We start from the raw sequence: 576,716 nt of genomic DNA on the forward strand, positions 1-576,716 counted from the left end.
GGCTCCAGATGAGTGTCTGAGAAAAGAGGCTTAGGGAGAAGGAGTAACCTGTGGGGAAAACAGCAGGTGGCGAAAGGTTTGAGCACTTTTCTGTGTAATTTCCTGCTCCAAAGTGCCCCGAATCATCTCAAAGTGGCTTTTCTCTTGAACGAAAGTGGCTGTTGGGATTTTGTTACCTGCATCTAGTTCTGCCCTTTGTAGCCAAGAGTGAAAGTGAGTGTCACAAAGCAGGATCATTGAGTGCCTTATAGCAAGAGAGAGGCAAGGAGGTACTGGAAAGCTGTGGCAATATATTGGGGGGGGGATCGTGTACAGGACTCTGTGTATGACCAGTAGCATGGCTCTAAAAGCCACGTTGCTCTTGAGTGTTGACTGCTTGGCACTGATGCTGTCATCTTATCATAGCCAGGCCTAGACTTTCCTCAGCTTCCAGGCATTTGATGATTAATTTTCTCCCCTGCTGTCTGATAGTCCTCCTTAGCTGATTGTCTTAATTTTAACACTGATCCTTGAGTGTCATGCGTGAGGTTGGGGTATTAACTGTTGGGACTTTTAGGTTGTGAATGCATTTCACTGTATGCATTTCTATGTTTCCTTATACAGTGGTACCTCTGGTTGTGAATGGGATCTGTTCTGGAGGCCCGTTTGCAACATGAAAAGGACATAACCTGCAGCGGCGCATCTGCGCATGCGCAGGTTGCGATTCGCTGCTTCTGCACATGCGTGTGACGTCATTTTGCACTTCTGTGCATGCACATGATGTCATTTTGCGCTTCTGCGCATGCGCGAGTGGCAAAACCCAGAAGTAACCCTTTCCAGTTATTCCGGGTTGCTGCGGGACGTAACCTGAAAGAACGTAACATGAAGTGGACGTAACATGAGGTATGACTATATGTTTTAATGTAAATCACTTTGAGAACTTTGTGGTATAAGGAGCTGAATATACAAATATATCATCACCATCTTCTAGAGAACCTCAGGCTGAGGGGTGAAATGAGGCCACCCAGACCTCTCTGTCTGGCCCTTGAAAGTCTCCCCAAAGCACACCTTTTCTCAGCCAACCGCCCTCTCCCCAGGCAATACCATTTACCAGCCTTATTTCATATCCTCCTCGAACGTTTTTGCTTGGCTGGAATGTATCCTTGTGGTCTGTTATTGCCTCATCCTCGCTTAGTTGGAGGATAGAGGGCAGCGTGTCTAGACACTGTTCTACTGTGGAAAGGTAATGCATACTTTGTTGCTTTGCCCATTTTTGCCTCTGTCTCTGCCTCCACTTGCATGTGCCCCTGGAAGGTCACCCAGATGGCAATGTGGCCCTCAGTCTGAAAAATATTCCCCATCCCAATCTAAGATATGGAACTACTCACACCTTTCTTCCCATTGTTGCCATGTATAGCTGACTGCCGTGACTTATCTGTAAATAAGTGGTGGGCTGGGAGGCTTAATAAGCAAGGGCTCCTCCTGACCTGCAGTGCGTACATTCAGCCAAGTGCAACAGGCCAGATCAGGCTAAATGTCTTCTCATGAAAAATGGCTTTTTTCTTTTTTGACATAAGAGAAATACAGGACGCAAGTGGATTCATTGTGTGTGTGTGTAGTTCTTGTATAGGTATTTCTGCAAATTTTGTATTGGGCAATCTCTGCATCTGGGCTCTGGCATTCAGCAAGTATAATTTCTGAAAATTCCATTTGGCATGTAAATAAAAAACACAGTTTCCCTCCTCCTTCCTTTTCCTTTAACTAAGGGCGATGGCTTGTTTTCTCTGCTCTTTTCACGGCGCTTCTATTTATTTCTTGTAGGCATGCGCTGAATAATACATCGCTCCCAGTGGAATATAGGGCAGAGTTTTGTTGTCATAAAAGCTGCCAGGAATTCTGAGATTAAATTATATAGTTAGGACCAAAGCCAGAGGGAGCTATCCTCCTGATTTCTAGAAGTTTGCTCAAGAAAATAATAAACTTGCTTACCGTCCATGCATGTTCACTCAGAAGTAAGTCCCACACTGTGTTTGATGGGGCTCTTATGCCCATGGAAGTGTACACAGGATAGCAGATAGACCTGTTGAAAGCCCAGCTGTCCTTCCCCATTTCCTCTAAATGGATGATTGTCATCTAGTGAAGAAAGTGTTCTTGAAAAAAGAAAGGAGACTTTACGGCGGAAGAGAAGCAGTTGGTTCTTCCAAACGCTTGAATGAATTGCTAAGCAGGAGTATATAACAAATACAAGAACAAGGTCTGCAAATGGAGTTCCTGCCGGTGTTGTTCCTCTCCCATGGAGAAGATTGCCACAGCTCTTGCCCTTGCAGGTGCTTGTGTGCTAAATGCATCATTCTCTCTGCCTGCTTCCTTCCCAGCCATTTTGTTTTCACAATTAGAGCTGGAAACCATCTGGAAATGCTACTGCCAGCATAAAGAGCATCATTGTTACTGCTCCGTAAGGAGAACCATCAGGACCAGGGTAGCTGGACTGCAGCAATGTAAAATATGGTCCTGCCAAGGCATTTGGAGTCCCACAATTAAGCTGCCTTGAGAGCTGTCTCATTCTTAAAAAGATCTCACCATAAACAGTGCTTTAGCATAAGGCAGTATAAGATCAGAGGAACTGAGATCCTGGTTCAGAAGCACTGGTCACGACCATTTGTAGACCAGGCCATCAGTGTAACGGCAGCAACAGGTATCTGTAATACAACAAGAAATAATACTTGTGTAACAAAGGACTTGGGGACTCAAGAGGCGGATTTCTCATTTCATCCAGTGGGTGGTATTTTTGATATACCACTTAGCTAACCAAGATCTTCTAAAGCCAGATTGAGGGGTTGTGGCACATGCATGACCTTCTGGCACCAAAATTTCTGTGACTTACAAGGTGGGAAAAGGGTAAGGTGGTGAGGAGCTTAGCAATCCAGCTGAGTCAGATGGGCACTCCTGCTGCTGCATCTGTCTAGCACCATCCTTCCCCACTTGAATGCTGCAGTGATGCTGGTGCTGGGAGGCCAGGTACATGACAACAGTCTTCACTGCCAGTTACTGCTCAAGATAGGAGAACCTGTGCCCACCTTGGCTCTTGCTGGTCTTCTAGTCTCATCAGGACCCCGGCCATTGTGGCCGATGGCCAGGAATGTTGGGAGTTTTCATTCAGCCACATCTGGAGGGCGATTGCTTCCCAACCTCTGCTCTTAAAGTAGTTTTTGAGGTCTGCATTTTTGAGTTCATAAGTGTCCAGGGAATACGTCCTGGAGGAATTTGACCCGGTCTCCAAGCCCCTAATTGGGGCCGAAGTTTTGACGTGCAGTTGTGCCAGAAGAATAATACATGAGCACAAACAGGATTTTGCTGCCCAGATGCCTTATTGGTGACAGGTGTCACTGGGTTTTCGCCTTCAATTGTATTCGCAGAATTGCAGGCAAAACTTTACAGTCTAGTTGGTCACCCCCCCAAACAAAAACAAAAACAAAAAATGTGGTGTGCTCAAAATATGGCAGCTGTCAAGCCAGATGAGGCTGGCAATTTGTATGGCTTCTTGACAGTGGTTAAAGTAGAGCAGCAGTTTCAAAATTTATTTATTTATTTAGGAGACCCATTAGTGGAGTTCTATCCTTGTTCAGAATATACCTTTGATACACAAATTGCACACCCTATTTTCCTTTGTTCTCTTAAAAAATGTGCTGTTTTGCTTGTGATCTCCATCTTGAGGATCAGCCCCAAAGGCTTTCACCACCCAGTGACTACAGTGCTGTTGGGTAGCAAACTCTGCCAGCAGGATAAGGGCTACTAGGAGACTGCTTACCCTGCCTCTCAAAAAAAGAGTGTGATGGGACTCTAACCATCAGTCAGAGAAGGAGCAGTTGCATTTGGTCTGAAATGATTACTGCAAGGATGCTGTAGTCACATACTTGAATTCTTGCCATCAGGCGAAACTGTTAATTTTAGTTTTTCATTTTTCCAGTTCTCCACATTTCCTCACATCAGATTGTGTTTTTTATTTAAAATCCTCATGAAAGTTCACTAGCAATTAAGGGTGAAATTTCTCCTAATATACATTTTCTGTATGCAGTCTTGTCTTATCCACATGTTGCTTCCCTCCTATATCATGCATTTTTGTATGTTATTTTCATGAATATATATGTTTTTATGCACACTCTACCTTAGTAACTGCATATATTGAAATATTCAGAGAAGTGTTAATTGCAAAGGATGGCTGTGTTTCGGTTCATGTGTTGTTTCAGAAAGTGTGAATTAGGTAATCTAATTAGGTTAGGTAACTTAATCTAATTTCCCCCCTTCTCTTACTAATGAATCTATTTTCTTAAAATTACCCTCTGCCTTTTCATATAGGGCTATAATTTTGTATCTTGGGCTTCTTTCATGTTAAGGCTGATCCTTTCTAGGACATGCAATTTTAAAACTCTTTCCTGTAGTAGTTGCACCTGTAGGACTTTTTGCACTTGTCAACAGCTTTCTGAAAATGATAATTCCAAGCTTACCAAACAGACAGTAAAGTATTGTAAAGGGCTATTCTTTATTCCAGATAATCTCAGTTCTTAGGATCATGATGGATGGTGTCCTTTGGTTCATATCCCACAACCCTGAACAGTCCTTCTGGTTTTGACATTTTTATTCTGTGTGGTGCCTTAGACTGCATGCAGTGGTACGCTCTCAGAAGCCTACCCAGTGTTAAATAGAGTGGAAAAGTTTTGTCTTGGGGCTGACTTTCATCGCTTCACTTAATACATCCAAAAATGGCAACTAACCTTTTATTTCAGCAATGGCCTCACACTGCTGAATCACATTTAGATTGTAGTGACTTGTTAACACTCCCCCAATCATTTTACTGATTTGCTATCCCTTCCCCAAAACACACATACTTGATATACTTAGATACACTTAGCCGTCCTCATGACATTCTCAGCTAGGTTATTCGTGGTTATTGTATAGGTAAAACTTGACTGACTTTGGTTTCCAGGCATCTGTGTTTTGTTATGTTTTGATCTGGTGATAAAAAGTGGCCAATTTCCATCTGATGATTTTGGTAGACATTTCCTGGTGATTCAGTAACAACCAGCTTTCCAAGTTATTCTCTTTCTTTCTCCTGCTTTGTGAGATTGACCCCAAACTTTTCAAGCTGTCCTTTCCTTTGTGAATACAAGGACAGACTGCACCAGTCGCACGACCAAATCTTCCACCCACTTCATAGCCTCTATAGCTGTGAATGAAGCCTACCTGAGTGTCCTTGGATTCTCTCTGTGCCAGAGATAATCAACACCTGAAGTGGACGGTGGGATCATGCCCACTGGCTCTCCTCCCAAGCTCAAGGCTTTGATTGGTCTTTTGCATGAAAGCAGAATAGCAGGTGGATATGTGGAGCTTGGGACACAGCACAATCCCACTCATATGCACCAGTTCTTGCTGAGATGAAGGCCACCTGTTTCACAATGTCCTCAACACGAACATCTCCATTTGCCATCTCCAAGAAGTACCACTGCAGGTGGTGCAGCCAGAGTCCATACTCTTCAACAAGTCATAGACACAGAGAGGGATCTTCTGCTCTCACACCAAAGAACATTATCTAAGTGCTCATAATCCCCCTCCAATATACTTCTCAAGTGTAATGTGTTGTGATTGTTATCTTATCAAGCAGCATTCTTCCCCATTCAGAGATTTGTAAGTGAGGCCTGCGATAAGGTGTTGCTATGTGGAGTGCAGCAGTTCAGGGTTCCACACACCCCATTCTATTCCTCTCTGCTTAGTTTTTCATACCCTCCCCCTTGCTAGGTCATCATGCTCAGCCCTCATTGGGCTGTTTTTGAGATTTCCTCCCTCTTTAGGTCCCCCCCCCCCAATATTTTTTGTATTTCTGTGAATCTTGCAGTCCCCATGAGTATGTGGGTCTCTCCCTTCTCTTTCTTTTTCTCTCCTGTATGGTGCCATTATGGAAGGCACCATTTAGTGAATCATGCTGCAGTTCTGCATACATCTTTTTTAAAACGATTTTTTATTGAAGATTTTTCATCATACAGTGGAATAAAAAACCTAATCTAAAAGAAAGAGAAGGAAAGAAAGAAAGAAAGTCATTTTTGAGTGAGAGGAAGAGGCAGAGAGTTCAGTTTGGGACTCTGTAAGTTACCGGCGTTTGGGTGTGCTGGCTGTCTCTGGAGATCTGACGCGAGAGCAATGGACTTCTGTTGCCGTGTTTCAGCTGTGCCAGCCTGCACATTTGTAAATCAACTCAAATATCACAAAATGTCACAAGCCTCCAATGACCTCCTTCCAAAGGAAACTAAACATGGATGAGCACTGCACCATCAGAATTTCCACTAGGCTCAGGAAAGTAGGAAGAGAATAACGACATGTTTTCTATGAAGCGTTAGTGTCAGAAAACTATCCAGGGAATCAGAAAAGTGATACTTTAAAGTTCAGAAACCTTTGCCCACTTATAATAAGCCCATTTATTACTAGTAGGCCCCTCACCTGAGAAGTAGTGTGTTGCACATGGAGAAACCCCATGCATACGCTGAGTGAGCCATTGAACGCCCTGTGTGAAATGACAGGTGCATTTGCTCAAGGTTCTCGTGGGATGAGGAGTGATATCTTGTGATTACAGCTTGTGAGACATCACTTTGCACCCAGCAGGAGGGCCCTGCACAAGATGAGAGGATGCCTGAACCGCCTATGAGGTATATCCTGTCTTTCTGCACTAGGGGAGAGCTTGGAGGGAGTGCCTGTGAGAGGCAGCAGCCAGAACAAAAGGCAGTGCTGCTCTCAAGCTCCCGTCTAGCTGGCTGGCCCTGCTCTCGTCACCACCAACTGAAAGGTCATCCCAGCACCTCATTTATAGATGATTCTTTAGTCACTACTACTGGATCCTTACTAATCAATGTGTGAGAGGAGGGAAGGATATAATTACAGATGCGATGGGTGGGATTCAGCCCTTGAGCAAGTCAACAAGGAAATATCCAGGACCCAGGTGGAAGAAAATGACCAGCCCTGTTGAAGGTTACCCCTTAAACCTTTTGAGCATCCTGCCACATCATTGTATCTAATGGCATAGCCCCCTCCACCCACCCAGTCACTTGAAATTGGTAAGAGTGACACTGACCTTGAAAAACTTATCCTGAGCTACATGGAGTCTTGGACAAAAAGATCTGAGCAGAGCCAGCTGAGCAAGTCTGGAGTAGATTGCCCCCCCCCTTATAAAAACAAACATTCATTATTTAAATATAAGTTTTTTGTAAAGTTACCCTTATAAGGAGCACCAGAGCATGTTTTTTCCCCGGGGTCTGCTTGATGGATCCCATTGAGATCCTTCTCACGAGATTCCTCTTGCTTCAAAAAACATTCAGGTTCCTTCTCTGTTACGCACAACGTTTACTGCCCAGTGCTTCTCCCCTACGTGCAACTTCCTTCCTTCTACTTCCTCTGACTTCTCTTTGTTCTTTAGCCTTATCTGAGCAAGATCCATTCCTTCCTTCCCTTACACTTGTATTCATTTTGTCCATGCTTAGATCCTCAAACATGTATTGCTCCTGGGCGACAATAGTGCCTGTTGCTGCCAAAGGCGGTTGCCTTTCATGCAGGCACAAGGCATGCCTGAATGTCTCTCTTGACTTGCCTTCACCTTGTTGCTCCCCTTCAAGGATGACTGTTTGCAGCTGGGCTATCCCCTCCCTCAAACAGTCATGGCACAAAATTTTAAGGCCTGATTTTGAAGGGATGTATGGCAACCTTATGGTACAGCATTCCAAGCTGAGTGGTGTAATTATTAATATTAATAGTAACAACAACAACAATAATTACCTGCCCTTCATGCTAACATCCCAAGGCAGGTTTCACCCAGTAAAGCACAATATTAAAAACAGTTTGCAATTGTCCATTGTGTTCACTCAATTTTGCCTGATCTACCATGATCTTAGCCTTGCAAATAATGACATCTAGCCTCCACACTTGCTTCAGCCTTGCTCAACAGTGCTGATTTGTTGACCCTCAGCATATGGCGCAAGACTGATCTGTGTTGATTTGTGTGTAGGTGCTGGACCTTTGCAGAATCTTTTAAAAAAAACCACTTGTTTTCATTGCTATTGTTTGTTTCAGTTTTTCACAATAGGGGCTTATTACAAACTTCAAATAAGGTAAAAGGAACAAAAACGCTGCACTCTACACACACAAAAATTCTCCCATAATTTTATAATGCAATTTCTCTCCCCGCCCCATAAATCACTGGCACATGGTTGTGGGGGTGGGAGGGAATGCAGGAATCCGCCCCCCCAACACAGCACTAAACAGAATATGCTAACCTGGCCTACTGGAAGAAGAGGAACATTATTTTCTTTATATTGAAAAGGTAGTTGTTATCTAGGTTGGCTTCCTTGGCATACAAGAATTTTCTCACTGCCACCAGCCAGTTTTCTGCCTTAAGAACAACAGTGTTGCACTCAGAGCACTTATTTCAGGAGCTCAGGTTGAAATGATATGATGGAATATTTTAATACCACACTTCAACGAGGGGCATAACTTTCCCAGGCAAGAGACCCCTTATTCCCATACCTTGGCCATGCCTGCTCTTTGCTGGGCGCGCTGCTTGACTGCTGGTTGCATCTAAATAACAAGATATATTTATGCATCATGCCCTCTTCTTATTATCCTGCATAAAAATGTCTGCCATGCCATTATTTTTCTTTAGTGCATTTTACAAGCTGCATGCAGTGAAGAGCTCAGCAGAAAAATGCCTTTAATCAAACTCGGAAGGGTAAAAAAAGGAATTGAATTCTGATGGCGAGTTACCCGAGCAACTCCAGAAAAGTTGCAAAGCTGTCTGCTGTGTTTGGACCCGTAAAAATATGTCTCAATTTGAAGTCCATTTGGAACAAGCAATGAGAAAGGAAAAGGAGTATTTCCAGATGGTGATGATTCCATCATCATCATCATCATCATCATCATCATCATCATCATCATCATCACAAATTCTTTAACATAAAAAAGACAGTGTAGTGAGATCTTTAAAAATGGAGATACAACTGTCAGGGGCTTAAAACACATAGGGGAATAGAAGCTCCATACGTAATGGAACAGCTGTAAGTAAATGGTTGTGTATAGTAGCATTCCTAGCCTGGTCCCCTCCAGATGTTTGGACTACAAGTGTCATCAACCCTGACCATTGGCTTGTTAGGATATAGTTCCGTTCCACCTTAAAAGGGAACAGGCTGAGGTCCTGGTTGTTTCCCAGATTCCCAACAGACAGTGCTGGGAGTAAACAGGCATGTGACACACAACAGCCTGTTCCCTTTTAAGGTGGAACAGAATTACATCCTAACATGGCTATGTTGGCAGGGGCTGATGGGAGTTGAAGTTCGAAGAGCATCAAGTTTGTTATTATTTACTGCATTTATCTTATTTACTGTATTTATAGCCCATCTTTTTCTCCAAGAAGCTCAAGGTGGCACACACGATTCCCGCCCCCCTTGCTTAATCTTCACAACAACGCTGTGAGGTAGGCTACACTGAGAGGCTATGGCTGGCCGAAGGTCACCCAGCTGTGCTTCATGGTTGAGAGGGGTTTCAAACGTTGGTCTCCCATGTCCTAGCCTGATACTCTAACCACTACGCCACGTGGGGGAAGGCTGTACAGAATAGCCTCTTGTTCTTGGAAATGGGAGTCACAAAAGTAAGTAAATGGCATTTGTTTCCCAATAATTCCATAACAATCCTGCCCGTGACTTATAGGATGTTGTATCAGTAATATAATTGTGGCATCCGCGAGAAGCACAGGGGAGAGAAGGAGCCATCTGCCTTCATCAGAGCTGAGGAGCCAAGGAGAAGGGATTTCTTTCTGTAACTCAGTAAGGCGAGAAACACCCTTTGCTGCTCCTGTACGTGTTTTCCCAGCTTGCCTGTGCAAGTTCTGGAGCTGCAAAATTTGAGCAGAAATTTCAGATTCGAGCTGTACAGGAGCAGGATCTGTGTTGTTTAAGTGTTGAATATTTAACGTTGTGCCTGGAGTATTAGAGATAGGAACAATTGCACTTGTGCATGAAAAATTTAATGGAATGGTAGATTCAAAATTAAACATGATATAGTAAAATATTCATGGTTGGTATATGCAAATTATGCACCAGACATGTTTGAAGATCATTTGGTTTGAGGAAATGGGGTGTATCTGCATGTGTGAACTCAGTGAACTCAGTAATTTCATGAGTTACAGGGACTCTAGTTTTTCCCTCCCAATAGACAAGATCCTTGAAAAAGCATATAATGATTCAGGAACTTAGCTTGATGTGGAAATGACATGAGAGTGGATGAGTGAAATACACTTCTCTCTGCATACTTCTAGCATCTCATTAACCCTTTAATTCTATGTTTGAATGGAGCTCTTAAAAACAGGAAAAGGCACAACACTTTTCCTTCTAAGAATTATTGTTGTTGTTGTTTTATTTTATTTTACAGTTCCTATGCTTTTAATATCAGTATGATGAATTTTTTCTTACTTCTGTGTTTGCATAAAAGGAAAAAAACACCCCACTTTTGCTAGATTTGTGTGTGCATAGAAGATGTAGGAACAGGGCCAGGGAAAAATGGCAACCTACTCCTGTGCCCTCAGCCTGCCCACACCTCTGCAACAATTCCAAGGATCTAGAGTTTTAATACTCCATACTGTTATGCCAAAACTTTTTATATTTGCCCCGTTTTTAGATGGATACTTTCACACTTTCTGGAATCTCCAAAATGTTGATATTTCTCAGGCTGTTGGTCTACATATGGTTGGTTGGCTTTATAGCTCAAGTTGTAAAGATTTGTTCTTTGTGATTCTAAGGTCCCTCGTGCAGCATTTTGTGGCTGTGTGAGTGTGTGTGTGTTTGTATGCCACAAATCTCTTCTGCTTTCTGAGCTGGCTGCTCTGCTGAGTTCAGTGACACTGTGTTTGTTAAACTCTTTTATAGCAGAGCTTTAAAATGATTTAGGTCTGTTATGTTTGGACAACCATAAAAATGACTTCGATTGTAAATTGTTTTTTACTTGTGTTTTTAGCCAGATTAAGTTACTATACATATTTAATGGAGCTTTGTGTTGTAATAAGCATTTAAAATCAATCCAGCGTACTTGTTATGGCTCAGCTGCAATCATTTAAAAATTTGGTAATGCTTAAAAGAACATATTTTTAAGATCTAAAATTTGACTGTGCTTCGTCATGAACACTTGTAAGGCATAGTGTTTGAAAGGTCTCGTGTCAGAGATCACATTATACTCTGATTTGCATGTTTTCCCCTTCCTCTTGAAACTAGGTGCAGGGGTGACTAAGATTCTGAACTTCCCACAGAATTATGTTGTAAATGTACATACACAGTGCTATTTTTCTAGAAGAAGCGGGGGCTGGAACTCACCACGAACGCCTTGTTCTCTTATAATGGCAATGGCGCACACCTGAGAGGTGCTGGAACTGAGTCTGGAGAGTTGTGGCTGGAAAAAAAGACCTGTACACACCCATTTTCATTCTGACAAATTACCACTCTAGGCAGATGAAAGCTGATACTTGGAGTTCTGTTGAATTGTACATCTGCTCAGGACACCAAATTTCAACATCTCAACTTCTAAGTCAGCTACTGCATTACAAATAAACAATTAGAACACTGAACAGGATAATGAAACGAAACTCTCAGTTTGCTCAGCCAATGAATGGAATTATCTTTTTGTTACCGGTACGGTATCACGAAGGGTCAAAGCAATGGAATATTCAGTGGTCTCCATTTATTGATCACCATTACAAGGGCGGAGGAAAATGGGACAGCTCATGTCTCTTGATATAATGATTTTTGCTACAAGACAATGTAGTAATTTGTGAGATCAATTGGAAGGCTATGTGTTTAGCATTAGCCAGTCCATCAGCCCACCTGCAGGAACACCTGCCCCCTCCCTCTAGGGCAGGAGGGGGGAAGCAAATATTTTCTGGCCCAAGGACAAGCCTTCCAAGGTGTGTATGCTTTGCACATACAGATACACAGGATGGGAAGATGGCGGGGAGAAATCTTGCTTTTCAAAAGGGCTTTTTTCTCTCCCTTTGCAACTCCACCATCGCCAAAAGGTCTTAGGGCTCAGGAAATAGAAGGCTGACCGCGGTAAAGTCAGACATGTGGTGCCCCCTAGTGCCAGGGCATGCATGGAGTGGGTGGCCCTGCAGGATATCTATCTAAAGCAAGGATGGGGAACATCCCTGGGGTATGAATGTGGTTCTCTAGCCTATTATCTCTCTGTCTCTCTTCTTCCCAGGCCACACTCCTCACTGCTTCTGCTCTGCACCTTCAAGTGCTTTTGCCTGGAATGTGTCCCTGATAACACCTCTTGCCTGTCTGGATGCAGGATGAAGGGCAGGCTGTGTGTAAAAACCTGACTCCGGCATCACTGGCATGCGGCCAGTCTGCTGTACAAAGGTAAGTGTTAGATCCTTTGCTCCTCCCACTTTTGCCTCTGGCCACACCCACCAGTGGCATGCCTTCCTCCAGAAGGTTGCTCCTGAGGGAACGTGGATGTCAAAATGTCCCCCACCCCATCATAAAACGCTGTAAAAAGCTGCACTCACACTTATAGCTCTTTTAGATAAAGTTGCGTCTTCTAGATGAACCATCGTGGGTGTTTTTTTATATAGAGAAAGTGTGAATGTCTATGAATGTTAGAGTAGTCCCAGAGATGTAAAGCACTGGGAGTTCTCCCCACAGAGTCGATTTCCAGAGGCTCCTTTGATCCAAGTGCCTTGTTCTCTCTTCCGCTGCTCTCCTTGCTAACTAGACATGAACACAAGGGAGCACCAGAGAGTTTCCTATGGCTTCAAATAGGTTTTTAGGGAAATTCACAATTTTATGCTGCTCATAATCAGCAGGTGAGGGTGGGAAGTTCTTACTTATTAAGCAAGTCACTCGTTCTGCGTATTTGAAGATGTGAGTGACACAAACGCAATCAGGTGTGTTCCTTCCCAGCAAGCTAGACATGACATTAAATGTATATTTGCATTTGACATGTGTGTTTTTAAAAAAAACATGCAAATCGGATCTGATGAAGGAGGGGAAGGTAAGTCTTGACTGGGCTTGTAGTGGGGGAGGGAGGAGAGAGAATTTAACTCTTTCTTCTCTGGCTGTGATTCAGAGGAAAACCTGCCTCAGAAGGTGATGTTTGCGTTGAACCCCAGCAGCAAACAGACATCTCATCCCAATGCAAATAATGGCGTCAGAGTAGGGATCTTTCTCAGCAGTACAGCAGGAAAATACATAGCTGATTTATACTGAGTAAGACCAGTGCTCCATCTAGCTTAGTACTGTCTATGCTAACTGGCAGCAGCTGTCTTGGGTTTCAGATTGGGCCTCTCCCAGGCCTGCCTGGAGATACTGAGGATTGAACCTGCGACAATCTGTATGCAAAGCAAATGCTTTGCCACTGAGCTGTGGTTAAATCCCCCTCTGTACCCCAGTTGTGTTCCTGTCAATTATCTCTCTCTCACACACCCAACACTCAGAGGATGCCATTTGCATTTTAACAACAACAAAAATTGTGCACATTAAATGCAAAAACGCATTTAGGTGCTTCCAGACTGTAACTATTTCTGAGTGGGATTCACTCGCACCCCATCATATTCAGGCTGCACAATTACAGTGGTACCTCGGGTTAAGAACTTAATTTGTTCTGGAGGTCTGTTCTTAACCTGAAACTGTTCTTAACCTGAGGTGCGCTTTTGCTAATGGGGCCTCCCACTGCTGCCACGAGTTCTCATCCTGAGGTAAAGTTCTCAACCTGAGGTACTACTTCCCGCTTAGTGGAGTTTGTAACCTGAAATGTTTGTAACCCGAGGTGTTTGTAACCCGAGGTACCACTGTAAAGCTAAACTGGAGTTTTTGTGAAGCGAGCCAGCTTTGCGAAAAGATGAGAGTTTTTGTTATAAGGAAAGTGAAAATGTGCTGGAAAGTGTGGGATAACACTTGCTTGACTCAAGATTGGCCCCTTCTGCACTGCACATTTAAAGCAGTATAATGCTACTTCAAATTGTCATAGCTTCCCCAAAGCTTCCTGGGAACTGTAGTTTCTTAAGGGCAAAGAGAGTTTCCCTCTTCCCCTCTTCCCCTCACAGAGCTACAATTCCCAGAATTCCTGGGAAAGGGGATTGATTGTTAAACACCACTGGGAATTGTAGTTCCATGAGGGGGATAGGAGTCTCCTAACAATTCTTCATCAAGAAACTACAATCCTCAGGATTCTTTGGGAAGCTATGACTGTTTACCATGGCATGATACTGCTTTAAGTGTGCAGTGTAGATGGTGTCACTGTCTAATCTCTGCACAGAGGAATCAGTCTGAATGCTTATCAGACATGACATCGTCTGAAAGCAGCCTTAATGTCACACCTACGAACAACTCATTGCCAAATAAACAACAGCAAGCAGGAGATAATAGCATACACTGTATGGTGTAATCCCCTTTTTGACAGCATTTAAAGAATATCCCACTCTTTTACTGCATCAAAATGGCACTGAAGTGCTTTGAGATTTCTCTTATTAGAAAAAAACCTCTGCTGACATCAAGAGACAAGGACATGATCCTTGCCTAGACTCACAGTTTAGGAAGATCGTGCTGATGAACAAGTGCTGACTCACAGTGCACATCAGAGAAGAATTAGTGACTAGTAGGCGGTAGTTAATCACCACTCTTAACAAGTACTTTCCCACACAACTTGTGCAGAATCACTGCATTTCTGGGCATTTGAACAGTAGCAGCAGTCCTGCAGGCACCCCACCTAGTCAGATCTGCAATCAAGACAGAAAGCCTGAGGTTTCTTAGAGCAAAGGGCTGCAGTTAGATGTAGAGCACAACCTTTGCATACAAAAGCCCCCAGGCTAAGTTCTTTGTGTCTCCAAATACTAGAACTAGGAACAACTCCTGCCTCAAAACCTGGAGAGCCGCTGAAAGCAAGACTGAACTAGATGGACCAATGGTCTGAGGTGGTACACTTCCTATGCTGCTTTTAACTGCTATGTACAATGTTATGGTGTTTGTTTAACTTGTATTAACCTTGTTATTATGATGATGATGATGATGATGATGATGAGCCATCTTGAGCTTGCTTTTGGAGTGTCAGTTTAAAGTTTTTCACACTTAATGGACCTCATGTTTTCATTATGAATTAACCACTAACCAAGGGGCAAAGAGGAGAGAGATGACATGGACTGCTTTGGAAGGGCAGGATAGGAATTTAATAGGTGTTTGTGTATGTGATCGTGTGTAGAAGATAGATGAATGATGGGTGTGTGTTGACCCATCTGCATTATACCTTTAAAGCAGTATCATACCAATTTGAACCATCTTGGCTTCCCTTGAAGAATCCTGTGCACTGGATAGCTCAGTTGGTTAGAGCTTGGTACTGAGAACTCCAAGGTTGCAGGTTCAATCCCAATACTGGACAGCTTCATATTCCAACATTACAGGGGGTTGAACTAGATGATCCTTGGGGTCCCTTCCAGTTCTACAATTCTGATTCTCTGAAGGGTGCTGAGAGGAGTTAAAAAAAGGTAAAGGACCCCTGACAGTTAAGTCCAGTCATGAATGACTCTGGGGTTGTGGCGCTCATCTCGCTTTACTGACTGAGGGAGCCACTGGCGTACAGCTTCCGGGTTGTGTGGCCAGCATGACTAAGCCACTTCTGGCAAAACCAGAGCAGCACACGGAAACACCATTTACCTTCCCGCCAGAGCAGTACCTATTTATCTACTTGCACTTTGATGTGCTTTTGAACTGCTAGGTTGGCAGGAGCTGGGACTGAAGAACGGGAGCTCACTCCATTGCAGGGATTCGAACCGCTGATGTTCTGATCAGCAAGCCCTAGGCTCAGTGATTTAGACCACAGCGCCACCCACTTCCCTTGCTGAGAGGAGTTGTTAGGAGACCCTTATTCCTCTTACAGAGCTACATTTCCCAGATTGATTGTTAAAACACTCTGAGAGAGGGCAAGGGAGAGAGAGAATGAGTGTGAGTTGGTATGGGAGAAATAAAGAAAGAGGAATTGTGGGTTTGGAAGAAAGAAGGCAGAAAGAGGATAAAGGCTGTTGAGATAAAGAAGGAAGGAAGGAGGTTTTCTTGGCTGAGGAGAAACAAATGGTTCTGGGAGTGATTCACACAGCTTTTAACATAGAAGAATGAATCATAAGATGGAATTTATCAAATCCTACACTTGCTTGTTTAAAACTGTTTCTTTTTAAAAGAGAGAGAGAAAGATTATTATTTCTCATGGTACTAAATTTCCTTGATTTCAAAATAGTTTTCTTTCAGAAACTGTAGCTGTCTCTTTTTGAAAAATTATTTTTTATTAAAAAATTATAGTGTAACAAACAAACAAACAAACAAACAAACAAACAAAGCACATATATTGTCTCTCTGTAAGAGTGGACATGTTAACTTTAGTTTCTGAAAATAGAGACAATGCACATACTTTTGTAAACCAAGAAAATATTTAGTAAGGACTATTGTTTTTTATATAAAAACAACAACAGCAACACAGTAGTTTCTGATTCTAAAGGGTAGAGTGATGGTGTAGAACACAACTCATCTTAACTCTAGTTTAATTCTGAAAAGGGTATCACCAGCCCCTTTTGGGAATTCTCCACAAATCCATGGAGAGGGCCACAGGGCCATGCATGGGAGATCTGCCCTTCCCGTGGCTCCTCCCCAAGACTGGCCCACCTAGTAGGCAAGGCCAGGCCATTATTTCAGATCAGTACCTCCCCCACCTGCAGAGCTGCTTGCTCCCTTTTTGCTGGCTGACTGGCAAGCTGACTGATCAGTTAGCTCACTGCTGCTGCTAACTGTTAACAGCCAGCCAACTATCCCCCCTCAGCCCAGGCCTGTCCCCTAAGATTCTAGGAGCTCTGATACCACTTATCTACTCCATCAAAGTGCTGTCCTTGTTACTCTCCTGTGCCTTGATCCGAGGGAGGGTTCTCAGTGAGGGATTATTGGTGAGAAGATGCTGGAGAGTCCTTGTTTCACACTTCAAAGTTTGAAATTTTGAAAAGCATTTGCCTCCACGCAAGTGGACAAGGTGTTCTCCAACTCATTCTAAGGAACAACACAGCGAGTTCTTTGCCTTCTCCGAATCCAAAAAGAACCTCTGTTCCTGGCAGAAAAGTTGGGGATGCTCAGAAGGTGCTGGGTGGGGTGGAGCCTAACAGATAGGTCACTGTTGCTTCCCAGGTGGGAGAGAGGGAAGGGTGAAGCAACAGGAAGTTGGTGCAAGTGCAGAAGTGGAGCCAGTCCAGCACTCCTGCTGGTGAGTTTGCACTGCATCAACCGCCCCACTGTCTCATCTCCCCCCTCGTACCCAACAGCACCCTGCCTGCCAGGAAGCTAATGTGGGGACTCTGGCCCACTCAGCAAGCTGCTTCTGGGGAAGCTCACCTTTTCTCTATTGCTTGCTGCACACTTCTGATTTCAGAGCCATTTCCTGTCCTGCACTGCAAATCCTTTCCTCTGTGCGACCGCCTCTCAGTCTTAATTAATTACTTCCTGGAAGGAGATTCTCTCAACCCACACACTTCAATTAGCTATTTAATTCACAGATTACCGGTACACCAAAAACAGCAGCACTTGCTTCTAAGTACAGCTGTGTAGGTTTTGGCGTCAGTTCTCTAATGCTGCAGTCCTCTAGCCTTGTGCTGCAGGCAATATTTTTTTGGCAACTGTGCTGTGGTAGAATAGCACAACTAACAAGAAGGGGGTGGGGGTGGGTATGGGGAATCAAGCCTGCGAGTGTTCTAGGTGGGGTGTGAAATGGTTGAAATGGGCTTGGTTGATTAGATAAGGCTGTGAAATTAAGACTAGAAACTAGGCAATCATGGGGCTTGAAGCCTGATCTGCATTTGTATTTACTTGGAAGAAAGTTGAGCTGCAGTCCTCTTGCCCTGTGCTACAGATACATTTAAAAAGCAAACATTTGAAATCATTCTGCTTCAAAAACTGGAAAGGAAAACACGAAACAGAGTATTCAATGGCGCTGAGAGGCACCTGGTTCATAATGGCAGGAGAAGGGCATGTGTCGCAACCATTGAAAAGAGGAGAAAGGGGAGGGGCAAACCCTGCCTGAAAGGCTCTGACATGTTCACTGTGTGCATGGAACTCACAAAACAGAAATGAACCCTGTTAGATTCCTGAAATGTAGGCGGCCAGTTGCAATTCTGCTTGTAGCTTGCAGGAGAAGAGAAGGACTGGAGCTGTCCACCTGGAATTGCTTTTATTAGAATACATAAACTCCCAGGAGGTACTGCACCTTATGGCAAATATTTCTATCTGGTGCTGCCTCCTTTCTTTGGGATTTGTAGAACCAATGTCTTCAGCCCTGCAGGAAGAGGAGGTAGGCAGCATCTCAACATGGGTTACATTTGCTCTTCTTACTGATCAGGAATAAAATGTTCCTTTAAAACCAATGCTGTGCATATTCAGAGGTTTTATGCACCTTGACTTGGGGGATGGGAGTGCCAGCATTTCCTGCTGTGCCTCAGGCATCAAAATATCTTGGGCTGGCCACGCAAAAAAATTTCACTAGCTATCACTCATGGAAAAAGTTCCTTGCTGCTTTGGCCTTTGCTGTTGGCTGCCACTCTTGTCCTAGACTTTTAGACTCCAATGCAATCCCCAGTTACCCTAGAGTAAGCACCATTGAACTCTGTGGGACTTACTTGTGAGTAGATGTGCATAGGACCAAAATGCTAACAACTAGAGAATAATGAAACAGACTAAACAAAATAGGGAAAGTGACTGACTCTGTTTGCCTCAGTCAAGTCGTACACAAGCTCTGTTGGACAATTTGCACTGCCAGTTACCAGCCCTAGAGAGCTTGAATGTGAATAGGCTGACCTGCCGGGAAAATGCTGTATTTCAATGCCACTGCTACTGCCTTTCTCTGAAATCTTGTACAGTTTAATGTTGTTATAAAAGCTGAAAAAAACAATTACTTAAAAAAATATCTTTTGGGTACTGCAATCTATTGTGAACTTCTAGAGGGAAAACTGAAAGCATTTGATCTTGTGCACAAGTGCTGGGTGCAGGGGGTAGGATGTGTTTAATTCACTGGGGCTTTCTTCCAAATAACTTACTAATGAATGAATGAATTCATATCCTGGTTAATGCCAAGATGGCTTGTAAGTGGCTTACTAAACATAAAAGCCAATTGTGCAACATTGTTTAAATATGGAATATTTAAAAGCACATCCTAGTTGGAATATATGTTTAAAACAATCTCATAGAAACATTAAAATGCGCAATGAAACAGTCCCATTAAAACTGCAGCACAATGAAAATAGCAGATTCAGGTCCAGAGAGCCATCAAATGGTGCAAGCCCTTGGGTTTCTGAGATCCACATTTTATAATAGTAAGCAACTCTTTTGACTGCTTGTGTCCTTTCCAAACAAAATATAACATTTACTTTTTTCAGAAGCAGCCTCCGTGCTTAGGCTAAATGCAACAAGAGAAAATAGCTATCACATTGAAATATACTCGGAGTCAAGAGTGGATTTCATGCTCTTTATTCAGCTCATAGTGGTGAGGAGGAATGGAAGTTCCCCCAGAATGTCTGCGGAATTAGCCAATCACGTGGGGCCCATTGTGTAAATAATGTATATAATTTACACAATGGGCCCCACATGATTGGCTAATTCCGGGATTCTCCTGTAGGCCAATCAGGTTGCAGATTCACTTCCACCTGGAGCTGGATTGGGTGGCTCCTGTGGACCAATCAGACTGCTACATTCTGGATCCTATTGTTCTAGGACCAATCAGACTGCTGCATTCTGAATCCTATTGTTCTAGGACCAACCAGACTGCTGCATTTTGGATCCTATTCAACCCAGTACATAACACACATGCGCCCCTCCCCCCCGATGTTCACATGTTCAGAACAATACCCTCAAATGGAATACAGCCTTATGCACGGGAGCTTCCTTATGTGGAATGTGTGAACATTATGAAGGTTGTGGTTAGGGAACAACACCGACTTGGGATGGAACCAATATGTGTGTTTCTGCTTCCTCTTCCCCTCCACATAGCTAGCGTACATGTGGAGGCAACTTTGTAAAGAGGCCTCCTTGAGTGCCTCCTTGAGTGCCTCCTTGAGTTCACATAATGTGTGAACATTATGAAGGTTGTGGTTAGGGAACAACACCGACTTGGGATGGAACCAATATGTGTGTTTCTGCTTCCTCTTCCCCTCCACATAGCTAGCGTACATGTGGAGGCAACTTTGTAAAGAGGCCTCCTTGAGTGCTTGTTTTGTAGAGTACACTCAGCACCCTGAATGGAGTGATGGACTATTGCCACACAAAAAATGCTGCAGCATTTTAGTTTAGTTTTGTACATGCTTTGTGGTAGTTAACACTGATTAATGTACAATTCCATCTCTGACTGAAATTATACAAAGGATAAACCAGATATGTGAAGAATTGGGTTCAGGGAACAGTATTGACACCCATTGGCGTACCAGTTTCTTTCTATATGTGTGGGGAAACATTTGGATAGTATCTCTGAGGACTTCTCCAGATGCAGACTTTCTGAAGTCTTGGAAGCATTGTACTCCAAGTACGGAGGAAAAGGGCTGTAGCTCAGTAGTACAGCGTATGCTTTGCATGCAGAACACCCCGAGTTCAACTCCTGATATCTCCAGGTAAGCCTGGGAGACAGCCCTGTGTATGAAACCCTAGAAAGCCACTGTCACTTAGTATAGACTATACTGACCCAGATGGATCCATGGCCCAATTTAGTATAGGGCAGCTCTTTATGTTCTGCCACTTGGGAGCACAGGATGTGTCTCAAGGTGAAGGCAGGGATTTCTTCTTAGGAGTCAATCTGTGGTCAGAGAAGAAAGTCAGTCCTGTGCACAGCAAGGACCATGATGGTGACTATATTTGGTTCAACCATCATTGATTAACCAAGCATGGTTGAAGGACAAGGTTTACTGCTCACCATCCCTGAAATGCAATCTGTCTGATGGTCTATCAGTCAGATACTCCAAATGTTGTGAATTACTGATTCCTTCTAGTTATTTACCTTGTACCTGAGGAGCAGTACATCCTTTTGATCTATTAAATTAGGATTCCCCATAGTGTACTATCTGCCTGAAAACATGATTGATATTGTGCTAGGCCTGAAAACTTATTTTCTTCCCCTCCACCAAATTGACACCCACCTTTTCTCCATACTTCAGGTGTGTTGGGTTCATTGTTGTTGTTGTTGAGCTCCGGGCAGCAATTTAAAGATGCAGCTGAATTTCTAAGGGTGCTTTCAATCCTTGTCACTTTTATTGTGTGCACACCTCTTTCTGCTGACCCTTTCCCTCCCACCCATTCCTTTCTATAGAACAATGTTGCACATGCTACAGGCTCCAAATAAAGATCAGGCTGTTCTAAGTCAGCCATCTCACTCACGGCTGTGATATGACTCAATCACTTTAGCTTTCTGGGCTTGGATGTGTCACCCACAAATTATGACTATCCCTTTAGAGCAAAAGCAGCAGAAATGAGGAATAGCAAGTGGGAGAAGCAGAGAGTGGGGAGGAGGAACTGGGCGAAGACAAGAGAGGTAGAAATGGATGTGGGTGGGGTGGAAGGGGAGGATATATTACAAAGGATTTCTTTTTTTTTTTTTAGAAAAAAGGATGATGGTGATGGTGGTGATGAGTTTAGATTTATAACAAAGTGCCAGAGTGGAGAACAATAAATCTGGCTGTTAAATTATGGCACAAAATAGCTCTTTAATATCTGTTGTTACAATGCTTGCATATGTCTGCATGCAAACCATAGAATGAAAGGACACGCCCACACCCAAAGAATTCTGGAAATGGTAGTTTAAGCATGCTGTGAATGGTAACTCTGTGAGAGTTAAATATTTCCAAAGTCTGCTTTTCCATGTCCAGGGGATAAGTGTTGCTGGATCATAACTGACTGGGGTGAATTACCCTAATGACAAGGGAACCGCTTTCTTTTGGGGTTCCTCAGTAGCTAGTAACTTGCAGCAGACACCTGTGCTGTGTACACACCATACATTGAAGGAGATGACTCTCCCCCCACAAGCCAGGGAACTGCAGTTTGTTAATAGGGTTGGGAATTGTAGCTATGTGTGGGTAAACTACAGTTCCCAGGATTCTTTGTGGGGAGTCATGGGCTTAAAATGCATGGTCTGTACACAGCCTTAGAGGCAACTATTCCCAGAGCAACACATGCCCTTTAGAGAGCACAAGTAAGGAAATATTTGATTGGAGATGGGGAACCTGTGGGCATCCAGATGTTTTTGGACTCCATCTCCCATCATCCCTGACTATTGGCCTTGCTGACTATGGTTGATGGGAGCTAGAGTTGTAAAACATTGGGTAAGCCACATCCCTGAGGTAGATGATACATTTTATCTCCATGGAAATGAAAACAAATAAGGGGAACAATAGCTTATACTGTACGGCTGTTTAGGTACAGACCTATTGATTGTTTGTTCACTGTCAATGACCCAATTAAATTAATGGGAGCAACCTAAGAGAACAGTTGTCTCTTTCACAACCCAGCGCCTTCCATTGACAACATCCTGGCAGATGGTGTGCCCTTACGGAAGCAAATGTTTGGTACTGGTCATTTCTAAGACACTCATAGCTACTCTGGGAGTTAGGTCACTATTTAGCCAGAGTTGATGTGAGCACTTGGACAGCTTCCAGGGTCCAGGAGGACTCACTAGTGACCTCTTCCCACCCAGCTCTGGACTTTTCTGGTGGTAGCAGCTGGGTCTGCAAAACTACTTGCCACTTTGAATTCCTCACAGGTTGCCAGAGTGATGCAATGTTGGGGTATTGTGGCTAAGTAAAATGGTGGATGCTCGCATCTGGCCACACACCATGGCACTGCTTCTGCTCACTACCAATTGCTGCCAATAAGCTGGTGAGGATGGTGCTGATGTCTCAGAGGGGCTGCTGATGTTGGAGGGATGTTATCAGAAAGGTCTACCATCAGATGGTAGCAGAAACATAGAGGTGGTGGAGAGATGTATCCACAGACTATTGAAATTTGATCAGAAGCTCAAAGAGCTTCAGTTTAGGAGATAATGGAAACCATGGCAACATGACATCTGTTTTGGAACTGGGATTTCCTCTTTCATTCCACTTACTGCTTAAGTTTGTGCATAACTGTGTTCTTCCGAATGTTATCCACTGCTGTCGCTTGGGACGTTTTCAATTAAGTGATGTACATGAATTTGTTGCTGTATACCTTTCCTTAAGAAGATCTTCAGCAGGAATCCAGAGCCACTAGGTTCAGGATGATGAAGAAGCATAGCTTTGAGAGTTTCCTATGGCCTAATCTGGAGAAATTCCTGGCATGCTTCAGAACTCCCTCACCCTTTGAGTTTCCTACCAAAGGTGAAAGCATGAATCTCTCCAACAACTGAGCAGATTAAAGCAGTGACATTTACCGCATGTGAGCTAAGTAGACTGGCCTGAGACTGCAGCCTCAGTTCCTCAGGAACGCAAGGGTTTGATTTTGTTAAGAGCAAATCAGCACCAGCACATTTCTGCATAACCTATCACTGAAAATATAGTGAGGGGTATCCTGTCCATCCCAGGCTTTGTTATTGATTGACTCTGATTACATGAGTGATCCATTTCATGTTTTCGTCCCATGGAAGTGCTCCGTTAAAGAGGCACTAACACAAATGGTTTGGAGGAATGTCTTGGTGGTACTTTAATAAAAGTACAATGGGTGCCAGTATAAAATGGCTGCTATAGACAGCAGAAAAAGAACAGCATTGTGTGTACCATAACCGAAAAGCAAAGAAAAAAAAAGCACTGTATTGGAATCCCCCTCCCCATTTCAGCCATTGTCCTAAGAATGTTTTCCATTTATTTCCAATAAGCTGTTTTTTTGCCATGGGCAGATCAGTAATTTATTGTTTCATTTCTTCTCAGTTCAAGACTACTTCACAATCTCAGAGAGAGAGGTCTTAATATTCTTTTTCTTATCAAGACCCACTTACCCATTTCCATACAATGTAGCAGATAATTAAGTCAATCAGAAAACTGAAGACTGGAGATTGGAGATGCTTATTTTAATTTTTTTCCTAAGGACATTTTCCTGGAAGATGAAGCATCTTAACTATATATTTTTAAGTACAGGAACAATTAAGCTGAACACTTGAGAGTTCCAGGAATATTTCATGAGTGTGTGTAACTGAATGCTGGTTTCTGATAGTTGAATACTGTATCTATCTACTTAAAGAACTATAGGTGCTACACACCTACCAGCATTTAGAACAGGGGTCAGCAACCTTTTTCAGCCATGGGTCAGTCCACCGTCCCTCAGACCATGTGATGGACCGGACTATATTTTGGAAAATAATAATAGTGAACGAATTCCTATGCCCCACAAATAACCCAGAGATGCATTTTAAATAAAAGGACACATTCTACTCATGTAAAAACACACTGATTCCCAGACCGTCCATGGGCTGGATTGAGAAGGCGATTGGGCTGCATCCGGCCCCCGGGCCTTAGGTTGCCAATCCCTGATTTAGAACCACCTAGCTGTCTCTGGGTACTGTATGTCTGAAGGCAAGACAGGAAGGAAGAAGGGCATAAGGCAGACAAAGTGGATAGCCTAGGAAGGGAAATGATCAGAAAGCAGATGCAAAGGGAAGTGAACCTGGGGAGGAACCAGTTGGGCAAGACATGGGGGGCATCTGAGGTAGATGAGGAAGTGGAGAGAGGCAGGGGTGTTGTGTGAATATGGCGGAAGCTGGGATGGAAGAAGCTGCACAGCAGAAGATACCAGGCAAGAAGAGCAGCTGGAATAAAAATAAGGAAGCTGTATAGCCTGTCTGTTCCTTGCCATGTACCCACATGCACTCTGTCATTTGGCAGCCATCTCCCTAGGTTTTTTAAAAAAGAAATGTTTTCACCATATTGTCTCTGTAAGATTGGATAAACAAACGATTGTGCTATACTGAACAGATGCATAGAGTTGGGCCCAACATTGGGGGAGAGGGGCGTTATGCATGCATGATGTCACAAGTGCAACTCCCCCCCCCCCGTCTAGCCAGCCATTCCCCACCCACCACCAGCCGCCTTACCTTTTGGAAAGGGACACGCAGAGTGAAGATTCATTGCCCCATGTGTCCCTTCTAGGAAGGCGCTCTGGTGATCCTCAAAAGGATGCAGCAGGGCCAATAGGGCTGTCTTAAGCATATGCGGCGCTGGGGTGCAAAGATCCGCCCAGCTCCCCCCCCCAGGTTGCCAAGTCCCTGGTGCGCAGGAGGGCGGAGCCAGCCGCCCGCCTCAGCATCTCGCTGGCTCAGTTGCCCCTGAACTCACGGTGCAGAGCTGCCTACAGCAGAAGAGCCTGCCGCAGCACTCCGACCGACGGACGGGCTCTTCCCTGGATTCAACTCTCGGGCCCCGGGCTCTTGGTCTGGTGCCCCTGAGAGCCTGGCGCCTGGGTGCCCCGCACACGTAGTGCCTATGGGTAAGATAGCCCTGAGGGCCAATCACCTTCACCTTGGCATGTCCTTTTGAGGATTGCCACAGAATTTTGGAAGCTCGGCCATCTTGAAAATATTGGGGGACACTGGTCCCTTGCCACTCCCCTGGATGGTGCCCATGATACTGAAGCTCCTAAGAGCTCCTCCTAGGAGGAGCCTGCTGGATCAGGGAAATGGCCCTTTTAGTCCAGCATCCTGTTCTCACAGTGGTCAACCGGTTATTTGTGGGAAACCCATAAGTAGCACCTCAGCATAAGAGTACACACCCGGCAGTTTCCAGCAGCTGTTAATCAGGGGCATGCTGCTTCTGTGGAGTCAGAACATAGCCATTAGGGTTAGTAGCCCTTGACAGCCTTGATACTCCTCATCTCTGCCCACTAACCATACTGCCTAAAATCCTGCTTCCTTTGTAGGCTTGGGACCTACCCATAGATGACACTTGCTGCAGCAGGACACTCAGCTTTTTCAACCTCTGCCCCCTCGTTCTTCAAAACCACAAATCTCCCTCTTTTTCCTTTCCTGAAAACATGCAGCCCGATCCCTTCCCTGCAGCTGGAGGGCTTTTATCTTCTCAAAGTCCTGAAAAGCATCCAGAAGTTCCTCGACTATCTCCCCGGACTTGTAGCTTCTATTGTGAAAACATCAACAACCACCCTGAGCTCTTATGCTAACAAATGCATAGCCAGCCAGCAGCCATAACACATCATTACATCACTAAGCATGGTTTTAAAGAGACGATAACTCGGAGCCAAATGGTTGCAGATCTATCTGCTTAGGTGGCTGTTTTCTGCATGACAAAGTTTGCAGGGATGGCAAATAAAATCGGTTTATATTCTTTTTCCTCCCAACTCCCTCCCCTGGTGAATTCAAAAATTAAGTAGCTGTAATTTTCTAAGTGCCCAAGCAGCTTAACTCAACAGAATCGAATGTAAACACCTGGAAGGAAAAAGCAGATGTTGCCAAGCCTGGCAATTTGGCTCCATCAAACTGCAGACAGTTCATCCTCTTATTTATCCGTGTGTGCATGTGTGTGTGTGTGTGTCACCCACCAAGGCTGACTTGCCTGTGGAGGATTTCCCATCTGGCTCCATTTGTCATACCGTACAGCTCAACAAATGCCAGCCAGATGGAAAATTCTGCCTGGACAAATCAGCCTGGGGGACACTTCACTGGTGGCTCATGCAGCTTAAAAGCTGCCTGAAAATGCTATCCCCAAATCCATAGGCTCCAGCGTTTCAGCCACAAGAGATTTGCCATGACTTGGTCTCTTATTCAGAGCCTGTTGCTGTTTGATTCGTTGGAGGCAAGTTTTGTCATTTGGTTTGTAGAACTGATAGACACCAAGAGTATACACAGAAAGACTCCATTAGGCTCTGTATTGCAGTGTTCCCCAATCTGGTGCCCTCCAAATGTTTTAGGGCACAATTCCCATCAGTCCTAGCCAGCACAGTGGAGAGCACCAGGATGATGGGAAGGCTACCCTCATAAGTACTATCTACCTGGTGATAAAGCCAGACAACAAAACTGAAAAGGTGATTTTGTGGAAGAGGGTAATATTAATGGATTCTTCTTCTTCTTCACATAATAAAAACAATAAACAATAAACCAATAATCACCCCTTCCACAAACATATTTAAAAGAATATCAGATGATAATCAGCCCAAGGCCTGGTTGAAGAGGAATGTTGTTGCCTGGCACCTAAAGGTGTATTATGAAGGCACCGGCAAATCCTTCCTGGGGAGAGCATTTCACAGATGGAGTACCACCACAGAAAAGGCCTGTTCTTGTGCTGTCACTCTCCAGACCTCTGGTGGGTGAGACACATGAAGAAGGGCCTCAGATGATGATCTTGTGTGCCCCTTCCCCAGCCTGCCCCCCTCCAATCCATACCTCCCCATCTCTGAACCACTGTGATTGCCCCCTCCCCCCGCTCCTCTCTTCCTAGGCACATCCCACAAAACCCCCAAATTCAAAAGCACACAAGTTTAAAGCAGTTTAAAACATTTCAGACAATTGGGGCCATAATTACACAACCGAAACCAGCTAAACAATATGCTAACCCAAAAGTCCATTCAGCTAACTTGGGTGGCAAGAGCAGACCTTTTTGCCAACTGTAGTTCCAACTGGAGTATTGAGAGTAATTGAGTTTTAAAAACAACTTGTCTCTTGATGAACTCCAAAATGTTTTGAGGGTTGAAACAGGTGAAGAACAACCTTTACTTCCAAACATTTCAGTGGGACTTGGGTGTTTGTGTCCCTACAGTCTCAACACATGCCATTCTTTCCTGCTCTTCCTTTTACACTCCATCCATTGCAAAACCAGTGAATGGCAGAGGAGGTATTGCTCAACCTGTTATTTATACTCAAGCTCAGTGTAATTACTTCTCATTTACAGCAGCGTAATTGAGATAGAGGATCTGAATCTGCTGCACATAGCCCAGGAAATAAATTCTGGGTTGTTTTACTGACATCAGCATTTCCCAGAATTGGGATTTGCTTTCTTGTGGGAGCGTTCACGTGTGTGTGTTGTGTGTGTCTCCGTGCTTCTGTTTGTCTAGCTTGGAGAATAGCAATGAGGTGTCTTACTTCCTTTGCTCTTTTTCAAGGTAGGGCCAGAAGCCAAGCAACAGTAAACCTCCTTGCCAAGTAATGACTGGACCTTAACAAGATATGTACTGCTCATTAACCATGTTATTTATAGGCACGCAAGCTAAGCTAATGGGGAATCAATTGTATACACAGGGGCTTTAGCCCAGGGCATTTATTCACCTGGTCCCCATCCTCTTCCACTAGTCAACACCAAAATACAGCATTGTACAAATGATGCAGCTCATTAGGGGAGTTTTCAGGTTTTCTACTCAACTATTCAGCATTGGCCATTACTGTGGGGCACAATTCTCATTTGGCAGGTTTATCATTTGATTCCTCATTGAAAATTTCATGCTGCCTATAGAGAATGGCACACAAGGTTCCAGTAGCACTCCAGAGTCCTTCCCATCTCTGTCAAGCGCCTTGTTCAGTAGGGCAATCTTCCGCTTGCTCAACTCTGCTGTCTTCTCCTATATGTTGTCCCCAGGTGTCTACTCTGCCACTCTAACAACTATCCATACCTACTACAAGGCCTGGGTTTTTTTTGTTTTGTTTTGCTTTCTTGCTGGCAGTTGTTGCTGGCTTGTATCTCTGCCCTTAGGCAGTTTCTGGATCCAGGCTTAATGAAGGCACACAAACTATTTGACTTCTTCAATCTCAGAGCAGCAATCTCAGAGCAGCCCTGACATTGGAAAATGTCTTTGAATGTTCTCTGGATGTGCCCATGTATTGTTTTCTAGGAAGTTGATTCCTTAAGCTTATTTTTTTGATAACTTTCCTTGTCTAAGTTAATGTAATGATGTCCAGGAGGAGATATTGACTATTCCCACCCCCCATGGGAATCTGCATTGTTCAAATTAAGTTGGGCATATCTCATGTGATGGATTTGAAGGAGCCACTATATTTAGCAGCCTATTTAACTGTTTGCCATGGGTTATACAAAGCACAGGCTCACGTGTCACCTCCAGACTATCACAATTTTTCAGAAGGGATTCAGTAGCATGCAAGCAAATTAGAGTAATTAGAGTGGCACTGTGGTCTAAACCACTGAGCCTAGGACTTGCTGATCAGAAGGTTGGCTGTTTGATTCCCCATAACGGGGTGAGCTCCCGTTGCTCGGTCCCAGCTCCTGCCAACCTAGCAGTTCGAAAGCACGTCAAAGTGCAAGTAGATAAATAGGTACCGCTCTGGTGGGAAGGTAAACAGTGTTTCCGTGTGCTGCTCTGGTTTCTCCAGAAGCAGCTTAGTCATGCTGGCCACATGACCCAGAAAAACTGTCTGTGGAAAAACGTCGGCTACCTCAGCCATTAAAGCGAGATGAGCGCCGCAACCCCAGAATTGTTCTCTGCTGGATTTAACTGTTATGGGTCCTTTAACTTTTTTCTTCTTCCAAATGCTGTAGCACAACAAACACACTTTTTAAATGGACAACTGCATAAAGGAAAGCACAGGGGAAATGCAATATAAAGTGTGGGGTAGCCATGGATCGATGTGCCATCATATATCCTCAATGCAAACAATTAATGCTCAATAAAAAGCAGACATCATAAAACCTCAATGTAAGCATTGTTGTATGAATCCTCAACAGCTGACCCTGGATGCAGGGATGTCAAAGCAACTCAAAATATACTTTGGGCAGCTTTCTGTATTTCACTTGTAAGTCACAGGAGGTGGATCTACAAATGGAATACCCCCAAATCATAGCAGTAATGTTAGCTACTTCCAAGAAAGAAAAAGGACATCACAGGGTCCCGTGTCTCTTACTTTGCGCAGCGCAGAAAAACAATGGTTCTACAGAAGCCTGGCTTTAATAGACTTTTGGAAGAGCATGCTGAGTCCAATAAAGTGAATCCTGCACATAACTCTTTAATAGGCAGGGATGGGGAACCTGTGGTCCTCCAAATGTTGCTGGACTATAATTTCATCATGCCTTGCTGCCTGGGGCTTGTGATGGAGTTTAGGAACATCTCGAGGGTTCCCTATCTCTGCTGTAAGGGAAAGGTTGACAACAACAGACCCCAGGAGACTACACAAGTGCCTTGGCAATGGACAGCTCCTGTGGCACCCTACCCCTGTGAGCTCTTACCTCTCCCTCTTCCAGAACTTTCATAACTTCCCTTTCCAGGAAAACTGGAGCTTCTTGATACTGTTATGATTTTCCAACTTCTGGCAGGGACTGTACTTTCTATGGCAGGGTTTGGAAATGCTGTTGGTTAAACTTAACCCAACTGTTGCCTCCAATTTATGAGCCACCTAGAGCAGGCAGATGGCCAGATGAGTATGAGGATGCAAAAGCACATAGGGAGAAAAGCCATTTTATATAATGGATACTTGCAGTGAAAATCTCTGTATGCAGCATTTGGGCAACCTCATTTGGTTGGTATGAATGATGAATGGCATAAGAAGTAGCTTTAGTCATTGCTGTCTTAAAGAATAACTATTGATTTCTGCCTGGTATAAGAAGCTCTTGGTATTATCTTTGTGCAATATAAATGAAGCGTGCTGAGTTTGATTTTGGATGGCACCATATAAATAATAGTAACAATGATAGCCAAGAATTTGTTAATCATACTCATAAATTTTGTCATCTAAGGCATAGGGATCTTTAAGATGTGTGAATAGGCATATTGTATCCCCAGACAAGGAATGTTGAGTTTCAAGGAAGTCATTAGTTTGCATGAAATACTCTGAGCCTAAATTTTCATTGCTTAAGTACATTTCAGAGAAGTATTGTTATGATGTGTAATTTGATGCTATCCATCATGCCTTGCCTATCAGGCATTCAGAGTGAACGCTCTTCCATTCCTATCTGCCAGTGGATTCAGGCAGCTCAAGCTGGTAATTGGAACATATCGTGACGCTTTAACTGTGAAAGATCATGAAAAGTGGGCCTTATTTTTGTAAACCATTAATGCATTGTCCCATCCATCTTTGAACGCTTGTGCCATAAATTTTTATGAACCGTGTAAATGTATGTATATTGGCTCTCTCATGTGAGCAAGTCATATGTCTCTTGCTCTGAAAGGGGCTTTATTTATGAAGCTGCTCAGATTACAATCTATGCTGAATATGGCAATTGACTCTATATGACCTAATTTTTCTAGTTTTTAAAGTGAAAGAATTATAGTAATTTAAATGTGCAAAACCCATTCTTCCGTGGATTTATGAAGTTCAGGAAATGAGTGGGAAATGGTTGCTTGATGTATTCATTTCTTAATAAGTCTGATATATTTAAAGATTCCATCATTTTATAAAACTCAAGACCAGTGTGATTAATCTGTTTTCCAGGGTGTGTGTGTGTGTGTGTGTGTGTGTGTGTGTTTTAAATGCTTGAAATGGCTGGGGGAAAGTCTACTAATGCTTAATCAATTGCAGCACTGTCCTGTACTTCATGGGCTGCTGTGATGCAGAATGTCTTCTGATCATGAAGCCACAAATGTTGTTAATGTCTTTCAGAGAACAAAATGAAAAAGAATGAATAGACTGTATTTCTTTCACAATGCTGGATATGCAAAGGCTGTTGTATGCCTGCCCCCAACTTATTTTTCAGGTCAGCAGACATTAGATCAACACTTTTTCATCTCTTAGTCACTATACACTGAGAAACAATGACCTCTTAAAAGCAGTCACATGCATGTAGGCACATATGCTCTTAATCTGACGTTGGGGTTAAGAATTAAGAACTCTGACACATTAGACCAGTCTTTGCCCAACCTGATGTACTACAGCTGTTATTGGACTCTAATTCATATCTGCATTAGCCAACATCAGCACCTGCCAACATGGCCTATGCCCAAAGATGTTCAAAGTTGTAGTTCAATAATGTCTGGAGGACACCATAGTCCCCATCCCCTTGTTTAGATGTTATCTTCACATTCCTAAAATATCAGAGATAGATTATTTTAATTCCTTGCCTCCTTCTCTCTCTCTCTTTAGGAATCTGTAACTCTCAAATTAAGCTCTCCCTACCCATTTATATAGTGGTGTCTTATTAAAATCTTACAGAAAACACACAACAAATATTAGGCACTATGCCATGCACTATGAATACACAGTGGAAGTGAGGAACAGGTTTAAGGATTTAGATTTGCTGGACAGAGTGCCTGAAGAACTATGGGTGGAGGCTCGCAACATTATACAGGAGGCAGCAACTAAAACCATCCCAAGGAAAAAGAAATGCAAGAAAGCAAAGTGGCTGTCCAACGAGGCCTTACAAATAGCGGGGGAGAGAAGGCAAGCAAAATGTGAGGGAGATAGTGAAAGATACAGGAAATTGAATGCAGATTTCCAAAGAATAGCAAGGAGAGACAAGAAGGCCTTCTTAAACGAGCAATGCAAAGAAATAGAGGAAAACAACAGAATGGGAAGAACCAGAGATCTGTTCAAGAAAATCGGAAATATGAAAGGAACATTTCGTACAAAGATTAACATAATAAAGGACAAAAGTGGTAAGGACCTAACAGAAGCAGAAGACATCAAGAAGAGGTGGCAAGAATACACAGAGAAATTATACCAGAAAGATATGGATGTCTCGTACACCCCAGGTAGTGTGGCTGCTGACCTTGAGCCAGACATCCTGGAGAGTGAAGTCAAATGGGCCTTAGAAAGCACTGCAAATAACAAGGCCAGTGGAAGTGATGGTATTCCAGCTGAACTATTTAAAATTTTAAAAGATGTTGCTGTTAAGGTGCTACACTCAATATGCCAGCAAGTTTGGAAAACTCAGCAGTGGCCAGAGGATTGGAGAAGATCAGTCTACATCCCAATCCCAAAGAAAGGTAGTGCCAAAGAATGCTCCAACTACCGCACAATTGCACTCATTTCACACGCTAGCAAGGTTATGCTTAAAATTCTACAAGGCAGGCTTAAGCAGTATGTGGACCGAGAACTCCCAGAAGTGCAAGCTGGATTTAGAAGAGGCAGAGGAACCAGAGACCAAATTGCAAACATGCGCTGGATTATGGAGAAAGCTAGAGAGTTCCAGAAAGACATCTACTTCTGCTTCATTGACTATGCAAAAGCCTTTGACTGTGTCGACCACAGCAAACTATGGCAAGTTCTTAAAGAAATGGGAGTGCCTGATCACCTCATCTGTCTCCTGAGAAATCTCTATGCGGGATAAGAAGCTACAGTTAGAACTGGATATGGAACAACTGATTGGTTCAAAATTGGGAAAGGAGAACGGCAAGGCTGTATATTGTCTCCCTGCTTCTTTAACTTATATGCAGAATTCATCATGTGAAAAGCTGGGCTGGATGAATCCCAAGCCGGAATTAAGATTGTCGGAAGAAATATCAACAACCTCAGATATGCAGATGACACAACCTTGATGGCAGAAAGTGAGGAGGAATTAAAGAACTTTTTATTGAGGGTGAAAGAGGAGAGCGCAAAATATGGTCTGAAGCTCAACATCAAAAAAACGAAAATAATGGCCACTGGGCCCATCACCTCCTGGCAAATAGAAGGGGAAGAAATGGAGGCAGTGAGAGATTTTACTTTCTTGGGCTCCATGATCACTGCAGATGGTGACAGCAGTCACGAAATTAAAATACGCCTGCTCCTTGGGAGAAAGGCGATGGCAAACCTAGACAGCATATTAAAAAGCAGAGACATCACCTTGCCAACAAAGGTCCGTATAGTTAAAGCCATGGTTTTCCCAGTAGTAATGTATGGAAGTGAGAGCTGGACCATAAAGAAGGCTGATTGCCGAAGAATTGACGTTTTTGAATTATGGTGCTGGAGGAGACTCTTGAGAGTTCCATGGACTGCAAGAAGATCAAACGTATCCATTCTTAAGGAAATCAGCCTTGAGTGCTCACTGGAAGGACAGATCGTGAAGCTGAGGCTCCAATACTTTGGCCACCTCATGAGAAGAGAAGACTCCCTGGAAAAGACCCTGATGTTGGGAAAGATGGAGGGCACAAGGAGAAGGGGACAACAGAGGATGAGATGGTTGGATGGTGTTCTTGAAGCTACCAGCATGAGTTTGATCAAACTGCGGGAGGCAGTGGAGGACAGAAGTGCCTGGTGTGCTCTGGTCCATGGGGTCACGAAGAATCGGACACGACTAAACGACTAAACAATAACAACAAATGCCATGCACCTTTACAATCCTGTTTGACCCATGAAGCATTGCTTAGATTTTCTTCTTCTTCAAATTCTTCAGTTCCTTGTGATAAGGATGGCTTTACGGGTGACTCACCCCCCCCACGCAACATGAGATGAAATGGTGAACACACATTATAGTACTGCGATTCAACATGCAATCAGAAGTCTAATTTTTTTAGGACTTCTGAATGAGCTCTTGATTTTTAAACACAAGTTTGTCCCTCACACAAGCAAGATGAACATAAATATGAAAAAAGGTTTTGCAGTGGGAAAAGGTTCTGTAGTCTCCCAAAGATTGTTTTAAAGGAGCACATTATCTAAAAATGAATGGAACTCCTCAGTATTGTCCCTTATGAATAGAAAACATACCTATTAATATTTTAAAATAACAGCACCCCCAAACACAAGCCATTTTTCGAAATTCATTCTGCCTCAACGAAGCTTTTAGAATAATTATTGTGTTGATTTTCTGCAAATAGCTCTGTGTACAATACATTTTTATGAATCCCTCTTCCTCACAAAACAATGAAAAAATGTACTTCAATAATACTTTTCTTGATCAATTTAAAGTCCAATGCACAACTCATTTAAGCGGACTGAGTCTTAAACAGATTTTATCAGGATTAAACAGACCTATATCATAGGCCTCCATTTTAAAGTCTTTGTGGTTTGCAGACATAGAGCATCTCAATCTATTATAAATGGTTTAAGATTCATTTGGAGAAAGACTGGCTTTCTTGGTTCTGACTTGGCCACCCACCAATTTGATTAAACCAGGATATTATTTCCCACTGGAGAGGGGGAAGTTGTTTACTTGGAAAATATCATAAGCAATGGAATATTGAGAATCGATCAATCATAATGTGCAGACACACAATGATCCTGGGATAATTACAGGCTGCAGCATTCAGGAAGACAAGTTTTGCTTGCTCCTCAGAAGCTAACAATAGGTCAATTCTTGAACCTTAGGCAGGGTAAGGGAGATTTAAAATAATAAATCTGACTGTTTGCATAAGACATTTTAAATAATGAACATAACATGCTGACTGTACAGAGTTAAGTTCTACTTGGCACACTCATGCTCTCAACAACTCTGTGAAGTAGGCTAATTTCTCTTACAGGTGGGGAGCTGCAGCAAAGTGTGGCCATCTACCCAATGCCACCCATGAGATCCATGGTTAAGCTGATGCTTGAAAGTCACCAAGTCCTAGTCCAACTCTTCCCCCAAAGTACTTCCCGTCTGTGTCATTGTGAGCCCTTCTCCAAGTTCAGAAAACAATTAGCGTAAAAGCCTACGAAGCAAAAACAGATTGGTCTGTTGGCAATGGCTTCTCTTGTCAACAGGTAGACATGTCAGAAAGAAACAAAACAAAACAAAAAGCAGCACAGCACGTAGGAAGAATCTGTTGGAAACAGAATTCCCACTATATGTGAAGTATCTATAACCATATCAGTGGGATGTGTACAAAATTAGAAATACCTCTTTTTAATGGGGTTATCTGAAACTTATATTGGAAATCTACTGAAAAAAAACAAGATAATCGCTGATTTGGCTAAGACATAAAGGCTGAAATAAACACACAAGCTCAATTACTTTTTCACCTGAATGAATCTAGTTAACCCAAGAACATTAATTGGAACTTGTGTGTCTCTATATACAATTTTTGGCATATCCTTCACCCTCTGGGACGTAAATTTGAGTGGTACCAACTTCACCTGGCAGCTTCAATCAATCTGAGTAAAACAGAGGAGTAGAACTTAACAATCAGGGAGGGGAAGAGGCCTTCATGCACAGTATTGTTATGGGACTGCTATCTGAATAGAGAATTGAGGAGCTCCAAATTGGTGTTTGCATACTGAATAAAGGGGCACAAAACAACAAGTGAGGTTCAACATAAGTGTAAAGTGATGCATATTAAAGAGGAAAGTATCTTAACTTCACATACAGCATGATCTGGTCTGAACTTGCAGTGGTCTGCTAGGAAAGGGATATGGGAGTTGCAATCAAAAATTCATTGAAAATATAAACCCAGGGATCCTCCAGACTTTTATTGTACATTCATGATGATCTGCGATGGTGGTCACACATAATCCCACTTTCAATACTGTTTATGCCTGCAGATGTTTTGGGGTGGTCACACTTCATCATTTCCAGTCAGGGCATATCCTGTAATGTCCTGCTGAAATCACACAACTTCTTATACCATAAATGTCCTGGTTTACTTTTGTGCCCCTTTTGCTATAGTCTTTGGTCTAACACAGCTTTCCTCATGTTATTCTTGAGTCTCTTGAGATCTGCATCTGCTAAGATCTTCCTAGAGATCTTACACGGGTTGGTACATCTGCTGCTCATAGAAGCCTATGAGAACAGGTATTTGCTGAACTTGTATAATTGTAAATGAACCCATATATTACAATAAATACCATAAACCTCCTTTGACCTCTTCCTCCAAAAGAAATCCAGCCTGGGTAAACGGTGCCCCTGTAACTTCAGAGAAGTGGGAAACGCACAACAGTATATTAGGCATGCAGATTAAGATGAAACTCCAAGCTTTTCCAAAGGCAGCGAACAAGCCCCATCTCTCCATCAGAAGCTCTGCAACGTAACTTCTAATAGCCGCATTGTCATGCAAGTGGTGTTCAGTGAAAATTAATGTAGGCAGAAGAGATATGCAGAGCGAAATCCTTATTACAATTAATTAAGTCATTTTTGCTGGACATAAGTTTTTGACAGAAATTCACAGTCCATCCAGGTCCGTCACCAAGAAATTAATTTTTTGAAAGTTAATTTTATCCTGGACCTTATTCAAATTTATTGATCAAGCTGAAACTTGGATTAATGCAAGGTTAATTAAAGAAATCACATTTTGTCATAAGCTTTCATTGACATTTGGCTTGGCCCTGCTTTTTTCCAGAAAAAAAAATCAAGCTGTCAAAAACTGGGGTTCAGAGGATACATGGTAGTAATATTGCACAAATTGCCAGAGATATAACATTAACATTAAAAAAAAAATAAGGAAAGCTCTGCTGGATCACACCCAAAACATATAATTCAGCTTTCTGCTCCCACAGTGGCCAACCAGATAACTATGAGAAGTCCACAAGCATGAGTTCAGATTTGTATTTTTATGTTGTGAACTGCCCTGTAATCTTTGGATGAAGGTTGATATACAAATTTAATAAATAATAATAACACTCCCCCACTTGTGAACCCCAGAAATTGGTATACTGCCTCTGATATTGGAGGTAATCTAGCCACCATGACCAGCAATGACCTCTGCTACCCTTTAACCTGCATGAATTTGCCCAGTTCCCTTTTAATGAAATCCAAGTCATTGGCCATAATGGCATTTTGCGAGGAGCAAATTCCACAATTTAACCATGCATTGTGTGAAGTAGTACTTTCTTTTGTCTGCCCCTAATCTTCCAACATTCAGCCTCATTGGATACCCCTAAATTCTGGTATCTTACTCATATTTTTTTCTAAAGTCCTAAATGTTGTAGTCCAATAATGTCTGGAGGGCACCATAGCCCCCATCCCCTGGTTTAGATGTTATCTTCACATTCCTAAACTCTCAGAGATTGATTATTTTAACCCCTTGCCACCGCCTCTCTTTTTAGGAATCTGTAACTCTTAAATTAAGCTCTCTGCGGGAGGCAGTAGAGGACAGAGGTGCCTGGCGTTCTCTGGTCCATGGGGTCACGAAGAGTCGGACACGACTAAACGACTAAACAACAACAACAACCCATTTATGGGACGCGGGTGGTGCTGTGGGTAAAACCTCAGTGCCTAGGGCTCGCCGATCACATGGTTGGCGGTTCGAATCCCCGCGGCGGGGTGAGCTCCCATCTTTCGGTCCCAGCTCCTGCCCATCTAGCAGTTCGAAAACACCCTTAAGTGCAAGTAGATAAATAGGTACTGCTTCATAGCGGGAAGGTAAACGGCGTTTCCGTGTGCTGCGCTGGTGCTGGCTCGCCAGAGCAGCTTCGTCACGCTGGCCACGTGACCCGGAAGTGTCTCCGGACAGCGCTGGCCCCTGGCCTCTTAAGTGAGATGGGCGCACAACCCTAGAGTCAGACACGACCGGCCCGTACGGGCAGGGGTACCTTTTTACCCATTTATATAGTTGTGTCTTATTAAAATCTCCCAGAAAACACACAATGAATATTAGACACCATGCCATGCATCTTTACAATCCTGTTTGACCCATGAAGCATCACTTAGATTCCCCCCCCTAAATTCTTCTCCTCATAGGGGAGTTGCTCCACTTCCTTGATCATTTTGGTTGGTCTTTTAAGCACCTATTCCAGCTCTATAATTTTCTTAGTGAGATGTGGTGAGTTGATCAGAACTGTACACAGTATTCAACTTGTGGCTGCATTATAGATTTGCGTAAAGGAATTGCGCTATTGATAAATATGGTAAATTTGATTCCATCCCACCTCAGCTAATCACTACTCTTATTGCTACCTGGAAGGTGATTCTGTACATGACAGATAGACCTCTGAGGAAGAAACAATGCTTAGTGCTTGCATAACATAGCCAGCAACACAACATCTCTCCTTCCCCTTGGCATTCAAGTTTGACTCGATTTGAAATAAAGATTAACAAGTACACCCATTATACACCTCCAGCGCTGGAGAACATGTCTATGTCTGTGAGGTGTGAATTGTTGTGTAGGTCTGGCTTGTCAGCTGTGACAAGAAGGAGGCCCCATAGTAAGCAAAATGACATTCATATAGCAAGGAAGGGATGTGTGAGAGGAGGAGGAGGAGGAGGAATATGGTCATCTTCCCACAGTAAAATGGTCTCCTGCGTAGCAAAGCTATTCCCCCCCACATAGCCTCACTATAATGTGTGGTCTGAATATCACATTATGGAAGACTTGCAGAAGGAACTGCACTAATGTTAAAATGCGGGTGGGACACACATTGATGGATCATCTGGGTAATCCCTTATTAACAGAGGACTCGGCTGGGGGTGCTGTAGAACAGCAGCACCTCTGAACCTTGGGGCACTCAGCCAAGGATAATTAACAGCACTGCCGAAATATAGTGCACTGTGTAACAATTTACTTCACCTAAGCCAAGGAAATGGAGGTCAGCCCTACCCCATGTTGTTTTCCCTCAACATGCTATTAAATCTCTGCATCAGTTCCTGGGGATAATTAAGCAATTGCAGCCTATCCAGAAATGATCCTCTCAAAGATTCCATTAGCTTGCCGACGTAGCATGTGCCCCTTGCAATAAATCAATGCAAACTGTATTAGGCTATAATATTGCAGTCACTGTGCATAGAGAGCGTGGGTGAAATGGCTCGGTGTGGTTGGAAACTTTAATTTTCTATAAACATCCTCGCTTTTTTTCATATTGCATTTTGTCGACCTTGCTTTCCTTCAGTTAGGAAGGTGAGTACTGCAAGGAGATTATGGCCCCATCAGTTTGCTAGCCGACAGCATGAGCATCTCCTAGGCTGGAACCATCTAGATATTGCTCACCCATGCTTTATAGCCATATCTGCTGAATTCAGGGGGTGTTTCTTGTTGAATGAAGCCTAGAGAACATAGGTTAGCACAGGGATGGGGAATCTCAGGCCTTTTGTAAATGCACCCCTCTCACCAGGCCACACCTCCTTAAGTATTTTCCCCCTGGCTGGGATGTGTCTTTTGGACTCTGACAATGTTGTTTGCTCAGATGGAAGATAGAGAAGGCTGTTTGAGTGTGAAGAAATTAGTCTATTGTACAAAGGAAACAATTGCATTTATCGCTTGCTGACTTTTCCCTCTGGACCCATCTGCCAATTAAAGGGGGGGGGAGTGGGGGACACCACCACCAACTAATTGTAACCAGTTTTGTGGAAGGCAGTGGCTAACTTTATTCTTTCAAGGTTGCATACATACTCCTAGGGGCTGTGGTCCCTTTGGGCAGGCCCCTAATAAAATATTTGAGGGAGCTGGGGCTCCCAAAGTTAATGGGTGTTTCCGTTCAAATCGTGTGTGTGTGTGTGTGTGCCACATCTTATGATTGATTATAATTGGGGCAGGGCTTAGCTAGCCCCCCCAATATTTTATTCAAGTTGGCACCCCTGGCAGAAGGGGGACCATGCAGCTTCAGGATCCAACATCTGCTACAACACCCTGCTTACTGTGCCTTTGTTTTGCTCAGGCCCTGAGGAGCTGCTCGTGGAACTAGACAGAACAGCTGGTGCACCACCAAGCTGGAAGTGAACTAAGACCTTTTGAGCCTATGCTTCCAGTCCATCTCTCTTAAGCTCCTCCTTCTTTTGGTGAACTAGAGTCTCTTAAAGAGCCAACCGTCCTCACTGAAGACAGGCATTTCACCTGCACTCCAAGGCCTTTGAGCTGGACCACTTCCTGTGTCATTGAACTAGTGAGGCAGTTTGGGAAACATCCAGTTCCTTAAGTCCATGACTGTCCTGGATCTGCCTGTTCAGGCTCTAGTGCTGCGGGATCTGATTCAGCAGGCTGTTGTCCTCCAGCTTCAAGTGGTCCCTAGATGACCACCATCAGCTTCAGAGTCAAGGACTTCATCCAGTTCTATGGCACTCTAGCCTTGATGTCCAGATCTCTGCTGGACTCTAGGGTCATGACGACCTTTATTGTGGAGCTTTGCTATGGATGGAAGAGCCAAGCTATATGGAGAAAGGACTAAGGGGATGATTGGAACATGCAGGGAGGATCCTATGAAAGATAGTGGTCTGTGAGGTCTTCATTTTAAGAGATTGAAAGGTAAAAAAACCCCATCCTGTTTCTCATTAAATATGTTCTTCTTTACCTGAGAGGGTTTTTTTTTATTATTTCATTTTTTCCTGAGCACCTGCTGAGCATCTCGTTTCTGGTGGGGAGAGGGGGGCCTTCTGAACAGTGAGGAAAAGAATAGCCTGAGGTAGAAATCTATAAAAGGCTGTGTTTATCATATGAGACAAAACAACACACAGTGGTGGGAGGTTGAAATGTCTCCTGGCACTCTTCACCATCAAAGCCCGGGAAGCTCAGCTTGGACGTAAAGCCCCCTAACATGCTAAGAAATTCTGCCTTCACAGAGAAATGTTTCTTTGAATTTATCTTTGCCAGAGAATATGGAACAAGAAATGTGCCCCCACCTCCTGCTTCCCGTCAAGGTGTGTCTCAGGGGTGGGAAGCACATTTTATTATGGGAAACGATGTGGGATGGTGAACATATAGCATGAATTTTAAAATAGTATTCACCCACCTATGTGGGACCATCTGATACTTCATGCTTCACGATACTTCTACCCACTTGGAACCAGCTGTCTGTTCAGAAAGGAGGTTGCAGAGTAGGTTGTAAAGTGCAAACCTTTCTTTTGCAGAGGGTTGGGGTGGGCCATTTCTTCACCAGCATATTTTCTTCTCTTGTTTTACCATAAGGAATGAGGAGCCTTTGGCTCTCCAGATGTTGCTGGTTAAAAACTCTCATCATCCCTGACTACTGAGCATCCTGGATAAGGCTGGTGGGATTTGTTGCCCATATCCAGGTCCACAGGTCCACCATCCTTCTCCTAAATACTTTTATATTTACACTGAGGCAACCAACGATATATTGTTCCCCCGGATTTGACATTAAATACAGGTAAGGCTATATTCTGTCTATAACTCAGACATCTGTAATATCGGAAAACCTATGGCTTCTGATGAAACAATGGCTATTATTTCTCTCAGTAGTAGATTCTGGAGCAGGAGATTTTGTGTAAGGAATTTTCTATGCTGGGTCAATCCTCATATGGATTGGCTTTTTATTTGTTTTATTTCGTAAGATTTATACACCGGTTGATTGTGAAAGAAGAAGAAGAAGCTCAAAGTGGTTCACAAAAAGATAAAACAATAACATCAAGAAAAGTTTAAAACAGTACTAAAACATACCAAAATAAATGTTAAAACAGATTAATATTCACCTCAACTAATTGAAAAAATTATTTGGGTTCATCAGCTCCCACTCCCCTTGATCCTAAAAGCAGGTCGAGGGTGATGTGGGTTTAGAAAATTAGTCCCATCCAAGAGTGTCTTCAGTTACCTGCACTGCTTTCTCAATCAGCTTCCTCAAAAAGAAAGTATTAGTAATTGGTTGATAGTGTTTTTTAAGGCACTGTAATAATGTAAAGATACATTATCAATGCCCTGAACCGCCTCGGCCAATTCCCTACAGCTAACTTTAATTAGCTTTGAGGGACGGGGTTAAGAAGGAAGTTGGCTGGTCTCATTGCTGCAAGGACCTTGCCAGTTCCTATACTTTCAAGAGAACTTGGTTGGTAGAGCATGAGATTCTTAATCTCAGGGTTGAGGGTTCGAGTCCCATGCTGGGCAAAAGATCACAGGGAGTTGGGCTAGATGACCCTCATGGTCCCTTCCAACTGTACAATTATACAATTTTATGAAGTTACGTGTTACTATAAATCCACACGCACTTTCAAGCTATATAACATAGATGAAAAAATCTGTTGCTGGACTACAATTCTCATCATCCCTGACCATTGGCTATGCTGGGTGAGGCTGATTGGAGCTGGAGTCCAAGAGCATCTGGAGGAACACAGGTTCCATTCCTCTTCTGTATGGCTGGAACTATACAATGCATCAACGCCTCCAACTCACCATTAAGTCACATAATCAGTTCATGGTGTACCCATTGGGATGTATGCAAAGGGAAAACATAAAGTCTTCAGATTAAGACTTTCCTGTAGCATATATGTTGAAATTTGACCCTCAAAAATGGAAAAAAAGATTATTGGGTAACAAGGACATGACTTGTTTGCCTAAACGGTTCTTGCTAAACCCACAAGTGGCTTTTTGCTAATCAGGCACAGATCCCATCTGTGTTCTGCTCCTCACATTAAATTATCCATAAAATGATACACGCAGCATAAACACTACAGGAAGTACTGAACTTCAAGCTCTAAATTAAAATCCATATTAAATCCCTACTGCTCCTGTGTGCTTTTCTGACCTGCAATGAGAGTAACATTCTTTCTCTTTTTCCTGGAAAAATGCATCTGTCTGGCATGGTGTGTGTGTGTGTTTCTGAATCTGTTGCTTCTATGAACGTTTGACCCATTTGATTTGAACAGGTTTTTCCCTTGATGTAATCAAGGGTTCCCCCCTCCTCCTCTGACAAATTCATTTCTCATCCTGTGTTCCTGGGTATTATGCATTTTAAGCCATGCTTATACCTCTCTTCATTATTATACCTGACACATTGGCTGACCTCCCACTCTGGAGGACTTACACAGTTGGGACAGAGAAGGAAAGGAAGGTCTGGGTAGATCAAGTTCAAGACTGAGTTTTGTCACACTTTATTGGACAAGGGAACAGGGTTAGGCCGGGAACTTTTAGCTTAAATGTCTCCATGAGCATTATGGAATAACAAAGTGCAGGTTGAGTTTCCTTTGCAGACTCTGAAGGTTGTGGAGCAGAACTAGCTGTTTTGAGAGGAGGCCCCTCTTTTCTTTGTAATGTGGAGACTGGGAGGCCAATTGCAGGAGAAAATCAGCAAGTGACAAGGGTGTACCTCCCCATTGTGAGAAGTTTCTTACGTGGACTTACAATGAGACAAGGAGACACCGAGATAAGGTCTATTACTTCCCTTTTATTATACGCGTTTGCAAAGGCGGGCTCCTCGTCCCAGGGTGGTACGAAGAGCCCCGAACAATGGACGGGCAAGAGTTTTTATCCCTATTGCTGCCGCCCCTCATTCGAGGCTTGGCTTACAATCTGGCTCATCATCAAAGACATGGTACTAATACATCATCCATTCTACACTCTCTAAACCTAAACTTATTTAGAGACTCTTTCTACTTCCTTATCTTGTTGACCTGGCTCCCCTGCACCCAATGCTGGAATTTACAATAGCCCACCGCAGGAATTTACAACTGAGTTCGAGGCACACCTTGTTTACTCCTTCTCACAATCCCCCCCTCTTTTTGTATCTTGTCTCGAACTCACATAATAATTCTTGGGCTGCTATTTCTGCTTCCTCATCTGATGTAGGTACTGAGGCATATTGCATCTTCATGAAATATGTGGATACCTTCCGTTCTGCTAGGAGGGACAAAGAATTATTGATGGTTCTAACAAAGATTGGCAGAACGCATGGAAGTAGTACGCATCCTGCCGCAATTAACCCAATTAGGGCCACTATGGCCTGCAGACCAGGTAATTTAGGGAACCATGAACCAAACATATCCTTAAGGTTGCCAATACACATGAGCCGACCCAATTTAAAGGTAACCTATTGTAAGCATAGCTCCCACAAGCCCAGTAAAACCCATCGGGGGTTTTCCATTCTAGCATTCTGTTCTCCGGGTCTAGGAGAAAGCTCATATTGGTAATATTTCCGAGGGGAGAGGGCCAAGTTTTATTATTATTCCCTTGACTCCACCACTGTTTGTCCTCCCATTGTCCTATACAAGGGAGTGTCCCCACATGCGTTCCATTTATTCGGCTGGTGTTCCTGGTGAAGCATTCTGTCCCAACTAGGTGATTAGAGATTTGCCATACCTCGTTACCCAAATGCTTATAAGTGTAATTGTTTTGTGTTTTATATACCTCCGTATAGTTTACTTCATGAGCCACCCATGGCCACTGATCCCCCATATTTGTTCCTCCACATACAAAACAATTTTTCACCGTTAATTCCTTGGCTATAGTCTCAGCTAAACTTAGGAACATATTATGGGCTTTAGGGGGTAGGGGAAGGGTATTTAAATGCTGTACTTCTTCCTCAAAATCTTCGAATACTGATATGGGTTGTCTCATTACCTTAGTTGTGTGTATTTGTATGATGAGATATCCATAAGGATCTTTTCCAGTCCCATCAATGCCTATACCTATGTGCACAAGTTTAGGCGAAGTAGAAGGTCTCTCGCTCGCCCATAGACATACTGGGTTGCATTTTCCTGTGGAGCAGTCGGTGGAGGCCGCTCCCCTAGTGAGATTTATTCCCTCAGGGCCTCTATAGGTGGGCTGCTTATTAACTCCCTCTGAGTACCAATAATTATATACCCCGGCCCCAGCCCCCACGTTGCTTCCTTTTATTCTCTGGAAAAGGTACTTTCTTTCCTGTAAATATGATTGTTCCCAACCACGATTTCCACACCAGACCCCTGCCCCTCCATTTGGGCCCTGTCCTTTATCTATTGCGATACAAGCATCAAAACAGACCATAATCCTGCCCTCTCCCCTTGTTGTATTATGTGCTATATAACCCTGTCGGTTTTGGGCCAAGGAAAACATACTTCTCCCCTCACCAGCTTGATTAGCGGTTCCGCCCTTATATCCGTAAACATATATACTGGAAGTTATGGGTCCCACCGCCAGGGGTTCATAGCATTCCGTCTTGTTTCCTTTTACCCTACATCTATAATATTGAGTTTGGTTGTGAACACAAGGATCTAACTGTTGAACACATTCTGGCGCTATATTATAATACATTAGGGTCTGTGTGATTTTATTGCCTGTTCGGGTTGTCTGGATGCATTCGGTGCACTGGGGTTCCGATTGGGTTGCCCATGAAGTGGCCCATCCTATTAATACTATTCCTAATACTTGCCAGTTACCTTTCATGTGTGGGGTTCAAATAGATTAAAGCTTGCCTCACCGTTGGGGTTTCTGCTAATTGGCACGTTACCTCCCCTCCTAATTTCACTTCACAATATTGGAGTATAACGTCCTCTATAAAGATGATGCTGCACCTTTCAGTACAATGCACACACTGCACACACCCTTCGCAATGTTGACAGCAACAGCACTCGAAAAAAAACACACACAGGTACAAAACAAACACATCACAGTCTAGGTGCGCCCTTCTGGATCCCGGTTCCTGATTTGGTAAGCGTAACTTTCAGCGGATTATTTGGACTAGTCACTGCTGTCCAATTTTCAGGTGGAGCTCTTTTCACCCGGTGGTAATGGGTCCATCCATGCTCTCTGGTCCGTACTGCTGATTCGGTTGTGAGCAGGACCTGGTATGGGCCTTCCCAACTCGGGCTGAGTTTCTCCGTCCGCCAAGCCTTTATCAGGACCAGGTCTCCGGGCTGAAAGGTGTGCTGTTGCTCCAGGAGCGGGGGCCGCTGTGCTAGTATGCCTTGTCTGTGGAAAGATAACAGAGACTGGGACAGTGACTGCAAATATTTCCTGATAAACTGATCCCTGAACTCTATTTGAGGGTTTCCTAATACTACCAAATATGGGTGACCCATCATCATCTCAAAAGGGGACAGACCAGTGTCTTTTCGGGGAGCCACCCTCATCCTTAATAGTGCCAAAGGGAGATTTTTCGTCCAAGGCAGCCCATTTTCAAGATATAACTTAGTCAAATGTTTTTTATTTCCCCATTCGCCCGTTCCACCTTTCCACTGCTCTCAGGGTGCCAGGGCGTGTGGAAACTCCACATAATCCCCACAGCTCTCATTACCTCCTGCATTGCTTTTTGGGTGAAATGAGTTCCCCTATCAGAGTCTATGACTTCTATTATTCCATACCGAGGAAGAATGTGTTCCAGAATGGCTTTGCTAACCACCTGAGCTGTGGCCCTACGGCTAGGGAAGGCCTCAATCCAACCTGTCAAATGATCTTTAAATATCAACAAATACTTCTGCCCCCCCCCTTTCTGGCAGTTCAGTAAAATCTACTTGTACTCTCTGGAAGGGCCATACCGCTAGAGGCCGCCCACCCCTTTCAGTTTTCCTTGCCCGGGCTTTGTTAACCTTTTGACATATCAGACACTTCCATGCGATGGCGTGCGCCATCGGCCACATGTCTCTACTCCAATACACTGACTTTGCCAAATTCACCATTCCCTCCGTGCCTAAATGACTTCCTTCATGTATTTTCTCCAATATATTTAACATAGTTGATTTTGGAAGGACCATTTGCTTTTCTGGAGTCTCCCAACTTTCTCCTTTTCTTTCCCATCCCTCCTTTTCCATGTATTCTTTCTCCTTTTGAGTGAACACTAAATCTTTTACATCCTGCGGGTCAATCACAGGTACTTGCAGGACACATTGTTTAAATATTTCCTTCCTTGGTTCCCCCTCCGCCGCTTCTCGCGCTCGGAGATCAGCCCATGCATTTCCCTGTTCCTCCGAACTGTGTCCTTTGGTGTGGGCGAGGATGTGCACAATGCCTATCTTCCGAGGTCCCATCAGGGATTCTAGTAGCCGCTCAAGTAAAGCAACGTGTTCAATTTGTTTCCCATCCGCCTTTATGAAGCCCCTTTCTCTCCAGGTCCGACCGAAAGTATGCACCACTCCCCATGCATATCTTGAGTCAGTCCAGATTGTCACATCTAACCCGGTTGCCAATTCCAGGGCTCGGGTTAGCGCCATTACTTCACATTTCTGGGCTGACCAAGTGCTAGGGAGGGCCCCGCTTTCTATTGTCTCCCCGTCTTCCTTGACCACTGCGTATCCCGACCTTCTTTTTCCTTCCCTCACATAACTAGATCCATCTACGAACCATCTTTCCCCTTCCGTTAGAGGTACCTCGCTTAGATCTTCCCTAACTTTGGCCATTAATTTTATATCTTTAAGGCAATCATGCTCCTCTAGTTCCCATTCTTGCCGCTCCCCTCTTAGGAATTCCGCTGGATTCAAATTTCTATCTGTCCCTATGGTTATATCATTTCCAGTTCTGAGTATCCCTTCATATTGCACTAGGCGCCTGTCCGTCATCCAGGTGGGTGCAGCACCTGTCAGTACTGCGCCTATCTGATGAGGGCTGTGCACTATCAGTGCTCCCCCAAAGGTCAATTTCCTGCTTTCCAATACTAATTCGGCCGCTGCAGCCACCGCTTGAATGCACGCCGGCCATCCTCTAACCACTGGTTCTAAGGTTGCGCTTAGATAAGCTACTGGCTGATATCGCCCCCCTCTTTTCTGAGCCAGGACTCCTACTGCCGTCTGAGCAGCCACTGTCACATACAAGTGGAACGGCTGCTGTAGATTTGGCAGGGCCAGAGCCGGACTAGTTATTAAAGTTTTCTTAATTCCTTCCCACCTGGCCTTATCTTCCTCGTCCCATTGCACCTCCTCTTGTTTTCCTGTCAGTTTCCTATTCAAAAACTGAGTCAACTTTGAATACTGATCTATCCACAATCTGCAATATCCCAATAATCCTAACATTCTTCTTACATCAGTTTTATCTTTAGGTGGTCGTAGTTCCATGATCCCTTTTACTCTATCTGGGTCTAATTGCCTTATCATCCCAAGCCAACAAAACCTGTCCCAAAGGACTATTTGGATCTATGGGGTCTTTGGTCCCATTACTGGGGCCCCTTCTACATGTACTCTGACTCTTTCCCATACTCTATTATGTCTCTTTTTCGTTCACTCACACAATCACGCGGAATCGCCTGGCCGTTTCCCTCGCGGGAGAACGGAACCGCAAGCTAATCCTCCCGCCGGGGTCCCAGGCCCCCCGGTCCACACTCACGCGTCCGTTTGGAACCTCTCTTTCATACAGAGACCACACACCAACAACACCCAATATTCCCCTTCCCAGGGATATATTACCAAGATACTCACCCCCTTCAGTCTAGTGCCTCCTTCTCGGTGGCTGGTAAACTGGCAGGCGTCCCTGCAGGGCGAGGCAGTCCCCGACTGCGGCGGTCCCAGACCACCAGTCTTTCAGAATATCTTAAGTCGGTTCTCCGTCCTTCCAGCTCCCGGAACCTGTCACCGCGGGCCCTGAGCAACAGATCTCTCCGAAAGTCGGAGTGCCGGCTGATCCGTTCCCCAGCCCCCGCCGAGCAGGTCGTCGAGAGCCCCACGTTGTTGGGCGCCAAAAATTGTGAGAAGTTTCTTACGTGGACTTACAATGAGACAAGGAGACACCGAGATAAGGTCTATTACTTCCCTTTTATTATACGCGTTTGCAAAGGCGGGCTCCTCGTCCCAGGGTGGTACGAAGAGCCCCGAACAATGGACGGGCAAGAGTTTTTATCCCTATTGCTGCCGCCCCTCATTCGAGGCTTGGCTTACAATCTGGCTCATCATCAAAGACATGGTACTAATACATCATCCATTCTACACTCTCTAAACCTAAACTTATTTAGAGACTCTTTCTACTTCCTTATCTTGTTGACCTGGCTCCCCTGCACCCAATGCTGGAATTTACAATAGCCCACCGCAGGAATTTACAACTGAGTTCGAGGCACACCTTGTTTACTCCTTCTCACACCATCATTCCCTCTTCTATCAAGTTTTCTTTGCTCCCCGCTCCCCAAAGCTGCTGGGCTCTGAAGCGAGAAGTGAACATGGCCTAATAAGGAGGAATGGCCTTTGGAGTGGCATTGTAAAAGAAAATTGCTGGGCATGGGGCAGTGGGTGGGGGTTAAGTGCATTTCTATTATCTCAGCAAAGGCAATGCTGAAAACAGGGCATTTGCCGGAATAATGTCTAGTTTGATTTTCAGAATTATATGAATTGGGCTGCTTCCCTTCCGCCTCCTTCCCCCAAAAGGGGGGGGGGGGAGTTTTTGCCTTTCCTGATCTTCCACTGTGGCCATCCTGATTTGGGCTTTTGCAACACGAGAACAGGGTATAAATAAAAAAAATATAAATAGAAACACAGGATTCCTACAATGGTCTCCAACCCAAGCATCAATCAGACTCATTTCCTCTTCCACCTCAGTAAGGTTCCTGCAGCAGGAGAAAAGCTCCTAAAATTAGGAGAAGGTGGCAGTGGGTTATGGTGGTGGGAAGTGCACCACTTAGGCAACTATTTGATTTTTCAGGACCAAAGGTGAGCAGTATGAGATCTATAAGGGATTGTTTTCTATTGTAAGGTGGGGTTTATGGAATCAGGGCCACATTTGAACAAGCCACAGTTTAGGATGTGGGATTATAGATTAAATCCTAAATCTAATGCTATGAGCACATCATACATTTAAAGGACATTTCCCCCGCCTCCCAAAGTATCCTAGGAATTGTTGTTTACACCCTCACAGAGCTGAAGTTCCCATCACCTTTAGCAAACCACATTTCCCAGGATTCTTTGGGTGTGTTCTTTATGGTGTTTTCACAGCCTAACTTTGCCAAACAACAGCTTCATCTGTTCTGCCACTAGGGCTGTGTACACATTATTGTTTACTCTGACTGTAGTGTGTTCCCACTGCTGGTTTTTGAATCCATGTGTCCACACATCACCGATGATGCAGAACTATCCTGTAGTGTCCTGAGAAATGCTGCTGTTTGATGAATTTCCCCTCAAGCCAGCTTCAGTCTGAAAGAAAAACTTAAGCCACATTCATTTTGCAGTTAAGCTGAGGCGTGTTCATTTGAAGCAGCCATTGTATGTGTGCAGATGACAGTTTCACAAACAGGAGTTTGGTGAGGGTTGCAGGGGCAGGGAAACCAAACAGGTAATGCACATTGGGTGAAGGTTTAGCAGGGGTAGGGGACAACCTAGCTGTGTTTTAAACCAATAATGCCCACATGGTCTTTGGTTATATAACTCCCATCTCTGGGTATCTGTCTGCCACCACTGGGAACACTTGCATTCTAGGAAAACTGTGTAGTCAGAGTCAGGTGATTTGCCTCAGAAATCTCCTTTCTTTGGTTTATGGAACTTTGCTTCCAGTTACCCTCAGTATAAACCAACCTTCACCAACCCTCTGGATGTTTTCGACTACAGTTGCCATTAGCTCCAGACACTATAGCCATGCTGGTTGGGGCAGATGGGAGTTGTAGCTGAACACATCTGGAAGGCACCAGGTTTGCAAAGACTACAATAAATAGTGGTTGTGTTGTGGTTGCCAGCCTGGTATGATTTGCCCACTAGTCATGGTGTAAATGATTTACTGCCCCTATGTGAAGCTTCTGAGGCCACTCTCTGGTAAAACTTGAGCATATTAACCCCTGCTTTAGGGAAACATGAAGCTGAAATGGAGAGAAAACGTGGACAGCAGACATAATTTTCCTCCTCAGGACTCAAAATCTATCTCAAGGTGCCCTGTCTGAGACAGGATAAAAAGGGTAAAGGGACCCCTCACCGTTAAGTCCAGTCACGGCGACTTTGGGGTTGCAGCGCTCATCTCGCTTTACTGGCTGAGGGAGCTGGTGTTTGTCCTCAGGCAGTTTTTCCGGGTCATGTGGCCAGCATGACTAAGCTGCTTCTGGCGAGCCAGGGCAGCGCAAAGAAACACCGTTTACCTTCCCGCCGGAGCAGTACCAATTTATCAACTTGCACTTTTGGCATGCTTTCGAACTGCTAGCTTGGCAGGAGCAGGGGCTGAGCAACAGGAGCTCACCCCATTGCGGGGATTTGAACCGCTAACCTTCTGATCAGCAAGCCCTAGGCTCAGTGGCCACAGCAGCAACAAGAGTATTTTAAAATGTGCTAGGTGTTGAAAATCATTTGCTAATCACACTTTTTTGGGGGGCATTCTTTTCTATCCACCTTCCTTTGTCGATTTATTTCATGCTGCCTGTTTTCCCCACTAACTTGAATTCCCGGTTCTGATTTACCTTCTGGCTCCTTTTGATCCTTATACCCATGTGCTCTTAGATGCTGTAAAGATCTATATGGGCACCTGGTGCTTCTACACTTGTATAGCTTACCTTGATAGAAAGATCAATTAAAAAATCAACATGATCCAATGAGATGTAGCGCCAGTAGTGGATATTTGTAGCCCATAAGGGATTAAACTAGATTGTGCCAAGGATCATAGCAAGGATTACGGTTGACTGCAATGGATATTGTGTAGGATTAATCAATTTCTATTCTGGGAAATACATTGTAACAAATCCATGACCATCTAAGCATTTCACGGTTGTCACTCTTGTGCATACCGCATCTGTTCAGACAAACCACATTAGAGACTGGGTGAAAAGTCGGCATTTCCTTTTCCTTTAAGCTTTTAGAAACACTGCTATTAGGGAAATATGATCCTTGTGATTAACGTCTGTTCTTAGTCAATATATGCATGACCAATATACAAATACTATATATTTGTTACTATAGGGGTAGCCAACGGGGTGCCTTTCAGATATTATTAGGCAATGGTCACATTCTCACTCTACATTTAAAGTGCTTTGATACCACTTTAAACAGTTGAGGCCTTTTCCAAAGAATTCTGGGAGCTCTTAGTTTCTTAAAGGTGCTGAGAGGAGTTAGGAAACCTCTATTTCCCTCCCAGAGCTACAATTCCCAGAGTCATTTAACTATCATTCCCTCTTCGCAGAAAGCTATGAGAATTGAAGTTCTGCCAAAATACCTCCAGACCAAATTCCAGCGAAGTCACTTGAGGAAAACTGAGCTATGGGATTCCTTGGCACAAGAACAATGTTGTGGCAAATAAGTTAGAATTTCCAAATACACATTAGGTATCAGCAGAAAATGCTATCAGTAAAAACCAGCTGATTATGCAAAACTCTGCCACCATTTTGTGACAGACTCTGTTTGGTGACTGGTGGGCTTCAGCTATTTTTGGTCACCTGAAGTGGGCCTTTCAGGTTTACAGTTTTAGAATAAGGTTACCAGATGTCCCCGTTTCCCAGGGACAGTCCCTGGATTTACAAATCAGTCCCCATACAAAATCCATTGAAGTTGGAAAGTGTTCCCAGATTCATTGAAAAAAATCTGGTAACCTTATTTTAGAACTCCTGCACTGCACCATAATGATTCATTTAGGCTGCTTTCTTTGGCTGTTCTCACAACATTCCTGCTAATATACGCAACAGCTGCCCCTTTGATTGCAACAAATTATGTGGTTATGTAGCGCCCTAGATGGTTTCTTAATAGGGCAGACATTATAATTGTGATATATGGACCCACATGGTCCACCTTAATCACGTGCAAAGAAGTTGTATATGTTGTTGTGCGTTGTGTAGGCACAACCATGGGAGAGAGCTGCAGCCATTCTACTGCAGGTAGAATGGGATTCTGTGGGTATGTTCTACCTTCCTCACTCTGAATGCCTGTTGCTTAGAATCACAAGTGGGGAGTGAACTATTGTACTCAGGTCCTCCATTGGGCTTCCCATGGGCATCTGGTTGGCCTCACTGAGAACAGGATGCTGGACTAGATGGGCCATTGGCTGGATCCAGCAGGGCTCTTCTTTTGTTCTTATGTTCTTAAGCCCAATGTATAGGTTGCCTCTTCTGAAAACGGTTACAATTTCAGGCAGGTTACTTGAATGTTCTGTCCATGATGTTTGATATCTGGTAGCTGTTCCACACCCCAAAACTTGGCCCTCCAGATCTTTTGGGATTACAATTCCCATCATCCCTGACCACTGGTCCTGTTAGCTAGGGATGTTGGGAGTTGTGGTCGCAAAACATCTGGAGGGCCAAGTTTCGGGGAGCCGGTACACAGGTTGCAACCACTGAATGATGAATGCATTCACTTTCAGGTGCCTCTAATTTGAGGAGATGTAGTACTGTATTAGTGAAATTTCTAGCCTTCCTCTTCCACCACAGTCATGACTTAAAGGCACCAGGTTAGGACCAGGGCATATTGTACAATGTAGTGTGTCCTGCAGTGGATGTGAGCGTCTCTCTCTCTCTCTCTCTCTCTCTCTCTCTCTCTCTCTCTCTCTCTCTCTCTCTCTCACACACACACACACACACACACACACACACACAACTAACTTGTTCCAGGGAGGATTGCTGAGCTTCCCTTAGTCTGCTATAGTGTGCAATGGAGTGTATTGTGGAAACTGAGTATGTGCTAATCACCATAATCATAACACATATTTCATGGTAAAAGAATAGAGTTTCCTGATGGAAATAAATATTTACACAACCATTTCCACAAATTAGGTTTTTCTGCTTGGGAATTTACCTTTTCTTTTTCTTTTACAATCTTGCTTATGCAAATACCAAAAAGGCCAACCAACACATTTGGATAATTGGGCATTCGGATAAACAAAAGTACTGTTTTGCATAAGGGCTTCATTTGCATGCAGCTAATAGGGCCCTTTCTTTTGGACTTGAGCAAATACATTTCTGGATAACCTGAGATCAGTGGGTGGGGAGGGGTTTTTTTTTATTGCAATGTACAATATTGCAAGGACTGCAAAGAAATTGCAATAATATAAGCATGAATACATATGGTCCTATTGAAAAACAATCCTATTATTCCTGTGCAAGGTCTCATCACCATATTTCAATCAGAGCAGAGTATGTTCTCCTATGTAAGCTAACTGCTTTCTCTGCAGCCAACATTATCTGCTAATGGCATATCTTAACTGGAGTGATTTTGCCAAAACAATAGGCAATATAGCAACCATGATGGGCACCCCAACAGCATCCCTGGTAGCTCTGACTATCAGTCTCAATGTTGAACATGAACGACACTCTTCTCCATTAGGTGGGCACTGAAAGCACCAACCAATATGTGTCAATGTCACAATGATGTCACACTACCTGGACCACACCCATGCTCAAGCACACTTCCAGGAAATTTTCATACCCATTTCCCCCTATAAAAGTATCCCCTAGTGTGCTTGAAAAGAAATGTTGGGGCGTGTGGGTGTGTGCATGTGTGCTTTTATTAGTTTAACCAACCCTGAGTTAGACACAGACAGCAGTTTGGTTTAAAATTTAATTAAAGAAAAATATTTCACAGCTGTATTCTAGGCTGAGTCAGACAGGCACTCTAGGCTGCCTTTGTTTTTTTTCCAGAAGTCTTTGGCAGGGTTGCCCACCACAAGAGACCAACCATTTGGTTCAGCTGCGACCCTCTTCAACACCTCAGCCGTTAAGGCTGCACCTGATAGGCAGAAGAATGTGACTTTGAAGGAACCCCTTTTACCATGCCCAGCATGCTGGAGCTGTCAACAGTTTCCCTCTGTACAGCATCCTCCTCGCTTGTCACCTCACTAAGCAACACCTTTGTTCTGTTCCATTGTGTTTCTCAGCAGCTTTGCATTGGCTCTTAGATCTAGCAGATGGGCTGTCCATCACCCTTGGAAGACCACATCAGAATTCTGCAACAGTGCTTCTACAGAGAGAGGTCAGCCCTGGCTGAGGTAGGAGCAATGTGAGTTTTCCTTTCCCAACCACCCCTTGCTTTACATTTACCCCAAAACATTGCAGTGTGCTGTCTCAGAAATATCTATTTTCAAGACAGCACACTGCAATGTTTTGGGTTAAGTCTGCCTATGACGAACTACTTTCATTTTAGTACCTAGGGGATGGATTGTGGCAGTTCTGAGGCTTTCCTGCTTGGGAAGGAGGGTCCTTTTAATTGATCTCGTTGATGCCATAGGAGGAGCCAATGCATCTTTCCATTTATCAGTGGGAGAGAGAAGCTGAATAAAGGTGTGATAAATTCACCAAGACTGCTTCACCAAATATCCATTGCTTCTTAAAGAGATTCTTGCTTCCCAGGTGCTTAAAAATAAAACTGCATCCTTTTTCTTAATAAGCACACACACACCTGCTGAGGGGAAGGACAGAGGAATGTTGCCTTTTGAACACAGTTTCTGGGGTGGCTGCTATCACATAGTGCTCTCACATCTGGTGTAGCAGAGCCTTAACAAGAAGTTTTAAGAGGGTTATATTTCTGTGTGTGGTTGGACATGTTGCCCTAGAGAGAACAAGAAGTGGCAAGTGTTTTAAGACCCTCCCTTTTGTAATCAGTCAAGGCCTTTTTCATAGTACTGACTTCTTGGGGTGGCAGCGGCGAATCTCTGTTCTTGCCCTGTAAAGTTCTGGTGTGGAGAGATTAACCATAATGTTTGTGTGTAGAATCTACAAAACCTCCATGAGGAGATGGAGCTTTGATGAACTACTGTTGCAGTCTCTAATCCCCCCCATCCCTGAAACTTTTGATCATCACTATATGTTTGGCATTTAGGTGGGGTTAATTTTCTCCCCTATAGAAAATATTCTGCATACTAATTACAAGATTCTTGTTTGGTCAAGGTCCCTATGAACACCACCATGTTTACCAGTGAGAGACAGTCAATCAAACCAGCCCTTTGCAAACTCTAGCCCCTTACAGTATTGTTCAGGCATAACTGAGAGTGCACCATGTGGATTGTCCAGCAGGAGTTAAGTAATCATAACCATGAACATTTTACCCACAATTGCAAAAACATGCTAGAGGTAGCTGAATTTCCAGCTCTGGTAAGTGGTACTTTCTGTGACACAGAGGTTCAAATCATCCATCAAGATGGGGCTTCCAGCAATCTGACATAAGGCAAGGGATGCCAAACGTTTGGCCCTCCTGATTGTTGGGACTGCAGTTCCCATCAGTTCAAGCCAGCATTGCCAAAAGTCAGGGATGATGTGCATTGTAGTCCAACAACATCTAGGGTAGCCACATGTTTTCAAGTGCTGACATAAGGTATGCCCACATTGCTACTGATGTCCTATTTTGAAGAAAGCTGTGACTGACAACTGGGTATGGCTGGGTGGGTAAGGATAGCTAAGCACTGAGGTGCAGCAGTAAGCAATTCAGAGGATGACATACCAATGGCGTGTCAGCAAATGATGGGACAAAGCACTGGCAGTGAAAATTATGAGGTTGGGGAGTGTTGGGGATTAGCACTTCCAATGTCTTTAATTCAGTTTGCTGCCTTGGGTAAGCTGCTTGCTTATATCTAGTCCAGCACTCTGTTTTCTCTGACAAGGGTCAAGTAAATGCCTCTGGGAAGCTTAGAAGCAGAAGGACATGAAGTCAACTGGTCTCCCTTGCTGTTTGCACTCAGCATCTGGTATTAAAAGACACCTTGCAGCCTCTGAATAGGAAGGCTCCATGTTACAGATACTGGCTCCTGTGATTGGAGCAGGGAGAAGTTTTGAGTGGAAAGCAGAGGTGTGGGGTGGAATTGATTGTCAACATCCTCCCCTGCAGGTGACAAGCCTCACTGCATTCTGTAAAACAATTTCTACTAGGCAGTAGAGCACATGCATTGCACGAAGAAGGTCCCAGGTTTATTCCCTAGCAGTTGCAGGTACAGCTGGGAAAGACTGTTATTCCATACAGCAGCTGTTAGTATAGACCAGGGACAGCCAACCTGACTCCATCCAGATGTTGCAGGACAACAACTCCTACCATCTTTGTCCATTGGCCAGGGTGGCAGGGGCTCATATGAGGTGGAGTCCAGCAGCATCTGAAGAACTACCAGGTTGGTCGCTCCTGGTGTAGTTGATACTGAGCTGCATGAACCGATGATCAAGGCAGCTTCCGACGTTCCTCTATAGAACCAAGTTTCTTCTGCTTCTCTTTGCAAACATCTGCATTGTGTTTAAGGCCGTCTCCTAGGCAAAGTCCCTGGAATGGAGCATGTTAAAAAGATAGGTAGATCAGTCAATAAAGGCAGCTGAAGGAGAATGGACGACTGCGCCTGGGAGTGGAGAATCCCAGCATTACCCGCAGGGGAAAGGGTCACTAATCAGCCTGTTTACAGCACCTGAATAGACGGCTATGGCTTCCCATAGACTGAACGTGACGGTTTCGAGACGAAACCGAAGGAAAGAGGAGAGGATTTGAGGTGGTTCCCCCCCCCGTTTTTTTCTAACCGCCTTTGCAGGCTCACGCCTTAACTCTTTAAATGCACTAACTGCACTCTCAGGAGAGGGGGGGGGAGATTGCAGGAGCTGTCCACTCGTCTGAATAAACTGCAAAAAGTATTGTTCAAAAAACAACCCCAATTTTGGGGAGCGGGGATCATTCTTCTGTAGTGAGGCATTCGTAGGACCGGGGACAGGGACGATGTATTTTATACTAAAACACACACGTTCCTGCAGCCACCATTTATACTTTCTCGGTTTAGGGAAGTCTCTTGGGGAAATCCACCTGTAATGAGCTCTGTTCTCGACTTGGATATTTTGCAGCGGTGTGGGGGGCATAATTTCTGCTGTTGTGTATTATTGTTTTAAATTCACGACCACAGTTTATCCTTTCTATTAGCATTTCTCCGCCTATAAAAAGAACGTTAGGGACCCCCCCCTCTCATTTGTAACTTGCTGTTCCACAGCGAAGACCTGTGAATCATCCTAGAGAGGGAAATTTGTTGCGCTTGACAGCTGGGCTCTTGACCACTTTTACACGGAATAAAGTCCCGTTGGTTTTATTTCAAGTTGGATTTACACCCAAGTAAGTCTGTACAGAATCGCGGATCTGGATTCCTAGCCTTTTGTTGAGTGTGGAAATAGTAACATAAATGTATTTTTGTGTTTGTGTGTTGCGCTTCAGAGACTCACAGAGTCGACAGCATCAGTGCATGCATGGAGTCTTCCGTGGAAGTTCCAAAGGCGTGAAATTTACTTCCACATAAGGCTTCGGTCCTATGCACTTACTTGGGAGTAAAGCCTCGGCGCGACTTGCTTCCGAGGAAACGCGCAAAGGGTTGGGCTGCCAATCAGCCACGGATCGCTGTGGATGCTCAGTAGCAATACTCAGGATCCTTTCCGCGCTCAAACTACAAGAAATCCAGAACCGCGATTCTATGCAGACTGGGTAGATATACTATTGGAAGCAGCGGGACTTCCTTACGAACCAACAGGAACAGATCAGGTTTAAACTCTCTCTCTCTCTCTCTCTCTCTCTCTCTCTCTCTCTCTCTCACACACACACACACACACACACACACACACACACACACACACACCACACACACAGCCTAGCCTGTTACTTCAGCGGCTTCCGTTACGAGACTATCAAAGCAGGAGAAAGAAAAGCTGTCCATTTCTGGCTGTTGGGGAAACCCGGGAGATCTTTGGCTCTGACTGCTTCGCTTTTCTAGCCCGCGCCTACCCATTCGCCCCCGCCACTCGCCTCCCCAGGGCCAAAGCGGCGGTGCTTCCCATTCCGCGGCGCCACGCGAGGAGAAAACCCCCCGGCGGTGGTCCTCCTATCGGCTTTCCTCCTTGGCTGTTGTTGTTTTCCTTGCCCACGCACGCCCGTGTGAGTTTCTCGCACTCGCTCTTTCTGCTAACACAGAGGCACCGACGCGCGGGCGCGCACACACACCGCCGGATTCCGCTGGAAGTGCAGCGTGGTTGGTGCACGGCTCGGTCTAGTTCAGCCGCTGCGTTTCGCTGGGGCGCAGCAGCTCCTCCCCTTGGTGGTGCTATCCTCTTACTTGATCAAATCCTCGAACGTGAACAGTTTCACTGAAAAGCACTTTTTTGGGGAGGAAGGGGGGGACAAAAAGAAAGAAGAAGAAAAGAGAAAGAAAATCCACCAAGTGAAAGAACAAGAGTCCCAACTATACAGGAGTGTGTCTGTGGTTTTGTTTCGGGTTTTTGTGTGTGGCGGTGGGGATTTGTTTGAAAAAGAAAACAACTGCTCGTCATCAGAGAGGAAAAGGTGGAAGAAGAGACCTTTGGCTGCCAAGGAACCCTCCGAATCAACCAGCTTATCCCCTCCCTCCTTTTCTAAAGGATCTGCCTCCCCCACCCCCCCACCCCAAACAAGCAACTCTCTCTGCGAGGCATGGAGAGAGGCTCTGGCTGGTCCTCGGGCTGCTGCTCCATCGCTTGGATCGCCTCGACATGGCTCTGGCTGGGCACTTGGCGTTTCACCGGCGCTGAGATAACTTGCCGCTCTTGCTTTGCCGCCGCCGCTTCGTTCTCCACATCTCCGGCATCTTTCCGGGTCCAGCTTCTGCAGCAGCAGCCGCCGCCGCCGCCTCTGGAGGTTCCTCGGGGAGTGCCGCTTGGGCCAAGCGGGGACGGCGGCGAAGGGGAAGCCCTGCCGGGGAAACCCGGCGGAGGATGGGGTGCTGGGGGCGAGGGAGAAGAAAGAGAAGGCGGCGAAGGAGGAGGAGGAGGAAGGGAAGAAGCGCTCCGGAAGGATCGGGGTCCGGGAAGGGGTCAGCCGGCGGCTCGGGGGGTGGGTGGGCTGAGCGCCGGCGGGGCGCGCCGGGGAGCGGCCGCCGGCGCCCTGAAGGGAACCGGGAGGGCGCGCCGGAGCCCCACGCCCGGCCAACTCTTCTCGGCCAGGGCGAGGGGCAGCGGAGACTCGCCGGCGCTTGGCCGGGAGGAGACGGAGCGGGCGCCCGGAGCCGCCAGGGAGGAGGAGGCAGGAGTCTCTCTTGGCAAAATGCCGGGCGGCAACCCTCGTGAGCGCAGGGCCAGGAGAAGCGCCGAGGAGCGGCAGCCTTTGGCCCCGGACAGCCTCGGGGCAGAAGCGGGCGCCTGGGGCGTCTCCTTGACCGACGGCCAGAAAGCGCCGCGAGCGCCAGGCAAAGGGTCCCGCGAGGAAGGGCGCACCGGCAAGCTGAGGGGAGCGGCAGGCGGCGGAGAAGAGTGGAGGCTGAGCAGCACGACCTTTGCCCTGGCCGGAGACTCGGCCCACAACCAAGCCATGGTGCACTGGTCCGGCTACAACAGCAGCGTGAGTCAAAGGGCCCCTCGGGGCTGGGGCGGGAGGGCTGGGCTGGGGGGTCGTAGTAGTGCCATGCTTGGGCAGACACAAGTCCACTCCCTTTGTTTTCCTGCTTTGCCGAAAAGAAGAAGAAAAGTTTTCCCATCCCCATTGGCTGGGCTGGAATAAACACGGTCTGGGGAAACGCGCGACAGATCCCAAAGCCGTGTCATCTCTGGGTGGCTGGTGGGTGCCAGGGAAGGAGGGAGAGTCCTACGGTCCCCACTTTTTATTAGGCGGTGGGAAACGCGGAATACGAGCTCCTGGAGGAAAGTTCGGTCAGACGGCTTGTTTCAGAGAAAGGCTCTTTCTTTCTCTATTAAAAAAACCTGCAACCTTCCTTCTCCCTCTGAGAGAGAGAGAGTTATGCTCTGGACATGGCTTGTAATGCAGTTGCTTTCTCTCTTCCGCCCCACCCGTCCCTGGAAACCCTTCAGTGGGTCCGTGTGGGCTCGGTTGGTGGGGGGACGCGCAGGCTGAGAGGGAGGGAGGGGCGTGAGCCTTCTCCGTACTTTAGAGCCTGGCGTTTCATTTATTAAGGGAAAGGCACGTACCCCTCCCTCCTCGCCTCTCTGCTGACATGCAATGAAAGAAGAGGAAACAATTTCAAACAAATCAGAGGCAACTCCGAGCCTTTTCTTTCCAGTCAATAAAAGGGTCTAATAATAATAATAACAACAACAATAACAGGAAGGATTCCTAAAAGTTTGCCTGACGGATTCCATTTGTGTGTGTATGCATATATATTTCCTGGACCCAGTCTTATCAAAAGGTGGCGCCCTTGAAGTCTTATTCTGAATAGCTGCGCTTGGAGGATGCAGCTACATTATAGGCAATGTGTCTGCTGGAGAGAGCAATGAAAGGGGCATTGTTAGGTTGACTTAGCTAGCTAGCATCTTGCTTCATAATGCTCCTAGGACGGCCATAAGAAGGATTTTCAATTTTATTTTAACCTGATGCCAGGAAGGTTCTAGTCAGTTCTGCCATTAAAGGCTTGGGAAGGAGGCAAAACTGTGCACAGAGTGTTGGGGAAAGCCCACCGGAGGCAATGTTCTGATTATTACCTCCTCCTTTATTGCTTTTTGCATGTACTGTCACCAGGCACAGAACAATTACAAGCACCAAGTGGAACATCCAGATCTGAAAATTCCATATTCTGTCTTTTCATACAGTTTTTACTTCCCAGTCGTTATTGGTCGTTTGGGGCCCAAAACCTTTGGTGTCTTGCCTATTCCTCTACATTGTCAGAAAAGAACAACAGCCTCATACACATTTTGATCTGGAAGGCTTACTTTTAGTTTATCACCATTTGCCTAGCAATGGAGACTTGAGTGCAGGCTACTTTTCACCTCATCGTGCCGTGGGCACCACATTACTAAGAACAGAAGCAATAGTGGGTGTCCTAAAGATGTGCCATGTCTAGAGAAGCACTGCGGAATCCTGATTTTTAACAGCTTTGATCAATGCAGTGAAATTAGAAGTTGTTTCTCTGTCTTAAGTGTTCAGTGATTCACCAAAGGAGCTAGTCACTGATACGGGTTTTCAGTACAGTACTTGATTGCTTCTGGTTCAGTTCAGTATGCTTCTGGCACTTTGGGAAAATAAAGATGTCATTTTTGTCCAAAGGCAAATGTCAGATGATGATCTTCTTTACTAGGATGGATAAATAATACTAGATCTCTGCTAATAAAACTAAGGACTTGTTACATGGTGCCAAATAGCCAAGTACACTGCAGTAGCATTCTTGGTTCCCTCCCTGATATTTTGGGCTGGAAATATCTGGCTGCAAAGATGCTGCGTTTCACTGATGGAATGGCATGGATCACTGTGGCATTTGTGCGAAGGGAAGAACGAGCCAGCATGTTAATGAACAAGTGATATCCACGATGTCTGTAACTAGAGGTCCTGCTTCTGGGGACTTTCCCCTCTTACTCCCTCGTGGGAGAATGCAAAGGCTGCAGCTTGTGATTAATTAGCTTTGCTCTTAAAAACCGGGCACTGTTGTGAACCTACAGGGAAAGTCAAATGCTCAACTTGACTCTGAGAAGCACTGCTGCTTTCATGTGTTATCAGGAAACACCCTCCATCTCACGCTAGTAATCAAAAATAGTGGCTGGCTCTTTTATCCTTCCTTCTGCAGCCGTGCTTCTGTCTACCCAATTTGACAATAGGCTTGATTGTGGCATAAGGAGGTCAAGCAATTGGCCCAAAGGGGCAGGGTGAAATAGCGATTTGGCTCACAGTAGAGCTCAAAGCTATTATATACCTGACCGCAAGACTTCATCCGTGCCTGGCTGCTGCTGGGGAACATGTTTTCTGAATGCACAGAGGAGATGCAAAGCATCTGAGGGGGCGCAGGGAATACCAAGGCACGTCCCCTCACTGCGTAGGTTGTGCTATGCTCTCCTGAGCAGCTCGGTGCTTCAGTTCTGACTTTGCTCACGTGCTGAGCACATAGGGGTTGCATCCCGGCTTCCCCTCTCTCTTTGTGAAGATTTGACTTGTCAAAGTCTCCTCCTTGCCTTTTGGCAGGCGTCGGGAACTGGCAAAAGTAGTTGTTTGGCACACAGTTAATTTCAGTCTACAGATCTCTCCTGGGGTTTTAAAAACTGGTAGAAAGGGAATAAGGAAAGAGTGGATTTTTTATTATTAAAAATGCTAATGGAGAATAGAAGCTGCATGACACTTAGGAAGAAGTTGGGGGAGCATACTCAAATGAAGAATAATGAAAAGCATTTAGAAAAAAATGAAATGAGAAATTGTGTTTTTACTTGCTAGAGAATTTCTTTTTAAGGCAGATCAGGAAACACTCACACTTTCAGCTATAGGCTTAGGGAAGTACGTTTCGGAACATGTGTGCATGCACATGTATATGCACGTGCATATGTAACTATGAGTGTCCGTAATATGGACCAAAGTAAATCAGTTGATTTCTTGCATCCCACTTCCCTGCATATAGCAGAGAGACTGTAGCTTGCGTGTCACAATGGGGGGCTATGGAGCCGAATCCAGTCCTGCTTATATATCTCCAGCATCTCTTCCATTAGATATTAATGTGGAATAATAATACTAATGCAATCTTCTGGGAGTTTACCCAAAAGTAAACTGCTTAGTTTAATACAACTGAATGTGAATTTGTACTGCAGACCTTAGAAAGAGGGGGGCTGTGCTGGTCCCTTAATAGAATACTTGCGTTGGCCAGAGAGTGAGATGTGAGAGACACATGTTGTCTGTTATGGAGCCTCTGAATGAGCATTCACTGCTTTTACTACCCACATGGGGAGAAGAGGTTTGCATGGGTTTTCCACCACAAACAAATGAATCATCCATTGTTCTTTTTCCCTGGCTTTTCCCACTACCTTTTGCCTTTCTCTTCACATTCTTTTGGATAGCCTCCTTTTCCTCATCAGGATTTAGCTACCTTCTCCTTCAAGTCCTGCTTCAAGATCTACTCCCACCGCAAAGGCTTTTCTTATTACCTTGGCCTCAACTTACCTAGTGGTGCAGTAAGGGAATTCCAGACTCTGGTCTTTTAGACGACAATGTGTACAGTGGTACCTCGGGTTAAGTACTTAATTCGTTCCAGAGGTCTGTTCTTAACCTGAAACTGTTCTTAACCTGAAGCACCACTTTAGCTAATGGGGTCTCCTGCTGCTGCTGCGTCACCGGAGCCCGATTTCTGTTCTTATCCTGAAGCAAAGTTCTTAACCTGAAGCACTATTTCTGGGTTAGCGGAGTGTGTAACCTGAAGCGTATGTAGCCTGAAGCGTATGTAACCCGAGGTACCACTGTATTCACTTACTTCAGTATGTTGTAGGACAGCCCTGTTGCATTTGGGGCCTCTCCTGCTGATTCTGCTCAGTGGGGGACTTCTGTCCCAAAGTCCTGCCCCGAGAGCACCATTGAACTTACTTGTTCCTCTGCTGCCACTGGTTCTGCCCTTCCTCATCACTTCTCTAGCAATTCCTGCTTCCTATCAACTGTATTGTACATTTTATATGGCTAGTGTCCACATCAGCTGTGTGATCTGTGTATTTTGCAACAGAAAAATAAGACTCACTTTTTACTTCACACATAGAAAAATATGTGTGAAAAATATTTTTTGTATATTTAGGGGGGGGGGGGAGAAAAACCAGCACATGAAAAGCCCCTGAGAGGGAAAAATCAAGCAAATCTTAGGTTAGAGAGTATCTGTACAAGTGTTGATTTTGGGTTAGGCTTTCTGAAATTTATGAAATGAGCTGGAACTGTATTAGAATCCTATAGCTGGTAAACTGCATAACATATATTTTCCTTTCACCATAAAGTGATGAAGTGAAGGCAGGAGCTGTATGCTATCAGAAAGCATATGACACAGTCAACCACAAGGTCAAGCCAATTAGGAGGGAGGTCACGCCTGGTAGGTCAGGAATTACATTCCTCCCAATTGACTTAAGCTTATAATTGGATGTTTGGGGTCATCTGTGTTCTGAAAATTAGGCTGCTGCCATTTCTACTTCCATTAATATGTGTCTAGCGTCAATTGCTATCTTTCCTAAGACTTTAGACACCAAGACTTTGGCATCCAAGGCCCATGGGAGATTCCAGTGGCTGCCCTTTTAGAGAGGGCTATCTTTGCTAGTAGTATAGTGTTAGGGAATTATGAATCAGGGTTTTTGTTAGGAGCTCTTCCTACACTCGAGTAGGACCCTGGTAGAGACACATGCCCGACTGGCATGTTCTCTCCCTCCTGGTCATTCATTCAAGAGCTTCAAGAGCTTTCTTCTGCCCTAACATCACAGCGACCGATGCCAACAGACATCGGCACACTTAGGGATCCAGTAGAAATTATCTACTGAGACAGTGGCAGCAACCCAGTAAAAACAACAGAGTTCTGTGGCACCGTGAAGTCTTAACAACTTTCTAAACTAAAGCCCACTTTGCTGGATGCAACAAAAGTTTATGTCATAATGACTGAATTTGTTGGTCTTTAAGGTGCCACAGGACTCTTTGGTTTTTTTGCTGCAACAGACTGGCATGGCATTGGCCACCCTTCTGGAATTGCTGCATTAGTAACTGCAGAAACTGAACATCAGTCGTCATGACAGTGGGAATTGCTACCAGAGTTCTGCAGCTGTGCCTGTTCATTTGCTACCTGTTCTCTGTGATCATGGGCAAAGGCATGCCCTCATCACCACCCTGGGCAGAGCCAGTTGACACCATATGAACCAGTCCAGAGTTTCACATCCATTAACAGATAGACTGATCACTTCTTAAAGATGTGAGGTGACTGCTGCTGAAAGTTCAGCTCTTGATTAATCTCAGATAAGTAAAGATGGATGAGTCACATGGAAACATTGCAGAATGAGAAATACAGACCATATGAGCCCCATTCAAAGAAACATAAATGTTAAATTGTCCTGAAGCTTTCACTGATGCTAAATGTGGCTGCTTGAAACATTTGAAGAAATATTGTCTGACTTCAAGGAGGAATGCAACCACGTTCCACTCTCTGCATGGGATGCTATTTTTCTCTTCACCCCATTGAAGGTGTTGGGCATTATTGAGACAAGCCAGAACATTTTGCACAGGGATGGGGTAGCTGTGGCTTATGCATTGTGAAAGATATTGGACTCCCAACTCGCATTAGTCTGAGCCAGGGATGATCAGAGTTGCAGCCCGGAAACATCTGCAGGCCCACAAGTTTTTCATCTCTGGTTTAGAACTTGGCTTTCTTATCAGTTATAATTTCCATCCCTATGAACAGCCAGAGGAATGAAGAAAGGCGTTTCATTTCTGCTGTGCTGGATGAAGTGTGTTGTCTGTCAAGAGATTTGGGGCTCCTTGTTTGGCTTTGGCTGAAATTCTAAGCATTCTGATTTGGAAGAAAGCCCCATTGAAAATCAATGATACACTTCTGAATAAATGTAATTTGGGCTAGTCAGTCAAGAGGCCCCGACTTCCTGGGTTTTAGAAAAACGCTACAAGGTCAATGTTCTTATTTTATTTTCCAGAGCCTGGTTTATGCAACTGTGAAAGTCTTGAGTCCTTGTGGCTTCGCTCCCTCTAGTTAAGATTGTTTCTCTGTTCTTTGTGTTAATTATATATTGTAAGCATTTATATGCATGCAATTATCTATGACAATAAGTAATTAATTGTATACATACATGCATCTAGAGTCCTTTGTGCAAAATCTAAACAGTAATTAATTGTTCCTCTTCCTTGTGGATCTGACACCCTTTGCTCAAAGAACTGGAAATGCCTTTGTTGGATAGAAAGGTCTGGAAGTGTGTGCCTCTCTGCCTGCTCCTTTTTGGAGGTAAGGCTGGTTATGAATGCCTTTGGCATTCTGGTGGGATTGCTGGCTGCTAATGTGCACATGTCAGTCTGATGCTGTTATTTTACCTCTCACCTTGGTGAGATGCACATTGGGAGCCTGATGGGCTGTAATAGGTGGCAGGTGGTTTTTTAATTAAGGGCTCTAACAAGAAAGGATGGTGACAGGGACAATACTTGGTTTTATTTTGGAATGGATAGCTCTGCTTAGCAGAGACTCCTAGCCAGAAAGACTCTGCTAGAAAGACTCTTAGCCAGATTCCTCAACAGATAGTGGCACAGAAGATGGTTCATTTAGGTTCCTTGCTGAATAACTTACTCCCATGACACTAAACAGGAATGTATCAGGCTTCTTCAACCTCAGCCTTCCAGATGTTTTTTTGGCCTACAACTCCCATGATCCCTAGCTAGCAGGATCAGTGGTCAGGGATGCTGGGAATTGTAGTCTCAAAACATCTGGAGGGCCAAGGTTGAGGAAGCCTGGAATATATTCATTGGGACTGAGAGCGCTGCAGCTGGAACAGTGTGTTCCCCTGTCTCCACTTAGTTGTGAATCTGATGTCAGGATTGTCCCTATTTCAATTAATCCAGTGCAGGGAGGGTTACAGTTTCTTAATATGCTCACATTTCAATGTATTGCTTGGATTTGGGTTACAAAACAAATTAGTTAAGCTGCTTGGATATGGCTGGGTAGCTCAAGCCTTGCTGTAGCTTTTATCTTTCTCTAGAGACCACAGTTCAACACATATGTGTAAGCACTTTTTAAGCCCATTGAAACCAGCGTGTTTGTCAGGGAGGAAAACCTGTTGCCCTGCAGTCATTGTTAGATTGCAGCATCCCTGACCAATAGCCACAATGGCTGGGCATGATGGGATCTGGAAGATCCCTAGCTCCCCAATCCTTGTTTAAGTGTACCCAACTCTGCATAGAATTGTGGACCACAGATAGAGCTGGCTCAAGCTATTTTTGCTGCCCTAGATGAATTCAAATCCAAACAACTTAGTGAGGTAACGATTGCTAGTAGTAGATTCACTACTATATGAGGAATGGGTTCATGTGTGTACCATTTTGCCCTTTGCCTCAGGCAGCAAAATATCTTGGCCTGGCCTTAGGATGAGCCCAATCTGAACTCCTGGAAAGCTATTGCCAGTCAGTGTAGACATTATTGAGTAAGATGGACCAGTGGTTTGACTCAGTAAAAGGTATCTTCCTATGTTCTATGTTTGCCAGATTGTGCTATGGAACACCAGGTTCTCTGGGTCCTGTACCATGTCAGGGATTCCTGGTCAAGCAGAATGTCCCCTCCTGTTCACTCACCCTTCACTTTAGACCTTTGCTGCCACTAGTTAAAAGCGTTTTATTTTTCTGCAAGGCTGCCTTTCACCAACCAGCCTCAAATCCCATTTGTGTCTCCTTGAGGACACCCAAGACAACGTAAAACATGGCGCTCTGTGTATTAATTAAAATATATCACAGTGGCTTGCAACAATATAAAAACATAAAACAAATTAAAAACACAGATGTTGAGTGATATGTTCAAGTAGACCGCAAACCTTTTATGAAACGAGTTTAAAAGTTTACTAAAAGGAATAAAAAAGCAGTTCCTAAGGAAAAAAAAGGGTTTTCATAAGATTCCCAATGGAGCAAACGAACAAATAAACAAAGAGTTAAATGCAGCCTGCTTTCCCTTTCTCCTTAGAAACCCTACATCTAATGAATTACATCCAATTAGCCATGTCTGTAACCCTCCAGGGTGTGTTTCCTTTGTATCCTGAGATCACACCAGATCTGAAAGCCAAAGCAAGTTACTAGCCAGATAGTCCTGGGGCTCCATGACTGCCCTACTTTTGAATTCACAAAACCGAAGGAAGTACTAGGGTCACCCCCCCTCCCCCAGCAGACATCACCTATGTGCAATCTGCGCCCTTCACAATGATTTTACCAGCTTCCAGATTGACCACTGGTCATGCCAGGTTTAACAAGTTAACCCTATAATTCCCAAACAACCTTACACGCAATATTTATATACCTTGTTTTGCAAACAGTCTGGTTTGCATACGTTTTGGATTACAAACATGTCAAACCTGGAAGTGTGTGTCCCGGTTTGGAAACATTTTTTGGATTACAACCCATTTTTTTTTGGATTACGTTAATTTTTTTGGGGGGAGGCCCCATTAGCGAAAGCGTGCCTTGGGTGACAACCTGTTTTGGTTTACAAACGAACCTCCAGAACAGATTAGGGTTGTAAACCAAGGTACCACTGTATATATTTTTTAAAAAACAGAAATAGTCCATTTCCTTCATGTTGTGTCAAAGTTGCTGTGTTAGCTTTTGCATCCAATGGCAATGTGCTGCTGGAAATGCACAGGCTCAAGACAATGTTTCGCTCCTGTTTGCTTTGGGGTAGGAGCTTCCTGAGGCAGTGGGATCATAGAATTAGCCTGGACTTTGGTTTAGCTGTATCTTGGCTGTGGACCTGGCAGGCCATTCTTCTATCTCCTTTCAAATTGAATGCTTTAAGGTACTGCCGTCATGGCTTGGTTCCCTGCCACTTCATATCTTGGCCCTGTTAGCAGACAGTAGCACCCTTCCTCCATCTGCATCAAAGTCTCTAGCACCGTTCCATTTAAAGCTCTCTCCATCCTTTCCTTTGCTTCATTCACTTCTCTAATTTCCCCCCTTTTTTGCACCAAAGAATCTCATGTGCTACCAGTCCACCCCCTCGCTTATTTTCATTTCCTCACACTAGTCTTTGTGCCTTTTGCCATGACACTTCTGAAACTTGGGATCGCCTCCCTTCTCTGTGTCAAATCATTTCTCTCTTCCTTTTTTATGTTCCTTTGGCTCTGTCTGCAAAGCCTTGCCTGAATTACATTAGCTTCGTCTTTTAACACTGCGCTTCTCTTTGACTTTTCCCCTGTACGGCTCTGACTAACTACCCAGGATATCCCCAACTTCCCTCCCAACTAACAGTCTTGTCTGTCCAAAGCTGATTGTGCAGGGTGTGTCAGCGCCATTTTTATTCTGTTGATGGTGCCTATCAAGCACCGTTTGATGTTGGGATCAAATGAATGCAAAAGTTTGTAGGATGTGTATTGAAGGCTATGCTTGCACTAAGCAGTTCTCCGGAGGCAGGGGTAGAGGTGGCAGTGGGGGGGAGGCCCCCCCAATAATAGCTGGAGCTGCTTGCAGTCAGTCCTGGGTTAGAGGCACCAAACTGCAAGCAATACATTTAAATCCTTATATAGAAACTATCCTACTGCACAAAGGGTAAAGTTTATAGATTTGTAGAATCATAGAATTGTAGAGGTGGAAGGGACCATGAGGGTCACCTTGTCCATCCCACTGCAATGCAGGAATCTTTTGTCCAACATAGGGCTTGGACCCACAGCCCTGAGATGACGAGTCTCCTGCTCTACTAACTGAGCTATCCAAGTTATATTAATTGCTTGGGGCACTTTTGCTTCCTAACCCCAGCCAGCTCTGGCATGTGGCCCCCAGAAAGTTGACCAGAAAAGAATGTGGCCCTCCACCAAAGAAGGGTTTCTCCATCTCTGATGTGAGGCTTTGCCTGTGGACCTGTGCATTGGTTGGGTGGTGGGCAAGGAAGAGTGGAAAGTTAGTGCTGCAGTATGTGATTTAGGCTGCAATCTTGGGAGTAAGTCCCATTGAACTCAGTGAGGATTACTTCTGAATTGATATGCATACGAATGCACTGCCTATGACAGGCAAGGGTCTTTTTCAATATCAGTCTTCAACGGGGCACAGCTTCAACTGGCTGGCCAACACTGTACTGAGATGGGTACATTTACAGTGCAGGCTGTCAAGTTCAGATGTGCATTACTGACACCATGAGTCAGTGTCACTTCAGCCTTTGCCAGTGTGGTGCCCTCCATATATTTTGGTCTATGATTCCCATCAGCCTTAATCAAAACCAAGTTGGTGAAAGCTGACATATAGTAATTGGGTCTTAAGGGTGAGGCAGACCCTTTAAGTCCCATGTTCATTTTATTGTCCAGCATTTTGTTTTTCAGACAGAACTTTGGGTTGAACATATAGTAAGTAAAGATCTTTGCTACCATCCTTCAAATATGTGCAGTATAGACTTATTGAGCTTATATAGCACATTATTAAGAGACCAGGTGCCAGGGGTATATTTTGATGAATGCAATGTGAACATAGCTACAGTCCCATAATGCATATAAAAAGGAACAGATCCATAATTCTAGTCCTGCATCTATGTCAACTCTCAGTATTAGGAACTTGTTCCAAACCAAGATTATTTTATTCTCTTGCAAATGAGTAATAGTCAAACTGTCCACTTTACAACCTGGTAGGAAGCACCATGCCTTCTGCTGGACAGATAAGAGAAACATCAGTAGTCTTGTAACTCAGAATAGCACCACCTAATTAGCTCAGCTGACCTCCTGCTACCCTCTCCTTGATCTATGCAGCCCTGGGGGCAAAAGCACTGGAAACCGAGAGATCCCAAATACAGCCAGGGAAAGCGTTCAGGAAGCATGGTGGCTAACACTAGAGGAAGCGAGGACATTTAATAAAATATAAAAATGACAGCGGGAGATGAAATTGAGAGCTTTAAAGTGTATTCTGAAAGATTGGTATTGCTGAAATATTAATACTGGAAATTCTCCTGCAGGTGACACACCAAACCTCCTGCTATATGAAAGGCTTTCTTCTCAGAGAGAGAAGTTGGGGCATAACATTATAGGCTTAAAATCAAGAGGGTCCCATTCTGAGGGTATCGTGACTACCGGGAGATCATTCAGGCTGATGGTGCATTCATTCATTTGTTGGCTATTTTATCCTCTGTGGCTTCCCTTTTTATTACCAGAAAGTATTTGCCTGATCATAGGATGCACTTGCCTGCTTTAAATTATCATCTTCTCTTGGCCTGTTTCTAAAATGAAATCCTTCATCTCGGTACTCCATCCTTTGCTTGTGAAACCATCCCTGCATCTTTACTGCTGATGGATGTCCCTGGATGGCACAAGGGAGGATGATTAACTCTCATGGTGCTGGAAGCATAGAAGCTCATCCTTCCCGCTGTTGGTTGATTAAAGGGGAAAGCCGACTACAGACTTGTACTTTCTGCCTCCTGGAGGAAGTCCACCCATTAGAAACTGAAGTCTTGGAAGATTATTTTGTTACAGGATATTAAACCATTTTCAAGTTAATTAATTTACTTTGAGAAAGGATATTTGTCGGATTACTTTGAGGGAGGAAAAAATGTTGTCATTTACAGAGTGCTGGACTTAATGAATGAATTTCATGCCACACATATATGAATCAGATCTCATGCAACTAACGGAGCACACAAAAGCCAAGGTTTTGCCCAGGTCCAATTATTTTTTATGCCATACTGTAAGTTGCATGGATTCCCACTGACAGAGAAGAAAGAGCACCTATGCCCTTTTTGCATGCTTCTTTAGGTTGCAGTGATAATTTGCAGCATAGAAGCTAGTTACTTCTAGAGACTCCTGAGATATTATAAACTTTTAATTAAAATGAAAGCAAGTTTCTGTCCCTCATCATTCTGAAGAAAATGCGCCATCTGTTTATGTATCCATTCATCTACCTACCTACAACATGTGTGTCTCTTTTTTAACTGAGAGGGTTCACAAATCCCTTAGATTTAGTTTCACTGGACTAGATTCAAACCCATTTGAATGCAAAGTCCAAAACCCAATTAACAATCTTTGCCCCATATGAGCAAAGGGCTTGTGTGATGTCTGAAAGCAACCATTGTGGTGTTTATTTCCTTTCTTCATCTTGACCTGTCAACCAAGTGGAGAAACTATTCCTTAGGACCAGAACTGTAGTGGGCAAAATGGATTTAAACCTATGAGATTCAGGTTGATTCCGTCTTTAATTTGCAGAGAAAACACTGGGGATTCCCTCAAAACCACAAACAAACCTCTGCTTGATTCACAACATCAGCTTCCTTCATTTCTCTAAACTAGATTGATAAAGTAGGTGGGCAGTTGGATCTGCAGAATCCACACGAACCAGTTCAGCCCAATAATTATGGTTATATGACCATAATTATGGTCATAATTATGGTTACACTGATTGTTGTGGATTCTGCAGGTTGATCAACTTTACCCCTTCACCAAATTCGGAGTGTTTTGGTAGGTAAATGGCACCCCCCTCTGCCTCGGTTTACAGCTGGTGAAAGGGACATGGCAGTACCCTATTTCTACAAAAGACTACAGTTCTCAGTCCATGGCTCTAGCACTGTGGGATAGTGCACACTTTGGTGCGCTGTTTGGACACGATGAGGTCTTGTAATAATAATTGCCCATGGGAAGGTATTTGCCTTCTCGTGGATGGCTGGGAACTGCATGGTATAGCAGCAGAGACTCTGTTCTTGCTCAGCATCAGACAACTGGATTGGGACCACTGAACACATTTGCTCCAACCCACAATGTGTGCATGGATGCAGCTAGAACCTCTATGTCCTGCCCCACCACTCTGCCCACACTGGGTCATGCCCACTGAGAGACAATTATAGAAAATGTGAGGATCTTTCTCCCGCTCTCCCTCTCGCTAAACACATACACAAGTGTTTTGCTTTAACTTGCATCCTTGAGCCTTCATGTTTTCCAGTCACTAAAGCTCTTTTTTAAAAAAATCAGAGGATGCCACTTCTAGCTGTGTCACATCTTTCATCCGAGGGTCACTGGGGTCCCTTTGTTCCAGACTCTAGTTTTACAGTGAGCCATTTTAATTAATTTAAGATTGCCCTCCTCACTTGTTCTTCTCTTGTATGATTACAAACAGCCAGAGCCGCATTTCCAGGTGACATTTTTCTACTCTCTTCTGCAAGCAATTGGCTTCATTTCTCTTTCCCCGAAAGCTGGGAGGCCCAACAATAAACTTCTTAATTAAATTTTACATGGCCCTGGGTGTGGGGAATGGAGAGACAAAGGAGGAGATCAAAGTGTAAATAAAGCTTTTGGTAAAAGGTGCCAGCAAATCCCTTTGCTTGGATTGCTGTTAAAATCTTCCACCACCTGAAGGCTGCTGTTTAGTTTAGACAAATGGCTTGTGGAGATGGGAGTACATTACTGAGCAGATGTTTCCTTATTTACTTCCTAACATTTATATTCCACCTTTCTTCCAACATGGAACCCAAGGTGGCATATCTGTGGCATGCATGCAGACCATGCTAGGGGAAGTATACCCTTAAACGCCCCATGATCCACACATTTTGTCAAGAAATATCCAGGGGAGTGTGGCACTGCTCAGTTTTACATTTGGAGGGGGAACTAATATCCCTATGTGGTGGAGGTGCGGACTCCTCTTCCTCCTCCAAATGATAATGCTCATCATGAACTGGATGCCCCAAATGAATTATCTTTTCCTGTGATTCTTCTGAAGAGCCACATGAACTAGGCCTCTGTGCCATTGGATGTTTGCATAAAGCAGAGATGGGGAACCTGTGGCCCTCCAGTTGTTTCACTGGACTATAGCTGCTAGCGTCCCTGGCCATTGGTCCTGCTGACTGGGACTGATGGGAGTTGAAGTCTAATGATACTTGGAGGGTCCGAGGTTCCCCATCCCTGATGTAAAGCAAATGATGTACACAAAGTAGTATTGCCATGGCAGAAATATTATTGCTCTTCAACCATGTGAACTGTGCCTCAGGTGATTAAGAATGGCTCCATTGATACCTGTGAAAAGAATATTGAAATCCTTGTTTTGCAAAGGACAAGGGAGTTCTGGGGTTCTGTATCTATACCCTGGCATAGACCAGACCCGCAGTTGTGGGTTAATATCTCGCAATTACCCTGAGCAAGTAGGTAGAGGGGTGAGTGCCTTAGGCAGTTTGGAGGTGTTGAAGGTGAACGGTAGAGTGCATGCTCAAGTCTCTACTCCCTAGCACTGCCAGTTATAATGATCACAGGAAGCAGCACTGAGAGAGGCTCTGTAGAATACAGGCAGTTGAAAGTACTGGATCAAGACCAAGGATCTGGCTCAGTTTGGCAGTATGTCATAAATATGCTCCCCGGTTGCCAAAGATATGCCTGAGAATGAATGCAAATATTGATGGCTCCAAGCTAATATTGGCATCCCAATATACTTTGTAAGCATTAGGATGCAAATAATATTTGCATACCCCTAAATCAGGGCTTCTTTTGAGGACTAGCTCAGTGGAAAGTTCCAGTGCCAGGTTCTAGCTGCAGGAGCAGCTATATACATGATGCTGGTATATGCTGAGAATTCAGCCCAGCCTGACTTTTTGCATTCTGTCGCCACCAGATTTATTTATTTATTTATTTGCAAACATTTCTATGCCACAGTCATTTAGTGGGGGAAATCGCAGTGGTAAATAAGCATAAAAACAACAATAAAATTTCTCTCTCTCTCACACACACATGCATCGCTGTTCATTAAATTAGCTTAATAAAGCAACATAGCTGGGTCACTCCTCAGGAAAAGGCTGGGTAAATGGATAGAGTTTTAAGCAGCCACCCAAATGGCAATACGGTAGATGCCTGCCTGGTATTCATTGGAAGTGCAGCCTAAGGGGCGGGTGCTGCCACAGTAAAGACCCTGGTCTTAGCGGATGTAAGATGAACTTCAGGAGCCTACAGCACTACTAAGTGTGTCTCTCTTGGGGATGTAAGTGACCAGGCAGGAGTGTACAAGCCAAGATAAGGTGCTCCCAGAGGTAACCTGATCCCAAGTGGTCCTAGGCTTTATATGTCAATAGCAAGACACTGATCTTGCCTGAGTAGCCTCTTGGTAGCCAGTGCAGTTCTTCCAGCACAGGTGTCAACAGGGCACCTCCTTCACCAACCTGACCCGAATTTCACTGCATTTTAAAAGGAAGCAGGGGCACATATGGAAATACTAGAGGATGTTTGGTCCGATTGCTTCTTTAAAAAATGTTATCCATGGAATTGGATCAGACGAGCATCCTGATTCTTGTTCTTGTTCTTCTCAACTTCTTTTGCATTGTGTGTCTCTCATCTCTGCTTAGCTCCTATGAGAGCTAAGCCAGTCTTGTCAGTTTACCTCCGTAGTCACAGCACGTGGCACGTTTTGTGTTTGGGGGAATCTTTCCTGACAAGTGGCAGCCACGGAGAAGCCAGAAGCTACTTCAGGGGCCTGTTACTTATTTAAACCACTCCTCCCCCCCTCCTTTGTTTTGACTGCTGCCACTGACTCATGTACCTCAAACAGCTAAGCTTTGTCAGCTTTTGGGGGGCTTGCAATGAATAGATGACATTTTTCTTAACCCACCAGAGAAATTAACAAGATCTATATTTGGGGCCTTTATGATTCAAGCACATTTTGTCTTCTTTGAAAACGTGTTGCACAAGTGCTTGAGTACCTTGCTGCCAAAAAGCAATCAAGCAAGGAGGTGAAAGGCAAGTGAAGAGAGGGCATGGCCCCCATCTGTGTGGTCAGCAGTACTGCCTGCTGGAATCCAGTCAAGTAGGGAAACACGCTTGAGGGAGCTGGGGGAGGGCTGTGTTGTTGGGAGGATTCCACTCTGCTTATTTAGGTCAATAGAGTTGAGCCGGTCGTCCCTACCTGCCAGAGCTCATAAATTCTTGCCCTGAGAACTATCATTTCCAAGTATTGCTTAAGTCATCCATCCTGTCACAATCTGAAGGCATGGGAGAAATGGGCTTGGCAGAACAGATCTGTTACAGTTTAAAGCAGTGATGGCCAAGTTTGTTTTGTTTTGGGACTACAACTCCCATCATCCCTAGCTAACAGGACCAGTGGTCAGGGATGATGGGAAGTGTAGTCCCAAAACAGCTGGGGGGCCAAGTTTGGCCATCACTGGTTTAAAGCGATTTCATCAGGCTGATGGAGGCTGAGGGAGAGGAGGGACCTGAATTTGGTTCACCTGTTTTTCACTGACATACATCCTTCCGTATCCAGATTTCAGTCGTGCCAAAGAGCACATGGACTAGAATAATTAGCTGAAGCCTCCCCCTGTTGATCATTAGATTCACTTAAATATCACAAAGTTCCACCAATACAAATTGGATTCTTAATTGCTGTGTGGTTGTCAAGCACCTAGGATATATTTTTTTTTAAGTCCAAGTTAGTTTGGGGTTTAGGAGTGTTGTCACTGAGTCCCTTTATGGCCCTGGAGATATAAGGTTGGATCATCAACAGCAGCCGTGAAACCTTGTTGGTTTGCCACCCCAAATGTTAGACCTATGTGAACTTTGTCTGAATCAGAGTTTCTTGTACAGTCTGTCTCTTTGGGTTTCTCTCAGTTTCTCATTTTTCCAAACTTAAGTTCAGTTCACCACATTTCAATATCAGCTTTTGTTTTTGTTTTTTAAAATTCCTCATGGAAATTCACAAGCATTTTAGTGCGCATTTTTCTGAACATACCATTTTTGGAGTATGTAATTTTTGCTTGATACAGGCACACACACCCCTTATGTGGGGCCTCCACGCTCATAAGTGGAAATCACAGAAGTGGAGAACACTTTCTAAACACCTTTTAAATGTCCTCTCTGCTGCTCTCTCTCCAATCCAGACCAAAAGTACTATCCAAAATAGATCTACAACTAGAATTGAAGCTCTGGGACTGGCAGGAGGATGGATGATGCGAGGAAAAGCAGCAGCAGCTGCTGCGCTACCCTGCACACCAGCTGTTAGGTGGTTAGGCTGAGCAGCCTAAACAAAGCCCAGCTCCACCCCAGGTCCCTTTGGGGCTTCCTCCTGCCCTCACTTTGGGTTCTGGGGAGGTTCTCCTCATGAGCCATGAAGACTCTCCAGCTCCCTCCCACCATTTCCAGGTTTCGATTGAATCATTTATTTCCCTGCACCATGCGTATACATGGTCATGCACAAGTCGATCTTGTGTAAGTGGGGGTGGGAGGGAGCCTATATATACATATTGCCATTTCTCCGCTTATAATGCATTTTGTGTATGTTATTTTCACTAATACAGTATATGCATTTGCATCACAAAATTTGGAAAAGTGTGGAAATGGAAACATAACTGCGTTTTGTTTTGCCTCTTATTTCTGGAACGGCAAATTAGATGGTCTGGCATTAAAATGTGAACTGAAATTGAATTTCTTCCCCATTGCTATTAACCACAAATGAAAAAAATGAGTTGCACAAACCTGAACTCATTACAAACTGAACAGCAACCTGTAAATTTGGGAATACCAACTACTAAATAAGAATGGGTCCAAGTTTGCAGTCAACAAAGCTTAAAGACAGAGTAAATAAAATATATTTGGAATTAATTAAAACAGCTTTAATAAGTCATTAAGGATTAAAATACAATTATAAAATAACATACTAAATATCACAGCTGTTGATCCTGCTTATATTCTCACCTAATTAACAAACCGTAGTTTTTTGTTATTAATCTTGTTGTTGGTCTGTTAGTGAGAAAACAGCCCTTATGTATTTAACTTCATAGTTATCGTGGATTGTTTAGAGCAATACAGGGTGAAGTTCCCCTGCCTTCACTGCTGAAGAACTTATAAAGTGTTTGGATTTTCTATAGGGATTGATTTGGAGAGACAGACTGAGCTCAATTTTTGAATTAATGAATAGTGAATTATGAATTCATGAATGCCAAAGAGTGAGTTATGTACTCTTTAATATTGCACGATAAATTTACGAGTGCAAAAAAGAGCAACAATCTCTTTGAAAACACCATTTTCAGCATTTAATTCCATTTTGAATCTGCCTCATGCAAAATTGTGAAATATTTTGTGTCTAAAAATTATGTGGATATTTGATTTGACATTGCTTGCAGACCTACTGCCTGTCAACTGCAAGAGTACCATTTGCTTACTTGGAAAAGTTACATTATGAATGTATCAAATGTAATTCCTTCAAAAAGTGAATTTAGTGGGTTGCATTCACCTAAGTCCTACGCAGAGTAGAGCCATTGATAGTAATGATCTGACATTTGCCATGTTCAGTAACTTCAATTGATCTACTCTGAGTAGCACTAGCATTGAACACCACTCTCTCTTTGTGTGTTGTCAATCAATCCCAGTGTGCACTGGTGCTGATGTCCAGTTTTCCTATATTAGTTCATTCCCCATGAAATAAAAGGGATAGCCAACAAGCACGATGTTTTTCGATGGAGCTGTAAGGTCACTTCACAATGAGAAATGGTTCGTGCTTTGCTGTTTGCGAACTTCCAGGTTGTTGAGCTATGCGACCTTCTTTGTTTGGCAAATGTTTGTTTCTGATAGGTTGTATAAAACCCTTTTATAAAGCCAAACCTATATGTTCCACCTCTAGCTACCTAAATGTCACTGCATAGGTCAAGACTCTGTGTGGAAAGGGGCAGAATTTCCTATTTCATACAAAGAGCAGTTCAAGGTCTGCTAAGCAATAATAGATTTTCAATGTGGCTCCTTCTCTGCTCACAAGGCGCCTAATGGGAAATCAGAGCATTATATATCTGAGAAGCTGTAAATAATAATAATAATAATAATAAAAGGCTGTGTACCACGGTAAATCATTTATTTCAAGAGCATCTATTGCATTGGCCTTGAGCTTGGGTTGTTAACTAAAGCACATTGGATACCACTTGTGATTCACCATCCAAATATTGGATATTGCAAATAATGGACAGCCTGTGAGAATAAAAGGGAAAATACAGACTGAAGGTGAAAGCAGCACACACCAAAAATGTGAGCGATTGTCAGTTACGTTCTCAAAGGAGCTCAGTTAGGAAGGATTTCCCCTTCTGCTAAAACGTTTTGCACCATCCCAGATTTTGGGGCACATAAATACTGGAAGGTTTGTTCTTTTTTTTGCTGTAGGTCAAAAATACTTGGATGAATTGCTGGTGGCTGCACCCGCTCTCCCTCCAGCCTCTTAGTTAAATGGCAGCTGGATGAACAAATGGTGGCAGTTCAATTACGTTCTTACCGGGGCTTCCCTGCAACCCTGTGAGATGTGTGTGCAGGCTGCAATGATAGGCCATTATGCTAGTTTATCAAATACCAGTAAATCCCATCTTTATTTAGAGATTAACCATAGGGCTAGTCCTTTGGAAGACTATCACAAGATGTGATATTTAGCTGAATGGTCTTGCATTTAACATAAGAAGAGCTCACTGGATCAGGCCGCTTGCCCATCTAGTCCAGCAGCCTGTTCTCACACTCCTTCAGCCTTAGCACTTAGGTTTGCAAGGCCTCTCCAGATCCAGAGTTTTCAGAGAAGTAGCGCTGGGCATCTTGCTTTAGATTTGCACTTTCCCGCAGTTCATCCCATGCCATCATGGGAAGACTCAGAATCCATGTGTCAAAACGTATTGAAAAATAGAAAACCAATTGCTATTGTGGAACGTTGACCTTCAAAATCAATATGCCCAGGGCACCACGTGCTATACATCTTTATCACAGATGGCAGCGACCTACTATTTATTTTGTCTTTCTCCTTTACGGGGCAAATATTAGGTTATAGTAATATTTCACATCTGCTGGAAAAGGGACACCGCTTCACTGTCTTGGTGCAGTAGCATCTTTTCTGAGAACATGAGTGGTTTTCAAATCTACATTGCCTAGGTAGAAAGGACTCTTTGATCTGAAAATAGAGATGGTGTATGTACTTCTGTAATCCAAGAAAATCTTTAATAAAAACATTTTTAAAAAGCAGGCAGAGATGTCCTGTGCACTTGAGCCTTCATCAAATATTACACACGTAGGAAAACAACTGTGTTGCGATAAGCTCAGGCTGGCCAAGTGGCTTTCTCATCAGTCCAGAGTACTGTGGAATAATAGCCCAGGCGTTGACGCTGCTGTTCAAGTCCACTTCTGCTGTAATGTTGACAGCTAATTTCATTTCCAAGGTAGAAGAAAGTGCTAGGCAAGGGATCTGGGGGGAGACCTGGCTGATTATTTAAAATGAATTAGGCGCGATGAAATATTTAGCCTTTAAACAACAAATTTAATATGGTGAATTGCATTTTATTTATTAATGGCTCTTGTGTGGAGATTTGTAGAAGGTTTCTGCTGAAGTGCACTGTTGTGATATTGCAAAATATGGTAATTACTCTAATATTTTGATGAATTATTAATAAACGCTGGGCCTAGGAGGGTAACTCAGTAACAGAGATTTTAAAAATCCATTCGTGGTTTTGGGGAAGGGTATTGCTACTATTTGTTTTCTGCCACACTGCTCTTGACCCCCCCCCCGACACAAATATGAGGATGATGTTTTAATATGTATATTTTTAGACTGAGCTACCTGCTATAAGCTTCAGGTATTGAGGGAGATGGATAGACAGGAAATTTATATAAATAAAACAAACAGATAATGAAATTGGATTCTGTTGTCATACGGGAATACTATCACAATCCCCTCGCTTTTGCTTCTCTCCTGACTGCACTTGGTGGTTTCCCTGGGAGGCAGAGCTTGAAACCACATCATAGAACTCTGAACTCTGATTTTAGGGCACATACCCCTAGAGAGGCAGGCCTTAAATGTTGTGGGAAATTGTCATAATGTTGCTTTTGTTTTATTTTGTGGTGTTTTTTTTAAAGAAAGGAGTGATGGGTGTCTGAATTCCACACGATGTTTTGATAGAGCTGGCCAAAACCTTTGCTGCAGGTCAGTAGGAACACTATTTTACTACTGAAATAAAACATTCATGCTGTGACAACCCATGTAAATTATAAATGACTTGTCAACAGCTAATAAAGACTTGCCAACAAGCCTCAGCAGCCAGCTCCTGACAGATGTTTTCTGGTCTTTGGTCTTTAAAGCTCCAGGCAAGCCTATGAATCAGGTGACGAGGAAGTTTGATTTACATAGCCAGGCAGCTACTCTTTCCGATGCCCATCCATTAGGAGGCAAATAAGACCTTGTCCATAGCCTTTACTCTAACAAATGACAAAGTGAGAGGTAGGATTGCACAATAACATTGTACTGGAAAGGTTTGGCGCAGAACAGCCTTGCAGGGAATGTTCTCCCAACACTGTGCACCAGTGTGACGCCAGTGTGAGAAGCATGTCACTGATCACTCTGGTTGGAAAATGTAGGTCAAAGGAGGGGAAACTTCTGGCCTGGGGATGGCAGGGCCTCTCAAAAGGGCATCCCACCACAACCCTCCCACCAGCTCCAAGTACTATGCAAGAGAGACATATTCAGAGGGTCCAAACTGGCAGAAGGAAGGGCACACTATCTTCTTCCAATGTGCTGCAGCCCCTCTCTTCCAGAAGCAGGTCCCACATCATCATCATCTTCATCTGTTTATTTCTGTTCACTGCCCCCAAAGCAGTGAACAAATTAATACCAGAGAAAATACAATGAAACTACAGTAAACACAAATGTACAATACAATGAAAATAATAATTGAACTGATAAAATAGCAACAATCCCAGCACACCATTTATACACACACTTTATACGTACATTTGTGAATTGCATTTGTGTCCTCACCACCACACAATGGCCATCCACAAAACAATTGTCCTACCCAATAAGCTTTTACCTGGAAGCAGCTGCAGCTGTAGCAAAAATTTTACAGGCTAGTTGGCTCAACCTTCTGGCTCTTCAGCAGTCCTCTTACTGCTATCCACTACTGCTACATAACAGCTAGGCTTGGGGAGGCTGTTTTCAAGCTGAACTGCTGTGTGTGTGTGTAGCAATGTAAAATATACAGGGCAGGTGAAGAAGAATTATATGTGACTATCCCCTAGTTCTGATACATCCCGAGATAGATGCTCCAAATCATCCAAGTGGCACTTCTAGAATCATATTTTTTGAAGAGTATGGAAGTAAATAAATCCATTTATAACAAAACTGAGAAAACTATTGTCAAGGGATATTGTGTGAGGTTTTGTACATTGCTTCATTCTGCTTTCTAAATCAGGAACCCCCACCCTATTTCCTTCTTTTCTTTCAAAGCATCTGATTTTGCTGCTGGTGATGGAATAATAAAACCACACTTAAACTCCCATCAAGCCCCTTTCTGATGCAGTTATCTGTTACTTATTTTCTCTCTTGTGGAAGATTTGTTCCTCCAAATGCAGGTCCCCCAAGCTTGTCTACCACTACACACATGGGCATCCTGCTAGCTTTCAACTGAGTGGATCTGCTGAGTTTACATGCAGGGAATCAGTTGTATGTTTTGTTCACCTTTGTGTCCACTTCATATTCAGCCCACTTCCATCCTGCCAACACACCTTGGGGCAGCTTTGCATTGGCATTTTTGCACAGACATATCGCTGTGTGTTGTACGCAGTTCAAAGCCAATTCCAGCTGAAACATCTGAAATGCCAAAGTGATTATGTGAATTCACTCTCATTTTGGTTTTGTTGTGTAGAACAGGCTCATGTTCTGATAGAGAGAACAGCTTTTCATATCTCAGGAAACATTTTGGAGTCTATTATATTGTAATCCTGAAATTTGTTTTGAGGTGTTATTATTTTACATATTGTTTTCTGTTTTGACCTATGGTTGGAACAAGAAAGACTGGCTGGCTGACTTATCTGGGAGTGATGAGTCATTCTGGGGTTTTCTGAGGGCAGTGGTGCTCTCCTACAGATCTGGTTGAGAGGAGGGTGGGAGGACAGATGATAAATGGTAACACTTTCTTTGGTAGGGCCATGTGGCTTATGGAGCTGCAGTTTTGCCTGGGGATGGAGATGAATTCTTACAGATCAGCTGAGAGGCAGACAGCAATGTTCTGAGACAATTCAGTGGTATCACTCAGAAGGTGGCAGAGGTGAGGCAATCATAAATAGGGGAATAATAAAAATCTATATGGAAATGATGGCATCCTCTCCTACCAATACATTTCCCCATGAATTATAAAAGCACAAAGTTACATTGCCAATGGACCTCTCAAAGGGCTATCTTGGACCATCTGCCTGACACAGCCACAGATTGCCTTGGTAATCAGGAAAAAAGCAGAATCCAAGTAACAAGTCATTTGTCAATTCCACCCTTCTGTCTTATAAAACAGGATGTTTCAATAAAATTCCCTCTCTTCCTCCCCATGTTTAATCACAGGATATTGATGTTGGGTGAATTAACCTGGCCTGCAGTTTCCACATTAGCCACCTAAAGCTCCCACGAAAGAAGCATCCAATTAATTCACTTGTCAAATTACCTCTCCCTTTCCTCTCTGGAATGCCTCCTGTGTGTTGCCTGGCGACTGGGATAGAGCTGATAGGCATGTATATTTGTGAATACCAGCTATCGTATAGGTGTGTATGTTGGTTAATACTAGCTATCTGCCCTACATCTTCCCAGCTTTATTTACAGTTGACACTGAAAAACAGAGTGTGAGAGAAAGCCCAGACTGTTTCTTTTAAGTCTCTCTCTCTCTCTCTCTCTCTCTCTCTCTCTCTCTCTCTCTCTCTCTCTCTCTCTCTCTCCTCTCTCCTCTCTCCTCTCTCTCTGGAGTAACTTTCTAGGCTTATTTATTCCTTGTGTCCTAATGGACAATGATAACTGGTATCTGTCAACTGTGGTATCCTTGTGGACTGACTTAGTGTGATGGGTATTGGAGACACTGCATTATGGTGGTTCTGTTCGTATCTTCAGGACTGTGTTCAGAAAGTAACACAGGCTAAGTGCTTCTCAGCCCCTTGGCACTACCCCTTATTAGAACATTCTCCATGGTACTGTGACAACCAACTTGCCTTTCCCGCTTACCCCATGTTTTCCTCCATGGGACTGCAGCAAGATGCTTGTGCTGTCTTCTGCTTAGCTCCCAATATTTTAATCTGGTAGTTTCCAAACTTTCATCTGGTGGTTTCAATCCAATCCAATCTGGAAAGGGTGGGATGGAGTGGGAGTGGCGAAATGTTAAGTCCTGCCTGGCCCTACCACCTCCTGTTCTACTGTCAGTGGGGAAGCCCTCTAGGTAGGAAGACCACAATGCACCTAGCCCAATCTAGGCATCTTTTATCTTGTGAACCACCCTGAGATCTACAGATGAAGGGCAGCATATAAATCTAATTTCATTATCACCACCATTTTTGCTGCACAGTGAAGAGGCATTTTTTCACCAGCCCTCCCCCTTCTTCTGCCCTGGGCAGTGCAAGTTGTGGATTTGCTCCTGTCTGTGCTGCTCCATAAATACCCCCTCCCTCCTGACTAGGGATTAGGATGGAACCCTAATTTGCAAAGAAGCCCCTGCAGATCAGCAGAGCCAGCTTCAGGTTTGAGGGAATGGCCACAGAAGATCATGTCCCCTTCATTAGTGGGCTTGCTTCCAAGTAGAAGAAGAAGAAGAAGAGTTTGGATTTGATATCCCACTTTATCACTACCCGAAGGAGTCTCAAAGCGGCTAACATTCTCCTTTCCCTTCCTCCCCCACAACAAACACTCTGTGAGGTGAGTGGGGCTGAGAGACTTCAGAGAACTGTGACTGGCCCAAGGTCACCCAGCAGCTGCATGTGGAGGAGCGGAGATGTGAACCCGGTTCCCCAGATTATGAGACTACTGCTCTTAACCACTACACCACACTGGCTCTCGACTGTGATCAGCAGCTGTAGCAGCTATATTCCACGCTGCACTAGATGGCTGGGTCTAGCTGCCATTTACATTCCCTGCAATGCCCTGGAACAACATTATATTGGGGGCATTGTGGGAATTATTTCTAAGGCATCCCAGGGGTTCCTGGAACACCCTTTGAAAACTACTGTGCTTAAAAAAACATATTTAAGAAGATCTCATCCCCCCACCCCATAATGTAAATTGTTTCATTAAAGAAACAAGCTGTTTAACTGGGGAGGTATTCCTTGAAAGCAGAAAGTTTGGAAACCACCAGATTAAAATGTTGGGAGCCACACAATAGATGGCAAAACCAACTAGTCTTTGGAAATGTTCATAATATATGCTGTTAGAGAGAGAGGAGAGCCTAAAAACAGATCTTGTTTATACACCTGTATTTTAGTGCTATGATTCATGAAGAAGAAGAAAAGAGGGGTGCTTTAAAATAGAGATGGGAAATCCATGACTCTTAAAACATTGTTGGACTACAACTCCCAGTATCCCTGATCATTGGCCATGCTAGCTGATGCTGCTGGATTTTGGAGTCCAATAACCAGAGAGCTGCAGATTCTCATCTATGCTATGTATCTCTAGGTATCACAGGTTGCTGTATCCACTTACATTACTGGGTTGCAGTACAAAGGAAGTAGACAGTGAAGAACCCCTGAAATACCATTGCTCTTCCTAATTCTGAGGAAGTAGCTGTCAGGTGAGCGGCTGATCTTATTCTGTAGGTAATGAAGTTCAAGCTTGATGAGACATCGCAGCATGTAGATCTTGAGAATGTCTATTTCTCCTACCAAAATCTAATCCCCTATACATTATATCATTGGTACTGCTGAACAAGGTATTAGAAACTAACATGGCATCTCTTTAGAAAGCAAGCACTTCTATTGCTGCATTGAAAAGTTTCTGTCAAGCTTTTATTGTCTGGTCACCCATGGATTTTTTTCCTTCTATGGAAGAGGAATTCTTCCTGTGCTGACGCTCTGAATCAGGCAGTCATGGAAACCACACTTCTGCCAATTTTGAAATAATGAGACATCCTCAGAGTTACTGTGGATTTTCAGCTCATGATGGCCGAGTCCAATAGGGAAGGAATGAGCACCTTACAATCTTAAGACAGGGAATTCTTTCTATCCTATCAGGAACTATCATTGCCATCTTTTCTACTTCCAAGTTTCTAGTGATGATGAGCATCCAGTGGAACAAAGTACGAAAGAAGAAAAAGACAAGCCAAATGGAGAAAAGGACAATGAGACCTGTTCAGCTACAACTCTGAGCAAAGTCTTCTTTCTGAAAGCCAATTTTGTGTTTAACCTCAAGGTCTCTGCTTAGAGGGTTTTTTCCCATTGTTGAGAAAGCACAGAAAGGGAAATGGTTATGTTTCTTGAACTGGATAAGATTGAGAAGGGATCTGAAATCTTTCAGAAATGGAATTTGTGTCACTGCACCCTACTGTCAAATTTGTTTTCTTTCCATTCATTCTTTTTCACATGTTTCCATCAGAATGCTGCAAAGAGGAATGAGGCTACTCAATTCAAGTGTAATGTGGAAAGGCTGAATATGTGAGAGATGAGAGCTGGCAAAACTCTTCCAGTCTTGCTGCCTATCCATTTGTGCATTTACCTTTCTATGCCTACATCCAACACTTTGCATGTTTTGCATATTCACATATGTGCTATTGAATATGGGAAACACTGCAAGCACTCCAGTTGGATAACAGCCTTTACCAAAGATGTCACGGGCTTTGAAGACACTTGAACTCAGGACGCAAGGGAGAAACGTGCTAAGAGGAAGGCACGCTTGGCAAATCCATGCCGTGATCAACTCCTGCCTGGGAACCAATGTCCCCACTGTGGAAGGACATGTGGATACAGAATTGGCCTCCACAGTCACTTATGGACTCATTGTTAAAACCGTGTTTATGGAAGACAATCTTACTTGGCTACGAGTGATTGCCAAAGAATGAAATATGTAGTCTAGAATGAAACATTGCCTTGAGTTCTTTAGAATCTCAGCAGATTTTTAGCCCTCAGGATTTCATCATCTTCTTTTTCATTTGAAAGCAGTGTCTGGTGGGCTTTGGTGTCTAGTGTTGAAGAGGTGCTTTGTGCTTCTGATAGGTTTCATTCTTTCTGGGTTCAGGGTATGGTCTGAAGTGTGAAGACCTGTGAGGCCACCACCATGGTGAAGTTAAGCAGGGCTAGGTCTGGTCAGTGCCTGGGTAGATAACTGCCTGGGAAAATATACATCATCTTGAGTTCCATGATAAAAAATGGGGTATAAATGCAATAATAAAATAAACACACACCTTGTTTCCTTAGTCTCCAGCCATTTTAAAAAATAAAAGGAAAAATGCATCAATAAAATATAATGAATTTTACGGATGTTTCAGGATCTTCAGTTCCATTATGTTAATGAATAGTTTGGATAGTTTTTCATAGGGAAATGTTACAAGGCACTAAACTGTACAGAAATTGACCAGCAGCTCAAGGTAACTGTGATAACTCAAAATAAGGAAAGAAACTTCATAACCAGCACAGAGAACAGATCCAAGATTACAATGATTATAGGAACAGCTAGTAAGTAGGAGTGTAGAGACTGAGCTTAATGACTAAGAAAGAGATTTCTATTTTCAACTTAGAAGATTTAATTAAATTCTGTCTCACTGCACAGCCCATAATTACCAGTTCCAGTGGACATGTCTGTATTATTTAACTCAGGAAGTTCTCTTAGGCTTGTGTTTTTATTCTCCTTTTGCTGGTCAACTGCCCCCCCCCCATCATAGAATTTAAACTATTAAGCCACAAAAAATACCAAAATAAACTAAATTTATCTTGGGCCATCCACAACTTGTGCATGAGATCTTCAGCTAACTTCTCCTTGTAAGATGAAATGGTCTAATGTTAACCTAACAACATCACCACGCTGGGACCCACATCTTGTTCCATATCTGAATATAGGTCTACCTATGGTATAGGTTAAGAATCACTTCCTGCTTAATTCAGCCATTTTTTCACCATCAGGTTTTGAGTAGTATTTAAAACATTTTCCACTGAGTGAGTGGCCTGCAGAGACTTAGCATTAACTTTTTAGCATGAATCATCTTGTTTATTTTCTGCATTGTGAAACTTACCAAGTCACATAGTTCAAAGAGATCTCTCATTGAGACGCTGAAAAGGCTGAATCACGTGCCAAAGTCAATATGGATTCTAAACAGATATGATTTCTCTGCCTGGCACACTTGCCAGTCCCTTTTTCAGCCCACCACTTTTCCTCTGACAGGTAGACGGGTAACAAACAGAAGGATGAAAAGCTTTTGTGGGAACTCCAATTGTGATGTTCAGCATCAAAGTTGCTGAACCCAGTTTAGGTGTGTGGTTAACATCTCTGCAAGATGTTGAGAGGAGTAACGCATCAATTTATTGGTGTTTATTTGCATGTATATTTACATATATTTATATTTAAATACTGTATCTGCATATTTTAAATATTTAAATACTCTATCTGCATATTTTGAATTGCCATTGCCTGACACATTGAAAAGCTTAGCAATGACAACAAAAAAGTCTGTCTGAGTTTAGTCCTTCTATGGATCATTTGCAAGACCCTTGTTCACATCCCAAGTAAACACCTTGTATTTTTTCTCTGAGAAACTGAATCGGCAGTATCTTTGATATCTTCTGCTACAACTAGAGATGTTGCTGAAATTTGTAATAGCCTGGTTTGGTATACTTATTTCTCCAGCTTGCAATGCTCAGCTGTATTAAGAATACAACATCATTTCTCAAAGTTCTCTCAAGCTGAGATTGTAAAAGCAAAATTCTGCATATGCAGAGTCAGCATTCAGACTTACCAAGCTGTCTTCTTGTAGGTGTGTGTGCAAAAGTCCTTTCCCTTTATGAAACTCTTGTTTATCGCTGTAGGTCTTTTTTGTAGGCGCCTGGTTCTTTAATGTTAATTCCGTATGCTCTTAGATTCTCGTTCCTTGCCAGATTGCCTGATCAAGTACCATTTGGGTAGGTTCTGTAGTTGACTCAGTTCTCTTAATTATTTCGCGTAGAGATGCTAAACAAAGCTCCATGGGCCAGATCTAGGAACAAGCTATTAGGAGCTTGGTAATGCTTGCCTTGAAAGAGAAGTGAGCATTAGTACACACCTCCAAAAAAAAATTCCAGCTTGGATTAGAATCTGAGCTGTAGAAGATTTCCAGGCTTACCCTTTGAACTTCATTTCAACTTCCAAGATGATAGATGTCTGGCCCCCAAAATAGCCTCAAACCAAAGCACAGGATACTACTTTGAAGAGCTGTCCCCATGAAAATTGGGCACAGTGCCCAAAACCCACACCCCATGGAGAACTCTTGAGGTACAAGGGTGCCCTGTGGGGGTGGCCTGTTGCCCTGCCCACAGTTTCTTGGGGACACCTCTAAGCTACAGCTCCCTAGAAAAATGTCTCCCTTGCTTTGCTAGGAGTTTGTTCTTTTGGAGCCTCATACTGGCTCAGAAGATAGCTGTTTCAGATTTTTGTGGAATTAATATCTGTTTACTTTATGTGGTTGTTGGGCTCTATCCATTGTATGGTCTCCAGGCATATGAAGCCACAACCTTGCTGAAACTAAGCAGATCTGGATCTGGTCAGTGCCTGCATGAATAGTCTTAGGTTGTGATTAATAGAATCACAGAATCATAGAATTGTAGAGTTGGAAGGGACCCTGAAGATCCTCTAGTCCAACCCCCTGCAAGGCAGGAATATGCAGCTGTCCCATATGAGGATCGAACTTGCAACCTTGGCATTATCAGCACCACACTCTAACCAACTGAGCTACCCAGGTTGTGGGTTATTATTGTAAAGGTGGGGGAAAGTAAAGCCATCTCTTGTTTCTGATTGTGTTTGGGCACAGGAGGTTTGAATTTTCTCGCAGCTGTTAGTCATGGATGGTGCTGGAACCTTACTATTCCTAGGGCAAAATATGATAAGGCACATATGCACAGTGCTGTTAAGTGCACATATGCTAACATCACAAGCCAGGAGCACTCTTGGAAACAGACGAGCTTTCCCCTAAAATGTCTGCGGGGTAATTTTGTAAATACCAAGCTGATTCCAAATTGAGCCAAGGAGAGTTCTCCCATCACTTGCTTCAGAAGGTCATGGTACTGTGCAATGGGCGGAATAATGTGGTTGCTTAAAGTCTTCCAAAGGGTTGGCTGTTCAGGGCTACCTTATGAATGATTACAAGTAGAAGCCAGAGATAGCTCATGGTGTGTGGAAGGGAGTGAAGTAAAGGGAGGATGGAGAATTTCGTGTCTGGGGACAAGGTGGGTGAAAAAATATAATAATACCTGGGCTTTGTTAAAATTGTCTCCCCAAAATTTTCAATCCTAATTGCAGGTGTTGAATTTTTTTTTGGGGGGGGGGAGGTGAGTCACAGAATATTATTTGGAATTCTCCAATTTTGAGATGGCCAATAAATAAATAAATCTCAGGAAATTCTTTGGCTCAGTTAATAATGAATGAACCTACCTGGTTGATTCATCCCTGTGGACAAAGGAAGCAATGAGCTAAATGAGAACCACAAGGAGCAGGGGCCAAACCATGGCTTCCTCCAACAATATTAAAATAATATTGAACAACAGCTGTAAAACTTCATTCAGGGACCAAGATTTAGGGTGGGTGGAAGGGTGGATTTCATGGAATTAACTGTCTAGCTTCTTTGCTCCTTGTTGTATGTTGCTCAGAAACAGGTGACTTGGGAATATGTGGAAACTGTAGAATGTTTGTGCAGCAAAATGTTGTGAAAACATATTTGAAAAGCACAGCTTTTTCCTGTATGAATACTTGTGCATCCTCACTGAGTACTACGGGAAGTTAGAGCAGAATCCCAGTCCTTTGTATACACATGATTGCAGCAATGATTCAAGATAGGTCTCTATCTCTCTCTGTCTGTCTCTGTCTCTCTCCCTCTCCCTCTCCCTCTCTTGTACTCATTGCCTATATGTTGACTATTAATGCACAATGATGAATTAGCTTTGAATACAAAGAGAAACAAGAGGAGACATGTACAAGGCAAATGTTAGAAGAAGTATATGTAAGAAGGGAAACTGTACACATAGCTCAGGACCTTGTGCCCTTAAAAAAAAAATACAGGCAAGCTCCAACTGAGATCAATTGTGGATTCAAAATTGACCTCAGCATCCTCTGTGGGACATTTGCAGGTCAGTTATTCAAACACTCAGAGTCAAATTCTCCATTAAAAACAAACAAGCAGCAGTGCGTTTTGAGCTCAACATTTTGGCTTCTGAAATCTGTATCTGACAAGTTTAAATTAATATTGTCATTTCCCAAAGCCTCATGTATTCTGTTTACTGCCAGTTTTCTACTGAGGTAGTCAAAATGGCATACACCCCCCCCCAAAGTGTCAGAGAAGGATCTGATAACATGGAGCATTAAGCTGACTGGCTTTAGGAACCACCCTAGAGACACTCCCATGGAAGAAGAATTTTAAAGGCAAGTGATTCCTTCATTCTCTCTGCCTGTGATGGTTGCACTGAGCATCTCCTCAGATTCAGACGGCTCACCCCCATAAACCCTGGCAGAGCAGGAGAACCTCTCCTGCTACCACAACACATCAAGGAGTAGCAAGATGCTCGCTGGAGAAGACACATTCAGGTTAGGGTAAACACAAGTAGTTTGCCTCTGAGGTGGTGGAACTGGAGAAAACTATCTGGCTGCTAGATTACATACAGCACAATCCTAAGCAACTTTCCAAGTAAGTAAATCCCACTGGGTTCACTCTCTAGTATAGTGGTTCTCAAATCTTTTCCCACGTGGACCACTTGAAAACTGAGGGCCTTGGTGGACCATTTAATGACTTGTAATCTCAGGACTGAAGCCTTGACTTTGCAGTTAGCTTCAGATAATTTTTGCAGCAGTAATCCAGGTGTATCTCTCTCTCTCTCTCCTAGTTTGACCTAGTAACTGGCTCCTGCAGTGCGCTCTCCATGGTCCTGACCACTTTCAGCCTATCCTGCTCTCTTGCTGTGGGCAATCAGGGCACTCCTGCTGCTTCCAGCTTGGAACAGGACATGTAAACAGAAATCAGTGAAAACAACTCAAAATATCAAAATCCCAGTTCTCAAAGGAAAAGTTGATTAAAAATATTCCAAGCAGTACCTCCCCCACCCCAATAGCTTGTCAATAGTGTACAGAAAAGAACTCTTAATAATGGAAAGTCTTCACACGCCAATGAAACTAAGAGAGAGTTAGCCAGGGGGAATCCCTGTTGGGAATGAATACCATTTGGTGGATTATGGCTGGAGTCACAGTGGTGAATATACCTTTCAATACAATTTAGCTTTCGATGTGTGCCAAATATCAACAATAATCTCTAAACAGAAAATTAATAGATGGAATGGTAAGTTTCTGTTTCTCGTGGGTGGTGAAGTTGACACACAACAGCATTTACTAAATCAAAATACCAAGACAGAGCAAAGTGGTTTTTCCCCAATCAGCATGTCCTATCTAAAAATATACTCCAAAATGTCACTCTCAAATTATTCATACATTGCTGCTTGTGCGTATTATTTTCACATTGATCTTTCCCTGCATATGATATCAAAGTTTCTCTTCATGAAGATGCTGGGTTTTTAGTCCCAAAAATGTTGACCCAAAGGTTATCCTTTCCATGATAAAGGAGCATTGCTGATAAGGATTTTCCCAATATTTCTAATAAAGGTACATTGCTGAAACAATGGAGAGTGTAAAGTTGTTTCTGGAAGTGTCTTAAGGAGAGAGGTGGTCTTTCAAGGTGAATTTAAGTCTCTTTGGAAGATTCCCCTTTTATGAAGATAAGATTCCTGCTGGAGGTGCCTCAATCTAAGAGATCCTACATTATTGCATCGAATTGTTTTTGATTCAAGTCTCTCTGCATAACTTCTATGATGCATTTTGTGGCTCTTATCTGGCACTTGCTGCTTATTTATTTATTTTTTCAGCATCAGATACCAGCAGCCTTTTTCCATTTGCTGGAATATGGCTTGTTCTTATCAGTGCAAAAGGCTCGGCTGTAACTGAAACCATCCGAGGGCTTGTTGCAAGCCCCGTTTATTGAAAATATAAATAAGGGTGACTGGTATCTTTTCTGCATTTCCATCATAGCTTCAGTACGTGCCAAAGGGTGGGGGCTAGCTGCACATTTGAAAAACAAACATTTCTCATCTGGCATACCCACATTTCTAAAAGAAGGATCGTTTGTTATTTGCCTATAACTGGGGGCACATTTAATGGAATCAATTAATTAATGACTAGGCTCTGAAGGCATAAACAGTAAAATTAGTAACTAGAATTGGGTAATGCTCCTTCAATTTTTTTTTGCACCATTCCAGAGCATAAATCAAGCCCCCTGCTATTCATTAAATCCTAGAAAAAATGGAATATACTTAAGGCCATTTATCCCAACTTCTTACTTTGAGATGAGATCCTCCATACTCACTTTTAACCAATTAGCTTTTATCAGGCTGCGCTTACACTGTGTCAAAGCTGATAACAGGAACAAGCAACGTGTACCCTGCCATAGGAACCCAGGAGACACAGGCAGAGTTACGTTCCAGAGAAATAGCCACAAATCTATTTTAAAAAAAGCCTCCATGAGTCTTGTGGCACCTTAACATACAACAAATTTCCTCTGGAGTGGACTCTGGCACATGAAAGTGTCACAAACATGTATCTGAATTGATTGCACATGGGGGGAATGCCGCAGCTCAAAGCAAAGCATACCTTCCCCACAACGCCAAGCGCAGGAACATGAGTTCAGTGACAATAGGCTTTCTTGATCCTATCTAAAACGGGTCAGTCTGGCTTGTGGGCATGTCAGCCTGTCACACTTCTATAGCAGAACTTGTATAGCAACAATTCTGCCCTACCAGATGCACTGTCTCATCAAAGCTATCAGTAGGAAAGATATCCTTATCTTAAAAAAAAATACAATAAGGGAGAAGTTCCACATTTTTATAGCCGGCTCGTTCATGTCTGAGAAAGGACTACTTTGGTGTTTTACCCAAGAGCTATCTTTGCCTTTCTAAAATTGATTGACTGTGAGCTTTTTGTGTGTGGTTCTTTTGCTAGGTGCATTGTAGCCTATTAAACCAATGAGGTTTATCTGTTCCTAGCTTTGCTCAGGATTTCGGCCTATGGTAGTGACCATGTAGGAACATCACACGTTCAACTTAACACAAACTTGTGAACACAACTTTCCTTTCTGTGAATTGTGCCTCCTACTTTGATATTGCAAGAATCCTCTGGTCTAGTTATCTGCTGGGACAGGTTGGCAATGTGGGGCCCACAAGTGCATGTGCACCCTTAGAGGCTTTCCCTGCCACCCATGGTGCCCCAGCCCCCTGCACCTCCCTGGACTGAAAGAAGCCAATAAAAGGCTTTTCCCCCAAGCCTATTTGTGGCGCGGGGGAGATTTGGAGGTGGTTATCACTGGGGAGGGGAGAGTTGCTGTGTGTATGTGGTGTACATGACCGTTCCAGTGGTTTTACAAATGTGCCACAGGGTCCAAACAGGTTAGTGATCCCTGTTGTGGGAAATCAGTGGGTGTTGTGTATGAGCATCATGTAGGATTCCAGTTGTTGAAAACCACAGGAAGGGAAGGTGCTGTTGTGCTCAGATCCTGCTGAAGGTTTCCTATTGGCAATGGTCAGCCACTGTGAGAATAAGATGCTGGACTAGATGGGCCATTGGCCTGACTCAGTAAAACCTGATTATGATTCAGTTCTGATGCACTGAATCTGTAGCTCTGAACTAAAGCCTATACTCTTGTCTTGCCATTAGGCATGTTCAAGTCCTGTTATTTCTGTGGAACTCAAGACTGGTTTAAATGTGAGAGTAGCCACAGCTACTGCAAAGTATCTATTCAAGTGATCCAAAAGGAAGTAAGAACACATTTGTAAACCCCTTAGCTTGTACGTCCGCTCATACCCATGCTGTGTGTGCATGCCAGTCTAGTTGCCATCTGGGATGGCACCAGGGTGCACTTGCCGCAACTTGTGAGCTAGCACATGCGCTTAGAGACTTCTCAATGGTGTGGCTACATGGTTAAAAGTTTTGCGGCAAGCTCTGCATATTTGTCTTCATGTTGAAATGGTGCTGCAAGAGCAAACCGGCAGAATTATGGTCTATGTGAGTAACAGAGTAGGTGTGGTTTGTACGTATCCTTTACTGTTGAATCCTTTGGGCATTGGTTCCCAGTTTGATTTGAGACCTTTTTAGAGGTTGGAATGTGCTGCCATTGATTTAACAGCAGACATGCCTATATATAGAAACTCATTTCGGGAGGTGGTCAGTCAGCTTGGAATTGTGTTTGCTACTTATGCTGCAAGACTGCAATCGTGATTAGTCAGAAATGAATTTCATTGAATTCAGTGAGGTGTACTCCCAAATAAGGTTGCATATGCACTATACATTTAAAGTGCATTCTCCCCTTAAAAAAGAATCCTCAGATCTGTAGTTTACCCACCAGAGATCCAATTCCCAGCACATTTAAAAATGACAATTCCCAGGGTTTGGTGTGTGTACACGCGTATGCACGAGCTTTAAGTGCAACCTGTATATGCAGCCTAAATGTGCACAGGATTGCAATCTTAAAACCCATTCCTATCCCACTATTCCTAGTTGTTGTCTCTGCCCTAGTAAGGCAAGTGCTATCTGAAATGAATCAGTTTTATCTACTGACTTCTCTCAAGGCTTGTGGATGTTTAAAAATGCATTGATCAGAAGTGAGTAAAAATAGCAGTGTAGGAGGGAAGCATGTTGGAAATCTCTCTACACGAAGAAAGCAGGGGTGGAAATAGCAGCTTTACTTACTGTGCACACAGGTGCACGACACTTGTGTAGGCAACGTGGGGGAAATTCCTGGGGAAATTGGAAGCAATTCCCTAGCAGTTTCTATCTTTGGAAGGAGGTTGGTGATCATTAAGTGAATAGTAATATCATTACCGGCATTGCTTCCTTTAGGGGTCCTGTAGATGAGGGATGGGCAGGAGGTAAATCTGGACCTCCTGGTAAGTCTCTTGGTGGTTTGCAGTAGATTGGCAAAGATTTCTGACTTTCAATTGTCTAATAATAGCAGCAACAAAATGACTCCCCTCCCCCAAACTCAACTGCTGCAATGAAGAAAGCTTGGGATAACTTTTGTGTGGAAGGATTGTGCAGCAAGTTCAGGTTTGATGCTCAATGAACTATGAAAGGCACCACAATTCCATTTTGAGCTGCAAGCCTAAAAATTTACACCTGGGAATAAATCCCATTGAATTCAATGGAGTTTACTTCAGAGTATACATGAATAGATTGCAGTGTTAGTCTCCCAGTTCCCATCATCCGTCACTCTGGTGTATGACATGACATTATGCTCTTTGGAACCTTGCCCCTCCAGACGTTTTTGGCCTACAACTCCCATGATCCCTAGCTAGCAGGACCAGTGGTCAGGGATGTTGGGAATTGTAGTCTCAAAACATCTGGAGGGCCGAGGTTGTGGAAGCCTGGCCCAGCTCCAAAGCTGGCCAGGTGGAGCTCATTAGCTCTGAGAAGAGAGGTCTGATTCTTCAGCTGGAGTAGGCTTGGAACAGGTGGGGGTCACATGCCTCCTCAAGCCCAGATGCTGTATTCGGCATGCAAAGTAGGAAAGGGCAGCAGAGTTGAGGTTCTGTGTCTGCTCAACTGCCTCTGTTGGTGGACCTTGGCTTGAATGCATCTGGACCTCGATGGGACTGTCCTTTGGGTTGGACTCTTAACTCTGGACTTTGACATACTGACTTGCCACCAGGTAGGCCAGGGGTTCAGGACAATAGTGTACTTGTGGAACACAGCCAAATACTCTTCCCCAAGCATTGTTCAGGAAATTGTGGAGTGAGCATTTTCTGTACATTATCTTTCAGAATTTGGTAACCCAGTGTTTAGGAGCATCTGGAATAATTTTGCTGTGCACAAGAGGAGGGGGAGAAGGAGGCATGGACATGGGGGTGAAAGTGAAAACTGGGGTGCAAAGCAGGGCTGAAGAGAGAAGTGGCTTCAGAAATGGAGTTGGGAAGCTGAAAAGTGAGCTTGGTGGGGGCATGGGGTGGGAAGAGGAAGCTGCAGTGGGTTGATATGGGGAGAGTAGAAGAGGGGTTGGTGAGCAGGCACAGCCTTGAATTTAATATAAAAATGCAAATATGTAAATTTAAGTACAAGTGGTCCTATTGACATTAGTGAGGATGACCTGCATAATCTGGGATTCATGGGAAACTATATGCCAGCTGATCCACCCCTCACTTGCAATATACGGTTGGTAGCAAGAAGGGGAATGCATCTGCACTAGTCTCCCGTAGTCAAAGGGGTGCATGGAAGGCACCCTGTAAGAAAATTGTAGAACGAAACAAGTGTCCTGAAACATGTGACACTTTTAGGGACAGAATCTGTGAGAGGCACACAAATGCTTGCATTCACTTTTTGCAGTTCCTTAGAGTTCAATTTTTGGCTTGCGTGGCCTCCAGGCTTAAATTAGCCAGGCCTCTAGCTTCATCATGCAAACTGTTTTTGTGTTTGCTGAAGAGCTGTGTGTTCTGGTGCCAAGAACACTCACAGCTTCTGCTCGAACATAAAGTGTTGCTCCCCACAACCCTTGTCAGAGCCTGAGCGTCTCGTGCACCTGGCTGCTGCGATTTCTAGCCCCTACTGTGTGTTTACACTCAGGACCTCTGTTCCATTTTTATATCTGTCACTTGTCTCTCTGGAAACTGCTGAACCTCATCTTATGCGGATGCTGTCAGACAGCATGCCTCTTCAATCTGTGGCCTGGACCAGTTGGTCACTGAGCTTCACCCCCATAAGGCCCAAATCCCAAATCGCCTTTACAGAACGCAGCATGGCCCTTGAAATCAGCAGAGCTCAGAAAAGTGACAGGCAGCATTGTGATGGCTGTGGCGCTGCATGGAAATCTGGACAATCCTGGAGGATTTGTACTTTATATTAGAGGGTGGGAAAGAACTCGACTCTGATTCCAAGCTTTTGTTTTATTTCTTCTAATTAGCCAAGACGATCCCCATTGAAGATTTATTTTTTTGACTGCTGGGCAGGCTTTCCCACTCCCCTTCCCCATTGTTTTTTTTTTATTTTGTAAGGTGTCTGCTATAATTAAAAAAAGGTTGGCAGTATCAAAACCTGACAGGAGTGCAGCGATTTTATCAAGCAAATGTTGGTGTGTATGTGCAGCACTTAAAGAAGTGGTGTTTCTGACATATTTATTTAACAGTTTTATTTAGTTTCGAATGGGACGCGGGTGGTGCTGTGGGTAAAACCTCAGCGCCTAGGACTTGCGATCGCATGGTCAGCAGTTCAAATCCCCGCGGCGGGGTGTGCTCCCGTTGTTCGGTCCCAGCGCCTGCCAACCTAGCGGTTCGAAAGCACCTCCGGGTGCAAGTAGATAAATAGGGACCGCTTACCAGTGGGAATGTAAATGGCGTTCCATGTGCTGTGCTGGCTCGCCAGATGCAGCTTGTCATGCTGGCCACGTGACCCGGAAGTGTCTGCGGACAGCGCTGGCTCCCGGCCTATATAGTGAGATGAGTGCACAACCCTAGAGTCTGGCAAGACTGGCCCGTACGGGCAGGGGTACCTTTACCTTATTTAGTTTTGAAGGTGATGCCTGCCTAGTCAGTGCAGAAACCCGGTGGTGGTGTGTGTCAACCTTCCCATGTTGAGTAAAGAGGTCTTAAGGGGGTTCAGATGGACACTTTTAGAAACCTTCATGTAGGACATTGGGTTTACATGTTAACGCTGCAGCTTCATGTGTTTGCTTGAATTCTGAGCAAAAAGCCTGAAGAGGGCTTTAGCTTGGATCGAATCCAGTGTATACACAGATCTGAAAAGCTCCCAGTGGCTTGCAGAACATTCTGGTATATAACATCAGCTAGACACAGAGCAGGATGCTTCATTTCTCCTGTCCCAATTTCTATAGTTTGAAAACGAAAGGTTTCCAGGTAGCCAGGTGGAAGTATAGCTAGATCTGCTACCTGTATGACTAGTTAAGAGGAAGGCAAAGGCAATCTGGCTTTCTTTTGTACTGTATGCGCCAGTATGAGGGCATGAAGCTGTATGCATTTTATTTGCTTCTAGCACTCACACTTTACCTTTTTAAGGTTACAACTTGTATATATGTGGAACCCTAAAAACGAAATGTGTGTAAGGACTATAGTGTTAGTCACAAAAACAGACATTAGAGCAGATGCTGATATGCCCGTTTGGCTGTTTTTTCTGTTGCATTTTAAATTTTTGTAACCTGCCCTGAGACCTTAGGGTCAAGGGTGGGTAATAAATGAAAACAACAGCAACAAGACCCCCCTCTTGCTCCTTCCCCACATGCCCCTCAAACAGGCTCTGTGTTGCTCAGGAGAAACCCCAGAACAGAACACAAGGTGGGGGAAAGAAGGAAGATGATCCCACCAGGAAAGCAGAGACACTTGTGCTGACAGAGCAAGTCTCCTCAGCACTACTTTGAATTCAACCCATGGCTTCTTCCCCTCATTCAAGACTCCACGCTTCTTTTTTTTGTGTGTGAACAGCATAAAATAGCAGCGATGCCTCATGTACAAGAGAATGCATGCAGACATTTTGGATGGCTCTTCAGCATCCCAAACTTATCTGCATCACCCTACCGTATGGTAGGGCATGCCTTTAATTGCATATGCTTAGGGTGGATAGAGAAATAGCCACTAGATAAATGGACTTTTACTGCAGCAAGAATGAGAAGAAATTAATAATCCTGAGCAATACATATTTTTAGTGGCCTGTACTTTTTAATCTGGAAATGATGTTCCACTCTTGCCTCGTTGACTCAAAGCCCAGCTCTGCAGTATAGTTATATAAGCTGACCAATAACTTTCCAGCACCCCACCCGCGCTGCTCCGATACCCTCCGTTTGCATTAACGCTGCAGGATTTTATGGCCGTTTTGACCATGGTATGAAATTCCTTTCAGGCAATTTATTGGACGTTGAATAGATTGTAAGTCTCTTTAGATATTAGGCAAGGCAGAGGCAGGCATTTAGACACTGCCAGGTTTTGAGGAAATATAAATGGCAAATTGAAAGCTCGTTCCTGGTTTGGCAGCGCAGTCCCATCATGCCAGCGCTACATGGGCAGTAAGAGCACCTGGCCCTCAGTAACCATTAAGGGGGGGAGGAGAGACGACTCAGTAGCAGTGGCTGTGCTCTCTGTTACCTCTTGTTTCTCCCTTTTGTCCTGAGTTCGAGTGTCTTCAAAGCCCATGACACCTTTGGTAAAGGCTGGACTGTGTGTGCATTTGGGAGGGGGGTTCTGCTCTCTTTCTGCCACATGGATACTTCCCCAAATGTCTCCTCTGGTCCTGTCCCATTAACCCAGTAGTCCCTTCTGTGGGAGGCAATGCCACCATCTGTGCATCAAGAGAGTTTTGCATAGTTAGTACATGCCTCAGAATTGGGATAGAGGATGGAGGGTGTTTTGGAAACTCACTTTCAGGTGTAGGTGTAGATTTCCCTGTCTGGCTTACCCTCATTAAATATCTAGCCCTGCAGTGAAATAGTTGAGTTCCTGGTGGGAATTTGCCTCCAAAAGCCTAAAAGGTAGAATACCTATGAAGGTTTTGAGAAGATCAATGTCAGTGGCTGTTCATGCAAAGTGTCCTTTCCACCAGTGTACCCATCATCAGTTTCCCACACGTGGCTTAAGCCCTTCAGGCATAAGAGATTGGGATGCAACCCGATAGTATATGCCTTGATATGTGGCATCAGAGTTCCCTGGTGCTTTGGCTGGTGTGCCGTGATGGACTGCATGGTTTTGTGGCAGCTGTGGTGGTGAGGGAGAAGCTGGGGAAAATCATCTGGGGCTGTCTATTGATTCCGGTTGGAATGTGCTAGTTTATGCCACCACTTTTGCAGGTGTGACATTATAACAACTGTACTTACTCAAGCGATACACTGTTTTTAACCGTGCTGTTGCGTATTACAGATATATATGGTCTTTTTCACTCTGTATTTTATTGTGTTTTATTGCCAGTCGTGTTAGAAAATACATTTATCTCTCTCCTCTCCCCTTGCCATGTATAACAAATAGAAGAAATGAATGAATAACTGCAGAAGGTGCGAATGAGCCCTGAGCAAGTCAAGATTTCCTTCTGAGCTCCACCCTTTCCCTCTTCACCCACCTTTTGCTCCTGGCACTGGTGTTCCTCTGCCAGCATAAGGGTGTGTGTTTGTGTTTGTTGGATATTGCATATATATACAGCAAATGGGTAGCCTGTTGCTTCCAGAAGAGTATCCCTGCGCTGGCATTGTCTTGGGTTCTGCTGGCACAAGGAGTTTTTAGAAGTGCTCCTATGCTGCCCATTGGGTGTAATTTGAGGAAAAGATTATCTGTTAATCATCTTTAAGATGAATAATTAGGAAGAGCAGCATTCATATAGCTGTGCCTATGTATTTATAATTTAATATGTTGCTTTTCTTCCGCTTCTGTAATTAAGCTGTAAATGGCAACATTTGCTATATGGAGATGTTAACATTTGTTTCAAGGTACAAAATCTGGCTTTTGGGTATAAATCTCAGATAGGTCAGAGGATGTGTCTGGCATCCTCCCCAGTTTATTGACTGTGACATAGGGGCAAAACAAGGTGTACAGTGGCACCTCAGATTAAGTACTTAATTCGTTCCGGAGGTCCGTTCTTAACCTGAAACCGTTCTTAACCTGAACTGTTCTTAACCTGAAACTGTTCTTAACCTGAGCACTGCTCTTGCACCTCTTTAGCAGCAGGAAGCCCGATTTCTGTTCTTATCCTGAAGCAAAGTTCTTAACCTGAAGCACTATTTCTGGGTTAGCGGAGTGTGTAACCTGAAGCGTATGTAACCTGAAGCGTATGTAACCTGAGGTACCACTGTACCATGCCTGAGATGTCAGTAGGGCAAGGCATGCCCTGATAGATGAATGAGTGCAATGGTGCAAATTCAGTGTTTGAACAAGGAAATTGCAAAAGGGGTGAACCTATGGTGAACTGACACGAACAATATGCACTGCCACACAATCCTTATCCCCAGGAATGATCAGGAGGGATTTTGTGGAGGCTTTTGCTGTGGGAAGCAGTCCAATACATATTTCCCGGGTCTGCCCAATGTGGAAATGGAGGAGTCCTTCACAGTTTGGGTGAAAATGGTCTATAAACAGCGCTTAAGAGAACTGAAATGAAAAGCAGACATATTTCTCAATGCCCTAAAGCCTTCTACTTCTTGAGATCTAGGGTTGCCATATTTCATACAAGTTGTTGAGCTATTAGTTCACTGACAGGGCTGCCTGAATGTTGCTTACCATGTTCAGTTGGCACATGACTGCTGCCTTTGCTGGGATCCCTTTCCCCAAATGTTATTGGGCCTAGATGCTGCCATTGGTGCCAAATTCTGTAAAAATGCTAGCAATCTTAGCATTGCAAAAGCCTTAGAAGCATTCCTGCCAATGACTGACTTGCATGATAAGGTTATCAGAGGCTGCTAGCCACAGTGGCTATGCTCTACCACCACTGTTGCAGGCAGTACACCTCTGTGTACCACTTGCTGGGAACCACAATAGAGGAGAGTACTTCCTACAAGCATCTGATTTGCCACTGTGAGAATAGGATGCTGGACAAGGTGGGCCTCACCCAGCAGTGCTCTTCTTATGCCCTTATGGGGTTCCTGTGGTTCAGGGATCATATATAACATAGGACCTGCTCATTTATGCTAATTCATTCAGCATTGATGATATTTCTGTTTTCTTTCTGCCTGTTGACTTCAGGGCTCTGGATCCAGGTTTGAATACATTGCCCTGTTTTACAGTTAAATGTCTTTCTAAGTACAAAGAGAGAGAGAGAGAGGGAGGGAGATCCTACCAAATACCATCTCAAATGAAATCCCAAATTGTGTATGAAATGTACCCATTGGCTCACACTCTTCCTGCAAACATCTGTTGTGTTGCCCATCTAGTGCACAGCCGCAGGTATGATTTTAGTTCAACAAGCATCTTAATTTCCCTTGTGATAAGCAAATTAATTTTGTTGCAACTCTTTAATGTTTATTTTTATGGAGAGATGAAATGTTGCTGAACCTTTTCTCTCAGCAAAATAGGGTCCAAGCCAAGTGATTAATGTGGCACAGAGATTGGTCCTGGGCAGGCAGTTTCTCGTAGGCCTGCCTTTTGGATGACCTTCCATTCTGCAACTGTGTGTGTGTGTGTGTGTATCCCATATAGAAAGGGTAGCCAAGGGAAACAGCAGCTGCTCACTCTCATGACCTCAGCATCCCATAGAGCTCATCATCATGAGTCGTGAAATGAAGGTGAAGTGTCATGTATGTTAGGGCAAGCTGTGAAATGAAGCTAATGAAGCCCTCTGGCCAAAACCTAGGACAGTCTCTAGTGAATTAGAACTAATAAAAGTACCCATTCAGCAATTCCCAGCGTATCTCCAGACCACCAGAGAAAATAAATTAAATGGCCTTTTATACTGCTTCTTGGTAGTGGTTTTGTGAAGGCTACAGCAACCCAGGCCTCAGTGGTGTTGTCCAAGGCCCCACTCAGCACAATGAGCTGGAGAGCCCCAAAAATCAGTATTTTGAAGTGAGTGAGGTAATACACATTGCTATCGAAAGTGGTGGTAAGGAGAGACCCATAAGACTGTTAAGTACAGTGTCTAATAACACCACAGACAGGCCTTAGATTCCTGATTGGTTAAGAAAGTGTTGTCATGGCTCTTGCACTCAACATGCCGTATCACTGCTCTTGCATTTCAGGAAGTAATTCCTATGATGGGGCACCTACAAGTCTCCAATTTATTTAGTCTTCCCTGCTTGTTACTTTGCCCCACAATCCTCTTTTCCAAGACACTCCAAACCTGTGGATCTCTGATGGAGCCATGCATCAAATATTTTTTTGTTAGACCCCCTTCCTGCCTCTCTCCCTCTTTCCTTACCTCTAAATCATTTTGGGAGAGGGGCAGGACTAGTCAGGACCCATGTGGGAAGCACAAGTCAATATTACCTAGAAAACACATCAGACTTGGCTCAGCCCCCCCCCCCTTATGAAGGCTTTGATGACCTTTGGCCACCCCATCATATTCTGAGTCTTCTTTGCTCTGGATCTCTCACTGAAAGACAGCAGCTCCCCTCACAGGAGGCAGAATTGAATTAACCTAGCTGTTCTTGATTGTAAGGGACTCCCTATCATCCAACGAAACAACACATAACAGTCTCAACCCTTGAATGTGCCACTTTAGGTCATTGTAACCCCACCACCCAGTCCAACATTGTGGAATTTCTTCTTCCTCAATATGTATGGGCATTTGGAGCTTCTGGCAAGGTGCCACTGTGGAGCTGGCCTTCTCATGGCACCGTTCCTACCACACATTTGGGCAGAGTAGTAATCGTTCAGGGGCCAGCCGGATCTGCTGGTACTCTTGTGCACACCCCCTTCAAAAACTGACCACCGCCCTTCTCTGGTTAACAGTAGTGACCTCTCCCAGGAGGCCAGCTCTGTGGTATCACCCCTTCCCATTAGCTGCTCCTGGCCATGTACGCACATTTCATCTCACCCTTCCTCCAGCTGTATCAACTGGCTTTAAGATTCTAAGTAAGGTATGGCCACATCCATCAGTGTAAAGGTGGATTTCATTTCTTACGGTGTACTCCTCCACTTATATAATACCACTGCCTTCATTGGTCAAATGGGTTTGTATATTACCCCTCCCTCCATTGTAAAGATCTGCAGAACTTGTGCAAAGAGATGACAGAGAAAACAGTGTGTTCAGCATTGGCACCAGTGCATAGACTTTCTAAAAACTCTGCCTTTCTCCCATCCTTAAATGATAACCAGTAGAAGTGAATAGATCCTTCCTCACTCTGCACCCGTCCACAAAATATGATATCCTTCCCTCTGAAGTGTGACAGATAAACGATCAGCCTGCTGAAACTTCAGCTCCCAGAGGCCATTATACTAAATAAGTTCACAATTAAAACTACCAAAGAATAAATTTGCTTTTACCTGGAGAGACAAGTGGTTTGAAATCTTAAAATAAAAATCAGACTATATTATCTACCAGTGTTACTGGTGCCTGGGGGGAAACTTTAGTTTTTATGAGCAATTCTGCTGCTGCTTCAGAATTTTTGTCCAGAAAAAACTATGTGGAACCCTATTTCAACTTTCAGAGTTTCATCTCTTTTGAAATCTGTTTTGAAATCACTCCCAGTTTAACTCTTATTAAATTGAACTAGGTCTCTTGAAAGCCAGTAATCTGATAGGTTTTACTAGCATGAAGATTTTCATTTCAAAAAAGAATGTCAAGAATAAAAAGGGTATACACATCTCCTTGTAAAGTGTATTGCTGCTTATCTTACATATTATGGAGATAATATCAGGTGTGAGAAGCTGTGATGAACTGCAGAGGAACCAACAGATTCCCTCTCCTGCTTTAGCTGGCACACACTGGTAGTTATGGATGAAGACTCAAACAAATGCAAAGAGATTACACCTCCAAATGTGAATGTGAAGAACTCTGCAGTGCTAGAGGCTTGGACCTGATGTTGCTTCCCTGGAACTTGATCTTGGCATTCCAGAAATGGATGTTGGTGAGATGCCAGGAATGAGCAGCGTATCTAAGCCGCAGTGGCTGCTATGTAAGTAATGTGGAAGAGTCAAGTCAGGTGGGAAGCAGTGTAGAGAAGATGCTGGGAATGTGAGTGGAGAGTATTGAGAAAGCAACAAGGTACGTTTTGTTTCTTGGGGAGACAGGAGGTATTTCAGCTGGAAGGCTGACCTCTGACCTCAGCAAGGTTGAGGCTGGGAGAAGTTATGCTGTTTGGGGGATTGCAAAGATCCTAAATAGGCTCTGTTGGATCTTCTTGGAAAGGGATATTTTATACAGTGAAGTTCCACACTTATTACTGAGGCTGCAATCCTAGGTAGGCTTCCTAGGTGGAAGCCCAACTGAGCTCATGATCTTTCTTTTTCTGAGAAAACGCATAGGGGTTTGGGCTGCGTCTGGGGTATTTTATTTTACCTCCAAGTCAACTGAGTTCTCAAGTTGAGGATGCCTAGCTATGGGCATCCAGGCTTCTGCCATGATAGGTGGCAAATTTCTCTTCCCTTTCCTCAACTCAGTGAAAATGGACTTATCAACCATGTATTTCTATCTTTGCAGCCAATGGCTGCCTCTTGAGAACGGCTCTGGGAAAAACTTGTTTAGGTAAACACCATTCTTAGGGAACAAAGATTCTGCCACACACATTAAGTGCTGTGTCTAAAATCTGGGGAAGCAGATGGAGTACTGGGCACTCTGTACATGCTCAAAGGTTGCAATCTGGTTGCAGGAAGCTATAACTGGATGTAAGCCAAGCTAACCAGGCCTTCTCTAGTGTTCTAAACTGGAAATCTATTTTTTCTCTTCACTCTTTCTGCTTTATATACCCCCTTGTCACTCTTGGTTGGAGAACTGAGGCCTAGTGTCCTCCGTGGCTTTGAAAAATCATGTCCAAACTTTACTTGGTGTGGATATAAATGGAGCAGCACAGAAAAGTGTTCTGCTCAAGGGGTTTGGGGAGTTCTGTTGCTTGACTGGAGAAGGGAGGCAGTGGCTGGCTCTGGGGAACCTCAGGCAATCTATATGGATCACATAAAATCAAGCTTCTCATTATGTTGTAACAAATTGCTAATTCCACTGAACGATGAGGTTAACGAGGCTCCTGTCAATAACAGCAGTTCAGCAAACAGGAGCTCAATATTCTGAGCAAATCCACTTTAATCAGCATTTTAAGTGGGAGGGGGAAAGAGAAATAAACTGAGTTTAAAAGGAAAAGTCCTTCTCCTCTTATATTAGCTCTGCACTGTCAGTAAAACTTAACAAGGAAAAGGCATTGCAACATTCAGAGGTTATTACATAGCTCCCTGCCTAGAAGACTACTAAAGCCAGTGGGAAATGTTCCAATCTTTGTATTTGCATTTGGTGATGATAATAATGATAGGAAATAAATTCTTACACATTTGATTGGGGGACCAGCTGTAGACTTGAAGGGGGATCATTGGGTTTTGCTGTTGGGGGCGGGGCGGGGCTACAGAGCAGAAGGTCCTAGATTTAATCTCAAAAATATCCAGGTAGCATTGGAAATATATCTTTCCTGAAATGCTGGACAGCTTCTGTCAGTTAGTGCAGGCATTCTATGCATATTGGGTAGATGGACCAATGGCCTATCTCTAGCTTCCTATGCAGGTAATTTTTCTTATAGCTATGGCCTTGAAGAAGGCAGTAGTTACCTTCAGTTTTACTAGGTTAATGTTTAAAAGCATGTCACTTAGCAAATCTTGCAGGTGTGTTTCAAAGGCTACAGCCTACATTGATGAAAATGTATGCTCTCCCACTTTTACAGGAGGCATGTTTTGAGAATTATGTATATAGAAACTTGGCCAGCTGCTAATTTTACAGGTGCTCCACACATTTTTCCAGAGCAGACTGCCTTCAAGCCACCTGGCTCAGCAATCACTCCCTTCATACACATATAGATAGAAACCTAGGAGGAGGATGCTTCCTCGTGAGTCAGATCATTGGTCCACCTAGCTCAGTATTGTCTATGGCAACTAGCAGTGGTTCTCCAAGGTTTCAGGCAGGGCTCTTTCAAAGCCCCATCTGGGAATTGAGAATCAAACCATTTTCATGTATAGCATGTGCTCTACCACCAAGTTTCAGCCTTTCATTTTTGCTTCTGTATTGGCATTTGATCGTCCCCCCCGGCTGATTCTTCAAGTGGGCCAGGAGCCTGTACTTGCTGACCCCTACCATTGGACTGTTACGTAACAAGCGGCTCTCATCCATAGTGTCATCTTCCAGGAACATTGTTAGAGACCTGCCAAGAGTGACTAGAATGGATAGTCCTTCATTATCCCCAAGCTCTTCATTTACCCAGCTGAGTTATGTTCTTGGGGAGGGAGAAGTTGGGACTAAATCATCCCATTTCACAAGGATTGATTTGAGAAAATGAGAATGCCCAGATGCACTCAATTAGGTGTGCTAAATCATTACCCATTAGAAAAAAAGTTGGTCATGCCTCCTTTAGCTTCCTTCCATACCTTGTAATTCATGTGAAAATTAAATCCAGGAATAAATTGCAACAATCAGCTCCCAAATGCAGCCAGGTTGCTGGTCATTTTCAGGGTAGAGGCATAATTCACCGCTGGCTAAGAAAAGATGTAGTCTTCCGTGACCACTTTTCCTGATGCTATTGAGCACGTATTAGACTGGGCTGTAGTTAGGTATGATAGTTGAACCTGCTCTGTGTGTGTGCTTTCAGAGACCAAACAAGGTTTGTACAAACTACTATCACAAATGGGAGTGGAGAAGGCTGTAAAAGTAGTGTGTGCCCCAGATAGCAGCATTTGAGAGTGCAATCATGCAAAGAACTCTCCATGGTATCTGGAGGAGGACCATTATAAGAAATGTTAACTTGTCAATTACATATGCACAGAGTTCTTCACTGACCTGGAAAGGGAACCACATATGCTAGCCAGGGACACAAGTTCTTTCCTTAATATCTTATGTCCTTTGCATAACGTTAGCCTCCTGCTAAGTGAACCGATGTCCTGAACAGCCATTATAACAAAATGAACAGATCTTGTTTCGTGTTCCTCTTCCACTCTGATAAAAAAAAGTATTGTGTCAGCCTGTGGTGAGCAATTCATTCAGCACTTAATGTTGCTGATAAAAAATAGTGGGACTCAGTGGGACATAGCTCATCTGGCACATGTCGTGGTGGCGCAGTTTGCATAAATGTAGTTTGAACATAGTAGGCACTAGGCAAAGCTACATGACAAAAATGCCCCTCAAATAAACATTTGGGGGCAATTTCCAGTGAGGTATAAAAGCTGCCAATCCAATGTCACTTATCAGGATGTAGATCTCATTGAAATGAGTGGGATTTATATCCAAGTAAACATGCTTAGGATTGAGATGAAAGAATATGGGGAAGCTGAGGACAGGGAAAATCAGGAGTGGAAATCTCTGGTTGTTGAGATGCTGTTGGACTCCAACTCCCATCAGCCTCAGCCAGCATGTCCAACACTCAGGGAAGATGGGAGATGGAGTCCAACAACATCTGGGGGCATCACAGGTTCCCCATCCCTGGTCCTAAAGCATTGAGATAGCTAAATTACAGGGACAAGGAACTAGGCCATTGACCATGCTGGCAGGTGCTGGTGGGAGTTAGAGCTCAACAATGTTTGGTAGGCCAAATGGCAGAATGCTCTAAATGGCAGAATTTTAGAACTGGAAACTTGCAGAGGCCATATATGATCACAGATGAAACACTTTCATATCACCTAACGCAATATCAAACACAATATGTGCAAGACATGTAGGTCATGCCTTCAGCTCTGAGTTATCAAGTGATGTACTTGCATGTTTAAATCTGCTCTGATGTCCAGATCCTGACACCTGAAACAAACATGGGTCTCATTCTCCTGTTTTCTGAGAACTGGCATGCTCAGCACTACCTCTGGTTTCTTAGGGTTGCAAACATCATTTAAAAATAAACACAGAGTGTCCTTGCTCATTCCTATGAGCTGCTGCACTGACACAATGGGTGGCAACAGAAATTGGCATTGCTTGTCTACTGAGCACCATGCATGTACAGTCACATGGGAAGCCAGTCATTTGTAGCATCCAACCATGCCATGAAGTTATTTTTAGCACATCTCTGCTTCCCTGGATTTCTGATTAGTTGCAGAGAGTTGATAAAAACACCTCACTGTGTGATCAGAAGCTTCAGAAAATATACAGGAAATATGAGTTGCCTGTTGCTTTCATCATGCCTACCTTCTGCCCACATGCCTGTGTGTACACCGCAGAAAGTTGACCACTGGCAAGTATAGGAGAAACGGTCATAGACAAGCCACTGACTCAAATGATAAGTGAACAGGACCCTAGTTTTGATACTTTTTAGCACTGTGCACTGCAGTGGCACCTAAACCGCAGTGTGGAACTGTGATTTGTTGGCGGGGAAATACCCAATTTGTTGCTCCAACTAAAAGTCTCTTTTCTGGCACATTTCTTATTGATGGGCATGAAATATTGTGTAGGGCTGGAGAATGGCAGCTAGCTGTTTAGGCCCAAGGGCCACATTCACCAATAGCCAACCCTTGAGGGGCTGCACATGAGTGTGTGTGTGTGTGTGTGTGTGTGTCTGAAAGTGGCCACTCCACCTATTCTCCCTCTGTCTGCCTGTCTCACTCACTCACTCACTCACATACATGCACACACGTATAGGCACATAGCTCTTCCTCCTCAGTTGATCTGATTATCTCTGTTCATCAAATGATCACTCAGGTGATTAGGGAGGGGGTGATTTTCATCCCCTTCAAGATATGGGGCTCCACTCACCCCAGAATTTTGACTATTTTTATTTTTGCAGCAACCACCAAAATTGGTGGGTTCTAGGGAGTGGATAGTTTTGCTTGGTGGACTGAATCAGATCCCCAAACTGGGGGTATAGAGGATATTTTGGTAGTGGTGGGGAAATCACCATTCAGTACTAATCCTGACCTGAACCTCCGAATTCCCAGCCCCAGTTCTTCATTAAAGCAAGGACCCCCAATGATATGTTGATTTATTTTGAGATCACTGTTTGGAGGAAGCCAGTGGTATCAGTGATTTAACCAAATGAGATATATTTTTACAAACTGAGGCACGTGGCAACATTTAATGGAGACATTTCCCCCCCTTTTTTCCTATTTGAAAATTTAACAAAAAGAAAGGAAAATACTAATATAAGCACGTCCCCTCCCCTAGCTTGCCTGTGTCCACTTACTTTATTTAATCATTTCATCTTGCGCATATTTGGAAGCCTAACTGGCCATTCTTCTCTCCCCCCTTCCCAAATCCACAGGGGCAATTTGATGTGATTTGCCATAATATATAATGATTCCCGGCACATTGTGACTCATGGCTGTTCCCACAGAGAAGAGCCCCAGAAACCTTTTAAAAATGCCTATTCAAAAGGAAATGCAGCAATCTTTCAGCTGTTTATTGAGTCAGCAATAGGCAAATCCAAAACTGGTTGCGCCTCTGGGAACTAAAGCATATAACAAAAAGCAAACACCACCCACTGTTTTCTATTTGTACAAGCCTGAAGCATGGCTGGTGGAGGGAGGCAGGGGCTGGGGGTCTCTCCAGCAAAACCCGGCTCTGCTGAATGGTAACAGGTGCTTAGCTGAATCATTTGGCACTTGTAAAAATTGGTTCACAAATAATTTGAAAGTCATTATGGAAGACTTAAGACACAATGTAGGACTTTACTGCATTGTCCTTAAACAAGTACCGGAATCATGCTCATTATTGTTGGTCCAGCCTTCATTAAGATATATGTTGACTTTCTATTTTTGCAATAACAAATAAGAAAATACCCTGGGAAGAGGGGCTGGTTGTTAAACCACTCTGAGAAATGTAGATCTGTGAGGGGAACAGAGGCCTTCTAACAACCCACAGCACCCTAAGCAAACTACGGCTCCCATAATTCTTTGTGGGAAGCCATGGCTGTTTAATATGGTCTCATAGTGCTTCAAATGTACGGTGGGAATGTGGTCTCAGATGGATAGAAAGGAATTTTAAACTGTGCTAAGATGTCTACCTCCCCCTTCTCTTCTGAATCTATTAAAACTAGCCATGGTTGGGACTTCAGGGCCCTCATCTCAGATAATCAGATGGGAAACGCTTGCCACAAAGTTGCCAAGAAAAATTTGGTAGAGAGCATGGCTGGCCTTTTGATACGTGGTTACTTGTTGTTATAATTAAGCACTCCCTGGATGCCAGGAAGAGGCAACTACAACAAGAGCACAAACCTTCCTAGATTTAAACTGATTTTATTCCCATAGAAATAAATTGCTTGCCAGTTTTTGGTGGAGCGTTTCAGTTTTCCTGACGGCAGGCTCCCCCTGGTGGCCAGAGAGGACAGCCAACAGTTTTCCAGTTTGGATCTCAGCACCAGGTTTGATCCTGGTCGTGAAATGCTTGGAAGAGATCTCCTGGGATATCCCAGAGATCCAACGGGACAAGCTGCGTAGCAGACAAGCTATGTCAATTGAAGGCCCCTTAAGTGCTACTGTTGTGACTTGCACTAAATGGTCTTCAGCAGGGTTATTAGAAAGGGGAAACAGTTGACAACCCACTCTCTCCATTGTGTGGGCTAGCATCTACCCACTCAACCTAATATTTCCAGTATTACCAGTTAGTGGGCAGGTAACTCATCTGACAGGCTTATTGCTTATCCCTGTGTCAAGGGATTTACCCCCCTAAATCAAGTGCTTAAGACTAAAGTTGCTGCAAAGTTTGAGCAAAGCTGGCACTTCATCAAAGATCTTAGCTGTTCTTGTACAGTGGAACTTTCATGTCTTTAACCTACCAAGAAGCACATAAATTACTTCATTGGACTTATCTTCTAAATGGGAAGGTGTACAGCACACAGAATGAAATTAAAAATGAAAAGTGACCCACTTAGAGCCACAATTCAACAGTGCTAAACATTCTGGCACTTTCCAAAACTTATGGACTTAAGCAGGCAGTTCTGCCTTGGATTTTGGCCTAAGCATTTATTGTGTGCCATTTGGATGCAAAAGTAAGTCTCGGAAGTTTTAATTTATTCATTTCATTTCATTTATTTAAAATACCCCCCCTACTCTTCAGCAAAAAAGAAGGCCACCTGGGCTGGTTTACAAATGTCACTGATAAGACATACCTCAAGCATACCTTCTAAAAGACATGACACAAAAGGAAAAGGTTTAAGGAGGGAGGAGGAAAAATGAACAAACTCAGGCATTCTTGGCCCCAGCCTTCCCCTTCAGAGGAAGTGCTCAAACTCTAAGCTGTTGTTCCGAGAACCTCTAGACTAGAGCATGCCACACCAGGTGCACAAATTGCCATCCTCATATAGTATCACCTTCTTGGCTCACATGCACATGACATAGTATAAGCAGTGGAGCTAACAGGCCATGAAATGTCCTACTAGACATTTGAAAACACTCACCTTTCCTGCAAGGGTTGTTAACCTGGTGTGCTCTGGAAGCTGTTGGACTCCAACTCCAGTGGCCCCAGCCAGCATGACCAATGTTCAAAGGGGATGATAAGATATATAACACTCACTAGATCCAGGGGTTCCCTATCCCTGCTATAGTGCTTACATTTCCCCCTCTGTGTGGGGACCCCTCCCCAGTTGAGGAGGACTTTTTTTGCATCTGGAAGTATACTCTGGTCCAGGAAAATTTGTGCCTTTATGCATCTGTTTTTCTTGAAGAAGCCACTAGACTTCTTGCTGTACTCTGTATTTGGGATCCAAAATCTGATGGCAAATATTGTACTGTGTAAGTATAGCAAATACGGCAGAGATTAATGGCGGAGGAGACACAGGTCATTGCTTGCATATGTTGAAGTGAGTGTAAGAACAGCTTTATCCCTCTGTTCTTTACTCAGCATGGTGCAAGTTCAGCTAATCCTGAAATATATGGCTATTTTCGAGAGAGTGGATAGAAAGCCACTGAAATGCAGAAGGTTTACCCTCCCAGAAACAGTAAATATGTGCATACATTCTGGTTTATACTAATGGAAAGGGAAGGTGGTCATGTCACCACATACAATGGTATCAAAATTCCTAAGCCATTATATGGCAAGACTTACACTCTGTTCTTTCCTGGAAATCCAGGTCTCCATTCCTATCACATGGCTCATTTCCCCACCATTTCCCTTCTTCCCATTCTATGTGACCACATAGCTCCCCTTTCCACTTTGTCTTAGTACATTCACTCCCAGAATTCCCTTTCAGGTTTTTTTTTTTAGACTTGCTCCTTCTCCAAACTCTCCTGGTGGATGAGGATCAGTTCTTCTACACTAGTATCCACTGGCAATTCACCAATCCTCACCCTGTCCTGTCTCTGTGGGAGGAGGTGTATTTCCATTGTACTGGCTAGAAGGGTGCAATTGATCTCTAATGGGGCTAGAGAGAGAAGAGGTATTGGGTTGTTACAGCTTTAGTTCTTGTTTCTCCCTAGCCAGCTTCTTGCATTTATTTAGCCCTGAAAAAAGCAAAACAGCACCACCAACAAAATCCCATACATTATTAGCAGCTTTGCTGTTCCTCTCTTGACAATGTCTATTAATCATCTGCACCACCATGTCGCTGTTGTTGTTGTTGCTGATGATGAAGCAAGTTTGGGACTTCTGATCTATGCAGTATGCTGGTATGCAATAACCCCATAGATTCAACAATCTCTGGGGCTGTGCCAGCACCTCTGTTTGTAATGGGTTATGGCATACACTATTACATGTGCATCTGGTTTGCGGTTGGTCAGAGATTATGCCTACCATGTGAGTTTGTCATTCCTTTTTGCTCTGCCAATAGCAGCTCCCAGTCCCTGCCTGCAATGAGCAGCCCGACCTAAGTGCCATGATCAGAAGCTAATTTGGCATGCCCTCTCCCTCATTTTGCACATGCCGAGATGATTTGCAGCAGCATGCATGCAGGGCCAGGGTCAGCGGCCAGCATAGTTGAGCACCAGCCAAGGCACATAGCTCAGCAGAGGGCAGTGGGAGTCATCTGGCTCATCTGCTTCTCTTGCTTTACTGTAGCTGGCTGCTTGCTTGCTTAAGAACCTTATGCCTCAGACGCAGAGAGAGTGACCAGTGACTCAGCAATGACATTGTGGAGGAGCAGGAGCACCCAAGTGAGTGGGTTACTGCAATGGCAGTGAGGTGCTGTAGCACCAAGCAGTGGCAATGTTGCTATGGAGAGGGGTCCTGCTGTGGGTATGGTGTCTAGAACCCCAGTTTAGCCACCACTGCATGTATTTATGGCCGATAGAGATGGTGATACTCCTCCTGATAGCATTCATTACTTGGAAACAAAATGTCATCACAATAACCAGCTTCACTGTAGCTCAGACAGATATGTAGTTATTCTTCTAAACTTCTGTTCTCCTACAAGATCAGTATTCTGGAACACTAGTCAGTGCATAAATCCATGAAAGGGCTATCCTTATGTGCATGTTCATAACTCCAATATTTACTGGCTGGAGGAACATGAGGATATTCTAGGTGAACTACAGCCAGTGAACTTTTTCTCAATCCAGGAGCAACCCATTAGTGTGGAAAGGAAAGCCTGACACCCACTCTCTTATAATCATGTGTGAAGAAAGATGTGGACAATCAGCTATGGATTCAATCTTGAAAACATTGGCTCAAACAGAAATAATCTCACTATCAATGATGAGCGTGGAAAGGCACTGAGTACTAAGCTACCTAATATACCCCATTACATGCAGTAAGATCCAAATGGTCACTTTAGATAGGGAAGTGCCCACTAGGAGTGGGTGATTTGTAGAAGAGAAGAGGCAGAAGGGGTGATGCTTAGTCCACCATAGAGACATACACCATGCAACTTCCTTTCTGCAGCGTTTCAGATGCATTCAAGGTAAACACACACTAACACATCAAATCCCTTAGTGGAAAAGCCCCTGGTGGAGGAGAATTTGGAGAGGAAAGCAGTGGGTGATGGAGGGTTAAGCAAAGAAGCACCCCATCCCATTGACTTATCCACTGCAAATAAGCAAAAGTTGATTAGCCCCAGGAAAACAGCCATTGGAGTGTAACATGTAGTTCTGCCCTTGGGTCCAGGCCTCCAGATGAGTACTTTCTTAAAGGGTAAAGCTGTGGCGCCTCTCCTTTTAAAAATTAAGCACTGGTGGTGTGTAGAAGTGGTAGATGAGTCCAATTACCTGCAGTTCACAAACAATGGAACCCCTAAGGAAGCAGAAGTATGTAGCTGACATGAGCACAGTGATCAAATGGATTGTTTCCCACTTGCAGAACAGCTGACATTTCATTAACAGCTGACATTTCATTAACAGCAATATCTACTTTGTTTGGCTCTCCCTGAGTCAGTTCTATCTTTATTCTATACCTGATTTATGCTTCTCACAATGATCCATCTCTATATATGATTTATGCCCTGGAGACCTCTCTATTTTGGGCAAATTTCACATTCCCCAAACTGTTTCAATTATGAGAATAGCTGTACTTTGAAGCTCCCCCATATAATTTCTGTTGGAAGGGAGTGCGAAGAATCACAAACTACTTTTCACACTAAAAATGCTGTACTATAGATTAATACAGTATAATGCACCTTCCAGCTCCTCTGAGGCTGCAGATGCTGCTGTTACTGTTGCAATTACACAAGCATTGTGAGCGCCTCACAAGCCAACAATAGTGGCTACACAGTCCTGCTGGATTCCCTCCCGCGCTGCATCTCATTTTCATTTCCTGCAATGGGTGACCCAATTTATCCTACAGCTTAATTAAAAACAACAATAGCAGCACCTTCTTGCCTAGGAAGCTCAATTATTGGAAACTGAGTCATTTTACATGAACAATTCCAATACTACAGTCAGTACACTTTAGCTCTGGTATAAGCCTCTGGGGAATTGCTCATGTAACCAAATACTCCTACTGGTGCTCCCTTGCCTTCTCTTAGCATTCAGTCATGAACTCGCAGTCTCCGTGAGCTGGCAGTTCTTTGCAAAGCCATCTGAGTAGCACACATCCTAAGGGCTGCTCTCTCTCTGCCAAAGAAATCTTAATGAAGGGAAACCACCATTAGTAGCTACATTCAATATGATGGATGTCATGGTGGAGGTGAGCAGCCAATTGCTGTTCTAATGCCCCAGGGTGTCATCCAAGATTGATTGGTAACAGTCACAGTTCAGCCCCTTCCTTGTAGCTGGTTCTAGTTTGGTAGGCATTTTATGCACAGCTTGGATGATACCTGTGATGGCAGGTGAATTGTCTGGGTTTTCAGGAGGGCTAGATGGAGCTCCAGGGTGTCTGTGCTCACAATCTATAAAAGAGAATAAAATGCAGTGATAGCATGTTCTCTCCCTTTTCCTCTCTTTGCCCACCTCTCTCCTTCAATGTGCCTTGGAAATGCTTGTTTGTGATTGCCAGGGATTAGTGGGCACATTTGCAGGACCATGTTCAAGGCTACTTATTGCCACCTGCAGATCCAGTGTTTGGGACAAATGCCCCACTGCCTCTATATGCCTACTCCTAGAGCAACTGGAAATTCAGCTTATGAATGATGATGACTTGCCATGTTTCTTTTCTCCCTCCCTCCTTTTGATAATTCTGCCTAGGTTATTCCTTTTCCCAGTGAGGCTATTTTATCATGGCAAACACGTTCCCAGTGTGGACATTAATCAATGGCAAATTAGAATGGAATTGATATATGCATATGACATGCACATTAATTTTAAATGTGTTTATTGTAATTAGTGTCATTACAATGAATGCCAGTGGAATCAGCAAGTGATTAACCTCATTTATGATTGGTTACAGTTTGTTTTTTGTAAAGTTCAACTTTAAAATTAGCACATCAAAATGTCTCTGTGTTATTTAGGATAGTTACTGGAGTGAATGCATAACTATTTCAAAGTATATTAATAAATATTGACAGCTTGTCCAAATTAACTTTTTTTAAAGAAAGAAGAAGAAGAAAGGCATTCCAGATGTTTTAACCATTTTCAAACACAAAGTGATATCTTGCACACCATGCGTATTGTTTACAGTGTATAGCATCCCTTGACCTCACTGCTTCCTACCAGAGCTTCTCAGCTCCATGTACATGAATATTGACTTCATGAGCATTTCCAGGTTAAGGACCATGGAGAGCTCTCCACTTGTTTCCATGGAAAGAACTGTAATCACAGAATGTCATTAAAACTGTTTAAAAACAGAAGAAAACTCAAGCAAATATTTACCTGGACAAACAACGTGGAAGGAACTACTACAGGCTAACACAAATTAATAGTTATGTGTAAATGTTACCGATTACTACCTTCTGTTCATAATTTTAAAGGCTGTTTTAAAGGCTGTTTCCAGTATTACTCCAATTCAGAGTAGACCCACTGAAAATAATAGACATGGTTAATTGGGATGTGTGTGACTATAACATATGTACAACAAAAAATGGGGCATTTATTCCATGCTCAGTGGCCTGGCTTGGTCTGTTTCCAATAACTCTGCCCAATATTTTAACGTATATGTTTAGTCCTTCAAACAATATAGAAGAACTTTTCTATTGGCATGTTTTCATATTGTAATTGTAATTTACAATATAATATTTTATTTTGATGCTAATTATGTTACTTTAAATGCAGCATAGGAAACATGGGGTGGCACATGACACTGCCACAAAGAGGGCTGGGTGGTGCAGGCATAATTGGTACCATGCCAAAGGCCCTGCAAAATCAGGCACCATCCCTGAAGCAATGAAATCTCAGTTTACACCTTCTTAAAAAAAATTAATCTGTGCCAAATATAGTTAGACAGGAAAAGTGTTAAAAGCCGCCTTTATTTTTCTGGCATATTTGATACCAATGAATTTCTCCCAGTAATACATGTTTCAGGACGAGTATTTTCTGGCAAAAATGAAATAACAATGTTCTGTCTTCAAGAGAGGCTGGCGATTTCTTTATCCTGGGCTATTTCTTCCCGCTTCCCATTTTTCTTACTCACACACTGGGAATCACCTTGCATCCCACTGTGAGCTAACAGTTAGGAATACATTTTGCTTACAGCATGTGGTAGACAATCCAGTTTGTTGGGGGAACATTACAGGGCTTACTGAAGATAATGGCCCTTCTAATTATGGGAGGTATTTGCACATAATGGCTGAACATCTAGACATCGATTACTAATAGCTTGTTAAATGTGCAAGGACGCCACACATTAATGGCCGTATTAAGCTGTGACAATGCAGTGATCATTTGAATTCATTTTTATACTGTTCACCCCCACTGCCGCCGCCACACACACAGATTTATAAAAGGCTTCAAGCTTCTATCTCACCAGTTCTTCACCATCTCCAAAGCATTTATTCCAATTAGGCCTCATGAGGTAGAGTGAAGCTATTACTTACTCCAGAAATGCAACAAGCACTGGTGTAACCTTTATTCAGGGCCTGTGGTGAATTGACAAAATATAATTTCCCTAAAGAGCTCAAGACAGGGGCAGCCTCCCTGGCAGTGTCCCAATGTCTTTGGACTCCAACTCTCAACAGTTCCAGCCAGTGTGGCCAGTGGTCAGGGAGTTGTGGTGTAACAATGTCTGAATACAACAAATGAACAAGAGAATGATGATGGAAAACTTAGGAAATGGTGAGTAATGCGACTCTGTAAAGGAGACAGTTTAAATCTTAGAGCTCCAATGCAGACACACCTCAGGACTCCAGGAGCCACTTTCCTGTGTTAAGCATGTCTAAAAGTCTGTGCATTTGCTAAAATGACAACAGTATCTGCATGCCATATTCAGTAGTCATCCCTTATGTAGAAATGTGCCAGGCTTGAGATATAAGTGGCTGAGCTGGGGCGATATCAGTGCTAATGGTTAAAGGGACAATGCCAAGAGTAGAACCAAATAAGAAGTCAAAGCAGATGTTACTGGACAACAACTCCAATCATCCCTGACCTTTAGTCTTGCTGGATGGGGCTAATGAGAGCTAGAATCCAACTATATCTGAAGGGCGCCATCTTGACTACTCCTGTTTTAAGAACTCTGGGTCTATAACAGTTCACACACTGAATGCAAACCATCAGCATGATGCTCCTGCAAAGTACATGCTAGCATACGTACTGACTGAGGGTTGTAAGCATTCGTAGAAATAGAATATCCAAGATTATATGGCACAGCAGGAATATCTTGTTTGAAAGCAAATACACAAAAACGAATGTGCACAAATTGATGGGAATCCGGAGATGAACAGAGGCAATGACAAAAGGGTTGAGTAGCATGTCATAAGAGGAAAAGTAAATGGAATTTGCTATAATTAGTTTGAAGAAAAGAGGATTAAAGGTTCACTTAATAATCTTCAAATATCTTAATGGTTGCTGAAAAGAAAGTAGGGAATAATTGTGTTCCTTTGCCACTGGGACAAGGACAAAGGAGAGTGAAGAGCAGAGTAGTGGTTAGGCAATCTGATCCTAACCATATAGGGTTTTTCTACTGGCTTTGATGGACCATGCCGCCCCAAGCTCTCCCAAATTTTCTTTAGCTTGCTGTTCTGTGTTCTTAATATCCAATACCTCACTTCCCATTTTCCTGTCCAAGGAAGGTTCTTAAACCATCAAGAGTAAGGTGGGAAACCTGTGGCTCTCCAGATGTTGGTGGACTGCAGCTTTCAGTATCTCTGACCATTGGCCATGTTAGCTGGTGCTAATAGGAGCTGGAATACAACAACCACTGAAGGGCCACAGATTTGCCAGCTCTGCTCTAACTGTGTAAATATGGAGGCAAGGCAAGTGTGGAGTCAAAGAGAACAGGGACCACAATGGGAGAGAATGCTTCAAAATGCTTCACAAACCATTGTGAATTTGGAGTGGAGAGACTCAGCTATGCCACAGACAGCATGTACTGCTTCCAATGTGGCCAGAGGTCGTCCCTGAACTACAGGTATGTCTCAGAACCATGCACTGCTGCAAGAGATATTGGAGTTGCCCTCAATTGGTACAGAGCTGACATGGCATAAGGCTTGAAACTGCACATGCAACCTCCAATATGGCTGAACTTCATAGAAAGAAGAATAACTTTAGTTACATTCCACTGAAAATAAAAAGATCAGAGGGCAAGTAAACATTTTCTCTAAATAGGTTACAAGTTATAACCTATTTAAATATATGAAATTAAATATATTTTACTGGATTGTCGGTTCATGCATAGCTTTTCCATCCTTAGAAAAGGCCTTCCATTGTTGTTGTTTTTTTTGTACATTGCCACCTGTTCTCCTGGTTCATTTTCTATTGGATATACTTTTCAGTCTTGTTTCACAGCTTCCTCTTTTGTGCCTAGTTCATTTTATTATATAACAAATCAATTACAACCTTTATCCCCAACTACTGTCTTATTTCTTCATGAGTTCATGAATGTTGAAAAACACCTCTCATTTTCAGCAGTTTTTGAATACGCATTGTGAACATAATTCACATTGATTCAGCATAGTCATGCGCCTGCTTCTTGTGTTATTGCTTTTCTTTTTGCCCTCGGTGCCCTTGACCTCATTGGCTCTCACTGCTGTTTAGTCTGTTTGGCTGTGACAACTCAGTGATTTAGTTTATGGGTATCCTTGACACTATCAAATCATTGACATTGTGACATGACTGACAATATTCACGTCACATGGCTGCAGGCAGTCAGAAGGGCAAAAGAGGTGAAGGATAGCGAAGACAGAGTGCTAATGTGCTCATGGCCTGCTTTCAGGTTTCCCATTGGCATCTGGTTGGCCACTGTGAGAACAAGATGCTGGACTAGAAGGGCCATTGGCCTGATCCAGTACGCTTCTCTGATATTCTTACATTCTGGAGAACCTCTGCCAGTCATTCTGCATGATACTGGGCTAGATGGGCCAATGGTCTTACTCAGTATAAGGCAGCTTCCCATGTTCCCAATTTTGAGGACGATATTGGAATTAGTGGGTTTTGTTGTTGTTGTGGAATTAAAGTTTATTTAGCCTTCTGTGCTGCTATTTCTCCAGTGATTTTATAGTATCTTATATATGTGGATCTCAGGAGTTCCTTCATCCAGGCAGCTAAAAGGGCATGATTTGCTTAGTTACTTTTGTCTGCAGAATTCCACATGCCTCTTAAATTGCTTTTCCATTTTCTTCTACAATATTGACTTTTCCCATTCACATTCCTGATGAGCAAGGTACGGTTTATGTAAACAGATATATTACCGGTAACCAATAAAAACATCCAATAGGATGGAGTGACAATCCATTTGGCCATTGATTATTGTGGACTTCACACAGCTGCAAAAATTATGCACCATTCCTCAGTTTCTTCTAAACACTAAGCTATAGATACCATTTATTTATTGCCAAGCTTGAGCTTGCCACAGCTGTCACCCATTATTCCAAGCTAAATTGTCCTCTTTCTAAATGAAGTAAAGATATTGTGGGAAATTTTCCATGCAGGGATGTGGTTGTGAGCAGCCTTTAACATGCCATGGAATTCCCATCAAGCTTCTGCTCTGTATGTTTGGGCAGTACAAAAAAACAGCCTGGCAGGCAACAAGGTGTCCCTGGTTAGGTAGTCAATGGGTAACCAAGGGTCAATGGGTACTACAAGTCTCCTTTCTCCCCAATCTCAGCTCTCCTCCTTTACCTCCTTTATCTTTCCTGATTCATACATACATCGGTACACATGCCACCCTTCTATACTCTTACCCCTTTTCTTCTCTTATCTCTGTGGAACACTCCATTTTGCCAGTTCTGTGGAAGAGCAGAGAAGGTTTCTGAAACTGCAGTGACGACCATAAGATGAAGCCAGGGGTATTGATGGATAGCCAAGAGGAATTTTCTATCAGGCCAGTTCTTAGGATAAAAACATGGGTGGAATATCCTGGAGTGGTGGTGAGTGGTAGTCACAAGCAGAGAGAGGAGATCTGGGGCAGAGAAGCAGTGAGAAAAGAAAGGATTAGGTATCTCACAATCTTCACTGTTTTCCCACTCTGCATCGTCCTCCCAAGAGTTTCATTTTAATAGTGTGCTGGAGTTCTGTTACATGTGGGACACCCAATAAGTTAGATAGGTGGAGATCTAATCCTGTGCACATTGATGTAGCAAAGGGGTTAATATGGGTAAAGGAAGCCATAATTTTGGCCACCCCAGCAGTCTGTTGGCATGCCTACCAGACTTCAAACCTTTACAGCTATTATAAATAATGCAAGCATCTCTCTAATGTTTTTTTGTGAGCTGTGGTTCCTGATGTTTTGTTTGGTATGAAATGAAATGAAATGGAAGGTGCAATTAACTAGCCTACCAGCCATATCCTTGGTCCCTTGAAATCCTAAACCATTCAGGACAAGAGTCTTAATTTAATTCCCTGCTTTTATAGTTTTGCATATTGTGCCAATTCCAAATACCTCTTTAATTAAGAGATTCTGTACAGTGGCCAGACATTCATGTAATGAAGTTGAGCAAGCCGTCAACTGACTTAAAACAGATCATTAATTTGTGCCAACTCACTGTGCATTCAACCTCTCATCATTAGCAGGAGATAGTTGATCACTGCCATTGAAAAATCTTACCTGCTTGAGAATGTTGCTTTTTTATTTTAAACTGTCTTCTAGATGAAGTCAAATTTTATAATAAAATCTTATAATAGAACAGAACAAAATGGCTCATCTTCCAGTAAGGCAGCCATCTCCAAACAGTGTGCCAGAATGGTGTACATGATGCCATGAAAAAGGAGTGAGTGAGTGAGTGAGTGAATGAATGGACTCCTGGAAGCTAATTCACTGAGGAAGCTGCCTGCTGTATCCCTGCTCTTGCTTCCTCTCCCCAGTGTCAGATGATGATAATTCTGCCCCACATTTGTTTATTTACTATAGCTGCATACTCCATGGAATTCAAGGCAGTGTGCATGCTCTCTTCTGTACTATCCTTCCAAGTCCCCTATGAGGAGATGGGTTGACTCCCTATGGATAAATTATACATACACCTGTTGCTACATCCACATTTGCCTCTGGCCCCAACCACCATTGGCATGTATGTCCTGGCAGGCTGCCTGTGAGGCAATGTGACCTAAGGCTGGAAAAAGTTCTCCACCCCTGGCTTAAAGAACCCCAGTCACATGGGTGATGCTAGCCAATTAGAGATCACTCCTAGAATAAAACACCTTTACAGCCCTTTCACAGCACCCCTACCTCCCAAAATGGCTGGAATTGTCTGATGAAGAAGTATGTGAATTAGGCTTCCCATTTTTATTTTTATTTTTGCCCAAAACAGTTTTATTTGTATTTTGCCAATACCATTTAATGGAAAGGTGGGGTACAAATTTAACAAGTAAATGATGAATAAAGCACCTCACCTCTTTATATACTGCTCCTACCAATTTGTTGGTCCACCACTGATCAGTAATGGATATATCAATTTAACAGTGTAGTTGAGGAGGTAGTTTTCCCCTGTTATTTGTTGGTGAAACACCTTGACAGCAGGTTTTAAGAATGCTGAAATTTTGAATCATAGGTGAAATGGAGCAAGTGGAATTCGTAAATGGAGGACACAGTAGAGAATCATTTTGACGAGCTGGTTTTTAAAAGGAAGTGTCATGAAAATGTTGATGATTAAGTAATGCTCACAACATTTTCCAAAGGGAGACCAGGCCCAATACAGAGCCCCCTGCTATGCCTGCAGAGAAATCAGTGTGCACAGTGACAGCCAGGCTTAGGCCCTGAAAAGGTGCATTCTAGGAATGTATGGAGGTGGGACAGAATTGGCTCCATCTGATGGATCTGAAGTATCTCTCTTTCCCTGTGAGGCCAGAGTATCAGGTGTGTGACCTACACCAGCCTGGAACTGGCATGATTCAAAAACCAAAACCAAAAAAACCAAACACAACCCAAGAACTGCAAGGACAAAAAGCACCAGCTAACTGGCACAAGGGACTGATTGCCTGCCACTTCACCACCACCCCTATTTAGGATATGCTTCATATGGCATCGGGACGCAGGTGGCGCTGTGGGTTAAAGCCTCAGCGCCTAGGACTTGCCGATCGAAAGGTCGGCGGTTCGAATCCCTGCGGCGGGGTGCGCTCCCGCTGCTCGGTCCCAGCGCCTGCCAACCTAGCAGTTCGAAAGCACCTCCGGGTGCAAGTAGATAAATAGGGACCGCTTACCAGCGGGAAGGTAAACGGTGTTTCCGTGTGCGGCTCTGGCTCGCCAGAGCAGCGATGTCACGCTGGCCACGTGACCCGGAAGTGTCTCCGGACAGCGCTGGCCCCTGGCCTCTTAAGTGAGATGGGCGCACAACCCCAGAGTCTGTCAAGACTGGCCCGTACGGGCAGGGGTACCTTTGCCTTTTACCTTTCATATGGCATCAGCTCCTGTAGGATTAAAGGCGGAGTCCTCTGAAAAACACGGCTGGGCCAGTTTTGTTAACGAATGTTAACAATGTCAGTCAGAGTGCTTACGTGAGTGACCAGAATTTTTGGCCATCTGGAGGTCTTTGGACTAAATGAAACATCTGCTGTGATTCTAATCTTCAAGTAGCAGGCCTTGGCCATTGCAGTCCTTTGATCAGTTTTGGCCAGAGTAACAAAGACTAGCTAATGCCCTCAATGAACAGCATTGGCTGAAAAGCTTCTTTAATCAGAAAGTAAATATGTTGCTGTGCAGGTTCCATAGGACTGATGGTTGCACACAAACCAGGCAACTATGCACCAGCTGAAATAACTGGATGCATAAAATCTTAATTTGAAGGCACCCCTGGATTTTATCAATAACTTATTTATTGTTTTTAATTTTGTTTTGCTTTTTATAGTATACATGGGGTGGAAATAACATTTCTTTCTTTTAGAATTTAAGTTTTATCACATTTAGCAGGATTTAATTTTGCATCTGAATCATTTTTATTTCTTCAGTGTTTTCTGCTTTCATAATGTTTCTGTTGCCCGCATTTGGAACCGGTTCAATTGATAGATCAGTTGGAACAAGAAATATAGGTGACTCCAAGTTCAGTGGGAATAGCATGTTAAGTTGATGCTTTTTTCAAAAATTCCCAGGAGGGAAATTTCATGTAACTTTAGATACCACTCCCATCTTATACTTTTTAAGAGCTAAAAATGCTCAGTGAAAAAAAAAGTACAGTGGGCTGAAATAATGTTTCCAATAAATGCTCTCAGTGCATTTGATCCTTATGGGACAGCGTGGCAATGAACAGAAAGTTGTACTGAGTTCACATTTTATCTTTGGCATGGATGCATTGTATAAGTCAATATAGCTAAACCTCAACTCCCCATGTTGTAAAACTGGAATTATAGGGACTCTACATCACTGGGTTGTTGGCAATATATATATACACCATAGAAGTCACTTGCAAATTAAAAGTGCTATATAATGGATGATAAATCAGTGTATCTTCAAACCACATGAAAGAGGTGTGGCAACAAAACTGACACCCCTACCTGGTTGTCCCACCACATTTCTGTTTTTGTTCACACTGGTGGCTGAATAACACCCACTGAACTGTCTCTCCAGCAGTAGTTTGAATGGGTGTATTGAATGTTCTGTGAAGCGCCATAGCTTATCAATGACCCAAAATAGTAAGGTGGGCCTGATGCTATAAACACGCCTGATGCTATAAACAGGAGTTATTTTCCCACGGCAAACAACAGTGAGGTATCAGCCTTTGAATTGTGTGGTGTGTGTGTGTGTGTGTGTGTGTGTGTGTGTGTGTGTGTGCAGATAAACTCTGAGGGTACTTTCATTTGTATGAAAGTAGTTCACATAACATGGACTTGGCTCACCATCTCCCACAAATCACAGTGTATGTTAAAGAAGTCAAGATGCATCGTTGGAAATAACTGTTTGAATAGCTTTGCAGCACGAAGCATAATGGACTGGAGAGTGTCTCATCTTGATTGAGAATGCATGTTTTATTTATTATTATTATGAACCATAGTTTATTGATTTCAGACTTAAACAGAATTACTTAACATCAGCAACAAATAAAACACCCTTCCACTGTCCCCTCCCAGAGTGCAGATTGGCCTCTAAGTAAGACATAGCTTCTCCCTGGCTCTAAGTTTTCACAAGCATCTATAAAGTAATTAATTGAAAGTGTCATTCCACAGCATTCTGTGTGTTCTTGGTGGGTGAAAACCATGTCCAATGGATTGCAGATATTAAATAAAATCAAGAGAATGCATATTTTATTGACAGAGAAAATGCACTGCATTTTTAAAAGGATGTGAAAGTACTCTAGGTAGTGTAGTCTGGGTTGTGGGAGACCTCACTATCCCTGTTCACTTTTGAAAGTTCAGAGCGGGTGGAGGGGGACTTTTTCAGTCTGAGGACCACAGTTCCTTATAGGCAAGCTTCCAGAGGCCACATAATGGTGGCAAGCAGGGCCAGAGGCAAAAGGGGACAGAGCAGTGGTGTGATACTGACCTTTGTACTATCAGTAACATTAAGTCATACAAAAAGTTGTAGGTTTCCAAAAACATCCTCCTCCTCCTAGCATTGTCACAGTTAAAGGACATATTCTACCCAGGCAACAAATCTCAAAAATAGTATGGCCTGTGGGATGGGGTGGCCTACATGCATCTCAGGAGCCAAATAGGGAGGCCACATTTGTCCCCCAGATCAGAGGTTGTCTACCTCTGCTCAGATACCTGTATACAAAACACTGAAATAAGCCTGAGCTATACCTTTTTAAAAAAATGTTTTTGCTTTCCCTGAAACATCTACTTTTTGTTACTAATGTTCATTACCTCCTTTGAAACATTCACTTGTTTTCATCCATTGTTTGAACTGTGTAGTCCTTCGGTGATCTCCTGACATTCAGTGGCATCTTAATGCCATCATACAATGCCTTTCTGTGCCTTGTTTATTGCGTTATTGGTTGTGTTGACTTCTGTGGCTTAATTTTTGGATGGGTGGAGATGCCATGCACTGTCGTATGAGGGCACTTATGGAAATCAGTCCTGAAAGAAACAGTGGTGCACCACATTATAGTGTAAAAATGAACACTTTTGGGGGTAGAATTGGCAACGTGGTCAGTGTAAAAGGTCCACCCTCAAGTGAAAAACGCTGTGACATTTCAGTGCAACCCTAAAGTCTCTTTCCTCTGTCCCCTTTTGTGATTGTGGAGGAAAATGTCGGCAATTAGACAAGAGTATAGCCATAGGCTGAAAAAGCTGAAGGAGGGAAGCCTGCAAAGAATCCACCCCCCTTGAAAGTGTCTTTGGCCTTTGGGTGGCACAAATATTTAAGCCTACATATACTTAGTATGGTACCATAAAAATTTATCAGCTCCTCGGCTAAGTGAGAATAATCTCTGAAGAGATGCAATTTATTTATTTTTTGCTTCAAGTTTGGAGTTCTGTACAAAATGCTATCGCATACCAAGTGGTATGCATCCAGCAGCTGTGGTTTGGCATCAGCCACCATGTTAATGCAAACTGAATTCAAATTGTGCTCATTATCCAGAGAGAATACAAGCACATTAGCTGCAGTCCTGGTTCATGACGTAATCCTTTGTGCTAAGGAAGTGGCTGGATCCTAAAATATACCGTTCCTGAAAATTTAGTCTTGCCCTTCTTAATATTGAAAAACATTATCTAGCCAATATAGAACTAGGCCCACCTGGTTATACAGAAGAGTGTTTACTAATATAGCTACTGCGGCATTCCTAGAATGCCAGGAGAAGTCCTAGAAGTGATTCTACCTGTGCTTGTTGAAATTTCAGGTTTGCAGGAACACACAGTCCTTGGTAGCTGCTTTGCATCAGGGCAGGCAAAGGTGCTTCTTCACTCAGCGCATAGTTAAACTATGGAATTTCCTCCCATAAGAAGTACTAGCAATGGCCACCACATGGATAGCTTTAAAAGACAAATTCATGTGGCTATTCTGAATGCCAGATTTTGGAAATCACAAGTGGGGAGAGTGATGCTGTGCTCAGATTCTGCTCCTGGGCTTCCCATAGGCATCTAGTTTGTTACTGCAAGGAGAGGATGCTGGACTAGGTTTGGCCTTATCCAGAAGATTCTTCTCTTGTTCTTATGTTCATTAATGTAACAGTTAATGATTCATTAGATCCAGGGATTAACAGGGTTGATTCACGGAGTATGTTTTTTATAACAAGAGTTCAGCCTGGAATATGTAAATATTAAAGAACAGTGCTTCTAAATAAATATTAAAGAACAGTGCTTCTAATATATACTCTCTTACTTCATCACAGAACTTCAGGTGGTGAACATAAGATGGCGTTCCCACAGGTTTCTCATTCAGGTCCTGATGAGACCTAAACCTTCTTAGCTTCCACAGGTGGTTATATCATGTGCGTTCAGATCCCATCCATGCTTTCACTCAGAATCAGGGCTTTTTTTCAGCTGGAACTCTGGAACTTGCCAGAACTCAGTTCCGGCACCTCTCAGGTGGCCACCATTGCCTTTATAAGAGAAGAAGGAAGGCGTTCATGGGAAGTTCTGGCACCTCATTTTCTAGAAAAACAGCACTGCTCAGAATATGTTTCCTGTGCAATGAAACCCACAGTTGAACCTCACTCTTCTTAGATTAAGGGTCAAAGTTTCAATGTAAAGGAACGTGAGTTGTATACAGGCTTGAACTCCACCACCCTTACCTTATTTTAAAAAATTAACAACTAGTAATGACTCATAGAATCTGTCCTTAGGCAATTTGTTCTAATGATTTGCCGTAAATCTACCTTAATGCAAGTGATACTGATTCATTTACAGAAACGGATCTGCTAATGACAGTGCTGATCCCAAATTCTAAGGCAGTAATGATTTTTCTCTCTTTTTCATCATTTTGATGCAGTACCTCTGCGTATTAAGATACCCAAAATAGCTTTGTCAGCAGTTCTCCTAACTGACTAATGTGAGCAAGTAGCAAACCCATTTCCTAATTAATGGGAACAAAGGCTTTGGTCTTTTGAAAGTTCATTAAACTCTCTACAGTAATTAGCTGCTTGTACACTAGCCCTATCTGCTATTCTATCAACGAACTGGTCCTAATTAGATTCAGCACCTGGACACATCTTGTTTACTCATCAAGTATTCATTTAGGTCAGTCTGGAGGAACCGTTTCTATTACAGAGAACTTCGTCCATTTTATTACAAAACCTCAAGAGTTCATATCAAATCCTGAGAATTATAATAGAGCTCATACTGCTCTGAGGTATAGTACCCACCAATTAATAGAAGAGTAAAGGACTCAGTGGACCTGTAACTCATTTTTATTACTTCTTGCAGTGGTACATAGGACACTGTCCTGGACAAAGTTAGAAAACTGCTCCACCTAGCTCAGTGTAATTGACACTGATTGGCATTGGCTCTCTAGGGTTTCAGACAGGAGTCTTTCCCCATCTCCAGCTTTATGCAGCACCTCATTGAAATGAATTGAATTTAAGTAATTCATTGGGGAAAAAATCTTATTCATGTCAGTCCCAAGGAGTGCCATTTTCTGCCATTAATAGGTTTGGACAGAGGGACACCATCAAATGATCCTTTGGATCATAATGAAGAGTCTAGAATGCATAACATTGCTAACTCTTCCAACTTTATCCTTCATTGTTTGGAAGTGGGACAAAAGCAAATACAGTTAAAACATGTTAGAATCCTACGCAGTCATATATGCCACTAGAGATCATTCACGCTGGAGACTCTGGAAGCATATGTTATTATTTTTCAGCATGCATGCTACACAGTAAGTGAATTGAACACTAGGAGGTTTTCATACTGCTTGGAATCTTTGCAGTGTAATGAATCTATGTTATCCGTGGATGTCAACACACTCGCAGTAACTTGACTGACAAGAGTTGGCATCATGTTTATTACCATCAATAAAGTTTATTTCTCACCATTTAAATGACAGCTGTTGAGAACATGAAATTCCCTGGGACAGTCAGCTGTAAGCTCAGACTTTGTTTATCCAGATCTCTGAAATAATAGTCCAGGTGGAGGAGGCCAGTTGAAAAATATTTCCAGAGACCAATTAAATTATAAAAAACCTTTGCAATAAAGTTCTGACTGTCTCACTGATGAGATTTGAGTCAGTTGCTCTCCCAGATTAATTTAGCATTGTTGTCTAGAAAAGGAAGAAACACGGTAAAGGGTTTTGTACATCTGCCCAATCTGAACAGCCACGAGCTTTCCAGCCAGAAATGGGTGCTCTGTGCCATGTTTGTAAGGACCGTAAGTTCTTGTTAAGAGTCAAAAGATTTGATTTAGAACTGAGTGGAAAGGGTCTCCTCACCTTCCCAACCCCCTTTTGAACTGCAAAGGGGACTCACTTTCTACTCATGAAATGGGATTTTGCCATGGTATTGTTCAAACCTCAGGAACCCCAAGTCCGCTATATTATTTCAAACTCCCATTGACAAACTCAAGCTTATGAGCAGGAAACCAACAGGAAAGAGCCCTCCCCTCATTAAATTTGCAAATTAGCAAGTTGTGTTTGACAAAAGCTTTGAAGAGGAAGTTATGTTGAATATGAGGCTTTGCAAATCATGTTAATTACATAGAAAGAATGTCTGTACATTTCCTGTGGTGATATCATTTGCTTATATTTCTAAAACAACTGTTTGCAGTGGCAATTCCCAGTCTACTAGCCCAGTTGCATTGGTTTATTTTTTGGCCTTTTCTCTATTAAAACAGTGCTCAGAGCTTTTGTATTCTGACTCGAATTCTTGTCTAACTAGTACTTTTCAGTACTATTTAGTATGTTGCCCTGGTTTTGATCCTAACCTTGGATATTCAAAAGTGGCTCTTGACACAACACTTTACTGCTTTTTTATTCTGCTTTGACCCCTAAGCAAGAGGCTATTCTTTGCTCATCAAGGCTCATTAAATCTTTGCCTTCAAGGATCATAGTTCTATGTCGACATTAAAATCACTTTGTGTAGCACCTATCACAAATTAGCTCCCAGCACTGGGTAGTGTTGATTCACTTAACAGTTCTTGGCAGCAGCACATCCTCAAATCTTTACACAGTGTCTCAAATCATTCCTGTACTGTCTTTGGTAATCTACATGGTTAACAATGGGATGTGCAGGGGATTAACCTGCCAACATAATTCATGTCTGTCTATTGTGCTCACCTCTTTCCTATATTCATGTAAGACATGGACCCTAATCTTGTCATATTAAGCAGATTAACAGCTTCCACCCCAGCTGTTTGTTGAAAATAATAAGTGATTAATGGCTAGATCTTTAAAAGTGAGCAGGTGCTCATTGTTATTGAATTTAATGTTGGGGAGTCTCAGCTTCATTAGAAAGCATATGCAAGGGTGTATGAGAGATACTAGCCACCTACTGAAACATGACCTGCACTCCCAATTCAAGTTTGGGTAAAGATCTAGGAGGGAAAACATATAGCGAAACCCAGGATATAGATTACTTTTTGTTGACTGAAGTTTCTATACCACCAAAAGGGCGATTAAAAAACAGCAACCCAGGGCAGTTTACAAAAAATAAAATAAGGTAATATAAAACAAAATACATAATAAATGAAAACATTAAAAGTATTCTCATAGATTACATAAGTATATGGATAGTGGTATCATAAAAATGACTTAACCCAGTAGCCACTAAGAGCTTGAGCATTAAAAATGATAGTTTTACCTGGCATTTAAAAGAATATAAAGTTGCATTGAGATGAACTCAGGAGGATCATTCCACAGATGTGGAGCAATCATTGAAAAGGCCCTTCCATGGGCTCACACATGATGTCCCTCATTTAATGCAGCAACAACTAGGAAAGCCTCTTCTGGTGATCATGGAAAGGTTGATGTGGGAGAAGGCATTCCCTCAGATCTTTGGGCCCTAGGCCATTCAACGCTTAATGTATCAACATTAACACTTTGAATTGGGCCCAGAAGATCACTGGCAAACAGTGCAGCTCTTTATGAACAGGAATAATATGTGACCACCAGCCACTGTTACCACCAGCACCCTGGCTACCAAATTCTGCACTAGTTGCAACTTCCAGATTGTCTTCAACAAAACTCATTACAATAGTCCATCTTAGTGGTTACCAGAGCATGGATAACTCTACTCAGGCTATTGCTGTCCCGTAAAGACAGTAGTTAATGTACCAACTGAAGATGATCATAGACACTACTAATCACTGAGGTCACCCGGGCCTCAGGTGAAAATGATGATTCCAGAAGCATCCCTTAATGTTGACTGTAGCGGGACTTTGTTCTTACATTATTGAACTACTAGCTATTGGGGGAAGGAAGTATTGTAAGTAGAAGTTTTTCTCTTTGAGCAAATCAACAAACAGGTTTACTGAAGTTGCCTTCTCGTTTGAGAATCTGTTCAAAAATAGACCGGCTATTTGCTTCTATTTCAGAATTGGCGAGGAAAATAACCATGCCTCCCTACACTCAGTTTTTCATCTTCCTCCTGTCTGTAACGACAATATTGTTATGCTTGCACTTTAATCACTTCCAAGGTATCTGCAAGTGAGCTATGGTGCTGTATGAAATATTCATGGCTCATCTTCTCTCCTACAAAAGGTTGAAAGCATCCAAAGTTGGAGTTCATGCAACTTAGAGTATATGGAAGTAGTACATGAAGCTGTGCCTGAGGGGCTGCCTTTGACCCTTTCTTCAATGGAAATAAACAAGACACTTCTTCATTTCTTTAATTCTTTTAAAAATTGTATCTAGTTATCATCTTGTATTTATAGTTTGCATTTTATCCTGTTTATTCAGCCATTGATGTCTGTGGATCTAAGCTCAGTACTGAACAAAGAGTCTCAGAGTGAAACTTACATGCAAAATACATCCATCCTCCAAAAAATATTGCAGAAAGAGTGCGTGGCTTAGGGGCTTATCCATCTTTTTTTTATTGTGAGTCTGATATGCCAGATATTCCTTCACATCTTCAATGGCGGGACACCAGTTCTATACATAGTCAGTTTATGATGCCCCTATTTAGAAGGGAAGCATCACAAATGTTTGTTTTATATATATATATATATAGAGAGAGAGAGAGAGAGAGAGAGTGTGTGTGTGTGGGTGCAGGATGCAGGTGGTGCTGTGGTCTAAACTACTGAGCCTCTTGGGCTTGCCAATCAGAAGATTGGTAGTTCAAATCCGCACTATGGGGTGAGCTCCTTTTGATTTGTCCCAGCTTTGTCTCCCCTTGCTAGGTTAGCAGTTCAAAAGCATACCAGTGCAAGTAGATAAATAGGTACAGCTGCAGTGGGAAGGTAAACAGCTTTTCTGTGCAATCTGCTTTCAGTCACAGTGTTCCATTGTGCCAGAAGCAGTTTAGTCAGGCTGGCCACATGACCCAGAAAGCTTTTTGTGGACAAACGCTGGCTCCCTCAGCCTGAAGTGAGATGAGCGCCACACCCTATAGTCACCTATGACTGGACTTAACCATCCAGGGGTCCTTTACCTTTTACTACACACACACACACACACACTGCATAAGCTTCGCCATATTTTTTTATGGGAATAATTTATTTCTCATTGTTCTCCCTTCTTTTAAATAAGTGTAGCATATGGAGTATAGTGTGGACAAAATGGCAAAGCTGTCTATATTCTGTCTATGAAAAGAGATGGTAGTGGATGAAATGTGCAGATTTGGTGCACACATGGATAATTTTTCACTTCTCATGTGCAAGAAGGTGACATCTTGCTGCTATACCATGGGTGGTGCAACAGACCACCAGGAAAGTCAAAAGGCATAGGGCTTGTGGTGGTGCTATTGACCAGATACACTACTAGCTGCCCAGAGAAGCCACAGAAGTTGTACATTGCCTACAGATTTCGTTTTGTTAGTGATACTGCACAAGCTAGACAGAAGCTGCTTTGACTTTCAAATTCCAGGTGGATTTTTGTTCTCAAGATGAAATGCTGCATATCCTGTCACCCAACCTTTGAGCCATCTTTCTTTCCTTTTTTTTGTTTTTAAAAAATAATGCAACACTTTTTTCTTCACCCCTTGATTTCCCACTTGCCTCTGTCTCTTTCTCTCTACACCCCCAGAGACTCTCTGGAGACTATAACAAACTCAGACTTAAAAGTAAAGGGAGTTTTATATCATGTCCTTTGATAAAGGCAATGATGTGACCAGGTGAGAGAAGCTTCCTTTTACCAGGTAAGTTGTAGCTGGCTCCCGAATTAGAGCCATTAACCTTGCCTTTTCTTGAGAGAAGAGACAGAGACCCAGACAGAGACAGAGAGACTCAGCAGCTAGGCCTTAAACAGAGCTTAGGCACATTTAACTCCATATATTGTAAAGCTCCTGAGATGAGAAAAAGTCAATGGAATATATGGATTTTACACTGCTAGATAACATTTGGTTCTCTGGCTTGTTTACCCTATTTTTCCTATGTAAATCAGTCTTTAAATAAATCCACAAAAGTTACTAGCCTGCAAAATGTATTACTTGTGGGTTGGGGATGGCAGAGGATTGACAGAGAGTTCTGTCCCTCTTGCAGGATTTCTTTGCTGGGCACACAGCATCTTTCGTCCATCAGCTTGCTAATTGACCCACATGCAATGCTTGTCGCTTTTTACTTTGGTTAGTAAAGGTAAAGGGACCCATGACCATTAGGTCCAGTCGTGGATGACTCTGGGGTTGCGGCGCTCATCTCACTTTACTGGCCGAAGGAGCCGGCGTACAGCTTCTGGGTCATGTGGCCAGCATGACTAAGCTGCATCTGGCGAACCAGCGCAGCGCACGGAAACGCCGTTTACCTTACCGCGGGAGTGGTACCTATTTATCTACTTGTACTATGATGTGCTTTTGAACTGCTAGGTTGGCAGGAGCAGGGACCGAGCAACAGGAGCTCACCCTGTTGCGGGGATTTGAACTACCGACCTTCTGATCAGCAAGTCCTAGGCTGGTCAAAAGGATGGCAAAGGGTAGGCAAGAAGAGAGGAGACAGCCTTCCACCAGGGTAGGAGTGGGCAGCCTGTGGCTCTCCAGATGTTGGACTCAAGCTCTCATCAGCTCCAGCCACCATGGTCAGTCATCGGATGATGGGAAGTGTAACACAACATCAAGAGGCCTCCAGGCTGTCCACCTCTGCATCATGAACATGGCAGAGAGGATACTGCTTTCTTGGATTTGCAAATACTCCCAACTGTGGACATGCTCTTAGCATTTCTGGCACTGCATAGAGCTACCTCTCTCATTAATCTCTGCCACTGTGATTGATTTTGTGTGTGTGCCTGCTCTGTCGTGGAGTTCCTGCCTCACCCTGACCTTCTTGTTCTTGTGCCATGACTGCTGCAAAGATGACATTTTGCAGAATCTCTGCGAGAAAGGTCATTGGAAAGAGCCAGTTTTTCGCATGACAATACGGGATCACTCGGCATAAACACATGCTGTGCCCTGCATGTGAAATCTCTTCTCTGCATTTCTGGGAACAAAGAAAGGGTATAAATGCTGGGAGCAGAAGGAAGGGGTGTGGGAGGATAATAGGTGATCAGTGAGGGGTGTATCATGAGTAGGGAGAATTGAGCACGGGAATGTAAAATAAAATTTAAAAATTGTGGGGGGAATTGATGTTGCACTCCTATGCAGTCACCTGCACACAACTTCCTGGAGTTTATGGAAGTATTTGTAAGTGCATCAGATTTTATTGATGCACTACACAATGCAAAACAACACTGAGGTGCTGGTCCTAATTCTGCCCATAGCAGTTCATATCCCAGAAGAAAGGATCTGCCAAGTACACCATATGCGTGACAGGTACTTGCTTTGCACACGTGGACAAAACCCTAAGAAATAGCGAAATGAAAGTCTGTGGGACATCTCCAGTGGAGGCTGGTTCAGTAGGGCAGGTGGGGCACTGTCCAACCACCTCAGCCTGCCTTCACACTTAACCAGCCCAGAGGATGGCACTGCCTGTGAGCTTCCTCCTCCTTAGTTTCACTGTTGACTTGCAGAACTCAACAGGGAGGAGGATTGTTTGGCTGTGCCTGCCATTGGCTCTGGCTCCATCTACTGTTGCACCCCCTGCCTTCTGCCTTGCCAGTCTCGGTGGGCATGAGCCACCACTGGACTACTCCTGAAGTATGTAACCCAAAGATAATGCCTTTATTGCTTTTGATAGGTGCAATAGGAAGGTGGGAGCTTTAGGATTAGAATAATAGCAATCCTAAACATAATCATTAGGAAGCAGTTTCCTAATTACTGGGGCTTACTGCCAAGTACCGGTAAGTCCATGTAGGATCTGTGTAAATGAAAATTGGCATGGATCAGCTTCTGTGGCCCATCAGTCACTTGACCCAGATAATAGTAGCTGGTTTTTTTGTCCAGTGCGAAACAAGTTACTCTGGATTTATAACACAGTTACTGTAACTGAGAGAAGAATTTGTCTTACCATCATTCACCATTTCCCAGAAAGATTTCTTTTCCCTTGCTTGCTTTGGTTTCTGGTATTTTCCACAGTCTCCAGGCTAGTCTGGCTCTTTTATAAATGTGAAGGAACAGGATATATTGGTTTCTTGCATGACCCTTGGATAGTGGCCATTCCTCTTGGATCAACAGCTCTGCTGTTTTGTTGTTATTGAATTTGATCACCCAGACAGGGATCATTAATCCTCCAACAAGATTACTAGCTTCCAATCTATATGACTGCACACTCTGCATGCTGTAAGTCATGTTCGAAAGCAAATTGTTGACTGTTAGTAAATTTAATAGCAAACAAGAAAAAGAGACATCAGCTTTCCTTTTTGTGTGTTGTTACCGGCAGGATCTGTAGTCTTTTTTGTCAGGCAGGGGCCTAGTCAGTCATGATCAAGGACTATAGAAAACTGAATGCAGGATGTTGGGTGAAACAGTTGCTTCACTGAGCCCCTCCTTGTACTATGTCTCAATGAAGCTTCTTCTTTTTTCCCCTCTGGTTTTTCCCAATCTGCAACTGAAAGAATGGAGCATAAATTGTTTTGGGACAGAAACTAAGGAGAAATAGAGTGTTAAGGACTCTCCCATCCCCTGTGTCCCAAAAGGAATACGACAGAATTTAATTCCCTTTGGGTAAAATAGCACTAGGAGCTTACGGTGCCTTTGTAATATTTGCTTCATTGTGGCAATCAGCAGATAGCACAGTGCTGTATTCAGTCCCCTAAGAATAAAATACATTGCACCCGGTTTTCAGATAACCACATCTAGAAATTCCCAGCTCTGTTGTTGGATTCAGGTTCCGAATCTTTCTAACTGCTTCTCTGTCCTCTCCATATAACTCTGTAGGGTATTGCATTCTAGGAGCTGGATTCCAGGCCATCAAGAAAATAAAACATTTCCCGGTCATTAAGATTAGTAAGATTTTAATGTCATTAATGTCCCTGGCCAGTGGTCAAAATGGCAAAACTCATAATACATTCTTTGTTATCAGTAAGCAGTAAATAATTTCCTTGTCTTCAGGTATTTTTTTACTTTCCCCAAGTCCTAGAGACCAGCCTTGGGGCCTGTTCAGAAAGTCTAAGCTAAGATGTGCCTTTGGAGTCTCTTCTATTCATTGTAGCTGAATATCAGGAAGGGGTCTGTTCTGCATACTGTATTGGGTTTTCCTGTCCCTGCTAAACTTGTGGAAAGTGAGAGGTTGATCTTGAAGTTTGTCCAGGGCTATTTATTTAAATTTCAATAAAGGTAGAAAACTATAGAAGAATATGAACCTGATATCATGTGATGCAGTAGATTTGCATAGTTTCCTAGTGGATTCTATCCCTGATAATGAGGTTTATGAGATTTTAGTGCTATGGGATACCTAAGTTGAAACCATTAGGAAATACTAGACAGACTAGTGGGTAAGGCACAGTTTGTGTGCGTAATCTATTTCATAAGGCTATAGTGGGGATTAAGAGGACAGTGATATATTCTTTTACTGATACAGACTTTCCTGCTATATGCTGTTACTTTATTGTCCTATTTCAATCTGATTCTTTAGGAAAGGTCAATAGATCTATCAGTAGATCTATCAAAATAATACGGGAAATAAGAATTGCCTGATAAGGAAGAGAATCCTGAAAATAAGTAAGCCATGACCACACGTTTCACTGTAACACAGCTGCCAAAAGCCCAGGTGTTGTGTGCTGCAAGACCAGGTGATGGAAACTGTGGCTGGATAATTTCTGGGAAAGAAAACACAAGTGCTCATGAGTGTTGTTGTTGTTGTTTAGTCGTTTAGTCGTGTCCGACTCTTCGTGACCCCATGGACCAGAGCACGCCAGGCACTTCTGTCTTCCACTGCCTCCCGCAGTTTGGTCAAACTTATGCTGGTAGCTTCGAGAACACTATCCAACCATCGCGTCTTCTCTTGTCCCATTCTCCTTGTGCCCTCCATCTTTCCCAACACCAGGGTCTTTTCCAGGGAGTCTTCTCTTCTCATGAGGTGGCCAAAGTATTGGAGCCTCACCTTCACAATCTGTCCTTCCAGTGAGCACTCAGGGCTGATTTCCTTAAGAATGGATAGGTTTGATCTTCTTGCAGTCCATGGGACTCTCAAGAGTCTCCTCCAGCACCATAATTCAAAAGCATCAATTCTTCGGCGATCAGCCTTCTTTATGGTCCAGCTCTCACTTCCTTACATCACTACTGGGAAAACCATAGCTTTTACTATATGGACCTTCGTTGGCAAGGTGATGTCTCTACTTTTTAAGATGCTGTCTAGGTTTGTCACTGCTTTTCTCCCAAGAAGCAGGGGTCTTTTAATTTCATGGCTGCTGTTCTATTTGCCAGGAGGTGATGGGCCCAGTGGCCATGATCTTAGTTTTTTTGATGTTGAGCTTCAGACCATATTTTGCGCTCTCCTCTTTCACTCTCAATATGGGTATGTATATGTAAATATGGAGGCATTGCAAAGTCTCATAGAGCATATGATTGCAAGTGATAGGAGTTGAGCAGAAAAGGCATGAGGGCTAGTTTGTGCCCATGTCCTGCTGGTGAGCTTCCCATAGGCATCTGGGTGACCACTGTGAAAACAGAATGCTGAACTAGATTTGACTTTAGCCTGATCTACCATGGCTCTTATGAAGGCAAGTGGTTGATGAAAGCAGCCAGGGTGGTGAAAGATTAACAAGGGAATGTGAGAAGAGGGAAGAATGAAGGTAACTGAAGCAGCAATTGAGGCAGTCTTCCTCAATAGTGTGAATGAATCTGTTATCGTGTCCCTGAGAGCAGCTGTTATTTTATTTGTTCTTGGCCACTGGTTTGGGTGGATTACTGTCTATAGACATGCCAATAGTACACAGTGTTTCATATAGCCAAAGACAAAGTGATATATTAAATGCTCGATTCGCCACATGCCCAGCACAAACAACAGCAGCAGTGATTGACTGAGAGAGCAGACTGTGTCAAAAGCTCCTGAAATAAGCCAATGCCCCTTCTTTGTCAAAGGATCTGCTGATGGTTAATTTATAAAGCAAAATGATGAGCTGCAGGGGGAAAGGGTATTGCAATAATGGATCATCTTGAGGCACTTTTAACGTCAATCTTCCCCTCTGGAAGTTGTTATGCTGCAAGTGACACCTAGCCACACTGGTGTTTTTTTGTTTTTGTTTTAATAATCTTCATAGTTCCTGTATATAGGAAAAATAAATTCGCTATCTAGCTACCACAGCCATCTTACTACTGTGAATGACAGAAAAACCCACTGATTCCCCCAGGGAGAATAAGGTTTGGTAAAAGAAACTGAACCAGTGCTTGGAATCGTCAGTGCATCAGAGCATTACACAGACATCTACTAGGTCTGTTGAGTTAGGATGGGCCACAATTATTGCATACAAAGGATGGTGCTGCAAGCAAGAAGTGCTGCTATCACCCAAGATTCTGGTACATACTAGACAGAACATAATGTGGGCCAGAATGATAATGAACATGCAGGCTTCTCACAGAATGGTTTGTCCTCAGACATACTAGAATAGGAAGATAGGAAGGCGCCTTATACCAAGTTAGCTCAATGGTTGGTCTACCTTAGCATCGTCTTTACTGATTGGCTGTGGTTCTCAAGGGCCTTAGACAGGGTTCTCTCCCAGCCCCACCTGAAGGTCCTAAGATTTAAACATGGAACCTTTTGCATGCAGGTAATATGCTTTATTACTGAGCCATAAACCTTTCCCATATGCCATATGGGACTTAAGTGTGCATTGTTTGCTGATCGCTGCTCTTGCTCATTTTAAAGAGACAAACAGTAGAGAAATGTGCCAGTTACTTGCAAGCTCCTTCACAACAAGTGTAGCTCTCGTTTATTTTGTACTTGTCTGAATATAACTTAAGACCTGAGAAGGCACCCCCTTCCTTTGCTTGCACTGGGGACAGCAAGATCTACATCTCAGAATATGATGTATGTATATGCCACCCATCCGCCATGAACAGTACAGTCCTATGCATTTCCCCTCCTCAGAGGTAGATCCACTGTCATTAACTACTGTTTGCTTTTGAACTGGGAGGGGAGAAACCAGCACCATGTTTACTGTTGCATCTGGAAGAGGCTAGGGATGGCTTGAGAGAAGCACTTCAAAAAGCTGGATGCTGATTTCTGGTAATATATCATCATACTATCATGCAGGGGAATTGTGAGGGTAGGGTGGCCACTTGTGCACCGCCAGAAAAAGAAGAAGACACATATTTGCATAAAATAACATCAGCTAATTTATACATATACATGCAAATTCTATACATATACATACATACATATACATACATACATACATACATACATACATATACATACACCCTCCCCCCGCCGCCGCTCCTGCTCCTGCCTTGGCTTCTTGTCTTCCTTATCAGCTCAAGACGTCCAGGTGCCTCTGGAGAGAAAGACAGAGGGAGGGGGAAATGGAGGAACCTGCCGCCGATGGGGGAAGTGGGAGCGCTCCCCAAAAAGGAGAGCAAATTGGGCAGCTCGTGAGGGGAGGTTTATCTCTCTCCCCTCGAATGCAATACCTGAAGGAGCGTCTCTACCCCCATCGTTCAGCCCGGACACTGAGATCCAACGCCAAGGGCCTTCTGGCGGTTCCCTCATTGCGAGAAGTGAGGTTACAGGGAACCAGACAGAGGGCCTTCTTGGTAGTGGCGCCTGCCCTGTGGAACACCCTCCCTTCAGATGTGAAGGAAATAAGCAGCTATCTTCTCTTTAATAGACATCTAAAGGCAGCCCTGTTTAGGGAAGTTTTAAATATTTAATGCTGTATTGTTTTTAACACTTGATTGGAAGCCGCCCAGAGTGGCTGGGGAAACTCAGCCTGATAGACGGGGTATAAATAAATTATTATTATTATTATTATTATTATTATTATTATTATTATTATTATTATACTTGCCTTGCCCAGCTCACTTGTGGCCCCACTTCTCAGCTTCTTTCCCGCTGCCCTCTACCTCATGGGCTGCTGTGGTTTGACCTCAGCAATTTTTGTAAGGTCACAAATTTAAGCCGCGCTTTAACTTTTCACAGTCGGAATTTGGAAAAAAAGTGTGGCTTCTATTCGGGCCAATAAGGTAGATGCAAATTTATAAATAATTACTATAATATAAATGAAATGCAATGTATTGCACCTTAGTGGGGAAGATGTGGTCTGTCTGCCTTCCCAGTCTGCTGTCCAAATACTAATTGTTGGTGAGAATCTTCCAAGACTCCCACTCTGTCTACTTACCTATCTTTAAATCAGACTTGGACCAGACAGCCCTTCAAAGAGAGGATGCATTTAATAAAGGACTGTCCTCTAAAAGTCCTTTACATAGACGGATGTCTTTGGATAATAGATGGCTACCCTATGCTGGTACTTGTGGCCTGTTTGACCCAGTTATCACTGACCAATCCTAAAGGGAATTTAGCCTTTGTGGATAGCTCAGGAGTAGAATATCAAGAGCTCATGTATATAGCCAATTTTCTCTATTTATACAAGCAGTATAACATCTATCATTTTAAATGTTGTTTTTTAAAAAAGAAACAACTAATTGCTTAATTTTTCTTCCTCTGGTTCTACTGTTTCTTTCCTGTACAGCTGGGAGGATGAGTTTAAAGGAAAAACTTGTGCTTGATTAGTTATTCCCAGGGAATTGAGGACTGGTGTTGCTGTGGTATTCAATACCCTTTGGTGTTAGTGTTGATAACAGATAGCCAGTCCAATTTAAAAAGTCATCAAAAGCATGTTTGAAGTGCCATTGGGTAATTCTGAGCAAGCATTGGAGAACGGCTGTGAAAACAAAATTTGACCTTCAGAGGGACAAAAATCAGGTTAACTGGAGAGGAAAGTGATGGAAGTAAATGTACACCCTATTCCTATGCTGCATATGCCATGTCGTTGTAAACATGGTAGCGCTGAAATATGTGAAAGAGGCAAGGCCCATCAATAATAACCTTTATTGGACCAGCATCAGTTGATGGATTGGACAAGGGATAAAATCTATTACCTGACTCAATCCCTAGGAGGAACTGAAAATAATATATTCCCATCAGGCCTGTCATTACTCTTGTATTTGGGAAAGGCCTTGCAACCTTGACCTACAAGGAAAAGGGATTATAGCTCTCTCCAGGAATTCAACCGGGACCACGAGGGCAAAAGTGTGAAGAGGAATGGGGACGCATTCTCTGGATGTACTGGGTATGCCTGATACTCCCCTGATCTTCACATGTTTAGCATGAAGGCCTGAGGTGAACTTGTAAGTGTCTTTGCCTGAGTACATTTACAAGGATTTGTAAGATCAGGAACATGTGAAGGTAAAGGTGGAAGTGGTGTGTCTTATGATGTTGTAGGTGAGGTCAACATACATGTGTTCTTCCCTTACAGTCTGAATGTGTCATTTCCATCCTATCAGATTACTTTTGTAATGTTTGGAGCATGACAGAAGGGAATCCAGAAGTTGGGACGAAGGAGAATAAGGCAATAAGGCTCAAGCTGTCCCTCCCATGTCCCCCTCCACCAGCTTCCTCATGAAATCTCATGATCCTCTCACTAGTTGATTCACTACCAATTGCATGCTGTGATTTTTGAGCATTTATGATTGATCCAACTTCTTAATTAGCAGAGGATATAAGAATTAGATTGTTTGGGGCTGAGAATCTCCTTAGTTCACTTTCCTTACTTTTTGACTATTTATTTTTCTCTAATGAGAAAGAATACCAGACTGGTTTTTGCACACACTAAACAGCTACCTAACAGTATCTTAAATGTAAAGGGACCCTTGACTGTTAGGTCCAGTCGTGGCCGACTCTGGGGTTGCGGCACACATCTCACTTTACTGGCTGAAGGAGCTGGCATACAGCTTCCGGGTCATGTGGCCAGCATAACTAAGCTGCTTCTGGCGAACCAGAGCAGCGCACGGAAACGCCGTTTACCTTCCCACTGGAGCGGTACCTATTTATCTACATGCACTGTGTGCTTTTGAACTGCTAGGTTGGCACGGGCAGGGACCGAGCAATGGAAACTCACCCCATTTCTGGGATTCGAACCACCAACCTTCTGATCAGCAAGCCCTAAGCTCTGTGGTTTAACCCACAGCGCCACCTGTGTCTTAGGCTACATCAACTGACAGCCATCAAGCTATTTCTAACTCCTGGAAGGTGATGTTTAGATCTTCAGTCATCAGTTTCAGGGAAGAGGTAGAGAGCCAGAGGTGTGGGGAGGAGAAGAGGGAAGAATGTATTGGTGTATTCAGTGTATGGAATGTATTCAGTGGTGGAGAATACTGGGGAGGCTTTCCACTAGACGTCTGATGAGAATGTGAAGGGGGCCCATACATTCCTCAAAAATAATTCCCTGGCTAATCTTTTTGTTAGGCAATACTGTCCCCTCTTGTGCAATTCTGGATATTTTAGAATATTGTCATATGTATTATAGGGTTGCTATACATCTGGAATTTCCCAGACATTACCAGGATTTGGCAGTTGTAAGCAGTGTCTGGGCAGAAGTCGCTGAAATATCCGGGAAAATCTGGACGTATGGCAACCCATGTCAGGAGTGTAGATTTTGGCAAATTTTCTTTTAAAAGCTCAAAAACTTCATTTTTAAAAAGATTTTGCAATAAAAGCTCAACAACTTTTGTGTTTGGCTTTCACTTTTTGAAATATGACAACCCTAATGTATTACAATTTTGTAATGTTAATTACAACAGCACAATAAAACCTGGAATATGTTGCATTTGCCATGGGCATTCTATGGAATATAACATCCCTGAGGTGAGTTCTCCCCTTTCTTGCTTCAGTGTCTAGAACTGTGAACCATCCTGTGGACCAGGGGTGGTTAACCATCCCCTTTGGGTCCTTATGTGGACCCCAGTCAATTTTCTCTTGTTCCTTAATAACCCACCAATGTTGAGTTCAGTGGCAAAACAGCATAAGAGACAGCACAGTAGCTTAAACATCTCCACCCAACTCAGTGTCCTAATGAGGATGCAAACCAACCCTTTCTGCTCATTGAATCAAACATCTGATTAGCAGAGAAGGAGTGATTTGTATCCTTATCTGTGAGGAAGGAAAGGTGGTGTGTGTGTCCTGTATGTGTACCTGTCCTCTCTCTGTGTGTGTCCATCCTCTAAGGGTGTGTTGTGTGTACATGCATGTGTGAGTGTGTATAAAACTGTTGGGTTGCCACACCCACCACCAGTATGCAGAATCGAAGGGCTGGCCAAGAGCAAGTGCAAACTTGGAGTCAAAATTGTGAGCCTTCCCACTGTTGAACATCCTGGTCTGATTTTCCCTTCTGTTCCAGCAACAACCCATGATGTGGAGTTGGGTTGGGACTGGGAAACCGGTGCATTTACAGACTTGAACAGACTATGAGACATCTGATGAAGTAAACTGTTGTCTGAGGAAGGTAAAGCCACAAATCTTCTAGTCTTCAAGGTGCCATGGCTAATTAGTACTCCTGTTGCTTGAACATCCCGAAATATTACTCTGAAACATCTGGCTTCCTTACCAAAATCCGCAGTGCTTCCAACAAATGCATATTCTTCCCTAGAAATTTCAGTATGCTTCCCTCCCCCTTGCCCTAGCCATGCTAATTTGATACCTTTGTAATACTTAAAAAGAAAAATGCTTGTTTGCAGCATCCATTCTTATCAGTATTTTACTTGTATTTTCGTTTAAAGCAGGTTAGACCAACATGTAAATACCACTTTTCACACTAGGATTTTTTAAAAAAAGAACATTCCAGAGACTCTTTGCTGTTTGCCCATTATGCCCAAGAGCTCTAAAACCCATACTGAAGCATGACTCGCTTCAAATGGGCATAATGCTGTATGAACATCTGTAGCCTACTGACATGCTGGTGTTTAATGGAATATGCACAATATCTGATGACTTTTGCCATGAACCATATGTTCTTGCGGAAATTCATTTCTAAATTCTGAGGGGGAAAAATGTGCTGAGAGAAAACAATCTCAACTACAGTGGTACCTCGGGTTACATACACTTCAGGTTACACATTCCACTAACCCAAAAATAGTACCTCGGGTAAAGAACTTTGCTTCAGGATGAGAACAGAAATCATGCAGCAGCGGCGCAGTGGCAGCGGGAGGCCCCATTAGCTAAAGTGGTGCGTCAGCTTAAGAACAGTTTCAGGTTAAGTATGGACCTCCGGAACGAATTAAGTACTTAACCTGAGGTACCACTGTATGTGAATTCCTCTTAGTTCCATGGGACTTACTTCCATGTAAGAATTCTTAGGATTGCTGCCTGGTTATTATAATTACATTATGACTCACCTTTTACATATTTCTCAAGATGATTTTCAAGTATATAATAAAAAAATAGCTAAAAATAGTTTTTTAATCTCTCTTCCGCGGTTTTCCATGTTTTTAAAGACAATACAGAGTGAACAGCTAAGGCAGAGACGTTTCCATCCAGCTGGAAAAGCTTGTCCAAACACAAATGGATTCAATTGTTTTCAGGAAGTATAGGGAGTGGGCGGCTGTTGTATCTCAGAAGGGATATTGTTGGCTTTTATGTATACGTGGCATATATGATGTCAGGTGTGGGTCAGGTAAAGATGCGGCTGCAAAGGAGCAGTGGGGAGAGCCTTGAGTGTTCTCTGGGTTGTTCCTTGGCAAGTACATTCAGCACCTTTTCAGTTTGGCACCAAATCAGGGCTGGATTGACCATTAAGCAAAATAAGCATGTGCTTAGGGCATCAAGGGAAGGGAGGCACCACAGAAATTTTCCATTGCCGGATTTACCATGGACCATATGGCGCAGCTGAACCAGGTTCCACAAAAAAGGCTCCCACAAGAAATGAAATGAATGAATGAATGAATGGATAAATAAATCGTAGTAGTAGTAATTATTGATATACGACTTGTTCTTGTTTATACTTTGAATTAGATATATATTGGGGCACCAAAATCTTTTAAGTGCTTAGAGCCTCGTCTTAATCGGACCCTGTACACCCCTGTTGAATTAGTCTTCCTCGGGAGCTCATGACTGAAGTTCTTGGGTGAACCTGATCCTTGCTGAAAAGAGGGTGGGTTGTAGTTGGAGCTGGTCAGTGCTGACTGCTAATCCCACAGGCCTTGACTGCACTCAGGAGCTGCTGATCAGGAACTCCCAAGCCCAGCTAATCACTGCCACAAATGGGGTTTGTAGATGGGGCTGATCAATGCTGACTGCAAGCCCTGCTTTTTGGTGGGCTGGAATCTTCCTTCCTTTGAGTTCAAGCTGGTATCAAAGGCAGAAAAGAAGAATTGGGAGTGCCTTCCCAGTTCTTTCCTTTGAAGTTGGGTCACCTGAAGTCATGGTTATGTCAGGTGATTGGCAGGTGGATGGCCCAGGTCAACTTCATCCTGTTTGCACCCTTGGTATGGACTATCCAGCCAAGTTGTTTTCTGGGTGGCTCACAACATAAAATAATAGAATCTATTATTGAACAGTTGTGGAATGAAAACTCCTGTATGAATAAAAATAAATAGCATTGTAGGTCAATGCAGCACCCCACTGAAACTGTGGTTCAATACAGATTCTTAAATGACCTTGGGAAATCTAAAAAGTAGTCACCTGTTGCAAAAATAATCACAAATAAGACATCAGGTGAACCTCTATGGGGTGTGCATTCAAAAGTTTTGGTGCCACCACCAAGAAGACCCTCTCCCTGGTAGCAACTCATCTCACTTCATTTGAGGAAACCTTACGCTGCACTTATTTCTAAGCAGTCATATATCAGGCAGGCACCCCACAGCTTCAGTAATATTAATTGCCATTTTGTCTCTTTCTGGTCATATTTTTCTATCATAACACAACAAGGTCATGGTTTTGAGGTTTCAAGACACCATAATGACATGTAAATGAACTAATGATATATTGCACTAGAAGGAAAGTACAGCACCCCAACTCTGACTTTAAAAAAAACCAACTTCCAAGTTTTACTGATAGCATTATTATGAGAACTAATAAAGATACTGTAAAAAGAACACATTCCTATTATTCCACAGAAGTACAGCACGGGGCTTTCAGTTTATTCCAGCTTGAGTTCATAAAAGTAGACAGACAAAGAAAATAATACTAATAAAAGACCCATGGTACTGGAGAGGTTTTTAAATTTAATATCCAAAAGGGAATTGGAAGAAAATTAAAGTTTCTGTGAACCCCTTGCAGCTACTGTTCTGGATCTACTGCTCCTCAGCAAAAATTGTGCAGATTGAATTGAACTGCCAACACAGCCAGCACTTTTCCTTCTGTTAGGTTCTCTGAGGGGATTGTTTACTGATCTCAATTAAAGCTAGCGCTGGAGACTGAGCAGCACAGACCCAACCTTGGACTCTAAAAATCGCCTCATGTATTGAGGGATTTAAGAGACAGCACCATATGGCTTCCCCCACAGTATAAATACAAAATGAAGGTGTCTAATATTGAGGGCTAGATTTAAAATTCTCTTGAGTGGTACTTGGATAGAATTTTTGACAGAAGAAGAGGACCATTACTGTACAGGGAAAGGCTGCTGAACCTCCACACACAGAGAGAGACCCATGTTGCTAGACTACAGCTCCCATCATCCCTAAATATTGGCCGTACTGGCTGGGGCTGATGGGAATTGGAGTCCAACCACATCTGGAGGGCCATAGGTCTCCCAGGCTTTGCATAGAGAGCACACAAGCTCCCCACTACTGGGAAGAAGTAGGATTCTTTAAACAGTATTTCATGAAAGTGCAAACTCCAGCCAACTACTATTTAAATATACATCATAATTTATATTTGGGTCCAGATCCAGTTAAGGGTCTTGAGCCAGCTGAAGAAAGGTCTAGCAGAAGTCCCTTTAAAATCAATAGGTATTAAGGTAGTTATGACAAATTTCACTCAAGTGGGATTTAAGTGCAGCTAAAATAAACCGGATTGGAGACAGAGGTTGTGGACGGTATCCTCAGCCTATTTCTATACACTACCCACTGCCTTACCTCCAGCTCTCTCGCACCGCAGTGGTGACTGGGCCAGGGCCTCTGCCTGTGCTGCAGGGCCCCTATTGAAGCCCACTGTGGTTGCAGACATGCACCTCTACTTTGCCACGCCGCTCCCACTCCATGGAAGCATGGAGAGGAGCTGTGGTGGCACACAAGATACATGTCGTCATAATGTCACGTTGCACATGTGCACTGCTGGGCACCCATGATCTGGGGCCCAAGTTGGCACCTCTGAACAGGATGCTGGACTTTGGCCTAATCCAGCCTACACTTATGTTCCTATGATTGCACCATAGATCAGTGGGAAAGCAGGTATTTGCACTGATATATTGCTGGTTTTGTCCCCTGACATCTTCAGTTAAAAGGATATTTGGTCCTTTTCCAGAAGGATTAGGATACAATTTTTCTGCCTAAAAGTTGGGGTGGGGGCTGTTGACAGAGCAGACATTTCTGAGCTGGAGGGACTTGTTGGTTCAATGAACAAATAGGTATATAGAAAAGAGAATTCCTGGAGGCCAAGATCCATTTTTGGGGTAATCACTCTTTGGTGAAAGAACCGCAGCAGAGATTTAAAATCATAAGATATGCAGCAAAATAAAGCATGGAAATATATGACCTTCCAAGTTCTTTCCAAAGTTTTCCACTTTCCCTAATGTAGAAGACCACATGCTTGGCAAGTTTAAAATTTGTTTACTTACAAACTCTCCAAAGTCAGATTCATGTGCTTCTGTCTGGCAAGTAGAAATGCTTGTGCTGATGCAATAAATGTACAATGCAATGTTATATCCTATCTAATATTATCTCAAATATTCAAAGTTCATTTTCAAAATGGGAACATTGCTAGCTTTAGCTTTTCAGTATAAGTTATTGACTGCAACAGCTGTGATATAAAATTAAGTAACTATATGTAGTTGAAAGCAGCTATTTCAGCAGTGAAAGAAATTGGGTGTTTGTGTTGAGCATTTATTTATCCCACACCAACTATTAGGGATTCAAAACTAAGGTGTTAGACACATCTCAAATTTCTCATTTCCTTTCAAGGAGAAAATACACAAGGTCTAATTATACTTTGTAAATTTGGTTAGTGAATCATTCACTAAGGAATGCTTCACAATGGATATATCACATCGACACAAACTTTTGTCTTGGAGAGCCCTCACTGTTCTTCTGTTAGGAACAATAAGTGGAAGGCTGAGTCATCTTCAGAGCCATCTCAAAACATTCAGCTTCAGAAACAATCTTCATTGCCATTGTGACTGGAGCTAGAAACCTCTGCAGATAAATGGTTGCAAAAAATACTACTTTTACCTTCCTGAGCAAAAGGGATTTTAATCAGGGACCAACCCTACCATTAGGCAAAGTGAGGTGACTGCCTCAGGTGGCAGGTGCTGCAGGGCAACAGCCCCTGGCTGTTTCTCCTAAGCTCCCCAGCCATCCCTTTCTGGTGGACAGAGCTGTGTATGCTACACAGCCTGTCCTGGGTCAGTTAAACTAGCCTAATGCTTCAGGTGCTGCTGTGGAGGATGCTATCCCATTGCCAGTGTTGAAGTAATAGTCCAGTCAGCTTCTGTCCATGGAAGGGGAAGGGATGCCTTCTTCTGAACAAACCATACATGCGCTTTTTTTTTCAGTAGCAGTGCTTGAGTGCAGAATTCTTCATGCCAGCACTGCTGAGTTCACATCATTTTACAGCCCTTTTACAGAGCTTGGTTTTCTTAACCTACGCTCTGCATTCATGCTGTAGTCAGTTGCCACTAGGGATGGAAGGATGTGTCAATTTCGGTTCTCCCAGTTTACCATTTTTTCAATCATGACTTCAGTTCTCTACAGGTTATTTATTTATTAAAATGTATGTGCTGCTTGATCGTAGAGAACAAACCTCAAAGCAGTTTACAAAAAGAAAGCAGCTTACATTTCTGCAGCAATCTGTTTTTTTAAAAAAAAATCTGCATGAAAGTTCACCAGTATTTTAATGCAAATATCTCCTTAAAAACATATTTTGTATGGAGTTTTAACTAATGTACACTTATTTTGGCAGCAGTTTTCTCTAATATAAAACATTTTTGTATGTTAGCTTAACTAATCTTTTCTTTTTTAATGCACACTGTCATGTCATATAATGCATTTTTGCAAATATTTCTTGGTTGAAGAACTGTATCACAACATTTAGAAAAGTGCAAATTTCAAAGAACGACTGTGTTTTAGTTCTCATATTTTTTTTGGGAAAGTGCTAATTTGATTTGCCTTTAAATGTGAACCAAATTGAATTCCTCCTCTACCCCCAGTTGCTGAATTATCATCACATCAAGGGCAGAGGTCTGAGCAAGGCCTGAAAGACAAGCTGATTGAAATCTTTTGCTTTGTATCACTTCAGTCTATATTTCTCCCCTGGATCTTTTGTGATGACTAAATGCTTCCCTAATTCAGCACAGGTGTGCATTACAGTAATTTCTTTAAATAACACTAGTCCACTTTAATTCATTAATCCAAATTTGCAGGTGGAGAAGCAAAGGAATAGCTTCATGCCAAAGCCTAACAATTTGTCGTTCACATTTATTTCCCATCCTTCAATTTAAAATTTCTAGGGTGGTTTACAGTGACTACAGAGTGCACAATTTTTAATATGAAAAAAGAGCCAAACCTCAATCTTGCCTGGATGTCATTCTCCTTCAACTAAAAACCCTTTCCTTAAACCAGATATGAGGCGAACAGTTGTAATAGTAAAGCAAGCAAGACTTTCTATACAGCCTTCAAGTAACTCCCTTAGTTATTATTTCACATGCTCTGCTAAGCCTTGCTGAATCTTGGCTCCGTTTTTTGAGAGCTGAAATGTCAGCCTCTCATTCCCCTTGTCCACAGGCATAATATTGCCACTCACTTTAATTATATAAAACACAGTTGGAAGAGGTAAAGAACCTAAGACCAGGCCTGCTGGATCAGACTGAAGGACTATCTAGTCCAGTTGTTATCACATTGGCCAACCAGATGCCTTTTGGAAACCCACCACAAGCAAGGGTATTATGTAGCCTGTTGCATCTTATCCATCTGAATTTCTCTAATACGGGAGCAAATGGAGAAAGCCTTCAGCTGATGGAATGTTTCTTAGTTCACCGCCTGATTAAAATAAACCCTACACAATTACAATACTGGTAATACTGTAAAGCTATTTACTATTGAAAAATGTCTCTTTTAGACTGAATCACAGCCCTAAATAAATTGTCTTCTTTGGAAGAATGACCTTGAAAGCATTTCTCAAACTGGGATATGTGTATGGATTATTTATACCTGTCTATCTAGGCTTTCAAAGCATCAACTGCAATAAAATACTCATGTATATTATACCCACAGTTTAATTGAATTGTGATTATTGAATTGGTTGTTTCATTGTGCTGATTAATGCCTTCAGCTGTAATTGTAAGCTTCATCTAGGAGCACTTTAGTCAAGCCATGCTGTACTGCACTGGACGATAACGTACAATTTGTACTCCATAAGTACTCCATATAGTATAATTATCTTATCTCTTATCATGATCTATCTAAAGTGCTTTTTGGACTACATACAGAGAAATAGCCTACACAATGGACAATGCCACCACTGTAAGTTTTCAAATAGAGCAGTGCTATTTACAAAATGTAATCATTATCTTTAATGATTCATGAAGCAATTGTTATTATTTTACAGTTTAGTCTAGCCTTCTAAAAGCCACCTCTGCAAGCCAGCTGATGTTTGTCCATTAACTGAATCAGCCATTTCATTCCAGACATCTCTAGTGTGGAATATAAACACTGAATGTTCTGCAAGTGCATCACTTAATAACTGTGCCCTAGAAACACTTTCAGAAGATTTAAATGAGGGGTGGTGGCACTGAATGGGGTTTGCACTATGGGGACAGCACTTGTGTAAAACAGCTGCTTGAACAGCTTGCCTACCTGCCAGGAGCTCAAGTGTTGCTGATCTCCCAAATAGTCATCATCTTTGGAACAGTAGTGTCCTTTGCATTACTAGCTTAAATAAATATGTGAATATCAGTTGAAGAATTGATGCGGTTTCCTCTAAATTGCCTCGGGGGCAGAAACCACGAGCTTGTGTGATGCCTGCACCTGCAAGAAATCTTCCTAGTTGGAAGTAATATCTTTAAAAGAGGATGCCTGAATCTGCAGATTGATTGACTTCTTTCGGGGGCATCCTAACCCTCATTGCCTTCAGCCATTTGCAACTCACTTGCTCTAAGAATGCCCCTTCAAAGTGTCCATTCCATGGAAGAAAGGGCATCATCTTATCTTTCACTTTGGGCACTAAATGTGTTGGGGTGGCTCAATCCAAAGCCATTCTGTGATGTCACAGTTGGCACAGAGGTAGCCCACAGGGCACCCTCCCGATACTGTTGCACTCCAACTCCCAACAGCCCTGTCCATCGGCCAGATTGGATTCTGGTTGTACAGCTTTTGTCATTTAAATTATAGATTACCTATATATGCCAAAGTTTACCTGCAATCTCAAAATGAACTTATTTGCATCTGACTGAATATTAAATAAATTGTGATATCCATGCACTAGATGGGCCTTGGAGCTGAAAATGAGCCACATCTTGATAGGAATGCTTAGTACTGGAAGACAGAGCTGTACAATATTCTGGAGCCGAGCTTTACTTGTGCACTTCATCAAGAAACCATATAATCATGAGGGTGAGCAATAGCAAAGTTTTGGATTGTGAAAACCAAAAAGAGTGTGTGTGTGTTGGAAAATTCCATTCCACCTTTACTTGCAGACGTGGAACTGTTGCATGTCACATGTCTGTTTACATACCAGCACAGCTTGCTGGGAACTTCCATTGTGTGTATAGCTTTTGCTTTTCTCTGTCTCTCCGACGAGAAGAAAGGGAGACGACATGTTTTCTTTGTCCTGATTTAGGCTTAATAAATCTTTAGCTGTTAGTATGTTTCCACAAGCCTCACCCCGTTCTGTTTGCGAAGTATGCTCTGCTAATATAGCGTGCTCAGGCTTTTGAAGTCTGAGTCGCTGATTTACGTTGTACAAGAGATCGGGGGATCGTCATGGCTGGAAGGGCATGATCCAGCTGGGGGCTAGCCAGCTGGCATCTCGACCCCTGAAGGATGCAAACAGTGTGTATGTGTGTGTGCATGTGCAGTGAGAGAATATATTGTGCTGGTGAAAGCTATCTTTCTCTCTTAGGAGCGATTTCAGAGACAAATCTTATTGCAGGGCACAACTCCTGCTAGAATAGCTTCTCTTGCTCTATTGACCTGACTGGTCTTCCTGCCACATCCAATCAGCAACATTGTTCTCTTCCACTGTTTGTGCTTCCCACTCCAGCCCCCACTTCTCTTTACTATGGTCACTGTAAGCAGCCTCAAACTCTCCAGTGCAATAACTTGTGCAATAAATCTAGGCAGGAAACCATTTTACAGCCTCAGGTAGGCTCTAGATCCAAGACCCCTAAGTTTGCTGAGTGCAGGAACAAACGGCTTTCAAAGCTTGCAAGTTTTATGCCCTTTGGTCTCCCAGACTGACTTTGATAGCAGCAAAGTAGTACTTCCTCTATTCTAAGGGATGCTGGTGTTTCATCTGCACCTTCTTTTGACCTCAGGTATTGTGGTGGGTTTTAACATCTGTGCTATTTTTTGCCTCGGTTACAGAAATAAGTCCCTGTTTGTTTCCATTTCTGAATGACAAATATAATGGTGGTTTTTTCCCGCTATGTAATTTAACATTTCAGATTTATCCAATCATAATGGACCATTGTATCCCTATAACGTTTCACTGGTTTTGTCACCACTGTCTTTTCTTCAACCTTGTAAAGCAGGAGATGGCAATAGATCTCATCATGAAAGCGGCTATGGTTTCTTTTGCAGTAAACTGTATAGATAGTTGCTCTTCACACATCAGAGGCATGTATGCACAAACTTCTCATGATGTAAATCCTCTGAGGTGCCTTTCACATACCAAAGATGGCATGAAAATGAGTATGGGCCTTGCTGGAGTTTAAAATTTCTCTTTGCCTGTGTAGCATTCACTTGGGTAATCTAAATTCTTCCCCCTTTTGCCTTGGATTAGAGGGAACATGGCCATTATTGACCTAGACAGGAACACCCCTAGGAATGCTAAGTTCCCTTCACGTTGACTAATGGAGACGGGTCAAGCGTCGAGTCACATTATTATTAGAATTATGAATTATTTAAGAAGACATGTACATCATTAACATGTCATTTATCACACCAGGCTTTGAAAGCTATATTAACCTCCTGCACAGTGTTGTTTGCTTGTGAGGATGGGCTGAGCGAATGGGGAATGGCCTGTCTTGGCACAGAAGAAAAATACAGCAGTTCAGAGGGAATGAAAAGGACATGGTTCCAGATTGAGTGGCAGTGGCAGCGAATGCTTGCAAGTTCTGATGCAGAAACCATGCACTACAGGGTGGCTCCTCCAGATGACCCCATTTATTGAACATTCAACCTGATTTGCTTGCAGAAGACTTATGCGGACATTATATTACACGTGGTCTTTATGGAAAATTTGTTCTCATCTGTTTCCAGGGAAGTTATAAGACAATGAGCATTCACCCTGATTTGCTTGCAGGGTGTTAATACATCTTCATATTAATAATTTGTTCATCCCACATTTTCCGGGGCATTCTCCTGTCACTTTCATAACCATAAAAAATCCAAACACCAGATTGTTTAAACAAAGTGTATTTCTTGTGTTAGGGCAATGAAGCCCTTCAATCTAAATGTCTTGTATGTTCTTGGATCCCTCCCACAAAATACTGACAGGTGACCTCTAGCCCTTTTACAGCATGATCCTATATGTGTTAACCCAGGAGTCGCACTATGTTCAATTGAGTTTATTCCCTACTGAATGCATTAGGATTGCAGCCCTAGTTTGATTTTATCAAGTGCCTTTAATTTAAGTGCTGTTGAAATGGTCTGAATTCCATGTCATTCTGAGATAAGCAAAAGGACATAGGAAAGAAGGTAAATCAGCCTTTTTCTGCTCCCTCTATGATGACTAGCTTTAAACTTCTTTTTCCCCATATGCAAACAGACTGGGATTGTAATGCACTGTTTATGATGGTAATAAATACAGTGCCATTGTCATGGAATGTTCCAGCACTCTCACTAATTCTCATCTTCTGAGATGGATGGCTCAGTGATGGGATGGCTGTTTCTAAATGAGGGATACCATAAAAGTTGTAGGTACTTCGATTAAAAATAAAATAAAAATGCTTTGACAGGGCATTTGCAGACTGTGCAGAAAGAAAATTGTGATAGAAATGGTAACCTGAATAATGTCTAATGTAGATTCATACTGAAGTGTCAAGGGAACAGGCACACCTGTCTTCACAAGTTCACAATCATCAATGCATTGAACAGGCTCTGAATACATCCCCTTTGCCATCTTCACAAGACCATAGGGCTCCCAGGGCTCTTAGTTAACTCTCCCACTCTGTCCTTTCTACCCTCTTCTTCTTCAGATTGTGTCTATGTTAGTATAAACCCTTGGCTTGACTTCACTTTACCACCAGTGCTTATCACTGTACAACTGACCTGTTCACTAGGCCACAAGCTGTTTTTTTTAATCAGAAGTGCATCAGTGCTCAACCCATCTGCAAAAATTTGTAGTGTGTTTGTAGGTCTAATATTGATGATGCCAGGTCAACGTGTTGACATGTAAGAGTCCTGATTAATATAGCGCATGACTTGATTGCACATTGGAGGCATTATTGAATATCATGCTCCTATCCTTGTGCTATGAACTGCATAGGTGGTGGAGGATAGTGATGGACGTACCTGCCTTTGGAGAAATTGATATATAGCTTTTTGATCCTTTCAGAGGTGTACAAAGTGTATGGGGAGGGGTAGTACCTCTTGTGGGGGACACATTGTGCTCCTTCTGGTAGTTTGTCCAACTTTGGTCTCCACCCTGCACTCAGCTCTCTCCTCTGGCTTCTAGAAGCTGTCAGCATGTGAGAGCGGCCACACCCCAGGAACAGCTTTGACTGATTGGCTAAACCAGGTGTTTCAAACCCTTCGTGAGTTAGGTGCTTCCTCTGCATACAAAGGCAAGCTCTGGCGATTGAGCAGATGAGACCAATAGTGGACCCATTATTGTGGTCAAAAGTGGTTAAAAGGTGTCTTCTGTATATGCTGCAGAGGGAAGTGAAGGGTAGTTGGGGCTTATCAAACCTCTGCTACCTTGCAGGATACCTTTGGAAGAAGAAGTAAACCCTACACAAACCTGGAGTGTAGCCCATTTTTTGCTTGGATGGCATCTTGTACGCCTCCTTCCTGGAACTCCTGCAGAGCCAAGCTAGCATCAAATGTATTGCTCTGCTTTCCTTAGGACCACATCAGTCCACACCACATTATTTTGATGAATGTACAGAAGGGAAATAAAGTTACGCTTTGATGTGGTGTGAATGTCTCAGATTCATGGAACATTGTGACTGACAAAAGCTATAAAATAGAATCCAGTGGGTTTTTGTCTGCTGATGAATGGTATCCACTAGTGAAAAGAAGGGAAAAGCAATTTTAAACATTTCTTTCTGTACTCCTCTGCAGCCAGGGCATCCCCCCCAACTTTCTAGAGCAGATTTCAGTTGGGAAACAGGTGGAATTGTTGAAAAATCACTTCCCTTCTCATTCCACTGATAGATACTTTCAGTCAGCAGTTTGAGACCCACTGAATTCCACTCAGAGGATTTGCTTAAAACCACAAATCTTCCAAAATTCTGCAGATTATCAGGCTGTCCTTTATCTAGCAGTGCACCTCTTTTGCTTCCTGGTTCACCTCCATATCAATTTCCTCAATCAGAAAAAAGTAAAGCCATTGCAAAATAAGTGGTACTTAAAGGCCAATTGCCTTGATGGTATTATTAACTTTAATATTCAATTAACTAGTCACTTCATTTTAAATAATTTAAATGGTTTCCATCAGGAATGCAGCCTCTCCTGGCTCAGATATTTCAGTCACTTTGGCAATAGATTATATGGACAGGGCCTTACTTCACAATGTGTGAGGTCACCTTGATGGCTTCTGTCTTCTGGCAGCCAGTAAATCCAGGTCTATGAAAGAGTGACAGATAAGCCGAAAGCTTTTCCATGGACTCTGACAGATTATTTTGACTTCTGGAAGCAGTGTTGTGAGCTGTAGAAGATCCTGGGTATGAAAAGAGAAAATAGAAAAATGGAAAGAAGCCACAACACACTGTTGCAAACAAAGAAATTAGAAAAAATGCATGGACTCTAGACTTTGTGAGCCCAAGAAAATGTTTCTTTATTCAGGGCAGATTTCAAACTACTGACCCAAGACATCAGATGTCAAAGAAACCAACTGCCTCGCAATCTCTGAAACGTGACTTTGATGGGCGAAATGGATATCCTTTGTTTAGGAATTAAAAGAAGGTTACTGTGTGGAATGTTCCAGACAGCACATCCAGACAACAAACGATTTCTGCCTTAGGAAAAAGGAGGGAAGAAGAGTTAAAACTGTGATGTGTTAAAATGAAGATTGGCACACTCGTTAGCTAGGAGTTTCAAGGCCAGTTGCATTGCCAGTTGTTTGGAGAGTTTAGATTATCAATTAATCAGCAATAACACTCACTCAGTACAGTTCAGCTTAGATTTTTGTGTGTGTGGTAAAACCAAGGGTTTCATGAAAAACTGGTGTGTTAAAAGCAAAGCAAAGGTTTTTCTGTGCACTAAGATATTATTTCTTCATTTTGATTTTATTTCAGGACAATTAAGTTTTGCAATGGCAATAAACCATTAGAACTAGTGCAGTAACAATGGTGCCATCAGCTTGGGCCAGGGAAGACCAGAGAGTAAGTGTCTTGGGAACGGGTATCTCTTCCCCCCATACATACATTGCTTTAGCTAGATTGCAGCTGATTACTCATGAGTTTTTGCATTGCAAAATTTGTTGTTGTTGTTGTTGTTGTTGTTGTGTTGTTTAGTTGTGTCCGACTCTTCGTGACTCCATGGACCACAGCATGCCAGGCACTCCTGTCTTCCACTGTCTCCCACAGTTTGGTCAAACTCATGTTGATAGCTTCAGGAACACTGTCCAACCATCTCATCCTCTGTCGCCCCCTTCTCCTTGTGCCCTCAATCTTTCCCAACATCAGGGTCTTTTCCAGGGAGTCTTCTCTTCTCATGAGGTGGCCAAAGTACTGGAGCCTCTGCTTCACAATCTATCCTTCCAGTGAGCACTCAGGGCTGATTTCCTTCAGAATGGAGAGGTTGGATCTTCTTACAGTCCATGGGACTCTCAAGAGTCTCCTCCAGCACCATAATTCAAAAGCATCAATTATTTGGTGATCAGCCTTCTTTATGGTCCAGCTCTCACTTCCATACATCACTACTGGGAAAACCATAGCTTTAACTATACGGACCTTTGTCGGCAAGGCAATGTCTTTGCTTTTTAAGATGCTGTCTAGGTTTGTCATTGCTTTTCTCCCAAAAAGCAGGTGTCTTTTAATTTCATGACTGCTGTCACCATCTGCAGTGATCATGGAACCCAAGAAAATAAAATCTCTCACTGCCTCCATTTCTTCCCCTTCTGTTTGCCAGGAGGGGATGGGATCAGTGGCCATGATCTTAGTTTTTTTGATGTTGAGCTTTAGACCATATTTTGCGCTCTCTTCTTTCACCCTCATTAAAAGGTTCTTTAATTCCTCCTCACTTTCTGCCATCCAGGTTGTGTCATCTGCATATCTGAAGTTGTTGATATTTCTTCTGGCAATCTTAATTCTGGCTAGGGATTCATCCAGTCCAGCCTTTTGCATGATGAATTCTGCATATAAGTTAAATAAGCAGGGAGACAATATTCAGCCTTGTCGCACTCCTTTCCCAATTTTGAACCAATCAGTTGCTCCATATCCAGTTCTAACTGTAGCTTCTTGTCCCACAGAGATTTCTCAGGAGACAGATGAGGTGATCAGGCACTCCCATTTCTTTAACAACTTGCCATAGTTTGTTGTGGTCGACACAGTCAAATGTTTTTGTGTAGTCAATGAAGCAGAAGTAGATGTTTTTCTGGAACTCTCTAGCTTTCTCCGTAATGCAGCACATGTTTGAAATTTGGTCTCTAGTTCCTCTGCCCCCTTGGTCCACATACTGCTTGGTCCACATACTGCTTAAGGCTGCCTGGTAGAATTTTAAGCATAACCTTGCTAGCATTGCAAAATATTAACTTGCAGAGAGATGGCAACCTAGGCTTTTCAGGTCTTTTTCTCTGTGCATGTGGCTTTTGTGACAGTCACAAGGGTTCATATATACAATATTTGAAGACATCATACTGTTACTATGGGAAAGAAATTCAGATAACCTATTTTTCTTGCATCATGTCTTGCAGAGGAACTACTAAAATTTTGGCAATAATTCACAGCAACCATTTGTGAATGACCTGAAACTAAAGTACTGTAGCTTAGCAAATGCACAAGCATAAAAAGGTAGTCCAGGGAAAAAGTGTCAGAATTACAATTTTTCTTCTAGGGTTAACTTTTGGCACTGATCTTGCCATTTCCCTATAATTCAAAGCAGAACATATGTGAGACCTAACATGGAAGGGGTAGTTTCCATATGAAACCAATGATGGATTCAGTGGTCCAGATTTATTCCTAAAATTTTGATGAACACAAATGCTGCATAGAAGCCCAGAATTAGAAGAGGATTTCAAGGTCATTAATCTCTTGGCAGATGCTTATGCACGGTTTCAATAGGCAAGAGGAAATTGCATGATTTAGGCAGTGTGAATGACAGGGTTTCAATAGTGTTTGTGTGTTTCTCTAGTGTTAAACCTAAATTTAGTTGGCTGTCATTGAATTAGTTTCCATCTAACCAATCACTTAAGTAAGAAGGAGAACGCAAATATGGAACTTGATGTTATTTCACAATTCAAATTATGGTATTATAAGTCTGTATCAACATTAGATGTTGATCAAGAAGAGAAGTCATGCTTTGATTGGATGAAAGAGGCTGCACATTTGTCTCAAATAGTATATTTGATGTTTGACTGGAAGGGAGACATAGCAGCACAGAGATTTTGAAGGTCATAGCTGACCATGATAGTATTGTTTGACTCCAAACATTTTCATTTCAAGCATCCTATCTTGGAACTGCTACAGAATATTCACAGGTGGATTTTTAATGCTGAACTCAGTAACACTTTTATACTTCCTTTGGGAAAGTAGAGAACAGATGTTCTTCATCTTCTTTACAGCAGCCTTATTTTAAACACATGCAAACAGTGTTATGGTATTCATATGTTCTGCCCCTTAACGTATAAATTTGTCCATGCAAACCTGTCATTAAATATTTTGTTACCCTTTGGCAAATGTGTCCAGTCACCAGCCTGGTTTGTATAACTTACAAGGGGACCTGATTAGACAGAGGTGAAAGGTATGTCATGTCTCACAGTGCTTCAGCCTATAAATATCAGTGATACAATGGAGCTACTATGGCTAAAGTCAATGAAATGACAAGTCTGATTCTTATGATAAGTAATGAAATGAGTAGTAGATAGCCTGTAGAGCCGGTCCACTTTCTATAGACTGTGCACTATTCTCTTCACAAAATTACTGAAAACATGTGGTCAACCATTCAAGTTGAACAAAATTGAGCTGCAGCCCAGATGAATGTTAGAAGAATCCTGCTAGATCAGACCAAAGGCTTATCAAGTCCAGCACCTTGTATCCTATAGTAGCCATTCTGTTACCTCTGGGAATCCATGAGCAGAACAGGAGTGCCATTGTTCCCTGGTGACTGGTCTTCACAGGGATGTTGCCTCTGATTCTGGAGGTATAGTCACTGCCAAGCATGGTCAGTTACTGCCAATGTTTTGCTTGCTTAGGTGAATTACAATATTTCGCCATCACCTTGTGTTATACTTTATGCTGGGAAGTATAACAATAGCTCATGAAATGAGCAAGAGTTTTACAGTTTTCACTTTTGAATTATTCCAGTTTGGCTGTTCACTACCTCACCTTTATTAGTATTCTTCTTGCCTTGAACAGCTGTTGGGGAGATTAGAAGACTCTCAACCATGCCCCTAGAATGGGAACCCAGTAGCATTGAAGGTTGTTTTCTGGTGATGAATCCCAGTGCTAGGGACAAACTTTTATGACTAGGGCCTGGACATTGTGAGGGTTTGGACTTGGCTTGCAATGGGTCTTCATTGTCCAATCTGAGAGAGTTTCTGCTCTAAATACCCTGCCCCCACCCCAGGTTTTGCCACCACCACACATCTCTTAAACAATTTATTTATGTAAATTTCATATTTAAAAGACATTACTCAAAGCCCAGAGCAATCATATATAGCAGATATTTCTCATTATATCATCTTGAGAATGTACAAAGTTATCAGTTCACTTGTTTTTTCTTTTTGCTCAAGTCCAAAATAGACAGGCACCAGTTTTGAAGGAAAATCTGGATTGTGTGTATTCTTTTTTTCTCTGTGCCATTTATAAACAGTAATTTTATTCATTGTCATTATATCACACACTTTCCTTAGCTGCTGATTGTTTTTTGGAAGATTACTGCTTCTACAAGTTTTTGCTGCCATTTCCAGAGCTGTTATCAACAAACATGATGCTAAAATTATTTGCTCTTTCTTTGCCATGATTAAATTGAATACTCTGTCACATCACATAATAGGTGGTTGGCAACCCTATGCAGGGAAATGATATTCATGTGCTGCTACAAGAAGTTAAACAAGTCTGACAATCAAGAATGGCCCGTTTAATTAATTTGCAATTACTCTCATTCACTTTGCTGAATTTATGTTACTGCTCTAAACAATGAGATCAATAAATAGCTGGTTGAGCTGAACCTAAATGAACACTCCCAAGAGCCCCAGAGAAACCAAGAATTCATATGGAAAGAGGAGCCCTAAGAGCAATTTCACATTTCCTATTCCAACCTACAGCTTAATCTCCATGTCAGGACAAAACGTCTACTTTTAAAATGGCCAAATGGCAGAAAGATGTCTCTCTTGCCCTAGATACTCACATCAAGAAGCTGACAGGTGCATCAGATTTCTCTCTATGTCAGAAAAGGTGACATGAGAAGTGACCCTTAAATAAACACAAGATGGACCATGGAGGGGAAATAAGAGGAGCCAATGGCTCAGGTAAGAACACATACGTTGCATGCCAAAGGTCTGAGGTTCAATCCTTGGCATCTCCAGTTTAAAATGGCTCAGCTGGCAGGTGATGTGAAAGGCCTTAGCCTGATTTCCTAGAACTGCTGCCAGTCAAAGCAGACACTACTAGGTTAGATGGACAAAAATGAGTGGTCTAAAGCAGTTCCCATGATACTGTTGTCTTAAGAGGCATTCTATTACTCCCAGAGCACATCTCCCAATAAGCTGGGGTGGTGGTGTATGTTTCAGGAGGCACAGAGAAAGTAATTTTTCTTTTATTCCTTCAATTTGAACTACTCTTTATACTCTTGACATACAGACCTTGTCATATTTCTGCTTGTTCATCTCTGACAGCCCAAGGCAGCCAGCACTTCTCGGGTATTTTCGCTGTCTAAAGCTGGGATCTTTTCTTGGGGCACTGTGATTCCTAAATGATTCCAGTTTTCATTATGATTTATCCCTTCATCTCTCCAGTGAAGAAAAGAAGCTCATAAAAGAGAGAGGATTCTGATGAACTCTTTTTATTAATATTATCAGAGCAAGACCAGGGTTGTTTCCAAAGCATCTTAAATAATATCTCCAGCTAACAAAAGGAGCTATTTAGTTCATAGCTGGATGGTGAGCTGAGGTTTCTTTCATTAAAGTCACCCCAATTGAACATCAAAGAACTGGGGGGAAAATACCTATGGAGAAGCTGAACATAAATGACTACAATATATATTTCATGAATTTGTAGCCTGTTTTCTCCTTCTACAGTGTGAGTCTGTTTTGCAATGAAGTTTCATGTATTCAGGGATGTCAACAGACTTGGGTCTGATTCAGATATGATGTTTGCTATGTGCTGAATTTTATGTAGCCAGCATTATGATTAAAAGTGCTGTGCTGAACCCTGCTCTCAAATTCTAGATAATTTTCATTCTGTGGCAGGGGAAGGGAGGAAGGCTGGAGCAACTTCCCTCCCCAAATCTCTTATCCAGATACTTTAAAAATCTTTTACATTTTCATTTTAGCAGAGTTTAGCTTACTTTTGAGGTCACTTTTTGAGGTTACTTTTGAGGTCACCGAGGGTATATGGGTGGGTGCATGTGAGTCCTCTTTCATTGTACAATCATTTCTTGGTTCTGCAACATTCCCAGCCCACATTTTTTTTAAAAAAAACCCACACACGTCATCCTGGGCCAAACTTCTCTGTAAGCAACAGAACTTGGGAAGGCTGCAGAATGCAGACTACTGTACTAAAGATGATTTGTGGAAAGAAAGAAAGAAAGAGAGAGAGAGAGAGAGAGAGAGAGAGAGAGAGAGAGAGAGAGAGAAAGGATGCTCACATATGTCCCTCAGCTACCTCGATGGTAAAGAAAGTGCAACAAATCCCTCACATACCACCAATGATAATTTCAACCAGATCTCCACTTGATAGTTTTCAAATGCAATTCATTTTCTCATTAATCAATGGAAAATGGGGGAGAGAGATAGAGAGGGAGGGAGAATATATTTGGTTTAGGATTAACCAATACTCGAAGCTCTGTTGGTGGGTTCCAGCTGCCATCAGATAAGACACACTCAGCAGGAAGATGCATTTGTTGACTATCTCATTTAAAAGTCATCCATATCCTATTTCTATGAACGGAATTCACTCATTTTCTGCCATCATTTGATGCAGCAAGACTTTTCCTGTGCTCTCCTCAGAACTCTGTCCCATCATGTCCTCAACCAGAAAATAAGCTGATTCACTTCTATTTCACTCATTTAACATGGGAGGGGTGGGTAATATCTCCTTAGAGCACCAGCGCTCTCATATATCTGCCTCATAGCTTCTTCTGCTCCAGTCTTGTCAGCTCTGTTTGAAAACGCTGTCCCCTGTCAAAAGACAGAAGCTTTCCCTGAGGTTTTGATCCTTAAAGTCATTGTGATTTACTGCTTTCTCTAAAGAGAAGCAAAAATGCTCATAAACTAAGCAGGATTCAGATGAGCTCTCTTTCTATTACCATCCTTTCACTTCTGATCAGCCATGACAAAAGTTCATTCTGCAAATTTACAGCAAGCATAGGTGGTATCACCAGCATGAATGCCCTGTAATGGCTAATGCTGCAGTACTCTCTCTCTCTCTCTCTCTCTCTCTCTCTCTCTCTCTCTCTCTCTCTCTCACACACACACACACACACACACACAGTGGTGGCTAGTATCTTCTGGAACTGGAAGGGCATAAAGTGGGGATCCCAACAACATGTGGAGCCAGAGCCAATAACAGGTGGACCCAACACATCCTAATGTTCTTCTAACATCTAATGTTCTTCTAATCCTCCTTCCTGCTGAGTTTTACAAGTGCGACTAAGGAGGAGGAAGCTGGCAGACAGTATCACCTACTGGAGTGGTTGCAAGTATGAAGGCAGGCAGGCAAGGGCAGGCTGAGGTTGATTGGGCAGTGCCCCATTCACCTTAATAGACCAGCCTTTAGTGATAATGTATCATAGAGTGTTCTTTCCTTCTTAGAATGAAAAAAGATACTTGCTTGATTAGACCAGAGAGTCATCTCATTCAATGTACTATCTCCACAGAGACAGGGGGTTATTTTAATTATATATGTGTATGTGTGGGTGGGTGGGTGGGTGGGTACACCCCCCCAGCAATTAATTCCATGGAATTAAGTGGAAAAGTACTTCTTTTTCTGTCCTAAATTGCAAGTGGCCCATCATGTAATCCAAACAATGCGAAAGTTCTAGTCAGAGGATACAGCTTTAACCTCTATACACCTGTCTCTCTCACACCACTGATCAGCAGTGTTTGTGTGTGTGAGAAACCTAATTGTGGCAGAATAAACAAAACTTTAAGCAAAAGTTCAAAATCCTGCAAAGCAGAAATGCAAGCACATTTTTATATTGATTTAAGTAGGCCAGTGATGTCCCTGCCCCCCATCCAATTTGCTTGAATTGTGTAACATAATGATGAACCTTTGCATTTTTAGACACTCTGCATGTGTGCATCTCCTATAATAAGCAATCGGTTTCCTTTAACCTTAAAAGGGTTAAGGGTAAAGCAGTTGGTTAGGAAATTGATTATGAGTTGAATTGTGTGGTAGCAAAATTATAGCTCAGGGACTGAAAGTCAGGAAGCAGGGATGGAAGAGGAGAAGGAAAACAAAATTCCTTTCCTAAGTAGGTAATGAAAATGTGCTTGTAGACACAAGTGTTTTTCATTCTTGTTGTAATTATGCATTGATATGATGCCATCCTTCAGCTTCATTACAGTCTTTGTTCAGAAAATTAGGTTTCTTTTGTTGAGCTTTTTAATGATATGTATACGATGCACAACAAGTACTGTTGCAAACAGCTAGTTACGCTCCCGTTTCCTTTTGCCATATCACACAATCTGTAACTATCCTTTATGACAGCACAGTTCAGAGATAAGCTCTAGTGTAGTGCCAGACAGAACAAACAATTATGATACACCTGCCCTCTCCTAAATCAAGACCAGGGGTCACATATTGCTTGGCTCCCTGGCAGCAGTAGCTTCTTCTAAATATGTCCCAAAGAATCCAGGTATTACAACAATATCAGGATGAAGCCTATGCAGCTCTTAAGACCCCCACAGCACAGACTCCAAGGCTGCCAATCCAACTAGGGTCCAGCATTAAGAAGAAAAATGAGCAACCACTGTTATAACAGAGCTTCTGTGCTTGTATAGGCTGAAGTTACGTAGCTAGAAATGAAAAGTCATGTACAGGAATTTGTGCTGTGTTGTTTAATTTATCACTGCAACTGACGCTAAGAACCAGAATCTGCCCAGTGAGTTATGATTTCTCTTTTCTTTATGGGGATAAATTGACTATATTACAATCCACATAAATTCCATTTATACCACAGCAATTGGTGAAGGGTTGTATATCAGACAGCAGTGACTTCTTTGCTAAAGACAAAGTTGCCAGAGACTAGTCTTGGCAGGGAATAGCACACTACTCAGAAAGTCACATGCCAACCATGCCATGCTACTTTGCTTTTAAAAGGCATTTTCGTATCATCTGGTTTATCAGAAATGAAGTCCCCTGTTCTGGGAATGAAAAATATTCAATTAAGAGGAGTTATAAAAACTCATAATTAAATTGATTGAAAGGAAGGGTGGGCAAGTTGTCTCAGGCTTGGACCTGATTGGCTTGGAGCTATTTTCAGCCCCTCAAGCAGGAAATAGCTCAGCTTAATCTCATCTAATGGAAATTATTCCAGATATCATGGCATCCCTTATCATAGATTTTGTGGGTCTGATCCCTACCCTCCTCCCACCTACCGAATCCCAAGTACCCACTCTCCCAGCACTGGCAAGAGGGAGAGGAGGGAGATCTCTTGCCCTGCTGTTCCATGAGCTACTGTTTTTTAGTTTTGGAACACTACATTTCTCAGGTCTGCTTGAGCCTGGCACATTGAGTGATCCACTTGGGATGAACAGGATAAGGCAGTCCTTCAGGTATCCTAAGCCTCAGCTATTCAGGGTTGTGTATACTAGTAGAAGAACCTTGAACTTGACCCCAGTAGCAGATGGAAAGCCAGTGTAGGTCTTTTAACACTGGTGTCATGTGCTGACCTGTAGTCTGATCAAGTCCAGTTGACCTGCAGCATTCTGCAGTAGCTGAAGCTTCTGGACCACACCCAAAGGAAGCCCCACATAAAGTGCATTGCAGTAATCCAGTCTTGAGGTTATCAATACGTGAACCACATGCATTCCCTAACCAGGGATGGGCAAGGCTGATGTAGCCACTGAAACTGATAAAAGAGACTCCAAGCCACATAGGTTAGCTGAGCTTCAAGTGATGATGATATTTTTTTATGTTTTAATTTTATTAGTTTTCAAATTATTATAGAACTACAAACACAGATGAACAATAAACTAATAAAATAAAATAAGTGACAAAGATAGTTCAAACCATGTATCTACTCCTTCAGAGGGACTGCAACCCCATCCAGGTCAGGCAACTGGCCTATTTTCTGGATTCTGGAACTACCTCCCCACGGGGCCTCTGACTTCCCAGGGTTCAGAGTCAGCCCTAAGAGCTCACAAATCCTTATAAGGCACCTTAGGGACCAACTTTGTCAAAAGACGGGGTAGAGAACTTGCAAATAAATACATTAAACACTAAGAGTTCTCTTTGTGCCACACTTTCCCTCTGAGAGCAACTTCATAAACTCCCTTCCCTTTCCGATAATGTTTCCTGCTTTGTGTTCTTCTTCATAAGCTCCCTATCCACCCCTAGAAAAGCAGTTTACACATTTTATTCCTCAGAACACCCTACCTCCCACCTCCCACCCCAACAAATGATTCCTCTTTTTAGTCTCTTCTTAACTTCTGCTATTGATTCATTTGATGGATTGGGAGGGGGATTCACATGAACAACTTAGATGAATGTCCTAATCAAATGAATCCTGTTAGGGAAGCAAAGGACAACATCCAGGTGTTCCTCCCAACAGGCCGGTAGCATCACAACTGCGGCAATGTGCATGGCTGCTCAATTTGTGATCCCTTCAATCATTTCCTTCACGCTTCATCAAATAACAGGAGTCTTCAGGGTCATCTGTAACTTATTTCTTGCACAAATGCATGTAGGCTTGGGAGGCAGATGCTGTGTATAATTTCAATGGATAAGAGCTAGTATCCATTTCACAGCTTTTCTTTAAATAAAACTACAGGCACTTTCTTGGAGCCATACGTATTTGTAGGTGTGAATTGTTCTGCCCCCTCCCCTGGAAGCTGAAATCTGCTTCAGAATGGGGATCCCTGAGGTAGCTTGAATAAAACAAATATTTGTATTTTACTTCACTTTCTGTGGCAAGGTAATTTCATTTTAAACTCTCTGTGGAGAAAAGAAAAAACCACATATATTAACCCCCTCATCCATTTCATGGAATGAAGGGGAAATATGACAACTGAATAGGTAATTGAAGGGGGTCGGTTCTTTCATGGCAAATTCATCTTTACTTGAGAAGAAACACAAAATGTTTTATTGAGTGAAGGTGGGCAATTGAGATCCAGGAGTGATTAGACCCTGCATAGTAATCCTTCTCTGGTTCTGGTCATTGTTACTATTTTTTGCACCAAAGAGCTGGCAGTGGGTATGAGTGTAGGATAACAACAGTAAGTTGTCAGATTCTACTTTTTGAAACCGGTTTCTTTTAGCATCAGGTTATATACACTATTGCAGATGCCTAGTTCTCTGTGATGAAAACTTTGTTGAGATTTCAAATTTTAGTTTTTACAAAAATTGCGTAGAACTCAAACAACTCTGGGCTCCATTGGGAGGAAGTGCAGAATATACATATTATAAATAAAAATAATAAATAACATTTGAGAGACAAAAGTAGTTCAAATGCAAGAACTTTGTCCCATCTCCATCCTATTTACATATTATGAATGTGATTAATTTGATCCACATGTCCTCAGCTAGGTACGTAAAACTTCAATGTTCCTATTACATGGAGTTGGGCAAAGGCATTCTCTGTTTTGAAATTATGGTTGATCTTTTTTCTTCTGCAGTCTGACACTTGGTTTTACAAATGTGTTAACATCATACGTTGGGTAACTTTATGTGTGTGTCCATCATTAGTATGATGTAAACAGCAGCTAACACTCTATTTGTAAATGGCTTGTTCTTCCCTTAGTGTTTCTGCATAGAATGCTGTTTCGTGCAAAAGTGTGAAGGTATCTTCCATCTGACTTGGCTAAGCTAATGACTTACGTCTGGCTTGTGTACCAGAAAGTTATTAAAACTAACGCCTTGCTCCTAAGCATGATAGAAATAAGTCCCACCAAGTTCTATGGGACGTATTAACATGTAAGTGTACATAGTAATACTGTGCTGTGTGTGTGTGTTGTTTTTGTTTGTTATTATGGTATATATTTTTGAGTTTTTATATTGTAAACCCCTCTGATCTTTGGATGAAAGGTGGTATAGAAATTTAATAACTAATAAAATATTATTATTGATAATAATCCTATTTGGTAGAGTGTTTGACTGAACTTGGTGGGACTACATCTTAATAAACATATGTGGAGTGAGGCTATTGTAGCATCCTGCTGGTTAGTAAGCATACTAGTGGGTTGGGTGGCCAAATACAGAAGAGTACAGGGCTCCTGCACCTTTAATAGTTTAGCAGAACAGGGAATTTCAGCTTACACAACAAGCTGCACCTGCAGAAATTCCTTCTACAATCTGGCCACCCTACTGGTTGGTGTGGTGCTTCTTAAATACAGTATTTTCTGCAATAACTGGGCTTGGAGCACTGCTTGCTATGTTATGTAGCCTGAGAGACAGGAGGAAGGAATGAGAATTTATTAGCCTAGGTAAGTCTGTTGCATGCTGTCTTTTCTGCTTCTCACTTTTGCATTCTGAGTGTGAATGTCTAAAGGGAGATTCTAAATGGTGTTCAGTTGAATGTGGTTAAGATCTGCTCCATGATTAGGAATCCTGAACTGCTGAAAGGAAGTTTCCAACATGCGTTCCGCTGAATGTGGGCTGAAACTCCTTGCATATCTTCATGCTCAATGTGCAAGGGCCAGGACAGGATGAGGCTAGCATATACAGGGTCACTGGGAAACAGATGGTGCATATCAGCACTAATGTGGTTCACCTGGATGCACAGAGAGGGTGAATGTGTAAAGATTCATCTGATTGCTGAAGCTGCCATTACAGGGTACAATAATACTTTAGCTTTGGCTGGTTTTTCCTCTATATCAATTGGAATTAACTACCCTAGTTGTTCTGCAGTTGTTTTCTCATGATATGATTTCTAATTGTGCATATAACCCATTTGATTTTTTAAAAATAAATATATTTTAAAATACACACTTTGTTCATGGACTAATGGACATGTTTGCTCTATTATGCATAAAATCCAATCTCATAGGTATTTATTCAGAATGGAAAATGCATCTGTGTGATCTTGTGGGCAGGCAAGTGGGGGAGGGGGCAAGCATTGTTCTATTTATAGAGTCAGAGGGTGTTCCCGTTGGTAAGAAATTCCTGGGCCTGTGCTTGAGAGAGATAACGTACTGAATGAATAATTGTACTGTAGTGTCAAGTCAGATCTGTGTGCTATTTGCAGTGCATGCTCTGGTCCCAGGTGCTATCTCAGCCACTTTCCAGTACAGAAGCACTCTAGACTTAATTAGCCATTTGAGTGTTAACTCTGAACCATCCATCCATCAATCATTCTGCCATTGTTACAGCCGGCTTTGGAAGAAAAATGCACTCTGGCAATATCAGACTCTCTATAGTTGTTGATGTCTGGGGGAAATGTAAGGTAAGCTAGTTAGAAAGGCTGAAATGAATTGTCTTTTCTAATCCTTAATATTTTTTTCCTGTTGATATTGAAATTCAGGTTCACAGTCATTGAGAATGTTGATTCAGTCTAATTCTCTTTGACAATGTTCTCTTTGGTTACTTTCATTTGCTTTGGCAGCATTTAATTTCCTCAGTTGACTTTTAAGAACTTTAGCTTATCTAAATGTGTAACTTGAAATTTCATATCACTTTTTATAGTGATGTCAGGACTAGGAAACAGCATTTGAGAGGGGGAGAGATGGATGAAGGCAGGAACTGGTGCCTGAAAATGTTGGAAGAAACGGGGGGGGGGGGGTATTTGGCCTTCATTTTCAGGCCCCAAATTTTCTTGGGCTGTCTGTGAGGAGTGCTGATCATATTTACTTTTGATGATACAATATTACCAGAAGGTGACCTTTTCTGCAATGTTCACATGATGAGTCACTGTTTTGAATTCTCTATTAAGTTGGGCTATTTGGTATTTTATTTGCCATGCATGGAATACTTAAAGAAAATTCTTTGTTTTCCCCAACATGGGGAACACCAGCTTTTGTTTGCTCTAACTTGAATAAAACATTTGTTTAACTTGATAGTACATGGACACCTCACCATGAAACTCTGAATTCTCATATAAGAACCACTTCTATGAACCTTTTATTAAAACTTACTAATTTTAAAAAGACCTGCTCATGGGAGTTCATAGCACTTAGTCTTTGCAGCAGACTTTACATTTGACAAAGTTGTGTTTTAATTAGGATTGCCATCACCTGATCTGACTCATTACAGTTCTGACCAAATTTGCATGGTTGCTTTAAAGCCTGAGAATAATTCAGTTGAGCTGCCACCATCCCTCCATGTTAACATTAATATCCATGTTAGCCTTGATGCATGTACTAGTAGAGTACATGCATGCTAAATGGTAGGGTAGCCAGAGGCAAAGGAGAAGGGGCTTGATAGTTTTCAGGAAATTTCAGCAGATGAAACTAGTCATGCAGGATCAAGGACACCTGAACATTCTTAGATCGCCTCTTCTCAACAAGTCTTAAAGCTACAAGATCCTGATACACGAATTGCATTGCCAGGGCAAAGGAGTATCACATGTAATGATGTTGCCATACAAACACCACCTCTGTTTGATTTGGAATTGTCCTGGAATAAATAGCCTCCTCTGATTTCAAGCTAATTTGAGTTAAATTGGATTCCATTGCATTCCTGATTGGGAGTGGCATGGTATCTAATTCCTCCCTTCCACCAGTGAGAATCTAGGCCTCTCCCTTCAATCAAGTGGAAAGTGGCTCTATCCTTTAGGAAAGTGAATATTCAGGCAGTGGTGTAATCATGACACCTGTAGGGAAATTACAATTCAAAATGTTCACAATTTTCTGAGTTAATAGGATTGCAAATGTGTGTGTGTGGGGGGGGGGGGTTGGTGTGGGAGGGACAATTGACATTGAAAAGAGTGCTAAATGTCTGCTAGAATCCACTAGGTCTCCAGAAGTGGCTTTTATGTTGTGTGAATGATCACATAAAATGCAAAATTTAATAGGTAAGGGCACTTCATTCCATTTTCCTGTTGTTCCATCTTAATACAGCCTCAGAGGAGGGCCATGGGGTCAGATAGGATGGTAACAGAATATGAAAATATCTCTCCTTGAGAGTGTCTCCTTGATGAGAAATTCCTCTCATGGAGGCTGTTCATGGCCATAAGATGTAGTAATCAACATGAGTGGAGATCGCATTAAAAAGAATTAGACAAATTAATGGAGTATGTTGCATATAACAAGTTTCAGTTTATTTTGTTTACAGGCTATGAATGGGGTTATCAAAACAGCCACAGTGGAGGAAAAAATGCATTATACATGCACACAAATTGTACCTTTTAAAAACAAGAGTATAACAAAATCCACAAACAATCAGAAACAGATTAAAAATACAGACAACTTTGACTCAGAGCTGACAATTCTTTTAATAACTGTGGCTTAATTTAAAAGGCTACAATGAGGAACTGGGCTATATTTCTGTAATCTTTGGTTTGGAGTCTGCCATTAGAATTGAAACATAGAATTCATCTGAGTTCCCCAAGTGCAGAGAAAGTACTGGAGAGATAAATCAGTGTAGCATTACAATGGGTCAATAGCATATGATAGCTAATAGAATCTCCACATCCAGAACCAGGCTAACTCTGGACCAGCTAAGCTTCCCAGAGGGATCCAGCAGTTGTAGACCGAAACACTGGATGAAATGTATCTTGGTCTGATACCAGAAGTCAATTCTTAGCTTCTTATTATGAGTTTTCAGATACTTCAAAGCTTGCTCAGTGGACTATAGGAAGATGGCTATTAGGGCATGCTTAGCCTTCTTGCTATGCCATTTACTGTGCACTCAGTTATTTCTAAATATTTCTAGTGGTTGGGAGAAAGAAAAAAATGTACCCCTTGCGTGGTGTTTATGAGATTACAGGATGATGGCTCAGCTTGAAGCGGCTTGGCAGTGCATGATTTCCTTTTGCAATTAAAGTGCATAAACGGTAGGGTATCATGGAAGAATGAGGGGTTCACAAAAATAGAAGTCAAGCAATTACTTCCTCTGAGAAGGGCCTAGGGTTTACTGCTTCGAGACTGCACAGAGTGAGTGAGATTAATTTTCTGCCAGCTCCTCTGGTTTCATTAAACTTCTGGTCTCAGGCATGGATTCATTTTGGGCTATTTCATTTTGGACTATTTACAGTTTCTGCTGCCATCTTTGTCACTTGAATGGGATATCAGCATGTTAATGCCTCATATAATTTGTGAATGATGTCCGTCTGCTGCCATTCTGTGACATTCTCAATGTTCTGTAATTTCATTATCTGGCCGTTTTCTTCTTTCCCCCTGCAGTGTAGTGCTTCCGACATGGTGGTTGCCACATCTAATGTTTTTCCTGCAACCTCTGCCAAAGAATGCCATCCTTCATTTCAGGTGGCTTATTTGCTCCAGAAAATAAATTAGTTCTGCCAGTAGAAAGTGCTCCTGTTTATCCTTAACATCTAATACACCTAGTAGAAGGCATGAAGAATCACTCGAGCAGTACTGAATGATCACAGCAAAATTAATATCCATGAACATTTGAGTATCTCAGATCAATGGAGAAAGACCTTCATAAGCACTGTTCTTCTTATGAATATTTACCTTATGGCTGTGTTATACTTCCACTGTCCAATACAGCTTTATTCTGAATAACAGTAGCTAGAAGTCACAAATGAGGAGAGTGCTGTTGCACCCAAGTTTTGCTTGTGGGAATCTGCTTGGCTGCTTGGACTGATCCAGTGGGACTCTTCTTAATGTTCATATCCTGACAAATAAACTCACATAGGATATTAGCTCACCAGTGTGACTCCACGCATACCTCTGTTGGTCATTTGTGATTTACTTATAGAGACAGAACAAACTATCTGGTCTCTTCCAGGTGTAAACTGGTACCCTTCTGGAAGCTTGACAGTCCTCAGCAACATTTGATGCCTTCCGCACAGCTATTGCACTGCCTTCCTAAAGCTGGGTAAGCAGGTGCTGGGCTTTGTGAAGGAGGCGTGAGGGTTCTGGAAGGGTCTTAGAGACCTCCTTCCCAAAGCCCAGTTAGCAATTTCCCAGCTTTGGGAAGGAGGTGGCAGGGCTCTAGGACCTTGCCAGAGCCTTGCAGATCCTTCCCAAGCGAGGTGCCATGCTTAGCTGGCATTGGGAAGGCAATGTGAGGGTTGAGTGTTTGTGTGTGTGTCAAATTTTGGCCTTGCTCCCCATCCCTTGCACGCCAAGGCAGTGTGTGGCTCATGGGTTCTATGTTCAAATGCTTTTGCGGTCCATCTGGCATGAAAGGTTAGACTACCCTTCCTAGGGCAAAGGCAGTATTCTTCTTTGAATACTGGTTACTAGGGAATAACAGTAGGAACTGGCTATTATCCCACAGGTCCTGCTTGTGAGCTTCCCATAGGCTATTGTGGGAAACAGGACTAGGCAAGCCTTTATTCTGATCCATCAAGGCTCTTATGCTGTCAGATGTGAATAGGTCCTTTAGATTGTATTGGGAACATGAAAGGTGTAGACATGTTATTGGTCATTTTTTCTGTGTTTGTCTGCTTTTAAGCCAAATCTAAATAAATCTGATATATGTTCCACCTTTTTATTTTCTTTCTTTTTTGAAAGAAGCAGTTTTCACATCTTTAGCCTGTTGGGGTCTTATTGAATTTTGTTCTTCCAGCAGAACATTTGTTCTGTGTGGAATGCCTTTGATTTTTAATTCTAGGGTTTTGTTGTAGGTCATCATAGGTAAAAGAAGCAAACATTAATAGCTTCAGTTTTGTTTGGAAACCAATGGGGGCCTATATAAGCTCAGGAGAAAGGGGGAAGAGGAGCCAGCATCTCACTATTGCCATCCCATGGCCCTAAGAACGCCTGAAAAACAGAATGCATGAACATACCTGGATATCTTTAACTCATTTTCTAGTGTGTAAATTTGATTCTTGACAGAAAACACTTATGTATCAAATCGGTTCATTTTGAACTTTGAATTTTCAAAAATACCACAATCGAACATGCCTGAGGAACATACCTCCTCTGCCTGAGGAGAGGAATCCAGTGAGACCAAACAGGCTAAAAAAGCCAGTCATTAATCATATATTTTTCAAATGTCAAACACTGGACAACTGAACAGTAAACTGCAATGCCAAATAATGGCTGTGAAGTAATGACATTCTAAAACCCTATTGTCGATTTTATTTGCATGCATTGGGGTGGATTTGCAAGGAGAAATCATTTAAATTGCTTGGAATTATGGAAGGATAGACACCAATCCTACTGGGACTGCCTCTTCTAGATGGTTATCTTTACAATCACCTCGGCCTTCTCTCATTTACCTTAAACCCCAAGCTTATTCTACAAGAATGAAACACCTGCACTAATGCCCAGGTAAACATTCCCATGAACATGGACTGCATCTTTCCATTGACTTTCTATGAGGGGAAAAATGCTGAACCATCTTCCCAAATGGGAGGAATGCCTTCATTTGGGCTTTTAAAAGATAGGCTAGACTGTACAAAGCATTAAAAACTGTCCTATTGGGAACAATTCTGGCTTTTCCATGGAGATGGTCTGGATGAGCTAATGAGTCTCTTGTACCCCTGCTTTCTATTGTGCTGCACTGGTGTTCATCGTTGTTTTATAAAAGGCTGTGCTTGGCAACTGGTCAGCTCTTTGCCAGGCCCTGTAATTCATGAGTATTGTACATGGGCTGTAGTTTGCTTAACACAGCAATTCATGTATTTTAAATTGCTCCATAGCTCTTAGCCAATAAAATTACAGGTTTATTATGTGCATTTGGATCGCTTATTTAATCAGCAGCACCTCCGTTACAGCAAATGCTATGTTGTCAAGCGAAAAATAAAAAATGTTTGTCAAGTTTCCTAGCTCTTTCCGCTTGAATTGCTTTCTTAATGATTTTTTCGTTTCAATATAAATTCAGCATGATATATTATAAAGGCTGGGCTGTAGGTGTTTTAAGAGCACCCTAGATACTGTTGAAAGCAACCTTATCAGAAGCTGCTTCCACAGGCCTGATGACCTGATGTCACCTTGTATAGTTTGCTCCAAAGTGGGAACGGGGACAAATGCTACAACACAATCTCCAGTCATGATCTAGGGTTGGTTTCAAATTAGCAGTTGAGGTATGGTCAGGCTGGCACCCTCAGGTTCCTAAGGTGCCTTCAGCACAGCCCTACTGGTGCTCAGTGTTATAGGGGACAGGGGTCAGGGTGTGCCAAGGCCCTGCTACTATTTCTGCAGCAGAGTCCCTGTCTCCAGTACCCTAGAATACCCAATCAGTATGAAAGGAGAGTTTTTAAGCCACTGTATGCTCCAATGCTATGCTTTTAGGAACACTGAAAACCATGCTGGCAGCTGAAGTTTGGGAGTAAGCTGAAGATTGGGCATAAGGTATGGCAAGCCTTCATTTACGCATTCCGCCTCCCCTCTCTCCTTTAAATCCTCTCACATTAGTAAGAGGTGGGGAGGTCGGGACATTCCTCCATTGCCTCATTAACAATTACATTTCTCAGAAGAAGCAACAAGGGGATCATCTCTTTGAATGTGGTCCTCACAAATAGGGAAGAACTGATTAACGAAGTGGAAGTAGTGGGAACCTGGCATCAGCAGAATCAAAGTCCAGATCAAGGGAAGTAATAGTACCACTACATTCCACTATATTCTGCCTTGGTCAGACCACACCTGGAGTACTGTGTCAGTTCTGGGTGTCACAATTTAAGAAGGATATTGACAAACTGGAATGTGTGCAGAAGAGGGCAACCAGGATGAAACAGGGTCTGGAAGCCAGGCCTTATGAGGAATAATTGAGGGGGTTCAGTATGTTAACCTGGAAAAGAGGATACTGAGAAGAGAGATGATAGCCATCATCAGATATCTAAGGACTGTTGCATAGAAGATGAAGCAAGCTTGTTTTCTTCTGCTTTGGAGAGTAGGCTTTAAGTCACAATAAAGGAGATTCTGACTAAACATCAGGAATAACTTTCTAATGGTAAGAGCTGTTCAGCAGTGGCATGGAAGGTACTTTAGTCTCCTTTCTTGGAGAAGAGGTTGGATGGCCATCTGTCATGGATCCTTTAATTGAGATTCCTGCATTACAGGTGCTTTGGAGCCTTTCCAGCTCTACAGTTCTGTGATCTACAATTCAGTGGGATTTAACTCTGATTAGATGTGGCTAAGACTGCAGCCTTAGACATGTTTAAAGTATGTGAGACTTGGTTAGTCATAACTAACTTCCATTGATTTCTGTGGATCTATTCTAAGCAGAGGAAAGACTGGATTGAACCCCCTAGATCTTGTAAAGGTAGCTTATGTTCAGAAAGAACAAAGGCAAACTGCCTCGCCTGATAGTTTTATCAATACTTTTGGCTTTTGCAGTTGTCTTCCTCTTGATCAGTGATGTTACTGTCTCCCAGAATGTGTTCAGCAATTTATGGCCATCAGCAGCTTCTGTTGTTCCCCTGCTGTTCATTAGCTGTTCTAAGGATAACAGGTAGGCAGTAGAAAGCCTTGGGGAGTATCAGTAGGAATCGGGCAACCTCCCCTTCCATCCTTCCTACTGCATTCTCTTTTGTGCATTTCCAGGAAGAAAGAGCTATAGGAAGAATAAAGCTTCTGTGTAAGGGTTCACAGGAGCCTGAGAGTTAGCTTGACTCATTTATTTCAGAATCCTCACTGCTGCCTGCCCCCATGTAAAATACTTCTCACTGATCGTTAATGCTGAGCAAATGGGCAAGCGCTGACCTCATTGGCAGGCTACAAAGCTGCCCCTCCCCTTTCGTTGAACACTTGCATCGTCTTCAGAGATGGAGGAAGTTTGTCCTGTGTCCTGGAGGCAGAGGGATCAGAGCAGGTTCCTGCACTGCTTCCCTCTCTACCTGCACTTGTGCTGCCACTCACTCCTATGGTTGAAAAATCTTGTGAACAGCCACAGAAAAAGGGAATTAAAAGTACAGTTAGCATTCCTTCCCCCCAGGGGATGGGGTGGGATTTTGTCCCTTCTTGTGATTCTGCTTTGAATATCCAAGAAAATCTGGATTCCAGTTAATGCAGCTGTTGCCTATTCTATTATTATTTTTTTTAAAAAAAAGAATTGTAGAAATGGGGAAGCTTCTTCCCCTGGATGCCCCCCCCCCCACATCCTGTCTTTTCTTTGTCTGAAATTTGTTGGGCTTTGTGTTTTGTTTTGTTTTTTAAGAGAAAAGTGTCAGGTGTTACTGTGTCAGCATTTTAGTTGGACTGCATTACTTTTTGCTTGTCTCGTCTTCCTCCCACTTGGGTCTGCAAAGGCTGCTCAGCCCATATGGACTGCTTCGCCTATGATCCCAAGCACACTTTATTTGCACCTGTGGTCTCCGCCTTGCTACTCCTTGTCTCTTTCTGAGAATGTCTCAATGCTTCAGCACTTAGAGAGGCAAGGAACACAAAGTATTGTGCAATATGTGAGGCATGCATGGCAGGAAATCCGTGTAAGAAGATATTGATTGGTTTGCCTCTTAGATCCCTTTATTTTTTCCTGTTACACGACCACCTGGGACTGGATAGATCCTCCTTGTATTGCTAGAGCAGGCATCCCCAAACTTGGCCCCTCAGCTGTTTTGGGACTACAACTCCCTTCATCCCTAGCTAACAGGACCAGTGGTCAGGGATGATGGGAATTGTAGTCCCAAAACAGCTGGAAGGCCGAGTTTGGGGATGCCTGTGCTAGAGTCATGCAAACGGGGTGTACCTAGGGGTTAGCCTCTGCCATGTGTGCGGGCAAGGGCACAAAAATGGTGCCTCTCAACACTGGATGAGGAATCGGGAAGCTGGTGTGGCCTGCAGAGCCCCCTGCCTAGTTGTCTGGTGGTTAGTTTGTGCAGTGAACACACTGATATTTAGCCCTCCATCCTAGTGTGGCTGCTGCTCCCTGTTCTCTACGCCTCCTGCTTGTCCTGAGAGCGGCCTTTCAGCTGATGTGACAGAAATGTCAGGCAAGGCTCTTAATTTACCAGAGACAAGTTGCTTTTCCCTGGTATCTTTCCACCTTGACCAATTTTCAGCACGTGCACTACTGGAAGTTTACCCCAGAGAGCAAGGGCCATTGACTTACATAGGGTTACCTTCAAGTAAAGTGTGCACAGGGCTGCAACATCCATGTTAGTGCCTTTCTGCTGGTGTCTTTTGGAGTAAAGAAAAGGCTAGTGAGGCATTGTCAGAAGCCTTGCCATCTTGTGTACACTCTGTCCTCGGGGTAAGCCCCATTGAACTTGCTGAGATTTTGAGTGGACATTCATAGACTTGTGCTGTAAACACTCAGTTTAAGAGTAATTTGTGATTATTGAATTATGCCATTTTTTCCTCTGCAGACTTTGTTTTTTTGGGGGTGGGGGCAGGCGGAAGGCATCAATACAACTCCTTGCCAAGGGTGCAAGAGAGCCTAGGTACACCTCTGCATGCAAGAAGCATTACCCATGGTGGAGGAGTCTATATTATGTTCTCCACCCCTGAAGGCATCCCTGTTTAGGGATGTTTTATCGTGTTTTTAATATTCTGTTGGGAGCTGCCCAGATGGGTGGGGTATAAATAAATTATTATTGTTGTTGTTGTTGTTGTTGTTGTTGTTGTTGTTGTTGTTGTTGTTGTTTACATTGTAACAGTTTCTGGAAGGAATGAAGCTGGGCATGATTTAGTGAGAAACTATGGCAAGGGTTCCTCACACATGATCTGAAACTTTCATGTTACCGGTATTGACATAGGAAGTAGTCACAGTATAGACGCTCCCCCAACATCAAAATAATGTTAAGCCCTATGCGGGCACTGTTTTTCTTTCAGAATCTGGACATAGCAGACTGTAAGATTGTCCACTACTTTTCCTTTAGTATAAGTGGTTTTTGGTTTGTTTTTTAAAAATGTTTAGGTTCAATGTGTCCTCAAAGCCTCCAAATTCTCTAGCATTCATTGAGGGTTTCTGATGTGTCCTTTATTTCTCAGGAAAAACTCAGGGACTCTTCTCATTACAGCTTATCCACAGTTATAAAGTAGCACTGCCCTTGCTTAGTTACAGAACCCCTCTACCATTTGGTTCCTCTGTTCTTGGCATTAACTTCAGTCATCTTACCAGTTCAGTAAATTCCTCACCTGGTGAAGGATTTGGCAAATGAGTTGAATAGGAATTACCTACATAGGAATAAGCGGTGAAGTCACAAGGAGAAAGCAAGTAGGACATGCTGTACCTTGCTTTGAAATGCTGAAAATCTGTGACAGGATGGCAAGGAATGGATTTACATTCCTTCATCGCAATAAATCTGCTTGTATGGAAGCAACCAACCGTTGTTGTTCTTTATGGCTCAACATCCTCATAACACCTTATGGGTCTTTCATAAAACCCTCACAATCTTTTAATAATTCCACTCTGAGGTAGAACAGTTCTGTCCTGTCTTGGATTAAGCATGCCTAAGCGTTGAAGACAGAGATGGGAGATAAATCTGATTTGTTTCTGTATGGAACATCGGCTCTGGATCCATTCCAGTCCGGCTTCCGCGCTGGTCATGGGACCGAGACGGCTCTGGTCGCCCTAACAGATGATCTCCACAGGCAGCTGGATCGAGGCGGGTCGGGGCTGCTGATTCTTCTAGACCTGTCAGCAGCCTTCGACATGGTCGATCACGAACTTCTGGACCACTGCCTTGCCAACGTGGGGATCCAGGGCACAGTCCTTCAATGCCTGCGCTTGTTTCTCTCTGGTAGGGGACAGAGGGTGGCGCTTGGGGGGGAATTGTCATCGCGCCACTCCTTGGTGTGTGGAGTGCCCCAGGGTGCGATACTCTCCCCAATGCTTTTTAACATCTTTATGCGCCCCCTCGTCCAGCTTGTCCGGAGTTTTGGGCTGGGCTGCCATCAGTATGCTGATGACACCCAACTCTATCTGTTGATGGATGGCCATCCTGACTCGGCCCCAGACACACTGATCAGATGCTTGGAAGCTGTGGCTGGATAGTTACGTGGGAGCCGGTTGAAGTTAAATCCTTCGAAGACAGAGGTCCTCTGGCTGGGACGGGATGATATGGGATTGAGGGGGCAACTCCATCTCTTGCGGGGTGCAATTAGTGCCAGCACCGCCCGTTAAGAGTTTGGGTGTAATCTTTGATACCTCCCTCTCCATGGAGGCGCAGATTGCAGCTATAACAAAGGCGGCATTTTTTCATCTCCGCCAAGCTAAGCAGTTGGCTCCTTACCTCTTTCGCCCTGACCTAGCCACTGTGATCCACACGACGGTCACCTCCAGACTGGATTATTGTAACTCGCTCTACGTGGGGCTGCCCTTGAGACTAACCCAGAAACTCCAGCGGGTGCAGAATGCCATGGCGAGACTCCTTACGGGGTCTTCGCTACGAGATCACATTCATCCTTATATCAGCTTATACCCCAGGATCCCCTTGCAGTGGTGGAAGATGTAGAGCAAAGGTAGCCAACATCATGTCCTACGTGTTATTACATTTCCCACCAATCCTGACCATTGACTATGTTGGCTGGTTTCAACAACTGCTAAGGGCACCATGTTGGCTACCCTTGTACCTACATAGTACTTGTGGCAGTGATGCAGCCTGTACCGCTGCAAAATACATTCTCTCTCTATCTGCCATACCAATACAATGCTTGTACAAATGGAGCATTCTTGGGATAGCAGCAGACGAAGGGTAGCTTATGCTGAGTGAAAGCATGTGCATGATCCAAGGTCACACATAATACTTGAATCCCAATTTCACAGATTCACTCAGAGCCATCATCACTTCACTTTCTTTGTCCATATTTATGTGTTTAAATAAGCATATGCAGGACAGGAACCCACAGTTCTGCCTCTTTCACCTTGCTCAGCATTGAAATGCTCAGCCGTAATGCTGCATTAGCATTGCTTTGAATTCAGCATCCTTTTTGGATGTGTGTGTGTGCTCCTATTCTTTCTCTCTTTAAAATAACAAAGCACTTAAGTGTGTAAGAAAAATTGCCCATGACAGCTTTAACTGTGCTGTTTCACATCAGACGTTACTAACACGAGAGATCTTTTAAGTAGAAAGAAATGTATTTGTCTTATTTGCTTGGCTTGAAAACAGATGAGCAGAATTTTTAAAAGAAGGCGAAGAAAATCATAACTCTGCGTGGAAACAAAATGCTTTCATTTTGTTGTAGAAGTCAGCGTGTTTCCCTTAACACACATGCACCCAAAATTGTAACCTCCCCTGCCCCCGCCTTGCAAGGACAAATCTTTCAACGTATTTTCCACAAGGTCAAAATTTGCAAGTAGCTATTGAAAAACCCCTCTCTTCCCCTCCTCTCTTTTGGCAAATATTCAGATTAAAAAGACAGGTAGTTTTGTACAGCAGCTATGCTAATTCTGGCAAAGATTTCCTCTCTTGTACCTCTGCCAAGAGGCCATGTTCTCCTTCTATATGAATGCCTTTCTTGTCACCTGAGGAACCGACAAAATGCTCTTATTAGGGGAACAAGTGCACTGCATTCAGCCAGGCACAGGAACAAAACAGGGCTCATTCTAAAGATGTATTTTCTATTGTATTGCTGGTAATTTCTATAATATCGAAGGCAGAAATATTTCATTCTATGGAGTCAAGTGGTAGATTTCTTCTGAATGCCTAAAACAGGGCTTCCAAATCGGTGGCTCCATAGACTACTAGATGGCCCATGACATATCTCTAAAAATACATTTAAAATCATGCAGCAAATAGCAAAAGAAGAAGAGGAGTTTGGATTTGAGATCCTACTTTATCACTACCCTAAGGAGTCTCAAAGCGGCCAACATTCTCCTTTCCCTTCCTCCCCCACAACAAACACTCTGTGAGGTGAGTGGGGCTGAGAGACTTCAAAGAAGTGTGACTAACCCAAGGTCACCGAACAGCTGCATGTGGAGGAGCGGAGACGCGAACCCGGTTCACCAGATTACAAGACTACTGCTCTTAACCACTACACCACACTGGCTCTCTTCCTCACTAGCAGCATTGGCTAGCAGAGCACATTCATCCTTTAAATGCTTTTATATATTAGTTTTTAACTATTTTTAGCTGGGAATTTTAATGTTCTGTTTCATTATTTTTTTTGTAACCTGCTTAGAGGTTGTTTGGTTGTTTTTCAATTAAGTGGCATATAAATTAAAGTAAAAATTAAAAAATTACAGTAGCTACAGTTGGCAGCAAAATCTTTATGTGGTTCATCAGAACCCTCAGCAATTATCAAGTGAGGGGGAAAGTTTGGGGGCCACTGGTGGAACAGCTTATCCATGGTCTTTCTGGCATAAATAAACTTTAGGACAGGGGTGTGCCAACGCATTTGATGCCTGAGGCAAAGGACAAGATGGCACCTCTCATTCCGAACACATATGGCAACTGGATTGACAGTTGAATTCAGCACTGGCAAAAGGATAGCACCCTCCAGCTCAGCTAAGGGTCAGAGACTAGCTTAGAAAGTGCAGGCCAGGCCAGAAGACCCACACAGCCCTGTCCTCTAACACCTCTTTGTCGCCCTCAGCCAGCTAGCATCTGCCTCCCATTGCTAGCACTACTGCAGCACATGGTGGCCTCAAACCACATATAGGTGTGGATAAGCATCCAGAGATAGCCATTCATTTATTTTATTAGTGGATTTATGCCCCGTCATTTCTCCAAGTTGCTCAGGGTGGTGTGCATGGCATTTCTGGCCTCCATATTATTCTCACAACAACCTTGCTAGGTAGGTCTGGCTACGAGTTGGTGACTGGCTCATGGTCATCCAGGGAGCTTCATGCCTGAGTGGGGATTTGAACTCTTGGCCTCTCAGGTCCTGGTCCAATGCCCTGATCGCAGTAACACATTGGCTGTCTCAGTTTCACATCTGCTGAGAATGAGGATGGATGGGAAGGCTTGCTATCTTGTTGTTGTTGTTTAGTCGTTTAGTCGTGTCCGACTCTTCATGACCCCATCGACCAGAGCACACCAGGCACTCCTGTCTTCCACTGCCTCCCGCAGTTTGGTCAAACTCATGTTGGTAGCTTCGAGAACACTGTCCAACCATCTCGCCCTCTGTCGCCCCCTTCTCCTTGTGCCCTCCATCTTTCCCAACATCAGGGTCTTTTCCAGGGAGTCTTCTCTTCTCATGAGGTGGTGGCCAAAGTATTGGAGCCTCAGCTTCAGTATCTGTCCTTCCAGTGAGCACTCAGGGCTGATTTCCTTCAGAATGGATAGGTTTGATCTTCTTGTAGTCCATGAGACTCTCAAGAGTCTCCTCCAGCTATCTTAAAAGGTAAAGGTAAAGGTACCCCTGCCCGTACGGGCCAGTCTTGACAGACTCTGTGCGCTCATCTCACTCTAGAGACCAGGAGCCAGTGCTGTCCGCAGACACTTCTGGGTCACGTGGCCAGCGTGACAAGCTGCATCTGGCGAGCCAGCGCAGCACATGGAACACCGTTTACCTTCCCGCTGGTAAGCAGTTCCTATTTATCTACTTGCACCCTGGGGTGCTTTCGAACTGCTAGGTTGGCAGGTGCTGGGACCGAGCGACGGGAGCACACCCCGCCGCAGGGATTCGAACCGCCGACCTTTCGATCGGCAAGTCCTAGGCACTGAGGCTTTTACCCACAGCGCCACCCGCGTCCCCTCCAGCTATCTTAGACGGCTTCAAAAGAGGATTAGACAAATTCATGGAGAAGTCTATCAAAGCCTACTAACCATGAGGGATATGCTCTGCCCTCCACAGCTGGAGGCAGCAATGCTTCTGAATAACAGTTGCTGGAAACTACATGAGGGGAGAATGCTCTTGTGCTCAAATCCTGCTTTCTGGGTTCCCACGGGCATCTGGTTGGCCACAGGATGCTGGACCAGATGGGCCATTGATCTGATCCAGGAGGCTCTTACATTTTTGTCTTCCACACTGTGTAGTTTGAACATGGACTGTATTCGATACTGCTTGCCTCAATATGCACGGCGATCATAGGACTCTGAGCATGTGATTTCCCATTTGCTTGCAGAGGTTCTATAGCATTTATTTAGCCTTGAAACATATTAGAGGAGTGTGCGTGCGTGTGAATGTGCATGTGTTTGTTTAATCCTCCTATCCCTGTGGGATTTCCAAGAGCCAAATTGCTGTTTAAGGCCAGATTTGGGTTATATGGCTTGCAGTCACAGTTTGCCAGAAGTCCAAAGGCTTATTGTTATAGGCATCAGGCTCTTGTTTGAAGCTTGGTATGGGAAAGGCTGAATGTGTACCCGTTCCAGGTGCATAGCATGGCTTTGCCAACATTTGCTTCCTCAACTGACTTGTTCGGAGGCTTTTTCTTCTCTTTTTCTTCTCCTGCCTTCCCTCCAGCAAAATTATTGACAAACATTTCTTTTCTAAAGCATCTTTGGCAATACAAGCATTTATTGTATTGATCATGCTGTTCTTGTGACCATTTTACAAAGTCTGGTGGACTCTCCTCTCCCCACTTCTCACTCATTGCCAATTCCTGCCCTATGATGGTGGCTCAGACAACTGGTTTGCCTTGATCAGAACTTAATGTTGCTTGCCACTGCAAAAAACCTCTCTGCAGTTTAGGTTTTGATTGACAGGTTTTGATTGCAAAATTACTAGCAGCACTGCTTTTTGCACGGTGTGTGTGTGTATGGCAGATGATTCCATTTTTAATCACAGAGCCACCAAGCCAAGGATCAAAAGAATAAAAAGACCAAGGAGAGCAAGGCAGTTGAGGCATTCACTCTAACTTAATATCTGCCCCCTTCACATTCAGTGTAACAAGTTTTAACATATAATAGAATCAAACTCTTTGGCAATTCCCAAAGAGGCAGATAGCCCCCACTCTAGTTACACTGTTATTCCTATTATCATATTCATTTATAATGAGAGAAAGGCTTCCCACAAAGATCTCAGCGCAGGTCCTCCAGACAGCCTGGGCCTAAGCCATATATCACTAGGTTGGATAGTTAGAAAACACATTGCTAAGATTTTCTCCAAGCACCTTCATTGCTCAGTTTGAGAAGAGCATCTCTGTATCCCTTGGAATATTGCAGAAGGTTCGGGGGCACAATTCTTGGATCAGGTGCTGCTGTGCAAACAATGCAATATATGGGTTTTTTCTTTATGTGAACCCCCTAACAATGACTAAATAATAGTAATCAGGTGGCCCTCCCAGATGAGCCCCCTCTGAAATCGACATAAAATGTTCTGTTTACTGCACAGAAAGCAGACCACGTGTTATTTCTAGCCTCCTATTCAAATTCAAGCTGAAAACTCTTGTAGTAATTGCAGCGGGATTTAGTGCTTCTTTTCCCTGCCCCTGCGAGGGAATGCCTGTCTCCAATTACTTCTGGAAGTGTTATGCTCTTGGAGCACTGGCATGATCTAGCCCTTTACATTGTGCAATGGATCATCTTCTCTCAATTGCAATTTGCAGTGTTGCAGAAAACGCCAATGAATGAAGTCCCCTCCCCCAACTAAGGGCAACACATATTGATAATATTTGCCGTCCTTCAGATAATCTGTCCAGGATAAAAGGCAGCATATAAAATGTAAAAGCAAGTAGAAATTTAGATTGCCCTTCTTATGAGTAGTCTATGAGTAAGCACCAAAGGGAATTAATGGACCTTGAGAACTAGGTGCAGAGGCAGATTTAGGGGAGTGCAAATGGTTTGCCCGCACTGGGTGCTGAGCTGAGAGGGCGCTGCAACAGTGACAAACAATGGAAAGCAACAGGCGGAGTGGTGGTGCTGAATTTTGGCATTGCACAGGGTGCCGCTGAAATTTTAAGTCCAAGCTCCACCACTGCTAGGTGCCTGGAAGTCTTCACTTTAACACAGAAAGACTGAGTTTCAGTGAAAACCTTGGGATCATTGTGGTCACTTCCCTTAAAGGCAAACATGAAACCCCAGGGGTTTCCTGCTGTAGAGAAGAATTACTGGAGATCCACAAATCTATAAATTACCAGACAGCTTGGAAGCCTCTGAGCACATTCAGTAGCTGTGCAGACCTTTCATGGTCGTAAAATTTTACACGGAAGGAAAATTACTTTAGTTCATTAAACTATCCTTGTGTTCCTGCCAACTTTAAATTGGAGAAATGCTTTGCATATATCCATGCACCGAGATAGATGGTTCTTTGTTTCTAACAAATTAGAGTGTAAATGCATTCAACTCCTTCTGAGGCATGATGAAGAACTTCAGAGACAACTAAGAAGTGTCAAGTCAAAGACAGTTAGTCTCATGTATCAAGGATATATGGTTATTAGGGGAAGAGATGTTTGATCACTTTAGATAGGCTACTGAGATGCAGTCACTGCTGATCCCATGCATTGGAACCATCTCTGTTCTCAAAAATCCTGCTTTATCAGCACAGAGATTAACATAGCTCATCTACAGGGCTGGCCACATATTTACAAAGTATAATTAGTAAAGGGACTGCGGAAAGAATGAATCCAACTTCCAAGCAAGCAGTGTAAGGGAAAAAACCTAATAAAAAATACCAAAGGGAAATGAATGTGGAAAACAAAACAGATTCTTCCAGCCCTTTTTCATCAGGGACAAAATGTACTGTTGTCTTCTTGCTGAAAGCATGTATTTTTTATGTTATAAATATGGTAAACATACAAAAAGTTATATAAACATCATATTCCCCCCACTGACCTATAGTCCTCAGAGGGGTTTAACAATCAGTTGCTGTTTCCAGTGAACTTTGGGAGTTGTAGCTCTGTGAGGGAAACACACCTATTTAACAACACACAGTACTCTTAATAAACTACATTTCCCAGGATTCTTTGGGAGAAGCCATGACTGTTTAATGTGTTATGACACAGCTTTAAATGTATAAAGCAGATGGGGCCTTATTGTGACATAAACTTTTGTAGGCAGTCTTTTAGCTACTGAAATTAAAGGTACCTATAGGCATTTTTGAAAGAAATCATGAAGCTCTAAGATGTGTGTAGCTAAAAACAACTAAAGAAGAATTGTTGATTCAGGTTAGCAAACTGTGAAATGGCCCCAAACATTATTGACAGGCAGTATTAGCTTCTTAGTAAATCACTCAAAATACCACTCTACCAGCACCGATAAACAGAATTCTTTGGCATTCTCACAGTGTAGTTTTGAATGCAGTCACAATTACTAAGTTATTGGGCAAGCCAGCTGAGAATTTAGATTACAAAGTCCCTTTCATCAACTCATGGAAGAGTCTCTACACAAAAGCTTGGTATTATTTATAATTATCAGACATAAGTCAGGGTGAGATAATCTTTCAGGAGATGCAGGGAATATTACTCAGTCTTCTTAAAGCTCACAGCAAAACACAGGGGAAATCTGGGTAAAATCCCAAGGTATTATGAACAAACACGGCAAGGAGGAAAACAGCTTGCAAGTATCCCAAAGCCCAGAATTTAGAATCTGAAAAAGACCTGCTACAGTTATCTAATCATTTCCTCTGCTAGGCTCCAATTGTTCCCCATAGTATCTTTGCTAGGACTGTTAGATGGCCCTGCTTCAGGTAAACAGGCATTCCCACTAGAGAAGACATCTTGCTTGCTTAAAATAACAGAAGCCTGAGCTTTATCTCTATATAAGTCGGTTTAGAATAAATACGATCTCCAGTAGCTGGCGGTGATATGATTTAAGAGTCCTCTATCATGCATTATAGGACGCTGCAGCAAAAAAAGCCACCATCATTTATTTTTATTGATTCAGCAACCCACAGTGGATCATATCTTCCAGTCTTTCCTTTTGCTAAGATACCACCCTCAAAGCCTTGGGAAAATTTATCTCTCTCTCTTTTAAGGTTGTGGTTTCATTTTTCTTAAAGCTACAATGTGCATCATAGGTCCAAAGACAGGGCAGAAAACATAGCAGGGGGAAAGAGGAGGGGGAAGAGGAGGAAACCCTCTGCCATTTCTAGCTCGTAATTCCCCTTGGAATCGATCACAGATGAGTATGGGTAAAGTTTGGGTCTGGATTACCTCAGGGATACCACAGATCAGTGTGATATACAACTTAGGTAAAGGGAAAGGTACCCCTGCCCGTACGGGCCAGTCGTGTCCGACTCTAGGGTTGTGCGCCCATCTCGCTTAAGAGGCCGGGAGCCAGCGCTGTCCGAAGACACTTCCGGGTCACGTGGCCAGCGTGACAAAGCTGCTCTGGCAAGCCAGCACCAGCGCAGCACACGGAAACGCCGTTTACCTTCCCGCTATAAAGCGGTACCTATTTATCTACTTGCACTTAGGGGTGCTTTCGAACTGCTAGGTGGGCAGGAGCTGGGACCGAAGGACGGGAGCTCACCCCGCTGCGGGGATTCGAACTGCCAACCATACGATCGGCAAGTCCTAGGCACTGAGGTTTTACCCACAGCGCCAACTTAAAGAGCCCCAAATTGCCAGCTCTTTAAATGTGAGGGGAAAAGAGAGAGCCGATCTTTACATTGCAGAGACACTGACTTCAGAGTACAGATAATAGCTAATACATTAAAACCTTTTAATGGAAGCAAGGCGGCGTTGGAGGCCTTGTGGTGACAGTTGAATGTGATAAACTGCCAGGATAGATTGAAGACATTTGCATAGTCTTAGGAAGCAACTGGATCTCATAGAGTGAATGCCTTCATTTTGTAACTGGTAGCCTGATTTGCTGCTTACAAGTGGAAGGCCATGAACGTTTTGCAGCTAGATCTATTTCAACATTGAAGAGAATGTAGTGGGGTATCTGGTTCTGCTGGGGCAAATACTTTTAGGTGCACTATGGAACTCCTCTGCCCTCTCCTCTCCCTGTGTGTCCCCTATGGTTTACCAAGACTACGTCAACTTGTGCACTCCCAGAGAGCTTCTCCTTAATCCTTTTTACTCTTATGTCATGCTTAGCGTGTTGTCTGAGCATGGGCTTATGGTTAAGCTCTTTCCTTGTAAACTACAAACGAGGTTTGTTCTTGGCTACAGCTAGTGGTGAGCAAGGAGAGACCTTAACCATGAGCTTGGGTGCTGATGACACAAATCGTGGCTTAGCTTGTCATGTCAACCAGACCCATATCCCTCTGTATTCAACTTGTTACACGAAAAGGTGTGCCATATGTGAGAGAGGGAGGGAGGGAGGGAGGGAGGGAAGGAAGGAAGGAAGGAAGGAAGGAAGGAAGGAAGGAAGGAAGAGTTTGCAGTATAATTCACAACTTGAGCACCATGAATGGCAAGTAGCCATGGGTTGCACATTGGGGCACTATCAAGCAACTGAGTGAGTTGACTTTTTTTAAAAAAAAAATAGAGGAGGTGAGAATTCATAGATGCAATGGAGATATTTTTGATTGCCTATTCTTTTTCTTTATGAGTGCCACTAGTGCTTTGGCTTATTCAACTGAAGGCCAATTTAAAGCAGTGGCGTAGCGTGGGTTGTCAGCACCCGGGGCAAGCAAAGTATTTTGCGCCCCCTAACCCGTGGATTTGCGCCCCCTAACCCGTGGATTTGCGCCCCCTAACCCGTGGATTTACGCCCCCTAACCCGTGGATTTGCGCCCCCTAACCCTAACCCCCAGATGTTGCGCCCGGTGCAGCCGGCCCCCCTGCACCCCCGCGCTACGCCACTGATTTAAAGACAGTGAACACAGGGCTGATCCATCCATGAGGCAGACTGAGGCAGCTGCCTTGGCAGTATCCAAGGGATGGTGCCTTGGATGGGGAATTTATCAGGTGGGAAGTACTATTTGAACAGGAAATGAATGTGAGGCAGCTTTTGATGGTGCCTTGGCTGTTCCTGGAAGGCAACTTAGTGTCCTGCTCATGGAAATTTATAGATTGCTGAGTTAGCTAGACATATTACAAAAAGCCACCCCACCAATTACAAAACAGCACAGAGCACATGGGGTGAGAAGAAAGGTTAACACTAGCAGACAGTTCAGAAAGGTGGCCAGCATTAGCTCATTAGCAGTGCTGAACTTTGAGATGGAGAAGATGTATTGCTGTATATACAGGCCACATCCATACCATACATTTAAACTACTTTAAACAGTCACAGCTTCCCCAAAGGATTCTGGGAGCTGTAGTTTGTTGAGGTTGCTAAAGTTCTTAGAGTGGTTTGACAATGAATTCCTCTTCACAGGGAACTTTGGTGTGAGGAGAATAGGGGCCTCCAAGCACCTCTCAACACCCTCAAGAAACTACAGTACCATAATTCTTTGGGGAAAACCATGACTGTTTAAAGTAATATAATGCTTTAACTGTATGGTGCTGTGTTACCCTACTTGCTTGGGACACATCTCTACAGATACCATCAATCTACTTTTTGTACAGGGTGATGCGGGTGGCTCTGTGGTCTAAACCACAGAGCCTTGGGCTTGCCGATCAGAAGGTCAGCGGTTCGAATCCCCACGACGGGGTGAGCTCCTGTTGCTCGGTCCCAGCTCCTGCCAACCTAGCAGTTCAAAAGCTCCTCCAAGTGCAAGTAGATAAATAGGTACTGCTCCGGTGGGAAGGTAAACGGCATTTCTGTGCGCTGCTCTGGTTTCGCCAGAAGTGGCTTAGTCATGCTGGCCACATGACCTGGAAAAACTGGCTGTGGACAAACGTCGGCTCCCTCGGCCTGTAAAGCAAGATGAGTGCTGTAACCCCAAGTCGTTCGTGACTGGACCTAACTGTCAGAAGTCCTTTACTTTTTCTACATTGAAAGAATAAACCCTTCTGGAACATATGATTAAATTTGGGGAATTTAGCTCAACTGCACCAAGGGAAAACATTTCCCACTGTAACTCTGTCTTTCTATAGTATTGTGTGGGATGCATGTACAAATAGATTATTTCTTCCTTTGAGAATGCTTTTTCCATAAATGGTGCTGTATCCAAGATATCAAGAGAAATTCAGAGTGACAGAAACTAACTGTACTGTAATTCATCATCATTCACTAGGAAATGAAATTTGTCTTAATTACCTTCAAAAATAGCAAGAGCTTTCATTTAACAACAAGGGTGGGTAGGAGATACCATTATCGGAGGGAAAAGCATTTCTCACAGGCCACTCAGGTCATGCTTCACTGGAGGCTGCTAGGCTTGGGCTAATTCAGACATAGCTATGATCCTTTGCACATACAGCGGGGAAAGTGAAAGACAAAGGCTCTCTACATGGAACCAATGCAGTGTTTTGGCAAAAACATTGGAGGGCACATCTATTAGCCATGAAGAGATCTTTGTCTAGTCAATATCTCTCAGACTTTCTAACTCATAAGGCTATTAGGAGGAAAAAATGTGCAGTGAGAGAACCATGTATGCCACCGTGTACAAAAGGTAAGATCAAGTTGAAAGGAAATAAATAATATCCTTTAACTTATTGGGAACAATCCAGAGAAAGAGAGAAATGCCCAAGGCTGAATTATCATGGACAGGGGCAGACTTTTGAATTTTTGCACCCTGTGCAAGGCCAATATTTTATGCCCCCACAGGTCTCAGGGAGGTTCAGAGGATAAAATCACAATATAAAAACACAAAATACATAATCAAAATAAAAACAAGAACAACCCAATAACACCCCCCCCGCAAATAGAATTTAAAACACACATACACAATATTTGTAGTAAAACATAAAAATAAGCACCCATCAGGTATCTTCAATGAGTAAATTAAAAGATCAATTTAACTATAAAAACATTTTGGCCATTGGTCCTCCCCCCCCCCCAATTGCAACCATTCATAGAAGCTATTTAATAGAATCAGAGAATTGTAGAGTTGGAAGGGACCCTGAGGGTCATCTAGTCCAACCCCCTGCCATGCAGGAATCTTTGGCCCAATGTGAGGCTTGAACCCATGGCCCTGAGATTAAGAATTTCATGCTCTACCAGCTGAGCTATGAAAGGCAATTCATATTGCGATTGATTAATTTTGAGTCCATCTTCACATTCATCTCTCATACATGGATCTTCTCAGCTTAGTGCCCTGTGTAGGAGAACCGCCTGCACCACCCTAAATCTGGTGCTGCCTTGGAGTAACTAGACATGGGGAGGACTGTGTTTAAGCCTTATTTAAATTAGTGGTGCTTTAGGACTCAGCAGTATGCACTCTGATTTAGACTTGTAAACAGCCACCTCTCTGGAAGTCCTTTGAGGTGTCTAGGATACTGGTTTTTTTCTTTCTTTTATGCCACAAATAACTAACTTTGGTATGTTTAAGGGAAGGTGGGGGGGGGAATTGAAATTAGTTGTGTTTCTGAACTTATTTGAAAGGCTGTATTGATCTCAGTGATTTCAATGATATTAAAACCATAGCTGTCAACTTTTCCCTTTTCTTGCGAGGAATCCTATTTGGAATAAGGGAATTTCCCTTAAAAAAAAAGGGAAACGTTGATAGCTTTAAGGAATTTCCCTTAAAAAAAAGGGAAACGTTGATAGTAAATTTCTTTGGATTTCATCTCTCCAGCCCGGCCCCAAAAGTGAGATTGGAGCAAAGAGGCAGCTTCTGTTGCTTATAGTTCCTTGCTGGGTAACATCCCAAAACAGGGGCAAGGAGAGAGAAACTTTCTCCCCTTTGTTCAAAAACCTCTCTTTAATTCTATACCTCTGAGGTTTTCAAATGCACCACTCTCCAAATTTCCCCCACCATTGAATAGGAAGTGGCTTGTTATGTGAGAACGTCCTCTGTTCAAGGCTGCAGTTTGGGCTTGTCTGCTCGGCTTGTGTGTGTGTGTGTGTGTGTGTGTGTGTGTGTGTGTAATTTATATGGGTGACGCGTTATACATTTTGTCTGCATTGTATGTATATATCACAAATGCCTCAGGCAGATCTTGCTGCTTGCCAGAACCCTACATGAGGTTGAGGTCCAAAGGGATGGTTTATCATCTCTCTCTCTTTCATCACGGTTTTCTATCACTCAGAGGTGGGAGGGCAGAGTTATTATTTGATAACTACGGAGTACCTGAAAATCTACACTACTACTGCTACAGGCAGGGTCATTACTCTAGGTTTGCTATACAGCAGTATAAATTGAACCTGAACACATAACAAGCTAAGTCGCGTGAGGCCTGACACTTGTAAGCTTTTGGATGATGGAAGATGTAACAGCAAAGGCCATCCCAGAATATATTTTTTAGATGTCCCAAGTTGTGTGGGAAATGGAGTTCGGATCTAATAACTCACATTGAGTGCCAAGATGGAAAAATCTTGGATGTAGGTTGTTATGCTAATGTGTCTACTGCAGTGCTAGGGAACTTGTGGCCCTTCAGGGGTGGTTGGACTTCAACTCCCATCAACCGCAGTCAGCATAGCCAGTGGCCAGGTGTCATAGTCCAACAACATCAGGACAGCCAGAGAAAGAAAGAGATGGGGGCAGGGAGAGATAATAGGCCACCTCCACTCCTAGGCTAGAGTGCTGAGTTAGGTATGTGATGGTTAGGCTCATCCTTGCAGCTTGAGAATCCAAACTATGCCAGAGGAAGGAAATATGCTAACAACTAGTGTTTGCAAAACTGGGTGTACCAACTACAGTGGTACCTCGGGTTAAGAACTTAATTTGTTCTGGAGGTCTCTTCTTAACCTGAAACTGTTCTTAAGCTGAGGTACCACTTTAGCTAATGGGACCTCCCGCTGCTGCTGCGCTGTCACCACACGATTTCTGTTCTCATCCTGAAGCAAAATTCTTAACCCAAGGTACTATTTCTGGGTTAGCGGAATCTGTAACCTGAGGCGTCTGTAACCTGAAGCATCTGTAACCCAACGTACCACTATAATTGGACAATTTCTCAGATTTTGATTGTTAAATTTATTTAAAAGCTTTTCTAATGTACTTAATATTTAAAAAAATATCTAAGCGATATACAAAAATACAACACAAAGGCAATAAAAGGGTATAATAATAACAGATCCGACATAAACGCCAGTTAAACAGTATTATAAAAACCCAATAAACCTAGATGCCAAAAAGATATCGTCGTTTCTGGTGGGGATTCTGGATACTACTACTACTACTACTAATATTTATACCACACCCATCTGGCTGGGTTTTCCCAGCCACTCTGGCTGGTTCACAGCATATATCAGAACATACTAAAACATCAAACATTAAAAACTTCCTGATATAGGGCTGGAAATCTTCTTTATTCCCCCAAGTAATTTGGATATATTTGAGTCATATGAGGACATGAATGGGTTATGGGTCTGCAGTTTAGGCTGTCATCCAATGCACATTTTCATGGGAGTAAGCCCAACAGAACTCAGCAGGACTTACTTCTTAGTAAACAGACAGAAGTTTGCAGTGTACTGTAAGTCAAATAAGCCCGGAGGAAAATGTAGGGAAGAGAAAAGCTAACAAGGCTAATTTTGGTGTTTTATTTTATATCTCAAGATGTTTTGAAATTGAAACAAAATGTTTCTAGCTATGAGGATGCATTAAGCTAACAATTTCTCCTCATTGGCCTTCTCCCCGCTCCTTACTTGATCCTATAATACCGCAACTTTACTGGATAGATGCTAAGCTCTCCCTTTGGGTGGTTTCAGATGTGTTTTGTATCTATAAATATATTCAGAAGAGTAAAAGTAGGTTCTCTCCCCCCCCCTCTTCTTCTCCTCTCAGGTGATTCTCATTCTTACAAAGCTCTATGACTTCAACTTGGGAAGTGTTACTGAAAGCTCGCTCTGGAGGTAAGCAGATTATATATCACATAGTATCACCTGGGCAGATGTTTGCTGCTTGAAATGTGAATGTTTGGGATGACAGAAGGAGAAAGAAAAGCTTTTCCCTTCCCCAAAGAAATGTGAGGAAGCCTGTGTTTGCATTTGTGTATGAACATCATGGGCAGGGGACTTTACATTGCAGAGAAGCTGCCTTGGGATCTAGGAGTTCTCCTGATGATAGAGCTTCCTTTAGTTTGCCTCTTTCGATCAGTCGTGTGGTGAGACAGAGCTGTAGAACTGCCTTCCCAAACTGACATTGCTGCAGGTTATCTGGGTGGTGCAGAGGAGGGTGGTGCTGAGGTTGTGCGTACACTCAGAAGAAGCCAATTTGGTGTTTCCGCTGGTCTGCCCACACAGCCTGGACCTCACCACGGATGTGTTCTTCTATAGTCCCCTCCAGGTAAGGTGCCAAGACTTCGGTGTTGGGAGGGCATCTCCACCGTTCTGCAAACCAAACCAGCCACTGCTGCTTTCAATCAAAGAGTTTCACAAGCACACATGCAAACTATGGTATGCCATTTTAAGATAGGAGTCGGTAAATTTTACAGCCTGAGGACCACACAGCTCCAAGGATGAATTGGGTAGTGCAAGTGATGAGAGTGAAGGTTGGATGAAATGATTCTATGGTCCATGGGCAGCCCACAGATGGTAGTTTGTCTATGTCTGTTCTAAGAAGTACTGTAGTGGCTGCTGCTGTTGCTGTAGCTACTTCTACTATGTATGTTCAGGTTTCTTTTCTAAGGCTATGAAAAAGGAAATAAGGCCAGATTTAAAATGTCAGTTAGCTGGCAAAGGAATGTGTTCTCTTGTTAAGGCTTGTCTGGGTGTCTGAGAAAAGATGAATGGAGAATAAATGGGTGACTCTTGAGATTGAACAATAGATCTGTATCCCATCTCCTACAACATTTCTTCACATCCTTCTCTTACCAAGTTAAGGGAAAGTCACTTTCAGGAACTGTTTCTGGAACATAACCAGAGAGAAAACGGCTTCCCTGACGGAACGTGTTAATGCATTAGGGGTTAATTGTTCCTAAGAGCTCTTGAAACTTTTCAATTTGCATGGTACCTCTAAAGCCTAATTGCACTGTACTGTGCTAATCCGCAGAGGTATAAATAACCCTGAGACTAATAGGAGGGAGCGCAGTCATTTCCACTTACTGCGTACTTTTCAGGGTATTTAAGCCTTGAAAAAAACTTTTTTCCTTGTACCTAACAAGTGCAAATGACACAGTGATTATAGTATAGGCATAATTGCTGCACAATCTGGCTCTGCATAAATAATGTAACGAGCCAACAGAAATCCTCTACTAATGCTGAGAAGTGGCTGCAGTGTTTGAGCAGGGTAAAGGGAGAAAAAATGACAGCAGTACTGAACTTGGGGCCTTTCGGAGAGAGAAAGGAGGGACAGAAAACATTGGATTCAAAATGCAATTCTTCCTTTTCTGTGTGTGTAAGACTTAAAAACTGTGCAAAAATATTTGCTTAAATTAAAGATCAGAACTTTGTGTTTCTAAAATTACCTGGGAATATTCTTCATAGTGAAAGTTGCTCAAATACTGGAAATGTTTGGATAGTGATGCTTGGAAATGTCTGACAAGAGTCATTTTGTCATGCTCAAGGCTTGGCTAGATAGCTCAGTCTTAACCTCAAGATTAAGCTCCCCATGTTGGATAGAAAGAGTCCTGTATTGCAGGGGGTTGGACTAAATGACCCTAATGGTCCCTTTACACCCCACAAGTCTATGATTCTTCTGTTTGCAGAAGCTGCCCTTAGTAAGTTTTGAAGATCAGAGTGGTTTTGATTAGAGTAACTGGAATGCAGGAAAGAGAACATCTCAACTTTGAAATTGAGCGGAGGTTGAAAAGAATAGGACAATTCTCAGTAACAGGAGGTGAAAGGAGGTCAGCTAGCAAATCTACCCAGTCTGGATGATACGTTCATGGCAAATCATTCATACAGAGAATACTGTGTATAGCCTGGGCAGCCATGTCTTATTTCATGTCACTGTGTAGCTACTGCAGACCCAGGAGCTGTTAGTGAGAATCAGCAGCTATGCATGTGGAGAGCACAGTTCCTAGGAACCATCTCCCCTGCAAATCCATCCCTTGGGACATTTGGGAAGCATTGTGCAGAGACCAAAACAGCTGTTCCAATTTGCCTGAATAACTTGCAGGATGCAGGACACACAGACTGTCCAGTTGTGTAAGAATTCTTAACAAGACACTTATAGCTTCCAAACTGATTGACCGGGCAAAGTGGGAGTGTTCACTAGTCTGAAACTGCAATCGTTGGGTAACCACAGTAATAAAATGCATGCACTGGAGAGATGTGATAATTAATGTGAGGCCAGTGACACCGGATGGAGTGACTGCAGGGGCAGAGCATGGAGGGCTTCAGGGGAGGCTGCTAGCTGTACAGTTCTAACATCACAAACTTTCTTGGTGGGATGCTTGAGGAATTTAATTTCTGTGAAATCTGTCGTGAAGTGGCTGCTAATGTGTGGATTTGAAAGTAATTGTGCTTAAAATAGGATGGAAGGGACTCATGAATGAAAACATGTGGAATTGACACAGATCAGAAAAAGCATGAGCCATCCACCTATAGCTACTTGTGATAGACAATTCAGTGCATAACTTGTGACAAATTGCTGGTAGCAATTGGCAACACCATATTTAATAGGGATTCTATAAAAAAAAGGGATGTTCTTAATACTGTAACTTTGAATAAATCTAGTTCGTAAAATTTTATAACCAACTCTCTGGAGCACAGACCTTTTGTTGTTGTTATACTCCCATTACCTTATTTTTGCATTTTCGCTGCTGAATTTTTCTCTGTCTTCAGCCATTCACACATGACCACATGAATAAAGTACTGTGGAAACAAAGCAGTCTGCAAATAACACTTCTGCAATTGTAGGAACAATATCCTTTCTGCTGCACTCGCAGAAAGTAGGGCAAATTCTGTACTTTCTTTGCTCGCATGACACTTTCTCCATATGATCACATATACAGAGATGTGGAGCGATGGTGGCTAAGATAACCAGCACCCTCTTCCATGTATCATTTTGCGATCAGAATTCTGCTTTCCCAAAGCCCTGCGTTGGGCAGCATAATCTTCTGGTTTGGCTCTCCCTGCTGTGTGTGTGCCAGTAGCTAAAGTAGCATCGAGGGATGCAACATCTAGATTAACAAATTATGATACATACATGCCAATAAAGGGGGAATCTCTCTTTCTGAATATTTGCCAAAACATAATTAAAAAACAAGTGGTATTAGGACATCCTTTTTCTTTACTATGTAGAATATGTTGCGAATGCAGAGAATATGGTTTATAGAGCATGAAAAGCTATACTTTGCCTTTCTATTAAAAAAATGCGGCTAAGGACATCAAAATCCACAATAAAAAACTAATCCACATAAGAAATAAGCCATAACACAATAAAAATAGCTACAAATAAGATGAAAGCATATAAAAATGTCATCCAATTAAAAACATCATTAAATTAAAAACAAAGATTAAAAAATAGAGAAGAAGCATATCATTTCAGTAGGCAAAGCAGCTGTTTAAATGAAAAGGATTTTGCTTGCTGGTGAAAAGCCATCTAGAAGGGACTAAAAGCCTTTCTTAGAAGGGAGTTCCAAAGCCTGGAGGCAGCCGCTGAGAAGGTCATTTTTCGGCTTTCCATCAAGACAAGACAGGTGTTGGCAGAAAAGGGAGAACGACCTGTCAGCACCTGGGCAGGCTTGCATGGAAGGAAGCGGTCCTTTAGGTAACCTGGTCCCAAGCTATTAACTCTTGCAAAATGCTGCATCAAGGTTCTATTCTGACATTATTGCCATTGGTTCTTACAGCTGGAAAACAGCAGTTGTGTTGTTATTACTGCCACAGGGTGGATAAATTGCTCAGTCCTCCTTCTCTTTTTCCTTTTCAGTGATTTAGTGAGGGCCTGATCAGAGTCCAGTCACTGCAGTCTCAACAACTGACACTGCGCTAGTACTTGGCTTGGGTCCTGTCACTCTCCTGAAAGGGAGTGCTTTTATCAAACACCAGCCTTGGAGCCACAATGTACTTTCACAGGAATGGAGGTGCTGACAGGGCTGGGCCCAGGGTGTGTGTTAGGGTCGCCATTTGTACCAGAAAATTCTGGTAATGTCTGGGATTTCGTCTATTTCCCCATCGGAAGCTGAAGGTCTGTGCATTAGTGTTGTTGCCTCCTAGACGGCGATTTCGGAAGCCTGCTTACTCCTTGAAATATGGCAACCCTGGTGTGTGTGTGTGTGTGTGTGTGTGTGTGTGTGAGAGAGAGAGAGAGAGAGAGAGAGAGAGAGAGACAGACAGAGAATAGTCACTGGCACTGAGTACCAGCATCTCTGTTTTTGCTGCCCATTGTAGCCATTTGTGCTGGCACCCACAACACTTTTTTCTCTTTTATTAATATATGAGTACATGCACCTTATATTTTTTTAAAATAAAAAGCATTGCCTGGGCCATGACATATTCTGCCAGAAGGAGGTAGCCAACATGGTGCCATCCAGATGTGAATTTTAGCCCCCATCATTCCCAGTCAACATGGCCGCTGATCATGGAAGATGGGACAGGAATTGTAGTCCACAGCACCTGGAGGCACCATGTTGGCTTCTTTGTCTTAGACCAACAGTGTTTAGAAGATCTTCTCCAATCCTTTTAGAGGATGGAACAGGACTGGAAATGTCCCAAAGTATTCTCCAATCTCTCCTGACTTTACAGTAGTTTCTGCATCCAAAGTTCAGACAGAGGTATCCAATGGACCTCTGGGTACAATAGAGAAACTTTAAAAAAATAGGAAGCTGTGCAGATGTATAAAAGACAACCTAATTCCAGCACCAGACTACACAGGCAGATACATTAATAAAGATCAGGGGAGCAGTTAAATAAAAAATAATTAAAAATTGCATTTGAACTATTTTGCTAACAACTTATATAACAACTTGTTATATGGGGGAGGGGCGGAATAGGCAACATGCCTGTTTAAATGCTCTGGGTCATGATCAGGACAGAGTAGGATATCTCCTCACCTTCTTTGCTTGTGACAGGTGTTTATTTTGTTATTAATATTTTATTGATTTTTTTAAAAAATGCAAACATGCAATTCACAGTACTGGGCACACGCCCTCTCAGCAAATGTACATAAATATCTCATATATTTTGGAAGTTCCCAGTATTGTAAAGAAATGTAGTGAATGGCAACAATTCAGCGTTACACTGTCCCTGCATCTAAAAATCCTCCTCTCTGTAAACTGATCCCTCCTTACTTTGCCCTTTGCCTTTCCCAATGTGTATATGAGCTTCAGTCAATGAGTACTAAGTTTGGCAAGAAGGGAGAACCGCAAGGAAGACTGGACAAAGGAAGAAAAGACATGGGGAGAGGAGAAAGAGGATATGTATCTCAGAGGTAGAGCACCTGATTGGACTGCAAAAGGTTCCAGGTTCAATCATTTCTAGGAAGGGCTGCGGGGGACCACTGTCTGAAATCTTGGAGAGCTGTTGACAATATTCAGTTAGTTAGACCAATGCTTTGACTTGGTATAAGGCAGCCTCTTAAAGAAAGGACCCACCCTAATTTTGGGGTAATTGTTAGCTTAAGTTTCTTACCTTAAGGGCTGAGAGATTTCAGCTAGGTAGAAGACCCCACTTGAGCTTATGACAAGCCATTCCTAATCCTCCTTCCGGGCCCCTTATGGGGTCCCCCTTACAATGCTAATTGCCCTATGCCATTGAGCCCAAATGAAACAATGGCAATACAATGTTAAGCCTTAACTGAGGGAGAGACGAAACCCCTCCTCTCGAACCACAGTGCCAATTGAAGTTGAGAGAGAGCGTGAGAACTTCTGGCCCTGTCAACCAGTGACCCAAGTAGCTCATTTGAGGCTCCAACACAAGGCAGGTTCAGAAGCTCACGAAGAAGAGAAGAAGAGTTTGGATTTGATATCCTGCTTTATCACTATCTGAAGGAGTCTCAAAGCGGCTAACATTCTCCTTTCCCTTCCTCCCCCACAACAAACACTCTGTGAGGTGAGCGGGGCTGAGAGACTGCAGAGAAGTGTGACTAGCCCAAGATCACCCAGCAGCTGCATGTGGAGGAGCAGAGATGCAAACCCGGTTCCCCAGATTACGAATCTACCGCTCTTAACCACTACACCACACTGGCTCTCACGAGGCAAAATGACCTTGAATCCATGTGACTGAGGCCTCAACCCCTCCTCTCTCTAGTGAGATCCCGTGGGATTACCCCATCCCACAAGATCCTGCAAGAGCCCAGCAGGGAGTCAGAACACTATCTCACCACTGCTTCCTAGGCCACATGCCACTGGGCAAAGCCACACTGCACACAATCTCACCTGAAATGGAGCTTTGTATCAATCTACATAGAAATCAATGAATTCTTGCCATGCTTCTGTGAATTAAGTTTTTAATTAGGTTTACACCACTATTGTGTAGTGTCAGGTTAGGAATGGATTGCCATGGTTCAAATCTCTCACTTGGTCATGAAGCTCACCTTGGACTAGTCACTGCCTCTCAGCCTAACCTACCTCACATGGTTGTGGATTTTTTCTTTGTCTTTTGATTAAATGAGAACCATGTATACCACCTTGGTTGCAATAAATGCATACTGTTACTTAATAGATGTGTAGATATTTATTTATACTGTGGGCCACAATTGGGGTATTCTGAATTACAATCTAGCTGCTTTCCATTTTATTTGGCTCCCTCCATTTTTTATATATTTAAGGATGAGTTAGTTGGCCTTATTCTTGTCTTGATGCCAATATACTCGTGTTTCCTCTTGCTCATACTTTCTAAATTCAATACCACTTTCTGCCAAGGTGCTTAAAATTGTAGAGATTTTGCCTCACTGTGCTGGCAAACCTTATAAAACACTGAATCCCAGACATATATTTTTCTCCAAGGTAGAGATTCTAACGCTTATTCGTGTTTCTAAATGCAATTATGAAGTTTTGTCTAATCCTTTTTGTATGGAAACGAATCTGGCAGATGGCAGTCATGACAAGATTACATCCCTGAGCAATGCTAGTGCTCTCTTCTTTATTATTAAGCTAACAATGGATATTATGCTGCCATTTTCATGCTCACACAATATAAATTTTCCTCCAGCAAATCTCAGACGTACCTAAAATAGGTAGATTGCTTTCAACCTAGAAGGTGCCTTGACATAAGTTTTGACTGATTTCCATTTTTGGTGTAAGGATTTTGAAGAACCCAAAGTTTCTCCGTGGAATTAAAATAGTGTGGCGGTCTGATCTTGTGCAGAAAAGTTTCTGCTACCCTGCACTTACATTCATGTCAGCCGCTTGGTATCCTGTGGGGAAGGGGAAGGTGGAGGAAGTGAGAAGATGTGGAAAACTACAAAGGTGTAGGATTAATATTTAATAGTGTCTAGTTCAAGTTTGTTCAAGTATTTGAACAAATATGGAAGGAACTGTAATAGACCTGCTGGGTTTAACTATCACTCTTCTTCAGGGGATCAATTCAATACCCAATAAAAATACTAGTTTAAAAAAAATAAAGAAATGAGTTACAGGAGAATAGCCCTTGATAAATCTCTGAGAAGACCAGTGTGTTGGTCTAGATGGGACATTGGCCTGATCCAATAGGGTCTTCTTAAGTGAAATATTTTCTCCTCATTTCCTTTGGACTTTAAGAGAAGAACTGGTGTAATTCTTCCCCTGAAGCAGAGGGATGCCTGCAACGCATTGGGATTGTCATGTTTTATACCTTATTTTAAGTCTCACATTCTTAAAATATTAACATTCCACCTGTGTGGTCTCTCTCTCTCTCTCTCTCTCTCTCTCTCTCTCTCTCTCTCTCTCTCTCTCTCTCATATGATTGGGTGTGGCAATGGGTTTTGACCTTGACATATCAAATGTGTTAACCCTTTTAAAATTTCATGTTGGAATGGATCATGGAGAGAGAAATCCAGTACCCCATCAATAATTTGCCACCCACAGGACATTTTCCAATTGCTTCATGACGAGCACTCTAATGCTTCATGCTGGATTATGTTGATTTATTTTGTGTGTGTGCTTTATTTTACATTTTAAAAAACAACCAATGGAAAAGTTGCAAACATGTACTGCGATTTGGAGAATGATTTCTCACATTCTCTGAAGAAGATCATTGTGGGATTGAAATGCATCAGGACAAATGATTTTCCAAGTAGTATTATGTCTTTTTACACTGCTGGAGTGGGGTGCATAGGGTTGTTAGCCCAGTGGCTGGTTGTTTCTGTCTCCAGGGAGGACAGAGTAGGAACAGTCACAGGAAATGAGAACTATAGTCATGGTTGCAACCAGTACAAATAATGCATGTTTTCTTAGCGTCCAAATCAGAAAAAGAATTTACAGTGGTGCCCCGCAAGACGAATGCCTCGCAAGACGGAAAACCCGCAAGACAAAAGGGTTTTCCGTTTGCGAGTTGCTTCGCAAGACGAATTTCCTTATGGGCTTGCTTCGCAAGAAGAAACCCCATAGGGAAATCTCCAGGGACCTCTTTTAAATGCTGGCGGTGGGGAGCAAAGCCTTTCCCCCCCTCCGGCCTTCAGAAGAGGTCCAGGAAGGCCGGCGGGGGCCGAAAGGCTTTGCTCCCCACCGCCAGCATTTTAAAAGCAGCGCGTTTCTCCGCTGTCCTGGACGGCTTTTGAAGGCAGGCGGTGGGGGAGCAAAGACTTTCGACCCCGCCCGCCTTCAGAAGAGGTCCAGGACCTCTTCTGAAGGCCGGCGGGGGGCAAAGGTCTTTGCTCCCTCCTGCCTGCCTTCCCGGGAGAGCGGAGAAACGCAGCCCGGCTTTTGAAGGCAGGCGGGGGGAGCAAAGACTTTCGCCCCCCGCCGGCCTTCAGAAGAGGTCCAGGATGTCTTCTGAAGGCGGGCGGGGGGCAAAAGTCTTTGCTCCCCTCTGCCTGCCTTAGCGGGAGAGCGGAGAAACGCAGCACGTTTCTCCGCTGTCCCGGACGGCTTTTGAAGGCAGGCGGGGGGGAGCAAAGACTTTCGCCCCCCGCCCGCCTTCAGAAGAGGTCCCAGGGTTTTTTAAAATGCTGGCGGGCAGCAGCGAAGGCTTCGCTGCCGCCCGCCAACATTTTAAAATCGACCCGGACAGCGGAGAAGTCCTCCGCTGTCCCGGGTTTTTTTAAAATGCTGGGGGTGGGAAGAAAAGCCTTGTCCCCCCCCCAGCCTTCAGAAGAGGTCGGGGGGCAGACTGTCCCCGGACCTGGTCTGAAGGCGGTTTCCATAGGAACGCATTGATTGATTTTCAATGCATTCCTAAGGGAAACCGTGCTTTGCAAGACAAAAAACTCGCAAGACGAAAAAACTTGCGGAACGAATTAATTTCGTCTTGGGAGGCACCACTGTAAGATGCTGCAGAAGATGGTAAACTAGATTTCTCTGTTATCCACCAGGTATTAGAACAGGCTTCCTCAACCTCGGCCCTCCAGATGTTTTTGGCCTACAACTCCCATGATCCCTAGTTAGCAGAACCAGTGGTCAGAGATGATGGGAATTGTAGTCTCAAAACATCTGGAGGGCCAAGTTTGAGGAAGCCTGTATTAGAAGGATCTGATCAGTATTTGATGCTGGGTTGTTGTTTTTTGTCAGTCCTCAATGATGCATAACCCCCCCCCCCCAATTTGCATTGTGTTTCCTTTTAATTTAATCCTTTACAAAAGGCTTTCCAAGACTTTAGCTTGCAGCGTCTTTGCTTTAATCTATTTACAAAAGGGGAAGGCAGACCTCCTCTTTGAAACCTTCCTGTTTCAGTGCCAAATTAAGATATTTAAAGATCCAGTTTTCTGTTCTACTCACGGGTAGTTGTTTAAAGTCCAATTGTCCACAGGAAAAAGTCAGCACTCTCCGGCAACAGCAATGCGGCTTTACTCCGTGAAAGAAGCATTCAATTCGAAGCACCGCGCTGCTCACCCCACGTCGCTCCGGATCCCCGAAACCAGGTTTCCCCGCGAGTAGGGGAGGCACAAAAGGTGCCAGCCGAATCCCACATCCACAGGCTTCTTCCGCCTGTGGTTTTTAGTGGGTCTCTGCCTTCGCCGTGGCGGCCAGACCCTGATTTTCACGGAGCGAGTTCCTCCCAATCAGAGGAATTCTGCCATTGCCAGAGGCGCTAACCCAGAAGTGTTTTTCGATGCATAATTGATTACTCCCCCCCAATTTGCATTGTTTTTCCTTTGCATTGCAATGAGTGGTGTAGATTGTAGAACATAACAATAATGTAACTAATTACATAAAATTCTGCCGCAGCAGCTAAACTGCAGCAGAATGGAAGCAATTCTGCATGTGATGAACATGGGTTGGAACGTAAATGGGTCCCTTCTCACATCCTTAGAAGCTGTGAATTTGTTGTGGAACCTGAACACCCCCAAGAACACTTCTGTAAAGAATATCAAAGTTTTTGGGTTTTTTTAAATCCACACACATTTTTTCCTTCCTTAGGAGTAAAAAAAAGTTGATGTCATATATATACTTAAGATGTCACCTCTTCTAGCAAACCGTAATGGCAATATAGCATCAGGCAGAGTAATGCAGGCAAGGCACAGAAGTCTGTTGGTCGCACCCACAAAGGTAGAAATATAGCAATTAAAAACTATCTATCTGCATTCTATAAAGGGTTATAGATTTGAACTTCACCATTGGTCTCTGCCCTTTATTAAAATACCTTCACTGTCAAGTCACATGAAAGTCTTTTAGAGTTTCACAGGTCAAACTCCCAGGTGGTCCATTTGTTTTGTCATCTAATTGCTCTATTGATGACCTTTCTGCGGGCCGGCAACTTTATACGATGCAGATCTCTCTCTCTCTTTTTTTGGATTTATTAATTCTTTTTTGTTTTGCCAAGAAAGCTCTGAGACTAATTGCCGAGACTTCCCAGAAGATATTAGTTTACAAATTTTAATGACACTCATGATTTATTAATGCACTTCCCTTGCATCTGCTCATCTCTATTCTTGGTGGAATTCCTGCTGAATCCAAGTGAATTAATAAAAACAAAACTGCAGATTGTAATGGTGTTTTAGCTTGGCTGTTAATTAAAAGCTTTCTGCCCCTATTCACTCTTTATTTCCTTTTTTCTCCTCCCCTCCCCGCCTTCAAATGCACTAGTCTCTAAAGACCAGGCAAGCATGAACTGGCAAAGCAGGTTCTACGTCGGGATCACAATCAATATTATTGTGTTTTCTGAGCTTTCCACCCATACCTAAAACACAGTGTTGAAGATGTTGCTTTGTACATGATTAATTTGCATGGGTTGTCACTGTCATTGGAAGTGTAATGTAGCATGGAATTACCCAGTTGTACATGTGCAATTCATAGCTGTAGGCATGATGTTATGTTTTGAGATACTTGGAAAAGATGTCATGTGTAATCCCTTTTCCTATATTAAATAAAAGAATAAGGAATGTTCTTAATCTAAATGAAATTGATGGCCTGACCTACCCAATAGTATAGACTTTGAGCCTACAAATCCTTTGAGCCCAAGTGTGTCCATTTCCATGGCAGCTTAATGCTTGTGGGTGAAGCCACCCAACGCCCACCAATCTGAAACAGAACCTTGGTCTACATTCAGAGGACCATTTGGTAAAGTCAGAAGAAATGAGACTTGTGGTGAGAACTATGAAATCAACAGGTCACCTTGTGCAGTGCCAGATTTATGTATAAGCTAAACATCCTATAGCTGAGGGCATCACTCTCTTGGGGCCCAAAAAAAAATTAAAGGAAAAAAACCCACTGGGTGTACATCTCCAAAATTTAAGATAAAAAACAAATAAAATAAAACCTACATACAGCAAACAGTGTTTGTGTTGTGTAGGCTCCTGTGATGTAAGTAATGGGCCCTGCCTGCTAGCCTGCTCCCTAAAATACCACTGGTTTGCTCATTTCTATATATAGGGTGCAAATGGCTTTAGATACCTGTTAGGTCCATAAATTACCATATAGCATATATTCAACACAAAAACAGCAACAATTTGTTGTTGACATACGACAGCTGGACATATAAAGGGCCCCATTATCTTCAGTAGCTTAGGGCCTCATCAAACCTAAACCCGGCCCTGACCTTGCGCTCAGAGATATCTCTCTCCCAACACCCTGTGTTCCTAATACAGTCGCATAACATTTGCATAAATAATTGTGCAACTGTTTTTTTTCGCTTTTGAAAGTTGATAACTGTGAGTGGAAGAGTGTTGGGGATGTGTTTAAATGTGTAAGGGCAGTGGTTGGTGGATATGGGTGGGTATGGGGAAGGTGAGGAATAAATCAAGAAGTGTTGTGTTTTCTCTTGAGTCTTAACTACCGAATTCAGGCTCAAACAGGTGGGGTAAACTATTTATTCATAAGGTTCTGTACAGTTCTTTGGCAGGGCTCTTAACACAGACATATATGGTAATCTAGGGGATGGAAAGAAGGGAGGGTCTGGAGATATGTTTTACAAATGTAACAGTGAACAGTTTACCATGCCTGAATACATGAATGGGAAGTGTGTATACATGTAAGAGGATATGGGAGGTGTGCAGGGAGATGTACCCAAAGAGGTAGGGTAGAATACTTCTAGAAAACTGCCTCCTTGGCTTATGAAAAGTAGCAAGATTGAATTCAGGAGTTGCTTTGCAGCCAAGAACATGCTGCTGTAGTAGACCCTCTGAGTATTGCTACAGTTGCTATCTCAGCAAAGGTGCATCTGTTAGTAGGACCCCTCCATTCCATCTGCTTGCTGTCATTTGCAGCAGTAATTCTATTGCTTTCATTAATGAGCATTTAATATGTCTTGGGCTGTCTCATAAGACTTTTTAAATTTTGCCTACACTGAAAATCAGAAAACCTTGTTCAAAACAGTGAGGTTTGATGAATTGGTTTTGGCTCTGTCTTTAGCCCTCTGATTTGTTATGATTGCTTTCCCTGCAATTACTCAGTTGTTCCTCATACACATATGTAATATGTATATCTTTTTAGCAGTATCGGCTATGGCACTACCAAACCTTCTTTGGTGCTTTGTAAAGTTGTCCAATTTGGCTTGGGCCAATTCAGAGGCAGCTGAATTTGGAGGTCAGGGTCTGCTTTGTTCCTCCTACCCCATTCACTATAGGGAATTTAAAAAACACATATTTAACCATCTTCTGTTTGACAGAAGTGGATGAAATTTGCAAGCTTAGTGATCAATTTAGACCAGGGGTCAGCAACCTTTTTCAGCCATGGGTCGGTCCACCATCCCTCAGACCATGTGGTGGGCCAGACTATACTTTGGGGGGGGGGGGAATGAACGAATTCCTATGCCCCACAAATAACCCAGAGATTAATTTTAAATAAAAGCACACATTCTACTCATGTAAAAACATGCTGATTCCCGGACCGTCTGTGGGCCAGATTGAGAAGGCAATTGGGCCGCATCCAGCCCTTGGGCCTTAGTTTGTCTACCCCTGATTTAGACTGAATAAAGCTTGTCAAATTACAGGTAAATTGGTCAAAGGACTTTTGCTCTAGACACCCCCCTTCAAATCTCAAAAAGGACATATTTTTGTAATCATACACCGTAAATATACTCTATATTTAAATTGAAGTCATGGTATCCTCTTTTGAGTATTGGATCTTGCAAATTTCAGAAGGAAAGATGAAGTGGTCTTCCTGCAATGGCAGCCATTAGAGTTTTAGAATGGGAGCCACTTAATCTCCAATACTATTTTGTGGGCAATTGACCTGAAAAATTGCAGGCATTAGGTAGATGACCCTGAGTAAGAAACCTGTCAAGTTGCAGACAAATAGATCCAAGGGGTTTTGTGGTAGGCACCTTTAAAATTGGCAGGATTGGTGAGCAATGTGAGCAAGGGCACAGCCCCTAGTATAATGAGACTCCCTATATATCACATGCTATCCTGGCTCTTATCCTTTTATTGTTAGAGACTACTACTACTAATGTAGCTATTTAGATCAATAGTTTAGCTGCTTGTTTTTCAGCCAAGATGGCATCTGTTACATGCAAGTGTTTTCTGACAATGAGTGCTGGCAGTCTGATCTTCCCAGCCCAATGAACAATGATCCCATTTATCATATGCACAAGACCAATTGAATAACACTGCTTTCAGTACCTGGCTAAGTTTTCTGAAAACAGTTGAGAAATTACCTTTTTATTGGATCATCACTTTTGAACTGTTATATACAACAACTTTTCTGTGAAACATGCACTCTGCAAGGAAAAATAATTATCACTCTGAGAAGCCATTCTAAAAAAACAATGGGGGTTCAATGTGCATAAGCCTAGGGTTCAAATTGCAGCACAGACTAGACTAAAATTGCACTGAGTTCCAATTTTCTTAAGTCTAATCAATGATAGTTGTTGTAACAATTAATGAGACAGGAAGTGTTAAATACTTTGCCTATGCAAAGTCCTATGCAGTGCCCAAGCCACTGCAGATTAGCAGGTGCAAGTTCTATAAAGCATTTAATCAGTAATGTAATAACAGAATAGTAGCCTTACACAATTGTTGGCACCTAATCACCAGTCAGGCTAATGTCATTTTCCTTCAGATTTTTGTACAAACCTGCATTAAAAGGGGTGTATTTGGAATAAAATAATTTAGAACTTCACATATGTTAATATTTAATTACATATTTAAAGATGATTGTGTGTGTGGATTTAAAATCCGTAGGTGAATGCGAAATGGCTGGGTTGATATCTGGATTGTGTTAGGAACCAAAAGGACTAAAAGTAGGCAAACGTTCTCTTGAAGTTCTGAATAAAATGATCTGACACACAAGATTATGGTTCATGCAATGAAACTGTAAAAATCAGACCTGCCATTTTCCGCTAGGGTTTTTGTTCTGGCTGTTTGATGCAGAGTTTCTTTGTATAACAGCAGCTGTAAATGTTAAATAGGTAATCCTGCGTAAGTGTCCCCTGATGATTCAAGGAAAGTTACATGAAAAATTAGAGTTGCCGGCTTTTGGCACATCACAGGAGTGGGTCATGAACAATTAGTTTATAGCTTGGCAAAAAACATTCCCTTTCAATAAGTGAAATAAGTCCTGCCTGTCTAGTGTTCTCTAGCAGGGATGTATTCCTGATGACTTCCCTCTCCCACATTTAATAGAAAGTTGGAAGGGACCCCTGGGGTCACTTAGTTCAACCCCCCGCAATGCAGGCATCTCAGCTAAAGGATCCCAGACAGATGGCCATCCAACATCTGCTTAAAACTTCCAGGGAAGGAGACTCCACCACCTTCTACTGCCAAACAGCTCTTATAGTCAAAAAGTTCTTCCTGGTGCTTAGTTAGAATCTCCTTTCTTGTAACTTGAAGACATTGGTTTGGGTCCTACCCTCCAGAGCAGAAGAAAACATGCTTGCTCAATCTTCTATGCGACAGCCCTTCAGATATCTGAGGATGGTTATCATATCTCTTCTCAGTCTCCTCTTTTCCAAGCTAAGCATACCCAGTCCCCTCAACTGCTCCTCATAAGGCTTGGTTTCCAGATGCTTGATCATCTTGGTTATCCTCCTCTGCACATGTAACGGCTTGTCAATATTCTTCGTATATTGTGGTGCCCAGAACTAGACACGGTTTTGCAGGTGGGGGCTGACCAAGGCAGAATAGAGTGGTGATATTACTTCCCTTGGACACTATATTTCTGCTGATGCAGCCTAGAATAGAATTAGCTTTCTTTGCTGCTGTATCACACTGTTGACTCATATTAGTACTAAACCTTGTTGATTTACTGATTGAGCTGCTTTAAAATGTAGTTTTTATATATTGTAGTTAAGGGAGATGAAAAGAGACCATTAGGATGGGGAAAGCCTTGAATGTGTTTAAATTCAAAAGGGGTAGCAGTCTGCATGTAATAATATATATCTTTCAATTTACCATGAACTTTTGCTCTCTGTATCCTTCTGTTGGAAAAATGTGCTTACGATTTCACAAACATGGGAGTTCGAGGCAGAACCAGATAGTGATTCTGCGTGGCAATTGCCTTGCATTATGAAAACTAATTTTGGTGCATAGTTCTCTTACTTGCTGTGGCTTCTAGATGATCAGGTTCAGACAAGCAGCCGTTACAAATTCAGAAAATATGTTAAAGCCCTTCAGGGATGCTTGGGTTAACTGTTCCTGCTGTTGCATCTGATAATCCCTGTCTGCCATTAACACATTTGGTGCATGTGATTGAAGGCTCTACATTCCCAGGGCCGTTTTTTAACTGGGGGTGCAAGGGGTGCATGGCAGCCAGGTGCTGAATTCTAGGGGGTGCCTGGTGTCCGCTGCTGAGGCCACCTAAGCTCTTAACTATCTACCTGTTACAAAATAATAAATAATTTTGATCAAGCTAGAAAAACAAAATACATATATACCTAGGTATTACTGAAATGTATACCTACTGTTTCACTAAAGGACTTTTGACTTTGCGCGCTCATTTACCAAAGACGCGCCACTCCAGCAGTGGCACTTGTCATTCACAATGGCAGCGCTTGTCAGGACATAAACAAAGGATAAGGCGTAAGTGTGGTGCCTGACATAAGCATAACAAAAGTTAATTTGGGGGCTAAACTAAATTTGGGGGTCCTGGGCGGATCTTTGCACCGCGGCAGCGCGTATGCTAAAGACAGCGCTGCACATCCCACTCACTTCCTAAAGGCCACAGATAGCTGAAGACCAAAGGCCTGGTTAGAGAGGAAAGGTTTTTCCTGGAACCTACATATATATAATGATGGTGCCAGGTGAGCCTCCCTGGGGAGAGCATTCCACAAACATTCCATTGCAGAAAAGGCCTGTTCTCGTCTTGCCACCCTCCAGACCTCTCATGGAGGAGGCATATTAGGGATTCCTAGTAAAGGGGCTGGAATCGTTTAGTTAATTTAAGAATGCTTAGCAGAGTGTTTATCTGACAATGAATTTGGTTGCACTTCTGGAGGAAAAATTGCATATCAATAAGATTCAGAAACATTTAATATCTAAATAGCTATTTAGGCACACTGGGAATTTTTCTTCTTCTTTAAAAGCATTCTTAAATCTCTCCCGAAAGAGATACCAAGTAGGAACAGTGCTGTAAAATAGCTCCAAAAAAGAAACTGGTAGAGGTTAGAGGAGGTATTAGGAACATGTTATGAGGAGTGGGGGGGGGGGGAGTGTGAACAGTGAAGAAATAGGCTAGGAATGTCTGTGCTTTCAGGTGCTCTCTCCCTCCCAAGCTCATCACCTCTTCATGACATTTTACAAAGGAAAGGACAATGATTGCAAACTGGGACAGGTTGATGGGCCATATATTGTTCCACAAACTATTACAGGTGAATTTGTGGCCTTGGAACAAATCGCACATCCACCCTGACTTGAAACAATGTGCCTTTCTTTTGAAGCATCATTTTGGAACAATGAATGTCTATTTCAACATGCCAGAAAATGGTTTCAATTGGCATCTGAAAATAAAGGTTTATTTTGGCAGTTTTGAAATGTTGCTGATAGCAATTTCCCCCTCTCTACATTGAAAAATGGCATTCTTGCTGGAGCATCTGGTATTATTGAAACTGCATCCAATTGGCTTTGATCTCAGTTGATAGATCCCAGATTCCACCTTCGAACAGAGAGAGATGTATAGTACTCCGTTCCTGCCTTGTGTCCATGACTCTGGTGTACTAATCATTACATTGCTGGGCAGCTAGCTCTCAGGTTGCTGCCCAGAAGACAGCGCCACCTCCTGAACTATTGAACAAGTTGCCATTGGGTGTTAAAATAAGGGGAGTGGTGACAGTTACTCAATTTAGACTCTAGTGTAAAATCTGTTTGGCACAGTACTGCTTGTGGGTGTTTAAACGTCATGTGAAGTGTTTCTGAGAGTAAGAAATACAAGTGTCACTGTGAAGGAAACAGGCTGCCATATGTGTGCATGTATTCCTCTATGTGTTTAGTTTGGGGGTTTGGAAGTTAACTTTGAAATCTTAATGGTATGGGGAATCAAATTGGAAGCAGGTAAAATAATTGAGAGAGGTGTAGATTGCATGTAGGCAATGTCTGCTGTTGGGGGGGGGAGATTATCATCTAGCTTTCTTGAGTTTGTGGATTGGGAGTCATGAGCAGATCAAGGTGTGATCTCAAGATACAAAGGGAACACTGGATGGCAAAAAAGCATCAATGCTGAAGTAAATATTTAGCTTTAGGGACTGTGTCTCAGTAGGGAAAGTTGGATTTCATTTAACCTTATGTTTATTTGGCTGTACTTTTGCTCCACTGGGAAGAATACTTCTTGTGCGTGTAACTACTCCTCTCTTAAAACATTTCCCCTAAGAATCAGCTTTTTATCTTTTTAGAAAACTTCTAATTTTGCTACAGAAAACCTGAGTGACCTCACTTAATATGCAAACTCATGTTCTTCTCTGCCTTGAGGAGATACAAATAAAGCTTTAAAGCTGTATGGTGGAAGGCAGCCTGGAAGTAAACTATTTCACCGGGTGGCCATGAAAGTCTAACAGGAAGGTTTGCAAGTAGAGAGGAACCCCTGTTTTGTTCAGATCTCACTTCCTCTCATGGCACAGGATGCAACTGGGGTGCTGTCACAGACTGCAATTCAGGGCACACTCATTTTGGCTTGATTGCTGGAATAGCATAGCTCCTTCTTCTGCATGAACTGTCCATCAGCTGAAGTTTCCATCAACCTTCTGCAGCAGCTCTTGGCTTAGGCAGGAGGTTAGACCATAGACCATACAGTAGTTACCGTTCCATGGTGGCCAACTGACTATGGAACATCTTCAAATTGAGCTCCCTAAGCTTATCTACCTTCTACAATCTTTTACATTCCAGGCTACATTTGTCCCGTTGTATCAACATTTTTTTTTACTGCAATCCTACACATACTTAACTGAGAGTTAGCTCCATTGGGGCCCACTTCTGCATAGGATTGCACTGTTAGGCTGAAATTCTCTACACACTTCCTCGGAAGTAAGCCCTGTTGTAATTAGACTGAGCAAATATGCATAAGACTGGCTAGATGAAGAGGAATGGTGGGAGGTTCTAGCTGAAGAACCTCCTACAGAAACAGCAGATAACCCCGCCCCGCCCCCCCACTCATCCCTTGCAAATTTCTCCCTTCCCTCCCCAAATTTATCCCATCCCCACCCTCTTTGGGGACATTTTTTGTTCAGTCCCCCTTCCCCTCATATATCCCCCAAGAAGAGCTGGCATAAGGTTTTGAGTGGTACAGTGGTAACGCAGGTTACATACGCTTCAGGTTACAAACGCTTCAGGTTACAGACTCTGCTAACCCAGAAATAGTACCTCGGGTTAAGAACTTTGCTTCAGGATGAGAACAGAAATTGTGCTCCAGCAGCACGGCAGCAGCAGGAGGCCCTATTGGCTAAAGTGGTGCTTCAGGTTAAGAACAGTTTCAGGTTAAGAACGGATCTCCGTAACAAATTAAGTACGTAACCAGAGGTACCACTGTAGTACACTTTGCTGATTTTTACATGACTTAGGTGTGAAGTTGTGGACTACAACTTCTATCATCCCTGACCATTGGCCATGCTGGCAGAGGCGGATGGGAGTTGGGAGTCAGGTGCTCATCAATATATGGAGGTCATTAGGAAGACTACCTCTGGTGTAGGATGTTTTATCCACTTTCTATTGCTGTTTAGTTTTTCTGGCTCATACATGTTTGTGTTATTTCTGATTTGGTTCATGGCAGGCATTTTTTTTAAATTATCATTTGCTGTATCTGTAGGCCACCTTGTAGACCAAAATGGAGGGAAAGTGACATATAAAACCATCATATAAAATAATGAAATAAACCGTTTGTGCATTTGCTGTTAACCAAGTGTATCTGTGCTTTCCAAAAGCCACTTTTTAAAAAAGTAAATCCTAAATTCCTGTTGCCATGTGGCCTTCTTCCTCTAGAGGAATGCCTGTTATCTCTAGGCTGGTCCACCAGAGGCTAATACAAATGCTACAGCAGGCTGCGATAGGGGCTGTTATCTTTACACATGACTTTCATAAAGGTTAATAATTGGAATAAGTTCTGGCAGTTACTAATTAGCACCATTACACAATCAGTTCACATTCTAGCGGCATTAGGCATACTTAATCAGTCAATTATCATTGATCTCAGAAAGTGCTTCCTCTAAAGTTAGCAAACAGTAAGGTGCCTTTGCAAGGCTAAGTTTGACAGCACACAAGTGACCATGCAGACGAGGAGCATCATATTTCTAGGAATCTGTGTCCGGCTCCTCATGACAGTAGATGGATATATATTTGGGAAGAGATGCCCCAGACCTATTGCCGTCATAGGACTTTCTGACTTAAGCCTTTTCCGTGCCCTTATAAAAAGGAATGGTTTCTCCCAGATGTATGGCTGTAATTCATCTAACAATAAGCTTCCTTGAGGCTTCGTACTTTTGGCTAGATGTTTCAATCTGACACTGGCTTAGGGAAGCTGGTGGAAGTATTTAATAGCTTCATTGAATCCCAATTAGTGTGATGGGATGAATAGTTCCCAATGGAAAGCCATAAGACAAGGCATTTTACATTTCTTTCTTATGTTCTCACACAGAGGATGAAGTGTCGCAATTGGGGAACAGAAGGGAGTCTTTAAAAAGGCCTGTAAAAAACCAGGTGTCACCTGTGCAAGCTGAGGGATGAGCAAAATGGACTTCTGTACATATGATGGAATTCTTATGGTGTGCTTTAATTGTGAATGGATTTTGTAACTGATTCTATGATTGTAAACTCCATAGAAGGCATTTTGAGCATATTAGCTGCATGTACAATCATAAAGAAGCTTAGTTTCTGAGGACTGGGTTTTGCAGTTTCAGATCTTTGCTCTAGAAGAGGCAGGCTCTCTGTTTATAAGATTAGCATTGCTATGCATGGTGGGGAATGCCTCCTCAAGCAGCACTGACACCAAAAGAGATCAGCCATTTGATCTAAAAATAAGTGCAAAGAACCATAAAGACTGAATAACTTTGGAGCTGGCCCACACAGGAGGCAAGGTGAGACTACTGCCTCAGGTGGCAGTATCCAAAGAATGTATCACCTGCGGTGGCAGCGATGGCTGCATCACACTTTTCGGAGACCAGATCTGCTGCTGCCTTGGCAGTCCTCCTCCATGCCTATAAGCAGCTTCCTGGCAAATAGGAGACACTGCTGACCTCCTCTCACCCCTTGGGAGGAGATGGCTGAGGCTGCCCTCTGGGGCCTCCTGGGCTCTGCGGCCACTTGGCATGATTCAAAGTGGGTCGCTTCCCCCATCTGTGATGGTCTTTGATTCCCACTTCAACCATCAGGTAAGGTGGATTTGATTCCCCTCTTGTTCCTGAGGTAGATCTTCTCCCATTGCTCCTTCCCTGGTTGGGGAAGATGCCCTTTTGTGGTTCGCCTCAGGTGCCAAAATATATTGGGTCATCCTTGGGGCTAAATGTGGCTCTGTTCCGTTAGAAATTGTTTTGGTTTTGGTAAAAAGAGTTCCTAGTGCATCATGGAAATAGGATTTTGGATGCCCATCAGGGTGTCAGTGATTGCACTAAGATCTCATCAGCAAGCAGAAACTTGAATCATTGACACACACTTCCCCTTGGGTGCCTTTTGATATCCTAATGATTTGGGAGTTTGAAATATAATGTTCTGTCTCGTTTCTAGTCTAATTATGAGACAGCATGGGGCAAAAACCAGCCAAGGGATATCAAACAAGGCAGGTGATGTATGGCTGCTTTCTCTGCATGGTTGATTTGAGCCCAGCCTAGCTGCATATTTAACGTACATGGCAGGTGATGTTTGATACCTAGGAAAACCAGAGGTTTTATTTCAATTGACCATGCTTTCAATAGTAGAAAAATAAATCTAAACATTGTATGCGTTTTGTGCACTTTTTACGTTAAAATGCTTGTTTTTTGTGCATTCTCCAGTAAGATATGCATTTTGAATGCTCTTTTTTTGTCAGATATGTATGAAAATGCATGGCAGAACTCAGAGAAGTATGTAATCAGTCTGGGCTTTGCGTTTTAATCTGAAAGAAAAGAAACTGGGAGTGTCAAATCAACGTGCTGCAAAAAGTGGACCATACAAATTCCTACCCCATCGCTATTTCTGATGTACTCTGGAGCAGCAGCTGCATGGAATAATAGAATTGTAGAGTGGGGACCCAATGCATCATGTAGTCCGACCCCCTCACTGACAGGAAAGATAGCATTTTCTTGAGCGCTATGGAGTTTATTTCCTGAATAGGGTGGCTAGCACCATTACAAAGGACAGTCCTCCTTTTGAATATGAATTAGTATTTATGAACATGTTATGCAAAGTTTCGTCCTATTTTGGGGCAGTACAAAAGTGCCCACCCTGTTCCTAAAGTGCAGGTTGTATCTAATTAATTAAAATATTATTAATTTTCCAAATTTATAACAAATATATCCACAAACATAAAAAAATCAAATAAAACAAACAAACATTTATCCTAACTGTCAAAATTCCACTTTTGTTATAATTGTTAAGTGACTTCTTCGAATCCCCCTGGCTGAGTTTCCATATAAATCATTGTAGCAGTTTTCCAAAACTAATTTCATATAAAATTTACTTAGTCCATTAACATCTTTCTTTCTTTTCATTTTTACTTTTATCCATAGTAATCTACTTCATCACATATATAAATCCTAGGCCAGTCTGGTACTCGCAAGTAATTCTATTTAAGTTATCTTAGCATATTTAACTAAATAGTCTTTGAATTTCTTCCATTCCTCTTGATACTCCTCCTCCTCCTGGTCACAGATTCTTCTGGTCAAAGTGCAGGTTGTATCTAAGGCGTGTTAGTTGTAAGTGCAGGTGCAGGAAATGTTAGCATCCGCTTGTGAAGCCGTTTCACAGAGAACAGCCAGAATTTCCAGGAATGCTCTACTGAGAAGAACTCTATGAAATATGAATGAAAAATTGCTTTTAAGCTCTTCATATAAAATGCTTGCCTGTCGAGTCAAGGTAGAAGTGCTGGAGATCTCCCAAGGTGCATAATCTCCCTTAAATGTTTCCAATTTACACTGACACACACACACAAAATAGATAACTCAGGAAGCAAGGTTGTCTTATGGAAGAAAGGTGACTTCCTTAACATTTTAATCTCTTACAGAAAGAAGGGCTTCTGTGTGGATTTCTCATACAGTAGCACATTCTAAGTAAAATATACTGGTTGATGTCTAATCTAAGACCTTCTGTAGAATATATTATTATAAACATAAAAAACTGACGTGTATCCAACTAAGTTCTAATTAATTAATTGCTTATTTTCAATGGATCTACTTTGCCTACTGCCCTGTATTCCCAACAAGAATTCTCCATGGTTCTGATTATCCAGATAAACAATAAGCAAATATATTTATCTCGTTCATGTTTCTCCCACCCACCTACCCACACCCTGTCAATAAACAAGTATTTTGGTGGGTTTAAAAATCAAACAATCAATATCAATATCAATATCAAAGCACATCATTTGAACCCACTCAACTACATGGTGAGCTTTCTTTAATTTATTTTTTCTATTTTGCTTCTGCTGTTATTAAATATGAATATGTACCAATCTGTTTTGGGATAATTAAACAAAAAGATTTTTTTAAATAAAAAACCCCACAATCCTCTTGCAACAGATAGGCTGCATCTGTATTGAAATTGTTTTTAGATGTTTTTATTACTTTTTTATGTTTGCTGTTCTGGGCTCTTTTGTGAAGGGGGCACGATATTGATGTTGATGATGATAAACAATGTAGCTAACTGATCACGAGAGCAATGCTTCCACGTGGGCTTGTTTGAAAGATTAATTTATGTAGGGTTGCACAAATGATTAATTTATGAAACGTGGAAATGACTTCCTAATTTGCTTCACCCTTGGCCTTATTCTAAGTATAGGTATAATAGTGAGTTAAAAGATGAAGGATGTCCTGCACTTGATAAAGAATGGGCAACATGGAAATTGAATTTCTTACCTTGGTTTCTAGGTTGTGCAAACACATCCATCATCGGGGCAATTTTTCTTTGCTTCACTTGAGAGCTCCCTTTTCCCTAGAAGCAGTCAAGTGTTTTGCCTCAAATGGGTGAATGAGAGATGGGGGAGGGTGTGCCTATATCTGAAGGATTAATAGAGAACTCTTGGGGAAGCATTCAGTAAAACTAGATATATTGTAGTAAACTTCTGGTGCTTCATATACTAGTTCAGAAGCCAGGGATGATTTACTTAGCAATAATGGTTTGTCTGGTCTTGGCTAGACACTGCTAGCATGTGTGAGAGGGGAAATGATCATTTATTTTATTTATTTAATAAAATTTATATACCACTTGATTTTAAATAAAAAACCCTCAATGCATTTTAAGTACTATGCTTGATAGTCCTTCATATCTGCATGCATTTCTATAAACTTGGTGTACATTGACCTTTACTATAATTCATATTTTAGGATGCCAGTGGGAATTGACAGACACATCTGATATTTATTGGAAAATCTCAAGGCCAATCAAGTACCTTTGGCTAATTTCCAAATCCCATTCTTGCTTCCATAAAGTATTGGTAGAAGATGAATTTTAGAATGACAGGTTAGTAAATATCCTACCCAAGGATTGCCACACAGACATTTTATACATTTATTGCTAAATCTCTTTGGCCAATAGCCAGATTTTTTCCTTTCATCATTTATCAGCAAATGCCCACATATTCTGTGTGGTGTAGTGACAATATCATTTCTGACATTCACTCAAGAGCCTCAAATTTCCATCGATAAATTTTTACTTAATTCATTTATTTAAGAATTTATTTTCTTTTTTCCTTTATAAATGAAATGCAAAACTGCACACTGGAAGTTAAGAAAATACATAACGCATAGTAAAAAAATACAAATTAACAAACCACAGTCCACATTACTGAAACTGATAAACCAAAACTGTTGTCGTTGGGTTTTTTTTAAAAAAAGAAGTGGCATAAGTACAGGAAGACAGTGCTTTAGCTCAGCTACCGTAGGATGTGAAATACAAATTTCTTAGCACTTTTCCTGCAGCTTTAAATAAGAGGGAGCTAGATGAATCTCTCTTTGGAGGAATTTCCACACCATGCAATGCCAGTAGGAGATTCCCAGATGACTTACATAATCCCCATTTCCACAATTTGTGGTTTAATTCAAGCACTTTCCATGTCAGATGTTGTTGGACTCCGACTCTCATCACAAACAGCAATACAGTTAAGGTGGGCAGAAAATAATGAGTCTTGTTTTTATGAAGCAGCTCCACCCGTAGCTGCTGTTTGATACTTAGGGTGGAATTCTGTACCCACTTACTTGGAAGGAAGCCCCAGTAATCTCAGTAGGGCATATAGCAGTGGTGAGGAACCTCTGGCCCACATCTCTGACCATCTTGAACCAAGCCACATCTATTTGCCCATACCTGACATCCTATACCTTGTCTAGAATTGCACAGATGAGCAGATTTACACATATGGATCTGTCTTAGTGTCATTCTTGCCTAGTCACCTGCTCGTTATTTATTCCACGAAAGAGTCTTTACCTGAATCGTATATAAGCTGCCACTGAAGTATCTCTCTCACAAACCTTATTATTTTTAAGGACACATAATGTGGTAGCACTGGGAGTCATTTTGTTAGCGGCAGGTTCATTTTTTATTTTATTTTGCTGTGCCTCCAGCTCTGAATGGCTATGGAATTCCCAGAAGGCTTTGCACAAATTCCATTTCTTGCCAGCCTGTGCAGGTGAACCTTTAAAAACACAAATTGCTTGGGAGATAAATGAGGATTGCTTGCTATGTTTAATTACACAGTCTTCTGTAATGTGTCTAGAACAGGCATTCATCTCGCCATGGTAATTATTCTTAGCATGCCCATCTCAGCAAGATTATGCTTTGGTAATTGGTTTTGAATCTAAGATCCATTTTATTTTAGAAGTTCTTTTCTTTAATCCTTTATATCAGTGTTTGGGGACTGAAGAAGCAATGTACACGATAGAAACATGGAGATGGAGGTTTCACTTTCTTTTTTAGAATGTTGTCCAGCTGGCACTGGGCGAGGGGGCTTTGGAGAAAGGGGGAAACAGCAATTGTGGTAGCATTGTTATGTTGTTAATTAGCTTGTCTAGACTGTATGATGCTGTGACACTGACTGCCATTGTGTGCTGTGCATGAACTGGAGCAAGAGAGCTCTAGACCTGGGATGGAGAACCATTTGCAGCCTAAGGGTTACACTTCATCCAAGCAAGCAGGAAACATTACCTTCAAAGATACATTCCACCCAGACAAAAACACTCATAGATGAAAAACAGGGTTCGTTGGGGGTTTGATCTGGGGAGAGTGGATATGGCTAGGAAGGGTGTGTGAAGCTGTTGAGTGTCCTGGGGCTTGGAGATGCTTGGAGGGCCTGAGCTTTCCCATCTCTACTCTAGAAGAAGACAGCTTGCTGGGTAAAGGAGCTCAGTTAGGCCCAGAATAAATGGAGAAGCTTATAGCCACACTGCCGGCTGCTTCCTTTCCTATTCAACTGCTGGGTCATTGCTCACATTCCTTGCAAATAGACCCTTCCTACAAATGAGATCCCTGACAAGAATGCTTCATTGCAGCTACACAAGGGTCATTTCCAGATGTCCTATGGGTCCATTGCCACCTTTGTTCTTGGAGGTCTGAGGGAGTTTTGCCTGCTTTCCTTCCCTATACCTCAAGCACCCTCCTTAATTTGATGGGGTGGTGGTCATAAGAACCCCAGAACAGCATGGGAAAGAGGAGTGGGTTGTTCTATCTGGCAAGCCAAAATGCTTGCCTTGAGGGAACTGTTGCCTTAGCACAGGCTTCGTCAAACTCAGCCCTCCAGATGTTTTGAGACTACGATTCCCATCATCCCTGACCACTGGTCCTGCTAGCTAGGGAACGTAGGAGTTGTAGGCCAAAAACATCTGGAGGGCCGAGTTTGAGGAAGCCTGCCTTAGCACAACATTGAAATACTCCCATATGACTATGCACATGCTGTTTTAGTCCAGCAGTTGGATACAACTCAGTGTGCTAATCAGACGTCTTTAGTTGATCAAAATTTGCAATCCTGCTTTAAGGTTTGCCAAGACTGGCATCCAAGTCTTGTGATATGCTGGAGCTGAGTTCGTGGAACTTTTACTGGTGAGTTTTAAATAAGATGCTTCGTTGAAATGATGGATAAAATATGCATCCAATTTATTCTAACCTATAGCCATAATCCGTCAAAACTGAAGAGGACATGATAACATTGTTTCTAAGTCAGTGCTACTTAGTGAACTGAGTATATAAGTATTAGGAAGAGTGTTTGTAAGGAATGGCAACAAATTATTTACTCTCAATTAAACTCCCGGCTGATGTTCTATTTCACCCATTTATATTTATGGTTTGTGCTGTTCTTTGTTTTTTAAAACCCTCTGAACTAAAGCAATGTCTTCTCAGTTAATAACTTTAGCAAAGGGGCTAATAAATATCCAATAAATACTGTGACTGCGGGCAGTTTGAAAGTTTACCTGAGAGACTCTTGATCTTCCTCAGCTGCTGAAGAGAAATGAAACCGAGACAAATTTGGCACAGCTGGTTATTTCCATCCCACAGAGGATGAAGAACATTTATATTCTTTCTAGCTATGTGCTTGGGTCTGCCACAAAATTTACAGTGGATCAGAGTAGCAACCACTATAATTTTGGTGCTAGGAAAAATTATCATAGCTCCATCTGCTACTTGTGCGGTGGGCAGTCACATTCTAAACAAGCAGAAGGGATGGAGCACTGATGGGCCCTACAAGATACCTACATTGGGTGCAGATATCTGAAGAACAAGCCCCAAGCATGAGGTATGCTTAGGGAGTTTTCTTCAGATTCCACTCTTAACATGAAGATTTCAGGGCAGGACAAGTTGTGCATTCCTACTTCTTGTGCTATGCATCACTGCCCTGCATGTGAGTAATGCATTCAGAAGGATTTTGTTCCTGGGGCTAAATAATAGGAAGAAGAATGGCAAGAGAACATTGAAAAAAGTGACAAGTTTTTAAGACTATATGTTGCTCTACAAACTGGTGATGGCATCATATATTAGGCTATAATCCTTCACAAAATCATGTTCCACAGTTATGACATAAGAAACTTCAACCTTAGTCATTTCATAGGGAAGGACCATAGTTCTAGGGTAGATCACCTAGCTTTTCAGGCAAAAAGATCCATGTTCGTATCCTGTCATCTCCAGGTAGGGCTGGGAATGACTCTTCACCTTCTTCTTTGTTTAGTTGTTTTTAGTTTGGTTTCTGTTTTTAGAATTTCATAGAATCGTGGAGTTAGAAGGGATCCTAAGGTCATCTAGTTTAACCCCATGCAATGCAGGTATCTCAACTAAAGCATCCATGACAGATGGCCACCCAACCTCTGCTTAAAAACCTCCAATGAAGGAAAGTCCACAAGGTCCCAAGAGAGTCCATTTCACAGTTAAATAGCTCTTACCATCAGAAAGTTCTTCTTGGTATTTAGTCAGAATCTCCTTTCTTGTAACTTGAAGCCATTGGTTTGAGTCCTACTCACCAAAGCTGGAGAAAACAAGCTTGCTCCATCTTCCATGTGACAGCCCTTAATATATTTGAAGATAGCTATCATATCTCTTCTCTGTCTCCTCTTTTCCAGGCTAAACATACCCAGCTCCTTCAACCATTCTTCATAAGGCTTGGTTTCCAGACCCTTGATCATCTTGGTTGCCCTTTCAATTTTTGATTTTACTGATAGCTTTTTAAATACAAATTATGTTGTGCCATCGGCATTGGTACTAATGAAGCATGCATAATATTTTATTTAAATACATACATACATGCACGCACACACACGCACACACACACACGCACACATTTTAAGGGCACATTCCACCTAGGGAAAAGCAATGAAGAGGGCACTGATGGTGGCAGAGCCAAGAGAGTCATTGTGACTTGGGGAGAATCCTGACTGCTGAATGGAGAAATCTTGAGGGCTGCATTTGGTTCTTGGCTAAGAGGTTCTCCACCTCTGGTATAGACAATGCTGAATTAGATGGACCCAATGTCTGACTTCCTGCATTTGTAGCATTTCCATATTTACTGTGTGTCTGCTTGGAGGAAGATCTAGTATGATGCATGGAGAAACTTTTGCTAATAGTTCTCAGGAAAAGAAAGCAGCAACTAGCACTAAGAAGCATGATCAGTACACAGGGCAAAATGCTCGTGACATTGTGCCACATTTGAACTCAACCTGTCTGCTGAAAAAATGGTGATACATGGATGCACCTTAATTTACAGAGAGAACAGCTTTGTATCCCATTGCTAACTCTTTCCAATTTGGTCTTGGTCTTGTCCTGAAAATGTGGATGCATTTGTGACATTGGCCTATGAACGATATCTAGAGAGAAGTCTATTGGAATTTTATTTATAGATGTGGCAAATAGCCAGCCCAATACCACTGTGAGGCCAGTCACAGCTGTGGGGTCTGGCATGTATTTGATAAATCTGGGGAGTAGCCAATTGCCACATCAAAGAGACCTTTCAATATGATTTCATTCTGCCTTACCTCCTGCTCAATATGTACAGGTGCTTTGAGATTAGACTGTGCAAACATTCAGCACATCAAGACATACTTTTCAAAATCAGGCTGGTTTTGTAGTCCCAGCGCTGATTCAGTACCTTATTTGTATAACAAAGCATGCATATGTGGTGCCACCAATTATAAATTGTGTGTGCACATTTCTTTGTTATATTTATATACTTGCTTCCTGAGCAGCTTACAATTATTCCATGGAAAAGGTGTAAAAGGTGCAATATTTTAGAGATGTGTAGATGGGTTTGTGGCTTCTGGTCCCTGGCAATTGATATCATAATCTGAGTTCAGAGTTCTTTCTTCCAGAGGAGGGAATGGAAAGAGCTCAGGGGCAAACAGATATTAAAGAAGCCAACCCATAGCAGATGCTCTTTTATTGAGATGGAGAGACTTTTGGTCCCTTGCAGTTGATGGCATACTCCAGTTTCCAGGCAGTGGTGTCTCATGCCTATTGGAACTGGCATGGCAGAAGGCAGGAAGCCCAATAGTAGATGGAGTCAGAGTCAATGACAGGCAGAATCAACTAATTCTAGATGTGGCCTCATCCTTGTCACTGCTGTTTTACAAGATCAACACTGAGACCTGCGAAGAAGAAACTGACAGGCAATGCCACACCCTGGACTGGTTATAAATAAGTAGGTGGGCATGTGGAGGCTGGCTGGGGGGAAACTGAGGCTGGTTGGACGGTGTTCTGTTAGCACTAATGCAGCAATCTCCACTGGTTCCAGACTATATTTTCCAGAGGTAAGGGGAGGAAAACAGTGCAGATGGATTTCAGGGGCTGTCTAGTGGTAAAGATGCTAACTCACAAAAGCAGTCCTTTTTAAAAAAATTTTTATTAAATATTTTGTCATTTACAAAAATACATGCGTTGTCTCTTTTTTCAAGTTGTGTTTTCTATAGACCAGTTTCATTTATTGTGAGACATTAGTGTTGCATACATTGTTAGGTTAGGAAGAAAAGAGGGGGAGGGGGTGGTGTGGGGTTGGGGTTGGGTGGTTATGCTTCTATTCTTCTATTTAGTGTACATGTGGGGTCACTTGTATGGGTTCTCTTACTATTCACTTGTTGTATTTCCTTAGTGGTGAGAGAGGTTGGGGGGTGGCCTAGCGGGTGGTTGGTTGTTTTTGGTTGGCTGTTGTGAGATTTGCTTTTGTGTGTGAGTGGGGTGTGTGTCTGTGTATTTTTGGATCAGGTTAGCCAGATGAGAACTTGCCCCATTTAAATGGAAGTAATGATTGGTAAAGCATAAACTAGTTATAATTGGGATGTGGCAGGTTGTGGGCTATATTGAAAGCAGTAGTTGTATCATAAGCATTTAAAGAGGATTGGTTCCTCATTTTTAAAATCATTTTGGCACCTCCTTAATTTCCTTAATTATCATGTATCCAATCCATAATTATAGAAAAAGAACCATCTTTGGCTTTTTAATGCATTGCACCATCTCCACCCCCCTTCATTAATTTAACTTCTATATAAGCTAACAGATTGCCATAAAGGAAAACAGAATTTCTCAACCAGTGTCGCTAATAGCTGTATTTCAGGAAAGGCCCTCTGGTGCATGTTGAACAATAACTAGCACTCCTGTGCCACTTGCAGTTTTTAATTGAATTTCTATCCCATGGATATCGTGTTGGAGCTATTCATCTGCTCCACTAAGTCTTCTGATATTAAACAAGTTCTTCCAAGTTATTATTATAATATAAATATTGCTCAACAGTTGATTTGCATTAGAAATTCACAGCCGTGCTGGGGATAGCACTGCAGGAAGCTCTGCCCTGCCCATGTAGAAGCAAAGGAACCATATTAATATGGATGAACTTCTGTTGTGCTTATCGGGCTTGAACTAAAACTAGCCCACCTTCATTTTAAAAAATTAAATATATTGATTCACATCCTTTAAACTAGAACACAAATTAGGAATTGTTAAGTCAAACAAAGTTGGCCATATTTTTACCACATGGCAGTTTGCTATTTCAAAACTTTCGACAATGTGTTGTTTACTCTTCATGGCTTTAACCAATCTGAACATCGGAAAGAAAAAGGAAATGAAATGACGAGGCTTTATTAAATGCCTTACATAGATGCCAACTGCTAAATATGTGATTCTCTGCCTTTTGAAAAATGGACTTTCCAAAAGAGAAAACAAATTTATAACTGGACATTTGGGTATTTAATAAATCTAAAGTCCAAACTGAAATGCTCATTGTGAAGCTTGTTCTGCATCTGAAGCGGTTTTCATGGTGACAGACATCCATGTTCCCTTTCATTTTTTAAGGTTGATCTGCCTTCTCCCATGAACTTTGTAAAGTCCTACCAGCTCATTTGTTTGTTTAATCTGAGTCAGGTTGTGCACAAGCAGTACTTGTCAAGCACAAAATGTTCATAGCATTGTGTTATAAGGGTTGACTCCCCCCCCCCGCCATATACTACTATAAAGGTTGTTAAAAAGTGCTGAATTGTTTTTCTTCCAAATATTCCATTGAGTTTTACTGCTGGACTTAGGGCTCCTCATCCGTACGACATGGCCTATGCTATGAAAAGCTGCTTATATTGGACAGAAGTCAAAATAATTTGATGTAGATGATAATAACTTCCGAGTTAAACCACAAAAGAAGTTATTGCAATCATTTTGAGGTAGAGATCAATGTGGATTGCCCTTTGATGAATAATTTGACATTGATGTACTGCAGTTATTTTATTATGGTTAACGCACTGCTGAAGTCAAGAGTTCCTACCACAAAAGACCAACATCCACTTGATAGACCATCCACTGATACCAGCTGTCTCAAGTCAAAGTCTATTCCTCCCCCTTATTTCAAATTCAACATTCTGGATCTGTTGATGTCAGCTTTACGTCTTGCACACTTAGTTTTAAGCATTTTAGAGTAAAATTTAGGCTGCAATCCTTACCCACGTGTTTGAGAGTAAGTCCTACAGAAGAAAATTGAGTTTTCATCTGAATAAACATGTATAGGATTGACCTCTCAGCAACACTTACATACCACACGTTGGATGAACCATGTTACTGGCTCATCAGTGGAACAGGACAGAGCAGACAGAGCAATCCAAAGTCCCCATCTGCTTGCTGTAGGGGTCAAAGTGCCTTTCCATCAGTGAAGAAAATCATTACCAGCAAAGATACAGATTCATCATAGAGGCCTCCACTACATCAATGGGAAGCTCCAAGGGATTAGCTCTACCACCAGTACTGTTTCTGGCATCAGGCCCCAAAATGGAGCATTTGATGGGTAAGGAGAGGCAGGGCAAAGATGGCCTTTTTTGGAGAGGCCCCAATACTGGGCCTTCCAACTATGGCAGTCTATGGTACAACTAACCTCCCTGCATTAGAAGTGTATGTGTGTTTTGGTTTACAGAAAATTCCACACAAGGAAGATGCATAGATCTTCCTATTCCCCTAGCCTCCCTTGGGATTAGGGCTGGGTGATATATCGCTATATCCTCCAAAACTGGTTTGAAGTCTAGATCATGATATCGGTTTCATAGTTTTTGACCTGGCAGTATATTGCAAATCATGATGTATGTGTGTACTATGCAAAAATCACAATGTGGGAAAAACCGTGAAGCCAGCCAGTGCCTCTATATGGTTCCATCCTTACTACAGACATTGTAATTTATCAGTATATCAGGTAAATATTTAGGTGGTGATATGTTGTGATGTTGAAAATCAGATATTGCCCAGACCTCCTTGGGATTGCACTGTAAGGAATATGAATACCTACTTCATACACTTTATTTCCTTTTCCTTTCTCCTTATTTGTGTTTATTTAATATTCATATTATTTGCAGTCAATGCAAAGATTTGCCCCCCCCTCAGTTAAATGCTTAGTATGTTTTAAGCATGTTGTTAGTTTAGTTTCACAGTTTTAATAAAACTTCAATCCATTCCTGTCTTCTTTAGGCATCTTAAATGCCTGCCATCACATTTTATTATTTTGGTATTGTAGAAATTCATTGTAGTCATCATAGTTTAACCTTCACACATAATTCAAGCCTGGAATGTCACATTTATGTGTTCAAAGAACAGTAATCTTACTGATCAGGTCAGCAGGCAAGGATGCAGTTCTGTTTTTTGCTTTCCTTTTTAAGAGAACATAAACCTTCATTTTCTTTGCCTGCCCAGAAATGGAGTCAGTGTCAAAGAGATAGAAAACAATAGCACCTGGTATATCATATAAATATCGGAAATCATGTCAGATAACAACACGGAGATCACAGTGACAAGGTACTGGATGGATATACAGTTATAATTCAGGGATATTTTATGTTGGTAAAGAAGGGGTGGAATAATAATAATAATAATAATAATAATAATAATAATAATAATTATTATTATTATTATTATTATTTATACCCCACCCATCTGGCTGGGCTTCCCCAGCCACTCTGGGCAGCTTCCAACAAAATATTAAAATACAGTAATCCATCAAACATTAAAAGCTTCCCTAAGCAGGGCTGCCTTCAGATGTCTTCTAAAAGTCTGGTAGATTTAACTGCAGTGCAGGGAGAATAGGGGTCAGCTTGCTTTGGTAGGGATGAGTCAAGGTAGCAGTTAGAATATTTTGCTGCGTTAAACAGAAGCCACAATACTTATTGTCCTGCTGAAACACTAAAGGCCTAGATAGCTTTCAGGAACTATCCAAACTCTGCGTCTTTTGTTTCTCCTGCTTCTTCACCAGCTCATCCTCAGCTATGGTGTTCAGATGGAAGTCCTAGTTCTTAAACAACTTTTCATTTGTTGTCTGTGATAGATGATTCAGAAAGTATGTGACACACAATTGTGTCTAGAGGCTGTTTGGCCATACATGATATTGCACAGATCCCGGACTCTATGCTTTCCTCATTAGGTTACAACACAGTCATTAGTTTGGTACGGGCAATTATTGATGGTGCCATTAAAACAAAGATCCCGTTTCCATTCATCTTTTTCTTTCTCCCAGCAGCAAGAATGCCACTAAGTGTAATCACATAGGATGTTATAAAAACGACACATTTTATTGGTCTGTGCCAAGGAAGAGGGATTTATACTTACAAAATCTTGGAAGTATTCTGCACAATATCTTTGCAAGATAATAACTTGCAGCAAAATTCCCCAGTCATTATTTACTTCCATGGTCTCCATTATTACTTTATGCATGAAGTAGAAGAGAAACATAATTCTTTCAGATAACACTCCTGAACATACATTACTGTTGACTCATAAAAGCAGTCACAGCTTCACTATGCTGCCCTGGTTATTGCAAAAATATGTTTAACATCAAGTAGCTTTGCGATATATACATATGCAAGGCATAATATTGTTCTCCTTGGTTTACCCCTATTCTCCCTGCACTGCAGTTAAATCTTACCGATAGCTTGTTGATTGATTAATCATGGCTACATATTAACATGCAGCTGCCTTATGTCAGAATCACAGACATATTGGTTATCGCTTGTTGGGACAGGATGCGGCTTGGGAGAAGCAAAGCACAACTCCACACACTTGAGGCAGGAGTTATTCAAATGCAGCTAGTGCATCCGCCTGTACATCCCACTGCCATCCAGATTAAATGGTGCCTCAAGAGGTGCCATGATGCATCATGCCAGAGGTTCCTGTAGGACCAGGATGGGAAGCCTGATGCCCTACAAATGTCCCATCAACCCCAGTCAGTGTGGCCAGTGGTCAGGGATGATGGAATTGTAGTCAAGCAACATCAGGAATTTCCCTTGTGACACTGAAAGTAGTGTATGTATATATATATATACATTGCTTTCGTAGATTTTCACGGGTACAGGAATGCAGGTTTTGGTGTCCTCGGGTGTCTTCCCGTGTAAAAGTTGGGGTGTCTAGGCGACGTTTCGACGAGGTCTCACTCGTCATCTTCAGGCTGGTGCTTTCGGCTTCTTGTTACTGGAACAGAGCAGGATCTCAGTGTTTGAGTTCCTATAAATACTGTTGAGGGGGTGTGGTGTATAGCCTCCAATGTTCTGGGCAGAGAGGAAGTTCCCAGGCTAGTGTGCCTTTTCTTCTTTTGTTCCTTAATTACTTGAGGGATATCTTGAGTGATTTCTTGAGTGATATCCTGAGTACCACTTAGGTGGGTCATTAGGTGTGGATTAGTTGCTAAAGTCTTTGTGTCTTGACCTCTTGAACTTTGTGAAGAGTTTTTCTGAGAAGATGGCTGTACTGCACTTAGTTGTGCTCTGGCTTGGCTTCGTGTATAGGGGCGAGCTGTGGTTTTGTGGCCTATGTCAACCAGATCCAGAGGCACACAGAACGCCATCACCAATCAACCACACCAGACCCAAACCCAGACCCTCTCCACAGATAAATTACAGACACCATCCAGTAGCCAAACCATGGTGGCACCTCCGGATGCTGCACCCCCCTGCAATCCCTACACAGATCTGGCTGACATAGGCCACAAAACCACAGTTCGCCCCTATACACGAAGCCAAGCCAGAGCACAACCCCCTCAACAGTATTTATAGGAACTCAAACACTGAGATCCTGCTCTGTTCCAGTAACAAGAAGCCGAAAGCACCAGCCTGAAGATGACGAGTGAGACCTCGTCGAAACGTCGCCTAGACACCCCAACTTTTACACGGGAAGACACCCGAGGACACCAAAACCTGCATATATATACATTATATATATACATTATATATATACATAAATGTTCAAAAAAAGAGCACTTAATTAAATCTACATAAGAAAAGAAGGGCTATTCTCTTCCTCTCCTCTCCTCTCCCCAGTGGTGTAGCATGGGTTGTCAGCACCCGGGGCAAGGCAAGTAATTTGTGCCCCCTAACCCGTGGATTGCGCCCCCTAACCCTAACCCCCAGATGTTGCGCCCGGTGCGGCCGGCTCCCCCTGCATCCCCCACGCTACGCCACTGCCTCTCTCTGTTGCCAAGGTCAATGGGAAGGAGGCAGTGGTTTGAGGGCAGTGGGCAGATTGGAATCTCTCTGCATATTTTGTTTGGATCTGAGAACTCTGATTATATTCTTTTGGGTCTTCATGGTAGCTGTGTATGCAACCCTGCCAACCAAGCTAATGAAATCAAAACTAGGTAAATTTTCAGGCCCAAATTTCACTATAAAAATTGTCAATTACTGTGGAATAATTGAGAGAACAGTAGCTTTCATTTACAGTATGATATTCCCTGAAATAAGTTTAATATACTACTTTCCCCTTTTTAATATTCCTTTGTTTTCCCCATTCCCTGGCAGAAAGCTTTATTTTTTTTTTATAAAATATTTATTAAGGTTTTTTAAATACAAATGCGTAGATAATAACCAACTTCACTTATATAACATATTTTCATCACTTCTTTGGACTCCCTCATGTCTCCCGCACCCACTTACATCGTAGATAAGTTTTTTCAAGCAAATTATCATATTGTTTAGAATCTTATATCCGTTCATTTAAATACAATCTAACAATTCTCCAAAAAATATATAATTTCCTTAATCTCACTTATCGTCAAATTCAAATCTAATTTAGTGGTGGACAATTATTTATGATCTAGCATCCTTCTTAACATTCAACCAAGTTACAATGTTTTTGTAAATAAATCTTAAATTTCTTCCAGTCTTCTTCAACCCTCTCTTCTCCCAGGTCTCGGATTCTGCCAGTCATCTCGGCTAGTTGCATATAGTCCATCAGCTGCAGAAAGCTTTATTTCTGTATTATTATTTTTTTACTGCATTTAATACATAGAAATTTTTTAAATATAAGTATTTAAATTATTGTTATTTTTTAAACAACAACCAACATATTTTTCCTCACCAAAACTAACAGTGAAACAAAAATCTGAATTCACCTCCACCTCCAAATCTTCCAAAGCAGATTTCAAGATCCGCTTTCTCCTCAAAATACAAATGCATTTTTTGCAAGCCGCTAAAAATCAGTGAATCTTATGTTGTACTCAAGCTAAAAATTAGTGACAGAAGCTATTCAGTTCCCCCACATGTTCCTCAAAGAACCCTAAGAAAAGTGTGGGTTTTATTTGAGACTTTTTGGAGAAATGTTGGAAAAAACAAATGGGAGCAACAGCACATTTGACTCCTTCCTGATCTCCAACACCGGAGCAAGAAGAAGGTGTGTTAGAGATTGGATTGGAGGTGCATTGGTGGAAGGAACAGAGGGAGTTGGGATAAACTTGGCAGAAGGCTTAAAGAAGTTGCATTTTTCACAGATGTGGAGTCATAAAGCTTGTCTCATATTTGAAACAAACTCAACTTGTTGAGCCTGGATATCACTATTATTTATTTATTTATTTTTGAAAACACAGCTCAAAATCCCCCATAAGATTTGATGCACTATCCTCGGAAAACACCTTATACGTACCATTCCATCTTCTATGGCAATTTAGTGAATTTGCAGCCTATGTTGGTATAAGAAGAGCTCTTTGTAGAGCTGACAGGCATCTCTGGCCTCTAGTTGTTGAGGTTAGAAACCAGACAGTATAGTCTGTCAGTTGTGAACACCCTAATCCAAGACATCTCACTCTGAGGGAGTGTCATTTTCTTTAAGTTGTCATTACAGACCCGAGGCTGCCTGTTTGGGGGCTGGCCAGGGATGGAATGACTTCTCAAGTTTGGGCTGTTTTATCGATTCCAGTGTCTGACAAGTTTATTTTTCCCAGCCAAGGTGCTTTGTGTTAGATGAAGCTCTGAATGGGTTCTGTAAAAATGACAGAGAAAGCACTACTGAAGGGAGATTTGGCCCGATGAAAGTGACGAGGCATTAGCAGCTTGGAAATCACTGTAGGCTCACAGCTGAGATGACAGGTTAGACAGATGCATGATTCAGCAGAACTGGAATCCAGGGACAAGCTTTTTCAAATTTGTTTCCTTGCCAAACTAGTCACTGTTTGCTTTGTCGCTGCAACATCTCAAGAAGTGATGGACAAATCGGTCTATTTCCAGTCTGCGCCACCTTTTCACGTGTTAACATATAAGTCCATTCCACAACAAAAATGTGTTTAAGTATATATTTGAACAGCTTTTTAAAATGCATTTTTGATCAAAGTATGCATCCCTGAAATATATCAACATATCTAAATATGTGTTCTCTCCACATTCATTTTTAAGTGCAATGTGATACTTTATTTAGTCAAGAACAGGTTTGGAACATCCAGGAAATGTAAAATCTGATTGGATAACAGTGTTCTGACATTATTGCATTTGATCAGTGTATATCATAATTTGCAAGTATCAGATTCCCCAAGCGTCCCTCCTCTTAAAATGGGCCTTTCTTTTTGTTTTTTTAATAGATGTTGACTCCCTCTCTCTGGTAATAGATCGATGGATATCTCTGTGTAATAAGTTTCACTTGTCTAACTAAAAATAATAAATAAATGGATAATTCTTAATTTTGCAGGTTTTTGCAGGTATGTATTGGTATCAGGATCATGGGGAATAAACCCTTCTAATCCAAATGGAGGCATAATTTTCTCGTAATAATGTAAACAAACATATACATTCAGTTTGCCAAAAACTTTAACATTTTGGCAAGGATTGAATTAATATAAAGAAAAGGAAGAGCTGAGGTAGGGAACATGCCAGTAAGGTAGAAAAGACCATTGCAGTTGCCCTGGCCAATATGGTTGGATAGTCACATGGCTCTTAATGGCTGTCACATTCTGTGTGTGTGTGTGTGTGTGTGTGTGTGTGTGAGAGAGAGAGAGAGAGAGAGAGAGAGAGAGATGGCCACTGGTTTCTTGCATACTCCAAAATATGCATCGGAAATTATGCAAATGCTCTTTTACTTTATTTATAGACTGTTCCTCAGCAATGCTCTCAGAGTGGCTCACAATAAAATAGTAAAATCAGTAAAGCATAAAAATCACAATAAAAATCACAATAAAACCAGTCACAGCAAAGCAGTAAAATAAAATAAAATGCCAGCATAAAATATCAGATACTTAAAAGGCTCTGACAAATAAAATGCACCTGACGAACAAATAAGAACAGCATGGCACCAGCCACCTTTCTTGGGGTGACACAAAAGAAAGGACCTGTCTCCTGCCATCACCTATCTCACTTCAGAATTTGGCACAAGCAAGCCTGAGAGGCTGATTTTAAGTCCCATGAAGGATATGTATGATACTGGATCACATGTTAATGTTGCTTGCATGAGTAAAAAGTGTAGCTAGGTATTCATAGGCCCCATCTGCACTATAAATGTAAAGTAGTATCATACTGCTTTGCTTTCCCAAAGAATAATGGAAACCGTAGCTTGTTAAGGTTGCTGAGAGTTGCCAGGAGACCACTTTTCTCCACACAGCTATAGTTATCAGACAGTGGTTTAACAGTCAATCCCTCTTCATAGGGAACTCTGGGAATTGTAGCAATTAACAAGCTACAGTTTCCAGGAGTATTTGGGGGAGGTAAAAAGGTAAAGGTAAAGGACCCCTGGACGGTTAAGTCCGGTCAAAGGTGACTATGGGGTTGCGGCGCTCATCTTGCTTTCAGGCTGAGGGAGCTGGCGTTTGTCCACAGACAGCTTTCTGGGTCATGTGGCCAGCATGACTAAACCGCTACTGGTGCACAGAGGACCGGAACGAGTGCCAGAGCACACAGAAATGCCGTTTACCTTCCCACTGCAGCGGTACCTATTTATTTACTTGCACTGGCGTACTTTCAAACTGCTAGGTTGGCAGGAGCTCACCCTGTTGCGGGGATTCGAACTGCCGGCCTTCTAATCAGCAAGCCCAAGAAGCTTGGTGGTTTAGACCACAGCGCGTCCCTGAGTAATTGGGGGAAGCCATGGCTGTTTAAAATGTGGTATGATAACTGCTTTATATGTATAGTGCAGAAAGGGCCTAACTAGGTTGTCACCTTCAAAGCAGAGCACTCAAATTGTCATATGCTGGAGTGACTTTTGCCAGCAGAGAAACATTCTTCTTACCAACTTTCAGGATTCTGAACTGAGATCTCAAGCAGCATAGCCAAAGCAGGATTCACAAATCCTATTAACATCAGTCATATCAGGCTAGAGCATTATGGCCGATTATACAGATCGTGGTTGTAGCAAATTATTATATGTGGATCTAGCATGTGTCCAAGATTGCTAAACTGCTCCCCAAAGTGTCATGCAACAGGTGAGTTTCCCCTCCACATCTCCCAACCCCATGCTGTTTTATTTTTGCCCTACACAGGGATGGGGGAGGTTTCCAGGTGTGTTGCACAGAAGATGCAGGAGCAGGCAGATGGCCAGCTCTGGAGATAAACGAATGGGAGAAATTATGGCTGCCTTGGCTTCTGCTGCATTAAGGAATTAAAAACCTCTGGGGTTGCAAGCTGGCAACTGTAGCTGTGGCACATTGGAGACAGATATAGAACACCTAGAGCCATGGGGTTTTATAAAAAAAGAACCCTGAGATCATAAAAAAGACAGAGGAGAGATAGAAAATACGAGCAAAGACACACAAAGGCATCTATCTCAGCAAGCAATTCATAATTTCCTGCATGTACACTACTCTGTCCCGAGAGACTGATGCATCTTTTACAACCCTCATTTCCCTGGCTCAGGACACAAACACTGAAAGGCCTGTCGCTGACCTTCAGTGCCCTTGCAGAAGTGAAGACTTGGAACAGATAAATGGAAGGCTATGCTAAGAACATGGTATTCATATATTTGCTTTAAAATTTATACCCACCTTTCTATGCAAGGAGACTCAGAACAATTAAAGATAGAAAACAAAACTAGATGTTAAAAAAGGGAAAAAAATAAAAATCTATGAGCAGCAGAGAGTAAAAGAGCAAAAGCTATAAAACAACCAAAACCCAGCGCATAAAATATTTCCCTGCAGGTTAGGAGTTCCCTTTTGATGATTTGGAGCTCTGCCTTCAGAGATTCCTCCACCTTCTTCTGTTTTTTCTTAACTGTTTCTCCTCACTTTCCTCTTCATTTGCAAGATTGCAAGATAAGGTGATGTAACTACTCGGATCCCTTTTATTGTAGGGTCTGTGCTGATTTTGCTACAATGTTCATGATGTGTAAACCATATGTGAGCCAGTCTCTAATGGGTTTGGGATGGACTGGACCGGTGCATTGTGGTTTAACTGTTTCATAGCCCGTAAGGGCAGCTGAAGCAAACTGAAAGTTTTCATGCCTCTTGCAATTTCATCGCTACGAGGTACCGGGGAGAAAGTTTACTGTGTTTTAATTTGTAAGTGCTCATTTCCTGATAGGGGTTTGGAAGAATTGGGTGCCATTATAATTAAGGGCAAGCTTGATTTATTTGTTTTTACAAAGGTCTCCTGTGTCACTTTTTAAAATGTGTTCAATTTCCACAGCAGGCTCAATCCCCTTTTCCTTTACTTTTTAATCAAGCTTATACATTCAGCTATAAGTTGTGTGCATGTGGGTTTTCTATTTCTATTTTTTATTTTTTGCATTTCCATTCAAGGGCTATTTTGGATTAGTATCCCCTATAGCCATTTATTAATAAGAAGCCTTTACGGATACCTAGTCACTATTTATTTTATTTTCATAAAAGAGAATCATAGAGTTGTAGGGTCCCTCAAAGGTCACCCAGCCCTACCCCAATGGGCGCAGAGAATTCCCTACTGCAGCATCTCTCATAGGTGGCCATCTAGCTTCAGCTTAAAAACCTCAAACAAAGGAGTGTCCGTCAGCTTCCAAAGCGGTCTGCTCCATTGTTGAGCAGCTTGCACGTTCAGGGCATTCTTGCTAACATTTAATCCAAATACTTTCACTTGTAATTTGAACCCATTCAATCACATCCTATCCTCTGGAGCAACAAAAAACAGATTTGCTCCCTCATCTATGTGACAACTCTTCAAATGCTTGGAGATGGTTATATTACTTCTTGGCTAAGCATATCCAACCCCTTCAACCTTTCCTCAAAAGACTTAAAAGGTTTAGGTAAGTATTAGAATTTACCTTAGAAATAATAAAAACAGTAAAACAGCATTTCATCAAAGTTTGGGAGCATTTGGGGTGTGTGGTGAGAACGAGAGACGAAGAACTTTATACCAGAAAGTAGAAATTATAAGCACTATTGCCTGGCCAGAATAACTGCTCCTAATTCTACTATGGAAATAGATCAGCCACCCAGCCACCTATTTGAGCTGTTAGCCCTTTTCTAAAACTATTTTGTGATATAGGAAACATACACACATATCTCTGTGGCCTTTAAAAACATGTGTTGAAATCTTTCACAATTCTATTCACTTGTAGTTTATTCCCTTTGCATATCTTTTTTTAAAAAACGTTTGATACCTGGAGAAAACAGTAGTAGCATGATGGGGTGTGATGCAGACAGAATTAATATGATCATAATTAATATCAAGTCCCTAACTAATCAAAGTGTCTGAGGAGTTTGGGGGCTGAAGATGTATCTGTTACGTTGTTTGAAACTTCTTCGTTTTTGAAAGCAACAAATGAATGCAATGTTAATAATAAATACTGAAACCCAGTCTGTGCGTCAGGTTTGCTTATATTTCTATTTCTGCATTGTAAAAAGTACTTGTTAAATATTGCAAGATGCTAAGATGAAAGAGGATAGTGGAAGTGTTAGGTTTTTCTCTAGGTCCCCACAGGCCATTTTTGCAAGGCTGGAGCTGGCCAATATTCCAGTAGAAAAGATCTATGTCTGATTAAAGTTACTAAGAGCCAGACTTCCCCTCTACCTTTTCCTTAAAAGAGTGAGAAAAATTATGAATAAATGGGTAAAGAATGAGGGCCATTAGTGGATAACAAGCCTGTAAGTATGGCATATTTTCAGAAGTAAACATAACTGCTGGGGAAATAGAAAATGTCCAATTATTAACTGATTATTATATTATTTGTTTGAAAACATATAGGAATAAGTAGGCATGGACTGTTTTTTGTGTGTGTGTGGGCATTCATTTTTGGTGTTGCAGCCCCAACCCTCTGGAGCAGATTTGGGGAGGGTCTGGAGGATGGGAGGGGAAATTCTCTTGTGCAAGTGGAAATCCTTGCACTAGCAGGATCACTTTATTGGATAATGAAATTAGCAGGAATGGTATGGCTCACTTGTGACATCATGGTTTCCAATTTCAGGAAGACTGAACAAAAGGAAGGACAAAACTCAAAGCCAGTGTGACACATAAAAACTAATGCACCCACCATTGTTTTTCACATTCATTTTTGTTTTCATATTCACTTTATGATAAAATAAATGTAAAATGAATGGGGTATATATTTGTTTATTTTTCCATTGATCCCTAGATGATGATGTATTGGAAAGTCAAATCCGAGTGAGGGCAATGATCTATGCCTTCACTCTCAATGGGGAATCATTGTTGCCCTATTTAACAGGTTTTCTGGACATTTGGACATAATGGAAGGGGGGAACAGTTTTTCAGGAAGGATATATGTGATTCCCCCCATTATTATTTTTTGCAAAATGTACCACCCTTTCCAGTTTAGCACTGTAAATTAGCATTACCACTCATTGGCTCTCTCTCACACATACCCACAGCCGCACCCCAACTATTAAATGACTTTCTATACCTCTTCTCTGTGATAATAGGAGTTTGGATGCTTCAGAGCCTAAGCCCTGCTGGTGGGGTTAGGTTAAGAGTTACATTAGTGCTCATGCTATTTCCATTACAAAGCATTTAGGGATATTCATCCATTAAGAGCTGCCTGACCCTATGACTCTGCAAGTACTGGATGTCTCCTGCTGTGCATTTAATTGCTCCAACATTACCAGTATTCAGCTATATACATCAGGGAACTCTAATTCCAAGACCTGCTTTAAGAGGAGGTCACTTGTCAGCAATAAGCCTGCTCTTGGTACCAAGATAGATATGAAGGAGCTTTGGATCTTGACCAAATGCTCTTAAATCTGTGGTTTCTCAAGTTGTCTTGGCCCATCTTAAGATTAAAAGCCAATTGCAGAAATTGGCAAAGGACGTGATAGCACAGAGCTGGTCAGTGGTATTGATTTATACCTCCTATCTTATGGATCCCACAATCAATTGACCTTGTAATCTGACTTAGAAGAGTGGGTGTAACTTTTTTTCTTTTCCCTGAACAAGCAATGTGTACCTAAATTATGTGTTCCTAATGCAGCAAGAAATTAACATTAATGCATGCTGCCTGCTACAGTGCAACAAGGACGGTGAAACAAATATGGCAGGGGTAGCTAACCAGGTACCCTCCAGATGTTTTGGTCTACTGTTCCTATCATCCCTGACCATTGAGCAAGGAACTGAGGGCTGTTGTGGCCCACAACACATGGAAGGCACTTCTTCGGTCACCCCTGAAATGTAGAGTCATCTGGGAACTCATAGAAATGGGGGCAGAAAGTAGTGAAACAGTATGCCAACAAGTATTCTGATGTATAGTGGTTTTAAGAAACACATTACAGAGATATTGAACCACAATTCAGCTAGCAGAAGTCTGTGATCTGTCTATAAATCATCCATGACAGATTCTCCAAAATCTTTCCTTTTCAGATGCTACACTTTTGGTTCACTCTCAGATCTTCCCGAAATATGCAGTCATATATCAACATAATGAGCAAACTGGGCAATTGTTGTTAATGGCTGACAGACACATCTGTGATGGCAGTGCCTATCAAAAAAGGGGGCATTTGTGATCCAGGAATTCTGGTGAACTATGTATTTTGCAGTAATTCCTCTTGCTTCCTGCCATATTGGATAATAAAAGAGTGGTGGCGGCTTGTGCCCATTGGGAATGGTAGGACATAAGGCAGAGAAGCCAACAGTAGATGGTGCCAGAGCCAAAGAAAGTCAGAGACAAATAATCCTCATCTTTGTCCTCATCTTCTCCCTGCTTTCATTCTTCAATGGTAACACTGAGACAAAGGAAGAGGAAGCTCACTTTCAGTGCCATACCTTGGACTCACTTTCAGTGCCATACCTTGGACTGGTTGTAAGAAAGAAGGCAGGAATCCAAGGGCAGACTGAGGTTGGTGGCGCCATGCCTAAGGATGGTGAAGAATTTTGACTCACTTTTAAATTAATTCGCTGGTAACAAAATTCGCACTTCCGAAACAATATGCGATCACAAACACAACCCTCTTCCATTGAAGTTCTCCAGACAAGTAATGTGCACATACTAGGGTGAAGTGTTTGTATAAGTACATAAATGAGTGAAAGTAAGATACAAAACCCCTTTATATTAGGATAAATTGCCTTGCAAAAATGTGTGTATTCACAGTAAAATGTTGACAAATTTTCACGAGGACTTTAAAAAAAATTAATAAAAAATCAAATGATTGTGGAAATGTGAAGAACTGAACTTAATACTGAAATAGTGAGAAGCTGAAATTAACAGACTTGCCCATGACTAGCAGTGTCCCAATGGACCCCCCTTAATGGACCAACCTCCACTGTAGAATATTGAGAACGTATATTCCTCAAGATGCATTTGCAACATTTACAGCTTTATTTGTTTATTTTCCGTATTTTTCGCTCTATAACACGTACCCGACCATAACACGCACGTAGTTTTTAGAGGAGGAAAATCCGTAGGCATGCCACCCGTAGGCATTCCCTCCATAACACACACAGACATTTCCCCTTACTTTCTAGGAGGAAAAAAGTGAGTGTTGTGGTGTAAAAAATACGGTATTTACAAGCGCAAACTTCTCTTTGTGTTCTCAAAGAAGGACGTGGAAAAGAGATAAGGAGGAAGCTCTTGGAGATGTAATCTACACTTGCAAATGCCACCTCCAGATCATCTGTTGTATCTTTCAGGCTTTGCTAGCATAGGAACCAATACTTCTCATCCCAGAAAGGGGGGGGGGATGCCTGGCACTGAGGCAGCTACTTTAATCTTAATATACTAGAGATACCAGTTTGACTGATCTGTGGGGATGATTTTGGTCTCTGCCACTTTTGACCTTCAGATTTATCTCTACCTCAGACTTCATGTTTCCCTTTGCTTCACGATCTTAACTTTGATTCATATCCTATATTTGTTTTAAGTGATGGTCCTTGCTCTTTATGAATGTGCTGTCTGAAGGTGTCTGTGAGTGAACATGGCTGTGTGTGTAGTGAGTTTCATGTTGTTATTCATACAATTTTATCACGACATACTTTAAAAAGTGAGGACCATATCGAAAGCGACATCCAGTAAAATCTGACATCGTATGGAAAGCAAAGACAGTAAAAATGGCTACTCTTCTGTGAGATGATGTTGGTAACAACAGCCCCAAATCTTAAACCCAGTTAATATATGACTTGGTTTGGTCTCCCATGTGCAATGGAGAAGAGGGCAGCTGCCCCCATTTTCTCAAAGAACACATGAGATATTCCACATGGAGGCTTACATGTGCACTGATGAGATGCATACATTCCTCTCCCTTCTGTGTCAGGAAAGAGACCATGAATCATAGCATCATGCATTATGGGGCTTGCTTGAAGTGCCTATGACACCTGCTAAATTGGGAATATGGGGGAGAGGAAACAGCCTGCTTGAGTGACATCACAACTATGGATAATGGATGAGCCTATGCTCAGGTTTTTCTGTTTGCAGTCCAAAGACTACTTTGAGGCTGCATAGATACGATACATTTAAAGCACATTTTAAGCACATAATTTACTAAAAAACAATCATGGGAACTGTGGTTTATCCCCTTACAAAGCTGCAGCACCCAGCACCCTTAACAAATGACAGTTCCCAGTATTATTTGGGTGAAGCGATGTGCTTCCAATCTTTAAAGCAGATTCAGAATCAGCTTATCATTTATCAGTTGGTTTACGCAAAGAAAACTCACTGTATAGGGTCTGCCTAGTGACCTAACCAGTCTGAGTATTCTGTGTCTAAGAATACTAAGAATAATATTAAATGAACAAAAAGTTTCAAAGAGAAAATTCAAACTAATACAATAATGTATCTTTTCAGCAATATAAATAAATAGCTTGTAATGCAGTCTTGATACTAGCTATCATTATGCTTAGATACATGAAAAAAGCACCCAATTGATGCTGGATGCCAAACATCCCATTTATGGATCAGGAGTTTTGCCAAAGTCCTAAAGAGTAACTAAATGCATTTTATCTTTATTACAGGTCCACAGATTATGGGACTACTTACGAAAAGCTAAACGACAAGGTGGGACTGAAAACAGTGCTGAGTTACCTTTACGTCAGTCCTACTAATAAGAGAAAGGTAAGGAAGCTATTTTTGAACAGGTAGCTAAGTACAGTAAAAAAATAAATGAAAAAGTTCTGCTCACACAGGTGAGAATTCCATCTCCATATCAAGAACATGAAATCCTTTGGTAAATCAGATTCTTGTTTTCTTCTTCTTCTTCTTTTGGCACGAGCTTTTAACCTGCACCCAGTTGTTTACACCCTACAAACTAATTTCTTGCTAATGCTGCAGTTCTTCTACCAGTTTACAGGTGAGTAAGCTTCATTGTTGTGAATGGGAGGTACTTCTAAGTATAGGAATATTTGTAAGGTAGGTTTCAAGGCACATTAAAAAGCACATTGATTCATTGTTTACACAGTTCTGCATGTGAATGCTGTTAACATTTGATTTCTCTTTTGCATTTCTGTTATCTTGTTATTTATATTATTATTTATTGGATTTCTTACCCTTCATAAGATCAGAGGGTGGGTTACAGGATTAAAAATTCAATATTAAAAATCAATGAAAACAATTTACAATTGTGTGTGTGAAAGGCTGGGGTCAAGAGGTTCATCTTCAACATGTGACAATAGTGATACAATGCAGTTGCCATATAAACCTCTGTGGGGACAGAAATTCAGAGAATAATGTCAACTTCACAATTATACTATAGAGTATAGACTGACTTAAGCATCTGCCATTTTAAGCCTTACCTGTAATATGGTCTGAAGCTATAATTATAAACCACGTGTTCCAGTTTCTTCAGACAATGTGTCTACTTCTTTATGCAAATAACTTTTCAACTTCGCCTCATGTTAGTTTGAACCCAGTATGACTCCATTAAGAACAGGGTACTTCTACACATAGCCAGCCCTTTGAAATAAATGGACATCACTTATGTTCATTAATGTCAAGGGGTCTACTTTGAACATGTCTTAGTTGGATACAACCCAAGGCTGCATTTGTTTTTTAGCTTATGGTTTGCACAAAGGATTAAGAGTCTTCATCAAGTATCAGAAGTACATGAGCTGAACTCGGCTTCTGTTGCTTCCTTTCAGCCCTTGGTTCTATTTGCTACCTTTTAAGTTTAGCAAATTTTAGCATTCCCAGCTGGGGTTTGAACAATATACAAAAAGCCAAGAGTTCAAAGTCACTAATAAGGATATGCATAGAGCGCGAGGCAAATAAAAAATGCTAAGAGTTGGCTTGGAGTGCGTAGCAACCAGAGTGATGTCACTGTTTTCCATGTGATGTTCTCTGTGCTCCTGCAGAGAGAATCCAGGGTCATTTGTTATAATTTTTTTTATTTTAAACTAAAGTAATCATCATGTTGATTCACTTTGTGGGAAGGGAACAGATGCCGTTATCTCTTGTGTGTTGTCAGAGACAGATTGCCATAGTAGATAACTAAATGGCAGCATCAGAGCTGTGTAAGGGGAAATCTTTGGAACTATTACATTTGATCTTTTTCAAAGTGCCGTTTTGGTCACCTGCTATATATCAATCTGAATGTGCATTTTGCCGTTAGTATTTTTACTATTATTTTTTTCCATCTGTTGTCAGGTCACCAGGTTCAGGACTGATGTTTATTTTTCTGCCAGGTATCTTAAGGCAGGCGCATCGCCATAGCTACAGTTTTGTCCTGTCACATCTACGGGGAATCTTTTTAAATTTCTCGGGCTGAGTACTCATCAGTCATCGTGACCTGCTCAGTGTTCTGAAATCAAATCACATCAGCTTCTGTTTCATATGATAGACTAGGATAGCTTTTGTGTCCACATGCTATCAGCATGTTTTCTCAGAATCCACAAACCCAGGCACACCAAGATTCAGATTGTTGTAATGACTTTCCCCAAAGCAGCACCCATTGCTTCCTGACCACATTCCTTGCTGCTAATCCTTCACCTTTATGCAAACTTACTCTGCCAAGTGATAGAAGTGGTTGGGGATGGAAAAGATGACAGCACTCCTGCACCTTTAATAGTTCTGTTGAGCAGGTATATATATTTCTTATGTACCCATTGAAATTCTCAAATCCAAGAATGCAAGAAAACAGTATGAAGAAGTAATTTCTTTTGTCTGTTCTCCTAGCATTCAACTTTACTGGATGTCCACAAATTTTAGTGTTATGAGAAAAGAAGAAAAAGTTTTCTTTATCCACTTTTCACGTACCATATATAATTTTATACACATACACACAATTTTCTATACAACTATGAACTGTGCAAGAACCTTGTCTTCTTTTGCATCTGGTCACACTATGGTAGGGATAGATTTTTCTAAAACAATATCCATATGAAGCTTATCAACACTGTTCCACCACCCTAATTCTAATTATTCTTGACCTCAGCATAAAGCTACTCATTTTTTACTAGCTCTGCTAAAATTACTAAGAACCCTCATGCATTACTCAATGCACAATTCAAAGTGTTGGTGCTGACATTTAAAGCCCTAAACAGCCTCGGTCCTGTATACCTGAAGGAGTGTCTCCACCTCCATCATTCAGCCCGGACACTAAGGTCCAGCACTGAGGGCCTTCTGGCGGTTCCCTCACTGAAAGAAGTGAGGTTACAGGGAACCAGGCAGAGGGCCTTCTCGGTGGTGGCACCTGCCCTGTGGAACACCTCCCATCAGATGTCAAGGAAATAAGCAACTATCTTACTTTTAAAAGACATTTGAAGGCAGCCCTGTTTAGGGAAGTTTTTAATGTTTAATTTTGTATTGTGTTTTTAATATTTGGTTGGAAGCCCAGCCAGATGGGCGGGGTATGCATAAATAAATAAATAAATAAATAAATAATTTTAATACCATACACATATAGACTTCAGGTATTCTAAAGTAGCCAGCACATAAATAGACATGTACAACAATGCAAATAATTCCATATATAAATCTATTTAGAACAGATTCCTGGTCCATCCCCTTCGGGGCTTTAGCAGGGATGGTTGCCTCAGTCTCAAGGTAGGGGCTCTCTAGAATTCTTCTGGGTGTACTTAGAACTGACCATTCCAGCCGAGGAACCTTGGGAAATAGAGTTCACAATATGGCTGCTTAATGAGCCAGGGAGCATTGGTAATTCTTCATTAATAAAATCTCCCAACACAAGACATATGCTTCAAATCTAGCCAATTATTTAAGTTACTGGATTTATTAGCCTCATAAATTGTACACAAGTGTTAAGAGATGTTAAAGGAAAAATTCTAGGTATTAACACCTCTTCAGTGCAGAAACAATAGCAATTCACACGTCATTTTCCTATCTGCCTTTCAATTTATTTTAAGAAGCAACATTCATTCTAGTAATGGAAACACTATTCATTGTCGCTCAGTCTTCCAGTGTGCATGCAGACTTTCGTCAAAATTCCTTAACCATTGGCTCAGTGCTACCTAAATTACTGTTTGATCATATCTCATGATGTTTGTAGCAACTAATTTTGAATTTTTAACATTCCACTGGATAACACTGCTGTTAATATTGGTTAATATTGGCTTGAATAATAAGGGATTTTCAATGAAAAGGACAAGAAGAGAAAAATATGGGATAAGTCCTCCTTAATATTAGGAGGCAGCAGGAAGTGGTGTAACCATTCTTCAACATTCCTTGAAGACAATTCAGGGATGAGCAGATATATATCAGATGATGATTGCAGGGTCAGGGTCAGTTCATATGGGGGGAGATGGTCCTTGTGGTAATGTGGTCCTGAGCCGTTTAAGGCTTTATAGGTCAAAACCAACATTTTGAATTGGCCCCAGAAACTGATCAATCCAGACTGAGCATGTCAGTGAATCCTCATCCCACTTCACCTTATCTTGTACAGTGGTACCTCAGGTTACATACGTTTTAGGTTACATACACTTCAGGTTACAGACTCTGCTAACCCAGAAATAGTGCTTCAGGTTAAGAACTTTGCTTCAGGATGAGAACAGAAATCGTGCTCTGGCGGTGCAGCGGCAGCAGCAGGCCCCATTAGCTAAAGTTGTGCTTCAGGCTAAGAACAGTTTCAGGTTAAGAACGGACCTCCGGAATGAATTACGTACTTAACCCGAGGTACCACTGTATTTGGATTTGTGCACATTAATGGTTGAGTTTTAAACTTTGGCTTTCATACACAATCCCAGCTATTCCATGGAATTCGTTGTCCAAAAGAACTGGAAAGATATTGTAAGAATAAGTGGTTTAAGAATGGAAGCCATCACTTCCACCTCTCCCCTCTGAGTTATTTTTTCCTCCTGAGTTTTACTGCAGACATCTGTTCGATTTAATTTTCATATAAGATGGCCATAATTGTATTCATTTGCTCATTAGGCTAATTAATTTTGGCGTCTTCATCCACCGAAGAGCTCAATATAGTGAGAAGTATTAAAGCATCGCTCAGAATGGGGAGTCCATAGTCTGAAACTGAGGAACACCTTACAAGCATTTTTAATAAACAAATATTGCAATGAAGGCTGATTGCTGAAGAATTGATGCTTTTGAATTATGGTGCTGGAGGAGACTCTTGAGAGTCCCATGGACTGCAAGAAGATCAAACCTATCCATTCTTAAGGAAATCAGCCCTGAGTTCTCACTGGAAGGACAGATCGTGAAGCTGAGGCTCCAATACTTTGGCCATCTCATGAGAAGAGAAGACTCCCTGGAAAAGACCCTGATGCTGGGAAAGATTGAGGGCACAAGGAGAAGGGGACGACCAAGAACAAGATGGTTGGACAGTGTTCTCGAAGCTACCAACATGAGATTGACCCAAATGCGGGAGGCAGTGGAAGACAGGAGTGCTTGGAGTGCTCTGGTCCATGGGGTCACAAAGAGTCAGACACGACTAAACGACTAAACAACAACAATACTGCTTGTTTGGCTTTTTTAGTATTATTATTAAAAAATGTTTCCCCAGCAAACAGTTTAAGGGGCAGGTGGACACCATATACTTAAAACACATCCAACACACTTATAAAGCACATGGTTTGTCCCAAAGAATCACAGGATCTGCAGTTTGCTAAGGGTACTGCAAATTATATTGCTGAGGAACTACAGTTCCCATGATTATTTGGGAGAAGTCATGTGATCTAAATGTGTGTTGATGTGCTTTAAATGTATGCTGTGGATCTGACCTTAGTGTGAGCTGTTCTACATTCTTGCCCTGTTGGTATTTAACCTTGTTATGTCTCAGTCCCATTTATGGTACGGCTAGTAACTCATATTGGAGATGCAAGGCAACTAATGTTGGGAAACATTACATTTTTCAGGGTTTGTCCAAAGATTAGGACATTTTGGGTCAATATAATGAGTGTAATTGAAGTAATAACTGGATATAGAATGCCGATGGGCCCTTTAATTACCTTATTTGGTTACAACAAAGATATATTGTTAGCAGTGGATAGATAATTAGTTCAACATTTACTAATTGCTGCCAGAATAATTATTTGCTGTAAGTGGAAGAAAATGAGAACACCAACTTTAGAAGAATGGTTCATTAAGATATGGAATATTGTTTGCATGGCTGATTTACTGAATATGGTAAGAGTTAGAGGAGGCAGACAACCCGATAACCCTTTTCTGGAGACAGTGGAGTGCTTTGATTTATTAGAATGAGGTTTAAGATAATGCAGACCCATATGCATTAGTGGGAACATTTTTATCTGTATGGCTTTTCTGATTATGTAACAGACATTTTGTGTTTGTTTTTACACTCGGCTAGTTGTCTTATGCAAATGTACATGTATATCAGATGGATTGTAAATACATATTTACTTTTTTAAAAAAAAGTAAAGAGAGGGAATTGTGAGCGTTTGTGACATTGACAGAAAGGATAATAGGATTATGACTAGCATCACCCAGAGAAATTTCACCAACTTGATGCCCTCCAGTGGTTGCTGGACTACAACTCCCATCAGCCCCCAACCAGCATTTGGGAGTTGTTGTCCAGCAACAGCTGGAGAGCGCCAGGTTAAGGCTGACATAGAGGAAAGTCATTGGAGATCAACATATGGTGCTACCCACTGCTTCACTGATTTTGAGTTATAGGCAAGAAATAAGATCTGATAGTTGATTTAAAGACATGTGATAATGAATTTTCACAAGATTCAGATCTCATGCAGAAGTTACCATTTTGGGAAGAGTGAATTATTATTTTTTTAATTAAGCTCCTCCACTCCACACACCTTCCACTCTTACATATTTCTTGTCCTGTTCACAGCCATTGTTCTCCTGCTGAGGGGGTGAGGAGAGATGAGACTATACCCCCCCCTGCTCCCCCAATGCTGAAGCAACCAGATTCAGGGGCAGAGGAAGGGGGTGCGGTGGGAGTGGGCCGCCCCAAGTGTCACCACTGAGGGAGGTGACAAAATGGTGGGCCTGCAGCATGCCTGAGCCACGCATCTCTCCTGGGAGTGATGTGGTGGCTCGGGAGCCTGCGGGCTCTGTGCTGCCCAGTCCACTTGCTGCCTCCCCCCCCCAGCTGTAGGGTGGCTGAGTGGGAGGAGGCAGGCAGACTCCTTAGAGGCCCCATGGAGCGTCCTGCCCCAGCTGGCCCCACCTCTGGGCGCAGGGCACGTGTGCCGTCCCAGGGGACCAATTGGCTTGCTCCACCACTAAAGTACATCCACTCTTCATTATATATTAAAAAGAACCATGCCTCCAATCTAGTGGAGGCCATGCGCAAAAGCAATTTTCATAGCCAAATTGCCATTTCTAGCACCCATGACACCCCATGCAGAAGCCTGCGTGCTGGTTGATTGGATTGGTGGTACAGTCAGGTTTGGCAGTTCTAGCCACCTGCTCGAATTTGTAGAAATTCAATCCAGGTCTACCTTCTTCTCTGCCTCCTCCAAAGAATAACTGATGCTGACCACGCGTAGCCTCAGTTCTGTGGGTGCACGTATCAGATCTTTTCAGACAGTAGCTCATGCATAACCTGGTGCTTATCTCATTGATCTTTGAGCTGAAGGAACTATGCTGTTTATTTCTTAGTGTTGTGTATTAGTTTGCCATCAGGCTCAAATCTTCCTGGATTCCCTCTGGGTACGAAAGCCCCCCCCCCCCAGCTCCTGATTGCTGCAGGGCTGTGGCCGACACGCTTTGCTCCTTGGTTCTCAAAGTAGGAGTAAAGTAGTAATAGTTAGCAAGAACAAGAGGAAAGTGCTGCATCTCCCCTTTCCTAATTGATTTACCAGACAGAAGGATAATTGCTTCTCAGCTGTCCTGCAGGACTACATTGGGAATTACCTATCAGGTTTCCCAAATGCCTCTGTTCAGCTGCAAAATAACAATCATGCAGCCATTGGAATGCCAGTTACGTAAGTGTCATGGACCCTGGTCAAAAGCAAAGCCCGGAGCTCAATGAGATCATAAAGCACAATGATCTGAGCTCTTAATTTTTACAAAAGAAATGTTTCTTTGGTCGTCTCCACCCCACTACCTTAATTATCTGGATTCCTCTCCTTTATCCTTACAAGCTTGCCTTTAGAGGAAAGCTAGCATGACTCACTGTTTAAGTGTTGTGTGTCCCTTATAATAGCTACTACTGTCAGGAACAATAGACTAGATATGGTGAATCATTGGTTTTCCTCATTAAATATGGTTTTAGCTTCTTTTGGTGCAATAACCAGTCTACATCCTAAAAAGGTAATTACTGTTCAGCAAAAATCTGAACAGTAATTCTGCATGACTCTTTGCTTATTGTCACAGGATTTTTCTTTTTTTCAATTAAAATGCATCACAAGCACTAAGGTATGACCTCCATCAAGTTATAAAATAGAGGAACATTTGATTGGAAGGGACTTGCACAGTTTTGCCTAGTAACAGTTATCTGAAGAGACGAAGAGACCTAATGTGGTCCCTAAGGTTGGTCCTACCGTGAGTTAAGGTGAGCAGCTTTCTGCATCAATAAATATGCCCTTATCTAAGAGGAAACATGGGTCAGCTGTGGAACATGGCAGACTATGGTCAAATTTCACTTTCCCATGTTCGCTTAATGTTCCTGATGCCGTTGCACTCACTGCCCCCTGCCCCCATGTCAGTAGCCAGTAGCCAGAGATGTAGAATGGGAAGTCACTTAGCACAATAATGCCAGCACGTGAAATGTATTAAACAAGTTATAGTGGGGAAGGAGGAAACTTGTAGCAAAGCTTCTGTTTCAGCAGAGCCCCCTGGGATGTTTCAACCCAACAGCCTGGCTTGTACGTGTTCACAATTGCTACAGACAGAACAGGCTCAATAGCAATGCCATGGAGTCTGTTATTCTCAATCCTGTGACAGTTGTACATAAGGAAGTTCCATTGATATGAGTGCAAGTGATAGAATTGTAAAGTTGGAAGGGACCCCAAGGGAATCTCAACTAAATCATAAATGGATTTGGGGGGGGGGCAGAAAATGCACACATTCCTTAAACTTTCCACTTCTATAGGAACTACCTGTGTCCAGAAATTTTCTCCACCTGAAGAAATAAACATCCCAACATCTGTGTATGGCAATTCTGGGCTTACATTGCCTGAAATAGAAGCCTGTGCCTGTGTAACTGTTGCAGGCTTTTGGCTTTTTATATTTATGGATCAAGTGGCAGAACCCTTTGATTTTTGACTCCAGAGAATCTGTGCTTAATTATTGCCAAGACATTACAGTTCTGAGCTGCTCTGGAAGCTTCCTGATGCATGGAAACTGCTACGTGGCTCGAGGTCTCCTGCACAATTATAATTCCCATTTATAACAGGGAGCCTGAGAGCCTGTTACTCTGAGATTTCCCTGTTAAGGAGCTCTAATCAGGAAAGCATATTCTGAGGCACGTTTTTCATTTCACGGACATACTGCTGACTGATGATTTGCATGAGAAGCCAAGCAAAGCGGCATCTGGTATAACTCTACTTCATATGAGTTATTGTAGCTTGATCTAAACTACAGGATAGATTGAGACTCGGGGATCTTTTTACAAGTTTCAGAAGGAGAGGTGTCTATCATAAACTGACTTTCTGCAGACCATGAATAATCAGCCAGCTAATAGCAACGGTGCCTGCCATTATTTTCCAGGTAGGGGCAGACGGATATCAGAAGGCTTCTGAAAGCCAATGTAGTCTAGTGGGCAAAGCGTTGGCTCTCAGCTTCTGTGCCACAAGACTCATTGTGTGGCATTTGGCAATTGCCCTCCTCCCAACCTGCCCTGTTCTGTGTATATTAGCTGCTGAGAGCCCAGCAGCTCTGAGGAGCGCTTCTGGTTCTGATGGTGGAGGAGGGTGAGGCTGCATAATAAGCAGTAAATGAGTAAAGGTTCCCACAACCCTTAAACTGTTACACTTCCCAGGTTCCTTTTGGGGGGGGGGAGGCATATGTCAATTGTTCTTTAAATGTGTGGTGTTGATGTGCCCATTAACATAGGAAGTATAATTTCTGGGCTTTCCCCAGAGTGGGGGTGAGAGGGCTAACCAGGAGTTATTGTGTGAACCAGCCTAGTTGGGGGTAGAGATCCATGTAGGGATGCGGGTAGTGCTATGGTCTAAACCACTGAGCCTCTTGGACCTGCCGATTAGAAGGTTGGTGGTTTGAATCCCCATGACAGGATGAGCTCCCTTTGCTCTGTCCCAGCTCCTGCCAACCTAGCAATTTGAAAGCACACCAGTGCAAGTAGATAAGTAGGTACAGCTGTGGTGGGAAGGTAAATGGTGTTTCCGTGTGCTCTGGTTTCTATCACTGTGTTCCATTGTGCCAGTAGTGGTTTAGTCATGCTGGCCACATGACCAGGAAAGCTGTCTGTGGACAAATGCTGGCTCCCTTGGCCTGAAAGCAAGATGAGTGCCACAATTCCATAGTCACCTTTGACTGGACTTCACCATCCAGGGGTCCTTTACCTTTAGAGATCCATGTATTAATAATGGCTCCTCCTTCTAACCCAAGAGTTGATAGGCAATGTCTGAAGCAACACAGTGGTCCCCCTCCAAGAAAATTGGATAATAATTGGAAGTTTTCCTCCATCAAACAGATTAGTCATAATACTCAGTTCACTTCTATGGCCCTTGAATGTGCCATATAATTATTTGGGCAATCAGGGTACTCAGGAAACATATCTAGTTCTCACGGTCTACATGCACTGGCATCATCTTCACACAGTGCTCCTTCCCATTCATCCAATAGAAAAGGATGAATGCTAGACATGCAATGTAGACTGGATTCCAGGTGTTGTGGGCAGGGTCTCTGGTCTCTTAAAGGTATGCTTCTGATTGTTTGCTACAGCATAGAGCTAGGAGCATCAGTATGGATATCAGCCATGAGAACTGTGCAAACACAACTTCTTAAGTGTGTCGGTACTTGAGTACCCTCAGGAAGCACTGGTCTTTTTGAGTCTGAGGGTTTGTATCCAATGTTACTCTTTGCCATTTTAAAAATCTTCTGCTCTGTCACAGCTAAAATAGTGCTGGAAGTTTTTGTTTTGTTTTGTTTTGTTTGATTGTTCCAGCTGGGCAATAGTGTGATGAGGCTGCAGTTTTCTGAGCATACTTGGCACTCACTTGTGCCAAGTGAGACGAACTGCTGCCCACCAGTGGCATGTCCATTTGTCATTTATAATATGTTTAGTGTCTTGGTATTGCATCCCAAACAAGTGGCGGGGAGGGAACCTGAGTTCTGGGGAGTCCTCAATCCATTTAGCAGATGGAAGGTTTCTCTGGGCCCTTTTCATCCTTATCACACTGACACTCTTTTGAATGGCATGTGCTCCAGACTGAGATCCATTATTCTGATGTGGAAGAGAGCGTATTTATAATAAAGGGAGCAAACCATCACTCCAGCACAGGCTGAATTAGAGCCAAAGGGAAGGAATAATAGAACTGTTTTTCTCCTGCATTTTATTTCCAATCTTTTCCTTAGGCTCAGCAAAATACATTTACTGTGAAACGGTTAACTGTTCAGCTCACACTAATGGACAGCTATATTACCTGAGCTTTGAATTGAATTGAAGCCTCCTCAATCCTGTCTGCTACTTTGGAAAGCTCCTCTAAGATGTACTGTGCTCTGTGGGCAGCGGGGGCGGGTGTTATTTAACCATATTGTCCTGCTTCTGCTGGGAAAGGTTTCATAGATGCTGTTGGAAAGGGATTCCTAGGTGCTCTGCCATCACAGTGAATGATATTGAGAACTTGTATTCACTCCATTGGAGGATTAAGACAGAAATGCTCAAAACAGTGTCTATGAACAAAACCCAGTACAGTCATACCTTGGATCCTGAATGCCTTGCAAGTCGAACATTTTGGCTCCCAAACGCCGCAAACCTGGAAGTGACTGTCCCGGTTTGCGAACGTCTGACGCGGCTTCCACTCCTGCAGCCAATTGGAAGCTGTGACTTGGTTTCCAAATGTTTTGGAAGTCGAATGGACTTCCAGAACGGATTCCATTTGACTGAGGTACCACTGTATATGTAATTGAAGTCAGTGATGTGTAGTATGCCCATTTGTATGCATTTTCCAGGGTTTGAATTCTCCTGGTCAAAGATGTACATTTTAACTGAAGGAAGGAGAAACGTGTTGCATGGGCATAATTAGTGCCTGTGTGTTACAGGGCAATGCCAGCAGGCCGTAGAAAGAAACGGGGAGCAGCGAAGTTGAGAGAAATCCCATTTTCTGTTCCACTAAACCCTACCTGGATATCTCTTGAGATCCTTGTCTTTGGCAGACACAATTTTCATGATTGGAAAGCTTTAGCTTCAGTCTTCTGATTGACTATGTTGTGTTGCATGGCATTGTGAAATCATTTTGCTATACAATCCTTGATTGGCAGGGTTAATGTTTGTTTGTTTTTTAAAAAGCTTCTCCAACAGCACTTAATCTGGCTGGCAGTAAACAGCAGCTTAATAGCAATGAAAGAGGTGATGAAGGGGGAGGGTTCAGGGGCAATTTGGTATCCATTAAAGCTCAATTTTCATGCCTGAAACATTTACCTGTAAATATTTGGGACAGCCATAATATTTAGCTTTATAGGGCTATACAAGAAACATCTCACTTAAAAAACAGACACACATAAATTTTGCTGCATTGTATATCTAGTTTCTGGTAATCCGAGTTTAGAAACACTGAAAAGGTGAGGGTCACATACAGTCAGTTAGTAGTAACTGATAAACTTTATTAGGCTACCACACTTTAAAGAAGTTGCTACTATGATAGGTGTTTGCTCTTATTGAGAATTTGCAGTTCTTTAAATATATCTGACATCAAACCCCATTGCTAAGTTACTTCTCCCCATTTGTCTGCTTTTAAAACAGTCTTCTGCCCTTAATATTTTTCTTCCTATTATGTGTGCATTTATATGCCAAGATCAGGTTGCTAGTTGAATATGAACAAATTCAAAAATCATAAACTAGGAAGTCAAAACTTTATGTTATTTATACTTATGTGGTGTCAATGTTTAAGTTTAATTGGTTGTAACTTTTATTGTCATTATCTAATTTTTGATTTCTTTTTATTGCTGTCCGGGCTCCATGCAATCGGAGAAGGCGCTTCGGAGCCAAACAGTCAATAGCCCTGGTTAACTCCACATTCAAATCATCTTCTGCATGAGGTCCATAGTCTGCCCCTTTTCATAGGCACCCACCACTGCCCTTGGAATTAAATAAACATGCAAATTTCCTGATTAGACACTGTCTTCTTTTAATCCTTGTTCAAGTTGATTCTAAGCACCATGACACAGACTCCATTTTTTAAAATGACACGTGCATTGGAGAATTTTCTTATAAACTGTGCGAAATATTCCACATATGGAAAATATGTAGCAAGATAGAGAGCATTGAGGTAACTGATAATTTCACTCTTGTCTCTTCTTCTTCTTCTTCTTCTTCTTCTTCTTCTTCTTCTTCTTCTTCTTCTTCTTCTTCTTCTAAAAATAATGTGTTCCACAGATATGTGTAGCATAAAATGAAGTTCATAATGTCGAAATGGGACTGATTTTGAACATATGAATAACACTAATGCTGATACTGAAGATACTGAATTCCCACGTTCTGTTCTCTTATCACTTGTCTTCTCTGAGTGCAGCCTTCCTGCTAGCATCCCAGCTGGACATTGTCCCATTGTACATGAGTGTTGCTAGTTACTAGCCTCTGAAAGTATTCTTCTGAGATCCTTGCATTGACAATGTCATGCACCCCAGAGCTAGTAAATTATTAAACTTCTTAAAATAAGAGTCCTTATTAGTATTCTTCATTTGCTTTTAGTATCATGTTATTTTTAATGAATGCTTGAATCATTTTTTTAAATGAAGCCTCAGAGATTAAATTTGTTAAAATTACTAAAGCACTTGGATGCAAGATGTGAATTAATAGTAAATAATTGATTAAAAATACAACAGCATTAAGTTGCAAGCTATTATTGCCGTAAAATCTTTGCGTTATACATTCTCCGGCATGCTCATTAGTGATCTGAGCATGTATCTAATTCATGGTCTGTGGCTTCTCTAAGATAATATATATCTATGTCTCCTTAATTCCAGTGAACTATTGGGTAATATTGTGGATCAATTTCATGCATGAGGCTCATCTAAATAAATCTGAACCTTTAGCACACATATGGGCAACCTGTGGCCCTTGAAGACCTTAAGTGTGGCCTGCGTGGGTTTTTACAAGGCAGATTCCTAAGTTCCTTTGTAGTTCTATGGTTCAATAATGCTTCTTATGCAGGTTGCATGCCTTAGAAGGATTCCTTATTCAGTGGAATAAAGGGAGTGCTCTATGTGCCCAAGAGGCTGGATGTACAGAAATGAATTGGGAAATCTGCTAATTAGAAGCTCCATGTGGGCAGTAAAGCACATAGCAGGTAGATCTCATGTAGTGCACAGAGTCATCCTCAATGAATCCTGGAGGTTTATAAATCTGACTTTGAAAATGTCACCTGGACTCTGTTGCCTGGTCCGCAGTAGAAAGAGACATCTGTGACCAGTGAGGGGGTTTTTTTTGGGGGGGGGACGACAACTCCATACCCTTTCCCAGAAACATAACTTTCTCCTCTACTGTTTCAGCAAGAGTAATATATTAATTTATGAAGTATGAAAAATGAGGTAGTTTTGCATTAACAAGGAAGGGAATGGTGCTTTGCAGTCAGCAGAATAATCAATCAATAATAACGAGTCAGCATGTTCTGATTTTTTTTAATAAAAAAAGAGGAGGGAAAAAAATAATAGAATGGGTGGAGAACAACTCAGCAAGAGAAGGAGGGAGGGAGGCACTCAGTTCTTTGGCGGTATTAACAGAGTTGCCCTGGAGACCTCTGGAGGCTGGAATTAATATACCAGGGAGCAAATCTCCCCCCTCCCGCTGCCCCTAAGTATGATTCCATCAGGAACAAGACATCCCTTCTTCTAAATGCTTCCTTCCTTTGCATTTTTTGAGACTGAGCAGATCCTGTAGATAGCTTTCAAACGTTCACACAGTATTCAAAGTTATGCCACCTCGTTTTAAGCCTTTGACAAGCCAACACCCCCAAACATTATTTTCAGGTAGAACTCACAGAGCTTAAGCCTTTACAGACATTTTGGCAGGGACTGATGGATGTTGCGGTCCAAAACATTGGGAGGGCTCCAGGTTGGCAAGGGCTGTAACACAGCATTAATCCGTACTCCTCTTTTATGCAATGTGAATGCGAAACAGCTGGATATTTTCTGGGTTTCAAAAAAATATATAAAAAGAATTTCCCGCCCTTCATGTTTAGTTATAAATAATAGAAGCTTGATCATTGGTGGAGGAAGAGGGGGCGGGGGGAGCGCACCGCCCCCGGCAGCGCGATCCCAGTGGGGTTCCATTTAGGCTGTCCCCCCTGCAGCAAGCCCTGCCCCCAGGATGCGTGCACCCCCAAGATGTGCGCCTTGCCCCTTTGGGTGGCGCGTCCCGCCCCCGGGACAAGCGCCAGCCCTGCCCACGTCTGCTCTCCGCCCCCGGTGCCGGAGCATGAAGCTCCTCCACTGAGTTCAATCATTCTGAAGCATCCAGCGTCTTATAACAGAAGAATTGGGAGTCATCTAAGGCAATATATTGGTGTGGTATTGTGGTAAGGGAATTGCACACTGGGGTTTGTAGTAGAAAACATGTAAAGGATCTCAGTGGCATAGGGAAGAAAGGGTGAGGTCGGTGTGTCTGCAGTGTAGCCAGTTTCAGTTCTGTGTGAGTTCTTGGAATAAAGAAGCACCAAGCATGTGTCTCTGGTGTTTGGGGATTTCTTATTATATAACCATTAGGTGATCAGCAGTTTTTCATTCAGGCGGAAATGAAAAACTGCTGGTCACATTAATACAATGTGTGGAATTCAGCATAATAATGTGGTGTATGTGTGGGGGAGGGGGTGAACTAGGTCATGCAACAAGACTTCCCCACTCTCCTCCCCCTCCTATTCCTAAACATATTATGGGTTTTCCCCAACTTTCCTGGCCAGATTTAAGGAGAAAAGTCCCATGAGAAGACCTCATTCTGTACATGCAGGAACTTTGTTGAATCCCACCCATTGCTTTTAGACAATTCTCAGACATTCTGTTATGTTGAGGTTAATAAAAGTGCCCCTCCCCGCAACTATCAAGTAATTTATATTTGGGAAAATTAAATTGGAATGATGTTGAAATGAATCAATAGATGTATCAAAATAAAAATAAAAATTCCTTCCAGTAGCACCTTAGAGACCAACTAAGTTTGTTATTTGTATGAGCTTTCATGTGCATGCACACTTCAGATACAAGTCTATGTACATTATGGAATGCCATTCATTCAGGCTGGCCCAATATATTTTGCTGTCTGGCCACATAATGCCTCAAATTGGCCAAGTTATTTTAGTACCTAGGTGGGGGAAAAAACAACAGATACATTTGGAGTAAATATGCAGGAATGGTAAATTAAATAAGTAAGAATTTTCTGTCCTTTCATGACCTGCAGAACCGCTCTCTGCCTAATGGCAGGGCTGGCTGTGCTAAGCATAGTCTCATGGGGTACATTCTGATTAAAATTGAGTTAAAACCTCCTTTTTAAATCTGCAGTTAATTCACACTACTATTTCTATTGTGCTTTTTGTTAATGCTCAGAGCACTTTGTATATATTATCTCAGCATCCTTACATGAAATCTGTAAGGCAAGTCAATAGTATTGTTCCCAGATTGCCAATAGGCAAGTGAGACTGAGAGAGAATATATTTGGGGTTGCAGTGAAACTCGCACAGGGGAACCATCTGCACATCTGAAGCCATCACAGACAACTTTAAACAGGCATGGCTTCCCCCAAAGAATCCCGGAAAGGGTAGTTTGTTACGGGTGTTTGGAATTGTAGGGAGATCCATAACTCTCCCCTCTCCCAGTGTTACAATTCCCAAAGGGGAAAGGGGGACTGATTGTCAAACCATTCTGGGAACTGTAGCTTTCTATGGGGATAGGGACTGCCTAACGACCCTCAGCACCCTTACCAGGGGGCGGGGAGGCGACACGGCTGTTTAAAATGGTATGATATTGTTTTAAATATATATAGAAGTCTATGTATCACTGTTTATGATTGATATGCATTGCAAATAAATAGATGCACTAAAGGATATGTGTACAAATCTGGGGGAAATGCCTTTGGAAATTCCACCTGCCATTGAACCCAATGGGTTTTGCCTAAATGCAATTTTGGCTTTAGGCTTGATCCCTAGGGGACGCGGGTGGCGCTGTGGGTAAAACCTCAGCGCCTAGGACTTGCCGATCGTATGGTCGGCGGTTCAAATCCCCGCGGCGGGGTGAGCTCCCGTTGTTTGGTCCCAGCTCCTGCCCACCTAGCAGTTCGAAAGCACTCTTAAGTGCAAGTAGATAAATAGGTACCGCTTTATAGCGGGAAGGTAAATGGCGTTTCTGTGTGCTGCGCTGGTGCTGGCTCGCCAGCTGCAGCTTCGTCACGCTGGCCACGTGACCCAGAAGTGTCTCCGGACGGTGCCAGCTCACGCCTCTAGAGCGAGATGAGCACGCAACCCTAGAGTCGGACACGACTGGCCCGTACGCGCAGGGGTACCTTTACCTTTACCTATGATCCCTGGAATGTAAGCATTGTGCAAGTTGTGAGCTTACTGTATAGCAAAGATAGAGCTAAGGATAATAGCTGACACTTAGCTGCACAACCAGATCCTGGAAAGAGAAATAGGTTCCTCCCTCCCTCACAAATCACCATCATCATCAGTTAGTTTCTTTCCTCATAAAAGTGACCTTACATTAAACCCAAATAAAGCAAACACAATTGATAAAAGCTTTAAAACATCTACACAGATAAAAGTTAGGTCTTACAAATCTTGCTCCACTAAAAGTGACCTCAAATGCCTGGAAGCCTTCAAATTAAGGCCCAAAGTCCTGGGTAAAGAGAAAAGTCTTTGCCTGGCACCTAAAACTAAATAGAGAATAGGACAGCGTTCCACAAACAGGAGGCACCAGTCCATCTGGCCTCCAGGTCTCTCCACAAGCCACACCTCCTCCTCTGGCCACATCCCTCCCTGGCCATTCTCTGTGCCCTTCTCTAGAGTTTTGACTTTGTTGGAATGTGTCCTTCTGATACAACAATGCCTTTCTCTTGCCTGGGTGGAGGATGGAGAGAAGTGTGTTTGTGTTTTGTTTTGTTTTGTTTTGTTTTGTTTTGTTTTGTTTTGTTTGGACAGCTCTGTCATGTTTGTGACTAGAATATAGCCTGCTGTACAAAGGTAAGAATCATGCCCACTTTTCTGTGCGTCTTATAAATAGGATTCTCCCCCCCCCATCACTGTCATGTGACCCCTGGATGGTTGCCCATGGTAGAATATGTCCTTCAGGCTGAAAAACATTCCCCACTCGTGTTTTAGTTGGATACAACCCATTTATACTGAACAGCAGCCTAGACGTTCTTTAAAAAATAAAAATAAAATTCTGGGTCTAGTGATGTCAATTGAGTTTTAAAGCCATAGTTAGGACCAATACTTGGGAGCCTTATGTGGACCACAGATAGGAGGAAGAAGTCTTCACATTCTGTGATGCGAATAGCGGTTCCTAAATTGGTATTTTAATTTTTGCGTGGGTTGTGTAGTATATATCCTGTTTCACCTGCGGATTCATGAAGGTGGTAGAGATGCTGAATGAAAACAAGTGTAGGAAAAGTAGTTAAGCTAAATATTCCTTAAACCTGAAACATTCCCCATGTAGCATTGCCGTTAAGCAAGCTGTATTGCTGTGTCTTGTTGCCTCCTCTTGTATCTTTGGCACTTGACATGTGTACTTTTCACTTTTAATTAGAAGACACCACAAGCATAAGAAGCATTTGCTTGTTAAATTTCAGGTGCCAGTGGAAATGGAAGCCATCCAAGAACAGCACATTTGACCTGACAAAGAGGGAGATGTGGTTATTGGAAAATTGTGGGTGGTTTTATTTTTATTTTTAATGGTTTGCATATCTGCCTGCTGTCAATTAGTAGCATTTTATGATTTTTTTAAGTCTAGCAAAGGGGGGCGGGAATCTAAAATCCACATTAGAGCAATACCTTTATGAAACTAACTAAAATATCAAAAAATAGTGTGCCAGCTTTTGAGTTTTCTGTAAGTTTTTTTATCAGACTAAATAGTAAAAGACAACGATGACCTTGGAGGGATAGTGTTGGCCGATGCTGAAGATTAAGATATATTTTCATCTGGTATTTATGGGACGTATGGATAATTACTGGGCAGAATGCAATATTACACAAGTGGATATCCACTTACACAATGGGACTTCACCCCCTCCTTGCTCCCTGGCAAATTTGCCTGGAGAGTCCCCAAATTGTTCTGAATTCATTGGATCCAGCTGCAGGCTGAGGGGAGGAAAATGAAGTCCCATTGTATGAGTGGAAGTACTATGCAGTGATGGTGTTGGGCACAACCATTTTCTTTCAGTGTTCATTCTTTCTCTCCTTCCATTGAAGCTCTTCATATTTGGTGTGCTTAGTGGGCAAACTCTGTTATATGTTTGCAGCAACATGTTCCTCTTAACCTTGAGGAGGAGATGATAAGATGAGCCTCCTTGGAATGGGGTCCCAGTATGGCAAGGAAGAACGCACAACCTTTTTGCAGATCTTTTCTCCTTCAAAGCACAGAAGCGATTAAAACACCACCCATTTTTCTGGTACATTTTGTGATGACAGAATATACAATTCCCCCCCCCCCCTGTGTGTAAAATAAGCTTTGTGCTAATTAGATGCATGAAACTTATAGAAATTCAGTTCTCTCTGCTCAGAGAAATGAGGTTCTTGGAAAGATTTGCTACACAGACACACACACACACAATTTCTATTACTCAGCCATTTTGACTTGCTTACTTCATAATCAGGCACTGAATGTTTTATGCACAAATGCTTTGCTCACAGTTGCACTGCAGCTTTTGTGCTCTTCCTCAGGACATAGCAAGAAGAGAGCTGGGAAGGATTTAAAAACAAAGAAATCAGGAACAGAGTGGTAATAATATGCATGCCGATGAGGTCCAAATCCTAGCTTTAGGATACAGTTCTAGGGCCACGTAAGCAGCAAGGCGCTTATAGTGTCCTTCCAATGTGAGGCTCTTGTAAAATTATCTTCCCACAACTTGCAACCCTATTTGCAATGAATGACATTGTGAAGAACATGTTTCCAGTTTTCAGGGGTGTGGGTAACCAAAATGTCAGTGGTTTTGAAGAAGGAAGATGGCACTTTTTAATCTTTTCGGCAGCATGACAACCTGAGCAAAAATGGCATTGGGCAGGATCCAATGGTGGGGCATTGGGGGTTCTGAGGCATCAGGCTTTGTCTCCAGCTCCAAATGGCATGACATACCTCACCTCAGTTGGCCAGTGTGATCCCAGATGCATAGCCTGCAGCACAATGTGTCTTCACACTGGATTAGCTCTCAAGGACACTCCTCAGCCACCATGCTGGGATGGCCTAACAGACAACCGGCAGCCTATTTGAATCAGGGACTGGTACTTGCCCCATTGCCATGCCCACCCCACTTACCTGCTGTACTTAATACAGTTGTGGCCAGTTTTAGCCAACACATGGGTTTGATTTTCTCTGTTCCTCTGTTGCCACCTGGAGCAGGGGCATAGGAAGGGGGGTGGGTCCCGGGTGCCACCATGGAGGGGGGTGACAAATTATCAAGGAACAATTACTGCCCTACTAGGGTGGTTCATAAAAAAACTTTTTTTTTTTAAATGCCTGCTCCAAAAGTCTTATCTTACTACCATAGGGATTATATAGCTATTAATGAAATTTCATTCATATAAGTTAATATCTTGACCCTCCTCCATGAAAATAGCTGTTTACTTGGCCATTTTCCTATGTCGTGGGCTGAAATTTCAACTCAGTAGAGCAGGGTCAAGATATTAACTGATGTGTATGAAATTTCAGCTATAGCTATATAATCCCTAGTTTAGTAAGATAAGACCTTTGGAGCAGGCATTTTCAAAAAAAAGTGTTAATGAACCGCCCTACTGCCCTACCCTCCGCTGGGCTTCCCGGGTCCTGGAAAGTCAGCCTATGTAAATAAAATGAGACTAGGTTGAGTAGATTAGGCCTTGCCTTCATCTTTTGCAGGAAAAAAAAATCAATGTGGGGGGCGGGGTGACAAGAAATTTTCCGTACCGGGTACCACCTGACCTTCCTACACCTTTGCTCTGGAACAGCCTATTACTCATGCCTTATAACTGTGTAACTCAAGAAAGGCTTGCCCAAATTGCAAGATCCTGCAGAACTTTTGAATGCTTCTCTATTACAGCTTCCTTATCTTACATGACTGTGACAATTTATTCATTTTAGGTCTCATAATAGAATTGTACAGTGTATAGTGTGATGCAATGTCTTTATTTAGAAGCTTGTAATGGCTGGTTTTTTAAGAGTGTTAAAGGGATGCATTGTACCAAATGGGTTTCAGGTTTCTTTGTTTTTTGCTGAGAATGCTATAGTTATGTTGACTGGAGCTAACTATTTACTCCAAAGTTTATTTCACTTCATTAAATAATCTTTTGTTTGGATGTCAAATTGATTAATTTGCCTCTATACATCTTTGCCTCCACACACACACACCATATTGGGAATAAACCAGTTCCTACGGTAATTGTGGAAGCTTGGCCAAGATCTCAGGATGGTATATGTGCATGGGAAAAACCTTGTATGCAACTGGAACTGACTGTATTACTTTAGAAATCTGAATCTAAACACACATTAAATGCAAAGTTTTATGTGTATCTCTAAAATAAAAAAAAGAAAGGACTTATGATTGAAAGCATAAGGAAGTGACAGAGACTGGAATTAGACTGGATTAGGCCACCGGGACACCAAACTGAAGCCTACTCAAGAGTCATGCTTTGTCATGTCTTGCCAAGACCTTTCTTTTGGCGTCTGCCAGGCACTGCAAGCACTAGGGTACCAGTTACCAGACAGTTGGCATACCCCATCGCACATGTCCTTTTGTTGGCTTGGAATACATAGAGATCAGGAGCAGGGGAGAAAGTGCAATCCCTTTCCCCTCCATATAGGCTGGATTATTGCAATGCATGCTACATGGGGATAACTTTGAAGAATCTGTAACAACTTCAGTTGGCTCAGAATACGGCTGCAAGTGTGTCTGTGAGTACTCACCCTTGGAATCATGCTACATCCTTCCAGACCAGCTGTCGAATTATTTCCTCCCACAGTTCAAAGTGAATTGGGGTGATAGGCAGGTCTCTTCACCTCTGAGTCCATGTGATGACAATAACTCTCCAAGTCAAGTAGGGGCCCCCGTAAAGCCACAATATAGCCCTATGTTTTCTTTATATGATGTCACTATGTTTCTCTAGGTCTATGGACTTATTACTATTGTTGTTGCTATTATTTAAATAAAATTAATTTTGAGCTGAAAACTGGTTCAGAATATTTGGGAAATGTAAAAGCCATTGAATAAAAGCCATTGAGTTCTGATCCATGCAGCTGTTAAGGATGTGCCGATCACGTCAGTCTGTAATGGAATTGTTGTTATGAGAGAGCGAGAGCTCGCACCTCAAGCATTCCTATTTTGCACCCTCATCTGGAAGTCCAGCTCATTCTACACCCATCACTGTGTAGCCGGCCTGGTACCCTCCAGCTGTTGGGACTACAACTCCCATCATCCCCAGCCAGCATGTGCTACATATTCACAACTTTCTCAGTAACCCTTCTCCCAAAACTGCAGAGATTGGGAAGCAGGCAGTATTTATCACTTGTACCTAGAATATTTGAGTTCAAACCAAAGTACATTTCTGTTGTTCCCCACAGACCTCAAAAGCAATTTTGCTTGTTAAAATAACTCTGTTTTGTAAGCAGAAATAGTTACAGTATTATAACGATGGTGGGTTTCCCCCTGTGCATTCTAGGAGTCCCAGCAGAGAAACACGTTGGGAATTCTGGTTCCATAATAGTACTTTTGTAGATTGAGTTCCTGGTCCAACAATTGCCAACACAGCAAAATAACTTCACTTGTACTAATAGCGCTATTAAATTACTTATGTGAATAAAATGGTGCATTGTACATTTCCTTAGCCTTCTTGGCCTTTTAAGGCTAAATATGCCACTACTTTCCCCCTTTACATGTTGAACATGTAAAATAAGCAATTGTGACAATCTCTGTGTGGTATCTTCCCCCCACCCCCAATCTCTATACTCATTTATGGTGGGGAGAAAATAGATGGAGGTTTCCTGTAACAAAATCTAGATCCTTTCAGTGAAGCTGACTAGGCGGAGATACAGCAGAAACAAAGGGAAGTATTTATGCACCCAGTGCACAATTAAACTCTGGAAATTGCTACTACAAGGTGGGGTGATGACAACTGTACCTATTTTGCTTTCAAAGGGGATTAGACAAATTTATAGAGTATAAAGCTATAGGTGGCTTTGTGCTCTTCTAGATTCAAAGGCAGCACGGCATGTGTTGCTCTGAGCTTTGACCTCACTTGGTAGTGGTTCACATCATAATATATCTGAGTACAGTAGAGGCCCATGCAAGTTGTGTTCAACATCAGCTTTCATACTGTAAACTTTTGCTTCCCAAACTCTGGTCATTAGAGCTTGAAAGTAGTACCAGCCTTAGTATCTGGCACACATATTGAGAACAAAAGCTGCACAACCTTCCTTTCTGGAGAGTTACACAAGCATCTTGCAGTAATGGTGTCTTTGAACTAACTGTTAGAGCTGATGGGGGGTTATGTTTTCCACATTTTTCATTGTACAGCTGAGTGTTTGCATCCCCAAAGGGATTTATTGCCAACTACATGAGAGAGATGAGAAGTTTGGGGGCGGGTGGAGTTTGGAGGATGGCAGAAAGCACAGAACTGTCAAGGAATGAACTCTACCTTGTTCCTAGCTTATAGCCTTGGGGCATACTCTTTAGCATAGAAGCTGAAAGGTGATGCTTTATTTCAGTGTTGCAAATTTTCACTCCTTCATTTTTGATCAAGAAGGTTGGTTTTAGAAACCTGTGCAAGGCAATGAAATATTGAGCTTGTGCTTTGTTTTACAAACTACTAAGTAAAGAATAGGGTGCTATTTAATTTCCGTTGGGCGTCTGTCTTGTTTTTTCATTACTGTAGTGAAAGTCACCTTTAACACTTTAAGATTTGCATGGATTTTATGGGATTGCCTTGAAATGCTTGCCAAGGTATAAAAGCCGTATGGCTGAGGTACTTTTATAACACATGCTTCATAAACCCATATAAAGTGAGAAGAGTGCACTTCATCCTGTAAGACTGCATCATTATGTTCCAGAAAGATGATAATCTGGAGCTATATCTGCTAATTAAATCTGTTATTAATGTTAATTTCCAAGTAATAATAAGTCATGTTACAAGAAGTTGGAAGAGTAGGTCCAAGGTGGCTGGCCCATTGGGGTAGAAAAAACCCACAGATTTTTTTGATAAAGGATTGAGGCCACTCAGAAGTTGGCAGTTTTGTAATCCCTGTTGGCCATTGGAATATTTACCTGAGATCTCAGATTAGAACAATTTGCAGAAAGGAAGGTCATGAATCACAATGACCCTCTAGGCAGAATTTGAAAGGGAACAAGCTAGGCATGGGAAGTTTTAGAGCATATAATATAAACTCAATTATAGTGTTGAATTGGAATTGGGATGAGATAGAGCCCAACTCTTGGCAGCTTACTGGAGACCATTGCAAAAGGCTGATCCCTGATTGGCTTTGATCAACCATGTGACCAGGAGAGGACAATTTCTGCCACCCTAAAGCCTTTAATTTGCCTTTGTGACACAGTACATGGCTAAATCTGAAACATTTACACACACACACACACACACACACTGTGGTCCAACCAGAGCTTTTTTTCAGTCACTGGGAGTTCACTGGGAGTTCAGCTTCAGTACCTCTCAGCCATTCTAAGAGAACAAGGGAGAAGTTCATGGTGAGTTCCGGCACCTCTTTTTCTAGAAAAATAGTACTGGTTCCATTGTAATAGAATCTATTACTTGATTCCTGATTGGAAGAATGAAGCAGCCATAAAGGCTGGAAATCATGAGAAAAGAATGGCAACAGTTATGAATAGCCATGAAAAAGCTAGGATTAGAGGTTATGTCTAGGTTAAACTAAGGCAACAGGGCTTCCACAGACTGGACATGTAAGGTAAATTCTGCCCGTTGTCCATGTATACACAGAACCTGAAAACTGTAGGGTACAGATTGCTCCTGCAGAGTTAACCAACACATTGAGTCCAGGGCTGGGACGAGCAAGCACCATCCCTATTCCCCTCCCAACATGTTCATACTTCTAGAATGTCTGAAGGTGGTTCTAGCCTATTTCATTTAACCACCTTGAGTTTGAATTTAAGATAATTCCTGCAGTTGAAGACATGTTTTTTTCAGCTAAGCACTCTTGCTTCGGAAAGCATGAATATACGCTGCATACAGAACCCAATTAGGCCTCCTTTTTCCAGACATTTCTTCAGGTGCAGCTTTATTTTTCTGGTTTTTTTTTTAAAAAGAGATGTTTCAGGCACAGCATCTGTGTTCTGTTAATGACAATGGGCGGTTGTTTGTGCCAAGCAGAAGCGCTCTTCTTTAGCCCAGCGGTTATTCCAGCATCAGGATGGTTTTGCGGCTTTCTGCCTACAAAAATTAAACAGAGGCAGGCTAACCTGGGGAGCATATATTCAAAAAGCTGACAAACTGGCTGCCTGCAAGCAAGAGTTTAATGTCCTCTATTTATTCCTGGGAACAAAAGGCATTTATTTCTATCCTGTCTTCTTTATTCATTTTGTAAGATGCTTCTTGCTAATGTAACTCAGCAGTGATATTGTTACAGATATTGTACCTACAAAACTTCTTGGCGCCCATTGAAAGAGGAGGACTCAAGTAATTTGCACTTGAAATTTATGTTTGGTGGGGTTTTTTTGTGGGGGAGGAAATTAATAAGGCACAAGGAATGGTAATATTGATAGAAATGTCCCTTTATGGTACAACATAACATTCGCAGTCAAAAGGGCTTCCTTCCTTCCTTTCTTTTGTCAAGAGATGCGGTTGTGTGGGCCAATAAGATTTTTAAGCATTTATGTTTGTAATCCAAACTGAGAATGGGAAGGGGACTAGTGGTGATATAATTTTACAGTCTCTCTCTGTGTAATTTGCTGACGCTGGGCAAGTGCAGCTGGATTTCAGTAGGCTGTGGGTGGAAGAGGCCTGTTTTCAGGCAGGTCTGTCAGACTCATTGCCCTTTGGCTGTACTGTGATAGGGATGAGGGAGGGAACTGATTCAGTTTCATGGCAAACTCGCCTCCTATCTGTAATACAGGGATAATAATACGGACTTGCCTTACTGGGTTGTCGCAATAACTACAGCTAGATAACAGAAGAAGCAAAGACTGTGGCCCCATCTGCACTATGCATGTAAAGCATTGTGATACCACTTTAAACAATCATGGCTGCCCCCACAGAATTCTGGGAAGTGTAGTTTGTTAAGGGTGCTGATAGTTGTTAGGATACCCCTGTTCCCTTCACAGTTCTCAAAGTCCCCTGGAAAGAGGAGCTGAACTGGGGCTCTGCGAGGAGAAAGAGAGGGCATGGCTTGCTAAATGCAGTCATGACAGGGGTGAGATTCAAACTAGGGGCTCAGTCTCTATGGTCAATTCCAGATGAGCTGTTTCTTAAGCATGTGTCCTGATTAATTTGCAACAGATTCAAATGATAAGAAAGGAGTTTCTGACTAAACATTAGAAAGAACTTTCTGACAGTAAGAGTTGGTTGACAATGGGAAGGGCTGTCTTGGAAGGTGGTTGGCTCCCCTTCATGGAATATGTTTAAATAGAGGTTGGGTGCCCATCTGTCAGGGGCTCCTAAGCTGTGATTCCTGCAGAGTAGATGACCCAGGGGATTCCTTCCAACTCTGCAATTCTATGATCCTATGAAATCTACTTTAACTGCACAACTTGAACTTGCCTTGTGTGGTTGAATCCCACCCACAAAACAGTGACAGCTTGGAAGCAGCCTTAGTCAATATGCTATAATGGAGGGTATGGATTAACAAGCAACTGTCAGTCACAATACTTGGCTTGTGAGTTGCATCTGGTCAAAGGGTATAAGCATGATAGGTCTTATTTGTTTTGCCTTCTCAGTTATGAAAATTGTATCTGAGAGAGGACCTCACAGAGAGGTTTTTATGCACACACAAAAGTGGAGGGAAACTTAAAGAGATACATTAATTTTGGACCCAGCACGACCAATTATAGGCAGACTATACCATAATAAGGGAACAATCAGTCTATTCTTTTATTGTGGAAATGTACACCTGAGCAAACATGAAAATCATCTGGATTCTTTCAAGAAGCGAACATTAAAATGGGTATGAAGTGAGAAATTTGTTTTGCATTATGGCAGATGAAGATAATGGACTTTATGGAACTTGCCGAACTGACCGGGAGACTCCAAGACCAGAGAGAAGAGACAGTGGAAGAAGACTGGAAGAAGTTTAAGAAATATTTGAAAAAAATATGTTAATATTTAAACCTTAGAATAGCTTTGGAAGTGGATATAGGCTGTAGGGTTAGAAGTAGAAGATAGGGTATTTTAAAATAGTATTATTTGTATGTGATAAAATGTGAAGCTACTTTAAGTGTGATAAAAAAAAGATGTTAGAAATTATGATATATGTAAACTGCTAAAGATGAAGTAAAATGAAAATCAGATAGGTGGGACTTGGGGAAGCCCACTTAATGTTTAGATAAATAAGGATATGACAAGAATTTGTTTGTATTGTTTGTCTTTTCTGTTTGTGTTTTTTATATGTGTTATAAAATGAATATTTTTTTTGGGGGGGAAGAGAAATTCACTTTACATCAAATGCAAACATCTTGTTGGAGGCAGTTTGCAACTGAATGCCAGTTGCTGGGCATCACAAGTGGAAAGAGTGCTGTTGTACTTAGGCTTCCCATAGGAACCTGGTTGGCAACTATGAAAAGAGGATGCTGAACTAGAGTGACCTTTCACCTGATCCAGCAGGACTCTTCTTATGTTAATTAACATATCCCACAAATTCAAATTCAAAAGAAGAAGAAGAAAAGCGATAAAAACCATGAATTCTAGAAACATGCACTTCAAAACTATGCCTTAAAGCAAGTAAACGTTTTAAGATTCTAGCAAGAATCACCTATGGGTGATTCCTGTTTTGACTGGATTTTCTTGCTCCACTGGAATTGCATCCAGGTATCTGGCATCGCAGTCTAGACTGTGCCCTTGCAAATCCTTCACAGAACAATTTCCGCAGCCAGGATGCAGAAAGGAAAGGGAAACCTTATTCCCTTCAAGTTCGTTTTGCAGCACTTCCCCCCCACCCCCGAAATAATGTACTGTATATCCTTCTGTAATGGACAGAGAAAAACAATATATAACAAAATGTTCCAGAAAGTAGCAAGGTGAACTATAATTTCCTCTTTAATAAAGGGCTGCCATTTAATCTAATATTATAGAAAATGATTAGATCTTAAAAGGCTATAAATTATATTTGACAACTCTCTGGTGTTCCTTATGGCAATTATAAATGGCGGTCCTGGGCATTGCCAGAGAAGCTGGTGTTTGTTTATTGGCTGCTAATGAAAAGAGATTAATCTAAATCACGAATGGGGTGGATCCTTTGCTGAAGACACATAATAAGAAGAGGTAGTTTTGCCCTTTGACAAATGTAAAGTGTTATTTTCTACATATATCTATTTTTTATTATGATGATTATTTTGGTTCACATATTATTATTTTGGAGGGGGTTGCTGTGGAAAGGGTTAAATGTTATTAAATAGGGAGATAGGCTCTCACTGCACAGTCTTTTTCTTTCCATGAGCTTTTCCATCTTTGCTTTACTGAAGCTGATACCGTTTTGATTTTCTTGTGTGAACCAAAGCTGGAAAGGCTCCCTGCTGATTTATATAATCCAAACCAAACTGATATCGGTTTCAGTAAACCAAAGATGTTGGGGATTTTGCTCATCATCTGTCATGTCTGGGATCAGATTACCAGAAAAAATGGATACAGCTACGCTTCACGCTCACTTTCCTAGTTGTGCTCAGATGCCTGGGACTCTTATACATATTCAGGCCAAGCTTAATAGATTAGATTTCTATTTTATAGCTCTTTCCTTGAATGAAGCCACAAGCAGACCCCTGTTCCTCCTTCCAGGACCCCACCCTTTCTCTGCTAGTCTGTTGTAGGTTCTGGAGTGAACTAGTCTGTGATGAACTCTGGGCATTCTGAAATCAAGGAATTGCTGTTCCACAAATCTTATAGGAAGGTTGTATTGGGATCAGGCTAAAGACATTGATCAGTTCAATCAGGAACTGAACCAGTGAGTGAAATGTAGTAGAGGTCACTTTTGTGTGTGTGTGTGTGAAGCAGCTAATTGGGAATAGCTCAGAAAGCAAACAATGCAGGTCAAACTGAAGTGTCCCATATTGTCTATTCCTCAATAGGGATGGACAAATCTTTCAGTTTTGATTTCTCTCCATTGCTCATTTCCCCAATACAGTGGTACCTCAGGTTACAAACACCTTGGGTTACAAACACTTTGGGTTGCGGACTCCGCTAACCCAGAAGTAGTACCTCGGGCTAAGAACTTTACCTCAGGATGAGAACAGAAATCGCGCATCGGAGACATAGCCGCAGCAGGAAGCCCCATTAGCTAAAGTGGTACCTCAGGTTAAGAACGGTTTCAGGTTAAGAATGGACCTCTGGAATGAATTAAGTTTGTAACCAGAGGTACCACTGTATTAAGTTTATTTCTCCAGATATCTGCACCAGTTCACTTTTTGTTTTAGAAGTCCTTATGAAAATTCAGCAGGTACTAATTTCTTCTAATATGCACAAATCTGTATGCAACTGTGCCTAATATATAAAGTTTTATGAAGCATTTTTCCAGAATATAGTGCATTTTTGTACGTTATTTTCATGAATATATGCACACTTTACCTCAGTATATGCATTTTTGTACACATAACTTGGCTGCAGAACTGCCTTGCAAAATTCAGAGAAGTGCAGATTTTGATGGATGGCTGCATTTCAGTTTGTTCATTATTCCTGAAAGTGTGAATTGGGAAGTTTTGCCTTTAAATCTGAACTGAACTAAATTCCTCTCCTTTTCTACTCCCATTTACTTGTTCTAGATTAGTGAAAGCTTTGCAAGTGTGAATATGGGCTAGATCACACCCTTTTATTATGCAAATTCCTTGGTAATGCTTTTGAGGGTTTCTGGTTGTTACAGGATGATGTGGAAGGTGAAGCTCAACAAAACCTGGGTGAGGCCTATTTCCCTTTTCAACTCAAGTAAGGGGAAAAGCTTCATTATACATGAAGGAAAATTAGTGGTATTTTTGAAACAGAGATAAGGAGCCAGTTTGGGGATGCGAGAATGGAACTACAGCTGGAGACAAAAATGCAGAAAGCTGGGCTGTGGTAGGCTAGAGGGATCTCGGAGAATCTGATTTGTGGCAGCGGATTTATTGATTGTAGGAATGTTTAACTTCTGCAAACACTGTGAGCTATATTTGCCAATAAACCCATATATTAATGCCAAAAAAGAAGAAGAGAGATTGCAGTGATCTCTCCATGCAAAGGAAGCCAAACTCAGCTGTGCTGTATCTGGAAAGTCTGATCACTTGGGAAAGTGGAGATTGCACAAGGAATATGCTCACTTTGCAGAGCTACCAGAGAAAACTTTTTTCTTGGTTAGTCTTCAGACATGAGTCCTATGTGGTTGCTGCTAGTTGCAATTATTAAGGATATGGGGAGACAGAGCCCTTCTGTGCTCCCCATTCAGAGTTACAGCAAACAACTTGGTTGGCGGGAAACATCCAGGGAAAGCACATCTTCCCTCAGGATATTATGGAAAGATGAGAACTTTGTTCACATGTTTTCCACATCTTCACTGAATATGGAGGCTCAGGAAGATGATCATGTTTCTGGCCCTGCTCAAACCTCCACATGTGCAGAGGATTGTCTGGGCAGAGCCATTGTTTGCAGAAGTTAAAGTACATAAGCTAGGCATATGTGATCCGGGACTTGGTCTTCTGAAAAGTCTTCAGCTGCATAGAGAGAGCCTAGCCCCATACAACTTGTTTGCCTAAAGTATTTTTGCAAGTCTTTGGCTGAATACACGGAGGTAGGGAGCAGAAACAGTGAGCGCCATCACATTCTCCCAGTCAACCTTTTAATCTGAATGTGTGGAGTCCCCTAGGGATACAGCTGGCACAAGTTCCTTTAAGCAGAGTTTCCTGACAAAGCAGCTGCAAAGGGAGATATGCCACACACATTTAAACTATAGGGACTGCAAGCCCCCAAATAGCACAACCAGTGCTGTAAGGCTGCAATCCTATTCCCACCTACCTGGGAAGAAGGCCTATTGAAGCAAAAAGTGAGTCAACAATGAATCATTGGGAAATTTGGATGCCCATTTACTGTACTCTATAATTAAGACCCTTAACCTCTTTATCCAAGCTTAGAACAAGAGGAAATCTTTAATCTATAGCATTCTTCACTTGATAACCTTTAGTGAGTGGCAAATCTGTTTCCCCAGAGAATCTTTGTTTTAAAAGTAGCATCCTTCTGAAATGTTTTGCTTTGTGGCAATCTTCCATTCTCTTTCATCTAGTCTGCAGATGTAAGCAAATGTTAGTAATGTGAGCTACAGATATCTCTCTTATCCTCTGGATATGAATAAATAGATCAGGACACAAAGTTAGTCCCAAACAGAAGCTTTCTTGAATCCTGAAAAGGTGATTTAGTCCCCCCCCCCCAAATAGGGATTAGAGGTGACAACCCTTTTCTCTTTTATTGTGCAATATGGAAGTCCTTTGGGAAGCAAAAAGAAATAAAGGCTTATTTCCATGGTATACTGAGCTTTTGTCACAGCGGCCCCAGAGATGATAGAGGTGATAATTCCTATTGAACTAAGTTTTTGCTGAAGTGAGGCTTTGAGATTCTCAAAGCTGATTTTTAGTGCCAAGCTGAAATGCTGCTAGCCTGATCTTACACTCTGAAGCAACAGCAGGTCTCCACAGACAAAACTGCTTGTGTGCTACGATTCCAGTTGAACACAAAAAGTATATAATCTGGCACTGGGAAATAAAATTCGGCTTCCTGCAAATTTCAGCTATAAAAAAGGGGGGGATATGTCTGAAAATATATGCATGAAAGCTGATCATTCTAATTTAATGGATAGTTGTTCTTATCGCTTGAAAGACCGTGTGAGCAAGGAGTTGCTGAATAAGATAAGAGGTGGAGCTTAGTCACCTACATAGCTCCTTGCTCCTCACCATGACTATGAAAACTGGAATAAATTATGTAAAATAGGAAATATTGCAGAATAGATCATGCAAAATAAGGCATTATGTAAATTTTCCCTTTCTGTGAAATTTATACCAGCCATAGAATAAAGCTTTCCTTGTTGCAGAATTTTGGCACATGTGATAAAAATCAGTGACTGTGGAGTATTATACAGACCATTGCAACCATTTAGAGTTAGCTGAAGGGGTCACCTTGACCCTTGTCACTTTGTCTGCCTAATGACAGTGGTGAATTCCTAGGTAGAATGCTTTCCCTTTTTTGCTATCACCGGTATAAATAATTAGCTGTTCTAAGAACAAGCTAGTTTGTTTAGTTTCTGAAATTTATTACTTCCCAGAGCATAAACAGAGTAAAAGCATCTGATCATTGCAGCTGCCCAAATGCCCAGGAAAAGAAAAGTTTATTTGTCTGGCATCAAAATGATGACAGAGTTGGTGCTACGTGGGCCTTTCAGGGAAGAGCAGTCCATGGATGGAAGCTACTACTCTATGGAGCTCCTTTGGAGCTGGTGCACAGAGTAGTTTGTCAGATGACAATCTCAGGGTCCATGCAGGTTTGCATGAGGAGAGGTGATGTCGTGAAGACTATCCTTGTATGAGCCAAGAGATGTCAGTGTCAATTGTGCTACCACAAAGGGCTTGCCAAAGGAACTAAGTTTGGAATAAAACATTTTAGTACACAGTGTACAGTATAAGGCCTTATATATAGTTGGTTGTCATATTTGATATTGACACTATTATCACTTCAGATGCAGAGTTCAACATTTGAGTGTGGAATATGAAAATCATTCACTGGGCAAAATGTTTAAACCAGGATTGGGGTGCATCTTTCAGCCTGAGAGCCACATTACCTCACAGAGAACCTTCTGGTGGCCACATGCAGATGGTGGGTGGGGCCAGAGACAAAGGTGGACAGGGCAATGGATGTGACTCTTGCCTTTGTACAGTTCTAGCCGCGCAAAAGCCATAGGGTCTATACATCCATCCACCCCTCTCCACCATTGATTCAGGCAAGAGTTCAATGGTGTATTCCAACTAGGCAATGTAACTGTATACAGTGGTAAAGGTAAAGGGACCCCTGACTATTAGTTCCAGTCATGGCCGACTCTGGGGTTGCGGCGCTCATCTTGCTTTATTGGCTGAGGAAGCTTCCGGGTCATGTGGCCAGCATGACTAAGCCGCTTCTGGCGAACCAGAGCAGTGCACGGAAATGCCGTTTCCCTTCCCGCCGGAGCGGTACCTATTTACCTACTTGCACTTTGACGTGCAAGTAGGTAAATAGGTACCTAGGTTAGCAGGAGCAGGGACTGAGCAACGGGAGCTCACCCCGTTGCAGTGATGCGAACCGCCGAAGTTCTGATCGGCAAGTCCTAGGCTCTGTGGTTTAACCCACAACACCACCCACGTCCCTTTTATATACAGTGGTACCTCGGTTTAAAAACAGTCCTGTTTACGAACCATTTGGTTTATGAACTCCGCAAAACTGGAAGTAGTATCCCGGTTTGAGAACTTTACCTCTGTCTAAGAAAAGAATCCGAACAGTGGAAGGGCATCAGTGGTGGGAGGCCTCATTAGGGAAAGTGCGCCTCGGTTTAAAAATGGTTTCGGTTTAAGAACGGACTTCTGGAATGGGTTAAGTTCGTAAACCAAGGTACCACTGTAGGGACAATTCTTACATGTAATGTAACTATATAGGGGCAATTCTTATCACGATAATAATCTCAAGTTAGTATCAGATATGTAATTAAGCCTATTTCCACCTTGTCTTTCCTTTCTTTTTATATAGATAATGCTCTTGAGTGATCCTGAGATTGAAAGTAGCATACTGATCAGTAACGACGAAGGCGCCACCTATCAAAAATATCGGCTCAGCTTCTACATCCAGAGCCTGCTGTTCCATCCTAAGCAAGAGGACTGGATTCTAGCATACAGCCTTGACCAAAAGGTACATTGCTCATGATATATCTTTGCCTCGTTTCAGATGCAATGCTATACCAGTGTTTAGTTCTACATGCACTAGAAGCAGTAAGCCTTAGGCGCAAGTGCTCTCTCTTCTCTGGTATGATAGGAAGCATTTAAATTGTGAATTAGAGTCCAGCAACATCTCATCAGCCCCAGCTAGCATGACCAATGGCTAGCCATTGTAGTCCAGGAATATCTGGAGGGCCACAGGTTCCAACTACCCTTTAAAATACAAGCCAGTATCAAACCTAACCTATGGTTTGATCATGGTGATCAAATCATGGTTTAGAGTTTCCCCAGATCAAACCACAAACTCTGGTTAGTTTAAAACAGGGAGTGAAAGCTTCTGGTCACTTCCTTTTGGCACATTGGAAGTTGAGAGGGAAGAAGGAAGTAGGGCCTGAACTTTAGGCCGCTGTTGCTCATTCCTTGTATACATACTATCTGGTGAATAAATGTCTGGAGAATCCATACTGTCTAGTGATGGCAATTCATCTACAGAAAGTTTTTTTTTTTGGGGGGTGGATCATCTGTATCAGGTACTCAACAGGAGAAAGAAGATTGCATTCAGCAGTGGGGCAAAACCCGAAAAAATACTTGGTTAACACATTCACATCCAAATGCACCAGCTTATTCTGAGTGGATGAACATGCATCCACCAAACTTTATTTTTTATAATAATTTTTATTAATTTTTCATTAATAATAATCCAATATAAGCCACATTGATACAATACCAGATCATAATACAATTAAAAAAGCCAATTGTTCCATTCCAAATTAAACATTTTTGGGTGACTTCCCATGTTCTGGTCTTGGGGAGATGCTATTGTTGTTCCTTCTCCTGCTTCCATTCTTATTTAATCCAAATAATACCATCCCAATGTTATTCCTTTATGCATTCACTGAACTTTAAATAGTGCTCCCAGGTCCCTGCGCAGGGCATTCACCTGCAACCCTCATTTTTTTGGCTCACACTATTGGCTTCCCCATTTCCAAGCTTGCAAAATGATTTCTAAACATAGGAATTTAAACTACTCTTTGTGCCTGTGGTCAAGGGCACTCATGGAGTCATGGTATACTGAAAGCAAAATTGCAAAGGGGTCAGGTACATCTGTGCTATCTGTCTTATTTTGAGCTATGCAGAACGTGTTTTAATTCTCATTTAACACAGCTGCCATCCCTGTTTGTTGTAGCACTGTTAATCCTGTCAGGTGCAAATTGTAACAAAACTGCAGTCCTTTATTATGCCTCAATCTTTAGAGAAAACGTCAATAGGAGCCCAGAAACATAGAAGCCCTGTTTAAGCATTACTCACATTTAAGAAGAAAAAGAAGAAAGGATGGTACTGTAGTTTTAGTTCTGCCTTACTATCACAACTCTCCCCTGCTTCCAGTAGCCACATGTTGCACATGATTGGGTGAGTTGAAAGACAGATTATCGGCGGCAGTGCCAATTGCTGTGGGAGAACTGGGGTGTGTGTGGAGGGGGCGGTTCCTTTCTGTGTGGTTGGCTGACTCTGACATTGGTTTCAGTTGGTTGATAGGATTTCCTGCTGAAATCCAAAAATTGAATTGGCCAGTGACGGCCTTTCTGAGAGGCGGAGCTCTGGGGACAGGCTGGGTGAAGCTTGCCATAACAGGTCTTCCTTCACATCACTAATCTGGCACGACTCTTATGTGTGGCTTTCTGCTCACATGGTCATAGGCAACACGTGGTTTCTGAGGGCTGAGGGCAATTCACCATTGGGGGAAGGTCTAAAAGCAGCCCCGTTCCTTGTTCTGCATGCCTATGATGAGCAATGCATGAATAGGGCTATACTGTCTGAAGAAAATAATGTTATCCCATAGACACTGTAATGTTGACGGCAGACATTTTTCATGAAAGATCATCTAAAAGGATCTCTGTTAGGAACAAACACATTAGTTGTCTTTTTGGTGATGGGGTTATGCATAACTGTTGCAGGATATGGATGAGAGGGTAACTGCAGAGCAATAGTCTTGAAATAACGATAGATTCAAAAGAAGTGCTCGCCATGTAACAGCCTGAAATTTTTCTCGATGGATGTTATTGATGGGATGGCAATTGTCGGTTGTTGCTTTTGCAGAAACCATGTTCCCTCTGTTTGTTGCCTTTTCTTCCACCTAAAAGCTGGATTCTGATCTAACCCCTGCTGCAGTGTCTCTTCTCCCATTCAATTTAACGAAGGAGCACATACTGTGAAGTGCTTTCAAATGCAGCAGGAGCTGAGATATACCCTTTAGTACTCTGCAAAGCATCATGTATATGGATGATGGTGTTCAATGGATGGGTGAATAAAACAACATGGAGCACCAGTTTATAATTTTTCAAGATATAGTCACACCCATTTTCAATCTTTTTAGAACACAGAATTATTTGTAAACATCGAAATTAGCAAGTTCCCCAACCTTGTCAATGCATGATTGAATTCAAAAGCCTTGATTTGTTCCTCAATTAGACCAGGCCAGATCTCTCAGGGAAAATTCAGTGTATCTTCTCTCTTCTGTAATGCCCCTTGCTTTAAAAAGCCCATGTATCCAACACACCCTAAGTTCTTCTAGCCAAAGCTGGACCATTGAGCTCAGAGAAGCAATGAATTGTGGTCACACTCTTTCCCAAAGCTGAGGGAGTATAAAAGTATATATGCCTCAGGTTTCCTACTTTTTCATGAGTACATGCATATCCCCAAGGAATATATAGACTGGGGGGAGAAGTGGGGCAGACGATAGGCACCAGCTGTTATTATTTTTACCTTTCAAGTGCTACCTGTGGAACATTTACTGCAGGAGATGCTCTTGCAATCTAACAAAAATGATAGCAATGATCCCTAGGCTTTTGAGGGAACAAGTACAAAACTGCTTTCATATGGAGGTTTCTTTTGGGGTGTTGGATATGCTCATTACAAGTATCATGACTCAATGATGTCTTAGTATTGCCATACAGCCTTTTTCTGATCTCCTGTTTGCCCATGCAACAGATGTTTGGAATTGTGAGCTTTGTGTGGAACACAGTGGGGTGAGTGCATTGTAACGTTTCCCACAGTGAGTTCCCACCTCAGATTTTGGAATGTCTGTTGGAGCATGCACAAGAAGCAGGGGAAGTTCTTTGGCTCAGCAGTTATATTTGTGAAGCGTCCTGGCTTTCCCTTGGAGAGTAAATTCATTAGTGGCCCATTGAACAATGTCTCCTGTGCTGCAATATACCACAGTCCCCAGGTCTTTTACTGCCTGACCTAAGTAATTTAATGCACTTTAAAGTGTTCTATTATATACTGCACCAGTAACCACAGATAATAACTTGAATATAGCCTTTACCTTGTTAACAGAAGGCACCAGGTTCACATTGCTATTTCTTTGATGATGCCACAGTGACATTTGCAGATGCAAAGCCACTGTAAATGTAGAGTTCTTTACTGTGCCAGGCAGTCATTGTATGAAAGGACTTAGCCAAATGTCAGTCCTTTTGCAAGCTCAGATGTTCGGTGTATCCAGGAATTTCGCAGTATGAATTGAAAGACCCAATATATCTGTTTGATGTAGCTGAATGGTTTGATGTTACTTTTAAGCTAGAATATATATATATATATATATATATATATATATATATATATATATATATATATAGAGGTTGGTGCAAAAGGCTGTTTTGATATTGTGTTTATGGAGGATTTTGCTAATTTTATCTGTAGTGCCCTTGATATAAGGAAGGAGGGCCATGCCATTGTTTTCTTCTGTGTCTTGGTTTTTGGGGGGTGTTTCTTTTTGGATTAGCTTCGTAACCCTGTTTTGCTGGTATCCATTGGCAATTAACACATTTGAGAGATTCTGTAACTCAGTTGTCAAGTGGTCTTTGTCAGCCAGGCGTTTGGTTCTGGAGATGAGAGTCTTGGCTACGGAGTTTATTTGTGCAGGGTGGTGGTGTGATTGTGCATGTAAGTAGCGGTTGGTGTGTGTTTTTTTCCGGTAGATAGTGTGTCCTAGGGAGCCATCAGGTTTTTTGTAGATTAGGACGTCAAGGAAGGGAAGTTGGTTGTTGGCTTCTATTTCCATAGTGAATTGTATTTTGGGGTGTAGGCTGTTGAGATGTGTGTTGAGCCTACACCCCAAAATACAATTCACTATGGAAATAGAAGCCAACAACCAACTTCCCTTCCTTGACGTCCTAATCTACAAAAAACCTGATGGCTCCCTAGGACACACTATCTACCGGAAAAAAACACACACCAACCGCTACTTACATGCACAATCACACCACCACCCTGCACAAATAAACTCCGTAGCCAAGACTCTCATCTCCAGAACCAAACGCCTGGCTGACAAAGACCACTTGACAACTGAGTTACAGAATCTCTCAAATGTGTTAATTGCCAATGGATACCAGCAAAACAGGGTTACGAAGCTAATCCAAAAAGAAACACCCCCCAAAAACCAAGACACAGAAGAAAACAATGGCATGGCCCTCCTTCCTTATATCAAGGGCACTACAGATAAAATTAGCAAAATCCTCCATAAACACAATATCAAAACAGCCTTTTGCACCAACCAAAAAATAGCCAATATCCTCAGAAACCCCAAGGATAAAATCCAGTTGGAAAACCAAGGGGTCTATGAAATATATATATATATATATATATATATATATATATATATATATGCAGGTTTTGGTGTCCTCGGGTGTCTTCCCGTGTAAAAGTTGGGGTGTCTAGGCGACGTTTCGACGAGGTCTCACTCGTCATCTTCAGGCTGGTGCTTTCGGCTTCTTGTTACTGGAACAGAGCAGGATCTCAGTGTTTGAGTTCCTATAAATACTGTTGAGGGGGTGTGGTGTATAGCCTCCAATGTTCTGGGCAGAGAGGAAGTTCCCAGGCTAGTGTGCCTTTTCTTCTTTTGTTCCTTAATTACTTGAGGGATATCTTGAGTGATTTCTTGAGTGATATCCTGAGTACCACTTAGGTGGGTCATTAGGTGTGGATTAGTTGCTAAAGTCTTTGTGTCTTGACCTCTTGAACTTTGTGAAGAGTTTTTCTGAGAAGATGGCTGTACTGCACTTAGTTGTGCTCTGGCTTGGCTTCGTGTATAGGGGCGAGCTGTGGTTTTGTGGCCTGTGTCAGCCAGATCTGTGTAGGGATTGCAGGGGGGTGCAGCATCCGGAGGTGCCACCATGGTTTGGCTACTGGATGGTGTCTGTAATCTATCTGTGGAGAGGGTCTGGGTTTGGGTCTGGTGTGGTTGATTGGTGATGGCGTTCTGTGTGCCTCTGGATCTGGTGTCAGTTTTTGTGGGGAGGGCTAATTTCCAGATGTCTGGCAAGCGGGATGTGTCGTCACGCTTGTTCATGTTGTGAGCCATCGAGATAGAGAAACACCCTCACAACATGAACAAGCGTGACGACACATCCCGCTTGCCAGACATCTGGAAATTAGCCCTCCCCACAAAAACTGACACCAGATCCAGAGGCACACAGAACGCCATCACCAATCAACCACACCAGACCCAAACCCAGACCCTCTCCACAGATAGATTACAGACACCATCCAGTAGCCAAACCATGGTGGCACCTCCGGATGCTGCACCCCCCTGCAATCCCTACACAGATCTGGCTGACACAGGCCACAAAACCACAGCTCGCCCCTATACACGAAGCCAAGCCAGAGCACAACTAAGTGCAGTACAGCCATCTTCTCAGAAAAACTCTTCACAAAGTTCAAGAGGTCAAGACACAAAGACTTTAGCAACTAATCCACACCTAATGACCCACCTAAGTGGTACTCAGGATATCACTCAAGAAATCACTCAAGATATCCCTCAAGTAATTAAGGAACAAAAGAAGAAAAGGCACACTAGCCTGGGAACTTCCTCTCTGCCCAGAACATTGGAGGCTATACACCACACCCCCTCAACAGTATTTATAGGAACTCAAACACTGAGATCCTGCTCTGTTCCAGTAACAAGAAGCCGAAAGCACCAGCCTGAAGATGACGAGTGAGACCTCGTCGAAACGTCGCCTAGACACCCCAACTTTTACACGGGAAGACACCCGAGGACACCAAAACCTGCATTCCTGTACCCGTGAAAATCTACGAAAGCAAATATATATATATATATATATATATATATTCGCACACCTGTGTTTGGGCAAAGACCATGGTAATAAAGAAACAAATGATCATCTGCTGGGTATATGATGTGTCTGTCAGGAAACTCAGTGGTAATCCAGGCTAGGGTTGGTTTGGGTTAGAATACCCAAATTCTATAACTCCCCACTCCTAATTTGTGAGATTGAATGTTCCAAATTCTGCACTGATTTTTGCATGTGAAAGGAGAAAAGTTATGTACGTTCATTTTCTTTAAGAACATAAGACGAGCCTGCTGAACCAAGCCTATGGGCCATGTCATCCAACATCCTGTCTCACTGTGGCCAGCTACATGCCTTTGGGAAGCCTGCAAGCTGGACATGAGCAAAGCAGCTTTCTGCAAGTCCGAGCAACTGGTATTCAAAGGCATAATGTTAAAGTTGGGGGGGGGGATTTTTTGGTGACTGGATGCTGGCGTAAAGACCTCAAGACCTTCCCCTTGTGGTCTCTTCTCCCCATTCCACGGGTCTCGAGCCACTACTCCACCCCTCTATACTGCTGAGTATGTGCTCAATCACATGGTCTGCTTTTTAAGCTCAAAGGGTTATCTGGTAGGGGAGATAAAGGATGCTGGCCTGTGGGGCAGCTGTGTTCACATTCTCAGCGGAACTCATTACCTTGGGACATGCCATGGCTTTAGTGAGGAGGCTGTTTCAGAGGTTTGATGGTGGCAATGGAATTCAGCTTTGGTTCAGAAATTCATAGAACTGATAGAATCGTAGAGTTGGGAGGAGCCATGAGGGTCATCTAGTCCTGGCCCCTGCAATGCAGTACTCTTTTGCCCAACATGGGATTAAGAGTCTCATGCTCTACCGACTAGCTATCACTTTCTAATAAATGGCTTATTACTAAAAACACCTGCCACAATGTTGCTAATCAAACAAGTTGTAAAATGCAAGAGCTTGGCAATCAAAGGCCTCATCTTCCACTAAGTATATTCATCATCAAGATTCTTCATTAATCTATATATCCCCACCTATGAGTTGCTGAATTAGATGTTTGAGGTAGTATGGCAGTGTGCCATTTCAGCACACCTGGTAGTCAATCTCCATCCCAGCAAGGTCTTCCCAGTAATCACAGTGCTGTAATTTGAAAGTCTAATTCCACGTATGGAGTCATCATGACTTCCGAGACTGTATAATGTCTGCATGTGTTTAAAAGAATGACAAGAAAATGGGTTGTATGGTGGGGAGCGGAGAGAGGGAGGGCAAGGCAAGTTGCATAGACATGAAAGTTAGAAGCAGGACTCCCATAATTACCAAATCTTTTCACAAATCTTTTCAAAGTGAGATTTAAACCCCGTCTTAACGTTATATGCACTACTACTTAACTCTAGATCATTGAGAGTAGCAAATCCAGCCCCTGATAGAATCCAACAAACTAATAGCTACCTTAACAGCTTACATAATTTCCATCTACTTCTTTTCAATAAATATTTTATATCTATAAATATGGAGCTCACCTTAGATGGGCTCAGAATAAGCTGGCAATTTCTCACAACGCTTGGGTGAATGCTCATCTCATTCCACAGCAATGCAACTTAAATCAGATCTTGTCATATCACCACTGATGAGGCGCGGACAGATCCAGTAACTGCCCCAACCTTCCCACTCACCCGTGAGCCTACCACTGGAGTCGCAGTGCCAGTGCCAGGCAGAAAAAAAGATTCTTCCCTCCCAAAGCTAGGGTCAAAGTTGGAGCCACAGTGTCAGGACTGTGCTGTGAGCAGCAGTCTCTGAGATGAGCCAAGACAGTGGTGAGGGCCAAAGAGCAAACCAGGAGGCAGGACTGAGGAATAACTAAGGATACTGGCCAGTCCTCATGAGGAATTTGTGTTCAATCCAGACTGGGCCGGAAGAGGAAGCACTTTATATCGCTTCTTGCCCAGAAGGTTCCAATTGCCAGCCTGGGTGGGCAGAGTCAGTTCAGAGAAGCTGCCACCTGCAGTTCAATGGGGCAGCTACACCCAGATTCAGCATTTCCTGACACATAGCTAGATGATGATGATGATGATTCTGTGAACCTCCTTGAGATCTTATGATGAAGGGTTGTATATAAATCTAATAAATAAAATAAAATAAATGAGAGGGCTGGTGTGTGGGCAGAATTGTTGGGAGACAGAAGGTTGAGATGCTACGGACAGTGGATAGGAGTTGAGCTGTCAGACTCGAATTAAAATAGCAGCATGAGTTTCGTATTCCAAGCCAAAGGATTATGAAACTCGACAACAGCTTTACATTTCTTAGCCTCTGCTGAAGGTTAAGGACCTGATGAAGAATCTATCCACTGCAAATTCCATTATAGAATGTGCATTATGCGGCGTAGATGGTTAGATAAGGCATTTTTATGCACTTCATGCCTGTGTGACAACCGGCAATTATGTAAACCTTTGTTACATTTAAATGCAGTCTAGCACTTGGAAAGTGTTTCCTGTTTTCAAAACAGTAATAGTCTGCGGAAACTTCAGCAGTGCCGCGTCTCACTTCTTTTCTGTACACATCACTAGATTGTTCGGGTTGAAACTACAGGTATTTTACCTTGTCGTGTGCTGAAATAAAGTGCAGCGGCTATCTTTTATTCGCTTGCACTGAGCAAGTATGAAAGGAGGAGTCTGGGGGATTAAAAAAAGATGTTGATCCACATATGTTGACTATAATAAGCCAAAGTACAAGCCGTCTGGAATATGGCTTGTAGGAAAATTGTGGTAATAGCAGGCAAAACCTTATTACTTGGTCTTATGTCCTTCTCGATGTGAATAGCACCCAGAATCAAATACAGGAATGAAGTCAGTGAGCTCACAGTTCATGGCAGCAAAAATCATAACGGTGCAACACAGGAAGCGGACAAAGTCAGCTCCATATATTTTTCTGCCTGAGTTGAAGAGCAGGATGGTTTGCACCTCACCACACTCCCTCCCTAATTTCATCATATAAAAGCCAAAAGCCAAACATACTGGCATTTGAATCTTAGACTATACATGCACCTTACATTTAAAGCAGTATCACACTGTTTTAACAGACATGCCTCTCCCAATAATCCTGGGAATTGTAGCTTATTGTGGGTTCATAGAGTTATGCAGGCTAACTCAGGCTGCATGGCTTACCTGCAAGTGTCCGCTGTCCACAATTCAGCATCTGTAACCTGAGGCAACCACCTCACTCTACCTAATGGTACGGCTGGCCCTGCAAGCTGAGTGATACTCCATGAAACCATTGGTCCATTTATAATAATAATAATAATTTATTATTTATACCCCGCCCATCTGGCTGGGCCTCCCCAGACACTCTGGGCGGCTTCCATAGAAACCAAAAATACAGTAAAATATCACACGTTAAAAACTTCCCTGAACAGGGCTGCCTTAAGATGTCTTCTGAATGTCAGGTAGTTGTTTATCGCTTTGACATCTGCTGGAAGGGCGTTCCACAGGGCGGGCGCCACTACCGAGAAGGCCCTCTGCCTGGATTCCTGTAGCTTTGCTTCTCGCAATGAGGGAACCGCCAGAAGGCCCTCGGCGCTGGACCTCAGCGTCCGGGCAGAATGATGGGGGTGGAGACACTCCTTCAGGTATACTGGACCGAGGCCGTTTAGGGCTTTAGTTCAGTATTGTCTAAGCTGATTGACTAGCCACAACTTTTCATGGTTTTAGACACTATTCTTTTCCCGCTCTTCCTGGATATGTCAGGGATTGCATACAAAACATGTGCTCTACAGCCCTTCCCTCAAATGTACACCCATCAGGATTGAACCCAGGACCTTTCAGAATCTAAGTAAAAGAATCACACCCATAGAGAGGCAAAACACAATGAAAAAACCCCTCAAACTCCCATTGAAATTCAGTGCTTTTGAAAATATTGAATATTGCTATCTTGGGCAAAAGAAAACCAATCAGCTTTAAGTTTCATATGGCCTTGCAAATGTCTCACATTTTTGGGGGGTACTTGAGCCTCGTTTGTATGCTGCTCAGAGCCCACAGGAGAAACGATAGATAAAACTCTCAAATGTAGATCAATGTGCATTGATTGATTTAAGCAAATGGAGGTGATATGAGGGAGAATGAATTTCAGCATGAGAGTAATATGAACAGCAAAAAAGATGAGTTTTTGTGAGATGTTTTAAAATGATTTCATCTTGTAAATGTAATATATTTAATATGATATAGTTCAGTTGGCTTACTGTATTTATTTACTGACCTGGATTGTAATGTAAATGTTTAAAAAGTAGAGTGAAATAAAGAAAGTGGCCCTCCTCCTCCTCCAGTATTCTTATATCTCCAACATTTCCCCAATCTGCTGCTCATGGAAGCTGACAATCAATAGAGAAACAGTTATAGAAAATAATAATGGAAAATAATGTATCATTTAGACCACGAAGTCATCACACACAAACACACAAACACACACAAACACACACACAAACACTGCAGGCTCCTTGTATAAACAGAATCCCTCACCTCCTCGCCTATATCTCCCACTGCTCAGACACATGTTGTCTCCAGTGAACAGCTAAGACTTCAAAGCGTAGTACTTAATAAATCCCACAGCAATTTAAGTAATCAGAAATGGTAGAGGAAATACAGCAATATAATCAGTTAATAGTACAGCAGTAAAAAAAAAATGCAGCACAAATAATCAACTAACAACAGCAAAGAAAATTACACAGTATTGTACCGTACCATTCTCTTTCCCCTTCTGCAGTAGCAGCAGCAATATTGGGGGTGGGGGTTTGATGGTTTATGTTATTATTTATTGCCATTCTTTGAGAGGAAGGGTAGGATATAAGTGGAATTACACACCCACACCCACGTGTGGGTGTCTGGGCTGCTGTATCCTTCTTGTGTGCCCTTCAGCCGTAGGGCAGCTGAGAAGGACATGGTAGCTCACGATGGCTTTCACCTCCCAAATCTGTGCCCGGGGCAATGCCCCCCCCCCAGCCCGCCATGCTACACCACTGCATTATTATACATAATTCTATCTTGTGTAGCACTACCTAGGGATCCTATGGGATGGTGGGCAGTATAGAAATTGAAGTAACAAATGAATATATAACCGGCCTGTAAAATGCAGTTCTGTGAATCATTATGGAGAGTGTAAGTATAGCCAATGGTTATACATCAAAGATCGAATGTACCATTGCAACAAAGATGATAATAAAATAAATTGTAAAGACAGTGAAATGTTAAATGGCCTGTCAACATTAGGTGATGTCTGTGGCAGAGCAAAAAAATAATAATACAAATATGGCAGTCAGCCTCTTGATTGGGATTGATCTTACCTATAAATGGTTTTGTGACTACGTTACTGGATACCATATCTTTCAAGCTGGCAGGGTTTACCACAGCATGTTTAATAGGGCAGATATGCAAAAATATTTGCTGTTGAAAAAGAAAATCCCAAGTTCAAGAGTATTTAACAGCAACTTGGGGAAGCAATTTCTTGAATATGGTAATCATGCAAGGAATCGGAATCACTTAGCTTCATTTACAAATCATGAATATGTAACAGTGCCTTTAAATGAAAGGATGGCTAAAACAGAAATAGTGTTTGCTCAATTCATTAAAGAGAAGACAATTTATCAGTGCCGTTTTCCCCACCCTTCCTTAAAGAGCAGCCGTATGCAAATACTAGAAAATCAAGACCCAGTGTTAATTCTTCAGCGTGATGAATATTTTTATAATCCTAATTAGCTCTAGTCATTTAGTCTCGCAATTTCCCCCAATCTAGCCAATTTGAAATGAAAATAGATGCCTTGATTACCAAACTCATTAGCAAAGGAGCACCCTTTCCCCCCACTGGTTCTCTTTTAGTGCAGATACTGTCTGAATCAAGTGTGGGACACTTGTGTTGTCAACTGCTGCAAGTGGAATAAAGCCTTAATTGTTAGGACTGTAAAATATTTGTATCGCTGCACATTCCATTGCAGTGCAATGCATCACTCATTGCATGTAAGAAAAACAACTTCTTAAATGTTTTAATTAAGTGGAGTTGCTATGCCGGGTCATTTTTATAAAGTCAAATGTCACAATGGTTTCCATTTGAAACATGGAAAGTGTGAATGTTGACAAGGAGAAGTATGACTCTGCATTTATCATCCCGATTATGTTAATACTGGTAGTTTTAAAGGAAGATGAGGAATTTAATTATGCAGCAGCAACCCGCTTATTTTGAGAAGCGCCACGATGCATTCTGCCCTAGCAAAACACTGAACTCTGAATACATGATTTGCCTTTGCAAACAAACGAAACTGACTGTGAAACTAGAATAAGACTAATGAATTCTTTTTCCTGGAAAATATCTCAATATGTTTTCCCCAACCCCTTGAAATGGACAAGTCTACCTAGAATCAAATCATTCTAGGTATATATAGTATCTCCACTTCCATCTATGCAAGCAGCACTTCTGTTTATTTTAGTTTCTGGTTATTTTGGTCATTTCGGCAAATATGGTTGCACTATTATTATAGGTTTGATGTCGACTTCCTTTCACCAGGGGGGAAAAGGGAACAAGCCAATTGCCAGTCTACGCTACTTTTCTTTCCTTTGTCTGCAAAGCATGCAATGTTGGTGGACAGGGTGGTTGGAAGAGGCAAGGCAATAGGTAGGAGGATGTTTCAGGTTATAGCACAATCTCTTCCAAACTGTACGTTTGGTATTTATTAGTCTCAAAAGAGAAACAGCTGGAAGTCCTATAAAAAAATATTCAGGAAGGCTGTGATAATCTTCACATTTATCTGTAATTTTGAGTGTCTAAATAATTTGATTCTGCTTGAAGAGCAGCACTCATTTGCCATTCTTCCCTTCTTGACTTCAAACGTGCAGTTTGGTGCTGTTTTAAGTTTCTACCTTCTATTTCCCTGATAAGTGACTGAAGTGACTGCCTCAGGTGGTGGGATCCCATTGAGACGAGAGGTGGTGGGATCCCATTCACACAAGACATATGCCACGTCTTCACTTGCTGCTGAAGATGTCGCCTGGGTTAATGCCACATTTTGTGTGAATTAGGCTGCTGACATTCTCCAGCTTCCATGGTGCCCACAAGGATTCACAGTGACACAGCTGAAGTAGCTTTGCTGAATCCATTCCTGACCTGCACCCAAAGTGCTTCCATTTTGGAGCAGGAAGGCTCCTTGAAGAATAGCAGTGAGTGTCAGAAGCTGAATGCAGTGGCATCCCATGAACATTTTGCTTAATACATTACTGGCTATTGTTCTTTTTGATTTTACCAATTGATTTAATGCATTCCAATCATTTTAACTCCACAGTTATATTTTTATATCTCTCTGTTCTATACACCACCATTATCTTTTTGAATGGTGTTGTAAATTATTTGAGTGACTAAATACATTTGCTCCCATTGGGCAGCTGGGCTGAATTTCAGGTTAAACAGTTAGAACACAGCAAAAAGGAAGAATACCATGCAACTTCACTGTTTTGTCTATCTCCTGCTTGGGATCCCACATTTCTTGACTTGACAACAGTACAGAATCCAAAATTTTTCTTGCGACACTCTGACTTCTGTCACCTTCAGCATCTGCTCAGCTCAGCTGCTGACTCTGCTGGGCTTTGTCTTTCCTGCTGACTGTGGGCAGTTTGGGTAGCTTTTGCCCTTGCTCCAGGCACCAACTTGACTAGGTGCTCGGATTTTGAAATCTGCTGATCAATTCCCTTTGGGGACTTGTAATCAAGAAGGGCAAGATTAATCATTCAATGTAACAGTCCCCCAGGGGAGTCGTGTTGTGGGGAAAGCAAGGTTGCTTAATAAACAATTAGGTTCAAATTGAAACTGCCTTCAGCATCATTGGACAATGAAATGCATTTACGTTGGTTGGCATCCGTCTGTCTCGGGAGACAATGGAAGATGAGGATAACACAAATGTACTGGACAGATACCTTACTACTTTGTTCTAGTAGAGAAGAGGTACATGCATATTTGAAAATGGCAACCAATTCATGCTTAAGGAAAGACAAGGAGCGGTAATATTTTAAATTAGATCATAACAATCAAATAAACACTGAAGAGGGGGAAAGAAAATCTAAAAGAACATGGTAAAACAATTAAAAGTATGTACTAAGATGGGCTTATAGCAGAGCCTGTTAACACAGCACAAGGTGTGATCCAGTACTGAGCAATGAAAAGAATAACATCACAGGTTTACAGTATACATGCAGAATCAATTAACTCAGTCTCCTCTAGTTGTCTTCTGATCATGTCATTCTGATGCTCCACCTACATCACTGCCTCATTGTCACTTTAAATTGGTTGCAGCGTTCTAGTGCTCACCTGTCTAAAGTTCTTCTCCTACATCTCTTCCATCAGTTTATGTGGTAAGTGTTCAGGAGAGGAGTGGTGTCAGTTATGTACTCTTTCCTCCTAGCTCTCAAAACAGGAAGGCACTTCTAAATACAATGTACCCTTTTCTGAGTGTCTACACTGAAGACAAACTCCCATGTGATAAAAATACCAAGCACTTGATGGACTGTCTTCTGTGGTAACATTTATCTTCTGAATCCATAAAGTAAAGTCTCCACCTGTGGCAAGCTTTGGTGGTCAGGAAGCAGAAGCAAATGGGTGTGCATGACTTGTACACCTGCAGTTCACCCCCCCCACAGTAATGTCCAAAGAAGAAACGTCTACGTCACCACAGTGAAATACGAGAAGCAGTATACTTATCTGGAGCTTGCACATTTCTTTTCAGGAGACATGTGAACTCTCCTCTTCAGGCATTATGCCAGAAGCATCAAAACCAAATATGTTGGTGCTGACATGCTTTTGCATCTTCTGGATAATGCAAGAAGCCACCTGATTGTGAATCCATACAGTTAATCTCTTGCAGGATGAGGAACAGAGCATGGGTTTGCACAGAAAGCTAGGACCTCTGTAGTTTACCAGCTACATGGAAGATACTTGAAACCTTTTTCTTTTTACCAACCATGCTACGTCATGTGTGTGACACTGAAAGTCACGTCCCCGGCATGCTGATTTCCTATACCACCTGGGAGGCCTCCAAACTTCTGGAGGAAGCAGCTGCCCAAGCTCACGCCCATTGAAAACAGAGGTTTTTCTGTAGTAAAACGTGGTTTTGTCGCTTTCCAGTGGTTGGTTGCCAAGGGACCAGACATCAGGCCTGACTGGATTTATTTGAAATGTCCAGAAGATGGCGATATTTGCCTTCAAAAGACATTCTACCTGTCATTACTATGTGCTACCTGACTAGCCTCACCACAGGGACTCTTTTCCTCCCACCCCATGATTTCAACAATGCATTTATTTTGCAAAGCCTTGAAGATAGATGTACAGTACTTCTGAAACAATTTTAGAAATCTTATTCGCTGTATATAGTTGAAATTCTAATTCTGGCTGCAATCCTATGCCTATTTATGCACTCTTAAGCCTATAGAGTTCCATAGCATTCAGTATGTAGGGACATGTTGATGCTGCCATTTCTTTTTCTCTTCTCCCCCACGTATTTCATTGAGCATCATGCTTAATATTGGAACTTGCTTTAATATAATACCTACTGTTGTCACCTTAGCTGTGATATTGCTATTTAAGACAAAAAATTAGTCTAAGGTAAGCAGCTATCCAGTGGAGCAGATGTGGTTTGGATCCACCCAAAAATCAAGAAAACCAATGAGGTATGCAGGAAACTTCACTGTGAACCAGTTTGGTCATTAGGTCATATCCGCAGCTATCATAAATCAAGGCATTGTTAGGAAAGGAGCTAGAGAAGATGTTGTATCATCCCCCAAAACAAAACAAATGGCATGTTCTGATTGTAGCATCAAGTCTTCTGTTATACAGCCAGCTTGCTAGGGGATATGTCGAGGCCCCGTTGAGCTAATCTGACTCGGCACACATCACTTACGCAGAGATAACAATCCCTCAAAATCTATGAAGCTAGCAACAGCAAAGGTCACATTTGCAGAAGCATCTCTCTCTTTTCTTCTTGTTCAAATTGTTAGGTATGGTTGCAGCTCGACCTTTGGAGGCTGCCAGATTCATAAAGGTGAAAGGAACCTCATGGGCCATGTAGTCTAGTCTTGTGCCCAGCAAGAATGCCGGCACCAAAATCATCGCCAAGAAAGTGACCATGCAGTTTCACAGAGCTTAAAGCCATGCTGCTCTTTATAGCAGTGAATTAGCATTGGAAATAGACGCCATGTCTCGCAATTCAGCCTCAGTGCTGAGGCTGGTGTTTTTTGTGTCTCTTTTTCTTTTAACCTTTTCTCACGCATATGGATAGGCAGAATATGACCAAATTGGGATAATTCTCAGAGGCATAGTGGAAAAAAGATCAGGGTTAAGAAGGTAGAAAGGGGAGCGGGTTCTGGACTCTTGTAAGATCTTCATTGTCCAAAGGCCTTTAAACACAAATTTGCACTGACACATCTGGCAACATGTCTGTGGAGGCACTTGAAGAATGAGGGAATGGGGAGTATTGGGTAGATATGTTGCAGGCTAACACTATTAGACATGGCCAATCTCTGCTGTATTTTTTCCCCTGGTAGTCCTTGATGTTGGAGGTGTACTTTCTTTTGAAGACGTAATAGTCTTCATAATGTAGATCTAAAGTAAACATGGATTGAATGAATGGATAAAACAAACAAGGATAAACTTGCACCTCAAACTTATGATGTGATAGGGAAAAGCAAGCCCACCCCTTGCTATCAACGTGCAGGGAGGTGTTTTTGTTCAGGTGTTTTTAAAGTTAGGGCAATATTCAGAAATTAGGTCCTTTGCCTGAAATCTGAAGTGATAGTGGATAGTATTGAACTAACTTTTACTTAGAGTAAGCTTTTTACTATTGAAATTATTGGCCATGACACACTTATGCCTATTAATTTCCATGGTGTACTTTGAGTAAAAGTTAATTGAATGCAACCCAATGTCTGCTCTGCTACCTCTGAGTCCTTCTTCTCAGCCTGACATCATTTGGCTGCATGTGTAGACCAGGTCAAGTTGTGCATGAAACTGCTGCCTTAGAATAAAGGCATAGAGGGAAAGGCATGGTGGGAAATAAAGGCAGGCTGGAAGTGCTTCCAATGGCTCCCAACATCCTCTTTGTATAATTGCAGAGGTTATTTGTGGAGAAATTCAAGTTTTATTTATTGTGTGGGCCACAATCAGGGTTCTCTGGGTGAAAAAGCCACTAAAAACAATTTTAAATCCCTATCCCGGCATATAGAATAGATGTTGCTTTGGGTACCTAGGTCGGAAGCTGTGAAGAACTTGATAGGTAAAAACCAACATTCCAAATTAAGCCCAGAAGTGGACTGGGAGCCAATGAAGGCAATAAAGTACTGGTGTCTTCTGCTCATAAAAGGAGAATATAAAAAGGATTCCTGAGGGGAATCCCTGCAAACATGCTAGCCTTGCAATTGGTGATTTTTTTTTCCTTCCTGGCAATCATTTTCCAGCACTGCAATAGTTACTGTTACAGCTGTCAAGCCAAATTGTTCTGACTGACTGGCATTTGCAGAGTTACATTTTTCATTTTGTTCATTTGCAAAGTCTCTGTTTATTTGATTTTTGGCAAAGCTTGCGGGGGGACAGTGATGGAAAGGAGACACCTGCTTCATACATATACTGATGAGTCCTAATCTGCTGTATTAATCCTTTCCCTGGTCACAGAGAAATTCCTCACTGTGGTGCTCTGTAAAGAATCCCAAGATTTCCATATGCTGCAGTAATTAAGGTGTTTCTGTAAGAATACATTGTGACTCGCTTGCTGTATTTTAGTGAGTTGGTATTTTATTTCTCCCTTGTTGCAAAATAAAAATAACTGTCACACATGCAGTGCTGTTACATGATAAATTATTATGATTTCCCCAGCTGATAACTTTCAATGAAATAAATATACCAAATTTGTACACTTATAGCAGTATTTAGTGGTGCCTAGTGCCCATCAGGACTGGTAGGGCAGAAGACAGGAAGACCAACAGCAGGGGGAGCCAGAGCCAGCTAATTATAGTTTTGTCTGCCTCCTCCTTCCTGAGTTCTACATGTGCAACACTGAGGAGGAAACTGACAGACAGTGTTACCCTCTGGACTGCTGGGGGCAGACTGAATGTGGGTCAGTGCCTCATTTATCCTAATGCACCAGGCTCCCCTGGGGGCACCAGCCTCCAAAACTGGAGAGATGGCAGTGTATATGTGTGTCCGCATGAAATACACTCCTCCACTTTACCATTTTTTGCCCTTGGAAGAGTGTTCACAAGAGAGTGGTGAGATGGTGGGGAAGAGGAAACACATATCTGCTGCCAAGACAACCGGACTAATGCTCTCTTGCTCCAATTCAGTAATGCAGAGTGGACTAGTTGAGGGAGAATATGGAGGGCCATGTATAGCAACATGTGCATTTATTGTAGATAATACAGTGTGAGCCAACAGCATCCAAATGAACATAAAAAGAACCCTGCTGGATCTTTTCAAAGGCCTATCTAGCTATTTCCACAATGCCCAACCAGATCCCACCGCAGAAGTCCCAAAACAGGACATGTTAGCCTTTCTCATTTGTGCTCCCCAGTAACTGGTACTCAGAAGCATGCCCACCTCTATGGTTTTATAAATTGCTGGAAGCCATCCACAGTGGGCAGCATATAAATGTTGTTGTTGTTGTTCTTGTTGTTGTTGTTGTTGCCCACATGGCTTGAAGTTAAACTGTGCAGACAAATGCATAGCCTCCAAAACATCCTTCAAAAAGCTCCACAAAAATTGACAACCAGCTGATAGATGAATCTAGCAGAATGCTTTGCAAGGCACTTTTCTGGACCCTACAATCAGCTAGTTGCCAGGTCTTGCAAAGCCCCTTACACAGAGCTTTGCAGGTGCCATCAATCAGCTGACTGGTGGCATTTGTAAGCCCCTTTCAGCTGAACCAGATCTTGTCCTGCCCTTAATTGCAGAGTAGGTGGGTATGGCTTGGTAAAAATGGTCTTGTGGGCTGAATGGCGAGACCTGGTGGGTCTTATGAAGCCCACAGAACAGAGGCTTCCCACCCCAGTTTGGGAAGAAGCAAGGTGTTTAGGCTTCCTATCTCTGGGTAATAGGTGAGCTTCGAAATTTTGCACTTAGGCAAAACAGAAGAAGAATTACCTTCCTCTGCAATGGCTAGCGAATGCACCTCAGAGCTGGTCAGGCTTGAATGAAAAGAATGCATCATACAACGGGGCATTTGAAGGAAAACAAAATTATCTTTGCTTTAGAAGTATGGCTTCTATTTCCTTTTCTGTTGATGCTAAAGAGATTTTATGATGTTTAAACACTTTATGAGCAATTGGAGCTAGGCAAATGAAGGACAGTGTTTGAGTGCCCCAAGGGGAATATTGGTCTTTCCTGTATTAGATGGAAGGAATGTATTTTTTTGGCATGCTGGTTCACAACAGCTTTGCCCCATCAAACCTGCTCGGAGAGTTGATGGAACTGATTAAAATCACCGGTGCCCCCTGTGGCAGACATGGCCATATGGTGTTTTTAACTGGGAAGGAGATAGTTGGGGAAGAGACAGAGTCATGTGGAGAGGAAGATCAAATGCTTAGTTACTTTGCTTAGCTATTTCACTCCCTTCCCATGTGCTGATTAGACTGAAAGGAAAAATGAATTAAACATGCATTGACAGGGGATCTAAAAATCTTCATGTTGCTGATAATGATTGCTTTATACATCACAGAATCCACCTTTCAACTATAGAATCTAGGCAATAAAATTAGGAAATGCTTGCATGTTAGTGGATAAAGGTTTTAAAATATGCAGATAGATTCCAATTGTGGCAAATCAGATGCCTATGGGAAAGTTATGGGCAGGGAATGAAAGCAACACTGTATGTGTCCAGCTAATGTGCTTGTATATAATGATGTAGCAAACGTGAAACCATCACTGCACCAAGAAAATTAAGTTGTATTGTAGATGAGACTAAGAGGTTTTATAAGATTGAGTGGAAATAATCCCCTAACTCCACAGTCTTGTTTGCAGATCATGAAACTCTGCCCTTGCTTTAGCTGATATTTCAGGAGTGTCATAGGAAAACGGACAAAATTCACCTGTTGGCAAAAAGAAGGGGAAATGAACTTTTCTGTATTTCTAAGCCTAGAAAACCAGCTCTCTAACCAGCACAGCCAATAATAAGGAATGATGGAAGTTGCAGTCCATTTCTGAAGGGCCACAAGTTCTCTACCTCAGGGACTTTGGGGACACAGCCCCATCTTCCAGCACATCCCTGTCTTCCAGCCCTCTGCTGAGGCTTTTCTTCACAGGTTCAGAGGAAAGCAGGGAAACACCTAGGTGGCATTGCAGGGAAATACCTAGGTGACATTGCCTAGGTAACCAAGAAACCCTAACCATCTTTCCAAATGACACAGAAGAGGCAAATACAGAAGTCACCTGGTTGCCTAGGCAACATGGGGGCACTCCCTGTCTTCTGGTGCTGTAAGGATGCCAGAAGGCCTTCTTGCAGCACGGTGGAGTTTCCCCACACTGCCTAAGCAAATGGGTAATGCAATGCACTTGGACTTCTTTCCACACAACATAACTGTATTGTATTGTTGTGTATGTGAAGGGGAGGGCAACATTTTTCAGGGGAGTGGGGGCACCTGCATAGGGAAGGAAGAAGCTAAAGCAGCCAGTACAATATTGTGAGCTGCCCCTCAGCCCACCGAGAAAGGTCAGTGCAATGATGGACAGGAGGCATGGCTTCCAAGTATGTTTGTGAGCACAGTTCAAAATGTTGGGGCAGACCTTTAATGCCTTAAAAGGCTTTGGCCCTGCATACCTGAAGGAGCGTCTCTACCCGCATCATTCAGTCCAGACACTGAGATCTAGCTCTGAGGGCCTTCTGGAGGTTCCCTCATTGAGAGGTTACAGGGAACCAGGCAAAGGGCCTTCTCAGTGGTCGTGCCTGCCCTGTGGAATGCCCTCCCATTAGATGTCAAGGAAATAAACAATTATCTGACTTTTAGAAGACATCTGAAGACAGGGAAGTTTTTAAAGTTTTATGTCTTGCTGTGCTTTAATTTGTTGGAAGCTGTCCAGAGTGGGTGACATATAAATGTTGTTGTTGTTCCTACTCCAGTTGAAATGTGGTCACCACAGAGCAAACCTGAGTTGATGAGGTCCTGACAACAACTTTAGATGGGAAAAGGCATATGAAGTTGGATTAGATGTCAAACTGAGAGTGGCTGATGCCTTCTAAGATTTCCTGAATGGCTCAGCCTAGCTTCTCACTCTTTCACTGGCTCTCACTCTGATGTTTGCTTGATGGGAGTTTCATTTTTGGAGGAACAGAATGTGGTTGTCAATGAAATACCATCCATATTAGGGAATTTTAGTAAATACAGTGGTACTTCGGGTTACATACACTTCAGGTTACAGACTCGACTAACCCAGAAATATTACCTTGGGTTAAGAACTTTGCTTCAGAATGAGAACAGAAATCAAGCAGCACCGGCGCAGTGGCAGCAGGAGGCCCCATTAGCTAAAGTGGTGCTTCAGGTTAAGAACAGTTTCAGGTTAAGAACAGACCTCCGGAATGAATTAAGTTCTTAACCTGAGGTACCACTATACCTGGGAAGAATCGACTTTAAACATTTTTTTGACCCGCTGCCAATCTGGAACACAATCAAGTCTCACAGACCATAGTTATCAGCTTGAAACATTCACAAACATCTGGGCATGGGAGATTTGAAGTTAACAACTCATTTATCATTTATATAATTTGACTTCCCTCCAAATCCATGGTGGGTGATGAAAAACTAAGTTCACATGCCCCCAGTTTTGGCTGATCTTCTCTAGAAAACTAAGGCTGAGCAATTAGCTTGATATCACATAGTGGGATGGAAGCTTAAGGATATGGGGTTAATGCAGACAAGGAAAATAAAAAGTGACTCTTACTATCATCATTGTAAAACCAGGTGTAACAGCTTTGTTGGTAGTGCAGCATGACAAACAAGAGACAAGTAGTAATTTGAAAATAAATCAAGCAAGCTTTGAAGATGCACAGAAGACTTCTTTGGTATAAATATTTGCAATCTGGATCCATAGCTACATTTGAAAAGTAGCTCTACATTTTGGAAGCTCTTTAATTATTTTTTTAAAACCTACTCTGTATTTCTCACTCTGGAATAAGTGACCTGAGAATCACCAGTTTGAAAAAATACTATCCAAGGGATACAGGGGCAGATGATATTTGTCACATTAGAACTACAGCTATCAATTAATAATCTAAATCCATGGAATTGCTGTGATTTTATTCAACTGTAGTACCTGCTTGGTGTGTGTGTGTGTGTGTGTGTGTGTGTGTGTGTGTGTGTGAGAGAGAGAGAGAGAGAGAGAGAGAGAGAGAGAGAGAGAGAGAGAGAATTTGCTCTTTGCCATTCCCAGCAGACTGATTCTTTAGGTAGCTAAAGAATGATCACGAATGAAATAGTAAGGATGGAATGCAGCAACTGCTGCATCCATACAGCGTTGCAACCTACAGCACTGCAACAACATGACTGTTATGATGAACAGACATGGTGTAATGGGTTGAAGTTGCTTCCCTAACAACAGCCACCATTTGCAAGTTAAGTCACTGAATGATGGTGCACAGCATTGTTTGCAACACAGAAAGGGAATACAACACTGGTGGCCCTATAGGAAAAGCCACCTATGTGGCATCCTCCAAATGGCATTTCAACCATCGTATATAGCCTGTGGCCCTCCTGATGCTGTTGGGCTTCAGTTTCTATGAGCCCTAGTGAGCATGGCCCATGGTCAAGCATGGTGGGAGTTTATGGTCCAACAATACCGGGAGGGCCAGAAGTTTCCTGACATAATCATTGACATAATCAGTGACATAGAGCCCTGCTCAGATGAGCCTACATGAGTAAGAAACAGAGAACGTACCTTCCTGCCAGACATCCTTAGTGGAACATCCAACTCATCTCTGTACTATGGATGTCTCTTGTGCCTAGGGGTGCAGAATCAAGAGTGCATAAGTCTGAAATGCATGATTGCTGTCTTTCAGAATCAAGAAGTAACAACTGCATGGATCCAACTGGTATCTGCTGGGTTCTGTGTTCATAAGCCCTTATTTCAACATATGGACTCCAGCAGGTGTAAGGACTGAGAGTGTATGAACCTGCTCTCTATTGTAGAAAGGGTCCACAACTAGGTTCGCGCTGAGCTTGTCTCAGCAATGCATAAGAAATAGTAGTAAGCTGCTATAAAAGACTTGAAAGTGACAGCATGCTGTTGTAGCTGTGTTGACACCAGCCACTCAGTGTGGCACTGCACTTACATAAGATCAGCATATTCTGTCATTGAGAGGATGGAATTTTTAATAATGTTCTCTTGAAAGAAACTGGGAAAACAGCATCTCAGAATTACAAGCAGGCTTCACAATGAACCAGCTTTCATTCCTGCACCCTGCACACCTTCCAAGAGCAAATGGCTTTCTAATGCCATCTATATTTCTCCTGGCTGCATTTGACATCTCCTCTGGGCCCCGAAAGCAAGGTGAACAGAAGGCACATGTGCACTCAGCTTTTATGCTTGCAGAAGCCTTTAGTTTATTGGCTTTCTTTAAGTAATGTGTAATTGACCTTTATATTTGCATCCATGATTAATTGTCGTCAAGCTGCGATGAAACAAAGTGGGGTTAAAGGGACCTTCTTCCCTGCTCCCCCCACCCAACCTTAATATCTGTGCAGTGTAACTGCTGCTTCTCTTGATTATCTGATTTCAGTAGAAATTCAAAGGGGACTGGTAGAAAGAATGGAAGAAAAGCCCAGCACCCTCAAATGAAAAGTCTCCTTCTTATCTCTTTATCTGAATCCGCCTAAAGGCTACAAGTTCAATTTAATTCGTCTACCATCAGTCAGCCTGAGATCTAATATGAAGAAGGGGGGGGGGGGGACTGCTCAGCAGCTGGTCTGGCTCCTGCAATGATAGGCAGAAGGATGCTTTTGAGCGAGTAACCGTAGGGCACATGACTAACTGCAATGAAAGGGGCTTACTGCTTCTGAGCTGGCCACATCTACAGCTGTTAAGAAACTTTTTTCTTTTCTTTTCTTTTTTAAAGTACTTATGTGAGCCAAATGGAAATAACTGAAGCCAAATAGCAGCCTCTGTGCTTGATGATATTCAGCCGCCTGTGGGAAAAAAGCGACATTGTTGCTGCCAAGTGATATCTAATCCACAGCATTTGTGTACCACAAGTATTGCTGGATTCTTACAAGTGATGCACCAAGCGTTCTGTAGATCTGTACAGGAATGAAGCCCCATCTGCACTATGTATTTAGAGTAGTACCATATCATTTTTAACAATCATGGCTTCCTCCAAACGGTCCTGGGAACTGCCACTTATTAAGAGCTTTCACAGAGCTACAGTTTTCATAGTTCCCTGGGAAGAGGGATTGATTGTTAAGTCATTCTGAGAATGTGAAAGGCATAAGGGTATCCTAACTTGCCTAAACACCCTTAACAAACTACAGTTCCCAGGATCCTTTGGGGGAAGCCATAGTTATTCATAGTGGCATGATACTGCTTTAAATGTACATTGCAGGCCCCCCCCCATTCTTTCATACCTATTAAGTATTGTAGCACACCAATACAGTGGTACCTCTGGTTACGTACTTAATTCATTCCGGAGGTCCATTCTTAACCTAAAACTGTTCTTAACCTGAAGCACCACTTTAGCTAATGGGGCCTCCTGCCGCTGCCGCCGCACAATTTCTGTTCTCATCCTTAAGCAAAGTTCTTAACCCGAGGTACTATTTCTGGGTTAGCGGAGTCTGTAACCTGAAGCGTCTGTAACCTGAAGCGTATGTAACCCAAGGTACCACTGTAATGCTTTTCTGAAGGTAACCAAAGTTGAGCTCTTGTTACTGAACATGGTCTGGAGTTAGGCTATCCTAAAGCCCCACCCCACCCCAAACAAACCAAGAAACACAAAACTCAATTCCTCTGCAGCTGCATACATATTTGTGTTTACTCAGAGTGCTCCTTCCACTGGTTTGGAAGGTAGCATCCACACAACATTAGCCATAATCAGTATCTGTCCTGTCATTTCATATTAAATACTGCTTGTGATGTCTTTCCCCTCCCCAAACCAGCTTCCATCTGAACTGAGAAAAAGAACACCCTAGCTATGCATTAAGCTGGTAACGCGTACACAGCCCGCCTCTCCCTGCCATTGGAGGCTTGGTGTTTGGAAGAGGAGGTGTTCAGCCCAGCCTTTGCATCCAGGCTCCGGAGTTCTTCCCCTGTAGGATGATCAGCTGATCCATCACTCCTGGCTTTCTAGCTGCTATGAAATAGCTTTTGTTTTTGCAGGCTTTTGAAAGGTTTAGTTTTCCCACTATGTGGCTGGTTGTTCTGCTTTGGAATTGTCCCTGTTGTGTTTGTTTTTTATTATATTTGATCATTTTTATTGTGTATGGTTGTTTTGATGTGTATTTGATTTTCTTCTTCTCTTCGGGTGTTATTTCATACTGAAAAGCAGGGCATACAGTTAAGGATAAAATAATGAATTGTTTAACACAAGTCTAATAAGAGGATGATTACCTCCATTAAAGCCCATATATGTGCGCTTTGAGTAACAAAACCCAAATCTACTTCTGCAGTCTAATATTTCTCATATATGGAGAAATTCAGCTCCCAGGTAAGGCACATCTCCACTAAGATATGACACCCCCCCTTCCAGGGACCATAACTCTAGGACTAGGACATGTAACAAAGGTTAAATCTCATGGAATTCTGATGGTGGGAAACTAAGGTCAAAGTGCAGTTTCCACACCATGGAAACACTTTGCATAAAACAGCCTGGCCTCAAAATGCACATTCAGAACTTGAGCACATTGTGAATGATTCTCTTCTTAGAACTCTAGCAAGAACCTCATGCTGGGACTGAATACAAAACAGGTTATTATTATTATTATTATTATGTTAGGAGGATCAAACTTGTTTCATCAACAGTGGCCATGTGTCACTTTATTGCATGTTACAGACTCACTAATTGGATTTTCTGTATTTCAGCTTTATAGCTCTATGGATTTTGGAAGAAGATGGCAGATTATGCATGAACGGATTACTCCGAACAGATTTTACTGGTGAGTTTCCTCCCATTATATTATAACTGCATAATAATGGATGGCCTAGCTAGGATCAGTAACAAAGCACACATTTTGAAACTGATGGTCTTCATTCCAAATGGTTTCTTCACTCATTCTTAGAATCACTGCAACATCAAACCAAAGTTAAGCAATTTCCAGTGTCATCATTTTAAGTAGGAGAAATTTCAGCTACGTATCTACATTGGATTTGAATAAATCCCAAAATCTGAAGCAAAGTGGGGTGCCTCAAAAGGATTTTGGTTTGTCAGAGGCTGAGGATCTGTACAAGGTGGCACATGTTCAAGAGGGGATCCCTCAAGCACATCAGTGAGCTAGACAAGTGTCTACTGACAGCAAAAATAATGTATCTAAGCTTAACACAATGCCCTAATGCAAATGTGGGGTGATGAGGATAGGCAAAACAAACACTAGAAGAGATGCTGGAGGAACAGCTCTGTTGTGGCTGAAAGGTCTAGCTTGTAATCAGAAGGAATGATTTTACTCAGATAGTTGATCTATTTTGCTTGTAACATGGAGTGATTTATCTGGGCAGTCTAGTCTGCCTGAAAATTTCATCCACTTCTGTAAAACAGAAAACAATGGGGGGGGGGTAATGGGGTAGGGATGATAATAAAATAAACTTTGATGGACTTCAAGCCATATTGGACATTTTATAAAGCACCTTGGTCTGAGGCAAATTGCTTTCTGATGCGCCAAATTGGGGTCCAACCAAATCATGATGTTAATAGACAACTCTAATTTAAACATATGCTCAGCATTGCCACTGTCCTTAATTAGTGTTATATTTGTATAACTTGAAGTGTTTCCACCCCCACCTTAATTCTGATCCTACTGTTCTAATCCCAAATCCTGCCCTCCCCCCCAAAAAAAAGATATGCTCAAAAGGGTTGTGTACTAGTTCCTATATATTTGGGAATAAGTCTGACCTATTTTGGAACTGCTCTGTGTCTTTTGATTGGTAAAATATTGTAAAAAGGGAATCATGTTGTGCAGCGTGATATTGATACATACATATGCACACACTGAGAGCCATAGTAGTGTAGTGCTTAGAGTGCTGGACTCAGACCTTGGAGACCAGGGTTCAAATCCCCATTCAGCCATGAATCTTACTGGGTGACCTTGGGCCAGTCACTCACTCTCAGCCTAACCTTCCTCACAGAGTTGTTGTGATATGGGGAGGAGAACTCTGTGTGCCACCTTGAGCTTCTTGGAGGAAGGATGGGTTATAACTGTAACAGACAAAATATATTTACTCCTACACACTGTTAAAACACCAAGAGAAAGATGTGCAGTTACATCAAGACAGCTCTGTTGTGATGCTATACACACATGCAACATGTATGTTCACACAAAGATTGTGTTTTTTCAAATGCTTTACCAAAGTGCATATGCATATTGTAAATGTACAGGACAGGAAATGAAACAACTGAACAGAGGCAACTGAAATATATGGCATACTGGGCCAGCATAGGTCTCAGTACTGAATTCAGAAGCAAGAAACTGACTAATTCCTAAGATAATTCGTTCGGCTTTAGAAATAAGACCAATGTAATTTGGAATTTCTGGAAACTGGGAGGAACTTGGGTTATTGGAATTTCAGAAGCATCTCTACTTTGTTGTCTAGTTCCTTTTGGAAACAGCCAACAAACAAATCCATATTCTCGTCTTGAGATGATGGTTGGTAGGCTGAGTTGAAAAGATTCTTCCTCCTCCACAACTCCCTTGAGTCTATAGTTAGCTCATCGTTTATGCTATCTGTCATTTCCCAGCATCTTATTAAATTTGCAACCAAGTGAAAATGTCCTCTACCCTGTAGGGAGAGGAAACTGTGCATTTCCAAACACATCAGTCAAGCTATTTTCCTAATTCTGTTAGTGACATGTTATAACATACTGATTCCCAAGGGGTGATGTTAAAAGGGAGAAAATGAGCACCCTATGCTCAAGTTAAGAGGTTACGGGACAACCTACTTTATAACAATGTCTCTTTCTGTTTTCCTCTCTGCTGCATAATTGCCTCTATTTTTTTCCTCTCATGTCCTATCAGTTGGGCAAAAGTGCACGTGGATTCATCTATCTCATAGTCAATGCGAATAGAACTAGGGAAGATCCTTGATTCTATTCTGCTGCTGAGAAAGTATTGGCAAGGGTAAACATACACTAAGACATTCAGGAATATGAATTGACTCATCAACTAAGAGTACCAATGAAAAGTCTTCTGCTAGGAGGGCAGGTGTGTTCCTGCTCAGTGACCATTCCTGCCAATGGCAGTTTTAGAGTGGGGCAACTAGTGCGGTCACACTGGGCACCATGTTGTAGAGGGCACCAAAACAATGCATTAGAATGGACCACAAAAGGCAGGGAGCACTGTATTTTTGCATCACACTGCTGCTGAAATTTAAGAGCCCAGAGTGCCACTTCTCCTGCTAATTCATACTAAAACTTCTCTCCTTCCAGGAAAGCAGTAGACATTAACACAGCTCAAGGACACATTGCAGCCTGGCAAAAGCACTTGCCTGGAGAATGTAGGGCAAAGCTGGGGTGTGTGTGGCCTTGGCAGTGGCATGACCTAGTGAGAGTCTAGATGGCCAGACAGAAAAGGGCTTGAGGGCTGCATTTGGCCCCCAGGCCTGAACTTGAAAGAGGGATAAATATGTCCCCGTCCACCTCGTCTACAGCTATATTTAGTGAATTCCACTCCCATTTCTTGACAAGAGAAGTAGAGAATCAGTCTTTGCATATTGCTCTGAAATGCAAATCACCTCCTTTAAGTGGCTGCTGCACCTACAAGTATGCAGCCAGCCAGCAAAGCACTGCAGCCTAGGTAACAAAGCATCAAGGTAAAAAGATGTTTAAAAGACTGTTGAGATAAGCACCTGTGTGAGTTTAGCATCATAGTAAGGCTAGGGCATACAGCCTTCTCCTTTTCCTGATAGCAGGTAACTTAACTTTCAATATAAACAGCTCCAATAAAGAAAAACAGCTATGAAGGTTGAAAGCCAGAGTGTCTCTGATCCCATGCCTCCTTTGCGATGTGTTAAATCTAAAGTACTACTGGCTCTCAAGGGATTTTTGTTTTATTTTTTTTTAAAAAATCCCTTGCATTGCCCATTTTTGCAACTCCTCCATACCCTTTCTCTGTCCTTACTAAGCAAAAGACAAAAATAGCTTTGTAATCCCACCAGATGAATGCAAACAATGTTTGTTGAACTTCAAGCCTTGCTTTACAGCTATACAAAATGTTGAACTGCGAAATTTAGTTGCATTCCAAAAATTATGTAAGTGCAATTTTTTAAAATGTATGGACAATTTTGCATATTTGCAAAGAACACGAGTCTATCTCTTTCCTGAGACACCTTTCTTTCTGTTTTGATATTTTTCTAAATATCAACCTGGTATTGAAATAGCCACAGCTTTATTGGTTACAGATGTAAGAAGGCTTGGGTATAGAATATATATTCTGGATCAGCCAGTCTGGTTGCTGGCTGATAACTTTTTCAGGGTCAATGCCAGGTGAAGGAAGATGATTTTTAGGTATGTGTGGAGCCTTGTGTGATCACTCGCTCCCCACGCCTGAAAAAATATATATCTAGGGAAATCCTGTTTTAAAATCAGGAAAATTATTCCCCCTAAAATATCGTATTCTTCTGTCAAAGATAAACCTCATAAAATCTGGCTCAGGCATTCAGTGAATGTGAAGCAATATCTCTTGCCAACGCAGTGAAACAATTGGGCTAGACTTGCACAGACTGGGTTGATATTAAGCACAGAATGGAATGATTCTCCTCCCACTCATTTCATTGTGTGCTGGAAATTGAATTTAGTGGGTTGGAAGACCAGGTATGTGAACAATTTCAGTTCACAAACTGCTTCTAACTTTGTATTCCACTCTGGCTCATTTTCATTTCTTGTTGACCCGATGATCAGAGCTGAGTGGTAGCTGCTGAAAGTGGGCAGAGACCTAGTTTCCTCTCCTCCCAAGGCCTACAGGAAATAATGATGTTAATCTGTCCTTGTTTGACTTTAGCAGAGTGTTGATTGGCATAATGCTTAGAAAAAGATGGTGGAGGGCTAGCAGAAAGAGACAGGGAGGAAATAACACAGTTTAGGTTACAGGTATTTTTCAGACAAGGTGACCAAAACCCACCTTTTTCAGGAGACAGTCCTCTGTTCGACAGGGTTGTCTGGTCCAAGACCAGCTTAAGGATTGAAAAAGAACAATAAAAAGAGAAAACAGAGGCCTTGAAAATGCCCACCATCCAGTTAGCATCTGGACAGCAGAGTAAGCAAGCAGACAAGTTACCTGGCCACAGTCTTTCCCGCTATGATGAGATGTACTGGTTTATAATAATTATTTCTAAATTTACATTTCTACATGTGAATGAGCATATGTAAATATGTATTCCTTTTGTGCTCTTTTTGGGGGATGCATTTCCCCACCCTAATTTCTGGGGATTTTCAGGGGAAGTTCAGCCATCAGTTGATATCTTATTTTTTTATTCTTCCATCCTTTCCCCACAATTCAGAGTGAGTTTTCTGCAGTTATTATGACAGCTTTTTTATTGGATCATTGTAAGGTTCAGATAGTACCAAGATTAATCAACCAAAGCTGACCTTGATTCTTTTCCTTGAATGCGTTGAACTTTGGCATGACTTCATCATGTTGTAATTATAGTAAATAAATTTGCACAGTATCCACAGGTGGTTGTCATGTCCAGACCAGAACTGTGGCTATTGTTACCTACAGTATATTGAAACAAGCCAGGATTGTTAACCATACTTTGAAGCAGGCTTGGTTTAATAAACCAGGCAACGATGTAACAACAAACCATGGTTGGCTGAAAATGGAGTATGTGCTTCTAGTCTCCTCACAGTCATGAAGGGGGAAGAGTGGGGAGGTAGGAGCACATGAGTCTGAGGCTTATGCATGCCAAAACACAGTCGATGTGCAACATGTTTTGAGCCCTCATGATTTTCACCCATTCCCAAAATTAGCAGGAGGGACTCTTGGCTTTGAAAGACAAAGCACGAGCAATGTTTAATGCACCAGTCCTTTATGTGGCAACGTCTGATATGCCTTTTTTTTTTTTAAAGATAGTCTGATGATTATGATTATTTTTTAAGCAAGTGATGCCCCAAGACATTTGGAAGCTTTCTCTGTCATTAAGTTTAAACCACTCTCACATTTAGCAGATTGCATGCTGTGTACTAAACACAGTCTCTTATCATGGCAAAACAGACAAGACACTTCCCCACTTGTTTTGAATGTGAGCCATTTTGTATAGCTCAGTAACATTCCATTAAAGATAAGGAGATTCGTCTTTTATGCCTTTTCCCCATTGGAAATTAACAAACTCTTTTAAGATGACTATACATCAGCAGTTATATGAGGCAGAATCCATTCTCAGCAAGAAGAGAGAATTGAAACTCCTGTCCTTTTGTTTCCTGATATTCCCCAGAGCCTCCTCTTTAGAAGGAGCTTAGTTTAATTTTGCCATCATTAAGCAGAGGAGACATGAGGCTATGGGAGAACTTCAGAGACGGAAACCGGGATACACCACAGCTCTTTTAAGTAAAGTAGGTTATGTGAGTTTCCAATCAACTACTTCTTTCCATAGACGATTTTGACAGTACTGTAGATGAGAAATCACTCTATTTTATAGCTGTGCAGAGAAACAATTGAACTGGCAGTTGCATTGTTTAGACTTCAATAGCATCAGCAGTGGTAACAAGCTGTTGAATGACACCTGTCTGCATAAGGGATGTGCTATGGATTTGTTCATAGGTCAAGAATGGGGAACCTGTGGCTGAACACCCATCAGCGCCAACCAGCATGGCCAATGGTCCATTGAAAGATGAACATTTAGGATTTTTGTTGCTTTTTGGAGAATTGTTGAAAGTCGTAGACTGACAGGGAGTCAGGATCCACTGCTGCTAGGTAAGGTAGCCCCCCCCCCGAGGCTGATGCTGCAGAAGTCATCTGAAGTAGGACTGAGCTTTGGAAGCTGCCAATCAGTTAAGAGATATCTACTTCAGGCTTCCTCAAACTCGGCCCTCCAGATGTTTTTGGCCTACAACCCCCATGATCCCTAGCTAGCAGGACCAGTATTCATGGCTGATGGGAATTGTAGTCTCAAAACATCTGGAGGGCCGAGATTGAGGAAGCCTGATCTACTTGCTGACCCAAAACTCAGAAAAGTGCTCAGCTTCTTTACAGCTAGAAGGGGCCATTATAGCTAGTTCTGTGCTTAGCAAAGCTTCACTTGACTAGATTTTGCCCACCTATTTGCAGTTTTAGGCCATGGGCCACCATTCAGTTATGGAGTCTCTTCTCCTGTATCATCCTATTCATACATCTGGACATTATCTAAGGAGTCCCTGCTATTTTACCTATTTGTCTTGCACACAATATCAGCCTTCTCAGTGGTGACATTGGTGGCTGTGGTTGGCTGAGGCTGAATTACTCCTCCTTTTCAAATGTTTAGTTCAGAAGGTTTTGGATATATCTTAAGTTGCATGAGTTTACTACTAGTGCTCAGTTGGATGTCTGCTTTTCTTTTAAATTTGTTTTATTATTTTGTGATAGTCATGGCTTGGATTCCAGCTAGGTTCTGTGGATGGAACAACTCCTTGCATTCATGGACAGAACTGAGAACCAGTGGAGGGAGCTGGTGGTGGAAGCAGGGACACATTTTTAACAGAAACCCCCTGCAGCCCTTTGCACTGCTTTTCATGCTTCTCTCAATGACCCCACAACCCTCTGAAGCATGGGGCTGCAAAAAGATTATGAGATCAGTGAAAGTTGCTTCCTTCCACTGATGTGAGCTTCTCATGGGTATAATCCTGCTCAAAGGATGCTCTTGCTGGCAAAAGGCTAGTTAGAATCCATACCAATTTATTTTAGCTCCTTGTTAGGCACATTGTGGTTCCATTTGGTGGAAAAGCAGAATTAACTTATACCTTCTTATTTAAAACATAACAGCTATAGCTGTTCTAGGGAACCTTTTATGCTCTAGAAGCTGCTGAACTATAACTCGCATCATTCCTAGCCACTGGCCATGCTTGCTGGGGCTGATGAGAGTTGTAGTTCAACAACAACAAACAAACCTATGGTCACGTAAAGCATGCTCAATAAACACACGAGACGTAACCAGCTGTGTTCTTAAATAAATAAGGTATACTGTTCATAATATCAAATTATAAATTTCAACGGAAGTAACTCATAAAGTTCAACAAACGAACAAAGCAGAAGACCCAGTGGATCAGATCATTCTTTAGTCAATTCATGCATAAGTCCATCCGTGTAATGGTGTCTATTCCATCTGTCTGTTCGTAAAGTCCAAAAAATCCACATGAAAAGTTGTTACAGTTCCACAAAATCCTTACACAGAGTCTAGATAAGGATTTCCGGAATATTGGCCTTGTTTCACTGTCCTGGGCTTCATCAGTACTTAAAGCTCTAAGTAATGCAAATAAATACAACATCATGATCTCATACATTTTAGAGCAAAAATAATATGAAACCATAAACAACTGTACATACCATATGTGATATTATAGGACAGTGGGTCTTATGGCATAATAGTAGCTGTGGTAAGTAGCAACTGTTACACAGTAGGGTTATATGGACAAGCACAAAATTGGTTGAGAGAGTGGTAGTTCAGCAGCATGTGGAAGTAAAGTCCGCAAATCAACCAGGGATTCAGGAGAAGTACAAAGGTATTTTGGAAGAGCACACATCTCTCAGAATGTCTGTTCCTTCATAGCCACTCACCTTTTACTATGCTGTTAGTTTTCAGTCTCCTCTTTCCTTCATAGTTCACTTCCTACTTATTGCTACGCAGCACCACACAGAAGCATTTCACTAACTCTTAGTCATAGCTGACCTCTGCTGAAAAGCGCAGACAACCAAGTTTCCATGATGGCCTTTGGCTTCATGCCTGACCTTTCCTTTAAGTGCTTGTGAAAAGAGCTGCACCGACACCCTCACACTGTTGACATTTAGTGTGCTCTTGAAGAAATTCTTGACATTTCTGCTTCTAAACTGTCTAAGTGAAATAAACTTCCTAGAAAAAAGTTATTTCTTTTTCAGAAGTTTTTATTTTTCTTTTTCTTGGTGGGAGCATAAGAACATGAGAAGAGCCTGCTGGATCAGGCCAATCATCTATCTGGTCTCAGCATCCTGTTCTCACAGTGGCCTACAAGATGTTTACGGCAAACTAGTGAAAATAGCATTAGTGAATGTAGTGAAGAAAGTGTACAAAATGCTTTATTTTGGGGGAAATTGTTTGGCAAAATTGCATATATTAGACAAAATTCCAAATAAATATGTGTATATTAGGACAAATTTGCACTGATATCCTGATGAATTTTCAAGAGGACTTTTTTTAAAAAAAGAAATAATCACAAGTTGATGTAGAAATGTGGAAGCATGAGAAACAGAGAAGGGGAAATTTGAGGATTTACCCATCCCTAGTTGGTGGGACCTTGGCCACCCACGGCCAAATGAGACCACTGACCTAGGTGGGCACATGGGGCCTTGCCAGCACAGAAGAAAGCCCAAGTGGCAAGAAGGAAAAGGAGAGACAGTGAATGGGCTTAATATCTCTTCTGTCGTCTTCTTATGGGAGAGCAGAGTCTGAAACACTCTAGCAGGGCTGACCATAAGAGGAGAGCCAAAGAAGGCCATGGGAGCCCCATCAAGTCCACCTTCAAGGGCGTTTGGAGTAAGGGAAACCCAGATCTCTGAACCAAATGACCCTTGATTTGCTGCTGCTGTTGACCATTTGCTATATCATCTTTTTTTGGTGCTTTTGCTACCAGTTATGTAAATAAGGAAGCCAATATGCATTGCAGCCAACAAAAGACTAGATTTGGTCAGACTACATCCTCTTGAGTGATCCCACAATTGGTAACATGCTACCATAGCTGTACATCATTTCACCTATGTACTCCTTTAATCTCCCATGACCTGAACCCTGCATCTCCCATTATACCAGCCTTCTTTGGATGTACCCGCATACAAGCAAATGCATGTGTGAACCAGTCACTCACCAAAATGGCAAGTAGCCTGTCTCTGATTGTGATGATGCCATTTACAGCTCTTTTAAGTCTGGGGATTTCTGGCAGCCATGTCCATAGCCATCACCTTCAAGAGTTACAATTGTTCGTGCAAGCACATGCTTAAGGAAAACCAAAATGCTTCTGTTGGTGGGTGGGCAGCAGGAATGCTGTAATATGTGGGATAACCAGCCTCGTATAACCAACATGCTTAAGTCTAATTAAGGGCTTAAAATCATAGAGTAAGCTGTCTTGCCAGGTTTGGCTTACCTTGGGAAGGTCTAGGTAATTAAGCCTTTGTTCCAGAGAAGCTCAGCATGTGTAAAGACTTTGAGCTGGTTGCTACAGCTCAGATCGCATGGCTCTAACAAGCCTTTCTTATGTTCCTATACCAATAATTTAGGAATTTTCACCGCTGTAGCTAAGCCAAGTTTTATTGCATGTGTTTTCTGAATGCTGTATGGAAAAGCAAATGAATCTGACTTTTGAAGAGTTTGTAAGTAAACAGTTTTTAACTTACCGAGCATGTAGTCTTTTTCTATGCTAAGGGAATTTTTCGAACCTAGAAGGGCATATTTTAAAGGTCTAAAAGCCTATTTTTCCATGCTTTGCATGTTTTGTGATTATAAATCTTTGCTGGGGTTCTCTCACCAAAGAGTTCTTACCAAACCTGTATCTTGGTATCCAGGAAATTCTCTTTTTATTGACCTTTTTTATTGCCACCAACAGTGTATTGGTTGTACAGAGGAAAATAAATATTATTTGGATCAATTATTTGGTGTCAATTTTAGGGTGGGGTTTTTTCCTTGCCCAGTTTACCGCACATCCTTTGTGTGCTTCCTCAACATCCTCTGTATTCAGTGGCATTTATTGGCAATCAATTTTGCATACAGTTCTGCAGCCTTTGAAGTTCTCACTTCTTGTATACTTGTGTGGATCCTCACAAGTGGCTCCCATGCCCTTCAGAAGAGAACCCATTCCTGTAATTCAATTTTCACTGCTGGTCTCCTTCATGTTTCATCTGCTGTCTGTTTCTCCGCAAGGCTGTCAAGACCAATTAGCATCTCACTTGTCATGAAGCATGCAGGACCTGGTTTATTAAACGCGTGTGATCGGAGGAAAAACTGGTGCTTTTATGCCTTTTTGTTTCATTTGGAAGGAGGAGGAACATGTAATCCCCCTCCCTCTCTCTCTCTCTCTCTCTGTCTCTCTCTCTCTCGGCTGCTGGATCAGAACCTACTAGGTTTGAGAGAGGGAAGTATCATTCATAGATGGGCAAAAAACCTAGGGAGAAGTGGATGTCCTCAGTTTCCTTTTCTTATTTCCCCTTGTGTTATTTCATGATTCTGCCACACTTTGAGCTCTGCTTCAATAGTCTTCTGTAAGTATCTCAGAATGAACACTCAGTACGTTTCTGAGCAAAATTCAAATTGTTGATGCAGACCTTTAAAGCCCTAAATGGCCTCAGTCCAGTATACCTGAAGGAGCGTCTCCACCCCCATCGCTCAGCCCAGACACTGAGGTCCACCTCTGAGGGTCTTCTGGCAGTTTCCTCACTGTGAGGTGAGGTTACAGGGAACCAGGCAGAGGGCCTTCTCAGTAGTGGCGCCTGCATTGTGGAATGCGCTCCTATCAGATGTCAAGGAAATAACTATCTGACTTGTAGAAGATATCTGAAAGCAGCCCTGTTTACAGAAGTTGTTAATGTTTAATCTTTTATCGTGTTTTTAATATTCTGTTGGGAGCCGCCCACCTGGTTGGGGAAACCTAGCTAGATGGGCACGGTATAAATAATAATAATAGTAATAAAATAAATAAATAAATAAATAAATAATTCTGCAGCTAGACTGGTGATGGGAACTGAACACCACCAAAACTTTACACCAGTGTTAAAATACCTGCATGGGTTTCCCATCTACTACTGGGCCAGATTCAACGTTCTTCTACTGTTGTGCAAAGCCCTGAAAAACCTAGGCCTTCCTTATACTTTAAGGAATGCTTTCCACTGTATGGCCCAAGTTGATCACTTGAGATTATCTGGGAGGGTACTGTCCGTGGTCCCCCCCCCCCCCCCGACCAGAAGCAGGGTTCATATCAATGAGAACACATGCCTTCAGTTTTGTAGAACTCTCTCCCACTAGAAGTTAGACAGGCACCAACCCTGTTTCAGGCACCTGGTTAAACCCATCTTATTTTGTGAGGCCCTTGCTCCATGAATCCTTTTGCAATGCTTTAGAATTCTCATGTTCTTGTTTAAATTTTTGACGCTTTAAATGCTTGAGGTTTAGTTTATGGTTAAAATTTTGTATACTACATACTTTTTATTGTTGCAAGCTGCCTTGAGACATAGATGGTGAAAAGTAAATAAATAAAATAGTAAATAAGCTTTGTAAATATTTTAAAGATAATTTTAGAAAAAAAATATTTTCTGAAAGATTTTTTTTAAAAAATTCACAGGAGGGCAGGAATGAAATAGTCCTGACCCAAACTTTCTCAAAGGAGGGCTTTTGCCTCAAATTGGCAAGCAAGCCTCTCTTCTTTTTTTTTTTTGAACCGGTTGACTAACAACCTTCAATTCTGACACCATAACCATCAGTTAATGTATATTTTGCATAAACACTAAAATAGGTTTCTAAGTGGTTTGCAAGTAAAAAAATCAATAGCACAAGCACAAAAAATAATTAATATATAGAATTAAAATACACCACAAAACAACTCATGAAGGCATAAACATATATAATTAAAATAGGCAGGAAAACAACCCCATTCAAAACAACAGAGGAGACAGGGTAACAGGTTGGGAGCTCAGGGAATGCCTGTGTGTAAACAGAAGTGCCTTCAAATGCTGCCAGAATTCCAGTACTGATGGGGGCATCTTGTATGTCAATAGGGCTGGGAATTCTCCTCTAGGAAACAATTCTGCTACTACAGAACCACCCAAATTGTGGCAGTGGTGGCAGTATATTATGAATTCATAAACCACAGTGTTTGGAAATGAAGAAGCTGGTGTTGAGCAAAATGTTCTTACACTCAACCATGAGACCTTTGGGTTTGAAATTGGGGTGGTAGTGACGAAATTCATTTCCCTCATAAATGTGGTAATTTTTTTGTGGGGAGGGGAGAGTAAATTATTTGAGGATTCATGGAAGGAAATTGGCCTTCCATGGCAATGACAACTGTGGTATTCCGTTTTTGTCTCTGTTTGTAAACATGATTTGGGGCTCCCTCCCCCCCCCACAAACCCTCTGAGCTCTCCTCAGTGGCCACTGCCATTGTTTTCCTCAAAACCTGCACATTCCAAAGCAATGCTACATTCATGGTTGTTCTGAGTTATTTTAAGCAGGGGGAAGGGACCTTGTTGTTGTTGTTGTTTAGTCGTGTCTGACTCTTCGTGACCCCATGGACCAGAGCATGCCAGGCACTCCTGTCTTCCACTGCCTCCCGCAGTTTGGTCAAACTCATGCTGGTAGCTTCGAGAACACTACCCAACCACCTTGTCCTCTGTTGTCCCCTTCTTCTTGTGCCCTCAATCTTTCCCAACATCAGGGTCTTTTCCAGGGAGTCTTCTCTTCTCATGAGGTGGCCAAAGTATTGTAGCCTCAGCTTCAGGATCTGTCCTTTCAGTGAGCACTCAGGGCTGAATCCCTTAAGAATGGATAGATTTGATCTTCTTGCAGTCCATGGGACTCTCAAGAGTCTCCTCCAGCACCATAATTCAAAAGCATCCATTCTTCGGTGATCAGCCTTCTTTATGGTCCAGCTCTCACTTCCTCACTACTGGGAAGGGGCCTAGCAGCTACCAACAAAGATTCTGTCACCTGTGGGCTTCAAACACATGTATATAGATTTATTTTAAAAATAAATATAAAAGGGGCTATTGCTGCTGTCATAATTCCACCCCCCAACACAAATTGCCTGTGAATGGGGTCATGAATGGACCTTGTGGGGCAATTTTCACACAGCCCAAACAAAAGCTGTTGGTCCTTGTGAATACCTAGAGTACAAAGGCTATGCTTCCTGTCCTAATATTAAATGCATTGTTTGTACATATATGGAAAAAAATCTACTTCTGTAACCTTCATTGTGATCAATAGAAGCAATGCTTGGGTTCCTCAACCTATGAGGGTCATTTTGCAGATGTGTTTCATCCTTGACAATGATGCCAACTGTTGTCCGAGCAGTTTTTCTGGATGCTATTTAAGCCTTGGTTTGTTGTGTTCTTCTGCTGCTGCACTGATTTATTAAACAAAGCTCTTGCTCCAAAGCTTCCCTCCCCTTTTCCAAAGTGTGTCTCTCTGCTTCGCCATCCAGAAATAGCTGAATCACTGAGCCATAGCAGATCAAGCATGTCGTATTCGCAGTCTAAAATGCTCATGCAAATGAAATGGATGAAGCACACTGGGAAGAACTGAGCATCTGTAGGCTGCTGAGTTTTTCCGGCGCAGTGTTTTCAATAGAATGGATGCTTACTGCCAAATTGGGTGGGTAGGTGGGGAAAGAAACCCATCAATTTTGTGAAAATGCTTTTGTTTGAAAATGAAATAAAAAGAGCAATGTGATCTTCATAGCAGCGTGTAAAAAAAGATGGGTGAAACAATAATTGCATACCTTGAAGGAAACGTAGATGCTAATATGGGGGTAGGCATAATAATAAAAAAGTTCACACATTTTATTCAGAAATCCTTAGGGTTTGCTTGGCATCTCTGCATGTTTCTCTCTCTCCTTGGAAAACTGAATCAGATCATTGGTCCAGCTAGCTCAGAATTGTTGACACTGACCGGCAGCTTTTCAGAGAGGAGTTTTTCTCCACACTTACCTGGAGATGTCAGGGTTTAAATCTTAGACCTTAGGCATGCAAAATAAGTGCTCTTTCATGGAGCTATGCCTTCTCCCCTTGACCAGAAAAATAATATATTTTAGGGATTTCCTTTGGCTGAAGGAAACAGTGCACTGCAACTGGGGCAATAAAATGTCCTTGTTTCCCATATGAATTTGTTCTTGCACTTCTCTTGGTAAAAATACTGTGGAACTGAGGACATCTGTACATAATAGGTTTGTTTAATGCAACAATACAGTTATGGTAAAAGATTACTGACTCTGATTATCTTAACAGTTATGCGTAGTAGGGGTTGGGATCCTGACCAACTTGCTACCTTGCCCACAGTGAGTCACTTGACACCTTATCTGTTTTATTTAATATTTATTTATTTATCTATAGTCCACACTATTAGCAGAATCATTTGAATAACACACATAGTATCCAGAGGGAAAGGAAATAGCTAAGGGGGATAATACTTCAGTACTCCATCTGTCATGGATGCTTTCTTTAGCTGAGATTTCTGCATTGCAGGGGTTAGACTAGATGGCTCTTGGGTCCCTTCCAACTCTACAATTCTGTGATTATATGATAAATTGAGGAGAAACAAACAGATAAGGCCTAATTCATAGCAGGGAGACATACAACTACAATAAAGGAGATAAATCCAGCAGAACGAACTAGCCTATCAGAACTTGAGTTACCTCTTCAAGAATCATGCCAACCAGACTAGTTGCTAGGCAACACTTTCACCCCTGGTTGACTGTCAACAGAATTAACCCTTAGGTTACTAATGGAATGATCTCTGCTGCTGTACTTCTAACACCCAAGGCAGAAAAATAACATTAAAAATTATAATTAAAACAAAATCAGTCATAGCAATAAAATTCCTTAGATAGTAATGAGATTTTATGCAGTATTTTATCCTACTGGTTTTTGTACTGTACCCATCTACCTTATATGAGAATGGCCCATGGCCCAAGCATTAATAAACTACTAATAAAATTACTAATCACCACAAATAAAACTGATTTTTTTTTAAAATGAAGCTATAGGAATTTATAATACATGAGCTTTAATTTGTTACTTCATCTCTGGCTTACAAGAGCAAATATAATTTTTCTCTTCATATTTGGGTTTCCTGTCTTCAGTCGTTGGGGAATTCCATTTGATTTGGGCTATTGAGCACAATGAACTGGTAGCCACAACATTGATTTTGTTTTCTCTGTCATTTTGGGTGGTCACCACCATTCAGATAAGCCAGTTTTTTCCCTCCTTTTCTTATAGTTGGAACGTATTTTGCTTACTGGACATATATAGACTTTATTATACTAAAGGCATGTACTGGTGAGAGGCAGAGATGTGCGTGGAATTCCCGCTGCAAACTTCCTTGCACATGTCACACTCTCCCTGAGTCCTTGACTTCCTTTGAAGATGAGTAGAAACCCTCTGAAGAACTTCCAACACAGGAGAGATTGGAACAGGGACAGGATCAGTGAGGGTGTCAGGGATGGGACTTAAGTACACCCCCCTGCCCTTATACACACTTTCAGCATTCATGCATTCAGGTAAATGCCTTAGCGTGCCATGTATGCCTTCCAGATGCATTCCCTGCATCATGACTTTGTACCACTGGCATGCTTTAATGTATTTTTAACCTTCTGTTGGAAGCCGCCCAGAGTGGCTGGGGAAGGAAGGAATGAATAAATAAATAAATAAATATTTACTTTGGACATTATGAGCCCATGTTGATCCACTGCTGGGAAGCAGTGTTCAATTTGCATGCTGGAGCCATAGCACACGCCTCTCTCCTCCAGCATCCACATAACACTGTCCATGAGATTGGAGCCACGTATGGAGATATAAGTGTCCATCTGTTGAATTAGGCCCTTGTGCACGGACTCCACAGTTAAGGAATGTTTAGATATGGAAATTTCCCCCTTAACTCTCAGGGTCATGTCAGGTTGCTTTATTTAGATCATTTATCTAGATCATTTATATCCTTTCCATTTTTCAGCCTGTGAAATCAGCAGATTGTCTATTAGCATTTCCAATCCTTTTAAAGCACAATTTAGCTTCAGTTCTTTTTTTCTTTAGCCCTTCATTATACTTACTCCTTTAAACAAATGGGAAACTTCTCTTTGTTGGCTCTGTTGAGAAGTAAAGAAATTAGCTGAGTACAAGACAGTTGGCAACTTTCTGCCTTATCTTGCAGATTAACCGTCCTATTTACTGCTTTTGCAAACGTACCAGAAATCCAGAGTCACAGAAGTTAACTCTGCGGAAGACATTAATTCAGTCCGTGGGGACTGGCCCAGGGCAGTTCTTTAAAGCATGCTCCCCAAGCTTCTTCAGCCGCAGACTAATCTGAAATGTCCTAAACCAAAAGGCTGCTACAGCTCTCTTGAGAAATACTCTATCATAGCCTTGCACTAGTAAATGATGTCTTCCGATTCTCAGCCAAAATGATTAATGCTTTCCTTTATTTGCCATGTCTGCAGATAGTTTTAATTGTACACGTAGTGTGCAATTTTTTGTGCACACCACAAAAAGCCAAAGTGGTGTGGGGCAGTGCAGTGTTCATAATACTTTTTGAACTTGGGCACACCTTTTAAATGCTCTCTACTTTTGAAGTCCCTTGACAGATTCCAATAAGTGACATCATTATTAAGGAGCCACAGTGAGAAAGATAGACCCTAAAATAAAATAACATAAAAAACAGGAAGGGGAAGCAGCAGTCTTCAGAACAACAACAAAAACATGTAACCAAATAAACAAGGAGGTGAACTTCAAAAGATGCTAGAGAAATTTGTTTTTGCTTTGTGTGTGTGCAAAGACCATACATAACATGCTATATCCGACAGATTTCAAGTACAACACATTATACTATTTGTTAGAGGCAACTGAAAAACAATTCAAAGAGGATAATGCAAGCAGTGTGCCGTTCAACTTGAAACATTTGCAATATACCATATGTATCCCTACACAGTATAGAATTCTTTGGGATGGCTAAAGCACATCCATTTGTGGCCCTTAGGAGCTGTGATAGGGAATTGAAGGCTCTAAGGAGATTCCAAGAAGTGTCCATTGAAATCAGGTTTCTGCAACCAATGGGAAGCCTCCTTAGATACAAAAATGCTGCCTGTTTCATACAGTTGCTGTCCAACTAGGGGAGAGGTAGTGTGCTTATCCCCACTGCTCCCTTCACATGATTACTTGAACTGGGAAGATACCTCCATATGGTTTGAGAGGAAAAAAAGAGAATGAAGAAACAACAGGGAAGGGAGAGGAGACGGTGTGTGTAAAAACAGGTATCCACAGAAGGTAGTGGAGAAGGGTGTGTGAGCTGCTTTGTGTGATCATCCAGCAGCAGCTTCACAGCCAAGATATGTGACAGCGACTGATGCCTGTGGTTGCATCCCAACCCAGGGTTGTGTCTCTGGAGAATAGTTGCTCCCAGGTAAGTAGCTATTGAATTGTGCTTTGGAAACTGATAGAGGTGGCATAAACCTATTAATGACTATTGACCACAATGTCTATGTTCTACCTCCACTGCCAAATTGAATGGTTGTTGCTGGGAATCACAAGTGAGAAGTGTGTGTTTGTACTCAGGTACTTGCTTTCAGGCTTCCCATAGGCATCTGGTTGGCCACTGTGAGAATAGGATGCTGAACTAGATGGGTTAATGGTCTGATCAATCAGGGCTCTCCTTATTTTCCTATATTAACCAATCACTTACCTGTGGCTCTCTCAATTAGGGGACACCATTCACTTTTATTTTCTGGCTTATGGATTTTTGTGAATGTGATAGATAAGATCAGAAATCAGAGTATTTCCACAATGCAGTTTTCCACAAGACAGTTTTCTCCAGCATCTTTTGTGGTCCAAATGCCTCAAAGTCCCAGTGGATATATCTGGTGGGCACCAATTTGGGGAAGGCTAGCATAGGCTATTACCAAAGGGAATAAGGTATTACAGTGGTACCTCAGGTTACAGACGCTTCAGGCTACAGACGCTTGAGGTTACAGAGTCCGCTAACCCAGAAATAGTACCTCAGGTTAAGAACTTGGCTTCAGGATGAGAACAGAAATTGGGCAGCAGCGGCAGCAGGAGGCCCCATTATTTAAAGTGGTACCTCAGGTTAAGAACTGTTTCAGGTTAAGAACAGACCTCCAGAACGAATTAAGTTCTTAACCTGAGGTACCACTGTAGTGACATGTTTTTGGAAAAGGATGTTGGAGTTTCCCCTTTTACACACATCTGTGTCACCTTGAACTGCTCTTCTCCATTGTCACTACCTTAACCAAAGAACTGTCATGATACATTGATACTGAAGTACACTATAACACACCAGCTCTGCAGTCAAGTGGAGTTTTCCTCTGCACTTAATCTCTTAATCTTGATGGCCTGCTTTTTAACATGCTCTCATCCTGCACATGCTAACACATGCTATGCTAACACTTTAAGTGGCATGCACCTGATAATCCTGAAACCCTTTTCAAATTTTGAATATAACTATATACAGATGTAAAACTACTAGTTTGTTTTCAAATGGATGGACGGCCAAACTCAGCTAATCTTGCCACTAATAGTGCTTCTGCATCTGTCTTGCATAGGCCTGTAGCTATGAACACCTATGAAGTTACACCATCAATCCTCATGGCACCTATCTTTTGGCACTCTAAAGTGTGCTACTGATGCCTTGGTAATGGAGATGATCTGTAACATGGATATATCCATTACACCAGGCTTAGGTAAACTCAGACCTCCAGTTGTTTTGGGACTACAACTCCCATCATCCCTGACCACTGGTCCTGTTAGCTAGGGATGGTGGGAGTTGTAGTCCCAAAACATCTGGAGGGCTGAGTTTGCCTATGCCTGCACTACACCAAACATTCCTCCTTTTCCCTCACCAAGGGATTTGCAGCCCCCACCCAATAATTATATTGCCTTTTAGGCTTTTTGACATTATTCAGGTGATTTGTTTCAGTAGTAACTCCTAATTTCCCATTCCTTTCCACTTTACTGCAGACAGCATTTCTGTGACACCTCTGACCACATACCCATCACAATATTTTCTTCCTAAATAATATTTATAACTCCTTGATACAGTGATTATGATTTGTTTTCAGTAACCTTACTTGGTTCAATTTGCTTAACTGCCTCAAATGACTTTATTCGTTGAATATTGTGACTCCTCTTAGATAATTTAGCTAGGCTCAAATCACTTAGCTCACGGGGATGCCACTCAGTGTCCCTGTTTCAGAAATACTGCCTTAATCATGAGCCTGCATTCACCAAGATTCAGCTCTCTTGAGTAATAACTGAGGATAAATAAATTGGGACCGAGTCATTGTATTCTCCATTTGAGGCAGAAGCTCAAGCTGTCAATATTCCAAAAAGAATTCAGAATTATTTACACACCACAATTCTATATAATCATTCCCATGCTGTTTTAAAAGTCATCAAGGCTAAATTCAAGTATAATTCAAAGGCACTAACATAAATGCCCAGATAAAACATTAAAAACTTTAATCAAAACTCAGCACCATCTCGACCTTCCTTACATTACTTCCAAATATATTATAAGTAATTTGATGGCTCATTAAAAAAATTCATTATGATGGAGAAATAACTCCCACCGGAAAACCAAGTAGCAAGCAAAACAAACCTTATTGAAGTAATGACTTATTGATAACATGACTGAAATATTTCCATTACTGTGTCTTATGTCCAGATGTACTTTTACTTAACTATACAAATGAAAACTCATGTATAAGACAGTACATTCTCAGGTAATGGGTGAGCACATGTGAAAGAGACACATTTTGAAATTAGGTTGATTCCTCCATCTGCAATCTGAATTAACATGATTGAACTCTGTTCAAAGCAAATAAATTTAGCAGCTTTTCAGGGTGTTGCTGAATCAAATGTGTTTTTGAAATATAATTTTTTATCATACTGCACTCTTCTAAAATCCTAGTTTTCAAACATGTATTTGTTAGGGGTGTGCACTGGCCATGAGATTAAGCTGTTCCTTGTATCCTTAGCTTTGTACCAAAGCTTGTGTGCGAAGTAGCCCAATCTGTTTCAGAGCTGCTTTGCATATTTCCAGTTTGAATCTTTATTTGTGACCGAATCTGATCTGTAAAAATGAAGCTCTATTCCCCAGCTCCATTGGCTGTAATGGGGAATCTTAAAAGGTGATATTCCATCCCCCTTTCACAGTGATAGATGAAATTTTCAGGTGCAGGACCCCATCCTGAATGGATAAAGCTGGCAAAACTGTAGTCAGATACACCCCAAGGACACCTTTCAAACTCGCCCCCCCCCTTAAAGTCTCTTTTCCCCCCTGCCAGAATTCGATGCACTTTTCAGCTGTGGTCACACCTTCTGAAGGGATAGGTAAAAGTAAAGGGACCCCTGACCATTAGGTCCAGTCGTGACCGCTCTGGGGTTGCGGGCTCATCTCGCTTTATTGGCCGAGGGAGCTGGCATACAGCTTCCAGGTCATGTGGCCAGCATGACTAAGCCACTTCTGGCGAACCAGAGCAGTGCACGAAAATGCCGTTTACCTTCCCGCCGGAGCAGTTCCTATTTATCTACTTGCACTTTGATATGCTTTCGAACTGCTAGGTTGGCAGGAGCAGGGACCGAGCAATGGGAGCTCACCCCATCACGGGGATTCAAACCACCAACCTTCTGATCAGCAAGTCCTAGGCTCTGTGGTTTAACCCACAGTGCCACCTGAAGGGATAAAGCCTGCCAAATTTCAGAATGTTACCTGTAGTCTATAGCAGATGGTGGGAGGTATCACTTACCTGACCTCCTGCCACTGGTGTAATTGTGGCTTAACAGGAGGGAGAGGGATGAGGCAGCATTGAGATAGGAACAGTGCAAACACACTGGCAGGAACACCAGATTGGTTCCTCTGCTATGTCCGCACCTCCCACTTTTGCATTCCAGTAAGCTATAGCAATGCAAGTGAGTCCTGCTGATTGCTACTGGCTGCCATGAATCGCCCCCAAGTTAAGATTTTACCATTTGGAGGTAGGTACAATAGGAATCCCACAGGAGCAGGGGTGGAGAATGTTTGTGGATCCCCAGGAGACACTTGAGTAGGGAAAATCTCTGCACCCCATCAGGAATTTGTGGGGAAACTATCTGTTCTCTCTGTGAGAAAGAAATCATTGTGTAAGAGAGGAGCAATGGTGGTAAAGAAACATAGATCATTAGGCGGGAAAATGCTGCTCTTGGGAAGGATCTTGTTATCCCAATTGTTGGGGGTGGGCTTTCTGGACATTTTTGGAAGGGGAAAGAGAGGAGAGAGAGGAGTAGTGTGGAAAAAACCAGCAGGGATTCACATAAAAAACAATCACTTATTAAATTCAGCATCCCTCTCCAAAATCACTGTGATTGGCATGGCCTGGGAAAAGAATTCACCATGATTAAAAACTACTGTCCATCCAAATGTAAGATTCCGCCCCCTCTCTACCTGCTCCCGGGCCCAGGATGGTCTCCCTAGTAAAGATGCTTTACCTTCTTTCTCTCTTCTTAAAAAAAGCAGTGGGCAAATACCACATGTTTTTCCCCTTAGAAGATAAATACAATTGAGGGAGGCACAGTTTTTAATGGAAAAGTGATTCAAGGGGAAAGGGTTAAGAACCAGTTTTGGTGATTGCATCTATTTTTAAAACAGTGGCGATTCCTAGAAAGAACCATATAAATACAGTTAATGTGTACTTTCACCTTAGCAAAACCAGACCAAAAGAGGTTTCAGATGTTAGGGGATATGAATTCCCTTACAGTTGAGAAACCATATTGTTAGCATAAATTACAACCCACAAAACACTGGCTTCTGCACCATCCCAATTTCCCCCTGGCTCATTGGGGCTATTCCAGATTAAATATTTTGAGAATTGTTTACTACACAATGCATTTGTGACCATGGAATAAATGAAGACATTCATAAATTAAACCTTCACATCCCTTTCCCATTGGGAAGAGCTCAGTCTCCTTAGGTCAGGGATAACATCTTTGGCAGAATATCCTAATAAATGTGCAATCAAGCAAAGAACTCTGCCCTACAGCCAGACAGAGGAGCAGCTTCCAGTGCTACCAGCCCTTCAACCTTCAAGAACACTTAATTCAATAGTAGAAAGAAATTGCAGGAGAGTAAAGTCTCTAAGAGGCCAAGAGCTGTCAAGGTAAAAAAGAAGAAATAAAAAGCAATGAGTGCTTCTTTCCTCCTAATGGGATTTTGAGTCCGTTTGAGTTATTAATTGGCTAATAATCCTGAACCAGTTGCACATGTAGCTGCAGGCTCCCTGTTCTGAAGGCTGCATCAGCAGCAGTCAAGGGACACATCAGCAGAAATGTGACCTTTACCGTCCCTTCTGGCTGCATCGTCTTCTGCTGGCTTGATTTGAGATGAGCAGTGATAAAAAGGAGACAGTCTGGGACAAAGAGAGCTAGCCATTGCGCAGGGTCCCGCATAGCGGTATTGAGAAGCAGGCACATATTGGTGCTTTTTCCGTGTTCAACCAGAACATTGTGTTTGCAAGGCTGGGTTTTGCATGGTGCACAGCAATCTATTGCGGACCAGGGAAAACAGAAGTCAGAAATGAGGAAGGGACACTGCCCCCTCAATTTCTCCTATTCTCTTTATGAGCATCACCTATTGTCAACTTGTGCTGCTAGAAAAATATTCGGGGGTGCAATATTAGGGGGGGGGGTGGTCATAAGATGACAGGAACAGCCTGCTAGACTAGATATGGCCCCACCTAGTTACAACTTCTGGTTTCCAACAGTGGCTAGCTAGCTGGAAGCTGCTGAGAAGCCCATAAGGCTTATGATATTGGATCTCTCAAAGTTATATGAACTGTTAACATTTTGCAGTTTTCTTGTTTTTATCCCATAGGAAGGGGAAAGAGCAATTGACAGTAGGTACAGAAACAGAATCAGTACCAAACTCCTGTTGTAAAACAGGTTCATCTGGGCCGGATTCAATTACATTGGTGCACTAGCGCACCTCAGTGCAATGAAATAAAAATAAAAGAAATAAAAAATTGTCCAGTAGCACCTTATAGATCAACTAAGTTTCTTCTGGTATAAGCTTTTGTGTGCATGCACACTTCTTCAGATACCTGCACGCACACAAAAGCTTATACTAGAACAAAATAGTTGGTCTAAGGTGCTACTGGACAATTTTTTATTTCTTTTATTTTTATTTCGACTGTGTCAGACCAACACGGCTACCTACCTGAAAGAGTGCAATGAGTCACGCTAGCACAATGGGACTTCCCCCCTCTGCTCACCCCATGTGCATTTGTGTCACCTCAGATCTTCTCAGAAGGGTGAGAGAACCCATCGAACAATGCATGGAATTAGGAGAGGGGAGATCATTCTGTTTGGCAAGCAGAAATGCTTACACTGATGGAACAATCATACAAGTGCAGTGTTTAATTCCACCCTCCTTCTTTTAACTGATGGGAGTTTTAGTCTAAAACATTTAGAATCATAGAACTGTAGAGTAGGGGGGCAACTAGTTCACACCCTGCAGTTCAGTGTGGTGAGGCAGTGTGGTGTAGTGGTTAAGAGCAGTAGAATCGTAATCTGGTGAAGCGGGTTCGTGTCTCTGCTCCTCCACATGCAGCTGTTGGGTGACCTTTGGCTAGTTACACTTCTTTGAAGTCTCTCAGCCTCACTCACCTCACAGAGTGTTTGTTGTGGGGGAGGAAGGGAAAGGAGAATGTTAGCCACTTTGAGACTCCTTTGGGTAGTGATAAAGCGGGATATCAAATCCAAACTCCTCCTCCTCCTCTTCTTCTTCTTCAGGAAACACAGCTAAAGAATCCCTGACAGATGGCCAACTGACTTTCGTTTAAAAACTTCCAATGAAGGAGAGTCCACCACGTTCTGAGGGCACTAGGTTGGAGAACACTGCACTCCAGGATAGTGCCTATGAAGCCAAACTGCCAGCCTGAATTATTTAAGTGAAGGCAAACAGCCCCCGGGGCCGCTGGTCAAAACTCACTTGGAAAAATGCCTTCCAAAGATGTCAGTCAGGTCCTGAGATTACTTAATTCCAGTAGTCACAAACAGTCATGAACAGTAGTTCAGGCATTGGTGGCATCAAGGCTAGATTACTTCAATGCACTCTAGGTGGGGCTTCCCTCACGCGTAATCCAGAAGCTGCAGCACAGTTGCTGGCAGGAGTGATGCTCATGGTGCATTCAGACATGGGAAATATTGCATTAGTTTCTCCAAATATAATGTTAGTGCTTCTGTCCTATTTTCTTTCACAGTGCAGTACCTGTTACATTATGGAGCTGTGCTTTTTTTGCCAATATGCTGGCATGTTGCACTGAATTTCATTCACACCAGTGAGCATGAGTGACATAACGATGGATGTCATTGGATGCTTTCCGCAGGTGTCGGCCTCTGTTTCTCCATGATTCTATCAAGAAAATGGCAGTACAGTGGTACCTCTGGTTAAGTACTTAATTCATTCCAGAGGTCCGTTCTTAACCTGAAACTGTTCTTAACCTGAAGCACCATTTTAGCTAATGGGGCCTCCTGCTGCCGCGCCACTGGAGCACGATTTCTGTTCTCATCCTGAAGCAAAGTTCTTAACCTGAAGCACTATTTCTGGGTTAGCAGAGTCTGTAACCTGAAGCGTATTTAACCTGAAGCGTATTTAACCTGAAGCGTATGTAACCTGAGGTACCACTGTACCTGCAGAACCAGATATTGCCCCAAATTTCATCACTTTACTTGAATGATTTTCAGGCTTAACTGGTTTTTTTCTGGAGGCAATTAACACAGAAATGAGCATTAAACTTACACTATATGCCACTAGATTTCCACAAGTCACTTTTATGTCATGCGAAAGCTCAAATATAAACAGGAAAGTTTCAGTTAGGGAAATGTCAGGGAAATGGAATGAGCTGCCATTGGATTGCAGCCTCAATCTGCATATGGTTGCCCATTTGTTATTAGGGCAAGTTATCTGTATAGGTGCTGTTAGTATATAAAGCCCTTAACAGCTTGAGACCAATTTGCCTGCTTAAAACATTTTTGTTTAGATCAGGCTATCTAAACATGTTGGAGTTAAATGGGTTTTATTTCTTTTTAGATACTGTTGATTTCAGTCTTTTGGAAGTTTTAAAATACAGTAACTGTTTTTACTGAGAATCTTGATATTTTCTTCTATATTTTTGTAAACTGCTTAGAGGGGTGTGTATAAATTTTGCTAAATAAAAACCTAGTTTATTCTTCCAAAAGACAACATGCAATTCTTCAGATGGATCATGCACTAGTTTCTGAAAGCCATTATCAATGTCAAAATAATGAGGTCATAGTGAGCCACAATATTATCTAGTACACGTCCTACAACAAGTTTTTATATGAAAGAACATACTCTTTACAGCAGTGTTTAACAAAACATAATTTTGGATGGTTTTTTAAACGTGTCTTCTGGTTCTGTGCCTTATGGTCATATTTCAAAGGTATTTTCTCAGTTGTGTGGGTATGGAACACATTGACGAAAGAGGGGAAAGTTGTGGTTACCAGCATTCTAATTATAGATCGTTCCTTGGCCATCGCATTAGAGTATGCAGTACAAGTTCTGCATATTCGGATCTCTCAAAGGGCCTTTGAACTGATAAATTACTTAAATCCTCTTAGACATATACTTGGGGTTAAATGATGGTCCTTTGTGCATATTTTATTTTAAACTGTAATATTAAAGGAAAGGGAGCATAATTGGGGGCCTTTCTCTATTGTCTCTTCCCCCCTTTTTTGTTATGAATAGACCTGTCAGTTACATCAAAGCAAATTAGGAAAACAACCAGATCACAAGCATTAGCACAAGTGGAGAAGATTGACATGTTTCAAATGTATTGTGCTTGCCTGATCTGCATTCTAAATCATCTGCTGGTTGATTGCCAGGCTGCCAATTGCATGTTAGGCTTTCTTTGTCCTAACAGTTCCAGTTTATATATGCAAATAAAAATCATTTTAGGAAATGTACCAGGAAGCAGCGTGGTCCTCCCCCCCCCCCACAAAATAGAACTTCTCTCCTGATCTATTCCAGATTCAACTGATTTAAACCACCAAACAGAGAACCTGAATTTAAATCACCCATTTAAATCAGCCAGTCTATTTGCGCTTATTTTGTAAGGAAAGGAGCATTGCATTGCAGCTTGCCACTGAAATACGTTATTTTACAACTAAACAAGACCTTTACTGGTACACCTTACTTTTAAGGTACATATTCATATTGTCAGAAATTGTACTATTATAGCCAGTGTTTTTTTTCTGGGGGACGCGTACCCCTAAACATTTTGTGAATCTATGTTTGGCCTCGTTGAGGGACAGTATTTCAATATGAGTAGGAAAATGAGAGTACCCTTAAACATTTTTTAAGAAAAAAGGACTGATTTATAGCAGTGCAATTCACCAGTTTCTCAGGTAAGAAGGAAAACCAATTGTTTAGGTAAAAGCTCTCAGAAATATTTTGAGAAAAGGGTTACCGTAATCATTTTCCTTTTTTTTAAAAAAAAGATATTTATTGAAATTTTACAGACAAAAGAAAGTTACAGAATAAGAAAATAAAAAGAAAAAGAAAAGAAAAAAGAAAAAAGTTACAAAAATACAAAGAAAAATACAAAATACATGAAAAATAAAAAAACAATTAAAAACAGACCTATCTTTTCGTGTCTTATATTTCAATTACTTGTTTCCTGACCTCCTCACACCTCCCTTTTTTGTATTCCAGTTCACATAGTTAATTCAGCAAATCCTTTCCCCACCGTAATCATTTTCAGTCAGATAACGTATTATTTAATGGTGACAAGAGTCCAATTCAGATTTGAATAATTTTCTACACTAGTGTCTTTGCATTTATGGCTGTGCTGCTCAGTAAGGAAGATTATGCTTGATTTTAGCTCTGAAGTTAACATGTGTATGCTACCAAATAGAATCCATTTACCATTTAAAAGTTTGCTGACCTGTTGTTGTAAGACGCTGAGTCAAGGCCCAAACCAGGGGCAACAATGCAAACAGCATACCAAAAAAAATCTGGTAAATGCACAGAAATAGGCTGCCATCTTAGGTGCATGCATAGAAATGTCACATGTGTACCATGTGGAAGGTCCTATGGGGAGAGAAAAATGGAGTGTGGATGACAGCAGCTCTCAGCATGTACCTCTTGTAGGTACTTCAGGCAACTGAGCACATACTTCTGTCCCATAGGTAACAATCTGTGTGAGTGTCTGGAGGTGGTTGGAGGATGGATGGCGGCTAACAGATTGAGGTTGAATCCTGTCAAGACAGAAGTACTGTTTTGGGGGGACAGGAGGCAGGCAGTTGTGGAGGACTCCCTGGTCCTGAATGGGGTGACTGTGCCCCTGAAGGACCAGGTGCGCAGCCTGGGAGTCATTCTGGACTCACAGCTGTCCATGGAGGCGCAGGTCAATTCTGTGTCCAGGGCAGCTGTTTATCAGCTCCATCTGGTACGCAGGCTGAGACCCTACCTGCCTGGGGAAACCCAGCCAGATGGGCAGGGTATAAATAATAAATTATTATTAGTAGTAGTAGTAGTATTAATCGGTCTATTCTAGAGGTCTATTGTAATTCTATGTACAGATCGTAGGCAGATAAGGTTTCATTTTAATGTTGTTTGAAGCTTTGTATGTGAAGTTGGGGTAGGGGTATACGTGCAAAGCTGTCACTAACATTTTGCTGACAGAGGCAAAGGACCAGATGGTCACCTGCACACATCCCTCCCTTGTACAAAAGATAGGATGCGGAACCTAACTTCAACATTTGCAGCAGTACGGCATCTTCTACTGCTCCCGAGGGCAATAGGCTAGCTTAGAGGATGCAGGGCAGGTTATGTAACACATATAGTTTTCTTCCCTACCCTCTCATCCTAATTTTCCACCTTAGGCAGATGTCTCCCTCTGCCTCATGTTGGGACCAGCTCTAGGATGAGGTCTTCCTATTGCAAAAAAACTATGTGTATTTTTTTCATGTGCTGCTAATTACTAGATTGGGGCTATGGTGCCAATCCTGGGAGTTGAAGCCCAAGTGGTATTATTAATAATATTATATGTTTATTTATACCCCATCCTTTTCCTTGACAGGAATTAAGGCAGCTTACAGATAAAAACAAAAATTACTAAAAACATAGAAAATCTATCATTAAAATACAATTAAACATTGATAGAATTAAAATGATATACAGATATACAGGGCATAACCAGCAGTTTGAATTGTGCCTGGAAATAGATCAGTAGGCAGTAGAGCTGTTCTAGCAAGAGAGTCATCTGCTTCCTATAACCAGCTGTGCTATGTTTGTATATAAATTGGTATATAAATTTAATAATGATCATGATAGCCACTATATTAACTAGTGTACTTTAACAGAAGTTTTTATATTAAAGAAACTGCCAGCTGGAACATATGATAAAATACTCAGGCAATGTTAACAAAACCTGGACATAACATAATTATTTCTTGCGCTCTCTCTCTAATTCACCACTAACTTCCTCAGTCAGTAAGCTGGTATATCAATACTCTAGGTGCCTTCTTCAGATTTCAGTCTGTTTGTGTATTTTTGCCAACTGCAAAAAATGTAGACACCAATTTAATTATGCTATCATCTTTGGCTGTCCTTTGATGTAGGAGAGATTTATTCATCAGCTAGTTCTTCATAAAATGCACATTCCAAATGACTGCTCCAAAAGATAATGCTTTACATTTTCAGTTGTCTGAATCTCACAGGAACAATACACACACACACACACACAATCATATGCAGTGTGTGTGTGTGTGTGTGTGTGTGTGTACAACAATTGTTTCTACACTAGTAGTTTTAATTGGTAAGTTTAAAAACGGCTTGGATTCTAAGATAAGATCTTAAGGCAGTTGTGGGGAATTTTTGGCCATCCAGAGGTTGTTTTCATGGAATACCCTGTGCTCTGTGCCTGGTCTGAGGAGGAAGACGCTGGGAAGGGTCCCAGGAGGAGCTGAGGAAACCATGGGGCAGCCCCCCTCAAGCGATCCTAGAGAGAGAGACATGGATGCAAGCGACAGCAACTGGAAGGAGGGGGGGTTATTGTTTTGCTGTTTTGTTTTACTTATTTATCTGTTTTTATTCTGTATTTTATTTGGGTATGTGTGGTGTGTGGGCACACACCTATAGCCCTTTAGGGGCAAGATGTGCCTGGTAAGGGAAGGGCTACTTAAGGTGTGAGGAGGCTGGTTCCCTTGTGGGCACAATTTTCCTGGGTGGACGTTTGGCTAAGGAGTTTTGTGAGGACCAAGGAACAATGGAGTGGGGTGGGAAGCAAAGTAATTCTACTAAGGTGGAGAGACTGTGGGAAGGAAGGTAAGAAAGCATAATATTTTTTGTTCTGCTCCTGTTTTTGTTGGAATTCTGCAACAATTCTACTTGGGGGAGAACCCTGATAGCAGCAAAGCATTGACTATCACAGGAACAAGACAGTATAGATGCTTCAGAAACTGAAAAAAAGAAGTTTTTGAAACACACAGCATAGAGGCTACAATATCCACACACAAAACCATAATAAAAAAACCGCTTAACACTACAGAGTTTCACCATTTTTATCCACAATTTCCACTGAAAAATTGCTGAATGCTATATATTTCAATTGAAAAACCCTGCCAGTAATTATTCCATTCGAGCTTTAACATGACTTGGATCTTCCTGGGCAGCTGTGCTACTGCTTGAACTCATCATACGGGGCATACTTCAAAGCGAAGCACTTTTTAAGTATCCTTTCTTGTCAGTGGGAAAGATGTAAGCATGTAACACAAGTCCTTTGTTGACATTAAACATACTTAACTTTGGCTTGTGGAGCTCAATTGTCCCACACAAACAAGCTCTGCTGCATCAGACAGATCTGCATGGCTGTTTAAGGAAGCAGTTTTATTCTGCCATTAGTTTAGATGCCTGCTCCAGAGAATGCAGCCCATTGGGAAATTCTTCTTCTGTCTAACAGGAACAGGAGTGAAAGAGCCCTATTTGCATTCATTTCAGTGGAGCTCGAGGAGAAGACATTGTTAGTGGTTTTACCCAGAGGCTGACTCCAGCCTTTTGCCTTAAACACCTTAACAGCTGGCAAAACTAGTTTTGCTTAGCACTAGACCATCTCAAACTGCCTACTCCAGAAGTTGTCAGATCTTACTGGCCATAGGATGATCCGTCTTGACCAGCCAGCCTTTCTCTAAATAGTGTCCTGCTGAGAAAACAACATACATATTTGCTACCATCTTCTCCAGTACTCATAATATTTAAGATCTTCAAGGCTAATTGCTTCTAGCTTTTTTATAATCCATTAAATATTTAAAAAGATGACCCAGTTGTCATTCAAAATAAAGGAGAAATTGTTGCTTTTGAAGCTAGCTGCAGTAATTCAATTCTGTTTTTAGTGTATTTGGGGCTGGGAATCTGATGTAGTGTCTCCTCCAAATTAGTTCTCTTGCTCTCTATTTCCTCTTTCTCATTCTCAACTTTGTAGACCCTAGTGGGGGCTGGTAATGGCTGAACTTTCCCCATTTGATTCTTTTGGTTGTCACCAGTAGGGATGGGGGAGAAATTAGACTCAGTTCACATTTAAAGCCAAATCAAATTCATACTTTCCAAAATGAAATGACAACTAAAACGCAGACATCCTTCGAAATTTGCACTTCTCTAAATTTTTCAATGCAGCTCTCCAAACAATGTTTACAGAAATGAATTTATTATGAGAAAAACATGTTAGTGGGAAATTGCTTGCGGAAATGTGCACATTAGCCAAATGTGCATTCAAAAAGAATGTGTTTATTAGGAAAAAATCACTCCTGAGTTTTCATGACAATTTTTTTTTTAATGAAAATTGCTGCAGAAATGTGGAGAAGTGAATATAGGATTGAAAAATGAGAAACTTAGAGAATAAAAATTGATAGATCATTCTATCCCTAGCCACCTGTTACAAGTATATTAAAGCACTATGAGCTAGGCAAATTCCTATTCCAGATCCAGCACATTTGAGGTTTAGTGACATCAGCGGTGCTCATCTCCTCATCTTTCTACAGATAAGGAGAGCTCACATGTTGAGTTCTCTGGTGAGATTCCAAAGAGAGGATGTTCCCTGGGTTGGAATTTCCTGAAAAACCTGACACTGAGTTCATCTGCACAGCTGTTTTTTGTTTTTCTAATTCACATCTTGCTTTTTAATCTTAATGAGAAGCAAGTTATTCCACCCTCCCTCAGTTCCACTAAATGGGCAACCAATTCTTCCATATTATATTCACTATTATATGTAAAATACCATATGCATATTATAAGTGTATATATTCCAGGTTCCTAAAGTAGCCAGCTCATAAAGAGAGACATGCAGCAATACACATCGCTGTATAAAATAAGTATTACTAATATACAATTATCCTGCAGAAATATAGCGGCTTGACTTGTATATGCATTATATGCATGACATACATATTTTTGGTAGATAAATCATTTTTTATTTTTAAAAATCCAATAATGTGTGAGCAGTGTGGACACAAGTGGGCACTAGATACAGATGTTGTCTGATGTGAGTAAAGCTCAGTCACAAAATGGCTATCCTCATCCCTCCTCCTTTTACAGGAAGTCTACCACTAAATCTCTTCCTCTTCACACCTGTTCTGCAAGATGTGTATGTCTGTGTGCAAGGAATACACTTCTGTTAAATGTGTACTTTTAAAAAGACTTAAACCCTTAGAGGCTACATGATGCCATATACATTATTTATTATAAAGAAATGAAGAAAACTGTTAAGGGTGGTTTGCAAACACGTTTGATTGAAAAGCTTGTGCAGGTCAGGCTTTTGCAGAGTATGTGAAAACATTGAGCCCACTGGAAGCAATACGAGCCCAGAGGGAGAAACAAACAACACACCTTGTGCTGTGGAAAATATCTGATTCTTCAGAAATGTGCAGTTTGGGAATTAGGAAGGTTTTCAAGAAATAGCCATTTATGCAAGTGGTCTGAAGGCAAAGGGATCTTTTACTTTGCTGCTGCTAAGCAGGCTTGGGTCTGCATCCAGGCCACACATTTATAACACAATTAAGGCACCCCTCACAAAAAACAAACAAAACCCCCTTGGGAACTGTACTTTACCCTTAAAAAGGTAAAGGTAATGGACGCCTGACAGTTAAGTCCAGTCACGAACGATTCTGGGGTTGCTGCGCTCATCTTGCTTTATTGGCCAAGGGAGCCTGCGTTTGTCCGCAGACAGTTTTTCTGGGTCATGTGGCCAGCATGACCAAGCTTCTGGTGAAACCAGAGCAGTGCACGGAAATGCCATTTACCTTCCTGCCGGAGTGGTACCTATTTATCTACTTGCACTTTTTTTGGCATGCTTAGGAACCGCTAGGTTGGCAGGAGCTGGAACCGAGCAACGGGAGCTCACCCCGCCGCGGGGATTCAAACCGCTGACCTTCTGATTGGCAAGCATAAGCGGCTCAGTGGTTTAGACCACAGCACCACCCGCGTCCCTTACAGAGCTACAATTTGCCACAAGGTTTCAAAGAATGTGTGTTAACTTTACATTGGTACCTCGAGTTACAGATGCTTCAGGTTACAGACTCCACTAACCCAGAAATAGTACCTTGGGTTAAGAACTTTGCTTCAGGATGAGAACAGAAATTGTGTGGCGGTGGCGCAGCGGCAGCCGGAGGCCCCATTAGTTAAAGTGATACCTCAGGTTAAGAACAGTTTCAGGTTAAGAACGGACGTCCAGAATGAATTAAGTTCTTAACCCGAGGTACCACTGTGCTTTAAAGGCATGTTGTGTACATAGTCTGGGACTGGGCAATGCCTAGATGGGAGATGCTCTGGGAACCACAGGTAAGCTGACTTTGATTCCTAGAAAGAAGAGAGGGGCAGGGATATACATGTAAAAGGGGAATCCTGACGTGTCCTTGATTTTACTTGTGAAGGTTTGGTTTAAAGAATGAACTTATTTTGTGTAAAATAATTTGTATCCCACACTTCCTTAATAAGATCAGAGTATTGCATAATGAAAACAGATACAAAAATAACAGACAACATGAAGCAATAGTAAATAATTCAGCAGCCAAAATATCTAGTAGTTCTCAGAATCCAGATTAAAAAGAAATGTTTTAACTGGGAAGGATGTTAGCTTGGCTCTTGCTGCTAGGCTGCCACCATGGCAAGCTCCTTTCCCTGTGTGAAATGGAGCACCACGATTCATGCTGCCCACCTTTGGGTTCCTTCACCTGAGCTTCTTTTGGGCAAAGCCTGAAACGGGCTGGAAAAGGAGCCCAGCCCTTATAAGTGCTTGTGGGTGTGTTGATATAGATGTGAAAAACCCTTTTGAGAAACTTCAGACAATGTTCTTCATGCTTTTAGCCAGCTGTAAAATCCCGAATGCTGCACATTGGAGTAGAATGTAACTCATTTTCTCATTGTATGATTAAAATGGTCCCAAGTTTCATGACCTTAAATGCACACAGACGGGCATATGCCCCATCCCCACCAAATGTAAGCAAAAGTAATTCTGATGTTTTAGTACAAAATGAAGCATACCAAAGAGCACAAAACAATACAGGGGAAATAACTCCCATGCCCACCGACAAACATTGCCCTCTGGCATAATTAGATAAAGTGTTTGCATTAGTTCTCCTTTTTGTGTCATTATAAGTATCATTAGTATTTTTTTTCTAAAGCCAGCTCCAAATTGATGCACAACTAATAAGGCCAATTTGACACATCTATAATGGCCAGAAGTGGAGCATTTTGTGGGAACAATGAGTTATATGTCAAAAGAGTACAGGGTGGCTGCAAATTCAATTAGAAGAACATTCTGCCTTATTACCATTCTTCAATGGATCAGGAAGGACCCAAGGTGTTTTACCATTTGAGACAAAGAACATGGTGTTCCCCTTTTTCCACGTACAGAAGCTAATTGTGCTGACACCTGAATCTTACTTCAAAATTGATGATGGGAGAAGACTGTACCTGAAGGCAGCAGGCTAACTTAGCGAGTGAAGGGAAGGCTATCCTTCAACAAATCACCACTGCTCCCCACTCTCCAGCATTTGCTGCCTAAGGCAATTGTCCCACTCTGCCTAATGGTAGGGTTAGCCCTGCAATAAATAGTTCAGCAATAGTGAAGGAGGTTTGCTGAAAGACACAGCTTGTTCACCTCCACTGCATGCAAACCATGTGCCCTTCCCCAAACACACATTCACATCTGCCTATGATACATTTGCACACTGATTTGTGACAGCTGAATGAAAGAAGCAGCTCTGGAGGGTCTGTGCTAATCTAATAATTGGCTTTATATAAACAAAGAGTGATCTATTCTTAATGAGTGAGCAGTAGCCAAACCCATGCCAGGTTCTAGGCAAGACCCTCTCCCTGGTGGATGAAATGGTATTAAATCTAAAGCCTCTGGCATTATTGTTCTTTGTGCTTTTTGAACTAGGCTATGTATTAAATCCAAGGACCTTGCCTTTCATGGGGCTGTTTCATGCACTAAATCCATTCAAGTCTCAGGGTGGCTCGTTTCAAATGGGAAGAAGCCAGCTGCTTTTCTCCTCTTCATTTCCTATCTGCCTTGACCTCTGCTTTCTATTACAGCATTCTGCCTTTCAGATTGATTTGTTTCTCTTCTTCTTCTTCTTCTTCTCTCCCAGGTCCGTCACGGGTTTGGACAAGGAGCCTGACCTTGTACACATGGAGGCTCGCACGACAGATGGACGTGAGTGTCTCTGCACCGAATCTATAAAGTCAGAGAGGGAGAAACTGCATTTTCATTTGGGTTGTTTTGGGTTCTTGATTTGCATTCTAATTGATAGGGAAGATGTGGGTCGCCAGGCTCAATTTGCTGAGTGTTTCTATCCTTAAACTCCAAGGGGAACCAAGAGTACAAGTTTCATTCCTGGAGAAAAACAACAGCTAAACTCAGAAAGAAAGCAAGAGTAAAACTCTTTGGCCAGGACTGAAAACTTGTGCTTGGGATATTGTGAATGCACATATGGCCAATAAAGCTCCCTGCCAACAATCTATAGGCCACCCCTATTTTAGGTGTAACCAATATGTGTGTGATCCCACAATGAACCTGGAAGTGACCTGGAAACTTCACAAAAGATGTCACTATAAGGGTGGGACAGAGTGGGGCAGGGACAGGGCGGGGGCAGAATGGGGTGTTTCAATTCCACACTATTTCACGCAAGCATGCAATGACCCCAAACGTAACCCACATGCAAATCGGGGGTTGCCTCTGTCTATCTACGTCTATATCTATCTATCATCTACGTCTATCTATCATCTATCTATCTATCTATCTATCTATCTATCTATCTATCTATCTATCTATCTATCTATCTATCTATCATCTATCTATCATCTATCTATCATCTATTTATTTATCTATCTATCATCTATATCTATCATCTATCTATCATCTATCATCTATCTATAATCTATCTATCTATCTATCTATCTATCTATCTATCTATCTATCTATCATCTATCATCTATCTATCTATCTATCTCTATCATCTATCATCTATCTATCTATCATCTATCTATCTATCTATCTATCTATCATCTATCTATCTATCTATCTATCTATCTATCTATCTATCTATCATCTGTGTTCCTGGGCCAGGGAGCCGGTCTCCTCCTTCCCTGCTGTTACCTGCACCATCTTCCTTCATTTTCAGAATATGCCACCAGGCTATATTACTGATACAGTTATAGCTGGAGTACCAGTATTTGCTCCTTTCAATATGGCATTTCTAGAAACTACTGATTTCTGTATTGTTTTGGCCATCCATCTTTTTGAGCAAAGGCCTTATTTGCTTTCCGTCTTGTATGGCAACAACGCAAGCCATTGGAACACACTTATTGGTTCCTTGGTGATATTTTTCTTTTTAGCAAAGCAGCTTCAGGAGGAGAATTTGAGGAGAACCTGAAGGCACTGAACTCTTTCTCCAATCTCTCTCTCTCCCCCCCCCATTCTAAACTCACCCCTGCGAGGTTTCAGTTACATAACAACAGCGATTCTCGCGATTGCACAGACTTTTTCATTCCACGTGGTTCTGAAGAAATGAAGGATTGGACATAAATTCCACACAGGGAAGGGGATTGATCCTGCAAGTGCCCCAGTTGAATTCTTGTGTGCATGACTGAAGAAAGCACAGTCTGTAAAGAGTAGACCTTGCTCCTGGATTCTGCTCACACAATCTGCTTTCCTCCACCACCTACCCCATCATCCTCACCCAAGGCAACCCCCACAAGAGGCTCATTTTGTGGAACTGCAGGTGGCAAAGGGCTCTGTTAAAGACCAGCAGCAAGTAAAGCACAATGTTAGTTGCCAAGTTTTTTTCTGCACAACAGCATAGAAGCTGAGTCACAACCACCATGATAGTCAGTGAAAAATGAGGCCAGTATTATCCTTTCCAGCCTTTTGGTTGCTCTTAGGACCAAATTCATGTTTGGGGTGAGCACCAGCCTGCTCTCCATCTCAAGAGGAAATAGTGTCATGTGCAATTAGCCTAGGAAGTGGTATTTGCCATTTCATGCTTTGGGAAAATCCTTGTATTCTCAAGGACTTAGGGGTTTTCTCTGGTATTGATCAATTGACTTTGATTTTTTCAGTCAGCAGGAAGAAAAAGCACTCACCCATAAAAGTGGTTATTTATCCCAATATTGTAATTGAAAGTGTGGTCTGGTTTAAACATGTTAAATCAGTTTGAATTATTCTCAATACTTCAGTACTATCATTGTTTTAAAAATCCATGAGTTAGATCTGTTGTGCCTGGAGTATTGTAATGAGGCCAGTATTATCCTTTCCAGCCTTTTGGTTGCTCTTAGGACCAAATTCATGTTTGGGGTGAGCACCAGCCTGCTCTCCATCTCAAGAGGAAATAGTGTCATGTGCAATTAGCCTAGGAAGTGGTATTTGCCATTTCATGCTTTGGGAAAATCCTTGTATTCTCAAGGACTTAGGGGTTTTCTCTGGTATTGATCAATTGACTTTGATTTTTTCAGTCAGCAGGAAGAAAAAGCACTCACCCATAAAAGTGGTTATTTATCCCAATATTGTAATTGAAAGTGTGGTCTGGTTTAAACATGTTAAATCAGTTTGAATTATTCTCAATACTTCAGTACTATCATTGTTTTAAAAATCCATGAGTTAGATCTGTTGTGCCTGGAGTATTGTAATGGGCAAAAGAACTACAGTTGCATCTGTGAAAATGATTCTCCATATGGAGAACTCCCTCCACAAAACACCTCAGAAAGATGCTTTGTTTTGCTATTCAACATCCTGAAATGTAATTTTCATTTTTAATGGCACATAAACATTAAAAATTCAAACCCAAAACATAAAATTGCATTCACTTCTAAATGTCAGTGAAGCTTGTGCTAAATTTTTCCCTAACCAGTGTGAGGCCTCTAACTGATCAAATCTGTGAGAACCTCTGATTTTATCTTTACGCTTCCATAATGACTTTTCATCTATACATATGACTCTCTTTGAAAGTTTGTTCTGCCAGGATTTAGAGATTTACAAAGCTCACACCAGAATGCCATCCCACCTGTTACAATGAATGCATGAATTCTTGCTTTCTTCTTGTAGTTAGGAGGGCAACTGTTGAAAATGGACAACTGACATAGCTGGATAACTAAATGAGACTTCTGGTGCAGTTAGGGTTTGCAAATCTTCATCCCCTCTCAATTCAGATTGACTGATCAATTGATTCCATTCCATTTATTAATAGATTCCTAGGAAACATTTCAAAACAATTTAACAATTAAAAACACCTATAAAACAATTTCATATTATGCTTGGCACACTCATAATTCCCCTCACTTCGACTCCACTCATTTCCTCCTAGTTCAATTCTATATTCAGACACTGCTGTTCTCCTGAGAAATGATTAGGAACACAGGGTCCAAATACTTCTCTAAACACACTCTTGTAAGCCTCAGCCCCTTGGGCTACAGTGTCTGTGAGATCTTCCTAGAGTGCGCAAAGCTTCCCATCCTTTCAATTACAGCACTGCAAGGGCAGCATCCCAGGTTGAAGGAATTTTTGATGCACATGACACACAGTATTGCTAGTAAACAACCTTGTGATCTCCCTGTTGTGGAGTATATTCTTCTCTCCCCCACCACCCAATAGCTGATTGTGAAATGTTTTAGAAACAACTGAGAGCTTCCTTGAACTGGTGTGTGATACTATGGTGGCAGACATTTCTTAAATAAGAAGTTTCAATTCCAGATGACTAGCTGGATCAGTTTTGTTTCAGCAAAAATAAGGAGCCAAATACTTGAACAGATGATATGCAGTTAGTGAATTCCTTTTGTCCGTCAAGATCCCTAGCAGAAGCTTTGTATCTTTTCATACAAAGCATAAAATTGAAATGGTTGCCTTTAAGCATGTTTTTTGAAAGGTACTTTGAATTTGAATTCATATGAATAATTTGGAGCAATAATTTTTCTGTTTGTGTGGAGAAACACCATGGTTACAACACACACACACACACACACACACACACACACCCTTCAGATTCTTGCATGTTAGGAAGATGGCCTGAGTTGTGGCATTAAATGATTATTCCTGGGCTGATAGCCTGTTCAGACCCAACTCAAATTAAAGTTTGACAATTGAACTCTGCCTTCAGCTTTTCACCTCAAAAGGTTAACTTTTTAAGAACAGAGGTGTATAGTGCGATGCCTCTTCGGTTCAACACAATAGGCTGGAAAAAGAATTTCCCCCAGCTTGTAATGCCTCAGTGAAATCAGAGGAGTGAGTTTTGTAGCCTGGGAATTATTCCTGTGCTTGTAATTTAGACTGAAAATAGGATGATTATGTGCTTGCTCAGCCTGCATTTGTCATTCTTGCAGCCAACAACCACTGATAACACCTATACTCTGGCATTGGTTACTAACCCCTTAGGGTGGGACAAATCAGAAGGGCACTAGGTTGGGGAAGGCTGGACTAGATGTTTTAAAGATGGGAACATCATTCACAGGAAAAAAACCACATACACTTGGCATCATAATAATTAGAAATGCATTATTCATTTACAGCCTGGTTTGGGGTGTGGGGAGGTCAGTTGGGCAATTGATTTTTGTCTTATTTTCTTACATTCATACCTCTCTTTTCTTCCTTCATGGAACTCGAGGAGGAGGGCATGTGGTTCTAAGGCTGTGCATGCACTGTAGCCTGGCAAGATCTGCTACGACTTGGCATCATGTTCCTTTGGACCACACCGCAGTCTAGATAAAAGGGGGGAGTGTTTGTGGGGGGAGAGCCTGTATGTGGGAAGGAAGTGTTCAAAGCTCCTTTCACTTTGCACGAGAAAAGGATCTTGTGTGTTTTGTTCAGTGGTTGCTGCCCTGCTGCCTTTGCTTGTTCATGGGGTGAAGAGAGAAGTCTCACAGCTTGGTGCTGAACGAACAAGCTGTAGGCAATAGGCAACACATTGCTTTCCCCCATTCCCACAGTGCGTTTACCAAGTGGAATTATAGCAACATGAATATGGCTTAGAAAAGTATCACGAGAATATGAATGTTGTCACTGAAAATGTACAAGTCAAGAATGCTTGAAATCCAACCTCCACCCCCCTGCAAAAAGATATTTGTCCAATTATGCTCCAGTTGCCAACTTGATTCCAATTCAAGCTGAGAGGAGTTTATTTGCCCATCACAAAATGTGTGGTTACATCCCATGTGGCCTTTGAATCAATGATTGCATTGTGCAACCCCCAACAGGACACACAGCTACTAGATTATCCTTGCTTCAACCTTACATGCTGTATAGGAAAGAGTAGCATCCCCTACTCAAGTTCAAGAGCAATCAAAAGGGTTAAAAAGGTTAGCACCTTTGATTCTGTGCATTTTCTCACTTGCCTGAAAACTTGCCTTGGCCAGTGGTCCTGAGGTGAAGGAGCGTGCATCAAAACTCACGTGTTCCCCAAATGTAAGGTGCAATCCTCAATTGGGACTTTATAAACTCAGAAGACTAAGCAGTTAAAATTTTAACTACAGGCAACTGCAGCAAGGGGATGACTTAATCTGCAGTTCATGGCCAAGAATTCATAAATGAGAACTGTGTGGAATGGCTTTTCACCAGGAAACTGAATATACTGACATACAATCCTACAGATTGTTTGAGAGAGGGAGGGAGGGAGGAGTTTTGTAGACTGTAGATATAACCTGATCTCCTCAGGTTAAGTTGATCAAACCAAGAGTACAGCCATTCATCACAATGCTGGGATGATAAGGAAGAGGGAGAAAGGATTTGGTGATGATAAACTAGTATAGTTCTAATATTAGACACTGTGAAAATTATCAACATTCCAAAAATAAGGTGTCCCTGGTTGAAATAAAGTCTTGTATCCTCTTTCAAATTAATCATGTGAAAGGCTGGACTGGATGAATCCCAAGCCGGAATTAAGATTGCCGGAAGAAATATCAACAACCTCAGATATGCAGATGACACAACCTTGATGGCAGAAAGTGAGGAGGAATTAATGAACCTCTTAATGAGGGTGAAAGAGGAGAGCGCAAAATATGGGCTGAAGCTCAACATCAAAAAAAGAAGATCATGGCCACTGGGCCCATCACCTCCTGGCAAATAGAAGGGGAAGAAATGAAGGCAGTGAGAGATTTTACTTTCTTGGGCTCCATGATCACTGCAGATGGTGACAGCAGTCACAAAATTAAAAGACACCTGCTTCTTGGGAGAAAAGCAATGACAAACCTAGACAGCATTTTAAAAAGCAGAGATATCATCTTGCCAACAAATGTCTGTATAGTTAAAGTGATGGTCTTCCCAGTAGTGATGTAGGGAAGTGAGAGCTGGACCATAAAGAAGGCTGATTGCCAAAGAATGGATGCTTTTGAATTATGGTGCTGGAGGAGACTCTTGAGTGTCCCATGGACTCCAATAAGATAAAACCTATCCATTCTTAAGGAAATCAGCCCTGAGTGCTCACTGGAAGGACAGATCCTGAAGCTGAGGCTCCAATACTTTGGCCACCTCATGAGAAGAGAAGACTCCCTGGAAAAGACCCTGGTGTTGAGAAAGATTGAGGGCACAAGAAGAAGGGGACAACAGAGGACGAGATGGTTGGACAGTGTTCTCAAAGCTACCAACATGATTCTGACCAAACTGCGGGAGGTAGTGGAATGCCTGGCGTGCTCTGGTCCATGGGGTCACGAAGAGTCGGACATGACTAAACAACAACAACAGCATCCTCTGTTAACAAATATATTAGATGGAGAATCCAGACACTTGCCACTTACTGCATAATCATTTCAACTCAGTTTAGTGGTTTTCAAATTCTGTCAGACATCTTGCATGCTCAATGTATTTTGTTATTTTCCTGAACATTAATTTTTCTGTGGTATTAAGTGTTCCAGTAGTATGAAAGTTTCAGATTTCCCAAGGGTCAGTCTTCTTTTCTCTTTTAACTCTAAAAACTGTTTCAGCATAGCTATATTAAACATATCCGATTTGCCATTCCTGGATTTCTACGCACTGGGATAAGACCACTCCCACTCTTGGGGTGGTATTCAACAAAATATTAGCAGTAGTATAAGGGTTAGAGTGAATGCAAAGAAATTTCCTCCTGCTCATCTGTCCCCCTGTGTACTCTAGGCCATCCCCAAATCTACTTTGGACAGGGAAATTGCCAGAACAGATATAGGGGGCATGAATGGAGAGGAGACTGGATTTAGCTGTGTGTTACATTTAATACAACACTTCGTATTTTTCCATGATCTTTTCCTTATGTTGAAAAAACATGTACTGTTGTTCATTAGTTGAGCCCTGAATGCATTATCTCTTTTCACTTTGTCACTATGTTTTCTAAAAGAATCCTTCTACAATGTGGCTATTTATTAGATGAAGTTACTTTTATTCCTTAATTTTCATAAGAATTTTTGTTTAATTTTCGGGGGGCCTACATGTTGTAATATCTGTGCCACAAAACAGAACCAAAATTGAACCTACGTTTTATATCTAAACTCATCTAGGGTTGAAGATGCTTTGTTTCTATGTTCCACACACACTCTTTCGTAAAATAAATAAGACAGACTAAGAAGCAAAGTCACAAATAAAGAGAACCTCTTTTATCTCTCTGTGAATATCAAGCAGGTGACCTTTTTCTATACATTTAATTATTGGTGTAATGCATTCAAAATGACACATTTCCCAATAGGCAGCAGTTGGTTGTCATGTCAACACATGTACTTTATTTGCATCTGTTTGCCTTCTCTATTTTTCATTCCTGCTTATTGTGCACCGTTTGCTTTGGTACACAGTAGTCGCCGATTATCTACCTTGTTGGATAAAATGAAAGGCTGTGTGGCAAAATGCAGGGCATAGGAAATGGTTAGTGAACGATCACCACATATTGATACTGACCAATCCAAAGCTTGCCAGTTTTGTCTAAGATTTGAATAGATACATGAATGCATGAATCCAAGACATGAATCCAACTTACCTGAAGAGGAGATAGGTTTTCATTCAAAAAGAAAGCTACTGCTGCTTATGTCATAGTTGATACTTTTCATACAGCTAAGAAGGATGGACTTTGGATAATAATAATAATAATAATAATAATAATAATAATAATAATAATAATAATTTATACCCTGCCCATCTGGCTGGGCTTCCCCAGCCACTCTGGGCAGCTTCCAACAAAATATTAAAATACAGTAATGCATCAAACATTAAAAGCTTCCCTAAATAGGGCTGCCTTCATGGACCAGGACATTTACATGGACATGGCCCAGGTATTTACATATTGCCTAGGTGTAAGCAATGCTGAGGCCATTTATTAATCATTTCTTGAACTGTTTCCTATCATGCATTTTTAGTAACAAATATACCCAAGGCCTTGTGGAGTATAAGAAAAATGTGGCAAAGGAACCCGTTCATGTAGGTCGATTATAATGGCAGCATGAAGTCCAGGAGTATGATGAAAGATGCTGGACAGGTAGACTGGAACTGGATTATATGTATCTGGAACAGGAATAGTAGCCCAGAAAGCAAGTAATAGGGGGTCGTAGGAAAGCCATAGTTGATAGGGATCTAGGATAGCAGGCTACAAGAATCTACATTCCAGGGAATGTAGGCAAAGAAATATATTGGGAAACGTCTTTGTTTTCCAAATAATGCTCATAGTTCAGCAGGGAGGATTCCTGGGCTGTGCATATAAGGTTTTGAACTCAAGGCTGTTGGTGGTGAAAGATGAGTCAGATTCTCTCGTCTGAGTGTTTGCTTAACATCAACTCATACAAAACTATCAGAAAATATTTTAACATACCTTCTTCTTATTCCCATTACAGATGCCCATTATATAACCTGTAGGATTCAAGAATGTTCAGAGACTACGAAAAGCGGACCTTTTTTACACTCTATTGACACAAGCTCTCTCGTCGTCCAGGATGAGTACATTTTCATTCAGGTATGGGTTTGTAGAATCCAAATTTGCAGATCACGCTGAAGTTGCATGCACAATATCAACTCCTTTGTGAGTTTTGTTTTCCATGCCAAGCACTATTTTTTGGAAAAAACTTAGTTGAACAGAAAATATGCAAACATGGAAATGGTTTTACAGATTTTATGTTTGATATTGGTCTAAGGGCAGGGATGTCTTTCGGGACCTTTAAATGTTAATCTGCATCTACCCTCTATGCCTGATTCTGCCAGATATTTATGCTGAAGGTTTTTTCTTTTTGTAAACCATTGAATTGTAATTTGAATCAATTCATTCTACTTCAAGGAAAACAGTTTTACCTTTTACCTGCCAGGCACTAATGGTAAAAGTTTGCACCCTGATTATAATGAAATTCACTTGCCATTGTAAATTGAATTTTTTTAGACCTTCAAATGGAAGAACCTAAGGAAATTCAGACTGTAGATGCTGTTATTAATTTGACTGACAGTTTAGAAATGTAGCTCGTTACATTCCTTTATCCACTTAGAATATAGGCTCCTGCCTGTCACCTTTGTATTCAGTTCTTCTTTTCTGTGATCTTTGCTTTTCTCTCTGTCACTCTAATGACTTTCAATCCTGTTTCTTTGTGCATCTGTTGGTCTGTCTTGGCATCACTTTTTCTTGAAAATTCCAGTTCATTTGTTTGCCTTGCTTTATTATTCAGCTCTTCACTCCTTTCATAGGTTTATCCATCTCAATTTTTCTTTCACAAGTTCCTGTTTTGGCTCTACTGGTCCTTCATTGTTGGGTGCTGGTAATGTCAAGGTTGCAAGTTTGATCCCCACATGGGATAGCTGCATATTCCTGCATTGCAAGGGTTGAACTAGATTATTCTCAGGGGCCCTTCTAACTCTATGATTCTATGACCCGTTGTAAAGTAACAGTTGCCAAAATATGGAATGAACACTTGTTTTCTTCGTCCCTGATTTTTGAGATTTGAGATTCACTAAGTCTTGATTGGGCAATGGACTCTTCATTCTTTGGATCAGATACTTTGCATAGCTGGATCAGTAAGCACACAGATTATAGTTTTTATTAAGCAGTCTCATAAATGTGTATATATATATATATATATAGTCAGTAAGTTTATGGTGGGTATGTTCTGATACTTGTTGGATGGATCTATCAGGCAACCTAGTTCTACTTGGTGGCTGTAAAAGTCAGAATTTGTTGGGAAATAATTAGCATGGGAAATTATTGGGGAAATAAGAGCACTGAGAGAGACTTCTGAATTTTTGCCTTCCAGGATAGTGCTCTGTCAATAGTTGTTGCTCCATAAACCTTTTTCTTTTTAAGTTTTAGCTAGGAAAACTTAGCAATTTGTCTACATCAGTTCTTAATAGCTGGTAAGATGGTACAGCAATGGACTAAAGGGTTTTAGGGTTAATTTTCTAATATCAATTGTTTTGCCTGTAGTCTATGAAAGTTCAGCTGATCCAATAATGAAGTTGTCAGCCACGGAGTGTTTCTGTGAGGGAAGGGGAAGAGCTGCCTGTGACTCAGAAAGAGCTGGGTAGGGAATGATGAGGGACTGGCAGCTGGATGGGAAGAAGTTTCTTTTGAAAAGAAAGCTAAGAAGCAGGGATTCTAGAAGCAGATAGATTAAAGGAAGGGAAAAGTATGTCCAGTAATGAAATACAGGAACTCGAGAGAGGTGTAGGTGAAATATGCATCTAGCTGAAGAAGAGAAAGGGGTCAAGGAAAGGAATGACTAGTGAAAAGCAGGAGACTAAGATATGAGAATCTGTGTGCTATTGGCATGAACCGTGTGCAAGAGAGTCAAGAGTGCTGGGCAGACAGAAGTTCTTTACCATTAATTAGAGTCAGCAGAGCTGAAGGCAGCAGGATCAAATAGTTAGAGGATTTTAAAAGTAGCACCTTTGGATATAGCATGTGGCTGGCACAAAGAGTTAAAGAGTAAGTCATATTTGAAAGCAAAAGTGGATCAGTCACTTGAAAACAGAGAACGTTGGGAGGTCTGACAGTACAACTAAGGGGTTTGGCTTTTTGTTTTCTGTATTTCAGTGCTTATAAAGGAGAATTTAGTTTTTGTTGATGGGTTTGTTGTTGAGGTTCTGAGGACTAAGAACAGAGACCGTGACAGAGCTGAAAGTTATTTTTTCTGTGACTGTCACACTGCTAAAAAGATGAAGGTGATGACATATTCAGATCAGAGTTGGACTTAGAAATACCCAGGCTTTCTCTCAAACTTCATGGCTAGCGAATGTGAAGAGAGAGCTGCGAGTATTGCTTCTGAAGTCATGCAAAGAATGCCAGTCTGTTTGTACCAGGGATGAGAGGCTCTGTGCGGGCTGATCATTCATCTGCCTGCAATTGGCATCTACTGGAAACAGAACACTTGGGGCTGGAATTAATTGTTGCTAATTACTCTAAGTTTAAATAAGCCAACAGATTAAATGAGGTGTCTTAGAGGTACTTATCTCTGTCTATCATTTGAAATTAATGGTACAGAACATTTTTATGTTTATCATTTGGAACATTAAATAAACATCAGATAAATAAGTAAGATTGAGGGACATATGAAGATCTCACAGGTGTGAGAATGATCACTTTATGAAAGTGTGTGTGTGTGTGCATTAATCGGCTCTGTGTTTACCCTGAATTAGGTGGCAAATTGAGGTGATTTGTGAAGGTTCTCATGTTTCTGTGTCAGATCATACTATTAAAAAGGCATCTTGAAGCAGATTAGGGACTCCCTAATTTTCTGAGGGCATCTTTCTGTGTACACACCACATTTAATTCTAGATTCAATTGAGACTTGTTTTTTCTGCATACTCCACATACAATCTAGGTTTATTGCATATTTTTGGCCCCTGAAAAGTGCTTCTTGAAGAACTTGTTTCATTCTGAAAACAAAAGTTCATTGCAGATTGATTCTGCATTATCCCATAATCTGCCCATTTGAAAACAGAAAGAAATCAGCAGTCCTGGCAATGGGGTGTGTGATATTGATTGTATCCTCAAAAATCTCTGGGGAGTGCAGAACCACTCCCCTTCACCCACATGAAATGTAGTCTAATGGTCTAAGAAGAGTGTAGACACAGTTGATTTATACCAGGTAGAATCTGGAGTAAAACCTTGGGAATAAGCATACAAAATCAGGGAAGTGGAATATGAGGGAAGAGTCCAACCCCTGCCAAAATAGAAGACCACTTGTTTCCAAATTCTCTTAGTATACTGTGGCTGTGTGGGAAACTCAAGTTGAGATCAGGAGAGATGAAGGTGCACTATAGCTATGTACAGGTGGCAGAAATGCTGTTAAAGAGCTATTGTTGCCCATGGAGACATTCCTGCCATGGTTTTTATTCAAAACTCTTTTCACAGGGTTCTGCAGCACTTCAAGAGGTGCTCTGTAACAATCAAAATGACAAGAGTGGCTGTGATAGATGTGCATACGTTTTGGAGTGACACTTGCAGACATCTACCTGGTAGCGTCCGTGACAATGAATATGTCCATGCTCACATCCACCCACATCCCACTTTATAAGCCCGCATTTTGAAATGCTTTTCATAGTTTTCTTTTCCATATGTGAAAAGGTAGGGTTTTCACATCCATATAGGTGTGTAGCTCTTTAACATGGTGCAACAACATCTTGAAAAAACCACTGCCTGCCTCTAACGCTATAATAACATTATTCTGTTGTGTTGAGGGTTAGTTAAATTCATAGAGTTTCTCTTCCTTCAGCAAGGTTGCCCTGTGCAAGGTAAGGCTCTCTTTCTCCTTATCACAAGTATGTAGTAGGAAGAGGAAAATAATAATTAATATAATAATAAATTTTTATTTATACCCTGCCCTTCCCCTTCTAAAAACTGGGATCAGGGTGGCTAACAGCAGATATAAAACATTGATTAAAATGCAACTTAAAAACAGCATAAAAACAGCATAAAATACAACATACATGTAGCATCAATGTCAACAAAATTCAAAAATTCAGGAGTAATAGGGGGGACCCCAGTCAGTAAACATCAAATGATCACCAGGGCTAACTGGCCAAGGTGGTCCTACTAGGCCCAGCAAGGAGACCAGGGAAGAGTTTAAATGTGGGGTCCCAGAAGGGTTTCTTCATAGGCAAGGAAAGGGGAAAGAGAATAGAGGACCAGGCTACGGTAATTCAAGTTGAAGGCCAGACGGAATAGCTCTGTATTACAGGCCCTGCAGAAGGAGATCAAGTCCTGCAGGGCCCTAGACTCGTGGGACAGAGCATTCCACCAGGTTGGAGCCATCACTGAAAAAGCCCTGGCCCTGGTGGAGGATAGTCTGGCTTCTTTAGGGCCCGAGTAGTTTCCTGCTACTCTGTGAAAATGATCATCTGTGCATCCCCTATGAAAGAGGCCACGCAAATATACAACAGTGATGGACAATTGCTCAAGAATTCTCAGCCTTGGATCTGACTATGTTTTCTGCCGGTTCCCACTGAAGCCGGTGAGATTTAAGGCATGCCTATCTTGTCCCACTGATTTCAATGAGACGCAGGTTCAACTAACTTAATCTGAATACAATCCATTGAGCTAATGACAAGTTTTGGGAGCAAGGAAGCTGTGCAGTCCCTCAGATTGTCTGACCAGCTCAGGTGAAATGACTTACCGAAATGAAATGGGAGATGGATCACAGAAAGTATAAAAAGGGAGAGTGCCTAAATTTCCATACACTGGGTGCCTTATAATTAACCCAATAATAAAATGGAAATATAACCCCTTTTGATTTTATGCAATTATCTTTGGGTGAAAGATTATGGATATGAGACTGCAATCCACTGTCCACATCCCTGGGGGAAGCTCTGTGGAAGTTAGTGGACTTACATCTGAGTAGACAGAAGTGTAGATTGCTTCTACACTTCTTTATAGGATTGCACTCACAGTTTAACTGATGGCCAGAACAAAGGGCTGTGACCTGAGCACTTCTATATTCTTCCCAGTGAGCCTGGCCAGACCCCTAAGCTTTATGTTCCTATCTGGAGCACTGTAGTCTGAGTCTATTTGGAGCTTTCAATGCAGCTCTTCCAACCTTCATCAGAGTTAGGATTGGCATCAGCATCTGGATGCACTCCATTTCTGCTTTAAATTGGGAGATCCTTGCACCATTAACCAAAGAGAGATGTAATGGGGAGGCAATAAATTATCGTTATCCTGGGACCTGGGCCAGAAACACCCCTTTTTGTCTTTGGCTTGCATGAAATATTTACTCAAGTTTCTGAAGCGCACAAGAAGAAATGTAAATGAGGGCTGTGGAGTGCAGAGTCTCTGCCTTGTTGATTGTTTATGCTGTCTGTCACTCTCTACCTTTCCAGCATTTCTTCCTCAAATCCTCTGTATCACTCCCATTTGTTATGCAATTTCATGCCTACTTGAATATTGAGAAGCTTCCCTCTTCAAATAGAGTTGGCTGGTGTGGCTCTTTCCCCCATGACAGTCGAGGGCATCCCCTTCTCATCAGTGGCTTCATTAAATCACCTTGTACCGACAAAAAGAGTCGAAACTACACCAATATTAATAGATTCCAGTTGTAATGTCTGCTCTTACTGCTGATGCTACTGAGTCCAAATGGTGATGGAAGGGAAAGGGGATCTTTGATTTCTCCTGATGAAGGGAGGGTCTGTGGCAATTTGAGCTTGATGAGAGAAATTACAGGATGAGATACCATGGTGCTTGCTGCACGAGAGACCAGAATACGTTATCATAATGGTTCTTTAAGTATTGCTCTTGATGCTGCCTAATTTTTTAAGTATCACTTGTGAGCTAGGAGAAGCCTAGATTTTATTTTTTATTTTTAAAAAAAAAAATCATCAGAAAGGGTGTTTGTTGGTAAAATGAGACTCTTAGCTAGAGTTCTTTCAACAAGAAAGTCCAAAACCTTTCTAGATTTTGGCTACATCCTCTGCAGAGGTGATGCATGCAGAGAATTGGGTTCTGCTGTCGCCTTTAATATTCATAAAGATAAAGTATCTTCCCCCAATGTCTGAGAAGACAATTAAAAGGAAAAAAAATCATCTGATCATGCGGACTAATTTTACTGCTACTTTTTGTTAAAAAGACCACTGTGATAGACTGCTGACTCAATATTTATTGGTCATTAGTGCATGTGGGTCTTACAGCAACAAGAATTCTTACAATAAGAATTCAGTCCTACATAAAGTTTGGTTTAAGAAAAAATACTTTCTAAAGCATTTAGCTAAAGACGAGTATTGGCAAAACATGTCAATACTGTATTTATGTAATCTCTGAGTTTCTTTCGCAATTCTACAAAGGTGCAGCCAGATTTCATAAGTCACATCTGTGCTTGAGTCTGGCATCTACTTCAGATGGTCTTTGACCTGAACCATGTATGAAACAATATATCTATAGGTGACGATTCCTTTGAAGGCTAGAAAAGAAATGAAAATAATGTCTACAGATTTCCAGGAAGGTCCATATTTACTGGTTTAGAGAGCAATCTAACTGCTGCCCTCCATGCCAGGCTATAGGACAGATGTGACTCTCTGCTTAGTTCTCCCAGCTAAGCAGGCCTATTTGCAGCTTCTAAATTTGCAGCTGGGTAGGAAGCCCACTGACAGTATGTCCACCAATGGAAAGCCCTGAAATGGGAAGGGCTGGGGAAGCTTGGATTCTAAGCCAATCATAACCATTGCCAGGTGGCATTGGGCCTGACCCAGAATCAAACACCGCACCAACCTGGACCCGGGGCAGGTAGCTGTCCTCATTGTCCTATCCCTGCTTTTGCTGCAGCTGCAATGACTGGCCAGATTGGAGATGCAATTGTGGCTCCATTGTTCTGCAACTCCCCACACAGGGATGGGGATTGCTTAGGACTGCAGCCTTACACATTTTTATCCCAATATAGCTATGCCATTGCTTGGATCCAGATGTCCACAGCGTTCTGATATGCACAAATAATCATTTTCACAAATAAGGGCTTCCCCATTACCTTCCTTAGTCAGAAAGCGAATGTGGAATCCTGTCTTTCGTGGGACCATGCATGTATATTGGAGCTGGGCAACATTTTAGGTCATGCCATCTATTCATAGCCATCTATTCAAATATATTCATGGCAATTATGCAATAGAAATATATTTTTCCTTGGCTTTTCAGATGGAGCTATCAGGTTTTAACAGAAATCGATCCACACAATTTATTTTTAACTTCTCCCTCTTTAGCTCCAATTGATTTTTATCTTTGTGATCAATGGTGACAAGAACACTCTGGCAGGACCACAGGGGTCACTTCCTTGAGTCTGCTATTGAACCAATCATTAAAAGCTTATTATGAAACTAATAGGATGGAGACGTTTCAGGGACTATCATGATTGCAGCTGTTTTATTGGTGAATAATGCCTGACAATCTTGATCTACTTATTATCAGTCTTAAGAAATGTAAAGGAAGAGGGGGAATGGATTGCTCCCACAAAAATAAAAACCCAAGGAGACTAGAGACCATGTAACACAGATGCTTATTTTAAAAACAACAGCACAGTGAAGATATAAGAGCAATGTTCAATCAAGTGTTTTCTTATTTGAGACTGTGCATTCCCCAGTTCCTGTCACTGTTTCATCTACACTGAGCCAAGTATTATTGGATTTGGAACTTGAAGCAAAACATCTGTTGGCAAAAATTGATTAACATTACTCTCCTTCTTTTGCTTCTGGGGGCCTTTTATTGTGCCGTTTCGTTTAAAATCTCACTTTTTTCTCCTTCCTTTCCCTCATCCCATTTTTGTCTGGTGCATCAAAAAACATCTGCACAAGGGAATATAATACTCACCTAAAAAGACTAAAATGTTTTTCTCCTGTAACTCCTCATAAAGATGATTAAATATAAGCAGCTGCCGGTATCATAAGAATTTTTACTTTGGAGAGAAAGCTTGAAGGGTGTTGTTGTGGATGTTCAACTTCAGTTTTTTATATGTGGCCTGTGCAATTGTTTTGGGAAGCAGTCATTGCTGGGAGGGTGGTGGGAGAAGTCAAGCATTTTACCTAATTAGCAAAATGATGAGATACCACGGTTAGACAAATGCGATGCCACAAGGTCTCAACTTGCAGTGATAGCTACGTTTGGGAACTTTAGCTGTTTGTGGTTACTATGGGCTCCTGACTCAAAGAGCAGGCATGTCTATCACAGTTAATCAACAGAACAAGAGCACAGCATTTTATGAAATCACCAGTGTGTTTAACTTTGAAGACATGTTGCTAAGGGTGCACTCTTATGGACCCTGGAAGAGTGTCCTGGGGTTATAGGAGACATTGGATATCCCTCTCCAATGTAAAAGGCAAAGTCCTGATGGCAGAGAGAGAGACTTGATGTTGGATTCCCCTTCCATGCTACTGCTGAAGAAGCAGACATCCTGGGCAAACTAGAGCTCTGACTCTGGTAGGGCCAAAAAGGTAGTATGCCAGGGGAGGACTGAGAAACAGCTGGGATCCAAAGGACCAATGCCATCCTGGTCCCTGACACCAACTGGGGTAAGATCAGATTCACTCAGGTATCTACATCTCTCCTTTTCTTTCCCTCCCATTGTTTCCAAAAGGAAACAAGTTGAGATACAGCTAACAAAAGCTGTCTTTGGACAAATGCCGGCTCCCTCGGCCTGGAGCATGATGAGCGCTGCACCCCATAGTCGCCTTTGACTAGACTTAACTGTCCAGGGGTCCTTTACCTTTACCTTAATTCCTAAGTAATACAGCTACAGTGGTACCTCGGGTTAATAACTTAATTTGTTCTGGAGGTCCGTTCTTAACCTGAAACTGTTCTTAACCTGAGGTACCACTTTAGCTGATGGGGCCTCCCGCCACCGCACGATTTCTGTTCTCATCCTGAAGCAAAGTTCTTAACCCGAGGTACTATTTCTGGGTTAGCTAGCGGAGTCTGTAACCTGAAGCATCTGTAATTTGAAGTGTCTGTAACCTGAGGTACCACTGTACTCTGTTATGAATCAGGTTTGATTATAATATTAATAGTTATTTGAAATTAAGCTTTAGTTTTCAGCATGTAAAAGGCAAAAGATTTATTGTTGGAGATAAGCAGTGTCCAGTGCACAGCGGAATGATGAAAAGTATGAGCCAACATGCTCTATACTACTTTATTTACAGTTCAAAGCTGGTAAGTTACAGAAAAACATTTTCCCTCTGCCGGAGCAGAGAAAGCTTCATCTCTCCTCTAAAACACGGAGAGAATCACAAACTGAAACTGCAAAGAGCAGGGAAAAACAGGAAACCAGTATACGTCACATCCAGTCTCCCGTTCCCGTGGGAAAACCTCCAACAGTACAGACTGTGTGGAATGTAAACACCTGTCTTGTGACAAGCACTTCTGCTGCTCAGTGAGGGAAGCAGAAACCAACATCCTCCCCCTTTCTGTGAACATCACTGGGCAGCGTGTTCGTACAATATCAGTACAAACCCAACTTCTGCACATAGGTACAGTGTTGATCCCTTGATACAATCTTGGACAATACATCAGCAGGAATTTCATTACCTGGCATATAGGACACCGTTACGAGTCCCTTCTGAATACGTTCCCTAGCATGTTGCACCTTCAATTGCAAGTGCTTCGTGCTTTGCTTACAACCTTCAGAATTCAGCAAAGCCAAACATGCTTTGTTGTCCTGGTAAACCTGGATTGGACATTTGACAGGAATTTTCATGTCTTTGCACAATTGTAACAACCATTCACAATCTTTAAGTGAATAAGACAGTGCATTCAGTTCAGCTTCACAAGTACTTAAGCTAACTGTTGTTTGCTTCTTGCACGACCAATCAAATAGACCCTGATTGTACTTATAGCAAACTCCAGACGTACTTTTCCTGTCTGTAGTGTCACTTCCAAAACTTGCATCTGCAAATATCTCAAGACCACCAGACTTCTGATTGTTAAATCTCAGTCTGTAATGCATAGTGCCTTTCAAATACTGCGCTATGCGTTTCAGAGCTTTCCAATCCTTAACAGTAGGATTGTTGACTTGTCTGCTTAGCAAATTACAGCTTACAGCAATGTCTGGTCTTGAACATCTGGCAATGAAGTTTAGCTTGCCTAGCACACTTCTGTACAGTGTAGTGTCAGAAAATGCTTCTTCAGTGTCGTCTACCTGATAACCTGTTGTCATCGGTGTGTCTACAGGGTTAGCATCCATCAGGTTTAGCTTGCTTAACGCATCAGCAATTTTCCGTGACTGGTGTACTAGAATGTTACCATCTTGATCTCTCTCTATTTCCAGAGATAGGTAGTTGTTTACCTCACCAAGATCTTTCATGTCAAAGTGCTCTTTCAGTTGAGCTAGGGCGTTATTGTACATTGTGACATCTTTCCAAAAGAATAAAAGATCATCAACATAAAACAAACAATACAGTTTCTTTTGCCCCTCCTCTTTGACAAACACACATGGATCAGCTTTCCCTTGCTTAAAACCTAGAGAAAACAATACTTCAGTGAGTTTTGTGTGCCAACACCGTGCACTTTGTTTGAGACCATAAATTGACTTTTTCAGAGCACAAACAAATCCCTGTTTTACCTGTACGCCATCAGGTGGAAGCATATAAAGTGATTCACCTAGAGATCCGTACAGAAAAGCTGTATTCACATCATGGTGACTAATGTGTAGATTCTCCTCTGCAGCTAGCTTGAGCATAAGCCTAATGCTCTCATACCTCACTGTGGGTGAGTAGGTCTCGTGATAGTCTTCACCTGGTACCTGTGCAAAACCTCTGGCTACCAACCTGGCTTTGTGTCTGACTATCTTGCCATTTTGATCAGTCTTCGCTTTGAAGACCCATTTGCTTCCAAGCAATTTCATTCCTGGAACTACTGGAACTAGTTCCCATGTTTTGTTCCTTTCCAAGGAATCAAGCTCAGCCTTCATGGCATTTAACCATGGCTCAGCTTCCTTTGAATCCAAATCCTGGATTTCTTGGAAACTTGAAGGTTCAAAAACCTTCTTGGAGCTTTTAACAGCTGTTACTGCTATCTTAGCAAACTCATCAGCAAATCTCTTTGGAGGTCTACCTTTTGTGGCTCTCTGTGACCTGCGAATTAGCCTTAAGTCTTCAACACTCTCCTCTTCCTTCTTAGGAGAAAAGTGATCTATTGTGAACAATGGTTCCTCCAATTCCTGATCAGAGCTTTCAGAGGGTCGCATAGAGGCTTTCGCACTCTTGAAATCCTCTGAATCACTCGATTCAGTTTCAGACTCAGAATCAGAACCTTCATCAGTGGGTGTGGGTTGTTGTGGTTGCTTTTGACTATCCTCAGTCTCATCACTGTCATCAGGATAACATTGGAAAATTCCCACATTCTCCCCCCACTTGGCATTGTACTCAACACTTCTTGTGAGCTTAATTTCCTTAGAGTCAGTCATCATTATTCTGTAAGAACCTTTCTGATAACCTAGAAAGATACCATGCAAACCACGCTTGTCTAACTTGGAATTTTGTGGTGAGTGAACCCACATGTCCGAACCAAAAATTTTCATGTGTTTGATGTATGGCTTCTTGCCAAACATCTTCTCATAGGGGGTACAACCAATCGCTGAAGATAACCTGCGATTATAACTGTAAGTGAAACATGAGAGAGCTTCGGCCCAATAACTCTCTGGAAGATTTGCATCATGCAGCAAGGTTTTTAACCCTTGAAGCAATGTTTGATTTGCTCGTTCCGCAAGTCCATTCTGCCATGGCGAGCGAGGACTAGACAAATCGTGTTGAATTCCTTTCTCAGCCAGAAAAGCTTCAAACTGCTGAGAAGTGAATTCTCCCCCCCGGTCAGTGAAAAGAATCCTTATCTTCTTACCATGCACATTTCCCAACCAAGCACAGAATTCCTTGAACCTAGGAAAAGCCTCTGATTTCTGCTTGAGATTGTACACAAAAATATACCTGGAAAATGCATCAATAAGAACCATGAAGTACCTATTCCCACCCAAAGAGGGCGCTAGTGGTCCAACCAAATCAGCATGAACAATTTGGTATGGTTCTGTAGCTTGCCTACTAGACACCTTACCTTTTGCAGCCATTTTCACCTTGTTTGCTGCGCATGCCTTGCACTTCATGTGGTACCTGCAGGGTTTAATAGTCATACCTTCAACCAAGGCAGGCATTTTAGATACTGCCTCAAAATGCAAATGACCATATCTCCTGTGAAAATCATGAATACATTCTGCATGCAAACTTTTGTTAGAACCTGCAATGCAACAAGTGTCATCCTGCACAACATCATCATAATACAAAACAAACAAACGATCAACAAATTCAGCATACAATTGATAATCATTTTTCTTGGTGATGATGCATCTATTGTTCTTAAAAGAAACGTCAATTTTCTTCTCAATCAGCTGTCCAACGCTGAGCAGATTATGTTTCGCATCCGGCACATAAAGCACATCCTGTATCGATAAGTCCAAACTGTGAAGAACAACAGTTCCGTAGCCTTTACTGGGGATAGTGTGGTCATCCGCCTGGTGAATTGCACCTTCCTGCGGTGTAAAAGACACGAACAGTCGCTTATCGTTGCACATGTGATGCGTCGCCGCTGAATCAACAACGAAGAAAGATCTAGACGTCTTCTGGACCTCTGCAACCTCTGCAACCTTTGTAACCTTTGGAGCGTAGCGTGAGACCATTGCCTTGTGCTGCGTTGTCCTGGACACCGGACCTTTGCCTTTGCTCTGGCCTTTTCCACGCGATGAGCTTTCGCTGCGCTGCTCTGTCTTGGCCCTGGGATATTTGCATTCCCTCTTCATATGGCCTAGACGTCCACACGAGTAGCATTTCACTGCCTCCAAAGCTTTGGCGCCATCTGGTGGTTCCACTGCACTATGGGATGACGTCTGTGAAGCCTCCCCATTTCCCATGCAGCTATCACCCCGCCGATCTGCTTCATTCTGAATCATGGCAGTATCACAGGCTACTGTGAGTTGAGCATTTGGCTGATCAGTGGTATCAAATTCCCCACTTGCCTCATCCAGCCTTCTGCAGCTAGCCATCATGACTCTTGCATTTGCCTCTTGCGTCATCTGTGCTGCTTTAAATCAAGCTGCTTTAATCCAAAGGCAATTTCAAAACAGCCTCTGCCTTTGAGCCTGCGCCTTTCTGTATGCTGCGTTGCTTATCTGCAGCTGTTTCAAACTGCATTCCAAAAGCAAGCTCAAAAGTGAAAGTCCCCAAGTGCTTTCTCTATGCTGTGCTAAATTCTTGCTGCGTCATAGAGCTGCAGCTGCACTTTACTTTCGTTTTCCCCCAGCATAGCGTCCCTTTGAGCCATTTGCCTGTGCCGCGGCAAAACCGGCTATAAAAGTTCAAAGTCCAGCCATAAAGCCATTAATTAGAAGCTGGCAGGCTTCCCGGAGCAGTAGCACATACCTTCATCAATCATTTTGACGCGCAGAGCAGATACCTTGCGATCCGTGCCTCTGCCGCTGTTCCGATCCTCTTTGCTCCTTTATTCCTTTGCCAGGAGCCCGACTTCTGAAGACCAATCTCAAAACACTGCATTTTTCTGGGCCCATAACCAAATGTTGGAGATAAGCAGTGTCCAGTGCACAGCGGAATGATGAAAAGTATGAGCCAACATGCTCTATACTACTTTATTTACAGTTCAAAGCTGGTAAGTTACAGAAAAACATTTTCCCTCTGCCGGAGCAGAGAAAGCGTCATCTCTCCTCTAAAACACGGAGAGAATCACAAACTGAAACTGCAAAGAGCAGGGAAAAACAGGAAACCAGTATACGTCACATCCAGTCTCCCGTTCCCGTGGGAAAACCTCCAACAGTACAGACTGTGTGGAATGTAAACACCTGTCTTGTGACAAGCACTTCTGCTGCTCAGTGAGGGAAGCAGAAACCAACATTTATATGGTCTGAGATGAAGCCAGAGTATGTCTTTCAGCATGTAAATCAGTCAAGGTCCATTTAGGTATTCCATGGAAGGTAGGGCCATCAATGGCTACTAACCACGATGGCTATGTAGCAGCTCCATTACTGGAGGTGGTATGCCTCTGAATACAGTTGCTAGCAGCTGAAAGTAGGGAGAATGCCGTTGTGCTCTTGTCCTCCCTACAGGCTTCCCACAGGCATCTGATTGGCCATTGTGAGAACAGGATCCTGGATTATATGCCCATAGGTCTGATCCGGCAGGGATCTTCTTATGTTCACACTAGAAATATTTGGAATGTATTAAAATAATGTTAAAGGAGACACGGATATCATGCTAGATTAGCATTTTGTTAGAAAGTTTTATTCATTTGTTACCTTTGAAATGCAGTGCAGGTATGAAATAACGCAAAGAGGTGGGACCAGTCTTGGAAAAGTGAAGTCAGAACATCAAGCAGAGAAGACAGATACATTTAATGATAAGCACATTTGTCCAGTGGAATCATTTCAATTGGCCATCTTCCTAATTAAACTCATAAAATATAAAGCCAAGGGAAGGGGAAACTCCCCCCTCCCCCAGATTAACGAGCCCATCATTAAGTAAAGGGGGAGTAAAAAAGACAAACCCAGCTAATTCTGGGCTAAGTATGATGGATGAGTGCAAGAGAAATAATTGGATGGCATTCATCAAATATGAAATAAAAGGTGGTGTCGGAGGGGGGAAAACGCTGTAATAATCTCCAGGATTCAGTGTAGGCAAGTTTTCTTATATGCAAAGTTCATCAAAATAAATGAAAAAGGGGCTCCTGAACTTCATTCCTCACTAGAGAGCTTCACAAATGGTAATGAAGGTTTGATAATTGCTTGTGATTTTTATTACCCTAGGTGTAAATCATGAAAAGGCCATATCCCTGCTGATGTAAGCATCAGATTGGTCCTCCCAACAGAGGGTTTCCTTTCTTTCTCCCAAGCTATGCTTTTTTTTTTTGCTTCCATGGTGTTTCCTATAATATTTGGAATTTCTTGCCACTCAATGCAGTCCAGCAGAGTCTTGGAGGTATGATTGTGGTGAGATGTCTGGATTAAAAGCTAAACTCATCTGTAAAGCTAGAGCCAGAGCACACGTCACATGAATCATGAAGAGACCACTGGAAATGGTATCATCTGATGACTTATCCCTGTGACGATAATCCATATAAAAGACTTAATGGGGTGATTCCTAGGGCTAGAATTTGATGGTCCCTGTGTTGAATAAAACATAGGGGCCCATGGAAGACTGTTTAGGGTGGTGTTTCCATGTCTGTGGAATGAATTCCACACTGAAGTGTACCTTGGTACATAGTATCATAGAATCATAGAGTTGGAAGGGACTCCAAGGCTCATCTAGTCCAACCCCTAAAATGCAGGAATCTAAACAAGCATCCATGACAGATGGCCATCCAACCGCTGCTTGAAAACCTCCAATGAAGGAGAGTCCACCACCTCCTGAGGGAGTTTCTTTCACGGTCAAACAGCTCTTAGTATCAGAAAGTTCTTCCTGATGTTGAGTCAAAATCTCCTTTCTTGTAACTTGAATCCGTTGGTATGGGAAATGCCAGGTTAAAATTGGTGATTATTATTTTTTGTCAGGCTTTTAGATACTCATGGGTTAAGTCGTTGTTGTTGTTGTTGCTAACTATGTTACAGTATTTGTGCAATTTATCATAATTATTTAAAATTGTTTTACTTATTACAGTCATACCTCGAGTTGAATGTGCTTCAGGTTAAGCGTATTCGAGTTGCACTCTGCGGCAACATGGAAGTAAAGGAGTGTGTTACTTCCGGGTTTCACCGCTCGTGCATGCGCAGACACTCAAAATGACGTCATGCGCATGCACGGAAGCGGCAAAACGCGACGTCGCATCTTACGTTCCATTCGGGATGCGAAGGGGACCCCGGAATGGATCCCATTCTCATCCCGAGGTACCACTGCACATATTTTGTTTTATAGCATCTGATTTTTTGTAAGCCGCCCTGCAATAATTTTGATTACATTTGTCAAATCTCTTACTAAATAATAAATAAATAAAATCCTGAATCCCAACATTCTGATTGTACAAGACATACTCTAGTGTGTGTGTGGGGTGCCTAATAATTGTCAATAACCATCCTTCCTACTATTTTTACAACAGAGGAAGATTGTCAAGTCATGCTATAGATGATACAGTTGCACATCGCCTTTATAATTTAAGTGTTAGCCTACCGACTCTTCTTTTTGTAACCACTTCTCCCGGACAAAATGATCTCGGCTCTGCGTGTCTGGATTGAGAGTGATGCACTGAAGAATTCATGATAAAGTCCCACATTCAGAGCAGAATCAGATTCCAAAAATCTTTGACTGCTCTGAGGGACAGGCCTCTTTTTCACTTCTCATTCACTGCCAGAGCCTTGTCTGGAGAAGATCAGATATGAAATCTCTGTGCATTATAGCCAGTCTTCGCTCTGCCTTTGAATGACAGCTTGTCTATAGAAATATGCCACCATCTAGAGATGATATGATTACTGGGAGTATTATTGATGCTACAGCAATATAAAATGCCGAAATTTCAAAGGAAGGAAAAATACATATCTGCAAAGGGAATTTTGTAGGCTTTATTAGAAATCTTAAAAGTCAGTAAATGTTTTGATATAATAAAGGAACATTTGGTCTATTGCATTATCTCAGACCCTACATGCATGCTAAAGCAAATACTATAGAGTCAAAATTTATTCACTTAACTTTTCTTATTCTTCTGAAAATATTCTTGCTGTCCTTCCATTTGACCAGTGACAAATATAAAACCCTATATCTTTAGTATGAGCAGGGCTTGGATATATATATCCAGTATAGATACGTGTGTTCTCTTATTTATCAAGCATAAGTTGTAGGCACTTTTCGAAGTGATTAGCCAGAACTGGTAGTTTTGCTTCCTCCATTTTTCTATATGTAATGATTTCATTTCCCATCATCGTTTCCCATTTTATTATTAATAGGAGCAATAAAAAACAAGTATTATTCTAATATTATCTTAAAATATATGCGATGCAAACATTCTCCATACTTTATGTATTTTATTTACAGTGTAGACCCACATTGGATCCAAAACAGACCAGTTAGGGACCCCCCTTTTAGAACAGTTCTCTTTGACACCTGTGTTGATAGTATCCCTTTTGAGTAACAAGTTGGCAGTCCCCCTGAACATCCTTTCTTCCTCTCTTCTAGTAAGAGAGTGTCAACTAGTGCTGTGTCAAAAGTAGAGGTTGATTATGACAACTATATTTTTCTTGCCCCTAAATCAGCTGCCCTCAAAAGGAAGAGCTTAGATTGGTTTGGTAAGCCTTCTGCTTTAGAAATCCATGCTGACTGCTAGCAATTTCCAAGAAGTGGCTACAAATTGATTGCTTTATAATTTGTTCTAGCAATTTCCCAGGTATTGAAGTCAGACTAATGAGACTGTAGTTCCCCAGGTTAGCCTGGCCTCAATACTCAGGAAGTTGTTAGAACAAATTATACAGCAATCTGTCTAGAAACACCTCAAAGAAAAGGATTTGATTTCTAGTCGCCCATTTGGCTTGGGTGCAAACAAAACTATACTTGCTCCAGTCTGTCTTCTGAAACTCAGTAGATAAATCATAATCAAAATTGAAATGTGAGGTTGTGCGTGCAACTGAGAATAGAAACTGAGATGATATTCAGGACAACACGATTGTGGATGACTATTTCAGCTTCATCAAGCCTGGAGAGCAGGATGACATTTACAGTTTGCAGGCATTTTCCCCCTCTTTCAAACAATGATGCTGAATTACCACCCTGGATGCTTTAGCTGAGATTTCTGCATAGCAGGGTGTTGGACTGGATGACCTTTGGGATCCCTTCCAACACTATGATTCTATGAACCAAAAATCTCGCAAAATTGTCAGGGAGTCACCAAATGGTATGTGCTTAAATAGCATTCATTCTTCTCTCTCTTTGTATTTGTACAGGTGACGACTGGTGGAAGAGCAAATTACTATGTGTCCTACAGAAGGGAACCCTTCACGCAAATAAAATTGCCCAAGTACTCGCTACCAAAGGTAAATGTGCCTTGTATAAGTAGTATTGATAAGTACAAAGTCTTTGACAAGAAGAGATAATTTAATCAAGGAGATGGCCATAGCTCAGTATTAGAGCATTGGCTTTGCAGGCAGAAAAACTCAGCATCGATTCCTGGCATCTCCAGGTAGGAATGGGAATGCCAACTGCGTGAAACCCTGGAGAAGTGATGCTAGTCGGTGCAGAAAATACTGAGCTGGATGGAACAATAGTCTGATTTGGTGTAAGGCAGCTTCCCATCATCCTGCTTTGTTTGTTACTTTTCTATCATTCTATAAAGATATATATTGTTTAATACATTTCTATCTGTTCATAAACAAAGGAACATAGGAAGCTTCTGGAGTCAGACCTGTTGGGGCCATCTATATGTACCTCAGCCTTCTTCTTTTTCTTTGGCAATCACTCATAGCTGAGTAACATTGTCTTCCATGAACACGGTCTTAACAGTGAGTCTGTAAGTGACTGTGGAGGCCAATTCTGGATCCACACGTCCTTCCACAGTGGGGACATAGGTTTCTGGATGGCGGTTGATCATGATGAGGGTTTGCCAAGCGTGCCTTCCTCTTAGAGCATTTCTTTCTTTCGTTCTGAGTTCAAGCGTTTTCAAAACCCATGACACCTTTGGTAAAGGCTGTTCTCCAATTGGAGCACTCGCAGGTGAGTGTTTCCTAGTTGTCGGTGCTTATATTACATTTTTAAAGATTTACCTTGAGACAGTCTTTGAACCTCTTTTGTTGACCACCAGCATTACACTTTCCTTTTTAAAGTTATAAATAGAGTAGTTGCTTTGGAAGGCAATAATCAGGCATCCTGTATGGAAGTGAGAGCTGGACCATAAAGAAGGCTGATCGCCGAAGAATTGATGCTTTTGAATGGTGCTGGAGGAGACGCTTGAGAGTTCCATGGACTGCAAGGAGATCAAACCTATCCATTCTTAAGGAAATCAGCCCTGAGTGCTCACTGGAAGGACAGATTGTAAAGCTGAGGCTCCAATACTTTGGCCACCTCATGAGAAGAGAAGACACCCTGGAAAAGACCCTGATGTTGGGAAAGATTGAGGGCACAAGGAGAAGGGGACGACAGAGGATGAGGTGGTTGGACAGTGGTCTCGAAGCTACCAGCATGAGATTAACCAAACTGTGGGAGGCAGTGGAAGACAGGAGTGCCTGGCGTGCTCTGATCCATGGGGTCATGAAGAGTCGAACATGACTAAACGACTAAACAACAACAATCAAGCATCCACACAACATGACCAGTCCAACGAAGTTGATGTTGAAGAATCATTGCTTTGACACTGGTGATCTTTGCTTCTTCCAGCACAATGGCATTAATTTGTCTGTCTTCCCAGGTGATGACTGGCAATGACTCTTCAGGATTTCAGACTGGGAGTGCCTCCCAGACCTACCTGGATATACTAGAGATTGCCTTAATTTTCCAGGTATTAAATAGCTCCAAGATTGATGTTTTCCAGGAAAAGGGCAATTTGGTAGCCACTTTGGGATGGATGGAAATTCTAACTCCTTTCTTATTGCTGGAGCTTAGTCTCTCTTATTGCAAGTTAAGGCACACTGTCCTCGCTGGCTTGACAGCTGTGCTTTCCAGGTCTGCTTGGTAGAAGGAGCCCTTTAGGCTGTGAATCTTCCAGGAGCAATAAAACATGCAAATGTATAAATAAAAAATGAAGTAGGATGAAACTCCTTCAAGGACTCTGGAATCTCCTTCCCTCTTCCTCACCAACCACCCTGCAGCCATTTTAAAATTAAAAACACACAAATAAGGAAAGGCAGAATATGATAATTTATTGGCTTGGTCTAATAGAAAATTGTTTAACATCACTCATAACTCATGGTCCTTCCCCTGCTGTGGCATAAGTCATGGTAATTGCTTTGTGTCCCAAAGGGCAGAGAAATATAAAGATCAGGGGGTAATAAGCCTTTTATCTTTCTTAACAGGACATGCATATTATCAGCACAAATGAGAACCAGGTGTTTGCGGCAGTTCAGGAATGGAACCAGAATGACACATACAACCTTTACATCTCTGACGCCCGAGGGATCTACTTCACCCTAGCCTTGGAGAACGTCAAGAGCAACCGAGGACTAGAGGGGAATGTCGTCATTGACCTTTATGAGGTAGGCATCCAAAGCCATGTTGAAGCAACCTTGTCTCTTGCAAATATCATTTCATGGTAGGGCTGTCTGCTAATTATTGTTTTTTGTATTATTAAGGATTATTGTCTATTACTTAGCATGTTTGCAATGAAAATTAGCATTCATAATTTTATCAGGAGAGCAATACAAATACTTTAAGGATATGCTTTATTTTGCTTAATTTATGACACTTCCGCGCCACATTTCTTCCATTGTGAATGGTCCAGGAGTTGATCCAACTGTAATATCAATGTTCAGTCTATTTTAGTTCATTTTTGTCCAACTAAACTCTTGGTTGAAAGTTCATCAAAATAGGAACACTATCCCTTAAATGATGCTAGACTGTCCATGTGCTCAGTACTGAGGAGTACCATGCAGGTCTTGAACTCAGCTCTCAAAAGTGTTAGCCTGAATTCTTCCTCAGCAGTGCTTTCTGACATTTTTTTTTACTGTTGAAGCTTTGCAAGCGTATGGAGATGCCTCTATCTACAAGGGATGCCAGATTGCTGCTCCCAAGCTATGTGCATTCCACGAAAGTGAATTTAAGTTAATTAGTTTGGTATGGCTGCAATGTGCACATCAGAAAATAGCCTGTGTCTTTAACCATCTTTCAGAAGAAATATTTGTGAAATGTTGGCAAACATGTAAGTCTGTGCTGGCACCCTGGGGGTGGGGGTGCTGCTTGTTTGCTTTTTATTGGCAGCTTTTGTTGCCTGTGAAGTCTCAAATGAAAAAGGAAGGCTAGTGAAATCTCATATGGCAGAAAATCTTCCTAGGTCTATCAGTAATGCTATGTTTTTTTCTGTGGATGCAGATTCATCTTCCAATTGTCACTATGTATTTGTCACTCTCTCTTCCTATGGGACAGGCCTGATAGCCTATCTGAGCATAAATATTCACTTGCAGCTTTTTTTACCCTTGCCATTTTGACTAATAATCAGATGAACATCCTGAATTTTCTTATAGTTTAGAAACAGATTGATTATTTATCTATTTTCAGCTAGCAAGCATGATTCTGTCATTGCCTAAATACAATATAAATCTTGATATCTGTAGAATTCCATCAGGCAAGGCAACTTCAGCCCTAGTTTGAAGGCAACACTTCTCTTCAGTTTTCTTGGGGAACAGAGGGGGAGAAGCAAAGCTGGTCCATAAATCTATACATTTTTGAGCCACCAGAGGAACTGATGTTGCCCAATGCTATCATTCAGAAATATAACTGCCAAACAACATTTAAATCAAGATCAAGGCCATCTTTCAATTGAGTGCATTTCTTTCTTTCTTTTTGAATGAATTCTAAGCAAAATTACAATAAATAACCATAACAGTTTTCTTTCTGTCTTTATCTCTCTCAAGTGAAGCCTAAAAGAAAGTGTCATGCCCTCCATTAATAATTTTCTCCAGAAATTTAGCCTAGTCTTCATTTTAATATTATATTCCTAGAAATATATACAGTGGTACCTCTGGTTATGTATAATTCGTTCCTGAGGTCCATTCTTAACCTGAAACTGTTCTTAACCTGAAGCATCATTTTAGCTAATGGGGCCTCCTGCTGCTGCCTTGCCGCCGCTGAACAATTTCTGTTCTCATCCTGAAGCAGAGTTCTTAACCCAAGGTACTATTTCTGGGTTAGCGGAGTCTGTAACCTGAAGCGTCTGTAACCTGAAGCGTATGTAACCCGAGGTACCACTGTACTTTATTTGCCTGCCTCTGTACATGATATTTTCATAAGCCACCTTGTAAGTTTATACCCTGGAAGATTGCTGAATTATTCCTGGCTACTGTAATTATGATGTATCATGTTTGTTGGATTGTTTTAATGGCATATTCAGTCATTATTTTTTCTTTTCAAATTTTTACTTTGTATTGAATTCCTCTGTTCTGCATTGCTGCGGTATAGTTTTAATGAGAGCCAGCTCATAAATATTTTAAGTAAAATAAAATAAGAAATAAGAAAATAATATCGGAAATAAATGTTCCATGTTGTGAGTACATGGATTAATTTCATTTAACAGGTTATCCTCAAGCAATCATGTAAACTTGATCCTAGACACTTGTTGAATTGTACTTGCAGAATGGTTGCCGAAAGAGGTTAATTGGCTAAATCCTTGTCCATATCCACTTGTGTGTATTCAAAGATGCACATTGTTGCAGACGGTAATTGCATAAATATTGGCTCTGGCCTTGGAACTGTTTGTGATCAGTTTCTCATGTCAGGGGCTGAGACCAAACAGTAGGTGCAGCAACATATGGGTGAGAATTAGGGCACAGTGCACTAACCTTGAAGGCAATTTGTCATGTTTTAATGTTTCATGTTTTGTGGTAAGTACAGTCACAATTTCTCTTCCTGAGGAACAAGATATGCCTGGTGTTTACTCTTCCTGAGAAGACCTCTCCTCTCAAGCAGAACGCAGGTTCTGATATCTAATAACCAGTTAAACTCTGCAGATCCTGTCTCTTCCACCAGGTTCATCTCCATCATAGGAAATTAGGAATATAGGAAGCTGTATGCAAGGCATATGTTCTGCTACTGAGCTGTTGGCCCAGTCTTAGCTCCAGGGTGGGGGAAGGAGAAGGGGAGAGTAAAGGGGAAGAAGCTGCATGAACAGTACAGTGTTGGGCTGCCTGGTAGGTTTTCACAGATGTCCACGGATATTCAAAGTCTCATCTTCATACAGCTGAGGAATTTCAAGAAAAGCAAACCAGTTATGAGAAGACTGAGAACAATGTTTGCAATGATGGGTTGCATATCCCTGAGTATTTAGAGTGTAAACAGTCATTTATTCAAAGGCAGGAAGGTGTGAACCTCCCTGTGAATTAGGTTTACAGGAAGCTATAAGAATTAGGTTGTGTGGCAAGACCCTCAAGCCGAACCCCCATTAGGGTAAATAAATTCACACAGACACAGATATTTTGTTTAAGGTTCTGGGGCAAAATTTTGGCCACAACTTTATTGATTACAGAAATGAGAGTAGTATTGGCTTAGGCATTGGCAAGACTATATCTGACTCCTGCCCTCTTTGCAGGAAGTCTGTAAGGGTAAACCACCAAAAGGGAAATTGCTTTGGGGGAACCCGCCTGCATCTCCCCTGGTGTTCCCAGAGGCCTAGCATGGCCCTCATCCTCAAGCAGACTTTGGACAGGAACCAGGCCCTGGCTTCCTTTAACGGAATACCTTTGATAATGGAGGGGCAGGCGATGGCTGACCTCCCCTCCCCCATTCATCATATGCCAATGCCTAACTGCCTAACCTTACAAAGTTGTGATGATTGCTAAGAGGTAGGCAAAAACCAAGTGGCCCGTGCCAATTTGCCAAATGGAAAAATTTCTACCCAGTCCCCAACTCAAGACGAGCAAGCAACCAAAGTCCAAAGGACACCTAAATTAAAGGGAGGGTGGGCGGGTGTTCGGCAGCGCGAAGCAGGAGCCTGCTGCCACTTTTATACTTTTCCCCACTATCACCCTTTAAGATGATTGGGTAATAGTCCTGGGTGATTGTGGTGCCACCCCGGCGTGAGGGCGATAGCTCCACCCACGCCAGGGTGGGGGGGAACCAGGTTGAGAGCCCGGCCGCAACCAGGACCATCTATTAAGATGATCCCATTTGTGCACACTCATTTATCAAGGAGTATTTGAGTGGGCATATCCTGGAAGTGTTATGCATTGCAGCCAGTGCCCAGTGTGGGATTTTAAAAAGGAAGTGGGATTCTTTGGTCAGGCTCAGTTATGCCTACCTGAAAAGAAGTGGGATGGTATCTCATCCTGTCCTATCTAATTTCAAGCCCTGATCGCAGCAGCAGGTGTACAAGTTTTTGGCTACACATGTGCACATTATTGGTATGGAACAGAATGATGTATAGAAAGGTTTCTGGAAAGTTGGAAAGAATGGAAAGAAGTAATGCAAAACTGGTGGCAGATGTCGAATTGAGAGCGACCAAAAGGCCTCTAATGACAGAATGGGCAGCTGGGCCCTGGACACAGGGACCATCTTTGCTAAAGGAAGAATGTTCCCTAGTGTTCAAGATACAGAAAAGGATGAGGCTCCTGTCTTGCCTAAAGTAGCATGCAAAATGTTTAGGTGGTTAAGTTATATACCAGCCCTCCTTTCTATACAGGGGCATATTTTAGAAACAGAGCTGTGGAATAAGCAACAGCTATGAATATAAATAAAGAGGAACAGAGTGGGGCTGTTAAGTTCCTAATATGCAGAAAAAGGAAGAAGCAATAGTTTTAGGAGTTCTGCTGCCAAAGAGGAATTCCTCTGGAGATGAGATTAAAGTCTTCTTACTGGGTTCTTAAGAAGCAATTTGTTTTTTGATAGAAAATTTTGAGCTCACTTCCCATGTGGATTTCAAAAATAGGTCTCTGTCGTTACTTGGGCAGTGTCAGAAGCCTTTGTAAGAAACACTTTCTGTATTTGAAATTACCCTCATTTTTTTAAAACCCTTTTTCTGAGATCCTTTTCCATTTTTCTGCTGGTAAGGAGAGGCAGCTGATAAGTAATTCAGCAAGGTGATTGTGGTATAAATTATATTTCTCTGCTTTGGAACAAGTCAAGCTGGTGCACACTTTCGGAAAAAGAATGCTAAAAGCAGACACATGGGTGGCCTCCCTCCCCTTCTCCTTCCATATCTCCCTTGGGGTGTTTCAACAGTAAAACTCAAATCTTAAGTCATTTCATATTTCAAGAACACTTCCTCTGAATTTCAGGGAATTTTTTTAATCCCTGAAAATTTGGGGAATACAACCAAAAAGCAAAATGTTCTGCCATAAATTTGGAAGTGGGTATTTTACACCACACTGGACATGTGCAGAAGCTTCCTGCATTGGCCTCTGATTTAATAATATTCTTGCAATGAACCAATGCAAGAAACTTCTGATCATTCCCTACATGGCCAGCAGCATCAAGAAAGTGTCCAGAAATTCTGGAACCCAAGAAACCCATTTTACCTTGGCAGTTAAGCAATGGAACGGTAGATCCGAAATCTGGACTGGACTCGGAAGGTTCCATAAAGTTTGGGCTGTAAAATTTGAATCTGCCAGATCACTGCTAGACAACAATGGGTAGATCTGCCTACCTGTGGGGATCCCCACTTTTCTTTTTAATTCATATCTGTGTTAGATACGTCAGCAGGATAGGAAGATAAAATATTATCTCTGGCATAAATTACAGGTCATTTTATATTACATGAAAACAATTCGCTTCCCATTTATTTGTTTTTTTTAAATTCACTTTGGTTATTCATCGCCTAGCGCAACTGAGAGAAGCGGCAATTAGTTATGTCATCCATCTCATTCTGTCAGTTCTCACTCCTTGCTCCCGCCTGCAAAAATCTCCTCCTCCTGCAGCAGCTCATACCGCCCACTTTTTAGTTAGGGCCAAAGCTATCCTAAGTCTCCTCTGGAAGATTCCTTTTTTTCCTCCCGCACACCAACCCCCTCAATCTGGCAGAACATAATTTTGCATACAGCACTTCTGAACTTGATATTTGATTCATTTAAATCCCTGCAATAAGAGTGCATTAGTCAAGCATTTCACTCTGAGAGGCTCCATGGGAGCTTCTTGCAAAGGACTTGTTAAGTCTGCCAATGGGCTCTGCAATGTGACGATACCAAGAGACACCTGAGATCCAGACTCACAGTAATAGACTAGCTTTCAAGACTTGCTGTGAACTTCCCAGAGCATCTGACAGGCTACTATTGTTTGAAATAGGATGCTCAACTAAATCTGATCATCATTCAAACTTTCCCATTGACATCCCCTACATCTTCCAATTGACCCCCCCCCCTACATCAGGGATGTCCAACTCCCAAGAGACTGCAATCTACTCACAGGAGAGAGAAAAAACTGGCAATGATCTTCCCCTTTTTTTGGGGGGGGGTTTCAGGTCAAAGTTGTTGAGCTTGTTTTAGAGGGGAAAGCCCCATTATTAAACTACAGTAAATTAGAGTTATTGGACAAGGGGAAAGGGGATTAGTCGCTCACCAAAAGATCACTAAGGAAACAATCTGGCTCACAGCGAAAACTCCGTCTTCTGTTCCAGCACTCATGAGAAAATGGAGGGCAGGGCAAGGGGGCAGGGCCAGATGCTCTTAGGCAAAAGCAAAGGAAGAGGAGGCCGTGATCAACAGCGATTGACCAGAACCTACCAGGGATTGACCAGTCGATCCTGATCGAACTGGTGGATATCCCTGCCCTACATCTTAACTTGTGGAATCTCATTTTCCTCTTTTCCAACTTGAGCCGCCAAAGAGAGCTTCCATTCCACTTTACCTGTGCCAAGGGCCATTTACTCATACACTCTCCAAAATGATCTGAAGTCATTCCTGTAGGTGTGGTGGCAGTTTGGTTTGGTCTTTCTGGGGATTGGATCGATACCATGAGGGCCAAGAATGAGTTAAGACAGAATGGACAATCTCCTTAAAGTACTGGCTGATTATCATACCACAAAGAATTTATTTAAATTTGTTTGCTGGCTCCTTCTGACTTTGCTGTACACTACTGACTGTTCCTTGTTCTTGCCTAGTCGCCCGATGTGGTTTTTCATCTCTCATAATTTTTCCTAGGTAGCAGGGATCAAAGGCATATTCCTGGCTAACAAGAAAGTGGAGGACCAAATTAAGACTTTCATCACCTACAACAAAGGGAGAGATTGGCGTTTGCTGCAGGCTCCAGATTCAGATCTGAGAGGAGACCCCATACACTGTCTGCTGGTCAGTGAAGGAAATTTTCCAAGTTGTAATTAGTGGGCCCATGACAATGGGCATTCTCTAAATCCCAGACAGAAAAGGAACTCATTGAAATCCATGGGATGCCTCCATAGGATCCAGCCCTGCATAGTTAGTCCCCCAATTTGCATCAATTATTTCCTCCTCCTGCCACTTTTTGGCTGATAATTAAGTGAATAACTTATCAACATCTGGTTTCACAGTCTTTTCAAGCCAGAAGGGATCATTATGAAAATTTAAATGAAAGCTATGGAATTGTCCCAGACTTTGAAATGTTCTACAAAGAGATAGCTTGGCATCAATAATATTGATTTACATGGGATCTTTCCCATAATTCAGAAGATCTACAGTGGCTTTCAATACATTTAAATACGACAACATTTAAATGTTTAAGTTATAAGTAAAATAATAGCAATAACCACTCAAAATCAGACTAGAACTAATTGAACCGTTCCAAGTGTAATCTAAAGGGCTTGAATAACTTAACTCCACCTGTTATCCCACTTGAAAAGCTGAAAGATGTTCAGATGGAGTTCAGCAAATTTCCAGAAAAAAGGAAATTTCATGGTTTCAACAATGACAGAATGTCTTTTCTTTGGTGTTTTTGATGCTCTTTCTGTTTTCTGTATTTCTATTATTATGCCTTAGCATGAATTATCAGTGGAACCATTTAAATCTTAGTGTATATTTATTATACAACAATAAATAGTATATAATAAATATACACAATGGGCAGGCTTTCCCTGTGCCTGTGGAACAACCTCACCTCCGAGGTGCATTTCACCATGGTGTTGATATCCTTTTATTGTCAGGTGAAGACTCACTGTTTAACTAAGGCCTATTGGGAGGCCTATTTGAATTTCTGTCATTGACGCTTTTAGTTGTAGCAACTTTAAAAAAATCTTGTTTTACATTACGCAACTGTCTGGTTACGTAAACTTTGGGATGCGCGAGCGGCAAACCCGGAAGTATTTGACCGGGTTTCTGCGCATGTGCATGTGCAGAAGCAATCCTCAGGTTGCGGAAACCTCGGGATCTGACCAGACCTCTGGAATGGATTCCATCCACTACCAGAGGTACCACTGTATTTTAATCTTTTCGCTTAACTTTTTGAACTATTTCTGCCCTGGGACCTTTGAATGAAGGGCAAATAATCAATAAATGAATGAATGATTAATTTGAGATTTTTTTATTTGCCTTTTAAAGATTTGTATGATTGTTATGCCTTGTATTGCATAAACCTATTCTTATGTAGGTTTGAGCCACTTTTTTGAGCCGCATGGTCTATCTGGGAAAATGACATACAAGTAAATTAATGGTTGTGATGATACTTGTTGATCATGGAGAATAATCTAATTTACTAGTGAGGGTCAAGATGAAGAGGCAGCAGCCCCTTTTGAATTTTTGGACTATGGGTTTACTTCAACTAGCCATGTGCCATATCCGTACCATACATTCAAGGCACTATTCTACCCCTTGAGCTGTCATGGCTCTCCCCCAAAAAACCTGGGGATTCTTTTAGTTTGTTTAAGGTGCTGAAAATGAGACCCCTATTCCCCTCACAGAGCTACAATTCCCAGAGTTACCTGGGAAGAAGCATTGACTATTAAATCAATTTGAGGATGTTTGCTGGAGTAATATAATGGTGCTTTAAATGTATGGTGTGGATGTTGCGATGGAACATTCTAATGAAACTTTTGTTTCACAGAACTCAGATTCTCAAAATAATAAGCTATTTGGAGAAAGGAACTTCATGGCTTTAACAGCCTGGTCCAGGAAAGTGAAATCCATGTGCAGGCATGAAATGTCCCATGCAGACTGCTACTCTGGATTGTGTTCATATGCAGCTTGCTGCATGGGAAAGGCGGCGGCGGGGGGGGACCAACATCCAGTGCTACTGATCAAATGCTGAGTTTTGAGAACTCTGTGCCTAGGAACTACTTCCAGCTGCCTCTTCCTCATTAAACAGGTTATCTGTCATGCCATACTTGTCTGTGAGGATGCCGGAAGAGGTGCTTGAGTACAGCAGTGTATCTGGCAAACATTGCTTTCATTGAAACCAAGAACAATTAATAGAAATGGAAATTTAGAATGGAAATGGACGTCGGTCCCTTTCATCAGGCTCTTTGCACAGTCTCAGAAAACAGAAGAAAACATGAATGTAATACAAGGTGGCTGGCTTAGCCCATGTATTCAGTTTTTCTCTACCAACAATTCTCTTTCTTCTTTCTCAATCCTTCCAGCCCTTCTGTTCCTTGCATTTGCATTTGCAAATCTCAGAAAACCCCTATACTTCAGGCAGCATCTCGAGCAAAGAGACGGTTCCTGGACTTCTGGTTGCTACAGGTAAAGGAATTGACTGGACTCTGTTGCTCTTATTCTTTTGAAGCACAGAGCTGCTGTTAACATTAGGGGACAGCTCTGCCATTAGTCAAGTGCTTCATGAGGAATGTTCTCCCTGGATTTTGCACTACAATGAAAAAAAAAATTTCTAGATTTTGTCCCTAATCAACCGAGCTAGAACCTGGCATTTGTAGGCATATATCTTATTCATCCAAGTAGACATTTTGGTTGACTGGGCAATCATTTATGGTTTTGTGTGGGTAGATTAAAAGCCAGTGTGCTGTCACAGTCATAGCACTGTTTATCCTGTAATAGACATATATGATTTAACATATAATGCATGTAAATGTTCCTGTCTATATGATCATGTATGTGCTGTTGCTGTTACATTTATACCCCACTTTTCCTCCAAGGAGTTCAAAGTGGTGTACATGGCTCTCCCTCTTATTATTTTCACAACAAGCCTGTGAGGTAGACCGAAAGTTGGTGACTTGAATCCTCAGGATTTGAACTTTGGCCTCCCAAGTCGTATTCCAACACCTTAACTACTACACCATACTGCTTGATTTGTGGTGTGCAAAACAGGCTGTCAGGGATCTGCTTGCAGGGAAGGGGGGAGAGACAGGAACATACAGAGAGCCCCCTCCTCTGTTGAGCAGCTGCACTTTGTCAGAGTCTGGGGAGGGGGAGCCAGGAGACACGGAAGATGAGAGAAAGGGGAGCCAAAACACTGCTACCAGGGAAAGGAAGGTGCAGCTTCCGTCGCATAGCTTTCCACGTAAGGAAAAAAGACGGAGAGATGGTTTCCCCGGGTTTCTATGCTGGAGGGGAAATAGGAAGAAGGCACTTCCGGATTCTGCTAGCGATTGAGGCAGATATGGTTTTGAAACTTCTGCACTGTACATAAGTTTTGCACTCAATAAAACCTGAAAAGACAGGCTGTTATCTTCGTGAGCAACCACACTCCCACCTCACACAGGCTTTGCAGGTGCACAACAGTCACATCCTACTATGATGTCTGCCAACCAATAATTCCATTATAACTGGTTACTACAGTGTAGATGGTCCATATATGACTGATGCTGGAAAGAACAATGTGGGCCCACCACCTGGCTTCTCTAAGAAATAACTATTAAAGTGCATTAGGTACAAAAGAAATCAAATATTCACAATAACATTACCTTTAAAGCCACTTGTGAATTTTTTTGGAGATTCATATCCATGCTAAGTTATAATTACATTGAATTTCTGTCAACACAGCTGACTGTTGTGGTTACTGTGTGGGCACTATCACCATCATTTTTATATCCCTCTGCCTTGCCATCTCTCCATTTTTCTTCCCTGGGTGGGCTTTCATGCCATCACTGTGCTGTTCCTCTGTCAGAGTCAATTGCCTGTGAAATAGCATTGATCCATGCTGCTGTGCTTCACAGTAACCCTTACACCCAATCCAACACAGTTATTTGCTGCCAGTTTGGCCTCCTGGCCTATAAGCCTGGCTGCCTCCAACAGCTCGCTAAAGCTCAGCCTCATATTGAAACACGGAGGTAGAATCCAGTAAGAGATGGGTATCACCAGGAGAAAGCACAAATCATTGAAAATGCCTTTGAACAAACATGTATGGCGTATATTTGCATATTGCAATGGGATGAAAACCCAGTGCCATTTAGGTCCTGTCTAAATTGCCATGATGGCTCCAAACATCACTCAGCCTTGCTTTCTTTATGGCTGTGAAGTTGCAGAAAGTGGTCACAAAGTATTGCCACAAATAGATCTTTAGCTGGTAGGCAGTGACACAGTTCCTTTGAAGCAATGCCATTTTATGCCCTGCTGAATCTATAGTTGGTTGCTCTTACCCTTAGGCAACGGTTCATTCAAGCTTTTCACAGTGGTTGTTGGCTGTTGGGACAATGTGCCTTGCATGGCAGGCTGCCTTGCAGCGACTGGCAGCAACTTTGTATGTGGGCTTAATACTCTTGGGGGCATTTCTACGCATTATACCTTTCACAAAGATGCTGCCAAAGAATTAGTTGTGGTGGGTATGCCTGGCAGCAGCTTAAGAGCTGCTGCTCATAATTCATGGACTGTTTTCCCCATCAAAAAAGAAACGGAGAACACTTTGCCACTAGTGCATTGATGTCCTCTGCTTGCCAGTGAAACCTGTCTTTAGCAGATCTCAGGATCCTAATGACAGCTTCTTATGCCAGCAGTGCCCAGACCCTGGTAATTAATTGTGACAGCCATCACAGCCCCTTTATGTCTGCATCTGCCTGCTCACAGTAGGATACCTCATCAAGATGGCCATAGTCATCCAGTCTTGTGTAGAGTTCCCACAATGCTTAGCTCAGTGGGAGCTGTCCAATGGAACAAAAAAGCTTGTTGAATGGTTGTCACTGTAGATAGCTTGTTTGTGTAACATGGGGTGTGTTCTGTAATTTCAAAACCTGCCAGCAAGTTGGCATATTCCTGATCACAGAATCTTGTTGTGACGTCTCTGGCTGCTGGCTGATTACATGACCCATGCTTGGGCTCAAGGTAGACAATAACCTTGGGCTAGGCAGGAAAGCAGTAGGTAGTCAGGCAGGAAACAGGTTGAGGGGCAGTAGGCTGGTGACCTACAAATGGCAGCAGTGGACCGGGGAACTTTATTTCAGCCAGTGCCACCAGCCTGGCCTTGTGCTGCTTACTGATTTCTCAGGCCAGGAGGTTATGGACTGTGTTGTAGATGTGCTAGCTGTAGATCCTTCCTTATATCAGCAGCCCAGCACAAGGAGAGAGACATTCTCAATTCAAGCCCTCTTGCATATGACATAACTAGACTAGACTTGACTGCTCAACTTTCAGGAGATCCTATCGAATATTTCCTTGAAATTGTAAGATCTAGAAACTTGTAGCAGTGAAATATTGAGCCATCAAATATTCACATAGATTAGTTTCTATTTCTAGGAATTAGAAAGAAAGTATAATGGTATCCCTGCAGGGAGAGCTGGCCGCTGTTATTTTATTGAGAAATCGCTCTATATAAATGAAACCTAGAATGAAGGAACTTCAGACAGCTCTTATCCACTATCATTTTTACCTATTAATGCATCTATAATTTTCTCTCTAAATAATAGCTTGTTACATAGAGTTAAGGCATGTTTTAAATTTGCTGTGGGCTCTACAATTGAACAAACTGCTAACTGAACTGCAATGACCGCTCTCAAAAGAAGTCATGAATGGAGCTAGAGGGAGTGGATGAGAAGGGAGGAAAAGGGAACCCACTTATGCTATGGTAGTGAGCAGAAAATAGGAAATAGGATGCTGTTGTTTGCAATGAGTGTTACTTTATGCCAGGGGTTTCCCAGTTTTCTACTCCCAAGGTCCACTTGAGAAGACCACCAGTCACCCAATGGCAGGAGATGGGGCTGGAGTCAGTCACAAAATGCCATGGAGATAGGATGCTTGAAGATATTATAGCTCTAGCCCAGTGATGGCCAAACTTGGTCCTCCAGCTGTTTTGGGACTACAGCTCCCATCATCCCTAGCTAGCAGGACCAGTGGTCAGGGATGATGGGAATTGTAGTCCCAAAACAGCTGGAGGACCATGTTTAGGCATCACTGCTCACTCCACTTCTTTCACTTCTGTCTCCATCTCCTCCATTGCTTCTCCTGGAAGAAAGGCAAGAGAGGAGATGACACACAAAAGAGGCTGCTGGGAGGCAGCTGGAGAAAGTGCGACCAACATAAACCAAAGCAGTGGGCCGCCTGTGGGCCCTGGCCCACAGTTTGAGAAACACTATGCAAATACAAACTTTTTCTATGAAAGAGTTACTTTTCCTTATCTGGTGTTATCAAGAGACCATGGCATAGATATTCCTTTCATTCTGTCTTTAAAAGCATTCTGCCTCATAGGAATATAGGAAGCTGCCTTACACATGTAGCTCAGCCTTGTCCACACAGACTGACAGTGTCTTCTGTGGTTGTAGACAAGGAACATTCCTGGGCTGACCAGGAGGTGAACCTGGGGACTTCTGCATTCAGAGCAGTTGTTCTACCATTGCTTTATGCCTCTTTTCTTAAGTTTTATTTATATAACAACAATATATTGTTGTTTATACAGTCTTTGATTCAGAACTTTTGTGTGAGTGATGTATACTGTGGACACTTCAGAGTGTGCAACCTGTATGCACACAGCTGCTCTAGAACTGGAGGGGTTTGCAAGAGAAGGGTCCATAAAATCATCACAGGAAGAAGGAAAAGAGTCAGCTAGACTGTCTCTGACCTTCCGTTGCCATGACACAGATTAACAGTGGCACGGTTGGTTTTGCACACAGGAAGATTCTATGGGCTGTATACATACCTGGACTTGAAAGCCTCCTTGGACCTTGTTTGAGCCTCACTACCTTGTTTTCCACATGCACAAGCAAGAAGATGCCACAGCCCATGCTCACAGAGGCTGCCCAGCACCGACATGATCATATGCAGAACAATGCATTCCTGTATCTCTGGCAATGACAGGACAACCTTTCATGTGGCGCTTTGTATTAATCGCAACCCTTAAGCCTCAGGTTTTATTTTCAGCAACATAAGTGCCATTACAAGTTGGTAAGCTGCATCCTCCGCTCACTGATAGGAATGTGTCAAGCTGCATCTGGGCTTTAATTCTTCATTTTCAAACATTAAATGTCAGGAGCTCAATTAACATTTTCATTAGTGTATATTTATTGTGCTCCTATTGAGGCTACACAGAAGTTTGGGACTGACTCTTCCTTTCCTGTTATCTTTAAAGTAAAAACAAAACAAAACAAGCAGCTTACCTTCCTTTTTATTAGGATGAACTTCATGTCTGCTTTAAAAGTTAGTCACCCTGCAGGGTATGGAATGTTAGGAAATAAAGACACGGTGTGAGTTATTTCACCTGAAAGTCATTGTGTATCGTAGAGCTTTTAAACCCAGTTGTTGTATGCAGGCTTTGAGAAAAACCTGAGTATTCTGTGCTCCACATGCAGACAAACAGGTTGCATTCCATCGTGGGAGACGTGCAGGACAAGGCAAGAAGGGGTGGGAGTCCTTGCACTAGCTTCCGGGTTAGCTGAATCTAGCCCTGAATTTTATATCAGATTTACTAAACTCACTTCAACAAAGGATCAAGGAGAGGTCTGACATCTCTTGACTTGAAGTTCTGAGTGGTTCTTTTGAGTACTCCTGGAATGATCTGCCAAGCTGCAGCAGACACAGAAGTAGCACTCCACCAAATGCAAAACAGTTCCAGGGAAGGGATATGTAGTTGTGGAATTCTAACACAAAATCAGGATGTGGCATGCAACAGCTGAGAAGGGAAATTGGGGTCTGAATTTCAACATTGCTGTTAGGTCTGTTATGTTAGTAGATTCCCAGGGAAAAGGAGGCAGCCTATGTTGTGCCTGGGTGTTATGGGTGGCTCATAGATAGTTTTGTTGAGCAAATGCAGAGATGGGGAACTGCCCCAAAGGAGCAGGATTGCAGCCAGTGCCTCTCATGTCCTCCCTACCCATTTTAATGCCGTGTCTGTTTTGCATTAGTTACTCCTCCGGCTCAGGGTTAGGGAACCTGTGACTCAATCTGCATTGCCAATTGTCAGGGATGGTGACAGCTGTAGTCCACAAGGTCTGCTGAGCCACAGGTTCCTCATTTGTTAACTAAGACATGGAGGGATTCTGTTGGTTGTATTTGCTTCTGATTACCTTCTGAGTTTGTTTAAAAATATAAAGAGGTAAATGGAGGGGGAATCACTCTCCCTCATCCAATTCCTTCAGTTTCACGAAGTGTTCAAGTTAAATGCAAATTAATGCAAATTAATTGGCTAAAGCATCAGATTGTTTTCAAAGGATTTAACGGGGTCCTGTTTGCGTGCCTGCTATTTATGGCTGTATGTATAACCATAACAGTTACATGTTGTTGTTGTTTTTAAAAAACAACCTTATTAAATGGAACACACTCTTTTATAATTTAATTCATTGCAAATAAACCTCAGCATGACTCAGCATAAACACAAATCCACTGAGCCATGTTTTTCAGTTAGTTCATTCCATGTTTTAAGGCTTTTCACTCAGTCCTTCCATCTGCTCCACAGTGGTTTCCCCTAATCTCTGAATTAAGGGCAGGGAAGTACAGCTTTCTGCAGTTGATTTGCTGAGGGAAAAGTGTGATTCCCCTCTAACCACACAGGAGCTTATTATATATGTATCTGCTTGTATTTCAGGCAATGTGGGTCCAGAATTATCATACACAGATGTTGGCATGTTTGTTTCTTCAGATGGAGGAAACTCCTGGAGACAGGTAATTCCTATAGAGGTTTAAGGAACATTTGAATTTTCTGCATATCTATATATATGTTTCTAGTTATTTCATAGGTCTTGGAAGGACTCTACAATTCATGCTATATCTTACATAATTGCAGATCTTTGAGGAAGAGTACAATGTGTGGTTCCTTGACTGGGGTGGAGCACTTGTAGCCATGAAACATACATCAATGCCCATTGTCCATTTGTGGTAAGAATAATTTCTTTAACATGTTCCTTAACAGAGGAGGTTTTCTTCTAATAGCAGACTTTGAACTGACTCTTTCATGGTTCCTTCCATTGAATAACATTATCAGATATTCTACCACTTGCTATAGCCCTTTCTTAAGAATATTTCTAAAAAAAGAAAAATGATAGTGACTTGCTTAAAGGTACCTTAAAATTTAATTGTTACTTATTAACACAGTTATGCCTTATATTCCTGATCTGAAAGGGTGAAAAGGCTGTTGAGCAGCATTGAAAAACAATTGCATATTAAATAAATGACAATTAAAGCTAATTCCAGATAAGGAAGAGAAATTCCACAACCAGCACATTCTATTATTATTTGTTATTAATTTATTTGATTTATGCACTTCCTTTCAAGAGTTTCCTAGGGCGGCTTACAAAAAGTTAAAATTGCATTAAAATAGGAGTTAGTCCCTCTATGTTTAATGGAGATGATTTCCTGGCGGATGTGCACAGGATTGCAACCTTAACTGAGTGGCATTAGGGAAAAAAGCAAGAGTTAACAGACAATATGCAACAGAACAGCCACACATCCCATGTATATATCAACTATGCCATTGCTCTTTGAAAAATCCTCTTTTGCCACAGTGTATAAATAGAATTTCTGTTGGTACTTACAATTATAACACTGCACTCTGCAATATACATTGCACTGAGTTGTGCTTCTAATGAACTGACCTGCTCCAGCTTCTGAAGCTGTTAATGGAGAAAATTGAAGGGAAAAGAGCTTTCAGGAACTGACATCTAAACACCCTATGTGTGTTAATCAAAATAATCTTGCAGATGGACACTTGTGCCTCTCTGTACAAAATGAGGCATTATGGCTTTCATTCAAATAATAATAATACAGCTTTTCAGTAGTCACAATGTGGAGTTATTAATGAATAGTGCCCTTCAGCTTTTATCACTGATGGTGGGACTGGTGGTGTTGGGGCTTTGAAAGAAGACAATGAACTTTAAGCTGAAAGTTCAAACTATATTTCTTCAAGCATTTGGTTTCCCATTATGGCTAGAGATGCTGGAGAAAATTGATCTTTGCAAGTTCCTATGCAAAATGACCTGATCAGCACCTCTCAGGTGAATGTGCAGATCAGAACTTCAATAGCCGTCAGATTTTCTACTTCACTGAATGTTGCAATGCTGTGTTGGGGATGGGAAAAGTTAAATGCATCAGCATTTAACTACTTATTTAAAGGGAAATATATATTTGAATATGTATTTTTGCTGAAATGCATTTTTTTGGGGGGGAGTCACACACAGAATCAAATTATGAAATGATGATGATGGGAAATGGGAAAGTGGTATGCAACAGATGTAGACAAATTTGCCTATTCTTAATTATGGGGTCTTTTGCTAAAGTGAAGAATTGCAATTTATTAAGTGATAACCAAAACCACCAGATTAAATAAAATATTTGAAGTCACTTCCAATGATATGCTATAATACCATTTTAGCATATTTTCAGTAGGGTTGATCTAAAGGAGTGTGGGGTGGGTGTGCTCACTCCACCATGAAACTATTTCATTTTAGTGATCTTTGGTGGAAGACAAGGATTAAAATGGTCAGCTCTTTTAAAGTGGTAGGCAGAACAGTTTTCACTGTGTTTTGCTAAGAAAAGGAGACTGATCACAATTTCACACTGAATCTTTCTAGAAGAGTGCTGCTCTTTCAATGAAAGCTTTCTGTTCTCTGAAATGTTGCCTTTTAATGTAAAAAAGATTCACATTAGCCCTGTTTTCCAATGTTATAGACATTTTCTTAGATCCAAAGAAACTAACTGAATAACCAGCAATTTGTTCATTTGTTTTATTTTATTTATGAGCCTTCAAGAGCCTGCTTTTAGATAGCTGAACAAGATATAGATGTTAAAATAAAATCTATCCATCAATAAGCTGTCATGCTGTACTGTCAAGCAGATTTAAATTTTCAGTTCCAAATCCAATTTTCAATTTATCTGTCTTTGGAATCTAAATGCATTGACTGACTTGTTGCTCACTAATCAGTTGATTAGATGGAAGGGATCTGCATGGTGTTTTTTTTATATAATGTATGCTGATGTTCAAGTATGTCATTAGAGGTTCCTGAGGATCCAATCTTTACAAATTCCTCTACATCATCACCTGATCCGCAACTCTCAGACAACTCTCGAAGATAATAGATCAGAACTTAGTTATCCATTAGATTTGGCTCTTCTCTGAATGCTGTGACCCAGTTCTTGGTAATTTAAACATATCAAAATACACATTTTCATTTAAGAGAAAATACACATTTAATACATATTTGCTTTAATGAATAAGAACATAAGGAGAGCCCTGCTGGATCAGACAAATGGCCCATCTAGACCAGCATCCTGTTTTCATAGTGGGTGTCTTGCCAAATGCAAGGTGGTTCTTTTAAAATGAGATGCAGAGGCAATACAGACACAAGTGAGTGAGAAGATTAAAGATGTTATTCTAAACAGCAAGCAATATAACCATGACCAAGCAGGCACTTTGATCTGCCACTTTGAAGCCCTCAAGAAGTGGCAAAGTGACTCCCCCAGGTAGCTTCAGTTTGCACGGCCCTGCAGCCATCAGTCCATGCACGAACTTCTCCAAACTCGGCCCAGCACCATCTGATTTATAAATAGCTCTGATTTATAAATAACCACCTGCATAGCTTGCCTGACTGCCTATGCTAGGCATAGGCAAACCTGGCCCTCCAGATGTTTTGGGACTACAACTCCCATCATCTATAGCTAACAGGACCAGTGGTCAGGGATGATGGGAATTTTAGTCCCAAAACAGCTGGAGGGCTGAGTTTTCCTATGCCTGGCCTATGTGCTACTAGCTACGTGCAGATTATTCATTAGCTATATCTCCCAATGGTCTTCAAGAAGATCAAACCTATCCATTCTTAAGGAAATCAGCCCTGAGTGCTCACTGGAAGGACAGATCCTGAAGCTGAGACTCCAATACTTTGGCCACCTCATGAGAAGAGAAGACTCCCTGGAAAAGACCCTGATGTTGGGAAAGATGGAGAGCACAAGGAGAAGGGGACGACATAGAACAAGATGGTTGGACAGTGTTCCTGAAACTACGAACATGAGTTTGACCAAGCTGCGGAAGGCAGTGGAAGAAAGGAGTGCCTGGTGTGCTCTGGTCCATGGGGTCACGAAGAGTTGGACACGACTAAACAACAACAACATATCTCCCAATGCTTTACTTTCTTCAAACAATGTCCAATATCAAAAGAAGGTACCCAGCAATATTTCTTCCTTCCAACAGATTAGGACCAGGAAATTAAAGGCTGTTCTTCAGCCATCAAAGAGCTTAGAGAGGGGGGAGTTAACTGGAGCAGGAATGATAACCAAGTTAGAGCACTATCTCCTCGAAATACAGATACCTTCTGGATAGATTGCCCATACAGTGACCAACCATATGGCTGTGGGAAACCTGCAAGGAGGAGCTAAGCAACAGAGTACTCTGCTCTCCTGCAGTTTCCAGCAACTGGTATTTAGAAGCATTACTGCCTCCGTCTTTGGAGGCAGAGCAAAGCCTCCATCATGACTAGTAGCCATGAATAGAATTATCATTTGTCTAATCATCTTTTAAAGCCATCCAGGTGTCAGCTTCGCCTTTGAGCCAGTGCCACCGACTGGGCTCAACCTCTTCAGCCCCGACTGGGTTTAGGCAAGCTGGAAAGCACTTCCAGAGACCTTCCACACAGGAAGCAGGTCTAAGTGCTGTGGACTCACAACTCAGAGCTGTGAGCACCAAACTCACTTCCAGTAGTCAGCGGAGCACAGCAGAGCATGAACCACACGAACGACAGCTTCTGTAGAATAACCTCCTTTATTCTCTACAGCTACTATACAAACTAACTACAGACTAAATGGAGACGTTGGACTGCACTGAGTGTTACAGCTGCATGAGCAGCGACCTTATCTATACACAGATAACACTCAGACTCCACTTTGAAGTCAGGCTGGAGCGGAATAAGTAATGAGCAAAATCCGCCCCCTCCTCTCTGAAACATCAGCAGATTCTTGCAATGGGAGGGGTGAAATATCCTCACCAGGTTGGTGACCTTCACTGCCTCCTGCAAAAGAGAGTTCCATAGTTTAACTATGCACCGGGTGACAAAGTACTTTCTTTTTTTCTGTCCCGAATATTCAAACATTCAGCTTCACTGGGTGTCTATGAGTTCTAGTGTTATGTGAAAGGGAGGGTATATATGTAGGAATGGGATGGAATGGTTATTAGAGGTGAAGAAAAAAAAATTGAAAGAGACGGACCATATGTTGACAGGTTTGCCCAAGGCTTGATTCTATGAAACATCCTCCACCATCAAGACTTTAAGACTTTGACTTGGCTTTTCTGGGATTTACAGAAGGATAGTGTGGATTCCACAGGGGCTTCTGCTTTTTGAATCCAAAACTCAGTGAAGACAGTTCTGCAGGGGGAAAAGAAATCTCATATCAAATATAGCCACGAACTACAGTGGAATAAGCAGAGTAAAATCCTACCCATTGTAAATAAGGATCAAATTTTGTGTGGTAGTTCTGTGTGGTTCATCTCCAATTTATTTATTTTTTAATCAAATGCAGCTTTGAAGGCTGCACTTGGGGGCATTTGTGTGAAGAGAGGGGTTTTTCCTCTCCCAATGTTTTCTCACCAAAAATCTCCCCCCCCCCCCGGTGTGTGTGTTTGTGTGAGGAATGGGGTGGTGATATTGTAGCTGGATGAAAAGGGTCTATGAAGCCTTTGCCTTGTTCCTCCTTTCCAAATTGCCACCTCTGAGGCAACATTTAATTTGTAAAAATAAGTAAATAAAAATGTCAGAGAAAGCCTTCAACATGACTGGCCATCACTTGTTGTTTGGTCCTACCGAAGGGACCAAGCATAGTTCTTAGCCATCTTGCATAAAAATACCTCACTTATGTATGCTCACCTGCATATACATTTTTGTATAGTTAAGGTCAGCAGCTGCAGGTGTATTCACTAGACAATGAAAATCTGTAGTTTGTTCTTCCTTGTGCTCCATTCCTTCAGCTATAACTAGGATAATTTCTATGTTTAATTCTGGAATTGGAATATGCATGCTTTGCCTCAGGCTCCACCTACTCAAATTCAATTGCTTTCCCCCTTCTTTTATATTGCTGGTGAGCTGACGTGCATTGATCAAACAGGAAAAAAAATAATATTGATACTATTATGCATAAGAGTGCATCAGGATTCTTTTTTGACATGTTTTTTGATGTGCATGTGTGCTCCTGTGCATATGCAAATAATCTTGATGCAATTATATTGACAGAAATAATCTTGATGCAATTGTGTTCACTGTTTTTTCACAGCAGCTTCTTAACATACACAAGTGCACATGCACACTAGTAAACTTATATGTGCAGTCATATATACTGCCTTATCAAGTTTTCCAGTCTCTGTCATTTTTGCATGTGCTCACTCATAAACCTATCTATTTCTGTACTAAAAAAATCCCCACTTTTAATATGTTCTTGAAAACATATTTTAAAGCTCATCTTATCTGAAAATGCGGATTTCTAAATTCATTTTTCTTACACACACACACACACACACACACACACACACTTTTGTTCATGTTTCTTTAAAACAAAAAACAAGAACTCTCTCTGAATATTTGTTTGTAGATCACATTGTCCACAGGACCACAGATTGGCCCTGGAGGTGTGGATTAAGTCAGGTCAGAACAGAAAGCAGAAGATAGGATTCCTCAAGCATTCCTAGTTCAGCGATGTTTGACAAGATAATTCAATGTGTTGTATTCCCAGAACACTTTATTTATTTATTTTTGCTTGAGTTTTCATATTTCAGTCCGCATACATTCTTACTCGCAGAGTTGCAATACATTCACACTATGTTTCTTTCCTTTTTGAATAACAGTTGAAGTTTTAACTTTGTACCTAACACAATGCATATTTAAATCAAGAACATAAAACCTCCCTTTGATTATTTTTTAAAAAACCCATTCGCTCCTGCAACAAACTAATAGGCAATAGTTGCCTGCACTTGCTGAAGTGACGTCTTCTGTTGCAGGATCCAGTTTCTCCTGATTGGAGCTAAGCTGGTATTCAATTTGGGCAGCACCATCCCTCTTTGACTTTGATAACTGTTCATGGCACATTATTTCTTCAAAGTGCCTCAAAGCACAGCATTAATTAATAACAAGTCAAGGCAGTGAAGATTGGCGCCTGTTTATAAATCCAGCTATTGTCGCTCACTATCCTCAGAAGGTGCTTAATTACTTTGGAAATGGCTCCAGTGAAACCCTTTTATGTGCATTTATCTCCTCTCTCTCAACCCCAGGGTGAGTTTCGATGAAGGAAGGACCTGGAATAAATATGGCTTCACATCAAAACCTCTCTTTGTGGATGGGTCCCTCGTGGAACCAGGCATAGAATCACAGATAATGACGTAAGTGGCAGAGTTAATCAAGGTGCCTTGACAAGACAGTGGGTTTGTGCCTCTTTGGCTGGGTTCATTTCAGGGCAAGGCTGTCTGTATGCTGGCTCTTATGCTTCATTAATAATTGTATCTTCTCTGTCCCCATCCCCCAATAGCTTTGATAGTTGCATTTCTGTAGTACATTGTTTCCTTGGATGCCAGATCAAATGCATGCAATGCAGAAACAAGCTCCCCTTATTTACAGAACCAATCAAAGTCTAGGTCACCAGTTCTCTCTTATAAGCAGTGGCTAAACAATCTGATTTATGTGGACATGTTCCTAATTTTCATGCTCACGGTAAATGGGAGTTTGAGTTTATCTCATCCATCTCATTTGTGCCTTGAACTTTGATTTTCAGTGCACAGTTTGAGGCATTTGTTTTGTCCTATAAGCCCTTAATAGCTCCAGATATTAAGCCCAACATTAGCCTTACCTGTAGGGATAAGGAGAAATTCAATTCACTTTGCATTTTAAGTTTGCAATTCAAGTTTGCACTCACACTTTCCAAAACAATATTGAAACCAAAACACAGCCAACCTCTGAAATTCAATTTCCTCTGAATTTTGAAATGCAGTCCTTCAGCCAGGTAATGTGTATAATCATGCATAATGGTATACTAGAGTGATATATATATATATATATATATATATATATATATATATATATATTAGTGAAAGGAACATACAAAGATGCATCATTTTAGGGGAAAGTGTTTTGCAAAAACTAGGTAATATTGCATAGATGATGTGTATATTAGGGGGAATTCACAATTAAAAGTTGACGATTTTTCCTGAGGGCCTTAAAAAAATAATCAAAAACCTATGTGGAAATGTTGAGAACTCAACTTAAGATTGGGGGAAAATGAGAAACCAAAATGGACAGATTTGCCCATTCCTATTCATCCATACTCGCCTCTTGTCTGGACCTAAGAATATGTCTGAACAAGCTGTAGGACCTTTATTAGGCAGTAGCTTTTTTATTAGTTTTATTAAATATAGTTTATTAAACTTATTCATCACTTCACGTAGCCAAAAGGAATCCCAAAGCAAAATACAAGAAAAATAAAATACAATAGTACATATCATTAAAACAAGGCAAATAAACTAAAAGTGTTCATCCATGATACTCATCTACATTGAGAATGAACACTAGAAACAGCTACGGACATTTAGACCATTTATATTGTCCAAATGCTAGGATTTGATGTTTGATGTTTTATCATGTTTTTAATATTCTTTTGGGAACTGCCCAGAATGGCTGGGGAAACTCCTTCAAATGGGTGGGGTATAAATATATTAGTATGTATGTATGTATGTATTGGTTGATTGATTGATTGGCTTGGCATTGAAAAGATGACAGTCATTGGCAAGCAAACTTCCATGGGGATAGCATTCCCTGAGTGGAGGGCAGCCATGGAAAAAGCCTATTCTCTTGTTACTCCCCTATAAATAGCTCTTGGAGGGGTCACACAGAAAAGGGCATAGGATGTTGGTTCCAGGTTCTAGGGAGGCTGAGGTCCATATGCTGGATTGCTGATGCAGCTGCCGCATCTACTCCTTCAGAACTTCTCTGGTCAATTTAATGTAGAATTATTGCTGCTTTCAGACTCTAAAAGAGTCATTGACAAGCACAGTGGGGAGATCTCTTTACATTAACCTGCTTGGACTACCAATTTCCTTTTCAAAAACTGTATTCTAGTGCAACAAGGTGAAGAAACTCTATGTTAAAATAAGTACGCTGTAGAAGCATGCCGTTTCTAGTACTAAACCAATCTTACTACAGGGGAAAGGATTCAGCCAGCATATTTGGTAAAGGCAAACAGCTTATTTTAAAGTGACAAGCCATTAAGCTTTATCTTGGTTTGGCTACTTCACACCTGAGAGAGTGCAATGTGCTTAGATTCCTTATTATGTTGTTAGCAGTGGCTTCTCAGTTTGTCCAGTGGATAATGATATGTCAGCAGGAGACAAAGCTACGGTTTCACAAAATGGTCTGTTTCTCTTCCTCTTTTTTTTGTTTGTAGGTATGTCAGGATTTTATTTCCAAGGAAATGTGGTTGCACTGGGAATGTGAAAACAGTCGTTATCTATAGCAAAATTGCTGTGTGGGTGGGTGGATGAGTGTTAGATATGGCACCTGGAAAAGAAAAACACACCCCAGCTTCTGCTTTCATAAAAATGATGTCAAGTGAAAGGCAGTGTTTTGGATGTGTGAGACAGAAGCAGGGGAGTATGGATAGCTATCAAAGGGAGCACTGAACAATCTACACTGGGTAGATTTATTCCGTACACTCAGCATTTCCAGACAGCTGAAAACTTCCTAAGCTAGGAGACATGATCATGTCAGTACAGTGGTACCTTGGGTTACGCACTTAATTCGTTCCGGAGGTCCGTACTTAACCTGAAACTGTTCTTAACCTGAAGTACCACTTTAGATAATGGGGCCTCCTGCTGCTGCTGCGACGCCGGAGCACGATTTTTGTTCTCATCCTGAAGCAAAGTTCTTAACATGAAGCACTATTTCTGGGTTAGAGGAGTCTGTAACCTGAAGCGTATGTAACCTGAAGCATATGTAACCCGAGGTACCACTGTATAAAATAGGTAAAGGTAAAGGTACCCCTGCCCGTACGGGCCAGTCTTGACAGACTCTGGGGTTGTGCGCCCATCTCACTTAAGAGGCCAGGGGCCAGCGCTGTCCGGAGACACCTCCGGGTCACGTGGCCAGCGTGACATCGCTGCTCTGGCGAGCCAGAGCCGCACACGGAAACGCCGTTTACCTTCCCGCTGGTAAGCGGTCCCTATTTATCTACTTGCACCCGGAGGTGCTTTCGAACTGCTAGGTTGGCAGGCGCTGGGACCGGGCAGCGGGAGCGCACCCCGCCGCAGGGATTCGAACTGCCGACCTTTCGATCGGCAAGTCCTAGGCACTGAGGCTTTAACCCACAGCGCCACCTGCGTCCCCTCGCCACCTGCGTCCCCTCCTGTATAAAATAGCTTGTATAAAATACAATGTTTCCCTAGATTTAGCTTTCCCAAAAGCTCACATCATGACAATAGTCTATTATTTCCCTACTGTAGCCAAGACTTAGCAATAAAGCAATTTATTTCACTTCATCATAGTTCATTGGCAGTGCAGCTAAGTCTTCTTGCTTTCAGTTCAGCTTCTTCTGTCTCTTGAGTCTAGATCCCCTGCAACACTCTCCATCTTGGCTTCTTTCTTCTGATTTCTGACCCTTGTTGTACCCAGGTTTCTCTTCCCCTTTCAGCTTCTTGAAATTTACCTTCTATGACTTTTTGAACCCTCTGGCAAGAGCAGCCTCTAAACAGAAAGCATCCATTCTACAACTGAGAACTGGCACAAAATGGCCGAAAAGTTCCATTCCTTCGCAGCATGTTTAGCATTAATGTGCTTTTGGGGGTGTGGGGTGTGCACCCCCCATTTCCATTTGCTTTGCAACCTCTTTTAAAGCCAAATACATGTACATAGATAATTAGCCTGTTGTGCGATTAATTGCTCAAGCAATTACCCGAGGATTTATCTTGATACCAAATTATGATGGGTTTCCCCATATTGATGTAGAATGAATTACTGGCTAACTCTGTTCCAAATGCTTGGCTTCCCAAGCTTCATGAGGAAGATAATCTTACGAGATGTTTCTGTTCCCTAAAGATAAAGCATTTCAGGCTGCAAACATAACTCTGTCTCAAACGTGCTTTGATAAGAGACTACAAAGTGCGCAATTGAGCTAGTCTAGATTTCAGTTCACAGTTCAGTTTTCAGGGCTATATGAGGCTGGACAACAGTACCTGGCTCACGATTCAGAGGCTTAGCTCTCCTCTTTTCATTTTCTCATTGAACCTTGAACCACAGAGTCCAGCTCTGTCCTTGGGATAGGCCCTAAAGCACTAGGCAAGCGGACATAAGAATATGTTGCAGAGTGCAAGCCTTTTATTCTGCTATCAATGCCGTACCTGCTTTTGATCAGAATGGAAATGTCCCTTGTCAAGGCTGAGAGTCTGTCAGCCTTTCATGAACAAGAGTAAGCAAAGAAAAACACAAAAAACCCAGAAGAATAAAATTTTTAAAAACACAAAGAAGGAATGATATGCTTGGGGGAAATGCCATTAAAAATTAATGCTCAGTTCCCTCTCTCTTCTCGTTCAGAGCTATTTTTCATGTAACCATGAATCCTTTTGAAGCAAATGTCACACAAAGCTGTTTGGAACATCGGAGACACATTTTGGAAGAAGCCCCCCCCCCATTCTAAAGCCTTGATTTGTCGTTCAGCAAACTTATATTTTGATATTCCATTAATGTCTCTTCCCATCTTTCTTTCCTTTTTTTGCAGGCGCAACCAACTGACTAATCTGTAAATCCGGGCTGAATAGAACACCCTTGTAATTATATGTTCAGCAGATTATGCCGCTAATTGCACTTGGCGTATTTGGTAGCTTGCAGATCACTCCTTGGCATGTCATTTGCTGTGTTTTCACACTCATGCCAACCCTTTAAGGAAAATGCCTCTTCCATTGTTAAGTAGTTGAATGGCCATTTTCTAAATGGTTTCAGCACCTAGACAGAGATGGAATCAAGATCTTCTTTGTAGCTATTAAGATAAATTAGCATTCAGCATCTGGGTCTCTCCTGTCCATCTCATTTCCTTCACTTATTTTGAGAAGTCTCCATCACAGCTAGGTGGGAAATCTTTCTCAGTGCATTTGTAGGCATTCCATTGAGAGAAGAGAACAATACATCTCTCTCTCTCTCTCTCTCTCTCTCTCTCTCTCTCTCTCTCTCTCTCTCTCTCTCTCTCTCCTCCGCCCCTCTTTCTCTCTGTGTGGTCTGGGTCTGGCTGGCTTTTGTGACATTACTCACCATTGCAGTGTAATGGCTTCTATTTAATTGCTGCCTATGACAACCATTTTGTGCTGGGGCATCCATGACACACTGTTGGGTGTAATTCTGACTATCAGTGGTTCACACTTGGTAGAACAATCTTCTATTGCTGCTAGGTCATTCACCTGTAACTTGTTTATGTCTTTCCTGGCGTGTCTGAAAGATAGTGAGAACAGTTTGGGCTGCTAATGTTATTTCCCCTAGTGGTCTTTGCAATATTCAGTCCCAGTCTTCACCAACCAAAATGGCAGCTATTAAGCCTCATCCATTCAGTGGGATTTGGGACTGAGCTGTAAGGATGTGCGTGCCATATACATTAATTAGACAACAGTTATTCACGGTGTGCAAAGACTTACCTGGGGCTAAGCCCCATTGAATTCATTAGGACTTGAATAGACATAATTTAGATTCAGACAGGTGGATACTCCTGTTCTTCTGAAGAGCCACAGAAGGTTTCTGGCATTAATTTCATAAAGACTTGCCACTGGGAAAAAACATGGGTCAGATTGTGGTTTGTAATGCAAAACGTGAGCGCAACAGAATGGGAGAAAGACTTTTCTTTAGCAGATAGACATCATAATAAAATTGACAACAGCTTACATCCATACTAGACATACATGAAAACTCCCATTTGCCTAGCATGCTCAAGCATTTCTGTCATACTTGAGCACAGGTATGTCACAAGTGGAGAAATTGAGTGGTCTCTCTCACTGATGCATCTTTCTGTTCCCCACATCCTTCCCTCCCACTGTGCTGTGAACTAGGGCAGCAGAGGAAGTATGTACTGTAATCAGGGAAGGATCTGTGTGACCGCAGAGGTGAAGCATCCCATCTCACCATCTGCCGATGGGGAAAGGGTGCCCACCACTGCCATCTGGAATTGTTGAGGCAACTCAATACTCATTGCTTAGAGTCTGTTTACAGTCATACCTCAGGTTAAATGTGCTTCAAGTTAAGCGCTTTCAGGTTACGTTCCGTGGCAACCCGGAAGTAATGGAACGCGTTACTTCCGAGTTTCACCGCTTGCACATGCAAGTCCTGGTCCTTTTTGCTCAATAATTCTAATTGTTATTACTTTGTGTGTGTGGTGGTGGTGGTGGGTTTTTACATGATACCACAGAAGTTAGTTTGCTGACTGGCAGGAATCCGTTAAAGACTAGCTTGTCTTTAATACCAGCTCACAATTTGTCCAGAATACATTAATGATTGTTTTATGTATAGTTTACTTCTATGAATATTTTATGTTTCTCTCCATGCATCACTTTCCCCATAATTTTTAGCCTTATTTACTTTGCTGGAGTATATAGTCACTAAGTTGTACCCTCTACCCTCAAGATAACAATCTCGAGACCACTGTACAAATTAAATCAAATGATTGAAAGGCTTCTAAGTAGTTCTTCCAAGACTCTATTTATTGTTTAGTGAAAGAATTATGGAGTGTTTGGTTAGAAGATCTTCCTTTAAGCTGTCATCTTTCATCTTTTATGTCTCCTTTATTTCCACCCTCTTCTCCATGTGCATTATCTTGCCAATGATTAGATAATTTAACTCTGGCTCCCCTTCTACTCTCTCTCATTCCCAATCCGTGTCTGCTTCAATTAGGTCCTGGTTCTTTGACTTACTTTCCTGCCATCCAATTTCTCTTTAACCAGTGACCTCCGTGAACGCTAATTCTATCTAAACCCTAATAAAAAACAATCAGGAGGTTACACAGCCCATTAGGCTGGCTTCAGAGCTGTAATTCATGTTTTATTCATGTCCCAGCTTTCACCCTCCAACGATAAAGGCAAGCCTACTAGCTAAAGCTGTACGCGCATGCATGTTTATCTGTTGCTTACTGTATACAGCTGCTTTGTATTGAACCTGACCTGGAATCAACCTTGCAAGTATGGCATGGAGTACATCAAAGCAAATAGTGGGTAACTACTGAACTAGTTGTGTGGCACTGTGGGTTAAACCACAGAACCTAGGACTTGCCGATCAGAAGGTTGGCGGTTCGAATCCCTGCGACGGGGTAAGCGCCTGTTGCTCAGTCCCTGCTCCTGCCAACCTAGCAGTTCGAAAGCATGTCAAAGTGCAAGTAGATTAGTAGGTACTGCTCTGTCGGGAAGGTAAACGGCATTTCCGTGCGCTGCTCTGGTTCGCCACAAGTGGCTTAGTCATGCTGGCCACATGACCTGGAAGCTGTACGCCGGCTCCCTCGGCCAATAAAGCGAGATGAGCACCGCAGCCCCAGAGTCGGCCACGACTGGACCTAATGGTCAGGGGTCCCTTTACCTTTGCCTTTACTGAACTAGCAGAGCACAGGGGCATGCAGAAAAGAACCCAAGTCACTTGTGTAAGTGCGGATGCATCCACACTTCCACTTGACCCACAATTCCTAGGCATGGGTGTGAGTAGTTTTTCCTTTGCACCACTTCTTTCCAGGGGAAAGTCCACTCTTTGGTGACACATCAGAACAAATGGCAATCCAGGGGAAACCCCAATTGCCATTTGCTTCAACTGAGTGCTAAAGAGTGGTTTCCCCTGGGGATAAGCAGCAGAACCAGAGGAAGTGTGGATAAGCCTGTGTAGTGGTATATGAAGCATTGTGCAATGGTAGCTGCACATGTAGCTCAGTGCTCCCCTTTTCTGGGTTTAAATGGCTTTTCAGCAGGACTGGCTCTGCTTTAGTTGACTGCTTATGCTAGGTAACCTAGAAACCTAAAAATATTTTGTTTGGAACCTACTCAAACCCCCAGAGGGGAATGCTTCAGATCCCAAGTGAAGCCTCCCCACCCCCTGAAGCTTTTTATGTCTTTCCATTTACTACAGTGGGGGGAAATGGCTCTAATAGTTTTATCCATCACAGGATTTCCATTTCTTCTGTTTCAGAGGGTTGTGTTCCAGAGCTGAATTTTAGGGCATAGGGGAGGGACATGGGCTGGGAGGGGGACAGGTTCAGGAGATTTGTGCAGGGGGAGTCTGATGTTTAGGGGGGTGTTTTTAACAGGACACCTTGTCCTCTCTGGTTACATTCAAGTTTTTGATGATAAAGGATTAGAAGCATCCCAGAAATGCATTCTGTGAAATTCAAGGGGGTTAGATATCCATCAGCAAGATTTTCATTTCATGAGGCAAGTGTCAAGTGTTAATTCCCTAAAGATTAAGCATTAACTAAGCTCTGAACATCAGCATTTTATTTTGTCAGTCTTCCAGGTACACCTCTTTTCCAGACCTTGGATTATAATTTAATACCGTTTGTGACTGCCGTCGCTACTTGGTTGTGTAAATACTTAATAGTGGTATAATAGCAGAAAGTAACATCTACAGTTCAAAAGGAGAAAAAGGAGATAATGGGGATGGAGGCCCACCTGGTCCTAATGGACTAGGTAAACCCACCATATTAGTACTGCTGTTAATGTCTTAACAGCCAACTTAAGGTCCTCTTTAATAAATTCTAAATTTTGTATATTTTGTGTAAGCATGTATAAGGCAGTGTTGTAAGATAAAATCTTTTAATTTTGGTTTATCCACTGAACTTTAGCAAGTGATCTGCAGGCAGATGTGAATTAGCCCTTAGTGGTCCAAGTTATCTTTTCCTACCTCCTCCCCTGCAAAATTCCTACTATGTATGGGATAAAACTGGGGGCTCGTCAACCTGAAAAAGTATCCCATCTAGGAGAACGAAAACTCTGATCCTAAACCTCTGCTGCCTTGCAGGATATCTTCTGGAGAAGAAAAGGCTAAGGAGTAAACATCTGGAGTGGAGTCCCTAAGACAGTTGGATGGTGCCTTGTACGCCTCCTTCCAGCAACTCCTGCAGCCAAGCTGGTGCCAAATATATTGCTCTCCTTTCCCTTGGACCACATCAGTGAGGCCAAGAGGGGGTCTTGCTGTCTGGGCAGCCAGGACCTCCATACACACTGCCCAGGCTTGTGCCCTGAGGTGGTTACTTCAGTGCTGCAACCACAGCAGTTTGACTTCACTCATGGAACATACCCCATTTTCTTTTGAGACAGATGGGTGCCCAAACAGGACACAAGAAATGAGAACTACTTCAGCATTTTAGTATTGGATTATGTGTCCTTTCTGCTTACCTCTGATAGTATTCCTCCATAGTTCACATTATAATTTATCTTCTCAGACTCCCCCCTCCCCCCAGAGTGCAATAATGTCTCTGTTGATGGTCTTGTGGACTTGCAAAATACAGGCCAACTGTCTATTCGCACAGTTGCTCCTGGGCATCATCTCCTACAGCTTTGTCACCACCGTTGATTTAGAGGGGACATGAAGCGGCTCAAGTTGGAAGGGAGATAACTAGAACACAGATGGCGCTTGAGCTTGACTTGCTACAAAATGGACAGATTGCATCACAGAACATTTTTTTAAAAAGATAATGCAGTGGCAGTAAGAAAGATATACTCTTCCTTTGTTGCTGTTGCTTCTCTAAATTGTATTCCAGGTGGTAAATGACCTAGTAAACTTGGACTGCCTCTACTTTGAGATTGAGCCATTTATTGCCTGCTGTGATTAGTCTGCTACGCTCTTTGCAGACTGAACCACACAAACTCAGTTCAATTTGGAGGACATGATTTCAAATATAGTGTCAGAGTTTGATGCATTAGGGGCTGAGTCTTTCACTGTTTGTTCAGACTGGTTTTCAGTGGGGCTTGCCTGCCAAAGTAAAGGTGCATGGGAGAGGGGGATACCTGTGAGCTAGACCCATGCCTCTCTGGGTCCCTTGTTTGTTGGTTATCAAGGCCACAGTCAGAGACAAGTTGTCAGAAAGTCTTAAATCTGCTGTTACTCGGGTCCCTGGTCAAAATTCTATGCTGGATTGCCGATACCACCTAACCGTTCAGATCTTCTCCTTGTGAAAGAGGCTGTTGGACTGTAAGATTTCTTCCACTTCCTGAGATTGCTTAGAATCCCTTCATCTTCAGCTGGTGATTAATGTAGGAAATGGCACCATAAATTACATTGTTAGGCCTTTCTTTGATAACACTGAACTTGAGAAGTTCGTGACTGATTATCACACCTGGGAGGCACTTATAGGACTACTGCAAAATGGTTCTGTTATTTCAGACTGAAAGATCACAGAGGTTGTTGAGATACAACCATTCACTGGTTCCCTGAGAGTACCCTAAATGTGCCAAAGGATTCCATCTTGAGGATGATTATTAAATTTAGTAGTCACTTCAGAAAAACAGTACAAAATATTAAAATCAATATAACAATGCTAACAAGTGATCAGACACAAAGGTTTGATTAGAGGTTAGACGTTCCATAGCAATATGCTGATGCAGGGGTAAATCAACTCCTCCTACAAGTACTTGATTCAGAGAAGACGGAAAAGGTGGCTTTTGTGACAATAAATTGGTGACATTGTAATAGCTGGTGCTGAACCTTCTCTGATCTTTCAGGATTGCAGCCTTGTGTTGTTATTGGATGAACATCTGTTCCAGGACAAAATGAATGTCTCAAAGGAAATAGTTTTTTCTTCTGTTGTTGTTTTGCCAAATGTAGCTACCAAATATAGCCTGATTTTCACCAAGTGTACCTAATTGTGAATCAGACCTGATTGAAATTACTAAAAAGCTCTTCAATAAGTCAATTAAATTCAATGTTCAACCCCCATCCTCATCACCTTCTGGTATTTTATCACCAAGCATTGAATGACCAAGCAATCGATTTTCTTACAAACTTCTGATTTATCACATTAATTTTCATTGATGCTATAATTTTTTTAATGTTGGGAACTATTTTGGGAGACTGTATATCTGCAAAATAGTACAGTTAAGAACTTGGGTTAAGAACTAAATTCATTCCGGAGGTATGTTCTTAACCTGAAACTGTTCTTAACCTTTATGAAAGAATTGTTATCAAGCACCAACAGGTCTATAATATACTGATCTCAACTTTCCAAGGGTTAGTCCTTATTTAGCCAAATCAGCACCATCCTTGCACAAGAAGAAGATATCAGCAGGCTTGGAGGAGCTCCAGCTTTGGGGGAGACTTTTAAGTGTGGGACCCGAAGGACAGCCCAATGAAGACTGAACCTACCCAGAGAAAGAGAGGATGAGAAGATGTGTGTCATTCACTCATGCTTAGATTACAGTGAGCTTGCCACTGTCCCACACTACTCTGATTCCATTGTGCTGACACTTCCAATTTCACTGGCAGCTTCGGGGGGGGGGGGAATAGAACAAAATAGCAGGTGGCATTTGGTCACATTTATGGATTCTGTGTTGAAGTTTGAAGAAGGAGGTTCCAGTCATCAGAATGACTCTGAGGAAGCAATATAGTTTTGTTCTAGCTTCCCCAAATAAGCAAAACCAACTCTACTTTACATTTTCCCCTGAAGGCAAAATATTTTGGTCTGTCTGTAGAAGATAAACCATTTCTCTAACAGTTAGGCACCTATAGTGTCTTTTTAAATTTGACCTCAAAAGCAGCTGAGGAGATTTTGGTGCCCGTGGCAGAAAATCCAAACGCTGCTCATCATGTAATAAGAAACTAAATAAATGACAATTTGCTGCCATTTAATACGAGTCCAAAATCTGCCGTCTGAGGCAAAGCTGGCTCACTCAGCCTAATGGCAAGGCACACCTGCCTGACCTATGCAAAGATTAATGTAAGGCTAACAGAAATTATAATTAGACATGAATATTTTATTATTTATCGGGGTGAATTTTTAACAAATACATAAACTTTGAGTCTTTCTACACTGCAATGAAGAAAACAACTCAGAAATGCTGCATGCATTTTGTTTAAAATGTTTTGGGGAAGAAAACTAAACTCATTGTTTAAAACTGACATTTTGACATGAAGTTGTCCCCTCAAGAAAACATCCTATATAAACCATCACAAATAGCTCTGCATGCCGGCACCTTGGTTGGTCTGTGATTAATTAACCTTTATTCTTTATTTCCTTTAAAATGAAGCCTTTTCAGCAGAGAAATTTAAATAAAAGGAAAGAAAGGGCACATCTCTATTAATGTTAGATTATGACAAAAGATAACACAACATGCTAAATAATTCCCAACAAAGTCCTCTGGTCAGATTTATATTACATTTGTAAGTTACTGTATTTTAAAAATTAATGAAAGATTTAATTATGGCATTGTTGCCACTGACCTTTTTAAAACGACTTCCTCATAAATCGGCAGATGATTTGCAGTGTTTCTCCAGGTTTATGGCTTTCTTTGGGGGGAAAGCTCACAAATTAATGGCATCCATCCTTGACTCATTTTTTATAAAAGGCTGAAAGTTTACACATTCTACTGAGGTGACTGAGACATTATTGCAATTTATTTGGGATGCTCATGGGGTTTAACCATTTATTTGAGGAATGTAAAGACTAGCAGCTCGTTGGGCTGTAAAATATTATTTTACCATCCAAAGTGGGGAATATTTGAAAGAAAGAAAGAACACATTCTGGAAGGTGACTTTGTCCAAATGCCATCTGGCTTCCATATTTATTGTTTCTCAATAGTTTCCAATCCAGTTCTGCTCAGCTGAGAAATCAAGTAGTGACTTTTCCTATTGACTTTCCAGACTACTGATTTGAAAACTTGGCTGTGTTCTTCCATCACTGACAGAACAGTACTTGCAAAGTTGGCACTGTAGTTCCTGGCCTAGCTGACTATGGGCAGGATTCACCTAACAAACCATGTTAGTGGAAGTTCTGCACAAAGGTTTCCAGTTGTGCAATAGTTCTTTCTTCTTTCTCCTTCCCCCATACACCCCCCACACCATGATTGGCACAGAGGATTGGTAGAACACCTAGAACAGCACACAGGGGGAGAAAGATGTTCTTGGCAAACTGATATGTTTGAACAAATGGAGCATTTGTAAAAGCACAGCGTTGAATTCCACCCTGTACACACTGGTCTTAATTAACAAGTAAATGATTTTTTTATTTAGTTAAAAAATCCCTGATTCTGATCAACTCAACATAGGATCTGTTTCCTAAGTCAATAAAACTGGAGAAGGATAATGAGTGAGTGGCATACAGGTAACTTTGGAGCAAACATAAGATTTCAATGAAATCATAGGAAAATGTAATATGTTGCAGTTGTTGTATTTTTACTAATACCAGAACTAGCTCCAGAATTAATTTAGAAGAATTAGGTCATGCAAAGTGATTAAATTCTCTTCCAGATTTGACCTCACCTCCAGTAATATCAGGCTACCCCACCATTTACTTAATTGCTGGGATGTTTGTGGTAATGGTGCTTCCAGCTCATGTATGTGTATTAGCCAGTACAGTTGCCATATGTCTGGAGTTTCCTGGACATATCCAGAATACTGCAGTCGGTGCAGCAGCGTCTGGGTGAAGATCAGGACATTTGGCAGCCTGTGTTGGCAGTGCCGTTTCCCCCATAAAAATTGCTTAAGACCAACTTTTTAAAAGTGATTTTTCCCAAGTCCAACAACTTTGGGCAAAACTTTAAAAAGCTCAACAACTTTTCTGTCCGGATTTTCACTGTTTGAAATATGGCAACCCTACAGTACAGCCACATTAAAGACACACACACACACTTTGTGTGAGCCTAGAGCTCTGCATGGCATCAATGACACCCAACGAAGCCATAGCAAACAGCAGTGGTAGTATCAGCATCCCAGTAGCTGCAATGGTGGGCATTTCTCCCACTGTGCCAGATATTGCTCACAGCAGCCCAGGCAACCTGAAAGCAAAGAACAGCTTTACAGCAGCAGCTATTCCTATTACCAGCTATCTGGAAGTGTCTAAAGAGGACATTCCACCTTATGCTGCATGCAGGAACTACAGGCCAATCTCACTTCAATCTGTTAGACTCTCTCCTTCCCCAGCCGAGGATTTTTGAGGAGCGAGGCTTGGAGTTGATGATGGCAGGACTGGCAGCGAAGAGGAAGTGATGGCAAGCAATTAATTGGGCTTTTGAAGTGCTCACACTGAATGCTTTAAAAATATTTAAGGTTAGACTTGAAACTTGAAAAGCCCAGTAAATGTTCATGGTGAGCCAGAGAGGGGTTCACATATCCCGAGTTAACAATTCATAACAATATATTTGGTATACATGTGTTCATAGAATATTTTGATGGACACCAGCAAATCCTAGGCTGAAATGATAAGCTATATTTCCTCATTCAAATTAAGTAGAGCAGCATTAAACCTATAGTGAAATACCTTGGGCCTCTCCTCTCCTGCCTTCCAAGCATTGGTGGTCATTACAGCAGGAAGAAGGTGGTGAAAGAGAAGTCATTTCCATGCTTATATTTCCATTTCTACAGTGGAAGGGGAAATGGGTATGTCATTCCTGCTGCTAATACTGAGTCAAGGCTTCCCGTTTCTTGATCAAATAGGACTTGGGGAGCAGGCCAAGAATTTTTATTTTCTCTTGACACACTTCAAGAAACCGCCAAACTTTGTGCATCTAAGTGCAAATCCTGCAATGTAACTAAATTCTCAACTCAAAACATTTATAAAAAATTGTGTAATCCCAAATCAACATCGAAAAATTAATAAATAAACAATGGGCCCTTATTATAGGAAGCTAGCCTAGAACTTTTTCTGCAACTAGGGGGAAAATATCCTTTTGCAATTCCTGCTGCTTTAATTACATTTAGTATATTATTGTTTCTCTCTAAATTATAGTAATTAAATACATCTTCTTCGAAATCATTTAATTAAAGAGTAGCTAGTACTTTCTCATGTTTAGAATGCTAATGCATTTGCTTTCACTTGAACTTTTTTCTATAGTTCATGTCTGTGGGATTATCAGTCCCTCTCCTTTTAAATTTCCCCAAAATATGTGTGAGGGCTGCTGGGGTTTACATGATGAATTTGATAGTGGAAAAATGAAAGCTGTGTCTTTCAGTGCTGGATTATCATCAGTGCTTGATGCCGATAGTGGGGTGTCTGGCTTTTCTGTAAGCTTGTGTTTAATATGCCATGGCCCAGAAAATGTTAGGCTCCCGCACTCCTGGACAGCTGATAAGTTAGTAAATGTGATATACCAGATTGCTTTCACATCTGGCATAAAGCTATCAAAGAAACCAGTGGGACTGTATTGATGTGCACCAGCTGTGTGTGTGACCACTAAATGGAAACATGTACAAAGCATAAGATGCTAAATCAAGTGTGAACAAAGTTTTCAGCAAGGCTGTATGGTAGTATGTTATATAGCTTAAGCAGATAACAAGGAGAAAAGAGAAAAGTTTCACCAGCACACTATTTTCTCATTTTGTCAGCTTGAATGAGTGGGTATAGCAGAGGGCAGAGTACCTTCAACCCCATCGTTCAGATTCACTACACATATGCAGCTAGTAATTATGTAATTGTACAACGTACTGAGTGTGGTGGTCCTGGCATAACCATGCTATAATCAGCTGTGCTTCAGTCAATGGCAGGGGTGAATTTGTTCCAGCCCTACCTCTTAGCTGAAGTAGACTCAATTGGAATTCCCTAAGGGGGAGGAAGAAGGACACCTGGGCCACAGGTGACCAATCACAGGGGCGCTGACCATGGGATGCTCTGACCCCCATTTGCCCTCACTACAATCAGCTGTGTTTCAATCAAATCTTTTTATGTTCTAGTGGAACTGTTCCCTTTCCCTTTTTCTTTCTAATATCATAAAGAAAACTGGCCGGTGGTCCTATGGCTCTCCACCCAGGAAAAAAAAGACAATTACAATAATCTGCTTTATTTTCTCAACCAACAGAGAAATATCACACAGCAAGGCTCTTTATTTGAGTACTCTCTGTTTGGCATAAACATGGACATGGGTCATCAAAGCAGTGCTTTAACTTGGCTTCCTGATTCCTTCTCACCTGAGATTCTCAGGGTCCAGGAGAATAAGTTTGTTTCCACTGGTTAGTTATAACAGATTGAGTTGTTCCTCCAACTCCTTAACCCCTGGGAGAGATTGTCAGGCTTTGTTTATGTTTCTCGAAATGGTGACTAGTGTCTGTGTCCTCATCTGTTCTTGCAACCCACCCCTTTGAAATGGTGGTTCTAGCTGACTCTTCTGTGGCGAGAAAATAACTACCGACATGATGACTAACAATCAGTTTCCAGATTGAAAACAAACCCCCCACAGCTAGACCAATGAACAAGGCCTTTTACCTTGATGCCTGGGGTTATTTAATTAAAAGATTTTTGTTGTAGCTTTGTTGTCCCATTATTTCAAAGACTTGAGCTTTTTTCAGGTCAGACTCTGAAAGCCGCAATGCCATGCAAGTGCTTTTGGTAGTAATCCTATGCATATTTACTGGGAAGTAAGTTCTGAGATGTGGGTGGCGCTGTGGGTTAAACCACAGAGCCTAGGACTTGCTGATCAGAAGGTTGGCGGTTCGAAACCCCGTGATGGGGTGAGCTCCCGTTGCTCAGCCCCAGCTCCTGCCAACCTAGCAGTTCAAAAGCACGTCAAAGTAGATAAATAGGTACCGCTCCGGCGGGAAGGTAAACGGTGTTTCCGTGCGCTGCTCTGGTTCGCCAGAAGCGGCTTAGTCATGCTGGCCACATGACCCAGAAGGTGTACGCCGGCTCCCTCGGCCAATAAAGCGAGATGAGCGCCGCAACCCCAGAGTCAGCCACAACTGGACCTAATGGTCAGGGGTCCCTTTACCTTTACCTTAAGTTCTGAGAAGATAAGCACAGGGTTGTATTTGTGTACCTTTGTTTACCAATTCTTACTCACTCCATTCGCTTAATGCTTAATGCTTTTTGAGGTTCAACTTTACAGCCAAAGCCACCATTTCAGGGGTCAGGAAAGAAACGTTAGTGAACCAACTTTATCTTGAAGGCTTTTGCACATTTTTCATACCTGCTCACATGCATTGTTCCACATCTCCTGCTGCTACGGATGCCTTGTTTGTTTGTTTTTAAATTGAAGCAGCTTCTTCACTGCATTATCTCAAACTATCAGGGATACTGCAGCAAACTCCTTGATGAACTTCAGGAGCATGGAAAATACTTTTTAATTACAGTAGGCATTATAAGCTAGTGTTTGATTTTAGGATGGATTTTTATTCATTTAGGCTCTGTATGTATACATACATACATACATACTCCAAATGTCAAGGACACCTTATGTACACACCGGCAAAATCCTCTTTAGCAAACTTCCCCCAACTCATATTTCTCTCTCTGTCTGCTACTTTTTTCTCATGCTCTCTCCTTTCTCTCTCAGGCTTGCCTTTATCTGCCCATTGCCTCCACTCCATCTATCTAAGCACTCCTGTGTCACGTTCTTTGCTCAGAACCCTTTTTCACTCTGTTGTCCCCCTCCATCTCAATGCAATGCTGATTTGTTTTTATCTCCCCCTCCTCTCTTCATTTCAGTGCAGCAGCAATCTTATCTCCACATACCCTCCCCTCCAGTTTTCCTCTCTGTTGGATGCTTCTGCCATACTGTGCTTGGCTCAGAGCAGAATGAGAGCAGGTGGAAATCACACCCATGAGCTCTGAGGCCAAATTTCACAACAGTCTAAAGCATCCTGCAAAAGGATGCTAATGCTGCTCTAGCAGTCATACTCTATGGTTGATCCTCTGAGCTGACATATGCATCTTGACCGCTTACATGAATTCTCATGCCTTCGTGGTGGTGACTCCACTCTAGCAGGACTGTACAAAATCACCAATGGAAGGTACAGGAGAGGCCAGTGCTATCAAAAGCCACACCGAGTGGGTTGTCCATTTCTGCCCTGTTAAAATGATGGGAAGCTGTGTGAGATTAATTGGGCCGAGTTATAAGCCAGGGAATTGCCTATGATCAAACTGTCTCTTAGAAATATACCAAATATACTATGTAGCTGGAGATTTTAAAGTAAGTCTTTTTTTAAAAAGAAATAAAATAAATAAGAAAATAAGAGCTGACATGAGAGTCTCAGATGGAACTCAACAACAAGATTTGCCTTAGCCAAATCTTCAATCACCAGGGAAGGCTCTGTGTTTAAGTTACCTATGGATTTCATCTCATCTCCTTTTCTAGAGAGGGCAGTCAATGTAATAGCTTTGGATTAATATAATCATGTTTGGGATTGGATTGAATAACAATGGTCTCACCTCCACTGGGAAAGTCTCACTCATCTCTTTTTTCTAGTGGAGACATGATAAGAACCAGGATGTTTCCCTGTGGGATTCTAATTCTTGTTTCCACTTTTTAGATGGTTCATAGGAATGTTGTGTAGAAGGAATATTTTCTAATGCCCCCCCCCATCTCTCTCTTTCTCTGCTTTTCCCCACTATCAACCTACAGGATCTTTGGCCATATTAATCTCCGCTCTGAATGGCAGCTAGTAAAAGTAGATTACAAATCTTTCTTTAGCCGGAGATGCAACAAGGATGACTTTCAGACGTGGCATCTGCACAACCAGGTACTACTACTATACCATCAGAGCTTTCCTCGTGCATCTTTCAAAAGAAATACTTGAACACAGGCAAAAAAGGAATCTAAGTCATTCGGTTTAGTGCATCTGAAAGACGGATAGTAGGGAGGACTGAATAGGAAGAACTTGACCCAAAAAGTTAGGGAAGAAACCAACCAGCAACTAGCTGCCAAAGGGAGAGTTTTCAAGTCATGATGCTGTTCAGGAAAGCAGAGGCAGGAGTGACAGAGAGTCAATAGCATCTGCATGAAAGCTTGGAGAAGGTGCTGTGGACACACAAATCAGAAATAACTAGGAAGTGAACAATTCTCCCCTTGCACAAATGACAATCACTAATTATGATGAACCACAGTATGACTATTATGACTTGGTTAAATGGTGTGGTATCTGAGGAACTTGGCTGTAACTATGGCAGAGGGCTAAGAATTAATCTGAGTGACGGATTGCTGTTAAAATAAGGAAGTGAGCGGTTGTCCAGGTAGCTGTTTCAGAAATCCATATCAGACCACCAAATCTGTTACCAGGGATTAACCAAGGTTCTGCAGAATGCCTGGAGGGAAGTGTGCATCTGAGAATATGCAGAGAAAATACACCTCCTCTTATTATGATTTGTAGTTTTATTTTGCCTGTATAATTTTAGAAATTGCTATTAAGTTAGCAGGCTGCAAATAGACAATTTAGACAGTATTCTAGATTTCATTTGCTTTCAGAATTTGGAGATTGTAGAAATAAAGGACCAAATGCAATATGGTGACTCATTCCCCAGGTTTTCAAGAAAGATTGGGAACTGGTGTCTCCTCTACAAATTAACGACACCAGGGAGATATGTAGAGCTCTAACTTAACTCTCCGTTGTCTCTAACTTAACTCTCCATTGTTTTGCTCCAAAGGGTGAACCTTGTGTTATGGGAGAGAGGAAGATCTATAAGAAACGTAAAGCAGGGGCATGGTGTGCACTGACTAGAGATTATTCAAGAACAGTTGTCTCAGAACCGTGCATATGTGCGGAATGGGACTTCGAATGGTAAGCCATGTTTTCTTTTACAGTGCTTTTCTTGCAACTCTTACACACTCTTGCGTGTTAGGTTCCAAAGGTGATGAAAAATAATGCAACATTAATCTTTGTTCATCATATTAGCATAATAGCTCTAGGGATAGGGGAGAACTCGGAATTTGGCAGTTCTGGTGCAATCAAGCTTTGACTGTATTGGATCCTCTAATGCAAAGGAAGACAGTCTTAAGAATTTTGAGATTAAGATATTTCAGAATTCCACATGCCTTGCCCTAACCCCACCCCCCCCACCAAAAAACAAAAATGAAAAAATGAAACAAGAACCAGTTACTGGCTACTGCAAAAAAAAAAAACCAAAAAAAAACAAAAAACAACAACACAAAAAATGATAAAAGTCCATAGAAGCCAAATTAGGTACTTAGGATCTGGAAGGAATGTTTTCTCACAGAATTGAGTCCCGTCTTCAAGTGGTATAAGAACCTCCTCTTCCTCTTTAGGATTCTGCTGTCAAAGAACTAAATTTGGTATTCTTATGTCACATAAAAAGTAATGGTAGCCATGTTGGGCCATAAGAAAAACAAATACATAATCCATATTAGGGCTGACTTTGTTAGGCTGCCCAAAATGTCACAGAATGCCACAGCCAAAAATATCAACAGGAAAATGTACTTGTAATCATATAACAACAGAAAATAATCTAGATCTTTCCCCCTCTTTGTAGAAAAACCCCGAACCATGTAGTATTATTAGCATTCTTGCTTGAAGTTTCCTTCCATTACTTTTTTATTTACCCTTGTCAAGATCCCCACCCCCAAGCAAAAAAGAGCAGCAGTTGGACGTGGTGATTTTTCTAGCATGCAAACCCTGGGGGAATTTCAAGCAGTGCGAAGGTGGGCAGCTTGTGTGTTTTTAATATACATTTACCAGAAGTTAATGAACAAGTCTGAGGCCTTGAGGGCATAGAGCAATGTTGTCTTTAATATTATTTAATATTAATGCAGTTAGTTCTTTCTTTCAGGCAACAAATTGCTCCTCCCAAACATTTTTAATTACTGAGTCACTATGAGGGTATATATATAGATAGATATATATGCTTTCGTAGATTTTCACGGGTACAGGAATGCAGGTTTTGGTGTCCTCGGGTGTCTTCCCGTGTAAAAGTTGGGGTGTCTAGGCGACGTTTCGACGAGGTCTCACTCGTCATCTTCAGGCTGGTGCTTTCGGCTTCTTGTTACTGGAACAGAGCAGGATCTCAGTGTTTGAGTTCCTATAAATACTGTTGAGGGGGTGTTGGAGGCTATACACCACACCCCCTCAACAGTATTTATAGGAACTCAAACACTGAGATCCTGCTCTGTTCCAGTAACAAGAAGCCGAAAGCACCAGCCTGAAGATGACGAGTGAGACCTCGTCGAAACGTCGCCTAGACACCCCAACTTTTACACGGGAAGACACCCGAGGACACCAAAACATAGATATATATATAGACACACACACACACACACACACACACACACACACACACGGCTGGCCCACTGAGAATGATTAACTTTGAATTTTGAGACAAAAAAACTTTAGGGAATATCTGATCTGCTTTAAGTAATTTGGAAATGCTTGCCTTCAAAGAATAATGGGATCCAACCAGGGTAATTATGGGCTACTGCACTCTGCCCATTTATGCACCTTTCTGAATCCTCTGGAGGCTTGAGAAGCTCATAAACAATAGTCAGATATGTCAAATCCACTCATGACATAATGTCTGAATGCTGCATGAGGTACTCCAGGACCCCTGTTATTTCTGCCTGCCTTCAGAATGACATTTTCCGCAATGGGATGGCTATCATGAAATACTGCCATGACTTCATTCTTGTGTAATTGGATAATATATCTCTGTTGCTGAGCTTCTTGGACCTGTTTTTTCATTCACTAAAGCAATATCTACGGTCATTTCACACATTATCCTTTCTGTGTAGTTGTATGGGAGGGAAACTTTAGTGTGAACCATCCTTGTATATGAAGATGGCAACAGCTAATTCTCTGCCAGCATGAGCAGTGATCATGGATGAAGGGTGTTGTAGTCCAGCAACACCCAGAGGGTCCAAGGTTCCCCAGTTCTCATCTACAGCTGGGTAGGACCTCCACTGGAAATTCTAGATAACTGTTGATGATGGCCTACTGGACTTTCTCTGAGGTGATTTGGTGGCACAGCTGCTAACCCCAAATTCTATCTTTCCTTTTCCAGAAACAGAATTTGAGGCTGGTGGGAAAGTGCAGGAGATGCAGATATGCTAATGAAAGTGGATGAGAGGTTTTCCAAAGTTGAAGCAACCTCCACCCTTCCTTTTAACATCTTAAGTCCTTCCCTTTCCTTGCACATTTGACATGTAGAACTGCCATTCACTTTCCCTCCCCTCTGTGTGATTTAAAGTATAGTTTTGGATTTGGCCAGGGAGAGTTGGGTATAAATCTCTACTGGTCCATGAACCTCCATATGTACCCTTGGAAAGTCAATCTCTTTCAGCAAAATGTACCTCATCGGGTTATTGTGGCAATACAATCCTATGTATGCAACCCTGAGCTCTTTGGAAGAAGGGTGAGATACAAATGCAATAAAAAAAACTGTATTTATTCATGGCAAACCATCTTAAGTATCTTCTTGGTTTATTTCCTTAGTGACTATGGGTACGAAAGACACAGTAATAATCAATGTATCCCAGCATTCTGGTTCAGCCCATCTTCCCAACTGAAAGAATGCAGCCTTGGACAGAGCTACCTGAACAGCACTGGGTAAGTAGGCCCACAGCCTGTCACCACCTTGTAGGGCAGGACTGGCCAATGTGGTGCCCTCCATATGTTTTGGACCACAATTCCCATCATCCACAACCACTGGCCATGCTGTCTATCTGAATCTGATGGACGTTGGCATCCAACAACAGCTGGGGGTCGTACATGTTGGCTACCTGTGTTGAGGTACCTGCTTTGCCATGTCTGGTTCATTTCCAGGGTAAGCTGCTGGCTGATGTTTGCAGCCTTGCTTTTTTACACCACCAGCTTATTCTTCAGAAAGCCATTCACGTAAAAAATGTCTAGGAAGAGATTCCCCAGGAGGCCCAAAGTTGTCTACTTTGGTGTCAAAATTAAACCCAAAACAGCAGAAGATTTTTTGTGGAACCGGTTCATTTTAATACATATGGAATTAAGCCACTGAGGTAGAAGCAGAATAGTGCTCACTTATCCCCATTCCTAAACCCCATACATCTGAGAGGTAGGCTTGAATAGAGCCTGTGTGTGCATACGAGCTGAGTGTGCATAGGTTCTGTTCAAACCTTACTTAAACTTTTAAAGAAAGAGACTCAGAGCTGTATGAGACCTTATATTAAATGTTCATGTTTTGCTAATTCCAGTTCAGTTTGAAGTAGCATAATAACCTGAGGACAATTGGTTCTTTCGGATTAACACTGGGCCAAAGTATTCAGCCCAGGCTTATTTGCTGGTTTCAGGGGTGAGGTGAAAGCTTCTCTCCACCCCAAAGACTTGAATAACCTTCAAGGACTCAGCAAATTCTAATACTTTTCTGGAGATTTAGCTTACCACTATTGACAAGAGCTTTGACGTTTTTTGCCAGAATAGAAACAACAACACTTTGCTTCCACTTCAACAGGCAGCATAGCAGTTCCTTCTATTTTGAACATAATGCCCCAAGGGGAATAACGTTGGAGTTGCTGAAGTGACAACAAAGCATTTTTATTCTGTGGGGTGGAGAGGAATGGGAAATCTCAGCTGGCTCATCAATAATGGTAATCTACTCTTCCACAAAATAATATCAGAAGTTGACAAGGCTGCCCTGGAAGTCGCTGAACATTTGTCTCCTTTTCTTGTTGGACAAACAGTCCTATTCAAGTGGGATTCCAGATAACCAAAATCAAATAAAAAGCATGCATATCTCTTCTTTTGAAGTACACTGATGCAAAGTCAATGGCATGTGTTAAATCAGAGTTGGGAAAATATGATGCTCCAGACCAATCTATCTAGCCAAGTGCTTCTCAAACATGGGTCCCCAGCTGTTGCTGGACTACAACTCCCATCATCCATAGCTAGCAGGAGCAGTGGCCAGGGATGACTCCTCTCTGGCCACACACCCCTCCCCATGGCACACCCTCTCTCTCCAGGCTCCACCCCTCACTGACCTTGCTTCACATTCTCCTTGAGTGCTTTTGCCTGGCTGTATTGCCAGACTGTGATAAAGCCTCTTTCTTGCCTGGATGGAGGGCAGAGAGTGGTGTGTGTGTGTGTGTGTGTGTGTGTGTAGATACTAGCCTATTGTATCTCAGTATAATATATATTCCTTGTTCCACTCACCTTTTCCTCTGGTTGTGCCCACTACTGATATGTAGCCACAGAAGGTTGTCCCAGAGAAATATGTGTCCCTTGAGCTGAAAAAAAAATCTAAATTTGTGTCTAAATGGTTTCTTAACAAGGGAGTAAGGTACATTGAAATAAATAGAAAACCAGTGAAAGGGAGACTAATGATCTTTCCCGACTTATATTTTGCTTGTGTGCATTTCTACAGTTTAGTGTGGCATAGATCTGTCTTGGTGCTATCAACAAAAAGCTGAAATATAATGGATACCGAATGCTGCAGTTGATAAAAACTTTCAATTTCTTTACATTTCCTGTTAGCGAGCACAATGCATATGCTATCAAACGTTGGGTTTTTTCTCTTGTGAAATATGACATTTAAATAAACAACTCAACCCAACTCAAATTATCATATTTCACAGGTATCGGAGGATTGTTTCGAATAACTGCACAGATGGACTGCGGGAAAAGTATGCTGCCAAGCCTGGACAGTGCCCGGGCAAAGCTCCCCGAGGTCTGCATATCCTCACATCCAATGGCAAGTTGGTTGCGGAACAAGGGTTCAACACAACCTTCAGAATCCTCATGGAAGAGGTACCACTGCTAGGTTGATGATAATATAGGATTCCTTCCCCTTTTGCTGCTCCCAACCTTTATCCTCTTCTTCATGCATGATGAATTTTAAACATCACTGAAGGTGGTGGTAGATGAAAGTCTGAGTTAAAATTATAAGACTTTTAGTAATCATTAACAGCATTTTCATTTTGTTACTTCCTAGATACATTCTGGATTTTATAACTGATGACCCCGTAAACCTTTTTTTGTGGGGGTTGTATAGCTTGCGTCAAACAATGCTGTTCAAGACAAAAATGTTAACTATATAATATAAGCTAGAGAGAATCTCAGACTTTGCCTTCATGATAGAGTAACACCAGAACCAGTGGTCAGGGATGATGGGAATTTCAACAGCATCCCTAAGTGCCTTTCGGCTTGGAGATCATGATTCTTCCCTTTCTTGTTGTACCAAGCTCATTAGAGAGCCTGAGCACATAAAGAACAGTACACACAAAACATTTTGAGCATATTGTAGTGTCTTGTTTTTTGGTTTGTCTGTTTGCTGCTGTTTTGGAATAGGCTTTTTAAAGTGTTTTATAAGAGCAAACACAATTGATTATTAGAGGTTGGCATGCAACAAAACTCTTCTGAACATAGTGATTTTATATTGATTTTGAGCCTGTCCAACTGGCTTTATCTACTAGCAGTTTCAACTTTACAGGCTATCTGCACATTATGTTCAATGTGTTGCTTTCACTTGCTTATCTGTTTTATAGCATCCTGTTGGGTGGGGAAAGAATCAGGACTGGGAATGTGCATGTAGGAAGTCACATACCCTTCCATGTTACAGACCCAGCGAACATTGCTGTCCATCTCCAAAGCTGTTATTTGCCCCAGGAATAAAGCTGCTCTTTGTGGCCACAGTACTCTTCCAACCCTGCCTAAGTGCACATTTTGACGTTTTCATGAATTCATCTCATATCAGGTTAATGACAGGTGCCAGTGACAATGCCAGTGATAGCAGATGCAGCTAACAATAACAGCAGAAGATGTGAAACCTTATGCTAGCAATACCAGGTGCATAATCACATATACTAATAGACTAAGAAGTCTGTATTCAGCAATGTTTATTTAGGAATAATCATTTAGATCCCCAAACAGGGATGAACAAATCTGCCAATTTCAGCTCTCTCTGTTTCTCATTTTTCCAGACATAAATTCATTTCTCCATATTTTCGCAGCAATCGTCATGAAAATTTGTCAGCAGTTTAGTCCTATTTTTCCTAGTACTATGCATATTTTATATGCAGTTTTAAATAATATACACACTATTGCAAACAATGTTCCCTACCATAATGCATTTTTCTCCACGTTAGTTGAAGAACTGCATCCTAAAATTCAGCAAAGTGCAAATTTAGAAAAACAGCTGTGTTTCAGTTCATGTAGCTGTGAATTAGGCAGCTTCTCATTAAAATCCGAATGAAATTGGACCCCTGCCCCATGGATCTTTGAAAATATCACTTATATAGACAAAGGCATCTTGTTGTGGGTAATTCAAGTGAGAATGCTGAAATAACAAAGTTGTCCCACATCCATAAGATGTAGTCAGGGTTTTTGTTTTTTTGCAGGGAGGGTAAAGACTGGATATCAGGGTGGGAATGGGTGAAGCTATGCAACCAGTTGGTCAAATATTCTAACAAGGTCTTACTGTGCTGACCCCATCACCTCAGGATGGCATCCACCTGGATTTCTGAGATGCCTTATAAGTAACTTACTTTCTCACCACCATTCATCAGTTGTCAAGCACACCCAATTTGCAGACTTGTGAGCTTTAAGACGCACCATTATCACATTTCCATTTGATCATTTTACAGGACTAGCGCTATAAAAAGTGCCTCTCAAATATATCCAGCGAGCAGTGATTGTTATCCATTTGAAATGCCTCCACTTCATTTCCACCTTAATTTATATTCATAAACTAAGGGAAAGCTGACATTGCATGTGTGGCGGTTGATACACCTTTCACAATTTTATATACAGGAAACATAGTTGAAAGGAATGGGATTAGCGGATCGCTGCAATGCGGAGCAGGCTAGTAAGAGGCTGGAAAAGGGATCTGCTTCTCTTTAGATACGAGAGCACTGTTCCTTTTCTCTTGAAAACTACAAATACACAATGAGGGCATGGGTTGGGAATTGTGGTTGCAACATTAGCAAGCTGAAATGGTTCGATAAGAAAAATGATATGAAATTATATGCACCTCTTATGAACCAAGAGGTGCATATAATTTCATATCATTTTTGTTTCGTTTGCTTAAAAATCCTATCTTAACTGTATTTTTTAATATAAAATAAAGGACAGTAGTAATGAAATATCCTCTCCTTGTCTCATGCTATGTGATATGCTGAAAGAAATAGATTGACCTCTGGAAGAAAACTGGTTAATCAAGGCCAGATATGATTATAAGGAAATGCACAATTATCAGTCTTTAAGCTATGGCAGCACTGATTAACACAACTTAGAGCTATACTTTCTCAGTGCCAAAAATCTCTCAGGCAAAAGAAGGAAGTTCTTGCATTGGCTTTGCCAGGAATCTGTTCATCCAACAGATAACTCTAATTGCTTATGGTTATAGCGTGTACACATTTTCTGAACCACAGTCAAGGCCTCTTGTTTTGCAATATATAACAGTCTGCCAACAGATCACTTTCCTTCTTTGGCAATTCATGGTGAGGAACAAACTGTCCCGAAGCAGCTATCTCTTTTCAAGACTTGCAAACGCAGTTCTAAAAGAGCAGTTAACTTTTTTTTAAAAGACATTGTTAGCTACTAAACCCAGAGATCCTGGTCCTTTAACAACTAAACCAATAGTCTATCTGTGCTATTCAATTTTGAGGCTAACTATTGTTTATAAAATGTACCGGTTGGTTCAGAAGCTGCCTTTATCAGACCACTGTCCACCCAGTTCAAAACGGTCTGTGTTGACTGGCAGTAGCTCTTTTGGGTTTCAGTCAGGAGTTCTCTCCCAATCATACTTGAAGATGATGGGGGTTATTTTGCATGCAAGGCAGATGCTCTGCCACTGAACTATGGCTGGTGCTACAGTGCCAGAAATCCTTAAATCCACTGTATTCAAAGAGTCAGTTAAGGCTTTTAAAGGGGACCCAAGTGGTTGCTGGGAGATCCGATTTTTATTCTCAACTCTCAAGACCAGGTAGACCAGGTAGCAGAATTGCTTTTCTTTACATTCCTATTTAGTAAAATGTGAGTGTCATGTGGGCTAAACCACTTGTGGGCTAAAGATCTTGAAACGACTCCTGATGCTTGGAGATGCAAAATAATTTCATTCTACTCTCTGAAACTTCCTTGAGCATATCCAAGTGGTTCTTTGTTTCTTTCTGAGGTGTGTTGTTTTGCTTAGATTCTGTTCCTCCACAAACAGAACAGAATCCTTTCAGACTGCAGGAATGGGTTATGATCCCCTGAAGAAGAAAATTAACACAACAGGGAGCAGGTTGTGCTTGAATGTCATCGCTCACCTGTAACTGAAGTTGTGCAATCTATGCTAGATCTCCTATACTACACCTAGCCATTAGTCGCTGGCCCACCAACTTCTTTTCAGTGAAAATATAAATCAACCAACCCTAAACTATATGGTGCAAACTTTAACATTTAGAAAATCTACCCTGCCTTTTTTCTTCTTTTCTCATTTTTTATTACCGAATATATCCTGCAGCAAATATCAGGTGGTCACTTATTGCATTGCAGGAAAAGTTCAAAGCTTTTGGGCCATGTTTATGCTAATAAGGTTATCCTTAGTGGCAGTGCAGTGTATAACATAAATCACCCTTATCAGCCACATTGCTAAACCACTGTGTTTCCTTCTGCAGGGTGATCTCCAGAGGACAAATATCCAACTAGATTTTGGAGATGGTACTGCTGTGTCCTATGCTAATTTCAGCCCTATAGAGGATGGTATCCGACACATTTATAAGAGCACTGGGATCTTCCAAGTGACAGCCTATGCAGAAAACAACCTGGGTTCTGATCTGGCAGCACTCTTCCTGCATGTGATCTGTAAGTAGTTACCTCTAGTGAGCTTTGAAAAAGCCCCTCCATAGATTGCATGCATAGTTCATTGTTTTGGAAGATTCCATCCTTGTTTTCCATATTACAGTTACTTGGTTTGTTTTTTTTACTGTTTGACATGCTTTACCATACTTATCTCATTCATTTGTACAACAACACTGTAATATATCTTCTTGAAGCACAACCCTGTACACTAGTAAGTCCCATAGGGAGGTAAATGAGCATACGATTTCAGCCTGAATGTTCTTATTTTACATATGGTGAACAAGGACCAACAGGGTGGATCCAGTTAGAGCTGAACTTATCCCCACTGAAATCACTGGGACTTCACTTGATCAGGACTAACTTCTCACACTGATTTCTGGGCACAAGGCAATGACTTCACCAGGGAGTTTTATCAGCTTGACCCCATGCTCAATTCCATCCTTGCCTCTTTTGTAAAAAAACCTATCATAAATTGTATTTAACAGAGCACATTGCTCTGAACTTGCAGCTAATTAAACTCAGTGCTAGCCATTTAGAGTTTTGTGGAGTGGCTAAAGTTTGTGGAGTGGCACTGTGGTCTAAACCACTGAGCCTAGGGCTTGCGAATCAGAAGGTCGGCGGTTCGAATCCCCACGATGGGGTGAGCTCCCCTTTCTCGGTCCCTGCTCCTGCCAACCTAGCAGTTTGAAAGCATGCCGAAAAGTGCAAGTAGATAAATAGGTACTGCTCCGTCTGGAAGGTAAATAGTGTTTCCATACGCTGCTCTGGTTTCGCCAGAAGCGGCTTAGTCATGCTGGCCACATGACCCGGAAAAACTGTGCGGACAAACGTCTGCTCCCTTGGCCAGTAAAGCGAGATGAGTGCTGCAACCCCAGAGTCATTCGCAACTGGACTTAACTGTCAAGGGTCCTTTACCTTTACCTTTACCTTTTTAAAGCTGGTGAGAATTTATACAGCTTTGTTCAAAAACACTAAAAACAAATATACAAATTATAAATGTATGGTACAAAGCAACAGCCATAAATTGAGCTGTAAATAAAACAATTGCATGAACTTATATAATATTTTTACATAGATTTGAAAACATAGAGTGAAATCCAGCAGTGTCTTTCCACCAATAGAACAGTCAGCAGTGGCAGAACACATATGTGCCTCTCTGGAGTGGAATGGGGTGTGTGTTGCAGGTGGAAGAAGGTGTAAGGGAAAATCTAGTTGTGTGATGTTGGATATTGCCCATCTGCATTTCCTTTCATTGGTAAATTTGAATTGCTACTGATTCTATGAAAAGGTATTTCCTAAAATATTTTCCTAAAATATTTTCTTCTTACGTTTTTGGATTCCTGTTTTTTTTTTGCTAAGGTTCCTAGTGTGGCACCCTCAGAAAGTTCCCTTGGAACCCCACTCCTCCCAATTTCTATTGAAATTTATTTTGGTTGTTTGTGAGGGGAAGAGGTTGCCTGCTTTTTGGTCTGTGTTTTATTTTTTAGTGGTCTTTAGAGTTTTGGTGGGAGGATTGTGGGCATTACCAGTGTTTCTTTTGTGAAATGAATGTTTTGTGACACCCATAGTAGTTGCTTATATTTCTAAATGTGTTCCTGGGCCCTAAAAGATTGGGAAACCCTGCTTTTTGGGTGCAAGTATCATGTGTAGTAACCATAGGCAACTCACATTTCAGAGTTTGACGTTTCAGAGTGCAAAACATGTATTTGAAATATGATTGTTTCAGCTGTACATTTGCACTTCACCTGAAGCATGCCAGCAACGAAAGATGCTACTATTATTTTCTACTGATTGAGGGTAGAAGGAAGGATCAGAGGAGTAGGACATTAAAAAGACGTCTGGCAGAGATTCTCTGCACTGAAGGTTGGCAGGCAAAAAGTTACAGGGAACAATGATGTCAGCCTTTTACAAGAAACAGTTGGGATCAAGTTCTGAGAATGTTTTTTTGGTGATAATGTCACAAAGAAAGATTGTGAAACTGAGTTTTTTTGCTCTTCTTATACAGAATTCTCCAATTAGTTTTAGAGAGAAAGGCTTCATTTGCACTGAACATTTAAAGTCCATATCTTGTTGGACTCGTGGCCATTTGTCAAGTATGATGGAAGCTGTAATCCAACAACTTCTGGAAGCCATCACATTGGCTGCCCTGGGTAGATCATACTGAGTTAAATGGATCTCTATTCACATCACCTCCGGTCAGCATGACCAATGGTTGGGAAATATGTGGGTTGTAGTCAAATAGCAGAAGGCGGCTGTAAAGACTATGGAAACCAAAAGCATTAATGAATTGCTCAAACATCACCCTTCATCTGCATGTCTTAAAGTACCTTATAGTCTTTATGGTTCCTTCTTCAATACTGTCAGCAAGAAATGTAGGATTTCTACTACCTCTGCCTATGCATCTTAACCAACTGAGAATCATAAGACTGAGCTGTGCTTCAACTGCACAAGTCTAATATTCCTGCTAAGGATGATTGAATTAGGTTGCATGGAGAAATTGATGCTCAAGAGTGAGGCTCTTCTTCATGTGCCACCTCCTCATGAGGTCTGGAGGGTGGCAACATGAGAATGCGCCTTTTCTGTGGTGGCTCCCTGCATGTGAAATGCTCCCCAGGGAAGCTCACCTGGTGCCTTCATTACATATCTTTAGGCAGGCAAAAACATTCCTCTTCCCCCAGGCTTTTGCCTATCTAAACAATCCATGGCCTTTCAAATTGGGATTAAAGGGTATTGTTTTTGTTTCCTTTTATGGTATATATTTTGGTGTTTCTGTATTGTCAACTGCTCTCTGGTCTTCAAATGACATGTCTAGAAGTTTAATAAATATTACTACTACTTATTGGGGTAGTGATGAAGTGGGGTAGGTATTTGCAAGTGCTCAATTTCCCTGATGCCATGTTCATTCCTGCTGGAATTAGGGTATTATTTAAAGTCACACCATCCCTGGTAGAGAAATGATGCCATTCATATCAGGTTTTGTGCCTTTCAAGCCTTGGTTATGCTAGTGGGTGCTTTGCATTGCACAAACATTTTGCATGCACTCACGCGGAATGTGTGCAAAAGATCAAGCCCTTTCCACTAGGACCGTTTATAGAAGTATCTTATTATGTTTCATGGTTACCTTTCCCAGCCAGGACTAATTATCATGAGATCCCACGGAGACTGTGCAAAGAATAAGGTTCATGATTACAGTGTCAGATACGCATAATTAAGCCTCTCTAGTGTTAAATATCCATGGAAGAAAAATATTTTATGCAAACTCTCTTAAACTCATACTGACAGAACATATTGGACCTTGAGCTTTCATACCAGCAGAAGTGTTAAGGGGGTGGCCTAGTGGGCCTGAGTCCTAGATCTTTTGCAATTGATTCCAAATCTTTCTTTCCCCCGTTTAAAAAAAATCACTTTAAAAATGGTAAATTTGCTTACAGGACAGCTTTCCCTATGAAAATTGGCCTAAATTTGCTAACTTATAAATGAGCAGATGCAAATGTTATGCAAATCTGTGTAATGGGCCTATGCACAAACTTTTCAAGGACTTGGAAACATCCCCTGCATATGCATTTCCATTGGTTCATTCAGGCTCTTATTGTGTCCATGCGTGCATGTGTAGATAAATGTTTTTTCAGATTGGTGTCTGCATTGTGATGTATGGGTTTTAATGTGTATGCACTGAAGAATCTTTCAGAAAGTCATCTGATGGATGCAAAACAATATATTAGAACTGGCCTAGAGAATAAGTTGATTAACGGTGAGATCTCCCACCTGCTTGTAATTAGAGCAGTTTACCTGACTGTAATAGCTGAGCAGGCTCAAGAAATGATCAGTTATTTTGAGCATGCCCACTGCAGAACAATGACAAATTATCATTCAGTTCCATGCACGCTTGCTAACAAAAACAATGGGGGAAAACCAGATGGAGAGAAAAACTAAAGTTTCAGTTTGAAACTTCAGATTTCCCCATCTGTTTGTAACTTTTTTTTGTCCACTCTTGGTGAAAACCTAAATGCCTAATTTCTTGAAATGAAAGCTTAACTATCAGTCTGCTGTTTTGCTCTGAGGGCATTGTAGTAACTTGGTTAACTTTAAATCAAACCATCTCACCTACCAGTCTAGCTTTTGTTTTCATAACATCTGCGACTTCATATGTGCTTGGGCTTGGTTTTGTATAAAAAAGCACTTTTTTCTCTAGAATATTTCCCAGAATATTTCAGGTACTTTGTAAGAAGGAAAATATGATTTTTTTTGAAAATATGAGCACAAAGTCTTATGTTCCATGCCTATTCTGAAAAGTAATCATGTACAATATTCAGTGTGGGACCCTAATTCCAAGGATTTCAAAGAAACATCCCTGAATCTCACATGCATGTATCCTTCACAGGCATGTGTATATATTTAAACTTTTATTTCTGCACCCAAGTAGAATATAGAAACAGATTCTACCCATAGATTTTACCTTTTGACAAGTAAGTTAAACGAACCACAAGGATCTGGAACTAGACTACTAATGGAGGATACATTGCACACTGGATTCTTGAATTTTGCTAATTAAGTTTTAGCTATATTTGGATTTATTTAAGATGAACATGTGGTTTATGTTGTGTATTTTGACAGTTCTGTAGTTTGTAAACTAGCTTTAGTACAATAACTTAGAAAGGTGGCATACGGTTTTAAATTGTATGAAAATACAGCAGACTGAAAATGTAAGGAAGGGTTATTCACAAGCAACTATGGGCAGTATTCAACTAAGCTGTACTCCCAGTAGACCTATTGAAATTAATGGACCTAATGTTCATTCATTTCAGTGGGTGGGATTCAACTAACGCAAAACGCTAGTGGAATCCATCACAAGGGCTCCTGCTAGCACAGTGGAGCTTTCCCCGCCCTCCTCCTCTCATGTCCTCCATGCCTCCCCCATACCTGCTCAAGAAAGTCAGGAGAAATCCCAAAACAACAAGTAAGGGGAGGAGAGGGAGATTGTTTCATCTGTAAACAGAGACTCTTGCACTGAAGTGACAATGAGACGAGCGCAGCATTGAATTTCTCCCAGTGGATCTACTCTGAATAATTACCCCATGTTTACTGCCTGCAATTATCACTCTGCCCAGAATGGACATGTGAAATTGCCATCACAGATCATACTTGTAGAACATTACTGCTATCAGTGAAGGCAAGGTTAATAACTTTCCATAGCTGACTCGGATATTATGGTGAGCTTTAACCCTATTATGACTGGTTAGCAAAGCCAGGGACAAGTTAAATTTTAAAAAGAAGAAAAGAATTGGAGTCATTGCACATTTCGTTGTCAGTACAACAGGCGGAATTTTATATACTGTTATACACCAACCTTTGGTTGCTACAAATGTATTAAGTTTTTTTTAAAGGCATTTTTGCATTTAGCCGCTTTAAAATTTTCACACTTTGCACAAATTAGAATTGTACAGAAGGAATTTCTAATGCATCTCACTGTGTTTCCTTTCCACAGGTCCAGTAGAGCGTGTCGATTTGAGGGTCCCCTTTGTGGCCATCAGGAATAAGGAAGTAAATATCACAGCTGTGGTTTGGCCCAATCAGTCGGGTACCCTCACATACTTCTGGTGGTTCGGCAACAACACAAAGGTTTGAGCCTTTTTAAAAATGAAAAAATAAAAATAAAACCTTGTTTATTTTCTTTGAAAGGATTCATATTTGAATCGTGTGATGTTTTGATTTTATATGTGGAGCTCCACCTTATTTGAAGCCGCAGTAAAAGCAAGGTAATTTTTCCTTGCTGTTGAAAAAAAGCTTCTTTGTTTTCTAAACTTTGCCACTGCCCCTCTCTCGATCTCTCTCTTTCTCTCTGTTTTTGTACCACCCCTTGTTGTTTGCATGAGTTCTGACAATATGCAGTTGGTTATTATTGGAACATTGTGTGCAGAAGCTATTGTTGTTACTAGAATTCAAAATTATACACCACTATATCTACTGGATAATGGTGGGCTTTCTGCTCAGCATTTAAAAACCACTGGTGATCAAATAAGCATCATTTCCAATATGAATGTCAGAACACACTTGTAATTTTAGAATCTCACACAGTGTTTTAAATCCAATGGGGACTGAATAACTTTTGGCATCTGTGAATTCAAGCTAAGATCGTAAGCAGCACTCTCTTAGGCTGTCCATGCTGTTTGTGCCTTTGGGGACACTTCAGAGAAACTAAACAGCGAAAGTGCTGTTGAATGCTCAGTCGCAATCAGTCACCTATTCCATAGAGCCATGCCGATAAAAATTATTCTGATACTAAGCACTCTGTATAAATATTTGTGGGGGGAATATTCTAGTGATTGCTTAATTTAGATGTTTACCTGGAAGATAAAATATTTTCTTGGTACGATTGCTTAGCCACAAACTGGGATTTCATGTCTTATTTGAAAGACTGTGGGTTTCAAACTATATTCAGCAGCTCCTCACAAATGTATCAGCAGTTCCTAAATGAGAAGATCAGTATTGGTGAATGAGCTTTCATTAAATAGAGCTTATTTGCTACTTCTCATTTCACTGCAATATAGGATGTATTCTGAATTCATGTGGGGCAGGAATGGAGCCCTGCAAACTTGGCCCATTGTCCAGTGTGAAACTCGTTTGTGCCCTAGTATGCACCCAGGGGATCTAAACCCCACTTGCCAGAATCAGATCATGTTGTACCCTAGGGCAATAGTGGGACATAGGAAAGTTCCCCAGTCATTTTAGTTGTGAGTGTTCTTGGCACATACCTCCCCAGGAAGCATCATCACATAGTGACATTAGCAGGTATTTAGTCAGAGAAGACATCTATTTGACTTTGACTTGCTAGGTTGGAAACTATTTGGAACCTAAAATAGCGGTGGTTCCCCCCCCCCCCGCTTTTAAAGAACAAAACGCTGTAGTTTCTCTCACATACTGAGATATCTACACTTGGAATTTGCAAATGAGAGTAATTGTAGTTGCATTTTTGTACCTGCAATTTAAATCTTATCTATGCTTATGCCTCTGATTCCTGGGTGCACTCACAAACTTAAAGCTCTTTAAGCTGCAGATGCAAAATGGCACCAAAATAAGGGGCAGCTTAAAGCTGGTAATAGTATTTGGCTTTGCAAAATGGCAATAATCATGGGAAGGCCAGAACAGAATACTAAGCAATGCTAAGCTGCCATTCTGATAGTCTGAGGATTTACTGATATTTTCCACTGATTCACAAGGAAGGGAGCTAAAAACAGCTACAAAACTGCTGTTCTCCCAGGGCCCTTCTGCCTTTATTCTCTCTGGGGGGTTCCACTGTTCTGAGTTGTTATTACTCTCTGACCTCTATTGATGCACTCTGCGGGAGCAAAGAACTCTAGGGATTGTTTCCTTGAGCACCACAAGCCCACGAGGCTTGGGAGCAATCCTAGAACTCTTCACAGGAGTACTGATCTGTAGCCACAAAGTCTAAAAATCTACACTAAAGCTTTTCAAATTTGATGGGTTCAAAACAACAGCATGCCACACATTCTGCAATGTTCTTGCTTAAACAAAAGCAAAATACTTTCTCAACATGTTGTGCAACGTTTCCCAGTTCCCCAGCATTGCTCTTTGGAGAGCTTGATTGCAGGACTTTGCTGATGTAGCCCCATAATAATCCTATTATTTAAGTCACCAAGCAAGTCTTTTGCAGTTTTAATATTCAGACTGATCCAAACAAAAGCATGACCTGTAAATCACAAAAAATGGTTGGTGGGTACTGCTGCTGCTTTTATAGTAGGCATTAATCTGTTGGGGTGGTTGATGTTGCCGTTGGTGCTGGAAAAAAGCACTTATGATGAGCGGCAGGGTGGGCAGTGCACCGATAGCATCCCTAGGCTGCACCTCTGGCTCAACACCAGATGCAGACCCTCCATTCCCTCTCCAAGACAGAGGGATTTTCCAGTGGTAGGAAGTAAAATTCCTATAGACTACAGCAGCACCTCCTTCCTGCCCCTCCAGTCTGGGCTAATATTGCACCGTGTACCCTGGTGGGCAGAGTTCAGTCAGAACTGACCCACCCATTTCTGCCTACCCAGGTCTTGGTAGTACACACCAGGACAGCCTACTCATTGACAATCAGCATGATGGATCAGCATCATTTTATTATGGACCAACCTGGCATTCCGCCATATTGCTGAGTACAGTGATAGAATGGGATTGGCACCACAGATAGGCGAGAGCTTGGTTGGGGGGATCTCAGACTCAAGCTTGGGATAAAATTGATTCTATTCAAGTTCTGCTGCAAATAAGATAGCCACTCCGCATGTCTGAAAACCAGTTGTGGCCAAACAGCATTCTTGATTTTGCATTACAACTTGCCATGTGGCCCAGCCAGATTGATTTTTCACTGCATGAGAAGTAATTTTTCCTGAACAGATTTATCACATTAAAACAGCAAATTGGCAATGTGATGGCAAGAATCAGGCAAAGACTTCATTGCACTGCCAGTTAGGACGTTAACCGAAGACACTGTGCAGTATAAACTGACTTTGATTTTTGTAGAATAGCCAGATTCTGATGCCTTTAACCCATGGGAGGAGTGATACAGACAGAGATGTCAATTTAGGCTATTTGTAGACTCATCGCTTCACTGTAACCTCCTGCTTTAAAGGTACCACTGCAATATACAGCTCCATTTTATACACATCCTAAAAAGGGAAAGGTACCCCCCTAGACGAGCCTTAATTTCTTTTTCTAGATAGAGCTATTGTAGTGAATTGCTGGTCCACTGCTTTAGCAATATACCTAAAGGCCAATTTGCTTGGATTAACACAGGTCCAGTTTAATAAATGTGTCTGGCTGTCTAATAGGTTTTGAGCAAATGAACCTTAAACTCCTTGATTTAATTTAGAGTTAGTTTCCAGACCTCAGTGCATGAATTAAATCTAAGGAGCTACCTGAATGTTAAAACTCTGTGATGGGGGTGAAATCAGCCATGATCTAATAGGACATACACCATAAAAGGGAGGCAATTTTTAAAACAAAACTGGCTTCTTATATATTTCTTGACTTGGAAAGCACTGCTGAAGTCCCCAGAGTGGGTTGTAACCCTGCAAAGGGTTTATGTAGAATTTATGTAGAATTTGAGCATAAAAGAATGACCTCATCTTAAAAAAAAATATGCCAAGACTTGCAGGGATAAGAGAATGAGAGAAACTTGGGAGGTGCACAATAATCACAGGCTAAAAAGGTGCATGCCTTTAAACATAATCAAAGTTCAGATGGTAAACAGATTCCAAAACAGGACCAGGCCTTGTAGATGAGACACCATGGCAATACTCCAGGCCTGTACCCTGGCCCTGGTTCTGCACCCTGTTGCTAACAGCAGTCATACACATAGAGAACAGGAACATCAGAGTGGAGTGGGAAAATGAGAGTAGGTGGCAATGAGCAGCAGTCTCACTCTTCCAAATATGTATTTGGAAATCTCATTCTTGCAGGAAGCGATAGCATCTGATCACCTCTTTTCATCACAGACACCCTAAATTTCTCCCCTGGCATAGGTAGCTACCAGTCCAATAGCATGCTCCAAGCAGACATAGAAGGACCACCAACATACGACTGTATGTAGGTTAACAACAGCTGCATTATTGATAGGTTTCCTTTAACCATGGCTAGGGCTTTATTTGAGATGCAGAAGAGAGGGAATAACAATTTACTGGGGTACTTGATTCCTGCTAAAAGTCAGCACCCAAGCTAGATTTGTTTTGTTGAATGACTGACTCGTGCCATCACACCCATAAAGAGGACTCAATATGCAAAATGTATGGTATTAGGAGGGACTGGATCTCCACACTCCCATCTCCTGGGCATGTTTACAGCCACAACCCATAGTAATTGGAGCAAAGGACCCAAATGAAATTCTCCCTCTTGGCTACCTCAACCTTGGGCATGTGAACCTGACAGGCACACTATGGCCTCACTGTCTAGCAATCACCAAGGTGTGCATGTAAAGGGAGGTAAAACACTGGAATAGGAAAGAAAGAAAGAAAGAAAGAAAGAAAGAAAGAAAGAAAGAAAGAAAGAAAGAAAGAAAGCTTAATAAGTCTAGCCCCTGCCCCTTCTTGATTGGGCTAAGCTGCCCTCATGCCTACAAGAAGTCATTCCCTGGGAGAAGCCCCTGGAGGATTCTTCTCAGGAGTGTTACAAATTTGCCCCTCTTTAGAGGAGCCACACATTCCTAGGAGCTAGTTGGTGACTCTTTCCCCACTCATATATACAAACTAAACTGATGCATTCAAATCCATATTATTGTTTGTGTGACCCCTGTGATTCACGGAATAGAATACTAAATTAACTATGAATGCATATGACTTTTACAGCCATTCATCACCTTGGACAGCAGCATCTCTTACACTTTTACTACGGAAGGAAGGAATACCGTCACAGTGCAGGTCTCAGCTGGCAGTGTCCTCATCCAGGACACCAAGAACATTGCTGTACATGGTAAGCAGACACAGACTAATTCAAGAGATACACCCCCCAACAACTGTTTCTGGCTCCTCTTCCAATTCTGTCCCCCACTTCACCAACCCCACCACAGAGTTTAACAGTGGACAGAAAACACTTGGGATTCTGCATGCAGTCAAAGATAACTGCTGTAGGCTTCATTCTAGGTTCCTTTAAGACATAACAATCCTCCTTATATCCTTTGATACTTAGGTCCTAAAGGAGCCTAGAATGAAGGATAAACACGATGCCTAAAAACCTGCAGGAGTTACTGCCTTTTGTTGTTGGCATTCTTGAGAGATAATGGAGTGCACCTCTGGGGGTGAAGCCAAACCAATGGAGAATCGCAGCACCTGCTGTGGCATCACAGCATCTACTGTGGCATCACAGCATCCTAACTGCTGCCTCCCACATTGGTTTTGCTGCAATAGCAGCACTGAAGTGACCTATCCAGGACACAAGCCTGGACAGTGTGCATGGAGGTTCTGGACTACCCTGACAATAAGACCCCACTCTCAGCCTCACAATACATTTGGCACCAGCTTGGCTGCAGGAGTTGATAGAAAGAGGTGTGCAAGACGCCATCTAACCATCTTAGGGACTACACTCTTGATTTGTGTAGGGCTTACTCCTTATCCTTTTCTTCTCCTGAACATGTCCTGGAAGGCAGAAGGTATGATTTTTTTTCTCAGCATTTCCCATGAATGGGTACGTATATCCACAAGGCAGTTGAGGTCTTCCTTCTCCTAGATGGGCGACCTTCCCAGGTTGACAAGCCCCATTTGCTCCTCATTCCCCTCTACAGTACATGCAGTAACCACCGTCTTGACTGTTGGACCCACTATTGGTCTTATCCACTCAATCCATCAGAGCCTGTCCCTAACTCACCAAGCGTTCGAGACCCATCAGCTACCCTCACGTTGCTTAGTTGGCCATTCGAAGCTATTTCCCAGGGTGTAGCCACTGTCCCATGCTAAAAGCTTCTAGGAGCCACAGGTGAGAGCTGAGTGCAGGGTGGGGACTTCCTTTTACTACATACACAATTGACAGGTGTATTCTGTCCATCTACTGCTTGAGGACTTTGACATAAAAATTCTGAGGCCTCCTATTACCTCCCCTGCCCCCTCCACAAGCATTCATCATCCATGGTTTCAATTACCCAGGCTCTCTTATGACATCTAAGCTAATGGCATCAAGACCTTGCTTCTAAAGCTCCATTGTGACAGTAGATCAGGTCAACTACATTAAGATAGTTGAAGCAGGCAAGGAACATATAATTCAAGTAGGAGAATGAAAGAGTGATGGGGACAGAGGCTGAGGAGACAGAGCAGGACCACTGGGAAATATGGATGGCAAGACTCTCAGACTCCTTCTTACTCACTCTACTAATGCCAAGAAGGCATTCTGTGATGGGTCAGAGAAGAGGTCCAGCTCTGTGAATCTATAAACTTGGCTGCCATTGAAATTCCCCTTGCTCTCCTGAAGTCAGTTAATTAGGAAGTAATTTCCTAGTGCCTCATGAATTGCAGTATCCTGATTCGCCTGTCATTAGCTCAATTGGTATCTGATTTGTTATGCATAACTACTCATGGCTACACATGGGGCTAACAAACAGATAATTCCTGCTTTTGGAAAACAGAAGATTTGCAGTAAGGATTTGTTCAGTGGAGCACAATGCATGCCAAGTATAATATAAGAACAAGCCCATTTCTCCTACAAAGTGGGATGGGATAAAAAGTGGTTGATTAAAAAAATAATCTAGTATTTTGCCTCCCTTCCTTTATTTTACTCTCTTACTAGTATATTAGTATATATAATTTATATGGTACTGTACTATTCTCCCCTTCCCAAACCTTTTTCATCTCACTCTTCACTTTGGACATTTCAGTGCAAAATGAACAGTTTTTATAGTATTGTTTCAACTTTTAAATGGGAAGTTATTGTTTAAGTATTGTTCCCCTGGGTTTGGGACCAAGCTTATGTATAATATTTGTCACCACCACAGTAGTATAACCAAGATTTTTCTTATGTTCCTAAAAGTTATGGGTTCAAATTTAAGCCATTCTTACCCTAGAGGGAACCTTTCTGCTCCACTCAGCTATACTTAAGTATTCAATCATTTGGGAAAGTCAAAGGTGAGCTTTAACTTTACTTCCAGACATACATTTTTGTTAGGTAGGTAGGTATATGAAACTTCACATTTTAGAGCTGCTGTTTGACACAGTGAGTCTGAGGTCCAGAAAATGAATATTTTCAGCATCTGAAAAGTAATTTTTAAAAATTAGTTTGGGAGCAGGAACAAGAATAAGGATTCTTCCTATAGATTTAAGGAGCAGAAAAGATAGTTGGTTTTCCGAATGTCTGGTGGATTTTGCATTTCTGAGAACATGTGTTTCTGCTCTACCAGCCTTAAGCTGTAAAATAGATCTTTCTTGTCTAACATAGAAACTGATGCACCTTAACTAGCTCAGCTTAAACTGAGATGGCTGGCAGGATTACAATGGAGTTTGACTGTGATTCTCTCTCTCTGCAGAATATTTCCAGTCTCAGTTATTATCATTCTCTCCCAATTTGGATTATCACAATCCGGACATACCTGAATGGAGAGAGGATATTGGTAGAGTCATCAAGAGAGCCTTGGTGCAAGTAAGTACTCACAAGCAGACCAATTAATAATAAGGGTGATTTTCTTACATTCCAAGTAATCTATTGCAGGGTAATTCAGAAAAGGGAGGCTATTGTTCACAATTAGCAGCATTAGCAGCCATTGCATTTTTATCTAAAGCCAAGCACCGTAATAGGATTTGTAAATATTTTTCAACACTTTCCAGAACACCAGCAAAACCCTTCAAGGAAATGCAACTGAATTCAGTTTGTTCCCTGAACAAGGAACTTACAAAAAAAATCATCCTCTTCCTATCATAACAAATGTATTGCAGTGTTTAATCGCATTCATCCACCCAGCAACTGGGGTGTGTGGAGGTGTGCAGATTATTATTATTGTCATTGTATGGATATAGGAATTTCTCATGATTCCAGTAAGTATATGATTGTCCATGACCTTTGCAGTTCATTTTTCACTTCTTTGAGATCAACATCTCTTTGGATCCCTGGGACACAATGAGAGCTTAAGAGAGACTATTCTTTGGATTCCATCTTTTTATTTATTTCTAGAACCACATCCTGTTGCTTTCATTTGAGAAACAATAGTTGAGTTGTACTGTGTGAGAGTTGCACACATATGCACAACCTGCTTTTCTCTTTTGGAAGGGCATTTTATTTTTAATATATATTGTATACTTTTGTAAACTTAAGGGGTCTCCTGAGCCTGCTGATACATCCTTCCTGTATGTGGGCACTACTGTTTTGGCTATGTAAGCATCAGCACTCACCTTGTGACGTTGGGAGATAAGAATGATATAAAGATAAGAAGACTGTAAAGCTGGATCCGGGAAAGACCTTCAGATATTTTGTCTCAAATTTCTCTTTATTATTACTTGTTCTTTTTCATTGCAGATGGCTTATGTTCATGTTGCCTTTTAAAATCTGCTCTGCATACTGAGTTTTCACACTCGGTAAACAAAGTGTGAAAATTTGCAGGGTTTTTTGCCTATTTGTTATCCCCACTGCTGAAAAAACTTTCTCAGTATGATTTAATGATGATTCTGCTCCCTTTGATCAAATGCATTCCTGTTGCTCAGAGATAATAAATAAATAAATAAGTATGCAAGCAAGCAAGCAAGCTTCATTTTCAGCATCTTGCAAACAAGATGTACACTGCAAGCGTGTACTGTTGCAAGCAGTACATTGTTCGAATATGCCAGCTTCCAAGAAAACCATTGGTCTGTTCTAGCCCAGTCACACCTGCTTTTTGCATTTGAAGTTTTATTAGCAGCTATCTATTGCTGGGGGGAAATAATGTGGTTTGATTACTATTTATGCAATCGAAATATACAATAAGTTGTTTACTACAGTATTAGTATTGATGTTACATTGATGTTACCTTTAGGACAACATACTGTGCAGCCCATTTAGGATCAAACAGCGAAAAGCTGGCATTCAAAAATGTATATACCTGTATGCTATAATAATGCAGCTGATTTTTTTGGATTCTTGAATGTTATCATGCATGATTGCTGTTGCAAATCTGAGGTTAGAAATGTATTTTGAGTGGTATACTTGAATGGAACAACTATCTCTCTCCCTCCACACCACTTTTACATTTTGGCAGTATAATTTAGGGAGTCAGAACATCTTGTTGATGTACTTCATATCATCCAAGATCTACCAGTATATTCTGACCTATCTTCTCAGTAGCAAGATATGACCACAACTTTCATTTTTATGGGGTTGTTGAGAAGAAGTATGGTTTGGTCTTGCAAAACCATTGGTATCTCATGTATAGAAGAACCCAATGCTTTCTCATCTTCTCTTTTCATATTAGAACTCATACAAGAAGTTGAACAAAGTGTACCCTTATGATTACTACTAATCCTCCTTCTGGTCCTCTTCTTTAGGTGACTGGCATCCCTGAAGAGCAAGTTTTGGTGGCCGTGTTCCATGGTTTGCCCACCTCTGCAGAGCTTTTCATCCTGCCCCATCAAAACACCTCTGAGAGAAGGAAAGGCAGTGAAGGTGACCTGGAGCTGGTAAGGAGAGTGCTTCTCATTTTTCATGCATTCCAGCTATTGAGATTGTGGTTTGTGGCAAATTACCACACTAATGCTGAATTCCTCAAGTTGTTGTAAATATTGATCTCTGCACAATGTCCTAGGAATTGACTGTTTTAGAGATTTAAATAGAGGATGAAATCTGGGACCAGATTCAGTGGTGGACCTTGGGGTCTCCAATTCAGCAGCACCAAAATCCCCCTTCCCATCTCTTGCCTTCCATTGTACCTCCTAGTTGCGATGCCCCCAAAGCTCCATGCCTAGTGCGACTGAACCAGTCATGCTCCCCTAAATCTGCCTCTATCAGATTCAACTAATGAGTTCCGCTAGCAAAAGCAAGTGTGAGGTCTTCTGCAAGTGCAATGGGGCTTTTCAACCTCTCTCCTTCCTTTGCGTGCCCCCTGTGTCTCTCCAGATTGGCTCAGGGGATTGGGAGAAATGACATGTGGAGGAAGAGAGTGGAGATAGTTCTATCAGTTGAAATGCTCGCGCCGATGGAACAGCCTTCTTAGTGCTGTTATTTATCATCTTCTTATTTATTCAATTCATATCCCACCCTTCTTCAAAGCATCACAGGGAGGTTTACAGGGCTATGTTGAATTCCTCTCATGGAGTACTTTGTTGAACTTGTAGGCATATATCATTTGAAGCTTCAGAGTTGTCTGACTGGATTTGACCTATTAATATTGTTCAGCTACCTTTGAACTTTTTTTTATAAAAAAAATGATATTGAAATTTATAAGAGGTGGATGGACATGGCAGTTTTCTACTTGCCTATATGCTGGATTCGATAGGGTCGTGGCCACTGTTTCCAAGCAATTGAACAAGGCCTACCTACTGCATCCAATCGCAACCACACTTACAAGGAAACAAAAACTTACCTCTCTCCTTGGCAGCTGCGTGACTAACTTTCCTAAGGCACAGCTCTTTATTAGATATATGCATTTTATTTATTATTTCTTCATTAGAAACATTTTAATCCTTATGGAGCATTGAACAATGGGCATGACTAAACTAGTCGTGCCAGAATAAAATACAGTAATAGAAGTATGTTCTTCCAGCCTGTCCTGGGATGAATTTGCCTCCCCGCTCCCTTTCCAAGGAAAGTAAAATATGGGACCTCTTATACTGGTCAGGGTACAGAGGTGTACTTGACCAGGTGGCATGTGCTTCATAATATATCTCCAAGCTATTAGGACCAGCACAGAAACCCACCCACTTGTTGCATTCTGGAATATGGTTTTAGCCAGTTACCTAGGCAAGGCAGCTGGGATGTTGGTGCTGTGAGGGTGCAATGCCAGAGCTAATAAATCACTCCCCATGGTGAACCTACACTATGCAGGCATCTCCCTTGCCTTGCTCATCTCCCCTCCGTCCCGGTGAACTGCAGCAACGTTCTGCAGCTCTGCCTATCTGGCAAGCCACTTAGGGGTATTTGAGCTCGAAACCATTTAGAGCTTCAAAGGGAAGCATTAGGAGCCTCCAATATTGTCTTTAACATTTACCCAGTAAGCATGAAGGTAGCTGTAAACACCTGTTACTTAAGCTGCCTTGCTGAATTCTTTTAGCATTTTGGTGTCACCCATATATATAAATATATTGGGCTTTACGTCTTATTTGAAATAAGCAGCTCCTTCGTCCTTCCAATACATTTGATATCCAAGGAGAACTGCATCCCATTGATTTTCACTGTTTCTACAGATTTCTGGCATGCTCACTCCATCAATATTATCTGTCAGTACCAGGCAATTACTATAATTAGAGTAACCAGATTCAGTGGAGGACATTGTATTTTTAATAGGTGTTTAGAATATAGAATTTCAGCAGATGCAGCTTTCCTAATCTCTGTACAATAAGTTTCGATCTGACAAAACGTGCCCTTCTGCAAAGCACCTAAAAGTATAGCAGCTGTATTCTGCTTTGCATTTGGTCACTCTAACAGCAGTTCACCCATCCAGATTTCAGGCTTCTAGATGGTACAAGCATATCATGCCAGGGACTTAGCCACACTATTTCTGGGCTCAATTCAAAGAGTCAGTTTTGACCTCGAAAGTCCTTCATAGCTTTCAGTCAGGGTGTCTGTCTCCTGTCTGCCTGTCTCTGTATCCTTTTCCAGGTACCCAGCCAGGTGAGGTACAGTGGGTGGCTTCTGGCAAGGGGGGCCTTTTCAATGACAGCCCCCTTGCTATGCAACACTTTCCCCAGAGAGACTCACCTGGTACTTTCATTGAAGTCATTTTGGTGCCAGGTGAAGGAAGACCTTTTATTATTATTATTGCCACAGAACTTTTAATTCATTTAAAACCCTTTCAGTTGAGTTTTTTAATGCTTTATTAATTTGTGTATTTTAATCTGTTTATATCTTTGTCTTAATCACTCTGTGAACATAATCATGGGGTGGCATATAAATATTTTAAATATATAAATAAACCATGATTCTACCCGTGGGACCCTGCAATTGCAGCAGAGAGTGTTCTGGGTTCCTACCACTCCAGCCCATCCCCTCTACTCCAGAACTCTGTGCCTACTGAGCATGTTGAGTCCTTGATGAGCTTTGAAAGCCTTGAAGTGACTTGAGAGGGACACCTAATGCCACATAATGAATGATCCACACCCATGTTTGAAAACACATGTATCATGCAATTACATTTTTCAGACACACAGGATTGGTTACAGCTCCCTATTGAGAGTGTATTCAGCCATAAACCCAGCTAGGATATTGCATACAAACTATACCTGGAAGTTTCAATAGCCATTTACTTAAATAAATAGGTAATTACAGTGATGAATAGCAGCTGTGATATTAAGGTGAGATTAGAGTCATGAACAATAGCACAAGCTTGCTTAAGCTTCCATGCAGAAATTAACTAGTGATTAAATCAGCAGTATCACTTCTGGAGGCCTTATGTGGAGCAGGAAGTATAAAAAGACTTTCCAGCAAAATCTAGTTACTCTTCTTGATGGCCTGCCAAATAGCCTGTGGATGTCAGCTCAATAACCAGGAATAATCCTTAGCACTTCCAGAGTGCTTTTCATTGTTCACTGTAGTGCTGAAATTTTCCAGGTGAAAACTTATTGTGCAAAATAGGGAGACAAAATGTGCACCATTTCAGTGTAGGTGGGTGATTTATTTTTAAGGGCTTGGAGGTGTCCAGTGTGCCTTGCAGTAGAAGCAGAAGCTGCTGTTGCCATTTTGCCTTTTCTTTTTAAATGATTCCCCCCACCCCCAAATGCAAACTGGATGAAACAACGGCAAAACTCTCATTTGCCCCTCCCTTGCCTGAGACCTGGGGACAATATTGTGATGTACCATCATTCTTACCAAGTTTTACATGGAGCAAATAGTGAACAGGGCTTCAGGAGGACAAAATTGCCTCCAAAATAACCACTTAGTTTTTGCTTGAAAAGCTGCTAGAGAATTGGATTCACATACAATAATTCTGAATTCATTAGACCAACCCTGTTGTTGTTATTTCTCTCAGTGTGTTTACAGCACAGCTGAGATTTCTGTCTTTAACCTCTACACTGCACCAGTTCTTCTATAACCTCTGCACACTGATCAGGATCCCTTTTATCACACCAAGTCATTTGAGAACTTGCAGATGTTCAATATGTTTTAATACACCCAGATGGAGTTAGTTACTTGCCTTGAGACTATCAAGATTGCGAGGTTTAATAAGGAATCTACATGGCCGAGTCACACTTTTAACTAAATATTTAGAATGTAGACTCTTCAGATGCTAAGCTTTGAACTTTGAAAGGCTATTTCTTTCCCTTATAAATGTAGATCTTGCCTTGAAAGGTTAGAAGACAGGTTTTTTCCTGCAAGTCAGCAACGGCAATATGAATGTGGAAAGAAGTTTCTGCACGGAAATTGGATGTATGTCATAAGTGTTAAAGGGTAACAACATTGGCTTGGATCCTAACAGCCACAAGGAGAAGGAACCTCACAAAAGGGAAATTCCAAATTCCCCATCCCTTTCTTTCCTCTACGCTCCCAAAAATTCTGCCCAGAGAGAGTTGAGGAACCCAAACACTGTGGAATGAGGTGTTAAGGGACTTCAGTTGGAAAGCAGAGAACCTTTGCAAAAAAAAGGGAACTTCAAGCAGTGCTATTTTTCTAGAAAAAGAGATGCCAGAACTCACCATGAACGCCTTTCTTGTTCTCTCATAATGGCAATGGCACCCACCTGAGAGGTGCTGGAACTGAGCTCCTGCTAGTTCCGGCTGGAAAAAAAGGCCCTCACTGAAGGATGCTGAAAGTTTTGTGTTATACTTCATATTATTGATAACACTTACTTTCATTCAAAACTAAACCAGCAGAAAATTGTCTGCCTCTCGCCCTTCAAGATGCCACTTTAATACCTGGCTGTGCCCAATATGAGTAACTTAGGGGTTATGAAAACATTTCTGTGTGGGGGTGGGAATTGCATGGTAGGAGTAATTTAAAAACAAATTGGATTTGTAGCAACATGTTGCAGCGTGGCATGGCTCAGGTAAGGTTTCCAGCTATTCTCGTCCTAGTTTTTTGCTCCATGACAGTCAGCTCCATCTCCACAGAATATGCTCTGTCATCCGTGGGCTGGCTGAGGATTTCCCCTCTCATTTAGGGGTTTCTCCCCTTTAAAAAATATATTTATTCAAATCTTCTTTATGGATTGTGCTCTTTTTGCTATGCAAGGTCTGACAACGAGAGGATGACTTCCATTGGTATATTGGAAGTGTCTGTGGGGATTCTTCCTATAGTTTCTGAAGTGCTGTTGTTAATGGATAATTCATTGTTTCCTCAGGCTGTTGAAATCCTCTTCAATGCTTTGAATCAGAATCTGGTCCAATTTGAGCTGAAGCCTGGAGTGGAAGTCATTGTGTATGTCACTCAACTAACGTTAGGTAAGCTGGCAAGGAACCCTACACAATGCAACTCTTTGCAGTTAGCCTTAGGTCTACTAGGAAGAAAGCCAAAGAAAGATTGCATTGTAACTGTTTGCCTTCTGACTATGGACCTTGACACCACACTTGAAGATCACTTCCAGACTTCTAGCTGGAGAGGTCTTCAATATGTCTTGGTTCAAGGGAAGCAAAAAACAAGCGGAGGGCAATTTCCTTTATAATCCGGTCAGATATCTTATCAGTTCTCTGTGAGTTTCCTTCCAAGTTTGCAATATTGGTATATGTTTGCTGATGGTAAGGTGTACATTGTTGTATTGCCCCCTGGAGATGCTACTTTCGTTTCGAGAGCCACTTGAAAAATGTAACTGCTCACTGCCCCCTAAGAACAAGCAAAAACAAACCCCAAGGTTTTTTTTGCTCTGGTTGGTGAACGACAATTACATAAAAGCTTTGCAAGAAACAATCAATATAATTGATCCAAATAACAAAGATGCTCATCAAAGAGAAAGCTGTTTGGTCTGATGGTGCGGTCACTCATTCGCACAACAATCAATCAGAGTTTCATTGGGAGTACAACATTATCAGAGTAATCGTATGCCTGACTATTCAGTAGCAAGTCCTATTGAGTTCAATGGGACTTACTCTCAGGTGAGTGCATTTCAGATTATGACTGAAAAAACTGCTCTGGAGACTGATCTGCAGAATCTCTTTTTTTATTTATTCTGACCTGAGCAAAAATTTCCAGAATCACATACCCAATTGGGTTAGCGTGAATTTTGGCACTGTGATTAATTTAAATGTGCTAGTCACATGGGAATTAGCAGTACAAGCTGGCCATTCCTGTTCTCACTCCACACATCACATTAAACCAAACCATGGTTTAGTGTGAATGAGCAAATGTGTAGGTTTCCAGAGCAAAGATTGCAACTGCTGCACTCCTCCCCTAGTTCTGCTGCTGCTGTGCTATTCAGGGCTAAACCATGGTTTGGCTTCACATTGTGTTTGATTCTGGGCTCATGGTTTGTATTACTCCAGGCAAACTATGAATTGTAACCAAGGTTTGTTCCTGGTTCACTGCTCTGTTAGAACAACCATTACTCTGGGTTCGCACGTAATGCTAAGCCAAATATTGGCTTAGTCTTGGGTGGCAATGGATCAGCTGGACTGAAGGAGGAGCACAGCAATTGTATGCTAGTGTGGTGTAATGGTTGGGTGTTTGACTGGGATTTGGGAGAACAGAGCTCATAACCGCAATCATCTTTGGGCCAGTCACCATATCTTAGCCTAACCTATCTCAATGGATTGTTGTGAGGATAATACAGAGAGTGGGAGGGCCATGCCCACCACCTTGAGTTCCTTAGATGAAAGGTGGGATATACAAGCATAAAATAGGACACGGGTGGTACTGTGGTCTAAACCACTGAGTCTCTTGAGCTTGCCAATCAGAAGGTCAGCAGTTCAAATCCCAGTGATGGGGTGAATTCCCGTTGCTCTGTCCCAGCTTCTGCCAACCTAGCAGTTTGAAAGCATGCCAGTGTAAGCAGATAAATAGGTACCACTGCAGTGGGAAGGTAAACGACGTTTCTGTGCACTCTGGCTTTTGTCACGGTGTTCCATTGCTTCGGAAGCAGTATAGTCATGCTGGCCCCATGACCCCAAAAGCTGTCTGTGGACAAACACCAGCTCCCTCAGCCTGAAAGCGAGAGGAGTGCCATAACTCCATAGTCGCCTTTGACTGGATTTAACTGCCCAGGGGTCCTTTACATTTACACGCATAAAAAAACCAAATAATTGCTCTGGGAACCTGCATGTTTGCTTATTCATGCTATGCCATACTTCAGCTTAGTGTTATGTGCAAATTAAGCTGTTGAGTCTATGTACCATGGTGACTCTGTGATAATTCAGTGGGTGAATTATGAATGAATTTATTACTAGCGTTTGCATCCACCTTCCCCAATCTAAATTCAAAGCCACAAGCTTCACAAGAGACTGAACCCTGCCTCCTCCCGCTTGCTTTTATTGGTTCACTGTTAAACAAAACCCATGCAAAAGGCTGAGGCTGAAGCAGACCGAAGCAGTGAGGTGGAGCAGGGCTTCTCCCCTCTGCTTGTCTGCACACAGCCTGCAGCTTCCTTTTTATTATGGTGCTGTCTAGAAATTATAGCTTTGTGTTAAAAGGGGGGGGGGGTCATTTTTCTTTGCTTGTCCATGTGAGTTGTCTTTTCTCACACAGCATGTGCCACATGCCTGTGCTGGTAAACAAGAGGAGGCAGTAAAGGAAAGAGAATGACTTGCTGCCTATTACTTCCCTCATCCCTGCAGTTAAAGACTTCTCCGCATAACATGTTGCTCTTTCATTCCCCAGCACCTCTCGTCGACTCTGGTGCCGGGCACAGCAGTTCAGCCATGTTGATGCTGCTGTCGGTGGTCTTCGTGGGCTTGGCTGTTTTTTTAATCTACAAGTTTAAAAGGTATGTTGCTGCTCCTCTGTGATTTACAGAAAATCCGTTTGAAGATGAACTTTCAGAACCTGGATTTCAAAGACGTTTTAAGGCTTATGGCTTGAGGGGAGAGGGAGGACAGACGATTCCTACAAGGTGTGGATGTGAGAAATCAAGATGTGTGTTGTGGGCATAACTGACCACAGAGCCGTGTGTGCTCAGAATGGATGAGTTTCACTAAGCATCCTCAACCCTCTCGAACCAGGGAACATTCTCGCCTAACTTCTGAGGTTTTTCTCAATGTAACTACTTCCACTCAGTTCTTATTCCTGTCACATGTGCTGTGCAGCAGGATAGGAAAGACCTTGTCCAAATCAGAATGGTGATAATGATAATGCACTCTAGCTCCAAGGTGGGCAGGCACCTTTGCAAAACTCCCCTTTGGAGTACAGGAAACATCTCAGTATGTGGGAGGTGGGGTTAAGAAGCAAGGAACAAGGGGCCACCATTTCACCTGGAACAACACCTTCCCTGTATAGGACACTGCAAGTGATTACATTAAAGGGGCTCCACATATTGAGGGGGACAGCGAGCCATGACAGTCTCTTCCCACCCTTTTGGATGTCACGCAAGCTAACTAGTTCCACCGGATGCCATGAGTTGAGAAGGGGCACCAGCAGGTAAACTTGTGTACCTAGACATGCATAGGTTTCCCCATGTCCTAGATTCTTGCACAGGCTCCAGGGACACAGGGAAACCTACAGGCAGAGACTTCTAAGCATGTCAGATTCACTTCTGTGTGAGTTCATCCTCAATGCACGGGCGGCAGAGGCAGAGCTAGTTGACCCAAACAACATGAGGGGTGGGGCCAATAGCATGGACCCCACAGTCTCTTCAGTGCATGGTAGGGGGCTTAAAACGCATGGTAAGTGATAAGGTCTTGTTTCCTAACCATTGCATTTTAAGCAACTCTTATCTGCTATGTCTCTGTCCCTGTCTTTATGGTACTTATTTTTATTGTGCTGCTCATTATTTAATTTATTTAGATTTCAGAATGTTGTAAGCCACCTGAACACTGTCTCTACAGTAACAGATGGGACATAAACATTTGTCTTTCTTTTTTTTGAAGTTATGCTTGGTGAATACAGAAACCTTTTGTTGGTTGATGGGAATAATCACTTACTGCTTTCTCCATCGCTGTTTAACCCTTCTAACTCTCCAGAGCTTCCATTCATGTTAAGTTGTCATCCAGCATTCAAAGCCTGGTGTATTTCTAACCAGATTGCTGGTTCCAGTGCAGTGAGTGTAGGAATATGTATCCACCTACAGTCCCATCAGTGACATTAGTTATGTCTGCATCCATTCCACTGGCCATCCTTCTGAAATGATACAAGGGTCAATACAGCTGACTGCTTTTTACATAGAGATCTATGTCACTGGGTCATTGTGGGACTGAGTTATCTAAAAATGTACAATTTTTCCTTGCTGGAAGAATTGCATACCAACTCTAGGGTTGTCATCTCAGGAAGCAGATTGTCTAAAGAGACTAGCATCATTTCAGTACTTAATATGTCCCTTTCCAGATGGCTGATTGTGTACAGATTATATAATTATGTCTCATTGTGCTTCTATGGAATGCTGCAACTTCCCCAAGGAATTTGGAGAGATAGATCTACAACATTTACCGTATTTTTTGCTCCATAGGACACACCTTTTCTCTCTTAAAAACTAAGGGGGAAAGTCTGTGCGTCCTATGGAGCGAATGCAGGGGGGAGGCAGGCAGGAAAAGCCTCCAAGAGCCGCACACAAGCTTCGCACGGTTCTTGCAGGCTTTTCCCCAGGAGGAAGAAGGGACTGCCGCTGTCCGACCTGTTTTGGGGGCTGGAGTCGGGGGAAGCTCGGGCTTCCCCCGCTCCCAGCCCCACAAGCTCTGGGAGTGGAGGCAAGGCTGCAGGCAACCTTGTCGCTACTCCCAGACCTGTTGGGGGGGGCTGGGGTTGGGGGAAGATCAGGCTTCGCCCGCCCCCAGCCCCACAAGCCCCAGCCCCGCAAGCTCCGAGTGGAGGCAAGGCTGCCTGAAACCCCCGGAGCGCAGCTGCAGTTCACTCTGCGCTCCGGGGGTTTCAGGCAGCTATCCGCAAGCCTTTGGAGCGTAGCGGGAGTTCTTGTTGTGCTCAGAAAGCTTGTGGATAGCCACCTGAAGCCTGGAGAGTGAGAGGGGTCAGTGCACACCGAACCCTCTTGCTCTCCAGGCTTCGCTTCGCTGGAGAGGTGCTACACAGTTTTCCCTCTCTGCGCAGCACCCCTTCAGCGAAGTGGGAGGAGAAATGGAAGGGGCTCCGTTTCGCCTGCCGCTTCGCTGAAGGGGCGCTGAGCAGAGGGGGAGTATTTCCCCCCCTGTTCTCCCCCTCCTATGGTCCGGTGTGTCCTGTGGTCCGGTGCGTCCTATAGAGCGAAAAATACGGTATATGTATAAACACATCTAACCAGTGTCATTTACTGACCCTAATCTACTATGTTTATATATGCTTAGCAACTTTTTATATATATGAAAGGCATTTTTTATATAATTAGGTTGCAATACTGCATCATTCTATGGGTGATCATTAATTCTAACTGTATTGTTTTCTAGTCAGTGGCCCACTGTTGGATTTTCTTTACCTAAATATCAGCTCTAAACAGAAGTAAATGTGCTTAGGGTTCCCAGAGTCAGCATACTCCTGCATGAAAGAATTGTCACCTATACACTTCCAGTAAATCAGGTAGTCAAAGATGCTGGTGCCCAAGAGCATCTGCTTCAATGAAAAATGTACACATGCAGCAGCTCTGTCCAACTCCTTGGTTACTAATTAGAGATCATTGATAATTTTTATCTTGATTATTATATGTCATAAACAACAGGCACAGAAAATACAGATAATAAACTTGAGAATCTTATATTCTGTATTGCCTTCTATCAATTCATTTTATACACCACAAGGTGCTATTTAAATGGCACCAAAATGAGCAAAGTATCTTCAAAGTAGGTAATTCATATTCTATCTGATTTGCAAGGAGTGAGCTAATGCTGAGATTAGTTGGTCAATCACTGATCTGCAGTTTGATTAATCCAGATATCCCAGATACATGTTCAACGTGCAATTATCCAGATCCCCAAATAGACCTCATCAGATTTTGTATTCTTCAAAGATTTCATTACAAGATAATTTTCACCATTTAGGGCATAGCAATAGTGGCTGCCCAAAGAATGGTTACCTGCAAAAATCCATGCTAACTTGTACTGACACAGCTACAAAAGCATCTTGGATGGTGCAGGTCAGTTTTACTATGCTGTGGGAAATTGTCAGTCCCACAAGTGCTAGTTTTTTACTTGTTCAATCCAAGAAGCAGAAATGTCTCTAGAATAGCATGAGGTTCTGCTTTATCAGACCTATTCGGTCACCTTTTTATGAACCTAGATGCACAGGAGAGGAGCAAAACCCAAGTGACCAGGTGATAAATCTTTCCAGGACCAAATTAAGGCTGGGCAAAATCTGTTCATCAATGCAAATTCTGAATTTGCATGGTTGGAAACACAATTTAAAAGGACAATAACCATGTCAGCTTTCACATGAGGTATGGCTTGTTTTAAAGAATCCCTAAGGAAATAATGAACTCTACTAACCTTCTTTACTAAAAGTGGAAGTTCTGATGTGGAATGTGGCTTTTGGTTGGAATGTTTTCAAGCTTTCCACCTGCCCTGGATGTGGCAGCCCCCTTGCACTGTCAATGGATAAAGGGAAATTTCAGGACTGGATATTGGAGTGGATAGTCTGTAATTCTAATAGACTAGAAGTGATGGAGCAGAAGAAAAGTCACAAAGTACCATTCATAAACTGCCATCAACCTTTGGTCCCACAAGTGTTCCATAACATCAAAAATTGTACACATGTAACACTCACCCACAACAAATAAAAATGGGGGAGGGGATGGTGGTCATATCAGAAGAAAATGCATATAAGCATTTGATAATTTATTAAAGCTATATATCATCCCTTGCTTTGAAAAGACAGCATTTTTATGGAGTACCTTCCAGTTTTCCTATATCCTCTGCATTTTTCCATTTGCTTCCACATCAAAGTTTCCTGCCTCTCTGAAGAACAGATGAGCGCTGCCAGTGCTGGCATTAGCCCCCTGGGAGTTTAACAATAAAGCTACATCAGTGCAGGAGATGAGTTTAAATTAGGGATGCCAGGTGCAAACCCAGATGGGCTCTGTTAACTTTATGGCCTTCATGTCAGGGAGGGACTGCTTCTCTGTAAGCGGCATATTCACATCTCCACCTGCTGCAGCTTTCTTCCCTCACCCTATCCTGCTCTTACAGCTGCTCAAGAGTGGGCGCAGAACCCCACCTATCCCAGTATACAGTGAGATAGAAAGCGGACAGGCACCCTGAACGCAGTGGAAAGGGAGGGATGTGGCATTAAAGAAAGGAATTCCTTCCTGCCAAAGCTGCCTTAAATAAAACGAGGACCTGCAGAGTTTGAGGGGAATTTTTATTTAACAAAATTTCTGTTCCGCCTGATTGCAGTAAAATCTCTAAGCGGTTTGTTGGGCAATAGAAACCCCACCTCTTGGAATTGTTTGTGCTTGAGGTTACTGATAAAGGGGCTGGAGATGCTGTTGTAAAAGGCAATATGCAACCCATGCTCTGCAGTTGCATGCCATGCATTCTGCAAACTGAGGTCTGAGCAAGCTCAAAGCCAAAGCTGCCATTACTGAATAAAGCCAGTGTTAAGGAAACCGAGTATCACAACTGCAACTAGGTGCCTTATGAGCTGCTGGTTTTAAAAAACTCTTGAGTTTATAAAGTGGGATGCAGAAGTTTAAATAAATTGAGTGAATGGGCAGTAAAGTGTCAAGTGGACTACAGTGTAAACAAGTGCAATATGAAGAATGTCAAGGCAAAATAATAATAATAATTTCACATATACACTTATGAGGTATGAACTGACAGTGACAAAACATTGGCATGGTAGCGGAGAGCTTGGTGAAGACATCAACCCAGTGTGCAACAGCTGTGAATAAAGGCAAATTCCATTCTAGGGCTAATTGGGAACTGCCAGTATCATAATGTTGTTAAAGAAATCTGAATGGAGCAGAATCTTTAAAGATTCAAGACAGAAAAAAGAAAGTACTTCTTCATGCAGCAGATAGTTAAACTATGGAACCTGCTCCCCTAGGAGACAGTGATGGCCACCAACGTGGATTGCTTTCAAGCAGGATTAGACAAATTCCTGGTGGAAAAGGCTATCAGTGACAACTAGCCATGATAATAATGTTCTACCTCCACTATCAGAGGCATCATCCTCTCAATACCAGTTGCTGGAAATCACAGGTGAGCAGAGTGCTCTTAGACCAGAGCCAGTCCACCCATGAGGCAAGGTGAGGCAAGTGCCTCAGGCAGCAGGTTGCAGAGGGGCAACAGATCCGGCATCCATGGAACACGTTGCCTTCTGCTGCTGCCACTGCAGCACAGTCCTTGAAGGCCAGATCTGTCTTCTCAGCAGCCCCCCCCCCCACCTCCGCTATGCTGCCTCTACAGTAGCCTCTTGGCAAATAGGAGGCACTGCTGGTCTCCTGCTACCCTTAGGGAGTAAATGACAGGGGCTGCCCTCTGGGGTCTCCTGAGGGCTGCACCCACCTGGCATGAATCAGAGAGGACCCCTTCCCACCCGCCCAAGATGATCTTTGATTCCCATTTCAACCATCAGGTAAGGCTGATTGGATTCTTCCCTTTGTTCCTATGTAGATATTCACTCACCCCCTTCTTCCCTGGTGGTGGTGGTGGCGGGGAGCAGCAGTTTGCGGTTCGCTTCAAGTGCCAAAATGTCTTGTGCTCATGTCCAGCTTGCAGGCTTTTCACAGGCTTCTGGTTGCTCCCTGTGAGAACAGGATAATGGACTAGATGGGCCACTGTCCAGCAGACTTGTCTTATCTCTTAAAATAACATATACAGTTCAAACAATTAAGACAGGTTCACTTATTACTTTAATTAAAAACCCAAACTAGATTCTATGCCATGTGTTATTGTTTTTTTAGTATACCTGTTTCTGGGCAGAAAAACCAAGCAACAGCAACAGAAATCACCCTTAGTACCTAGACAGGAGCATAGAACAAAGGAGACAAGAGCTTTAACTTGCCTGAGATACTGTTCTTGGGTCTCACTGATTTCTTGATGGGATCCTACTGCATCTTCAATCAACTCACAGCTCGCTCCCCCTCTGCCTAAAAGAATGCAGCTGCTCCTAATAACAAATGGAATATAAAATATTTAAGCGCTGTCCCATTTTTCCGTAGGATCCAGAAGTCTATTAGCAATGTGTACTTTTGTGATTAGGTAGAATTGCTGCTAGAATGCCGAGCTTCAGTTTAGCAAAGGTAGGGAAAACATGTGTTTATATGAATTTTTAATTTTGCAGATTGCTACAATTGGCACTCTGCTGGCACACACACCAGCAGTTTATTAGGAGCCTGCGTGATGCAAGGCGCTCGAGTGACTCGTTCGGCATTCACGTTGCAAACTGTCCTCCAGCCTTGGAAGCCTGGCTGTGTTGCACTACATGTGCACGTGGAGGAAATCCATTAGGAAATAAAAGATACTTTGCCGTGAAGGAAGTGATAGTATATGGAGGCTAATCTTGGTTTGTTTTTCTCCTTTACTAAAAGCTAGGTGGAGATTTTGGTTTCTAGCAAGCAAGCAAGCAAGCAAGCAAGCAAGCAAGCAAATAAATAAATAAATAAATAAATAAATAAATAAATAAATATGCGTTTCTAGATTCTATTTCGTTCTTTATGGTCAACAAACACAGTACGTATAGTAATGCTTCTCTTTCTACAAAGCCTCATTCTAAAGGAAGCCTGTAGTTATTCTTGGCTCATCTGCATGGAAGGTGGAAAAGGAATTTTGCTGCTGTGCACTAAGGATGTGATCCACAGAAGCCTTTTCTATTTCTCAGTTAGGTACATTTTAGTTCCATTGAGCAGATGTCAATGCCTCAGGCATTAACTACATGGACAGTAATAAACACCACATTAGAGATAGTCAAGGAAACTTTTGTTTGGTCCAGAAATAAATAAATAAATAAATAATTTGTACTCCACCCATATGACTGTGTTGCCCCAGCCACTCTGGGTGGCTTCCAGCATATAAAGGTAAAGGTACCCCTGCCCGTACGGGCCAGTCTTGACAGACTCTGGAGTTGTGCGCCCATCTCACTTAAGAGGCCAGGGGCCAGCGCTGTCCGGAGACACTTCCGGGTCACGTGGCAAGCGTGACATCGCTGCTCTGGCGAGCCAGAGCCGCACACGGAAATGCCGTTTACCTTCCCGCTGGTAAGCAGTCCCTATTTATCTACTTGCACCCGGAGGTGCTTTCGAACTGCTAGGTTGGCAGGCGCTGGGACCGAGCAGCGGGAGCGCACCCCGCCGCAGGGATTCGAACTGCCAACCTTTCGATCGGCAAGTCCTAGGCGCTGAGGCTTTAACCCACAGCGCCACCTGCGTCCCTTCCAGCATATAGAAAAACACAATAAAACCTTAAACCTTAAAAAGCTTTCCTATACAGGGATGCCTTCAGATATTTCCTAAATATTATAAAATTACTCATCTCCTTAACATTTGATGCGAGGTCATTACACAGGGTGGACGCCACTACTGAGAAGGCCCTCTGTCTGGTTCTCTGTTGCTTCATAGTGTGGGAAACGCCAGAAGGTCCTCGCTGCTGGATCTCAGTGTCTGAACTGAACAATGTGGGTGGAGACACTTCTTTAGGTATACAGGGCTGAGGCCATTTAGGGCTTTAAAGGTCAGCACCAACAGAACTTTTCAAGGCTAGCAAACACAAACAAACCTTGAGGGGTTGTTCTTTGTACAGCCCCAAACTTAGCTACACATTACAATTTGGAAAGCGCTAGTATTTTAGTAAAATATTGTAATTTGTTTAAAAGAATAAAAGGAAAATTCCCTAAATGCCTATATTCAGGTTTGCAGCAAGTACTCTCTGTTGAGAGAGCCTCTACAGTGTTTTAAAAATCACAAAACAGGAAGCAAAGCATAGTGTGGTAATATAGGCTGTTAGATCTTTAAAATATCCCCTTCCAAGTTTCTTCCAAAGTTCCCCACTTCCTCTTAGCATAGAAGGCGGCTTCATGTTTGGTAAGCTAAAAATGGTTTACTTACAAACTCTTCAAAGGTCAGATGTGCTTTTCCATACAGCAGCCAGAAAACACAAGCAGTTTTAACTTAGGTTACAAAAAATGCTAAATGTTTGTCAATTATTTGTATAGAAACACAAAAATGGCTTGCTAAAGCTACATGGTCTAAGCTTGGAGAATCCAACACAGACATCATTACTGGTCAGTTCACATGGTGCAAAAGAGAGGGAGCAAGGGCTTTGCTAGCCTTTCCTCCCAAAGTGAGGAGCTCTGACCTAGCTCAGCCTGGCAGGAGAGCTTACTCTATAATCTTAATCCTTTCGTGCATTAATTAGAGTTAAGCATATTGGTTCTATAAGGCTGCTTTATCTGACAGAAATTTTGCCATTGGTGCTAGATCAATATACAGCTGGCATTAAACATTTTAAAAGCATTAAAACATAATGATCCACATCTCTGTACATCTTTGTCCTTCTGCTAAATGGCTTTGGCTACATGAGCTGGAGAGGGACTGGCCCCATTTGGATGCAAAGGTGTTGGTTTTATAAACTGTGATTTATGAAACCGGGAACAAGCATCAGGCCTGCATGCTCCATCCTCATCTTCCCCTCTTCTCCTTTTGTGTGCCAGCATCATGTGGAGATTCTGGTTTGTTATAAACCAGAATTTCCCACTATAGCCAAAATGGGAACTCTGGTTTAATGTTGGTCAACTAACCAGGATATTAAAAGTAAAGGTAAAGGGACCCCTGACCACTAGGTCCAGTCATGACCGACTCTGGGATTGTGGTGCTCATCTTACTTTATTGGCCGAGGAAGCTGGCATACAGCTTCTGGGTCATGTGCCCAGCATGACTAAGCCACTTCTGGCAAACCAGAGCAGCGCACAGAAATGCCCCTTACCTTCCCACCGGAGCGGTACCTATTTATCTGCTTGCACTTTGACATGCTTTCAAACTGCTAGGTTGGCAGGAGCAGGGACCGAACAATGGGAGCTCACCCCGTCGCGGGAATTTGAACCACCAACCTTCTGATCGGCAAGTCCTAGGCTCTGTGGTTTAACCCACAGCTCCACCCACGTCCCATAACCAGGATATTAAGTACCAGTAATTGTTTATGAAGGTGTCAATAGAGAATCTTAACCAGTGCACTGTCTAAAAGCTTAGATTGAGGCTAAGGGGAAGGCAGTGTACTGCAAAACCTACACTCTCACTGGGTAAAAGTTCACCTAAATACCTATTCTCCTCAGATACACAACCAAAGGAAGTTGGCATATATCTAGGCGTAGAGGCAAAGGGTCAACATGAATGTGGACACATGGGCGTGAGAAGCTCAGGCATTGGAAACAATGCATGGTCTTAGGGGTGAAGGGACACCTACAATGTCTCAGAACTGGGCTTAAGACACATGTGTATTGGGGAGAAAGGAGGAATGGCTAATGTTCATACTTTATCTCAGCAAAGTTTGCTTTGATGTATCCAGCACTGAAGACAGAAGAAATGGTTCTTGAATTCTCCTTTGATGCTACTTTCTGCTGCTCTGAGGTGCGCAGAGAATGGTATAAAGAGGTTTTATTCCATTCAGATAGCTCGCCATACCTGGCATGGGGTCCTTTCATAGGTATAGTGGGGGGGGGGGAGTTTTCTGCCATGAGGGATCCACATACACTACTCCTTTTAATGAGCCCATTACATCTCTGGGTATCTTTCCCATATATTGTTTTGAAAATGTATCTATTCAAGTCTCCCCTGAAAGATGCTTTGATGAAAGCCTGAACCAAACTAGGATCTCAGAGTCTCACTCTGAAATGGTGTGTGTATATATATGCTTTTATCTGACCCACCATTTTTTAAAATACTGCAGGGAAGGAAGCTTCCCATGGAACTCTGACTAAGTTTAAAAGGCCCAACAGCCAGAACAGATGCTGAAAATAGAATATAACCCAGGCAAGCTTTCCAAAGCAACGATGACACATTATATCAGCTATTACTGACCTAATTTAGATGTACAAAATCAGGCAAGCATGCACCAAAGCTAAATGAGCTTAGTTATTCGTTTGCAAGAGAACCGGGAGGATGTTGAAGGGCAGAAAGGATAAATTGTTATCAAAGGTATTGGACAAAGCCAGCCCAGAGAAAATAAGGTTAAGAAAGAATATGTTGTCCATCTCAAACACTCCCAGTTGTTTAAAAGGAAGCCAAAAGGAAAGGATCACTTGTGCACCCTGTCCACTGATAAAAAGAATGACAGCATTACACAAATATTTACTGTCTACAGTGAAAAATATGTCTCACAGTGACTCAGACAGCAAGAACAGACAGTCATCTCTGGACGTTTGCCCCATAGAGACATTCAGCATCACATATCTTCAAATCTTGATATTTACTTCTCTGTGATGCTCTTAGATGCAGCAAAGTCAATTAATGGAAAATACTCACTTCACTAAACATTCACATTGTTCTGATGTGCTTCAGTGCACTTTTCCTTCCCTGTCTGCTGCTACTTCCCAGTGCCCCTCCTTCCGTCTTGTGTGTCATTAGCCATCACTACTGTTTAATCTTATTGGCTGAGATAACTCATAAGATTTGTTTCCTGGCAGCTGTGATGTCAGCTGTTAGCTGTGTCAGGGTCATCAGCAAAATCACAATTAATTCAGCCGCTGAATTAATGCAAAAATGCTACAGTTAATCCAAGGAAATGGAGCCTGTGAGCCTGGCTGTGGGTCTCCTCTCACAAAGGGTCTCAAGAGAAACAGAAACTCATCCGTGACAGATCTTGGAGAAGCCACATTTCTTTATTTTGTTCTCTCCTCCCCCCCCCCGCCCACCCAAAAAAGAGAATTACAGCTGGCTGCTACCATAGGATGAACCTCCTGACACAACCCAGTTTTTTTCAGGTGCTTGGGGAATTTCTGTTCCCAATAGCTCAGGACCCCTCCCTTCAGCCCCCAGGTCTGGGGGGAAATAAACAAAGAGAGAAGCTTTCTATTTATTTCTCCATAAACCTTGTGAAATGCTCTTAATACTCTTAATACAGAATGGGTAGCTTTAGACCCATGTAGTTGAGCACGTAGGAATTTCCAGTGGGAATTTCCAGAGAATTGCCTTTTAAAACCAATGAAGCCAAGTTTAAAGGTACAAATAATTTGGGAAAGAAGACGAGGAGGAACTTAGCTAGTTACATGTTACCTGCTTGAATAGTATCTTAGGTTTCAGAGCATGTACAGAACTCCTGGCAGAAAAGATATTCTGAGAGGGCACTTCTTTTGTCACCTGGCCAGATGGTTCCACGAAACAAAAACTGGGGAAACCCCACATTTTATTGTGGGAAGTTGAGACCAGGAAAAGCCACTCCCCACTATAGACAGTTTGCTCTTTCATCAAGGTATGAGATATACTCTGATATCAGGCATCTATCTGATCCAGTCAGAAATTATCTGAGGTGGGAGGGCTAAGCTGTGGCTAGCAGTCTGCAGAGAGTCAGGAGCTGGAAATAGAGCAGGGTCAAAGAGAAATCAGGATGTGGGAATGGAGGACAAGCCATGAGACTGTTGGTCAACAGTTGGACTTTAAAATGGCATGAGAGGGTGTTTTACTGGGTGCATTTCATGACATGGGAAAAGAAATCTCTTCTTCTTCTGTTGTTAGAAAATGGCCTTTCAGATTATGATGCAGAAATACTGGAAATCTAACTATAATATAAGCATTTGTTTGAACTTTTGCTATTTTTACTTGATGTTATTTTTATTAAATGTTATTTTTGTGATTGTAGGTTTTTAAAATTATTTTTAATGTTGTATTTTAAATTGTTGTAAGCTGCTTTGGGACCTCAGGGTGACGGGCGGGTAATGGTAAAATAAGAATAGAAATAAGAATATTATACCCCACTTTTTTGTTATTTTACTTGTGATAGAACAACATTTTCAGCTTTCAGCTTGCCAGATCTGGCTGCATTGTATGTATTGAATCTGTGAACCGCCCTGAGAGACATCTGAGTATAGGGTGGTGTAAGGTGGTATATAAATTCTATTACAGTGATATCTTGGTTCTTGAATTTAATCTATTCCGAGAGTCCATTTGATGAATTTAAACAGTCCCGAAATGGTTTGAAAACCAGGGCGCGGCTTCCGATTGGCTGCAGGAGCTTCCTGCACTCAATTGGAAGCTGCAGAAGCCACAATGGATGTTTGACTTCCGAAAAATGTTCACAAACCAGAACACTCACTTCCAGGTTTGTGGCATTCAGGAGCCGATTTGTTCGGGAGCTAGGCCATTCGACTACCAAGGTACCACTGTATTATTATTATTATTATTATTATTATTATTATTATTATTATTATTATTATTAAATAGTTTCCTGTTCAATGTGGGCCAGGCATCTGCACTAAGATTTTATAAGTGTATATTCCTGTCATGCTTTGTTCCTCTGGTTTTTGTGGTATAGTATATAATATTCACTGCTGAGGAGGCAACTGTTGCTATAAATCGGGAAGACCATCTAAATGAAAATTTATTTTATTCCCCTTTTTAACGTAGGAAAATCCCATGGATTAACATCTATGCTCAAGTCCAGCATGACAAAGAACAGGAAATGATTGGTTCTGTCAGCCAAAGTGAAAATGCCCCCAAGATCACTCTGAGTGAATTCACAGACCCTGAAGAACTCATGGACAAAGAGCTGGACACACGGGTTATAGGTAAACAGTCTGCCTGTTCATTCAATGACATCTCAACAATTCATGCTCATTAAGAGTCCTCTCTGGCCCTTGTCCTCTACCATGAGTGAATGCATGTTGCTGACATTGAGTGGTATTCAACTAAGTTTTGCTCAGAGTTGACTCACGGAAATCAATGAGCTGCAGAGCTTAGTTATATGCACCCATTAGCTGTCTCTGCATGAGAAGGAGTCATGAGAAATATGTTAGATCATGGCTGAATATTAGAATGTTAATTCTTTCTGGAGATTTTAGTGGCTCAGCTCTTTGCAGATGCATAGACGTTGGCAGGCTAATTTCTGTAACTGATGCATAGGGCAAATGAGGAAGGATGAGATGGTACATGAAGTCAAGATACCCTAGGGTAGCAGAGTTTGGAGCGGCAAATGGGAACAGACAGGCCCCTTTAGGGGAAAGGGCACAGGGGGAAAAGAAAATGAACAAAAGAAGAGGAAATGCTTCCATCTTCTCTTCTCTACTGCAGTCTGGTGGTAGTACAATTCTTGTGTTACATGAGGTGCCTAAAAAAATTAAGCAGTAGTCTAATCAAAAGAGGCACTATTAAGTCATTCTGCATGCTCCTTGAGGTCCACTCCAAGGTCACCAATCACAGAGTGTTAGTGCATTGTGGAACTTTCTACTGAAATCAGACAGTCAATGGTGTTAAATTTTAGATGCCTCATTAAGATTTTTTCCTTCCAACATTTTTTTCTGGTGTAACTCCATTGTGTGTACCATTGGTCACTATGAATTAACTTGTAGACTTAATTGTACACTGTGTACACTGCTTTGACATTTTTAGGTAGGATTTTGCTGGAAGGAAGAGAAGGCCCCTCGATTATACACAATGGCAAAGAAGGAAAACCTATGCCATAACCAATATCCAAATTTGGTGACCTCCATTAATTCTTCCATTCTCCTTTTTCTTAGGGAGCATCTCAACGATCTCCAACAGTGAAAGCACAAAGGAAATACCCAACTGCACTAGTGTTTAATACCAGGAATACCACTTTGACTACAAAATTTCTGAGTTTTTATTTTTTAATTATTATTATTATTATTACAAAGAAAATTCTATGTCATAATGATGACTATTATTATTATTAGGGAGGGAGGGGGCGCAGAATGTGGTTTTCTTTTTTTCTTTTTTTGGTGTTATTTTGTTTTCTGGGGCCACATTCATAAATTCAGTTTTGGAAAACTGTATAATAGAAGAAAAAATACAAGACTTAATGGAAACCAGAAATAATATAACCCTGAACTTAAATTTTTGGGCACATTCTCTATTTTCCCTTTCAGAAAATAATTGGGCTACTCTGCCAGTGGCAGTCTCAGAAGGTTATTTAATTGTTCATACCAGACTTGCTCCTGTAGAATGAATGCAGGGTTCTATTCTCGCTTGACACCCTGTTGGATTCAATCAACTGAGTATATATCTATACATATATATAATATCCTGTATATCTTTTAAAATGGGGAATAATAAAGCCTTCTGAAGTTGACTCCTTAGATTCTCATGAGGGTGGGCAGGCTGCACAAAATGACGGCTGGCACATCTGACCAAGTTTATGAATGAGGCCCTTGCTGGTGCATGTTGATACTGTTGGTATTGAGGAAACCAATGGCATACTGTAGATAATTACCATGTAAATATCTTTTTATTTCTTGATAAATAATTTAATGTTTAGTAAAAGATAAATTTAAAATGAATAAACCACACTCACCCACACACCTTCACACCCACATGAAAAGTTCACTGGGGATCTGCGGCGAGCAGCTTTGTCACATGGGAGATCTGGACGCGTATCAGTTGTCTGTCATGTTTAACTCTTTCCTCTTTGTCTTCAGTTGACACTGGTAGGGACCTGCAACAAGAAGGCGATATATCTGGGTTGTGAACACTTCAAAATGCAATACAGTCAAGATATTGGTTCTTCCTCAGAAGCAGGAGTGTAGGGCTTGGAATGAGTCTAGCTTAGAAACACTATGCTGAGTCCATTATATTCCCAGTCTATTTAACAGGCTGTGCAAGAAAATATGCTTCAGTTTGAGAAGATCAAATAATTGTGGCATCAATGTTGGGTTGCATTCAGTGTTGGATAGTATCCAAGATTTATGCTTGTGCTCCACCCACCTTTCCTCCCCCTGCACACCTGCTAAATCTGTTTTGCATTTCCCCTCAACCCTCCAGAGCAGATTTGGGGAGGGCACAGGGCATGTGTGGGAGAGGAGAGGGGATAAACTTCCGCTGCACAAGCATAAATCCTTGCACTAATGAAATCACCTTTGCTGTTGCTCCTGTTACAGTCCTCTTTTATTTTTAATCCTCTAGCCTCCCCAGAATTTCTCTTGACTAGTCGTAGTTATTAGTGGCATGCATTTAGCACACAGCCATTTTACTGGACTTCCAGTTTCTGATTCGGCAAATGATGGTAGTGGGGATGGTGGCTCTCTGTGTTGGTTGTGTCTAGTATTTTTAGTTCTTAGCAGCTATCCAGTGAAATGCATATGAGATCAGAAACACCAGCTTTTGAAAACTACCATGGCATATTATTATCCTCAGTCTGAATAGCCTTGAGAAGTAATGGGACAATGTCATTAGGATTTACAGGTGGCGGACTTTTTCATTGCAGTAAAGTAAATGGCAGTTGTATTCCTGGTGAAGCAGTTTTTGATGATATTAATGGTGCTATTAATGATATTAATTGTGCCTGATTACTTAACTAGTCTGAAATAATGTCTGTGCAGTAAAAAAAAAGTCCAAACAATGGATGAACCATTCAGAAGAGGGCCAAATTGGTCATGGTGTTGGCAAATGTAAATCAGCCACGAGGATTTTCATCATATCTGTAAAGGAACCATTTCTCCCAACAGTCTCCTTCCAAAGCAGCTATATTTTAAAGCCATGTGCCCCTCTGGGGCTCCACAACTATAGAGCACTACACTGAAAGAAAAATAGCTCAACAATGTGGTTTTAGGTAGAAAACACAACTGAAGGAAGTATTCAATAGTATAAAAGTGTAATCACTGTGGCTTCCTCAACCTCTTACCCCATAACACTCAAGCCGTCACCCATGGAAGGGGGAAAAAATCTCTAAAAGTAAAACCTTATCCTAAGACAATGAAGTTCTTGATAGAATCAGATGCTGAAAATATAAGCAATTAATGTGGTCATTGCTCCTATCTCGTTAGTAGCAATATAGCAGCCAGGTGATCAACAGTTGAAGCTTATATTGGCTTGAAGATACACATGATTAATTTCTGCCTGATGTTAAAAACTCTGGAAAACTTGCTAAGAAAAAAGGGGTGGCAACATTATTTACCGGTAAGGGTTTTATAAGATTTAGGAGATAAAGACTCAGCATGAAACACACATGGGTGTAATCCTATACATACTTATTTGGGAGGAGGTTCTGCTGAACTCAGTAAGGCTTATTTTAACAGAGATGCTTACAGTTATTGTTTTGCTTTCTTCCTCCATTAGATGAGCCTGAAAAAGTCCTAGGCGGGTAGTGTATTTCTGCAAATATATCTATTCTCATTGTCATTTAAGGCCCAGAATGTTTCCATACATTCCAGGGACTCTGAAGCCTAAACATATCCTCTTAATTGGACAGCAGATTTATTTCCATGGGGTGCTGAGTCTTAAAACCAGTCATATCCTGGAGTCATGTTCTTAAGCTCATCAATTTAATTAAATGGGACAGCCCCTATTCATTTTAAATGAGCTCCCTATCATTTAATTTGTTCTACATTCCAGAACAGGATCTCACACACCACCTTTCCAGGGAGTGTTGAAAAAGTCTGTGATACCTATCGGCAGCTAGTTTATGGTTTATCCAAAACAATAGCCATAATAGGGACATAATAGAGTGCCACTATGATGGTGTTTTGAAATGCATACTCTGCAAGATCTTGCATTACGTGACACTACTGGTAGCAGTGCTGGCAGTGGCAATGGGGCAGGTGGGGACCCCAAGTTTCTGCCACCTGAAACAGCGGCCTCACTTGCCTCATGGCTGGGTCAGCTCTGCCCTGTTCTCTATTGTTTATTGGCTTTGAGGTTTTTGCAATAGAATAACCCATCCTCCTCCTTCCCAATTATATAGTTGCTGAATCCCTTCCCCACTTCCTGCTTCAGTCACTGAAGTGTGCTACGTTCTGTGTCCAAACAATTCTCTCTTGCAGCTTACACCAAAACTGATTTACCTATTCTGGAAGTATAAAGATAATGCAATGCTATAAATTTTAACTCAGCCCATTGATTTCAGTGAAGCTTACTCCCAGGTAAATAGGTATAGAGATTGCAGCCAAAGAGAAAGGAGAAAGATTGCTGTAGGGCAGAGAGAGATAAATCAGCCTATGATTGTGGATGTCAAATGGTTAGCTGTCTGAGGAGACAGAAGGCTGTGTTCTCTTGCTGGCACTTACTAAGTCGTGATACTTTAATCCCCCTTGTTTGGACTAGGTGTTGCATGACATCTTGCCTTCCAGCCCTAAAGACCCCCCCCCCCAATCTGTGCAGCCTGAGTTTGACTCAAGTGCTGCGTCCACTATGTGTTGTGCCAGCCTTGGATACAAAGCAACTCTGCCTAATCTTGCGCCAGTCAGGATGCCAGGGGCAATATTAACCCAACTTATCAACCTCTCATGGAGTCTTTCACCGAATACAACTTGGCCAGAATGACAGAATGGAAATCCAAATCCTCTGTTGTTGGAAGCTGGCAAACTGGCACTGTTCCCTACCCTCCTTTCATTTCGAGATTTAAATGAGACAGACAATTGCAATACTTATTTTAAATGAAGTAAGACAAATGCATGAGTCATATATATATACATAAGTACATATATATACTGTTATTGGTTTTATTGTTCCATTTGAATATTTCTACTGTAAAAAAAAAGGCAGTGGTTTTGAAATTGTTGAAAATAAATGTATTTTTGTACATCAGAGCTGCCAGTTTGCATTCTTTTGGTGGCTTTTGGTTGGTGGGGATGCTTCATCTTGTAGAAGAGCCTTCCCTGTCTCTGCATATAGGTTCCATTGCTACATAACATATGCTTCACCCAGTGGTAGGACAGTGGAGCAGAAGTCCATGGGCCCTACTCAGTAGAATGAACAGGAGGGAATCCAAATGCAGCACAGCTGGCTTGCCACATTTTGAAGTAAGTTAAGGAATGCATATCACCATCACAAAACAGGGTGATGCAGCATGCGGCCCTCAAGGCCTTTTTTTTTGCAGACCTCAGCAACATTTGATGCCCTCCGCCCTGCTTCCTTCCCAAAGCATGGAAAGTGAGGTGTTGGGCTTTGGGAAGGAGGCATGAGGGCTCTGACAGGGTCCTAAAGGAACAAGCAGGCTTGTTCTGAACTTGGCTTTAAGCCATACATCTGGATCAGGCCACTGTTCTATCTGTAATCAGGCTACATAGTGATGGCACTGTAGCTAGGATGAAGAAAGGCCAATATGAAACCAAAACTAATATTACACGCACTGCCTAGAGGCTAATGAGAGTTGTTGGGAGACCCCTAGTCCCTTGTTTAAAATCTTTAGTAGATCTGGGGCTGTAGATCTGGTTGAAACTACTGTAAAAAAGGGGGTGGCTTCCCCTGATTTTCACCTTTCCCTGTCACTTCAAGTGCTACCTCCTGCACTGTTCCAGATGGTCCCTCAGGTGTCTGGGTGGTTTTTGAGGGGGAGGGGACAATGCAAGGGGAAGGACAATTGGCAAAATGTCCTCTCCCATCTTCAGATTCCCAGAGCAACTCATTCATAGGTGGGATTCACTCCACTCATGGATTTCTGGATCAAGCTCAATGAGTATTTCCATGTTTTTTTTAAATATTTTGGACTTAATGCAATTACTGTGAATGACTTTCCGCAACAAAATACTTTGGCCCAAACTAAGGGTGATAATATTTAATATATAATATTTAACACATTTAATATGTAATATTTAAAATGTGGTTAGAAGGGGTTTGCTACCTTGAAAGCAGGTGTGCTTGTGTGCAGCAAATTTGTGTGCAAACCCCTTTTCCCCAACTTAAACCATGACACCTGCACTGTTCATCTTGCAGTTCCTAACAGAACCTACCTGTCACACACTCTTTAAACTCAATCTAAGGGATATCAGGGTTATGTTTCAAACATTGTAAGTTATAAAACAATCAAGAGAAACACAGTAAAACAATTACTATCCGCTGGTTCTGAAACTCAGACATGAAACAGGAATTATATACATGCTATCACTTCTCTCATTCTGTTTTTCTTGGCATTTTCCCCAATGCCAGTTATTAAGCACTATCAAAGCACCATTGCACCACTGACATATTATTGTAATACATCAACTGAATGCTACTCTTTCATGTGTCTTGGTACTACATCACCGGACTGATGGATGACAGAAACACAAAGTATAGATGCAGCTCTGTTCAGTGTACCTCCCTGCAGCACTGCTTTTTCAGAAATAGGGGGAGGTCACTTTAGGAGGAATGCAGAGAGGTGGCAATAATAAAAACCCATAACCCTATATGTGGCATTGTGGCAGTAGAGATCCTAACACTCAATTTGTACCAGAGCAGAGACCCAACCTTAGTTCAAGAAACAGTGCTCTTCAACTTCACTTGCACATCACCCAACAGTCTTCTAATTCATGTGCACATACAACGATGTGTTTGTGTGCATGTGTGTGCATGTACGCACACACTTCAGCTGCATAATACTATAGGAAGTGGTGAGAATGATGTAGGGAGCGTCTACATTATTCACCATATAGGATACAGCAGTGCCTAGTGTAATGCAAACAATTGCAACAGCCTCTAAGTTCATAGGCTTTGCCAATCCTTTAAGCAGTAATCATTGACACAGGTTAGAAAAGGAGACACGCCAAATATTTTGGAGTTTCAAATTTTGGTTGAAATGATCATGTATAGCGAAGTGATCCCCACCTCCAAAAAAAATGACTAACAACCAAGAGTGATGGAAACCTTCCTTTTAGCTGTGAACCCCGTGGGGCTGTGGTGGAAGCAGGAGTACCTTACTCAGCATCATGAAAGCAGGCAGTTGCAAACTGGCTATGTGCTGCCCCTGGCATCTCCAGTATGACCCTATGCCATGTTATCAAGGAGCTCAGCCATACTGCTATTTTAGATATGCCCCAGCATCTTGACTCTAGGACTCCTTTGATCGATTTTCTCCACTGAACTCCGGGACTTAGATTCTATGTGGGCATCTGAGATGCAAGGGAGAATGAGATGCAAGGGAACAGAAGCTGGGAGGCCATTTTTTTCCAATACCACCTGCAGTCCACTGTGACAATGTTTTTCAGGCTGCCTTGGAAGGTCCTCCAACCTTCTGGGACAGATTTGGGAAGGAGTGCAGGGAGAAAGGTTAATTAGGGGGTGTCGCGTCTACTGCTTCCACCACTGGAGCATCCCACAACTGGAACTCTGGCTCAGGGAATATTTCTGCCACAAGCTATGATCCCAGCCAATATATTTCTCTCAGTAAAAATTCAGAGAGCAAGCTGATTTCTGTTTGAAAGCTGAGGTGTGAGAACTCTTTCTGAAGCATCCCTCTGTGTATTGTAGTCTACACTTCAGTTTGACAGGCCACCATGAGCTTTGATGGGACAAAGTTGGGGGCATGGGGGAGAATGTAGACAGGCAACAAATAACTTGCTTCTGAGTATCAGCTTTCTCATAAGAACTAACCTCAGTGGGTTAAGTAACGCTTCTACTAAGATGGCCTAAAAGGATCCCACACTTTGCCAGTGTACACTACTTTCCTTTGCAGTTAGAGCACACATAATGATAACCTCGTGGCTTTTGAAGTCAGGACACTTGTTACTAGCTCCAGGACAAATGAGGAGTTGCTATTGATACAGAAGTCAAATGTTTGCCAGAAACAGCAAGTGTTCCTCTTTTTTTATCCAGTACCAGTATGAACAAAAATGTAAGGGATGATCAATACGAATAAAAATAACAGAGCTGTCTAAGTATTCCAGCTGCTGGGGACTGCAAAGCAAAGAAGTCACAGGAAGCTTTCTCTACCTCATTGGAAAGCAAAAGTGAAACCAAGCACAGTCATCCCAGGAACCAGACGTTTGCTGGAAAACTATGAAAAGCCAGAATACTTTAATGGATGGCCCAATTAGCATTAAAGTTTAATAGTGAACAACAGGAGCCTGTGTGTGGCATTTCTTGGCCAGCTGGCTGGAATAAATTAAGGATTTGCTGGCCCTATTTTAACTTTATTTAATACTCAGCTTTGGGACCTTTGCTTTGGGGGTAATTTAATTTTCTTTCCTTTTTAAAAAATCTGAGCCACCTTTCTATCACAATATGTGAGGCAATTTACAGTATGCTCGAACTCAGGATGAAAGGGAGAAACGTGCTAAGAGGAAGGCATGCTTGGCAAACCCTCACCATGATCAATTCCCACCTGGAAACCTATGTCCCCACTGTGGAAGGACGTGTGGATCCAGAATTGGCCTCCACAGTCACTTACAGACTCACTGTTAAAACCGTGCTTATGGAAGACAATCTTACTCGGTTACGAGTGATCACCAAAGAAGAATAAAGAACAGTACAATAAAAGAAAAATCTACAAGGGGAGGGGAGATAGCACATCCTGTGATTTATTTCTATATTGCTCTTTGCACAGGCTGCAGGACAGTTTGCAATGAAGTCAAATAAGACAAAAAGAGAACTTATAATCCATGAAATATCATGATCCTTAAAATGCAGAACACAGCAACTCGTAACTGTTGTTCACTAAATAGGAATTTACTAATAGCAACAGCAACAGCAGCAACCAATCTATCTATTTGTTCAGGTATTAGCAACAGGTAAAAGTCTTCAGTTACACCAAAATCTGGCAAGGATAAAATGGTAACATCATCTTTCCTATAACTAAAAAAGAGATCATCTATGGATGTGAGTTCCACCAGCATACTGCTCCTAATGGAGCCCTGCCTAAAGGATCTTAAGGTTTAATTTCCCTCAGAAGTGTCTTGCAAGCCAATCCTGGCAGACTGTGAGGTAGGTTGGGAGTCATATGAGCCTAAGCCATTTCGGAACTTAGAGGCCAAAGTCAGCACTTTCAATCACGCCTGGATGTTTAATGGCAAGCATCGCATTGCTGTCACGTGCTCCTCCACCAAGCAGCAGTGGCATTCTTCATTAGCTGCAGGTTCGAAACACTTTTTAAAAGAAAGATCTATGTAGAATATGTTGGGGAGTCACCTGATTTCCTCGTATGTTGAAAGAATGTGTCGTGGGAAAGCCAAAGGGCTGGGTTGATGTAGCCCTGTGACTCCCACCAGCCATGACTTCAGAGTGCATCACCAGGGGCTCTATGGATGTATGTGTGCCAAGCTACTTCATACACTCGCCAAACATGCATCCAGTAGTGAGGGGCACAGCTAGCTGTGCATCCCTGCAACTTCTGCCACAATCCCCCTATAACTCACACCTACAACCCACCATTATCTTATTTTGCACAAACTCCATTGGGATCTGTGCAACCATACAAATATTCTTCCTTTTGTGGTGGTGAAGGAAGGTAAGACATCCCCTTGAAGGATTATACCTGCCATTATTGAGGAGGGGTCAAAGTATTTAAATATATTATTTCACAAACTGGTTAGTTTGAACTGCTGGGCAGGAATCCAGAAACTCAGGTTAATTTCCCCACCAATAAAATACTTGGGTAGCAGACAGCGATTGTTATTAAATACAATTTAAAAACTCACTTATGATGATAAACTGTTATTATTTCATTGCTTAATGAATCTATTGCTCAGCTTGAGAGCAAGGTGCTTACTTGGCTAAAAAACAAACAAAAAACTCTCTAACCAATTGATTGCCCTGGAATGAAGCATTGCATTTTGAAATGTGTCCTCATCTGTTTTGATCACTGCCAGTTTTGAAATTTAGCAACATGATCATCTCATGTTTATGCTAGTAGGTTTTGTCTCCTAAATTAAAACACACAAATGCAAACAAACACCCTTGAGATTAAAGTGATCCCCATTCTGTCTTTAATAAATTTTAAGACTCATATGATTTCTTAGCCAGAGTTCTGTGTTCCCCACCCCCGCATATCCTGTTTTCTGTAGAAGATATTATACTGGGCAGACTAAATAAGCTTATTCTTCCTCACCTGCTTATTTTTCAGCTCAAAATAGTTCTGTACAACTTGCTTTTTCATGTAGAGAATAATATAGAGAAATCTTGTACTGCCCCTCCATCCTACCCCAGTGGATGAAGAAGACCAGGAATATAGAAATTTCTTAGAGATATCAAGTAGGCTTTCTCTGTCAATTTTTGGTTTTTCTACTCCTCATTTTTCAACTATTAAGTTGTGTTCTCCACATTTCCACATCAGTCTGCATGTTTTTAAAGACCTCATGGAAATTCACCAGCATTATTGTGTCAATTTGTCCTAATATCCAAATGTCTGTGTGCAAATTTGCCAAAACTACATGTTTGTGCAAAGCAATTTCCCCTAATAAAATTCATTTTTGTATGCTATTTTCACTAATGCAGGCATTCTAATACACATTTTACCACAGTATGCACATTCTTGTACATGCTACTTGGCTGGAGAATAGCTGCATTGCAAAATTCAGAAAAGTGAAAAATTTGAAGGATTGTATTTCTGTTCTTGTATTGTTTCCAAAACAATGATGTAGGGACATTCACCTCTAAATGTGAACTGAACTGAATTTCTCCCCCATTCCTGTGTCTGCTCCATGTGCAGGGAGACAACACAGAACTTAGTAACACAGTGCTTGAAATGAAGCAGGAGACTATGGCTACACGCACACCATTATGACACCCTCTAACGTTCCTCTGATGAAAATAGGAACATTCTTGCAATTGGAGACTGTGGAATAAAGGTTTGGATACTGTAGGGCAGGGGTGTAGAAGCTCTGACCTGTGGGCCAACCTTGGCTTACCAGGGGGCTGCACTACATTCCTGGTGGTGTCAGCCAATGAGCAAGTGGACAGGGTTGAACCCCACATATTCTGCATGATCCTGATCCAAGCAGGATCTAGTTTCAACCCTAAACTTGGTTATTACGGGCAGCAATGCTGGGTGTTTTGCCATCTCTGGCAATAAAGTTGGCCAAAGTCACCTCTTCTCTTCTCTTCCCGTGCCCTGTGGGGTTTCCATACCACCCACCATAGCCCTTGCCCTCTCTCTCTCCTGCTACTCTTCCGACCCACTTTTTCCCTTTCTCACTCAATCCAATAGACTTTCTCTGGATTCTCTCCATATGTCTGCTTCTGCTGCTACTGGGCACTTAAAGCTAGCAGCAGAGAAGAACACTGTTACTTTGCCACGCAAGAGCACTCCCACTCACTTTTACGAATTCTTAAAGAGGCCATGGGCAAAATTGCTTCTAAGCTAAAACTGCAAGCTAGCTGCAGTTTCGCCCATGGCCCCTTTAAGAAGAGCTTAAGGTAGCTTGCAATTGGGAATTTGCAACTCTGCACGAACAACTGAGGAGCTGTGATGGCTTAAGGGTTTTCATGAAGGTCCTGGCAGTCTCGTGGCAATTGAAGACTATGTTATGATCCCACTTTCAACAGTTATGGCTTCCCCCAAAGAATTATGGGAGCTGTAGTTGCATAGCGGATAAAAAGTCAATTCCTCTTCACAGGGAACACTGAATTGTAGCTCTGTGAGGGAAATTGTTGTTGTTGTTGTTTAGTCGTTTAGTCATGTCCGACTCTTCGTGACCCCATGGACCAAAGCACGCCAGGCACTCCTGTCTTCCACTGCCTCCCGCAGTTTGGTCAGACTCATGTTTGTAGCTTCGAGAAGACTGTCCAACCATCTCGTCCTCTGGCGTCCCCTTCTCCTTGTGCCCTCAATCTTTCCCAACATCAGGGTCTTTTCCAGGGAGCCTTCTCTTCTCATGAGGTGGCCAAAGTATTGGAGCCTCAGCTTCACATTCTGTCCTTCCAGTGACCACTCGGGGCTAATTTCCTTAAGAATGGAGAGGTTTGATCTTCTTGCAGTCCATGGGACTCTCAAGAGTCTCCTCCAGCACCACAATTCAAAAGCATCAATTCTTCGGCGATCAGCCTTCTTGATGGTCCAGCTCTCACTTCCATACATCACTACTGGGAAATAGGGGCCTTCTAACAACTCTCAGCACCCTTAACAAAGGACAGCTCCTGCAATTCTTTGGGGAAAACTATGACTGTTGAAAGTGGTAACAGTGCTTTAAATGTATGGTGTTAATGTGGCTTAACTTTTTTTCAAGTGGACCTATGACCATTCCACTTCTTTTCAGACATAATTGAGTCCATGGTGGCCTAACCACGACCCCTTTCCCTTCCCATTTTTAGTACTGATATAACATCTAATTTGACCCTCGGTCTCATTTCTGGAGCTGCTAGTCTCCCCCTTGGTGTGCCTGAACCTTTTAACACAAACAGGTGGGGAGAAATTAATCAATCTCTGTCAATTTGCACAGCTTCACTCCACATGGTTCCAGTTTTCAGCCTGTCAAATTCATCTCCTTGGCAAACACGGGGAAAGTAACTGCTTTTGTGCTATATGGTTCATTGTGTTGTGCTCCATGAGCTGACTAGTTTTCGTTATGCTTTGTGGTTCCTAATTAGAGATATTTGTAGGGCTTAGGAAGGCTAGACAGAGTGAAGGTGAGATAAAGTGCTGTCCCTTTAAGTGCTAAATGACCCCCTCAACCATTTCAGAAGGCTGTCTAAATGTAAAAAGAAGAGTAAATGCAGAACTAGTCTTGCCAATTCATCTGGCTTGATAAATACTGTCATTCAACCCTCATTTCTGTCAACACTTTTACATGAAAAATATTTATCTTTAACCTCTTCTTAAAAAACAAAACAAAAATCAAGTAAACTGTATTCTTTCACAAGCAAAGGGGGAAGCCTCATTTCGTGAAATAATTTAGTTTCCAAATAAAGCTCAAAATGTGGTAGATGTCAGATTTCCCATGTGTGAAAGGAGTTACCATACTTTTCCATCTGTAAGACATCCCCATGTATAAGACGCCCCCTATTTGGGGGGACTCAAATTTAAGAAAATGGGGGGAAATGGCATGGGGGGGGGTTACCCAGAGTTGCTGAGCTTTTTTTAGGGGGGATTGCCAAAAAACACCCACCCGCATGCATCGCAAAATCAGCCTCCTGTCTGTCCCATCACTAGCAGAAGCTGCCAATCGCTCGCCCAACTGCCGGAGCATCAGCCAATCAACACAACCTATTGATGCAGCAACCAATAACATGCACAATGGCTGTTGACAGCCGTGGCAACAACCAATCAAACGTCCACCCTATGCGCTACCCATGTATAAGACGACCCCCACTCTTTAGCATGATTTTTAAAGGAAAAAACATAGCCATACACAGAAAAGTATGGTAATTAGGCAAATATAATGGCATTCAGAACACAGGAACATAATATGAGCCTGCTGGATCAGGCCAGTGGCCCATCTAGTCCAGCATCCCGTTCTCACAGTGGTCAACCAGCTGCCTGTGGGAAGCCTGCAAGCTGGACGTGAGCACAACAGTTATGCCTGCCTGTGTTGCCCAACAAATGGTATTCAAAGGCCATAAAGCCTCTGACAGTTGAGGCAGAATATAGCCAGTCTAGGTAGCATGTTCTCTGATTGGCTGTGTAGTTCTAGGGGAGCTTTTTTCTCTGCATGTTTGGTTGAATATCTCACTGCTATGTACAAGATCTAAACGAAAAAAGACAAAACCTGTCTTTTCCTTTCTCTTTAAATTATGCACTGTTTTAGTTCAGTTTGATAATTAAAGTGTTGTTAGGACTCTTTGATATCAATTCTGTCCATGTTATTTAAGTGACCTTACTAGCACATGGCTGGGTCAGAAAGGGCTACACTTCTCCACCCCATCCTCTGCAATCTCAGTTAATGTAGACTACTCAGCACCTGTTATCAAAAAAGGAAAATCCAGAGATGTAGTTGTTCTCTATGTGATTAAAGTGATACACAGTTTAACTCTGTACCTTTCACCTAGATCTCCCCAAACCGGTGACCGTCACTAGTTATCAGTGTGTGGATGTTTGGTAATATATATTACCACTAACAAACATGTTTTTGATGTGATACAGTTTTAATCATTTTTAAAACTATTATAGGGAAAAGGTATTGTGGGTGCATACTTACGTGCTGGGCTTATTCCTTTAGGAAGCAAATCTCTTCCTTTTTTAGAGTGTTCATTCTCCATATTTCCTTTTTAAAGCATGGGGGGGATCTGTAGAAGAGGACAAGAATTAAAATGAGAAAGGATCTAGAATCATTTTGACTGAAAGGAAAGAAATATTTGTACATTATTCATCGCATTCTGGGTTATTCATCAAAAGTTTCATTCTTCAGCTAAAGCATTTTCCTTATCTTAAAGCCACTGACATGAATACATATCACCCAGGTTGAAAAGATTGAATTACATTTCTCTTGCTGTGGCTAAAATTCATGGCAGCTCAAAGCCTGGGTTGGTCCCTAGGTGTGCCAAGCTAACAAATTTTATGACCTCCCCCCACACTTTCCCAGAGAACAACGCTAACAGGGTTTGTCTCTTCATTGTGCTACGGAGATGATTGAAAATGTGCTGCTATATAGCTTGATAAAAGACCTTTGCTATATAAAAAAGAGAGTAACTTTGTCATTTGAGAGTATTACCCGTGGGATTTCAGAGCACTAGGCAGTCAGCAGTCTTTTTCTTCTGGCCCCAAACAAGAAGGCGTTTCCATAGCCGAGTCCCATGCATAAGTGAAAGAGAGTCTATTCTGATATATACCTGTGCTTCTTGTGACAAACTGAAGTCCTTCTCTCTCTCTCTCCCTCTCTCTCTGTGTTTGTTTGTGTGTCTTTCTCTCTCTTGGCATATTACCCGCTACCCCACCCTCTTCAGTGCATCACCATTGTTGCTCCTACAGGCCAATCTTGACAGGTGAGTGGGGCCAATCACCTGGCTGGAAGCACGCTGAAAGTGCCCTACACATTTCCACACAGCTCATTTTCCCCCCTGCCTTGATTTGACACAAGCCCCTGTTTAGGCAGAAATCAGCTCCACTCAGGAGCTCCAATCAGGAGCTCCCAAGTGGAGGCTATTCTTGTGGGCCTTGCTTTGGGCACCAAATCTAAAAGGCACCAAATGCAAATCCTGCTTGCAGAGGAACAATCAGGAATGCATGCTAAGGCTCCTGATTGTTCCTTTGCAGTCACAGATTAAACTGCCCCACATCTAATGTCATATGATATCAGGTATAAGACTGGGGGGGGGGGCGGGAATGGCCTTAAAGGCCGATTATATACATGTCTTAGTCAGAAGTAAGGCCCACTTCATTTAGTGGGGCTTGCTATCAAGTAAGCATATATAGGATTGCAGCTTTGGTGTTGTAAACCTATTGTAAATGCTTTACTGAAAAATGTGGTGGTGCAACATTTCTTCTGGAGTCCTATGCCTAATATACTAGCATGCTTGTATACCAGGCATAGGCAAACTCGGCCCTCCAGATGTTTTGGGGCTACAACTCCCATCATCCTTGAACACTGGTCTTATTAGCTAGGGATGATGGGAGCTGTAGTCCCAAAACATCTGGAGGGCTGAGTTTGCCTATGCCTGTTGTATACAATAAACAATTGTATGGCCTGTATTGCATTGTCTTCATTGGCAGAGAGATGTAAAATCTGAAGCATCATTCTATTTGTTGAAGAGGTAATGGGACAACCAAAACTCATAGTTTTATGCTGTAGGCCTGAGATAACAAATTATTTGTCACTCACTCACTTATAAAATGTCTGAATGGTATGTGTGTAATCCTATACCTTACACTTCCTCTTACACTTATACTTTACACTTCCTCTTACCCCACACAGAGATTAACTGATAGATGCCCAACCCAGGAAAAGGCTATAGCTCAATGGCAGAGAAGGTTCAGAAGGCCTCAGGTTCAATCATTGGTATTTTCAGTTAGTGCCAGCGATAGTGGGAACTCTGCCTGAAACTCAGGAGGGTTGCTGCCAGGCTGGGTAGACAATACCAATCTGATTGGACAATGGGCTGACTCAGTATAAGGCAGATTTCTATGTTCTTGTTTGACTTCAGAACACTACACAATTTGATATGAGGCTTGGGCCAATTTCTTTCTATTTCTTTTAGTGCATTTTTCATTCAGTTACTCTGACTGTGGCTAACACAGCAAATAGGCCACATTTCTGTCAGTGGCAACCCATCCTAGTTTTCCTAAAACTATAAATCTGTGTTTGCATTTTTTTCTCCTGTTAGGAGAAAAATGTGTATAAAATATTTGTGAAGATTTTTTTTTCTCCCCAGCTCCCAGAATATAAAAGTTTAAAGGATGAATATTATTATTTTTATTTCAATTTCACTTAAACCAAGTGCTATGAGGCAATTTTGCTCACATATTGCTTTTCCCAGCGGCTTCATTAATAACCCTCTGTAAGAGCTTTTGTGTCACCAGCTTAAGAGCAGCCACCTGGGTCACACATCACTCTAGCTTTCACTCAATAGTAAGAGGAATGTTTGATGATCATGGCTGAGTTGTCCATCAATCTTTAGCAACATGCAAGTGATGAGAAAACGGGCAGCTGAAATTTTTTACAAAGGCTGAACTATGACATGTCAAGGACAACAGGCACTTGATGAAGATAAGGAGAACCTTGGAAAATGAGAATAAAGCAAAAACTCCACAAACATGCTGGTTTCGGCTATCTTGTCTCAAAATAAGTAAAAATGACAAATATTTTAATACTGGAAAATATTCCTCGTTTGCAAGATTTCAGATTTGTAACACATCAAACTTGTTTACTGTAAGAAGTAAAAAAAGCATAATTGCAAAAAGTTGGATTAAGTTTGAGGAGACAGACAGGGTGGTGAATTGAAATAATGAAAGCTGCATTCCTAAATTGTACTAACTCTTCTTCGCATCACTAAACGCTACTCATATGAAGTAGGCAGAAGCATCTGGGGTTTTCAAGCATAGAAATAATGTACCACACCCACCTTTGGACGAAGTTCCAGGACGATAGCCAGATACAAAAGAAGAGAGAGGTCCTACACCTTCAATGGTTGTGTAGAAGAGTGAATTTCAGCAGGTGTTGCTTGTCAGGTAACTAGTGGGGAGAGCCAGGTGGTGTCATTAGGGATAAACAAATCTGTCAGCTTCTCTTAGCTTCTCATTTGTCGAGTTTTCAGTTTCATCCTGCACATTTCCACACCAGTGTGCTTAAAAAAAAACAACACCTATGAAAATCCATCAGCATTTTAGTGCAAATTTCTCCTGCTATACTCCTGTTTGTATGCAATGTTTCTTAACAGAAAAGATTTTTGCAAAGCAAATCCCCCCCCCCCAGATAATGCATTTTTGTATGTTGTGTTCACTAATATCTTTAGCTACACTGTACCCTAGCATAAGTACATTGCAAAATTCCTAGAAATGAGAATGTCAAAGAATGGTCGTATTTTGGTTCATGTATTGTTTTGGAAAAGGCAAAGCAATTCAGTTAGTTTTAAATGTGAAATTAACTGTATTTTGCTTGAGAGAGCAGCATGCAAGACACACCTGCTTAAGCTGCTGCTTCTACACAAGTATTAAAGGTACAGGAGCCCTGTTCTTTTTTTTCTTTTTCTTTTTTGCACCTATTCTAATCACATGGAGATGTTGGGAACAGGGCTGGCCTGCACACCTCCAGTCTTCTACACACTTTTTGCCCTTGCATGTTCAGGCTAAATAGGGCTACAGACTGGCATGGCTGAAGAAGTAATGAATATCTTACAAGATCAGTAACACACTTATTGATAGATGACATGAAAACAGTCATTACTGCAAGAAATTCAGATATCTCAGTCAAATATTCAAAATGTATTTCACTGGATCCTTCTGAATGAACTCTTCTGAACATTAACCATTTTCACAATGGAAGTTTTTTGGCCCCAATATTCTTGACGTAGATTTTGGATACAGCTGAGACCCGATTTGGCTTCTACTCTTAGCTTTTTAGCATTTTATATTTTCCTGCTCATTTTCTACCTACCACTCCCCTGCACCACCACTAATTTCCTATGCAAACTTCAAGATCCATCTTCAAATACCATGCACTCTTTTTTGTTTTATTTTCCTTGCAGAAGCCATAAGCATCAGACATTGGGTTGAAGTCTGATGTTCTTTTGACCATTCTAATAAAAACTCATAACTCTGGCAGCTTTATTCCATTTTCCATAAATGTGTTTTTATTGTAGACTTGAACAATTATGGCAGCCGTGTAGTGTCAGATGTATAATACAAATGGCATCTTGAGTGCCTGCATTCATTTCCTTAACAAGCTTCACATGCAGAAATTACAAATCTCCCATTAAACTGGTGTTAACACTGACAACAGTAGTTATATAAAACTTCAACAGCAGGGTTGTTACATGTGTAATAAATCAGGCTGTTTCTTCTCTCTGAAAAATCCCTGTATATATCCTCAATGGCTATGTACATAATGGTTGAGTTTGCTACTCACTACTTCCCTACACAACCCATCTAGAACAATTATCTTCACTGAATTTATTGCTGTCTTTAAGAGATGAAACATTTGAAAAGAAGCTTCATGTGATATATCTTTTGCTGGGTTGTAGGTGAGACTGAAGGTTTGAATACAAAGCTAGAATGTCCAGGGAGAAGCTTATTGTTTAGCTGTCTCCCCTGGCATGATGCCTATGTACATGCCAAACATTTAAATATACAACTCTTGCAGTCTTAAATAACATCACCATTAAAACTTGCCCAGCATTATTTCTTTCAGGTGCATCCTCCCACAGGTGTTACTGCAGTTGCTCCATAAGTAGCCTTATTCTGCAGATGTTACAGAACCCATGAGAAGGTTGCCATACAGCCAGAAGTGGTTGGTGGAGCAGGCCAGCTGCACTACCTGACCTCCCATCATCAGCGTTGCTGTGGTGTACCAAAAGGGAAAGGGGTAGGGGCAAGGTAGCAGTGGTGTTAGTTCTAGACAAAGGCATCAGAGGAGCCAATTCAGCATTCCCACCAGTGAGTTTGCACCACACTGCCCATGCCACCATCTCAAACCTTCTGGTATACCACAATGATGCCTGTGATGGGAGGTTAGGTATGCACCACTGCTGCACAGAGCACAGCAGAATCATCTTTCTTTCTTTCTTTCTTTCTTTCTTTCTTTCTTTCTTTCTTTCTTTCTTTCTAATCTAATTCAGTCTTCCCCAGCCTATCATTCAGATATTCTGGACCACAGTTTCCATCCTCTCTGACCATTGACCATGCTGATGGGAGTTGGAGGCCCAAAGATATGCATGGGAGCAGTTGGGGAAAGCCTGAAATAAAATATAGAAGAGTTTCTTCTTTCCTACTCCTCCCTGCTTTGGGTTTCCTAACCTTGGCTTCAGCACTAATTTATGTGGCTTATATTTACCCACGTGTAATAAAATATGTAGGTTAGTTATTTGCTGAACCTTCACACCAACCAATAAATAGGTTTATGGTGAACCCTCTTGTACTTTGCTGTTGTCACATTTTAAGTAATAGAACTTTCTGACTATTTTTCAACAGCTTGCAAATTTTTATTGAAGCCATTTTTCATACCCTTTATCTTTGCAACTAACAGTGCAGGTTTTGTGAAAGGTTCTTAGAGGGCAGGAAATATTAGAATAATTTGTGAATCTCATTTTTAAAAGCACCCGGGAGAGGAGTGGATGGGAAGAACAACTAGCTTTCCTTTACATCAGATTGCCAATACCATACTGCTCCCATACTGTTTGCAATGTCAAGATACTGCGGAACAATGATGTAAGAAATGCGCTTCTTTTGATTTTTGTCAATGTCTTTCAAATGTATGCTGCTCTATGACATTTGCCATACAGAGTAGTGCATGTGCTGAAAAGGAAATTAGCTTGTAAAGCAAGTGTCTACCTTTACCACTTTTAACAGCTACAGTCCCAGTTGGAGAGGTGGGATTTGGCCATTGTTTTGGGATTTCCAGCCCTGACTATATATTTATTTAAAATATGTACAGTCCATCTCTAATTAAAATAATAACAAAGTTCAGTTCAAAACAACAACTGAAAAACAATCCATGGTGCAATAAAAACCCAATCCAGTAAAAACAGCCTATCACAGTTAAAGTAGACCCTTCAACTAGTATTAGACACTGTGAGTAAATAGTAAGGCATTGCACAGAACCACCCAAATCCATCCCATGGCCCAATCTGTGGACCCCAAACCAGTCCAATTTGCCCTTTACCACCACTGGTGTCATCCACCCCGTCCTCAAATAATTCAGGAGCAGGTCTATGGATCCTGTTGTTGGTGCCGATATAATATTAAACTGCCCACTATGTCTGCATGTGTGTAGGAATCCAATCCTTTGTCTCAAGAGGCAAAATGTCTTAGAATGGTCTTGAGTTATAACACTGGCTGTTTTAACACTTGGCTGCTGGTCTGACCCTGCACACCTCAGTTGGGGATTCCATCTGTTTTGTATTCTGTGGACTCCTTTGGATTCTTCTAAAGCAACACATTCTAGGTGAGATTCTCAATATTAACTATATATAAAGAGCTTCACACATGAGGGCCTAATAATGTGAAAGACCCTCTTCCCCTTTCTGTCTCTACTGGGAATTTAAGACAGATTGGGAGGAGATTACTCTCAATACCATGCTATTACCAGAAGCAATCTATAGACAATCTCTTTTTTCAGTCAAAAGACATCTTTTATTGAACTCCATGCTTGTTGGTTCAGAAAGTTTCTTTTTGATATCATTCATTCTCTCTGTCTCTCTCTCTGCACACATGGCTAGCTGTCCTTTTGGTACTAGTGTGCCTTTATTAAAAATGATTCCTGCATTAGTGTTTTCAGGAGAGAAAAGGACATCACAGAGGTGGGCTTAGTTTGTCCGTCCACAAAATACATTTCTCTATTCTTCAGCAACCCCACCTTTCCTTGGATAAATGCTTGTGTGGACAAAATATTTGTTGGACAAATATACTGTGTGAACTGGGCTATCATATGGCTAAATCATCCAGGTGAAACTTCTGAAAAGCAGTGAAAGCAGAATGTAGAAACACACAGGTATTGGCAGAGGTGCCAACTTCTGGGAAAGATTGCGGGGGCCCACGCAACATCACAAGGAGCCAGGGGGCTGAGCCAAATATGGTGGCAGCATGATCCCAGTGGCCGGCAGCCCCTGTCTCCCCCCCACACACACTACACAAGGAAAAGACAGGGAAAACCAGCAGTAGGAGCCACTGATCACCAAAGCTGCACTATGACCAGTATTCACCCTTCTCCACTCTCTGAACAATAGGGAGGGCCTCAAAAATAATTGGGTATGTGTGCAAAATGCCTCAGCTCCTAGGATTTGGTACCTATGGGTCTTGGTCTGATTCAGTCATGTAGTATTATTTGTGTTCAAGAAGGAACCCATGTGTAGATCAGGTGTTAAATCCTTAAGTGGGAAAATCAAAAGTAGGAGTGGCTCTTACTTCTTTTCCTGCTTCCACTGTGAAGTCAAAAATTGGTCTCACGTATTTCACTCAAAAACTTCAGGAACTCAGGAATTGACTTGTGGTTGAGCTTCACAAGTTCCATATCAGCTACAGAAGTGGAAAATACATGTGAGTTGTTCATTATTCTCCTTTGGTACATAATTTCTTTGCAATCTCTGAATTGGCTCTGGTAAAGCCTGTAAAATTGTTAACCTTTTAGAATCATGTTTTAGTCTGAAATTTAATTAAGGCCCGATGAGACCACATTAATCCCTTTGATCTTGTGCTCATGAGTGAATGCTGGCTTTAGATAATATTGCACCTGAAGGAAAAAGTAACGTGACCCCTTCCATTATGGATTTGGTTGGTGGTACGCTAAAATGGAAAGCATCATCCCCACTGATTATTTCCACTGCGTGAAATTAAAGTCTCATTGTATGACCAGCCCACTTACAAGTAGCTAATCTGTCTCAGTAAATTTTAACTTGTCTTAATGTGCTTTTACCTTTCTATGTAAAGAGGATTCAACAGGTATTTTTCTTTTCATTTTAAAAAAATGTTGCTAGGATGGGAAGTGAGGACTGGCTTTATATCAGCACATAAGTACATGTGTGAACCAACCTGCAGTTAGTAGCAAACTTAACATCATCAAATAATCACAGCATAGATGCTGCATTGATCCAAAGAAAGGGAGGTGAACAGAGGAAGAGGCACTATACAATCTGAGGAGGGGGAGTGATGTGCCGACATTGTGTAATCACCAGAATAATTACTTCAGAAACGATAACTGCTTAGATTTAAGGTATTATAGCACAAGCCTAGGGCAATTTCTCCATCAAACTACCGGTAACTAAAGGCTGTTTTAGATTTCTTTCAGAAAGACTGCCAATCTCAGAGTATTAAGAGAGTTACAGATAGGTAGCCGTGTTGGTCTGCAATAGTCAAAACAAAAAAAATTCCTTCCAGTAGCACCTTAAAGACCAACTAAGTTAGTTCTTGGTATGAGCTTTCGTATGCATGCACACTTCTTCAGATACACATGTATGCATGCACACGAAAGCTCATACCAAGAACTAACTTAGTTGGTCTTTAAGGTGCTACTGGAAGGAATTTTTTTTATTAAGAGAGTATCAGTGGTACTGAACTTCCAAGAAAATCAGTAGACTTTGTGCCACTTGAATACTTCAAAAAGTGGGGTAAACACAATGGGAACTATTTTTTTATCATGTGAACCACCCTGAGATTATCAATAATAATAATAATAATAATAATAATAATAATAACGTAGATTAGGGTGGGAAAACTTTTTAGCGCAGGGAGGCAAATCTTTCTCTCCCTGTACTCCATGGGCCAACTTTCTTGGATGGATTGGGACACCAGCCTGCCAATCTGATATCATCATGATGTCAGAAGACTGACAGGGTGGCAGTCCCGCCCACCTGTCAAAGTTGACCCACGGGGTTGTGGGGGAGAGATCTGCAAAGCAACTGTACTTTCTGCTCCCCAGCTGAGTGGAGAATTCAGTGCTGCTGTCTGCAGGGTCTGTTTTGTCAATACATTTCAAACAGGGAATATGCTTTGAAGTAGCACCCAGCATGACTGAACCATCACCTCCCTGCCCATCAGCTGACACCATCCAGTTATATCAACTAATTGACAGGTGGATCTGGTTGGAGGGGAAATACCTTGAGGGCCAAACTGGGCCTCTTGATGGGCCAAGATATGGTGGTGGGCCACAGAATAGAGGTTCCCCATTTGTGGCATAGATTAATACCTGGAGTTAATGTCTGTCAGTATTAGTAATGTCTATTACATTTTCAGTACCATTTGGAATAGTGAAATGGATTAACTAATCTGAAGTATGACTTTTATTACAAAGAGATGTTCAATAATGTTCAACCTCTTTAAGAGATGTTTTGTCTCCAGGCTAGCACTAAAGCTCTGCACAGATGAAAAAAAAATCTGTGTAGAATCAATGTGTATACATTGGTGGGGGTACGCTTCTTCTTGATTCAAGACAGCTACAAATGGAAAAGGGCAAGAAGTTCAGTAGCCGCCCTAAGGCAAGTGTGATGAACATCCCTTCAAGGCAAAAACACTCAAGGAAGGCACAAAGCAGGCCTGATGCAAGCCTACTCCTAGGGGCTAAGGTCCCTTCAACTCCCTCAATAAAATATTTGAGGGGGCTGCCACCCAAGTTTATGGCCATTGCCATTCAAAGGGGGGTGTATGTCACATGATGTAATCAATTATGCAGGGCAGGGCTTACCTCCCCCCCCCCATTATTTTTTATTCAAGTTGGCATGCCTGATGTGAGGTGTGTGGCTGGGCAGGGGTTGTAGCCTGTGGAGAGTCTCAAGGACCAGAAAAAGAGGCTGGAATAGCCATATTTGGCCCCCTACCCTGAACTCATCCCTTCCCTAAGATACCTCATGGTGACTTTTCTGCCTCAAAAATGGCAGTAGAGATAGACTTTCGTTCTTTACTCTTTCCAGATTACGGTATATTTTTATTCCTTCATAACTAAGAAACTACTACAGCTTTATGCTGCAGTAACTTATCCTTAGCAGCCAGCAGCCCTTTAAAGCAGCACAGTGTCGTTCTGAAGGCTATAATCCTACCCTGTATAATTGCTGAACTGGACAAATTTAAAGCATCCCGTTCGTAATGTTTGAATATAGCTAATAGATTTGTTGCTTCCCAAAATGATGTTTTATACCCTCCAAGAAGAACCTTTCACCTACACAGTTATATGTTGTTGTTCTCCTGTAAGGGCCTGTCAAATTAATAAACACCATAATCACATCGAGATCCTGGTCAATTTTATGAGGTAGAACCCTCTACGCTCCCTCATATCTCAAGGGAGAAATTTAGAACTTCATTAAAGCCACGGCAGCTTAAAAGGCTTCATCTGCATTCAGAAGCGAAAATGTCATAAAACATTCATAACCTCCATGCATTAGCACATCCTAAACTAAAATACAATTACATCAAGTCTGAGACGGGAGTCTGCTGCTAAAATAAAAATAAATAAATAAATTCCTAGGCCAACATTTCTCTCAAATTTTAATGACAACAGCAGTAACACTGCTGGTTTTAAAATGCCAAATAGAAATCATTAAAAAAATATGCCTCGAAATTACCACAGCTGAAAACAAGAGGAGACACTAAACTTGTTTTACCTTGGGATCATCTAAGCAATTGATTACCTTTTCTGTTTCTTCTCCAGGCTCTAGGAATAATGGAACATAAATATTCTGATCCTAGAATTGGGTTGCATTTGTGTTAGTGGTTTTGCAAATCTGCCACCCATGTACACTCATACAGAGCTTGGTTTTGCTGTATGGCTGGCAGAGGTGACCCAGAAACTGCCATTTCATTGGACCAAGCTCTACTGCACATGATAAAATGTGGGACACCAGCTCCCTTTTGGAGTTTGGTTCTCACTCAAAATCAAATGCTTTAAATGCATAGTGCAAATGGGGCCACAGTTAACATTCTCAGCTCTTTATCCTGCATGAATCTACCCAGCTATTATTGATACTGGTATCTGAAATCCTTTTCTTGGTTCTGCCTCCACCTGACATAAGGCAAGTGATGGGACACGGCCTTGTCAATTGTTTCTCCACAACTTTTTAATGACGTCCCCAGAGCACCTTGCATGTTGCCATGCCTGTTTTCTTTTTGGTGTCAGGGAGAAACCTATTCATTTTATCCAGACGTTTTTGGTTATTAAGCTGTTCATTTTTTATGCAAGTGTTTCATTTTGCTCTGCTGTGGTGTGCACTTTATTTTTAGTGTACTTTATTCCAATTATTTTTATTGTTTTAATTTTTAAACAATTCTGAAAGCATCGGCTGAAGAGTAGCCAATAAATAATTTACTAATACAGTAATGAACATATTAAGGGGTTTGGTTATATGTGTGTGTGTAACTCTTCGAAAGCACTACTTTCAATGCAGAAATCCAAACAAGACTGCCCTTAGAGCAGGCATATCATGTCAAATATATAATGTATAGTATTCCACCAGGCTTTTTAAAAACTTTGCTACTTATGGTTTTTATTGGTCAAAAAGGCATATGCTGAGACAGAGGCTTAGGAAGTACTGGTTCAAAAGCCCTTATGTCATCGTCATCATCATCATCATTTTATTTGTATGCCGCCTTTCCATAGTTGAAACTATGTTCAAGGCGGCTTACAACATGACAAAAATTACATAATTACAAACATAGCAGAAGTCATAAACAATAAATAAAACACATCAAAATGTACACAACCAAATGGAAATAATTTCCATGTAAATCATAAGATCTAAAACTAAAGATACAACAATAATATCAATAAGAGCAAAAAGCTCTCTCAACCCCCCATGAACAATACTCCAGCCCAATAATCTGTTCATCAGCCTCGGTTTTTGTAGCTGGAGTCAGTCAGCACTCCACTCTCCCAGGCCAGATGGGAAAGGGCCAGCAAGGCAGGGAGCAGGTCTTCTAGGGCTCACAGCCAAGACGGTTTCATTTAAAACAACACAGATAAAAACTAAACACAATTGAAAAGAGGAGCCCTCTCTGCTGAGCAGCAGCCGCGGTCCTTGTGAAGCCTGTCAAGCCTTGCCCCAAGCCAGGTGGAGAGAGGCAAGGGAAGGGCCCTTCAGGCCCTCAGCAGGCAGTCCTCCTTGACATTCTATCCCCCCACCCCACCAGTGCATAGGCTGGCATACTGATTTCCCTTCCAACTGGGACCAATGAGAAGGAAATATCTCATTTCCTGAAGAAGAAGAAAAGACACCCCCTACCCTGAGAGAGAGGGGGAGAGAGAGTGTGTGTCCTTAGCCCACTTTCTGCTCTATCAGTGCGAGTCTGACAGGGCTGCATCCACCCCACTGGCTCCCTCTGCCCAACCTGGTAGGATTGCTTGGCCTATGGTCACTATGGATCACCCTGCTGAGACCACCTTGATAACAACAACAACTCTACATTAATGGCCCTTCTTAGGGCCAACACGTGGTATAACAATGCTTTGTTTTGTTTTGTTTTTTGAAAAAAAAACCTAACTAAATTAATTATTGACCCAGCCTCACTCAACAATGATTAGAGGCTGGGATGCTCAGTGGAAAAGCACATCAATGGAATAGCCCCTACTTGTTGCTTCCAGCATATTTGGAATTAAACGTTCTGTAGGGGTGAACATCCAGACATTTACAGCGGCCCATCCTTAATGAACATTCCATTAATAACTCTGCAATATATGAATACAGTCTTCCTGTTCTTCAAAATAGTTTCAGAACTATTCTTTGAGCAAATATCTTTGAAGAAGCCACGAAGCATTCCCTCCTACAATATTTAGTTACTTTTCCAACTATTTTTAGTCATTGCAATTATTATTTCAAGAAAGGCACGGTGGATTTGTTTCTGCACATAAAGTCTTCAGTTTAGGATTTGTTATCCGCTTGATTCATGTGATGAAATCTGACCTCTTTAATTGGATGAAATAAGTCCCCACCATCGCCACCAAGAGGTAAAATACATCAAATGGTATGTTTATAATAGACATTTTTCACCTGGGGAACATCATAGTATGACTTCAGGATGAAGAATCCCCCGATGTCAAATCTGCAGCAGTGCTCCTAAATAAAAAATGAGTGCACAAATGACATAAAATAAATGTTGAGGGTTTTTTCCCTCAGTTTGTAAGGATGGCTGAATCAATTCTCTTGACTACTCGCGTCCTCAGAGTCATTACTTTCTATCAATTTATTTTCCTTATACTTTCAGTGCGGTCTTCAGTATTTAGGCAGGTGGATTAAATGGCTTTGCAGTCAGACTGCATTCACACAAAGTCTGTTTCCTCTATGAGATCATTTCTATAACTCTTGATGAAATGTTTTGACTACTACTCAGGCTGGTGTCACCATGCTTAGCCAACTGACATGTTCTCAAGGTCCCAATGTCAGGGGCTGGACTGAGGAGGAGGAACATCTTAAATGTTCTTAAATGTTCATAGTATCTTTACAAGAGAGGGAGATAGGAAGAAAACCAGAACAGCTTGGACATGTGTCCATAATTCCTACCAGATCTATTTGGTACCAGTCACCTCTGCCTCCCACAGTCATTGAAGGCAGAAGGGAGCTTGTTTGAACACCCTTAGTATTGTATCAGATGCTGGGGGGGTGTGTGGAGAGGACAATTGTCTTCATCTCCTTTCTTGTAAGCAATCTTTGAAGCAGAGGTGGTCATGGTTGGGAGCAAAACGATGGACAAATGGAGTCTAATGATGATGATGATGATGATGATGATGATGATGATAATGATGATAATTTATACCCTGCCCATCTGGCTAGGTTTCCGCAGCCACTATGGGCGGCTTCCAGCAAAAGATTAAAAATACATTAAAACATTAAAATTAAAACATTACATTAATATTCTTGAGGGCAGCTCAGTCTACAAAAGGCATGTTTGTGATCCCAAACTTAGATTTAACAAGGGAGACAAGTATATAAGAGACAAGTATATGAGAGGCAAATCCTACCCCTTAATTCCTTATTATTAATAGCACAGGTTTCAGGGAAATTATGAAGTATGAAGGGGCACTAAATACTCTTCCTCTGTGCTTCCCTGACCCTAGAAATAAATAAAAACTTTGGTCCTAAAATAAAGGGATGTATACAGGAATATTTCTTAACCCCTTCCTCTGTTTTATTTTCATGATATTTTCAGGATCTCTCCCTCCCTCTCTCTCCCTGAAGGACAATTTCTCCTGGCAGCAAGCAAAGCTTTTATTCTGTTTTTAATCTTTAATGTTGGTTAAAAAGTAATAATGCATCTTTATGACGTGGATTATGGTGATAAATATTTGAAGGAGTTGCATAAATCTGCCATGTCACAGAGATGCAAGGTGGTGAAGGATGATGCCTGACTTGAAAAAGGAACATTTCCCTTTTGAAATGGATCAAAGCGAAGACTGTCATGACTGTCTACCCAGTTTATCTCCTTTTGCATCTCACATCACTATCTAGGTAGTAACATGCAGGGGACCTGGAAATCAGTATGGCTGTGATAATGTAGCAGAGCCTGGAATCTTCCTGTCTGCTGCAAAATCTCATAAGGGCTGGTAAGTATGTGTATATGCATCGCTTGCTGGCCACAACATTATTGCAGAGGAGAGAGAGAGAGAAGGTTCTTTGTCTTACCTCTAGGAAGACATTGTATTTAAATATTTCATTTACATTGTATTTGAATATGTATTTATGTATTTCAAAACATGAATTTCTAATCATACATTTCAATATATGTTTTGAGCCATGAAATGAGTCGGAACAGATGGGAAGTAGAAAAATTGCTGGGTATCTAAGTTCTGATCCATATAGTGTGGCTCAAGCCAGTCTGCATCAGAATACTGAATTCTTTGGACATTCCTACCTGAATTACAGCTCTCTGCCACAGTGTGGACCTGGTGAATTACTCTAAGGAAAGAATTCCCCAGGACAGATGCCACTACTAAAAAAAGCTCTTTGCTGGAATAGGTGGCTCTTTCTTCAGATGAAGGTTGTACCCAAACAGAACATCTCTCCAGCAGCTTTTAGTTCTCATTTATTTTACTGCATCTTTGATAAACTACATGGTTCTTCTGCCACTCATCTTATCCTCCATCCTACCAGTGATCCCAGGAAGAAAATTATGCTAAGAGATAGTGACTGGATCAAGCTCTTTAACCTAGTAAGTTCAGTGGTTGTGGGGTTAGACTGAACCTTGATTTCCCTGCTGCTGCTATGGTGCCCCATTTCCTTCACTATTTGCACTCAGGCCATTTAACACTAATTCTGTGAATTTATCCTTGGAGGTATATGAAGGTAGGGGAGGAACACTAATGCAAGACAACACCTTACTGCTGCATTATGGTCCCTCTGCGTAAATCAGGGCCACTGAGATTTATCAGCGCTTAAAGTGGGTGGGATATGGTGGAATGTGGAACTCCACTTCTGTTGAATGGATGTAAAACAGAGCAGGGTCACACCAGTACTGCAAAAACAAAAACAAAGAAACCACTTAATCCATGCTACAAATGTCTCTGGTCTGGGCAAAGCTGGAAGATGCAAATAGGTCCTGTAATAATGTAATTTGCAACATAGTCATAAGGATGGCGAACGGGCTGCATGCTAAACAGTCTCTGGCTGAATTAAAAATGAGACCTTCTCACTTGACCTCCACATCCCTTTTAGAATACAGTGGAACCTCAATTGTTGATGCTTTGGAAGTCGAACGTTTCGGATTTCAAACGCTGACAACCTGGAACTGAATGCTTCCGTTTTCAAACACGCCTCGGAAGTCGAATGGCTTCTGAGGAGCATTTCTCCATTTTTTCAATGGATTTTGCCAACCAGCAATTGCGCCTTGATTGTAGAATGCTTCAAAAGTCGAACGGTCCTCCGGAATGGATTACGTTGGACAACTGAAGTTCCACTGCACACAGGTTATGAAAGGCTTATTTCCCTTCTATGTATTTACAAAGTTTGCTGGGTTAAATAAGGGATTATGCAAATTTATGGAGGATGTCTGTCATAGGCTACCAGCGGTGGAGTGGAGCTGGCCTTCTGACCCCGCATCATTAAAGCTTACCTGGATAGGCATGGGGCAGGGTAGGGTGACAGTGAGACTAGGGCTGCATGTTTTGCACCAGTAGGAGTGCTGGGTTGGCTCCACCAGTGCATTTGCACAGCCCTTCCCTTACTGCCACCCTGTCCGGCCCCAGTCCTATCTAGATATGTTGCAATGTCAGGAGGAGAGTTATGTGGCTCCACCAGCTGCTTCTGATGGCCATTAGTCACGGTGTCCATACAGAACCTCCAGGTTCACAAGTGCATGCTGGGGACCAACAGTGGGAGAGGGGCCTGTGGCTTCCTGGAGGAATTGGATTAGCTACTGTGGAAAGCAGGATGTTGGCTTTTGGTCCGATCCTGCGCAGATAAGCTTGGCATCTGCTACATGCATCATAGCAGAAAGGTTAAATTAGATTTCATCACTGGGTCTGCAGAATGTAGCCCTATCATGTACTGCAGAATCATATCCATTTGTTTTACTCAAGATAAAAAGACAGTTTAATGGGGGAAATGCAAAGATGATGGAGGATGTTTTGCTGAAGCAAAGCTAAATGTCTACAGGTTGTGGCTTTCATTTTTCTAAATGTTTTGTCTTTCATCTGAAACTTGGGAAGCCAAAATGAAACATGCAGTAAATATTGCAACATTAGATTCAACTGAGCATTAAGAACAGCCCTAGAGATGCCTTTCGCGGGTATATGTTTTCTCTTCATCATTTTAACTTGCCTCTTTGCTCACCCCTCTTTCACTGCTCCATCAGTATCTTGAAGGGGAAATTTGTCTCCTGACCAATCTAAAAAGCAAAAGATACTTAGAAACAAATATGCTCACATTTAAATACATGAATATATATTCAAGCATGATATTACCAAAACAGTGAGTTTAGTATATGGAAATGATGGAGATGTGAGCTAATCTCAAGCTGACAAATTCTCTATACCAGGCATATTTTTCCAGATTTCAGAAATTTCTATAAAAAGTATTGTGTAATTATACTAGGCATATCTAGGGCTTTTGCGGGAGCTGGGAGCACCTGCCATTGATTATGTCCACTTGTTCACTGGGATATCACAGTACTGGGACATTTCTGGACCATCACTGGGCCTTGACAGATGACCACTAGCCTACAGTGAAGGTTAGGGGTGTACTTCAAGGTTAATGTGATCCTATGCATATCTACTCAGAGGAAGCACATATTGAGTCCAATAGGATTACTCCCATCTAAGTGTGTATAGGGCTGCTGCCTTAATCAGTGGAGATGCTTGGGATTGCCAACCACCCACCGCATTGTATTCAGATCAAGAAAGCATTCATCATGTGCTTTTAACACCAAGCACTATCTGCACAGGACCAATCTTGTCTATTTTTACTTTTTTTTGGGGGGGAGGCACATCTGCAAAGCCAAACAGCCTGGTGGGTCACCAAGAGCACATAACGGCAAGCATTCCCCTGCCCTCTTGCCTTGTACCTTCTGTTTTAATTGCTGTTTTAACTGTTACAACTGCTGTGCTTTCTTAAGGGCCTTGTTTATTGTACATTTTAATCACAGATGTTTATTTTACCAATTTGATGAAATTATTATATTGTGCAATTATGTGTTGCTACATTTTTGTGATTGTTTTTACGCTTTTAAACTCAGTGTACTTTGATAAATAAACAATAATTAATGTGTAGTATTCAGCTAAGTTTTAATCAGAGTAAACCCACGGAAATTAATGGACCTACTTTAGTCATGTTCCTTAATTTCAGTGGGGCTACTCTGAGTAAAACTGAGTTGACTACCACCCAATATTTACTGAATTTCTTACCCACTCTTCACCATAAGGTGAAGGGGTAGATAACGATATTAAAATCAGTTAAAATAACTTATCACCTGTTTCCTATGCTCACAATCCTTTAGCATCACCTGAGAGTCATTTTGCTCAGAAAACTGAAGAAGAAGCAGCACCCTCCCTTTCCTTTCCTTTCCATTACACATCAATAAAATACATAAATAAACCCTGCTTTTCTATGACATCAGCTTCCAGATGCAGTCATGCAGTTAAAATGCCACTCTAAATAACAGTACCCAAAAGATCCCATTTCTTATTAGCTGGGCAAGCCACAAGTGTGCTCTTAGTTATGAAATTGGCCAGTCCACGTTTGCTGCCGTAATGAAGCCAGCAAGCGCTGTAGTGAATCTGATAGATAATATTGACCTTTTTTGCTTCAGTGAGAATCAAAAGATCATGCACATGTCTGAGAAATGTTGTCAGAGGGTTCCCCTCCCCACCTTCTTCATTTTATAACCACATTAAAATACAAGTGCACGAGAGAAAATAAAATATTAATATAAGCAGCACTCTGGCAGGGGAAGTCAGGCTTGGGCAGTGTAAGTATCCTGCTGATTTTCTTGATGCTTTCATAGGCTGTTGCTGTAAAAGCTACAATGAGTACCACTGGGGGGAGAGAGGGTTTTTTTAAAAAATAAAAAATTCCAGAGCTGCTAAGTATAGTGAGTGCTGGCAATTTGAGGATTTGTGAAGCTTTCTCAAACTAGCATTCCCCTTGTGCTTCCCGCAGGTTTTACAAATACATACAGGCATCCAGCCCGAAGTCTGAAGAGCCGAGACCATGTACTGAAAAAGGAAAAGGTCTGCATATCAGCTCAGTGTTGCTTAAGTCTTTGAGCCCTGGGCAAATCCCTATTTTGAAAACATGAACAGTTGAGCTCTTCAGTTGCTCTCAGGAATGGGAAACCATTTTTTTAGCCCAAGGGACGCCTTTCTTTGCAGGCAACTTTCCAAAGCCATCATTTGCCGGGTGCGGGGCATAGAGGCAAAAATGGGCAGAGCAACAGAAATGACCCTTAATGTTGTATGGCAACCACACAAAAAGCAGAGGCTTCTGCACCCGCAAACCTGCACACATCCCCCCCCCCATCCAAGCAAGCAAGCAAGCAAGCAAGCAAGCAAGCAGAGGCCTTATCACAGTTCAGTGACACATTTCAGCCTGCAGAGTAGGGCAGGATGGGTGCTGGATGATCAGGTCATCTGGAAGAAGCCTTGGAGAGCCCAAAGTTCCACATCCCTGCTTTTTGGATGCTGGCTCCTGGATGAGATGTAGATTTTTGGTGGCATATGTGCTCCTGGTTTGGCATGGCTCTTTCACACATCACAAATGGCAGCGAGGAGCCTGAACATGCTGTATGGATGCTGCTATGGGATGACACTAATTGAAACAACACAGTCATATGGTATCTATAAAATAAACAACTGCCCTTGGCCCAACACCTACAATTGATAATGCTGACAGTCACAAGTCAGCTGCTGAAAATCACAATACAAGCTTCAAATAACGTCCAAACTGAATAAAATTGGAACGGCTTTATTTGCCTTTTGGTTCCAGTGTTATCAGAGCATACCATGGCCATGTTTTCAGAGTGTTATCTCTACAAGATAACAACCATTTTTATTTCTAACTAAAAACAGAGAATTACACAATTTTATCAAGCATCTAAAGAGAATGCTTGGTTGGGATTATTGGAAGATGGCTTATACCTGATCAGAATATTGGTTCATCTAAGCTGACTGGGTTTTAAGCAGGTTTTTCTTGCCAGCACTTTCTGGAGACACTATGATCTGGTCTTTGAATATTTTGCATGCACCACAGAACAATGCCCCTCTCCTAAATCAACTTGCTTTATATTTTTATTATTCAATGATGTATTTTAAAAAATCACAGAGCTTCAGATTTAAAAAAAAAAATCTTGCAAAACAAGAATCCAATCCCAATTACACTGGATAATAAGAAAATTCCCTGCTATTCCCATTCATCTGTGTTAATGCTAAAAGAATTCTCTGCATTTCACTAACCGTAAAGAAATGTGGAAAATCAAATTTTATTTATTTTGCAAGGCAACCCAATAAGAGAGAATAAACAAACAAGAAACATCATTTAGGCAGTGCTTCTTTCCATGTATGAAGATTCATCCCAGTGGCTGAAGCAGCAGGGCACCAGACAGACCTTTTATTAGATGTTGCTTAAAAACTGGGGGGGGGGGGGAGGATATAAATGCAATTAGATTGTCAATAGGACACTGATTAAATTTAGTCTTTTTGTTTCCCTTCATTCTCTCTTCCACCTTCTGGTCCCTTCCACCCCCCCTAACCCACCCCTGCCCGCATGGCATCGATTTAGTATTGTTAACCTTTCCTTATTACTTGTTTATGTTCTCCCATTACGTTAAAACATCAATAAGGAGCTTTTTAAAAAGGACAAAAGCAGCAAACAAAGAAACATTGAGGAAAGGTCAGGGGACGTGGAAGGAGGTTGTGCCAGTTGGCTGCAGGGAACAAACTGTCAGCAATGAAAGGTTAGTATTCCTATTGCTGATGGGATGAAGGGACACAGATTGCATGCTTATCATCATAAGGCAGTGGTTGGCTAAGTGAACATAACAACACCCGGTATTTGTAAGCACCACTGGAAAGAAAATGCCATCCTGCTTGCTGGTACACATGGTATATAATGCCTTTCTGCAGTTCTCTGCCAGCAAAAAGATGCTCACTGAAGGCTGTAGGGTTGGGCATTCCCTATTCATAAAGCAAAGTAAGCTGTGTGTAGAATAAAACTAATGGAGGAATGAAGAGGCATCAGAAAATTACAAAACCAGCCATTGCGTGGTCAAATATTTCAAAGGTACATTTCAAAAAGCAAAAGTAATAGCCCTGATTTGAAGTGTGCTGACTACTACAGAATTGTACGCAGCAGAAATATAAGCATGGATAAACATGGATAAGTTTGAAATTCTCTGTTAGAATTAAAATACAGTACAATCTTATTCACCCAAATACATTGTGGAATGCTTCAGAAAAGGGGAAGAGCTGTCCACATTCCAAAGACTGGAAGTTAGGGTGCAACAAGAGTTATCCTGGTCATAACTGAAGTTAGGTAACTGATGTACATATATCCATGGCAGTAGCACCAATGTGTGAGTTCAGTGCTGATAATTTTATTTTGGCATGTTATTCCAACTTGATAATTGTCACCTTTATTGTGTATTGTATGGCCCATCCTTTCAGTCTATTTGAATTCTTGTCAAATTCAACTATAATATTAATTTGTGATTTCAAAATATAACTGATTTTTTAACACATTGTCATACTCAAATATGAGTGAAAATATTTCTTTCAGTCCCAATGCTGAAGAGAATCTTTTTTCCACGGCTCTACTTAATCCAATACTCTGGATTTTATTTACCATGTTTTATATTTATTTTTGCATAATGTCTGCATTTTTTGCAAAGGGCCTTTGGCCATAAGCAATACAACTTTGAACTTACTAATTCACGTTGCATTCATCTCAAATTTCAGTTTCTTGTGTATTTATTTTCACTTTATTTTCACCCTGCCTATTGTTAACCCTGTAAAAAAAGACAAGTAAAAAAAGTAAAAACCAAAAACAAAACCCTAACTTGAAAAATATAGAGGTCCAATGTTCCAAGAAAAGATCTAAATCAAATTAGAGAAGATGTGGCCATCCAGATATGGCTGGACTTTGTCATCCCATTATCCCTGTCCCTTTGGCCATGATGGGTGGGGTCAATGGAGTTTGAGCCCAACCATTCTGAATGGTTCTCCATTTCTTATCTATATCAAATGTAAAGATTCTTGGGCTCTTTATTTCCAACGATGTCTGATGTAAGTAGATCTTTGAAGATAAACTGATTGGTGCTAGGTCAATACCTGGATGGGAGACCACTCACCAATCCCAACTTTGATACTTCTGAGGCCTTTGAAAAAGAAGATTCATATGACAGATGAAAGTTTTGAAAGTCAATATGGCTTCTATCAGAGGGATAAGTAGAAAATCCTGGAAGACATCTTTTTCTGGCAACCTTGCCAGAAACTTGCCCTTCTGATAAAGCAGCTTGTTATGGAATCTGCGCATTGTTCCCAAAGAATGCGAGATTTCAGCTTGGAAAACACCGAACTGGTATGCACAGAGTCATAAGTATGTTTTTGTGATGGAGGAGATACCAGGGCAAGGGAAGTGGGGGATCCTTGTTTCATGCATGTGTGGTTTAGTTGCAAAAAAATGGTAAGGGAAAAAACCACCATCATTTATTAACCACCGAAATTTCAAGTGACCTTTCAAGATCTGATGCAATTGAACAAAATATCTTATGCTTCACACAGCCTTGGAGCTGTATAAATAATACATCTTTGTAATTACTTTTTAGTGCCAATATCAGAGAGAGAAGTACATGCCTGTAACATTGTTCCTAGACTTGATGCCATTTAAATAACATACTCGCTAGTAGGCTGCAGTTTCATCATTTTATTGGCAGATGAAATGGGGAAATATTCCAGCATCCTGGATTCTGGAAAAGGGCAAGAGGCTCAGTTCAGGGAAGGTATTGAATTTTTGTTTTGCATCTGCCGAACACAAAGATGCTGTTTCACTGGGTTTCCTGCTTATCAAGGAAATTTGCCTGACAGAATGATGGCCCTGTTTCACAAACATTTGTCAGATCCCATACTGTTTTAATTCCTGAGATAGATTTTATTTTTAAAAGAAAATAGCTAGCAGAAAAGCATTGAGAGTGTGTGAAACATTCCTCCCCCCAAGAATTAGGTTGGTTGACTGACTGAACCCAAAGAGGAACTAATGGTTCCTAATCATCCTGGAAAAAAGTGACAAGTGGTGTGCCACAAGAATCTGTCTTGGGCCTGTTGTTGTTCAATATTTTTCTAAATTGCTTAGATGAAGGAATTGAGGGGATGTTCATTCATTTTGCAGATGACTCCAGATTTGGAGGGATAGCTAATGCTGCAGAAGCCTGAATAGGGATTCAAGGTTGATGGAGAATTGGGCCAAAACTAACAAAAGGAATATCCGTAGGGACAAATATAATTTTCTGTACTTAGGCAGGAAGAACCAGCTGCAGAAATATAAGATGGGGGACACCTGGTTGCCAGTAATACTAGGGTTCTTAGTAGACCACAAGCTTAACATGAGTCAACAGTGTGATGCAACAGCCAAAAAAAAGCTAATACTATTCTATGCTACATCTATAGAAGTATAGTGTCCTGATCAGTGAAGTAATAATCCTGCTTTTTTCTACCCTCGTCAGACCACACCTAGAATACTATGTTCAGTCCTGGGCACCACAATTTCAGAAGGATATAGACAAGCTGGAATGTGTGCAGAGGAGGGCAATCAAGATGATAAAGGGTTTGGAAACCAAGTCTTATGGGGAGCGGTTGAGGGAGTTGGGTATGTTTAGCCTGGAAAGCAGGAGGCTGAGAGGAGATATGATAGCCATCTTCAAATATCTAAAGGGCTGTCACATGGAAGATGCAGCAAGCTTGTTTTCTCTGGCTCTGGAGGGTAGGACTGAAACAAATGACTGAGTTATCAGAAATTAGATTCTGGCTAAACATCAGGAAAAACTTTCTGACAGTAAGAGCTCTTTGACAGTGGAATGGACTCCCTGGGAAGGTGGTGGATTGTCCTTCACTGGAGATTTCTAACCTTTGAGTCCCTTCCAACTCTGCAAGACTTGACATGGTACTTTAAGCAGCATGGGCAGCAGTCTTTTGCTGGTTAAGAACTTCAATACTACATAAAAGCTAGAGGTTCCTTATGTATCACACAGATTACTGAGGTCAACTGGGTGCTTCCTATGCCAGCAGATCACCTTTCTGATATAGAGGACATTAATGGGAAAGCAGCAACTGCAACAGGAAAAATCTTTGACCCACATGTAATTCTCTGTGCGCATGGAGCTCCTGCATTCATGAACCACACTATTTAATTCAGTAGAAGGGACAAGGATGCATGCATGCAAGTGCTCACTCTCTCCATTAATTAAAGTGCAGTGGCATAGCTAGATCAGGCAGCATGATCCCCCATCCCCAGCTGCTAAGTACTAAGAGGAACTAAGTGCCACCCAGGCATGGTGCTAATGTGGCCCTATGTTGTGCAAATTTAGAGTGCAGGCATTTCTAATGGATGGCATTTCCAGAACTCCAAGCCAGCACTCTCCCCACTGGAGTGGCTTTTGTGCTTTTTAGCCATGATATTCAGCATAATTTATCACTCAGCTAAATTGTCAAAAGGCAGCATGTTCTGATCAGAGCATTTAGAAATTCTGGCCACAAGACACTTGATTAGACATACAACAAAACATAAAAAGAGATGTGCATTTGAAAATCTGATTCTGTAAAGGGAAAAACAACCTCTGAAATGAAAGCAAACCAATTCATTTAATTAAACTCGTCCAACACATTAAGAAGCATTTCTAGATGGTGCCCAATTTATTTGCTTTTGTCTCCTTTCCCCCCATAGCTCAATCACATTTCTTTTTCACCTTTCATTTGATCACTGTCTACAATAAAGTGACTCATTAATTTCATCCATAAATACAGATAGGGTGGTTTCTATCCCATGGCTATGAATGGTACTTTAAGTAAAGGATCAAAATGATAAACCAGTGTAGTAATTGAGCATAATTAGAATACTGGAGTACTACTTAGAATGAGTCGAGGCAGAAATAAAAGGAGATCAAGAAACTTCCATAGAGAATGAGTAGAGATGGGAAAATAGATTCTCTTAATTTGTAGCATTTTAACAGTTTTGAAATGAGTTACAGGAGATGGAAGGAGATGCCTTAGAAAGAGCATAGAATAGTAGCAACCTAATTCAACAGCCTCCCAGTGAGGCAACCTTTGGTATAGCCAATATATTTTAGGAGGTCTGATAGGTAGGCTTGGTGATGGGTCAGTGGCTAACACAACCTGATCCTAACCATGTTTACTCAGAAGCATGGCTAAGTCTGCAGTGAGCTTTGTGGAACTTGCTTCCAGGTAAACATGGACAACATTGGCCTGTAGATCAAAGAATGAAAAAGTTGATGTATAAAGCATTGTTAATGGAATGATAGGGCTGGTGGTAAAATGAGGATCATCCTGAACAGCCACCAACAGAAGACATCTTTTATGGCAAGGGCCAGGGAAATCCACTTTGTACAGTCCACACCTCTCCTGCCAGTGAGGGAATGTTGCTTGCAGGCTGAAAGTGTTTTCTGTGGCCATGAATGCAGAGCAGATTAGTGCATATCTGGCATCACAGTATGTTGCAAGAACAGAATGGGAGGGCGAATATCAAAAGTATCATTAACAAATATGGATTGAGGGCAACATGAGAGAGTCCTTCGCTCAACCTTTTCTTTTGAGGTGAACCTTTTTCTTTTGAGGTGAAGCAACCAGAACTGTAAACAGTATTTCAAATGCTGTCATGCCATAGGCTTGTATAAAGGCATTATGATATTTACAGTTTTATTTTCAATTCCTTTGCTAATGATCCCTGAGGATGAAGACTGGCTTCCAGGACGAACAGGAACAGGGCAAGGGGTGAGCAGGATGAATAAGCAAGGGCTACAAATGGCTTGTTAAACAGATAAAGAATTCACAGGAAGAAGAAACTGATGGAGGTACAAACAAACAAAACCCCAAAACGGGGGCGGGGGGGCGGGGGAGGACGTAGTAAAGAAACTAGCAGTAAAGCTACCTGGGCATGGGGGTGATTCATCTAAAACAGCGGAAGAGCAATGAGTTCAGGTGCTGAGTTCCTAATCAACTCTTGGTTCTGACTCAAACAATTCAAGCTGATGTACTTGGATTTATGACAATTTTTTGGAACTAAATTGCCTTAATTGCAGGTCTTGCACTGTGGCTGTTTATGAATCAGGGAGCAAGGAAACACTTCTTTTTAATGTCCTGCTTCTAATTCTTCTGTTTAGCTTTCCATGAGTGTGCTGTTCTTTCAGTCCAGGTCCTGAATTCTGATAAAGCAATACTTGGCCCATTCAGTGATGCCAACAATATTAATGTGATGGGGATTTCATTAATGGCTGAGCCTCAACCTAAAATAAAGCAAGAATTGGTCTCTGGCATTATAAAAGCAGGTAACAAATCAGAATTGTTCTCTCCAGAAGTATGTACAACACCAGTATAAATTTTGTATTGTGGATTCTCATTTTTGTATGCTATTGTGTGCATGTTTTGGTGTTCAGTTGTATATGTTTATGAATGTTATTTGTTTTAAAAAGATTTATATGCTACCATACAGGAAAAAAATCATTCACACTGGTTGGTAATATTGTATAATCAATTCCACCACTGAATACATAAATGAAGTAATTATATATATTTTAAAATGCAAAACATAGAATACCAGATTAGAAATAAGTACAGGCAATGAGATCCATAAATTAAACCATCTTATAACAGAGATTTAAAGGAATCAAAAACTTTAAATCATCAAAAGCCTTTTAATCTCAAGCTCTAAAAAAGCTAAAGAGCTTTGAAAGGTTATAAAGCTCAAATGCCCTTTAAGACTTGGGGCTCAGAATAACCCATGAATTTGTCCATATGCTTCTAAAACTGTAGAATTCCAACCATATATCCTCAGTGCAATGAAAATCAATGGGGTTTACCCTAAATGAGATTAGGGTGGCCATCTAAGGCATTTAAATGATCCCTGTGATATTTGGGTGTTCTTGGGCTAAGACAAATTTTCAAAGACCTCATGAAAACCATAAGCTCAACAAGTAGGAACCTAGAACTCACAAACTGGACCAGTAAGGGGGAAATCCTGTTATAACGGAGAAAATTCTGAAGCAGACCAATTCTATCATGCTCATCTTTGTACAATGTCAGAAAACGCAAGGTGTTGTTTTTTTTTAAAAAAAAAAATCTATGTATTGGAATTTTATGTGGGGTTTTGGGGAAGTTTAATAAAAATATTTTTGAAAAAGAAAAGTCCTTGTGTTTCCATGGGGATCACAGTGAGCCAAATAAGATGCTCTCAGTAGTGACGTTACTAAAAGCTATGTAGAAGAACTCTTTCCCAGCAATCCAGAAACACTGAAATGGAAGACATAACTCCTCAATAAAGATGAATGGGATTGGGATAACAAAGCTTGTGAATAAAAGGAACCAATGATTCCTATAAATTGATGCCAAGTTTTCACACTGGAACGATGTTATTAAACTTTTGCATCTTCTGTTTATTCACACACAAAAAAATAAGGTAATGCATTTCATTAGTTTAAAGACCAGTGGCATCTGAACAACAAATATTACTACAAGAGAATTGTTTCCCATTTGAAAGAAGTAAGAAATAGGTAAATACAGCAGAGTTCCTGAAGTGAAAATCAAATGCAGAGGAATGCTTCCCCCCGCCCCCGACAAATGTTGCTTGATACTGATTTTCTGGCACTGTTATTCAATACGTACTAGTCAACCAATGCAGTTCTATTTGCCTGGATTGAAAATGCAAGGTGGGCATGTGTACAAACCTGACGTGTGGCTGGAACAGGGCTGGATTTAGGTTTGATGAGGCCCTGAGATACTGAAGGTAATGGGGCCCTTTATATGTCTGGCTGTCCTTTGTCAACAACAAATTGTCGCTGTTTTTGTGTGTTGAATATATGCTATATGGTAATTTATGGACCTAATAGGTATCTAACCTGTGATATTTTAGGGAGCAGGCTAGCAGGAGGGGCCCATTCCTTACATCATAGGAGCCTACACAACACAAAACACTGTTGCTGTATGTAGGTTTTATTTTATTTGTTGTTTTATCTTATATTTTGGAAATGTACATCCAGGTTTTTTTCCTTTAATTTTTTTGGGGGCCCCCCAAAAGAATGGGGCCCTAAGCTGTAGCTTGTTTAGCTTATATGTAAATCCAGCACTGGGTCAGAGTCACTTCTCTTGCTCTGTTCACTTTTCTGTCCTCGTTTTAATACTAAGCATGGGAAGCTTTAAATCAGGGTTTGCATATACAATTAAGAATGAGTTTGCCTGTGCAAATTCTAACTATATCTAGCTTGAAGAGCAGTGAAGATGTAATGCTTTGTTAGCTTTGAAAACAGAAAGAATGATAATATTGGGGGGGGTGACAGGAACCTTAAATAGCAATCTGGGAATATTATATTTGCCCCTGCTAACAGTCTTACTTAAGGAGAATATTTTGTTACAGAGGATATGCCTTAGCTCAGACCTATATACAATAAAAAAATAAGGATGTTTATTGACTGTAAAGTGGCTACTGTACAAAACAGACCCACTGTGTTTATGTTCTAATTTAGTAAAAAAAAAGCATTGAAAATAAAAAGAAGTAAAGGTGAAAGGCAATTAGATGTAGCCTAGTTGCAATAAATGAGTCTTAAAAGCATTTTATAAGAACACGAAGATAATCAATGAAATGAATATCAGCTGGAAAACACTTCCATAGATAAGGAGCCATAAGAGGAAAAGCACAATGTTGTGAAAGAAGAAGAGAAAGTAGGCATAACAAGCAATAAAGGGCCAGGAGAACACAAAGAACTGAAGAGGAGAATATTTGGGGGGGGGATAGAGATGAAAGATAACTAGGAGGCAAGAAGGTACACAGTTGAAAATAACAAAATCTTAAATGGAATGCAAAAAGGGAAAAGATAGCCAGTGAAGAGAATCCAATAGCAGAGAAATGCAAGCATATTTGCATGCTGTGGGGGGGGATAAGGGAAGGGGGAGAAAGCAAAATGGAAATAAGGCTTCAGGTGGAAAGATGTAGGGTTGACTGAAAAGAGCAGTGTGGACAAAATAGGATGAGCACATAGGCAGCATCAACAGAAAGAAAAGATGAAATTTTAACATTGGATGGGTGATCTGTCCCAGACCTCACCACTGCTTTCATCAGATTCGTTTGGAAATGAACTGAGCTGTTCCACCCCTCCCTGGGCCCATAAATCAAGAAATAATTTGACGAATTTCTGAATGAATCAAAACGTTATAAATCTTCCAGGAAAACTGTGGGTGGGTGTTCCCTGGTGCTGCTGCTGTTCACAAACATCTGTACAGTTTTCTCCATCTTGGAGAAAAATTGATCTACTTGCAGTACTCTATTCTCCTTTGATGTGAGCATTTTTCAGATGTGTGAATTGTTGTGAGAGTAGAGCCGTCTTTCCTATTGGGCTTAGTGGTGTGTTGCGCCAGGGCGCTGGCCTCTCAGGGGCGCCCCACCGAGAGGAGGCCTCCCCTTTCCCTGCATGCCCACCAGCTGTGCCCCATCAACCATATGGCTGGCGGGCGTGCAGCTTGCCTCCTAAGCTAGTGCGGGAGGAGAGCGATCCCTGCAGAGGCTTAGGTGTGCGCTTCAAATGCATTGGGTGTGTGCTTCAAATGCATTGGGTGTGCTTTAAATGAAAGGAAAGGGCCCCTGTCACTTTGTTGTGGGAGAGTCCCCCCCCCCAATTAGGAATATGACATGCAGGTATGCACCTTCCTTCCCAAGCCTCCGCGGGAGGAGAGCAATCCCTGCAGAGGCTTGGGAAAAGGTCAACAACTTTGGGAAACGGGGGGCAGGGTGAGGTGCCAGAGGGATCTTTCCACCACGGCACCGGATATGCTTAAAACGGCCCTGTGTGATAGTTTTCCTAGTTATAATCCTAGCACTTCCCTTTTGATTTCTAACATTCATTTTACTTGTTGCATTATTGAACTGTGCCTTTTTTTATTGATATACCACCAGGCATGTCCAAAGTCTGTTTCAGGGACCTAATCCAGCCGTGTAATCCGGCCCCTTTGGCAATCCAATAAAAAGCTCAATAACTTTGGTCGGTCGGCCCTTTGGTCGGCCCTCATGCATGTTCACTTCATCATATCTGGCCCTCTTTGAAAAAAGTTTGGACACCCCTGATATACCACCATGTCACTCCACCCATTAAAATGGCAAGAAAGAATTGCATGCTTGAATACTTCCTCAGATTTCATCACATGGTCTAATCCATGAAAATGGTGGGAAAGTTACAGCACAAAACTCATGCGATTTTCTGGGTTGATGGTGTTGTGAGCTTCTTCTTTTTTGAAGCAATTAACATGAAAATGAGTGCGAAGCTCCCTCTAGATTCTGCTAGATTTCCAGAAGTGGCAGTTCATATCATGTGAAAGATCACATAAAATATGGAAATTGTCAGGTAAGGAAATGCCAGAAAATGGAATAAAGTGCTGCCAGATTACAACCCAAGTCTCTGAAGCTTGTCAATCCAAGATGACAATGGAGAAGAAAGGGGGACAAAAATAACACTAAGATCTGAAGCTCGAGGAGACAGAGAACATAATAGCTAATAGCGCTCTTCACATGTGCATGAATGTATGAGGAACAGGATGTGCTCTTTGGTCCTGATCCTAATTTTGCTGCCCTATCCCCAGATATCTGTGAACTGAGTGGGATAAATAATTCTGTAAATAAAGAAAGGTGGCATATTATGCCTGAAAAATGGGCATGTGTGGAAGCTAACCTGTCACATGCACACACAAGGGAAAAATACATTTACAGTGGGTAAAAGCGTAAAGGACCCCTGGATGGTTAAGTCAAGTCAAATATGTCTATGGGGTGCAGCGCTCATCTCACGGAGCCGGTGTTTGTCCACAGACAGCTTTCCAGGTCTTGTGGCCAGCATGACTAAACCGCTTCTGGCACAATGGAACACCGTGACGGAAACCAGAGCGCACAGAAACACTGTTTACTTTCCCGCCGCACTGATACCTATTTATCTACTTGCACTGGTGTACTTTCAAACTGCTAGGTTGGCATTTATAATACCGTGGTACCTCTGGTTACATACCTAATTCATTCCAGAGGTCTGTTCTTAACCTGAAACAATTCTTAACCTGAGGTACCACTTTAGCTAATGGGGCCTCCTGCTGCCGGTAAAGTTCTTAACCTGAGGTACTACTTCCAGGTTAGCGGAAGTGTTTGTAACCCGAGGTGTTTGTAACCCGAGGTACCACTGTATTTACAATATGAAGTCCCCAGCCAGAAGAACCCTCAGAATGAATGGTAAAAAAGATGGAGAGTGTGCAATCCTAGGAATATCTACTCAGAAGTAAGTGCCACTGAGTTCAAATGAGTATAGGATTGCAGACTGGGAATAAGCGCAATTAAACACAGTGGTAATTATATCTGAGTACAATTGCATAGGATCAAGCCGCATGTAGCAGAAACAAAGGAATGAACTAATTTGTTATGAAAAACTGAGCAAACTTTAAAAGTTTGGGGTTGGAGAAGAAGTAGAAGGATAGAAGAAAGAAAGGTACCCTGAGAAGAGTGAGGGGGGGGAATCAAATTTGAAAAAATATTTAGCAACAAAGAGAACATAAAAAAGTTGGGGCTATATTTGACTAAATCAAACCTCTATTTCTGTTTTCTGGTTTTTTTGTATCATTCTGATATTCTCTCTGTGTAAAATAATGCTATTTTTTTAGTTCATCACTCTTACTCTGAAACTGGTTAATGTTACTATGGACAATTTATTTTCCCCACATTAAGATTCAGTAACATATTTGTATTAGATGGGGGGGTCATTGCCATACAGTATAAATTTATCTCTCTAGTGATGACTACAAAGCCATAGTAGTTGTATAATCTGTTTCAGCTGATAATTTGAAAAGTACAAAAGGACCTGGAATAGAAAGTGTTGTGTTGTGTGGAAAAAAATGATATTATTATGAAATGTTCTGGTGTGAGCAAACAGTCAGGGGTGGAGGGGTATAAGGAAACCCATTTACACCTTGTGAATTGCTTTCAGTATATTAACATCACCTGGAACACTTGATGGCATGTTGTACCATATTAACAGGCTAGTGTTGTTGTTACATGTCACATACATTTTACAGAGTGAAGAAGGGGAGCAGAAAAGTTTCTCAGACTAGCACAGTGGCAAATTAATTGAACTTGCTTTGAAAACAGGATGTTTATTTAATAGGTAGCAGGCAGCTACTTGTCTTGTTTTCCCTAAAATAATTGCAGGCAAATACATCTTCCGTATTTCTTATTTCTAGGCCAAATTAGATGTTTGCTTCGTATATAGTGGACAGTTATGCATCTCTCTTTTCCCCCCGACTTAAGGTGAGAAAAGGTGCTGCATGGGGTGGGAGGCTTATCTCATTATTCCCTTACTATGCCTGGAATGGAAATCACCCACATACACATAGCTAGGAGCCTTTGGGAGAGATGTGAGTTCCCACTGACACCCTATTGGCATCAAGGGGACTCCCCCACACCCCCAAAAAGGCTCTTAGCTGTGGGGGAGATAAGCATGTTTGGAGTGCCATCTGAAGCTGCCTCCATCATCATTGCACCAAATCTGATGTTGGCATTCTTGTTGCTCCCAGACCATGTGTAAGGTCAACTCCATCACAGTGAAACGATGAGTTTCCTTCTGGGTGTGACAAAAGGGGCAATGGTGCAGTACTGGAATCCCTGGTCAAAGTCCCATGATCAGTGAGTGGATTAAGCACAGCAGGAAGCTGGTTATATCTGAACAACTAATACACCATAGCAGACTGAACAGCAGCATGGAGTGGCAAAAAAGATAAGCTTATTGTGAAACATGATTGCCCTTTTCCGTTTTTATAAAAAGACTGTTTCCTACACCAAGGCCACCTGATGTGCAGGTCTCCTTCCAGAAGGACTTAGGCAAATGCTGTTTCTGCAGGTGTCTCTAGCTGGTTTCCCGGTGCAGTTGCAAAGTCTGTAAGAAATGAGCTCACGTTGTTGTCAGATCTTCTTTTGGTACTGCTTTTGTTACTGTTAAAGGTAAAGGGACCCCTGACAATTAAGTCCAGTCACGAACGACTCTGGGGTTGCAGTGCTCATCTCGCTTTACAGGCCAAGGGAGCCGGCATTTGTCCGCTTCCACAGACAGTTTTTCCAGGTCATGTGGCCAGCATGACTAAGCCACATCTAGAGAAACCAGAGCAACGCACAGAAACACTGTTTACCTTCCTGTCAGAGCAGTACCTATCTATCTACTTGAACTGTGTGCTTTTGAACTGCTAGCAGGAGCTGGGACCAAACAATGGGAGCTCACCCCGTCGCGGAGATTCAAACCGCCGACCTTTTGATCTGCAAGCCCAAGCAGAGCTTGTTACTGTTAGTGTATGTTATTTTGATAGATCTATTTTTATATGAGTTTTAAGCATAGAAAATAGTATTGCTCTTACTACTGATAATAATCAGATGGAAAATTTATCAAGTCTTTTTAAGGGAGGAAAACACACAGCTGTCAATATGTAAGAAGGAACCATCCAGTTCAGGTCTATTACTTTAGGAAGCGTACCACAGTTGAAAGGATGATATGAAATAAATATTGGAAAGAACTCGCCATGCAGCAAATGCAGTGCTGTTTTGGGGGAAGGGAGTGAAAAGTGAGGTGCTAGTATTCATATATTGATAAAGGTGCAATGGATGCCAGCACAAAATGGCTGCCATGGGGAAAAAACAAAGAAGTGCATGTACTTCATACCGTTTAGTAGTGTGGCAAAAAACCCAAAACGGGGGGTGGGGGGTGGGGACCCTGCATTTTGAGGTGTATTTATAAGATGCTTTAGTGAATGTAATATCAAAATGTGATTGCAACCAACGTGTGTTTAAAGATATGTATTATGCAGATAATACTTGTCAGGGTCGGGGAACAGTGATTGACTGAAGTTCCCTGTCAAGTTTACACTTGACAAGCTCTACATAATATGTGTGCAATAGCCCATGTCTGACTGATGAGAAGGCACAGGCGTACATCCTTCATGCAATATGGTTTTCAAGACAGCAGTGAGGAAAGTGGCTGCAAGCATATTCTTTAGTTAGGTAAAACGTGCTGTTTGGCCTTTGAGAAGGTTCCTATCCGCCTGAAGAACTGCAGGTTGATATTTCAGGATGCATTTCACATTTCCCCAGACAACGCAGAGAAATAACCACATTTTTCAAAGCCTCCTACGCAATTGTGTGAGGGGAGAGCACTTGCCCCACCATTGTGCCTCCCCTGCCACTGCCTCCTGCTTCCATTTCCCATCTGTACTTCAGGTAGGAATGGGCAAATCTGTTCATTCTGGCTTCCTTCCATTTCTTGTTTCTCCAATCTTAAACTCAGTTCTCCACATTTCCACAGCATTTTGAGATTTTTTAAAAAAAATCCTCATGAAAAAGAGCCAGTGTTTTAGTGCAAATTTCTCCTAATATACTGTACACATGCTTGTATGCAGTTTTAACTAATATACAGATTTTTGTAAGCAAATTTCCTTAATATTTTGCTCTAGTCTTCTTCTTTTGCAGCACTCAGGCAATTCCCATTGCATGCTAAGACCTACCACCAGTCTCTAGAAAATCACCAGTGGATTCAGTGCTTTACAAAGCAGCATAAGCAAAAGACAGGCTGCTTTGGAAGATAGCTTTTTAAAGAGTTGTGAATTTATTAAGAGGTTTGTTATGGGCCTTTCAATAAAGTGTCAAAAATGATAGGCGAGTGTATTGAGAAGTTTGCTGCCTAAATTTAGACCACTTTGTATGGGAGGTGGTGGGAGCAAGGAATCCACTTACCCAGGTTTCATTGATTTCCCATTTGATTTCTGGAATCCACTTACCCTCCCTGCAAGTCCTTAGCCTCTGCATGCAGACAAGGAGTGTGTCAGGAGACAAACTGATAAGGAGGTAATGTGCAAATGTAGTTGCTGCAAAGGCACTACCAGAGCTTTTTAAAATTCTGCTGCCTCCTCTGAGTCAGGAGAAAGGAGGATACAGCCCCTCTGGCTCCAGGTCTGCCCAGCTTGCTCTTTAGAGAAACAATTATAAAATGCAAATATTCAGAAGGAGCAGAGGTATTCTATTTCCCAGTCTTCGATATTATTTGCAGGACATGAGGAGCATGCTAGAAACAAAATGATAGCATCCATTTTCTTCATCTTATATCGGCATTGCTGTTCAAATTAAAGGTGGGGGAGAAGAGAATCAAGAAAACAAGTCATGTCAGATGATTATTCGCCACTTAAACTTTTCTTCTTCTTCCGCACAATTGGCACCTTTAAGGTCACCCTGCACAATCCTACACATGCCCTAGTACATGGGTACGCAAACTAAGACCCGGGGGCTGGATCTGGCCCAATCACCTTGTAAATCTGGCCTATGGACGATCCAGGAATCAGTGTGTTTTACATGAGTAGAATGTGTGCTTTTATTTAAAATGCATCTCTGGGTTATTTGTGGGGCATAGGAATTTGTTCATCTCATCCCCGCAATATAGTCCGGTCCCCCACAAGGTCTGAGGGACAGTGGACTGGCCCCCTGCCTGCTGAAAAAGTTTGCTGACCCCTGTCCTAGAACGTTTAAGGGGTCTTACTCCCAGATAAGTGGGTGGAATGCAGCTTCATTGTGTTGTTCTTTTTTAAATGGAGAAGAGATAAAGTTACTAATTGTAGTTAAGATGGAAAGCAGGTTACAGGATAGCTTGTCTCTACAATAAGAGTTACTTAATTTTTGCTGCTGCTTCTTTCTTTCTTTTTTAAATCCTTAAAGCCAAGCACATTTTATAGCATAAGCTTTCATATGCTTCTTGAATGTCATGACTTTAGAGGTTTTGCCTGTCTATAGGCTGCCTCCTTTCTTCCAAACCATAGTGTCTCTTTCAGCAAGAGCTGATTAGAGGTTCTCCTCCCCTTTGCAGCAAAAAAAGAAAAGTGTGATTCAGCTGCTTAGAAACCTAATGCAAGTTATAGTCCGCATTAACAAACTATGTATAATGTCCATATCTTGAAAAGAAACAGGCCCTCGTCACACATTACTCCTGAGTCGCACTGCTCCTAATTCCAACAATGCTGTTGCTGAATTGAGCATGACACCTGCAGTGAGGAATCTTTTCGATGCACTGAAGCTCCTCATGCAGTTTAGAACCCTGCTTGAATCCTGAATTACAGATTGTTTTCTGGACTAATGACCATCCATTGGGCCCTAAGGAAAGAAACGGGTAAAATTTAATGCAAAGACTATGTGCTCAGGCAAGCTACTTTGTCTGAAGATGCCCAGTGCTCTGAAATGTGGGAATACCTCATCTTTTACCACCTGCTCTCCACTCTCACCTGTAGGTAGAAGACTGGAAGGATTTGAGTCCTTTATAGAATCAATCCAAGAGAACCTCTGTCATTTTAGAGGTTGTTACTATCAGTTATGTTGTTAGAGTGCTGGTAGTAAGCAAAACGTCCAATCTAGCCTGCATTATTTGTTTGAACCACATGCTGCAGAACACAGGTACTCTAGATAATCTCACTCTAGATTTCTGGATGATCTGCAGTGTATCAGGTTCCCAACTGACTGACAGGTATACCACCTTAATTTAGGTTGTTGAAACAAAGTAAGTTTTTGGAGGGTGGGGGGAGGAGACCAGGAATATGAGTGAGTGTGTTTGAGAATATTGTCAGCTCAGTTTTGGTACTGAACAATTCCCTTTTCTAAGAATGGACTTACAGGCAGCCTCTTCCTTAACGTTTTGCATATGTTGTCTCTGGCTCTTGGAATTCTACTATTTTCAGAAACTAGCAAATCTGAAGTCTGCCATAGAACATGGGTGGCTAATCTGTGGCTTGTTGTTGCTGGACTCCAATTTCCATCAGCTCCAGCTGGCATGGGTGATGATTGGGGACAATGGAACCTGCACTATAAGGACACCTGGAGCACCACAGGACAGGCATTCTTACTGTAGGGGACTGTGACCACCATGCTCCAACAAACTAGATAAAGGAAAGGTCACTGACCAATGGGGGGTAGGGGCGGAAAACACAGATGATAAAGGGATCAGTGAAAATGTTCATTGTGTACTTTGAAAGTCTGGTTCTTTCCCTAAATGGAGAAGTTGGTATATCATGAGTGGGAAGATGAGCATTTGAGATCTGCAAATATATAAAATATTTAGAATGTGCTTTATTGCTGCTGCATTGCTCTCTCACACATAGATACAAACACAACTCCCTAGGGTAAAAATGCTGCGAATGAGATATCTCAGTACAGCTTTTCAGTGGGTGAACGTGCGTGTGTGTGTGTGTGTGTGTGAGAGAGAGAGAGAGAGAGAGAGAGATAGAGAGAGAGAGAGAGAATAGGAACACACTATCCTTTTCACATGCACAAATTTCTCTCTGTGTGTCTGCCTTATATTGATACTTGCTTTGAAATACCGTACTTTTTATCCAAATATGCAGTATACATGGTGGGATTCCAGGAAAATCACAGTGCAGTAATTAAATAAGAATTATGGAATACTTTGTAAGAGGAAATGGATAACAACAAGAAGTGGTTGAAGAATCCAGGAGACAAATTCCAGCAATGCATTGGGCTTGTTGACTGTAAATACATGAATAAAGTAACAAGAAGAACAGTAAGCAGGATGAGTTCAATATGTTTTTGAGAGAGAGAGAGAGAGAGAGAGAGAGAGAGAGAGAGAGAGAGAGATGTTGAAGCAAATGGAAAAGGGTCCAGACTTCTCTGCCTCTCATTGAAGACTTTAGATTGCAATCTCAGGGTCTTGTTCGGGCAACATGCAGCGGAATAGGTTTTGGGAAATGCAGTTTACACTAACTATTTCTCCTTTTATCTGTCGATCACAAAGTGGCTCCCAACAAATTGCTTTACATGCAATGCACTGTATGCTAATTAACCAATTGAAGAGAGCAGGAGACACAGTTTGTGGAGTGGTTTATTACGAGAACTGAATCAAGGCTCATTTTCATATAGATATTCTGTACAGGCACAGCTGTGCCAACAGAAAGACAGTTGCTATAGTCCCTATCAGCATGGCTGGCTGCAGAGACTAGGCTGACTAGAAGATATTATTTCTTTGCTTTTTAGTGAATTGATGCCATTGGAATTTCATTCTATTTACTTCCGACTGTGGATCTTTCATGATCATTCACTTAACTCCTGAAATGAGATGGGTTCACCCAGCACCAGTGTACTCATTAAAACATCCTTTCATTGCAATCATTATAATGTGGCTGCTGAAAAAGAATGGCTACTGCTTCACAGGGATTAAAAGAGCTTTCTGGTTATCCTGGACCAAGGCAGAATCATGTAATGTATGCCTGAAGTTCTCAAATATGGACATAACAAACCACCATCTGCTAAGGAACAAATTATAGGCGCCTCTAAAAAGCATTACTAAGACTGCAGTTTACTTGGGCAGTCACATTTACTTGTGACTAAGCCCCATTTAAATCAATAAGAGTTACTTCTGAGTAGACCTGTATAGGATTGTGCTGTCTGAGCCGCAAAATCATGGGTTTGTGTCACTATCATGGCTTACTGTGACCATACTGTACCCAATAAAATAATCCTATGACTGACTCACAGGATTGACTCAAATGACCCCTTAAAAATAGTAGGTAGTGAAAACATCACAGGCTAATTTTGTGTGCATCTATCATAGCCATGAAAAAGGACTTGTCGGAGACAGAGTCCACTGGAAACTACAGCTCTGAGGAGGAAATGAATCTACTCCCTTATCCATCTTGTGTGGGTATGTGGACCACAGAGCTTGCCCCCCCCCATCTCCTGGGTCCCAAGGGACACCTCTGCATCCAGACACTAATGGCTGGTCTACAGGCTCATTTTGAGATAAAGAGACCCCTGAGAAAACTCATAGCTTGAAGCCCCATTCTCTTAAAGATGCCAATGACACCTACTTTGCTTCTTCCTTTGCCCAAAAGGAAAGGAGTGCCCAACAGAATAAATGATGCAAGGAGGGGGCTGCAACCCAAGATAGGGGGGAAAGGTGGTAAGGGAACACCTAGCTACTTTAAATGAATTCAGATTTCCAGGGAGTGATGAGCTGCACCCGAGGGTACAAAAGGAGCTTGCAGATGTAAAGTCTTGTCAGAGCTCCTGTCTATAATTTTTTAGAATGTTTGGAGAACAGGTGAGGTCCCTGCAGACTGGAGGTGGGCAAATATTGTCCCCATCTTCAAAAAAGGGGGGAAAGATGACTCAGGTAACTATCGACCAGTCAGCTTGAAGTCAATCCCAGGAAAGGTGCTAGAATGAATAAGTAAGCAGTTGGTCTGTGAGCACTTAGAAACCATGCCAGACAAATTTCTTTATATATAGAGAGAGAGTTACAGGCTTGGTGGATCAGGGGGATGTTGTATCTTGATTTCAGAAAGGCTTTTGACATAGTGCCCCATGATACTATTGCATAGAAGCAGGTAAAATGTGGGCTGTATGAGGTAACTGTTAGGTGGATTTGTAGCTGGTTAACTAACCAAACCCAAAGAGTGCTCACTAATTATTCCTTATCATCCAGGAAAAAAGTGACAAGGGGAGCACCACAATTTAAGAAGGATATTGAGAATCCAAAACCTGTACAAAGGAGGGTGATTGAGATGAACAAGAGCCTGGAAACTAAGTGTTATGAGGAATGGTTGAGGGAGTTGGGTATGTTTAGTCTGGAAAAGAGGAGACTAAGAGGAGATATGGTAGCTATCTTCAAATATCTAAAGAGCTGGCACATGGATGATGGAGCAAGCTTGTTTTCTTCTACTCCAGAGGGTAGGACCCAATCCAGTGGCTTCAAGTTACAAGTTTGACAGTGGAATGGACTTCTTTGGAAGGTGATGGATTCTCCTTCCTTGGAGGTTTTGAAGCAGACGTTGGATGATCATCTGTTATGTATGTTTTAGCTAACATTCCTGCACTGCAAGGTGTTGAACTAGATGACTCTCTGGGTCGCCTCCAACTTTACAATTCTATGATTCTAAGTCATTGGCCTTTCAACTATCCAGGAGGCAGCACTCAGTGGGTGGGGCCTCTAGTCATTGTCTACATAGCCCCACTATCAAACTCAGCCATTTGTTCCAGGACCTTCTGGAGCAAACTTGGCTGTTTAGTCTCAGTAACAGGGGTGCTAGCCATGGTCCTGTAACCACTTCTTGATCTTCCTCCAAGGTTCTGACTTTTGCTTCTCCTTGGAAATCAGGCTCTACTTATAAGATGTTATAACATCTTACAAGGACAGGAAGAAATACCATGGACAGAACAATTGCCACACACAGGAAGAAGAGGGATACACTTTGAGTTCCTCAACTGCAATTTTATAAACCACTTAATGTGTCAACATGAATATAAGTTATTAATATGGCAGTTGTTGTATAAGGGATTATTATCATGACCGGAATGTAATTGAAACTAATAAGATTTTGCAACACGAAATTAAAGAAAATAATCAAACCATCAAATCTAGCATGAGGGAGGTCACTTTAACTAAATTATATAATTTGTATTTGAATTATTAGTATTAATAATTGTATTATAAATTGGTATTGTTATAATGAGGCTATTATTGGACAGTAATTGGAAACTAATAAAAAAATTATTGGAAATCAGGCTCTACTGACCTCCCCATGCCTGAAGAATTACCCTTCCTAGGTGGTGTGTATTCATGAAAGTGCCTGCAAGGGGGAGAATTGAAGTTCAGTGCAAAATTAAAACTTAGCACACCATAATTCAAACCAAACATCATACATTTTCTAGCACATCATCATTCCTACCTCACAAATTTTGAATTCAATGTAAAGTTGTTTTTTTCTAGGACATGAAATCCTTATATATATATATTCCCTGTGTGTGCTCACACTAATACTGCAGTGCTATACAATGAGCACAGGTCTTGAAAAATCAATATCCTGGCTGTAGTGAAGCAATCACACAAAACATAAGAGCACATCCAACACAAAATATGAAAGTGGGAACATCTGATCTGCGGACATGTTAAATTTGATGAAAAGACTTGAAGCCTAGTCTTCTATGTTGCTATCTTCTTTTATCTTAATCGGAACTCAAAAATCTAAAATATTTTCAATGGTCCTCAATCCTCAGCTTTTGCTTAATGCCTGCGGTGCTGTTTTTGAACAGTGGCAGAAAGCCCTTCTGCTCTTTGTCATGTTTTAGGAGGAAAATGACATTGATGGGTGTGGGCTTGCTATAAAAAGGGACTTTCCCCTTGTGAGTGCTGACTAATTGATGTCAAATCAAATAATTCCAAGGAGCTGTGATGACCATGAAACATATCGCGGGGTGGGCAGCACCAATTCATTTTGCTTCTTTCCAGAGCTAAGTTTACAGCTTAAATTGGTGATACTTTCACACCAGAGGATTTTTTACAAGCCAAACAAATCCAATGTCAAATCCCTTTAATCTTGATGCCTGACAATAAGCTGGTGATTTCAACCACGGAGATGGGATCTGGGAGAGGATGGTGATTATAGGTGGCAAGGGTTGACCCTATCGTTACTCACAGCCATGGTAAATTGAGACAGGCAAAGCTCAAGAGGGTAATGGGATCCAATAAGGAAGTTTAAATAGGGGCAGAAGACAGTTTCCTTCACAGTAGATTACTTATAGTTTTCTCTTTATCTTTGCTCCAAGGCTGCATAGGGAATTACCGCTAAGGTTTAAAGTTAAAATTTGGATTCAGTACAAGGAATTCCATTTGAAAGACTGCAAAACTGCACACTAACTTATACAGTGCAGTATTATTTCAGAGTTGACAGTGGATGAAATCCTGCCACAACTGAGCACATTTTTCTTCATTTAAATGAACATATGCTTAAATCCAGTTGCAGCACAATGCTTGTTGTTGGGTGATTTGTTATACACTGTGATAGGAATATAGCTAAATGACTCAGGCACATGTTGAGGGGTAGAATGGCAGCAGGAAGATGTTTGCTTCCATAGGAATCAACACTTTTTTTAGGTATCTGTTTTTGTCTACTGAAGTTGAAGAAATACATTGTACCGGTAATAGCTGGGAATGGTGACGTTTGTTTGCTCATAATTTGGATTACATCTCCCAAGTCCACATCCAATGGGCCATACTCAGACTGGGGTGTAAACATGAATATTAGATCAAACATAGTTTGATCTACCTTCTACTTACCTTTTTTTAAATGAGGTGGTCTGAGGCCCTTTTCTGATCTTTTTCCTTTTCCTTAAAAAGGAAAATCTAGCTGCTTGGCACATGTAGAAAGTGCAGTGCTTGCCACACCTTTGATTAAAAAGCACTTGGAAGCAGCAGTACCTCTGCTCTCTGTGTAATGATGTGGAAGCACATAGCTACTTCTTTATGTACAATGTGCCTGATATGAGCACCCCCAAAGCCGAAGGTGAAATCAAGATGAAGGAGCCTGAAGCTCCTCCTCATAAGAATGAATCCACCACGACCAGTAGAATGATAGGGCCTCAGGACATCACCCATTAAAAAGCACCCAGTATCTTCTGGCCCAGTTGAGAACTGCATGGGAAACAGGAGTCCTCTGTTCCACAATCCTCTCCTCATGGATGAGGGCATTGTGCCAGTTGGAGCAAACTGCCACACAGTTTAGTGAACAGGCATTTTTTTGTTTCCTCAATTAATTTACTAAAGCTTGTGCAAAATGATATGAAAGGAAAGAAAGGAAAGAAACTGTAAGCCTTGTGCTGAACTTAATTCTGTGTCAAATATTACCATTCCAGTACTGAGAACTTTATAAAGTGTACCCCTATATAAAATAAAACTATAATTATAGGCTTGAATATCTAAAGCTTGTGGCATGTCTAGATGTAAACACTGTGGGAAGAAAGTGAGAAGAAGCTAAATCTTTATAGCAGCGAACCAAACATTATAGAAAAGCTCTTTCAAGACCCCTCTCCTGTTTGAGATAGAGAAGACTTCTACATGTGAATTTATTTCTATTGTGTTTTTTCACTAGCATTTCGTACTTGCCTTTCTTTCTTAGGTGGCACACCTTGGCATCTGTTTGACTGGTGCCACATTTTTTGCTGTTGTATTGTTTTGTTGGTTACATCCCATAGCTTCTACCGTGTTCAGGATTTCAGCCATAAAGCCTGGTATAGCTATAGACATTGGCAACTAGCCTCAGACAGCAACAACATGTTCACCTTGAAAAACACACTGTATCATGTACATCAAAGCTTGCTTTTTAGCATAGCTCTCCCTTGCTGGTTTGGGGGTTAACATTTTTCAAAATAATGGCAGCCAGTGTTAGTTGGAAAGCCTGTGATAAAAGCTATCAGGACACCAGACTTTGTTGTTTCTCAATAATCCCAAACATGTTTATTTTCTTGGTGGTGTAGGTGGTGCATTGGCATAATATATCAAGCCTGATTAGGAGTTTATGGAGTTTTTGACCTCCCTCAGACTTGCTCTAAAGCCATGAAATGGTGGCTGCTTTTCACTCCCCTCCTACCTAATTATCACTTCCTGGCCATGAAAAACACTTCATTGTGAAACCACTCAATAGAAGATAGGTTCCTGAACTACAGCTAAGAATTAGAAACTTGCATTGTTTTCTTTCTATTTTCTGCCTCTAAAAAAAGCCTGCTGGGAACCAGGCACTGAATAAAATCTGAGACTCTGGAAACAAGATATTTAGGTTTTATCTCCCTGTTTAAAGCATGAGCTTTATGAGGAACAGTGTGGTATACCACTGAGGAACAGAGCAGAAGATGTCTTTCTCATTTTAATAAAGGCCATTTTTGAAAAGGATGCAAACAAAGTATCTTCAGTTACCATGATGGACAGGATTTGCATTTCACTGTGAATGTGGAAATAAAGTGGTATTGTAGGCACTTAAAAAGGAAATAAATAAGCAAATCTCTTTTATGAAACAGGTTGCTAATATTTATTTGCTTGCAGCTATATCCAACATTCTCAGTTGTCTTGAACAAGGGTGAGATTCAATGTTGTGCAACAGAGAAATCCTGTGCAACAGTTGTGTTAGCAGTACAATCTACCATGCAAGAAGGTTACCAGAAACCTCTTGTGCAAACACGTTCCACTGCTTCATAACATTTTGCCAGCAGAACAAGAATGCTGCTCAGTGACTTCAATTTAGTGCTGCATTGGATACAAACCAGATTAAGATTAAGGTGAACCATCTGTCTAGTATCTCTAAAATACAGAGAAGTGAAAGTAGATATGCTGTGCAGTATACAAATAACTATTGTATATTAATGATTTAAAACACACACACACACACACACACACACACACACATAATGTTCTTAAAATACTCTGCTTTGTGTTATTTAGTTTTTGGAGCATATCCTGAAGTATTTTAAACCTTGTTGAAATTAGAAGACCTTTCTACCCCTTTCTACCCCTTCCCAAACATACAGCCCACAATATAAAGTGGTGTTTGTGGGAACCAGCTGTCGTTTTATGATAACGGGTTGCACTTTTCCAGCAGTCTCAATCACAAAGATGCTTTAGCTTCCTGTACATACATTCCAAGCCACATCAGCTTTTCTCAACAGTCATGTATTTGCCTACATGATGATGGAGATCAGACCTGGTGAACCTGTGGCTCTGCAGATGTTGACTGACTCCCAAATTGTAGCAGCCCTAGCCAGAGTGGCCAGTGGCCAGAGACAATGGGAGTTGTGGCCCAACAATATATGGAGGGCCACGGGTTTCCCACCCCTGCTGCATTTGAATTTGTCAGTGTTTATGTTAAAACAATCACATTTGGGATAGTGAAGGAACTTGTAAGATGATTCTGAATTGTAACCCTTGTGATTTTTCTCCTAGATACATCTGAACATGGGCCAGCCAAAAGTGTTTAATTAAGCTCATTGTTTTCCTACAAGACTTCTAAGGCAATGCTGGGTTTGGACCTTAGCTTTCCTAACTACCACATCAGCCAGTTTTCTCCACATCCCAGTTTTCTGAATTGAAGTTGAATGTGTTCTCAATAATATTTTACTATGAAACTGTTGCCGTATTTAAAATGCCCTAATATTTTTTAACAGGTAACACTTTAACATGCTGTCATAAAGAAGATTAGTATAGGTAGGTATTGTTAAGAAGGAGTTTAGAGGGCTCTTTTCATGCATGAGTTTAGTTATTACAAAGGTATTAGGGAATTCCATATAATTTAATAGATTGCAGTAAAATATTTATGCACTGCATTAGAAAACTATCAAAAACAGAACTAGGCACCCCCAGGCTCTAGCTATATCAGACACCACATGAACTAAAAAGCATTACATTTGGTCAGCCAGACGCTATCGTGAGGGACAGGGGAGGAAGAGATGTAAAAGAGCTTTAGATTCTTTTCCCTCATCTGGCCTGCTGTGCATCTGTGTTCAGGAAAGCCAGGGCCTAAGGTGGCAAAAGAACAAGCAGCTCTCAGATTTTGGATGCTAGCCAAAGTCCTCTTGATTATTTACAAGCATTATGGATCCCTTGGTATTATTTGGAAGAGTATCCATGTTTACATTGCTGAGTGCCAAGCCAAATTAAACTGAATCTCATTTTGGGCAAATTATGAATCTCCTTTTGTTGCATTCACAATGGGCTGGCAAAAGCCACAAGGACACTCCACAGCTCTTAAATTGAGCAATCTCTTCATTAAAGCAACTGTCAATCACCCATTCCCAAAGTCAAATCAATATGGGCAGGCTCATGTAGCTACCTTGATATAAAGAGAGCATGGCAAGTCGCCATACGATGAAACCTCCAGACAAGGGGCTGATCATGTGTTGGCAACAAATTAACCACTGTGTTTATCTGATCTGAATCCACCATCTAAAGTGAGTTGGGATGCCATTCAGTACTGATGCCAGGTATGGCAGGATCCTGGGCAGAGTGCCCTCTGGTAAGCTATTTCTAAATGGTGAACCCTAGAGAGCTTAACTGACAGTAGCAGCAGGTGGCAGTAGCACTCCCAGCAGCAGCATCACTGGGGCGGGGACTTTAAATTTCTACAATGCCCCAGAATGATGCTACATCAGAGGTTGCTGAGAATTGTTATGAGATCTCCATTCCCTTCACAGAGTTCATAGTTTCCCATGAATTCCCCTGGGAAGAAGGATTGATTGCTAAACCATTTTGAAACTTGCAGCTCTGGGAGGAGAACAAAGGTAAAGGTAAAGGTACCCCTGACCATTAGGTCCAGTTGTGACCATTAGGTCCACCTCTGGGGTTGCGGTGCTCATCTCGCTTTATTTGCTGAGGGAGCCAGTGTACAGCTTCTGGGTCATGTGGCCAGCATGACTAAGCCACTTCTGGTGAACCAGAACAGTGCACGAAAACACCATTTACCTTCCCGCCGGGGCGCTACCTATTTATCTACTTGCACTTTGACGTGCTTTTGAACTGCTAGGTTGGCAGGAGCAGGGACCGAGCAAAGGGAGCTCACCCCGACACAGGGATTCGAACCACCGACCTTCTGAATGGCAAGCCCTAGGCTCAGTGGTTTAGATCACAGCGTCAACCGATCTTCTAACTCTCAGCACCCTTAACAAACTACAATCCCCAGGATTCTTTGGGGTAAACAATAAGAAAACAAGACTATGCTGGATCAGGCCAATGGCCCATCTAGTGGCCAAACAGATGCCTGTTGGAAACCCAGAAGCAGGACTCAAGCACAAGAGCACACACCTCTCTCTTGTGATTTCCAGCAACTGATATTCAGAATGATATTGTCTCCAGTTATGGAGGCAGAGCATCATGGCCAGCAGCCACTGATAGCATTATCCTGCATGAATTTGTCCAATCCTCTTTTGAAGCTACCTAGGTTGTGGACCACCACTGCCTCCTTTGGGAGTGAGTTCCATACGCTGCCATGCCTATTTAAAGTGGTAGGATACTGCTTAAAATATGTAGCAAAGAGGGGGCCTTACTTAGGAAGATAAAGGGGGGAAATTTGGGGTTTTTAAATATCAGTGGTTCAGCAGTAACAGTAATGCTTTGATTGTGCAGAACATGTTGAAACCATGGATAAATTACTGATTTATTCCAGCAGAAATTGATTATTAAAAAAAGAGAAACAGGCAATGAAATATTACTTTGAAGGAAGTATGAAACATAAGAATACTGACACAGAGGAAAGCAAAGAAAGAATAAAAACAGTGAGGGGGGAGTTAAAAGTGTTAGACACATATTATTTTGTCATGTTCGCAGCATATTGTATTCCAAGCAGAATATATTTGAACTTAGTATTAAATCCGTAAATTATTAGCAGATCTATGGTAGGCAGGAGAAGATAATATGAGGATTAACTGCATTGAAAAGTGAAAAGGGATAAAGTATAGGATCAAAATGGGGTAGCCAAGGAATTTGTGAGCTATTTAGGAAGTTTATTTAAGTCAAAAGAACCTCCACATTGAAATATATTAAAGTGTATGAGCAGGGTTAATGTACCAGAATTGGGAGCAGAGAGAAGGTTTAGAGACCCATCTCTTATCCCAAGAGGTGGGGGAATGATCAAAAGGATTAAAAAACTACATTCGTACAACCAGAGATCCAACAGCGTACAATTCTTTCCTGCCATTTTCATGGGTGAATCCTAGGAGAACAGAAGAATGCATGTCCATAAAGGGTGGTGACATGTCTGTCCAATAATGTCCACTATTGTGTCACACCATGCCCACTGGTGTGAATAAAATTTAGCCCAACATTGCAGTATACTGAAAGCAAGTGTTAGAAACGAGGACAGAAGAATTAGCATTATAGCAAGGAAAGCCAGTGCAATCATTCCTGTTTCTGAATGAACTCCTAATGACCACTCCCTAGGGATGGATATATAGAGCCCCAGACAGTGGCCATTATATAAAATAATGCCCTGTGGCACACCATAGAGTAAGCAGGAATTCTCCCAAACCCACTTTCTGGATTTGGTCCTATAGATAGTACTGGAACCACTGTAGCACAGTGCACCCAATTCCCACAGCATATTCATGAGGATAACATGGTCAATGGTACTGAAAGCTACAAAGAGATCAAGAAGCAGGAGGGAAGTCACACATGCTCTCCCCCACTCTTTGTATAGGCCATTGATCAAGGTAAGGAAAGAAAACTTGGTCCCATGACCAGACCTGGAAAAGATGTAGCGCTGCCATACGTCCGGATTTTCCCAGACATTACCGGGATTTCAAAGTCAGAATTGACATCCAGGGGGGATTTCTGAAAGGCGGTGCTTTGTCCTGGATCTTAGGCAAGTCAATTGAAAGTCACAGTTTTTTGGTGTTTGACCTAACCCCCAAAGGCCCACTCCTCCATTGTCTCCCAAGGCAGATGGATACTAGCAATTCAAGAATGCTTGCAGCTCTCCACCACATTCCCCAAAAAGGGGGTATTTGAGACTGATAGACAACTTGGTTGTTGTGGCGGCCATGAAGTCCCAAGCTGGACAAGTCTAAGCAACCTCTTAACAAACTCCCAGCCATCATGAACTCCCTTTCCTTTTAGTATTACTGTCCATGGGATCTCACCCAGCACTTCCCTAAGTTTTATGAAGTCGGCTTTCTTAAAGTCAAGAAATTGAGTCCTAGTATGCTTGGCTGCTCCTTTCCGCTGTATAGTAAACTTCAGAAGAGCATGATCACTCACACCTAATGATCCTTCCACTTCTACCCCACTAACCAGGTCATCAACATTGGTTAGGACCAGATCTAAACTGGCTGTTCCTGTTGTTGCTTCTCCCACTTTCTGGACAATGAAGTTGTCTGCAAGGCCAGTGAGGAATCTAGTTGTTAGCTTTGACATCATGTTAAAAGCTTTCAAGGAAAGTGCCCAAGAGTTGGAAACATTTGTTTTCTTAACAAATATATTTCTGTGGCATAATTTAGTTATCATTTAGGCTTTTCTATGGTTCATCTGAAAGGCATTTCAGCTACCACAGAGCCTTTAATTGTTATACAGCCATTGGGACTCCACAGAGAACCTTTTTAATCCTAATCTATCAGATGCAACAAATTGATGGGGGATACCACTTTTGAATGCTTAATACCATGTAAGAAACTCCATGGAAACTGGGTGGCTGAGAGGGGCACAGTAAATAGGGAAAAAACAAAAAATCTTTACCTGCTGTGCTATGTTTCTATGTGCAAGGAATCTTCAACATAGTGGAGCAGGAAAAAAAAGTTATACCACGACAAAATGTTATCAACTTACCCTCCCCTCACATAATTCCACATATACCTGGGAAAAGCACCGGATGTTGAATTGGAAGAGGCGTGAAATTGTTTTTCTGAAAATTACAGCTTTCTTTTTAACAAAAGGAAGTTACTAGCTGTTACTATAATTATTTTAAATCAAGCAAATTAAGAGCAGGGTTATATAACTGGCCTGCTCTCCATCTGTGTGACTGCTGCATAACTTCAGTGCTCACACAGTGCCTTTATTGTGAAACCCTAGCTTGCCTGCTGCTGTCTCCTCTGTACGTAAAACCAAAGCCAGAACCTCATTCGCTCCCTTGGCTGCAAGTCAGTGGGTGTCAGTTGAATAATACACCACCACTTCTGCCACAGACGGAGACTGCAGAACCTGGGCTGTGTGTCTTCAGTGTATGAAAGAAGACTGCCTCCCCGTCTCACTCCCTGAGCAACCTCACCATGGGTCCCACATATACACTGAAGTCAGAGTAGAACGAGGTATCTCTCTGCATCATGTCATTGTGATGGGCCTGGAGAAATAATTAGCATTTACTCATCATCATTGATTGGGCGCTCCCTGCCGAGGCTGAACACACACACACACAGCATTTTGATAAATGAATGGACTTTTATTTCCTATGGACAATTTCTTACTGAAGCCCAAAGATTACTGATTAGCCCAAAGATCTTTTTTCAGCCCAGTGACTGATCAATGCATCTTTTTCCGGTAAATTACACATGTGAAACCGGGGTCTATTTAGTTTCTTGTAGCTTATTTTTCACTAATGTGATCATCTCAAAAATAGTGGCAAAACAGCATTAATTTGTTCAATAGAAGAGTGGAAGATAAGGGAATTTCCACCACTTGCCTCAAGTAATGAGGCACATTCAGGCTGACTTGAACAGTGCAAGTAGATGGCACAACAAAGTCCCACATATTTCACCCCATGCCCTGCAAGAAACAAAACATACTGGTGGATGAAAAAACATTGTATCCATTAAAATTTTAACAAAAGACCCACCAATTAATCCAATTAATTGAATGAAGGCAGGTGGAAGCATCAAGTCATATGAAAGAAGCATCCCTCCATACCTTGGGCATGTAATTCACCACATTGTTGACTCCTCAGCCTTGCTAGGTGAGTCTTGGATATGTGAACTCAATCTGTGCACCCAGACCCTGCTGACCAACATTATGGCTGACTGGTTGGGTCCAGAGCCTGGTTAATGCTGCATTGCTTGAGGGGATGGACCATGCTGCCTTGAAAGCCACTCCTAAAGAAACCCACTCTGGACCCTTTAGACTGGAACAACGATTGACCAGTTGCAAATTTGGGAGAAGGTAGTGGAGAGGGTTGTGGTGAGGCAGCTACAAGCATTTTTGGATGACACAGATTGTTTAGATACATTCCAACCTGGGATCAGGCCTGGCCACTTTAAAGGCTTTACATTTAAAACCATGTGCATGGGAGGGACTGTACAGATTAGGACCACAGTGCTCTGTTTGACAGTGGAGGGTCATGTAATCCAATTCCCTGCAATGCAGGAATCCTTTGCCCAACATGGGGCTCAAACCCACTGCGACCCTGTGATTAAGAGTCTCATGCACTACTGACTAGGGTTGCTGTATTCGAAGAGCAAACAAGAGGACACATTTGTAGGTGGGCTGGGAAGAGGAAGAAAAATAGTAGTACAGTGGTATCCCAGGTTAAGAACTTAATTCGTTCTTAACCTGAAACTGTTCTTAACCTGAGGTACCACTTTAGCTAACGGGGCCTCCCGTTGCTGCCATGCCACCTGAGCACGATTTCTGCTCTAATCCTGAAGCAAAGTTCTTAACCGAAGGTACTATTTCTGGGTTAGCGGAGTCTGTAACCTGAAGCATCTGTAACCTGAAGCATCTGTAACCCAAGGTACCACTATAATACTGTGTGTGCAGTAAAAGATAAAAGGTGTATTGAAATATTTAATAACGAAAATGACATACCCTCCAATATTTTGTGAGAAAAATTTGGTTCACCCCACATCTCTGTAGCTCGCCCCCTCTCTTCCACTGAGCCCTTCCTCGCCCATCTGCTTGTCCCCTCCTTCCCTTCCCTCCCCTCTCTTAACTTTGCTGTCTTTGGCCTCCTGCTCACAAGGCACTGCATCTTCAGGCAATACAAGGCTGAGTGGCCCCCAGAATGCCACGCCCGGCCACAGCTGCCGGATACAGTGCAAGGGTTAGAGTGGCCCTGGGAAAGCCACACAAGGCCTCACCGCCATGAGTCCTAGAGCGGCCCTGGTACAAATGATACACAAAAACTAAAGTAAAAAGCTGGACATTTTGCAAAATACAGTGGTACCTCAGTTTATGAACTTAATCTGTTCTGGAAGTCCGTTCTTAAGCCAAAACCGTTCTTAAACCGAGGCACACTTTCCCTAATGAGGCCTCCCACTGCCGGTGGCCTTCCACCATTCGGATTCCATTCTTAGACTGAGGTAAAGTTTGCAAACTGGGACACTACTTCTGGTTTTGCGGAGTTCATAAACCAAATTGTTCTTAAACCAGACTGTTTAAGCGCGGGAGAGAACCACACCAGACCAGGCACCAGACCAGGCTGCTGAGCGCGGGAGAGAACCACACCAGACCAGACAGCAGCAAGAAGCAGCTGGCAGCGGCGGCAGGTTAGGGGTTAGGGGGCGCAAATTACTTGCCTTGCCCCGGGTGCTGACAACCCATGCTACGCTGCTGCCTTCCCAATATGCTGCAGTCCTGATATCTACTCACCTAGCATGCTTGCTTTTATTTTTTTTCAATGCCTTATGTTGCTTCAAGTGGCACATTAAATATCATGGGTTGTTAGGACCCATCAAGCTTCTTGCTTTCCTTACTAGTTTTTCTGTATAGAAAGTCACATAATCCTGGCTTGTATGAACATCTTTATGAGTGTACCAAACACAATCTAGTGGAGACAGGAGATGGATAGTGACATTGCAAAATATATCCCCAATGCCATTATTTTTAATGTTTATTTTGCAGTGGCATGATGAAGGAAGCTTACATTTGCAAACAGATTGATTCAGTCTGCAGAGAGATAACAGAGAGAAACAGACAACAGGCAGTTCAAAACAAGTTTCCTCTTCTATCTGCAGAACTCCACCTCCCACTGTATTCATTATTTTATATCCAAGATAGGCAATGGACCTCACTGACATCACACATTAGCTTTTTTATTTACTTGGGAGGCAAGAATTTGCAATCACAGCTGTCTTTTGTTTCTCTTATGCTACTCAAACGGAATCAATCCTGCAGACACATCATTATCAAATGGGAAGCTCCGAGTTCAAGTCCTAATAGCACACAACCGCAGCAATAATTTCCCTACACTTTTGAGCTCTCACACAATTTACATTTTCCGCCCCTGCTAGCAATGCCACCGCAGTTCAGAAATAGCCATTGTTAGAATGCAATCTCCCCAACCCATAGTTGATGTTGTTGGCATCTGTCTGTCTTGGGAGACAATGGAAGAATGCACTTTCAGGGGTAAAGTCAAACTGTTGGAGAGTTGTAACACCTGCTGTGGCTGTAGAGACCAATACAGGAGAGACATGTTTTATTGCAGGTGGGGCAGTCGGAGGCAGTTGGACTAGGTGGCCCTTGGGTCCCTTCCAACTCTACAATTCTCTGATTCTTTAAATAATAAATTGGCCCAAGAATTTCTAACTGGTGGTTGCAGATGGAAAAGGTGGGAGTTTCTGTGAATGAGCATATGCTCTTTGCTTATCCTTTCATAGCACAGGAAATTGATTGCCCCACCTCATCGCAGTAAGCAAACTGTGCAAGCAAGGGACTTCTTGAGAGCTGGTTATTTTTGACTGCCGATTAATTTGGGACCACATCTGCAGCTACTGATGTTTCAAGAGCAACTGTCCCTGCTTCACAGGAAGCTTAATATACCCTGTCTAAAACCTGAGTGTGAAAAGCAGCCCGATATTTGTTGTAAACAGTGGTTTTAAATCTGAACCCTATCCTGAAATACTCTACAACATGAGTAGCTTGTTATTTTGCCTGCAACGACTTAGCCCCCAATGACTCCTGCTCCAAACACGCAGTCATAAAAATAGTTTTGGAACTGTGATCCTGTTTAATGAGCACTGCAGAGAAAGCCTTATGTGTCGTAGCACTAGTCTGCCAGATTTCCAGTGCTTACTGCATGGTGAACAAAAAGAAGATGCTCAACAAGTTGTCCCTTTCCTGAAGCTGCCAATGTGAATGACCCTTACTGGGGTCAAACGGGTTCTTTTGCTGACTTCAGGGTAGGCTCTAAATACAATGTCACTTACAACTCACAAGCAGCTCACTCATCCTTTTTCAAACAGAAGGATGGGAAGCTGGAAGCCATTATGGTCTCACAGGTGGCAACATGAAAGAAGGGAGGAACGTATGGTTGCAAACACCAGAGCTTTATGGCTTTAAACACACTGGGGTCTGTTGGTATTTCTACGATAAGGACTGGCGTAAGTAGGCATTACATTGTTTGGTTTGGAGCCACATAAAGGGTTTTTACATAGTGGTGGGAGGACCTGCTTGTTGTTGGATTTCAACTCCAGACACCATTGTCAAAGATCAGGGATTATGGGAGTTGTAGTCTGGCAGAATCTGGAGGCCACAAGTTGCCCTCCCCTAAACTATGGTCTACTTGCCACCAAGATGTTAAACCTGCCTTTGGGCTGTACCATTTCAGATTGAATGTGGGGGCTCACTTGACTTCATGGTTCTCCACACAAAAACCCTTCCACTTAAAAAAAAAAACCTAGATGCCAGGCAGAATGGTTTGCCATAGCTTCCTCCATGATGAAATTTCTACCTGCAAGATTGTTTTTCTTGGTATGAAGGAGGAATGTATAACTTAAGTCTCCACATATAGTCTGTGTATGTGATGGCAGAACTGGGTATGTATAATAAAGGAATCAAACGGCCCTTATTTCTTGGTGAGGGGGAAATCATTGTATCTGGCCGCATTTACAGTGGTACCTTGGGTTACAGACGCTTCAGGTTACAGACTCCACTAACCCAGAAATAGTACCTCAGGTTAAGAACTTTGCTTCAGGACAAGAACACAAATTGTGTGGTGGCCGTGTGGCGGCAGTGGGAGGCCCCATTAGCTAAAGTGGTACCTCAGGTTAAAAACAGTTTCAGGTTAAGAACGGACCTCCAGAATGAATTAAGTTCTGTTTTATGATTCTGTTTCATGAATAGAATGAAGAGAATGCATCAGTTATTTTTTAAAAAATGGGGAAATGAATCTTATAAAATATTGGAATATGGGAGACTGGTAGTCTAAACGGTGAGGATCTGCATAATTCAGTGAATTACATTTGGGGTGTGTGGTTGACCTGGACACCACTGCTTTATAATACAATGAAAAATGTGTACTACCCATATATATTGCTGTGTTTACTATTCTGCATATGACATGGCCTTTCCCTCTATTTTCTTACATTCCATTTTATGAAATCACCACCTATTAAATACTAGTTGCACTAGGAACCCGTTCTTTCAGCTAGACTCTAAAGCCATCTTCTTTCTTTAGAAATTTACTGTGAAACATGTTCTAATTCAGGAGAGAAGTTCAAAGAGGAAGCAATGAGATTTGCATAAGAAACCAGATTGCTTCCACACAAAAATGAGAAAGGTGAAACGAAATCCTGCCTTGTCATGTAACATCCCTTGAGGGATTTGAAAGAGCAGAGGAATTACACATTGCTCATTGGTAATCGCATGTCTTTAACAAGGTGTTCTGTGTCTGTCGACATAAGCTAGCTAAAGAGTCAGGGATACTTCTCTTATCAATGTCTAAAAGTTGCATGAAATCCCTGGTAAATGGATTATCACAATGTGGAGTGCTTTCCATGCAGGTCTAGCATTAGTTGGCAGGGGCGCTTTAAAATGCACACACAAAAGCCTTGCTTTTCCACACCTTTACAAGATTTGGAATAGTTCGAGCAGGGAGGAAAATGGCTCAGTTACTTTCTGTTAATGTAAAGAATTTGATGTAGGCAGTTTTTGCCATGGGCTGGTTAACATGCAGTAAGATCCATCACTTGGCATTGCAGTTGTCAAGTGATGGATCTTACTGCATGTTAACCAGCCCATGGCAAAAATTGCCTTCCATGTGTGAAAAGGGCTATTGCCAACATGGATTTAACATTCTAATCGGAATTCAGATGAGTTCACAGAAACAACTTTCATTCACCAAAATGCCCCACCCTCTTGATAAAGAATCATGTGTTTTACTAATTCTTCGCAAAGAGGGCCCAGGGGGTAATAATGTTGTAGCATCAACCCTTTAAAATTCTCTCCCATCAAATATTAGACAGGCACTATCTCTGTTTTCCTTTCAATGCCTACTGAATACTTTCTTCTTCCAACAAGCCTCTAAAGTAGAGATGTTCCCATAATGTCAGTTTGTCATGTGTATCAATTCTATGCGAATCCCAGACACCCATGCCTCAGTGTGGGAATAATCCTAGTACAGTAGTTCTGGCCACCTATATTTTTGGTGGCCATTTTTGTTTTATATGTTTAAGGATTCTTTTAGAGGGACATAGTGCCTTGATAACGCTCCAGTGCCAGGTGGTTGTGGTGTTGTGATATGCCTGGCAAGTGACTGATAGCTCCTCTTTTGGAAGACTTTGCTACAGCAGTAATTTGTCCGGGCCAAAATGGCTGGCAAGAGAACATTGCATATGACAGATATGCAATGGGGAGCCATTTGTCATGTCTTCTTGGTAAGAATGGACAAATCTCCTATTTTGATCCTAAGCTTTGTTTAATTTTTTTTTAGCTTTCTCCGTCACAGGTTCAGATCGCAGCCATATATTGTAATGTCTTGTTGAAGGGTGTTGTTTTCCCAAATCAGTCTTCCAAAGGTAAAATGTTCTCTTTTTCTAATGCCATTGCCTTTTTAAATTCCCAATGATTTGCTTCTTTTTCTCTAGGCTACAGCTTCCCTGAACTTATATTTCCATTTTCTCTTTCTCTTTCTATTGTGTTTCTTTCTCTGAAACTTACAGATTGTAACTATTAGTATAATGATATAACAGTCATTAAGGCTCTTCAGCTGCCCTCAGTGGCTTTCGGTTTGCTTGCTCCAGTGTTTTAAAGCTATTGTAAAATGTGTGTGTGTGTGTCTACATATGCATGAGTTTGTGTGGGGAAATTCCTTTTTTTCCATTTCCACTCAGTACTTTGTTAAATCTGGATTCATTTCTTGAAAATCAGAAGCTTTTTTTAAAAAGGGGGGGTCGACATTTTAGAGAAAATAAAGAGAATAGCACAAAAAGAAAATAAAGTGCTGAGATAGTTGATCTACCAAATCATTGGCTAAGGGGAGGTATATACACATCTATCCCTTCCATACTGAGAGGCATATTATCTACATGCAGCATTAATAGAACAAACTAGACTTGCCAACCTTTTCTGGAAGGGTTCCAATGCCTTAAATAGTTGTATAAGCAGAAACTTTTCCCCATCATTGATTTTCCACTAGAGACACTTCAGCTCCTTGTTCTTGCCTGGGATGCTGCTATTAAAGGCATGGAAGCCCTGCCAGATACTCTTAATGGTGATATAGTAGTTCCCTTACCTGGACTACTGTAATGCACTCTACATGGGATTGCCATCGGTATGCAGTTTTCACTAATGTACATAGTTTCCCAAGCAAATTCTCCTAATATAGGTAATGCATTTTTGTTTGTTATTTTCACTAATATGTTCAATTTATGCGCATATTCCCTTAATACGTGCATTTTTGTATCATTGTTTGGCTGAAGAATTGCATCACAAAAGTGAAAATTTTGAAGGATTGCTGTGTTTCTCCCTCATCTGTAAGAGTATGTATATGTATTGGTCAACCCACTTTTGGGCATGACACTGCCCACTACTGTGATGCATCCCCTGATTGCTATTCATTGGGGTAATGTAGCCCTTGGTAAAAAAAAATAAAGGTCCTCACATCCCATCTAATATGAGTGCTGCCCGGGATCTGTATACAGGCATTTTCTAAAGGACAGCATGTCAATCCCTTCTTTTCAGCAGAAATTTCAAGGCAGCAAAAATAATAATAATGAAAATATTATAACAATTAAACAAGAGATTGAAATTGCAGGAGGTTGGACTAGATTATACCTTACAATTCTAAGATTATGATTCTATGATTCTACTACAAAAACTAATAATTACATAAGAGCTTACTGGATAAAACAACAGTAAGATACAGTCATACCTTGGATCTCAAACGCCTTGGCTCCCCAACAAATTGGCTCCCAAACGATTGAAACCCAGACGTGAGTGCTCTGGTTTTCGAACGATTTTTAGAAGCCGAACATCCGACGGGGCTTCTGCGGCTTCTGATTGGCTGCAGGAGCTTCCTGCAGCCTATCAGAAGCCTCAATTTGGTTTTCAAACGTTTTGGAAGTCGGAAGGACTTCCGGAATGGGTTCCGTTCGACTTCCAAGGTACGACTGTATAATCGCAAGCGTTAAAAATAACTAGCCATTAAAATCTTAGGGGGAATTGAGATCTTAACAGGGCAGGATTATCAGTGCCACCACCATACGCATTAACATGCAGGGCCAGTTTGTATCAACTGCAGAAGTCAACATGAACTGATTTGCTTTGGTTTTCTGTGTGCTGATTTGGTCTTGTGAATAGTGACCATACTTCCAGATTGTGACACAGTGGATCCTGGCTCAGAAAAGAAAAGAAAAAGAAAAGACTTATGAACTGGAATTCCCCAAGGCAAAACACTATGCTGAAAAGGGTGATTGAAAAGGGTGATTTGTATGAACTTCACCATTTCAAAAATGGTGGAATGAACTGGCTTTCCATCATAAGGGATAGAGGGGGGGGGGGAATGTGAGCTATATGTAATCAAAAAGCAAAGTTACAAATTGTACTAGTATTTTAAATCTAAGGTTACCATTGTTGCCCTCTGAGCCCATACAATGTTGTGACTTTCCATCTTGTAATAGTTGTTTCGAAGACTCAGTTGGAATTTTCAGAGTTATAGTGCCACTTTAAGGAGACATTTATTTAGAAAAATAGCATCCTGAGCTACACTTATTGCCCCACATTTAGCAGTACCTCCTCTCCTTCCCACATGCAAAGCAGTGGGCTTCTGTTTAACATTTTCATCCTCAACTGCAAATGGAACTGCATTTTGCTTCACTTAAATCTATTATACATGCACATACATTGGCAATAATCAAAATCCCAGCATCCACCAAAAATAACAACAAAGGTTTAAATAAAGCGGCAAGGAGCTGTCATTCCTTGGAATGACTTGCTTTTTGAAATCTGTTCTTACGACTTGCATTTTCCTCATGCTTTGCCCTTTTGGCTCCATCATCAAATTTATCAGAAAGCATTGTTAAGTCTATTAATGAACATCAAGAAGTCTACTCCAAAACAATTCTCCCTACTTAAGCAGAAGAGTGAAGTGAAGCAATTTAGTAGAGCTTATTTTTATTTTGTTTGTTTGTTAAATCTCTTTGATCCAAATTAAATGAAATATCATTCTACAGATGGACACTTGAATATCCTGGAGATCAGCAGAGTGGGAAGGTAACAAAAGGACATTATCAAGACTGGGGCATAGGCAGTATACTGAGATGAATCACGTCGGAACCAAATAATAGCCATCTTGTTGATGTTGGGAATTCAAGCCCATATCAGGAGAAACTGGCAACAATCCCAGGCACCCGGCTTGATTCCCTGTTGACCTCCCTGGCTGCATTCCCCAGCAAGCGCAGGCTAGGTCTCGATCGGCGATTCTTCTCAAACGTGAGAAGAACACCCCCCCTCTTTCCTGCCCCCCCGGCAGGGGAAAGAGATAGACAGAAACGTATTTACATGCTTTTATTTCTGTCTTTTCAGCGTTACAAAAAAACATGACTGCTCTCTTCAAACTCCAGCAGTGTAGTAGCAAACACTTTCTGCACTTCCTGGACAGGAACAAACGGAAGAGCTCATATTACACTCTTAGCTAATTCCAGTGCTTCACACTGTGAATTGACTGTCCCTCTGTTTCCCACAGGCAGTCCCAACATTCCCATCATGTTTACTTTTCAAGCTAGGACTTTGCAGCATCATTGCTTCAATATCGTAACAGTTGCTTAGGCAGGGCTCCACCAGATCAGGAAGTCCTTTATACTCCTTCCTGTCCAAGAAGGACCAATGGCTCCCTGAATAGGAGGGTACCCTCACACCCGGTAACAAGAAGTATCTTTTTAATGAAGTACACCCCTCTGTGGTTTCAGTTTGTTGGCTGATGTCACTTATCAGAAGCCCTATGCAAAATTTAAACTAATCTGTAAGATCAAAATATGTGTGCAAAGTGGGGCTGTGCTGAATAGTCACATCTTCAGTTCCATGCATGCCAACTAGTCCTGCCTCTGGACTCCCCACATACAATGCACATGTCTTCAGGGAGGCAGTTTTCCCACATTCAGGTACAGTGGTACCTTGGTACTCAAACGCCTTGGTACTCAAACGCCTTGGTTCCCAACCACCGAAAACCCATAAGTGTTCCAGTTTTCGGACGTTTTTCAGAAGCCAAACATCTGATGCAACTGTCGGCTATTGTTTCCAGGGCACCAATCAGAAGCTGCGCCTTGGTTTTCGAACATTTTGGAAGTCAAAAGGACTCCAGAATGGATTAAGTTTGGTGCTATTGTTTTTGCTATTTATTTTGCGTTTTGGTTTTTGAGGCTTTTTCAGTTAATTTGTTTTTGTGACTGTGGAACCCAGTTCAGCTGCTGATTGATTGACTGTGTGACTGCGGAAATGGATAAAAGCCCCCCATCCAAACAATGACTATCATCAGTGCAGGTAAGAAAAAAAATAATTTTTATTTTTATCATCTACAATATTGTCTTATTTATTTTATAGTACAGTACATTAATTATTGCTTTCATTTTATGAATCAATGGTCTCATTAGATACTAAAAATTCATGTTAAATCACTGTTTTAGGGGTAGTTTTTAAAAGTCTGGAATGGATCGATCCATTTTGCATTACTTTCTATGGGAAAGTGCGCCTTGGTTTTGGAACGTTTGGTTTTGGAACAGAGTTCCAGAACGGATTAAGTTTGAGAACCAAGGTACCACTATATATATACACAAAGACTTCCTCCCTGCATACGTTCATGTTGAATATATGGGGCCCAAAAGGCAAGGCTAATCAGCACACAATGTTGGGAGTGTGGTTATTCAGTGTGGACCTGCTCACATGGTGGTTTGCATGTGAATAAGCTTTTAGAACAGAGCTGGAGAATCTGTGGATCAGTAGATGCTTCTCCCATAAATCCTGAACCCCACCCTTTGGATAGAGTGAAGTGTGGAGGTGTCACCATTCTTAAAACAGTATATTGATTTCTAAGCTAAATTTGTTCATGACTCATATGTAGCCATTGGTCTTTATATCCATAGTCTTTTTGAATCTTAAGATAAAGGCCATTTCCTTTTCTGCAATTATAATAGAGTTAGGTAGGGAGCAGAGCAATTTGCTTGGATTAAAAGAAACCCAGTGATGGCAGAAGTTCATTCTCTACACGGTAAAGAGAAGCAATATTTCTCTACATGCAGTTTCATGGTGGGGGAAGCAGGGAAAGGCAAGTGTTGTTAAGAATAGGATATGGAATAGGAGCTGGCCTTTTAGAGGCCTGAATGCTGCACTTTTGCTTCAGTAAATATGTCTGAGCTCCTGCCTTTTCACCCCCTGCTCTCTTGTATTCCTAGTTTAGTTTTGCTTCCAGCTCAAATTACATCATTTTAGATTACAGCCTCAGCTGTGCTGTCATCGGCTGAAATAATGTTTTGCACCAAGATATGTCACCAGCTCCCTAAATACCTTGGGCAAACAAAGAAATAATGACTTGCTCATTTTTCTGTTGCTTTCCCTCGCGGCTCAGTTAGCTGCTGCTTTATAGCAGAGTTTTGAGGGGGGAGATGGCCAGTGTAGGGATTTATTGCGGGGATAAAAAACTAGAAAGGTATCTTCAATTGAGAACACATGTGTAGAGAGTGCAGTTTTGTCTCCATTTCTTACAGCAAGTGTGGGGAAGCTTTGGCCCTCCAGATATTGCAGAACTTCACCTTTCACCATCCCTGGTCACTGACCATGCCTGCTAGAGCTGGTGGTATTTGCAGTTCAGCAAGATCTGAAGAGCCAAAAGTTCCTCACACCTGTCAGAGAGACAAGGACTACAGCAAGGTTGGGCCCAATTACAGCTGCAACTCATTAAATAGACCCTGATTCTTAGTCTGAGCAACAATCTGCCACTGATTCGACTTACAAAAGGACAGAACTGGCTCGATTTCCTTCCAAATCAGTTGGAAGGGACCATTTTCCTATGCTGCTGCGGCATATGTATACAGCAGCCTTTCCTAACCTGGTCCCCTCAATATATTTTGGGCTACAACTGCCATCATTTTCAGCCAGCACAGACAACAGTCAGGAATGATGGGAGTTGTTGTCTAAAACAGAGCACTATGATGGGGAAGTTACAGGTAGGTAGCTGTGTTGGTCTGCCGTAGTCAAAACAAAATAAAAAAAATCCTTCCAGTAGCACCTTAGAGACCAACTAAATTAGTTATTGGCATGAGCTTTTGTGTGCATGCGCACTTGGGAATTGGTTTTGTTTTGCTCTTGGTCTTCAACAGTTTATTGTTGGGTTGAAATAAACGACAGACGAATGACAAGTGTCATACGGGAGGCAACTCCCGAGCATGTCTTGGGGAGTCCCTTTTATTGAATATTACAGCATTGCCACATATGTGCTTGTTGCTGATTTAAAGCAAAGATTGTACAACTTTATATACCTGACATGCACAAGCAGTGTGGAGCCTTATCAAAAGGTAACATAATAAAACCAACGAACAATTGTGATATGAAAAGCAACTCTTCAGTAGGCAATGGCATCTGCCTTAGATCTAAGGCAATCAATGGTTACTCGTCATAAGGACCAGAAATGGCATGTTTCTGATAACAACTTTCTGGAGAATGACCGCTCCCCGCTTAAAACGGGGGGCGCCCTTTGCGTGGATGCGCGCGGCCCCTAGATCTGGAGCGGCTCCATCAGCATAGGCTTGGCTTTGCCTTCCCTCAGGTGGGATACCTGGAGGCCTCCACCTACCTCAGTCAGTTGTCCAATCCCACCTGGGGGAAGCGTTGCCAAGGAGACCAGGCCAGGTAGGGGAGGGATTACCTGCCCACACAATAGAGGGAGGATCTTACCTGGGAATCCTCACTTGGTTCCAGAGCTTCTCCCACCCTACCTACCCTCAGTTAATGTCTTCTTTTGCAGGTTAACTTTTCTTCACAGGTTTTGCATGTTAACTTTTCTTCACAGGTATTCAGGCGCTGCTACGTTAAGGTCGCTGTTAAAGGGCCGGAAAGGAATTTCCCTGCATTGGCAGGTTTCGCCTTTCCTGTAGCAAAACGTCAAAACTTTGGCGGTATCAGGCCTTGGGCGGAATCCTTTAGTCCATCTTCCTCTTTGTGGCGGCGATACTAGGGTTCCCCGTTAAAGGGGTTTCTGAAGGGAGGCTTTGACCGTATGCCAAAAGGTCATCATTGCTCTCCCCGCTGGCGGCGGTGTAACGGGGGCAACTATCTCTGCTTGAACATATGTTCTCCAGAGCCGGCCCATCCCCCCCACTGGATAACCCTGATGCTCCCTAGGTCCCCGGCTAGGGACTGGGGAGGGAGAACGACCAATGCCTGAGCCAAGGTCTACCCACATTTGAAATTTAATAAAGTTGTGGCCAATTTAATCCAATAGCACGTTGTCTTGAGTCATTATTCCACATGATGGGGGGGACCGCTTGGGATATGGGGACTCCGCCTGTCCACGCAATGTGAGGAAGGGAGTGTTATTGTCTCTACATCCTGTTGGTGGGCTTTGCAAAGGCATCTGGTTGGTCACAGGGAGAACAGAATGCTGGATTAGATAGCTTTAGTCTGATCCTGCTGGGTTCTTAAGTTCTTTTGCCTTTAAAATTTATGTCTTTCATACATGAACACCAAGTGCAGGGAAAAGGCTCAAAAGAACTTCAAGTGACATGTTATTGCTTTAATGGTGGTGGTGGGAAAACGTCTGATCACCAAGCTACATTTCTTATTAGGACAGCTTATAGCCCTTTGTTCACGTACTCATTATCATTCACAAACAATCCTCTTCCACTGTAGTAATAATCTCCCAGGTGTATTTTTTGAGCTGTATCAAATCACTTTCCTATTGAACCTTTTTTTTAATATAGGCTAAACATACAAGCCTGGCTCTTTCAACAACAGCCCCCATGTCTTTCATAAGCAGAGGAAAAGGAAGCATCAAGAGTTTAAATGCAGCCCTCTGGAATATGAAAAGACCAAGGAGCTTGGTTTGCATTCTAAGAAACAATCCATCCCCGTGCTCTTCAGGAGTCTTGTTAGAGGAATCCTCTGAAGTCACTGCAGTGTTGTTACATACAGTACAGTGCTCCTTTTGTTTTCTCTTTGAAAGAGACAGGGTTAATTTATCAAGATCTGCACAGCTACAAAACACTTTGATGAGAAAACAAGGGAGTGAGTTTCCAAAGCAAGGCAGATTTCATTAGGCTTCTTAATCCATGCATTTATAGACAAATTGTATCCCAATTGACTTTTGCAAATCTTGCTTCCTATTCATAATACTTGCTAAATAATTGCAATCACCGGCTGCTTTATTACACAATGATGCTTTTCTAAATACTGTAGCAGCAAGGGGGGAAAGGTAGGTGTATTATCCTCTGCATGCGTGAAAGCAGGCACACCAAGGAGGGTGGGGGAGATCTTTTTTCCATCCCATAAGCACCTGCAGAGCAGGCAGCCAATGTTCCTAATATCAAGTTCCATATTGCTGGCTGCAACAAGCTGTATCTGTTAGTTCTGGTAATATATTTTTCCACACAGTACAGAAATGAGAGAAGCCACAGTCTGAGCGTTGTTGCTGGTCAGGGGATCAAAGACTTGGGGGGGGGGCTTCCATCCTTGTCTTTCCAAGAATAATGTCATGGCAAGAAGACCAGACCAGGCCCATCAGCTCAAGCTGCCAGTTGCCCTGGGACTGTAGCAGTGAGAGGAAGGGCATTCTGGTCTCTGCCATTGGCAAAGGGAACAAGGGATTCTGAGTCAGTTGCTGCACCTCTGTTTAAGCAAGACCACCAGGGAGGGAAGCTCAATGTGGCCCCAACTGGATAGGAGTGTTCCTGTACAACTCTACACTTAGCAATTGCATTGTCAAAGTTATCACTCTCTTCCCTATGTTTCTCCTCCCACTCTCTTATTCCTATCTGTTTCAGTTTGCATGCCTGAGGACAGGACAACATGGGGAACAATACTAATGTGAGCCTTTGGAAGTCCATTGGTGATATCCATTAGTATGAGGACTTCTGTCTGTGCAACAAAACTTTTTGTCCCATTGTGCATTTCCTAACACTGTTCTAGGGTTTCCCCACAGCCCTCTGAAACAGATTTGGGGAGGGTGGAAGGAGAGGAGAGGGAAGAGAAATTTCACTGTGCAAATGAAAATAATGGTGCTAATGGAACTACTTCATCAGACACAGCCCAATTTTTGTACTGTATTCTTTAAGATTATCACTATCTTCTGGTGGCAGCTAGGAGGAGGAGGAGCCCTTTTGGCTGTAACTGCAACAGCCAGGCAGCTGCAAATTTCCTTCTTCATTTACAACTTTACCTGTTTAGTCCCATCTTTTAGACAGATAAATGAATGAAGGTTGTCAATGGAGGAGTACATTTGCAAGACTATGTTTTAACTGGATTACTGTAATGGAGCTCAATGAATTCCACAGAGGCACATCACTAGTTTTTCTTCAACCTAGCCTTAGAGCCACAATAATGTCCTTACTGTTGTTATGTCCTATATCAACTGGGAAGACTACAGCAATGGCACTGAGAGAACAGTTTCAGGATGAGTGGAAGCTACCAATCTGTGCCTCTGTAGCAGGTCTGTGGTTTTACAGGGATAGTGCAGAATGAGAAGTACGATCAGACTAAGAGATTCCTGTTCCTAATCTTGGAGCACACCCTTTGAGCAAGTGGTTCCTAGTTCAGAATGAACAGAACCAGAATTTAACACATCCAGTTACCCATACCCAACACTAAAGACCATAATCCAAAACATGCTCAATTCAACTGGCATAATATTAACCCATAAAAAGCAAAGAAACTACTGGAGGTTGGTTCAGTCCTAAGATTCATTCTGGAGTTTCATGCGGCAAACTTCATAACCTGCTTTCCATTCAATCATCATCTAATCTGTTTCTAATTCATAAAAGTTCCAAACAGCCTACAGAATGTTGCATTGATCTGTGGCTACTGTAGAGATATTTTGCCATACAATTATGTAAAGGTTAAGTAAGCTGGTTGACAGCGAAATATAGCGTAGGTTCTACGCAGTGAATGGATTATTAATGGCACAGTTGCAGGCAGCTTCATGTGCTTGTTTACTTGTATTTCCAAGATGGATATCAGCATCCAGGAAGCAGACATATTCAATGTTTGCCCAAATGCAGTTTATAGATCTGTTGTGTAACAGAACAGGTGAACTAATGAAGTGCTTACCAGCATACGCTCTCAGAAATTGAACATCTGCCCACGTATACTTGGCTAGCCCCAACCTCTCCCTGTTAGACCAGCTCATTAGGGAGGCAGAGAGTCCTCCCTCCTGTTTCCAGGGAGATATTTCTGCTTTGATTATAGTGAACTATAGCCACAAGAAGAGATTGTCCCAGTAAAAAAATAAAAATGAAATTATGCTCTGCAAGTGCTAGCTTTCCTGTCTGCAAAGAGAGTAAATGAAAACTCAATACGAGATACACCGCACAAGGCAGGCTACAGATTGCAATTCACTGCCATATAAACTACCATTATAGGAGATTTTGTTACACTTCTGATTTTTGTAGGCACAATTTAAGGATGGAGAAGAAAGTACATGTATATAGATGCCTTGGGGGGGGGGGGTAGATGCAGATGCTTGCCTCACATTTTTCACAACAACTTTCTTCATATACTCTGAGATCCCCAAGCATTAATCAGTGAAATATATAGGACTGTTATCTAACAAGCCATGCTCTGAATAGACACACATATCCTTTGATTTTGCCCTTGGGTGCCCCAATATGGCCTTGTGGGGTGAGTGAGCCCATAAGAAAGCCCCAGCAGCCAGGGTCCCATGGGTTTGGGGAGCCAGAGCCACTGGGAGGGGTACCTGTCTTTGTTTGGGCCCATGAAGCATTCAATAGACGCTGGGAATAAGCAGACAGGGGAATTCCTGGCTGCCAACTTGGGTGGACTGTGCCAGCCTGGTAATGGTCTGCTGAGGTGGGTCATTAAGGGAACAAAGGGAGCGGCTCTTTGTCAGAGGGAAAATGGGTGGGACTCCATCCCCCCCCAACATGAGAGAAGCCAGGAATTAGAATATTTATGTTGGATCCAGGAATTAGAAAGGGGCCAAATTAGAAGGGGCCCCAACTGAAATACAAAGACATAAACCCATATTTTAAAAGAAACAACATAGATGTAAAAGAAGAAAATTTGCTGCACCCCAAAAGTTTAAAATAGCTTTAAAAAGTAGAAGCCCAGACTACCTAAGTCATTTAAAAGGCCAGGGTAAACAAATAAATCTTTATGCTTCAGGTGAATTGCCTGAAAAAATTATAATTAGCCAAAACTAAATGTTAAAGAACCAGGATTTCTAACACATCAGTTTCACTTCAGAAACAGGAGCAGGTATTTCAAAATTTCAAGAATGAGCTAGAAGACAGAGAATGTCGGAAATAAGGTGCCCCCCCCCCCACAAAGTAACAGAAGAAAAGGCTTGTATCTAGCAGCATAAAACCTTGGCCTGGCAGCTGCCCATGGATAACATTTCAATAATATGGTGCTCATGCTCTGAAAGTTAAATCAAGCTCTTTCCTGAACAGTTATAAAACCTGTTTGCTTCAAGTGGTTATAGGTTTTGCATCAGATTAGCATATTTTGTACCCCACTTGCTACCCAATGCCAACATGCAATATGTTTGCAACAGTATGTAGGAATTAAATAGTGGTCCAAAGCCATGCAAAGGAGATGCCATAGCCTTCCCATGTGACTCCTTGCAATCTATATTAATTAATTGTAATCTGATGGATCCATTGGAAAGTATTTTCATCTTGACTTCAAAATTAAAATGAAGGGCTGCCAGCAAATGTGATGATTTGGAATTCATTTATATGTAGATTTCAAAGGTTTCTACCAAGGACAGATCAGTGTGCAGAGAAAGATGGAGTAGTAACAAAAATTAACTAAAAGGGGGGGGGAACAGTATTCCCCAAAATAGGTGAGAAAGCAAAAATTTAAAAGATGTTAAACTGGTAATCTTGTTAAAGTATATGCCAGTGTGATCTGAGCCCTTGCAGCAAGGCCAGAGATTGTTAGCCTAATAGGATTAGCTTCAGATAATGGGTATGCATGTATTACAGCAGGGGAGTTCTGGCCATGTGGTTAAATTTTATCTTTGATAATGAGATAAGAAGATTAGGAATGCAATAGCCCTCTTCATCAGTGACAGAGAGTTTGGTGCCGCCAATTTGTCCTGCTTGGTGTCTCTGAACACCTAGGGTATTTATTTCCTCTGCTGAGCCCACTGAAAAGGACTTCCAGGTTAATTAATGGCAGAACCTATTCCCCACGGTGCTAATTAGCTGTGGATACATTGAGGGGGAAATGGCCATGGTGTGAGACACAAAAGGGGAAAGAGTGAAGGGTCCAGTTCTGCAAAGCATTTGGTGAATTTATTCGCATCAACAAAACATTGTTCTAGGAGCAGGGAAAGCAATTTGACCAGCATCAGGACAGAGAAAAAGTTTCCTTTCCGACAGGAAGAAAACAGAGAATGCCAAATTCGCAAATGTCAGTATCAACAATAACAGGTGGTGCTGCGTTTCTCAAGGACTGCATAGTACAACACGGTGTTACTGGAACTGCTTCTAGGTTCAGGCCTTTAGCAACAAATTGGAAGTTCTGCAGAAATTCCTAGGACCAATAGGTGCAATGTTGCTGGAGAGAACCCCTGCCTGTCATCTGAGTTTGTGTCAAGTGTACAGAACAGCTGGTGCTGCCTCTTCTGTGGTCTTTCCCCCCTTTAAACCAGGGGTGGGAAACTTTTTCAGCCCAAGGACTGCAGTGAAGTATTCTATATAAGAGGTTGTGAAGAGAGGTTGGACCCATTCCAGATGCAGCCATAGCCAGGCATTTAGCCAAATGTGAAAAATGGCACTCCATGCAACAGAGACCTCATGCCTACTTTTACAATATATTCTGTGACATCTATTGCTGTGTTATCAACAGTTGGGTTCATTTGGTGGTTGAAGAATACCGTTTCTCTCACAACCCTGATATACCTGGGTGAAGTGACTCTTTTGATTCTAACTGTTATTATGTTTTAACTGTTTTAGAATGCTTTGAAAAAATGAAGAGATTTTACCCAAAGAACCATTATTTCCAGCTGACCTGAACAGACATTACTAAACCCTTTAGATTTACTTCAGCAAGTTTCATGCTGGTCTCTATGAATTCTCCTACCACCACACAACTTGATTCTTCAAGCCCATTTTTCTTCTCACAGGCTGATTTGGTAGAGTTTGTTGGCCATAAGCATCCAATAGTTTTTGAAAGTGATGGTTTTTATGGAGCCCATATTTGGCGCTATAGAGTACTAACACTCTTTATTTTTGTTGATAGGTTTTGAACTGATCTGTTGGTGTCCTGGTGTTGTGCTTTCATTTTATTGCATTGCATTCTTATTGTCTTCTAGCATTATACTGAATTGCATTTTTAACTTCATATTTTTATCCTGAGACTTACCCAGATAACGTTTGCTAGAGGGCAGCATAAATAAGTAAATAAACCCAAAGGTGCATCTGTGTAAATATAAGTTTAATATGGATCCATGACTTTCAAAGCTGTATTCATTTTAATAGTAGTTCTTTGTTGCAGCTCCTTTAATATGAGCCGTGAGATTCACCTAGATTTGTTCTTGGGTTTTTGAAAAAGGTTTAAGTTAATTCTAACAACTTATGAAATAGAACAAAATAGACTCGCGCCTCAAAAGTCCACACTCTCTACCCAGAATCCCCCAAATAAGGATGGATATAAAAAGACAGGGAGGGAGGGAAAGAAAGGGGGGAAAAGGGCGGGGGAAATTAAGGCACGATAAGTAGCAAGTGGTACTACGAATTATTATTCAAAGAGCTCCAGAAATTCAGACCAGATACTATAAAACTTTGTAGCATCACATCTCTCCACTGCTATTACTTCTTTGACGGCCAATTTGGGAACATCCTCAATCTGAGATTTAATATGCAAGTTGAGTGAAGGCTTTGCCTTTCCAGTGCTGAAGGATAATCTGTTTAGTTATAGTAGTCCCTATGGAAAGTTTTATCCTAAAACATGTGAAGAATGGATTGGGCATAGGGCTTTACCTTCACCATTGCATTACTAGCAGTCCTATGTACCTGTGTGACTTCCAGGTAGGTGGGAGCCAGAGCATCTCACTGTACAGGAATTGAGTTGCAATCCTACACCTTGTTAACTGGGAATGTGACTCTTTGAACTCAGTAGGGTTGACTGCCAGGTAAACATGCATAGGATTGCACTGTTAATTTCCTTTCTTCCCATTGTCAAGGGAGCAGACATTTCCTGAGTGTTGTTTTTTTTTATTTTTAAAGCTTGATGTAGCTTCACCCTACTTGGTATGCCACCAATTAAGCTAAGATCTTGCCAGCTAATTGCAGTGAAACTAATAAACCAGGGTGCTTCCCCCATCCCAAAGCAGCAGCGTTTCATCATGAGGATTTGAATGTGTTCTGAAGTGATAACTATCTTCATGCAATTTAAAAAGCATGTGGAACATAGTTTTTACCTTATCGGTTTGAAAACAGGCTAAGGTGGGCTTAATGGAGCTTGCAAGCAAACTTGAGGCTTGCTCTTTGCCAACTCATTTAGCATATTTTGTAACTGTGGCGACAAGTGAGAATAAATCTATGTCTGTACAGGGTTCTGACTATGCAGGATTTACAAACATATGCTCAAAACTCAGTGGGCCTTGGGTCTTTTTGTGTCCATAATATAGCAAAGAGGAGGACCACCTTGTGCTCAGAATGTCAGGCTGACATTCAGAAATTAGATGGCAACTCTTCCTATTTCTGCCATGAATTTCTCCAGGACTTTGGAGAAGAAAGGAAAGCCATGCAAGCCATCACATGGCAAAAGGCAACATGTGGCATGAGTGCACTAAAATATTTCATTGCCATTTTGGCACATTCGATGGGATGATTCATAAACACATGGCATGAAATTGAAGTCATCCCTTTTGGGAGGCAAAGACAAATCCAATTTCAACTGTATGAAAATATAGAATTTGATGAAGCTCAAAGGGCTGTAGGGAAAAGGAAGATTGCGTTCCCTCATAAAAGGATAACAGCATCACAAAGGGCGTCAAGGTTATAGCATGAAGACATTTAATTGAGTTTGATTTAATTAGTTGCAACAAAATCAAATTAATGGTGACTGGGTGTTAAATTCCTCTCCCTCCTCCTTCTCTGCATTTCCAAAAGCTGTTAAGTTTTATCTTGAATGCAGAAGATGCCATTGTAATGCTTTCCTCTGTGTTGTTGTTAAATTTATGGAGTGAAGAAGAATGTTTTAAGAGATAAGTGCTATTAGGTAGTTTTCCCCTCATTTATCCTAGGTAATTTGTTCACCACAGGCTACTCAGTGTTCGCTTCTATACTCCATACACGGACTGCACCCAATAGAGAGAGACTTTTCATGTTATTTTCTCATAAGCCATCTGCCACGCTACACCATTTTGAGAATACAAAGATGGAAATGCTATGTATGTAGATCTTTTGACACCTGCAGGACAGTATGGCATGGACAGTAGCTTAGGATCCACTCTTCCTGGATCTATGAAGTCTAAGATGTATAAGGGTATAAAGAGCTACTGTACAGTCCATCCAGCATGGTGCTCCCTGGCAGAAGTTCTCTAAGGTCCTGAGCAAAAAGCTTTCCCTGCCTTGGCACCCAAGATTAGCAGTGGAGGTGGGTGGGTGAGAAATTTGATTCAGTTCAAAGATGATCTTACCTTATTCATTCTTTCTGAAACAATATGGAAATCAAATTGTACATTCTTTGAAATGTATTTTTTGAAATGTATGGCTATATGAAATTTGCACTGCTGTTCTCCAGCTAAGTAAGAGTAAATTGTGCATATAAATGCATCACATTAGTGGAAATGGCCTTGCAAAATGTGTATCAAAGAAGCTCATGCAAAAATGGTGATTGATTTTCTTAACTTTCTTCAAAATAGTCCCAAAATGGATGGATTTTCTTAACTTTCTTCCAACATAGTCCCAAAATAATCCCAAACCAATGCAGAAATGTGTAGAACTGAACTTCCGTGACTATGAATACTTATATTTGAATATAAGAATTCTATGGATTCTTATATTTGGCTATGTTACAGTTATAGTATAACTTTTGTCTTTAGCTACTGGGTTGGAATCCAAAACTGGATCACAAAGCAAACTACAATGGGTCATACTCAGGACACAGAACCACCATGTTTTTCCTTTTTTAAAAAAAAGGAGAGAGGGCAACATAGAACTATGGGGCAGAGGAAAGATAAGGAGAAATTTGAGGGAGGGAGAAGTATAAACTGGGTCCCCATGTAGCACATTGGGGTTAAACGTGAGTCTTAGGTATAGAGATTAATTATTGGATCAGAACCTAAATGTGCATAGCAAAATCACCATCATGTGACTTCTACAATCCCCACCCCCGGTGAACATTTCTTCTGAATGAACCTATGGTGGTGAGAACTGAGATCTGCAATGACCTTCCTTTGATGGATTTGTAGGATGTGGTAAATATCAAAACCTTAAAAGTGATGTATAGAAATCACATGTTGATGAATTTGCCACATCAAATATTATCAGTCATCCTGACATGCCCAACACACAGCTATCTATTATGATGTGGTGGTTATTCAGAAAAAGGAATAAGAAAAGTCTTGACTAGCTGAATCTATTTAAACTCAACAGTCCACTCTATTGCTAGGATCAAGTAGAAACCGTGTGGAAAATGTTTTAGCCACTGTGGGATAAATCAGGTATATTCACCGAAGCTGAATATGTTTCATTTTGATTTACTGAGCTATGAAATGAGGGATACTATAGCATTCTGTGCCATCAATTAACAAAATGTTTCATTATCTCTGAGAGGGCTAATTATATGTATATTGCAGTGCTATATCACCTTGGGTTTTTCTGGAGATTATTCCTTCTCTCCAAGTTTCCTGCTACATTTCAAAGCACAATGAGCAAAAAGGAAACACTTCTTCATGCAACATATACTCAGCATGCATAATTGACTGGCAAATGCCTTCTCTTTCACTAGGTATTTATGATAATCTCACTGCTGTGATTTATTTTATTATATAACTGAGGCTGGAAGGAGATGTGAAGGGCATATTGTCCAAGCTGCTCAACTGATATAGAAATGGATTTTACACCCCGAAATAGCAATAACATGTCTATTATTATTATTTTTTTACTATACTACTACACTGTTATACTATTTTACTTGTGGTGGGAAAGCCATGAACACTGGCAGAACTAGAATGTTCATAAACATCCCAACTGCTCAAGGAACAAAGAGAATTTGGGACTAAAACTTCACACAGGCTCCACATATCAATCTGGAGTAGAATTCAAGAGAGGTATAAATGCTGCAGGTAGGCTGAGAACTGGTAAATGCTCCTGGAAGGCAGGGAATCTAAGAGGCAGCAAATCTGGAAACAAGACAGCTGAGGGAATGATATATAATAGGCAAAGGGCTATTATCATAAAATGTGTTAAGGTTCTCATGCAGGGTGGGGACATATGAAGGTTCAGACATAAGGCACCTTACCAATATGATTAAAACTGCGCAAGGGGGGGAAATGGGGCTATTATTTCTGTCCCCCCTCCCACATGTTCCATTCTTGCAGTTCTCCAGGAATTTGTGGCTGAACCTCTTGAGAGGGGTATCTGTGATTTAGGACCCAGGGAGATCAGTGTTATACAATACACAGGAAGCTTTCTCAAGTACAGCAATTTAGCCCCCAACAAAGGAATGGCGATGAGAGTCATTTGGGAGGGGGCAGAGCCAGCTGGCTTATTTTCATTCATCCCCATCACACAATGGTAATTGCCTGGTGCATAGGGAAGAATGACTGAATAGGGAATATATTGCTGTTTGCTAATGCTATCAAAAGAAATCACTATTTGCTAATGCTATTGAAAGAAATCACTTTCCCTGATGGCATGGTATTGGATTAAAAGGAATACTAATCATACTCAACTATGCTTGCTGTAGCCTTCTGCGCATTATTCAATACATTCTTCACCTATTCACCAGTTTTTAAAGATGTGAGCAATATGTTTAAAGTCAAATGCATATCCCCCCATGCTTTTAATGCCCATCTTTTTCCATCTGCCATTGCTACATGCATCTCTAGATTTTGATTATTGCACACAAGTAGTAATTAGCTTGTAAAATTGTCAGCTTGTCTGAGGCCATTCATTTCACTGCGCATTTGTTAATTTCACTCGCTCTGGCCAACTCAACAGCAAGGCTTCTGTGAAAGAAAAATGGGGAACACAATCTTACTCTGAAAATGTTGTCAAGTTCTAGAGGGGTAGCCCTGCTAGTTGCAAAAGCAATTAAGCATCTTCCTTGTAGGAAAAAAAATCATCTTCCCATACAGTATGATACAACACGAGTGCTATTCCTATAGGGGTCTATAGGCAGGGCCAAATACATGGACCTGTGTTCAATGTCTCAGAAAGATGAATGTAGCTAGGACTGCTCACATAGTTGCAATATGCACACATATGGAAGGATCATTATCCATATGCCTTTAAATACTGCCACAGAGGCAAGTTACCATGCTGTGCTTTGAAAATGCAGCTTTTCATCTTCCAAAAGTTATTGTAGGCAGCAGTAAGTGAGATACACACACATTTTCTTATTTTAAAAGGGTCTCTTCTCCCCAAAGAAGTCCTCAGCACTGATTGGCAATTAAGGCTTTTGTTACAGCCTGGATGAACAAGGTATGCTCTTCCCACTAAGACTGCCAATTATTCTCCCTGAATCTTGGCTGAGGTTGCATTTAGGCTCATTAATAGTTATTCACCAGCAACCAAAGACAAGGCCCAAAGAAAATGAGAAATGTTTGCCTTGACCAGGGTTATGCACAGAGTTCAGTCTTGGTACTTCTGCCTCTGGCTGCAACAATGGAAGGGAGTGAAAAAAAAGCTGGAGAGCAAACTCACTGGAAGGTCAGGGTTAGCAGAAGCCTGCTCAGGTTTCTCTGTCTATTTTTACTTCTGTTGGTAGACACATGAAGGGCCTGTGCAGCAGGGGCCCGCACTTTCCCCATATGATTAAACTAGTGATTTCATTTGAGGCAGGATATCAAAAATCAGATTCCTGCCTTGCCTGATGTATTTCAGCCAATTGCTTTTGAGATAAAGTTAGTGGCTCAGTTGCTCTTCTCTAAAGTGTCTCGTGTTTATGTGGTTCTCTAATGAACACAGCTACACAATGCACACAAGTGCTTTGTGCTCTTCTGGGCTAACATGTGAAGGGTATGTCTTGCATTGATCTCTGTATGATGGTTTTCTACAAGTAGCTCCACTTACAGACAGGCTCTATGGATCTCCTCTTGTCATCACCCTGATGATGATTGCAGGTCCATGACAGCCCTACTGTCACAGTCTAGTTCACGGGTGATCGAAGTCCTGGCAGGGGACGTCAGGATCGGGAGCAAGATGGCACGGTGGGGGTCCAGAAGCCAAGAGTCCAAGGGTCAGAGAGCTGGGAGTCACGAAGTCAGGGGTCCGAGGATCAAGAAGCAAGGAGTCAAGAAGTCAGGGGTCTGAGGATCAAGAAGCAAGGAGTCAAGAAGTCAGGGGTCCAAGGATCAAGAAGCAGGGAGTCAAGAAGTCAGGGGTCCAAGGATCAGGAAGCAAGAAGCCAAACGCAGCAAGGCACAAAGCATGTTGCTGTGGCAAAGAGCCAAAGGGAAATACTGACCTTATATCCCTTCCCAGCTCTTGCCACCAGGTGTTGTGAGTTACCAATTTGCCTCACCTGTGTGGCCACACCTTGCCTCTTCAGAAAAAACTTAGGAAGGGCCCAGTCCTGCAAAGTCCTATTGGTCACAGGGCCTGGCTCCTGCACGCACACCTGACACCTACCTACCTACCAGTTCTGAAACCTTTCAGACACAACACCTTCAGAGCACTGTTTCTTTCCAGAATAGTGGGTGGCTTTAAATGAAACCACCATAGCAAGCAAAGCCCCGTTACTGTTGTTAGGCCCATACATCTTGTCTTATCCTCAAACTTCCAACGCACAGGGACAGCATGCTGGTAGTGATTTTTTTTCTGCCAGAGTGTTTGAATGAACCATATGCATGCAGCCTTGCAGTCTGCTGAGGGTGGATCGAAGGCCCTGCTTGTCACAAGCAGCTAACAAACTCTTGTCACCTGGGCATGAGGCACTCAGAAAATTTACTGTCCAACTGCTTCAAAAACTGGAAAATCTTTACCCTGAAGCTTTTCTCCACCAAGCCCAGAACACTGCATTAAAAATGGATACAGATGCCCCTGTCTTTACCCCAGATCCTACAATTCTATGATGAGAAATTTACTGTTACTTCTTTACCACATGATGAAAAATTCAGAGCGAAGCGGAGTAACATATGGGCAGCAACACACAATCTATCTCCATTTACATACATGCTGAAAAGCTTTTTAGAGGTCTTGGATAATCACTTAAGTGAATCTTTCCATTTATGTAGGAAACCAGAATGGCACATGCATAGAATATCATGAAGTTAAGTAGCTGGGAAGGTTCAGTCAGATAATGAAGTGCAAAATAAAGGCCAAGTATTGCTTCTTTCACAACACTCCCCTCGTGTTCCCTTTCTCCACTCACACTCTTCTTTAAAAAACCAATTCCTCTGAAACGTTAATAAATGAGTACTCAAAGTGATTATTCTCTGAGATGATAACAGTGACATTTGGACTTTGGGATTAAAAGGCCGAAATAATTTCTCCCTGGAAAGAGATGAGTTTGCTTCTGACTAAAGGAAGGCACAAATATTATTATGTTCAGTCTAGGAAAGGACAAGGGGGAGGGGAGTCTTGGGGGGATAGTAAGGCTGCTAATTTTTTTGAAGGCTAAATATCTGGGTCAGTGTCTTAATAATTAGTCTATTGGAGTCAGCCTGTTTCTTAATGATTAGGTCAATTAGTGCTAATGACTCTGTTGAGAAAACACAACCTCCTGGCTGCTGTGCATTATGTGTCTCCTTGTGCCTGATCTACATTGGTTGTGAGTCTGTTAAGGCCTTCCTGATTGCTCAAGCTGCCTCTTCTGCACACAACAGGGAGTCAAGTTTTCATTTACAAAAGCATTTACCAGAATGTACTGAACTGGTAAATATCTTTCCCCAACAAACAAAACCATAAAAGCCATAATCAAAACCGCATCACTAAATGACGCAGAGCCCATCAGTCAGTCACAACATCAGAGGTCCATTCACCTGCTCATCTTGCAATGTGAAATACACTATCATCTAGGGGTGTGCATTGACTTGGGGGTGGGGGGCTGAATAATGAATCAGGAGGTGAGCATCTTTCTTCCCCATCCTGAGTTGAAGAACAATGTCAGTACCTTCAAGTCGTATAAACCCATAACCACAAAATTGTGCCACACTGTATGTATGGTCCTATTTTTAAGTTCATGGACTTTATAAGAAGGTAGTCCTAAATGATGCCTGTGGAGCACTGAAAGAGCGCTGGATTTTATTTTTACAGCACAGGAATGGGGGAAAGTTAAAAGCTTTATTTTTAAAATATAACCTGGACTGCTCTGATTTAATAACAATAGTTGGAGACTATTTTGTGGCATTTAATTTCCATCTGGTCTGCCTAAATAATTTTTCTCTCGCTGTAGACATACACACTCCTCCCCTCTGAAGATAACACTTCATTTATCTAATGAAGTGGACTCTAGTCCAAAAAGGTAGTCTTTAAACTCCGCCAGTGTCTACCAATCAGGGGCATTTTAGGAAATATAAAGTCAGGTTCCAGCTGGATGAATCTGTTCATTTTGGTTTTCTTTCAGTTTTTTTCTGATTTTACGTTTAGTTCATAGTTTTGTAAAATTACAAAAATCCCCACAAAAATTAATCAGTGTTTTAGAGTGCATTTCTCCAAAGAGACTCATTTTTAATGAAATTCTGCCTACTGTTAACATCCTTGCAGGCATTTCCCCCCTGTATGTTATTTCCCCATAGATATGCATTATTATACAAACTTTCACCTAATATCCCTATTTGTGCACATTTTGGGGGGATAGACAACTGCACTACAAAATTCAGAGAAGTAAGCATTTTGAAGAATAGCTACATTTTGCTTCATATATTGTTTCTGTGGGTGTGAATTAGGGAGGTCTGCACTAAAATGCCAAATGAACCAAACTTCTCGCCAACCCAACACAATAGGTCTGTACAGATACTATTTTACAATAGTGAGTTGTACACAACATGGTGGCAAGGCTGATAACATACTCACTGTGGTTCCATAACACAGCCCTCAAAATGGACCACATTGGGGAATTGACATATTATTAGTCAGGAGCAACACAGACTATAAATGATCATTTGGGAAAGGAAGAAGAGATACAGTGGAGAAGAGCAGCAAGTTCAATGGGATTTCTATCCATTATTGGGGGAAGGTTCTCCTTTCTCATCCTTTCAGTATGTCATGTTAATTACTCATAATAATAAAAAATGACAGTGTACTGTACCACACCACTAAGCAAAAGAGTGCAAAATATTTACTCTTCAGATGTGAGGTGCAATTAGGAAAGGAACAATCGTTATCTCTCCTCTTCTTCTTCTTCCTTGCAAATAAGTTTTTATTCGTTTTCCAACAGTCCCCCAATAATAGCCAAATTATAACAATATCAATTAATAGTGACAATCATCATCATGCACATGTGTATATTATCCCAGCAAAACCTTTCTCCTTCTCTTATCACTGAATGCATTTCTTTAGCTTACTATATAACCTTTTAAGAAAAAGTTGTTAACTACTCAAATGGTCATTAAAAATACTATCAGGGCAGAGAAGATCTCATATTGTCTGGAGGCCAATAAATAAATAAAAATATCTGCACCATATTTGATTTGCAAGCATCTGCATAGCTTTGCAAGGATAGGTGTTTGCCTTTATTTATTAGAATATGCTGGGTTAAAAGATTTAGCCAGTATCAAATATCCCTTTGCACCCAGTTTGCACAATATAGTTATGTTATGAAAATGAGCAGATTAGAGCTTTGGAATTATGCCTGGTACATTAACTTTCAGGTATGTATTCAGCATTATTCCATACATGAAGTGGACTCCATACAGATTTTGTGGATTATTACCCCTGTCAGATTTAATTGGATCAGATATTTTCAAAATGGAAAACTAATCGGACTTTGAGTCTAGCCTAGAAATTGGCAAAATCTAATTCATTTTAGTCCCATAAATAGATACAAAGTTCCATCTCATTGCTTATCCCATGCAAACAGGACAACGGACTTCTCTCGAGGTTTATTGATTCAGCTGCTCATGGTCAAGCATATCACAGGTGTTTGTACTGCAGTGATTGCGGATGCCTGAAATAAAATTATATAAAGGGGGAAGGTGCATCAGGTCTCCAAAGCAAATCTAAGCTTCTGTTCTCATTGCAGAACTTTTTCAAAAATGGAATATGGTCCCATCACCTTGCAATTCCATCTAAATCCCTGTAGACACTGACACTGTATTAAATAATGGGCTGTACAGACAGTTTCTGCCTCCTATACTCATTAGTGCAAAAAGATGCAAATCCCTTAACAACCTAGATACCATTTTTTTATTTTATTTTAAAAAACCCCCCACAAATTGGAATTTGACAGGTGGAATGTGAAATGGTGGCCTTTTCAACTATTAAAATACTAGACTTGTTTTCATAATCTCCCTAGATGCTTTGCCTAGAGTATTAATGGTTCTCCTGGCTTCTGTCAAATTGCAAGGAAATACCTACGCAAAGTAACAGACTAGTCAGAGTTTCAAGCAGAAAACCACAGAAAGTAGTGCAAACTTCACTTCCTTCCCTGTTGCCAGTTTCTTTCAAATCAGTGTTGGTAAAGCAACCCAAACATCATTAGCGACAGTGACACTTATATTGCCTACAGTCAAGCTGTTTATCTCCATCACTGCATTTGAATTTTAATAAAGTCGGCTTTATAAGCAACTATTTCTAAATTGGCACCTTCTCATTTAATAAGCCCCTTCCCGGTATGTAGTCAGAAGTCCATCTGCTTTATTTTCAAGGTATTTTGCTCAAGATGCAGAAACTTTTTCTGGTTGAATTAATGACAGAATTAGAAAATAACTTCTAGCGTTAAAGCACTTGTGACAGGAAATCAACCTAAAAGTTAACCTGCCTTGAACTGTAAGCAATGGCATAAAGTAATGGATTATATAACCAGGAAAGGAAAACTTTAGCCCTCTAGGATCTGGCTTCTTCAACCTCGGCCCGACAGATGTTTTGAGACTACAATCCCCATCATCCCTGACCACTGTTCCTGCTAGCTAGGGATCATGGGAGTTGTAGGCCAAAAACATCTGGAGGGCCGAGGTTGAGGAAGCCTGCTCTAGATGCTGTTGGACTCCAACTCCCATCAACCCCAGCCAGCATGGTCAATGGTAAAGGGTAATGGAAGCTGTATGTCAGCAATATTTAGAGGGTCATAGGTTCCCTATCCCTCCTCTATAAGTATCATGAGCTGGAAGGCAAGCTGAAAAAAAATTATTTAGTTACAGCCAACTGTATAAATTCAGTGAATGTGGTAGATACCAAGCCATGACAGCAAGGAATGTCAACCATTTTTTTGTGATAAGTTAACTAAACAAACAAATTTGAGAAGCAAAATTTGATTTCCTAGTAAGCATGAAACATGACTAAGAAAGTGAAAATGAAAAATAAAGTTTTAGAACTGTAGAAGCTCCTTGGAGAAGTTAACCATTCAGTTTGTTGGAATGAGCACTTACTGAAAATGTGGGGCGAAATCCAAATAGATCTCGCTGATTAGTTTATTTTAAAATAAAGGGTGTCTTCAATCCTCTATCTGCAACTTACGGCTGAGCAGCAGCTTGGCAACTTTTTACTTGTATAAAAATTAATTATAACATTAAAGTACAGTTACAGACCATTAGTCAATTATTAAATATGATGGAAAAGATAAAAATAAATTGTCCTAGATACTTATAAATTAACTCAATATTACCAGTCTTATGAAACAAACTTACCATTTTACAAAATGGGGAAAATGTTCCAGTAATTGAAGATATCTACAATGCATAATTCAGTAGATAATAATTTTTACAATTTTCAGGGGCCCGCTATCACCAGGAGTAATTCTCTACTCAACTACCTGCACTCATCTAATTTGAATGGACAACCTAAGAGTCTCATGGCTGGAGTGCTGGGTTTACCATCTCTTCATTCATGGATCCATTAGATAATCTTGGACACACAATTTATTGCTCAACCGCCATTGCACATTTACAAAATGGTGGTGACCTTCTAAATGGTGACCTCCCTCATAAAGTTGTTTTAAAGCAGAGGTGACTAACAAAGGCTATATAGCACATTGCATATATATTTTTTAAATGGCACATAAGCAAACACTGCAAGGACTTCTGTAGCATCCACTGTCCGTAGATTCCTCATTCTGTTTTACAGATACTCCTTTTTATTCAGTTGCCAGCAGAACAGATTTCAGTCCTAACTCTTTGGAACTAAATTCTGGCAGAGGGAGGCTCTTTCTCAGTCCTAATAATCTCAATCATGTTTACTCAGAGGTAAGTCCCACACAGTTCAAATGGATTTACCCACTAGAAAATGTAGTTAGGACTGCAGCCACAATATCATGGTGGTCTTTGAAGTCAGAATCCACAAGATGCACAGTGTATTTGAAAGGTTCGACAGCTTTGTCTCAACCACCTGCTTGTGGTCACATTGCTTGTTACTTGCAATGACCAGAATATGGCAGATCAAGGAAAAGGAGAAGCGATGAACCAGGTTACTCTATCCAGTGCTTATCCTGCCTGTTTTTGATGCTCAATATGTATATCCATAGTGAGGGAGGGCACTAATACAAGTCATCATGGTTGTGAGGAATTGCACTTCCCATCCAGCTATCACTCACAAACAATTTTTTATAAAGCAAGGGACAGAAATATTTGAAAACACAAACTTTGACAGTCTAGCTGGCCTCTTCAGTCCCACAGTTGAGTGCCTTGAGTGATAGATTGGATTGGATTGGATTGATCTTTATTACGGCCATTGGCCCGTTACACGACAGTTTCCCATACCAACATATTATACTTAAACCTCCAAATTTAAAATCGCCAAAACTTACAAAAGACAAACAGTAACCGAAGCAAAACAAAAACAAAAACCACCATCATACATTACAATAAATTTGTAACCTATACATCGCCCTCTGCTCATAAATTAATCAAGGATATCAATGGTGGTATTGCCTAAAACATAGATCATGGTTTAAAACAATGGTGATATCACCTAAAACATAGGTCATGGTTTAAAGGGGTTATCCGAATCACACAGGAGACCGTTTCTCTTCTTTAGGGATAGGACGCTGATCAGGAATCTGGCAACCATGAGTGATTTTAGGGGGTCATCATCAATTAGTAGATATCTCAGTTTGGCTTCAATCGTATCATCGGCAATTCCCTTAAGATATTGAGCAAGAAACTTGCTCCTGGCCGGTAAGTGAAAAGCACAGTCAAAAATTATGTGATGCAACGATTCCGGTGCCCCACAATTACAATCACATAAGAGCAATATCTGTCCATTGGAGAATCTATTTCTCAGCACGTTCGATGGGAAGGTGTTGAATCTTGCCTTTACAAAGGCATATCTATGAGCTGAGGAAGTTAAGGAATTCAAATAGTTTGGGAGCCTTAAGAGGGGTAATAAGCCAAGATTTAGAGGTGAGCAGGTACCATTGCCCAGTATCATTTTCTGCTGCAAGTCCATCTCCTCTAGCTTACAGGTTACTGTTCTTTTAGCTGGGACTATGTCCTGCTCTAGTAATTTGGATGGGGAGATTCCCATTGCCGTTATTTTCAGCTGTAATTTTTTTACCCATGGGCTCTGGAAATCATCTCTCCACATACATTGTATCAAGTACAAGTTTGGGAGATTGTGCCATAGAGATAACCAGTGACAAAGTATGTGCTTCCACAGAGCATTTTCCAGGGATACAATATTAAGTTCCATGCGTAACGCTGTATTACTTACACAGTTGGGCAGTTTCAATATCCCTCTTAAAAACTGATTTTGAATGACTTCCAGGTGAGATAGGTTGGCAAAAGTCCCCCAAATTGAGATGGCATAAGCAATTGTCGGGATCACCTTGGCCTTGAAAACTTTCAACGCCGATGGGATATGAAGGGCCCCATCGGTGAAGAAGAATCGCAAGATCGCCAAGGAGATAGCTTTGGCTCTATTTGTAACATGGGCCTTCCATCTGAGGTTATGCTGTAACCAAACTCCCAAATATTGGAATCTATAGACTTGTTCGATGACTCTCCCATCAATTCTCCAATTATGGAGTTTCCGGCTCTTTGAAAAAATCAGGATCTTAGATTAGGATCTTGAGTGATAGACTCTCAGCTTCTGGAGGACCTTAAACCTGTCACAACTTATCTTCCTTTAGCAGCAAGCTGTCATGGCAGCTTGAGTAAGCTGCTTAGTAGTCTCTGGTTTAATGACACTTCAGTGGGGTCAGCAGCCTTTTATATAATTATAAGCAGATACATGGCCAGTGTATGACTCCCTGGCACATCAGCCAATGTCTCAGGAGTTGCTCTAATAGTCTCCATAGATATCTGAGAGCCCAATAGATTCCAGTTTTCAGCCATTCCTGTTCTAATGTTGAACTTGTGAAGGAAGAATAAATGCCAGGACCAATCAAGAGAAACTGCATGAATTTTTTGCTGTAGAGCAGTGTTTCCCAACCTTGGGCCTCCAGCTGTTTTTGAACTACAATTCCCATCATCCCTGACCACTGGTCTTGCTAGCTAGGGATGATGGGAGTTGTAGTCCAAAAACAGCTGGAGGCCCAAGGTTGGGAAACACTGCTGTAGAAGACTACAAGTTCCAATAAGATATTGACGTGCACCTTGATTCATAGAATTGTAGAGGTGGAGAGCAAATTATGGAAGGAACAAGCAAGGGACTGAAGGGTTAGCAGAAGGTTCCAAGAGATGAGGAAATGGAAAGTGATAAGGAGAATATTAAAAAGACCTGCTGGCCAAGGATCCAGCTGCAGTAGCATTCTGGGCTGCATCCAGGATGCTGAGAACTGTTTGGAAACTTCTATTTCCTCCCCCTCCCCTCCACTAAGCTAAAATTCTTGAAGTGGTTTAACAATATCTTTTCCCATGGAGCTCTGGAAAGTGTAGTTCGGTGAGGGGAATATAGGTGTCTCTTAACAAGTCTCAACACCCTTAACTATAGTACTTAGGGTGGAAGGGTGCATTTCTTCTCTCTCTCTCAGCATTCTATTGATCTCCAAAGATGGGGAACATAAAATACTGTATCTTGAACTTGTTTCCTCCTCCCATCACCCTCCACCCTCTCCTCAGTGAGAGGAGGGATAGACATCCCTGAATATAAACAGAAGACTTTCCCCCGTCCTCCAAAAACCTCCATACTGAGATGGGATAAAAACAGTATCTCCTATACTGACCTTCAAGAACAATATAGAGATGACATTTCTCTTCCCCTTCAACCATCCCCATGCTGGGATGATGAGGATGAGGAAACACTGTTTCTTGTTCTCCAAAGCAAATGCCCCCCCCCCCCAGTGATCTGCAATTTGGGCTCCAAATCAATCCATACTCCCCTTTTTTTCATTCCTCCTGCATTTCTCTTTTACTTTCCATCCATTTCTATATTTACATCTCTCTTTATATACTCCTCAGTTCATTGAGGATTTTGAAATTTAGTCAGCTTGAACTTCTTTTAAAAGTAAGAAGTTCTTACTTTTAAAAACTGAACTCTCACTACTACCACTGTGGCTTGGATGTAGGTTCAGTCCGGATGGTGTTGTTGTGAGCTCAAAGAACCTTGGGCTGCTAATCTTCTCACTTTCCCACCCAGCCTCCTCTGTTTTGTTTTGGCTTTTTCTCCAGCAAACACTCACAAACAGATTCCTCTTACTGTTGAAGAAGCAACTGTGGTGGGAAGAGAAGAGGAAAGAAGAAAAACAGGTTCAGACACACTTTAAAAGTGTGCTAAATGTGAGCAGGAAGCAAGCTCAAATCCATGCACTATGAATCGTGTCCTCCCTAAAAGAGGGCACGTGTTGTGGTGAAACCTGGAGACTGACCTCCTGGTTGTGGGTGGGTATATTGGACAGCCACAACACCCGATTCGTAGGTCCCTCGTTACTGGGTTTAATCTGGCCAATGGGGTGCAGTCTAAACGGACCGAGGGACCTATATATACCTATGCACGTGATCCAGAGCTTCCTCTTTCAGCTCATGCATCGGAACACCCGCCCACCTCTCCCTACTTTTAGGGCATTTTGCGATTGACCTTGTTATGCCGTCGTGTGTCATCTGTCATTGGGACAGGGCACAGCAGGAATTTTCCACACTTGGCTGATTGGCTGTTGCCATTTGGGTTTCGCCTGCCGCGTAGCAAATCGTCACAACTTATAAGGTTGCGGACAGGTGATAGGAATGGGAGAACAGTCTCACCATCCCTATGTAAAGGGTATTCTGTTAAAGGAATCCAGGGACTCAGCTTGGTTCGGTCAACCCCCGAAAGGGGGCTGTGCCTATGCGTGAGTCCAGGGGAGCATCTGGGGAGTGAACAGTCTGTTCCCAGGCTTTTTACCTACTTCAGGTGTTCACCCTTGGCTGACCTATGATGGAGCTCTGGGTCAGCGCTGCCTGCAAGGGTGCTAGGAGCTAGTTGAACCAGAGCCTATGCAACCACTCACTTTTCTGTAATCAATAAAGTTGTGGCTTAACTTCTGCCAAAAACCAAAACTAAAATTTGAGTAAATTGTGTGTTTATTTAGGGGGGAGGTCTCTGGGTCTGAACACACAACTCTTCACACTTGTCATCAAATTACCCAGCATGCAATGCTCTGACCAGGCATTGCATGTTGGGTAATTGAATTGTAGGTGAGACCACCCCATGAGGGAGCAGTATAGCCCCCCAATTCAAAAACACAGCTGGTAGGTGGTAGCAAAGTAGGGTTGAGCTACTACAGGCCCTATCTCCTCTTACAAGAAAGCAGGATGAAATGTTTGCAGCAGGTGAATATTTCTAAGAAGATGGAGGAAGAAATTTCAGCCTGGGCTTCATTTGAATGCAGATTTCATTCATTTTTGGTGGCCCCTCCAGAACTGCTGCTGTGCCTGATAGAATTTATTTGTTTGCTTAATTAGGATTGTGTGAAATTGGGAGCAGGTGAGGAAGGTTTATTATCTGATTGAAGATATATTATACATGTAATTATAGGCACAAATAAAACTATTATTAAAATCCTGCTGTTTTAACAGCTATTTGTTTCTAATCAGTTCCTAATAAAGGTAGAGAATGGCAAGGGTTAGCAGGAATAATTTGCTACTAATCAAGAATAATAAAGTGAGTAGTCTATTTTCTTCATCAAACATCTCTGATTAGAATGTCATTACAGCTCTCTGCTTCCAATTGATTACATGTTGATTGAGAGGAGGTTGGACTGCAGAGTAATAAGAAAAAATATATTTAATAATCCACACACTACCCTGGAAGTTAAGTACGTATTATTGAACAAACCAAAACTTACTTCTAGGTAGACATGCATAGGATTGCACTGCTGGTTCCTAAGTTCTTCTGGAGGTAGTTTCTACAGGACTCTGAGCCTGCAATCCTATACTCACTTGCCTAGGAATAAATATCATTGAACTAAATACAGCTTACATCTGAGTAGACAAGTTTAGGTTTGCACCATTACGCTATCCATATTGTCTATCTAAACTTCACTGAGTTCAGTTGGTCAAATAAGCAACTGGTTTTACTTGCCACTGGAGTGGGAACACAAACATGATAATTGTCAGTCCATCATAGCTATTGCCCCCAAATGCTATTATTTGTGCTTTTGGTCTACTCCTGGGGAAAGATAGGATACCAATAATTTTATCCTTTTGAAATTGTAGCCCATAGTCACAAACAGAAATAGTAGGGGGGAACTGTGGAACGATGAACTTGGATGTTTATTATTCAGCACTCTAGCCGGACCAGAATCTTTTTGGGGGTGGGTGGGTGGTGGAGAGACAATTCAATCCAATCATAAAACAATGTTGACAGCAAAACTGAGCATAGGTCGGGTCTGAATGTTCAAAAAGCTTACACAAAATCCAATTGGAATTCTAAAAGCAAAACAAATAACAAAACTGACTATGCAGTTATGTGTTATTTTTAAAAATTGAGCCTGTTTTTGATCATGATCCCAAGCTTAATAAACATGGTTCCTAAACCTTTTCTGTGATTAGAGAATTCCGGGGAACAATAATAACCAGGCGTAAAGACATGACACTTGACTATTCTCATTAATGCATTGTGAACCTTGACACCATACAGAAGATGCCCATTTGGCACCCAGTGGAATCTGGAGTTTTGATTGTTCCCAGGCCTTGTCAAGCTCCAACTCAGTCAAGCTCAGCATGTGGATAATCAGCCTTTGACCAGCAATGGATTATTAGTGTGTTTATGTTCCTACATATATTTTTAATCAGCTTTCACTTAGCGTTTCAGAGGAGCTGACAAATTGTCAGTTCTGTGAGCCATTAGATAACATGATACGGCCCACCTATTATTTCACATGGAAGAATGCATTTCCTTGCTCTTAATATACCACAAACCCCAGAGGAGGAGAACATTCTGCTCATTTGGTGTCGCTGCCTCCACTAATGCCCTCTTTTCAATTTGTCAATCAGTGAGCATTTGTCACAGCACTCATTTCAAAGCACTTTTCAATAACTATTAACGTTCATGGCTCCCTGCGATGGGTAAAGAGCAAATTAAGAACAGCTGTATTTTCTATGGATGCACCCCTCCCACTTTTGCTAGTCTAATTAAAACTTCTAGTTTCCCTTCGAATTTGATGGATATTTCTCCCAAGCCTTTTCTACATGGTTCAGGAACTTGTGACTCTCCAAATGTTGTTGGACTACATCTCCCATCACCCCTGACCATTGAAAGCAGGATGAGACCATCTTTCTCCTTTCTTACCACCACTGTCATTGGTAGAGTAAGCTGGTGATGGGAACAGAGTGGCAGGCAGATAAGTAGGAGAAAGAGGGCATTTGGGAGCACATTAGGAGAATTGGAGATAAGGAATGGAGCACACCATGCACTCATTGACATCACTGGAAGTTAGTGATGAATGGATGAATCTGTCGCTTTAAGTTTTTTTTTCTTTTTGGTTTTTTCAGTCTTCAGTTTTTCATATTTCCACATCGGTTTGCAATTATTATTTTTTAAGTCTCCATGAAAATTGCAGTGCTAATTTCTCCTAATATGCACAAATTTGTTTGCAATTTTGCATAACATATACATTTTTTTGCAAAGCAACTTCCACTAATATACAGTGGTACCTTGGGTTACATACGCTTCAGGTTGCATAAGCTTCAGGTTACAGACTCCGCTAACCCAGAAATATTACCTCAGGTTAAGAACTTTGCGCCAGGGTGAGAACAGAAATCGTGCAGCAGTGGCACACCAGAAGCGGGAGGCCCCATTAGCTAAAGTGATGCTTTAGGTTAAGAACAATTTCAAGTTAAGAACAGACCTCCAGAACGAATTAAGTTCTTAACCTGAGGTACCACTGTAATGTATTTTCTTTGCTATTTTCTATGCACACTTTACCCTACTGGTGTGTATATATACTTATACACTTTAAGTGGCTGTAGACCTGCAGTTAGTAACCCAAAAGCCCATTCTCCCAACAAAAGGGAATGTGCCCGGCTCAGGGCCACCCCAATACATGTTGGCATCTGAGGTGAACCACAAAATAGCACCTTCCCCTCTCGGAGAGGAAGAGGGGAGTGAAGATCTACATTAGAAACAAGGAGGAGTGGAATCAAACCGATCAACCTGATCGCTGAAGTGGGAATCAAAGTCTTTCATGGGGGACGCAGAGCACAGGAGACCCTAGAGGGCATTGTCCGCCATTGCCTGCCATTGCCTCCCTAGGGGTGGGAGGAGACCAGCAGCACTTCCCATTTGCCAAGAAGCCACTGTGGAGGTGGCATGGGGGGGGGCTGCCAAGGAGGCAGCAAATCTGTCCTCCAAAGGCCATGCCACAGCTGGCGGCATCAGCAGGTGATACATTCCTCCAGCCAGATCTGCTGCCCCTGTGGATCATGCCACCTGAGGCAGTTACCGCAACTTGCCTCATGGGTGGGCCAACCCTCACCAGGCTATCTACTTAGCAGAAGTATGTGGTCACCTGCTTAACAAAAGGATATATGCAAAATATAAGGAAATGGATGCCAAACATGAATCCATCACTGCCTACATCAAGCTTCCAGGATTATGAATAGTGCAGTAATTGTGCAGAAAAGAATCTTAAAAAGCATTTTATTTGAAACAGGAAATAGGGCCATAAGCCAGATCATGTAACAACCTATCTCTGGCTCCTGTTAGTGATTAGACAATGCACTGTCTGTGTTTTCAGCTGTGTCTTATAGCTGCTCAGCTTAATCAAACAGATCATCAAAACGACAATGACATTTCACTTATTGCCTCTGTGGCAGCCCATAAATCCTAACAGTCAAGACAGATTATAAGGAACATCACTGTGGAGATTTCACTTTCCCGGGACCTGAGTGAATCGTAGGGAATGAATGATCAAATAAGTTTTTGTGTTTATATCTTATTATGTTTGCTATCTATCCTCTGTCTCATCGCTGCACCCAGAATTCTGATTGTGAGTTGTTCAACTGAAAAATGGAGATCTGGGCAGGCAGCAGTGTAGAACAAGACTGCTGTTGCAGCAGATGATGAAGATGCAAACCTGGAATAGACCAGCATTTAGGAGGAAAGCAACAAGGTGTTTTAAATTCACTTCCCCTGATACCCTGTCCTATGCAAGAACAAGGGCAATATTATCAGAATTTAGCTATTATCATGAGAAACGGAAATCACATAGTAACCTTAAGAAGCACTTTATCCAGAGATCTTCACAGAACTTGACAGATCAGTTATCTGTAACAGAAAGCTACATTTTAAAAATTTTAGAAAGCAAAGTTTTATTGAAGCATTATGATTTCTGGCACACCTGGTGTTTATAAAAACACAATTCAGCTGCTTTCTTTCTACTCAAGGCTTGTTTTTACCTTAACCTGCACTTCCATTATTACTCGAAAAGATCTTCAGCTACCAGACCTTAATCCAACCAGAGACACTCTCTTAAAAACATTTTTTTTTAAAAAAAGTCCTCAAAATTGAAAGGGCCCCAAGTGTTAGGTGCTGTTTATAAGCAACATGTTTGTAGGGAGAGGGGAAAAAACTATTTAAAAATAAGATGTTTGATGGCTTGGTTTTGAACCAAAGAGATTAGTAGAAACACTTTTTTAAAAGTGCTTCATTTGTCAATAAAGGAAAAACAAAATATTGTCATATTCAAAGCATCAAAATTAAAGCAAGGATGAGAGTGTCAAATTTGTAACATATTTGCTCATCTCAAAAGCTGAAATCATACAGTATTTCCAGGATTACTTGAACAGAAGTCTCATAAGTAGTTGCCTACACAATGGAATGGCCAATTACTTATACCCTACTTCAAAAATGAAGAATTTTCAATTTTAGCACCTCCACACCTGAGATTTCCCTCATGCTACCAGCCAGCTATTCAATAAATAAGTAAACTAATGCATTGGGGGAAAATATGTTCCAATGCAAAGAAAAATTATGCAGTCCATATTACATAGGAAAAACCCCACATTTTTATATCTATATTTTGACCACAGAATTTGAGGCTTGGGCTTGCAAACCTAGTTTATCACATTGCAGAATTTAGATTTTATCTCAACTTGAACTCACAGCAGGCTAATATCTATAGATTACATCAAACAGGTTTGTTTTAAAGGCATGCTTAAGCTAGCCACTTTCATACCCTCCAACATTTCTCCAATGAAAATAGGGAGGTCCCATTCCATAATGATAATTTTAGTATTTGTGCGTCACATATCTTACTGGGTTGCCTCAGCCACTCTTGGCGGCTTCCAACATATATAAAAACATAATAAAACATTAATCATTAAAAAGCCTTCCCTATACAGAATTGCCTTCAGACAGCTCAGGGGTCAGATAATTCCATACCTTCCAAACTATTCTCCAATGAAAATAGGGATGTCCTAAGGAAAAGCAGGACATTCCAGGATCAATCAATCAATTCCTTTATTCGACCGATAGTCAGAAATAAAACACAGAAATAAAACACAATACAGAATTATGAACTAAAGCATCACAGGGGTACATGAATAAGGTAGGGCCACAGCACTAAACCTCCTACAGATAACCCACATCAAGGCATTCAATTGTATGTTTCCGACGCTTGAGTGCCAGGAAAAGGAACTTAGCCACTGACAAGGTTGTTCTCCTAGAAGACCCATTTAGCAGACATGCTGTCTGCTTTCCTCTTTGTCGGGGACTAAGCTGGGGTAAGCATGGGGTTATAAGACACTGTCTCAAATCGCTGTAGAAGGGACAGCTCAGCAAAATGTGCTCTGTGGATTCCACCTCACCCAACACACAATGGCACAATCTCTGGTCATATGGGACTCCTCCATATCTTCCCCTCAGAACCGCCGAGTCAAGAACATTCAGCCTAGCCGCGGTAAATAATCTGCGGTATTCCACGTGGTGGATATCCGCCAGGTAGCGAGCTGGAGCAGCTCGGCACATCTGTTCACCCAGAAACAGCCCTGGTCTCACACGGGCTATGTCCTCCTGTCTCGCAATATCCTTTAATCTTTGGGCGATCACTGCCTTTGCGTGGCTATACGTCATGGACTCTATATAAAGGGAGGACAACCCGCACTTCTGCACTTCCTCCACTATCTCCCCTTCCCATGGAGATTTAAAGTTATCCCTCAGAATCAAGGGGGCCAAACCTGCCGGTCTGAAACAAAGCTTAAGCCAAAGCCATAACTTCGCTTTCAGGGCCACATACCTAAAGGCTTGGCAACCGGTTTCCAGTCTCATGATCACACCTGCCACGGAGGGGGGGATCCTGAGTATGGCCCTGAGGAATTGGGTTTGGATAGATTCCAATTTTTCAAAGTCCCTACGTGAGCCCAAGGCAATGCCCACCAGTAGAAGAGGGAGGACTTTCATTTTAAAGAGTCGCAAGGCAACTTTGACAGTTTGTGCCTGTTTCTTAGAGTACAGGGTTCTAATCACCAAGGCTGCTTTCGATGCGTTCGAGGCTATGTATTCTCTGTGCGCCAAGAAGGACCTATTTGATCTAACAACCTGGCCCAGGTATTTGAAGCAACTGACCTGCTCTAAAGGAATACCATTAATTGACCATAAATTAGGTTTCGGTCGAGCGGCAAAAACCATTATTTTGGTCTTGGCATAATTTAGTTGGAGCTCATGTTGGGTCACAAATTCATGAAGAGCTCGAAGCATCCTCCTTAATCCGATGGGGGACGTAGCTAATAGGGCGGCATCGTCCGCATACAGCAGGACATTCAAGGCTCGTCCTGCCAGTTTTGGTGGATGGAAATCAGTATTTGCCATATGCACCACTAGCGAATTAATATAGAAATTAAACAGGGCAGGGGCAAGCAAACAGCCCTGTCTTACCCCCCTAGTGGTGGCAACCGGATTGGAGACTAGCCCCATTCCAGGATCAAATCAGAAACTGGGATGGCTTCTCTTAAATCAGGGAAGTCCCTGGAAAATAGGGACATTTGGAGGGTCTGCACTTTGAGTAGCAGTTATGTGAATCCCTGATTTGGACAGCATTCTAAATCAGTGCTCTCTCTACTGCTTTCTCCCAGACAATTGCCTTCCCAAGCCTATTTGGTTGTTTATTGCAAACAGAAACTTTGGGGGCAAATAGCTTCTGACAGGACAGGTATTTTTGGCAGGAAATTAGTGCTGAGCACAACCTGGACCAAGAGTGTGATCCAGATCAGTGCTTCCCCTCCAAAAATGTAAGTTTATGCAGACTTCATAAAATGCACGTTTTAACATAATACAAAGTTTGGCCCTGGAATTTTACACCTTCTTAAATAGAGCCTATTCACCTTAGTTTGTGTTTACATCTTGCCGCAACGGCTCTGTAAGTGCATAGGCTCACTGTCACATCATGTTAGTAATGCAAGCAGTATGTTAGTGGGCAAACTCTTTCAAGGAGAAGCAATGCAGATGCTTTAAAAAGGATTAGACAAATTCATGGAGGATCTGACTTATCAAAGGCCACTGGCTATTATGGCTATGTTCTACCTCTGCTGTCAGAGGCAATGTTTACCAGTTGAAATCAGAGAGTATACCTACAGTGGTGGTTCTCACCTGAACTCCTGACAGGTGAGTTGCTTCTGCAAACTGGGGAGGAGAGGGGAAGCAGGGAAATGTGGGGAGGTTAGTGTGGTGCAAATACACTGGCAGAGCAAATTCAGCTCTTCTGTCAGTGTGCTTGTGCTGTAGCACCCTGCTTGTGGTTAACGCTTAGCTGGAATGAAATATTCAACGCAGCAACAGAGAAATTAAAATAATAATTTATTTGTCAGACAAATAAATGAGAGGCTCAGTGGTATATGGTTACCAAGCTCTGGCCTGCCTCCTGCCATTATGGCCAGCACTTATATTCCCTTAATCCAGCCCCCTTTGCTCCTCCTTGGGCTGCCTCTGTTCAATCAGCCTGGTTGGATTTCCTATTGGCTGATTGCTATAACTAATCACAAAAAGATACACCCATTTCCTTCTATCCTTATAAGGGAGACAAAGAGCTATATATATGACATATAAGTAATAATATATCTTACATGGAATCTTAATTACCAGCTCACCTCTTGCCCTATTGCCTTCTAAAACAAATGGTTAATCTTACATTTTTATCTTCAAGGATCTTGAGTTAATCATCATTGAAAGATCTCCTTCATTTGAGGGTCTTTTAAACAAATGCCTGACAACTATATATCAGAAGTGTTCGATGGCGTCTCCTGTCTGGCAAGGGGGGGCTAGGCTCATTTGCCCCTCTGGTCTCCTATTGCAATATGACTCTATGAATCTAGCATTTCTTAAATCCTTTGCATAATTACATTTAAGCCAATATATTTAAGCTATTATATTTCATACATTATCATAGGTAGCCTTTTAAAAGAATAAAGCTTCTCAAAGTAAAAAGGAAGGAACTCAGTAAAAAACAGCTTTTAAAAAGAAACCTCTTCTGTGTACACCCCTCCTTTCACCCCCCTTTCCAGCCTAAAAATAAAGTAAAAAGAAGCTTCTTCTCCAGCCAAGTCAGTTGTCTTTTTCACTGCTCTTGGCCTTTCAACCTTAGGAAGAAGATATGGCTCATTTTACTGGGAGGCACATTGGTATTATTTTACTATTTACCCATTCTTAATAGTGTTTTTTCAGCCTTGGGGCAGCATATGTAATTTCCCCTTTTTTTTATAACTTTGAGAATTGTTTTTCTACTATAAATCAATGGGGCCCTCTTGTCTTAGGAGAAAACCTCTTGCCAAGGTTTTTTTCTGCCTGGCATGAAACCTTTGAAAATCTAAGCCCATTTAATTTAGGAACCTGATCAAGATATAAGCCAATATAAGTCTTGATTAAAAATGCAGTCTATATTCAGATGCCACATTCCCCCCTTTCAAGCTCAAGGACCTTGCTTACCAAGCGTCCTTGATAGCTTGATCTTCATCATATTCCTGAGGTAAAGCTCTGTATAGGGCCATGATATGAGGTAGAGTTTCATTCGAAATCATCTTGCTAATTGTACTTCTAAAACATGAGATGATACATGGCACCATACATAAAACCATTATTACTACCGTCAAGAAAAACAAGCAAGACAATAATATCCCTTTGAGTCCCGCAACATTAGGTAACCAATTGGTGAGCCATCCCATATCCCATCCTTCCCATGTTTATACTTGGACATGTGCTATATTCTCCATCTTTGTAGCCAACACACGGATTGCCTCACCATTATCAGAAATGTTAAAGCAACAGGCATTCCCTGTCAAGTTCAAGACTCCACATAGGCCTCCCTGCCTGGCAAGTACATAATCCATTCCCATTTTCAGCTGCATAATGGCGGCTCTACTTTCATCCAACTGTTGTGCAATAAGTCTCAAACTCTGGGCCGTTGCATTGGTTACAAGTTCCACTACTGCTTGCAATCGAATTATTCTGTTTAGATTATAAATAGGATCCCGTGCCCCTTGTATGAGCTCACCAGGATTCCAGGAGGCAGGATCATAATAGGCTATAATGCGCTCTGGCGGCCAATCATCAGTACCGCTCCAACTTTGGGTACTTCCTCCTGCTATACGAGAAATATCAGCATTCCTTCGTGTTTGCTTAGCTGAACTAGTGGGCATAATCCACATTGGTGGTAATACCCATCCCAGGAAACAAGTCCCACTCCATTTGGAAGGGAGTTTCTTGTATGCCCATTCTCCACATATCCACCACAACCATCGGGTCTGAGGTTTTTGGTACGTGGAGTACAGAAGGCGAAAATATCAAAAGAGGTAGAGAGTTCACAGTGCAGTATGTTAGATTGCCTTTTTCTGTCACAGTTATGTTCCATACCACTTTCCATGCATAAATAAAAGGAGGTGCACAGGGCAAGGTATTCCGAGTTCGATACGTAGTACCGTTTGCCCAGGTTTGACTATTCTTAATATAATCCCAAGTATAGTGGCAATGAGAAGAGCCTATCATGGTAGGGTCAGCTGCATCTGATGATTTATGCACACAGATTTCCCCTTGCACAGGTATAACTCGTATTGGTTTAGTTGAGTTCCAACCGGGGAAATTCTGTACTTCTGTTTGGTGTGGCATTTCGCTTACCATACCAATGGCACTTAATGGTATTGGTAATAAGGGCATACCTCCCTCTGAATCATCTGGCCCAAGAGAGCAAACAAGGCAATTAGTCCTATTTGCAACATTGGCTATCATCTCAGCTAAGCCTACCCACATATTGTGGTCATGGCGGAATCCATATTTAGCAAATTTGGTCAGATTCATGGACCCTTCCCCTTCCCAAGGGATCAGGATTAATAATAAAATCATGTTGATGTCTAGCATATGCATTCCTTCCACAAAAGATTACCTTATTGTGATAGCAAATAATTATTAGTCCCAATATAATTCCCCCAGTGACAGAAATGGGGAACCACCAAGACCAAAACATATATTCCAAGGATCCCCAATGTGTAATATCACTTATAATTGTTCCACAAGGGGGCAGTCAATCAATTGTATAAGAGAATCTTCCCGTTCACAATTGCTGGTTTAGACGCTCCTCAAGCTTCAGGCGTGCGCAGGTCAGCCAGCTTCCAGGTTGTGGCTGCAGCAGGCCGGTCGTCAAATGTTGCCCGTGACCTAACCCGCTCCCGGTAGGGCTAGATACAGGGGTTTTTGGAGAGAGTCAGTTTTAAAGGATTAGAGGGGTCACCTTTGCATGTCCAACTGCCTTCAGACTTCTTTAAACGAGAGTGATGAATCCAGGGGGTCACCTCAGCTACCTTCACCACTGTTAGAATAGAGAGCAGGACGGTGTAAGGTCCACGCCACTTAGGTGCAAGTGGATCACGTTTCCACTCTTTCACCCATATGCTATGCCAGTCTGGAGCTGATGAATCGGCTTGGCAATGCTGCACGGCGTGTGCTTGAGGGCCCACCTGTTAAGATAAAAAAACAAACAAACACGGGAGAGAGACAAAAACACGGGAGAGATTGCACTTGTCCCTGTGTCACATGGTCTCCTATTTGTTTGAGGTCAGTTGGAATATCCTGAACAAAGGAGGGCGGCCTCCCATACAGGAGCTCAAAAGGTGACAACTTAAGTCTTTTTGTGGGTGCGCACCGAACACGAAACAGTGTTATGGGTCAGCAAGCACATGGGGATATTAAAGCAGCCTGTGCTTTTCCTTTGCAGGCTTGACACAGCCCGGCCTGGTCCCTGGGGTGCAGGGCCGTAAGAGATGGAGGCAGGCTGGGCCCTCTCCCTCCTGGGTGAAGCACCTGCCGGAAGCCTCGTGGCAATCATCCCCCCCCCGGGGGCACACGCAACAGACACTGGGGCCAACGGAGCGTGGTGGGTTAGGGTGGCAAATGCCTCTCTGAGCTCCGCAGAAAAGCTGAACTTGCACCAGAGCCGCCTCTGACCCACATAATGGGCTATTGCCAGCTTGTATTTTAGGGAGCTGGTTTCTTGTTTTCAGCCTTGCAGCAGCAGTACCCGACTGCACACACTTAATGTGATCTCACAACAATCCTAGGAGGTAGGCCATGGTTATTCCCATTGTAGAAGAGAGGAGAAACGGAGTGATATAATGCCAGCAGTAGTATAAATATGTCCCCATACATGCACCATACAAATAAAGAGTGGACACATAGTCCTACAGATGCAACCGACCCTTTGAGGGTGACCAAACTGTTGATGCGGCCCCCCGATGAATTTGAGTTTGACACCCCTGCTTTAGACATATTAGTGGGCTTCTGGCATGCCCTGCAGATGCCTTGCACAAGCGTCTGGCGGTAGGTAGTAAGCCTGGCCAGGTGAATTGCATTGTTTGGATCCCAATTAGGATCTTCCAAGGGAAAGTTGTCCTGGAGATGATGGTCAATATTATAAATATTTCCCACTCTGGCCTGCTCACGCAAATATATCTGTGCCTTTTCAATTATGTCTCTCCTTTCCTCAGTGGGGAAAAGAGTATTCAGGAGCTGGCGACAATCTGTCCAAATAGGACTATTACTATTGAGGTCACCAAGTCCATCATAGCCTGAGGTTTTTCTGCGAAAGATGGGGTGTTTTCCAATTCATCAGATCTGTAGTTGTGAATGGAATACATTGCAGGGTCGAAGTTCGAGGTGGCCGTGGTCCAGGTTGCCCATTAACCAGCACAGGCTCCTCAAGTGCATCAAATACTCTTCTAAGAGGGGCTACTACGTGACCTTTTTCTTCACTTTGCTCTAGGGGCCTCAAATCATAGGGGATGGTATTTGTCCCAAGGCGTTCTTTTAGCAGCTTTATACGCCTGGCTGTATTGCTTGCTGACCGATTAAGGTCTCCCTGTAACTTCTGTAATAATTCTCTAGGACTTGGATGTACAGGGGTTTGGGGTAGGCAATCAGTTGTTCCACTAAAAGAGACTGTAGATGGAGTTCTACTGGGACTCACAGGTGGAATAACCACTTCTGCTTGGGCTTCATTATAGGACTCCAATGCCTCCTGAAGATATTTATCATAATCTATCAAGGAATCAAGCTCTGTGACTCCACTCCCATTATTCATTCCAGTTTCTTGCCTTGGGGTTACAACTGGTGGAGTGTTTGGATTAGGCTCCCTTCGATGTGGAGCATAGGGGGGAGGTGGAAGCACCTCTTCCTCTGGTCCCTCAAAAATGGGTTTAAGTTTATTTGGCAAGATTCCTTTCCTAGCTTCGGCTTTTACAGCCAATAATTTGCATCGTTGGACTTTGCATTCCCTTATCCATGGAGGATTTTTTTTTTTTTTTTTTTAATGTGCTCAGCCAGGAATCTATATATGAAAATTGTTCTGGGCACCCTCCAGTTTCTTTGGTGATGTTAGACCAAAGTTTGCTTACTAAATTTATATCAAAGGTTCCCTGGGATGGCCATCCAGTACTTTGTTTTGGCTACCCTAATTCACATAACGTTCTCAAGCGCTCTGGCGTCATTTTGACTCCATATGCCCCTGAGAAGGCTTTCTTAAAATTATTTAACATACATTCAAGAGGTGTATTTCCCCCTTTGAACCCCCAACTCCCATTGTATGGCCCTGTGAAGTATCCACTCAGTCACTCACACACACGCCTTACTGGGAAACGAAGTAGTACTCACTCCACACTTAGGTCAGCTACACATTGTACTTTCTCACACATGCAATGCGCTAGATACTTCAACCACACTCTACCTCCCAATCTTCCCTTTGCCCTACACCAGATCACCATCTGATGTACCCAGCCACCTAGCGTACTCAGTTCCCCTTTACTGAGATGCAGAAGTTTGATCAGGACTTCTCTTCCTCCCAATTAATTGGAGGGCCAAAACCCCTTAGTGCACTTACCCTTAGCTGGTTGCCTGTTTATTTCTCTGGTCCCCCCCGGTCCGTCGCCGTCAGTGGGCAGGGTATCAGACAGACGAGACTTCTGCGTTCCCCCTGGAAAAATTTACCAGTGCGCACTGGGAAGCAGTTTAGAGATCCTCTCTCTTGTACCCTGTCCAATAGGGCGAAGGGGCTGCGTTCCAGCAGACCACTTATCCGAGTCACGGCACCATAAAATGTAGCACCCTGCTTGTGGTTAACGCTTAGCTGGAATGAAATATTCAACGCAGCAACAGAGAAATTAAAATAATAATTTATTTGTCAGACAAATAAATGAGAGGCTCAGTGGTATATGGTTACCAAGCTCTGGCCTGCCTCCTGCCATTATGGCCAGCACTTATATTCCCTTAATCCAGCCCCCTTTGCTCCTCCTTGGGCTGCCTCTGTTCAATCAGCCTGGTTGGATTTCCTATTGGCTGATTGCTATAACTAATCACAAAAAGATACACCCATTTCCTTCTATCCTTATAAGGGAGACAAAGAGCTATATATATGACATATAAGTAATAATATATCTTACATGGAATCTTAATTACCAGCTCACCTCTTGCCCTATTGCCTTCTAAAACAAATGGTTAATCTTACATTTTTATCTTCAAGGATCTTGAGTTAATCATCATTGAAAGATCTCCTTCATTTGAGGGTCTTTTAAACAAATGCCTGACAACTATATATCAGAAGTGTTCGATGGCGTCTCCTGTCTGGCAAGGGGGGGCTAGGCTCATTTGCCCCTCTGGTCTCCTATTGCAATATGACTCTATGAATCTAGCATTTCTTAAATCCTTTGCATAATTACATTTAAGCCAATATATTTAAGCTATTATATTTCATACATTATCATAGGTAGCCTTTTAAAAGAATAAAGCTTCTCAAAGTAAAAAGGAAGGAACTCAGTAAAAAACAGCTTTTAAAAAGAAACCTCTTCTGTGTACACCCCTCCTTTCACCCCCCTTTCCAGCCTAAAAATAAAGTAAAAAGAAGCTTCTTCTCCAGCCAAGTCAGTTGTCTTTTTCACTGCTCTTGGCCTTTCAACCTTAGGAAGAAGATATGGCTCATTTTACTGGGAGGCACATTGGTATTATTTTACTATTTACCCATTCTTAATAGTGTTTTTTCAGCCTTGGGGCAGCATATGTAATTTCCCCTTTTTTTTATAACTTTGAGAATTGTTTTTCTACTATAAATCAATGGGGCCCTCTTGTCTTAGGAGAAAACCTCTTGCCAAGGTTTTTTTCTGCCTGGCATGAAACCTTTGAAAATCTAAGCCCATTTAATTTAGGAACCTGATCAAGATATAAGCCAATATAAGTCTTGATTAAAAATGCAGTCTATATTCAGATGCCACAGTGCCATGCCCCTCCCCCACTCCTTCCCGACAAAAAGTGTCAGCAACTCCATTGTTGTGAGGTTAGGTGAGTGTTGTGGTCCCCTGGTGGGCTGAGGATGCTGAACTAGATGGCCCTATGGTTTGATTCAGGAGAGCTCTTCATACATTCACACAATGTCCATGTGGCTAGCAGAAAAAACAGTTAAGGATTTCTGATTCCACGATACAAGCAACAGGTACTTAGGAATATAGCTACAGATTATTATCACATTATTGCCATATGTGTGAGCAAAGGGTGGCAAGGAAGACACTGATATTTTCATTGGTCATCCACACTTTAATTTACGTAAGTATTCCTCAAGCTCTTTTTCCTTCATTGTTCCTGCAAGAGCAATTCAGGACCCTCTCTCTGCTATTATTATTATTATTATTGCATTATTCTTCTGTGCCCCATCTGTATTCTTCCAGCCTAGCCAGATTTAGATACTAAAATTATATCTCCCTCCTCCCCCAGTTGTGCTGTGAGTTTGCGCACATGCACGCACGCACGCACGCACGTGACACACACACACACACACACACACATCACAGTATCCATGTAAAAACAAGAAAATAATATTCACCAATCACCCTAGCCCCCTGTGGTGCCCAAATAGAGTGTTTCTGAATAGCGTTCCTGTCTGATGTTTTTGCATATATTTATAGAACTATACAGACGTACTCAAACACAGTGGTATGAAATTGCTTTTTATATTTCTCAAAATATAGACCGTAATAGCATTTGCTATTATTATTACTACCCATTTTTTTTATACTTGATTGGATGCTTTAATAAACGATAGTGCTCTTGACATGGAAAGGCTGAAATGCTCTCTTTGTTTGTTATTTACATGTGGTTGTTTCCCATTTCTATGGTCCAAAGTGTTTCCTGTTTACGGCAGATCTATGTTATGTAGCCTGTCTAAAGTTAATGAGTGGGGGAGGGATTGGAGGGGGGAAATCAGAATTGGATCTGTAAATTAACACTTAGCCACAGAAGCTATAATCCCAGTTTGCAGCAGATGTACTGTTGGGAGAACCTGAAAGTGCATGCCTGCTGGAGTGTACTGTCTGGTCTTTTTGTGTGGATGGGGTCTCAATTCACTTAATGACAGCTTTTGGATCCCTTCCAAGCTGCACAACTTACTCAGCTACACATTCCCATTAAGGTTGTTGTTGGCATCTGTCTGTGTTGGGAGACAATGGAGGAGTGTTGGAAGGTTGCAGCAGCTGCTGTGGCTGTAGAGGCTAATAAAGGAGACATATGTTTTGTTACAGCTGGGGCAGATGAAGGCATCTGGTTGCACTGCTGCTGATGCACCATCCATTAGGGTAAAGGTAAAGGGACCCCTGACCGTTGGGTCCAGTCACGGATGACTCTGGGGTTGCAGCGCTCATCTCACTTTATTGCCCAAGGGAGCCGGCGTACATGTGGCCAGCATGACTAAACCACTTCTGGTGAACCAGAGCAGCACACGGAAACACTGTTTACCTTCCTGCCAGAGCGGTACCTATTTATCTACTTGCACTTTGGCGTGCTTTCAAACTGCTAGGTTGGCAGGAGCAGGGACTGAGCAATGGGAGCTCACCCCGTCGCAGGGATTTGAACTGCCGACCTGCTGATTGGCAAGGCTCTGTGGTTTAACCCACAGTGTAGCTGGATGCAAAAGAATCTAAAGCTCCCACAACCGGAAAAATAGTGTAGAACCAGAGGCAGTTTTAGGGTAGCATGACTGGTATTATTGCGCTAGGCAATGTACTGTAGGGGTGCCAAAACAATGCTGTAGAATTGAGCGTGAGAGGCAGGGACAGGCAGAATTTTAGCTTCACACAGGATGCCACTGAAATTTGAGAGCCCCAAACCTGCCTCTGGTAGAACAGAGCTTTTCATGTAAGTTACACCCAGAGGCCAATTTAGGGCAGTGCAACCAATTCTACCACACTGAGTGCCAAGCGTAGGGGGTGCCACAGGACATGACAACCATGATGTAGTGAATTGAGTAGCCTGGAAGGGGATAAGTGTTGTTGGGTGCCAAATTTTGCCCCCACATAGGGTGCCACTGAAATCTGAAAGACCAAAGTCTGCCCCTGCTTTTTTCCATAGCATCCCAGTGGAATAATACTTAGAATTTCCTTCTCAATCACTTCTCTGTGGTCCTAATGAGATGGGCAATCAATATCTTTCCAGTAATGAATTAAGGTGCTGGAAACTAAGAGGCGATTAAGGGGTGGGATGTTAGTATGTTAATAAAGGGCTTTTTGTGAAATTCAACTGTGCTTCAGAGCAAATGCCCAGGCATGTCAATTGGCTTCTATCAGGCAGACCTTGTTAACATTTTGAACTCTTCTCTCCCCTCCCTCCAAGTATTTCCATATATTATGGTTTATTCCTTTAATAGGAATATTCAGCAGAGCATTTGGTGTGGTGTGTGCCGCATGTTCAGCAGCACACCATTTTATGGCAACACAGTTTCTTGATTTCCATGATAGAGATTCTATATTCATCATTATTACCTCCAAGGGCTGTTGACTCATGGCTCCACTTCATTCAAAACTTCCAGCATTCCCTCTTACTGGGCACGTTCCAACTAGAGCCAAGAACATTTAATTTCCAAGGATTTCAGCGGCAGAGTAAAGCACGTGCTTATCTCTAGGAATGTCAGAGAATTCTAATGAAAACAGAAGTGGGAGCAGAAATTGCTGATATTCGTTTGTTTGTTTGTACCATCCCTGGAATAGAAATCAATCCAGTGAATGTGATTGGTTTTCAGTGTTATTGTTGCTCTCAGTCCACAAATGATATTTAATTGATTATGCTTCCCTCCCCATTTGCCCTGTGTTTCCTTTGCACTAAAATGAATCGAGTGAAATAATGCAACGACAACATAATTTATGTAATTTACTTCAGTAATTACATAAATTTGTTCAGTTATGTAATCTTGCCACAGCAGACAATGTTGTGAATCACCCTGAGATCTGTGGATGAAGGACAGTATACAAAACTAATAATAATAATTCATAATAGCAACAACAACAATAGCAAATAACTGAGTTTTTTGTGGAAGGCAAGCTGCAGCAGAGCAGAAACGGCGCTGAAGTATGACAACTGCAAGCAGAATGGGAAACTATATTTTCTTACATCCCTGCTTATCACCCTCCCATTAAAATTAAAATAACCTATGAATGCAGATTGGTATGAATATGTCACATTCACTTTAGTTAGTCTTTGGAAAGCTGTTCGTTCTTTTCTTTTGAACAAGGTATATTTATTTCGATGAACTAGAGCATAAAATGCTAAGGGCAAGGCTTCAAGTTATACATGTTTTTTTTTCTTTAAGCATAGATGATAATTTGAACAATTTGAAGAAAGGAACAAAAATCATGTTACATTTTGCAGCGAATGTTTATTTAACCATGCTTCCTGCCTTTCAGGATAATAAAGGAATAAGTTAGTTAATTCGAGCAATAGGAATTAATTTACAAATAGGCTTTGTTCAGAAGCTTCAAGTCTGTCAAGAAACAAAGAAGTGAAAATTATGACATAAGATATAACAATCACAAAGCATGTCTTTGTCTTATTTGACACTGTGATCTCACACCAGGTTTGCAAGGCGGAGAATAGAAAAAGTGAAACCAATGCATTCAGAAAGCTGCAGACTAATTAGAGAAGGCCACCTCTACAAGTTACACAATTTATATACCCTCCAACATTTCTCTGATGAAAATAGGCACATCCTAAAGAAAAGCAGGGCATTCCTGGATCAAATCAGAAACTGGGTTGGTTTCTGTAAATCCAGGACTGTCCCAGGAAAATAGGAGCACTTGGAGGGCCTGAATTTCTGCAATTTTCTAGGTATGCAAATTGATTCAAAAGTTGCATTGGCTGGATTGACTCCTACTTTTTACACTGCATTTACAGCAGGGAAGTGAAACCTAATTTTGTCCCAAGGGCTACTTTTCCTTGGAGATAATAACCCAGGGACCAAATGATGGTGGGCAGAGTGAGATACAAAACATTGTTTTAAAAAGACATCTAATATAGATTACCCTGCTTCACAGAAACACAGAAAGTTGCCTTCTAGCAAGTCAGACAAACGGGGTCCATCTTACTCTAAAATGAGTGGCAGCTGCTGTCCAGGGTTTCAGTTTCTCCCAGCCCTGCCTAGAGATGCCAGGGATTGAATTTCTGCATGTTAAGACAGATGCTCTACCATTGAGCTACAGAGTTAGCCATAGTTGCTTCAGAATAGAATTCATAATCCTATGCTGGTCTACTTAGAATTAAACCGTGCTGGGCTTGATGAGGTTACCCTGAAAAAAGTATGCAGAGGATTTATTTATTTACTTTCAGTACAATGTACCAATGCAGCTACTGTTGTGGAAGGCAAGTGAGAAGGAAAATGGTGGGGGGGGGGGGAGGGGAGCAGTGAGGAAATCCTCCCCCACCCTGCTTTTCTTCTCTATTTCATACCCCTTGTTTCACCACAGCATTTCTCCTCCCCATTTCATGGCATCATACTTCCCATACCTGTATCAAACCATTGACCTACAGTGTCCCACTTAAATACTTAAGAGATGGCATGTTGTGGGAGTCAAGGAAGGGTGGGGGGGGGGAGGAGATGAGTGCTTGCCTGAATGAAGGATAGAATGGGATATGTGAGAATGCAGAAACTGCCTTAGGGTAGAAGAGGTGTTGCTACCCCAAACAAGCAGGCAGGAGATAGGTGTGGCACCCAGATCCAAATCTGCCGCCCCTCCCAGAGTGCTACTTGAGGTGACTGCCAACCATATTAAAACTTCCTGAACTTTAGCCACTGTGCACAGACTGGGAAACATTGCTTTCATCTAGTATAGAGGAACCAAGTGTTAAGCATGCAGGTATGAACCAGGTGCAAGAATCAACTGGAGTCACGTTTGATGGATAATTCAGTGATTGAGGATTTGCACTGGCACTGCACCTCTTGCTCTCAAAGTTCTGCTGTGAATTGCCACTGGCAAAATGCAGCATCTGGTGGTGGAGTGGGCAAGCTGGAACTAAAGGGGGGCAGGTGGGCACAATAGGATTTTGAGGGGGCCTATTCTGAGTCCTCCTGGTAGAGGCAAACGTGGGAAAGTTTATTGAAATGGGGCTTACATTTCCCATCTGGCTTGGGCCTCTTACCAGCTTTGCACAGCCCTGGGGGAGAGAGAGCAGTCATTGAATAAATTGTGCTCATCCAGTGGATGAAATCTAAGGCCCATCAAACAAAGCCAGCGCTGAAATCAGAGTGAAGGACTGTAATGTGAGGAAGTGCAGAAGGATAAATCTGACAGTGCGGAAGGCAGAGAGAGAGAGAGAGAGAGAGAGAGAGAGAGAGAGAGAGAGAGAGAGAGAGAGAGAGAGGAAAGCCAAGAGCAACCGTTTTGCCCGTCACTACCAAACTACTTTTGTCACAAGAAGCTAGGAGGTAGAATGAATCTTGACAAAGTTGACAGAACCAGTGCAAGGGAAATGACGAGAGGAATAACCAAGTGATACAGAATGAGCAGTCTAAAGGGTGGAGGGAACGCTCTGAGGTTAACTGTGTGGCTCCTTCAGCTTCTTGTAGCATATTGGCTCAGACACTGGTTTATGGCACACCCTGGTGGGATTTGCACAAAGGGCTCTGGACACCTCTGCAGCTGTCAGAGAAGCACTTTCTCTTCTGCAAGAAACATGTAGCACTTTCTCTGATATCAGCAAGCAGTTCTTCTTGGGGCCAGCACCAAGGTTTCATTTTTCTCTCTCTCTATTTCATGGCTTTAGGATTGTTATCTATAGCCCTTTTCCAGAGTGGGGGTGGGGGGTCAACAGTGAGGAAGGGTGAGTGTGCAAGCCCTGCTGAAATGTCCCTGTTCATATTAAATCCACTTCAGACCTCCTTACATTGAGATGGAAGGTCTCACGAGGGATGTTAAGCAGATATTCAGGTAAATGCACTTAAAATCCTTATGGTTAAGAACCCTGGTAAGGAGGGATTCCAGGCACAGGGCACATTCTAAACTAAGCTAATAATCTTCTAATATTGGAATGTAAAATAGTTTCATTTGCTTGTATACTGTATGTGTTTACCATATGAAATCTGTAATGAAGCATTTTACATGGCAATATTTTGTGGGCACTTGTCAGAGATGAACATAACTGCCTCTCTTGAAACCCATCATGCTTCTCAGCTTGATCTGTGATGGATATTTCACACCTGTAAGTCATTGCTCAATGTTTCAGTCATCGAGGGCTAAACATGGATGTGTGGAGTGGTCCTCAGAAGGTATGTTTGAAGAACAAAACATTTTCTTCCTGAGGGCTTGTCATTCATCATCTTGAATGGTAAATGATTCTTCCAGTTGTTGAAAGGAAACTCTTAAGCAGAAGGAAGAACCCAGCATTCCGGATTTCTTAAGCAATCTTAGTAGTTAAGACTATGATGGAATGCAGAAAAATAATGTGGGAAAATGTGATATACACAAATAACATTGCAGCTGCAATTCTAGCGCAGGTGTGGGGAACCTTTGACCAGATGTTGCAGCCATCAGCCCTAGCAAGCATGGCCACTGGGAAGCGATGATGGGAGTTGTAGTTCAGCAACATCTAGAGGGCCAAACATTCCCCATGTCCCAACTAGAGAGAAAGTTCCAGTGAAGTTGGAGGTTTACAACTGAGTAAGAACATGTAGGAGCACAGTGCTCTTAGAGTATTTCCAATAAGGTCCCATTTGCACTATATATTTAAAACATCATCATACCACTTTAAACAGTCATGGTCCCCCCCCCAATAAACCTGGAAATTGTTGTTTGTGAAGGGTGCTGCAAATTTTTAGGCAAGCCCTATAGAGCTGCTGAGAGTTTCCTGAGAAGAAATATCGATTGATAAACTACCCTGGAAATTGTAGCTCTGTGAGGGAGATAGAGGTCTCCTAACAACCCTCAGCACATTTAATCAACTAGATTTAAAATTGAGATCCATTCAGCCAAAATTTATATTTCATGTATGCTGGACTCCATGTCTCTAAAAGATAGATGCTGGACAAGTGTCCTGGAAAAGCTGGGACATCCCTATTTTTTATCATGAGAGAACGATGGCTATTTCATAATTCAGGTGCAAGAAAAGAACAGGCCTATTTTGGGGCCTGTTCTTCTCTTGCACCCTATAATTCTGCAAGCTGCAGTACCATAAGTAGAATTTCCCCAGGAAAGCTATGTGATCTGACATGCATATACAGTGGCAGGCAGTCTTTCAGGTTTATCTTTTCTTCCTGGAGATTGCCAGATATGATGTGGGTTTTACCAGGAGAATCCATTTTCCTACTGTTGAACCTGAATCTGTTCCATTTAACACAGCCTGGGAAATCAGAAGCAGCCTCAAGCAAATACCCAACATGCATTCCCCTTGTGTACTATTTTTTTGAATTTTGGCTGATAGTTTCAGCAGATGTTGTGGGAAATAGAGACATGCGGTGGTTGAACTGGCATATCCACTGACCCAAAGGTGTGTCATCTGGCAGAGCAGATGCAGCTTAGCTGGTGCCCAGACATTGCCCAATTGCAATGCCAAGTCTTTTGAGCCACTTCCGAATGGGCAGCATGCCCTGCGAACAAATGGGCTGGAATGTCAACAGGGCATAAACCACATCTGAACATTAAACCAAGGGTTGTTGGGAAGCAACAGCCCCAATCAGACAAATAAAAACAGATGCCCAGACTGCGGAATCTGTGTTTAGCAAAATCTTTATCTTAGAAATTTGCCAAACAGTTTAATAAGGATTCACCTTTTCAGGCTTCATTGCAAGGCAGGATAGATTGATTTAAATCAGAGCAATTCTAATCATGATCTAAGTCACCCAGACAAGAGAATGATTTGAATAATTGGTCAGGTTTCCCGTTCTGTGTTTCCTGAACATTGCTGAAACAATTAAAATATACTGGTTTGCTACTAGGTAGAGATTTAAAACCAGTTAAAAGCATCACTCTGAACCTCTGGTCACATGATCCGATCCACATGTCTTTTACACTTCAAAAAGTTACCTGTTTGGAGACAAGGGGGATAATTATGAAATGAATGGATTTCCATTTGGCTTACAGATGCTATAAAAACTCTTACCCAAATTTCCATCCACTGTTTGGAGAATTGAGGCTGTGTCCGCACTTCTATTTACGCCACATCCAATGTGCTCCCGCCATTGGTTTGTAAGCCATGTACACATGATGGTTCCTACATTTATGCTGTAGTTTCTTGAGAAATACTGTGTTTTGTTGCATTCCCTCCCTCAACCAGCTTTGAACCTATTTGAAAATGTAAGGCATATGACTTGGAAACACACCAATCTGTGCTGATGTGTACAAATGACATGCAAACGCAATTTGAAACACAGTGGTGTAAAATGGACTTGCCATGTTTTGAGCTGGTAATGTGAACACAACTAGAATTTCAAGGTCTTGTTTCTGAACCACATTGGAAATCTACCATTGTTCCATTTATAAATTTGCAAGTTTTGTGCAAGGCACTATGAAGTTTGCATGGCTTTGAGATAAGGAACATACATGGGCTTTATTCAGGCATCTAGCCTGAAAAAGTTTGTTGGGGAGAGGGACACATGTGCAGGTGAATGTACAGGTGAACATGCTCAGAGGCATCTCTGTGATCCTGAACCCTGCCTTATCAGGGTTCCCTACCATGTTGTTGTTGTTTAGTCGTTTAGTCGTGTCCGACTCTTTGTGACCCCATGGACCAGAGCATGCCAGGCACTTCTGTCTTCCACTGCCTCCTGCAGTTTGGTCAAACTCATGCTGGTAGCTTCGCGA

The 576,716-nt window shown here is 41.9% G+C and overlaps 1 protein-coding gene and 1 long non-coding RNA gene across 3 annotated transcripts; one reads left to right on the forward strand and one right to left on the reverse strand.

Annotated features, from left to right (window-relative positions):
- The first annotated feature begins 58,985 nt into the window (after positions 1 to 58,985).
- Positions 58,986 to 458,913, forward strand: SORCS3 (sortilin related VPS10 domain containing receptor 3). Its single transcript, XM_081912026.1, has 27 exons — positions 58,986 to 60,538; positions 196,906 to 196,973; positions 244,650 to 244,749; positions 278,262 to 278,420; positions 304,597 to 304,670; positions 339,285 to 339,349; positions 347,962 to 348,080; positions 365,986 to 366,075; positions 368,047 to 368,226; positions 374,812 to 374,958; positions 377,217 to 377,319; positions 383,540 to 383,616; positions 383,738 to 383,829; positions 390,194 to 390,301; positions 408,455 to 408,572; positions 409,474 to 409,607; positions 412,269 to 412,382; positions 414,377 to 414,548; positions 418,400 to 418,586; positions 424,069 to 424,202; positions 428,927 to 429,050; positions 431,587 to 431,699; positions 433,571 to 433,702; positions 438,514 to 438,613; positions 440,979 to 441,084; positions 453,784 to 453,944; positions 454,893 to 458,913. The coding sequence occupies exons 1-27, from the start codon at positions 59,636 to 59,638 to the stop codon at positions 454,955 to 454,957; spliced, it is 3,945 nt and encodes a 1,314-aa protein (XP_081768152.1). The 5' UTR covers positions 58,986 to 59,635; the 3' UTR covers positions 454,958 to 458,913.
- On the reverse strand, positions 393,415 to 395,793 carry LOC309370407. 2 transcript variants are annotated; one of them, XR_014168543.1, is made up of 4 exons: positions 395,585 to 395,793; positions 395,208 to 395,384; positions 393,980 to 393,995; positions 393,415 to 393,548 (listed from the first exon to the last, which is right to left on the reverse strand). It is a non-coding gene; the product is annotated as an uncharacterized lncRNA (long non-coding RNA). The 2 variants fall into 2 exon arrangements; XR_014168542.1 differs by lacking the exon at positions 395,208 to 395,384.
- Positions 458,914 to 576,716: the final 117,803 nt, after the last annotated feature.

This window comes from Podarcis melisellensis, assembly GCF_964234715.1.
Source record: "Podarcis melisellensis genome assembly, chromosome: 5".
Classification (NCBI taxonomy): domain Eukaryota; kingdom Metazoa; phylum Chordata; class Lepidosauria; order Squamata; family Lacertidae; genus Podarcis; species Podarcis melisellensis.

Coding starts and splice junctions, on each gene's coding strand:
- SORCS3 (XM_081912026.1), top strand. CDS start 59,636: ATGGAGAGAGGCTCTGGCTGGTCCTCGGGCTGCTGCTCCATCGCTTGG. Junction 368,227..374,811: donor TCGTCATTGACCTTTATGAG/GTAGGCATCCAA, acceptor AATTTTTCCTAG/GTAGCAGGGATCAAAGGCAT. Junction 433,703..438,513: donor GTGAAGGTGACCTGGAGCTG/GTAAGGAGAGTG, acceptor TTGTTTCCTCAG/GCTGTTGAAATCCTCTTCAA.